General features: G+C 46.1%; 1 protein-coding gene across 1 annotated transcript; it reads right to left on the bottom strand.

Annotated features, from left to right (window-relative positions):
• Window positions 1-258384: 258384 nt before the first annotated feature.
• LOC138525836 (thyrotropin-releasing hormone receptor-like) lies at window positions 258385-574070 on the bottom strand. The gene is made up of 4 exons (XM_069636078.1): window positions 573906-574070; window positions 472079-472665; window positions 424924-425347; window positions 258385-266402 (listed from the first exon to the last, which is right to left on the bottom strand). The coding sequence occupies exons 2-4, from the start codon at window positions 472453-472455 to the stop codon at window positions 265986-265988; spliced, it is 1218 nt and encodes a 405-aa protein (XP_069492179.1). The 5' UTR covers window positions 472456-472665; window positions 573906-574070; the 3' UTR covers window positions 258385-265985.
• Window positions 574071-576716: the final 2646 nt, after the last annotated feature.

Genomic DNA, 576716 nt, shown 5'->3' with positions numbered 1-576716 from the left:
TCTAATGGGGAGTGGCTTACAGAATGGTATTTGTACCTCGGGTTATCTGAGGGATCTTAAAGCTGAATGCCTGGAATTGGGGGTATCATGCAAGCTCCTAATCTTTCATCCTGATAAAGTTAAAACAACTTTTGAAGTACGTGGATTGGAGCATTGTAATCGAAAAGGTAATTGAAACACGTCTTTATTAGCAGGGCATTATGGAGCCATATTTGACCAAATTTCCTGAAAAGCGATTGCGACACATCGTTGTGAGGGTTCTGTGGTGTCATTGGTCTCACGGAATCTTTGCAACATCTATTAATTTACTGTACCTCACCAAGATCGGAACGCATAGAATGCTTCCAAAAGGTTGTGCACAACACAGAATATGTAAACTTTGAGAGACTATGGTGGGAAATGCTTCATGGAAAGAGGGACCCGTTGCAGATTGCTGTTGTGTGGTTTCTGAATGACACTTGTAAATTGTCATCAAAATCTGAAATTAAGGTGTCTCCACCCGTGGCGATTGAATTATTAAGTTTACGTGAGAAATTAAATATACTGCACGTAACGTCACATAGATGTACTTAAGAGCTTTTGAAAAAAAAGAAAAAAATGAACTGTGACGCTATTTGTGTTTTTACTTGTGCAATACCAAGGACCTGTAACGTATGTCCTGTGAAATCTATACATTGTTCCTCATTACAAGTTTGCCGGTCCCATAACAACGGTGGCAGAAAGCTACTGGCACCGTTGGTACTGGACCGGCAAACTACGAGTACTGTGAGCGGGTGCCTTTCCGCCCGCCAAGTATGACTTGGCAGGCAGACCGGCACCCGCGAGCAGACCCAGACGGGTGCACCGGCACCATTCAGGAATGGTGCCGCGCATCCGGCCTCCCCATTCCCATTGAGTCCAATAGGACTCAAATGTGAATGGGGAGTAATAATTACCGGCACCGGGCAATGGGGATTTACTGTGTCTGCTGGGGCTGTAATGCCCCGTTAAGTCCCCATTGCAGGGTGCCGGTAAATTCATTAATCTGGCAGCAGCCGTGCCAGTGTTTACCAGCACGGCTACCGCTAGGGTCATAATGACCCCCATTTCATTTATTTTATATACTGTATTGTATTGGTAAGGTATGTAAAGTTTCAATTGGTGTGTTTTTTATCCTCCTCTGTTGTTTTGTACTGCATTGATAATGCATATGTTTTCTTGGAAAACTGCCAACATTGTCCCGATTTACAAAAAGGGTGACAAGGGAAAGCTGAACAATTATCGCCCCATGGCATTACTGGACTGTATCGGTAAACTCTTCTGAGCCTTTCTTCTAGAAAAATTCAAAACATGGTCATCATCCTGAAAAAACCACGATCATTTTCAAACAGGTTTCACAAAAAATCTAGGAACCTCAGCCAACATAATGACACTCAGTATCTTAAAATCCAAAGTGCTAGAAGGCTCTCCTCATCTCATGCTGGCCTTCATTGATCTCTCTCAGGTCTTCGACAAGCTGAACAGAGTCAAACTCTGGGACAAACTCACCAACTGGGGCTGCCCTACATCTATACTAGCCCCAATCAAAGTGCTCCACACAGATACCTCCATGAGAGTACGGCTCAACAAAGCGGGGCTCCATCCCAAAGCATTTTCAAATACAGAGGGGTCAAGCAAGGTTGTCCCCTGGCCCCTGCACTCTACAATGCCTATATTGGTGACCTTCAGCTCGCTGAGAGCAACATCAGAACCTTCCCGCCATCTGTGGGTGATGAAATGATCTCTAGACTTCTATACGCAGATGACATTATCCTAATCGATCAGACTGAGGTAGGCCTCCAAAGAAAACATGACTACTTTTTGGCCTACCTTACATCGAACGATCTAGAGATCAACACAACAAAAACCAAGGTGATGATCATCGAAAAGGCTCCTAAAACAAAACAAATACCAACATGGCACCTAGTCAAAGAACAACATGAAAGAGTATAAGCCTTCAGATACCTAGTTGTAACCATCAGTATTAATCCCCAAGAAAAACCCATGCAGGAAACAATTCGTCAAAAAACCAAAAATCTAACCATTCAGACTCAGATGATTGACAAAATGTTTGGACGTTTTTCCCTCAAAGCATCAATAACTTTCTACAAAACGAAAGTAGTACCCGCAAAAGTTTACGGGGCAGAAGCCATGCGGGCTTTACCATCGGAACTCTGGCCCAAATTAGAAGGATTATTTTGGAGGAAAATACTGCACTTGCCATCTTCATCTGCCATAGCATCAATCAGATGAGAGCTAAGCCTAACTTCATTAAAAGCCACCGTCGATCTCAATGGCCTAATGCTGTTCACAAAAATTCACTCATCAAGCCAGAAAATCTACCAAATTATTCAGAAAGAAATAAACCAAGGAGACAAGAAGATTTTAGCCTTGTGGGTTCGTAAAAATCTGCTACTCTTGGAGGAAATTGGAAGCTATGAGGAGGAGCTCAACAAGAATCCAACGAAAACAGCCAAAAAATGGGGGAAACGGATTGGTCTCAAACAGCTGAGTCAGCTGAAAGGAACAAGTTAACAATGCTACTCATATCGGCCCAGAAACTGAACGAGCCTTTATATTATCTAGTGAAATTTCCTAACAAAAGAATACGCTCAGTTTTCTTGAGAGCCAGGCTAAACGTTCTAAAAACCAAAGAAATACAAGCAATCCGAGACAAAACTAAATCCAACAAATGCCAATACTGTGAGGAGCCCCAAACAGTTGAAACAGTAAAACATCTTCTCCTCAACTGCCAAGGCCTATCGGCAAACAGAAGAACACATCTCAGTCACCTTTTCACGTACTTCTGTAGCTTGGACGAAGAATACTGGTGGGCGTACCTGATGAATGGAAAAGACATCAAACTGGTGATTGTCGTAGGAAACTTTATCGAAAGCCTCAACCTGAACAGCAAATAACTTGCCGAAAGAGGACAGGAACCAGAACAACTACATCAATCAAGACTAAAAGGAAATTTCATCTTCAGCAAAAAAGACCTTCTAAAAACGTTTGACCACTTAAGGGAACAAAGGGAGGGAAACAAAACTAAACGGCAAACAAAACTTGTAAAAACTAGTAAAATATTTGAATCAAATACAAAAAAATAAAATGTATATGTTTTGTTTAGTTTTTCTTTTTTCTTTTACGGAATGTATTCTTTTGTCTTGATTTGCTTATAATATTGTTCTTTTTATCCTCTTATTTATTGGAGTTTGTATTGATAATGTATTTTATATTTCTTTGGTTATTCACTCTGTTTTTAACATTGTTCATTTGTATTTTTCTACTCTTTGGAGTTTGTAAAGGTCATGTTTAACCAACACAAACAAATTAAAAGAAAAGAAAAAAGCTGGAGGTAAAACTCCAACTTTCCACCCAACTTGTGATTGGGCCAACCATTAAATGCGGCGGTAATAGCATTAGCACGCATTTAAGGGCTACTGCCTAACTCGTGATGAGGTCATTAACTCTCAGAAGGCTTCTCTGGAAAAAAACTGGCAGGCACTTCAAGTGCAAAGTTTGATGGTAAGGCTTGTTTAAAGTGAACTCTAACAGTTCTCATGAGGAGATGTTTGGGGCGGGAGCACCAGGAAGTGGGTGGGGATGGCAATAGGGATTGGCATGGATATGGGTGGGTAAATATCCAAACAACACCTCCAAGCGTTGTGTCCCTCCTTACATGCCATTTCTCCCTACCTGTACTCTAATGCAATAGTTTCGGCTTATAGGTGGCACAAGCGTCATGCAAAAGCCCAAACTAAAAATGTGGCACTGTTTTTAAATAAAGAATGTAATAAGTCTCAACTCAAGCAAAGACAAAAACTGACCTACAAAATGTCTTTTATCGCGTGCATTCCGTTAAAGTAAAACATGTTCATTATCTGACACAAAAGGTAAATTCATAACTGCTATTAAACAAGCTGCTCACATTTCTTCTGAAGTCTACCATAGCATCGCTGAATAGTCGTCATTGTGCATCTCTGCTGTAAAAGGTGCTCAGGAATGTTGCCTTGCATGAAAACACACATTCTAAGCATAGAACTAGGGTGACTGGATATTAAAAGTAAAAAACCGGGACAGGGCAACTAACATAAAGATAGGACTAACTCTTGAAAGTGGCTGTCAAGGCCCTACACTTCAGTATCCGTTGGAGGAGAAGGGGGTTTAAGTGTTACTGTTCAAATGAACACATTATAATTAATTTATCACAAACTAACACCATCTTAAATTGTAAAATGCAGCATTTCTTCTGTGTGAGATTGTGCCTTCATGCCTGTCAGCTATAAAGACCGACTACCAAAAACCGGCACCACTGCAGTTTCCAATGGAAACATAATCTTGAGAAAGCGGGACAGAGCACCAAAAACCGGGACAGTGCCAGCAAAACCGGGACATCTGGTCACCCTAAAATACCACCATTTATTTTATTTTATTTATTTTTTTACATTTGTAAAGCGCACTGCAGCCCTGAGGCATAGAGGCGCTGATAAGTGGTGCTTAAGAAGGCTTGATTAAGGGTTACAAAAAAGCCACCCCAGAGGAGATCTTAGAGTATACAAGCAGAGTTACAGATACCATATTATATTGAAGCTGTTCCATACCCTTTGGCATCCTAAAGTCTGCTCAAATGCCTACTGATGTGTCTAATGTACATCCCTGAATTCAGTTTTGCTGCAGTGAAATACCTCTACAAGGTGTTGGGCATCGAGCGCCTGAAAGATTAGAATATTCCACCTGGGCCTCTACAGAACTGGTTGTGAATCCTACATCTCTTATCTGATGTCTCCTGAATGGTGTTGTGTGAAATGCAACCTAATGATTTATGATCTGAATTACAGAAGGATTTTACAATGGCACAATCCCATTGAAAAAACACTACAGAAGGATTTTACAATGGTGCAATTCCATTGAAAAACGTGTTGTAAATCAGGCCCTTAGTATATTAAAAGACATCTCTCCCAGCCTCACCTAAAAGTCTCTCTCTCTCTGTCTCTCTCTCGCTCTCTCTCTCTCTCCCTCTCTCTCTCTCTCTTTCTCTCTTTCTCTCTCTCTCTCGCTCTCTCTCTGTCTCTCTCTCCCCCCTCCAGAGCCTGATTCCAGGATTCTTGCCTGCACGTCCACGCTCTCTTTTGGGCTGCTTGGTGGGTCGCTGGTGACCTAGACCTCCCCCAGGACACTCAAGTACAATACAACACATTCCTCTTACCTGTTCAGGGCCACCGATGAGACCCATGCCCCCTCAGGGCACTCCAAGTAATTATTCATTAATGAGGTCTGACCAGGACACCTCAGTCCCCTCTGGAATGCTCAAAAACAGACTAAGATGTCATCATTTTCATAGAGGGGGTTCTCAACACACTGCCCCAATTGGTCCCCAGCGGGATATCCACAAGTAATTGGAATTCTTACATAATAGTTTTCTCATCACACCACCCCTATCAGTTCCCAGTGAGACATCCACAAGTAATGCTACTTGTACATGGGGCTCTCAACACGCCACGCCATTCAGTCCCCAACGGGACATCTACAATTAGTAACCCAGCAGGGGGGTGCCGGCCTCCCGGCCAATGAGGAGGCTCAGCAGGCGGCCTTTACCACACCGTAAAGCCCCCGCTCCGAGCCTCCTCTGAGCTGAAGGCCGCCATCTTTCCTCACGGGGAATCAGGTAAGTGCACTGCCCCAGCCTCCCATTCCTCTCAGCCCCACCCCACTTACCAGGTGCTGCCTTGTCCCTCGAGGGGACCGGGAACACTAGTGTTCCTGGCACATCCCAGACACGGCAATGGACGCCATGGAAAGGGAGAAGGGAATAGGAGTAGTTCCCTTCTCTCTGATCCATGGCAGCCATCTTGTTTTGTAGGGTTTTAGTAAGTTGAGAAACATCGTGTTTGGTGTTACTCACCTTAGAAAAAAAAATACTATTAGTATCCCGGTACAACATGCTGCAATACTAATAGCAATATAACCTTTGCGGGTTGGGGGGGGGGAAATTACATGGCCCGGTAATGTCCCCGCCCCCTGCACGGGTTATGTTGCTTGAGTAATGCTACTTCTACATGTAGTTCTCAATGCGCCACCCCTATCGGTCCCTAGCGGAACATCCACAAGTAATGCTAGTTGTACATTGTGCTCTCAAAACGCCACCCCTATTGTTTCCCAGCAGGACATACATAAGTAATGATACTTGTTCATAGTTTTCTCAACACACCTCCCCTTTTGGTTCCCAGTGGGACATACACAAGTAATGGTACTTGTTCATAGTTTTCTCAACACACCTCCCCTTTTGGTTCCCAGCGGGAGATACACACGTAATGGTACTTGTTCATAGTTTTCTTAACACGCCACCCCTATCAGTCACCAGTGCGACAGTCAACACAACGCATTAAAGTTGCTTCGTCTAACAATCATTGAAGCCGCATCATCAGACTCTCATCCCCACCTGGATGTTCCAACACAACTTAACACCATCACCATGTAATACGATCCGCTCCAATCCGCTATCCTGTCAAAGAGATCCTTGCCTACTCCCCTGGACTCTCAAATACAACACACCATACTCAACTATTTATGTCCTCTCAAAGAGACCTGTGCTCTTGCAAAGAAAGGAAAAGGCAGATCAATGCTCACTCTCTCACTGCCTGCCTCCTCGTGGTCCCCTAACAATATCACACCCCTGTCTCTTGGTACATCCCACCACAACTGCCACCAGATGTGGCCCTTTGGCTCCTGGTGGCCAGATCCACAAGCAGCATGGGGGGCTTGCACACATCAGTGGAGGTAAAGGGGAGGCCAGCCAATTCTCTTCCCCATGGCTTGAAAGAGAGTGGAAACCCACGAGCGAGCTGCAGCAAAACAGGATTTATTAACAAATACACACATGGAGATTAGAACCCAAAGCAATAGCTAGTGGGCCATCTTAGTCGCCGCGGCCACATAAAAGTATAGCCGGTATGCCTCACGTTGGTGACTGGGAAGTGTTTTTTCTTGCCACCTCTGATGTGGCTCCTTCCAAACCAAATTTGGTTTGAATTACATTTGTAGCCAGTCATGCCATGGCTTTACATGACTGTCATCAAAGCGTGGTCCAAGGGGCGTGCTTTGGCGCCAGTCTTTGTTAGAAAGGCAAAAAGAATGAGGCAAACGCATAATAAGAGATCATATTCCCATCATTATATCATTTTCCAAAAATTATAAACGTCTCACTTTCAAACTCTGTTTTCTGCTGTCTACTCTGTGAAAACTGCCGCACTGTTTCCTGTTCTGAACTTCCGGGCATGGCCTTCCTCGGCACGCTTTTTCAGGTATAAGTGTTTCTCTCCCTTGTCGGGGAACCGGTCGAATCCTGGGACATTCTGGGAGCCCGGTGGAGTCCGCAGAAACGCATAACAGTTTCACGTGGCCGCTCTGGCCTACCATGACACATGATGCACAAGACCCAGCATTCCAGTCTCCCCTATCACATGACCTGACAGCCATGACAATCTAGCTCATTTCAACTGGCATGGATATTTCCACCGACCTAATTCGTCCCCTGTGCATACTAGAGCCTCATGAAAATTAAACGTTATCTTCTACATGTCATACCACATCTCATAAAATGCTCGTAATGTGGTTTGATTTACGTCATTAGAAAACCATCCTAACACTGATTAGCATTTTACGCTCATTTGAACATTAGCATCTTGATAGCTATATTGCAGGCAGCGTGTTAGCAGAGGCTTTTAATGGCTGCCTTATGACTTCTGTCCCAACAATCTAATGTTTTTCTTTTGTCTCTGCCTGTTTTGATCACAATATTAGAGCCTTGGTTCAAAATGGCTTAGCTAATATGGAATCAGAACCTCTGGGCACAAATCTCTGTTAGTTTGCCTGGAATTTCTCTTCCCGTCTGGCTTGGCCATCCTGAGCAACCCCATCTGCTGCCCCCACTATTGCTCATCGGCCACAACCTCTGAGACCCTCCCAAGCGCCTTCCACCGTGTTCTTCGAGGGGTGCTTCCTTTTCCACTGCCCTTACCTCCTCCTAGAGATACCACTTGGGGGAATCTCTGTCTTACCTGGTATGTGGACCACTGTCTCTAGCCTTTTCCCCTGTATACTCTACTGCTCTCCTTTTTTTGTGGGGCCCTGTGCTGAAAGCTTTAGCACCATCTACCACCATTAGGTTGTCTTAGTCCCTCCTCTACACCCTTCCCTTCTCTTGGGCAATTAAGTCAGACTTTCCAGTTGCCTAATGGCTGGCAATACCCCTTCATCCCCTTTGGATGTTTGATATGATATGATATGATAGGTTATTTATAACGAGCTTAATACCCGGAGGTTTCTAAGCGCGGACCCGGGGATCGAACCTGTGTTGCTCCGTGTCGTTGTGCTTCCAAGGAGAGCATGTTGCCCCTGAGCTATCCTCCCGAGCCATAAACTTATGCTTAATTCTGTCCTCAACAGGTTGTTCTTCTAGTGACATGATATTTGCTTATGGGGAAGGGTGCTCAGCCAATCAGGTGGCTGGAAAAGCGAGCGAGAACACACTGTACCGTCCACTTTGTCCAGCCACCCGAGGCCATTTCCCGGGTGGCAACATCTGAATTGTGAGGAGGTAACAGGGAGACTCTCCCTGTTGCCTCCTCACATCCCCACCAGAGACATAATTTCACCAAAATGCCAGGGGTAGCAGAAGTGACATCAAATGTATAGGCCCATATTACCAAATTACTGTAAATGTAAGCAGACGTCCAACACAACAACCTGGGCTATTGTGCATCACTCTGGATAAACTATAACCAGACAGAGCATCTCGAAGATGCATAAACCCCAAAGCACAGACATCCAGTGCCTGCCAAGTGTCTGGCCACAGACTGGAAACAGCAATTGACCAGCACAAGTCCAACCGGAAAAACAATGGTTGGCAGTTTGCCCAGAGCTATACCAGTGGTTATGAATGATTTGAAACCTTCCAGCCATCACCTTGCTGTTTTGCTTATTAGGAAAGTAACCCACAGTTTGTTTGTTAGATGGTAGATAGAGGGCGAAGGATGTGTTGCAGGTTGCAGTAATTGCAGGTTTAAAAAACATATATATAAACAGCAGCAGCTCCATGACATCCCCCCAGAAAAGGCCCATTTTATGATTTTGTTTGGTCCTTAATGCCAGCCTCCTCCAGCTTCTAAGCACTGGAACAGGAACTGACCCCATGTTGCACACTGCATCCTCTTATTCCCAAAGCACGTGAATTGCCCCTGAGCAATCCTTCCAAATATATATATTTCTTTGCCTGAGGAAGCAACAGATGGTTTACTTCAAAGGTGGAGGGCAACTTCATGTAAATTAATTATGTCACCTTGCGTCTATATACAGTGTGCCTGTTATGCCGGTCTGGCAGATCTGGTTCAGGTCCCACAGTGCCCAGGCAGGATTGGTGGCAAAAGCCACCGGGGCACACCCCTCTTGTCCCTGGCCCAGTGGCTCACTGAATGTGCAAAGCAGACAACGAGAAACACTGATGAGATGATGAGATGTACATTTGTGCTGTGCTATCACAGAGTACTGCAGGCTGCACCCTTTCCTAGCTAGCTAGACCTAGCCCCATACCCGTCCTGTTGCTAGAGTACCTGGTATGAGCTGCACAGACAGACCCGCCTCTGAACCCAACCATTCGGCATTCTTCACTAATAGACTGCCAACCTGTTAGTGATAGAGCCATCATGGTTTTTCCTGCATCCCTGTTATTTCTCCAGCTAATGACATCAAGATTCCAGGTGAAAAAAGCTGAGGCACATTCAGCTGCTTTATCAGGTGAAACTCAGATGTCTGATCCTGGCACTGCCTCTTTGCCCATTGGCCCTGGGGTAGCAAGGACAGGTCTAGGGGTAGTAGAGGGAGAGCCAGGGGTAGCAACTGCTACCCCTGTCAACCCCCAAATGACATCCCTGATCCCCACCCTCCCCTCCACCACCGAAGACATCCTGCACCCTTTCCCACTCCCCTCGCTCCCCACGTACCTGCTGGACCGGAGCTTTGTGCTCTGATCCCAGTGTTCCTCCCACCCGCATCCACCACCATGGAAATAGAAAAGAGACTAATCCCCTTTTCCTATGGTGGTGGCCATCTTGTTTTTTTTTTGTTGTTGCAGGAAATTGGACTCGCCCAATACACACTGAGCCAATCTCCCGTTAAAAAAACAAATTGCACAACGGCCAAACCATGGGATGCGAATAGCTATCATCCCTTTGTCAGGGGGCATACATGGCCGGAAACGGCCATCCCGTCGAGTCTTGGGATGGCGGGACGTTATTGCCATGAACACACCCCGATGTGGGGGTGATTGCTACAGTATACATCAGACTCTACTTTCCCTATAAAAGTCTGTAGATAATTCTCTCCTTACAAGCATGTTCTGTTGTCATATCTTACTTGCAATAAATGTGTTGAAGTACTCACTTCAGCGTGTTATAAGAATATTACTAATCAAAAAGGGGTTTGCGAACCAATATAATAGGGGTCTGCAACCTGCATCCCTCCAAATATTTTGAACTATGCCTGGCGTCAGCCCTACCCAGCATAGTCAATGATGAGGGATTACGGGAGCCATAGTCAAAAACATCTGTAGGGACACAGGTTGCAGATATATGAAACTTGGAATGAGCCTAAGTCCAAGTTCCTTTTTAAGTGGTGACTTATAATATTCTTTTAATGTATGATAGGGGGACTTTATCAGTTAAAATGCATGGTGACACCATGATTCCCTTTAATACTTGATCGCGTGCTTTCTCGGATGCAAGAAATATTCCAGTTATTGACATGTTGACTCCATGTAGAAAATGTTCAGTTGGAAAATACATAATGACAAATATTTGAAAGATTATGTTAAAATGCATTTAAAAGGGAGATTGTTCTGCTGCACTAAACTAAAACATGCTACCATGAACGTCTCTTTATTGATCATGTAACAGCTGTGAATTGGTAAAGAACATTAGTTCAAAAGATAAGAATCTGAATAGCTTGTCACGACTTTAATGATGTCTTCCAGTGGAAGTGGAATTCTGCTAAAGAGAGTATACATGGCGTGCTGATGGCTCAGGCTGTTCTGCAGGATTTCTAATGTCACAACTCAATAATGTACTCGTATCATTTTTGTATTATAGATTTAGGCTGTAAAAATACTTGTATCTCTATGTGCAGAACCTTATACAGATAGTTCAGGTTTCCATGTATTGCAAGAAGATCACAGACTAACAACTGTAACAAGTTATTACAGTGTTTAAGCTATTAGAGGGAAACGTTTAATCAGAACTAAGGGTGGGCAAAATTGTTCCATTTTGCTCTGTCAGCCACCAGAGCGAAATCTGTAAGATTTTGATATACTTCGCCCCACGTGAATGCTTCCTGCTTTTTTTCGCAACGGTACTTAGTGAGAATACGAAATGTACATTTCGCACGTGGGTGACACTGGTACACGTGCTTAATGGTGTATCCTGATTGGCTACCTTCTGGCTCTTCCCATATATATTCAGCCTTACTTACTTCCATGTCTCCACCGCACCACTTCTGTTTGGGAGAGGACTGCAGTATTAGCAGCAGCAACACCACCAACAGCATCACCACCACCTTCTCCTTCTATCTTGACCACCACCTTCCTTCTTCATGCAGCAGCAGAACCTTCTTGCAACCACCACCAGTAGCAGGAGGAGCAGCGTCAGTTGTTACCAGCTCTTGATGGTGACAGGAGGTGATTCGCCACCATATGCAGCCAGCAGTTGCGGCAGCACACCACGACCACCACAGGTGGAGTGGGACCTATTTCCACCAGATAACAGCCTTGGCCGTCTACTTTTTCGATGTGTGCTTCAGTGAGAGCATGTTTGGCAGCCTTGCACCGCTGCCCGCATTCCAGCCCACCGCTGCCATGGAATCATACTGAGACGAGTACACAATGTAAATACGTAAATGTGTATAAGGGCATAATGTTTTCTAGGATTTTAAATGTAATGTTCGTATGAGTTGTGTAACCTTATATTGAAAGGAAGCAATAATGCATGTGCAAGAGATGGCAGGCAAACTTGTGTACACATACCTCACACCCGCCTACACTCACCCATCACCTGGACTTGTTTCAGCATCAAGAAAGGTTAGGAGATAGCAGCAAGGGTTTGCAGGAACGCCACAGCACAGGGAAGATGGACAAGGGGAAAAATGCGGACAAAGAGACCGCTCATGCAGGCCTGCCAACAAAAAGCAATCCCAAAGACAAGTCCAGCATTAAGGGAAAAAGGAAAGCATCTTGGACATTGCAGGAAGGAAAACTCACCATCATATTGACCCGGAGCACAGAAATCGCTAGCTCATGACATGAAGCAATCACACAGCAGCAAGGTCAAGGCACCACGTGCAGGGGAAAAGAGAGAGTTCATCAAAAGGGAGTAGGGTTCTGTCCATTACTTTATTATGACTTTGTGTCCCCATTTGGTTTCCACAGGACAGTTTAATTCAACTGAAGGATGTGCCCAAGAGAAGAAGAACAGAAGTTGCAATGGTTGGAAAAGGACTATGTTATTGTCTTTTTGTATTTTTTTCTTTCTCTCTTTCATTTGGTCAAGAAGGAAAATGTGCGACAGTCAATACATGAGAGAAATTAGGATAGCACCAACTTTATAAATGACATTTGGAGTAGAAGTGGGGCGGGTAGCAGGTATATAAAGAGTGAAGGAGATGAAAGGATTACATAATGAATAGGAAGTAATTGTAAGCATTTAGGCAATGATAGGATGTAATAAAGAAAATGTATATACATTTCGAGAAACTCACCCGGTTTTCTCTGTGTTTCAGGTGCAAGGAGTGCACAGTGGGTGATCCAGGCAACTGAGCCCAGGAGCACATAAAGAAGGCCTATTGCCAGGAGGCCTGTGGGAACCAGCCTAATGCCCAGATGTCACAAGCTGGCACATAAGTAAAACCCTTTGATTGTGTGCTCCCCAACCACTGTGTTCCCTCTTATTATTAACGTTGTCCCCATGCAGTGAATGTCTCACTACCTGGTATTTGAACACAAGGTTTCTGTACATGGAGCAGGTTGTCATATACAACAAGAGAAAGAACTGTGGGGGGAGAAGGTGAATTTGGGGGTGCAACTGATAAAAGAAAAAAGGAAACTTCTTTTTATTACAAATGGAATGATGGGTCCCACTAGGAATACTGGATCGTCACTTAAGTGTTCTCCCCTGCTTGTGTTGGCAAGGGTCACCCGTTGTGCATGGAGTAGGTAGTATTATGGGTAGCTAGGAAATTACACAGTACAACCTGTGGAATTGATTGCACCGCTGGAAACTATTGTGGTTCTGATTGTGTTGTACTCGGCTGTCTCTACTTCTATCCCCTCTTAGGACTGTAAGAAGAAAACATTTACCTACTTATATTGTGTATTTGATTGAAAAGTAGTGATTTTATCCCTTACTGACATGAAAAATGAAGTACCTTTAATGGAACATTATTATTGATTTAAAAGAGAAAAGAAATTGTACGAATATATATATATGAGAGCTTGTATGACAATTTGGCCCACACCACTAACGATATATAGTACCAGCATGTGACCAATGTGGGAAGAACGGCTTCTGGGAAGGCTGCCATGTGAACTATCCCACTTCCCAGGCCATGAGCAACTACAAGATTTCTATGGTGGTTCCAGAGGTGGCAGGATACACCATGATGAAAGACACGGGAGAAATTACCCCATGAGGACAGTTACATGACAACATGGCCAATGATAGCGGATTTCTCGAATTAAGGTGACCTAATACAATACATACTGAGAGGCCCAGACAAAGGAATTATAACACAAGGGGAGCTGCAGTGCCTCAACAGCAGAAGAAGAGAGGTGGGAGGACTGCCTCAATGTTGCAAGAAACACCAGCCACCTGTATGCAGACAAGAGTTTGCAAGAGAATAATGGGTCGAAGGCTGCAGCGATGCAAATCACAAATAATCCTGTCAGTTCCAGTGGAGATGGTGCAGAGAGAAAAGCATGAGTACACAAAGGAGTGATGAGAAGTTCAGATGCGTACATGGGTATAAAACAAGGCAGGCCTCTGTCCAGGATGCCATCAAGAATAACACCATCATGTTGCCAGAATGAAGATTCAGCAAAGAATGGAGAGAAAAGAGGCCACAGGCACATTTCAAGGGTACATGGCATGAGAGGAGGCAAACATATCCGCAGAACAACACTGGGTCTGAAGCTTGCATGCAGCTGCCACCCAAATGGAGAAGAAAATCTACCATAATGCACACCAGCCTTGATGGTGCCCGAGAAAGACACATAAGTGAATGGATGTGCTGAATTGGACACACAGCAGAGGAAGACAAGGTCATTGAAGCTGAGCACGTTGAAGATGAGGAGATGACCTGTGTTAGGTGAGAACTCTTACACAGGTCAAGGCATGCTAGGAGTTTGCGGACCCAGAACTCATGCAAGGCCTAACTCCTTCCCTTTCCTAAAAGCAGCACAGGTCCAGACAGATAGCAAGTTCAACCGTGGTTTTATTACAGCCAATAACAACCAGGATCGGTACAATGATAAAGCTCCTGGAATGTCTCAATGATCTCTAGCGCGCAGGCCAGTTTTTAGGCAAATCCACGTCATGATGATGTCACACCCTGGGCCCCTCTCCAGCAAACCTATCACATCCTGTGATTGGAGGTTGAGTGGTAGTTCCCCTATAGCAGTCCCTCTATCAGTTAGTTAACTGGCCCTTCCATGTCAGGTGTAAGGCGTGGACCCTCCCCGAGAAGTGCTATGTCTACAATGTTTCAGTATGCAGACCTGATGATTGGTCTGTGCCCATGGCTACCCACCCCTTGGGTCCTGAACTGTGATTGGGTAGAGCTGCTGCCCCCAGGCCTGGGACCCAAGTCGGTTCTCAGCTTGGAGTGTATCTTTTCAAGGTAATGTGCGTAAATATGTGTCTGCATATAACTGTGTGTTTGACCACTATAGCCCATGGGAGTGCTCGGTCTCGCTGTGCAACACTGAGGTTCTTGTTGTATCAACTTTCTTGCAAGCCATTGTCTTGCTCGTGTGACTATTCTGTTTCCCATCTATTAGTTCCAGGTCATCATAAGTTCGGTCAGTCGCATGTCCAGAGGCCGTATTTCTGTGCTCTGCTGCCCTGAATTAGTCAGAGTTTGTGGGGGATTATTTGTATTTCCTCAGCTGGTGTTACTCGAGTTCAGGGAAAGGAATGTTGCTTGCCTTGGTGGTCTTGGTGGTGGCCCAATTCTGCACAGTTGCTTTCTCCTGTTCACTCTGAATTTCAGCTCTGTAAGCTTTTACTGAGACGGTTGTGGCCTGCTGTCATTTCCTAAGCCATGGCATAGCTCCTACTGCTTCATATTGTCATAGTGTCCATAAATTTGTTTTTATGATCCTTTCAGGTCCGTTAGGTGCTCCTGCAGTGCCATAGGAATAGTTGCATCTAAGTATCTGCAAGCCTATACAGGATCTCTTTCTTTCTTGTGGTTTCAGTGTTATTGTGGCAAGGTAATGACAAAATAATAAACGTGGAGACAGCATGTATATGTCCCTGTCCTCGAACTCATAGACCTGTACGCACGTGTTCTTCATGTAGCTGGGTGTGTGACTGTGTCCCGATGTGTGGATGGCATGTGTGCTTCATGTCTGACGCTGCTATGTCGTGGTGTCTCTAACCACTTGGAGCACATCTTCTCAGTGCTTTAGTCGAAGCTGTCAATTGAAGTGTCTCTGACGAAATCTGGTCACTCCTTATCCACTCTAGGCAGTGTTGGTGCTGGTCCTGGGCTGTATGGCTGATGGAGTGGGTACCTCTCAGTATATTTGTCAAGCAGGGGAACAGTGGTAGTTGGTGCACTCCCATGCGAACAGCCATATTGTCGTCGGTTCTTCTTCCTGTTCGAGTATTTTGCAGGTGAGGGGGTAGGGATAGATTTCGACCTTCCCTCTTCAGTTCCCCCTCTAGTCGACTTGTCGACCACATCACGATAAAACCGTTCTTCTTCTATCAATCGCCATAACTTTGTTTTCCCTCCAATATGTCCATAATAGTTCACATGATTGTCAAATGACCAGTACATGTAGGGGCACCCTCCTGCAGGCTTGCACCAAACCCATTTTCCTTCATACTTCCTTGGTTTATGTGTGGATTGTTTACCTCTATTCCTACTGGAAACAGGTCACTCGTTGTTACATTCTCTCTTAGTCTGTCTCTTTCCTTCATGATGTCATCCATTGCTTCTTCTATATCCACATCCGTTAGAATTAGCATCCCTATATCTTCTTATGCCATTTTCTTGCATCTTCCAATACAAATCTTGATCCCACACAGTGATGCTGCTCCTAGTGACAGTGATCCAACTATCACCTTTAGTCTGCCTGCCAGCCATGATGGCATCCATGACCAAAGATACACTAGCCAGCTCTGGTCCTTTCCTATTCCACGTGCATCATCTTCCATTTTTGCATGCATCTGGGCCAATTGTGCAACTGCATCTGAGAGAGTTCCGTTATCTTCATCATTGACAGGTGAATGTACAACAAGAACTCCCAATTATTGCGCAAACTCCTCCTTCCATGGCTGTAACGAGATCCAGAACGTTTCTATTCTGGAGCGCCACCAACCTTATCACCCTAAGCTCTTCTTTTATGGCGTTGAATCCATTCACTGTCAAATTCATGGTTACCATCAACTTCCATTGAGTGATCTGCAATGACTTGGCTTTAGTGTATGTGGGTAACCCTGGTATGAGTGAGGCAAAGAACATTTGTGTTCTACTGAACAGTCTGTGGTGCGCTGGCACTTCATCCAGTGCTGCTTCTGAGTTGTCTGAGAAATAATTCCCTCTTTTTACTCTTTTCAGTTTCCTTTGTTCATTTGTCATTTCTATTTGGTCTGGGGTTGTTCTCTCTGTTGATCTCTTCCATCTTTTGTTGGTTTCCATCTTAAGGAAGTGATTGATCTTCACATCTTTCTTGGGTAGCACTAGTGAGGGCATGTTGATGTGCACTAGGGAGCATACTCGTCCCCAATCTGGTGGCAACTTCTCGTATGCCTTAAATCCGTAATCCCAATAGTGATCCATCAGCACCGCTGTTCCTTCTCCCATTGCCGTGATAGTCTCAGTCCTTTGGCATCCTATATTTTCACTGACCTCTTTGTTGCCGTTGTGTTGATAACACAGAGCTGGTCTCTTGAGGGGATTGTTGGCGTTGGTCCAGCTTCGTTTTCCACCCACTTCAACAACTTTGCACTCCTGTCCCACTCCTTCAGACATTTATCATTCTCTTCTTGTACCTTGCTCACTGGTGCATTTGTTCATCATGTCTAGTATCTTCATGTAATTATCTTCATACGGGAAGGTCCCCTTAGAAATCTACCTCAAGGTTGCTGTTTTCCCTTGGAATCTGCCTCGCGTTTGGAACATTGTGAGGTACATCAGGCATTGTGCTTTGGCTACGGGTATTTCTGTTGCAATTAATGTTCTGGAGGCACTCATGGGCTAGGGGATTGAGGAGCAGACACAACAGCTCTCCCCAGTGGTAGCCCTACCAATCTTGGACATGTGCTTGTACCACATGTTGTTTGTTACTCGTGTGGTGTCAGTGACTGAGCTGGCATTGAACCATGCCTCGTTAAGAGCGAGGGTATCGATGTCAAGGTCTTTAATGAGGAGGCAGATGTCAGCAAATTGTTTGATGGCACAGCAGGCATTAAGTGTGGCTAGAAGCAGGAGATCACTGCTTTTGAAGGTTTTCTGGGGAGGGGTACAGCGGCGTGGTACACCAGTCGGAGGAGGGGGGACAGAGAGAGAGCAAGAAGGAGTAGCAGGTAAGGGGAGGAAGTGGATGAGGGACAGCAAGCGCCGGTTAAAGAGGAGGAGGTTGGGGTAAGGACCCTGAGCCATGACAGTGCCTATGTGATAGGCATTAATGATACACCTGGATGATGAGAAGCCCTCAAAGAGTACTTCCTATCTAGTGCAACCATTAATGAGTGAAGATGTGAGAGGAGAGAGAGGGGAGATAAGATGGGGAGTCCATAGACCTGGAGAGGGGACAGAAAGAGGATGTCAGTAAAAATCTATCTGGAAGTTGCGCTGACATAGGTGTCTGTGATAGGTAGGTCAGGGTTAGTGGCCAGTATGTCTCGTTTAAGCTTTGTTCTTACAGACTTCATTAAGGAGGGAGGATAGGTGATAGTATAGCAGTTAGAAAAGATAGGGGAGATGGCGAGATGTAACACACACACCAGGATTTGAGTTTCCAAAAAGCACAGAAATGCAGTGCAAAAAGGGGCACAGAGATGTTAAAAACACATCAGGATTTGAATTTCTAAAAAGCACAGCAAAACAATGCAAAAAGGGGTGCAGAGAGGTAACAAATACACCAGGATTTGAATTTCTAAAAAGCGCAGCAAAACAATGCGAAAAGGGGTGCAGAGTGGTAACACACACACCAGGATTTGAAATTCCAAAAAGCACAGAAATGCAATGTAAAATCGGGGTACGAAACATACACAGAAATGTGTGAAGGAGAGAAGAGTTGGTTCAGAATGAGGCAGAGTGTAAAAAAAGGCACACCCCAGTTCAGACAGCTGTGTAAGTTAGTCACAGGTATTCATGATGGGAGAACAAAGTACCAGAGCACAAGTTCATGGAGGAGTAGGCTGCATGATGTGTGGCTGTTTTATTGGGCTAATAGGTCCTGGGCCGAGATGTAGCGTGGGAACTGGGTAGGAGCCCTTCCGTGCCCTCCCACGGTCCTGACAGGAACAGATAGGGACCTTGGTTGGTGGGCTGGCTTTTCTCCTGCCGGCTCACCGATTGGCTAAAAAATGAGTGAGTAAGCCAATCAGGGGAATCGCACTGGAGGAAGGATATGGGGCACTCCAGTGCCTGTTGGTGCAGAATTGGCGGCAGCCATGTTGGGAGTGGAATGCCCCATTGGGCAAATATATACAGACTAATGCTCCTTGTCGATGCCCCCCAAAATGGAGGATAATAATGCATTCAAAGCCCACTGGGCTTACCACGTGGTTTTTTGCAGTCCTTTTAATTCTACCTACTCATGGTCAATCGTGGGGGAGAGGGCACCTGCAGTGGTGGCAGGAAAGAAATTAAGAAGGGAATATGCATGAAATGGCCACTATACACTATTCACACCATTCATAATAACTTTTAAATTTTTTGACTAATTGTTACCAAAATGTCCAGTTTAATTGAGCTCTTGATAAACTACTTGTTTGGAAAACTTCATCCAACTCCTGCTTCCTCCCACTGCTGTGTCTCCTAGACCCATACCTGAAAGGCCTTTAAATGTTTAAAGGTGCCACTGAGGTGTGGGTCATTACAAAAACTAGACCGCTCACTATGGTTTAGTAACTTTGGACCCATCTTCCTCGTCTCAGTACTAAGAGCATTATGGAACTTGATGTTCATAATGTTCTTATGTTTTCACATCAGAATCCTCAATTTTCCAATAAGTTATTAAGATTGTATGATCATTAGGGAAATTACTCTGAGGGTTCTCCCATTCCCCCTGACTTGAGTCCCGTCCCATGTGATCCTCAGGCACAATACCATCCCCAGGGGTCAGGATCAGGTAGGGGCTGCCTTTCCCTGGCCACATGAGAATCGGTCCAGGTCAGGACTTTTGGGATGATCACCTCTGATTTATGAGCAATAGAATTTTGGCAAACAATGGCTGCTTTTTCATTCCTGAAAATACTGTCAGCCGCTCTGGTGTAAAGCACCATAGGAGATATCGCTATAATTTTTGGAGAATGTATCCATCAAATATTTAAAAAGCGACTGGATGCAATAACCCCAGGCCCCCCTCCAATGAAAATGTAGTCAACACTTCATGCACAAGTTGTGGCATACTGGTCAAAATACATCCCGCGTTTTTCGCTGTGTGCTCTAGTAAAAATTTGACTTTTCCCTCTATGGGAAAATAAATGGGGACTAGGCCAAAACTGTGTTTTATTGTTTTCTTAATAACACCTTTATTTTTTAATGGATACTTCCCAAAATGTGCAGTCTTGGGTGTGCCGGTAAAAGCACAATTTTTTTGCAAAATTTCAGCCAAATCCATCGAATGAGTCAAACATTATTAGCAATTCACTATAACACGGCGGTTGCCACACTATTATATATATATATATATATATATTCAGTGAAAAAACATTGTTAAAGGGACATTATGGTTAAGTTGCGCTACTAAAAACCCATGAAATTCAGTGAAAAAACTTTGTAAAAGGGACGCTATGGTTAAGTTCCGCTACTAAAAACCTATGAAATTCTTAAGTTGCGCTACTAAAAACCTATGAAATTCAGTGAAAAAATGTTGTTAAAGGGACGTTATGGTTACAAGTAAAACCGAAAACCCCCTGAATTTCACCAGTTATGGTAAACTAAGCAACCATAACTCGCGCCACCACCATGCACTGCTAAGAATAACACCCCTGACATCAAAGATGACATCACAAATATCACTGATGATATCACTGATGACATCACATGTCTAGCCTGTTCTTTTTTGTTCACTGACATATCTAGGCCACTTGGGCTTATTCACTGACAGTCAGAAACTTAAAATTCAAACAGTATTACATTTGTAGACGTTGCCATTCTCACATGTTCTTGCACTACTTTCCTTAGAGTTCAATCGCATCTTACAAAGCACATACATAGGGGAAGAAGTAAGCCTGAAACACAGCAATCATTTATTTGTGTGAAAATAATCATGTAGATTATACACAGTTGCTAATGATACTGCCTCTTGTTTGCTTACTTTATGCTCCCTATAAAAGCCCATTGTATGCCTTGTGGTCTCTTTATGTTTTGTGCGTAGTAGTAAAAGTATGTAGTAAGTGATGCATTATTAGCTACTTAGTGCATGTTTCACAGTACGCAAAAGTCTGATATAGAAGCATTCACTGTTTTACTATCTAACATTGGAAAATTACAAATATTGCACCTCTATGGTGTATGCTATACCTACGTTTCTGTATGAGTAGGTTCCTGTACTAGAAAGAACACTGTAATTGAATGTTCTTTGGAGCAGTAAATTGCATAATGAAGTATGTAGTTCATTCCACATCTCCCAATCATCCCTGATACTTTTTTTGCCAACATTACATTCACAATCCCTTGTAGGGACTCCCTATGAAGAGTAAATGCACATGTGATGTCATCAGTGATGTCATCAATGATATTTGTAATGTCATCTTTGATGTCATGGGTATTATTCTTAGCAGTGCACAGTGGTGGCGTGAGTTATGGTTGCTTAGCTTACCATAACTGGCACATTTCAGGGGGTTTTCGGTTTTACTTGTAACCATAATGTCCCTTTAACAAAGTTTTTTCACTGAATTTCATAGGATTCTAGTAGCGCAACTTACCATACCGTCCCTTAAATACATTATTATCACTGAATATAGATATAGATATCATGAATTTGACAGGTTTTTACTATGATACCCTTAGTTTATATAGATATACCATTCAAAATACTGAACCGCCTGTCCCATACTAGTAGCTGCAATATCCGCGGACCATGCAAATGTCTGCGGACAGACTCCGGCAACATCAACACTGTCCAAAAGCTCAGGGGGTATCTTACATTGTTGTATCATACAACAAACACAATGAACATGTTCAAAGAGCAACATATAAATAAATTACATTAAAAAATAAATAAAAAGTACAAACTGTATATGTAAGACACCAACAGTCCAATTACATGGCATATGAAACATAATGGAACATACCAACATATGGCTCCAGTAGAATTACCTCACTGATACTTTATACAGAAACTGCACAACCAATATCAACAGCACACCTACAAAGCAGTAGCAAGAAAACTGAAAAACAAACTGCTAAGTACACTACATTAATTCCTATAGTTATAAACTTTCTTTAGTAGGATACACTAAAAAATAATTTATCTTTTTTTTTTTACACAGAAATGGCTAGCACTCTGGAGTGGCTTGAAGAACATTTTCCCCAGGATGAAATGAGTGAAAACAGTGATCCTAATGGTAGACACAGCCGTTTTCAAAGTAAGCCAATTAATACACATTATGTTATATGTACCCAACACATTTTCTTTCTTTAACAGAACATACAGAACATAAGAATAATACTGAAACAGTACATCATGTACTAATGCAGGGATCCCCAACGTGTAGCTCGAGAGCAAAATGTTGCTCGCGGCACCCTAAATTGTTGCTCGCCAGTTACACTGGGCCATGGTGTGGAAACCTAGAAGAAGGTGCTGAAGGCATGAGACTTCAGTAGCACTGTAGTCAGGAGAGAGTCCTGGACTGTGCAAGAATGTTGGCCAATGAGCCACTGTGGTTCCAGCTGGCTTATTTTATACATGCAAGATTTGTGTTTAGTGCCACCATGCAAATTATTTTTCAGTAAATGTCCTTACTTCTATTAGTGTCATTGTTAAAACCCTGTCATCTTCAGTTACTTTGCCCAGCTGACAAATTTATTAATGAGTACAATATTTGAAGCAGGTTTGTGTCATGGAGAAAATTGTCATATTCTGTCCCTTGGTACAGCTAGTAGGAGCATATGGACAAGGAGGTGGTATGCATAACCAACTTTCCTATATTAAATAATGTGCATGCACTGCTTTCTGTACAAGTGAGGTTTGTGTTTGATGCCACCATGCATATTTATCGACAATATTAATTTGGGTGTCACCTACATTTATTATTACATAGTGTCCTAGCGGAAACATTTTCATTGTTTATACTCTGCCCATCCCATCTGACACATGGTTAATGTGCAGGTAAGGTAAATGCATGCCACATGTTTCATAATTAATTTGCTCTGTATTCCAATCCAATTAAGTTAATGTTAATAGGTTTAAACTAACAAGCCAATTAATGAATTCAAATACCCCACACCCCTCTATTGACGGGTCATCAAATGCACAAAGGTTTCACCAATGTTTGCCACTAAGGGGCCGATTCATGGAACAAACGTGCGCCGAAAATCTTTGCGCAAGCAGGCGCAAGCAGGCGCAAGCGCAAAAAAACAGGCGCACGCCTGCGATTCATGGAAGTCCCTGCGCGTGTTTTCCTTGGGATGTGCGCCAAACCCATGCATGGCGCACATGTCACTGCAACATCCCGAAAGGCGTGCGCGACGCGCACAGTGAAAGCGCACAACCTCGGCGCATACACCAGAAAGTGGGCGGAACACGGGGCGTAACGCGCGGAATGGGGAACAACGCGCGAAAATAAGTGCGTAACTGGGGATGTACTTCAGGGAAGCAGACGAACGCCCACACGCACTCGAACCACACGTATTCATGGAATCGAATAGGGCAAAGCCACGCACAGCCAAAGACACGCACAAGCCGAAACACGTCCGCCACACGAAGGCAGGCGGTAGCATCCCTGCGCATTACAAAAGTGGCAACATACAGCAATTGGGCCTGTGCGAGCGAGGCACGTGTATTTCGGGGGTGCGCGGGAAGTTACACACGCGATTGAGCGGGGTACATGTATTTCGGGGGTGCGCGGGAAGTTACACACGCGATTGGGCGGGGTACGTGTATTTCGGGGTTGCGCGGGAAGTTACACACGCGATTGAGCGGGGTACGTGTATTTTGGGGGTGCGCAGGAAGTTACACACGCGATTGAGCGGGGTACGTGTATTTCGGGGGTGCACGGGAAGTTACACACGCGATTGAGTGGGGTACGTGTATTTCGGGGGTGCGCGATAAGTTACACACGCGATTGAGCAGGGTATGTGTATTTCGGGGTTGCGCGGGAAGTTACACACGCGATTGAGCGGGGTACATGCATATCAGGGGTGCGCGGAAAGTATCACACGCGATTCCATCAGGGTACGTGTATTACAGAGGTGCGCGGGAAGTTCCACACGGGAATGTCCAGGCTACGTGAATTTCGGGGTGCGCGGGAAGTTACACACGCGATTGAGCGGGGTACGTGTATTTCAGGGGTTGCGCGGGAAGTTACACACGCGATTGAGCGGGGTACATGTATTTCGGGGGTGCGCGGGAAGTTACAAACGCGATTGAGAGGGGTACGTGCATATCAGGGGTGCGTGGAACGTATCACACGCGATTCCATCAGGGTACGTGTATTACAGGGGTGCGCTGGAAGTTCCACATGCGAATGTCCAGGCTACGTGTATTTCGGGGTGCGCTGAAGTTACACACGCTATTGAGCGGGGTACGTGTATTTCGGGGGTGTGCGGGAAGTCACACACGCGATTGAGCGGGGTACGTGTATTTCGGGGTGCGCGGGAAGTTACACACGCGATTGAGTGGGGTACGTGTATTTCGGAGGTGCGCGGGAAGTCACACACGCGAATGTCCAGGCTACGTGTATTTCGGGGTGCGCGGGAAGTTTCACACGCAATTCCATCAGGGTACGTGTATTACAGGGGTGCGCAGGGAGCACCACATGTGAATTGCACGTGTGGGTCCTTCCAGGTGTTCCCTCCACACCCTCCACGGCCCCTGCAGGTGGCTCACACCACAGGGGCCTACCCTGCACATGTCCTGCAGGCACCCCATCCACCATGGCCATGCCCCCCAGCCAACGACATGTCAACTTGCACTACTGCCCACCAACGCATGTCCCCCTGCACTCCCAGCCACCAGGGGCACCCTCCACCAGGCCCCCACCCATGTCTCCCACCACCCCCACCCCCAGCACTGTGGGGCACCCTCCACCAGGCCCCCACCCATGTCTCCCACCACCCCCACCCCCCAGCACTGTGGGGCACCTGCCAGCAGGCCCCCACCCATGACCAACTCATGTTCCCCACCACCCCCACCTCCCAGCACTGTGGGGCACCTGCCAGCAGGCCCCCACCCATGTCTCCCACCACCCCCCAGCACTGTGAGGCACCTGCCAGCAGGCCCCCACCCATGTCCAACTCATGTCTCCCACCACCCCCAGCCCCCAGCACTGTAGAGCACCTGCCAGCAGGCCCCCACCCATGTCCAAATCATGTTCCCCACCACCCCCACCCCCCAGCACTGTGGGGCACCTGCCAGCAGGCCCCCACCCATGTCTCCCACCACCCCCACCCCCCAGCAGTGCAGGGGCACCCTCCACCAGGCCCCCACCCATGTCCAACTCATGTCTCCCACCACCCCCACCCCCCAGCACTGTGGGGCACCCTCCACCAGGCCCCCACCCATGTCCAACTCATGTTCCCCACCACCCCCACCCCCCAGCACTGTGGGGCACCTGCCAGCAGGCCCCCACCCATGTCCAACTCATGTTCCCCACCACCCCCACCCCCCAGCACTGTGGGGCACCTGCCAGCAGGCCCCCACCCATGTCCAACTCATGTTCCCCACCACCCCCACCCCCCAGCACTGTGGGGCACCTGCCAGCAGGCCCCCACCCATGTCCAACTCGTGTTCCCCACCACCCCCAACCCCCAGCACTGTGGGGCACCTGCCAGCAGGCCCCAACTCATGTTCCCCAGCCAACATGTCATCACAATCTAGATCCCTGGTCCCTATGGTCAGCTTCCAAATGCAAAACACCCACCTGAGTATTGCATCCACCCACTCTGAAATGGCAATTACATGAGAGAACACCAATTGCAAGTTTCGAAACAAACACATGTCCCTCACATACACCCAATTGGTGTCAGTGAATCTCAAAACCCATATCATGATATGCATGAAACCAATGAGATGATACTACACATTGAAGTTCGATAAAAAAATATGTATTAAAGGGAACATAAATAGATTCAAAAATAAAGAAACAGAAATGGGAATGTACAGAAATGAAAAGAAGCATGTCCGTGAAAAAAAGCAAAAACAAAAATCATAATCCAAAGTAATGGTGTCCAAAGTCACTGTCCACAAAAGAAAATCCAATGGGAAATAATAATTGAAAGCCATTGCTCCATGGGTAAATTGTGAAAGTGAAATAAAATCCAACAGTGAACTATGTACAGACGAACAAGCCAGGGTCCATTGTCCCAACCAAAGAAATGAAACCTATCTAACAACACTAACTAATAAAATAAACTATATATAAAAATGTGGCCAATGTCCAAAAGGTCGAAAAAAAATCAAAAAACAAAGGAAACCTAACACTAACTACATAAGTATTTACATGGGCAGCGGGCTAGTCCAACGGCTCACTGGATGTTGTCATGGGCCAGGGCATCATCGAACTCCTGTTCAATGGCTTGGAGGCGGGCATGTTCCCTGGCCCCGAGGTCTCGCAGGGATAAAGCAGTGTCCAGCTCCAACTCCCTGCGAAGACCCTCGAGGCACTCAGCCCGCCTCAGCGCCCTCCGCATGGAGTTCTCCGCCCTGACCATTGTGAGCCGTTCCTCCTCTGCCCGCTGCCACTCCGCACCTATCTGCTGGCCCAACCGCTCCCACACGGAAGCCACTCCCATTCCAGGGTTCTCCTGCCCTCCGGCCGATGCCTGCACCCCTGATGTTGATGGCCCTGAGCCATGATGCCTCCCACGTCGAGCCTGCCGCTGCCTCCGACGCAACTGCCTGTGCCAGCACGACGGCATCCAGGCTGATGGAATCCACCGACGCCGTCCTGCACTTGCCCTGCCCGATGATGCCGTCACATCCTCCATCTGCTGGGGTCCAGTTGCTGGTGTGTCCACTGCTGCTGGACCTCCGACTCCCGACTGTGGCAGGGATGGGATCCCCACCGAGCCGGCTGCATTGGTTGGGGCAGGTCCACAGGGGGCCCTGGTGGCATCTGGGCCGGAAGACGGCATGGAGAACGACTGGTGCATAGTCTCCACAGAGGAGGAGAGGGTCGCCAGATTGGCCGACACATGTAGGAAACCCCCGACCATGGCCGATCCCAACTGGGCCACGTCGGCACGGTGCTCTCCGTGATGACATGCATGCTCCTCCCGGGAAGCACGCACCTCATCACAAATTGCACCTGTGCGCAACGCGACACCAATCAGGACCTTCTCCATACGGCCAGGGGTCCCCTTGTCCGCAGATGGAGGGGAGTCAGATGACATGGACATCCCCCCTACCTGCGGACGGGCCTGGGATGGGGCATCCCTGCTGGTGCATGGTGGTGCAGTCACAGTGTCAGGGACATTGACATGCACAGGCCCCTCCACGGCGACCTGTGCTACCTCCTGCCCCAGCCCCTGGACTGCAACACTTGCACCAGCAGAGATGCCCCCACCAGGCCCCATGTGCGCCTCAGTAGCGGCCTCCTCCTCCTCTGTGGAAACCACCAACCTGGATGGCTCCACCCCGTCTTCCGCCGTTGCAAGCCCCTGTGGGGGCTCACCCACCCCTTCCGCTGCAGCCGTGGGGGCATCCCCGCCGCTTTGCTCCACAGAGCCGTCTCCGCCCTCTTCTTCACGTGGCGCTGTGTAGAGGGAGACATAGAACACAAGCATCAGGGCACTGTACAATGGTCCACTAGACAGGAAGCAATAGCAGATGAGTGGCACTGTCAAAGATCACTTCCATCATGTCCCTCCACAACACATGGCTCAGTGCAGGTACAACACATGCGGTAATAGGCATGGCGCATGCTATGGACATTAGCATACATGTCCAAGGGATTCTTGGAACATACAATGTTGTTTTGGAACTCACATGCATCATGGGCCATGCCTATCACATGCACACACTTCACCCTAGTTTCATCCATCTGGCCTCGTACACCACAGACACAGTGGATACAAGGATGACTAGGCTGCATCAGTGAACCTGAACATTGCGACAGACATGTGTCATGCATCCCTGGCATTCACAAGTCACAGACACACAGGTCAGACACACAGACATGGACAGCATACATGTACATGGCATCAGCACCCATCCCTCACCCCCACCCATGTCCAGGAACAGAGACTGGCATGCTTTCATGTGGCCATTCCGCATAGGGCAACCCATGTTGCATTTGAACACATGCACCAACTGTGTGGTTCACACATTACTGGTCTCACATGCATGACGTCCCTGCACACACACATGCATACATGGCCTATGTCAGGCATACAGGCAAGTATCAGACAACAAGCACACTGCGACATTCCCTGTCTCACACAGCAATGCTTGGCCACTTACCGCTCAAATCCAGATGTGTCTGCCTCTCAAGGATCTGGGCGTGGAGCGCTGGGCCTACGCGTTCCAGGACCCTCATCTGGATGGGACTCATGCAGCCCCGGCCCCCCTCCACGAGGCGCCGGGCCTTCAGGAGGGTCCTGGACCTGCAGTCATCCCAGCGCTTCTTGACGTGTTGGTAGTCGCGGACTGCCACCCCCTCCGTGTTGATGGCAGTCACGATGTCCGTCCAGATCCGAGTCCGTCCTTCCTTGTTGGCGCGCTTACTTCCGAAGAGGGCATCATTCTGCCCCAGGACTTGCTCCACCAGGACACCAACTTCGGTGGCAGTGAAGCTGGTGCCCCTCTGCCTCTCTGGCCGGGGGTTGCCAGTGGTGCCAGATGTTTCAGTGCCCGACATGGCAACCCCAGAGGCAGGAGTGGGTGGGCAACTGGGTCCTGGGGCTGGGCTGTGGAGCGATGGTATCCCAGTCGGGAGTCTTCTGTTCCAGCAGGGGTGGACACAGCAAATGGACCCCTGCAGATGGCTGATGTGCAGGCACCAAATGGCAGGGCACGGTGGCAGCAGGCAGGCAGGCAGGCAGCAGCAGATGGCTCGTGGGAGGCTGCTCGGAGCTCTGGGGGGCAGTAATTCGGCGTTTTGGGCAGGAGCGTGGTCTTCCGTGTGCTTACGCGTGGCCAGCTTGATACGGAGTGAATTGGCACGTGAAAATCCTGCACGTCTGCGTGTAATTCGAGGAAAGGCCCTTAGCGCGTATGCACGTCAGCACGCATATGCGATTACATTGGACCAAAGACCCTTAGCGCGTGAGTGCGTCTGTGACGTGACGCGCGGGGGTGTTTCCCTCATTGCACGTGATGACAGAACACACGTGGATTTCCACCAATCGCGTGTGAAAGTTCCCGCGCACCCCGGAACACACGTACCCAGGCTAATCACGTGTGGAACTTCCCATGCACCCCGAAACACACGTACCCAGGCCAATCGCGTGTACGCTCACTTCCCTCCGATCACACGCGATGACACTCGGACGTGCAGTTTTACCATGTGTGCTCTATCATCACATGTAATGAGGGAAACACCCGCGCGCATCACGTCACAGACGCGCTCACGCGCTAAAGACCTTTCCTCGAATTACACGCAGACGTGCAGGATTTTCACGTGCCAATTCATTCCGTATCAAGCTGGCCACGCGTAAGCACATGGAAGACCACGCTCCTGCCCAGAAGGCCGAATTACTGCCCCCCAGAACCCCGAGCACGCTCCCACCTGCCATCTGCTGCTGCCTGACTGCCGCCTGCCCACGTGCCCTGCCATTTGCTGCCTGCACATCAGCCAGGGGTGCTGTTGCTGTGACCACCCCTGCTGGAACCGAAGTCTCCCGACTGGGATTCCATCGCTCCACAGCCCAGCCCCAGGACCCAGTTGCCCACCCACTCCTGCCTCTGGGGTTGTCATGTCGGGGCAAACACCATCTGAGACCACTGACAACCCCTGGCCAGAGAGGCAGAGGGGCACCAGCTTCACTGCCACCGAAGTTGGTGTCCTGGTGGAGCAAGTCCTGGGGCAGTATGATGCCCTCTTCGGAAGTTCCCGCGCCGACAAGGAAGGACGGACTCGGATCTGGACTGACATTGTGACTGCCATCACGCGGAGGGGGTGGCAGTCCGCGACTTCCAACATGTCAAGAAGCGCTGGGCGGACTTCAGGTCCAGGACCCCGAACAAGGCCCGGCGCCTCTTGAAGGCAGTGGATGCCAAGGGGCGCCGGGGCCACTTGTCGGAAGAACAGATGAGGGTCCTGGAACGCATATCCCCAGGGCTCCACGTCCAGGTCCTTGAGAGGCAGACCCGTCTGGAGTCGAGCGGCAAGTGTACATGCATCCTGATTGTGAGCTGTGCGTGTGGTGATTTTTCAGTAGTGTGCAGGTTGCACATCTGTTTGTATGGGGTCGAGTATGGGTGGGGGTGTACAGGGCCATGGGGCTAACACATGCAAGGGCTGGAATGTGTGAGACATGGATGGTGCTTGTGTGTGTAGGCTTGCATGCCAAATGCAGTTGTGTGGGCACAGATGTTTGGATGAATGTGTATGTAAGTAGACATGTCCGTGATGTCACGCATGTATGTTGTTTTCAGCTGCATGTATCAGCACTGTGTACATGTGCATCTGTGTGTATTTGACAAGGGTGCAACAGTGATGCAACATGGATGCATGTGACAGCGGTATGTGGAAGCCTGATTGGCAGATGTGACATGGATGCCCATCTGAACACTGCGACACTTGGCAGAGGTTTACACATGCATGCAAGTGTGGTGGTGTGTGTACATGTGTGGTGCACTTCCTGTGTTGCATGTGATGTCTGGCTCACCTTTGCCTGCTCATGCTGTTGTATGTGTATGGATGGTGCTGGCAGTTGCGATATGGATATGGTATGGCTCATGTGTGCGAGTTGAAATGACATGTGTGTTGGGGATTGTGAGGTTTGCCAATGCCACTCATGTACAACTGTCATGTGTGTATGTGTCCATTGTACAGTGCCCTGATGCCTGTGTTTTAGTTCTCCCTGTCTGCAGCGTCAACTGATGAAGAGGGCGGAGAAGGTGCTGTGGAGCACAGCGGCGGGGATCCCACCGCCAGCCGGAGACGCAAGGCCTGGCTCCCCTCCCATGTTGTCATCTCGTCGGGGAGTGAAGAGTCTGGTGCCGCGTCCCAGGCCGCAGCTCCCGGGGGGAGGTCCAAGAGGCGGAGGTTGGAGTTGGACTCCTCGGCAGCAGAAGGGGCAGCTGGGACCCCACAGGGCCCAACGGGGGAAGATGGCACTGGGTCATCCAGGTTGGTGGGGGGTTTGGTGGAGGAGGAGGCCGTGCAAGCAACAGAGATGGGGTCTGGAGGTGGGGATCCCACTGGTGCTAGTGGTGCAGTGCAGGACCAGGGACAGGAGGCAGCACAGGCCGCCGCAGAGGTGCATGTGTGCAATCCTGTCCCTGATCCTGTCCCTGCATCATCTTGCACCAGCAGGGATGCCTACGTCCAGACCCGTTTTCAGGCAGGGGATGAGCAAACGACAACTGGCCTTCCTCTGCCTGCGGACGTGGCTATCCGGGTCCGGGTTGAGCCTGTTCTGACTGGTCTAGCGTTGCGTCAACGGGCCATGCGAGGTGACCTGCATTCTTTTCATGAGGAGACTGCACTTCATCTCGAATGGCTCGTTGACCACGTCAGCCTGCTGGGACAGGTCACCCAGGCCGGATTCCTCCGTATGATGGGGCTTGCTACGACCCCCTCCTCAACTGAACCCCCTACGCGCCAGTCGTCCTCCGTGCCATCTTCCCACCCATCAGTCACCTGGGTGCCCTGTGGAGCTGCCTCTGACGGTGCGGCCAGGCTGGTGGAGGAGGCATCCCTGCCACAGTCGGGAGTCGGACGTCCAGCAGGGGTGACCACATCAACGACTGCACCCCAGCCGGCAGAGGATATGCAGGCAGCAGGAGGCAGTGCACGGGCAGAGGCACAGCAGCAGCAGCAACGTGGTGGGAGCCATGAAGGCTCGGGGCCTTCAACATCGGAGGGGCAGGCATCGACCGGAGGGCAGGAGGACCCAGGACAGAGAATGTCTTCCGTGTGGCAGCGGTTGGGCCACGCCATAGATGCGGAGCGGCAGCGGGCGGAAGAGGCACGGCTCACAATGGTCAGGGCGGAGAACTCCATGCGTAGTGCCCTGAGGCGGACCGAGTGCCTCGAGGCAATCCGCAGGGGTTTGGAGGTGGACACGTCGACGGCCCTGCGGACCCTCAGGGCCATGGAGGAGGACCGCCTCCAGGACATCGAGCAGGAGTTCGATGATGCCCTGGCCCGGGACATCCAAAAGTGAGCCGTCAAACTAGCCCGCTGCCCTTGTACATAGTTATGTAGGTAGTGTTAGGTTTCCATTTTTTTTGGATTTATTTTGGACCTTTTGGACATTGGCCACATTTTTGTATATAGTTTATTTTATTAGTTAGTGTAGTTAGATAGGTTTCATTTCTTTTGTTGGGATAATGGACCCTGGCTTGTTCGTATGTACATAGTTCACTGTTGGATTGTATTTTTCTTTCACATTTTAACCATGGAGCAATGGCTTTCAATTTTATTTCCCATTGGATTTTCTTTTGTGGACAGTGACTTTGGACACCATTACTTTGGATTATGATTTTTGGTTTTGCTTTTTTTTATGGACATGCTTCTTTTCATTTTTGTACATTCCCATTTCTGTTTCTTTATTTTTGATTCTATTTATGTTTCCTTTAATACATATTTTTTTATCGAACTTCAATGTGTAGTATCTCATTGGTTTCATGCATATCATGATATGGGTTTTGAGATTCACTGACACCCATTGGGTGTATGTGAGGGAAATGTGTTTGTTTCGGAACTTGCAATTCGTGCTCTGTCATGTAATTGCCAATTATGAGTGGGTGGATGCAATACTCGGGTGGGTGTTTTGCATTTGGAGGCTGACCATAGGGACCAGGGATCTAGATTGTGATGACATGTTGGCTGGGGAACACGAGTTGGACATGGGTGGGGGCCTGCTGGCAGGTGCCCCACAGTGCTGGGGGGTGGGGGTGGTGGGGAACATGAGTTGGACATGGGTGGGGGCCTGCTGGCAGGTACCCCACAGTGCTGGGGGGTGGGGGTGGTGGGGAACATGAGTTGGACATGGGTGGGGGCCTGGTGGAGGGTGACCCTGCACTGCTGGGGGTGGGGGTGGTGGGAGACATGGGTGGGGGCCTGGTGGAGGGTGACCCTGCACTGCTGGGGGGTGGGGGTGGTGGGGAACATGAGTTGGACATGGGTGGGGGCCTGCTGGCAGGTGCCTCAAAGTGCTGGGGGGTGGGGGTGGTGGGGAACATGAGTTGGACATGGGTGGGGGCCTGGTGGAGGGTGACCCTGCACTGCTGGGGGGTGGGGGTGGTGGGAGACATGGGTGGGGGCCTGGTGGAGGGTGACCCTGCACTGCTGGGGGATGGGGGTGGTGGGGAACATGAGTTGGACATGGGTGGGGGCCTGCTGGCAGGTGCCCCACAGTGCTGGGGGGTGGGGGTGGTGGGAGACATGGGTGGGGGCCTGCTGGCAGGTGCCCCACAGTGCTGGGGGGTGGGGGTGGTGGGAGATATGGGTGGGGGCCTGCTGGCAGGTGCCCCACAGTGCTGGGGGGTGGTGGGGAACATGAGTTGGACATGGGTGGGGGCCTGGTGGAGGGTGACCCTGCACTGCTGGGGGGTGGGGTGGTGGGAGACATGGGTGGGGGCCTGGTGGAGGGTGACCCTGCACTGCTGGGGGGTGGGGGTGGTGGGGAACATGAGTTGGACATGGGTGGGGGCCTGCTGGCAGGTGCCCCACAGTGCTGGGGGGTGGGGGGGGGTGGGAGACATGGATGGGGGCCTGCTGGCAGGTGCCCCACAGTGCTGGGGGGTGGGGGTGGTGGGAGACATGGGTGGGGGCCTGCTGGCAGGTGCCCCACAGTGCTGGGGGGTGGGGGTGGTGGGGAACATGAGTTGGACATGGGTGGGGGCCTGGTGGAGGGTGACCCTGCTCTGCTGGGGGGTGGGGGTGGTGGGAGACATGGGTGGGGGCCTGGTGGAGGGTGACCCTGCACTCCTGGGGGGTGGGGGTGGTGGGGAACATGAGTTGGACATGGGTGGGGGCCTGCTGGCAGGTGCCTCAAAGTGCTGGGGGGTGGGGGTGGTGGGGAACATGAGTTGGACATGGGTGGGGGCCTGGTGGAGGGTGACCCTGCACTGCTGGGGGGTGGGGGTGGTGGGAGACATGGGTGGGGGCCTGGTGGAGGGTGACCCTGCACTGCTGGGGGATGGGGGTGGTGGGGAACATGAGTTGGACATGGGTGGGGGCCTGCTGGCAGGTGCCCCACAGTGCTGGGGGGTGGGGGTGGTGGGAGACATGGGTGGGGGCCTGCTGGCAGGTGCCCCACAGTGCTGGGGGGTGGGGGTGGTGGGAGATATGGGTGGGGGCCTGCTGGCAGGTGCCCCACAGTGCTGGGGGGTGGTGGGGAACATGAGTTGGACATGGGTGGGGGCGTGGTGGAGGGTGACCCTGCACTGCTGGGGGGTGGGGTGGTGGGAGACATGGGTGGGGGCCTGGTGGAGGGTGACCCTGCACTGCTGGGGGGTGGGGGTGGTGGGGAACATGAGTTGGACATGGGTGGGGGCCTGCTGGCAGGTGCCCCACAGTGCTGGGGGGTGGGGGGGGGGTGGGAGACATGGATGGGGGCCTGCTGGCAGGTGCCCCACAGTGCTGGGGGGTGGGGGTGGTGGGAGACATGGGTGGGGGCCTGCTGGCAGGTGCCCCACAGTGCTGGGGGGTGGGGGTGGTGGGGAACATGAGTTGGACATGGGTGGGGGCCTGGTGGAGGGTGACCCTGCTCTGCTGGGGGGTGGGGGTGGTGGGAGACATGGGTGGGGGCCTGGTGGAGGGTGACCCTGCACTCCTGGGGGGTGGGGGTGGTGGGGAGCATACGTTGGACATGGGTGGGGGCCTGCTGGCAGGTGCCCCACAGTGCTGGGGGGTGGGGGGGTGGGAGACATGGGTGGGGGCCTGCTGGCAGGTGCCCCACAGTGCTGGGGGGTGGGGGTGGTGGGAGACATGGGTGGGGGCCTGCTGGCAGGTGCCCCACAGTGCTGGGGGGTGGGGGTGATGGGGAACATGAGTTGGACATGGGTGGGGGCCTGGTGGAGGGTGACCCTGCACTGCTGGGGGGTGAGGGTGGTGGGAGACATGGGTGAGGCCTGGTGGAGGGTGACCCTGCACTGCTGGGGTGGGGGTGGTGGGGAACATGAGTTGGACATGGGTGGGGGCCTGCTGGCATGTGCCCCACAGTGCTGGGGGGTGGGGGGGTGGGAGACATGGGTGGGGGCCTGCTGGCAGGTGCCCCACAGTGCTGGGGGGTGGGGGGTGGGGGTGGTGGGAGACATGGGTCGGGGCCTGCTGGCAGGTGCCCCACCATACTGGGGGGTGGGGGTGGTGGGGAACATGAGTTGGAAATGGGTGGGGGCCTGCTGGCAGGTGCCCCACAGTGCTGGGGGCTGGGGGGTGGGAGACATGGGTGGGGGCCTGGTGCAGGGTGACCCTGCACTGCTGGGGGGTGGTGGTAGACATGGGTGGGGGCCTGGTGGAGGGTGACCCTGCACTGCTGGGGGTGGGGGTGGTGGGAGACATGGGTGGGGGCCTGGTGGAGGGTGACCCTGCACTGCTGGGGGGTGGGGGTGGTGGGAGACATGGGTGGGGGCCTGCTGGCAGGTGCCCCACAGTGCTGGGGGGTGGGGGTGGTGGGAGACATGGGTGGGGGCCTGCTGGCAGGTGCCCCACAGTGCTGGGGGGTGGGGGTGGTGGGGAACATGAGTTGGACATGGGTGGGGGCCTGCTGGCAGGTGCCCCACAGTGCTGGGGGGTGGGGGTGGTGGGGAACATGAGTTGGACATGGGTGGGGGCCTGCTGGCAGGTGCCCCACAGTGCTGGGGGTGGGGGTGGTGGAAGACATGGGTGGGGGCCTGCTGGCAGGTGCCCCACAGTGCTGGGGGGTGGGGGTGGTGGGAGACATGGGTGGGGCCTGGTGGAGGGTGACCCTGCACTTCTGGGGGGTGGGGGTGGTGGGAGACATGGGTGGGGGCCTGGTGGAGGGTGACCCTGCACTGCTGGGGGGTGGTGGGAGACATGGGTTGGGGCCTGCTGGCAGGTGCCCCACAGTGCTGGGAGGTGGGGGTGGTGGGAGACATGGGTGGGGCCTGGTGGAGGGTTCCCCACAGTGCTGGGGGTGGGGGTGCGGGGGAACATGAGTTGGACATGGGTGGGGGCCTGCTGGCAGGTGCCCCACAGTGCTGAGGGGTGGGGGTGGTGGGAGACATGGGTGGGGGCCTGCTGGCAGGTGCCCCACAGTGCTGGGGGGTGGGGGTGGTGGGAGACATGGGTGGGGGCCTGGTGGAGGGTGCCCCTGCACTGCTGGTGGGTGGGGGTGGTGGGAGACATGGGTGGGGCCTGGTGGAGGGTGACCCTGCACTGCTGGGGGGTGGGGGTGGTTGGAGACATGGGTGGGGGCCTGGTGAAGGGTGACCCTGCACTGCTGGGGGGTGGGGGGGGGGGTGGGAGACATGGGTGGGGGCCTGCTGGCAGGTGCCCCACAGTGCTGGGGGGTGGGGGTGGTGGGAGACATGGGTGGGGCCTGCTGGAGGGTGACCCTGCACTGCTGGGGGGTGGGGGTGGTGGGGAACACGAGTTGGACATGGGTGGGGGCCTGCTGGCAGGTGCCCCACAGTGCTGGGGGGTGGGGGTGGTGGGGAACATGAGTTGGACATGGGTGGGGGCCTGCTGGCAGGTACCCCACAGTGCTGGGGGGTGGGGGTGGTGGGGAACATGAGTTGGACATGGGTGGGGGCCTGGTGGAGGGTGACCCTGCACTGCTGGGGGTGGGGGTGGTGGGAGACATGGGTGGGGGCCTGGTGGAGGGTGACCCTGCACTGCTGGGGGGTGGGGGTGGTGGGGAACATGAGTTGGACATGGGTGGGGGCCTGCTGGCAGGTGCCTCAAAGTGCTGGGGGGTGGGGGTGGTGGGGAACATGAGTTGGACATGGGTGGGGGCCTGGTGGAGGGTGACCCTGCACTGCTGGGGGGTGGGGGTGGTGGGAGACATGGGTGGGGGCCTGGTGGAGGGTGACCCTGCACTGCTGGGGGATGGGGGTGGTGGGGAACATGAGTTGGACATGGGTGGGGGCCTGCTGGCAGGTGCCCCACAGTGCTGGGGGGTGGGGGTGGTGGGAGACATGGGTGGGGGCCTGCTGGCAGGTGCCCCACAGTGCTGGGGGGTGGGGGTGGTGGGAGATATGGGTGGGGGCCTGCTGGCAGGTGCCCCACAGTGCTGGGGGGTGGTGGGGAACATGAGTTGGACATGGGTGGGGGCCTGGTGGAGGGTGACCCTGCACTGCTGGGGGGTGGGGTGGTGGGAGACATGGGTGGGGGCCTGGTGGAGGGTGACCCTGCACTGCTGGGGGGTGGGGGTGGTGGGGAACATGAGTTGGACATGGGTGGGGGCCTGCTGGCAGGTGCCCCACAGTGCTGGGGGGTGGGGGGGGGTGGGAGACATGGATGGGGGCCTGCTGGCAGGTGCCCCACAGTGCTGGGGGGTGGGGGTGGTGGGAGACATGGGTGGGGGCCTGCTGGCAGGTGCCCCACAGTGCTGGGGGGTGGGGGTGGTGGGGAACATGAGTTGGACATGGGTGGGGGCCTGGTGGAGGGTGACCCTGCTCTGCTGGGGGGTGGGGGTGGTGGGAGACATGGGTGGGGGCCTGGTGGAGGGTGACCCTGCACTCCTGGGGGGTGGGGGTGGTGGGGAGCATACGTTGGACATGGGTGGGGGCCTGCTGGCAGGTGCCCCACAGTGCTGGGGGGTGGGGGGGTGGGAGACATGGGTGGGGGCCTGCTGGCAGGTGCCCCACAGTGCTGGGGGGTGGGGGTGGTGGGAGACATGGGTGGGGGCCTGCTGGCAGGTGCCCCACAGTGCTGGGGGGTGGGGGTGATGGGGAACATGAGTTGGACATGGGTGGGGGCCTGGTGGAGGGTGACCCTGCACTGCTGGGGGGTGAGGGTGGTGGGAGACATGGGTGAGGCCTGGTGGAGGGTGACCCTGCACTGCTGGGGTGGGGGTGGTGGGGAACATGAGTTGGACATGGGTGGGGGCCTGCTGGCATGTGCCCCACAGTGCTGGGGGGTGGGGGGGTGGGAGACATGGGTGGGGGCCTGCTGGCAGGTGCCCCACAGTGCTGGGGGGTGGGGGGTGGGGGTGGTGGGAGACATGGGTCGGGGCCTGCTGGCAGGTGCCCCACCATACTGGGGGGTGGGGGTGGTGGGGAACATGAGTTGGAAATGGGTGGGGGCCTGCTGGCAGGTGCCCCACAGTGCTGGGGGCTGGGGGGTGGGAGACATGGGTGGGGGCCTGGTGGAGGGTGACCCTGCACTGCTGGGGGGTGGTGGTAGACATGGGTGGGGGCCTGGTGGAGGGTGACCCTGCACTGCTGGGGGTGGGGGTGGTGGGAGACATGGGTGGGGGCCTGGTGGAGGGTGACCCTGCACTGCTGGGGGGTGGGGGTGGTGGGAGACATGGGTGGGGGCCTGCTGGCAGGTGCCCCACAGTGCTGGGGGGTGGGGGTGGTGGGAGACATGGGTGGGGGCCTGCTGGCAGGTGCCCCACAGTGCTGGGGGGTGGGGGTGGTGGGGAACATGAGTTGGACATGGGTGGGGGCCTGCTGGCAGGTGCCCCACAGTGCTGGGGGGTGGGGGTGGTGGGGAACATGAGTTGGACATGGGTGGGGGCCTGCTGGCAGGTGCCCCACAGTGCTGGGGGTGGGGGTGGTGGAAGACATGGGTGGGGGCCTGCTGGCAGGTGCCCCACAGTGCTGGGGGGTGGGGGTGGTGGGAGACATGGGTGGGGCCTGGTGGAGGGTGACCCTGCACTTCTGGGGGGTGGGGGTGGTGGGAGACATGGGTGGGGGCCTGGTGGAGGGTGACCCTGCACTGCTGGGGGGTGGTGGGAGACATGGGTTGGGGCCTGCTGGCAGGTGCCCCACAGTGCTGGGAGGTGGGGGTGGTGGGAGACATGGGTGGGGCCTGGTGGAGGGTTCCCCACAGTGCTGGGGGTGGGGGTGCGGGGGAACATGAGTTGGACATGGGTGGGGGCCTGCTGGCAGGTGCCCCACAGTGCTGAGGGGTGGGGGTGGTGGGAGACATGGGTGGGGGCCTGCTGGCAGGTGCCCCACAGTGCTGGGGGGTGGGGGTGGTGGGAGACATGGGTGGGGGCCTGGTGGAGGGTGCCCCTGCACTGCTGGTGGGTGGGGGTGGTGGGAGACATGGGTGGGGCCTGGTGGAGGGTGACCCTGCACTGCTGGGGGGTGGGGGTGGTTGGAGACATGGGTGGGGGCCTGGTGAAGGGTGACCCTGCACTGCTGGGGGGTGGGGGGGTGTGGGAGACATGGGTGGGGGCCTGCTGGCAGGTGCCCCACAGTGCTGGGGGGTGGGGGTGGTGGGAGACATGGGTGGGGCCTGCTGGAGGGTGACCCTGCACTGCTGGGGGGTGGGGGTGGTGGGGAACATGAGTTGGACATGGGTGGGGGCCTGCTGGCAGGTGCCCCACAGTGCTGGGGGGTGGGGGTGGTGTGTGACATGGGTGGGGGCCTGGTGGAGGGTGCCCCTGGTGGCTGGGGGTGCTGGGGGACATGCGTTGGTGGGCAGTAGTGCAAGTTGACATGTGGGTTGGCTGGGGGGCATGGCCATGGTGGATGGGGTGCCTGCAGGACATGTGCAGGGTAGGCCCCTGTGGTGTGAGACACCTGCAGGGGCCGTGGAGGGTGTAGAGGGAACACCTGGGTGGACCCACACGTGCAATTCACGTGTGGTGCTCCCCGTGTACCCCTGTAATACACGTACCCTGATGGAATCGCGTGTGGAACTTTCCGCGCACCCCTGGAATACACGTACCCTGCTGATGTTGCGTGTGAAACTTCCCCCGCACCCCGAAATACACGTACCCTGATGAAATTGCGTGTGGAACTTCCCGCGCACCCCTGGAATGCACGTACCCTGCTGATGTCGCGTTTGAAACTTCCCCTGCACCCCGAAATACACGTACCCTGCTGAAACCGCGTGTGGAACTTCCCGCGCACCCCTGAAATGCACGTACCCTGATGAAATCACGTGTGGAACTTCCCGCGCACCCCTGAAATACACGTACCCTGATGGAATCGCGTGTGGAACTTCCCGCGCACCCCTGGAATACACGTACCCTGCTGATGTCGCGTGTGAAACTTCCCCCGCACCCTGAAATACACGTACCCCGATGAAATCGCGTGTGGAACTTTCCGCGCACCCCTGTAATACACGTACCCTGATGGAATCGCGTGTGGAACTTCCCGCGCACCCCTGGAATACACGTACCCTGCTGATGTCACGTGTGAAACTTCCCCCGCACCCTGAAATACACGTACCCTGCTGAAATCGCGTGTGGAACTTCCCGCGCACCCCTGAAATACACGTACCCTGCTGAAATCGCATGTGGAACTTCCCGCGCACCCCTGAAATACACGTACCCTGCTGATGTCGCGTGTGAAACTTTCCCCGCACCTCAAGATACACGTACCCTGATGAAATCGCGTGTGGAAATTCCCGTGCACCCCTGAAATACACGTACCCTGCTGAAATTGCGTGTGGAACTTCCTGCGCACCCCTGAAATACACGTACCCTGCGGAAATCGCGTGTGGAACTTCCCGCGCACCCCTGGAATACACGTACCCTGCAGAAATCGTGTGTGGAACTTCCTGCGCACCCCTTGAATACACGTACCCTGCTGATGTCGCGTGTGAAACTTCCCCCGCGCCCTGAAATACACATACCCTGATGAAATCGCGTGTGGAACTTCCCGCGCACCCCTGAAATACACGTACCCTGCTGAAATCGCATGTGGAACTTCCCGCGCAACCCTGAAATACACGTTCCCTGCGAAAATCGCATGTGGAACTTCCCGCGCACCCCTGAAATACGCGTACCCTGCTTGCACGGGGCCAATCGCGTGTGGAACTTCCCACGCACCCCAGTGATACACGTAGCCCGCTTGCCGTGCTGGTACAGGGTTAGCGCAGCCCTTTGCGCTGGATTGGGGATTTCGATGGCTTTTCCCTGCGCGAGAGGCGTTCTTGGGGGCGTAACTGGCGCTGCTGCAGGGTCGCTGCGCCACTGTGCGCCACGGCTGGTTTTGGTGGCTGGAATCCATGAATACGCTGTGCGCGGAATGGATTTTAGCGCACGCGGCTGGCGCAGGGATTCGCACGCTCACTCTGTGCGCCAGCCGCGTGCACCACTTGTGCGGTGAATTCTATGAATTACCCCCTAAGTCTTATGTAAAATCCCTTTTGGGCAGAGAAAATAGGCTCCCAATAATTCAGAAAGGTATTATTTTTTATTTCTTACCACCTTTTCACCAATGTAACAGCCGTCTGGAGCTTTAAAACGCACCATTTGCCATAACATTCCCAAATAATTCTTAGGTGGTTCCCTCGAAAGGTCCAATGAAGTAAGTGATCGTATTTCTCCATTAAGTTAGCAACATTTAAAAACATGTTCACACAGAACAAGCCCAAAATAAAAAAGCAACTTTAACATATTCAAACTTGCTATATATAAAAGCTTGATCGGTACAATTAATTATATAAAACATAGCTCCCATACATTGCAGTCTTATGCAAAACAGAGAAACAACAGCAAATTAACAGAAAATGACCAAATATTTGACTCCCTTTGTGCTTCCTCCTGCACACCTTCTTAATTTATTGAGGAGTGGGTACATTTAAACGCACCATTACCACCAGTCTCCTGAATTCTGGGGATCGTATTTCACAGATTTCTCCTTGCCATCTGTAGTGATACACAAAATTGCAACCTTGCCAATCAGGGCTTTAGATGACAGCATTAGCCGCTGAAAGCCAATAGTGTATTCAAAGTATGTGCTAAAAATGCTGACAGTAGTCTGTTGTAGCACTTCCATTATGCAGTAGTGAGCTACAAGGAATATGCAGGCCTAGTATGAGTGATAGGTCACATTATGCATTGTTGATAGACAGGCAGGGAGAGGGCCCTAGCTCTGTAGCTAATAGGTATTTTTGGAGTGTTTGGAACATTATGGCACCTATATAGCGCTTAGATAGCCAGTCTTAAGCGCTATAAACACTAAGCTATGAGTGCATGCCTTTTAGAGCTTGCAGATGGGGTTAATACATCCCTGCTTCCCTTAGAATATTCTGCCTCACTAACGGTAGCCCTGCATGGCCCCAAGCTAATCTCCTTTTCTCTGGGAAGGCACTGATAAGTCATTCCTGAGCTTTGGCAGATGGGCTCCAGGGAGCCAGGGAGGGGCTCAGAAGAAGGAGCAGTGGAAATTAACAGAGTTGGGTTTTTTCCATAAGCCAGCCTATATTTTGCACAGGGAAAGTTCTGGAACTGTGCGTCACGGACGGGCAGCACGAGATTATAAAATACACATGCTCACATGACTCGGGTGGGAGATCGTCCTGTGGACTTGGTTCTAGCCAGATCAAGTGCCCGGAATTGGAGCTCTTGACGGCATCCTGCGGCGCTGTTCTCTGAGCGGGGCTTGTTACAGCTAGCTTATGAGGGCCAGGGTCTCCCAGTGCTGATTGAAGGGGCGTAAGACTGTGTTTCTCTATGTTTCTCTATGTTTATCTAAGGTCTATGTTTCTCTATATTTTGCATTTCTCTAAGTTTTGTGCTTTGTAATCTTCTCTAACTTGAATACCAAATGTATATGAAATTCACTGTTTAGAATAAATACTAAAACTTATTGAAGGTGTCATTGTCACTAGTATGAGATCACTGCTCAACACAATAGAACCTGTATTTTGGGCTGAATTGGGTAATTTTTGCTCTCAAAGGGCTGGCCCCGAGGAAGATTTTGCCCATATCAAGACATTTGGTGGCAGCTTTGTGGGATTTGTGAAGAGCAGTGCCTTGCTGTGAAATGACAAATTGTGTGAGAGAACACAGTGTAGAGTGAAGAGCAGGCTGTCGCATTTCCTTGGTGGTCTCACTGCAGCTCTGAGACTTCAAAAGACAGCAGCGTTGTGTCGGCTTGCCGTGGCCGATAGCTTGTGTGGTTAAGACTCCCTTCAGTAAATCAGTCGTGACTGACTTATTGCTTGGGAATGGAGCCAGGGAGTACAAGGCGATAAACAAGCGGGAAATGGCTTTGTTTAAAGCGCTCTGATGAATGGTCAAGAAAGATGTATGTTCAATTAGGAAAGAATTTTATCATGCGGTTTCCCCAGTTTAAAGTTGTAATTTGAAATGCAAAGTGAGACGGAGTTCTCAACTCTATTCTGTCATGAGGGCAGGGAAAAATAGTTGCAAGGATTTGACATGCAAATTGTGAATAGTAATTTAACCATTGACTCAGCCCCAGTGTGCTAGCGAGTGGGGGGTTGTAATGTTCGGAGGCGAAGGTTCACTTTTTTGATGTATGCTTTTGAAGTGTTGACATTCCTGAAAAATAACATGGGGAATGAGCCGTGCTTAGGAGAAAGAGTAACATCTGTGCTGAGAGCCTAAAGGGTTTGTTTTTCTTTTGGCAACTGTAAATTCCATGTGCTGGTGGCGAATTCTGTTTAAAGGAAACACACTAATATGGTTATATTGCATTTTAAGCTGTGCCATGCTTATAATGGGTGAGAGACTCACTTAAAAAAGAAAGTGAGTGATGTTATTTGGATTTTCGATTTTTGTGTATTGATTTGAAATTGCAAAATCAGTTTGCAATGGTTTGGGGGGAAAAACAATTTATATTTTTCTAAATTGCCTCTAAATTGCCCCTGGAGTATTTTTTGACTGTTCCCACGCTATGCCATGGATTTGTACTGTTGCCTTATAAGTGATGCATGTTTGGAAATAGTGACCTGTTGACTGTGATACATGGTGAAAAATGTTGTTGACACATATAACAGCCCACAAGCAATATAGAGTGTGGGTTGCTCTTGCAGGGAAACCGTGCAGGGAGCTGCACTAAATATGGCATTTTTTAAATGCACTGAAATAAGTGGTTATATTCTGGCAATGGTACAACAGAATGAAAAATCTGTGTGTGATAAGATAGCACAAAGATTTAGTGGGTTGCGGGTTCTTTTGAAAGATCGCACATTGCATTGGAGTGAGCTCGTGAAGCCAAACTACAAGGTTACGAGGAAAAAGGAGAGAAAAAAAAACGTATGCTTTTAAATGGGACATTAATCAGTTCAAAACAGGCTAAAAAGACGCTTTGACATTTTGCTAAATTACATGGAGTAGAATCTGATGACAAGAAAAAGTGCCTCTTTTGAAAATAAGAGTCTTGCTGTGTGTGCAGAGCTTGTGCCTTGAAGCTGTCTTGGGCGAGGTGCAGGAAGGCAAACAAAAGCAGAATACTGCACTCCTGTTTAATGCAAGAAAGAGTTAATCTGGATGAACTGTCTGAAACGAGTGCCTTTCCATTGAAGCCGCCACAGTTTAAGAGTTATAGAGCAAAGAGATAAGCTTGCTGCGCGAAAGATAAACAATGACATTCCTGCATTCCATCCCCTGTGAGAGACACCGCAGCGTGAGTAAAAAACTGAGGAGAGGGGGTGCAAAGACAGAAATGCTGATCAGAAGTAAAGAATTTGCCCAGTAACACTGGAAGGAAAACAAAGGCTGCATGCAGGATGGCAGATGGGCACATCACATCTGAACATTGGGGAACCTGTGCATCTGTGAATGGGCTAAGAAAAGACAGCTGCCCATTCCAACAGACATTGCCATGCAAACCGCATTCCCATGCACCATGTGATGTGATGTGAAGTGAAACGCTATTGCTGTGCAAGCTGCATCCCAGTGCTCCATGTGATGTGAACTGAAGTAAAGCGCTGTGCACTGGAGAAGAAACCTCTAGGCACTTTGAGAAGAGAAAATACACAGCTGGCAAAATGCAAGCTACATTGCCAGGGCTGGAGTAACTGACAAAGACATTATGGCATTCCAGATGGAAGCAAAAGCTGACAAAAGCGCTTAGCCGTTTTGCAAGAGACAACATGCAGAGCGGGGCTTTGGAGTACAACATGAACACTGCACATTAGCCATGATCCAGAAGCCTCACGGCTTAGTGCAAGAATGAATGATTTGTTGAAGCAACAAAAGAAACTGACTTAGACTATCGCGCTCAAAGGGGTGGTCCAAGAAATTAGCAAACACCCTTTGAGAAAAATGACAAGTGAAAAACCAGAGGCTTGAAAGACACTAGCTGTATGGAGAAAAATAAACAAAGCTGCTTGTACAACTGCAGGCGGTATTGGACTGAAGGACTTTACCTTTGAAAAATGGAGTGATGCCAGCAGGGCAAACTAAATCAAGATCATGAGACACTGGAAGCAAGTTGGCGCCTGGCATTCGTGATCGCTTTGGTGAAAAAGAAAAGCATTGTGCGACCTGGGTACTTATTATATGGCTTTTGTAAAAGCACAGATCAGTCTGAGATACCATTGACCAACTATGATCGCATTGCACAAATGAGTTTGTGATTAGGCAGTTACACCCCGTATGGTTGAGTGTAAATAAGCCCCCAGAAACATGCAGAAGGGTGATAAATAATTGCGGTAGCAATGATAAAGTGTGTAGTTACCTGGTGAGACTTCTGAAGATGGGGGTGGTGTTCAGGGAAGGGGTGGATAACGCCGATATTGATGAATAATGACATTGTACTTTTAATGGCATCCTAACATTTCTGTTTGTATTTTGCCTAGGCAAAAAAGCAAGACAATAGCGCGCCATTGACAGAAGTAGATGTATTCAATTTGTGAGTGACACTGATCAGTCAAGCAAACTGTGCTCAGAGAAAGCGAGTCAACTTTAAACGTGTCCTGCACCGCACTCAATGCTGCTAACATGCATGACGTATGAGGACACTTGTTCTGCAACCTGCAAAAGGTGTCCAACAGAGTAATAACTTTTGCTGAACTGGCATGGTGCAGACTTGGCTAGTTATCAAATATTTGATGCTACACATTCAAATGATTCAGTTGCTGAAAATAACTTAATTGACATGTCTTGCCTTTCTTGTTTAAAGGACTATGGACAATGAGTTGTGGACTGTAAGATCATGCACCACAAACAGCTGTGTGACACAGCACTTGAATGCTAACACATTGAAAAATGGTTTTTAAATGCACTTTTTGAGATGAATCTGAAAAAACGAAATGGTTTTGCTCTTCCAACTGAATTGCTTTAACCAGAGATGTTTTGCTTTTTGAAAAAAAAAAAAACTTCTACGTTGCACGTAGGCAGGAAAATGACTTATGAATTGTTGGGGCAGCAGAAATATGCAAGCAGGAGTGTAATTTATTTTGAGATAAAATGAGTGCGCACATCAAAGTCACCTGTGCGTAGGTTAAGATCCTTAATTGAAGTAATGCTGCCAAGTGTGTGAGCTCTAATTTGAGATGGTAACCTTTGAAACACTGGATACTTTACAGCCAGCTTAAGGCAGGTAAATGAAACCATGACTGACTTGATGTTTGATTTTATGACACAGTGTGTGACACGGTTTTTGTTAAACCAACCAGTTTCATGTTTTAGTGGGGACACCTGTCTCCAGCACACTAATGCAAAGAGTCACCTTTTTGATTGTAGACATTTGGAATAATTCTTTGGAAAAGCGCTGCAAATGAGTATCCACATGGAATTGCTAGCGTACTGGCCTGGCACATTGTCAGACATCTTTTGTCACTGACTCATATGACTGGTGTCTATGAAGTCATAGGCCCAAATGTTTCAGTGAATGGATACAACGATTTGTTTAATTTGTTTAATGCGATGATGTTTTTCTGACCAAGAACTGCAGCGAGTGTTCTCGCCAAGATTTTATGGACTATAACTTGACTAAATGCATTTTACACAATGGTGTGATGAAACAGCCACTGCCGGATGGTAGTATGGTGTTTGTGGCTAAAACTAATATTGTATATGGTAGATATCCCACTTGAAGAAGGGTATTCTCCAAGTCACAATAGGTAGACACTGTGAACATGTTAGATTTTCCAGTAGTAAGGCAACATGTAAATTGTAGGCTGGTAATGCACACCTCTATTATTACAGTGATACACTTGGACATAGATTTATCATGAGGCAATGTTTCCTTAGTACTACCAAGCTGCTACAAATGGAGTCCATTTCTATGGCCCATCACTAGAGTGCGCGTAGCTAGTGAGCTAGATTCATTAATTGCAGGAGCTTTATATGCTTGTGACATAGAAACTGTGCACAATAAGCTAGCCACTATGGGTTCTGATGCCAGCTCTGCTATAGAAATTCTGGCCTAGTGGGGCCTATTGATATGCCCAACACTGCTACAAGTATTGGCAACCACTGAAGATGGCAGAATTTTAGGTATGAAGACATTTTTTCTGCCATAGGGCAGATCAACAAGACTGCTAAATACACAAGATGCATTGTATGGCAAACATTGTTTAATCAGCAGGTGTTGGCTTTTTACTGAGTGGGGGCGACCACCCTCCACACACTGGCACGCAGAGCTACAGTTACCAGCATACATATGGATCAAATTGCTTGCTTTTGATTGCATGAATAACACATGCCATGCTTGATGTAAATTAGTAGAATTGTTTTTATTTAGATAACCTGGTGCCCATGGGTTCACCTTGTTCACGAAATTAGATAGTTTCTGGTTGGGTTCCACATACATGGGGGAAGTGTCTAATCACACAGCCCATAGTCACGTTTGAATGCCCTGGGATCAGGGGGGAGGGTAGGCCCTTAGAGTGAAAGGATGCCAGGTTTTAGAATTGATAACCATACATAAATGCAATAGTGCATTGTGGATTAGACTACACTGGATTGCCTTGACATTCTAACTGCATGCTGCTTTTTAACTGACAATCAGTTATACAATAATTATTTAGGTATTGTTGTGTAGGCCAGGTTTTGGCTAGAGTAAATGTCCATGTTCACTTTGTGTAGGTATTTTTGTGTAGGCCAGGTTTTGGCAAGGGTATATGTCACTGTTCACTTTGTGTACATTTTTGTTTAGGTAGTGTTTTTTACTAACCTTGCATGCCACGCTAACTAACCGCTAGAAGGTAGTTTGCTTAAACCTCTTGAAAATCCCCAAGGTCTTTATCACTGCACTAAATACTATATTGATGTGTATTAGTCAGCATTTGTCGCACACACGTTGAATAGGGGTGGAATGTAGTGATGCACAAAATTGCAACCTTGCCAATCAGGGCTTTAGATGACAGCATTAGCCGCTGAAAGCCAATAGTGTATTCAAAGTATGTGCTAAAAATGCTGACAGTAGTCTGTTGTAGCACTTCCATTATGCAGTAGTGAGCTACAAGGAATATGCAGGCCTAGTATGAGTGATAGGTCACATTATGCATTGTTGATAGACAGGCAGGGAGAGGGCCCTAGCTCTGTAGCTAATAGGTATTTTTGGAGTGTTTGGAACATTATGGCACCTATATAGCGCTTAGATAGCCAGTCTTAAGCGCTATAAACACTAAGCTATGAGTGCATGCCTTTTAGAGCTTGCAGATGGGGTTAATACATCCCTGCTTCCCTTAGAATATTCTGCCTCACTAACGGTAGCCCTGCATGGCCACAAGCTAATCTCCTTTTCTCTGGGAAGGCACTGATAAGACATTCCTGAGCTTTGGCAGATGGGCTCCAGGGAGCCAGGGAGGGGCTCAGAAGAAGGAGCAGTGGAAATTAACGGAGTTGGGTTTTTTCCATGAGCCAGCCTATATTTTGCACAGGGAAAGTTCTGGAACTGTGCGTCACGGACGGGCAGCACGAGATTATAAAATACACATGCTCACATGACTCGGGTGGGAGATCGTCCTGTGGACTTGGTTCTAGCCAGATCAAGTGCCCGGAATTGGAGCTCTTGACGGCATCCTGCGGCGCTGTTCTCTGAGCGGGGCTTGTTACAGCTAGCTTATGAGGGCCAGGGTCTCCCAGTGCTGATTGAAGGGGCGTAAGACTGTGTTTCTCTATGTTTCTCTATGTTTATCTAAGGTCTATGTTTCTCTATATTTTGCATTTCTCTAAGTTTTGTGCTTTGTAATCTTCTCTTACTTGAATACCAAATGTATATGAAATTCACTGTTTAGAATAAATACTAAAACTTATTGAAGGTGTCATTGTCACTAGCATGAGATCACTGCTCAGCACAATAGAACCTGTATTTTGGGCTGAACTGGGTAATTTTTGCTCTCAAAGGGCTGGCCCCGAGGAAGATTTTGCCCATATCAAGACACCATCTTATATGTGTACGTAAGTCTGTATATAAGGCTAAAGTGGGCAGCCTATGTATATTTTGGACATTTGACTCCTTTTCCATCAGACAAGCCCTTGCTTATGGAGCTATTTTGAGGTGACTTAATACGCCAAATGTAGTTATAGAGCATCCCTATCCAAATGGACAGTGCCTTACAACCACCCATAACCACAAGTATTTGTCTTCACCAGGGGAAGCTACAGTCACACTTGCACTGACATTCACTTTATGATTGGCAGAAAATCCAAGCTGTGCTTTTAAAAAATAAGTAACATTCTTAACTGGCCTGACACTTTCAAATTGAACACCCCCAATTCAGCTCACAAGGCGCTACCAGGTGTATCTGCAGTGAGACCTGCTATTTGGCACAGGAATTTCTTTAGCAACCCCTCCAGGAAATGACAGTTCTAACCTACCTAGATTTTGCGGCCTTAAAATCATGGAAAATACCTTTGCCTTATATGCCTCCAGGCACATCTCCAAACAGAATGCCCCAAACTTACAATAACAATGTAAAAAGCCCTTTAACCCTTCAGGATGCCTTTTCAACTATCGTCTTAAAATGATTGACGCAAGCACTGCTCTTTGAGAAGAGTAGGCTCAAATAGAAATGAGACTGTCCCCTCATCTCTACATTCATTTAAAAACTAGCTACAAGGTTGCACCCTTTGCCTGAACACCATAATTTTTGTTTTTATCATATCTAATTTCAAAATATAGTTCCCAAAATAGTAATTTGTGTTTAGCAGGCCCTGCTGGAGACCTGCCGGGGGAAAGTCCAAAATAGCTGTGCCTTCTGCATAAGGAAGCATGCTATAAAATGAACCCTTCAGGTGGAGGGTGGATTAACTTTCCTAAGAGAAGTACTAGAATCAACATCCAAAAGGAATACATTATGACCAACTGAAATCCCTGCTTGTCACCTTTATTGGTGGTGGAAAACAATGTATAATTTCACGATCTTGTATATTGGACATATGTTGAGATGTCTCCGTATCACCGTTGAATAAGACTTAATAAACCATTCGTGACCTCTAAGAGTGTAGAAGTAGGACTCAGACACAGTGGGCTCATGTTGATTGGCATATACTTTTATTGAAAGTAAAAAGGTGGGGTATTGGGGAAACTCCTACCTTTCCCTAAATCTAAGAGGGGTTTCCCTACCTCAACCAAAACTAAGGAAACTGTCAGGATGTCTTTATCCAAAGTAAATAGTCCACTGTCACAAGTCCGAAGCCTATTTCCATCCCTCACACTGTTGACTAAAATATAAAAAACAAAAGTTCTTCTTAATTCAGAAGAATAGATTGTAGATCCAATCAAAGAGTTCCAAGTAACAAAGGTTCCAAAACCAAAGTACTTAAATGTAAAACAAAGTTCCATAAAGTTCTTAGATATTTCTTTGTTGCACACACTTCGCAACAATCAGGGGCAACAACTCCCTTGTTCTGGTTGCTTCTCTTGGTAATTCTCTATTTCTTGGACCACAACCAGGGGCAATGACTCCTTTGCCTTGGTTTCTTCTCTTGTAGGTCCCGATCTCTGCTTCTCCCTCTTTCCGCTTGGGACAACTTGGTTCGCTTCCCTGCCAAGTATGGTCCTTAGTAAATTACTCTGTGGTTTCCCTTCTTCTCATGGGATTGGGTCCCAGACCCCTCTTTATGTTCGGGAACTGGGAGCCCTCTTCTCCCAAGTACCACCACAAGGAAGTAGACTTGTGTGTTTCTCGTGTAGTGGGTCCCAGACCCCCCTTTTTTGCATGTGGGTACTTGGAGCCCTCTTCTTCCATGTACCACCATGATGAAGATGAATTGTGTGGTTCTCATGTAGTGTGTCCTAGACACATCTTCTTTGTGTGCGGGTACTTGCAGCCCTTTCCTCCCAAGTACCGCCACGAGGAAGAGGACTCATGTTGTTTTCGTTTGGTTGGTCCCAGACCCTTAAATTTCTCTTGTTGCGGGACAGACCTGGTTCACGTGCCTGCCAGGTACTGTGACAATTAAGGTGCTGACTGCACCATCTTAGTTTCCCACCAGCCAGCCTGAATGCTCCCCCTACCTCTAGGAAGCTTTGTAGTGGGATCTGATCTGCTTGGGAACGCTGCAGTGTCAATCTTTTCCTGGGCAGCGTGGTCATCCTTTCACGCACTTCCCAGTCTTAGGAACACCGGTAGCTTTTCTCTGCCAGCCCGCATTCTGGTCCTTTCACTCTGGACTGGCCCTTGTCCTTCCAGCTCCCCTCTTGGCATTCTGGTGTGCTTCCTTGCACCTTCCTGCACCGTGCTGGCTCTTGCAGCTCCTCCATGGAGGACTAGACAACTTCTTCCATGATTCTCGATTCCTTTTATTACTCTGCATTGACCAATGAACAGCCAGCGACAACTAGACTGCTCATTGTGGTTCTTAGTACTCTTCATGCCTCCGCTCCTCCTCTTCATCCCAGTACTTATTCCAAGTGGTCTAGAATGCTCATGTTGGTTATGCGGGGTACTCTACCTTCCTCCATGCAGCTTCCTCATCTCAGTGGTTGTCAATAGCATATCTTTCAGCTCTTCCCCATTCTTCCTCGTCTCAGTATTTCTACCCTTGATCTCCCTTGGGTTTGTTGTGCTCTTCATAGTCCCAGTACTTATCTAGGGAAATGACAGGGCGATACTAACTCATGAGCCTATTAGGGAAGGGGTTGTTCTTTGGGTTATAAGAAGGGGGGTCTAGGGTCTGGTGATTACCTGGGATATTGCGTTCTCAGGGGTGGGTCGGTCCTAGTCTCATGAGAGGTTTCCTCTCCCATGTGATCCTCTCCCTGTGCACCACCCTCAGGGGTACTATTTCACTGAAGATGTACCGCCCTGCCCCATGGGAATTGTCTCCCCCCTAGGGGAGAAGGGGCAGCCTCCACAGATCAGTCACAGACTCCAATAAAATGTACATTACGCCATACTATGTTTCTATCAATCAAATACCACCGAAATCCACCCTGGAGTACTATGGACTCCATCATTGGGGACTAACACCGCCAAACCGCCAAACCACCTCTTGGAATCTGGCAGTGATACCGCTGGACCAAGTGACAGTAACTGTACCATTGAGATGCCACCAAACACGTGATGAGCCCCAATGTCCAGTAAGGTAATTGGCATATAACCGTGAGGGGCGGGTGGTCCAGGAACTACTTGTCTAAGGGGATGGCATAATGACTGTCTTGACAACAGCATTAAACATAAAACAATTTGGTGTCCTTCAAAAAAGCTCCCATTGTTTCTCAAATTCTTTTTTTTGTTTTAAAGCAATTTTTTATGCCATTTTGGATAGTTTCTCCTAAAGACTCAAACAAACTGACACTTTCCTTTGTGGCCTCTGAACTGTTTAACAGTTTTAAGAGAATATCTTAATTTCTTGTGAATTAGTAATTCTTTCCAATGCCTCCTTTTCGAGCATAGGCATCGCCAACCACCCTCTCTGGCTGTCAGACATCTTCTTCGTGGTGCCTACCCTTGTCTTTGGAAAATTAACTCAAGAGGATTGTGTTTACTCTTTATTGAATAAGAAATGCAACATTTCATAACATTCCTGAAGAAAAAAACAATCCACAATACAATCATCAATGACTGTGGAACAGTATTGCCTATCTTGTATGCCTCGGAATGCATTATTTGCCATTAAAGATCCCATATAATCCTTGGCAGAATCCCAAAGTAGAACTGAAAAATCAGTGCTCTATTTGTCGCCATTTTTATTGTCCAAACATTTGCACTAATATTTTGCTCAAAAACCTGAAACCCCTGGTAATGTCTATTTAGTCCTACTATATTTTTGAACAGCTGGACTTGTCCTGTGTGTCTAAAAATGTACTATTGACCACTCAATTTCCTCAACCCTTCTTGTAAACAACCACTTAACGTGAAATGATAACTATTACGTACTGCAAATGAAATGTTCTATACGCAGCTTCAACTTTGTTACATTTGTAATTTGTGTTGCAATCATTTGTCCGCCAACTGTGCGCCGATATGTTCTGTCGAAAAATTGATGTTGCTCACCATTTATTTTGATATGCCAATTTTGCTCGTTGCGCACAAAAGGTTGGGTACCCCTGTACTAATGAACAACAAACAGACACTGTGGAAAATCATCTACAGCATGTAGAACAAATACATGATCAATTAATGACCAATTTCATTATTTTAAAGATCTTTGTAGAAAACCATGTCATGGAAAAAATAAAATATCACTGTCCCATGTGCACCTGTACCCCTTCTCCATGTCCCAGTCAACCATCCCGAAAAAATTCCCATCACCAAAAACATTATGATGAGACCTCAATCCCTTCTTACCCTACCATCCAACACGTAGAAAACCCTAAATTCCCCTGTATATGTCTCCATTTCTGCTTCCAACTTTCTTTAATAATTTCTATATTTTTGTACAATATTAAAGTATTATGTATACTGTTCCTATATTTCTCTGGGTTTTCTTATTAGTTCGGGGACCTGAACCCTGTCCAGCGGACACTTGTGCACATGCGCATCCCACCCCCGGGGTCCTACGAACATTGCGCCTGTCCGTAACTCTCCGCCGCACGTGTGTCACACTTTTACTTAGTTTGGGGACCCAAACCCTGTCCGTAGAACACCCGTGCGCATGCGTGCAACCGACCCCGCGCATTCGGTGTCCTATGAACAGTCGTCCCATTCGCAAACCTGTCCGCGACGTTATCATGTGACCGCACCCACCCTAAGCGTGGGTCCTTGTCAGCGGACACAGTCCGGGCCCCCAGACACAATAAAAAAGTGTTTTTATGAGCAGTACAAGGCATTTTACTGTGAAACCTCACCCTTGCACATGTCCCAGACCATATCCCTAGTGATCTGGATATTTTTTCTGAACTTTCTGAGCCCTTTTTGGTTTTTGAAGTGTTCACAGACATGAGCGCTGTCCCCGGAGTGTGCACCAGCACCCCTATAAACCCCCCCACCCAGAGTTGCTTCTCATTCTGTTTTTAGTGTTCCAGGACAGACAATGCTCCACATTGCTGGATTGCTATTACCTGTCTGCAGATTGCTGACTTTGCTGTGCCTCCTGACACATTTGAGATGGCATCCATGGCTGCTGCTGCTCCTGCTGGTGCTAGTTCTGCCTCAGCACCACCCCCACCCCCTCCATCACCACCACCTCCCCAAGGGCCTGGAGAGGGGAACAGGCATGAAGATACAGAGAGTGATGAAGAGGGTAACGAGGTTGAGTTAGTGGAAGTCCCTACTACTCACAGCCACCGTGGATCTTGGGTGTGGAGGCTGTTTACCACCTTTGGAGGGGTACCCAAAGCTCATGCACACAAGGTGCGCTGCACTGAGTACCAGATGGAGCGCAGTCATGGCAAACCAGGTTTGTACAGTTACGGGACTACTTCCATGCAGCGACACCTAAGATCGTTCCACACAAGGGCAATTCGGAAGGTCGTCCCCTGCGATAAAAGTAGTAGGTTGAGTTCCTCTACAGCAAGCTCCGTTTATGCTCCTGCCACCACAAGAAACACTACAGTGGGGCAGCGCATCCCTGAACCAGCCTCACAGGCCATACGCGCTGCATAAGACCCTTACCTTTCAAGGGTCACTGTATTGTGTATGTACTGTGGCGCAGTACTCTGCAGGGGGGAGACACTTCAAAGTGCTTTAGAGGCTACGTTCCAGGAGCATGAGAACGTCTGCCACCTACCTGATTAAGGCCCACCCAACATCTTCCTCTCTCCACCTGCCCTTTCTTATCCCTGTGGTTGGTGCCCCTTTCTTACCCTCCCTTCCCTTCCTTTCCTTGTGTGTCTTGTTAAAGAAACCAAAAAAAATAACAACAAAAAACAAAAAAGTCTCTTTTCAGAGCCGCCTTTCACAGTTTAAAAATAGAAGTGACAATGAAATGCTGCAGGGCCCTGTGCATTTTTAGAAGTCCGCGGACAGTCCACGGACATGTACATTTTTGGGTTACTGCGCTATCAAAACCGTTGCACTCTTCTCCGGGAGGAAGTGGTGGCTCTGAAAAGAGCCTTTTTGTGGTGTTTTTTGTGTTTCGAAAACTTCAAGTGGTCAACACATACGGGAAAAAGCATTGCTATAATTCCAAAAAGGGTTGCAATGCATTTTGTATATTTCACAAAAAAATCTGATTCCCAGCCTGAGTAAGATGGACTCCATCTCTGCGAAAAATGTGTGTGCTACGAAACGTAATATTTTCATTGTGAAAAGAGGACATACCAACAGCTCTCAAAAAAGCACAAACAGCCTTGTTGACATTGTGCCTCGCTTTCTCCATTTGTGGACCAAGTGAAGAAAAATGCAGCTACATTTGTCTCTGCGCAATACGAGAAAAGGATTACTCGAGAGTTTGGAAACATGTCCATGACTTTCCCAAGTCCATCTTTCATTGCAAATTGCAAGGAGATTCCAGAGACATGTCCTAAACTGTTCCCTCCACAATTAATATTAATAATGTCTGGATGACAGTGTGTCATCGAAGTGGCACAAAGAGAAAGCAAATCTAACCACTTCATTCCGTGCACTCCGTGCCAGTGCACAATCACATGAGGGAATCCAAGATCTGCAGCCACTGTACAGCGATCTGCATGCACCTCCAACCAATTTATCCACAAGTCACTCAAAATCCAGAAAATCTGCCTTCTGAAAGACACAGCCTTAGCTATCTGCTCTCCTCTCAGGAAACAGAGTTTCTGCCAAAGTCTCTCCTTACACATCACACCCAGTCAACCTTATTGACCAATTCCTTGGCCTGCACAGTCTCATTTGCATGCCTCTCAGCCTCAAAATCCCCATATGTAGCACACATGATCCGCGGACAGCTGCGGTGTCCACGGACAAATCGTGAAATCTGAGAGTGGGGAATGAACATTTAAATAGTTTACCCCAATTCCCCTTTGATGTTGGCTCTGAAAAGATCTTTTTTGAGCTTTTTTTGAGGCTTTTTTCAGATTGTGTCTGCTACATGACTTCACAACAACTTTCTGATTGAGTTCTGAATATTACTAAGAAATATTGCATTACCACAAACTGTGAAAGTCATTCCATCACAAAAATAAATATATTGCACCATCTTCCAAAAGGTTCTCATTTTGGAATGATGACATGCCTACAGAATACATAACAGAAGATATTCCTTCATTAACAAATGATCTTGCTATGCCTTGTTGAGGATTAAAGACACCAGAAGACATCCATGCAGTCCTAGGTTGTGTTTGGGAAAAAAATATCTTTGCAGATGAAAATAGGTACATCAGTTCCTTTAGCAACTGCTTCAGTGCCTCCTGTAAACGTATTGCATTCAGATTCCCCAAATACATTCCTACACAATTTACCAGCAGCATATCTGGAGTGTTAAAAACAGCCATATTTTTACAAAGTGTAAATACACATTCAAATTTCTCTCTGACACATCACACCACATAGCATCCACTCCCTGAAATCCAAGATTGCCAGGAATGCCACACATGTTTGCATACCACTGCAGATTAGTGACAAAACCATCTCCCACTATCCACACTCTGACTATGTCCATCTCTGCAACCACAGCCATCTTCACTACAAAGAGCAATGAAAAAAATGATTACCCTCTTTCCCCATGAATGACACCCTCAGCACCTGATTGGCTAATCCCCCCAGTCCCATTTCCATGCCAGATATGCTAAGAAGCCCTGGATGTGGCACGGCCTGTCTGCGAACAGCCGTGGTGGCTGCGGACCCCGTAACACGGGGTCAGCCCTTCTTCCCTTTCCACTCCACTCTCTGCACCATTCCCTCATTGGCTACGGTCTCCTATAATCAAGTTCACTTACAAATCTGTCTGCTTTCCAAATTTCAATTTACCCATATTACTCATTGCAATGTCCAACCCATAATTCTATTACTTCTTTCTGTCATTTTCAGAACCACTTACTGCTTAACACACTGTTATATATTCCTAGAATGCACACAAAACAGGAGACCAGCTTTTATCTTACAAAAGCATTGCAAGTACATAAAATGCATTTATTTAAACAGAATGCCTGACACTTGCCATTCTTGCAAAACCAAACAAATACAAATGTACATTCAGAACAGTGCTAATAGGAATGTGGATAACAAAATCAAAGAACTGAAAGGTTTCCAGCACTCATGTAGGAAACATCTATGCACAAAAATAATGAATGGAATTACACACACAGAAACATTCTCCCTTTCAATCTGTACATTTTTCCAAGCTTTTTTTCTCACCCTACTACAACTTCCACTAATCTATTACCACACTAAGCAGTGCAACAGCAACACTTTCAAAAAGTGCACCTCATAGGACACACCTATAAAATCTCCACTAACCCCCTTAGCAATGAAGCTGATGCTCCAAAATCCCCTTTCATATACAAAGCTATGCAATTTAACACATACAGTACCTCTTCCTACAAACAATTTCTCTTGCAAATGTAACTAATCTATTCTTGAAGTGCAATTACTCTGGCATTAACACACATATGTACTAACTTCCTTCTTGCAGTGAAGACCCCACTCCTGAAAACCAGTAGCGTCTGAAGTACAAGACAAAACCCAGAAGAAACCTACTCGTTGCATCCAACTAAGTAAGTGCAATACTGTCGTAGTGTTCTAACTGTTACTCAACACTGTAGTATTCTAGTATTGTAGAACAAACAATTGTATTAACCATACAGCATTAGATTCACTATTACTGATTTCACCTCAGCATGTGCACACTTTGTATTGTCATCTGAACATCAGTATAGTAACACACAAATACGAGAATAGCTTTCCCAACCTGAAGTAACAGCCCATTCCACAACCACACACATATACATAAATGCCTGCCATCAAACCCAGACACTCATGCACAAGACACACTTACATTGCACAATGTCCCAACCCACACTTTCTTTTTTTCTCCAACAGACACCAAAGAATGCCTACCAAAAAGCAACTCCATAGAAAGAAACATAGAAATAGAGCAAATCAAAATAAAAGTGTACAAAATAAGCATCCGTCACTAGCAGAATTTATACAAAAAGTTCAAACATAACAGCTAATACAGTCACTAAGCGAAACTAAAGCAACTTGCAGAAAATAAACTTTGACTCCTCTTTCAAAATGTAAAACTAAACAGACAGTTGTTAAAAAGACTGCAGCTACCACTAGTGGTGCTAACACTGCACCTATAAATCTTGATTTAGCCACAAGTAAGCAAACCAAAAAAAGACTTTTACAAAAAATGTTTTCCGCCACAGAGTCCTTCAGAACCTTACAACAGGAGAAAAATCATGCCCAACCCTTAAAACCTACCGCAGAAAACTAATCCTGGAAGCTCTCATAGACAGTGCAATCCTTCTCAAAAGGAAATTATTTATATTAGTTTAAAACAGAATGAAACCACTAACAAAACTAACTACTAAACTACAACAAGGACTTCTCAACAAGCGGAATATCAAAAAAGATAGCTTCGCAAACATCTGTGCAGGTGAGTGGAGTTACACCACCAGCACAGAACCATATTTCAATGAAGAAGCATACAAACAAAAGCAAACAAATCCAATTGCCATGCATAGCAGTGGACGATGGTATGAAAAGGTTAATAATACCATCATGGAACAAAAAATGCTGCTCACACAAATATCTCTAGCAAACGTAGCATCAACTCTCCATTCCACTGAACCAATAAGTCCAGTCTACAAATGGCCGTGTACATCAATGTGTAACATAGGCAAAACATCTTTCACATCTTTACGCCAGTTCCTCAATCAGTAGGTGAAAAGCAAAAACAAATTGAAAATAAAATTATTACAAACTATGGACTCCTGTCAATTTTGCGCAAATTCACAGGACTACAAGGACATTCATTGGACTGCATTTCTGGACCTATTTGCAAAAGCATCCTCCACCATATTAAAATGATAGGAACACACCATACAACTGTGAGAAATCTTGTTCATAAACTCTACTATGCCAAAAGTCTTGCTTCAGCACTGGCCAATTTAAATACCATTCTTCTACATGGTACAGCCAAAGAACTACTCGAAGAAATAGAGCACATCCAGAGAAAATATTTCGGAAGTGAAAACCACTTACGAAATTCAATATCTTTAGAACAGACTAGCAACAACTTTACAGATAGCAACCTTATCCTACACACATAGAAAAAAAGAAATACTAAAGTTTAAAAGCACATCTGCTAAAGTACCAAACCATGTGCGCATGTGTTGCAGCAGGACCTTTTTATAAAAATAGCACAAAAACTGTAAACATAATGTACAAAATAGAAGACAATGAAAATTCCAAGTGGTTTGAATTGGCTCTCTATCTTATAGCAGAAAACAAATACGAAATTACTAACCCCTTAATACTTTGCAGATACTGCACTGCAAAACTTAACAACAACCATATACCTTCATGCGCTATCACTAATAAATTGGAATTATTCCCACTACCAAAACCACTGCAACAACTTAACTTGTATCAGAGCATTATAATTCATACAGTGCTCCCATTTCAAGCAATAATATGCTTTCAACCAAAAACAGCAAAACTACCTCCCTCTGAATTACTAAAAGACATTTGTGGCAAAGTAGTTTATTTGCCATTAGATCTCAAAGAAATTGTACACACTCTGGGAGTGCAACGGCCTAATAGAAAAATCTTTGATTATCCGAGAAATTGGCGTACCTACAAAAGACAGCAACTAGTGGACTTACATAAAAGACAGCGATGAATACTACAAAGAAATATACATTGAAGAAAACCTGAGGGAAACCACCAAAATAATTCAAGACTCATCAGAAACTGGCCAATTTCAACTTCTAGATCCTATGACAGAATCCAATATTTTAGACCGTTATACAATTCACCCATTGCACTCTAAAGACACCATACATGATGCACTGGAAATTTACCAAATGCGGCAAGCCAAAGGATCTCCAATCATCATATGGGAACAAAGTGTAGGAGCATGAGCCTTCCCTCTACTCTTTCTGACTAGAAAAGAAGGAAGGTACGATGAAAGACCCACACAAATAACAGCATCAGAATACCGCTGTTTACAAATGTATTCTGAAGACCCCAGATTCAGACAAAACATGGAATACATATTCCACCTTCTCTTTGAAAGTGAACTAGCAACTCTATGCTACGGAGTTGCACACACATTGAAATCAGGTACCAATTTTCAAAATATGTCTGCTATGCAATTACTACAAAAAGTGCAAGAAAAAGATGTCAGTCGAGCATTACAAACCTTTTAGCAAACATGCACTGAACAAAAGAATACTTGTTCCGACGACACGCAGAAGTACAGTGTATGATAAGAAACCTTGGCCCAACCACATGGCTTGTGACATTAAGTTGTGCAGAATATGCATGGGAAGATTTGCACGATTTCCTACGCATAGCAAACAAAAACAAAACAAATATAGATATAAAAACACCAGGATGACTCTACTCTCTAGATCCTGTAAATGTATCAAGATATTGCCATCATCGCTTTATTGCCATGCTACACTTCATTTGTACTAAAACAGTGCCTCCCCTCAGAGAAGTGCAACACTTCTTTTGGAGAAAAGAATACCAAGCCAGAGGAGCACCACACAACCACATGCTTTTGTGGATTAAAGATGCTCCTAAATTTGGTCAGGACAGTGATGCCACTGTTTTGCAGTTCATTCAGAAATATGTCAAATGTGAAATCCCTTCACAAATTACACATAGTGACCTACTTGCACAAATTTTACAATTTCAAAGACACAATTGTGGGAAGTATTGTCGGCGCAAATATAAAAACAAAGGGAAATACTACACCAAATGCTGCTTTGCTTTCCCTAGACCAGTTTCAACAACAGGTCAAGTGAACAACTTCATGTCTTCAGTTAGACATAGTGTCAAAGGTAAATCACCTAAGAACACATACTGTATAAAAAGAACAGAAGGATCAAAGTACATCAATGATTACAATGCAATCATTGCCCTCCTTTGGAATGCAAATATAGATGTGCAATACATTGCAGACAATTCCACTGCATTTGCACGATATCTCACAGCCTACTTAACCAAAGCAGAAAGAAACAGAGCTCAATGACTTCTGGTGCTACATATCATCTGACAAAACACTGTCACAGAAATTGTACAGCTTAGGCATAAAAATGCTCTCCCATAGAGAATGTGGCTGCTACGAAGCCGCAGACTGTTTAACCGGTACTGCCTTGTATGGAAAATCTGAAAACATAGTATAGCTAAGCCCTGGTTCTGCTAAACCCAGAAAAAGAGTTCTGAAAGGATATGAAGACATAGAAACAATAGCCAAAAATTATCCCAACAGCCAAGACATTTTGAAAAACAATTTACTAGACACATACTACCCAAACTGGAGTGCCACTTTGGAAACCATGTGTTTATACCACATAGCCCAAAACTTCACATACACAATAATATTAAACCATATGAGAAGAAAGGTAGATACAAAGTCGAAAATTGTGAAGGCAGCCTAGTGAAACTTACCAAACGAAGCTTAATTAATCATATGAAATTGTCATTAAAAACTCCTCAACATAAAGAACTGTATAACATGTCTCTACTACAACTTTTTAAACCATGGAGAAAAGAAGAAGATGTATTAGATACCCATATCTCCTATGAAGATGCTTTCAAAACAAATGCAAGCACTATAACAGACATAGGGCCTCATTCCGAGTATGGCGTTAAGGGATAGCGGCCACCGCTAACGAGAGCGGTGGCGGTAATCCCTTACCGCCATACTCCGAGTTCCCTTAGCGCCATGGTGCTTTTAACACCTGCTTTTAGCAGGCGTTAAATACCATGGCGCTAAGGGACCTTGATGTTAATTACGCCACCGTAATTTACGGTGGCGTAATTGACGCCTTCCCCACTCCCATTATGCCCTATGGGGCGAGAATGGGAATGGGGAAGGGTAAATGGGGATTGGGGAATTACTGCCCCGCCAACCTTGGAATGGGGCGGTAATTCCGCCAACCACCAAGGCGCTGCCGGTCCGGGTACGGCGTCAACCAAGGCGTTAATAGCGCCATTGGTTAGCGCCGTACTCGGAATGAGGCCCATAAACTTTACGCAGTACAAAACAATGTTAGACAATAAACAGCAACAAGAAGAAGAACTCCAAGCACAACTAAATATAGACACTCCTGACAGCAGTCAAAACTTGTACTTGCCAAGACTACAAACCTATAGTACCATATGTGAGTGGTCAAGCTGGTTCAGGGAAAACATTCTTAATAAAAATCATCGGTAGGTTCCTCCAACAATTGACAAACAACAAACTGTCAGCTGTTGTAACTGCCCCCACAGGTTTAGCTGCCTACAACATAGGCGGTGTCACTGTACACCGATTTCAACTCCTTCCAGTAGAACACCAAAACAACTAGACTACTACAAACTTTCTCCAGAAGCTGCAATGGAACTACGTAGAGTTTTGAAACAAATGAGGTGAGCATGGTCTCCAATCTACTGTTGGATTTGATTCACCTCAGATTACAAGAGGTCCTCAAAACAGACTACGAAGAGCTCTTTGGAGGAAAACACATTATTGTTTTTGGAGATCTTCTTCAATTAATACCAGTTAAATGTGGACCTATTTTTAAAACCTTAGGGCACAAACTATCTCTATCTCTAACATAGCTGGTTTAGAGAATATATTAAAATTATCTTTAAACTGTAGAGTAATGCTCAAACGTAACCTTGACATGGAGCAAGGATTAGTTAATGGAGCACTTGTTACAGTTGTTGGCTTTCAAACATACCCACGTGACAACAACATTCAATTTGTCAACATTCACTTTGCCAAACTATCAGGCGTTAAAAGGATAGGACGTTCAACAGCCCGATTCCTTCTTTTCAAAGACATGTATGTACGGAGAGAACAATTTTCTGCACCTCTAGTATACGCAGTCACCACTCATAAATCACAAGGTCTTACCCTAGATCAAGCATTGATAGATATTGGCTGCACAGTGTTTAAAGAAGGCATGAGCTCTGTAGCACTATCATGCCTACGTACACTTGAAGGACTATTTCTAGTCAACTTTGATGCAAGTAAAGTAAACGCTGGTATTCCTTGCATTCTAGAATACAATAGACTACGTGCACTCTACGAATCACATCTCAAAACCTATCCTGTTTCTCAAAAAGCAAACGTTAATAAAGGAAAACTAGTTCAGACTCAAATTATACAGGATCTAACAACCATACCTCCAAAGAAATTACAAGAAGCTAATACTTCATCAATGACCACAACCAAAGAAGGATCTACTGCACAAACAAGACCAACTACCTCTTCAAAGAAACAATGCACACTTCCAACAAATGACTTAGACACAGAACTGTCTGGTCCATTCAAATTTTCAAATACAACTGGTGTAAATTAGTATGCAAATATAGCAATCAATATTCTATTCCAATTGCCACCAATAATTGAAAAGATTTACTTAAATGTGACAGACCAATTATGTTTGCAAATGTTAATCCTTCACAGAAATGCAACCAACAATCCTGTCAACACTTACAGTGTTTCTGGAATAAGGCAGGAATTGGACTACTGTGCTGGAATGGTCAGATTCACTATAAACACAAGAAGATCCACAAGAATGTCTAATGTACTTACTAAAAGTACTGGAAAACAAAATCACACCTCTAAATGAAATCTTCCAAATTTCATAAATATGGAAACATACATGCACTCTCTGCAACCATGTGACACAGGAACAAATCCCTAATGAGCACTTCGTGTATGTATCCATACCTAACTATGAATCCATTCCATTTCAGCAAACCATGGCAGATTATGTACTACTTGCATTTCTGATAATCGTTCCACTTTACAAATACAGTCACATAGTGAATACGTTATAGTAATGTGTATGCATTACAATGCAGATGGTACCAAAAACAACTGCAAGCTGACTGGATTCACACAAGGACAAGTATCACTTGGTAAGAAAACCTTCACAACAGTAGGCATAATCTACAACGCAGGAGCCACACCCAATGCAGATCACCACACTACATACATAAAAAGAAATGTGGATGGTTTGAATGTAATGATACTTCCATTGCTATAAAACAAAGATTACCAGCAAATCTTGTAAATGCTTACTTAATATTCGTAAAACCAAAATGTATTCACTAATCTGAGTATAAAAATCTACAAAATGACCTCAATAACCTTTAAATCCATAAACTAATAGAATAAAACAACAGCTATCTAAGAGTGAAAAACTATAAACAGTTAGAATACGCCAACCGGTATCTAACTAGAACCAGACCACTGCTATATACATTTTTCTAAGGAAATCCTACAACACTTAATACGTATAAAAATATTCTTAACAACTTCAAAACTATCAACAATTAGAATATACCAACAGGTATCTAACTGCCCCAAAATTCTGCAACAACCAAACAGATTATGAATACTTTTAAAATGCAACAAGAAATAAATAATTAGAATATGCCAACTGGTATCTAATTACAATAGTACCACCACTTCCAAATCAAAAACCATAAACCTTTTCAATTCCTCCTACTGAAATCAACCACCGACAAATATTGTCCCATAATGTAGAAAGTTTTTTTTTAATCCTGCTGGATTTCTTTTCCCACTGACCCAATGATTTTACGAACAAACACAGGAACTGGGCAAATTGCACAGTATACTGTCTTGAAGCATACTGCTTGTAAAGTACTAACTTTGAGGGTCGACAAAGTACAGAAATGTCTGCTATGCAATGCAATAATTCATTACAAACTACCTTAACTAACAGGTGATCTTTTCTTTTATCACAGAGAATGAAAAAAACAATGCCTGCTCCAATTTCCCATACCATGAATAAACTGCATACAACCTTAACAAAGCAAACAGTAAGTATACAATGATTGGAGTCACAAACACTGCAACATAACACACCCATGAAAGCAAACACCTGACCACTCACCACAACCCAAGATGTTTGCTTGCATGGGTGTCTTATGCTGCGATGGTTGTGATCAGTGCCTACAGTCTTGGGTGCATGACATGGACAAAACACTGCATACAGCCTCAACAAAACAAACAGTAGGTATACAATGATTGGAGTCACAACCACCGCAACATAACAAACCCATGCAAACAAACATCTGACCACTAACTACAACCCAAAATGCCTAGCATCTTAGCTACCAACATATTACACGGCCCACGGTAGCGGCCGTGTAGTTATGGCTAAGTTGCTAAACCCATAGGAAGAGCACTTTTTTTCGGCGGCTTATAACGTTGCTCCCCCTGGAGGAATCATCACCAAACTTTGCAAAGAAAGTATATGGCTGGCTCTAAATTTTTTTGCCAAGTTGGGTGAGGTTTCGTGCAGGGGGGGCAAAGTTATAGGGGGTCCCAATATTTTTTTTCTCCTTAGCTTGTATGGGGAAAAACTTTGCGCATGGCTACAGGCCGAGCGGCTGGATGGATTTTCACCAAATTGGCAGCAGGCGCGGGGGTTTGGGCCAGAAAGCATGTTTTTGTGTGTTTGGTGGAAATCCGACCAGTAGTTTTGTTGCAAAGGACTGAAATGTACGTCCCAAAAAATGTGTGATATCTGAGTCCACTGCGTGGACCCATTTCCCTGTTCGCTCCATGGATCGAAGTCTCATTGGCCTGTGGTACGCCGTGATGTCGGCGAACATTCAACGTGGCCGGTGGTTAGCTGGAGGGAAGCGTGCTGTGTGTCAAAGTTTTTGGGAAACGCTGCATGGAGGGCAGTGTTGTGGTGTGTGGCAAGGCTGTAAGCCATTGTGTGCATGACTGGGACTCTTGTACGTAGCAGTGTGCGCACTAAAATGAGTCATATCTGGTTCAACTCTGGCGTCCTATTTCTCTATTTGCTGCGCATTGAAAAGTTTGATTGCACCGCAGTATGCAGCGACAGGATGTGTGTCAAAAGTGTCCCATGACGACGGCATCCTGTATCGGAGGACAATACGGCGGAGAAAGGGCCTGAAAAACATAGTGTACGGCATCTGGTGGTGGGAAGAAAGGATGGAAAGGGTGCAGAAGCGAGAAGTGCTTCATGTGATATATATCATTAGAAGAAGACAGTGGTTTGCCAGCGCTATTCGTGCATACTCAGCCAATGCGCGGTTACGTCAATAAGGAACATGGTTGTGTGGTCATTGCAGGAGGCTTTCGTAATGGCATGTCAGCTGCAGCCTCTATGTCTGTCAGTGATGAGTGGTGGCAGGCACATTTGCAGAAGGGGAGTGAATTGTACAAGACATGAGGATTTAAACATAGCGTGTACTATGGTGTGCTGTGTGAGGAGAGTCCGTAGCCCCTTCGATGCATGGCTGCAGCCCTAGCACAGAAAAGTATGTCCACTGGTTGAAAGTAGGTGCCACATTATTGCTTTGTGTGTGTGGTTTGGCTTCAGTGCACACAATGTTGGTTGTATGGGTGTGGTGATTGGTAGAGCAGCCTACAGTTGTCGGTGTATGGGTGGAGATGCAGCAGTGACCAGCGTGCAGTGTGTCCACTGGGTGCACTAACGGAATAGTGTACATATGGAAGCGGTCACGGTGCACCTGGTTCTTCTATGTGCTTGCGTAGTGTGTATTGGGGAGATTAGTAAATGTTGCAGTGCACTACGCACCATTGGGTCTATGCACGTAGTAGAGTGTTGGGAGCAGGCCGAATGTTGTGAAGATTGTTTTATTTGTTTGGTTGGTATGCTTATAATGCTTTGTGATTGGAAGTGGGTAGTGGGGGGGCAAAACAGCCATATGTTTGTGCATTACTGTAAGTGGAACACGTGTGCCTGCCTCCCTGCTTTATGGTGTGCCGGTTGGGTGGAGGTGCTGGTGTGTATGTTGCCTTTGTGATGTCTGGTACATGCCTACATGTTCGCCTGCATGGCTCTGTTATGTTGTGGTGAGTGTGGCCTAGGCCTAGACTGTTGGGTGCATGGCCGAAGGCCGTAGACTGTAGGCCATGCACCCAACAGGCTAGGCCTTCATGACAGCCACCACAACATATTGCAGCAATGCAGTTATCACTCTACATGCATTTTAAGTTGGTGAGCAGCACATAATGGTTGTGGTGGACATTGTACACTTGATAGAACAGCAGAAGTGAGCTGCTATGTGTACATTAGCATATGGTGTTCATCATTGGCTCCATTGCACAATAGGGAGCCACATGTCACCATTTGTGTTTGCTTTGGTTAGGCCCTTGTAAGACACTTGCTTGAGGAAGTGTTGTAACACATTGCACCATGCAAGGAAGTGTTCAGCATCACAAAGTTGCAATATGGACAATGTACACAGCCACTCACATACTGTTCAGCACAGGCAACACAACGTCATGGAGCCATGCATGTAAAGATGTGGCCAAGGTGAAAGTTGGGAGGCGCAATTGGAGATGGGGAGTGTATTACACATGACATGAGAAGTAAAACATGGGTTGTACTAGGGTGTGCTGTGTGTGGTGAGGTCCAAGCGGTCAGTGATGGTAGAGCAATGGCAGAAGGGGAGTTCAATGAAGACCACATGAAACTTGAAACTTACACTGCAGTACAGTGTGTTGCATGTGCTACGCCCGTAACCCCTTCGATAAATGGGTGGCCACCGTGCACCGCCAAATATGTGCACTGGGGAGAAGTAGGTTTCACATTGCTGCCTTCGATGGGCAGTTTGTGATCATTGCATAACATGTTGGGTTCATGGGTGTGGGGATTGGTTGCAATTCTTACACTGTGTATTCGATACCTGTACCTGATGGAGTGAGGACTCCTCTAGTGTGTCCTGTCGGAGCAGTGGTGAAGTCGTGGATGATTAGAGGTGCCACCATAATACAGACATCCAGTCTGAAGTATGCATGTCTGTGATGGTGGTGACATTCAATAAATGGTTCTGCAGGACCTTGCAGACGTGGTAGAACAGCACAGGTTATCTCATATGCGTGCAGCACCATATGGTGTACATTATTGCAGCACTTAGGACATTAGGGAGCTACATGGCACTATTTGTGTTTGTCATGAGTTGCCCTTTACAGCACCCATCCTATGTTACGTTGTGGATTGTGGTATGTGTCAAATGGTCCCCTTCATGAGGCCATTATGTTGTGCTGGGTATGGGTAAGGGCTAGACTATTTGGTATATGGCCAAAGGTCATAGGCCTTTGTCCATGCACTCAAGCACCTATCCCTTGACGACACCCAGCACACCATAATGCAGCCATGCAGAGTTGCCTCTGTATCTCTCCGAGGATGGTCACCTTTGAATAATCAGTGTGGAGAGCATTTGACACTTGGTGGAACAACCAAAGAGAGGTGCTATGCGTTCACGAGCACATGGTCTAGGTCATTGCACGTGTTGCACATTAGGGGGACATATGTAAGCATTTCCTTTTGCTATGGGATGTCCTTTACATGACCCTTGCTTGATTAAGTGTTTTAACATATTGCGCCATGAAAGGAAGTCATCAGCATCACAAGGTTGCAATATGGACAATGTACAAAGCTACTCTCATACCGTTAAGCACAGCCAACGCAACGGCATGGTGCCATGCATGCAAAGATGTGGCCAGGGTGAAAGGTGGGAGGCACATTTGCAGATGGGGAATGCATTACACATGACATGAGGAGTACAACGTGGGGTGCAGTAGGTTGTGCTTTGTGTGGTGAGGCCCTAGCATCTTGGATGCATGGCTGGAAGCCTTACACAAAGAGCTATGTAGGTTTCTTGTAAGTACTCCTCAAATTGTTGCCTTCATGTGTGGTTTGTGAGTTGTACATGCGTTGTTGATTCCATGGGTGTGTTCTTTGTGCACACATGGTACATTTTCCAGTGCATGCCAGGAAGTTATGGGGTGAACCGTTCTGCAGTGTGTCCGTGAGTGCTGTGTTGAGAAAGTGTGTGTGTAGCAGTGCATAAGGTTGAACTGCATAGTGCATGTGATTGAGTAGTGTGCATTGCGCAGATTACTGACTACTGTACTGCATTTTGAAGTGTTGTATTTTTGAAGTTGGTGGAGCGCTAGGAGGAAAATAAAATACTGCTACCTGCCGTTCGTGGTGCTGGGTACCGCTCTGGGTGAATGTGGACGCTGAACGCGTGGATCAGTTTGGAGAGCTGTTACCTGGAGGTTCTTTCACATGACAGCAGATCTGTAATGTGAGTGTGTAAAAGTATGTCTGCAGTGTAGTGCAGAAATGATAGTGTTTGAGGCCGAGGTCTTGGATGTGAATGCTACATGGGTGTGTGACTATTGAATACTACGCAATGCGGGAGTGTTGCATATACAATAGTGGAAACGGAAGAAGGAGTGCCTCTGCTTTACTGGGGTGTGGCCCTCGTAGGTGGGAAGGCGCACATGCTACAATATGCCCTCTTGAGCATGGTGCCTTGGCAAATGTAACTGTGGGGATTATCCAATGAGGTGTCGAGGGTGTGGGTGACAAAAAGGGGCAGTGATATATTTCCTGAAATGTCGATGCAGTGAGGTTGACTGAGATGGACAAATGCAGAGTTCTCATCATCGGTGATACCTTTGTGCAAGATCTGCACAGGTATGCTGTGGAAAGAAGCTTTGCTACTAACTTTCAGTTGGAAGGAGTGGAGGCATGTTGGGGCAATGTTTATGAGTGGGATTTCGGTGCCATGACTCTCCTTTGTACATGTGTTGCCTCTGTTGGTAATGTGGATGTTGTGGTCGTGCATTATGGAGGACTACATTTAGGGTACATGTCGTGCTCATGTTTGCTCTGTCACCTAAAGAGGATTCTGACAGCAGTGATGCAGATTTTTCCCACTGCCAAGGTGATTTTCTCCTCCATACCACCAAGGGGTGCTTGGGACCATGCTGTTGTAATTTGCCCAGAGCCAGAGGTCGGGTGGTGTTTCATAAAAAGAAGCATGTGTGACTTTATATGCAGTGCTGGGATGTTCTGCACCGACTATGACAGCATGAACGAGCAAGATTTGCAGTGGTTCCAAGGAAATGGCATTTTCTTTACCTCCATTGGTAATGCTGATTGTTCTAATCCTGTAGAGCTGTAAGAGAGGCGTTGATGTTCAGTATGTACAAATGTCAGGAGGAGAAGGAAACAGAAAGTCATTGAAAGAGATTAAAAACAAATTGTATGGAAGCACGTACATAAAAAAACAGGAAAAAAAACGTCTGTTTTCTGAGACAGTTCTACACACCCAAACCCCTACCCTGTTTTACACTCTCACCAGCCCCCGGTCTGGTGTGTAAGCAAACACTGTGCCAGATGGTCTATGTGCACAAAGACGTGTAGAAGGCTATGGTAAAAGTGTGCAAGGTAAAGGGCAGGCATCCTGGGTGTATGCATAAACAGTATGTATTTGTTTGAAGTTAGTAAAATGCAAGCTGTGCCACGTTTGCACAATATTGTTTTAAAAGTGTGCAGTAAGTGGGGTTTTGTGGAAAACAAAAAACAACTTTGCAGTGTATAGGGTAAGTGGAAGGCATCCCACTTTTGTGCATGCACTGTGTGTCATATGATGTGCAATTGTATGCTATGGCATTCATAATGCCCCTACACACACGTCTACCAAAGCGGAATGAGGCAAGGGAGGGGAAACAGAGGGGAGATAGAGACAACGACCTTACTACGTCAGGTGTGACTTATATCGTCCAAGTGCATGGGTGGAGGGAGGGGAAGGTACAGTACATGGGAAGAAGAACAAACGACAATAAGTAAAAATACAGGCCAATTGTGCAAAGTGCACAGATAAGTATATCCAAGAAAAGTGTACTCCTATCCGTTTTTCAAAGTTGAAGAAAAAATAACTAAGTTGTGCTGCTCCACTTGTTTATTCCTTCCTTGTCCTAACCTTTAATTTGTGACAAATGGGAGACAAAGAAACTTGGGGGAGCCACTCACAATTCTTTTGAATGTAGAGTCTTGATCATATCTTAATAAAGTGGTCAAAACCAACATACAGATATATTTTTAATATTGAGTGTACATAAAAGAAGTTAATAATGTTCTAGGTAAAAGAAAAAAAAGAAAAAATAAATCAAAACGACCATAGAATACAACAATTATTGTAGTCAATAACATGTGCAATTTTTGAAAAACAACTTAGTTTAAAGTGTAAACAAAAAACAAGTCCGGCTTCTAATACCTAAATCACAATTGTCATATCAGTTATAGATAACTTTTAAGACTTGCTATTTCAAAAGAGAAAAGAAAAACACATTAAATGATTCAAAATTAACCTAGACTCAATACATAAACAAAGTCAATAGTTCTTTGTAATAACTCCAGGGGTTTCTCAGCTGTCCCCCTGGTTTTATAATATATGGAGTCTGGTATCTGGGTCGCGAAAGTACAAGATATCTTTGTCTTGCCTATGTGAGATGGTCAGTATCAACCACTAGTGGGGAACTAGCTTAAAGTTCAGAATTTAACATTGAAGGTTCCCTTTATGTGTTCACGTTTCGGCAGGTAGTCTGGAGATTTTCAACCGCCTTCCTCAAGGCGTCCTATTTCTAGACCCTGTATGAAGTGTAAGGAAAGGAAAAAGGTGTGAGTGGACCTCGGAAGAAATGCTAGTAATGGCTCAGCATGAAAGTACTAAGTGTTAAACTCAAGTTACCGGCTGTGTTTCCCGTCAGTTGGAAACTAAATCCCAACTTCCGCGATCAGTCCTGGGTGGGAAAACAAAAAGTGCACACAACAGGTGGTGGATGAACTGTGAGGCATACAGAAAATAGTCCTTAAGTGCGGTGTGTGCTAGAAAGCCAGTGCAGAGGTTTGCCTGCTGGGGGGAGGTGACATGGGCCCGACATCACAGAGTCGCCAGGTAACCAGTGCAGAATCAGTGTATGTTAGGCAGTTAGATGGGGAGAAGGGCTTAAACAGCAGACACTAAGAGAAAGGCTTTGAGGTGCTTCTGGAATTGGCGATGGTTCCCCTCAAGTGTCAGGGAGGCTGGGAGGCTGTTGCAGAGGGAGGCTCCAGGCGAAGAAGCACAGCTACGACCAACTGGTTTTGTTCAGAAGCGCCTGGCTCTAAAGGAGTTGGAGGCAGATGAGGGAAGAGCTTGCCCACGCATATATATAGGAAGTCAGAGTTGCAGGTATTGAGGTGCCAGGGCCCAGAAGGCCTTCTTCATAATGCAGTCTTCTCACTTTATTCCTCACAGCCACTGGGAACTATTGGCGATATTTCAGTGCAGGGGAGATACCATTCCAAATCGCACACTCCTCTTCTGGATGCGTTCCAGAGGGCCGACAGTAGAAGGGGCACATTTTAAAAAAGCCTGTTGCAATAGTGTAGCCTAGAAATAAGTGCAGTTGTGCAGACAGTGATGTTTTGGGAAGCTGCTTTTGCTCGTGCGAAACATCTAATGCTGCTATTGGTGGGTTTTTTTACGATTTATGTAGAAGGTGTGTTAGTGGGGAACACATTTCGTAGCATTGTCAGAAGGAAAGCAGAGAGTTCCTGTTTCGATATTGTACTGTATAATGTGTGTAAATGAGAATGTTGCAAGCACATATCACTAAAGTGCCACTTCATGGTAGGGGATGGGAAAGAAACCATTATGATTTTGAAGAACGTAATGGCTGCTTAGTGGCACATACCATGTGCAAAGGCGCTTCTAACAGAGTTGTAAACATACTTCGGGACAAGTTTGCAAACTTCCATTTTGTGGTGATGGGTGCTGATGTGGCTCAACGTAGATGCAAAAGCCTTGCAATCTTTTACCGAACTTTCCACTAGACATGTTTTCCAATAACTGGAAACCTGCAGGCTGATTTAGTAATGGTACTTTTGAAGTGTTATGTTGAACTAACAGAGTTAGATGCTAAGGTCTTGGATGGCATTGGTGGATGCCTCTGTGACTGTTAACCAATAGCCAATGGGGATGTGGTTGAGAAAGAATAGTGGAAATGGACAAAGGACTGTTACTTTACTGGGGCGCAGCCCTGCTGGTACTTTGGGAAGTGCACATGCCACATTGTGTGCTTCTCACCATGCGGCCGAATGAAAATGGGACTGTGGGGATTATCCAATCAGGTACAGAGGGTGTGGTTCAGTGAAAGGGGCAGTCATACAGTGTTACATTACTGTGCATAGTAAGGGTGGCTTTGATGGAAAAACACATTGGCCCTCATTACGACCCTGGCGGAAAGTGACAGACCTGACCGCCATAGCGTAAATAGCGTTTCCGCCATTGCACGACGGAGTAAAGTGCGGCTAATTCCGACCCATCGGGCACGAGCACCACGCCATGGCGGAAGTGCAAAGTCCGCGATGGCGGAAATGTCCCCAAAACGCCCCTCACCGCCGTCGTACGGCGCCCTAGGTGCAATTCCGCCACCCATCTTAGCGGTCACCGTAATGAGCGGCAATCGGAAAGTACGGTGACCGTAAATATACGGAAACGGAAGTAAAAACATGGTCCCGGAACTGGAAATAGCACGCCGTACACCTATAAAATCAGAATTCCCAAACAACCATAAAAAATACTACCCTGAGACACATCCCAACCCGTCATCCACCCAAGTGAAAGCAATAAAAATGGGAAAAGTAGCGAAAAAATCGTGCGACCGCAAGCGGCAGGTCCACTTCTCCCGTGAGGAACTCACCGTGCTCACAGAGACCCTCCAGGAGAATGCTGCCGTCGTCTTCTCGACGCAAATGACCAGGACGGCACTTGCGAACAAGAAGGCCATATGGGCCCTGGTGGCACAGCGGGTAAGTGCGGTGGGGAGCGCACCCACAGCAATGCAGAAAGCGATGGGACGACTTGCGGATACGCGTACGGAGCATACTATCCGCCAACCGTAACATTGCCACAGCTACCGGGGGAGGATCGGAATCACCCATCAAGTTGACCCCCTGGGAAGAAATCTGTGCCTCCACCATTGGAATGGAGAGTATAGAGGGAGTAGGAGGGATGGAGAAAGGAGTGCAGACATCCGAAGAATCAGGTAGGTGGCCCAAATAAAACAATGCTAAATCCACAATGTCCAATCATGTGAAGTACCATGTGTCCACATAGTGCAACAGTAACACATGTCCAGGAGAACGTCCACATACATTGGCCTGATAGCGCACTTTAAAAGTCACATTAAATACATAAATAATTAAAAATCCTAAAAACACCCTCTACACGTGCAGCAGGCACACCCTAACTGCAGGCTGCAAAACAACTGCATCCTCAATCCACACAAAAATGAAACCACCTCCAAGGCCCTGACCCAAATCACCCTCAGGTACCACCCCAATGCATGTGATACATTGCCATTCCAATTTCCACAGACCCATTAATAACGCTCGCCCTCCTTTACTCCACCACAGGGTCCGATTCAAACGACGAGCTCCAGGACACCCCTACCAGCACACCTGCAAAGAGGGCCAAGACCAACGGCCAAAGACCCTCCACCTCAGCTGCACGGATCAAGGCACGGCAGCAGCACAAATCAAGTGGCAGCACACAGGAGGGAACTTCAACAGGCACCCCAGCAGCCAGCATGCCCACAACAGCACCACCACAGGTCCCCCCAATGGATGCCACAGAAGGCACTGCTTCTGGTGGCAGCAGCACCATAGGTGACACTGCATTAATGGCAGCATGCTCCGACACAGAAAACGGGGATGTCGAAGTAGGATCCATCCATGACCTGTCTCAATCCCCCTGTTTGTTTCATCCCGTACACCATGAGGATACCACGCAGGGGCACCCACAAGACGACGACTGGCCATCCCCCACAAGCCCTGTGGCAAGGCAACATGAGGTGATCAGCCCCTCTGTGACACCACCGCAAATGACCATGGCACAGCAGAGGCAACAGTCCCTCGACCAGGTGATCGTGCAACAGCAGCAACTGGCCACGCTCCTCAAGGACCATGCTGATGAATGTGGGGGTACTAAGGCAGCCATAGAAACATCAACTGAGACACTTAGGGCAGAAATGGAGAGAAGTACAGAGACACTAAGGGCACAAATGGAGAGAAGCACCGAGAGCCTGAGGGGGGAACTGCATGCGACGTCCAAAGACGTATGTGCTGAACTTGCCGCTGTGCGCCGTGTGCTCACTGAGCTCTCACAAACCCTTAGGGACATGCATGGACGTGAGCAGGCAGAGACATCATCCGTTGCAAGTTCCGTCCAGGGCAGCCCCCAACGTAGATCTGGGAGGAACCTGCGCTCCACAGGCAGGGGTGCCCCTGATACCCGGAGAGGGGGCTTGCAATAGCGTCTGCCCACTGACAATGAGCATCTTTGGACACTGGTGTTGGGGGGGAGGTAGGAGGGTGGAGGGGGTGTGTTGGGCTCACTTGGGTGGCGGGTCGATGGGGTGTGTAACATAACTTCACATATGCTATAAACATTGCACAATCATCCAATGAGATGTGTGGACATTGATCTTTGTGTACGAGGCCATTATAGGCGTACAGTCCATATTGTGCATGTTCCAGACACACACAGTGCCACAAGTCCCGTGTCCATGTATCAGCCACCAGGCGTGAGTGCTAGAAGCATGAATCAATGAGAATCTGACGAATGTCACGGCCCTCCTGTGCCTCGCGGACTCCTTGAGGTGCTGCCACATCCCCACCCTCATCATGACCATCTTCAGGTGCTTGCAGTTCTGCGTCAGGGGGCATGGGCACATTTCTACGTACGCACATGTTGTGTAGCATGACACATGCCATGACCATCTTTGCAACCTTCTCATGGCGGTACAGGAGTGCCCCGCCAGACCTGCTGAGGCAGCGGAAACGAGTCTTCAGTAGGCCGAATGCATGTTCTATGACTACACGGGTAAGTGAGTGGGCATGGTTGTAGTCCTCCTCATGCTGGTTCTGTGGGTTCCGGAGTGGTGTAAGGAGCCATCTCTTCAGTGGATACCCGGCATCACCTGTATGTGGACAATAAAGGATGTTAGTGGAATGACATTGCTACGTACGCACCCCCCCCCTTCCTGCCAGGTCATTGCCGCATCACATACCCCACATTATCATGCATGAAATGAGACTCACCGAGAAGCCAGGATCTGTTCCCTGCGTGTCGCTCCATGTAGCGTGGTATTGTAGAGTTCCTCAAGACCATAGAATCATGGGTTGATCCAGGAAATCGGGCACAACAATGTGTAATGATCCTGTTGGAGTCACACACCATTTGTACATTAAGAGAATGAAATTGTTTTCGGTTGCGGTACTGGGCCTCCATGGCATGTGGGACGACCAATTCCACATGGGTGCAGTCGATGGCACCAATGCAACCCGGTATGCCGCCAAGTGCATGGAATCCCACTTTTGTGTTCGTAATTTCCTGCTCCGAGCGTGGTAGAGAGATGTAGTCGTCTGCGTGCTTCAGGAGGGCATCGAGCACTTGCAATAGTGTCCGTGAGAACACTGGCTGTGAAATGCCATGCAACTGTCCGACTGTGTGCTGGTAGGTGCCTGTGGTCAGGAAGTGGAGTACAGACACCACCTTCAGTAGGGGTGGGATGGCGGTTGGGCTATCTATCATGCTGACAAGGTCAGCCTGTGTCATGTCCACAATGGCGGTTATGGTGTCCCGGTCCAAACGGTAGAGGGTGTGGATCTGCTCATCCGTGAGGTTGAACGGATGTGCTCGGAGGCGTGGGATTGCGGGCTGCCTGCGTGGTGGTAGTGGCTGTGCTGGCGGGCCTTGCTGGCCCTGCCTTGCCCTCCTCCTCCTCCTGCGTCTCCTCTGTGCGGCCGGTTGTTGTAGTAGTTGGTGTTCGTCTTCTTCTTGAAGTTGGAGTACTTGCAGTGCTATCAGGTCCCCCAGGGCCAACATCGCTAGTCCTGCCGGTAGCATTTTGGAGTGGGTGTGGTTGTGGGAGGGGGTTGGGTGTGCAATTTATGTGTTTTCAGGCTGTATAGCCTCCACCTGTGGTGATTCATTCCACCTGTGCAAGCTGCAATCCCCTTTGGGCGAGCACGTCCCGCACACAACGCTGCAATTCGACGCATGGCATCTTGCTATTACGAACATGTATTTGATCCCGATGGCAGTGAAATATTGGTTCATACGTTCATTCTGCTATGGTCCCATTGTTTCACATACTATCTTTGCAGTCGCGAACAAACTTGTGAAGGGTCAGTGGAATGTAGTACTCGATTTACGGTGGACCCTCATGCAGCACTGTACCGAGGTTCACCGACGGGCGGGGCGTCCCGTTTGTGAGTGAAGCCAGTTGCCATTTTCACACACTGCCGCACTACATGGATGAATTTGTGATTTCAAGCGGTCACAGATGCCTTTTCGACGTGATGTTGCAAATGAGGAATTCGAAGGACGGCGCTTTCGGTTTTCAGCTAGCGGCGAGGAGACGCCCACAGGTCTGACTGCAAATATAACGTTCTATTGTTTAATGTCCTTGGGACAGGGGCCATGGCGTGAATGCAATGATTGATATGAATAGTATGGGATGCGCAATAGCGTAGTGGACGATAAGGCAGGACGTTCCCAAATACATGTTACTTCACAACACTGGAATTCCGGCCTGGAGCACAGTGGATTTTGCAGACTGCATTACGCACAGACTCAATGGAAATTTCACATGTAATGTGAGTAAATAATCAGGCGTTTTCATTCCGGGATGAGGGAATGATGTATGGATGCATGGACAGATGATTTAATGGAGAGTTTGCCATGTACAGGGCTTTTTGGAATCTATCCACCTCCCCTGCGCTATGTGATGCAGAGCTGCCATAGTGGGACCATCGTCTATCTGCCCTTGTTGAACCCTCCCTGTCTCGACGCGCCTTCAAACACTTGTGTCTATGCACGTTACTAATCCCATCTAATGGATTCTGTTTTGACAGACGCATGCACACAAACACTCGTTTGTAATAGTGTTTTCACCTCGATTTTTATAGTTATGATTCGCAAGTGATTTTTGGGTGGGAATAATCCTTTTGAGTGGGCTAGCATGCATATGGCTGTGGATTTAGTGTGATCATTGAAGTGAGTAATTCAAATGAAGTTCTGATGCCCATACTATTCTTTTTCATTTCATTTGGGTGACAGGTATCTCCTCCCCTTTTGCCGCTGCCATCTGTATGCCACTCCTGCAGATGGCTTTTACTCCCGACACCTGCTGCTTCGTGTTAATCAGTGGAGCACCATTACGATCTTATGGGACGATCGCCAATGGGCCACATGCCCTTACGCAGTACTAGTGGCTAGGAGCAACATATCAACCTTTCAGCTGGACTAGTGCCTACCTAATGGGACGGCCCTGCGGTTCTAGGCGCTTCCATGTTGCCTTTTTGAACGTGAATGTAGCCCCTGTGTACCATGAAGGAACAGGGCGTCACACAAGAAGATGCTGGTCATTCATTGCGGTTGCAGCCCACAATAATGAAATATATTTTGGAGTACATGACCTAATGGCTGTATGGGCTTGGTGATTTTGTTGTGCATTAAATTTCTATTCTGATATTAACCGTGTAGCGTTCTTCTTTTCAAGTAATGTAGCATATTCCTATTTGTGGAGCGATGTATTGTGAGAAGATCTGCATTGGGTTCCGGCTTCTGAGTATAGTTGCGTGGTACTGTACTGGGCGCGTTTGCCTACGTAGCCCAGTGTGGTCAGGGATAGGGGCTACCATTATGACTGTTTTAATGATGTCATGCTCAGGGGCGGGGGATTAGCTTTTGTGTAACAGATGCCGGTCAGCCAGGTGGATTGGTGGAATGATGTGATTATCAGAATATGGCTGGTCACAGGTGCCTGTGTTTGCGTGCGTTTCTTGGAGGGGGACTGAGGTCATGTCCGTTGGAATAGCTTCTGTATTCGTGCCATCTGTGCCCTGCAGCTCCCATTGGCCCCTCTTGAGATGAGCCTGGCTGCTCAGTCACTCTGCCAACTTGTGTGGTACATGCTTATGCTGATGGTTGGTTTGTTTACTGGCAGGAGTACAGGGCTGGTGCAGTCTCACTCAGGATACTGCTTTGAATGTTGCCTTACACTGGTGTCAGTCGATGGGGGGGCCTGTTTTTGTTTGTCTCATATTTCAGTTCATGTTGCTGGACTTGAACCTTCACATGCCTGTGCTGCATCAGTGCGGCAATGGTGCCATGGCAAATATGGATGGCCACTCACAAGGCACTTGGAGCCCCTAGATTCATTTGTTCGTTGGCATGCATGGGTGACTTGTACATTTCACTGGTTGCATTGTGTGACTTCATTGCACCTACGAGGAGTTGTGCAATGTGGCCAGGGAGTGGTGTACAGGCACTCAGTAGGGCCTTTTACGGTTGGTTCGCGATGCCGTACTTCTCACCATGGCGGAATGGTACTTTCCGCCATGCTTGATGGCGTTAGGTACATGTCCGCTAGGGTCAGAATTCGCGTACCGTTGCGCCATGGTGGTAATTACGGTTTGGCATGGCGCGCGTGCGCGTACTTGGTGCAGTTAGCGTTGGCGTTCACTACGGTGTCGCTAATGGCATCGTACTTTACGGTGACGGGTCATAATCGCACCGAGCGCTATTCGATGGCGGTATTGCATTTCCGCCATCGTTTTTCGATTTCCGCCAGGGTCGTAATGAGGGCCATTGTGTTGATTTTGGGTGATGCCTTTGTGATCAATCTACACAAGTATGCCTTGGAAAGACACTTTGATGGCAATTTCGGTTTGGAAGCAGTGGACGCCTTGTGGAACGGTGTCTATGAGTGCAGTTTCGCAGATATTCATGCACTTTGCAGAGACTTGTCCACTTTTGCAACTGTGAATGTCGTCATCCTGCACTACAGCGGTATGCTTTTGTGTTATGTGGCTTGTTTAGGTTTGTTTAGGTTTGTTCCCTCAACTCAGGAAGTTGCCCAATGCAGTGCAGCGACATTTTTCCAACTGCCCAGGTGCTCGTCTCATCCATACTACCAAGAAGAGTATGGGGCAAAGCTGATGAATGTTGTTTCGAGCCAGACGCTGGGAGGTGACTCATCAAGAGAACCCTGTCAGATTGTGTGTCTGCTCGTGGGATGTTCTTCTGCAACAATGACCTCATTAGTTGTTGAAATGTGTAGTTTTTTCATGCAAATGGCATTTCCTTGTCGCCCATTGGCAATGCGGTTTTGTTTGCCAATCTACAGTATGCAGTGAAGAGTTTACTGTAACAATGTGACCACATGCGCCCACATGCGCCCACATGCCCCAGGGCCAGGAGCGCTCTACAAATAAAATAAATACAAATACAAGAACAGAGAAAAGCAATTGAAAACGGAAAAAAAGGTACAGGCACCTAAAACAAAAAATAAAAATAAACATCTTTGGAGAGCCAACCTTAAAAATGAACTCCCCTATGCTAGTTGGAATCTATTCCCCCATGGCGGCACGCAGTACGAAAACCTCATCCAGGGATTTTGAGGATAGCCATGGAAATGCAGGCTGAGGTATTGAGCAATGCCGTTTCTGGGTGTGGTGTGTACGCAGACGACTGGTGTTCAAAACTGCTACTGTTACATGGAGAGCTCTTTAATGTAATTGGTTGATGCGTGTGGAACATTCTAACAGAACATAATGACAGAGTGCAGGAATGAAGGAAGTGGCCAATGGAAATGGGACTGTGGGCATTGTCCAATCAGGTGCTCAGGGTGTGCATCACAGGCAAGGGCGGCCATAGGGAGAAGGACTCCTCCTGCTGCACTGGGGCATGGCCCTTGCCGTACTTTCGGATGTGCACGTGCCATATTCTGCGCGTCTCACCATGCTGGCCAATGGAAATGGAACTGTGGGGATTATCAAATCAGGTACTGTGGGTGTGGTTCACAGAAAGGGCCATTCATACTGTTGTATATTACGCTGCATAGTGAGGCTGTCTGACATGGCGAAATGCATTGAGTTGACTTTTGGTGATGCCTATGCACAAGTATGCCCTGGAAAGACACTTTGATGGCCATTGATGTTTGGAAGGAGTGCACGCATTGTGCTGCGCTGTGTATGACAGCAGTTATGCCGATATGCATGCACTTTGCAGAGACCTAGCCACTTTTCATACTGTCGATTTTATCGGCATGCAGTACGGCGGTATGTGTATGGGTTACCTGGCTTGTTTACATATCCTCCGTCCACTGAAGAGGTTGCTCAATGCCGTGAACATGCTTTTTCACACTGCCAATGTGCTCTTCTGGTCCATAAAACTAATAAGAGTATGGCACAATGGTCATGGAAGTTGTTCCGAGCCAGAGGTTAGAAGGTGTCTCTTCAACAGAAGCATGTACACTTTTTTGTCCGCTGGTGGGATGTTCTTCTGCAACAATGAACTAATTAGTTCTGGAAATGCAGAGTCTTTCCAAGCAAAAGGCATTTTGTTGTCGACCATTGGTAATGCTGTTTTGTTTGCCCGTCTAGAGGATGCAGTGAAGTCTTTACAGTAACAATGTGAGCACAAGAAAACACAAAAGCAAATGAAAACTGAAATAAACTGAAAAAAGGGTGGTTCAGTAGAAGCATCTACAATACAAAATAAAATTAAAAACGCTCTTTTCAGAGCTGCCATTACAAACGAACTCCCCTACCCTGGTTGCAATTTATTCACCCACGCGTGCACGCAGCACAAAATCCAAATCCGGGGATTTTGAGGATGGCCATGGAAATGGGACTGTGCATGCTGGGGAATTTTCCAATACTTTTTCTGGGTGTGGTGTGTACTCAGAGGACTGGTGTACAGAACGCATACAGTTACATGGAGAACTCTTTGATGTAATTGGTGGATGCGTGTGGAACATTCTAACAGCAACCAATGCTGGAATGCTGCAAGGAAGGAAGAGGAAAGGGAGGAAGGAATGTTTCAGCTTCATTGGGGTACGGCCTTTGCCGTAGTTGGGGGAACGCACGTGCCATACAAACCTTTGCAGCATGCTACCTATGGGAATGGGACGGTGGGGTTGCACATTAAAGGACTTTAAGCAGGTACCGGCAGAAGTCCTGTGGAAGGGCCCGCGATCATGAGTGGCAGCTCCCACTCGAGACATTCTGAGTCTGGCAAGCCACAGAGCAGTAGGCTGCCATACAGTCTCCCCTGCAACCTCCCACCAGAGACTGTGACTCACCTAAATACAGGGACCATCAGCAGGACAATAGCATTCGTATAAGTAGATGCTGAAATGTACTACGAAAGGTGACTAAAATATAAAGACAGTGCTATGTGTGAAGAGTTAATAAAAGCACACCAACTCAACCTTCACGTCTGGTGTGAACATTGATAGGCCTCTATAGGGGCCTAGCACAACTCAGGGTGTGGGTTACAGGAAGGGCCGTTAGTACTTTTCTCAGTTACTGTGCGTACTGAGCCGGGTAGCCATTACTTGCAAAGAAAATGCAGCACAGCAAACCCGGTCCTACCTCACTTACAGGTCAAATTACTGGGGCCTGATGGTCTGTTTTGGAAAGCTACAAGCAGATTGTGCATGAGCTCTGCGGTGTGGCCTTTTGTAGGACTGCTTTGCAGAACTTGCAGCCGTAAAACATGCCTTCATTCTTGAAAAACATACATACATTGGCAACTGCACATTGTGGTGTGTTTGCAAGCATGTACTTTCCAAAAAACACTCTGTACATTGCACAACACTGCACTTTTCCGCTCTTGGAGGGTCCAGATCGTGTCTGCGAAATAAGGGCCCACGTGTAGCATGGTTGCGGTTGAATGGGGCCGTCGACACTGTTCTCGTTTGGGATGGCTGTCCGCAGGACATGTTTTGGCTGAAATACGTTGTGCAAATGAGCATAAGTGTCCTATGCATTACGTTGCCACTTGTCTACTGAATAATAGTGAGACACACCTGCACTGACCATTTTGGGAGATGCTGGATGTTTATAGGATACAGCAGGTGGGATGTTTATCGGTGTAGCTACCTCTAGGACGTTGGTGGGCGCCTCAAGCTAATTAAAGTTTCTTTGCATATGCTGCACAGTGGCAGTGTTACGAGGACACACAGGAACAGATACACATGCGTCTACTTGCACAACGAGCAAATGTCCGCTCCAACACGTAATTATAGGTGGTGCACAACATGCGCCCATGCTGATCGTGTTGGCGTGGTACGGATGCTTCCATTGTCATTGCGGATAGGCCGGGCAGGTGCGGTGTCCATAGGACACCTACCTTTTACTTATTTGCGGTCATTCCTACGAGGACTGTGTGCTGCTGAGTCATAATGGCATTTTAAAAAACAGACAAAACCACATATACACTCAGCAAGAATGTAAATACCAACGTTTAATTGTACACATTTATACAACCGTTAAGAAAGGGAAGGAGTAGCAGAAATGGATGGTTATTGTGGGTATTTGGGGATTTCCACAAGTGAGGGGAGCAAGAGATTCAGGTATCACCGTAACGTCTCCCATCACACAGATTTTGAGGGGGTGGCGGGTTATGATATGGGGAAGGGAAACACGTGAAGGTCTGCCCGTGCTGCTTTATTTTGTCCATTATATACCCTTGTACGCAATCTTTTAAGGCTGCAGAATTGTCCACCAATTTTTAAATTTTGGCTTCCAGGCTGTCCATTTCCATATGCATAGAGTTTCTTTCCTTTCCTATGCCCGTATGCTGTTATGCAGGGGTTGCCGCTTGTACTGCCTTGTTTTCCTTTCCAATATGTTCTCTTATCAAAAGGAGAATGTGTTTGGTGTACATGCAGCAACATATATTACATAATTTATGGTTCACACTACTGTGCGTACCAGTGGGGTTACTATAGAAAGTCTTTGCGTCATGAGGGACATTTTCATCCTGCCACTCTAAGGTGCTTGCCATTGCTGCGTTACAAAAAGTCACGTTATGCTTCTGTACTATTGTATACTGCAGCACCTGTGCAATTATTAGACAATTTGTACTGCCCGTACTACATTGTAGTGATGTTCAGGTCTTAGCACTTTCCAGTCATTACTCTGGACGCTGGTTCTTTGTTCCCATGTATAGTAGCAGTGCGGTAAGATTGTTGAAGGCAGACATCACTTCTGTTCTTGATGCATTCCGTTATGGTGTACTCCCGATACCTCTGTCCTGTTTGCTTCATAAGTACACAATTTGCAAACCTACTCTTTTTTCCCTTCTAATTCTTCCACATCCTGCTGTTTGTATATGTTCTTTGCGTTTGGTAATTGGTACCACTGTGTAAAACAGCACCTGCCTTCTTCAGCAGGTTGGATGCCACCCCATCTCCGCAAACAGATGCACAGTCCACGACTGCTGTCCGCATTAACATGTTGCCAGCAGTTTCACTATGTTGCACAGTTCTTATTTACAAAGTAAGGGTATCCAGCTAAAAAACAATGAAATTCACTGACAAATAACATTGTTAAAGGGACGTCATTGTTCAGTTGCGCTACTACAACCCTATCACCTTCACTGGAAAAAGTATGATAAAGCAACGTTATGGTTAAAGTGGCCTACTAAAAAAGTATGAAATTCACTAACAAAAACCATTGTTATAGGGACGTTATGGTAAAGTTGTGCTACAAAAAACATTTCCCCTTTACTGAAAAAAGTAGCCTAAAGCAACGTTATGGTTAAAGTGCCCTACTAAAAACCTATTAAATTCACTAACAATAAGTTTTGTTAAAGGGACAATATGGTTAAGTTGCACTACTAAAAAACCTATCAAATTCAATGGAAAAACGTTGTTAAACGGACGTTATGGTTACCGGTAAAACCGAAAACCCCCAGAAATTTGACAGTTATGGTAAAGTACGCAACCATAACTCGCGCTACCACTGTGCACTGCAAGGACTAACACCCATGACCTCAAAGATGACTTCACAAATGTCATTGATGACATCACTGATGACATCACTTGTGCCTTTACTTTTCATAGAAAGCCTCCACAGGGGATTGTCAATATAATGTTGCCACAAAAATACCAAAGGTCATTGGGAGACCTATCATCCGATACATAATTCATTACACAATCCATTGCTATAAACACCATTGCACTACAGAGTTATTTCCAGTATAGCAACCGAATCAAGCGGAAACATAGGCATTCTCTGCAGCATGCACCATAGAGGTCCAATATTCACATTTTTCCCATTTTAGATAGTACAATGATGAATGCTTTATTTTCACAGTTTCGCCTACTCTGAAACATGTAATCAGTAGCTAATACCCCCTCACTTACTACATATTTGTACTACTACACACAAAACATAAAGACACCACAACACCCACAAATATGCCCATATACCGGGAAAGTAAAGTAAGCAAAAAAACAGCAGTATTACCAGAAAGTGTTCATAACCTAAGGGCTTATCTTCATGTGCAGAAATGATTGCTGTGTTTCAGGCCTGCTTCTTCCCCTATGTATATGTATCATATGATGTCACTGAACACTTAGGAAAGTAGTGTAAGGACATATGAGAAGGACATAATACCTTTTCAATGTTTCCTTCCTGCCTGTCAGTGAAGTAAACCACCTTCCCTATATATGTCAGTGAACAAAAAAAGAGGGAGCCAGACATGTGAGGGCATCAGTGATCTCATCAATTACATTTGTGATGTCATACTTGAGGTCATGGTTGTTAGTCCTTGCAGTGCACAGTTGTAACACAAGTTATGGTTGCATACCTTACCATAACTGGCACATTTCCGGGGTTTTTCGGTTTTACCAGTAACCATAACGTCCCTGTAACTAACAATGTTTTTCCATTGAATTTGATAGGTTTTTTAGTAGTGCAACTTAACCATGATGTCCCTTTAATAACGTTTTTCGTTAGGGAATATATATATATATATATATATATATATATATATATATATATATATATATATATATATATATATATATATATATATATATATAACAAAGTCGTGTTTGTGCCTTTGTGTGTGGCGTTGATCTTGGGTACAGAACTCCTCATGAATGGTGAGATCTGGCATCATGAGTTTTGAATGGAATATTCTGTTTTTAATTGCCGAATGAATGCAACTATTTCTAGCTCATTAAGTCACCCTGTTCCCAAGATAATAATGTATTTTTGTTTTTCAGCATCACTTTTTGTGGTTTTTCGTGCGCTATCTACAGGTCATTTGTAGAAAGTGGCCATCATAGCACTGTCTGTGCTAAAATGGTCTTGGTTTTTGTTTTTTTTCAAATTGTTTTAGGAGAAAGTTAGTCCATCTTTCTTCTCATTGATTTGTTCTGCAATAAACTCGATACATATTAAATTCAATAATTAATTGAACACCACATTCCTTTTACCTCCGATTTAAATTCTCACATGAATATCATATTTGTATGCTTACTCTGATTATTTGCAGTGTGTGTTTAGCAGTGAAAATGGAGACCACTGTTAACAACACTGCAAATAATCAGAGTGGGATTGAAGATCTCCCTGGGGGCAAAAGTGCTGAAAATGGCAGTGGACCCGAATGGCAGATTTATGTTCCTGCATGTCCTGCTGGAGAGGAAAGTGCTCACGATAGGCACCATTTACACCCCAAACTCAGGCTAGGACGGGTTTTTACTCCATGCCCTATGGAAACTATAGAGATTCGCAGAAGGGGAGGTCATACTTACAGGTGATTTCAACATAGCTTGGGAGGCGGAAGGGGAGAGGAGCAGACAGGGCGTTTATAAAGGGCACCACCCATCTCAAGTTGTAAGAGACTGATTGGCAGGTATGGCACTGAGAGACATCTGGCAGGAGAAAAAGGGTCTGGAATCAGGGCACACTTGCTACTCCCACATACATCGAACATTTTCCCAAATCGTTTACGCATGGGGCTCCCCAGGAATCCTAGGAAATCTAGTCGATATCAACGTTGACCGGATTGCCCTATTAGATCATGCACCCATGCAAATCTCTCTTGGGGGAGTCAAACCAATTAACCCATTATGGCCTCGGAGATGCCCAAGCAAATTACTCAGAGATAGGGTGCTACAGGAAGTAGTGAGGGAAATAATTACAGACTACTTCAGGTTAAATGACACACTGGGGGTCCCCCTGGGTACAGTTTGGGACACCTTTAAGGTCAAATTACAGGTAGGAGCGGTTCGACAGAAAGAGAGGGGCAGATTGGAAAAGGACCTGGAGACAAAATTGGGGGAGGCTCAGAAAGATTTAGCAGAGGGCAGAGATAGGGAGAAGGCCAGCAGAGTGAAAGAAGCCCAGAGGCAGCTTAACATGCTCAGATCCATCAAAGCAGAGAGAGCCCTGTTGAGCTTTAAGCAGCGCTACTATATCGGGGCCAATAAAGCATATAGGATGCTCGCAAGGCTGCTAAAAAAGCAGAGGGGGCACGCCATGTAGGGGGGATCAAGCAGCCAGATGGGTCCATAACCACTGCATCTGAGGAGATAGTACAAGCTTTCGCCACATACTACCAGCAACTTTACTCCTTAGAACACCCAAATGAAGCTAGGACAAAGACGTTCTTAGGTAGAGTAGAGGAGGTCCCAAATAAAGCCTGCACTCCAATCGTCCATGTTGAAGTTCCAGGAATGTTCACACCAAACTATGTGACGTATGATGTGTAAATAAACCAGCAGAGAGCTGCAGTAGGGCTCTGCCCAGTGCCTATTGTAAGAGCAACACCTATTGAAGTACTGATACCCAGAAAACCATGGACAGTAAGGTATCCATTAAGAAAACCCTACCAGCAAATGAGACCAAATGAAGAGTGCCTAAGTACTGTTCCGGAAGATACCAAAAGGGCATTTATGGAAGATGAATGGTGACATCACGAGGGCCCGGACTGTAGTGCAGATAGAAGAAATGACAACCAAAGAATGACACACAGAGACGAAACGCCATGAATAAAGATATTCTGAACCTAAAAGGGAAGAACGATGTTGAAATACAAAGAAGTTCAAGCTGTAAGCAAGATGAAGATATTCAACTAGTTCACACCTGTAAATATGCTTGGAACCACAAGAAAGCTAAGAAAACAGTGTGGCTTGCTATGCTTAGTAGAAGAGTAGTGCGGCAAGCGTCATTATACATAATCTACCTCAAACGAAGCACAATACTATCAGCTTATTTCTATTTTGCACAAAAGCAAACCAGATTACTAAAGGCCAAATGCAAGAAGATTCATATTCTAGCAACACGAAGAGAGATGGGTGAATCGAAACTCAGCAGAGGCAGCTCGTGCCAGAGAAGTCAAGGTCATACCAATAGACGCTATGAACAGAAGCTACTTTTAATTGAAACTAAGAACAGAATATCCTGCCTCTGAAGGATCGAGATAAGAAGGCAAAGGCAGGTGGCGTGTGAAATGAAAATCAAATACACAAATTGAGAGAAACGAGACATATTCACGGTGTGGGAATGACGTCACCAGCTGAGCAAGAAGAAGCACGGATTCACACCTACGCTTGGCATCGGACCAAGCAGAGATATCAGAACGTTTCCAGACAGAAGATGCAGATTTGTGGCCAACCACACTGAACTAATTGACACATTGCCATGAAAGTTATGATTGATTGTAACAAGGGCTGAGGGAGGCCGGGTAATTAAGGGGCACCTCTCACCTGGCTGACCATTCTGCGTGCTGCTAAGCAAAGTAGAAAATTATGCATGGGGTTGGTGCCAACCCAATCACAATGCACCAAATAATCTAGGGTCCTATAGTTAGTGGAAGCAATGGGACGTCGTACTTTTAGTGATGTCTACAGTAGTAATTTTGAAGGAAGGGGTTAGACGCCCACCTAACAGTGCTTACCCAATCCCCTCACTCCGTTATCATATACAGATATAGTACCTATAGTAAAGTTACCTTTTCCTAACCAATAGAATTGTATGTTAACTTTTGAGTGTTACACATCAATTATGACAAGTTTTGAGTATAAATGTTACAACTTGTATGAAGTTCATTGGAGTTGAAGCGAGAAGGACGATCGCATCACTGCTGATTTCCATGACTCCCCGTTTTTTTACTTGTCATTAAACGGACTCCCTTTGCCAAACCATTGAGTTGTCTTTATTAATTGGTGTTGGAGTAATACATCTGCACCCCCATCCATCTCAAGGGTGCAGCTATCTCGTCTTAAAGTACTTCTGAGCAAACCTCGGCTCTATGGGCCGGCCGGGTGTCTCCAGAGTACACTTGGTAGCAGATCGGATGGTTATCGATTATCGATTATTGATTAGGATAAGAATAAGACACCCATTTACCGTCGACATAAAGTAAATCTAGGTCTTCGGCAATATCACAAGTCCTTTGCCTTTCGGCCGAGTAGACTGTGAAGCTCCCCGTAGACAGTGGTAGTGTAAGAAAAAACTGCAGACCAGGGTCTGAAGGGACCTGTGTTTCCCACATTATCCCTTCCCATTCCTACGGGCAGCTGAGTGGGTGAAAATCCAAAGAAGGCGGTAACGAAGGCGGTGATCCCGAGGGTCCAAAGAGAAAATATGAGAACGGTGAGTAAAAAAGATTTAATGTTTTGGCAATAGTGCATGCTTTAGAACAAGTAAAGGGAAAAGGTAATGGAGGGAAGTGGGAAAACAAAATATAGTTAGAAGTAGAGAAGAATGTATATATATATATATATATAAGAATAATTAAGTAAATAAAGGTTACCAAGGAGGACACCTGAGAAGAGAGGTTACCGGGGAGGACACCCGAGATGTTAGAGGATTCTCCTTATTCTCCTTATTCCTACGCTTTTAATATAAGCGGCTAGAAGAAACGTGCACCCATAGTCCCAAAGAAAGGGGAACAAATAGACTATCACAGCGATTAAAGACACTGTGAAAGCGATACGTTTAGACTCCATGTCGGGGTAATATTTAGAGGCAGAGATATGTGCATCCAGCTGGTGTTCGTCTAGTCTGTCAAGCGTCTGTCTTACATGTTTTTTGTTGTGACGTCACACATTGAAAAACTTTCCTTGAGAAAACTGATTTCAATTTTACGCAATTGAATAGCTGAGATAATATCGCATATGAATTGATGTTTTTTGAGTAAAATAGAAGCTATAACAAAATGTTGGAAAAAAAATCTGGATTGGAGCTTTCAGTGTTTGGTGCTCACTCATATTGTTGGAAGTTGTTTAAGTCACGCGAAAGTGTTCACAAGTGTTATATAAGAGGAAAGGGAACAGATTTAAGCATGGAAGACATAACTCCATTGAACCACCTTTGCAAATAGTTGCCAAAACACGCACCCAAAGTGAAGAAATACAGTACAGAGTGGGTTAAAGGAACCGCCCAAAAAATGTTTATGCCATGGCCACATGGTGAGTCCTTAACTAAAGCTGTCTTGCAACATATGATGACATTTTTGCACGCCACCTCCACCGGCAAAACGTTAGCCTAGCTATTTTAGAACTTTGGAAAATGTATGAATGGGAAAAGTAAGAGGAGCCGCCAACAGATTGGATACTTAATGTATCCATGGAGGGGGGTGAGACACCTACTGCGCCACCCGACCCATCCAAAATGAAAGTTGAAGAAAGTAAAGACGAGGGATTATACCCGCTGAGAGAACTTAAAGCAGCCACGGGTATAGCAACCCCGCATATGAGTCACCTACGCAAAGTAGTGACGAAAATCAAGGGAAAGATAAGGATAAGGATATTACCTCCACAGTCCCACGGGACAAGGGGAGACGCAATGACAAGAGAAGGGACCAGACACAGACAAGTCCATCTCTCAACAAAGAGAGAGAAGGGAAAAGATGGAAGGGAAATGAAGATAGAACGGATGAGATAGCATTCGCAAAAAACGAATCGGTGAGAGGGCAAATTTTATTGAAACTTGATGGCAAAGGCATTGATGATACGAAGCAAAAGGAGGGATTAGACAATGTACAGAGGAAAGAGAACAAGAAGGAATTGAGAGACGAGAGAATAAGAAAAAAGGATAGACAAAGGCGAGAACAGTTATATCACGAAGAGCAAGAAAAAAAGCTCGATCTCAAACAGAGACCAGCCAATGATCTAGACAGACAGAAGCAGCAAAGATCAGAGGAAGAGCAAAGAATACGAGAGAAAAGAATAAAGAGACGAAGAGATGAGGAAATTCGAAGGGCAGATGAACGTAGAAATGAAAAGAAAAAATAAGAAGATAGAGTCCGAGAAAAGGCGAGGAAACGCAAAGAATTTGATGACGATGTAGAACATAAGCGAAGACAGAGAGCACGCGATCTTGAATATCTTGGGAGAGAGGTTAAAAAACCTGATTCAGTAGTAAATTGGGAAGACATCGAAGAATTCTTTCTTGCATACGATTCAATACCAGGCACGTCTAGGGCAAATATGGAAGATGACTTCGACACCAGAAGCATCGCAGAAACAATTGATAGAATATATGATGAAATGGGGCTAGAAAAAATACCCCAAAGAGAGGGGGAAGATGAGCACCTGGAGAGCACTCAGCTGTATGACACTGAGGATGTCTCCCAAAGTAGTGGGAATAGAGAACTATCCCTGGGTAGACTAGAAATAAGTAGGAACAAAGAAGACACAAGAAGTGGCACGAGTTGGGCACAGACAATGTCCGACTCAGAAAGGGAGGAGCACGAGGAAAAGGAGGAAGAGAGACGGAGCAAAAGACAACTCCCAAGGGAGAAAGAGATACGATGGTTGGACACTAGCAAGTCTGCACCGAGGGCATCAGGGTCAGCCACACAGTCAGACCGACACGAAGAAGTATCTCACGGTCAGAGGGGGGTGTCATCACCGCCCTATGTGGACAGGCTCAGGACATTGCCAGGCAGACGGCGATGCAGGAATATTACCCCTGCGATAGACAGGAGAACAATGAGAGAAGAGAGAGAGAGCTATACATCACAATGTCCGCTACTCGAGCAAGGGGGGGCAAGACCACAATATATTCCATGGCCACACATGGATCGAGAAAACTTGAAAAACAAGCTTCCAATGCTGACATCGGGAGCCAGAAAGTGGACACACAAGTTAGAGAAAATGACAGGAGGGAACATGTTAGCTATAGGGGATATTAAGGTCCTAATCACCATACTTGGTGAGAGAGCAGATGATGTGTGGACACGGGCAGGCTACCCTGGTGTAACCACAATTAATATTGCACATGACGGAGCTCCATTTAACAATTGTAGAACCACAATATGGAAGCGCTATGAGTGCTGTATCCAGACACTTCTGATATGGGAGCTGTAATGACACAAAAAATGAAGGAGTCTGAGGATCTGTTAATATACATACAGAATTTTCAAGACGCATTGGTACTCGAGACTCATGAATCTTGGATGAAATCTATACCTGTATTCTACCATATATTGGCCCTCATTACGACCCTGGCGTTGGACCATGGTGCTAATAGCACCATGGTCCATGCCGGTAACTTACCGACTCCGCCATGGCGGAATGGGGAATTACCGCCCCATTCCAAGGTTGGCGGGGCGGTAATTCCCCATGCCGCCATGGCTCTTCCCCATTCCCATTTTTGCCCCATAGGGCTCAATGGGAATGGGGAAGGCACTAAGTACGGTGCCGAAAATTGCAGCACCGTACTTAGCACCAAGGTCCCTTTGCGGGTTGGTTTTTAACGCCTGCAAAAAGCAGGCGTTAAAGTCTCCAACCCGCAAAGGGACCTCGTAATCAGGTGTTAAGGGTTTAACGGCGCCGCCACCTTTTACGGCGCCATTAACCCCTTAACGCCTGGGTTGTAATGAGGGCCATTGTGCCAAGGACTGCCAGAGCCGGTGCAAAAACAGCTCAAGAAACTGGTAGGAATTGAGGCTAAACATTGGGTGGAAATACAGCTGACTATCGGACACTATTGCAGGTTGCTGCAAGAAAAGAATCGCATAAAGGAAGCTACACGAAAGGGTGAGGAAGCGAAATTGGTGCAGAAGAAACTATCAAAGTATGCGCTTGAAGGAGCCATGATAACTAGCGCAGCTGAATCAAGCATGCAGCAGGTCAATAATTCACAGCAAAATAATCAGGGCAGTACTGGGTTTTACCCAAGGGGAAGAGGATTTAGAGGAAGGGGATGGCAGAGTAATCAGGGAGGTTTTCAGAATAATCAAGGAGGTTTCCAAAATGTGCAGAATGGCAATCAAGATATGTCAAATGGGCAAATGATCCGACCACCGCCAGTATGTTGGTTGTGTGGGATGACGGGGCATTTAGCACGCACATACAGAAACCAAGGCATGATGCAGAACGCCCAAGGTATGGGAGCAGGTATGGTGAATCCACCTGCAGTTTTACAGCAGGGAGGTGCACAGAATCACACCATTCAATAGCTAACGCCGGGAGCACAAAACTCACAACCTCAGAATTTGATGAGTTTCCCACAAGGACAGTCTCAACAGTCGCTTATGCAACTGTCACAGGCAGCGAGTACGGGACAGGCTGCAAACCCTGGAATGAGAAGTAACAATGGGAATGGGGGAAATACACCAGCACACAGTGGGCCAAAATTATATATGGACTAGGACAGCTCACTGGGAACCCTGATGTGTTCTATCCTGTCAGTGACACTAGACCCTCATTGGGAACCTAGGGTGGATGTTGTTATAGGGGATAAAGAATATTCCTTCCTCGTTGACACAGGTGCAACACGTTCATGTATACGTGAAGGCAAATTCTCCTTGTCTGGTGATGCTATAAATACTCAGAGTTTCATAGAAGCTACAAGTCATGTCCCCTTCACAAATGCTCTTCCAGTCTATTTAGGAGAATGTGAAATTAATGTGCCTTTACTATAGTCACGACAGACCCCAGTAAACATTCTGGGTCAAGCTTTAATGACAAAATTAAACATGACAATCTCGTTCACGGAGGAGGGTATAGTATGTTCGACTCCAGGAATGCATTATTCAAACGTATGCGAAATGATTAGAGCATACTCAGGACACACAGCTATGAGGGCTATACCATTAGAGCCAGAAATATTTGTGTAGGGTATGCGTGGGCTAATGGCAGGATTGCCAGGCCTTGCAGACAGAATCATGAGAACCCAAGATGAGTTCCTATTTAGACCAAGAATACCGATGCACAAGGAAAAGGGACAAGTATTTCCCTTGATGATACACACAGCTGCAGTACGAGGGAGAATGGCTTTGATTAATGGTTATGATGATGAGGGCCGACAATGGTGTGCAGTAATCGCAATTGAAGAAGTATATCAATTGACTGACGTCACCGTTGATGATCTGTTTGAAGAGCAAGCAGATATGGGAGAGACAATGGTGGAAGTGAGTCTCACTTTTTGGGTGAGAATGATCAAAAGGGAAGTGCCCCAGAGAATGATGTTGGCACAAAACCGTCCTGAATATTTTGATGACGACATGGCCCAGGTGCCTGTCTCAGTGTGGACTACAGGACCCTATGATGTAGGCCTCGTGAAAGGGGTTGGAGAAGTGAAAATTAAGCTAAAACCAGGAGCAATTTTACTCAAGGCACGACAATATCCCATGTCCAGAGAGGCAGATGAAGGGATTTTTAACACAATTTCGCCTATGATAGAGCAAGGCATCTTAGTGACGTCAGAGTCGTCATGTATTACGTCAGTTTACCCTGTGAAAAAAAGTAAAGGGGGGTCTTGGAGGCTAGTGAAAGATCTGAGGTCGATAAATGATATTGTTGAGGCTGAGTTCCCTTTATTCCCTAACCCGGCTACAATTCTATGTAATATACCTGTTGAGGCAAAATATTTCACGGTGATAGACTTGAAAAATGCATTTTTCTAAATCCAATTGCACCATGACTCATAAGATCTGACGTCATTCACATTCAGACAAATGCGTCTGAAAAGCACAAGGCTACCCCAGGGGTACTGTGAGTCTCTGTCTATTTGCAACAGAATCCTGCAGATGGACTTAAGCAATATTGCATTAAAAAGTGTTGTCCTGAATTTGTGGATGACATCTTGATCTGCAGCACGACAGAGGAGCAATGCGGCACGATTCTGTTCAGCTATTGACTATATTGGCTGAGAAAGGATATAAGGTTGACAAGGAAAAGTTACAATATTGTCGACAAGAAGTGCTGTACATATGCCAGCTGATTTTGCATTAAGGAAAGAGAGTGACCCCAGAAACGACTTAAGCCATATTGAGCACGGCTAAGCCACACACGATAAAACAGATGTAGAGTTTTTTAGGCCTATGCAACTATGTCAGAGCATGGGTCTTCTACTATAGCTCTTACACTAAGCCTTTACTTCAGGCCCTAAAAAAGGCCCAAGTAATGAAAGAAAAGATCGAATGGTCTGAGACCATGGAGAAAGGATTTGCTGAAATCAAAAAAGCCATTTGCACAGCACCAGTTCTAGGGATTCCCAATTAGGCAGAGGAATTTTATCGGTTTTCACACATGAATGGCAGTGTTATGATGGCGGTACTCACGCAGAGAACCAGGGGAACAAGCCCCTGGCATACTAAAGTGGAAATTTGGAACCAGTAATGAGAGGTCATTTCCCGTGCGAACAAAAGTTAAGCCGCCGCAGCGATCGCCATAGAGAAGGCTACAACCATTGTGATGGGATGCTCCATGACGTTGCACATTGAGCACTCAATATTTGCCATTCTAGAGAAACCAAAGGGCACATTGACATCTCAGAGAGCTTCTGCTTATGAAGTGATCATATCAAATCACTCGAATAAGGTAGTCCGATGTAAAATAGTGAACCCAGCTACAGTTACAGAGCCAGTCACTGAAGGAGAGCCAATCCATGACTGTGCTAACTATGAAGAATTCTATGACGAAATTCCCAGGGTAAAAGAAAATGCCTTGGCAGAAGGAGAGATCATCTTTATTGGCGGTTCTTCGAGGATCGATCAAAGTGACGGACAAAGATATACAGGCGTTGCTGTGATGAAGCACACAGCAAATGGAGAATTTCGAGTACTCTTTAGTGCATGAATACCATCTCATTATTCAGCGCAGGCTGCAGAATTATTGGCATTGATACTCACCATTGAGAATCACGCAGACTAGGAAGTAACGGTGTACAGTGACTGTGCCTATGTGATGTCGATAGTGCACGCAGGCTTAGTGTGCTGGAAAAGGAGGGGCTACCTCCGAGCAGACGGCACACCAGTGCAGCACGCAGCCTTACTGGACAGGCTGATGAAGGCACTACAGCTCCCAGTGGGCATAGCGGTCTGAAATGTGCCGCCCACACGAAGGGGACAGATTTTATCTCATGAGGAAACCAAGCAGCAGACACGGAAGCCAAACGTATGGCATCCAAAAGTGAGACGATTATGGAAGTGGAAGTCTTCCATACCAATGAAAGAATGATGACTGCACGAATGATACCTGAAGCCTATAACAATCTTGGGCAGACACAGTTGATGGAACTCCAAGGGGAGGCACCACAGGACGAAAAGAATCTTTGGAAACGTCGGGGTGTTCTTTAAACCCCTATGACAGCTTGTGGCAACAAGACAGCACTGGTAAACCAGTGTTGCCTGTAGCCCTATTGAAAATAGCGCTGGAACAGTTGTATTATCTGGCACATGTGACAAAAGAGAATCTAGCCACAACACTCGCTGAAGACTGGTTCATTCCGAATTTAACCGAGCACGTTGCATTTTTCATAGTAAACTGTATAATTTGCCAACAATTCACAGCTGGGCACACATTAAAAGGAATGAGAGGAGTCATCCCCAGGCCAAATGGGCCTTTTCAGCACTTGCATGTCGATTACGTCGACATGATTCAACTATGCAACGGGTACAGATACTTAATTGTTGTGGTATGTCCATTCTCTAGATGGATAGAGGCAGGTCCATGTACACACCCAGACTCTACCAATGCAGCCAAATTTCTAGTGAGAGAGGTGTTCCCCAGGCGGGGGGGTGCGAGGTCATGATATCAGATAATGGCCCTCACTTTGTTAATACAATATTCGAACAGATTAGCTTGCTGCTTGGTATAAAGCACAAGTTCTCGTTGGCATATCATCCGAATGGTAACAGAATATGTGAGAAGCTCAACGGCTTATTAAAGGAAACAATAGCCAAGTTGAAGCTTGCTCTAAGAAAGGGATGGTTGCACTGCCTTCCTTTGGCACTGTATGCACTTAGGAACCAACCCGGTTCCAACCATCATCTTACGCCACACCAGTTAGCCACAGGAAGAAGAATGCATACTCCTCTGACACCCCGAGATAGAACTAGATGTGATGCCCAGTCCACAGGAGAACTTCTAGGGTCTGAAATGCAAAATTACCTGAACTGCATGACATTTTGCCTTACTGTAATTTCAGACCAGCTGCAGTGACGACGAAAGGGGTGCAGGGCGGCACGGAACACAAAAGGAGATACTACTACAGACACAGCTCAAGGACTTTGTGTATCATACATTTTCCCTGGAGACACCGTACTTGTAAGGAATCATACAAGGAAAAAATTAACAGTCCCTTCACAGTAGAGGACTGCACTTCTTCCGCAGTAAAACTACAAGGCAGGAGAGCTTGGATTTAAGTGGGTGATATCAAACCCTACATCGGAGAACGCCCCCTGCCTGCACCCCAACAAGAGGAGTCCACGAGCAACGGGGAAGAACCGCAACATGTGCAGACGAAATCCATGACAAAGAAAAAGGACGCATGACCAGCCAGACAAGGATAAAGAACTATTTGTAAATTGTGGCTTAAAATGGACACTTCCTGTAAGCAAAAAAGGGGATAAGGACACAAAAACAGACACTCTGTGCATCCTAGTTGCAGGGTGAAGAAGAAAATTGCACGTATAAGCCACAAGATAGTCTGTTGAACCTGGACTGAGGCACACTTAAGCCTTGATGAGAAAGGAATATGGCACATTTTGACTGAGGACACTTACATTGGAAACAAATACAGCATCCTGACTCATTCCACACTTTCGAAATCACTTATGGTGTCCCACAGTATGACCTCACAAAAGATGTGATAACATTTTTTAATCTAGTGCTAAGATCATACCCTACATTGGTGGGAAGGCTCACCAATGTCACTGATTTTACTACAAGATCCTGAAAACAGAAAGACAATAATGAGATTTCTTACTGTTATTATCGAACAATTCCTCTTACTTCCCGAGTACAGTGAGAAAGAACCAAATGTCTCAAACACAGACGGAAATAAATGAGCATATCAACACACTGTTCTTTTGTATAATCGTAGACTGTCCGAATCTTGTCGGAAGAACAACAGACACACTTGCGTTTCTTTGAGATACAGCAAATACAGATCATCTAAGCCAACTCAAATTGTAATTTTAGTTGCACTCCACGCGAACGGACAATGCAGAAATTGTTTACATTAAGTAGAAAACATATCATCCTGAAACTCACCAAGACAGGACGGATGTCCCTGTCACTAGAAGACATCAGGTTGGCTCACAATGTCCCTTTTTGTCTAGTCACTGACTTTCTAGAGCTAGTGGGAAGACCGATCGATGCTGCCATTCTCACATTCATCAGAGATCCAGCTAATGTTGTACAGATGGGCATGCTCTTGCATGGAATCGTACTACAAATAGAACTCTCGAACCATCAACAGAACTATCTGAGGAGATTCTAAAAAATAAAATAAAAAAATAAAAAAGCTTTCCGCCGAGGGGCAGATTGAGGAAGCAGTATTATGGGTTTCCCAATCTTGCATTTGTTGTTATTTTATCTCCATTCTTGAAACTGCCCAGGTGCAAAATGTCATCAGGACTGAAGCAAATCCGAGGCGTGGACTGGGAGATGACATACTTTGAACATGCACAGTAAAAGAACTTGCTGAAGTGTTATTTGATTTGATTTTTCCCATAGTTTAACAAAGGAACTGTATCCCGAAATAAGAGACAATTCACGCCTGCAAGTAGGGGGACACATGTAAGACACCTGAACCTCTTAAACAAAGAATCCAACAGACAATAGTGGTTAAAGAAGTATGGTAAAAGGTAGACATTTTTGCGAATCATCAAGATGGGGATCTGTAAAGTAGTGAGCCAAAGACAAGGAGGTAAGTTACTCAATAATATTTATTTCTTACAGCTCACCAGAGGTTAAATGATTGTACACCCGGACTTCTCTTTATCCAATTAATTTCAATTAGCGTTCATCGCAACAAAACCAAAAATAAAGGGTCTTCCCGGTTGCTCAAAAGACAAAACTCATGGATTGCAATATTGCTTGTTCACAAAGGAATACAGTTCAAAATAGGGAGAACACAGGATGGCCCGCCTTTCTTGTTCAAAGCAGCAATATTCAGCCCCGAGCATTTACTCAAAACTTCCGAATGGTTCAGAGCCTTTTCTGTTCAAGCTCTACGGCCGGTGCTCGGAGCCAGCCGTTCCACACTGTCCTTTGCTGGACTGCAGTAAATAACCAAACATCCCCTTTTCCGCCGTTGGGACTCAGGCGTCTTCATCTGCTGTGCAGTAGGATTTGACCACAGGTCTGGTACGGTACACTCCGGTGAGTTTTCCTTTTTCCTCTAATACGCCCACCGATATGGGGTACTGTCCTTGTACCATTCCTAGTCCACTCTGTCAGCCTCCTTCCATTCCTGCAAAACGAGAGACAAGTTGAGCTGTTTTCTGATGCTTTTAACCCCGGTGAGTCTCCTCCCCAGTAATTAGAATTAGGCGTTCCCAGCCCTGGGCTCCTTACACCTGAGGCTAATTCATCTCTTCCCAGATTCAACTTCACTGAGTTAGCTTTGCATTTAACCCCCGCCTGCCCAGAGCCCCCATTATATGGAAACGTGGTTATTCGTCTTCCTTGTCTGATTTCTATTCCCATTTTCTGGCTTTTGTTTTGATTATGTATCCGTTGGGGCATTCTGGGGTATGTCATTTGTGTCTTTTCTCTTGTGTCTCTTATATTTGTACTGTCCGGTGTGATAGTTGATTGGTGGTGCATTCTGGGACATGTAGTCTGGGCTTTTACTTGTTCCCACGTATCTCTTAAACTTGTCATTATATGGTCTGGTATGAACATAGGCTCATCCCCCTCTCTCTTGTTTTGTTCCGGATTGGCCGCTATTGGTTCCTCATTACATGATCCAGAGCAGCAATCTCGTCCTCCCACAGGAGGAGAGATGCCCACGTTTCACTGAAATGCTGCCGCCTGACCTACAGAGGCATAATGTATTTGTGTATCATATTCATTATTGTTTTACTGTCATTAATGATCAGAACTGCATTTTTTATTGGTGCACAAAGCATTCCAATTCCAGTGCACCCACCTAATGATGCACGCATGAAACCCACAAAAGCACCCAGACCTTACATAGTCCTTCCAGTCCCTAGAAGATCTGATGTTGGAATGAATGAGCTTGAAATGGATGTGATTAGCAATAACACACATACACTTGTGGTGACAAACAAAGAGAAAAGCCGGAGACATGGTCGGCAAAGAGTGACTGAAGGAAAATTATTAACAACCACACGCATGCAAACACTGAATGCACACGCACCAGGCCTAGTGTCAATAACTGCACAACTACAATCCGCAGCATTAGAGACAAAAAGACTGCATGCTATAAGAAGCCCCACAAAAGAGGAAGTAAAAAGACAGTTGGAAGAAGCTGAATTCCTGAAGAAACAAAGAGAGCTACAGAAGCAACAAACAGAGACAACATTGCCTATTATACATATTCCAACGAAAGGAACAAGTACTAGTTCCACAGTACAACCATATACTAGACCAATGCCAGAATGGATGCGGACATTTCAAGCCTGACAGAGAAAGATGTATGAAGAAAGGGAAAGAGCTGCCAGACTCTTGTCCACTCAAATGACGCAGATGAGGAAGCCTGCACCATGGACCGGGATACCTGAGAATCCTTCAGCAAGAAAGAGCCATACAGATGCATTCAGAGATGTAGTGATAGCAAACTACATGAAAGCCTTAAGAATCAAGAGAAGCATGTATGGAGATCACAACGAACTAAACAACTACCTGGATAGCACAGCACATCTGGGAAACAACATTTTGTATCAGCACACGAAAAAATTGGAAGATGAAATTCAGAACCTTGGCTCTATGGGCTGGCCGGGAGTCTCCGGAGTACAGTAGGGTGAAGCTTACCAAGATAACAGAGGAGAGCAGGGGGTATCTAGACAGGGAAATCACAGAGGAGGAGGAGGTGGAAAGGATGATAAAGAACCTCCCACTAAATAAAGCACTGGGCCCCGACGGCTACTCTGGGAATTTTTATAAAACATTCTGCAATGAGTTAAAAAACTTCCTTTCCAGGTTGTACAATTCATTCCGGGAGAGAGAGGGGAATGACCCACACGATGACTGAAGCAAAGGTAGTGCTATTCGAAAAACCCAACAAAGATCCCACTTACTGCGGCTCATACAGGCCCATTACATTACACACATCAACGTGAACATTTCTACAGGGATTCTAGCAGAAAGAGCTAAAGGAGCACTGCCCAGAGTCATTAGACTAGATCAATCAGGCTTTATCCCTCGGAGACAAATGTGGGACAATACAAGAAGGATGGACCACCTCTTAGAGAAACTAGAAAGGAACTGACTCCCAGCCACCCTGATCTCTCTCGATGCTGAAAAAGCATTTGATAGGGTGGAGTGTCCCTATCTATTCCAAATTATGCAGCGGATGGGATTCGGCCCGGAATATATACGAATTGTTGAAGCAAATTACAGGAACCCCTCGATCAGGTTTGCAGCAAAATGCACAGTTGTCCGATACTATAAAAGTAGAGCGATTAACCCGACACGGATGCCCGCTTTCCCCCTATTTATACACTATCTACCTGGAACCATTGCTGGCCACAATCAGACAAACCCAAGAAATTAAAGGGATCCCATTTGGAGGGGAGATCCAAAAATGGCCGCCTATGTGGATGATATGCTTGTGATGCTGACAGAGCGATCTCCTGCATCCCGATCCTAGTCGAGATGCTGAAGGAGCAAGAAGGGATATCTGGGTTGAAAATAAACATGAACAAATCTGAGCAGCTACAGATAGGCCTCTCCGGGGAGATGGCCTCCACCCTTCGTAGGTGCTCACCCTTCTGCCCTGCAGAAGGTAGTATAACAGATCTAGGGATAAAACTAACTAGTAGATACACTGCATTGTACAAGGCAGGATCTACCCACACAACCCACACATAACAGACTACAACTGACGGGACTAGGAAATGAAGAAACAACATTGAGGTCCACGCTGCTATGGACTAAGTTCAAAATGATTTATTTATAATTATTCAAATATTTTGTGTATCATTACCGATATTACTTCAAACATGATTTAAGCCATCCCATCGTCTTAATGCAATCAATGTAGTCATACCGTGTGAACTCATGGTTCTTATTTATTTGGATGTGACAATTATTATTTAGAAAAAGATTTTCAAAAGTAAGAAGCAAAGAAATACTTTTCTTAAAAAAACATGTGTAAGAAGAACAGAAAAAAACATGTTCAGACAAACTTCAAAGTTTCGAACAAATTTAGAACTAGAGGATAAAACAATTAATAAAGAACAATCATTACAACTAAACAAACATAAAGTGGTGTTGAAGCACCTTGCTAAAGCGCTCTCTAGTGTGCCAATTGCTCTAATTTGTTTTATTGGCTTGTTAATCATGAGCAGGTCTGCCTACTTGTGTGTGTCAATTACAAACTAATTTTTAAACATTTCACAAGTCGAATAGACATCTGAAACCGGTTTCGGCAACAGAGCCACCTGCTGGGCGGTGAGATCGAAAAATGCCTTCCTCAGGGCGAAGAACAACTGAACCCTGTGGGGAGGCAGACATAAAAAAAAGTGTCTAATGATTGCTTTCAGAATATGCTAGGCTGCTTTTGCAATTGATGGTTTTTTAGACTGTAGCATAACTTAGAATCCCAAATGTTGGTCTTATCTGGATTTAGAGGGCAGAACATTTGGGGAACAAGCCGGAGGTAACCTCGACAGCATAGCACGTGAGTGGAGGGATGAGGCAGGGAACACAACTCTTCTGGCCTTGACAAATCTGAGAACAAAAGGTGATTGGACCTAATGTTATAATAAAGTGATTTGGTAAAATGTAATCGACACAAAATGTTTAAAATGCCACTTTCGCCACACAATTTATTTATTTGTAAGTTCTGATTGAATTAACAAGGTGATTCATATACATTTCCTCCTTTCTACTGGCTCCTCCGGTGCACAATTGAAAAGCTATACCTTGTTTCAACGAGACATCCGTTTAGACTGCATCTTGCATCCACAGAGGGCTCAGCTTGATTTTCACCAATCAGCACGAAGCCTTCATTACGTGATGACAAGACGTTTGATGCACCTTGCATCTACAGAGGGCTCGGCTTGGTGTTATTAATCAGCACAAAGCCCTCAGTATGTGATGAGAACACGATAGATGCGGACGTCATAGGGGCACGCTCTACTTTACCCAATCTGTGCTCGTGAAACACGCCCTGTGCTACACATATCGGGTTGTTTTGGTTACCCTTAGCAACCTCTGAGAGCTACAGCCACAGGCCCATGTCAGACGTCCTCATTAAAAAGGTACAAAACGTTTTGTTTTAAATAGGTGATTCAGCTCGCCAGATCAAATTTAGCAAGAACGTTTCACTCACGGCGCTCTCTGCCGGTTCTTTTTCCGACAGCGTCTGTTCGCAAATTCAACCCAGAAACAAGGTTTGTTTGTGTGACTGCCGCCTCTTTGTAACCACTCGAGAGCAGTGGAAGTAGGATTACCACAGCTCTATACCATACAGCAAACACTCAATACAGCTTGGCTTGTGGACGCAAACTCTCCTAGAACCACCCTGAATTTTCCAGGTAGGCGGTCCTTATGCAATTCTTCTTCAAAAATGTCCTGAATAATTTTCCTGTATATTGTGGGAAACATTGGATTTCCAAAATTGCATGCGGCTTGTTGCGAGTACTTTTTGGTATTTTTAGCCGTATGAGCACTCTAAGGCATGTCTCTCTCTAATGATCTAAATTGTTCAAATCTTGGAAAGGACTAGTTTTAAAACTCATTTACAGTTACATATTTGTCTTTCACAAACAGGGTTCAACTACCCATGAAACTTCATTTCCAGTCCTGGCTGGCATTGCCTAATACGCTTTCATCTCACATTTAAACCCCACAACAACAAAACCTTTGGAACGCTTGCTTTGCTTTACCGTTAAAAATTATTGTGCAATATTTGTAACCATTTTTTTACACGTACTTCCACATTGTTGCTCCTTTCCACAAGTGGTGCTTCTTAGACATGCTGTATACAAATTTATAAAAATGTATTTCAATGATTCTTCACGTCAGCACTCTGGGCTGTATTATTGCCCAACACTATTCCTTAATAAATAAATTATTTTGTGTCGATTACATTTTACCAAATCACTTTATAATGACATTAGGTCCAATCAGATTTTGTTCTCAGATTTGTCAATGCCAGAAGAGTTGTTTCCCCTGCCTCATCCATCCACGCACGTGCTGTGCCGTTGAGGTTACCTCTGGCTTGTTCCCCAAATGTTCTGCCCTCTAAATCCAGGTAAGACCAACATTTGGGGATCTAAGTAATGCTACAGTCTAAATAACCAACAATTGCAAAAGCAGCCTAGCATATTCTGAAAGCAATCATTAGACACTTTTTTTTATGTCTGCTTCCCCACAGGGTTCAGTTGTTCTTCGCCCTGAGGAAGGCAATTTTTCGATCTCACCACCAAGCAGGTGCCTCTGTTGCTGAAACGTGTTGCAGATGTCTATTCAACTTGTGAATTGTTTAAAAATTAGTTTGTAATTGACACATACACGTAGGCAGACCTGCTCATGATTAACAAGCTAATTCAAAAATTAGATCAATTGACACACTAGGAAGCCCCTTAGTAAGGTGCTTCAGCACCACTTTATGTTTGTTGATTTGTAATGATTGTTCTTCATTCATTGTTTTATCCTCTAGTTCTAAATTTGTTCAAAACTTTGAAGTTTGTCTGAACATGTGTTTGTCTGTTTTTCTTACACAGATTTTTAACAAAAGTATTTCTTTGTTTCTTAATTTTGAAATTCTTTTTCGAAATAATAATTGTCACATCCAAATAAATAAGAACCTTGAGTTAACACGGTATGACTACATTGATTGCATTCAGATGATGGGATGGCTTAAATCATGTTTGAAGTGATATCGGTAATGATACCCACAATATTTGAATAATTATAAATAATTTTAAACTTAGTCCATAGCAGCGTGGACCTCAATGTTATTTCTTCAGTTTAACGTCCCATTCTACTGCTACTTCTGGGACTCTCCCCATTTTCTTGTGCATGAGGACCAGGACATGAGTCATAATGCTGCAGTGAATGGCCAATGCATATTTGCCCAACAGGATAGCTACATGCACATTGGACTACAGGGACTACAACGCAACATTACACATCCCAATACATCTGTGGTCTACAAACCGGGGGGCTGACTCCCCTGGCGGTGTCCAAGATATGTCCAAGGGGGGCCCCAGAGGCAACTAAAAAGAATGAAGATGACTGTCGGTTATGTAACAAATAAACAAGGTGACTGTTCTTTAAATGCAGAAGGATTAGGTTGACTGATCATCATACAATATAGAAGTGGTACAACATTTTAGCATATTAAGGGCCTGCCCCCCACCCCCTGGACATCCTTTGACCCTCCTAAGGGGGTCAGGGGTGTGCTAAACCCTAGATGGAGGGCACACTATTAGATCTCCAGGTGGTGCTCGGTTTGGAAAAGTTCAAATACCAGTGCTATACATGGAATGACATGCTCCTAAACTGCAACTAAGAAATTTGACACAGGCAGATGAAATGCCATGTACTCAGGTCACCATGGTTGTAAATCCATCATGAAATAGACACAGACAACCTACACAAGTCAGACCAAACACCCACCAGGCCACAGGTATGGGTGCAATGCAAAGGCCCAACACACAAATCATGGCATGCTGCCCTGTCAATCGCAGACTCTGAAAGCGATGAGTGCTGGCTGTGTGCATGATGTACCATGATAGAGCAAATGCACCCCCTGAGTAGATGACTTCACATGCAAGGACTGGAATGGGAAATCATGTTGTGTGACAGTAGATGTGAAATGCATCAAAATGCTGATGTAACAGGCATCACATCCAGAGTGCACTATGACTGAGACCTGTGACCTCTGCCCTTGCAGGTTAATCTGGATACCCTCAGCTTACCTTGCTCATGACACCACTGAAGAATCCACAGGCGCCACAGGAGGTCACCTACATCCTGACACAAGTCCGGACTAGTGTCTGTATTGAGCAGACTTTTGGGCTGTTGAAGGCTCGCTTCCAGTGCTTACACTGCTCTCGACGTGCCCTCATGTACAGGCCCGATGAGTTTGGACCAATTGTCCTTGCCTGTGCAATGTTGCACAACATTTCCATCAGGCGGAATGTTCCCCTGCCCCCAGATGAGGACATTCCACCGCCTCATGAGGATGACTCAGTACCTTTGGGTGCTGCTGGCACGCACTGAGCAGGAGGAGGGTAGGGACCAACGCCTGGTTAGCCAAGCATTGACAATTTCTTTTAATCACCATTTTTATGTACTTGCCTCGCACTGTTGTGCCTATTCACATCATTAAATAAACAACTGTGCACAATAAGGAATGTCCTAGCATTGCTTCAAGAGAAAAACTATTTAATGATGAAATGTGAAATGACCCCAAAACGCCATCCCTCCTCCCCAAAATATCTCTCAGAACCGTATCTAAAAGCACCCTCCCCAAAAACACCCTCCACAAAAACACCCTTCCCAATAGCACCCTCCCCAGAAACACCCTCCCCAGAAACACCCTCCCCAATAACACCCTGCCCAAAAATACCCTCCCCAATAACACTCTCCTTGTGTCCAACAGTTACTTTCTGCCCCTCTTGGGCATGGGGACCTTCTCTGGCTCCTTGCCAGTGAGGTGGCGCTGTGAGGGGTGCCTTAGGGTGCTCGGTTGGGAGCCCTCTGTGGGGGTCACAGAGGTGGGGAGCTCTGACCCCTGTGCCCAGATGAACTGCAGGGTCAGTTGCATACATTGATTCAGGGTCTCGGCAGAGGCTGAGGATGCCTCTGTGTGCTCCCGCACTCTGTGTCCTACTGAGGTCATGGCAGCAGTCACATGGCCGAGTAACCGGGAGATCCTGCAGCAACACCCCTGCAGGTATTAATGGGTGGCCTGCATTTCTTTAATGCTGCTGACCCTCCAGAGGCTCAATGGATGCCTGCCGCTGCTCAATTTCATCCAGCCTCACCCATGCTGCCGACATAGTCAGCACAGGCAAAGGTGGTGGGCTGTGTGGGGGGCCAGGGCTGAAGCAAGGTGGTGTATATGCCATGTCATGCTCCTCCTCATCCCACTCGCCTGGTGACCAATTACGTTGGTGACGGTGCGCGGTACAAATACCTTTAACATTAACATTAACTCCTCCTAGTCAGCGGTATCGACATGGGCTCTGCCACAATGTACCAGTGGCTGCACTGCCCATGATGGTCTGTAGGGCGTGCTTGAACCCAGATGCGTTCCGGCCAGAGCAGGGATATCAGCAGTGTACCATGACAGGTGCTGCTTGCGACATGGCAGTGACGGCTCCGGTGACAGCCGTGTCACCTGCCTGGCCGGTTGAGGGGCCATTGAGCGCCGATGTGTGGTGGTGACATCCTCCAGACTTGCTTGAGTATCCACTGTGCTTGTGTTGGAAGTTGTGGAGTGTGATTGGCTTGCTGCCATGCTCTGCTGCTTGCTCCCGCTTGCAAGGGTTCTGGCTCGTGCAAGGGTTGAGGTGGATGATGTGCCTGCAGTAGAGAGTCCTACCTCATCACTGTCTGTTGACTGTGTATCTGTTGGGAATAGAATTACATGCTGTCAATCACCTTGCAGACATGTCTGCGGGCTTGCAAGACACTCATGCAACATTGTGTGTTCCAGAGATGGGCATTTCGTATGATTGACATGGGTGGTTTTCGTCCAACTACTAGGTGATGCTAGTACCTGCTGAGGGTGTATACAGTGTATACATGGGACATGGGTGCTACTCATGTGTCCATATTTTGGCATGCACATTTCCCACCTCCCCTGACACATGTGGGTACTCACTGAGCATTTGCTGTGATTGCCATGTGTTGATCCATTCCCTTGCCCATTTTGTACATCTCTGCTGGTGGATGCATTCACATGCACATGGGGTCAGATAGACTTAACGCTATCGTAATTCCCTCTATGCCCTCCATGTGGAGAATGGAGTTTACCATCGCCTCCCAAGTTGGACGGGTTCCAGTGTGCCACCTCCTATTGCAGCACTCTCCCTCCTGTGCCTGGCAATGAGGCTGTGCTTGTGGCAGTCCTTTGCTTCACAGGGAACAGTGCCCACTTCTGTCACCCTTGCCATGATGCCGGCCCATATGTCCATCTGCCTCTGTGCACAGGTCTTCCTTTGCCTGCTCCCAAAGAGCTCCTCCACATGCTCAACTACTGCATCTGCCAGTGCAGTGAGCTCTGCCTCTGTAGATTTGGGCTTCTGCATCCAGAGTTCTGTGAGGCATGCCTTTTTGTCCTGTGACATGATGCTACTATGTATGAGGACTGGATGGTAACAGGAAATGGATGATTCGGAATGGATTGTGTTTTTTTTTTATTTTTTATTTATGGATTGTGTTTTTCAAGATGGTCGCCGCCATGCTTCCCGTTCTGTCAGGGGTTTATTTCCACTGCCGCTAATACCGGTGGCAGTGCTATAGGCCGGTGTGCCTGTGGTAACAGTAAAACCGGGCAGTGTGTCGGCGGTCACAGTAATACCGGCGCAATTTTGCTGGTAATACTTGCTGGTGTACTTGCACTTACGGTAATACCGGCCGGTGTGTCGCGGTCACAGTAATACAGTTTGCTGGTGATTATGGTTATCACAGATTACCATCCCTGTGAGGGCGCTCATCAGCTGTGAAAGAACTTCAGTTATATTCAATGATATATGCCTAGTGATGCCGTCACTCAGCTTTACGATGCACGGTCAACACTAGTTTCTGCTCTACCTTCTTAATGGCCTTCTTATGAAGACAAAAAAGGACTACTGCGACCTGAGTGCTGGAAAACAGCGGATGACAAAAAGAGAGTTTTCTTTTTTTTCTTTTCTTTTACTCAACACTTTGCCCTTTTAGAACAAGACGGGGTAATGTTCACAAACTATGCGGATGACACGCAGTGTGTCATCCCTATTTCTGGGACACATGTAATTGATGAAGCAGAGCTTAACAGGATGTACGCCCTTATTGAGAACTGGGTGGTTCATAATAATCTAGCGCTGAACAGAGAGAAGACTGAGCATTTGATTGTTGGATCCGATAGCACGTTACGAAAACTTGGCCCGACCTATGACAGCTTTCTTATCGGGGATGTAAAGATAATTCCTCAAAAGAAGGTCAAGACATTAGGCGTTATATTTGACCAACACCTCAACATGAAGGCACATGTTGGGAGCCTTGTGTCGGCTTCAGCCTACTATATTAAGCTTTTGGCCCACCTCAGACCTTTTATCACTCAGGCTACTACGGAAACTATCGCAAGAGCAATTGTAGGGGCCGAGATCGATTATTGTTGTAGTCTGCTCGTTGGCCTGAATAAGACAGACTGTAATAGGCTGCAGGTGGTTCAGAATGGGGCAGTGTGTTTGATTATGGAATTGGTCCAGAGAGACCACGTCTCAGTGGCGAGACGGGCACTGCACTGGCTCCCAGTGGAGGCAAGGATCCTGTTCTGCCTACTGGTTATCACACACGAATGTAGAGAGGTCAAAATGCCTCTTTACCTTCAGGATCGTCTCACTGAGAAAACTCACAGGCGAACTCTCAGAACCAGGAGCAGTTGATGCTTCCTAGGTGCAGTACCTTGAAGGCCGAAAAGGGGGCCTTTCATAACGCAGCCCCTAAGGCTTGGAACGACTTGCCTCCGGAACTCAGATGCCAGAAGTCATTAGATCTCTAAGAAGAAATAAAAAAACGCTTCTGTTTGCTTAAACATACAACTATTAATCTTTAAGACCAGTGGGTTATTGAAAAGCTCTGGGTTGATGTTCTGTCTCTTGGTTTGTCGCGCCCTGATGCTTATGGGTCCATGGTCTGCGCATTATAAATCTATTACAGTAAAGTAAAACACATTCCCCTCAGGAATCAATGGGTTCTAATAGTGGTATGCAAGAGGTCGGCCTGTACATGTTGGTAACAGCTTCCCAGGAGCCTTTGCTGTGCTCGAGCCCTTTACTCTGCAAGTCCCTCTCACCTAAGTAGTACACACAGACAGATGGTGTACCATAGATGCCAACATGACCCATTTCAATCTGTAGATGCTTATCCAGACCTGTTTTTTTCTTTGCATTCTGGCAGTTGTAGTCTGAGTTTTATAATGTGAAAAGTGGAACTACAAGTCCCAGGAAGCAAAGAAAAAACCAGGACTAGAAAAGCACCTACAGATTGGAATGGGTCATGTTGGCAAGTATGGTGCACAGACGTATAATTTCTCTCTGTGTCGACTGTAAAGGTAATACAGGCTGTCAGTAGTGAAAGCATGCCACCCTCCTTTCTTTGGTGTATTTGTATTCAACTCACATCCTATGATTCCTGAAGATGAACATGTAAGACCAGTCGGGACATAGCATTACAAATCTCGTGAAATGTAGTGAATAGATGTGAACTTTTGCTGCTAAGCAACAACGACCGTGTTTTATCAATTACAAAAGTACAGAAATACATGAAAATGCCTCAGTTGAAAGTATTTGACCTCACAACGCAAACTTAAAAACACCCAAAATGAAAGAGTTACTGAGATCCCAAGCTCGGTGCTCTTGATCCCACATGGCATCACAAATGCCAAAATAGATGACATAACAGGGGCATCACTCAAGTGTCAGGGAAAACTGCAAATACGTGCACTAAGAATCTTGGTAGGAAATGTAATTGTAAGCAGATGATTTGAAAACGTTTCGGCATCAATAGTAACACTAGGCCCAATGCAGCTGAAGAAAGAATCCATTTTGAATGAGTGCCTGCAGGGAAAATAGCGAAAAAGGTATCCGCAGCATATTTGCTCTCATTTTTGTGATCTGCTTCACCAGCTAATTGGGATGCTCTCACTGCCAAGAATATATTAGAGTACACTGACAATGCTGCTTCAGACACTACTGTGCGAGGAATATTAAGTTTTAGTTGTATTCAATGCGTGCAGCTGTGCTAGCTAGCTCATGCAAACCTGAAACCTGCCTGGCTTCTCAGAGCCAGCCCTTGTGTTAATTAGGGAGGACTGAAGCCCTCATTGGTGAGGTAACCGAATCTTCCACTCATTTCATTAGGAACAATGAAAAATAAATAATGAAAAAGGTATAAAGAGATGTGGATTTATGGCATCAGGAACTCAATCTGGGATTGCATGGGGGCATGTATGAGGTTCTTCTCTATGTTAATCCTGCAGTACTGCTATTAAAGATTTAGCAAACCAACTTCACCCGAGATCAAGTCCCAAGTCTATTTTCCGCGACATATGGCATCACCAATTACATCAGTGATGACATTGTATAGGACATGAAAGGAAGACCAGGGAGTTTACAGAGCAGGAGCAAATGAAATAAAGGAGTAGGGAGGGATCATCAGTGGGGAGAACATACAATGGGGGGCAGAGAGCACTCAAGGCGGCCAGTCTGTAGAGCAGAGCAAGAAAATAGGGAGTGACGAAATGGAACATGCACCTGAAGAAAATCAACAGAATATGGAGGAAAAGAAGCACTCAGACTGTTTTGAGTTAAAACATACCCCTTTTATAAATTTGCATTAGTGTCTACAATAATAAACATTTTTTAACTATTTAGTTATCTTAAATGTATTTTGCTGCAGATTTCAGAATAGGGGGTAAAATATTCCTACATCAAGATGTTAGTTGGCAAACCAGGTGGGGGTCCAGGCTAATATGTAATTAGATATTATGCTTGAAAAGAAGGCTCCTACCCAACAGTGGCCAAAGTCCTGAGTGAGTGACTGAGCTCTTCACTCAAACTATCTCTGAGCAGCTACTTGCAGGAGAAATCCATCCAAGCCAGCAAAGAGAAATCATGGGAGGGACAGCAGGACAAAATTGTGGGATGATCACTTCAATGGGAATAATCAGGAAGTCTCACAGCCAGGTGATGTCTTCGTGTGAGATGGGGAATCAGGGATGTGACCAGATCCCAGAAAACGGTCCACTCGTGACCTTTCTCATATTAATCCAGGGTATTAACAGAACACTAGAGCCATAACAACAAAGGGACGAATATGATGATGCTTAAAGATAAGGCAAGGGCCAGACCCTTGAAACTATGTGGTTGGGTGAGTCTTCTGTGCTTCCTCAATTGGCACCCCCTTTATTAAATGGGTTACAATTTTGAGTATCCAATGCATTCATCAACTTGTGCACCATTGGGTCTCCATGGCTGCTTATCTGTAAACCCTGCTCTGGATACGGCTGTTTTGATATATGGTTACTATGGGAAGAGACAATTGTATTATTTAAGGTTCCCGGTCACTGCGTCAGGATTCTCAGAGTTCTAAATATTCTAGGTAATCAACTCTCTATGTGAAAATGACTGCTTAGGAATGTCCCTTACCAGTGTACCTTACGCCCATAAAGCTTACTTACACCCTCCCACGCCTCACAGCCTTTTAATCTGGCAATAAGACCCTCGGCGGCGGGCCAATACCGCCCCAGGTAATGCCCAGGGCCGTAGTTATAGGCCCGAGCGTAGCGAGGCCCTTAACGAAGCCCCCGGGCATTACCTGCGGCTGTATTGGCCTGCCGCCGAGGGTCTTATTGCCATTAGTACCCTGGCCCGTTGGATCGGGGTGCTAATGGCATTTTTTTCTGTTCCGAAACACGTTTCGGAACAGAAAAAAAAAGGTAAGTGGGGTCGGGAGGGCGGAAGGGAGGGGATGGGGAGGAAGAGTACAGATGGGGAACAGAGTCGCCGGCACGCACGGCGTGGACAGGAATACTGTGTGGTATGGCTCGCAAATGAGCCAATCACCACACAGTATTCCTGTTCAGCCGCTCATGCCGGGTACTAATGTGTCTTATTGTTCAGGGACAAAGTTCTAAGTGCAATCATGTTTTGACAAGAGCAAAGCTGAGCAGCAAACAGCTGAGGAGGTCTTTCTCTACACCACTGCTTTTCATCCACAGACAAGGCCTCTACTGGCCAGAAACAAATCGGAGAAATTTAGGCAGAGAGCAGTTTTTCTAAAAATCCCCCAACTTCGTCTAATGCCAGAAGAAATATACTCCCTCTCCCAAACAAACCGGGGCTCATGATTTAATTAAATTATTTTTTTTATAACACGCTTGATACCAAAGAGGTTTCTAAGCGCAGACCTGAGATTCAAACCTGTGTTGCTCTGCCTTGTCTTACTTCGAAGACGAGCGTGTTGCCACTGAGCTATACTATCATCTCAGGTCTGGCGTAAAAAAAACAAGTATCCCATGACATGCATAGCAACCCAGTCCCAATCACTCTTCCTTCTGGCATGAACAACTCTAGTTTCAATGCACTTTATTTGCTATGGTTCAGTACTCCTATAGCATAGGCTATGCCACCACACGGATGGCAAGTGCGCCTGTAGACCTAAAGCAGAGGGTCTGGTAACTTTAGGCTCTCCTGATGTTGTGGACTGCAATTCCCATCAGCACCCATAAGTAAAGTCAACGGCGAGGGACCATGGGCGAAATAGTCCAAAACAACTTCCGAGGTATGGCGTAGAGTGAGTAAGAGCACAGTCCATACATGCGTTTAAAATTATCATATTTAGACCGTGTCTGAGACTGGAATTTTCCAGAAACCAGGGGATAATGCAGTTGGAGCTGAACTGTCAATAGGTAAATGTCACTGGAACCCTTTCCTAAAGGGCTGCCGAAGCAATACGCAGCTTGTACAGTCAGTTACTTGCATGCAATGTTGCCAACAGACATGGCAATCACGCATGCGCACACCATGTATCCTAGCTGCTGTGAGGCTTTTTGATGCTTATGCTACCCCATGCCCCTCCCCCCGCGCCACCAGAGCCCCTCGCAGATGTCACCTCAGCGCTGCCCTTCACAGTGCAGTGCCATGAATCTCATTCCAAGTCAATCTCCTGTCAATAATAGCCGCGCTTGGCAAGCTTCCGGTGCCCTGCGTGCTTCCGCGCATTCCCCGCTTGGGAAACCGTCTGTACCAATATAGACACGCACCCGTCAAGCAGACACCTGCCAGTCTTCGGATGGTTTGTGTATCACATTAACTTCCTTGATGCGCGCTTTGTTTTTTTGTTGGCAGGCCAGTTGTTTCCCAGATCTGCCAGTCCTCATCGCCACCAGGTCTCGGAGAGAATAATGAGCTCAAAGAGACGCTGGCATTGCTTATCTGCCCGTGCTTAATAGGTGCTGCTGAGCGTGATGAAACAGTATATCACCCCCCAACCCACTTTCCATTGCAGATATGCCAGAGTGCCAAGAGACCACCGAAGTGGCAACAGTGCGAGGTACAAGACCCATTAACATTATCTTACATTGTCTATTCTATGAAGCACACTAGCACAGTCTTGCTATTAAGTAGAAAACGAGAACGGACGCGGGACGGAATTTTCAGGTGGTATTTAACCCATGACAAGCTTTTCATCAACAAAGACAGGAAGATATTCTTGATAAATAAGGTGGATTTTTCAAAGCTATGGTCCCGATTTGAAAAAGGTAGAGTTAATGCCGAAACAGGTGTTATCACAAAGGGCCAAATGAAACAGAAAATAAACCTCGAGCAAGGCTCAACCAAAATTTCAGTTGTAGAGAGCTTTTTTGTGGTGCATGTCCTTGTGTGAAGAAAAACCTACTTTGAACCTGTTACCCGGAGTAGAGGAACTGTTTGTCTCCCAATTTCTCTTCACACTCATGCAACACTTCTTATGGAATTACTGTAAAAATAGGGTGCAGAGGTCAAAAAGTTGATATCCCTAAACGAGTTCCTCACAACCTTCATATTGCAATTAAGTAGCATCGTAAATGGGAGCCAATGCCTTGCCCCAACTCACTGGATAAAGGGCCCGGAATACATTAAAGAAGAGGTCTGCAACCTGCGACTCACCAGATGTTTTGCACGACAACTCCCATAAACCCGCACCATTGACTAACACCGACGGGATACTGGCAAACTGCACTTAGCATCTCTGCCACTCGATATTCCGGTATTACCAGTATATTACGGACAGCGGAAAGCCGGTAAGTTCCCATTGCTATGGAATCCTACTCCATTGATGGGATTTCCTGAATCACCAGCACTGTTAGTAACGGTGCCAGTGATTCAGGCATTTGTTTGCGGCTAGGGGCCTGAACTCAAGGCAGGTCAGGTCTGCCGGGAGGTCCGTGGCCATCACCAGCAAACCTGAAGTGTGTCGGCCTGGAAAGAATGCCAGAGACAGAATCATTGTCATTTTTACCATCATTTTTTCCAGACCAGCACACTCATAATGAGGCCCATTGTCATTTATAGGCACTGTTGCCAGAATAATGTTGCGCTTTTGTTATTTAGCACTTCTATAGAGTCTCTTGACATAAAGTGGAGGTACTCCCTCTGCTTCCCCTGGATACTGAGGTGGTACCCTGTATTTTGGTACGCACAGAAGAGCTCCTGACTGCTCTCTATTCAGCCAGGGCTGAGCCACCCATTATCCCAGGCATCATGGCTGCCCGCTTAGTATCATGGAATGTCCTACCAACACCAAAGCTAGCACCCAGGCAGCGAGGGCTATCATCGTGCCCCAGCCTTACCTGAAGAAGGCAGCAGAGGTGAGGACCCAACTGTAAAGTCGAAGCGATGCTCACCCTTTTCAAACAGGCAGGTCACTAGTCCAGCTGAGACCCGTAGGTTGCTAATAGAACTCTTTGCTGGTGGCCCATTGATGCAAATCAACTTTATATGGACCGATGAATAGAAAAATAAATCTGCAGCCACCCCAGATCGCTGAGCACTCATCAACAGTCTACGATTCGCCCATTCATTCTGCAGTCGGTGGCTCGATCAGCTCAGATTACTTCTAGGTCCCTCATTCACCCAAATATCCATTGCTTCTTCTTGGATCCTAACAGATCAGACCTTTGAAGATCCCCGGCCCCCATGACTGATCGAAGTAAGGTTCCATTAAAAAGGAGCTTGCCTGGGAACTCAACACGTTGTCAACCTAGGAGTGCGATCCAGGTTAAGCGTGCATTTTAGTGCAAGACATTTTGACTCCAAAGGTCAATGATGTCCATATCACAGCAATTGGTGGTCCTTAGGATCACAATGACTGGATTCGTAATAGAGCATGTATTGCTTTTATCAATGAGATCAGCTGTGTGACTATTTCACCAGATAACAGAGAGCAAGATCAGAGTGGCAAAAACATCAATGTTGCTTAACAGAATGAAGTATATGCAAATACCAGGAACTGATGCCTCCTCACCACAACTCCTGCTTGCCTCCCAGGACCCAACAGCCCTACAAACCCTCATCCTCCAGCAATGAAGGTTTTTAGTTGGCATCCCATGACTCCTCCAGGTGTACAAACACCCTCTGATCTGCCTTCCTGAGATCCTAGATCCGCGGTCAGTGTTCTTCCCTTATAGCAGCAACATTGTTTCCCAAAGCATCATGATCCTGCGTCATGTACACACTAATCACCTCATAGCAGAAAGTCCCCTCTCTGGATGAAACTCCAGGAGTTCAGAGTCACCCAGCCTTAATTATCACTCTTCCCTACCCATGGTGTCTTGGTGCTGAGAACAGGTTGACACTTCAGAGCTGCATTCAGATATAAACACCCAGTTCCAGCAGAAGGTGCATTCAGAAATACACTTGATACATGCACCTAAAACACGGCACTCCTATCGGGACACTAGGAAGCGATACAAGCCTTATGGGAAGAGCGGATTGTTAAAGGGGAGAAAAAATCTCATGACAGGATCATTCCCTTCCTTAACACACTTGTCTAGAAATGGGGTAAATTCAGAAAAAAGGGCAACCTTGTGTTCAATACCATGAATACTGCGAAGGAATCCTGCTCAAATCATATTACAAAAAATGGTTTCGGTGTAGTATCTAACAGATGAAAAATAGGTACAGCGGTAAGTCTGACTGTGTGGCTGTTAAGACGGATTTCTGAACTCTGTCCTGGTGGCGCAGAAGTTCAGAAGGCCAACCTAATTACTTGGAACAGGGTAACCTCTGGACGAGCCAGACCAATCAAGGTAGCGATCGCGGCGGTCAAGACTAGGTCTCAAGAGGGGTGAGGGTGACTGAAAGCCCGCAATGAGCACACAAAGCAAGAGCGCTTACAAACTACTCCAAACAGTTGTTATATCAAAAATAGATACACATTTATTTTAAGGCCTTTAAAATAATGACCGTAGCGAGAAAATCACAATATCACAATATTAAACCAACACATACCATATCAACACAATATATATACAAATACGACAGTCGCAAGCGTTATAAGCACGAAATGTGTAATCCACCTGAAAGGGAAGGAAAACAGGCAGTGCGATAATGCTTTAGACTCAGTTCGCCTTCAGAGGCACCTAACTAGATGGAAGTCTGAGCCCTGCGAAGAGTGGAGCCTTGTGCTCAAAGTACCTGCACACGCCGGTGCCAACGGGCAAAAGGAGAAGCTCTTCGGAGGAAGTCAGGCAGTTCAGTATAGTGCACAAAGAAGAACAGGTTCCGCGACTCAAGCGCAGCCTCCACAGCGAGCAGAAGCAGAGCGCGAGTACGGACAAAAGGGGTGCTGTTTTTACACAGCGGGGAAAAGCAATGGGCTACTGCAGGAGGGCGACCAGATCCTAGCTATACTACTCACCGGTCCCCGAAGCAAGCAGACCCAGGCTTCTCCACGTTAGTTTCAGCAGCTGGCAGGTTCAGAAGAGTCGGAAATGCCTCGTCGTCGTGTAGAGCAAAAAGACGTCCCAATCGAAGAAACCTGCACAGTTTGTGCCGCAGCAGGACAACGGAGCGGCCGTGTGTATCTGAGCCAAATGTACACTCCTCCCTTCAGACCTGGGAACGCCAAGTGCACGAAGCGTGGGAGAGTGACAAGGACTCGAGATACAACACAACCTGGCGGCGGTTACAGAGCAGGACTCCCTTGTAAGCTGGTCAGTCAACTGGATGGCCCAGAGACGCTTCCGAAGGCTTACTTGGCAGGAGATGATGAAGTCGCCGGGAATAGCTGTTCCTGCTATTCCAAAGGTCGAAGCACCAGTACAGGCCTTCTGGTTCGATCAAAGGAGGAAAGGGTTTCACAGGACGACAGCAGTGCAAAGGAGGAGTCCTTCAGGGGGTCACCAGCGATTCCTCGGTCCAGCCTCGTGGTTGCAGGATACTTGGCTCCTGTATTCCTTCGTTCGTGAGAACTCAGGAGATCGACATGGTAGTGGTGTTTCCAGCCCCCTCTTATCCACGGTTCCCTTCGCGCCAAAACGGAGGGGAGCCAATGGGAGATCCGCTCATCAACACACACACCAAACGTGGACCAATCACGGACCACGGTGGTCCCAGGCATTCACACCACCCTAGACTCTCTGGCACCCAGGATGTGTATTGGGACCAGACATCCCAGCCCACACCCTGGAGGCACACAAACGACATGTAGAAGCCCGCGAAAGCAACCAGGTTTCGCGGGAAAGTACATGCCCAAATAAGGAAGGCCCCGGGCCGCCCGACCTGGGGAAGGTGAAGGGAGCAAGACGGTCAGTGGACAGGACAAAGGAGCCTCGTGGTCTGGCCATTTTGGGAGCCAGGCCACCATTTTGGGTTCAGTGCGAAAAACGTGCTCAGAACGCCAAAAGGAGCTCAAAATAAACAAAACGATCGCTGCCACCATTCCAGTCCCTGAATGACTTGCACCGATCAAATACCATCTTAAAAGAGTATCTAGGGCCTGTAGAAGGCTAGAGACCCAAGAGAGCTGTAACTTAGCTTACAGTGCCCTCTTGTGTCATGTTGCGCGAAAGCCGCAACCTGATAGAAGAAACTACGGGAAACAGCGTTCCCCGGTACTGACTGTCTTAAGGGCATGTCAGTTTCCCCGTAAGAAAGGAGCGAAAGCCCAGAGGAGTGCGGCAGAAGGCTGCACTTCTCTGGAAAAGTCAAGAACAAGGTGAGAAACAACAGCAAAAAGTTTAGGGGTTGCCACATGGAAGGAAAATTACCTACAATTATGAAATCTTTCCTAACACTCGCCCCTCCCAGACTATGGACAGGGGGAACTAATCCACCCCTGGATGAGTCTCTTGTTCAGGTCGGTTAAACATTCTGGACAACCCATCAGCATTGCTATGTTGGACACCTGGCCTATGCTCAATAGTGAAGTCGAAGCCTTGTAGACTTATGGACCACCTAAGCAACTTTGGATTCTCCCCCTTCATGTTCATTAGCCACTTTAACGGCTTATGGTCAGTCTGCACAGTGAAGTGGGTCCCATAGAGGTAGGGCCTCAGCTTCCTTAGGGCCCACACAACAGAGAAACATTCTTTCTCTACCGTGGACCATCTGAGCTCTCTGTCCTTAAGCTGGCGACTAATAAAACCGATAGGGTGTTCCTTACCCTTCTCATCTACTTGTGATAGTACAGCTCCTATCCCAGTGTCAGAGGCATCCGTCTGCACGATAAAAGGTCTTTGATAATCAGGGGCCCTTAGGACAGGGGCCTGGCACAAGGAGTCTTTTAAGCCATTGAAGGCTTTCTCACACTCGTCGGTTACCTTCTTGGGTTTCTTCGGAGTTGTGAGGGCAGTCAGAGGAGCAGCTATGGTGCCATGGTCTGCCACAAAATTGCGGTAATACCCCGTGAGTCCTAAGAAGGCTCTCACTTGGGTTTGCGTAGTGGGGGTAGGCCAGTCTTGTACTGCTTGTACTTTACTGGGTAGAGGCTGTATCCTCCCTCCACCTACTTCATGTCCAAGGTAAACCACTGAGCCTTGTCCAATCTGGCATTTACTAGCCTTTATGGTCAAGTGGGCTTTCTGAAGAGCCTGGAGCACAATCCCGAGGTGTTTCACATGGTCTTCCCAGGTGGCACTGAAAACTGCTATATCGTCCAGATATGCAAGACAGAATTCGTCCAACCCATTCAACACATGATTCACAAGCCTCTGGAAAGTGGCAGGTGCATTCTTCAACCCGAACGGCATTACCCGGAATTGGTAAAGGCCGTCTGGCGTAGAAAATGCTGTCTTCTCCCTGGCATGTTCTGCTAAAGCTATTTGCCAATAGCCAGCAGTGAGGTCAAACGTGCTGAGGTACTTGGAGGCACCCAAAGTATCCACCAGCTCATCTGTTCGAGGCAAGGGGTGGGCATCTGTCTTGGTGACAGCATTCAGAGCCCTGTAATCCACGCAGAACCTCAATTCAGAAGTGCCTGCTTTTGGAACCAACACCACAGGACTGGACCAAGGACTACTAGAGGGTTCAATCACCCCAAGGTCTAACATCTTAATATAAGACCGTACTTTATCTGACATCCTGTATCCCCTACTTTTGGTAGGTACACTGTCTCCTGTGTCAATGTTATGTTTGCACCAAGGTGTCAAACCAGGGGACTGTGAAAACAGGGGGGAAAACTGCCTAAGCAAACTTTTCACCTCAGCCTGCTGATCAGAAGTCAGGTGAGGGGCCACTCGGACACCCTCAATGGAGCTATCTGAAGGACCGATTTGGAACAGGTCGGGGAGAGGTTCTGACTCCTCTTCCTCAACGTCTGACGCCAGTAGCAGTGCTGCGATTTCGACTCTTGGGACGAAAGCCTTCAGCCTATTCACGTGAAACACTTTTGGAGCCTGTCCAGGCCTTCCAAGGTCCACTAAATAGTTAACCTCACCCAGGGGCTCCACCACTGTGTAAGGGCCTGACCATTTGTCCTGTAAAGCTCGAGGCCTTATAGGATTCATGATCAGGACTTGCTGACCAGGTGTAAAGTTGATGAGGGAAGCTTTCTGGTCGTACCAATGTTTCACCAGCGCTTGCCCTGCCTTCAATTTATCACTAGCCAAGCCCATCAGAAGTACCATCCGTTTTCTGAGCCCTAGCACATAATCAACTACGTTGGTAGTAACAGGGGGAGTGGGCATCTCCCATCCCTCTTTGACGATGGCTAAGGGTCCCCGTACGGGATGACCGAACAGAAGCTCGAAGGGGCTGAAGCCAACACCCTCCTGTGGTACCTCTCGGTAGGCAAACAGTAAGCATGGTAAAAGAAGATCCCATTTTCTTCTCTGGGGCTCCTCCAGAGCCCCAATCATGCTCTTTAACGTTCTGTTGAAACGTTCCACCAGACCATTGGTCTGGGGGTGGTATGCAGAAGAGAAGTTGTAGGTGACCCCACATTCTTTCCACATAGCTTGCACATACTTCGACATAAAGTTGCTGCCACGATCTGACACAATTTCTTTAGGGAAGCCAACCCTAGTAAATATGCCGAGTAAAGCTTTTGCAACTGACTTGGCAGTTACAGTTTTCAATGGGATGGCCTCAGGATACCTGGTTGCATGGTCGACCAGCACGAGGATAAACCTATTGCCCGAGGATGTTTGCGGGTCAAGGGGACCAACGATGTCGATCCCTACCCTTTCAAATGGTACCCCCACAACTGGGAGCGGTACCAACGGAGCTTGGATTGTCGCGCCCACCTTACCAGACAACTGGCAGGAGGCACAACTCCTGCAGTGACTTTCTACTTGCACCCCCATCTTGGGCCAGTAGAAGTGCATGGATAACCTTTGCTTGGTCCTCTTCATACCAAGGTGACCAGCAAGGGGAACTTCATGCGCCAACTGTAGGAGGAAGGGCCTAACAGCAAGGGGAACCACCAACCTCCTATGGTCTCCTTCTGTAGACTCTTTGGGCTCACTATACAGGAGTCCACCTTCCCAATAAATCCTATGCTTCCCAGGAGGTTCACCCTCAAGCTGGGAGCAGGCCTGTCTCCTTAGGCCTTCCAGAGATGGGCACTCACTTTGGCCTTTACTGAATTCGTCCCTATCAGGACCTCCTTCAACTAACAAGTCTTTTAGTTCAGGATGATCGTTGGGGTCGAAAACTTCAGGCATCGCCACCTCCTCGTCAGGTCCGGGCGATCGACCAACTTCCTCCACCGCAGTGGTAGGCGAGCTCGGGGGAATATTCACTTTCCCTCGTCGTGACTTGTCGACTCCTTTCGCCTTGGGTTTCCCCTTCGGCTGGGGCGGCGTATTGGACTTGGCCAATGCTGCCCGTGCTTGAGACCGTGTGTAGGGTCTTTCGGCAGTGTCTCCTACGAGCCCTAAAGCTCTGAGATCATTACCCAACAAGACCTTTACCGGGACGTTTCTCTGAATGCTCACTGGAATCCTGACGGCTGTACCATTTAAAGTAAGATTTACAGGTATTACGGGAAACATACGGAGGGGGCCGTCAGCCAACTTAGTGGGCATCAGAGTAGCTCTGGCAACTTCCTCTGAGTCTACCAAGGTAGAATCCACTACAGTGCGACTGCACCCACTATCCCTAAGAGCTGGAGTATCCACTCCATTAATCAGCACACTGTCTTTAAAGTAGTGCTTGGTATTATCCGGAATCCTAGCATACGCCTCTGCGACTTTAGGCTCCCAGGAACCCAGGGACACTAAAACTACCTCAGCCTCTATTCCGCTGGGAAATGAGTCTGAGGAGAAGGATGCTCCTGTAATCTCTTCTTCCTCGTAGGAGGAGAAGGCCAGATTAGCGGAGTGGACCCCCAAAGGTCTAACCTTACAACGGGGATCCCCCTTCACGTGGTCAGTTGCTCCACAAGCAAAACAAGCCCCAGTGTGTCTGTTTACATAGGGAGGCTTATTGTAACCCGAGTTCTGTTTCGGAGGCTGACCTCCACTACCCTGTGAGTTCTCTTGTGTCCTACCCTTGTTTTTCTTTTTGTGGCCCTTATGGGAAGAAGATTTAGCAGATTCCCCACCCTCCATATCTTTGGACTTTTTCCCTTCCTCCTGCTTACCAGGATGAGTTTTGCCCTTATGGGACACTCGATGTGACACCCATAAGTCTGCTGCAATGGCCAGCTTCTTAGGATCTATCTCCTTCGAATCGGCCAAATGCTGCTTAAGCTCCGGGGAAGAAGAAGCAAAAATGTGTTCCAGCATGACAAGATTTATCATGCCTTCGAAGGTAGAAACCTTATAACCTTCGACCCAGCCAGTTAAGTTTTTCAAGGATTCAGCGACATAAGTTACCCAAGTACCACCTTCCTTTTTCTTATACTCTCGAAAACGCTTTAAATATTGGGCCGGAGTCTTCCCAAACTTTAAAATGAGAATCTGCTTTAACATTGCGAAATCAGCTCGCTCAGCCTTCGACATTTCCATGATGGCACTACAGCCAGAATGGGGCAGTCTACTGAGCAACCACGCAATCTTATCAGCATTGTCAACTTGTTGAACCTCGCATGCATACTCAAACGCATTCAGCCAGTCCATAATGTCATTCCTTTCTTCATACACACTGAGCAGATCTTTCGGAAACCGTGAATGAGAGGAGGCCCCAGACCCATGTCCAGGACCCTTGGACCCATTTGCAACCTGAAGCTTGGCCAGTTCCAACTGGTGATCCCTGTCTTTCTGTTTTTCTGCCTGTTCGATTTTTAGTTTGGCTATGCTGAATTCAAGCTCCTGCTGCCTAAACCGCAGCTCTTGCTTCTTGAATTCAAGCATAGCCTCCCCATCAGCACTGGCAGAGGAAACATTAGACATCTCGTCCTCCCTGTCCTCGTGGTCGCGGTGGCCCAGTGCGGCGGCAGAACCGTCGGTTCTACCAGTGAGAGCAGCCCCACCACCTTCCGCACTGTCCTCAGAAGTTATAGCGTCAAGCTGCGCTTCTTGCCACGCCACGATTCTTTGGATCATTTCCAATTTCGTGCCTTGAGAGGAAACACCTCTCTCCGCACACATCTTTTTTAGTGTTTCTGATTTAGAAGCATTCAAAGTTAACAATGTACTTGTTTCCATACTGTTTGATAGGACTATGGCCTTTTTAAAGTTATACTACAACAATTCACTACGTGTACTGGTTGGAATAACCTGAAATGCCTTAGTTCGAGCGCAACACTGGATACCTTCAGTCGTATCCCACCGCTGTAGACCAATTTGTTAAGACGGATTTCTGAACTCTGTCCTGGTGGCGCAGAAGTTCAGAAGGCCAACCTAATTACTTGGAACAGGGTAACCTCTGGACGAGCCAGACCAATCAAGGTAGCGATCGCGGCGGTCAAGACTAGGTCTCAAGAGGGGTGAGGGTGACTGAAAGCCCGCAATGAGCACACAAAGCAAGAGCGCTTACAAACTACTCCAAACAGTTGTTATATCAAAAATAGATACACATTTATTTTAAGGCCTTTAAAATAATGACCGTAGCGAGAAAATCACAATATCACAATATTAAACCAACACATACCATATCAACACAATATATATACAAATACGACAGTCGCAAGCGTTATAAGCACAAAATGTGTAATCCACCTGAAAGGGAAGGAAAACAGGCAGTGCGATAATGCTTTAGACTCAGTTCGCCTTCAGAGGCACCTAACTAGATGGAAGTCCGAGCCCTGCGAAGAGTGGAGCCTTGTGCTCAAAGTACCTGCACACGCCGGTGCCAACGGGCAAAAGGAGAAGCTCTTCGGAGGAAGTCAGGCAGTTCAGTATAGTGCACAAAGAAGAAGAGCAGGTTCCGCGACTCAAGCGCAGCCTCCACAGCGAGCAGAAGCAGAGCGCGAGTACGGACAAAAGGGGTGCTGTTTTTACACAGCGGGGAAAAGCAATGGGCTACTGCAGGAGGGTGACCAGATCCTAGCTATACTACTCACCGGTCCCCGAAGCAAGCAGACCCAGGCTTCTCCACGTTAGTTTCAGCAGCTGGCAGGTTCAGAAGAGTCGGGAATGCCTCGTCGTCGTGTAGAGCAAAAAGACGTCCCAATCGAAGAAACCTGCACAGTTTGTGCCGCAGCAGGACACCGGAGCGGCCGTGTGTATCTGAGCCAAATGTACACTCCTCCCTTCAGACCTGGGAACGCCAAGTGCACGAAGCGTGGGAGAGTGACAAGGACTCGAGATACAACACAACCTGGCGGCGGTTACAGAGCAGGACTCCCTTGTAAGCTGGTCAGTCAACTGGATGGCCCAGAGACGCTTCCGAAGGCTTACTTGGCAGGAGATGATGAAGTCGCCGGGAATAGCTGTTCCTGCTATTCCAAAGGTCGAAGCACCAGTACAGGCCTTCTGGTTCGATCAAAGGAGGAAAGGGTTTCACAGGACGACAGCAGTGCAAAGGAGGAGTCCTTCAGCGGGTCACCAGCGATTCCTCGGTCCAGCCTCGTGGTTGCAGGATACTTGGCTCCTGTATTCCTTCGTTCGTGAGAACTCAGGAGATCGACATGGTAGTGGTGTTTCCAGCCCCCTCTTATCCACGGTTCCCTTCGCGCCAAAACGGAGGGGAGCCAATGGGAGATCCGCTCATCAACACACACACCATACGTGGACCAATCACGGACCACGGTGGTCCCAGGCATTCACACCACCCTAGACTCTCTGGCACCCAGGATGTGTATTGGGACCAGACATCCCAGCCCACACCCTGGAGGCACACAAACGACATGTAGAAGCCCGCGAAAGCAACCAGGTTTCGCGGGAAAGTACATGCCCAAATAAGGAAGGCCCCGGGTCGCCCGACCTGGGGAAGGTGAAGGGAGCAAGAAGGTCAGTGGACAGGACAAAGGAGCCTCGTGGTCTGGCCATTTTGGGAGCCAGGCCACCATTTTGGGTTCAGTGCGAAAAACGTGCTCAGAATGCCAAAAGGAGCTCAAAATAAACAAAACGATCGCTGCCACCATTCCAGTCCCTGAATGACTTGCACCGATCAAATACCATCTTAAAAGAGTATCTAGGGCCTGTAGAAGGCTAGAGACCCAAGAGAGCTGTAACTTAGCTTACAGTGCCCTCTTGTGTCATGTTGCGCGAAAGCCGCAACATGATAGAAGAAACTACGGGAAACAGCGTTCCCCGGTACTGACTGTCTTAAGGGCATGTCAGTTTCCCCGTAAGAAAGGAGCGAAAGCCCAGAGGAGTGCGGCAGAAGGCTGCACTTCTCTGGCAAAGTCAAGAACAAGGTGAGAAACAACAGCAAAAAGTTTAGGGGTTGCCACATGGAAGGAAAATTACCTACAATTATGAAATCTTTCCTAACACTCGCCCCTCCCAGACTATGGACAGGGGGAACTAATCCACCCCTGGATGAGTCTCTTGTTCAGGTCGGTTAAACATTCTGGACAACCCATCAGCATTGCTATGTTGGACACCTGGCCTATGCTCAATAGTGAAGTCGAAGCCTTGTAGACTTATGGACCACCTAAGCAACTTTGGATTCTCCCCCTTCATGTTCATTAGCCACGTTAACGGCTTATGGTCAGTCTGCACAGTGAATTGGGTCCCATAGAGGTAGGGCCTCAGCTTCCTTAGGGCCCACACAACAGAGAAACATTCTTTCTCTACCCAGGACCATCTGAGCTCTCTGTCCTTAAGCTGGCGACTAATAAAACCGATAGGGTGTTCCTTACCCTTCTCATCTACTTGTGATAGTACAGCTCCTATCCCAGTGTCAGAGGCATCCATCTGCACGATAAAAGGTCTTTGATAATCAGGGGCCCTTAGGACAGGGGCCTGGCACAAGGAGTCTTTTAAGCCATTGAAGGCCTTCTCACACTCGTCGGTTACCTTCTTGGGTTTCTTCGGAGTTGTGAGGGCAGTCAGAGGAGCAGCTATGGTGCCATGGTCTGCCACAAAATTGCGGTAATACCCCGTGAGTCCTAAGAAGGCTCTCACTTGGGTTTGCGTAGTGGGGGTAGGCCAGTCTTGTACTGCTTGTACTTTACTGGGTAGAGGCTGTATCCTCCCTCCACCTACTTCATGTCCAAGGTAAACCACTGAGCCTTGTCCAATCTGGCATTTACTAGCCTTTATGGTCAAATGGGCTTTCTGAAGAGCCTGGAGCACAATCCCGAGGTATTTCACATGGTCTTCCCAGGTGGCACTGAAAACTGCTATATCGTCCAGATATGCAAGACAGAATTCGTCCAACCCATTCAACACATGATTCACAAGCCTCTGGAAAGTGGCAGGTGCATTCTTCAACCCGAACGGCATTACCCGGAATTGGTAAAGGCCGTCTGGCGTAGAAAATGCTGTCTTCTCCCTGGCATGTTCTGCTAAAGCTATTTGCCAATAGCCAGCAGTGAGGTCAAACGTGCTGAGGTACTTGGAGGCACCCAAAGTATCCACCAGCTCATCTGTTCGAGGCAAGGGGTGGGCATCTGTCTTGGTGACAGCATTCAGAGCCCTGTAATCCACGCAGAACCTCAATTCAGAAGTGCCTGCTTTTGGAACCAACACCACAGGACTGGACCAAGGACTACTAGAGGGTTCAATCACCCCAAGGTCTAACATCTTAATATAAGACCGTACTTTATCTGACATCCTGTATCCCCTACTTTTGGTAGGTACACTGTCTCCTGTGTCAATGTTATGTTTGCACCAAGGTGTCAAATCAGGGGACTGTGAAAACAGGGGGGAAAACTGCCTAAGCAAACTTTTCACCTCAGCCTGCTGATCAGAAGTCAGGTGAGGGGCCACTCGGACACCCTCAATGGAGCTATCTGAAGGACCGATTTGGAACAGGTCGGGGAGAGGTTCTGACTCCTCTTCCTCAACGTCTGACGCCAGTAGCAGTGCTGCGATTTCGACTCTTGGGACGAAAGCCTTCAGCCTATTCACGTGAAACACTTTTGGAGCCTGTCCAGGCCTTCCAAGGTCCACTAAATAGTTAACCTCACCCAGGGGCTCCACCACTGTGTAAGGGCCTGACCATTTGTCCTGTAAAGCTCGAGGCCTTATAGGATTCATGATCAGGACTTGCTGACCAGGTGTAAAGTTGATGAGGGAAGCTTTCTGGTCGTACCAATGTTTCACCAGCGCTTGCCCCGCCTTCAATTTATCACTAGCCAAGCCCATCAGAAGTACCATCCGTTTTCTGAGCCCTAGCACATAATCAACTACGTTGGTAGTAACAGGGGGAGTGGGCATCTCCCATCCCTCTTTGACGATGGCTAAGGGTCCCCGTACGGGATGACCGAACAGAAGCTCGAAGGGGCTGAAGCCAACACCCTCCTGTGGTACCTCTCGGTAGGCAAACAGTAAGCATGGTAAAAGAAGATCCCATTTTCTTCTCTGGGGCTCCTCCAGAGCCCCAATCATGCTCTTTAACGTTCTGTTGAAACGTTCCACCAGACCATTGGTCTGGGGGTGGTATGCAGAAGAGAAGTTGTAGGTGACCCCACATTCTTTCCACATAGCTTGCACATACTTCGACATAAAGTTGCTGCCACGATCTGACACAATTTCTTTAGGGAAGCCAACCCTAGTAAATATGCCGAGTAAAGCTTTTGCAACTGACTTGGCAGTTACAGTTTTCAATGGGATGGCCTCAGGATACCTGGTTGCATGGTCGACCAGCACGAGGATAAACCTATTGCCCGAGGATGTTTGCGGGTCAAGGGGACCAATGATGTCGATCCCTACCCTTTCAAATGGTACCCCCACAACTGGGAGCGGTACCAACGGAGCTTGGATTGTCGCGCCCACCTTACCAGACAACTGGCAGGAGGCACAACTCCTGCAGTGACTTTCTACTTGCACCCCCATCTTGGGCCAGTAGAAGTGCATGGATAACATTTGCTTGGTCCTCTTCATACCAAGGTGACCAGCAAGGGGAACTTCATGCGCCAACTGCAGGAGGAAGGGCCTAACAGCAAGGGGAACCACCAACCTCCTATGGTCTCCTTCTGTAGACTCTGTGGGCTCACTATACAGGAGTCCACCTTCCCAATAAATCCTATGCTTCCCAGGAGGTTCACCCTCAAGCTGGGAGCAGGCCTGTCTCCTTAGGCCTTCCAGAGATGGGCACTCACTTTGGCCCTATACTGAATTCGTCCCTATCAGGACCTCCTTCAACTAACAAGTCTTTTAGTTCAGGATGATCGTTGGGGTCGAAAACTTCAGGCATCGCCACCTCCTCGTCAGGTCCGGGCGATCGACCAACTTCCTCCACCGCAGTGGTAGGCGAGCTCGGGGGAATATTCACTTTCCCTCGTCGTGACTTGTCGACTCCTTTCGCCTTGGGTTTCCCCTTCGGCTGGGGCGGCGTATTGGACTTGGCCAATGCTGCCCGTGCTTGAGACCGTGTGTAGGGTCTTTCGGCAGTGTCTCCTACGAGCCCTAAAGCTCTGAGATCATTACCCAACAAGACCTTTCCCGGGACGTTTCTCTGAATGCTCACTGGAATCCTGACTGCTGTACCATTTAAAGTAAGATTTACAGGTATTACGGGAAACATACGGAGGGGGCCGTCAGCCAACTTAGTGGGCATCAGAGTAGCTCTGGCAACTTCCTCTGAGTCTACCAAGGTAGAATCCACTACAGTGCGACTGCACCCACTATCCCTAAGAGCTGGAGTATCCACTCCATTGATCAGCACACTGTCTTTAAAGTAGTGCTTGGTATTATCCGGAATCCTAGCATACGCCTCTGCGACTTTAGGCTCCCAGGAACCCAGGGACACTAAAACTACCTCAGCCTCTATTCCGCTGGGAAATGAGTCTGAGGAGAAGGATGCTCCTGTAATCTCTTCTTCCTCGTAGGAGGAGAAGGCCAGATTAGCGGAGTGGACCCCCAAAGGTCTAACCTTACAACGGGGATCCCCCTTCACGTGGTCAGTTGCTCCACAAGCAAAACAAGCCCCAGTGGGTCTGTTTACATAGGGAGGCTTATTGTAACCCACGTTCTGTTTCGGAGGCTGACCTCCACTACCCTGTGAGTTCTCTTGTGTCTTACCCTTGTTTTTCTTTTTGTGGCCCTTATGGGAAGAAGATTTAGCAGATTCCCCACCCTCCATATCTTTGGACTTTTTCCCTTCCTCCTGCTTACCAGGATGAGTTTTGTCCTTATGGGACACTCGATGTGACACCCATAAGTCTGCTGCAATGGCCAGCTTCTTAGGATCTATCTCCTTCGAATCGGCCAAATGCTGCTTAAGCTCCGGGGAAGAAGAAGCAAAAATGTGTTCCAGCATGACAAGATTTATCATGGCTTCGAAGGTAGAAACCTTATAACCTTCGACCCAGCCAGTTAAGTTTTTCAAGGATTCAGCGACATAAGATACCCAAGTACCACCTTCCTTTTTCTTATACTCTCGAAAACGCTTTAAATATTGGGCCGGAGTCTTCCCAAACTTTAAAATGAGAGTCTGCTTTAACATTGCGAAATCAGCTCGCTCAGCCTTCGACATTTCCATGATGGCACTACAGCCAGAATGGGGCAGTCTACTGAGCAACCACGCAATCTTATCAGCATTGTCAACTTGTTGAACCTCGCATGCATACTCAAACGCATTCAGCCAGTCCATAATGTCATTCCTTTCTTCATACACACTGAGCAGATCTTTCGGAAACCGTGGATGAGAGGAGGCCCCAGACCCATGTCCAGGACCCTTGGACCCATTTGCAACCTGAAGCTTGGCCAGTTCCAACTGGTGATCCCTGTCTTTCTGTTTTTCTGCCTGTTCGATTTTTAGTTTGGCTATGCTGAATTCAAGCTCCTGCTGCCTAAACCGCAGCTCTTGCTTCTTGAATTCAAGCATAGCCTCCCCATCAGCACTGGCAGAGGAAACATTAGACATCTCGTCCTCCCTGTCCTCGTGGTCGCGGTGGCCCAGTGCGGCGGCAGAACCGTCGGTTCTACCAGTGAGAGCAGCCCCACCACCTTCCGCACTGTCCTCAGAAGTTATTGCGTCAAGCTGCGCTTCTTGCCACGCCACGATTCTTTGGATCATTTCCAATTTCGTGCCTTGAGAGGAAACACCTCTCTCCGCACACATCTTTTTTAGTGTTTCTGATTTAGAAGCATTCAAAGTTAACAATGTACTTGTTTCCATACTGTTTGATAGGACTATGGCCTTTTTAAAGTTATACTACAACAATTCACTACGTGTACTGGTTGGAATAACCTGAAATGCCTTAGTTCGAGCGCAACACTGGATACCTTCAGTCGTATCCCACCGCTGTAGACCAATTTGTTAAGACGGATTTCTGAACTCTGTCCTGGTGGCGCAGAAGTTCAGAAGGCCAACCTAATTACTTGGAACAGGGTAACCTCTGGACGAGCCAGACCAATCAAGGTAGCGATCGCGGCGGTCAAGACTAGGTCTCAAGAGGGGTGAGGGTAACTGAAAGCCCGCAATGAGCACACAAAGCAAGAGCGCTTACAAACTACTCCAAACAGTTGTTATATCAAAAATAGATACACATTTATTTTAAGGCCTTTAAAATAATGACCGTAGCGAGAAAATCACAATATCACAATATTAAACCAACACATACCATATCAACACAATATATATACAAATACGACAGTCGCAAGCGTTATAAGCACGAAATGTGTAATCCACCTGAAAGGGAAGGAAAACAGGCAGTGCGATAATGCTTTAGACTCAGTTCGCCTTCAGAGGCACCTAACTAGATGGAAGTCCGAGCCCTGCGAAGAGTGGAGCCTTGTGCTCAAAGTACCTGCACACACCGGTGCCAACGGTCAAAAGGAGAAGCTCTTCGGAGGAAGTCAGGCAGTTCAGTATAGTGCACAAAGAAGAAGAGCAGGTTCCGCGACTCAAGCGCAGCCTCCACAGCGAGCAGAAGCAGAGCGCGAGTACGGACAAAAGGGGTGCTGTTTTTACACAGCGGGGAAAAGCAATGGGCTACTGCAGGAGGGCGACCAGATCCTAGCTATACTACTCACCGGTCCCCGAAGCAAGCAGACCCAGGCTTCTCCACGTTAGTTTCAGCAGCTGGCAGGTTCAGAAGAGTCGGGAATGCCTCGTCGTCGTGTAGAGCAAAAAGACGTCCCAATCGAAGAAACCTGCACAGTTTGTGCCGCAGCAGGACAACGGAGCGGCCGTGTGTATCTGAGCCAAATGTACACTCCTCCCTTCAGACCTGGGAACGCCAAGTGCACGAAGCGTGGGAGAGTGACAAGGACTCGAGATACAACACAACCTGGCGGCGGTTACAGAGCAGGACTCCCTTGTAAGCTGGTCAGTCAACTGGATGGCCCAGAGACGCTTCCGAAGGCTTACTTGGCAGGAGATGATGAAGTCGCCGGGAATAGCTGTTCCTGCTATTCCAAAGGTCGAAGCACCAGTACAGGCCTTCTGGTTCGATCAAAGGAGGAAAGGGTTTCACAGGACGACAGCAGTGCAAAGGAGGAGTCCTTCAGCGGGTCACCAGCGATTCCTCGGTCCAGCCTCGTGGTTGCAGGATACTTGGCTCCTGTATTCCTTCGTTCGTGAGAACTCAGGAGATCGACATGGTAGTGGTGTTTCCAGCCCCCTCTTATCCACGGTTCCCTTCGCGCCAAAACGGAGGGGAGCCAATGGGAGATCCGCTCATCAACACACACACCATACGTGGACCAATCACGGACCACGGTGGTCCCAGGCATTCACACCACCCTAGACTCTCTGGCACCCAGGATGTGTATTGGGACCAGACATCGCAGCCCACACCCTGGAGGCACACAAACGACATGTAGAAGCCAGCGAAAGCAACCAGGTTTCGCGGGAAAGTACATGCCCAAATAAGGAAGGCCCCGGGTCGCCCGACCTGGGGAAGGTGAAGGGAGCAAGACGGTCAGTGGACAGGACAAAGGAGCCTCGTGGTCTGGCCATTTTGGGAGCCAGGCCACCATTTTGGGTTCAGTGCGAAAAACGTGCTCAGAACGCCAAAAGGAGCTCAAAATAAACAAAACGATCGCTGCCACCATTCCAGTCCCTGAATGACTTGCACCGATCAAATACCATCTTAAAAGAGTATCTAGGGCCTGTAGAAGGCTAGAGACCCAAGAGAGCTGTAACTTAGCTTACAGTGCCCTCTTGTGTCATGTTGCGCGAAAGCCGCAACATGATAGAAGAAACTACGGGAAACAGCGTTCCCCGGTACTGACTGTCTTAAGGGCATGTCAGTTTCCCCGTAAGAAAGGAGCGAAAGCCCAGAGGAGTGCGGCAGAAGGCTGCACTTCTCTGGCAAAGTCAAGAACAAGGTGAGAAACAACAGCAAAAAGTTTAGGGGTTGCCACATGGAAGGAAAATTACCTACAATTATGAAATCTTTCCTAACAGTGGCACAGAAGGCAACTCCCAGCAGCAGTCCCTGTGTTAGGACCTTGATCTTAATCCTGTGTCAGAGGCATGAATTGGGGAGATGTGGCTGGAGCGGCAGCACATCCACCGTCCAGTTTGTTTATGAGGTCTGTTGGTTAGCAAACAAGGATGATCATTGCCTTCAGGCCTACCTGCACCTACTGCACCATTCAATTTGTTCGATCACTAAACCCTTCTTTCCACGCAGCAGAGCATCAGCAGCACGGTACTCAGCTGGCTCACTTCTCTCCTCACTGGTAGGCAACAGACCGGTCGGGGGCTGCCCTATAAGGAACTCTGGAGCTTTCCTGGTACGCCTCTGCACCCTGTGCCTCTTTTGTGTGGTATTTCCAAATGATCCCATTGGAAAAGGGTTGGGCTTCCTGAAAATGTGTAATATGGGGCCACCATGAAAATGATTTCCAGGGCCTCTTTTAGTTCCCAGTCCTCCCCTGCAACAGACGATCCACAAGATTTTTCTATATTCCACCTTCTGAGAAATCAGCCCCTCCTTATTGCTTTTTGGGTGGGACCAGTGCTTTAAATGGAAAAAAAGAAGTGCAGGTACTGATCTCCTCAGACCTTCCCTCTCTGTTCCTCTCTCCACTACTCTCTCCTGGGGTGATCAGTGTCTCCTCTCCTCCCACCTCACACTCCCTACTCCTCAGGCCAAGCCACTTCCATCATTGCCACCTACCTTCTCCGTCATCCGACCTATGAAGCGCGTGTCAGCTGAGGCTTTCGCCGTCACCTTCACACCCCCCCACCTTTGGCTGACTCTCACCCTGACACAGCCCTCTCCACACTCCACTCTGCTATCTCTGATACTCTTGATATCCTTGCCCCTGTCATGAGAATCCACCTGAAGCCCAAAGTCAAGTGCAACTCCTGGTACGACTCAGACCTCATCACCCTAAAACGTAAGTGCAGGGTGGCCGAGAGGAAATGGCATGCTTCATGTACATCCTCTGACAAACTGCCTGCCGCCTGCTGCAAAGGCAATACCGGCTCTCTGTCCTAACCAAGAAGAGAGCTCATATCCAAGCCTGCTTCTCTGTGGCATCTAACATCTCGGCTGAAATACTTAAAATCTGCAAGGAACTGACCAATCCTGCCACAGTCTCAACCTCCCCTGTCCCTTCCCAGGCCCTCTGTGCTGCACTGGCTTCTCATTTCGTCTCTAAAACCAAGGACATCCTGTCCTCACTCTCCGCCTATCCCCTCCCTTCCCCTACTCCCTGCTCTTCCTCTGGCCCTCCTACAGCCACCCCACTCCCTCCTTCTCTTCCTTTCCCCTTTTCTCTGCAGAAGAGGTTTCTAGACAAGTCCGATCTATGAAAGTCTCGTTAAAACAGGTTCCCCCGGGGGGCATGGCCAACTGCGCAATGTGGTAGACGTGTGCCTTCGGAGCTCCCGCTGCCGCGGCCTGACATCCTGTTCCGAACGACTACTTAACTATATCTGCTGACCTCCAAGCTACGCTCTTCGGTGCGTGGGGCCCCAGGGCACATCTGGGGCAAAATCCAGCTTGAAACGCACCGGGTCCGCAAGGGTAGGAGCGAGGGAAAGAGACGCGGCCCGGAGACCAACCAAGATGGCCACCGGAGCTGTTGGCGCGCTCTGAGTGGGGATCGGAGCACCCACACACCCGTCGGTGGTTGCCGGCCAGCATTGGAGACGGAGCTCCGGAGAACTGGTGGGGGCCGAAAGCAGAGGCGAGGATCCGTGGGACCCCGACCAGAGGAATCAGTGAACCGGGCTCGGAGCCGCCCCGCCCAGATGTGGAGAGACGGGCGCAGCCACCTGGTCACCGCCGCAGAGACCCGTACACAGCGGAGGCTGTCCCGCCAGTGAGTGCATGCGGCGGAGAACCCCAGCGCGCGGTACATCTCGTCTGCCTCTTCCCGTTCGGGAAGCATCTTACCCATAGCTGGGAAACCCTGAGACCCTGCCTCATCTCGGTCCTGGTGGAGGGGCCCGCGCAAGCAGCAACATAACTCCCCCGCAGGAGTGGCACAAGTGAAACCATCCCAGGAACTGTTTGATATGTTCAACTGGTAGAAGCTCCCGCCCGAGCGTAACGAGCCGTTCATAACTACTGTACCCTCTCACTGAGTCGTCCCGGGCTCTCAGCTACTGGAGAAGCGAGGGGCGCAGCAACGTACTGGAACTCACGGCAGAATTCAAGTCCCTGAGGTCCCCCCTGCACTTAAGATACTTTGACAGCACTGGGAGATAATTGTTAAAAGAGGGGGGCCACCCTGGTGCACACCGCTGTACATAACCTAAGGAAGTACTGACACCCTCCTTCCACTCCAACTACCGTACACAACGACGGACAAGGGGGCAAAAGGCTGGTTTGAGTTTGCCGTAACAACTAGGCGCGGCTGGGGGAAATCTGCCGCTGTCTGGAGCCGTCTGAAGGGGGCGGGATCCTCCATTTCTTCCCTGCCCTCAGTGGTACAGACACTGGGTCTTTGAGAGGAAAACGTGGTGGCACATCAGCGCACTGAACCGGACCGAGCCCAAAGCACCCCTGGTGGAGATCAGCAAAACCTCCTGCACCTTGCGGCCAGGCCAGCACAGCCGCTAACACGGGTTCACCACCCGGCTCCACCACTGCCTAACGGTCTGCAACAGGGGATGCACCGTTCTATTAACACTCAGTTGGGGGTGGCCACTTAAACCCAGACAGGGTGCTGGCTGTGTTCATCGACATGTGCAATACCCTGTGTGGCCAGGCCCTTGTGCGGCAGGACTGTACTCAGGACACAGGAAGACGCCCGAGGGCTCCGGCAGTGGACATGTGGAAGTACAAAACTAGACCCACCATGCAAAACAGAATCGACCAGTACACGATTTCCCCATCACAATCCCTTGACTCTCAGCCATTGCCGTCTGAAGATGTGGACTCTGCATCTGGACTCTCCATAAGAGACGGCATGGCAGCTATAGCGGATTCCCGCTCATCGATGGAGCAGAAAATGGACCGAATAAGCCTGGATGTGTCCCTCCTCTGACATAACTTGCAGAAGCTATCGGTACGAACGGGTGAGGCAGAACAGCGACGGGCTGCATGCAGTGCAACAACAACTTCAAGGAGTCTCCACCAAACTTAAGACTTTGGAGGCTAGAGTCGAAGAGGGAGAGGGCAGATCCAGGCGCAACAACATTCAAATTCTCGGTATTCCTGAGAAAGCTGAAGGCCCCTGCATGGAGCTCTTCTTGGAGCAGTGGCTGATGGACCTTTTCGACCAGAAATCCTTTTCCAAATTCTTCTCTATAGAGAGGGCACACCGAATGCCCACTGGCAGACCAGTGCCTGGTGCTCCCCTGCGAACGGTGATAGCAAAGCTATTGAACTATCGGGACCGAGATGCGCTGCTGCACCTTGCACAAACCAAAGGCACGATCACCTTTAACGGGTCCAAGATAGCCTTCTTCCCAGACTACACGCGGGAGGTCCAGAAGGCAAGGCAATCCTTTGAAAAGCTTAAAAGACAGCTCCAAGTGATGGGAGTCAAATACGGCCTGCTCTTCCCGGCTCAACTGAAAATCTATCATAAGGGTACAGCGGTCCACTTCAACGACCCAAAGGAAGCCTGGCGATGGGCGGAGCAGCACATTGAAGGGGACTGGTCGACACCTCGAACCAGCAGGGGCAGAAAACCCAGACCACCAGCAGACCATCCTCTGGAGCCGGACCAGCCACCCTCACCAAACCAACCGGGGGAAGCCGAGGACTGACTTCGCCTGATCCCACAGGCGGGTGCGGAACCAAACTGATACTATAGATTGTGCAGGGTTGGGACATAAAGCTAATGTAAGTCGTTTACATCATTAATAACGTGGCTAGCGGTGGCGTACCTCCATCACACCTGGGGAAAAGCTACGGGGGACCTCCCCCCCAATTTCTTTAGTTTTAACTTGATCAAGAGTTTGCAAAGCTAACACCCTATGTCTTTTGAGTGTCAGCGATGTTGGGGCTACAGGTACTTCGTGTTGGGGTGGAGTATGGGGAGGGGGAGAGAAGGGAAAGTTACAACGAGTTCTTTGTTCCCCGGGAGCAACGGGCCGTTGCAAGCTCCAGGGACTGTTATGGTTCATGGCAAGACAAGGCTACAGATGGTCTAGACAGAAAAACATTCACCACTTCAGGCACGCACTGCAATAAATCATCATTAACGGGGATACCTTCCTTGTAAAACACCCGCCCAACCCTTTATCCCGATTTTTGGATGGCATCCATACAACCCAGTCGACCCCGACTGAATGTCCCAAATCTTTCAAGGTGCTCACCTGGAATGTAAATGGGATGGGCTCCGCGATTAAAAGGCGCCTGATCAAGCAAGTACTCAGTAGATATTCCCCTGACGTGGCCCTGCTATCCGAAACACACCTAGCGGGATCGAACTGCTCTCTTTTCCAACGCACTAACTATAGGGCCGCCTTCCATGCGGGATACACAATGGGATCTAGGGGTACTCTCATTCTTATACATAAACGCATCCCTTTTGCCCTCCAATGCTTGGAACAGGACCCTCGGGGTTGCTATGTGCTAATCCTGGGAACACTTTGGAACGAGAGGGCGGCTTTTGTCTCAATATACTACCCGCCCAGATTGGGGCAAGAGCTACTGGAGGAATTGACTGCCCTCATAGGTAAACACCAACCTGATAAGTTGTTTCTGGTGGGAGACTTTAATGATGTCATGTGCAACATCACTGACCGCACACATCTCAGACAACACCATCCGGACACCCCCACAAAGCTCTTTAACTTTGCGTCCGCCTTGGGTGATGTTTGGTGAGAGTTACTCCCAGAAACTAGGGGGTACTCCTTTCCCTCCGGAGCCCATGGTTCCCTCTCCAGGATTGACTATCTCTTTCTCCCACACACAGATCTCTACAGGTCACTGGCGGATGACTTCCTTCCCCGGGGCATCTCAGACCACTCACCCCTACTTGTGGAGATTCGCATACAGGGCGCTTCCCCCCCTAGAACGTGGAGACTAAACAATTATTACCTGCGTTTCCCCGAGCTCGTTGACCACCTTACTGAAGTCTCCACCGAGTACTTCAAACTTAATGACAACGGAGAACAGGACCCGGTGGTGATCTGGGAGGCTTATAAGGCCATCTTGCGGGGCGCTTTAATCTCCTGGGTCGCGAATAAACGGAAGGAGAGACTCCAAGACATAGCGAAAGCAGAGGGAGAACTGACCCAATGGGAGAATGCACACATCCTTGACCCATCCCCACAGACCCAGCTCTCCCTTAAACGGGCCACCGAGCCCCTCCGAAATCTCTTACTAGACAATGCTAAACAAGCCCACCTGGACTCCAGAGCCAGAATCTATGAACATGGGGACAAAGCCGGCAGACTGCTAGCTTGGTTGGAGAGAAGCAATGAGGGACAAGGCTGTGTTCGTGAGATTATCACCCCACGGGGTGTAAGGTGCAAATCGGACACAGATAGCCGAGGCTTTTGCCCAATTCTATGAAGCACTCTACGGGGCCCCAACCTCGAGGCTAGACCCAACCCTCCTAACTAACATACTACTCCCAACTCTCTCAGCACAGCAGAAGGCGAGCCTAGACTCTGATCTCTCGGAGACCGAGGTGGCCGAAGCACTAGCCCAATTGCAGACCGGGAAAACGCCGGGCCCGAACGGGTTCCCAGTCGAAACCTGGCAGAAGCTGGGTGGGAACAATATAACACCTTCCCTCCATAAAATGTTATTGACTGCCCGTGAACAAGGCACTCTCCTGCAAGACCTGTGCAAGGCTACCATCGTGGTCATCCCTTAACCTGACAAGCCCCAGGAGCAGTGTGCCTACTATAGGCCAATCTCGTTAATCAATGGCGAGGCCAAGGTCCTCGCCAAGCTCCTAGCCAACAGGCTACAACCGGTAGCTGATACCCTAATACACCCGGACCAATGTGACTTTATGCCACACAAATCGACCCGAATGAATCTGCATCGACTTCACTTGGCATTAGAAAGGGCTCCCACCATTGACAGCCCGCTTGCCCTTCTGGCAATCGACTTTGAGAAGCCTTTCGATTCGGTCCGATGGGATAGCCTCTGGGAGATCGTGGAATGTATGGGCTTTGGGGAAGGGTTCCTGGGATGTGTAGCTGCTGTATACAAACATCCGGGCGGAGGTCAAGGTGAATGGGTGGACCTCTCGCTCCTTCCACCTGGGCTGGGGCACACGACAGGGGTGCCCCCTCTCCCCCCTTCTCTTCGCTCTTGTGATAGAACCATTGGCCATATGGCTCCGCCAGAGCACATCCTGGACGGGATTCAGGTGGCCAGAGGGACACGAAGATCGGATATCCCTATACGCGGATGACCTCCTAATATATCTGGGAGAGCCCGCCCGGACATGCCCCATAGTGACCCAGATGCTTGTCCAATACGGGGAATTTAGCGGTCTAAGGATCAATTGGAAGAAATCTGATTTCTTCCCGATGAAGGGAGGAGGACAGACTGACCCACGGGAATGCCCATACCGCACGGAACAGTTTGGTTTCCGATACCTTGGGATCTGGATAACAACAGATCTTACCAGTTACACCACGCACAATCTCCAACCAATCATGGACCGATTCTAAAATAACGTACAACACTGGAAGCTTCTCCCCCTGACCCTCATGGGTAGAGCCGCTCTTTTTAAAATGTTGGCCCTCCCGCAATTCCTCTACGTCCTTCAGAACGCCCCGTTGCAGATCCCGGGGGCTAAATTTGGTCGGGTGGAAACCCTCCTTAGGGAGCTCCTATGGGGTGGAGGACAGGCGCGCATCGCCCTGGCCACACTTCAGACGTGCGGTCTGGGAGGGTGGGATTGGAGTGCCTTCAGACCTACTATTGGGCTTCACAACTGGTGGTGGTCAATGACCTACTGCACGGGGACCGGGAACTACCCCATATCAAAGCTGACGTGGGAGCCATGGCTGACACGGATCCATTACACCTATTGTATCTAGCCCCCCCTAGATCCTCCCCACTAACAACGAAGGCACATATCATCACCATTTGGAGGAACGTACACAAGTTTGTGGGGTGGGAGAATAAAAGAACAGCGGCACAACCCCTATGGCGAAATGCCAACCTGAGGGAGATTGCGAAATTCAAACCATGGCCATGCTGGGTGAGAGCTGGAATTCAGAAAGTGGGGGATGTCTTGAAAGATGGGAATCTTGCCCCGTTTGCAGACTTACAGCGCAAATGTCAGCTCCCAGACACCGAGAGATACCATCACATCCAAATGTCTCACGCCCTGAGAGTCCACATATCGACAGACGACAACATCCCGGACTACACACCTATAGAACGCAATATTTTGCCTGAATATATCCCCTCCAAATGCACATCCATTCTCTATAATGCCATCACATCCTTCGCGACTCCTGAATTGACCAGTTTAAAGGCCAAGTGGGAAACAGATGTAGGGGATATCGACCCTGAGGACTGGATCCGGATACTAATGCACCCACGGGAAGCTGCCATCTCCTCTAGACTCAAACTGGTGCAACTCAAAATACTGCATAGAGTGTATTATCCTAGAACAGTCCCAAAGTGCCTGAGTTGCCAGGTGGGCAGTGCAGGCGTGTGACGCTGGCGGGAGAGGGACCTGGCCCGGGATCAGCACGGTGTCCAGGTAGCCAGTGCAGTACCGGTTTCAGCCAGGGGTCAGCAGGGGAGAGGAGGAGAGAAGGCAGAAGCAAAGAGAAAGGTTTTGAGGTGTTTTCTGGAACCGGAGATGGTTCGCCTCAAGTTTAAGGGAGGGAGGCTGTTCCAGAGGGAGGCACCAGCTGAGGAGAGAGATCTACCCCCAACGTGTTGCTTGGAGAAGTGACTGACACTGAGGGAGTTGGAGGCAGATGAGCGAAGAGCTCGAGAAGGAAGATACTTAGGAAGAGAGAGTTGGAGGTATTGAGGCCCCAGACCCCAGAAGGCCTTCTGGATGATGTAGAGGGCTTTGAACTTAATACTTGCAGCCATTTTGAGCCAATGCAGAGATTTCAGTACTGGAGAGATACGATCCCTGGGCTTGAGGCCAAGGACAAGTCTCGCAGTCCTGTTCTGGATGAGTTGCAGAGGGCGTAGAGTAGAAGCAGGCAGATTTAGAAAGAGGCTGTTTCAATAGTCCAGCCTAGAGAGAACCAGGGCTGTGGAGACAGTGAGCTTCTGGGGGATGTAGAGGAAAGGCAGAATACCTCTGAGGAGGTGCAGCTGGTAATGTGACTTCTTGGAGACATCAGAGATGTGAGGAGAGACGGAGAGTGTGGAGTCGAAGATGACCCAGAGGTTTTTTTTTTTAATACAAATAGACTGAGAAGTATTGTCTGTTCTCTCGTCATCTATTCAACAAAAAACAAATACTTTGTATAAGCATTGCAATGTCATCTGCTAGTCTTTATTTCACATAGCATGTGATGTTATGCTTCCCACCCATTTATTATCACCCCCGATTCACAACTCTTAAAGGAGCATATTCCTTCCCCAGGCACCCATGTGCCCAGGCTATTGACCAGTAATCTCTCTTATTGGTATCGTTTGTTAACACATGGCTAAGCCTCAGGGGGAGCCGCTGTGCAAACCTGCTCTTTGAAGTTTAAGAACAAAACGTGTGCACCCCAAGCTGGCAAGGCTGAAAATATGGGGAAGTGGCAATGTATTGAGTTGCGGAACTCTCCTCAAGCCCGGAGAAATCCTGGCCCTCAATACTGCCAAAAGTTAGAAGTGCAGGTACTGAGGGCCAGCTAGAGTCAGGCTATTTAAAGCATTGGGTGGGACCATGCCTGATGTGCACACATTCTTTCCCCTTCTGCAATGGCATGACAGCCTGAAAAACAGTGGTCTGGAGGGTTGCCGAGTGCAGTGCCAGAGGCTATGATGATTGCAAAAACCTTCCAGCCGTCAACCATAGGTTTTGCAAAAAAACATAAGCCTTCTCCAAAATGCTGATACCACTCAACCTTAGGTCACAGAGTCTTCAGTCAAAGACATCCATCACCTGAGATGCTGACTGGACACCATCTAAACTTGGATGTTCACAGAAGCGGGATCCAACGAAGACTGTGCTCTCCCTCATGAGTGGAGGTCGACTTGAAAGCTGACCATCCAAGATGCATCTGTCAGACTTCTTCCCTCTCTCTTCCGTACTGACATGGATCTGGGCTTCTAAATAAAGTGTGCAGCACATAAGAAAAACAATTGTGCGTTTGAGGATAGAAGCATGAACTTTGGCAAGCTTTTAGACCATACCACACTGAAGATTTCTGGGTATAGGGACTTCTCAGATTTTCCCTGTAAAAAATCTGGCAGCCATTTTTAAATATGTCCACCAATTGTGCTAATGGTTCTTCCATTTTCATAGAGTAGTGTATAATTTTTAAAAGGGGTCAAGTCCTAAAAATAAAAGTGGAGGGACTCACCAACAAACGCAATGGGATGTGACATCGCCAGAAATTAGCATATCAAGGTGAAATAAGCACATTTCATTAAATTGGCCACACACACAAAACCAAGAGAGAATATTTTCTTCTAATAGGTTTTTTGAAAACGTTAAAAGGTGTGCATTGTTTTAAACTCCAAGAACCAATACAAAAGTTTTCGCTAGAACATGCAGTTCCGAAATAGGGACATTTCACCTTTAGTTGTTTGTTATTTTTCATCAGGTTATAAAGTGAAGCCGTGAAGTGTCCGGCCTGCAAACCTGACGACTGCTGTTCGATCGAGGTCAGCTCTAATTAATAAATTCAAAGAAGACATTCAATGTTTCCCATTTTAGCTGGGAGGGGTACTGAGTCCACCCTCTGAAAAAAGTGGGTGGACTCTGTATCCCAGCGTGTACCCTCGACTTGAGCCCTGATAATTTAGTATTTGTGATGCCTGTTTTAGGCATTAGCTGTGTAAAAAAGGCCTTGTAGTAGATAATAGAGAATGAAATGTGTCCACTTTATAACATCCATTGTTTTCAATGGTTAGGCATCATAGTGAGAAACAAAAACGAGCAAAGATTGCTGTTTATTCCATGTAAAAAAAAGTTGTCCTTACCATGTCTACAATAAATGGTTCATCAAATTGAAATGTACTTAGATATTCCCTCCCTACTTACATATTTGTAAAGTCAGTGCAAAGTGTACCACAAAGAGTAGTATTCTATGGGGGAGCCTTACAACAACTGCAATGTCCTGTACAGCTTTCTTTGTATCCACATTATTTGACTTTCCTACAAGCTTGAGTAGCATCTGGTAGGGTTCCCCAGGATATTTCCCACCCACAACTGTCCCTCTTCTTCCACCCGCAATCACTAGGCGAGGGAAGCTGCGGTTGTGCGATCATCATTTGAGCCCAACATTGACCATCCTGGTACGCAGCTCTTTAGAAATGCTGTATTAGCGTATCCTGTGCAGGAGGTAGGTTGTCAATTTTCCACCTTTCTGTATTATGAATGTAAAATCAGATAAAAGGACTCAGGAGTCGTACTGGAAATGAACAAAGCAGGATATCCTTTAATACAGTCTTTCAAACCGCATACACCAACAACACCATATCAGCCAACCGCCCAAACTAACCCACCCCGCCTCCAAGCCGCCTTCCCCTTATATTCCCTCCTGGTCTGGCCTCTCATAACACCCGTCATATCCGTCTGGCCTCCCACCACCCTCATGGTAAAACAATAATGTTCATTGTCTACATCCTCAGTCCATCTTCTGTCTCTACGTTGTCGTCATAGTCAAGTGATCCTTGACCAGACCAGTAGCTGTGGTCTGACGATATCCGGTGTAGTTCTCCTCAGGTGAGAGGTCTTGGGCCAATGCCCCCTGGCGCCCTTCCAGTCAAGAATAAGGGTCTATTGTTATCACCAGTTTAGGCCGGCCAATCCAAGATGGGAGCTCAGGTGGCCTTGACCCAGTGCACCCAAGAGCCTCCAAAAGTGCTGGTTCAGCAGTCTTATAGAGCATGCCAGTTTGGAGGGACTCTCTGAAGAAGCGTTACTCACAGCAAGTGAGAAGGAATTTCCCTATCCAATTCCGCTATAATAAAAAGAAAAATAGCAAACTCTCTGGCAAACATATAAGCAAATAACACTACAGTTATCCAACACTACTCCAAGACTCCTCCCATACTAGGTTATTATCCCCCCGATCACAATTGTCTTATTGCCTTTATGGCGGAATACAATAGGAATCGAATTCCTCCCTCCCTGGGGGGTTATCCACGTTCCCAGTATGAACATCTACTATATTCCTCCATTGGCATGATCTTTGCTGCTGGTACCATTATATAAAAAACTACAAATCTCTCTAATGGCTTCAGCAACTCTTCTACTGATTGTTGATTTGGCCTGTCAGCCAATGCACAGAATGCTGAGGTGACATCAACCTCCATATATATTCTAGGTTTCCCAAGCCTCCAAAAAGGACACAGTGTTTCACCCAGTAATTGCATGAAACATCAGCAAGGCAATACAACGATCAGAACCCAGAGCTCTTGCTAACTCATGAGCAGCAAAGAACCAAAAGTTCTTCCCAACTCCAAATTCAACTCATAGTTCATCAACATTCAGATGATATCCCAACATTATGGCTAGAACTGCAACGTTGGTATCTACAGTGTGTATTAGAGCTTTATCAGACCCTTGTGGAACAGAATCACTTAATCAGATTTTGTATCCATTCTCTGACTCCCCATCCTTGACATGCTGGAAGATAGCCATGATTTTCCTGCCGAAAGCAGTCCTCCAGATCACCATTACATGTCTAGGATGTCTAAAAAAGAGTAGAGAGCAGTTATTTTTTTGTGATGTCAGTTGTGACTTTTGTTTGACCTTTCTCTGATTGGAGGATGGCTGAAGATATGGCGGCTATTCACTTTTATAGAATCTGCACAATAAGTCTGGTTTGGTTAACAAGCCTCTCCCTGCATATTGGTCAACTGTAAGCTTCTCAAACCTGAGCACTGTGTCTGCTGCTGCTGGTCCTACTAAACGTCTACTGTCAAGTTCAAGGAGATCCAAGCATGTTTCACTAGAGGGGGTTTGCCACATCTCCAACTGATTGGGTGAGGGACTTGATATCTTTTGCACATGCCATCTGTCAATGCTTTTTGGTCTCATGTTGATGCTCATCCGTGTTCCATCTCTTCTTGGTTGATTTCTCAAATTCTAAAATGAAGCATGCCATCTCAGGACCAGAACCCATCCAATGATGCAGAAGTATTGGGGTATCTGTCTGACCGATAGCCCCACCATCACCTCTCACAGATGCATTATTCTGCTCAAGAGACTGTTTAACGGCAATAGCAGAGAAAGCATGTTTTGACTTTTCTATGACAAAGTCCCTTGCATGAATACTTTATGGGTGTTACAATCGTGGTCTTTAAGTGAAACCATATCACAAACTGAGTTTTATGGTGGGTATGGTCCAAAGAAAAGAATTAGGAAATAATCTTGAATAGGTCCTCTATATAGAGCCTAAAGTATCCCTTTTGTATCGCTCTCACATAAATCATATAGGGAAATTCCTATAGTAGAGTGATGTACCAGAATTGAAACTGAAGGCATGCAACAATTCTTTCCTAATACCAGTCTTCAAGTGATGTTACCTGACTGCTATCTTCTTAGTCTTGGCTACCCTCATGATAGACCTGCCGGAGGAGTGGATAGAGACTACTGGCTGTTATTTGAAGAGCCCTGTGAGTTGCTTATCATATGGGACTCTTTGATCAATTGATCTTCTTTTCCAGCTGTGGTGCCACCAGTCTTAACAAGTGCTTAAGGCAACCCACTTCCACCCCAAAGATTTCCAAGTACCTTGAGAACTTCCATCTCAATGTGGATCCCACCAAACATTACAATAAATGTTTGCCGGCCAGTTGCACTGGATTTGTTTTGCTAATGAGTAGAGTTGCTGATCGAATGTGATGATTAGCAACTGCTTGGATTCAAGGCTCACATTGCTGTCTTCACAATATGCATCGAATGGCAAATCATTGCCACTGACATGGGATGGTCTGTAAATAATGGAGGCAGGGAAGCTCTGCTTGTTGGCTTGCGCTGTATATCGGCCAGGAGCTTATTTCATTCCCTTGGAGGATGTCACTAGCCAGAAACTGGGTCACGCTCCAGTCAGCTATATCCCTTTTCCAAGACTCGCTGTATTAGTTAATAGTCAACTTTCTTTGGGCCTTCTTGCTTTGGCACAGGACAATTTATTCTGATGTGGGAAGCATTCATTAACTTACACATTTTGTCCATTGTCATTTACACTGCTTCACTTACAATGACACATAAGATAATATTACATAATAATATATAATATCGCATGCATATATGGTACAGATTGAATTCAACTCAATTTTATTTTGACACAAAGAGCATGCCATACATATAACAGATTGAAACATTTCTTACGCAGCCATTTCAAAGAAAGTGCACCTTTAGTTCTTGGGAGAATTTGCGATGGCCATGTAGCCTAAATGATCCTTAGACCATGTACTAGTTGTGCCTCAAGTATCGTTCTTTTGTCATCGAAAGCACATGCCTTACTAATTCAGACTATCTGAAAGTAAAATTACACCATGCCAGACAAGCCCATACCATCCGCAGCACCAATACCATTGTACTGGAAGCCCTCAAAGCAAAAAAGGAGACCGGGACACAGGCCTACTCAGTCTACACCCACAACGTACAGAACACGCTTCCCAGCCACGTGAAACCTCTGGCACTCCCACACGCGTTCTGTAAAGAAGCAATACAACGAATTTTCTCCATTTACTGTCTTTATCTAGAAATGAACTCTCAAGCACTTTGGCAAATCCTCTACTTAAAGGAATACTGAGCTCATTTGGAACGTCCGAAACTCCTCATTTCCACTCTCTGAGCTATATGAAAGTTCCAGCATTCATCAGGAACTAGGGACACCAGGAGAAATCCTTTTCCAATATTTGCTGTGAACAGTGCTCCTCTGCTCCCTCCATCCACCACAGAACACTTGATAAAGAAGACAAAATTAATTTAAAAAACACGGCTGTCATTTTCTTGTCACCGTTTCAAAGACTCTGGGCCTCATTACAAGTTTGGCAGTAGTCTGGTGGTAAATTATAATTATAATTGTTATTTTTTTCCACTGGAATTTATCCAAATGGAATTACTGTTACCACTACTTGGTCCAGCGGAATTACCGCCAGATTATAAGTAGTGGTTGTGATGCTGGAAATGCATTGGAGGGACAGGCCCTCCATATCCTTGTCCTTTATGTGTTTTCATTTGTGTTCTGTACTGTTTTCTGCCGAGGAGTCCATGTGGGACTCCTGGCAGTGCAGCTCTTCTTCTTATTGGTTGTGGTGAACAGACCCTTGGGATACCCTTGAGGCACCCATGGGTCGGGGTAAAACCCTGTACTACTAGTGTATGTTTTTGGGCACCTGTGGGTGGCCCACAGAGCAGGGTATGGGCTGGTGGCAGCTCCATGCTGAACTTGACAGGTGCACTGAGTATCCTCCATTTTGGGATACCCAGGCCTTGCCATTGGAATCAGTTGATTCCTGACAGGAAACAAGATGGCCCCTCTGGCCTCTTGCTTTCTATTGCCTGTTACCCTGTTTTCCTGAACTCCCAGGAAGGCCTGACTCTGTCCCTTCCACCTGACTGTCTGTTGGGTGGAAGTTCCATATATGGTGTTTTGGGGAAGTCCAGGCCAGACTGGCTGGAGACTTCCCAATGACTGTATGTTGTGGGTACGCCCATGGGGTGGGACCTGGGTGAATGGAGTGTTTGACGAATACGCATTTCATGTTATGGGTGTCTAGTATCTGGTGTGTGAGACAAAGACTGAGACAGTCCTGCCCGAAACTGGGATGAATGCAGTGTGGAGTGCTGAATGGCAGAGTGCTTGTCCAAATCCATATTCCGGGTTGTGAGTGTCTGGAAGGAGGAGAATGGCCTGAATGCACTGTGAGCCTCATTGGCTGCCTGACTGCATGAATGCCCTTCTGAATGATTGGTTGCTTGAGTGTGACTCAGCAGAGTGAACGAGAGACCAAACAGTATATCTGGGTTTCTGTCACTGATGGAAATCATTCAGAAGCTGAAGTCGATACTTGATGCTTACTCTCAAAGCCTAGCTCGAAGAAGAAGGTGAACCGCTTGTCCCTTCAACGTAATCTGAAAGCGTTGTGCCTTCAAGAAACTGATCCAAGAAAGGACCTAGCAAGGAGACCTCTTCCCGAGCTACGAGGGACCATCGTGCACCAGATGATCTTTGCCAAAGCTCCCTGGAAGTCAGACCCTCTAAAGGCTGCCGACCGGAGAAGGGGGCCACCACGGAATCCGAAGTGAAGCACCCGGACATCCGTCGAGGTGCACGGCATGCCTCATCTTGCAGGACGTTTTTGACCATAACACTGAAAGTTAGAGAATAAGGCAGGGATCAGGTGGGCCAAAGGGGCCAAGTAGAGATTGAAGAACCAGAGTGAGAGGATAGAACCCTGTGGAAAGCCACAGGTGGAGATAGAGGTGGCAGAGAGAAAGGACCCGAGTTTGACCTGGGAGGGGCAGTCCAGGAGGAAGGAGGTCAACCACTCCAAAGCCCAATCTGTGATTCCCAGGCTCTCACAAAGTCAATTGATCGGGATGGCATGGTTGACCATGTGAAAAGCAGAGGAAAGGTCAAGGAGGATGAGGACAGAAGGAATGGTGGAATCAAGGTTAGAGACCAGATCATCACAGCTGTTCAGGAGAGCAGTTTTCGTGCATCTGGCAGCTCTGAAGCCAGACTGAAGGTCATGGAGACAACCAACAGATTCAGTGTGGACAGTGGGCGGGAAAATGGCCAGCTTTTCCAGGAGTGATAGAGATCAGGCAATAGTTTGCTGAGCAGGTAGGATCAGCGGACGGCTTTTTAGGGAGGGGCTGCATAAGAGAGTGCTTCAGGAGAGAGGGGAAAGATCCAGAGGCGAAAGAGTGATTACAGAAATCGGTCAAGGCTGGAGCAAGGGTGTCAATATGGTCCTTCATTGTTCTGGAGGAGCAGGGGAGCACCTGTTTGGATGAATCTTTCATAGATCGGACTAGTCTAGAAACTTTGTCAGGTGTAGTCAGAGAGAAAGCAGGGAAAGGAAGAGGAGAGGGAGAGTCGACCAGAGTAGGGCCAAGAGAGGGAGAGGGAGAGGAAGAGGAAGAGGAGATTGAGGACAGGATGTCCTGAGTTTTAGTGGTTAAGTGAGAAGCCAGAGCCGTACAGAGGGCCTGGAAGTGAACAGGAGAGGTGGAGATTGCAGCAGAAATGTCCAGTTCCTTGCAGATTTTCAAGAGTTTGGCCATGTTGTTAGAAGCTGCAGCAATACAGGCCTGATATGGGCTCTCTTCTTGGAATGGAAAGAGAGTCTGGGTTGCCTTTGGAGCAGGTGGGAGGCCAGTTTGTCAGAGGATGCGCCCGAAACCCCCCTCTTCCTCTTAGTCATCCTGCACTTGCATTTCAGCAAGGCGAGGTTGGAGTCATACCAGGAATTGTACTTGGAGGTAGACTTCAGACGGATTCTCATGACAGTGGCAAGGATGTACAGAGTGTTGGAGATAGAGAGATGTAGATTAGAGAGGGCTTTGTCAGAGTGCGAGTCACCTGCAGGGGTAGGAGCAGCAGAGAAAGTAGAGGCAAAGGCATGCACGGACACACGCTTCATCGGTCGGATGACCGTCAAGGTAGGAAGCAGTACTAAAGTGGGCTTTGCCTGAGAGACAGAGAGTTTTAGGTGAGAGGACAGTAGAAAGTGGTCGGTCCAAGAGAGAGCAGTGATTAGAGGGCTAGAGAGGGGGATGTCTGAGGAGATAAAAACATCCAAGGTGAGCCCGGTAAAGTGTGTCGGACCAGAGGATCAGCTTGAACGGTGGAAGTCCGTCCTGAGGCATCCATCTAGAATCAATTCCCAGCAGTGTTGGTATCAGGTACATGACACTGTCCTGCCATCTTTCGTCCCTGCCTCTCTTCTACCACACCATTCCAAAATCCTCGAGCGAGTAGTATTAAATTGACTCACTGAGTTCCTTGATACTCAACCTTTGGGACCCTCTTCAATCTGGCTGCTGACTTCTGCATTCTACCGAGGCAGCTCACCTCAATGTCAGCAACCTCATCTCATCTACTTGGCATGCAAACCTTCCTTCTATTCCTATTCTTCTCGACCTCTCTGCTGCCTTCGATACCAGCAACCATTCTGACCTTCTCTCTAAATGATCTCTTCTTGGCATTAGAGATAAGGCCCTCGCTTGGTTTGCTTCATACCTCGGCCCCAGATACTTTCTGGTGTCCTGGAACAGCCTTACCTTCCTACTCAACCCCCTTACTTTTAGAGTTCCCCAAGGGTCTGCGCTTAGCACACTTCTCTTCACTCTCTATATTTGAGCTTTTGGTGTCCATATCTCCTCTTACAGCTTTTCTGATCATCTCTCCGCTGATGACACTCAGATCTTCTTCTCCTTTCACTCCTTACCCAACAAGCTTTTGTCAAAAATGTAAAACTGTCTCTCAAATATCAAATATTGGATGACGTCTCACTCACTCATGCTCAACTTCCCAATGATTGAAGTTCTCTACTTCCAATCCAAACAAGCTATCTCTTCCTCTCCTACTCTTCACCTACTCTCTCCTGACTACCTTCCTTACTCTGCTTCCGCTCATAACCTTGGTGTCTTGTTCTTCATCTCCAAATCTGCAACCAGACTCCTCAATATCAGAAAATGTTCTCATCTTCTTCCTTTCAATACCGCTAAACAGCTAATCTCCTCCAAAGTCCTTTCTAAACCTGACTACTGTGCCAGTCTCCTCTATGGCCTTCCCAACTATACTTTTTCACCTCAAATTTGCAGTCTGCACACTTTTCAACCTTTCTCGCTTTATGCCTACCTCCTCTCCCCGTCACCAGATTGGCTGGATATCTATGAAACAAAGTGCTAAGTATAAATTCCTTCTCATCATCTTCAAAACTACCATGGGCTTGCCCCACCGTACCTATCTGCTCATCCCATTCCCTACTCTCCTCCTCACTCATTAAGATCACCCTCAGCTCACTTCGTTGCTAGCACTCGAGCCCCCTGTGCTCCCTCATTTATGCTCTCTCTCTCTCTTTCTCTCCTCTCTCCTCTACTCTGAAATGTTCTTCCTCTCCCTCTCTGTCCTACTCCAACTCTACCACTATTTGAATCACAGCTCTCCTTCTTTCTGAAGAAAATGTTTCCTAGCACTCGATGCTACCGCATCACCCTGTTTTCCTCTCTCGCTACCCTTCATGGACAATCCTACAGCACTTTTCCGTCACCCCTCCATCCTTAATTCAGCACTTTCTCCACTGTCCCATTCCTATGTCATTCTGTCCTGTCTGCGTCCCTGGTTTCTGTTTCCACCTCCCTGTGTAACATCTGGTGTTCAAGTCACAATCTCTCACCCCATAGTAAAGGACCAATGTCCTCCGCGCTGTTATCAATGGTAAATTAGTATGCGTTTTTGTGCGTAAAATGTATAGCTTTCACTGTGATTTTTTATAAACTAAATAAATAAATAAAGTTTGCCACATCACTTGTATGTGGTCATTCCAACATCAAATTCGGTTGTGCTCATACTGCAAATATCGGAACACAGGATAAAATGTCTTTTCAGCAGGCTCAGCCTTTCATTCTTCTGGGCTCATACAAAGAGTATCATTGAATTTAGCAAGACTAGCATGTTATTTAAAGCACACGTGACACAATTGAGTATGATATGACGTATGAGCTGCGTAAATTATAGGTGCTATAGTAATTAAGGGTGATTTTGGGTCTGAGACTTAATGATACTGAATACGTCCCAAAGCTTATTCCTAACTCCCAAGTTTTCCTAGACTCGAACACATGACCAGAGGGAAACTGGCCTACTGGCTACTTAGAGCAACTGGCCTGTAGGGAGCTCTTCTACTTTTTCAATTGGCCTGTATTCCTCGACTGGTGGTGGAATGTCTGTGTACAAAAGATCAGTAACAGACCAGAGACACTGGAGGGGTGTCCCAAGGACACTCAAAGTGAGTCTGTGGCTAGTTCCTATTTTAGGTACCTTACTGCTTATATTATGCACATTATTACATTGTCGTTAGGGATAATTTCACTGCTTATTGGGATAGAAATTACATCACGTGACCCTTTACCCCCACAATGGCTGCTCCGAATGTATGATCGAATAATCGAGGCCTCGGATTAGCATCTTTGGGCCTCATTACGAGGTGGGCGGAATCCCTGTGGTAAATCTGCCAGAATACCGCCCAACTGACAGGCCGATTCATGGAATTAATGTGCGCTGAAAAAATCGGTGCACGCGTGCGAAAACGTGCGATTCGCAGTGTTACTTGAAAAATCGCAGTGCAAGCGCGAATATCGCAGGAAAACCAGCGCACATCTATTCATGGAAGTCCGTGCGCGAGTAAAATGTGGGATGTGCGCACAGGTCATCTAACGGCGTGCGCTAAGGCCACAGCGAAATCGCACATAGCGCGGTGCACATAACAAAAGTAGGCGGAACACGGGGCGTTACACGCAGAATGGGGAACAACTCGTGAAAATATGGGCGTCACGGGGGAAGTACAGGAGGCAAGTGCGCGGAACGCCCACACACTCGCCTACAACACGTATTCATGGAATCGAATAGGGCAAACCAGCGCACGGGCAAAGACGTGCACAGGGCTACACACGTCCGCCACACGAAAGCAGGCGGTAGCGTCCCTGCGCAGGAAAAAAATGTGCGCCAAAATGTGCGCTAACAAAAATCACGTATATACAGCTATGATGAATGTCCCATACTGTGGCCCTCTAGGACAAATGACATGCAAAGGGGTACGCGACAAACACGGACACCCGCTGTGTCAAAAATAGCGTGTACGTGTATTCCTGGCGTGCGCGGGAAGTATTACACGCGATCGGGCCTGGGGGAGCGGGTACGTGTATTTCAGGGGTGCGCGAGAAGTTTTACACGCGATTGGCCTGGGTACGTGTATTTCAGGGGTGCACGGGTCACGCGATCGGGCCTGGGGGAGCGGGTACGTGTATTTCAGGGGTGCGCGAGAAGTTTTACACGCGATTGGCCTGGGTATGTGTATTTCAGGGGTGCGCGGGTGTTTTCACACGCGATCGGGCCTGGGGGAGCGGGTATGTGTATTTCAGGGGTGCGCGAGAAGTTTTACACGCGATTGGCCTGGGTACGTGTATTTCAGGGGTGCGCGGGTGTTTTCACACGCGATCGGGCCTGGGGGAGCGGGTACGTGTATTTCAGAGGTGCGCAAGAAGTTTTACACGCGATTGGCCTGGGTACGTGTATTTCAGGGGTGCGCGGGTGTTTTCACATGCAATCGGGCCTGGGGGAGCGGGTACGTGTATTTCAGGGGTGTGCGAGAAGTTTTACACGCGATTGGCCTGGGTACGTGTATTTCAGGGGTGCGTGGGTGTTTTCACACGCGATCGGGCCTGGGGAGCGGGTACGTGTATTTCAGGGGTGCGCGAGAAGTTTTACACACGATTGGCCTGGGTACGTGTATTTCAGGGGTGCGCGGGTGTTTTCACACGCGATCGTGCCTGGGGGAGCTGATACGTGTGTTTCAGGGGTGCGCGAGAAGTTTTACACGCGATTGGCCTGGGTACGTGTATTTCAGGGGTGCGCAGGTGTTTTCACACGCGATTGGGCCTGGGGGAGTGGGTACGTGTATTTCAGGGGCTCGCGGGTGGTTTCACACGCGATTGGCCTGGGTACGTGTATTTCAGGGGTGTGCAGGTGTTTTCACACGCAATCGGGCCTGGGGGAGCAGGGTACCACTCACCGTCTGCCTTGCGTGTAGAAGAACGCGTAGCCAACACCCACCCGCTGTGAAGTAATAGCGTGTGAACCCCAACGCCTGCAAAACACACGCACCGCACCCCACGAAAAGCACATACAGAGCAATGGAAATCCACGTGGGATCTTCAAGGCCTGCCAGGGCAACACCCGTGCGAGATACGTCACAGAGGCGCTTACGCGCTAAGGGCCTTTCCTCGAATTACCCGCTGACGTGCAGAATTTTCACGTGCCAAATCACTCCGTATCAAGCTGGCCACTCGTAAGCACACGGAAGACCACGCTCCTGCCCAAAAGGCCGAATTACTGCCCCCCAGAGCCCCGAGCAGCCTCCCACGAGCCATCTGATGCTGCCTGCCTGCCTGCCTGCTGCCACCGTGCCCTGCCATTTGGTGCCTGCACATCAGCCATCTGCAGGGGTCCAGTTGCTGTGTCCACCCCTGCTGGAACAGAAGACTCCCGACTGGGATACCATCGCTCCACAGCCCAGCCCCAGGACCCAGTTGCCCACCCACACCTGCCTCGGGGGTCGCCATGTCGGGGCAAACACCATCCGAGACCACTGGCGACACCCATCCAGAGGGGCAGAGGGCCACCAGCTTCACGGCCACAGAAGTTGGTGTCCTGGTGGAGCAAGTCCTGGGGCATTATGATGCCCTATTCAGATCATCACGCGCCAACAAGGATGGACGGGACAGGATCTGGGACGACTTTGTGGTTGCCATCAACACGGAGGGGGTGGCAACCCGCATCATCAAGCAAGTGAAGAAGCGCTGGGAGGACTTGAGGTCCAGGACCCTCATGAAGGCCCGGCGCCTCGTGGAGGGGTGCCGGGGCACCATGAGTACCATCCAGCTGAGGGTCCTGGAGCGCGTACGCCCAGCGCTCCATGCCCAGATCCTTGAGGGGCAGACCCGTCTGGAGTTGAGCGGTAAGTGGCCAAGAATTGCTGTGTGAGACAGGGCATGTTGCAGTGTGCTGGTTGTCTGATACTTGCCTGTATGTGTGACATAGGCCATGTACGTATGTGTGTGTGCAGGGACATCATGGTTATGCATGTGAGGCCAGTAATGTGTGAACCACATGGTTGGTGCATGTGTTCAAATGCAACATGGGGAGATCTATGCGGAATGGACACATGAAAGCATGCCAGTCTCTTTTCCTGGACATGGGTGGGTGTGAGGGATGGGTGCTGATGCCATGTACATGTATGGTGTCCATGTCTGTGTGTCTGACCTGCGTGTCTGTGACTTGTAAATGGCATGGATGCATGACACATGTCTATGACAATGTTCAGATTCACTGATGCAGCCTAGTCATCCTTGTATCCACTGTGTCTGGGGTGTACGAGTCCAGATGGATGAAACTACGGTGAAGTGTGTGCATGTGATAGGCATGACCCATGATGCATGTGAGTTTCAAACCAACATTGTATGTTTCAAGAGTCCCTTGGACATGTATGATAATGTCCATAGCAGGTGCCATGCCTGTTACTGCATGTGTTTTGCCTGCACTGACCCATGTGTTGTGGAGGGACATGATGGAAGTGATGTTTGACAGTGCCACTCATCTGCTATTGCTTCCTGTCTAGGGGACCATTGTACAGTACCCTGATGCTTGTGTTCTATGTCTCCCTCTACACAGCGGCAAGTGACGAAGAGGGCGGAGACGGGGCTGTGGAGCCAAGCGGCGGGGATGCCCCCACAGCTGCAGCGGAAGGGGTGGGTGAGCCCCCACAGGGGCTTGCAACGGCGGAAGATGGTGTGGAGCCATCCAGATTGGTGGTTCCCACAGAGGAGGAGGAGGCCGCTACTGAGCCGCGCATGGGGCCTGGTGGGGGCATCCCTGCTGGTGCAAGTGGTGCAGTCCAGGGCCAGGGGCAGGAGGCAGCACAGGTCGCCGCGGAGGGGCCTGTGCATGTCACTGTCCCTGACACTGTGACTGCACCACCATGCACCAGCAGGGATGCCCCATCCCAGGCCCGTCCGCAGGTAGGGGGGATGTACATGTCATCTGACACTCCTCTACCTGCGGACGAGGGGACCCCCAGCCGTATGGAGAAGGTCCTGATTGGTGTCTCGTTGCGCACGGGTGTCATTCGTGATGAGGTGCGTGCTTTCCGGGGGGAGCACGCACGTCATCACAAAGAGCACCGTGCCGACGTGGCCCAGTTGGGAACGACCATGGTCGGGGGTTTCCTACATGTGTCGGCCACTCTGGCGACCCTCTCCTCCTCTGAGGAGGCTATGCGCCAGTCGTACTCCATGCCGTCTTCCGGCCAGATGCCACCAGGGCCCCCTGTGGACCTGCCCCAACCAACGCAGCCAGCTCGGTGGGGATCCCATCCCTGCCACAGTCGGGAGTCGGAGGTCCAGCAGGGGTGGACACACCAGCAACTGGACCCCAGCAGATGGAGGATGTGACGGCATCATCGGGCAGGGCACGTGCACGACGGCATCGGTGGATTCCATCAGCCTGGATGCCGTCGTGCTGGCAGAGGCAGAGGCGTCAGAGGCAGCGGCAGGCTCGACGTGGGAGGCATCATGGCTCGGGGCCATCAACATCGGAGGGGCAGGCATCGGCCGGAGGGCAGGAGAACCCTGGACATGAAGTGTCTTCCGTGTGGGAGCGATTGGGCCAGCGGATAGGTGCGGAGCAGCAGCGGGCAGAAGAGGCACGGCTCACGATGGTCAGGACGGAGAACTCCATGCGGAGGGCCCTGAGGCGTGCCGAGTGCCTCGAGGAGATTCGCAGGGACCTGGGAGTCCAGATGTCATCGTCCCTGCGAACACTCAGGTACATGGAAGAGGAACGCCTCCGCGACATCGAGCAGGAGTTCGATGATGCCCTGGCCGGGAACATCCAGAAGTGAGCCGTCAGACTAACCCGCTGCCCTTGTAGTTAGTTAGTTAGTATTAGGTTTCCTTTTGTTTTTTCTTATTTTGGACCGCTTGTTGTATGGACCAAATTTTTGTGTATAGTTTTTAAATTAGGTAGTATTTTTTGTAGGTTTCATTTATTGAGTTGGGCTCATGGACCCTGGATTATTCTGATGTACATAGTTCGCCATTGGATTCTTCTATTTTTTAATTTTTTTATGTGTTCACCATGGAGCAAATGTTTTTACTTTGGTTTTTCCCTTGATTTTTCATTTTTTGGTCTGTGACTTTGGACAACATTTCATTTGGTTTTTCTTTGGATTATGATTTCTTGTTTTGCATTTATTATCGGACATGGACCTTTTATTTTCATATTCCCTTTGTTGTGTGTTTCTGTGGTTTTACATTCATGTTTTATTTAATATATTCATTTTGATACTTCTATTAGTGGTATTGTGTCATTGGTTTCATGCATGTCATGATATGAGTTTTGACATTCACTTGCACCCATTGTGTGTGTGGGTGGGACATGTGTTCATTTGGATACTTGTCATTGGGGTTGTATCATGTGATTGGCATTTCTATGTGGGTGTATGCAATACTTAGGTGGGTCTTTGGCCTGTGGAGGCTGGGCATGAGGGCCAGGGATCTAGATTGTGATGACGTGTTGGCTGGGGGACATGGGTGGGGGCCTGCTGGCAGGTGCCCCACACTGATGGGGGCGGGGGTGCTGGGGGACATGAGTGGAACATGAGTGGGGGCCTGCTGGCAGGTGCCCCACACTGTTGGGGGGCGGGGGTGCTGGGGGACATGAGTGGGGGCCTGCTGGCAGGTGCCCCACACTGCTGGGGGTGCTGGGGGACATGGGTTGGTGATCATATTGCAACGTGACATGTGGCTTGGCTGGGGGGCATGGCCATGGTGGATGGGCTGCCTGTGGAACATGACCAGGGGTGCAGGGTAGTCCCCTGTGGTGTGGGCTGCCTGCAGGGGCCGTGGAGGGGGTGGGGGGACACCTGGGAGGACACACACTGTCAATTTGCGTGTAAACCTTCCCGCGCACCCCTGAAATACACGTACCCAGCCCAATCGCGTGTGAAAACACCCGCACACCCCTGAAATACACGTACCCAGCCTATTCGCGTGTGAAAACACCCGCGCACCCCTGAAATACACGTACCCAGCCCAATCGCGTGTGAAAACACCCGCGCACCCCTGAAATACACATACCCAGCCCATTCGCCTGTGTGAGACTTCCCGCGCACCCCTGAAATACACGTACCCAGCCCAATCGCGTGTAAAACTTCCCACGCACACCTGATATACACGTACCCAGCCCAATCGCGTGTGAAAACACCCGCGCACCCCTGAAATACACGTACCCAGCCCATTTGCGTGTGAGACTTCCCGCGCACCCCTGAAATACACGTACCCAGCCCAATCGCGTGTGAAAACACCCACGCACCCCTGAAATACACGTACCCAGCCCATCCGCGTGTGAGACTTCCCGCCCACCCCTGAAATACACGTACCCAGCCCAATCACGTGTGAAAACACCTGCGCACCCCTGAAATACACATACCCAGCCCATTCGCGTGTGAGACTTCCCGCACACCCCTGAAATACACGTACCCAGGCCAATCGCGTGTGAAACTTTGCGTGAACCCCAGTTATACACGTACCCCGCTCGCACAGGCCCTTTCGCATGTGGAAGTTACCGCGAAACCCGTAATACACGTTCTCCGCTTGGCGTTTGCTGTTTGGCAGTCCGGTAAACTGGTTTTGGGTTGGCGCAGACCTTTGCGCTGGATTGGGGATTTTGATGCCTTTTCCTTGCGCGAGGGCGTTCTTGGGGCGTAACTGGCTCTGCTGCAGGGTCGCTGCGCCACTCTGCGCCACGGCTGGTTTTCGAGGCTAAAATCCATGAATACGCTGTGCGCTGAAATGATTTTATCGCACGCGGCTGGCGCAGTCTATCGCACAGGAACATTGTGCGCCAGCCGCCTGCGCCACTTTTGTGCAAATTTGTGCAAATTTCCATGAATTACCCTGTGAATTACCATTGCCGGCACTTGATCTGGCAGAATTATTTTGAGTTCTTTGGGCTCAATGTGATTTTTCTTTTTTTTTAGGAATTACCGCAGTGGAATTTCTACCTCAGTAGTTCAGTTAATTCTGCCAATTTTCCAGCGATGAGTGAGAGAATTTACCTCCAGGATTTAACAACAAGAGAAACACACAATAAGCTAGTAAAGCCCACAGCAAAAGTTAAAGGAATATTTCTAATAGTAGATTACACAGATTGGTTAATTTACAGCGGTTACAAACTATTCACAGGCGTTCGCAAGCAGCAACTCAGACTTGGAGACCGGCGTAGGGCACTCAATGCTACCTCCAATAGGTCCGTATGCCCTTCTCTGATATCACTGCATAATAAACTCAGCCATTTCGGCCAGAGTTCCCGTGCAGTGGGGGCTTGCAATCCATTTTATTTTTTTGATTTTTTTCTGAATGAAAGCACATTTGACTATCCTCTCTAGCACAGTTAACATGACCTTAGTTGGCAGAGTGGCCTTTAGCCAAGGTTAGGTGTGAAAACATGTTATCATCCTTGCCGTGTAAAAAGGTCCTTTGATAAGATTAACGGAGAAGGCCCATCAACAGCTTTCCTCTTCTCTGTCTGGCATCCACCTCAGTGCACGGAATTTAAACTCTGTGAAAAAAAGCAAAACCATCTCTAGAAAACCCTTTATTTTCTGCATTGGTATTTATAGGATAGCAGCAGTTTTAACGAGGTGGGGACTGCCCCCTCATTTTCTTCAGATTGATGTCGGTTATGTAGGTCACCCCAGCCTTCAGTTTGAAGCATGAAGAGGTGACGGGCTTGTCCCTGGAGTAGCCCTCATGTCCCCTATGCGAATGTCAACCTGCTGAATGAAGAATGAAAGATGCATCCTGCTTTCTCGGTTCAGCACCGACTGTCACAATGTATCCTACATTTGCATTGCCCGTCCCCAAGAGAATCCATCCATTTGCAGAGGAATCATTTTGTGTCTTACAGGCTCTCAATCTGAGAGCATGTAACGGTCGCTTTGCCATGGACCGGCCGGCCAAATTGACCTTTACTGGGGGACCGGGGTCATCTCTAAATGACTACATTATGATCGCAGGCTATAGATGGGAAATTGTTCAGGATTTCGAGTCAGACCCAAAAGGGACCACTAACCTTTGGTTGTCAGCATGTTATTGTTAGATGTGGTCAAGAAGATAGCATGTAATTCTACGAGGCAGTACACCACCTCTCTGATGGACCAGGGGCGCAAATCAATACAATAGGACAGAATAAGAGAACACGGAGGCCTAGCTGCACTCAATAGTGCGATTCAGGGTCACCTGGAGACTATTTGTAATGGTAAGGCCACTGATACTGAAGTAATAAAGGATTTTGAGTTCCTGAAAGAACATCTGGTCCTGCACATCTCTCTGCCCATAACAGCAGTGAAGAAGAAAGTCCATCTAGTTACTGGCTGGTTTGATGATGGCTGTGCTATAGCAAAAAAGAATGTAATGGGGTGTGTACAATCAGACATGGGGGGGACACAAATTTGCTACGCCCCCTTAGATGGGAATACAAAAACCTGATTACACAGAAAAAAAAGTGAATTTGTGGTCAATCACTGGGCTGCTCTCACAAAAGGAATGATTGATAGAGATTATATTATATTTTGGAAATTGGTCACGGGGAAAGAATCGAAGGGGATAAAAAAACAATATCTGGTCTTTCATGGCACTCCCACCTCAGTGCTCTATACAAGAGCGAGGAGGGTCCAATACATCAAGCTAGTCAGCCCTGCTCCCCAGGGAATTAGATATCTTCTGGGCTACAAATATCAATTGATGAAGTCGTGAGGGCGCTGAAGGAACAGAGAAGTGGTCGGGCGGCAGGTCCTGCTCTGATCCCGTTGGATCTCTGTAAGGGCGAACCAGTGATTTGGGCCCCAGTGCTGATGATACTTTTTAACGCTGTGCTTAGCTCCAGGTCCAGCTGAATGCAGTAATATATAAAAAAGTAGGCAGAGAGTGGCCTGGGAATTACCATCCGATTTCCCCACTAGATTGTGCGGGTAAGATATTTGGGAGGGTGATTCTCAATCAATTGCAAGAAGGGATTCATAACAATAATGTGTTGAGTGACTTGCAAGGTGGTTTCTGTGCTAAAAAGCAGCACAATTGAACACTGCTTCTTATTGTTCACAGTGATCCAGAACTATAGAGTGTTACGTAAAAATGAAACTATATGCTGTATTTCTGGACTTAAAAGCCATTTTTGATACGTTGTCAAAGTACTTATTGTGTCAAATTCTAAGAAATTGCATTCTGCCCACTCAACTGCTGACCTCCATAATGCAACTATATGGGGAAAATCAATCCACTGCACGCTATGGCCTGGGCGGGGCAGACTGACACCTTTACTGTAAACAAAGGGGTGAGACAAGGATGTGTCCTTGCCCCCCTTTTGTTCTGGATCTACATTCAGGAGATAATAAATGCCCCAGTGAGGGGCTGCTTTGAACACCCAAAGATGGCATCCGTGGAGATTCCTGCACTTTTCTATGCGGATGACGCAGTTATTCTGGCCACTAGACTGATGGGCTTGAAAAACTCATTGAATATTTTTCAGTCAAAATGCAAATACTTGCATCTCGCACTGAATGCAGGAAAAACAAAAGCCATGGTGTTCAAACCACAATCTGCCAAGTACTGCTGCATGCCGATCCAATGTAACAATGTCAAGCTGGAGCAGGTTAAATATTTTGAATACCTGGATGTAAGATTTCAGGACTCAGGGGCATGGTCACAACAAATTCAAAAATCAGGGATTACTCTGGAAAAATACAGTGGGACAATTCAATTATCACACAGAAGGCATGGCAGTGGTGCAATATCCCTGGCTTTGGAAATATATAACAAACAGGCTGTATCTGCAGCCACATATCGATCTGAACTCTGGGAATATGCCAATACCAGGAAACTGGCCAGTATAGAGCACATTTTTTTTTTATAATTGGTCCTTCTGCCAAGTAGTACACCTTCATCATTACGACAGCTTGAACTTAATGTTGCCCTGTTATGTGATTTAATCGAGTTCAAACCAGCATTAACTTGGGAGTGCTTGTGGAAAACAGACGAATTGACCATTTATCGCAAAGCAGCAAACAATTTGTTATCTCTGAATAGAGTGTACAAGGTTTGTTTTGTTTGTTTTGTTTATTTGTTTATTTATTTGTATAGTGCTCTTGACCCAGGGGTATATGTGCGCTTTGAACATCAGGTTACAGGTAACAGAAGGGGACAATGGTACAGTAGTAATAAGGCATAAGAAGGTTGACAGGAAGGCAGTTAGTGCATAGATAATAATAGGCAAACAACATAGGAAACATTTGAACATTAGGTATGCATACATACATAGTTGGTAGGTTATTTGTTGAGTAACCAAGTGATGACCTTAGTTCTGAAGGGTTGGAAAGTGGGTGTAGATTTGATATCCAGTGGAATAGTGTTCCAAAGTTGTGATGCCAGAGCTGGGAAGTTGGATCCACCGGCTCTTTTGAGGGAGTATTTGGACACTGTTAGTTGTAGTGTGTTAGACGATCTGGTAGTTCTAGTGTTCTGTCTTAATGTAAATTTGTTAGAGAGATAGGGCGGGGCAAGATGGTTAAGAGCTTTGTATGTAAGGCATATGGTTTTCAGGTCTATTTTTTGTTGGATGGAAAGCCATTTGCATGCAGTTCTAGTGGCAGAGATGTGTTCTCTTCTGGGGAGATTTAGGGCGGCACGGAGTGCGTTGTTTTGTAGGACTTGTAATTTATTGATTACTGTTTTGTTGGCACCTACATAGAGGCTATTACAGTAGTCAAGTTTGGATTGAATGAGTGCTCTGGCTAAGATGAGGCAGTTGTTAGGGGAGATCAATGGTCTGCAGGCCCTAATTAATTTACCAGTGTAGGCAGTGGCTGAGGCAGTCATATTAATTTGTTTAGCTATGTTGGTATTCGTGTCTAGGTAGAAACCGAGGGTTTTTACGCTCTTGGCGATGGGTATGGTGTTACCGTCAATAGTAAAGCTAGTGTAGACGGGACAGAGTTTTCGGATGGTGTTAGGTGAGCCGACAAGAAGCAGTTCGGTCTTATCATCATTCAGGCAAAGGCCATGTGTGGCCATCCATGCCTGAATGATGGAGAAGACTTCATTGATCCATTTGGCGTCCACGTTGTAGTTACCTGATAAAGTGAGGAGTATCTTGGTGTCATCTGCGTAGTTCGTGTAGGTGACACCCAGATTGTCCAGCTTATCGAATAGGGGCTTTTTGAATATATTGTACAGAGTGGGTGAGACACAGGATCCTTGTGGGACACCGCAGGTGATGGGGATGGGGTCAGCCGCTGCTAGGGGAGAGAAGACCCGCATGGTCCTATTGTCCAGGAAAGATTGGATCCATGTGACCGCAGAGTGGGAGAAGTGTGCTCCTGATGACAAACGGTTGCACAGGATTTTATGGTCGACCAGGTCAAAGGCAGCGGAAAGGTCGAGGAGAAGAAGGATGGCAGCCTTGCCTTTATCCTTGAGTTCGTCTATCTGGCACTTGAGATCAACAAGGGCCGTTTCTGTCCCGTGTTGTGGTCGAAAGCCAGATTGGCGAGTTCCTAGTAAATGATTTGCCTCAAGGTAGTCCTGGATTTGTAAATAGGCCACTCTATCCAGAATTTTTAGTAAGAATGGGATGGTGGTAATGGGTCTATAATTCGTGGGGATGTCAGGGTCGAGAGTAGTTTTTTTTAGTAGAGGTAGGACCCAGGATTGTTTCAGATTACTGGGGACCAAGTTATTGGAGAAAGACAGGCTTATTAGTTTAGTGATGAATGGGGAGAGATCCCTAGCTGCATCTTTTATGATCTGTGTGGGGCAGCTGTCCCCCTTGCAGTTCGAGGGTTTCAAGGATGCTATGATTTTCTGAACCTCTGGTATGGATACCTTTTTGAAGGTGAAGCCTGAGCTAGTGTCAGTAAGTGGAGGCGGAATGGGACTGGAGGTAGGATCAAGAGTGAGTTGTTGTCGTTTGTTGTCAATTTTAGTTTGGAGCCTTGTGATTTTGTTAGCTAGGGCATTCTGTATCCCTGTGCACCAAGGTTTATCCTTAGTGCAAGAGTCAGTGGGAGCAATGGGGTTTTCTAATTCCTTTAGTATGTTAAAGAGCTCCTTTGTACTGGAGCTTGCCTGGGAGATCCTAGTGTTGAGAGATTCTTTCTTGGCGCGTGTAATCTCATTTTTGTAGAGAGTGGAGATATTGGTGAGATTAGTTCTGTTATTTACAGAAGGCACTGATTTCCATAGTGCTTCGAGTTTGTTTTTTTGTTGACGGAGAGTTTTGAGCTCCGGGGTGTACCATGTGTTCAGGTGCGCTTTAGGTTTCCCTTTACGCAGTTTCAGTTGGGCAATGATGTCGATGGCTTTGGCCATGGAATCGTTGTAGACGTTGACCAATTGGTTCAAGTCCGTTGTAGCAGGTAGTGCGTTCAAAGTAGGGATCACCAAAGGTAATAAGGCTTCCGCTGTGATGTTGCTCTTTTTCCTGGTTGAGCAGGCAGGTGCAATAATGGGCCTTTTATGCACTAAATTGCTGGTATTAATGTCAAATGGGAGGAGGTAATGGTCGGTCCAGATGAGTTGTGTGGGATCTTTCACAGTAATGTTGCAGTTAAGGGCAGTTATCCAGTCAAGGATTCTGCCCTTCGAGTGGGTGGGTTTGGAGCAGAGTTGTTGGAGGCCATGCTCCTCTAATGCCATGGCCAGGGCAATGGCTGGGGTGTCGAGAGGGTCGTTAATCCCAAGATTAAAGTCTCCAAGTATAATCATTTGTGCTGATGGTTTGGAACTTTCAGCAACTAGTGAGGTGATGTCTTCCTCAAATGAGCCAGGTGGGCCCGGGGGTCGGTAAATTAAATGCAACGTGATAGTGTTTTTAGGGGACGTTTGTAATTTGATTGTGAGGCCCGGGGGTCGGTAAATTAAATGCAACGTGATAGTGTTTTTAGGGGACGTTTGTAATTTGATTGTGAGATGCTCACAGGATTTAAGTAGAGGAGAGGAAGCTAGTCTGATGTCAAGCGTGGACTTAAAAATAATGGCTACACCGCCTCCTCGAGCGTTCGGTCTATCTGCTCTAAGGATGGTGTAGTTATCAGGTGTGGCTAAGGTTTGAGATGGTCCTGCAGCATCGTGCAGCCAGGTTTCGGTTACAGCAAGGAAGTCCAGGTTGTTTGTTAGAATAATGTCTGCGACTTCTATGGAGTGGGCGACTAATGATCTAACATTTAGGAGAGCTCCTTTAGGAATAGGAGGGATAGCATTGATAGGTGTTACAGTGTGAGGGTTGGTCTTATTAGGTGATTTGGCTGGGCCTTTGCTAGATCTGTGGTGGGTTCTGTCGCCTAGTCTAATGTTCCGATCGGAAGGGATGAAGGTAGTGGTTCGAGAGATAGTTGGGTTAGCCATTGTGGAGGTGCTGAAGTCGAGAGTGGGGCATGATGCTCTCGTGTCAGAGGGGGTCCACTTGTGGACAGCTGAGTGCGTAATAGCTGGGACCTCCGGAGAGTGTGCATGGCTATGGGTAGGATAGGCGGATTTTGGTTCAGGGAGGAAGGCCGGTGTGGTGGGCAGGAATGGTGTGGGGCAGGTGATCGGGTGATGTCTTGGGCAGGCAGGTCTGACTAGACCATTGTTGTAGGCTAAGTAACTATTGCCAGTGCAATGTATGTTGCTTTGCATGACACAGAAAGGGAACATGATCGCGGTCAGGCAAAGTAGCATGCTGGGGCTAGGGTGATGTACAGAGGAGTGGCGAGTAGGGGGCCTTGGTGATATAGGTGGGGCACAACACAATGCAAATGTGGTCTGGAGGCGACCATAGGGCACAACACAATGCAAATGAGGTCAGAAGGCACACAACACAATGCAAATGTGGTCTGGAGGCGACCATAGGGCACAACACAATGCAAATGAGGTCTGGAGGCGACCATAGGGCACAACACAATGCACAATGCAAATGAGATCTGGAAGCGACCATAGGGCACAACACAATGCACAATGCAAATGAGGTCTGGAGGCGACCATAGGGCACAACACAATGCAAATGTGGTCTGGAGGCGACCATAGGGCACAACACAATGCAAATGTGGTCTGGAGGCGACCATAGGGCACAACGCAATGCAAATGAGTTCAGGGGGCAATCATGGGGCACAACACAGTGCAAATGAGGTCAGAAGGCACACAGCACAGTGCAAATGAGGTCAGAAGGCACACAACACAATGCAAATGAGGTCTGGAGGCAACCATAGGGCACAGCACAATGCAAATGTGGTCTGGAGGCGACCATAGGGCACAACACAATGCAAATGTGGTCTGGAGGCGACCATAGGGCACAACACAATGCAAATGCAAGTGTGAGGGCAGGTAGGTTGTGGGCTCGGCGGAGCGTTGATGTAGCAAGCACAGTGTTACCTTGGCCGGTGAATACGGTGGAGCAGGGGGTCTGGCAGACGGCAGAGTCGGCAGTTAACAGGCAGAGAACAGGCTCCAGCCTTGTTCCCGTGGGCCTTGGAAAGAGGGGGCCGGCTTCGCCTGCCGGCGCCTAGTGGCAGGGGTTGTGGACGCTGTAGCCAATCAGACAGGGCAAGGCTACTGATGTGTGCCTGGTAAGGCACAGAGTGAAGCAGGCCTGAATGCGGCAGCCATCTTGGAAGGGGGTACCTCGTGTGCCTCGGTGCAGGATACGGGGCAAAACGTGCTATGGCAGGTGCGGGGCAGGTGCAGGTTGCCTGGGTCCTTAATGGGGCAACTCAGAGCACTTGTGAGCATTTATGTAGCAATTTTGCTAAATCGAACTTGGATGGATTAAAAATGAGCGCAATGTGGCAGCGCTTACCGGGTAGCAGCAGCTGATCCTGGATGGCTTCCTGGCCCGGCCCGCTGCTCCGGCAGTGTCGGGGCCTTGAGGGATGAGCTCCTGCTCATCAGATGGAGTCCACAGCAACTCCCAGGCAGAGAACAGGCTCCAGCCTTGTTCCTGTGGGCCTTGGAAGGAGGGGGCCGGCAGGTTAAATGGATTACACACTTGAAATACACACTGAGCGTGGTGGGAATAATTGACATGAGATACCACTTTAGATACCACCCAGGTACAAGGCCACGGAATCTGAAGGAGGCGATAAAAATAAAAATCAAAGAGAGATTACTGGGAAAAACTGGGCACGGATTACCTATCTCAGTGGTCGACAGGCAACCAACACACCAATCTTGATCACATTTTGCCCGCTTTTGAAGAATCACTACATTTCCGCTTGAAATTTGGGACCCCACAGATTTGCAGGCAAATGCTTCTGCACTTTGCCCCATGTGTAAATGAACTCATCACTTATTGGTATGCCCTTGCACAATTAACCTGAGACGCTGCTACCTGAAGCCAGTATTAAATTAATTGGGGATTCGTCGTACAGGGGAGGCTGTCAAGTTCCAGTCTCTGCAACCACACAACATTTTTGCAACTGCCAGAGATACCCACAGAGCGTGGTTGCACAGATTACAAGTTTTAAAGGCTCCAGGTGCAGGAGTTAAGTCCACACAGCCTTGTGGAACAGTCATTGGGGCTGTGAGTTTACTCTCCTCGCCAGTTTCTACTTATTTGGCCAGTGGTGAGGATTTAGGATCCATGGCCTACACCAAGTGAGACTCTACTCTGTGTGTTTACTTATTTTATTGATATTTTGGTACCTAATCATTGCTGCTGTTTTATGAATGAAGGTTTTTATTAGACGACGTTCCATCTTTTTATCATACTTTTAGCCAATTGTATACTTACGATGTCTACCATTAAAACTGTATTTTATTCTGTTGTTTCATAACTTTAAGGTTTTTTAATACTGAATAAAAGTTTGTTTGATTGATTGATACATGCAAAGAGATATTCTCTCAGACGACCTTTCAAACCATATCCTATTGATGGCTTCGAGAAAACAGCTGTCCCATCAATGTACCAAGTTGACTAGCACCGAAGTCCAACCGTGATGATGCCACTAGTGACAACACGACCTAGCAGCGTTAGTCATGAAGCAAATTTGCATTCCTGAAAGGAGATACACAGACACACACAAGTATACATGACGAACACGCTTATGCCCCCTGTAGATAGAGGACAGATACATTTACATTCTGCCAAAAGCTTTTCTTTTTCTTTAGCCAAATGCAGAAATGTAAGAAAGCCAAACGTACGTGGCCAAAGCTTGCAGCTGCTTTATTGCAACTAATCATCAGGAGCTACGGGAACATATAAGGAACCTATAGGGCTCTATCACGACTAACCTTTAAGAAGATATCAGAACACATAGGGAAATCATAGAATGACTGTAGTGAATACACGTGAGACAACAGGCGCCAAATACATGGAAGGAGAGATACAGACTCTGCAGCACGAAGCACAGAGATGTATTCGTGGCCAAGGACAAGGGCAGGTGGAAAATTCCTGATTCCCGAGACAGTGAGCCTCCAGCAAGAATTCAGAATGAAATCCTCATAATTGCACACAGAAGAGCTTCGTGACCCAGCAGAGCGAACAATGCCTGCTTACTCGTGGTGAGAAGAGAAGCAGTTCCCAGCAAAGCAGAGAAGACTGATAAATGTGTTGCCCACCAACACCTGCCACCTGAAGGCACTCTCTCAGGCTAGGTGATCAGACCAGTGGCAACTAGGGCCACATAAGCCTTCACATTACCTTGAAAAGGTACACTGAGCTCTGTGAACAGAATAGGGTCCCAGGCCTGGGAGGACCCGCTTTAGCCAATCCACATGCTCCGGTCATGGGGTGGTGTGCAGGCCAAGGGTTGCACAGGCCAAGGGTCTTCGTTCGACCCTGCAACCATGTAATAGATAGTTTTGGGGGACATCTCCGGCAAAGCCACCTGACATGCTAGATCAATGAGGATTCAAATGTTTACTGGCTCTATAAGTAATAGACTTGAGCTAACCAATTGGGATAGCCCTTAGGTTTTTTGGGATGGAGTTGATGTTTGTGACATCACTGGGGTACAAAACCAGGTGACAACGACTTAGGAGCTGTGATTGCTGTAGATTTGTGATTTCCTGTATGATCCCTGTCTATTGGAGAATAAAGACCGTGGGACTCATTACGGGTCCGGCGGTAACCCTGCCGGTGCTACCGGCGAGTTGCTGCCAGACCCGTAAAAAATGACCGGCACCTGACTTCCCGGTGCTACCCAGGTATTCCAAGTCCGGTGGCTGAGAATTCAGGTGCCAATAATTTTGTTAGTCACCATTCCCATAGACTCCAAAAGGACTCTATGGGAATGGGGACACAGGATCACCGGCACCGTTGCTAACGGTGCCGATGCTCCCGTGAAAACTCTGTGGGTGGGTGCCGTCCGGTCTGACCTGCTGGGCGGGAGGGCACCCACCCTGCAGAGTTGTAGTGTGCCGGTGCGGAAACAATGTTGCATTAAGCTTACCGGCACCGTTGTTTCCAGACTGGCACACTTAGAATGGCTGAGTCTTTTGTTATTGCAAGGGGAGGTTTTGATGGGCCTGAGATACTCTGCTGAATTGTGATATCATTGATGCGAGCCCCCCAAGTCCTCCGGCCTATTACAGCCTTTCAGGTTAATAAAAGATGGAAATATTGTTTCCATGCCGAATAATCGAATGTTTGGATGGGACAATGCTGCTATAAAGAGCAGAAAGGCCAGGAAAAATGGTTAGCCAACCTTTGTAGTCTGTTGACTTGCTCCCTGTCTCCCAGACAACCGACATTTATTTATCGAGCATCTTTGCGGATATGGCATGATTGGGTCCAAACGATACTGGATAACAAGGATTTGAATGCAATATGACATTCCATTAAAATTATACAGTTACAAAAGTGAAACGGAAAAGCGTTCAACCTTCTCCACATTCATACAGTAATAATCATCTCAAAATAAAATTACAGAATAAAACATAGCACTCTGGCAGATTGGGCAAAACACTTGATTGTTATCTTCAAAAGTAATCCAATATAAATAAACTCACTGTTTACATGGCAGAATTCATCACTGTTCATCATATTCATGTTCACGCAAGGTGTTCCCATCCACTCATCATCAGTTTGATGCTTTAGAAGCATCCGCCTCTGGGTCCGCAGCTTGGTGCCAGGTGGTCCTGCCACCTTAATCTTGAGTGGAACAATGGGCACCTACCACTTTTGCATCTTTAGTTGTATGCATGCTGGTCCTGCCAACTTCCATGCCTCGGTTCGAGGCATTGTGGGTACAAAACCAAGTATCTTGACCTTGTTGCACAGCGTGTGTCCACCACTTCAGGTCTTTCTCTTTTGTTGTGGGTTCTCTCTGCCACTAGTGCTTCGTCCTTTTGCTGAAGGGTAGGTTTGCCCTCCGATCCCTGAATTTGGGAATGCCACCCTGTCTTTAGGTTCATGCGCGGAGCTGTGCTCTTCCTGCCCCCTACTCATGGCTTGACAGAGCATGGGTCTGTAACTTCTCCACTCTCAATTTGAAATACCCTACAGTTTGATGAGACATGCCACATTGACTGCATTTAAAGCAGTGAGGGTCTTACAATGAAGCGTCCACTCAACCTGGGTTGGGTCTGGCACACTTTCTTCCGTTTGGTGCAGGATGAGTGAAACTGTGAAAGCCGCATTTCTGGCTCTTTTTTTAGTGGACGCAAGAGATTGGGAGGACAACCATTGCTTGGTCTTTAGTTTGATGCCGAGGCGTGTTCCATCTCTTGGTATTTAGTTTAATGGGTGGCAGGAGGAAGGAAAGCTCAGGGGCAGCGGGTTTGTCTTGGAAGCAAGACAACGCAATGCAACACAGTTTTGATCTTATAAAAGAACAATTATAATTATAATTTTATAATTTGCGGGGATCCCATCTCTTGGCCTTTGCTTTGATGCAGGCTGGATTTGCCATGTCCTGTTTTTTAGTTTGATGAGGCAGGGGCATGGCCTGCGCACGTTTGTTTGGTATCCAAGCACAAGACCGTGTTGCTCCTCCCCCCACCACAACCAACCACATGTGTCCTGACTGTAGCATCCACCCAAACGCGTCTTCGCCTCTTCACATGCAGGTCCTGCCCACCACGTTTATAAGCTGTTTTGGCATTATTTATTTATTTATTTATTTGTTTATTTATTTATTTATTTATGTATTACATGTATATAGCGCACCTAACCCTGAGGTATCTGGGAGCTGGTGCTTAAGAATATGGTTACAGTCAAGGTACAAACGGTCTTGAAAATGCAGAAATTGCTTGCCATCAGTTATTTTCAGCTTAGTCATAAATTATACATAGGAATTGATTAAAACCAGTTACTTTCAGGCTTACTCATACTTTTGTGCTTAAGGAATTGGTTACATCCAGTTACTTTCGGGCTTAGTCAAGTGCAGAATGCGATTGTATGCAAATTACATGCAATGCTGTGAATTAGATGCATTTATGTTTTAGACCTTTTCATAACAAGGTCAAATGAAATCACTCTCTTACACTCCAGAATCCAGAACACTCAGGCAGGATTAGAAATATGAATATCAAGCGACATTAGGGAAAATGTATGATAATCCAGTAGAATTAGAAATAATGATGATAATACATACCCACCCCACACCACTAACCTGTGCGTATACTCTGAAACTGGGTTTGTGTACCCAGAATTGTCATGGGGCCTACGGTGCAACTTGTCCAGCTTATGGTGCTATGGAGGAATCCATCATCCATTTCTAGTTTTTGTTGCAAAGGTTATGAAGACCTTAGAATTAAATATCTCGTCCCGCTATTTTCTTGAAACAATATCTCACTAATCACAGGTAAGAGGGAGAGAGGCCCTCCTCAATTCCATGTACATTTTGGAAAGGTTCCCCTGAGCCACGCTATGCACTAATTTAATTGGGTGGGTCAAACAATCATGGGGTCCAATTCGATAAAACGGTTGGTGAAATAGTATGTATTTATTTGTCAATGTGATGATTCAGAACTTAATATCATATGCAATCAATTTTGATGTACAAGACATTAGGCTGGGGGTCGTGTAACTAGTTAGCATGGAGGAGTCTCGTTCGTTATCGGAATTAACCAGACAAATTGCTCTACCAACTAAGAACGGCCATGCACCACCACCCCTAGAATCGAGAAAGAGCTATCAATCTTCAATCCTTTCTGTGTCCGGGCCGGGTGAGGTTTCCCGTGTTGGGTCAAATTAAGCTGCAGGCTCAAATCCTGGTGGTGCCCTGAGATTCAACAGCTTATTGAATTATTTTACCCAATAACAATGGTAGGGATCAGTTCACTGACAAGAGGTAAATAATAAATTAGACAGATAGATCTCAGTATTTTACATGTATAATAACATCCAATTAAGAGGTACTTATGCTCATAAGTAGTGTTACTATCTTCTTTCTAAATGCCTAGAGTGGGGAGTCTATTTTGGTTAAGACCAGGTAGTGATCCATCGGGGTCTATGTAACCAACATTAATTAAAAGGTTAAACAATAAAAAAAAAATCAAACGTTAGCATATGTTAACATATTGAAACAAATATGGTTACAATCTATGATGGACTTACATGAATGTCTCTTAATGAGTTTACTGGGGCATTCTCCCATATGTCCATGCATGAGAAATGTGTACAGTTTATTACTTTTTTTTATATGATCCTCTTTGTAACACTTGGTTTTCTCCCATTTCTACCTTTGTTCTGTTTCCTACAGCTGATACACACATTATAGAAATCAATGACTCCAATGTTTCTGTATTTACATTATTTTCTGTTGAAATAATCACGAACTGTAGAGCCTACAGTTTTTTGTTGAATTATGTAACAATTATTTGATTCTAGATTGATCCTTTAAGCGTAGAGGAAGATGGTATTCTGGAGAAACAATACGTAAGTGCGCCAAATAGTTATTGTTGGCTTTTTGGCAGGGGCGTTGCTAGGGGGGGGCTAAGGGGGCTATAACCCATGATCTTTTGGTTGTAGCCCCGGATAGAATCTCAGGAGCTACAGCCAAAAGACTAGCTAGCCCCCCAGTCCCAACAGTTCCGACATCAGCGTAGCCCCGGGTCTTTTCCAGACCTAGAAACTTCCCTGCTTTTTGGGCAGTACTTTAACTAATTGATTCAGAATAAATAAGTATACTCCTACTCGTTGATTTCTGAGCTTGAATACTATAGCCACTGAGCGCCTTACAGCAGGCGTGGGGGGATTCTCTTTTTCCTTGTACTAATTGGCCTGTTGAGTCTCACAGTCCTTGGCCTTGCATCTGCTGATAGCAGGCACTCGAGAATGTTCTTTCTCAGAAAGAAGCAATTGTCAAATTAAGTTGAAGTTGGCTCAGCGACCTAGAGCACTGCTGCTACACTTTGTTGCGCTATTTAAGCAGGCTAGTAAATGGCCTTGGCCCTTTGGACAAATTGTGGCAACCTAACTGTGGTCTCTAACCTTACCAAGTGTGTACACCGAGCATGGTTGAGGAGGGCCAAAATGAGAAATGTTCTGGCCCCTGCTGTTTGCTGATTTGTCCCTGGTGTAGTAATGATCTTTAAGGCTCTATTGAATTTTAGATCTTGTTTTATTCTTTTATCTTTTTAAAAGCTTTGTGTATGTTTTTTATGTGCAATTGATTGAAAATAAGTGTAATCATAGGTTTGTCTTTTGTTTATAACTTTCATGGCTTACGCCGAATAAAGTTTGAGGATGATGATGGTATACAAACTCACACATGCAGAGGCATCTTTGAAGGTTGGCGGAAGGAGGCTTCGGCTTCCTCCCACCTACACCCCTGGCTCTCCTCCAGCAGCACCAAATTCTGATGTGAAGCTCCTGCCGCCTTTGCTTGCAGTATCTTTTCCCTGCCTCCCCCCACTATGATGCCGCCCCCACTAAACCGAGCAGCAAGTCAGTGACAGGCAGAGGGTTTTGGTGGCTGGCAGGAGCTTTACTGCCACTACCTCTAGCTCAGGGATTGTTGCATGATATGATATGATATGGTATGTTATTTATAACACGCTTAATACCCAGAGGTTTCTAAGCACGGACCCAGGGATCAAACCTGTGTTGTTCCAGTGTCGTCTTTCTTCCAAGGCAAGCGTGCTGCCGCTGAGCTATCCTCCCAAGACGTATCCCCACTGTCCCCCTCCTTACAGGCTTTAGAGATGGCAAAGAAATACCCTTTGCTCAGCCGTGCATTCCTGGCCGATTGGAGGGAATTCCTTTGGCATTTTGGATTCCTGGGAGAAGGATAGAGTGGGACTGCCCTCGCCAGCCCTGAAGAGGAGGTACCATATTGCAGTGCTGTTAATGTTTTCCGCCAGGCTAATTACCACCAATGGGAAGTGGTTAGCACAGATTGTGAAAATGGGGCAGTGACCTGGAAGGCAGGAGGTGGACCAGAAAAGCGGCAGAGGCTCTTCTTCCACTAGGTTTCCTAAAGAGGGGCTTTAGGGCACTGTGCGGCTGTCCATTTGAACCAATTTTAATGGCGCAAAAGTCTATAAAATGGATAATTTTCCCAGAAACCAGGCCCAAAAAAAGTCCCCCGATCACCCTGGTACTTCTCAGATTGTTCTATAAAGCTAGGAATTATATTTCATGAATGAAACCTCCTAACAACTTCCTAAGCGCCCAGTTACCTGAGGGTTCGGTGCACTGTACAAATAAAGAAACTAAACAAGTAACATCGCTTGCAGAAACAATGCAAACTTCATTCACTAGCAGAAAACACAGCACACGCAGAAGGGGTTTGGACTTCCCTAACATACATGAAAGGGAGGTATGGGTATCATCGGAACACGTGACACCCACCCAAGCAACAGGTACAGCACAGGAAGCATCGTTGAAAGCTTACACCACACACTGGACAGGTACATCATGGACAGAAGCACTGTCAGCTATTGCAGCATGGATCACTGCAGTGCCAAGAGCCCATAACAGACGTTGCATGGTCAGCAGCAGTGCAAAGTTCCGAAAAGTAAGAGCTTTCCTCACAAACATAGCAGATGTGGTTACTAGTGGGTAGGTCAAGCACTGCATTCGCTCACATATAGCACACGTACAGGCACAGCATAGGCAGGGCCAGTGCACGCGTTCCTCATCAGGAACAGTGTGGACAGGGCTAGTGCAAGCTTCTCTCAAAATCCACCAGGTGTGCTTACCTCACAAATAAGCACAGCATGTGCACCCCCGCTGCCGGATTCTGTGACAACTAAGAACATATACAGCATGGACAGGCCTAGTGTAAGATTCACCCCCAAATAGCTACTGCGTGGGAAAGGCGAAACAAACGTTTGAGCCCGGGCAAGTGGAAGACGTCTTACACAAAGCACACCATAGTCCTGGGCAATGCAAGCTTCTCTCACAAACAGGCACGGGCATAGAATGGACAAGGCCAGTGCATGGTTCCCTCACAAGTTGGTACAGGTACAGAACGGGCAGGGCCAGTGCCAATGCAGCTCAAAAAGAGATTCATCATTTGCAGGGTCACTGGGGGTCATTACGACCCTGGCGCTAAGGGGTTAACGGCGCCGTAAAAGGCTGCGGCGCCGTTAACCCCTTAGTGCCTAATTATGAGGTCCCTTTGCCGGACCCGACCTGAACGGCTGGTCTGGACCAGCCGTTAAAGTAGGGACCCGCAAAGGGACCTTCGAGGTAATTACGGTACCGCAATTTGCGGTACCGTAATTACCGCCTTCCCCAGTCCCATAGAGCCCTATGGGGCAAAAATGGGAATGGGGAAGGGCCAATGTTCAATGGGGAATTACCGTCCCGCCAACCTTGGAATGGGGTGGTAATTCCCCATTGCACCATGGCGGACTCGTTACAACACCGGCAGCAACCATGGTGCTAATAGCGCCATGGGTTACCGCCAGTGTTGTAATGAGCGCCACTGAACGCTTCCCTCACAAATAGGTGCAGCATGGGCAGAGCCAGTACAAGTCCCTTGCAAATAGGTACTAGTACAGTATTCCAGAGCCAGTGCAAGTTTCCCTTACAAACATTACAAACATGCACAAGTACAGCATTGCAAGGTAACTGCAAGAGCCTATGCAAACATCTCTCATAAATGGGGGCAATTATATCACAACTAGGAACATTGTGAGTTTCCCTCACACCCTGGTACATGTACCGCATGTGTAAGTCCGGTGCAAGCTTCCCATTTAAACGCCTGCAGGTGCATGGTCAGGCCATTGCAAACAAGCTTAAAATGGGAACATTACAGCACGGGCAGAGTCAGGGCAAGCTCCTCTACCAAACACAACTGACGCAGAATAGATAGTGCCAGTGGAAGTTTCATTTTGCGAAGAATCAACACTGGCTCCATGCAGACTGCCTGCTACCATGCACAGAGAACACTCCTCTTTCATATGCCCCTCTCCTCCAATCAGCAGCTCTTACCAGAAGCTAGCTGGGAAGTGGGGCAGATATAAGGAGTCTGCTTTCTGCAGTCTCTCTAGACAATGGGCCTCATTACACGGTAGGCGGTAAGGGTTTACCGGTACCGGTATTTTACCGGTACCGGTAAACTCTTACCGCCTTACTACGAGGTCCCTTTGCGGGTTGGGGAATTTAACGCCTGCTTTTGCAGGCGTTAAAAACCAACCCGCAAAGGGAACAGGGAACTAATTACGGTATCGCAATTTGCGGTACCGTAATTAGCGCCTTCCCCATTCCCATAGAGCCCTATGGGGCAAAAATGGGAATGGGGAAGGGCAATGGGTGAAGGGGGAATTACCGCCCCACCAACCTTGGAATAGGGCGGTAATTCCCCTTTCCACCAAGGCGGTGCCGGTATTTTACCGGCGTGGACCAAGGTGCTAATAGCATCCATGTAATGAGGCCCAATATCTCCCTGCCAGTCCTACTTCTTGTGTGGGAGTAAACGGTGAGAACAATGGGGTGGGAGTCGGGCACGCGCGCGCGCACACACGCACTCGCGCGCACCTGCAAGTGCACAAGTGCACTTCAGGCAAAGCACAACCAGCGTCCCATATATTAATTGTCACCCCAATGGCATATTAGTTGCTGCAACCCTGCTTTTATGTGATCCCAGTTTGAAGGTTCAGAACTTTTTTATCACCAAATTACCAGTATACTGCAAAGAACTTTCAAAATGTTCAATTCGTTCAACGCCTTTAATTGTACATTTCATACAACGTCAGATGACCCACATAAGACTTCCACAGGTTAAACACATTGGGACAGAGTCTGAAATTATTTTGGGCAAAAATGAGAGGATGCGGCAGTGCATCTCCTCACATGCGCCAAAAAAGATGCAGCCCAATACTTAAAGGGCATCTTAGATGCGCTCATTTTCCAACCCTTTGCACATTTGCGCATATCAGGGGGCATTTCAGTGCATTTAAAAGTGCATCCCAAATTCACATACGGATGAGCTTTTCAATGTGCAGAACATGTGCATGTTTCAAACAGGCACAGGGGGAGGCGCAAATCATAGCAGGGTCATTACTGGCCCTCTCATGATTTTTTTTTTTTAAGTGTGCCAGCCACGGTTTAAACTGCGGCTGTCAGACTGGCCTTTCCATACCCCAAATTGGGATGGAAATGCTGTTTTGTTTTCTCCAGCATTTCACAGAGATGGGCCCTTTGACATCACGTCTCAGTGAGAAGCGCTCCAAGCACCCGGTGGTTGCTCCGAGCTTGTCATACATTAGTGCCAGGATCGCCCTCCCAACACTAATGTACGCGAGGGGCAGGGGAGTTGCTAGGTCTGGAAAAGACCCGGGGCTAAGCTGATGTCGGAACTGTCGGGACTGGGGGCTATCTAGTCTTTTGGCTGTAGCTCCTGAGATTCTATCCGGGGCTACACCCAAAAGATCAGGGGCTATAGCCCCCTTAGCCCCCCCCTAGCAACGCCCCTGGCGAGGGGGCTTGACAGCACCTCTTTGTACGATTGTCCATCCCCGCTGAAATGCCCAGGTCACCTTTGCGAATAAGGTAACCTGGGCATTTCATCAATAAGCACAAATGAAACAGGTGCGTTCTCTGCGCTCCTTCCATTTGCACTCATTTATGAGAATCTGGCCCATTGGTCCAGATTCTCAAAACCTTTTGGGGCACAGACGCTAACGCATCTCCTCACTTGCCCCCCAAATAAAAAGGAGAAGCCCAATTCACAAAGGGCATCTTAATGAGCGCATCAGATGCCCTTTCCTCATGCTCATTTTTGTATATAAGGGGGCATTTCAGGGCAATTAAAAGTGCATCCCAAATTCACTAATGAGATGTGCTTTTAAAGGCCCTGAAATTAGGGCCATCCCTTTGCACCTTTTGAAACAGACGCAAATTATGACGAGGGGCATCATTATAAGTTGACGGTCCGGGAACTACAGTACCGGTAAGCATGCCAGTACCGTAGTTCCCGGACCGGCAAACTACGAGTTCTGCTCACGTGTGCCATTGCGGCCGCCTGGTCTGACCTGGCGGCCGTACCAGCACCCGCGAGCAGAGCATGCCGGATGCACCCGCACTGTTAATAACGGTGCCGGTGCATCCGGCTACCCTATGGGGCTCAATGGGAATGGGGAAGAATATTTTCTGGCGCACAGGAATGGACAATTAACGAGTCTGGCAAGGCCGTAATGACCTGGTAATTGCCCATTCCTGGGCGGCGGAAAAAAAAAAATACCAGGGGCAGCCGTGCCTGTATTACATGGACGGCTACCGCCAGCCTCGTAATGAGGCCCAAGGTCTTTTCTGACCATGTAATGGTTTTTTTATTTAATGTGGCAGTCGCAGGTTTTTTTCTCAGGCATTACACAGGGACGGGCTATTTAAAGGGGCCGTCAATGTGAAATGCACTCCCAACAGCCACGTGGCTGCTGGGAACCTCTAATCCATTAATCTCGGAGGCTCGCTCCTGACACTATTGTATGCAAGGGGGCTGGACAGCGCATCTTTGCACTATTATGCAGCTCCATCTGAAATGCTCAGATCACCTTTGCAAATAATGTGACCTCCTTTCACTTGCACTCATTTTGAGAATGTGGCCTTGTGCATTTACCTTCACTGTGCACATATTCTCAGCTAGCATGCCTATCATGGTTTTATAACGTGCACTACATAAACATACACTAATACACAGGCAAGTGCTGAACATTGCTAATCAGTTGGGAAGTTTGAGTGCTGACTTTTCAAGCAATGCTACGTAATGCTGCTTAGGATTCACCTAAAAGCATGGCAACTTACAAGAAGCGCATGCGCCCAAAATACAGTCCATTAATTCATGCAGCAGTCTTAAGGTTGCATGACTAAGCACACTTCAGATTGAGATTGAATGCTTCAACCAATCAATCATGTGCTCAGTGTCCAGACGCAGCTCTTCCAACATTGATGAAAAGGGTATATCTATGAAGTTGGTCAAACTAATGAAAATGCTTCAGAGAAAATGGGCTGCACGCACAACCCCCTTCGCCCTATTCCAAGAGGTAGTGTGGGAAACTCCATGTGCTCCTTGCTGCTGAACTTGCATGAAGTCCCTCCTCCCGCTGCTTCTCCCTACTGCTTCCACCCGTGAGGTGTCTGCTTCGGCGGGCCGGGCCCATGCTCTTCTTTCAGAAGTTCCAGAAGTGATTCACCATGACCCTCACCTGAGTGGGCCAGGGCTCTGAACCTGGTAGGCCTCTGAACCAGACCATGGGATGTGCACTCCGACAACAGATTTCAGTAGAAAACATCCCTGCTTCCACTTCCAAGGTAGTGTCTCCTGAACCTGCAAGCAATGGCTGTTGCAAGAGGACACCATGCAGCCACTGTAACTCAGATTGGATTACTTCTCTATTGTCTTTTGTAAGCATTGGGGGGAGATCTGCTTTTGGAGCCCTCTGCTTACCGGCTCCATAGCCGCCTAGTTTGTCTAGTGCTCGCACAGGCCAGGGCGGGGGTGGTCTCCCACATTTCTTATTCTTACTTAGTGTGGGTTAAATCTTCCACATGTGTCTTTGGTTTTATGGCGTGCGCCTGTCACATTTGTCTGCTAAAATATGGTTGATTCATGAATCATTGTCCTTTTCCGTACAATCCTTCTAGGTGCTTTTGTTTTAAAACGTCATGTTAGGTCATTATGTTATTGTGTAATTATTGTATTTTTCAAGTCAGTTCTTAAAACATGGGGTATTTTTTTTAGTTCAGAAAAGTGAAACGTTCACAAATAATTGCACCTAGCTGTATTAGAAGAACTGTAAAAGAATGTGGTCAAGTTCAGAGATTGCAGATTGGACTCACATCTCAACTTCACCTGTTCACCAACATGTGTGATCCTGGGCAACTCATTTAATATCCATTTGGCCTAAACTATCAACATTGCTAGTCTGTAAAAGTTTGGAAATTGCCAGACTCTATTAGTAATTTAGTTCTGAGGTTATGCTCTTCAAAAAGAGCCCCGCTCATGGTTTAACTGTCTAATGTGTTGCATTGTATATAATAATAGTGACCATTGATATATTGCAAACTACAAAGTTATTTGTTTCTTTGCTTACTAATAGCAATACCACATGAAAACCATAGTTTCTCATTTAGATACACAATCTATGTAATCTCTGTACATGCTAGAGCACTTTTACATTTAGCGAGACTGGTAATCTGAGTCTTCCTTCTATGCTGGGTTATGTGTGCCCTTTTCACACGGCTGTTCATTTGTGTCCTACAACTGAACTACACCTTTCTTGTAGCTGCTATAGTTAAAAAGTGTCCTGTACCTATGCTTGAACACAAGTACTCTCACCATGGACTGAAAATTTTGCCCATCAAATGCTGCTTGTTTATTCTGATTCCAGCACATCTGAAGAAGGTAAGGGGACCGGGAGGGAGTATCCAGGCCTTGCCACCATTCTTAACACTATGTTCCAGGAGTCCCGGGCTCAAGAGGCTGCAGCACCAGGGCCATTGTTATGTAGCAGTAATGAATATATGACTATTAAAAATACCGGAGAACACAGTGATCACGTCAATATCCTTTAATCTCTAATCTTAACTGACTCCCCTTTACATTCCACATTCTAATCCCACGTCATCCCTCAACCTATGACAAGTAACATTCTAAACATGACATTTACTAATATGCATCACAACAATCCCCCTTACTTATCTTTTAACAACTATCTCAGTTTATCATTGTCTTCTTACAACTTTAACATTATAACACATTTATATAAATAAAATAACTTACATTTTGTCAACTTGACAATTGCATAAATAAAATAATTTACAGTTTGTTGACTTCAACCAAACTTGAAAATTATATTTGCTCAATAAGCCGCTCCGGCCTGTGCATTACTCGACGAGGCCGACTGCTTACCACTTTTTCTCTGATAATATCATCAACTTTCTCACTATCATCTTCTCCATTGCCACTAGCCACACCACCAATATCCACAAAATCAAAACCACTTTGAATGTCACTACTTCCCAATTGTTTAGCTGTCTCTGCAATGTTCTGGTTCTCCAATGACACATTGTCCCAGGGTAGGCCATCATCCAGTTCACCCTGGCCACTTTTCTCTGCACCTAGTTCATCATCCATGAAGTTTACCTGGAACATCCTCTTAAAAAACAACGCATTCCGTGTGACTTCATGACTGTCCTCATCTACAGCAGTGATCATTGGACCTTTTATTTCTTTTACTCTCCAAACCACTGGCTTGTATTTAGTGTCCAATCTAGATTGCTCTTTCTGACGAACCAGTACCTTGTCACCCACTCAAATGACACTCTCATTAGCTCTCCTCCTGCAATCAGTCCATTCTTTGATTTTCTTTCTCTTTTCTTCATCCCGTTTTCTTATCTCTCTGTCCTCTTCCAAAGTATAGTCTTCCATTTGACACATTCTCGTTTTCGGTCTATAACGAATCATCAATTCTGCCGAATTGAAAAGGGATACTCACAAGCGGAAAAGGAGAGTTTGGCTGCTGTATGGGCTTGTGAAAAGTTTCATCATTTATAGTTGGAAGACCGTTTGTGCTTATTACAGATCATCAGGCATTAATATCCCTATTTGGAAACCCAAGGGTGAGGATGCCACCACGAATAGAGAGGTGGGGTATACGATTACAAGAGTATGATTATACCATTGTACACAAGCCAGGGAAAGAGGCCAACCCCGCGGATTACCTATCTAGACAAACCCGGAAATAAAAGAAGAGAATGAGATGAAAGTTGAAGCAGAAGACTACGCATCCTATGTGTCCACTAATGCCTTACCACCAATGATTTCAAGGGCATTGTTTAGTGAAAAGAGTAAACTTGATCCAACTATTCAAGAGGCGATACGTTTGACGACCACTGGAAAGGTGGATATGAAAGAATTACAAAGGTTGGCGAAGATCAGTGGAGAGTTGGTGTCAACAGATGATGGCATGCTCTTGAGAGGTAATAGGCTGGTAGCGCCTATGAGTTTAAGGAAATCGCTAGTGATGTTAGCACATGAGGGACACAGAGGCATAACCAATATGAAGAAGATATTAAGAAATCATGTCTGATTCGCATGGAAGGATACAATGGTTGAAGAGATTGTAAGGAGATGTTTTACATGTCAGGTATCAAAGTTGGATGACAGGACATGTCCTCTTTAAATCGTGCCATTACCAGATGCTCCCTGGAGTAGAGTGTCTATGGATTTCTACGGTCCCTTGGAGGAAGGGGGATATTTGCTTGTAATAATAGATGAATACTCACGATTTCCCTTGGTGAGGCATGTTGTGTCAAATGTGTTTCCGCATGTGGTTGGTGTGTTCCTATTCTGCGTTACTTGAGGGTTTGATCTCTGTGCAGGTGTCCACGACAGCCTTTCTCGACACATGCTTTTGAAATTATTGTCCTGGCCACAGCGTGAACAAGTGTGACCTAGTGCCGGGCATTGTCCCCTATGCGGGAACTCATACCCACATCTGTAGCAGTGCCTCTCTCCATAGCTTCTACTATTATTGTGCCATTGTATCTCACTTGGATTCCCTTTTTGCCACTGCACATTTTGCCTTTGACTCATGGCTGCTATTGTATCGATCCCTTTGGGGTTCTCTATGTTTGCTACCTGGGTGTCTATTCTTTCGTAGACCCGTGCTAGCTCTAGCATCTCTTCTGGAGGGAGTGATTTCTTCAATAAATGCTCCCTGAATTGTGACGATACGCAGCCTTCAATTATCCTTAACCTGATCGCCTCATCCTCGTTAAAATAGGAGAAATCACAGTATATAGCTATACGTTGCAGCCGCAATGCGAACTGTGCGATTGTTTCACTCGGGCTCTGAGTGCACTGGTTAAAAATGTATCTTTCATAGTCCCGATTCGGTGGAACAATGATCTCACATTTGTTGCAGCTATCAATAATGCGTATGTGGTCCTTTCTTCTTCAGGAATTGTCATGATGACATTTTTCATCTCCCTCCATACTAAGTTTGTGAAAATGTCCAGCTTATTCACAGCGTTTTGGCTGCCCACAGCTCTCCGAAATTCTTCAAAGTCATCCAACCATTCTTGCCATCTCTGGCCCTGGTTATCCTGAGGTTCTAGATTGAATGGAGGGGGCTTTCTTCAAAAAATTGTCGGATCAGTCGATATAACCGATGCTCCTGGCATTGCTTGTGACGCCACACTTGTGTCTCCCCTCTCATTTTCATTGCTAGAAGACATCTTTTAATCTGTTTCTCCCCAATGACAGATGTGTATTGCCTATATCCCAGCTTGAGTTTTCGCTTGTTCTGATAAAGAGAGTGTTTATTTATTTTTGTAATTTTTTTTATGTACAGCTGTGTGTACGTTTATCTGTTTTCCACACTACTATTGTCTCAATCATGTGTTTGTTTGTCTGATTGCAGTTTGCAGGATGTAATAGTTACATTTTCAACGTCTTCGTTTTACTGCCGTATGTTGCTTTGATTCAGCATCGCTACAGTAACTTTTTTTTTTTTTCTCGGCTCATCCAAAATGGCCGCACGCACCGGCATGCTCGGTGACTTCCTCTAAACCGGCACGTGAGCGTGCGAGCTTACGTCACGAATGGGCTGACTTCAACCCGCTTGCGCCCTGCTCGAGCCGCGTCTCGTACGGGGTACGTTCGTATTGTTATCTTTTAAATCAAATCGCTGTAGGTTCCTTGGCATGTATCGTAAATCTTAATAGATCAAAGCGCACATCCTACCAGCATTTGCTTGTCCATTTGTAGTCCATTTCCGATCTCCTCAGCTCCCGATCTCCATACGTTCGTGTCATCAGCGTTTCCTTCCACTTTTCCTCGTATTTCTCGTTTCGTTACTGGGCCATTCATCTATTCCGTCTTGTTGTTGCTCTTTATCCTCGTCGCCATTGTTATGTAGCAGTAATGAATATATGACTATTAAAAATACCGCAGAACACAGTCATCACGTCAATATCCTTTAATCTCTAATCTTAACTGACTCCCCTTTACATTCCACATTCTAATCCCACGTCATCCCTCAACCTATGACAAGTAACATTCTAAACATGACGTTTACTAATAAGCATCACAACAGCCATCATGCCTTATTATGGAGAGCCATGAACATGGTTTTCCCCCTCCCCCTATCAAGGGTAAAATGTGTGCTTTGGAGGGAGTTGTTTCCCAGTCACTTGCAATTGAAAAAAGTGCTAGAATACAAGTACCAGAATCCTTAGAGACATCAATGTGAATTAACCTGAAATACCTGAAAAGGAAATGTAACTAGACACGCCTGAAAAGGAACACAAACACAGCCTCTCTGATGATTGATGGAGTCAAGAAAACGTTTGAATGAGAAGACAAATTGTTGCTACAGCAGGAAAACTTCACTGGGAACCAGAGTGTGCGCCTTGCCATCATTCTTAACACTATGTTTTCATTGCTGCAGGACAGAAAATCAATCTGTGGGTTGTTGTCATGAAGTGGGCAAGCTCACAAGCAGGGATTCAGGATCCTGTCATTTTTCTTTGGTTCAGAGGGGAGCTCGAAAGTGTCTGAGCCCTGGAGCCCAAAATTCCTTAAAATGGGCCTGTCAGCCAAGTATCTGAAGATTGGTGGCCACTATGTGATTCATTGCAGAAAGGTGAGCAGAGATAGCTCAGGGGCAACGCGTTTGTCTTGGACGCAAGACAACGCAATACAGGTTTGAATCCTGATCCCGTTCTTAGAAACGAATCTCAGTTACTAAGCGTGTTATAAAAGAGCAATTATAATTATAAAGCCACCTTTCCAAATACCTCATTAAACAAAGGTTCCCTGTAAACTCTGTCAACTTCTTGAAGGGTGCTGCCTCAGGCACTTGTGCTGATGCATCATATGAGCCTGTCTCCCAGTCCGTGTGTCCACACTCCCTCAATCTAAGCTCTGCTGTGCCTGTAGTTCCTGCACGCTGTGTTCCATAATCTTGTTTTCCATTCAAGCAAGGCAGAGTGTGTCTTCACTCTCTGTCCACCACCATTCCCATAGGCCACAGCCAAAGGTGATCTTGCAGGGCCCTCTTTGCTGCAAGACATTTCAAAGCGCAGGCCACTTTTAACCTCTTGTTGCCTTCCTTTTCTTGGACGCCTGCATAAGGCAGTACAAAATGCCACCACAGCCTGCATTGGGCCCCAATGAGCCTGATCCTCCCGGGCTCAGTGCAGGTCCAAGAAAAAGTTGCACAGAATTTAAAAACGGTATCAGAGTATGCAAGTCATGGACCAGATTATCAAAGCTTTCCACTGGTGCTAAAAAGTGAGCAAATGCTTTGATAATACAAAATGGAGCCAACAGATTTTGTCAAAGTCCATTTTTATCTAAAAACGTTTACACATAGGCAAACAATGAACCAGGCTGTTTGCTTGTACTATGTTCGCTGCACAACGCACAACAAAAGGTATCTACTACCTTTATTTTCATGTTGCACAGCACACATCTTAAATAAAACAGCCTGCTCCAATATTCCCTGGGTTAAAACATTTTAGATAATACTGATTGGGGCTAAACCTTTTTGCTCCATTCTCTATTAACAAAGAAACACAATTGGTGCTAAATACATTTGTTCTGTTTTTCGCACAAGTGCAAATCTTAGATAATCTGGCCCCGTATAGTCGGATGCAGTTACCCTGCCTTTGCACAGAGCAGCAGTATTTTCTGCAAATTTCAAAGCACATATTGAATTCACAGGTGGGATGTACTTTGAAATACATGGACAACGGGCATCCCTGTGAGCCTGTTGGGAACAGGCACAGGGGAATGCACAGTGCATTTAATGGCCAATTCTGACAACCTTCATGCATTTTATTTTCAGTGAGAGAGCAGCAGTATAAAAAAGGGATAGACATTTGTGTTTCTTCCCCTTTTTTAATCATTTCACAATGACACATCCTTTAAGGGTCACTGTGAAATGTGCTCCCAACAACCAGGTGGATTCTGGGAGCGCACTCCCGAGACTAAGGTATAAAAGGAAGATAGATGCACAGAGCCCCTTTTTGCTAGAGTCAATGCACAGCCCCTTGGAAATGCACAATTAACTTTTGTGAATATTGTGGAATGCTCTTTTCCAAAAATGAGCATTAAAAAAAGCACCTCTATTTCTACATGTCTCGTTTTTAGGGTACGACGTCCTTTCAATCTGGGATATTTTTTCGCTGGTTTCTTTACCACTCATTTTGTTTCGAAAAAACCCATCGAATTTTTTAAGGGGGGTTTAGTAAATTATATTTATGGGGTGTGGGTGTTTGGGAATAAATACAAATGAAAGAAAATGGGTGTTGGAGGGGAATCCCCCCTAAAAATAATGTAAAAATAATTTGATGGCTTTTTTCGTAAAACAAATCGCGGTAAAAAACCCAAAGAAAAAACATCCTGTGGTGAAATGACATGGAACCATTTTTAGACACCTAGGACCTGACTTAAAAAATGTTAACATTGAGCACCTGGGGACCAATTTCGTTGGTGACGGTACGCGGTACAAATACCTTGAACATAACACAACATTGGAAAGCCCCATTGAAAACATTTTTGTAAATCGGCCCCCTAGGGTCCAATTTGGCAAAGTGTCGGTTCAGGGAGGCCCCGACTGAACTTGTTTGGCTCGGAACCCAAGTGAAGCGCCAGGGCACGCAAGCCATGCTAATCGAATCCCGGCCTAAAACGCTCTTCCCCTCATGCGGACCAGCCTGACACACTGATGAGTTCTATAATTGCATTTTGACATTGTGTTATCCTGCGAGCTATGCGATAAGGACCAGGGAGGCGAGGATTCCACTCCAAGGCTGTGAACATTTCATATCTTGACAAGTTTCACTATCTGGGATCTTTTTATGAAAAATAATAAGATCTGATTTTACAACAGCATGCAGCGATATTGTCCCCGAATGTGTTGCGGAACGAGAGAAACATAATGGAAAGAAAAATGCCTGATAGTTTTAAATTATCATGAAGACGTGACTCACAGCCTGCTTTTCTCTTAAATTCCGAGGTTTTTAAAGAAATGAGTTAAAATGTCTGCGACATGCATTTGCTGTGACCTTTAGGAGCTATAGCATAAGTGAAGGGAGTAATTGTATCATGTGTGTTTAAAAATTACTTGTAAAACATGGGGATTACAACTGGGTGTGTTTATGTGTGTGCCTGTTTCTTAGTTTGTACAGTTGAATCTGTGTTGTCAAATATCTAGGTAATTGCATAGCAGAACATGTATTGTTGATTGGTGCAAGGCGCTATGGGCATGTTGTAGTCTTGGGGAAAGTGGCATGCTTTTACTTCATGTCTAGGGACTTCACGGGCATGAGGAAAGGTTAGTATTTAATAAAGTACAAGTGCATAGTTTCATTTGGTTTTGCACTTTGTTTCTCTGAGCCTGATCCATGGAATTCTTTGCGCTCTGAAAAGTGACTTTGCGCACTTTTCAGCACGCAAAACTCATTTTCACGATGCATGAATCGGACTTCACGTGTATAGTCCATCACGTCTTTTCGTGCAGTCGTGCGCTTTGTGCGACACTCCTTGCAAAGTGTGCAACGGGCCTATGCAAAGAAATAAATAGGGGGCATTACATGCATATTCCCCATTTTCCTGACAAACTGTGGAATAACGTGGATGTGTTGAGAGACGCACCATGCAAAGAAATCACGACCCAGTCAAGCGCAAACCGAACCGAATTCTTGGATTTCAATGTGCAACTTCATGTCGGGAAAAGTCACACGCAAACCTTGTGAACTCACTGCCACATAATAGGAGGCACAAAGCACTATGTGCATAGGATCCAACGCACAAAGGTAATGTTAACATCGCAATCCAGGAATGACGGCACGTAGTTGAGATGCCGCTTGGAGTTAGGTGTGATTGTATGCAGATTAGCGCGGTGCTGCCTTAAATTACAGAGGTTTGTACTCGGGTTTAACTGGGTGCTGCCATGAGTTATCCGAAATGGTACACAGATTATCGAGCTGCAGTGTTGGCTTACAGGGGTTCTTATGCAGTGTCGCCGGGGTGCTGCCTTGGTTCCGGGGGGGGACGTGGCGCAGTATTGCCGGGGTGCTTGATGGTGGAGATAATGTAGGCACAAAGGTTGGTATATGTTGCTGGTTTTAGTTTGCACATGGGTGTGTCGTGGGCTTTCCATGCGCGACTATTTTTTTCTTTGTGGCTAGCATTACTTTGTGGTTAGAATTCCATGAAGACGTAGAAAGTGAATAACATACTTTTGCCTGCAGGTAGGCGCAACATTGTTTTACACCCAGAGTACTTTGCAGGACTTTTTCTATGAATCGTGCCCTCTATGTTTAAAAAGCCTGTGTGGGTGGGGGGAGGCAGAGAGAGAGAAAGAGATGAGAGAGAGAGAAAAAGACAGAGAGAGAGAGAGAGAGAGAGAGAGAGAGAGAGAGAGAGTGTGTGTGTGTGCGCGCGTGTGTGCATGCCTGTGTGTATGTTGTGTGTGTTGTTGTGTATGTATTTTACCACCTATTGTCCACCCTACACCACCTCCATATGTGTAAAATGAATCTGCAGCTTCATTTTGCACATGTTAATGCTCAGTGAGTGACTGTGGCATGTTTCCGATGTGGGTTGTGGGGCCTGTGTGAAAGCTTGCTGTCGCAGGGCACATATTGTATGATCAAGCATGAAGACCTGCCTAAAAAGGGCAACTTGCCTGACCATTAACGTAAAGCTGGCTAAAGCATAGCCCATGTTATCTTATGGTGTGTTATTTTTATTTATTTATAACGTGCAATTTACGACCCTTGAGGGAAATCGTGGCACTGACATTGCACTAGTCTTCGCTGCTATTGAATGCTCACCTGGGGCAGAGTCAAGCCCATGATGTTAATGCTGCAGTCTGACACAGTGACAAAGACATCTTAAATTACACGTCCATGGAAAGCATGGGGGCCCTCCCACGAGGGTGGGCAGTCATCACCTGCACCCACTCTAAAAGGGTATGGTATCTCGCTGCACATTTGGGCATTTGAGTTTGTGTTTCCCATTTTTATTTTTTTTATTTTGCACATTGCTTGTGAGGCAGCCGCACAATATGTATTTATTTATTTTATTTTAGTATTTGTAGAGTGCACTACAGCCCAGAGGCAATGAGGCGCTATAAGGAGATTTAAAGAAGGTTTGCTTGAGGGTTACAATAAGCGGCCCCAGAAGGTATACTTAAGTAGATTCAGTTACATGGTTACAGAGGATATACAGTCCAGTTACATGGTTACAGAGGATATACAGTGAAAGTTACATTTAGTTACTCATATTCTTTTCTAGGTAGCACGAGGCATGACAGAGAGTGTCCTATGCAAGGTGATACAGTGGAGGTGCAAACCTGGAATGACGGGCTCTTTATACAAAGAGCTGGGTTTTTAAGGCCTTGCGAAAGGCAGTGTGAGAATCAATTGATCTAATCTGAGCTGGGAGGTTGTTCCATAAAGTCGCCGCCATAGAGGGGAAGCTGGTGCCTCCTGCACGCACTCTGCGCGTGTGCGGGACAGTGATGCGGTTAGCATAGGCTACTGTAGACGGTGTGGTGACTGTCTGATTATCCTCTGTGTCAGATGGGGGGGCCTGATCGTGCAGACACTTATGTGCAAGGGCCAAGGTTTTGAAGACCACCCTTTCCTTGATGGGGAGACAGTGTACCTGCCTGCTGATCCCTGAGATGTGTTCCTTACCTGAAGTGCCAGTAGCAGCTCTTAAGGCATTATTTTGTGCAATCTGGAGTTTGGCAATGTTTTTTTGGGAGGTTCCAATGAACAGCGCATTACAGTAGTCCAGTCTGGAGCCGATGATGGCTCTGGCAATTGAGATGCAGTTTTGCCGTGATAGGAAGGGCCTGATGGCATTGATGAGTTTGGAGTGATATGCTGCGGAGGAGGCGACAGCATTGACCTGTCTGTCCATGGTGAGGCTGAGTTCTAGATAAACACCCAATGTTTTAATGGTTTGGGAGACTCTGATGGGAATATTATCCACGGTGAAAGATTGGTAGTAAGTGTCAAGTTTGCCCAGTGTAGATGGGGAGCCGACAAGCAGGAGTTTGGTCTTATCACTAGTTAGACAGAGCCAGTTCTCCACGATCCATGATTGGATGGTGGCGTAAATCCTGTTAAGTGTGTCCAGGTCTGTGGTGTAGTCACCTGACAGGGGGATGAGGACCTGTGTGTCATCTGCATAGTTTGTATATGTGATGCCCAGGGAATCCAGTATCCTGAAGAGAGGCCTCGTGAAGAGATTGTAGAGTGTGGGTGCTATGCAGGACCCCTTTGGGACTCCGCATTTGATGGAGCTGGGCGTCGCGTTAGCGGAGTCAGAAAAGACCTTCATAACCCTCTCCTGAAGGAACGAGGAGATCCAATCACATGCTTTGGTTGAGAAGTGGGCTGAGTTTGTGAGATGGTGGCATAGCGTTTTATGCTCGACCAGATTGAATGCCGCAGAGAGGTCAAGGAGTAGGAGGAGAGCTGGTTTGCCTGCGTCTCTTAGGTCATCTATTTGATTTTGTAGGTCAAGTAGTGCCGTCTCGGTACCATGTCGAGGGTGGAAGCCAGACTGGCGTAGCCCAAGGAGGTGGTTGTCTTCAATAAACTTTTGAACCTACAGTTAGGCTGTTTTGTCCAGGATCTTTAACAGAAAAGGGACGGTTGTCATGGGACGGTAGTTCCCTGGGATAGAGGGGTCGAGAGATGGTTTTTTTAGGAGAGGGAAATATGCGTAATACTCATGCTGACAACCATATCCACTTTAATGAGCACCTAAACTGCACTAAGGCTCTATTTTACATACCCTCATGTTCTAAGTCGCCACGGGAGAGCTTGTTTCAAAGGCTGCAATTTATACATTTTCATGTTTTTCAATTTTCTATAAACCCCTAGGCTGACACTAGTAGAAATATATATTTAAATAGGAAGAAACTTTCAATATTAGAGAAGAAGAAGAAGAAGAGCTATTCCTTAGACATCATCAAACTGGACAATCAGCAGCTGCACAACAACAAAAATCATCACTCCTTGAGATATCTATTTGAACAATTGAAAAATTTCAGTAAACAAGAACTTAAGAAATGGTGGGAGATTAAAACATTGAAAATGTATATGGAAGTGAACTGGGTCGCAAGAGGCCTTCGGATATGCATCTTCCCATCTTTTGATGAAGATGACACAACAGCTTTAAATGAATGGGTTGATCTATTGAATAATACATCAAAAGAGATGATGGTGCGGATGATCAATCAAGCAGCACTTACACATGAAAAAATAATGAAGGAAATTTACAAAAGTACAATGTCCCGAAATCACCTTCAAGAATTATCAAATTCTGGACGACTTTCTTGGCAATTATGAAAAGGAACTCAAAATCAAAAAAGAAAGAAGATTCATTAGGAACGAAAATGTTTACATTAATAACAGGATCTTTACATTCCAAAGGAAATATGATACTAATATTAAACAACAATATAAGAAAGGTCAAAATCCGACTGCAAACAGCAGTCTCTCTACACCATCTTCTTCAGACATAGACACTTCGAGTGATAAGGATCTATGGGAGATAGAACCTACCTCAGGACCATCAACTCAAACCAATATTCCAACCCCTCCGACTGCTCAAATACCCAAACCTAAAACATGTCCTTTTTTGGAGGAAGTATTGAGGCACAGAAAAAGTTCTCTTACAAACAAAACTACCTTTCGTGGTGCACCACAAAATCAACAACAAACTCAAAATATCTCTCACCAAAACACTTTAGAGGAAAGAGAGGAGGAAGCAAAACGTGCAAAAGAAAATCTAGGAGTAGAAACAAGAGCCCAGAAACAAGGGAGAAGGAGATATATTTGATCATAAATTTGTCAAATTTTCAAGTCACCCCAGCTTTGACAACAGCTCTTAGTAAAGGGCTTTCCTAAGCCCAACGTATAGAGGAGAATATTTCCAAACACAGCTGGATTTATTTAAATTCTGCAGGAAACTTAAACTTAGGAAATGTTTCGAAGAAACACCAATGAGAAAAGAATATTTCCCAACACCCATTCCATCCATACCTACAGATAAAATGGTTGAAGACACAGTGGACTTACTCAATATTGAAGAAGACCAATACTATACTAAAGAAACTTTTTTGGAAGAACAAGGAATATCAACACATTTATCAGAAAAAACCAATCTCAGACCAAAATCACTCTTCACACCAGTTCTCTCTTCTGAAAATGTCATTGATATTTACCATAAAGCAGTCAGCAACAACATCAGAAAAAACTACCTGAGTAATAATTACACAAAATCAACTAACAATTTAACTAAAGAAGAAAGATTAGCCATTAGCAAATTGTCAGAGGACAAAACGGTAGTAACAAAGGCAGCTGACAAAGGAGCCAAGTTTGTCCTATTCAACAGAATGGATTACATCAGGGAAGGTCTGAAACACCTTACCCTGGTAGATTGCTATGAGAAATTACCAGCCAATCCAGTACCCAATCTTGAAAAAGAATGGAACGGCATGATCAAGTCTTGGTATGAGGAAGACCTTCTCAACGACAATGAATATCACGGTTTACTAACCAAAAACTCCATTATGGCAGCAATGTACTTTTTGCCAAAGGTTCACAAAACATATCAAGATTTTCCACCACTTCATCCCATCATCAATGGTATAAGATCTATCATAGAAAACATTTCTCAATATATTGATTCACATCTTCAGCCTTTAGCAGCAGGACTAGCCTCTTTTGGTAAGGATTCGAAACACATTATTCAACAAATCAATCATATCCCTTGGGAAGAAATCTACCTTTTTGTGACCTTAGATGTAGTCCAACTCTACACCAGTATTCAACACGATAAGAGTCTAGAAAGTTCAATGTTTTTTCTTAAAACCAGATCAGTTTCCTTTTTACAGCAAAATGAAATGATTATTGAGATGTTACATTTTTGTCTTTACAACAACATATTCACTTTTGACAATAACTTGTATAAACAACTTCAAGGCACTGCAATGGGGTCAACATTTGCCCCGATATACGCCAATCTATTCATGGGCTTTTTTGAACTACAACATGCTTGGAAATATCCATCATTTCTTAACAATATCAAATTTTGGGGTCGTTTTATAGACAACATTTTGATCATTTGGAAAGGTGACACTAGCAACTGGAAACAGATGTTACCCATCTTAACAATAATGAAGATAACCTTTCTTTCACAAAAACAGCCAGTGCAATGAATATAGAATTTCTGGATCTAGAACCTTTTGTGGAAAATGATCAAATTCAAACCAAGCTTTACACTAAACCATTGGCCGGAAACAGTCTCCTTTTTGCCACATCACATCACTCCAAACATACAATTAATAACATCCCTTATGTGGAAATTCTCAGGATCAAAAGAAACTGCAGTACAGTTCTCACCTACCAAGATAACCTACGTAAAAAAACCTATTTCAAATTCAAACAGAGAGGTTACAATTCATGGAATATAAAGAAAGCCATCAATAAAGCAGATCTAATAACAAGAGAATCTCTTCTCATCAATAAACCAAGAGTTTGCACAACTAATTCCAAAACAAACTTCATAACCACTTATAGTACTGAAGCAAAGAAGATCAAGAAAATTCTGACCCAACATTGGAACATCCTTCTGACAGACTCCAGTTTACAAAAACATTTGGATAACTCGCCAAAAGTTTGTTATTGGAGAGCACCCACCACCAAAAATTTAATTAGTCCAAGCTTTCTTAGCCCGATTTCGAATGTAAGAAAAACATTTTTCCAAACAACTATCAAAGGAACACGGAAATGTGGAAATTGCAAACTATGTCCATGTTTGCAACAAGGTAAAAATGAAATTCAACTCCCAAATGGGAAGACTAAGCAGATCAACCACCTCATCAATTGCAACTCAACTTATGTTGTGTATGGAATAGAGTGCATATGTGGAAGACTTTATATTGACAGCACTATTAGAAAACTCAAGGTGAGAATTTTTGAACATTTAGGAGCCATCAGGAACAAAGATTGTAGATTCACCATATCGGTTCATGTAATCACAGAACACCCTGACCTCAACATTTCAGACCTCAAAATCTTTGGCTTGGAAAAAATGTTATTACCTGCAAGAGGGGGTATAAAGGAGGAACTTCTTCGCAAAAAGGAATGCAAATGGGTTTGTATTATGGATACCTGTGCATCAGGTTTAAACAGCGATTCAGAAATGTACAATTGGCTATAGGCACCGAAACTGTAACGAGTCACTCTAACAAATGATGGAATCTTAATATTTGTACCATATGCCTGATTGTATAATTAACCGTTTGTTCTTATAACAGTCTAAATTCTAATAGGTTGTAGGCACCTAAGCTGAAATGTGTCCTTCAGACAACTGATTTATCTTCGAGAATTCCACTATTTGCCTGACCCTATGACCTGTCTATTTTCTATCTCTATCTTTCTTTACAAATCCTATACAAATGTTGTCTCTCAACAACAATCCTTCATGTACTATAAAGATAGGTAGCAAACCAATCCAGTTTTTCTTCTGGAGACCCAACTTTCAAGTCAAATTAGCAAAAAGTCTACCGAATCATTGGCCCAAATATGAAAAACAACACAGAATATTGAAATATATTCTTAACAAGAGTGGAAAATAATAACATGATGCCAGGACCCTAGCATCAAAAACAACCTAAGCTACAAAATAAAGTAATCAAATATTCCTCCTAAACCGTTTTCTTTTCTTTTTTCAAGCTTTTTTTCAAGCCTTTTTCAAGTTTTTTTTTTACAAAAAGTACAACACAGTGTTTTTTGCGCCTTCAAAATGGCTGCAATCACGCACGCACGTGATGAAGTCATGAGGCAGCGGCAAAAAGACGCACATGATGTCATGATGTCATCACGCTGCGTCTATTAGCCGCTATAAAAAGTGTGCATTTCCTTTGCTACAGCGCACACAAGCCAGACCGGTATCCTTGGCTCACCATAGCAGGGATGCAATCCACTACCAGGAGGTAAGCTTGCAAGCAGCTATTTATTTAATTTTAAGATAATTCTTAACTTAACCACTATCCAGTAAAAGTTTATCATTTAAATAGAATCGCCCTCTCTCTTCCCTCTTCCAATCAATATCCAAATAGGATTTAACTCCATAACCAAACAAAGGAAATTTGTGGAGAATAATTTCCTCAAAATTTGAAGAAACATTTAATTTGGAAATTAATAAAAATTGGATTGGAACAAAACAAGATAAGGTGAGTCAAACCCTTACAAATCTTTAATTTTCATGTATACTTGGTCTTTTGGTATTTTTTCTACATTCTTAAATCAAGACTGAAACCTTTAATGATGTAATCATTCTGACATCCTTTTTCCTATTTCGTTTCTGTTTTATTCCTCTCTCAGTAAACCATTCTCTCCTGATGAACCATTGTGACTAACAATGGGGAAACACTTGTTGAGAGGACATTTTTGATTTGAAGAAATGTTGTTATTTGAAACTATAGTTCTGAGAAAATGCTTATGCTATTAACAGGTGTGATGATAACACCTGGCGAAATATTATGAATAAGATATTATTATTTTGAAATTATTCTATGACTCTGGATTAGAACTCTGTGAAAACTGGCAACTAAAGAAGTGTGATGACGACACATGGCATAGCATTTATGAACACAAGATATTACGTGGTTGAATAAAAGATTGTTAACTATGAAGGAATTCTCATCGTATTTTGACTCACTCACGAACATTATACTACTAAGTTTGGCGCATTTGAGTTTGTGTTTCCCATTTTTTTCGAATTTTGTATCTCGCAGCACGCCAGGACGGAGCCAAGGGTTAGACCGCAGGTCTTTCATGCTGCACCCCAGGCGTGACAGAGGCAGGTATGAAGGGGCACTGCGGCACTGGCTGCGATTCCCAGCGGCATGCAGCCTTCGTGATATGGACCTCAGCTAGGGTGCACATACTACGTTTAAGTTTGGCCTACACAGTTGTGCCAATTTCTCAATTTTACAACTTTGCCTGGCTGTGGAGTTACGTTAAAACTTTTAAAACTTTTGAAGTTAAGGTTTTACCATAACCACTTTGTGGATTAACCATATATCTGGTTATATATTACCATCTGCGAAAAAGTAAAGTCTGTAAACGTTGGAAAAGTTAACATTAAGGTTAACACAACAGGTGTATTTGTGGAGCGCACCTTCGCCCCCCGAAGGGCATCTTGTCGCTAATGACAGATAACAGATGTTTGTTATTAAGGTTACCACAAATACTCCAAATTAACTAAAAAGTAAAATCTTCAATATACAATACTTCAAACACTTAGGTTACAAACACTCAGTCTAAGCAAAGTACATCATGCTACTAAACCTTAAATTACACAGGACCACTAATTCAGAAGACCCATCTTTAATCATACACCTGATGTAAACTACCTAATACTAACAGCAGTAGGAAATTGACTATACACCGCGTACAGAAGTTTCCATGTACCCAGGGCTTTAAGTGGCCTGGGGCCAGGCTGGGCAGAGAGCTGGCAGTCTCCAAAAAGTGTTGCTGAGTTGGGGCTCTGCCAGGCTCCCCAAACTAGCCCTAGTGACATCAACCTCTGCATACACACCTTTCACTACGAAGCTCTGTTGAGAGAAAGGGCTGCCTGAGGGGGTCACTGCCTCTAATTAAGCATCAAAAGTAGAGGTGGCGCACCATCATACCTTTTGGCGCATTCACCACTCCTTTGTTTCTTAATTGCACAGTTCAACCCCCGCAGGCAGCCCCTAGAGATGGCTGCCTGTGGGGGTCTGAGCCTGTGATTAAGAAACAGAAGGAGATGCGGGTGCAGCAAAAGCTATGACAGAAATGAGCTCACCCCCCGGATGGGCAGGAACTGGGAGCCAAAGTTTGGAGCAAAGCTAGACCCCCTTAGAGGCCCATATTTTCCCATTTCATCCCAACTCCTGATCAGGTGGTATTTAAAAAATAGGAGGTATTCAAAATGGTGAGGGGGTCATTTTGGAGTTCTGCATAAATCGGAGGCGGGGACCGGTTATGTGTAGGCAGGCCCTCACCACCGTATTCTGGTGATTTGCCAGGCAGAGTGCAAAAGAGAGGGCAAAAGGTGCATTATACGCTTGTGCAGCGCCCTTTTCCTTCCCCTTTTGCGCTCCGCTGTGCCAATTGGAGTAAACGCTGCCTGCCATGTACACCGTGTAGGCAGCGTTTACAATGGATCCCAGCTGCTTTTTGCTAGCACAAAAGGCCAGCAGATTCCATAGGGATCCTCAGCACTTGCGCCAGCATGAAAATGCATGCCCGAGCAGATGCTGGAGGATTTGTGTGTCGGCGAGAGAAAGGTGAGCCGCGTTCGTTCGCCCCTGAAAATGAGGCATGATGTAGTACGCAAGGCTTTTACGCATTTTTCTTAAGTTCCGCTGCATCGAAACTGAGCCCTCATATATTTTTACTGTTACCACCGTACATTTATAAAGAGGCTCAGTGTGTGTATGGAAGCCTCGGCCATGCTTAAACCAATATACTCCCACAATACTGTGCCCACTCCTGCCTCACCCACGAAGCTACTATACACTAACGTCGTCTGATTTTACTTTAAAGATACATTACAATCAGAACCTCAGAAGCCTTGTTTTCCTTCAAAATAAATATCTTAGCGAGTAGTGCGTCACTTGCAAAAGTTTGTATTGTTCGAGAGGGTGTGAATCGGCTAAAAAGCGTTCTATTTAGCCGATTCGCACTGTTTGACATTCGCCTTCAGCTCTCCTGATGTTTTGGACTCCAGCTTTCCTGATCACTCACCATTGACCATTACCAGTAAGACTGATAGGCGTTGTTGTGAACATTTGCTGGAGACCCAAAGGTTGCAGGCCACTGTTCTAGAAGGTTCTATGAAGAACCATCACGTTCTTTTTGACCACCACATGCGTTTCGTGTTCCGTCTCTTTATTCCAGATTCTGTCTTTTTTCTCTTCACTGCCCCACATTTGCCCTTCCCTGACGGTGTTACCTCACACCAAACGTTGCCCCCACCATTCCCCCCTTTAAGTCTTGCTCTCAGACCCATGCCGGGTGTGTGAGGGGGATTATCAAAACTCTGCAATCCTGACCTTTTTTCTGGAGAAGGATTCTCTGCTCTTTTTCGAAACTGTATTTCCGAAGCTAAAGGGCTATGCTGTCTATAGACCTGGGAGATAATTAGAAAGGGCGCGCTCTCCAGCTGCCCTTCACGGCGCCGCGGGCTCTCAGAGACGTTAAATGTTACAATAAGCAAATCATGCACTGTGACCACAGATGTTTTGGACTCCTACTTTCCTGATCACTCGCCATTGACCATTACCAGTAAGATTGATAGGCGTTGTTGTGAACATTTGCTGGAGACCCAAAGGTTGCAGGCCACTGTTCTAGAAGGTTCTATGAAGAACCATCACGTTCTTTTTGACCACCACATGCGTTTCGTGTTCCGTCTCTTTATTCCAGATTCTGTCTTTTTTCTCTTCACTGCCCCACATTTGCCCTTCCCTGACGGTGTTACCTCACACCAAACGTTGCCCCCACCATTCCCCCCTTTAAGTCTTGCTCTCAGACCCGTGCCGGGTGTGTAAGGGGGATTATCAAAACTCTGCAATCCTGACCTTTTTTCTGGAGAAGGATTCTCTGCTCTTTTTCGAAACTGTATTTCCGAAGCTAAAGGGCTATGCTGTCTATAGACCTGGGAGATAATTAGAAAGGGCGCGCTCTCCAGCTGCCCTTCACGGCGCCGCGGGCTCTCAGAGACGTTAAATGTTACAATAAGCAAATCATGCACTGTGACCACAGACTTGCTTCCTGTCCATAACTCATTAATGAGTAATGTGAAGGAGCCAACGGGCAATTCATGTTCTCAGCGCGAGAAGAACAGCACGTCCCACTGTTCGCAGCAGCGAGGAGAAAACTAGCCAGCAAGGCCGTCTCTTTAGGCCTTAATAGGGAGTAGGAGGCCTGGAAATGGCTTTGGATCAGTGATTGACGAGTAATGAAAGGAAAAAGAGGTGCAAACAATTTACAAAACTTCGTCTATTGTTAACTTAGCATTATGGAGAGAGAAGCAAAACGTTATGAGAAGCTTGAAGAAGATAGCAGTAAAGTGTGATAGTGACTCCCACAAACAAGGCCTTTCCCCCTTTTCCCACATCCACATATTTACACCCCAGTGCAGTAGCGTAACACAACATTTGCGCCCCCCCCCCGACGTGTTCTTATGAGGGCCCCCACCCAATGCCATGGTGATCATACTGTTGCAGAGGCACACGGGCACTGCACTAGATGAAAGATGTAAGTATGTTTTTAAATTAAAGTTTACATTGTTCACCTAGCATTATAACAAGGCAGGTGCCTGGTCCCTGGCATCCAAATGTACCAGCTGACCAGTATTTAATTGGAGGGGGTGTAAATATTTGCCACAAGCATGCAGGAGTGACCAATCATAGCGAAGGAGCCTGAACCAATGAAAGGGAGGGCAGGGGGTGTTCCCCACCTAGGAAACGTTTTGGAATAATGGGTTAAAATGGTGCATTATACAGCACATTTTCTGTGAAAAATTGGGTAAAAAGCCAGACAGTTTGTAACAGTTTTGTAAGGTAACTTATGAAAAAATCCAATAAAGTCACCAAACGTGCGCAGCAGCATTTCCCAACCCATTGTCATGCCTTTCCCCCCTCAATATATGGCAGTATAAAAAATAATGTTCATGCTTGCTGTGCCTATGCATTATCATGTTGGCTGCACCAATATAGGCCAGTATTCCCATAGAAGAATATACTCACGTTTACTTTGTGCATAATGCAAGTAATGCCAGTCTAGACACATAAGAACACTTACCATGCTTGCTTTTTCATAGATCCTCAGTAAAAAAAAGTCATGCCACAGCAAGAAATAGCTAAGCTGACCTCACAAAAAGATCAGTCTACCCACCTAATAACACATATCACACTTCCTTTATCATATATGCCAATTAGAAATGTCATGCCACTCTAAGAAATGGCTAGACTGGCTGCACCAAAATGCCAGTCTAGCCATGTAATAACACTTGTTATGCTTTATTATATATGCCCAGTAAAAAATAACATGCCACAGTAAAGAATGGCACACAAATGTCAGTCTAGACATGTAATAGCACATGTCAAACTTGCTTTACCATGCATGTCCATTAAAAAGGCAGTAGTAGTGCACGACCACACCTGCCTCTCCCCACCCTCTACTCCCTCCGTCCCCACCCATCAAAATCAGCTTCTCAGCATAGCACAAACACAAACATGCACCCAGCCACCTGTACACACACTCTTGCTCACTCACACGTGCCCCCAGACACCCATACCTCATACTCACTCATTCACAACCATTAAATACATAAAAACAACCTTGTATGCACGCGACCATACTTCCATACACACGTACATCATAAACATACCCCACCCTCCAAGGCACTGCTCTTCAGCAGGCATCCAGCTACCGCACTCCAATGCAGAGACAGAAACTAGGACAGAGCGCCTCCATCTCACGCTGCATCAGAAAGAAATTGTTTCTTTTGCGCCTCGAGGTAGAGGCACTCTGGAGCTGGGAGATGGAGGAGCCAGAGTGCCTCCACCTCACGCGCAGCAGTGGAATCTATGCAGATGGATTCATCTTGTCTATACATTATATCTATATCTGTGCAATAAACACTGTCTGGCATGGGAGTAGACAGTATAAGGCACTATTGAGGATAGTATGCCCAAAATCTGTAAATGGCCACATTTTCAAGGAGCCCCGGTGTGACTTCCCAGAAGGCCATGTAATGCTGGATCGTCTGGCTTCACAAGGCTTGCAACGCCCATTGGGGTTGCAGGCTGGTGAATGGCGGAGCCAAATGAGGGGATGCTATTGTTCCTCTCCACACATTTAGGCCTCCTTGGCTGGTGAGAGGGTGTCATTCCAGCTCCACCACCATATCAGAAGCCAGGAAGGTCTCCCTGCTTCCAAGTTCCTGTCTGCGCGGAGTGTGAGAGCGGAAGCCCAGAGAGGAGGTGGAATTGCGGTCAGAAACAGATCAGAAAAAGAATTAAGCTTTTTAGTTTGTGTGCACGCATGTGTGCAAGGAAGTGTATGCGTGTGTGTGTGTATGAGGTGAAGTGACTGTGTATATAGGCACTTACAGTGTAAGTGCGGTATGAATGAGAGTGCAGTGTAAATATCATGGGTGCACATTTGAATGATTGAGTCTGAAGCTGTTTGGTGCATGACTAGTGGGTGAATGGGTATGAATGTGTGTGTGCGTGTGTGTGTGTGTGTGGGTGGGTGTGTGTGGCATGGAAGACATTGGTGCAGGGAGCATGGACGTTTTCCCACAGTGCCATGGCATGTTTTACTGGCATTTTTGTGCAAAGCCTACCAGACGAGTATTATATGTGGAGAAGAGGCTGGTTTAGGATGGAGGGTACTACGTTGGGGCAGGCCATCTGGAGATTATTTTACTGTGACACAGCATGTTCTGTTGCCATTAATGGCAAAGACAAGATGAGGAGTGTTCCTACATGGGGAGGGTGTGTTTTCTTATTGGGACATTTCATTTGTTCAACGTTATTAAGCGCAAAGACAACGGGTGGGAATTTGGGCCCTGGAAAACTGGTTTGTCGGCTCACATAAGACTGAGGGTATGCTCTGGTGTAGAGCAAACAGTCATGTGACATGGGTTGGATACCCTGGGGAAGGCCAACTCATACACTCCTAAGGTCAATAAATTACATACCGCAAGTGGGTCAGAATGGTGACGCTGATAACCTGCAAGATTCTGGTGTAAAGCACTACATAAATCAGTTTATTCTCTGTTCATGGCAACAGTTTGGGCAAGTCCAATTTTGCGCTTTACAAATGTAAAAATAAATAAATAAATAAATATGTTCCAGAACATTTCTTCACGGTATCTTAAGAAAGATTTGGTTGCATGTGCCTCACTGACCACTTTTATGGAATGCCAAAGAGAGGGCACACTCTGTGGCGTTGCACATAAGCTGGCAGTTGGACAAAAGCAGCTAAATCCTATATTAAAAATCCATCATAAAATTCGAAATCATGCCTTACGTGCCAGCATTGTAATGATGATGTATACCATTTTTTATTCTGGTGTGCAATGCGGGTTGATGCTAGAAGAAAATGGTTGTTACCTTTATTCAAGCACTTTAAAGTACGCACTTTAATCGACGCCTTGGATTTGTGTAGACTGTCGCATTACAGGATTCTTGAAATAGAAGAGGCAAATTCCTGAACTAAGTTTTAATGAATATTATTTATTTTATTCCTTTATTGCATACTCGTTATATTTAATGTATTCTTCAATAATATTTCTATTTTTGGGATAATGTGCTTCCGAAGTAAACTGAACTGAATTGATATGGAATATATCATTTGCACACACATTTGGACTTGCCCTAAAAAGCACCAGGAACAGAGAATTAATAACAATAACCTCATATTATACATTCCTCCTGTGGAAGCTGCAAGTAGGCAGTGAAATATGTGTAATGGACATTAGTATATGACATAAGACTGAATTTCAAGACTATGTGGTTGTCAAATGAATCTGTAACATAATCTGTGTTTGTAAAAAGAAAATTCCAAGAGTAATTATTTGAGCTATGATGAATACAAATACAGAAGAGTTCATGATGTAATTGTCTCAAACATGATTTGTAGAAATAACGCCAGATACCTGTAAAAACTACATAAAGTTTCATTTATTAGCCTGAAAAGATAGAGTGAATCTAAAGCAGCAATTCTTCACTTATTCTGATTTTACAAAAAGGTCAGTGCAGGAAAGGCTCTATTGACTGCACGGTTGTAATCAATTGCTCACTATATTCATCACCAAATTATTATTATTATAATTATTATTATTATTATTGTTGTGTGTCTTTAAGACTAGATATTGCAAATGTGAAACACAGTGCAGATTTCCCAGACTTGCTTTACTTGGCATTTTGTTAATGGTAGTCTGTCACTCGGGGAATAGACAATGAAGTTACAATCACACTCCTTTTGCATAGCATGTCCCTATAAGGATTTCTTTTGTTTTATTAAGGGCATACGGTTGCATTCTAATCAACCTTTTACACTGTAAAAGGAATATACATAAATATCAAAACAGTAAATTATATCATAAGATTAGTAATCTAAAACAATCAAAATGTGCATATTCACATTCAGTTAAAACATAACTACATTTTTATAAATATTATGTGAGAAAAGTCAATAGTAGCAAATTAATAGGATAATATTAAAAAGTGGGGTCTACCTCTTACCCAGCCAGATCCCATAGCTGGTTTACCTAGTGATTGCTTCCAGTTATACTTTGGCCCTTTTCCATAGTTCGCACCGAGGACTATGCATTGCGTCAATATGTGGCGCACTATTTCCACTTGGAGCTTACATAGGCGGCAAATCCGCTCGTTCTTGGGGATGCCCTTCCAAGCTCCGTTAAATGTGAAAGCGCAAGTACAAGATGAAACGGGTCCGAGCTGGGGTGCGCAATTTTATTCAATACTTGCGTGGGCTTTCACAGAACATCCCCTGCTGTGCGTAATCAGGGTATTTGCGTAGTTCAGCCAGATGCGCTAGGGACTGGATACAGCCATACAGAGTCGAAGAACCAGCCTACTTAGGAACAGGGGCATCACTTGGGCCGATAAGCAAACCAAGTCGATAGTCCGACAATGAGAATCACCAAATTCTCCATAACCTTAAACCAGAAACTGCCAGAATAGCGCTTAGCGTGGTCCATCGAATGATGCGGTAATGAGTCATTGATACTCCTCCTAAAGTTAATATTGACCCATAGCTTGCATACCAACATTTTCCTCAAGGAGAGCAGCGATTGTAAACCCAATTCTAATCTGAAGGCCTCTGCAGGGACTGACTCCGGTAGACCCAGCAAGGAGCAGAGAATTTTAGCTTCTATCTTAGGCAACCAAGAGATGGCTTTCTCGGGCAAAGCATCTAATGCGTACAGGATTCCCTGAATAATGGAGACTTTATAGGCGATGATATTTGCCTCTATCGAGCGGCCTCCACAGTTTTGATAACCTTTCTAATTGCCAGCCACTTTTTCCATACTTTCCGAGGTATAATGTCCGCTAAGTACGTGAAGGAAAGAGAAGCCATGATACGGGTGCACAGGTACTAACATATTGGTTTATTCCAATGGAGTATCACTTAGGTGCCAATTGTAGGAGGTGCCACCGTAGGCCTTCTTGCCAATGGACATGATTTTAGTTTTAGTGGTGTTGATATGCAGACCGTTAGTTTTCGCGTAGAAATGAAGGGCATCAAGTAAATGCTGTAGACCTACTGTGGTCCTTTCCAAAACGACAGTATCATCCACGTATGCTAGGCAATGTCCTCACTACCAAAATGGGGCTGATGGTTTCACACTGACTTCAATGCCAAGTCGAAATCAGACACAAGGACACATCACTGTATAAGACCGATATTTGTAGAGAAGGACTGGGAAAGTGTACTTTCCTGCAACATCCTGACTCTGACCTTAGTGTCACTATATAATGATTTTATAAAGTAGAGCAAGTAGGGGTCTATTCCCCACATTTCCAATTCTTTCCATAATTTGGAAGGTAGAACACTAGTCAATGCTGAAGTTTCCGGGTTGTGATACGTATCTGATATTAATGTGAGGAGAACCCATGTGGAGTGGGTGGTGCCGAAACCTTTCCTAAAAACTATCTGGTTATTATGTAGTAAGTGACTGGCAGAAGTCCAGGCTGGGATCATATCTAATAGAAGATTGGCAAAGATTTAGGCACTGCAATCAAGCATGGCCAGTAACCTGTAACAGGCCGGCTGAAGGCGTGAGCCATATGTATTTGTACATTGTTGGGTTCCTTTACTGTGTGATTTCTGTACTCTGCGCGTAACCACTAAGACTGTATTATTTGAGTCCTTGAAAACCAAAACTTAAATATGTTTACTCGGTAGATTTCTGAAGTCTTGTGGTTAAGTGCCTAAATAGCAGAGTGGATTCAAGTCCCAGCTTCACTGCTTAAGCAAACTGTTTTATCCTATGCACATCACTTCATCTCACTGGGCTTTATCTACAAAATTTGAAATCACTAGTGACTTGTTCACCATTCTGAAAAAGTATCACAGATGCTTTAATGAAAATAGTGTTGTTTTGTTTATAATAACAATAGTAACCAGTTATAATTTGCACTCCATACCAGTTATTTTCTCTTGGCTTACTCACAGCAACACTACTTGAAAACTATGACCCACTTGTGACTGTTTTCTGGTTATGGTGGGTTGAAGGGTCGATTTAGAAGTGGTTATTGTCATACCTTGCCTGTCAGGTCACCCAATATCAGACAAACATTTTGACTCTGAAAACATAAAAAGAGGTTGCAATAAGTTGCTCATATTAATGAACACCTCTTTTTCTTTAGCCGTGTTATGCTATATGATGTGATATTCGGCTAAGTCACACTATCCTACTCTGTCAGGTTATGCAATCCAGGGCACCCATTCTGAGCCCACAATGTGTAGTCAATTGCCCGGGTCATCCATTCTGATGGCCCCCTGGCGCCCCAAATACAACCATAGTGCCACTCAGCTTTACATGGGATTATGGTAGCATGTAGCTGGACTTCCACCATGAACTTGCAACTCATAAAGTCATCCACACATCACATTGCAAGCAAAGTGTTAACTTGCTGGCAGCTACATACACACATGTTATGTTATGTTATGTTATGTTATGTTATGTTATGTTATGTTACTTGGCATTTATATAGCGCCTTATGTATCATTGGTATGATTTCAAAGCGCTAGTAGGTTGAACGCCCTCGGGAACCGTAGTTCAAGTCAGTAGAGAGAAAGAGTGTTGTATGGTGCGTGTGTGCACCGGATACGTGTGCAGCTGGTATGGTTGTTGGATGATAGCTGCTTTATAGCGATAGGTGTGGTGCTGATGAAATCAGTTGGATGTGTTCAGTCTGGTGGGTGGACATCTAGACTGGGTTCTGGCTGAGTTAGGCCAGAGGAACGCCTAAGCTAGCCGGAATGTGCTCAGCTAGCTGTGTTTTATTAGGGTGATGAGGTGTTTGTGGGGTTGTGTTCGTATGATGACAGCTAGGCCGAATTATTATGATATAGCTGTGTTCTAGTTGAATGATGGTGTATAGAAGAGAGTAAGCATAGTGGTGTGATGTGGTGGCTAGCAGTACAAGTGCCTGAGACCGGGCATGTGAGCCGGACAGTGGAGCGACATGCATATATACCTATATATGGTTCCATCCGCACCAGCCGTTCTGACCGCACCAGCCGTTCCGACTGCACCAACCATTCCATCCGTACCAAAGGTTCCATCTACTCCTTCGGTTCCATCGACTCCTTCGATTCCATCAACTCCCTCAATTCCTTCCATTCCATCCGTTTCATCCACTCCATCCGTTGCATCCACTCCATCTGTTCCATCCACTCCATCCGTTCCATCCGCTCCATCCGTTCCATCCGCTTCATCCATTCCATCCGTTCCATCCACTCCATCTGTTCCGGCCACTCTGTCCGTTTCGTCCACTCCGTCCGTTCTATCCATTTCGTCCACTCCATCCGTTCCATCACTCCATGCGATCGATCCATACCATACGTTCCGTCTACTCCATCCATTCTTCCATCCACACTAGCCATTTCATCCGCATTAGCCGTTCCATTCGCACCAACCATTCCATCCGCACCAAACGTTCAATCCGCACCAACAGTTCCATCCGCACCAAACATTCCATCTGCACCAACCGATCCATCCGCACCAACCGTTTCATCCGCTCCAATCATTCCATCCGCTCCATCAGTTCCATCCGCTCCAGTCTATCAGTCAGATTAACTTGGCTACTGTAACAAATCCGTAATAAACCCTAGTTTCCTGCAAATTACAAAAGCACTTCTCTACCCAGTGTATAACCAGTCTAATTTACTGTGTTGTTGCATAACCTGCACAATCCACTGTGATCCTACCAGGCACACAATTAATCTATAAAATGTTCTAGTATCTCGTGCATTTTTTTTGCTGAGATAACTAACCCAGCTGATGTGTGCCTCTAAGCCTTATTGGCCCCAACCGAAGGAGATGGGTATAGATGCATAACAGCAGCACTGAGTGTAGTCTCTGACCCTTGGGGCTGGACATCAAATTGTACAACCCGTGACACGTCCATTACGCCAAACGCTTACCATTTAGAGACCAATCAACATGTCAAAAAATATCCAAATGGAGGCCAGCCTTATGACCCACGTGAGGTAAGAGCCAAAAAGAATCAGATGGCAACAAATTGACATCATGCTCATAATACAATATTTCTTACTCGCCATGAGGCCCTTATCACTAACAAATGACGATTGAAAAGTTCAAATTTTGAGGCCTTTTCAAAGATTACGTTGCCGTATATAATGGACAAAAGGTTTATAATGTTGAAATAAGTTTTGGAATTGCATATGGACTCGCTTCTGGTTCCCCAGAGACAGCTCTGGCTTGCTGGGTGAGGCCTGATGCACAGAAGGTGCCATCAAATCCATATTTCAACCACCGAATCGGGATCCTTGGAATGGCAAACAAAACCGCATATTAGCGCCTGGGTTTCACATCATAGTGCTCACTCTACCTTTCACAGATGGGAAATAACATTTGCATATCAGTCTTTGTCCCACCAACATTGCCATAGCATTTCTGTGTTGGACTGCCATTGTTGGTGGGACAAAGACTGATATGCAATTGGATATTTCCCATCTGTGAAAGGTACAGTGAGCTAAAATGTGGCTGCAGACTGTAGAGTGGGTACCATCCCATAGAACAGGCCATTTTTGCTGTGTTCGTTCTCATAGAGGGGCACCCATGACAAATGTTTTGCTTTTTTTCAAGGGCCTTAGGTTTAGTCACACTAAGTGTCATAGGGTCATCCAGACCTGGACCCCTTGCTCACTGTGCTCAGAGAGGCACAGCTTCACCTCACTGATGAGGCCCAACAAGGCTGAAACACTTGTATGGGGTTGCTGTTGGTTCTCTTGTTCAGAAGAAAATTTCCATAGCATTTCGGTGCTCGACTGCCCATGTGGGTGGGACAAAGACTGATATGCAAATGGATATTTCCCATCTGTGAAAGGTACAGTGAACTAAAATGTGGCTGCGGACTCTAGAGTGGGAACCATCACATAGGACAGGTCATTTTTGCCGTGTTCGTTCACATAGAGGGTCGCCCATTACACATGTTTTGATGTTCTAAAAGGGAATTAAGGGATAACACATACAGAATGGGGGAGAAGGGGCACCCTTGCCTAGTACCTCTTTGTAATGAGGAGAAAAGTAGAGGAATGACCATTAATGTATATGGAGGATTTCCATTCAGAATATAGAAGTTTAACTAAAGATATAAAGCCCTTCCCACACCCATGCCAACGCAGGGCCTGGAACAAATATTCCCAATTGACCCGATCAAAGGCTTTCTCAGCATCTAAAGCAACAGCAGCATAGACCAATTTCTCATTTTTGTCCTTTTTGAGATAATATGTATGGCATCAAAAAGTAGCCTCGCATTGGCCGAGATGTTCCTGCCTTTGACATACCCCACTTGGCTGGGTTTGATCCTTTGATTGCCTTCTATAATCAAAAAATTGTGGCAATACTCACTTATGAGGCCGAACGTTTGTTTAGTGTACCAGATAAGACATAGCCAAACCCAGACGGTGGCTTCTGGAATTTTAGCCCTCCCAAACGGAATGCTGATTCAGGTGATCAGGCTGGAGTTGGGTCTTTTAGCATTTTCTGCAATGGTTAGTTGGAAAGCCTTAACCCTTTATCGGAAATGTCTGCTGAATTGACCTGAATCTATGTTCCAAATTTTAAAAGTATTATTAAAGAATGAGAAAGAAAGTATATTGGTAGACAAGCATGTTCTGAAATTGTAATCAAATCGGATATGACAAAAGCGACATTATAAATAATCCTGATGCAGGTAAAAAATATTATGGAGGAATGACTGGATCAGAACTTACAAGACAGCTAATTCATATCAACTCTACTACCAATTGGCACATGAAGCTGGAGCACTGAATGTGATACCTGGTATCTAATGAAATTCCTGAGCCCTGTTTATAGGAAGAAATGTCTAAGATTGCGTCTGAACCTATGTCTACCTATAGAAATGCTGATGGCACGCAAGATAAAAGACCACACAAATATGAATTGTAGGCGGTGTAAGAGACAGGGAGAAAAGGAGACACTCAAACGCATAGTGCTACTTTGCTCAAGTTTAACAGAAAAGCACACTTTGCAATTAGAAAGAATTGTAAACAGTACTAGGAATATTGTCCCAGAGGATTGGTGGATCATTTTATTAACCAGACAAAACATTTTTACAGGCATTAAATCCACTATTTTATGATGTATTATGGATAAAGATGGTTTGATGTAATGACATAGTATATTTGATTTTAGATTGGCATATAGCAAAAAGGTTTGTATTCAAACAAAAGTGCATATAAAAAAAAAGAATTAAAAAAAATAAGTTTTTAGTTGTGCGGCGTGTGGTGGCAAGACATCAGGTAGGGGTTTTGCGCCGTGCTGGGTGGGTTGGCTAGACATCAGGTAGGGGTTTTGGTTGTAGGGGGCAGCGGGGTGGCAAACCATCTGGTATGGTTTTTGTGATGTGCGGGTCTGGGAGGCAAGACATAAGGTGTGGTTATTGTGTTGTGTGGTGTGGGGTGGCAAGACATCCGGTATGGTTTTTGGTTGTGCGGGGTAGGGGTGGCAAGGCATCAGGTATGGTTTTTGTTTGTGAGGGGTGGGGTGGCAAGAGATCAGGTATGGTTTTTGGTGGTGCATGGTGAGGTGAGGAGGCAAGACAGCAGGATAGGGATGTGGGATGCTATGTCTGGGTTTAGTGCTGTGTAAGGAATCATAGTGGAAACAGTAAAGACAGACACAAGTGATCACAGTTCAAGGGTGTTTATTAAACTGAATAACTAGGTTGGAAAAACGCCTAATCTAAACCAAAATCTAAGATGGGAGCAAGCCATGACCATCAAATTATAATAAGGGCAGTCCTAGTGGTGGCTTGTCAAATAAAAGGGCTGATACTATAAAAACCTATTGCCAATCCTTGCAGCTAATTTCACAAAGAGTGTGGAATAATGTTCACAAGAAAAGAAAGAAGTGTTCACAAATGATAAGTCAGGATGTTATAGCCAGCGGTCTCCCTTGTCCACGTTTTTAGCATGAGACAAGGCAGGGCCGTTGAGCACAGCACACTCCTGGGCCTCGCTAGCACGAGGTTACAGTTCCTTTCAAAACTGCCAGAACCTTCTGGGGCCAAGTCTCTTTCCAGCAAAGTCTCTTGCCTTAGAAGGAATACTGAACCATGAACAATAAACAAAACAAAAGCTCCTTTGGTAATCTTTCACGCTGGGCGATTGCTCTTCGCCCCTTGTATCCCCCTCAGCCGGGCTCTGATCCTTCTAGCAACGTGGGCGTCCCTCGATCAGGTTCACTACAGCCTTTCACTCAAAACGTAACACACAACAGTCTCACTGTCTTTTCCAACAACTATTCATTGTGGACATCCCTCAGCCGGGTTCACACTTGTCGCCACAATGTTCAATGAGTATATCACTGTGTACTCCCAATTTGCAGGCATCCCTCTGTCGGGTTCACATTTGCCAATTTCACAATTCACTCAGTTTTATCATAATGCAGGATTTACTTCTCTTAGCTTTTCCCTTGGCATCCCTGCGTCGGGTTCACATAGCCATTCTAACACAGTTCCGTTTTTCTCTGTGTCAAAGACTTTCGAGTGTACAAGGGGTTTTGCTCGACTCTCGTGGGACCACGTTGACACTTCACACCAGCCACTCCTAAGGCCTCCTGGTGTTTGTAGTTTCCACCAAACAACACAACCCAAAAGGGCTTCAGTCAGAGTTCTTCGAATGAGCGCCCCACTGTCCACTCTGCTCCTGAATCTTTTACTAGGGTTTTTATAAAGTTCAGATACACAAGTCCATTGTTCAGCAAGGTTGTTGCCTGCAACCTTGGGCCCAGCACAGTTCGGTTTCATTATCTGTCTTCTTCGACTCACCAGCTGTGCTGAACTGTTGGAGTTTTCTTGTCTCTGAGTCAAGGATGGCACCACGGTGGCAAGCGCTTCTTGCCACTTTGACTATCAGCGCAGCAGGGCCTCGTTTGCCACGGACACTTGTCACACAACACGCCAGCTGGACTTCCCGGTCTTATGCTTTCCCTTTCGGAGGCTTTGCAGATCAGAGTTGCAAAGGGGAAGGGCAATTCCCTCTTCGTCATCCCTCCAGGTCTCCCCGCCTTTCTCCTCTGCTTGAACTGACAATCCGGAATGGCTGCTTGCTCATGCATTTGGCCTTGCTCGAAGGGTGCTTCCGTGCTCCGCTTTTTATCCCTATGGGGAAGGGAAAGGGCCATCAGGTGTGCATAGTTATTGTTAATTGTCTGACTCTGCCTGCTCCTTGTGTTGGGACATGTCAGGAAAATGGCCCTGGTGTTGGTCTGTTGTCTGTCTCGGTGTAGGAAAGTGTTTGTTTTGAAAAGGGGGGGGGCAGAGCGTCTGAATATCCTACGGGGTAGGATGGGGAAAAGGTGTTATAAGAAATTAAATCACTCATCCTAGGTGTTTTGGTAAGCTTGGAAGGGTGAGTTTAGTAGGGCTTGTGAAATGAATTGGGGGGAATGTGGGGATGGTAGTGTTTTGTCAGAGTAGACTGGGAGTTTGAGAAACAACAATCAGAAGGACGCGGAGAAGAACGACTAAGACCACCCTAGTGGGCAACAGGAAGACAGGGATTTGGGAAGATGTAGTTTACGGGGTTTGAATTCCCAATAGATTCACCGGATGCAGAGGGGTTGCTGGACACGGGCAAGGGAGATTCGTTGGGTGGAAGGGAGGTAGACTTGGAGCAGCCTACAAAAGCCTCAGTGACCTCTTACTCCTCGCCTTCTTCTCTAATATGATACCATGTCTTGCCTGGGGATTCCCTCGCGCATAATCCCGGGCTCCCCTCCCCAGGTGATCCTCCCTTGCTTGTCCACCCCCAGGTTTGGGATATGAGACCTCCATCACTTCCCTGGCCACCTGAATAAGGTATTCTCGAGGTCTACTTGGGAGAATACCTTCAGGTTTTTCACAGTTGTGAAGTAGGGGGAAACGATGCCATGTGTCATGGGTCTTTTGCTGGCTCAGCTCATGGTTGGCCCTCTGGCTCTGCTCCGGCTCATCTCTGCCCATGAATTCTCTGACTCTCCCACCTCTTAAATTCCCCATATTATCCAGCAATCTGAACCCTATGAATGGCGTATCGACACTGGACTGTGATTTGTATCCTTGGAAGTCGCCTGTATGGGTGGATGCAGTTGCAGACAGGCTATTATCCTACACTATGGCCCTGATTCATGCAATTATTTGCATGTAAAACAGGGATTTGCGTGCCATTCAACCGGCAAATCCCTGTTTGACGAATGGGGATTTGAGGACAGAATGGCAGCAAATCCCCAATTTACACGCAAATAATTCCATGGATCAGGGCCTATCAGTTCAAAGAGTGTGAAAGTGTGGTATCCTGCGAGAAAACTAAAACCCGACTCCCACACTGCGATTTTGATGTTTCTCAGCCATGGCCAATAGTATACATCTTTAGGTAATAATATTACTCTGTGTGTAATCATTTCTTGACATCTTTTACAGACGCAAAACATTTTACTGGACTAATTGGAAGTATTATGCAGTGGTGGAAAAATGCACAAGCTTTCAAAGTCCCTTAGACTTATCAGATGGTGCACTGGGAAATAAGTGGAATATTTTAAAAATCCTTCCCTGGATCAAGAACAATGTGCTCTGTGCACTGCTGGGTGTGGGTTTTATTTGTTTTACTGCCCATTGCTTGATGGCAGTGGGAGGGTGACAGAGGGCTTAGGAAGCTACTGGAGTGATGTCTTGAGAAGGAGTTTGTCCTGAGAAGAAAAAGAGAAGGCACTCTTAGATTTGCAGACCCTGAATAACTTGGATGTAGTCAGGTGTGTACTGCCTAACTAGTCTTGTCACGTGCACAGGCTACTGCTTGGATCACTTGACTGTTAAACCTCTCTATAGTCTTGCCATATATTATTTTCAAGAATACATTAGGGATCCCAGCAGATTAACCCGTCTGTCAAGGCAAACCATATCTTGTTGTAGACAGAGGGCTCAACACTGTATAAACACCTCACCACTTCTACATGGCTGGTGATGCCAGCCTGAAATATCATGGTCATCACTGCCACTCCCACGTGCCAGCACCACCTGCAGAGTAAGCTAGGTCCTGGTCTCGTGCATCCCTTTTGCAGTGGCCGGTCATGCCCTTGTACATGGTTGAGGGGATTGGGAGTGAAATTGATTGGGTATGCCGCATCTCCCCCCACAAGTCTTTGCAGGAATGCTTCCATCATGAGGCAATACACCTCTACAGTAGTCGCAAGTACTCGACGTTGTTGTTGCCAAGTGAAGTTCTGGTCTTGCAAATCCACCACTGGTCTTGGTACACGGCCTGTTCACAGCCCACGCATCTTCCATTTTCACGGTCTTGAGGGTCAAGCTCATGTGTGCTACTCTTGCAGCCTCCAGCATCCCTTCCTAATTGCAAGACTTTCTGTAAATGCGATTCCCTGCTCTCGCAGGATTTGTTCCCCCAGCTTTTCAAAGAAGTACCTTTGAATTACTTGAACTCTTATTCTATCCTCCTCGTTGAAGAGAGTGCATGTTAACGCCAAATGCTGAAGCCAAGTGTAAAATACATCAATGGTCTCATTTTCCTTCCGCTTAGCATCTTTCAACAGGAACCGTTCATAGTCCGCATTGAGACTAAAATGGATTTCCAGTTCTACCATGGCAGCTTCATTACGTCTATCGAGGGGGGTTAGTGTTTTGAAAATCCTTTGTACTGTTCAGCCAGCCATATATTGTTGGGTTGAAGGCTTTCTGGTATCACAAAAATCATATCTTGTGGCATCAAAGTACATTTCAAGTCTTTCTACCTACAGTTTCCATCTCTGGACTTGACTAGGCAGCCCTTCCAGAATAGCAAATTCTGCCTCAATTCTTCCCTGTTGCCTGGCAGGGGCAGCCTGCCTTGGTGCCATCCCCACACCATCTGCCATCATAACCGTCTCCCACTGGCAGGACAGCACTGCAGGAAATGTAAAGAGTTGAAATCACCAAGGCATGGGTTTCAGCTCGCTAAAGCATAAGAACCCTGCAGGTAGTTTCCAGGTGAACGCATAGCATTTGTGAAACTTACCTGAGGGCTGAGGCTCAGTTTAATGAACATCGCACTGACTAGCCATTGGGCGCACACAAGAACTCCAATGTAGAGCACCAACCCCATGCCACCCAGCGTTGAACTGGTGATTGTGTCTGCAGCTTCCTAATGCCCACACTCCCCTGCCGTAGTGACGTGTGCAGACTGCAGCTTGGCGTGAAGGCCCACCTGTCACATGGAGCATTCCCACTCTGCAAAATGAATTTGCGGCAGCAATTGATAGAGGTCAGGACAACCTCCGGCTATTAGATAGGACGAGCACACTTGCTGCACCTTTGCAAGAAATACATGGGCACATGCGCGGTCCAGTGTATCTATATTACCAGCGTGGTGACGTCGTCACCCCGTCACCATGCTTGACAGACATGTTGATTGATTGCTAACATTAACACCAGCTACTAAATTGAACTCCAGCATTGCAGCCTTATCTAGTGATGGAGGTTCCTTGTGCAGCATAAATAAGAAATTAGGTGCACCAACCAGTTTATACAGAAATTACACAATTGGCCCAAGAACGTTCGTTTAAAAAAACAAGTGTGTATTTCAGGGGCAACTGGGTATTGAGAACACTACCAAGACACTAATGAGAAGAAGCCTGTTGTTGCCCCATGCGCCCCAGGTGCCCACCTAGAGGACACTGTCCTACCCTCATGATTCAAAATACTCTTAACAAGATTTCATAACGAAAGTAAATTTAATATCACATTCAATGTGGTTATAACACAAAATCTGGTACCATTTAGTTTTAAAAAGACTTCTACTAGGTGCAAAAACCGAAATAGAAATTTAGAGTTCAACCAACTCTTAAACTCTCCTGAGTTATTCAGCTCCTAGACAAATCAAATCAAAACTATTCTAGACATTTGGTATAGGATAATAATTTGAGTCGACAAAACCAGCTCTCCTGTATGCCAACATGTTTCGGATACATTATGTTATCCGTCTTCAGGGATTTTAAGCTGTCCTTCTCTGTTCATATAACAACTGGAATTCTCCTTAGTATACCTACAAAAGGTAGTGTTGTGTTACTTTAATATATTCTTCTCTCTTTAACAATTCTAAAATATGTAATTTATTATCACTAACCTCTCCTGTTCACCAGAAATCACCCTTAAAGTGCTCCTAAAACCAAAAAGGATTCTACTGTAAATCTGATCGCTTTCTGAGATCTAGTGATACATTTCTTTGATGTACAAGTCATTATGCAGCATTAGAAGAAATGCTCACCCGGCTCCTCATAGTCAAGGTCCACTGGGCACTGTAGGCATATCATGCTGCCATCAAGCCATGTCAAAGTGCTTTGGGTTGATAGGGGGATGGGAAAGGAGCGTGAGGGGACACAGGAGAGGGAGAAGAAGGGGGACCTGAAGAGGTGGGGGTTGGTCACTAGAGTTGCCACCTGTTCTTGTTTCCCTTGAGAGTCCAGGCTGAGGGACAATGCTCAAGGCAGGTGGACAGAGCCAAAACTATCCAAAGCTGCCTAAAAAACGACAGCCCAGCACTTTTGGCTCCAGGGCTGTCAATCCCATTGTTCACCATCACAGAATATGACCAGAGGCTGCACCAGTGCACAAGTGAAGAGGCCAGGTCCAGGCCTGACAACTAAAACTCTCAGGACACTCTGGCTGGCGACATGGGATGCTGGGACAGCAACGCAGGACATTCACTTTGTGCAACAACTCAGAGAGGAAGAATGCGCACAAGTCTTATGAATCAAAAACGCACCCGGGCAACATCCTCATTCTACGAGAAAACAGCATCAGGATATACATAATGCCAAGGTATCAGCATTATTTGCCAAACCTAACAGTGCATCAAAAGTACTAATAGAGACCATATCAAGCACCTGTTTACAAATGGTAAGAAGGCACTCATCGACCATGAACCATGAAGACATCAAAACAGAGAAGACTGATGAAGATAAACTAAAAATCCCCCACCAGATGTGTCAGGGAAGCCACCCAAAAACGAAAAGTCGGCCTGCACGCTAAATTGAAACATGCTGAACACTAGGAAAGAGTTTCTTTTCACTGCCTTCCCACCATAGACATTTATGGAACTCCACAACCTTTTGTTTTTATGTTGAAAATGACCTGACTTGTTGGTAAATTGTGCCTTTTTTCTTTACTGACCTTGCTTAGCTCATCTGTTTTGGGGCCACTGATCAGTCCTAATGGCAATCAGTGCAGGAGGGCCTATCCTCCCTTACGGAAATCCTTTTTGTTTTGCACTGCACACACCACCTTACACTGAAGTGAGATGGGGATTCTCTGTATCCCTTTCTCGTTGTGTTTAGTAACTTTATATTTTCTTGCATGATGCGTCCAGGGTGGGCTGCTTGCAGCAGATAGTTGCGTACCCTATTTTTTAACATGTCCACTTGCGTTGTTGCATTTAATATCATAATGCCTCTAAGAGTTCCAAATACTCTAAAATGGGCGTGCCAGGAGATCTGGCCTTTTCTGTCCTTTGGCCATCTTGTAGCTTGGCCTTCTTCCTGGCCTTCCAGGGCCAGCTTTACCATATGTGGTAAGCACATTCCCAGGTAAAGCCTTTGTGGCCGAATGTGGGGGCTAGGACTGTCTGATCCCAATCCACATGCTGGCCAGGTGTGCGTATTGCTGGCCAGTTATGGTGGCCAGAGGCCATCCGTGATGGAGCCAAGACCCCATCGAACAGGAGCACCCTGTTGTCATTGCATCCAACCATCATTGCATTCTTCGACCATTCGGGCAAATCCCTGCTCTTTTAATCATCTCCAGAAAGCCTCCATTGTGCTTCAAATTTTTGATTTTGGACTCTGCAGACCCTCGATTCGTGGACGAAGGAGCCTCCTCTTCAGTTGCAGCTCTCCAGCATGAAGATAGTCCTTGCCGGAGCAGTATCTTTTCTTCCAATACGAGGCTTGTCTTACTCAGTTTGAAGGGTTTTGCATTGGCTGTCTCCTGCCTGCATCGGTTCCTGGCAGCCCTGCAAGGTTGTCGACAAAGTGGTGCTCCTTACTTCATCGTACCAAGAGTCATCAGCTCTCCAGTGCTAGGACCTGTCTCGCCACAGCGTGAAATAGCCAACAAGCCAGAACTAAATCTCAAAGCCAAAAGTGACCTCTGCACCAGTGACCCCTGGTCATCCCCCAACAGAACCAAAGCACAAGGTAAGTTGGCCCAGCGACATCAGGAGCCCCAGCAGTGGTTCCTGAGAAAATCCAAGCACCGGGCGTGATTTATCCTATCTGTTTCCACCTCTTCTCCCCAAGCACTACAGGGTTCAGCAGGAGCAAAGTCCTACACCTACCTCTCTCTTGCTTCACTGTGATTGGTGGAGTTCTGGTCAAGGCTCCTCCCATGGCTTACCCTTAAGGTGGCGGAATTGGGAGAGGAACTCCTAAGAACTTTGCCTCTTTGGTTCTTAACTTCTAAGACACTTACAAACTGACAGCCTGTTGGCTTTGCCAAAACTTGTTCAGCCTACCTAAAAGACCCCTAACTCCCTGGCTGAAAATGGTTCATTTGGGACTTGTGACTTGAATGAGAACCAAGCCCCATCTCATGTAGCAAGGGGAGGACTTTTAAAGTGTAGGGCCTCATTTTATAAGACGGTGTATTTTTTTTTAACGCCTTTATTTTTCACCTATTCGTGCTATAAACTGGTATAGCCTGCCAATTCTTCAGAGGCTATGTGATTGGAACAATTTACTTATTTTATATATTGATTATTTCAAGGCACTGTGAGGTTTTTCGACCATCTGCGTGGTGGTTGTGCGCTCAACTGGGCTTTTAAAACGTTTAATGAAATGGAATGATGGTAGATCAACCTCAGGAAAATGTGTGAGGCTAAACCGCACACAATTTCCTATGCTCACCACATGACATATGCATAGACCCTTGTACTCTGGGTGGACACAGCCTACAGGTGCATTCCCCATGTCATATTTAGTTGAGATTTGACAGGTGGAGTACACAAGGCATCTCCAGAAGGGGGAGGGACAAACCTTCCCCCTGCCATGGCCAGCATAATTAACTAACAAAGGCTCCATGGATCCACCCTTTCTTTGGTGAGGCCTGCAGCCGGTAGAAGCGATTGACATAATTAACATATGATTAGAATGTACTTCAAACAGGCCCAAATGGGCCCTGGCTACAGAAACTAACAGAGGAAATCCCAACACCCTTTCATATGCACTTTGCCAACCTGAAGCCAGCTACCGCCGTCAGTATCGATTGAGAGTGAAATGTCATGTCTGGGACTGCGTGTCTACAGTAGTCATCCCCGGAGGGGGCCCCATTCAGAAGGTTCAGATATGTGATTTGGTGGAGCCAGAAAGTCTGGTCTCGCCACAGCTTCAAGGGAGACCTGTCGCTTTAATCAGGAACCACACAGAGCTTCACTAACCAGAGGGACCTTTTGATCCACAACAGACAGGAAGATGGGTAGACTCAGTATTAAATATTTTCACCCCTTTACCTTTTCTGTTGCAAAGCACTCTGGTTATGACCTCACATATACAGGAGATTGTTGGTGGGGACCCAGGATTGGTTAATTAAGGTAGGCTTAGCCAACACCAATCACTGTGGCCCATTTGGCATTAAAAGAGGGCTGAGTCCCTCTTTTAGCAGATCATTTGAAGGCTTCAACAGAAGCAAAAGGAAGAACTCATCATTGGACACTGGCTGAAGGTACAGTCTGCCTTACATCTTTTGCCAGTGAAGGAAGGCCAGGACCTCCAAGAGGAAGCAAGATGCCTCCCCTAACCATCTCATAGGGAGCAGAGGAAGATACCAAATCCAGAGGGCACTCCAGCAGCTCCAGAACCGGTACCCAGCCAGGACACAATGTGCCCTGCTAGGCTCTGCAACAAGCTTCCTAAGTGAGAAGTGCCAGACAGTCTTTGAACCAAACCAAGGACAAGGAAGCTGCCTGCAACACTCTCCTCAGCTTTGGGCCGTCCGCCTTAAAGGGCAACACAAGCCCAGAGGAGAAGCTAGGAGAAGTGCATCGACAAACATCTACCGATGTCTGCCTTAAAGGTCATTTTCGAGCCAGTAGATCCCCTCGAGCTGCAACTGACTGCACCACTGACTGTTGTTATGCAGCAGTCGCTAAAGCTGTCGGAGATGCCTCGACCAGTGCTGCAGAACCGCTGACCAGCACTGAAACAACTATTTTTTACCCCAAGCCGCCATGTGGGCCAGCCTGCAGCCACCCGTCCGGCTTTGCTCGCCGAACTGCCTGCCGCCTGATAACCGCAGCTGTCTCCTCTCTTAAACTCTATCACAGAAGCTGCAAAGAGCCCTGAAACGGACTCGACCGCACAATGTACATTGTGGTTCTGTCCCGCTGGTCCTTCCACAAAGGCCCCTAGTGACGTTTTATGATCCATTGCTCCCTTTGTATCCTTGAACTATTGTGATTAATTACTATACTGACAACCCTCCTGTCAGTATACAGAGTGCACCTCTTTTCCTTCATTGAAACTGTCTGTCCTCTGCATACCTTTACAGGGAGAGTAATATGTTGTAGTGGGCTAGAACTGTTGGTTTTGATAATAGTAAAATAGTAGGAATTCCTGGTTACCTTGCTGCGACTAGTTTTCATAGAAGCTTGTGACTACAAGAATTTACACACGGCACTGATCAATAGTGCTAACACCCGTTAAGGACGCTTGGGTTAGGGAGAAGAGTAACGGCCGGGGTGGGTGAGAGAGGGATGGCCATAGTGACAATTCCCCAAGAACACATGCACACCTGAGAACTACCTGAGAACCCTTGGCCTAAAGTGTTTGTAAAGTCCCAAATAAACACCTTTGGACTTACTACCAGAGTTATCATGTTTATTGGTGACGGACCACCCCGTCACACACCACAGAAATGCTTCCTCACTTAGAGGCTCCTAAACAAAACATCCGGCAAATGAAGCCTTGTCCAGATCCAGGGCAGGGCCAGAATCCCTAGCATGGGCAGAGCAGCTGTGCGCCCGCGTGGTAATAATATCCTGTGCTCGTATAGCGACTCAGCCACATTCATCCACTTCTGAGCACTGCAGTGGCAGGTATGTGTGTACATTCCTCGACACAAATGTCCTAGCCTCCAATTGGAAGGGAAATGTAGTTGATCAACAAAGTCAAATCCAACAAAATGAATCTGCCTACCAACGGCATGAGCAACCCCTTCCCTCCATCCCAAGATGTAAGTTAATGATGGTGTCGTTATTAACATACCACAGCCACCTCCAAATAAGTGATGCCTGGCATTAGTTAGGCACTTAATGAACCCTTTCATATTCACAATACAAAGATCTAGCAGATACTTCCTGTGGTCTTCTCCGGGCACTGAGGCCTCATTATGAGTTTTCATTATCACTTCCATTAATACCGCCAAACTCCTTCACTGTGCCTGCATTTAAACATGTGGTAGCAGGAAGGGTCCACAAGATGCTGAGTCCTGCAAATCCTCTATTGGGGGCAATCATATTATTACTTCTTGTAACGCCTTTGTGTGGGGGGAATTTTCTCCACAATAGAAGGCAGTTTTTCTAAGTTCATATGTGAAAATCAGAATTTCTCACAATAGAAAAACATCCGGTATTCAAAAATATTAAAAGGTTTTCCCATGACTGCCAAGCTTGCAATTGTTCTAACAAGATCACAGGTATTATGTTATGGCAAGTCACACGCTGTGTGTGTTAGCAAGTCACACATGTCCAAATGCTGGCCTTTTTAACTGTTTTAACAGTTTTTAAAGCTTATCTGAGAATGAGACAGGTCCACTCTTTTTGAACTCTGCAAGCATGGTACATGAGGATTCTCCTGTGTCTGTGGCTGTGTAGGCTAGATGCAATATGCTATGTGATGATTGTCACTGGGTTAAAATGTCCTGTCCTAAGTAGTCGGGTACCTGGCATTAGCTACCCATTAAACCCATCTTCTCAAATGGACTCACTGATTCTGCCGACTGGCAAAAAGCTCCCGGGTGGACTCTGTTAGAGAGTTTTTTTCCACAGCCCTGTGGTGAGGGATGTGAACTGACATATCCTGAGTGAGAACAGCATGTCCGCCATGTTAGACCCATTACTCACATGCACAATAAAATGCACCGCATATAATGTACTACAAATATACATTTACATTCCTTACTGTGAAATAAATAATTTAAATAAGCACTTTCAAATATACCACCAAAATAAATATATAGCAAAACAGGAAAGGTATAGGTCAGTCATTCTAGGACTTACAATAAAGAAAACGTAGCCAAAGGTTGAGTGCTAGGACTATACAAGGGGTTAGTACATTATTGGAAACACCCAAAAGGGGCAACAGACAGTCGGTGCACTTAAAGTTACAGTAGCGGTCTTGAATAGGTACTAAATAAGCATTTCGAATTAATGTTACCACTAGTACTTACTCTAATATCGTGTTTTCCTCATAGGAAGTTGCAATAAATCGCTACTGCGTTCTAAGTGCCTTGGATTAAGGCGCTATGAAGCGCCTTGGATTAAGGCGCTATATAAAACAATGCATATAAATAAATATATAAATATCAAATGATACTCTTTGCTCTAGAAACTGCAGGGTTCTATGGGGGACCAGGAAACAATGTCACAGTTCAGGTAAGTACCTTAGCAGGTCACTTTAAAGAGCACCCAAGAGTTCTGCAATACGAAGCAATGGAGCAGAATCCAATAGGTCTTTGGCTGTCATAGGAAAACACTAATTTCCCATTGTATCCTATAGAGGCAGCAGAACCCCAAGAGGGGACACCCAAGAAGTGTTCTAGCTCAGGGTTTTCAGAACCAGCAGGTCAGGAAAAGGTGGTTGGAGAGGCAGCAGAAAGCCCACCCCTGACAATCAGATTCAGAGTTATGGGGGAGTTTAAAACCCCACTACTCCCAGATCTAGGGGACCCCTACAGATGGAACTAATTACAGGAACAGGACCCCATGCCCAGGCACAAGTACTCACAGCCCTGAATGTGAAGAATTTGGCCCAAACGAGGAAGATGCACAGGTGAGATTGGGTGTCAGGTTTAGGTCTGACTAGCCGTGGTTAGGGACTCTGTACAGAACCCATGGCTCAGCAAGAATCTGGAGCACCTTAGGAGCAACAACCAGGACACCTGAGGCAGCCACAAGGACGGCCAGAGGAGGTGGAAGTACATGGCCAACGTTCCAGGTCAGTTCAAGGGAGCAGGAAGGGGCAGCCAGAAAGAAAAGAAGGTTCCAAAATAATTATCACTGGTTATTTATAGCGTGCTTAATACCAAGAGGTCTCTAAGCGCGGACCCGGGGATCAAACCTGTGTTGCTCCGTGTTGTCTTACCTCCAAGATGAGCGTGTTGTCCCTCAGCTACCCTCACAAGACCAGGGGCATTTTCAGACGAGAACCCAGGATGTCTAAAAAAAAAAAAAAGAGCTGAGGTGGAGCAGCAGCATTTCACTTGATCTGCAGGCCAGAAAGACGGCTCACGAGCAAGACAGATTTACCAGTGAGGCAGCACAACAGACTAGAAAGATGTCCCATGAAGGAACAGGACATCCAGTCAGCTAGAAGGTGTCAATACTCACCAAACCCCCGCAGTGATCCGACCGTAGCCTTCAGGATATGCAGACTGGTAACCAGAGTCTAAGACCGGTTCTCCTCAAATGAGGGTGACCATTCCCTTGATGTACCTCTCTATTCGTTTTAATTGTTCTACAAACAGAGATTAATTCAATTGAAAGAGCAGAATAAAAGACCACCAGGTAAACGCCAGGCTGTGGAAACAAAGAAAGGATTTACTATTAATACTTATACTCGTATACCCTAACAAAGGCAGGGGGAAACAATAACCTGATTAGGCTGGGGCGTTGTTGATAAACCTCAGAGTCGTCCAGTGGCAAACAAAACTCTGTTTCACTCTTTGGCAAAAGAGTGAAGTCTATGGCAGAAGAGTGAGTAGGGTAAATTCCAAGAAAACACATAAGGATCCAAGGAGGAGAGGAACGGAAAAAGGGGGATGGTGGAATTTAGTAAGGTTAGTAGCCACCTACTCCTGGGCAGCAGGGGGACACTCTAATGGCAAGAGGGTGCACAGAAATAATCTGCACTGCACAGTGCCCAAGGACTATGCATCAACTCTTCAGGGTCTGATAAAGTATGTCCACAATTCGAGGGTAAAAACCAAGAAGCAATGCAGCAGTCAAGGAACATCCAAGAGCCAATCCGTTAGACAGAAAATAGTTAGTTGTCAGGTGTGCAATCAATATGAAGACCAAATCGAAATCAAAAAGGCAGTGGGGAACACAGAGTACAGGTCAAGAAAAGAATAAGGGGGCACTTATGTTTGATCAGAAGCACCGGCGCCATTGCAGGATCGTACATTTATGTTTGTGTGGGAAGATGTACAACATGCTGACGTCGATCCTCACGTCGTGTAACCATGGTGACAGGAGGTTTTAACCAACGTTAGTGCACAATGTGTGAAGCACGTTGTGTGCATGCGCTGCTTCGGCCCAGACTCCAAGTCTGCAAGAAGGGGACTGCAAAGCTACAATGTTTACGTAGCGATAGTGCTAAAGATTGTTGGACTGTGACAGAAGGACAGTGCGAACCAAAAGAAGACCTTAGAATGGGATTCCACCAGCATAGAAGGACCCGGGTCCAAGAACAAAGGTGCTCGGGACCAGTCAGTATGGCTATTCCACGACCATCAGCAGCAGTCCATATTTAACAGCAGTCTTCCAGGAGCGCTTAAGTATAAGGAATGCACAAGGTCCCTCACTGATAATGCATTCACCTACATGCGGGCCTAAGCCAACCCACCAATCACAACAATCCAAGCAAGCACACTAAGGTCTTGGTGGGCAACCAATCATACTGGCTCTAAAAACCTCCAAAAGCGCAGGTACTCACACAGTTGGTGTAGATTGGGAAGTGCAGATGATTTTAAACCAGTATACACCAGTTTAGATTAGAACCCAGGGGGTCTTTGAGGCTTCAGCATGAGCCTATGTTATCAAAATGGCCATCTTGGTCCACATAAACAAAGGAATGGCCCAAAATAAAATGTCCAGGAGCAGGGCTTAAAAATGCGCCAGTGTCCCAATGAATAGTATATAAGTGCATTGGGATACTAATGTGCTACAGGTATCTACAACCCTGCTGTAGCCAAATTGAAATCATAGCTGCCACACATAATGGAATCATCTGGGGGCCAAAATGGGGAGCTTAAAAAGCATCCCTATCCTGGCGCATTTGGCCTGCTAAGGCCTGCATTCCAGAAAAAGGGTTTCAGTGGCAGGGGGACTTCAGCAGAAGTTCTTCTGCCCACAAAAGAAAAGCTGAAAAACCATGGAAGCCAGAGAAATATAAGGTACTCCTTAAAGTTAAGGATCCAGAACCCCAAAATAAAATTCTACCTTAAGTGACTTCTTCAATTGAAGTGGTCCTTCTTTTTAACCACCACTGCATGGCACAGACAAGTTGGTGGCAACAGAGGCTGATATCGTGGTGCAACAGACTCGCTGCTGGAGGTCTGACCTTCAACTCTTTTTACACAGCTGTATACACATTCTGGCCTCTTTTGTCTAATTTGATCTCAGGTAATACACCAGCAGTGGTACCAAAACATTTCATCCAAACGAAGAGAGGCTATGTATCTTTATTATATAAGTTCCAATTGTGCATCTCATTTAAAGAATCCGGAAGTGCTCACTCCCTGATAATGTTGGCATATATTGTTGAGGCTGGCCTCATGACTTTCTTTGGGCATAACCAGCATGAAAGGGGTGGAGTGCTGGCATATACTGCAGACAGGCCTCATACTCTTCTTTGAACACAGGCTGCCATGTGTGGCTGAGACAAGCCTCTTGGCTTTCCTTAAGTGAAACAAACCTTAAATAGGGCAGCACTGGCATCTATTGTTGAAAAGCTTCATGATCTGCTTCAGACACAATCAGCATGAAATGAGCCAGAGCGATTATGTTGACAGTCGTTATGATCTGATATGGGCACAGCCAGCTTCAAGGTGGAGCAACATTGGCATATACTGTTTATTAGCACCTATGCTTTTCTTTGGCAATACTGGCATATGTTGATGTGATGAGGCTTCACCTTTTTTTTGGTCACTGCTGGTATGATATATGATATGGCATTTATAACGTGCCTATACACAAGTGTTTCAAGTCGCGATGAGGCAAGGGAGGGGGAACAAAGGGGGAACAGACAACAATCCTACTAGGACAGGTGTCATTCAGATCGCACAAGTGCATTGGATGGATGGGGGGGGCAGTGCAGTACATGGGAATAGATAATAGCAATAAGTAACGTAACGGCCAGCAAGTTGCAAGTGCAAGGGTAAGTGCAGACATCAGGTGTCAAGTGCTGGTAGGGGGACTGCAGGGATACAGAAACAGTCCCCAAGTGCGGGGGTTACCAGGCAGGCAGTGCAGGTGTGTGAAACGGGCGGGGGAGGACCTGGGCCCGAGATCATAGGGTGTCCAGGTAACCAGTGCTGTCCAGATTACAGCCAGGAGGTCAGCAGGGGAGGGGAGGAGAAAAAGCAGAAGCAAAGAGACAGGTTTTGAGGTGCTTCTTGAACCGGAGATAGTTCTCCTCAAGTTTCAGGGAGGCAGGGAGTCTGTTCCAGAGGGAGGCCCCAGCTGAAGAAAGAGATCTACCGCCACTTGTTGCTTGGAGAAGCGACTGACCCTGAGGGAGTTGGAGGTGGATGAGTGAAGAGCTCGAGAGGGAAGATATTTAGGAAGAGAAAGTTGAAGGCATTGAGGCCCTGTGCCCCAGAAGGCCTTGTGGACAATGCAGAGGGTTTTGAACTTAATCCTCGCAGCCACTGGGAGCCAGTGTAGTGATTTCATTCCTGGAGAGATACGATCCTTGGGCTTGAGGCCAAGGACAAGTCTTGCAGTCCTGTTCTGGATGAGTTGCAGAGGGCGGAGAGTAGAGGCAGGCAGATTTAGAAAGAGGCTGTTGCAGTAGTCCAGCCTAGAGAGAACCAGCGCCCTGGAGACAGCGAGCTTCTGGGGGAAGGAGAGGAAAGGAAGAATACCTCTGAGGAGGTGCAGCTGGTAGTGTGACTTCTTAGAGATGTCAGAGATGTGAGGAGAGAAGGAGAGTGTGCAGTCGAAGATGACCCCAAGGTTTTTAGCCTTGCAGGTGGGAGCAGGAAGAGGGCCCAGAGTGGGCGGCCAGAGAGTGACAGGAAAGGAGGGAGCGGGTATGAAAAAGTGTTGCCTGATGCCCCTGGTACTGTTGGTGAACTTGCATTTATTGCTGCATTTCAGGTGTTTCCCTACGTAATTGATGTTTGTACCCATTTTCTCTGAAGTTTGTGATATAAAAGGAACCATTTACATTTAAAAAGAAAAAAATAATTCTGAGGGAGAACCCCCCTGGAGCCTGCTGAGTTGGATTGAGTTTGCTTGTTATGCTCTCTTAGCCAAATCAGATAACAACATTTAAGACCAAACCCTTACAATTTTACCGGCACCAATGAGCAATGCCACCCGCATTTTTGCATTTAATGGCAGTCATTTGCAATAGGACACATGCCTAGGTCATTGTCATAAATCCTTGCAATTGGACAGGTTCCTAAGCATTAAATGGCAATAATTATCAATGGTGCCGGTTCCTCAGCATTTAGTGTCAATCCCTAGCAATGAGATGGGTGCCTGGACTTTTGATGACAATCACAAGCAGTGGGTGGCCACCCAGGAAATCAATGGCAATTACAGTTGATGCTAATCATTGTAATGGAACATGTACCTTAGGCAGATGCCAGCAATTCTTAGACCATGGTCAAGTACCCTAGCTTTTTCATGCCAATCTTTGGCAATGGGAAGGGTGCTGTAACTGTTGAAGGCAATCCCTGGCAATGGGGTAACTATCTGGATGGTTGATAATCATCCGTGCCAATTGTGCAAGTACCTAGACAGTTGATGGCATTCTTTGGCAATCAGAGAAGTGCATGGGGAGTTGATTTCAAGGGACGAGTACCTGCGTGTTTATTTCATGGCAATCCCTTGCAATGGGCATGTTTTATAAACAGGTAGTTGAACCCCTTGGATTTTACATCAGCATTCTTAGTAATTTCACAGTGACAATTTACAAAATCATTTTAGACATACACTTAATATGAGCAACAAACAAACATGTATTACAAAAACGATAACAATTATTTTACGTGATTGTTGATATAGATAGCATATATTTGCTTGGCACATTCTGGTATCAGAGCAAAGTATGATGCCATAATTTAAAGAATGGACACATTTTATCTAACAGACAATGCATAGTGCACACCGACATATTGTGATACACACAGCTTTAATTCATAAATGCAAACAAGTATATCTATAGGAAACACAAAAACAATTTTGACAAAATGTAGCTTAGTTCTGTATAGGATTAATTTTAAATATCCATAGGGTACCCATTGCCAACCCTTGTCCAAATCGGGTGTTTATATTTAAGGGAGCCATCCATAAAACAATAGCCCTCATTCCGAGTTTGGAGGTAAGGCAAACACGATGCTGGTAAAAGATTACCGGCATCGCTTACCGCTACGTGCTATTCTGACCAATCAGTCCGCTATTAACGGCATCGTAAAGTACGATGCCGTAAATTGCGGTCTGGGCGCACACACGCGACACACCATGCCGGCATTAGCGGCATGCCGTAAACCGGAGTAGATCAGAAGTGGGGCGAACAGGCAAATAACGGCCTCATGAAGGTGGAAAAAGTGCATACCGGCATAGTGTAAATACTGGCATCGCCGACTAGGCGTAAAGAACCCTGAGCAGTGTTTCCAAGTGCCACAGGTGCACACAATCAGCACAGGTGGAGACAATGGAATCATGGCGAGTACAAAAGGAGCACACCCACAAACCACACCCAATCCCACACCAAGATGATACCAATAGTAGTAGCATTACTGGAGCTGGAGACCCTGCTTGCAATGCCTCAACATCAACAACAACAACAGCTGCCGCCACAGAGGAGACGCAGGAGGAGAAGGAGGGTGAGACAGGCCCAGCATGCCCCACCAGTGCAGCCACCGTTACCACGCAGGCAGCCCCCAATTTCTCGCATCAGAGCCAGTCCTTGCAACCTAACCCCTGAGCAGATCCACACCCTGTACCGTCTGTGACCGGACACCATCACCACCATAGTGGACCTGATACACAACGACATAGTGAGCCTCACAGAAATACGCACCACCATCCCCCCTCTACTGAAGGTAGTGTCTGTGCTCCAATTCCTTGCCACAGGCACCAACCAGCACACAGTGGGGCACATGCATGGCATATCACAACCCTATTTTCCCAGATACTGAACCAAGTGCTGGATGCCCTCCTCAAGCACAAAAGGTACTACATATCCCTACCCCGGACTCCCCAGGAGATATTCAATACAAAAGTTGCCTTCCATGCACTGGCAGGCATGCCAAATTGTGTTGGTGCCCTCGACTGCACCCACATGGAGTTGGTGGTCCCACATGCCATGAAGGTGGTGTATCGCAACCGCAAGCCATACCACTACATCAATGTGCAGATGGTATGCAACGCCAGCAAGATCATCACACATTGCTGTGCCCGATATCCCGGATCAACTCATGACTCTTTGTTCCTGCGGAACTCCACGCTACAATGCTTCATGGAGTGACATATGGACGACGTGCATAGCTGCTTGGTGAGTTGCCTGACTGGGCCATGGCAGTGCATCGGGGTTGTGAGGTGGGTGGCTGCATACTCCACCTGGTTGGGAATGGGGGGGGTGCATACTACACCTGGGTGGGAATGGGGGGGGAATGCATACTCCACCTGTGTGGGAATGGGGGTGGGGAAAATGCATACTCCACCTGGGTGGGAATGGGGGGGATGTATACTCCACTTGGGTGGGAATGGGGGGGTGCATACTCCACCTGGGTGGGAATGGAGGGGGAATGCATACTCCACCTGGGTGGGAATGGGGGGGGGAATGCATACTCCACCTGGGTGGGAATGGGGGGGAATGCATACTCCACCTGGGTGGGAATGTTGATGTCAGTGCACACTGCACCCCAAAGCATCTGAAACGGTACATGACACCCAAATCCCATAGTGATGAAGTAAGGCCGACACCTATCACTACGTTACTAACAGGTAACCAGGCCACATCCCACAACACATGCACCACTCATCAGCGGCCCTCACACACCGTAAAGCCATCCTGCACTATGCAGTGCATATGCACTATATTGCTGTCTCCCGCAAATCACCACACATGACAATCATCCCTGGGAGTGCATTGAACTGAGCCAACCAGGGATACCACAGTGTGTCACTGGTTCGGCACATCCATAAGAGAGCTGCATGTCACCATGGAAATGATCAGTGCAGAATGCCCAATATTGTACTGACTACAGCCAACGCTCCCTACTACAAAATCTCACAGAACACAACACATCACTGATTTTACTCCAACACTGCTGTATGCATATACGATGCAGGTGCAACAAGATGTCAGTGCACACCATGAATGATCTTGAATATGCAACCAACACCATTAGTACATTGCACAGGACACATAGCGGGACCTGAAATGGGGTCAATGCATCCAGGGACGTGTGCATGTGGGCACAAATTACCTGCAGCCATGTGAGACTAGTACAGTTGTCCAACATGAATGTGCGAACATTTACCTTCATTCCCCTCTCATTCAGGTGATGGTGGCTATCCCTTGAAGCCGTGGCTCCTGACCCTTGTCTGAAACCCACAGAACAGGCACGAGGAGGACTACAATCGTTCCCATACCTGTACATGTGTGGCAATTGAGCAGGCCTTTGGCCTGTTGAAGGCACAATTTCGCTGCCTCAGCCAGTCGGTTGGGGCACTCCTCTACAGCCATGAGAAGGTGGGCAAGATCGCCATGGCATGTGTAATACTGCACAATATGTGCATCTGCCGGTGTTACGTTCACCTGGTTCCCACAGGGGTGTCGGGCGGAACTGGACAGCCGCGGTCTCCACCAACGTGATGCGTAGTGCAGAGATGACTGACTGGACTGGCCCACCTAGCTTCGTCTGCTTGACCCGTAGAAGTAGTCTCCTAAAGGCGGAGAAAGGGAATTAGCCACCCGTGGAGTTGAGTAATAGCCCCTCACTGCATCCCCATTTATCACCTCTGATATTCCCTTTCACCAAGCTCACCTTATAGTTTTGAATGATGAGCTCTCCATCCTGCGAGGAACGCAGGGGCGCGTTGATGGCCAGTTATTTCACTGGCTTGAGGATATTGGAAGAGTTCTAGACAATCTTGGCTCCAAAACTCCTGGCGAAGGGCTGTAAGTATATAGTTCTAAAGAGTTCAAAAATGAATGAATAATCACTCTTGTCCAATTCCTTTGTTTATCTTGCAGCTTAGACTCAAATGAAGATAGTTCTGTGGCAGCTGAAAGCGTTCTGGTAAGAGCCTGTGCTATCCCACACTGTCCGTTAAATGATGCCAAAGTTTAACTCGCTGCTGTCTCTTTTCTTACAGGTGCGGCGTAAGAAGATTTGGCGTGCTGGTGAATAATACCTCTGGCGGTAAAATCAGGTAAGTATGTGGTGGCAAGAGATTGTCCTTATTTGTTCCCCTCGGCTCACCTTGTTTTCTTGTCCCCCTTAGGTGCTGGAATGCGGCAACTTAATGATGGAGACAGCGACGGATCATAGAGATGCTGCGAGGAACGGTGAGTATGGCGCGGCGCTGCTGCTAGCGATGCGCCGTGTTTAAAATAAAGTATTTTTCTCGTGCAAAGATGCGATGAATCCGGAATCAGGTAAGAAACCCAATAATGTTCTTGTTCTATACTTTCTTCTTCTTTCTCTTCTTTCTAGGAGCTCTGGACTCGAGGCGGGCGTGGCACGAGGCTGGATGCTGACTGCAGGCACAGTGAGCGTTACGCTGCTGGATGCAGAATAACGCGAAGCGTGTGCTGCCCTTCGGGCGTGGTTTAAATAGCACCAAAGTAGTCCCAGGTAAGTATTCCTCCACAACCACATCCGAGTAACAAAATAGTCCCTAGGTAAAGTAGTCCCTTCCAAGCCTCACATGAGCTTGGATCTCTTGCAGCATGGTCTGCATCAGGTAAGTTTTAACATATGAGCCTTGCGCCTATGGCGCCAGGACTTTTCCCCCATATGAGCCTGGCGCCATAGACGTCAGGACTGTACCCATATAGCCCCTAACAAGGGTTGCTGGGTTTTCTCTGGGTAACATGATGCCTGCTTCCGGGGTTGCTGGACTTGGTCTGGATGCCCAGGGGTAGGCATCATGAAAGCTGGAACGTGCCCCTGCCCCTTGACACGGAACTGCTACCACCTGATGATGATGAAGGGGAGGAGGAAGATGTGGCAGGACATCATCACGGTGCCGATGCACAGGAGGGACGTGCTGTGCGGCAGTCAGTGATCGCACAATATTTCTGACACACAAGTAAGCAGAGGGTGACATAATGTTAGGACATAGGGCACTGGGTGTGGGGATACATGTACAATATGCACTGTGCAATATTAAATGACACATGAGCATTGACGAATGTCCACTCTGGTTATTTTCTGGTATCACAACCAGTGTATTGAAAATAAAAATATGAACGTGCATAACAAACCCTCCACCACCCTCACCCCCCTCCTCTTCCCCCCACAACTCCCCCACACACCCTCACCCCCTCCCCCTCCCACCACAACTCCCCCACACACCCGCCACCTCCCTCCCCCTTCCACCACAACAACCCCACACTAGTCCCATAGGGTCCACGGAGCCCACATGAGGCTGCCACTACGGTCATTCAGCGTAGTCCTCAGTGTGTCCTCATGCCAGAGCCAGGGGGAGGGATATCCCGTTGGCGCTATGCACGGAGCGACCGACGGAGCGGGCTGGTCTGAGTGGAGTTGCTTGTGGACGGTGTGTCCTCATGCTGAGGCTGTTGCCCAGGAAGAGCAGCCTCCAAAGCTTTGGCTATGCAGCCGAGCATCTCACAGAGGCGGTTTGTGTTTTCGGTGATGGACTGACCCAGTGCCCTCAAATCCGCACGCCACTCCTCCCTGGCCTGCTGATTGTCCTGCAGAATATCAGATATTAGGGCACAGAGCTGTTCAACCCGCTGTGCCCCTGCGGCTGCACCAGTGGCCCTGCTGGGGATCGGGCTGCCATGTCCTGCCGGCTCATGCTCCACGGGACTGTTTCTGGGACTGAAATGTCCCTGTTTCTGTTCTTGCCCAGACTGCTCCGGTGTATTGGCATCACCAGTGTCACTCATGGATACCTGGAGGCTGGACAATTGTGCTGGGGTGTGGACTACTTCGACATGGTCACCCTCAATGGTTCCCCAGATGTCATTGGGGCTGTCCTCAACTGCGAGGGGGCCCGTGGCTGCCACCTCCCCAGCCACACTGGACTCCACCGACTGTGGCATTGTACAGGTGTCTGCAGGTAGTGCAGTGAGGGGTTGGGGTGGGGGTGGTGTGCCCTCCACAGGCCTTGCTGTTGCTGGTGGAATATGTCCCAGTGGTGGCCTCCTTGCTGGGACACGGCACCCCCTGGCTTGGCCCCTGGATGTGGAGGGACGGTTGCTGTGCTGCTCCACACTGTCATGCTCACTGCCTGTGGGGGTGAAAGAGAGGGATGGCATGAGTGATGTTTGGATAGCCAGGAAACATACATTGGTACAATAGCACATCCACACAATTGTGGGTAATAGGCATTTGTGTAGGGAACGGCAAGTCATTCCATACATGGGTGGTACATGCAGGCATATGTCGGTGTCACTCATGTTGGCCAGGTACTGTGCTGTCTGACATGCACACTATTCAGATAATGAACGCTGTGTGCCTCATGGAATTTGCTACTTTGTGTGGTATGTGTCATGTACGTTACGGCCTTGCACCAGGCAACGGCTTGTATCTCACTTTCTTCGGCATACTTTACAGGGAGTGTGTGTGTGGCCGACCATGGCGTCACTCTTTGGACAGACATTTGCCTTTGACTTTCATCACTTTAGGATTAGCAACTTTTGCTTTGGACACTCACCTCCATCAGCTGATGACGTGCCGCCACACTCCATCTCTCTGACTCCTTCTATGGATTCTGCCCCAATCATGGCCGCACATGTTTCCTCCCACGTTGTGAGCTTTATTGGAGAACCTGTTCCTCTTCCGGTCTCCAAGGCCTGGGCACGGTTTGCAGAAAGAATATTCCGCACCCTCAACCGCAGGTCATCCCACCTTTTGCGGCAATCCTTGACCGTGTGGGGAGTGTTGCCCACTGCGCTGACCTTCTGGCATACTTGTTCCCAGATTTACTTTTTTCGCAACCCAGCCTCCCTCCTCATGTCGCTGCTGAACACAATCCCAGCATGCTCATGTAGGGTGTCTACAAGCAACTGGAGTTCATCTGGGCTGAAGCGCTCCTTTCGGAGGTGGGCAGATCCCTTCTTGGGTGCTTTTGGCATTCCTGGATGGTTTGGTTAACTTTCCAGACGATCACCACTGTCCCAGGGGTCCTTTGTGGTGAGGGTGGCAATGGATTGTGTTTTTAAAGATGGCCGCCCTGCTCCTTCCCATTCCTGTGCAGTGACGCTATTTCCAGTTCCGCTATTTAACGGTGACTGTAAATAGCCGGTACGTAATTAGTGGTCACCGCTATTTCCGGTCACCGCTATTTCCGCTTTGGATTATGGCGATAATGTTATCTATGGTGCGCTTCATGCCTGTAAGGGCTTTTTTGGGCCCTTTTGCGGCATGGCGCTAGGTACCTTACCGGCATGGTGCAAAGCTCGTGCCCGCGAAGTCGTAATAGCATGCTTTTAGCGGGCTTCTGCCAGCTCGGACATGCTATTTGTGCCATGCCGTAACGGACGGAACTTACCTCCAAACTCGGAATGAGGGCCAATGTCTTTTGATTCTGTGTTTCTCCTGCATTATTTTATGAGGGCGGTTATCCAACTCCAGGCCTCGAGTACTCGATCCATGTCAAATTTTCATGATACTCTCATTAATATTCATGAGATTATTTTGCATACAATGATTCTAAATGTATGCACATTTTTCCTCTTGCATATTAACAAAATATATCCTTAAAACCTGCCAGGTTTGCGGCCCTCGTGCCTGGAGTTGGCCAACCCTAAGAGACTGTATTCCCTAGCAATGTCGGTGAACTATAGATCACAGGAAGCTACATTTTCAGTCAGATGTGGTTACTCAGAATTGGAGATATTTTAATTGGTTCATATAATGTTAGAGTGCATAATGACTCTCACATATGCAAGGAGCACAAAAGCTGCATTCCGACATGCAGGTGCATAATGTAGTTCTGCCCAAGTGTTGATGCATGGTTTCTCATGGTTCATGTGCAGGGGGTGCCAATCCCTCCCTCCTCAACTGATATATAGATAAAATGGTAGGTCGGTCAAATAGTTCACTCTCCTGTCCATCATAGTAGAAATCAGGATTAGATTGCCTTTATTAAAAGTAAGAAGTACATTTCAAATAGGGATCACTGCACACGCTTGGTTTGGGGTGGCACGGGAAATGACCGGTGAGTTTATATCACACACACTCCATAGCGTCTACAGGGATATATTATAAATAATGTGTCTACAAAATGAAAATGCTTAAATAAATGCAGAATATAGCTTTCTGATAGAAGAAAAGCACAGTGTAAGATAAATATATTTTTAAAATTGATACTCAAATGCAAATGGTTTTCAGGCCTATAAAGCCAGGTGTGGGGAACTATAAACCTTGCCAAGGGTTTTGAGCCAAGCAAGAAGGACTGACACACGGATTTTGGCAGCAAAATCAGCAATTTGGAACATTTAGAACTATTGATGATGGGCGTAACCAGTTTTGGCAGCATCTTGTAACAAGATATGATGTTTGCAGGTTAAAAACTGAATTGGCATGGAAATCAGACAAGCAATTAATAGAAGCTTCTGACACATTTATCTATGTCCTTGGGTACTTGTGGAGAAAGTGTACAAGCCGTGTCATCTAAATTAGTTTCAAAGCTCAGCTGTATTATTTGGCACCATAAAATGAGGATATATATAAATATATATATATATATAACAGTGTTGCGTGCCAGAAAACTTGGCATAACCTCAGGAAGTAGAAAAGGTGCAGACATTGACGCATGAAGAATGTTGTTTGTAGGAGCTAAGCACTTTCATAACTGTGTTCAGCCAAGTCTAAAATAGGCATATTAATTTTGTGCATCAAGAAAAGCTGGCGTTGCCAGTTATACTAATGTAAAATTGTTGTGTACACGTGATAAAGATATCCAATGGTGACAAAGGGATGTTTGCCCATTAATTAACTTAGCCTATCAAAGCCTACCATTTACAAGGTGCTAATTTGCATACAAATGTTACGTAATCTTGGACAATCTATAAAGATAGGTTGGATGCAGACAAGAAGCCTTCAGGGTCTGCGGACTGGTAACTCAAGTGTAAGAGAGGGTCACCTCAAATGAGGGTGACCTTTCCCTTGATCCATCTCTCTATTCATTTTAATTCTACAAACAGAGATGTAATTACATTGAAAGAGCAGAGAAAGTACCACCAGGTAAACGCCAGGCTGTGAAAATAAAGAAAGGATTTGCTACTAGTACTTATACTCGTATACCATAACAAAGGCAGGGGGTAACTCTAACCTGATTAGGCTGGGGCATTGTCGATAAACCTATGAGTCATCCGGTGGCAAAACAAACTCTGTTTCACTCTTAGAAAAAAGAGTGAAGTCTATGGCAGAAGAGTGAGTAAGGTAAATTCCAAGAAAACACAGAAGGATCCAAGGAGGAGAGGAATGGAAAAAGAGGGGTTTAGTAAGGTTAGTAGTTACCTAACCCTGGGCGGCAGGAGGACACACTAATGGCAAGACGATACACAGAAATAATCCGCACAGCAGAGCGTCCAAGGACTATACTTCAACTCTTCAGGTTCTGGAAAAGTATGTCCACAATCCGAGGGTGAAAACCAAGAAGCAATGCAGCAGTCAAGGAAAATCCAAGAGCCAATCCGTTAAACAGAAAATAGTTAGTTGTCAGGTATGCAATCAATACGAAGAAAAAATCGAAATCCAAAAGGCATTCCGGGACACAGAGTACAGGTCAAGATAAGTAGTTCCGGAAACACAAAAAAGAATAAGCAGGCACTTAGGTTTGATCAGAAGCATCGGCGCCATTGCAGGATCGTACATTTATGTTTTATGTGGGCAGATGTACAATGTGCTGATGTCGAACCTCGCGTCAGGTAACATAGTGACAGGAGGTTGTACCTGATGCCAGTGCGCAATGGTTGAGGCACGTTGTGTGTATGCGCTGCTTCGGCCCAGACGCCATGGCAACTGTCAAGGCTGCAAGAAGGGGGCTGCAAAGCTATGATAGTTACACAGCGATCATGCTAAAGATCGTTGGACTGTGACAGAAGGACAGTGGGAATCAAAAGAAGACCACAGGATGGGATTCCACCAGCATAGAAGGACCGCGGTGCAAGAATAAAGGTGCTCGGGCCCAGCCAGTATGGTTATTCCACGGCCATCAGCAGCAGTCCATAATTAACAGCAGTCTTCCAGGAGTACTTAAGTATAAGGAATGCACAGGGTCTGTCACTGGTAATACATTCACCTACAGGTGGGCCTAAACCAACCCACCAATCACAATCCAGGCATACACACTAAGGTCTTGGTGGCCAACCAATCATACTGGCTTTAAAAACCTCCCAAAGCGCTGGTACTCACACACTTGATTGGGAAGTGTGGATGATTTTAAACCAGTATACACAAGTTTAAATTAGAAACCAGAAGGTCTTTGTGGCTTCAGCATGAGCCTATGTTAGCAAAATGGCCATCTGGGTCCACATAAATAAAATGTCCAGAAGCAGGGTTACCCAATGACTAGTATATAAGTGCATTGTGATACTAATGTGGTACCGGTATCTACTACCCTGCTGTAGCCAAAACGAAATCCTAGCTGCCACACATAATGGAATCATCCGGGTGCCAAAATGAGGAGCTTAAAAAGCATCCCCATCCTGGTGATTTGGGCTGCTAAGGCCTGCATTCCAGAAGAAGGGTTCAGTGGCAGGGGGACTTCAGCAAAAGTTCATCTGGCCACAAAATAAAAGTTGAAAAACCATGGAAGCGAGCAAAATATGAGGTACTCCTTAAAGTTATGGATCCAGAACCCCAAAATAAAATTCTGCATTAAGTGACTTCTTCAATTGAAGTGGTCCTTCTTTTTAACCACTACTGCATGGCACAGACAAGTTTAGGCCGCCGCCTTAGAGGCTTCGGTGACGGCACAGAAATCCTTAAAAATATCCAGTATCCTGCTGACCCATCCACCCCCACGCACCAGCTCAAAATACCCCTGAAATAGTAGGGAATACCCTGAAGCAGTGGCAGACCAGGATGACCCCTGTGCCGAGTACAGCAGAGACCGCACTGAGATGTGCTCTCGAGTGGGCCACGTAAGAGGGGGCAAGGGTGACCCCATCCTGAGAAGATAGATGCCTGCGAACAGTGAGAACCGAGCAGCGGAGGCACTGGCAGAAAAGAGCCCCGCCCACAGAACACCAGGTAACTGAAGGCAGAGAGGGACACCGGAACGCGGCCACAGCATGGTGATACGTGGCGAGGCATCCACTCCACCAGATATCGGCCAAAGGCTGCCGGAACCCCAAAACGTACCCCACGAGCTGAGGGGAGCGGCCCAGGCGGCGAAGGCCCACCCCTCCCCAACACAGAGGATGATCGCAGACCCCTGTACCGAGGACACTGGTGAGTGAGGCAGAATAACCCCAGCCCGTAGTCATGCAGAGCATCAGTGGGAGGCAGTGGCTCAGCAGAGGGGAAAGCCTGGTCATAAAAACGTGTCCCCCGAGCCCAGCGTGGGTGGATGTCCATGAGTGCCTTCAAGAGTGACGCGTAGTACAGATGCACGGCTCACAGGCCTGGGACAACCAGCGAGGAGAATAACCCCACTGCAACACCCCCGGGGGCAACTAAGCAGCTGCGGACCCAGAGCTAGTATACAGGGTGTGCAGGGAGCCTCCAATCACCAAAGGAGGAGTGCAGCCTGCATCAACAACACAAAGGGGTAATCAGGCAGAGGTGGACCCCAGGCTAGCTTACAGTGCGCATGGTACACTGGTGAAACCAATTGAGAGAGGTCTGCGTACTACGAATGTTGACTGGAAGGAATCAGGGTGAAATACAAGTCCCAAGAAACAGCGGGGGATAGCGTGCTGCAGCTGGCAATAATGGGCCTGACATACCCTGTTGCACTATGGAGACACCTCCCCATACAGAGGTGTTGATAAAAACAAACCACCCTAGGCTCGCTAAAACTCAGCATTAGGACCGGCAAGGGCCCTACATTGGCTACCCGCCCCTGGGCAGTGCAGAGACCCCGGGGGCTGACCTAGAAGAACTGAAACAACGTAGAAGGCCCTTTGAAGGGAATAGAATATGGTGAGTTGAATGACTCTGGAATAGGCGGTTTGAGGTAAGAGCCATCTTTGAGAACCCTGGATGGTGGAAAGCCCACTGGACACCATACACAGCTCAACAGGCTGATTTAGCTGATCAATAAACTCTGCATAGAGATTGCACTCAATCTGGGTTCCTGTGCCAACCGGAATTATCCTCATAGTTGCAAGTCAATAAAGTAGGCAGTAACTACCCTTTAGTAACAGCTACAAACAGTCGAGACAGCAGCACACCCATTCTATGCCCGGCAGACCCTGAAGTGGGAGGACAGGGGGTAGCCTGGATCCTGCACGAGGCCGGCCCGCCTCGCCTAAGCCAAGGACTTGTCGAGATGACTGCCTATACCGCCCTCGGACCATACCGGACTGTGTTGCGCACTTGACAACAGCGTATCACAAAAACAGCATACTGGTCCACATAGGGGCAAGGCGCAGGCACAGAAATAGAATGGTCAACCCCAAAAAGCAAGCCAAAATGGAGCAATTCGCACTAGCATATCAACCACAGCCTGCCTTGTCCAGCCAACAAAACCAGACAGTGGCTCAAGTGGACGTGTCTGCCTTAAACCAAACATTACTTGCCCTGAAGAGCAGTACGGACAACCTGGGGCGAAGATCGATGCACTCACATGTAAGGTCGATATATCCGCTGTACAAATCGACAAGCTATGTGGACAAATGACAGAGGTGAAACAGAAAATAGGTGATAGTGAGGACAAGGTGGCAATACTACAGAGAGAGGTGGCAGAGCTGCAGCAGTCCATCAAAAATGTAGTGGCAAAGAATGAAGACCTGGAGGGGCGTTCCAAGCGCAACAACATCTGCATCCTTGGTGTCCCAGAAACAACGCAGATTGTCAATATGGAGAAATTTGTGGAAAAGCTGTCAGTAGAGATCCTGCAGAGCCCCCAGCTAACAAATATGTATATTGTAGAACGGGCATACCACTCGCTGGCAGTGAAGCCCCCCCAGGAGCCTCTGAGCACCCCATCATCACTCAACTCTTCAGCTACAGGGACCGGGACATCCTAGTCCGCACTGCAAGAGAGAAGGGAGAACTGTGTTGGGGATCCGGCTCGATCCGGCTCTTCCCAGACTTCAGCCCAGCAATGCAGGAACAACGCAAGACCTTTCAAGCAGCCAAAAATGTACTGTGCAAAAAAGAAATACAATACGCCATGATGTACCCAGCTAAACTGAGGGTGCAACATAATGGCTCAATGTCTTTCTTTACCTCGCCCAAAGCGGCTGATCGGTTTGCAGCAAATCTTCCAGACCCAGGGAGATAGTCAAATTACTTCCTCCAATGTCACTGCCATAGCCTTTCATGTATCTGCACCAATGAATAAGGTCATATGAGCCCGACAGCCGGGCGCACGGAGCACTGGATGAGGGTGCAAAAAGTATGACAATGGGCATCGCCGCTGGGAGTGTACTGGCCGCCCATGGTGCCCCAAATCCCACACAAACTGCGAAATAGTTGAAATATGTTGATGAGGAACGGTTTTGGGAGGTGAAGGGTGTGGGGTAGGAAACTGGTAGGTTATTGTTTCTGGCGTGGGAGGTTTGGGGAGGGAAAAGGGGTTGAGGAACAGAGGTGGTCACGCACCACTGAAAATATGCCTATTAAAAGGGGAGACTCATTGACACATGCACAGGAGAGATATGCAAGTAAGGCATCGGTAGTTGATAAGGGGGCACAAGGGCACATTGCACACGGAGACAATACATCCTAATGCAGCTATGCATCACACAACCTAATGTGCGAGCTGGGGAAGTCAACCATGGGAGAGAGGCTGAATAGCAGGTTGTCAATAATGTCCTGGAAAGTACAGACCTAACAAATCAGAAAAAACCCTTACTTATAGCAAATTATAGCAAGAACCACGGTGTAAATGTACTGTGCTTACAGGAAACGCACCTAGCCCGAGGGTCACCTCCACCACGACTAACAGTCTGGGGCATACACAGATAAGGCTCCTCATACACCACACACTCTAGAGGAGTGGCGGTCTATATCCATAGCTCCCTAGATTTCAAGCTACACGAACAGATAGGAGACGAAGAAGGGCAATATATAATACTTGCTGGGGAAACCCTTGGGTCAAAACTCCTTTTGATAAATATATACGCACTTAATATCGACTCCCCTGAATTTTACCACAGATGGGACAACCATATACACAAATTCCTGGGTTATGATACTATCTGGGCAGGGTACTTTAATATGGCCCTCGCGTTGGACCTCGACAAATACAACACAACACAACAAACCGTATTACACACTGCAGAAACCTGGTCAGTCATAGCGGAATATCATGACTTACATGACATATGGCGGGAAAAGCACTCAACAGACAGGGAGAACACCTTCCTCTCCAGGATCCACAGTAGTTCATCCAGAATTGACTATATTATGTCCTCCTCTGATGTTGGCAGGAGCGTCAATGAGGTGAAAATACTCCCCTGTGCACTCCTAGACCACTCGCCAGTCCTCACTCACATAACAGGTTCAACAGGACCCCCTAGACAGCTATGCTGGAGGTTCAGAACCTCAGCCTTGGAGGATGGGGCGTTCCACAAAGAGATTATTCAAGATATACAGATTTACTTTACTACCAACATAGACTCGGGCCCGGACCCTGGCATAATCTGGGAAACTTTTAAGGTATATATAAGGGGATGTTGTATGTCTAACGAAGGGAGGGTTCTGAGGGCCATCCGAGGGTCTATTCGATTGCTGGTGAGATCCAATAAAGACCTAGAGAATACATAGGGGGTGCAGGACACAAAAGTCACATGTGAACACCTGAGGGAGCAAAGAGAGGATCTACGCCAACTGGCAGTGAGGGAAGAAAGATTTATGGGCGATCCAAAAGCAGCTGTTAGGTACAGAGAGGGGGACCGTCCCAGTAAAACTCTGGCTTGGGCAATAAAACAGGAAAGGCAGTTAACACCTATTATGGAGGTGGAGGATCAATCCAGCAGCCTCACTAAAGACCTGATGGGTATTAATGGCGTCTTCCGGGAGTACTATAATCAGCTGTACACGTCCCACTCAAAAGTGGAACATGATACGATGACACAGTACCTAGACGAAGTGGCCCTGGGATGGTTGGACCTGGAACAGGGTGGAGCACTAAACACCCCAGTGATGGTAGAGGAGATCAGCAAGCCAATACTCTCCCTCCTGAACGGTAAAGCCCCATGCAATGACGAAAATGCACGTCTTACAGGCCATTATCATTACTCAATATCGATAATAAAATACTTGCCAAGATACTAGCAGACAGGCTCCTTCCACACATGCCAGCTCTGGTCCTCCAGGACCAGGCTGGATTTATCCCCGGCCGGTCCACCCAACATAATTTGAGACGACTATTCATGCTCATGCATAATGTAGATCCCAGAATCCCTATAGTAGTGGTCGCATTGAACACTGAAAAGGCCTTCGACTCGATCTAATGGCCTTTTCTCTTTGAGGTACTCTGGTGCTCCGGGCTCGGCCTTACCTTCATACGGTGGATCCGACTTGTATACAAAGCCCCCAGAGCGGCGGTCTATACGAATGGGATAATGGTAGATTATATCTACCCGATGAGAGGCACAAGAAAGGATGCCCGTTCTCACCGATATTGTTTGCCTTAGTAATGGAGCCACTAGCCTGTCACATCAGAGAAATGCATGCACACCGCGGATTAAGGATAAAATCACATATTAATATTATCTCACTATATGCGGATGATATTTTACCATACGTCAAACACCCTAGAACAAACCTTCAGCCATTAACCCAAGAAATAGTAAAATTCAGGGAATTCTCTGGGCTGAGAATTAACTGGAATAAATCTGAGGTACTGCCCTTAACCCCAGGAGTAGAACTGACCAATGTCGGAGTCGACTTTCTCTGGTGCCCGCAGCGAATACGATATCTGGGAATCCATGTGACTACTGGGATGGGAGATATGTACGCGGGCAACTAGATGAAGACAGATGAACAACTGTAACATAAAGTAAAATCATGGATTCTCCTACCCATATCCCAGGCGGCATGTATGTCACTAGCTAAAATGGTTATTCTACCCAAATTACTTTATATTTTTAACAATGTAAGCATCTGGCTCCCCCAGCGTTTCTGGACACGCACTAAAAGTTTAATGATACGATTAATCTGGGTGGGCAGGCACGCCAGGATGGCCTATGACACCCTCATACGGCCATATGAGCAGGGTATACTAGAATACCCGGATCTATATCTGTACTGCCTGGTAGAACAGGTTCAATAGATAGCTGGATGGGGATCCCCAGCCCTGGATGAGCCTCATTATCTGCTGGTGAAAGAAGTGGTGTTCCCAGATGATTTGATGGGAATGTTGTGGGGTGCCCCATTGAATGCGCCACGGTCTGAAATACAACCCGCCATGGTGACATGTAGGGCTTGAGAACAGATCATCTGCATAACCAGCACCGAGACCCCCTACTCCCCAGACCTCTCAATATATAACGTATACGGGATATCGCTCACACATGAGAGATCTTTTCAGACATACCTCCGGATGCTAGAGATCCAAGTACTAAGAGATTTAAATCATGAAGGATGGTTTATCACATGGAAAACGCTGCAAACAAGGGGGGAATGGACAGCAGTAACCATCTCATGTATTATAGGGTTAGGGAGAAATTGAGATCCAAATGGCCTGATTTCCCCCCAGCACCCACCCGCAATCCCATACTTCCATATGTGCTTAAACCGTTGTCAACAAGGAAACTGGTGTCAACCATATATAAGATGGTGAGTAGGAAGAAATCTGAATGCAAACACGCACTATATCCATAAACACCAGGTTTAGATTGATTCATTACAAGTTCCTGCACCAGGTGTACTATTCACCAGCCAAGCTAAATAGGATTTACCCTGAGAGGTCCTCTGTATGTAGGAGGTGTAAGATTGAAGCAGTGGACTTTTATCATGTGGCATGGGAATGTGTACAGGTTTGCCCTTTTTTGGGGGAAGATTAAAGAAGCTATGACCGTAATGTCACTGTCAAAGTGGAACTACACACCAGAGCTATGGCACCTAGCGCTAATTGGGAAGGTTTCGCCGATGTGAAACAAAGCTACTGCGGATGGCCACTTTGATAGCTAGATACCTGATAGCCAGAGCATGGGGGAAGCGCAATTCCCCAAGGCTAGAGACTATGAATATGTGTGAACAAAGAGAAACAAGATATGCACAGACACTCCCGGCCAGTAGCAGACCAATTGACTACTGGCCCCCGTTCCGCCAATACTATTCTGAGTGGAAACAAGGGAAATCAACAGAAGGGGGAAGGCCCTTCAGGTACAAGCCCCAGGGCAAGAGAAGGAACGGCCCTCATAGATAATGGGAATGGGTGAAGGTGACGATGAGCATATACTAAAGGGAGGCCTCACCATGAACAGGTTCTATACCTACACCATGAACACTGGCAACCTGAGGATGACGATATGATGCCACCGTGATGTTGCTAATGTAAACAGCATTGTTGCAGTACAATATGTGGACTAGGACACATACACCATGTGTATAATGCCAATGAGTCGGAAGTAAGGGGTAGGGTGGGGAGGGGGGTCATGTGTTTGGGGGAAGTATTGTTGTTGGTTGTTTACCTGTTGTGAAAACCAATAAAGAAAGATATTTACATGAATATAAAGAAGTATATCTATAGGAAACATATAAACAAGTTTGACAAAATGTAGCTTAGTTCTGTATTCGATGAATTATTAATGTCCATAGGGGTACCCATTGCCAACCCTCGTCCTAATCAGGGAGTTCATATTTAAGGGAGCCAGCCATAAAACAATGTCTTTTGATTCTGTGTTGCTTCTGCATTATTGTCCAACGCCAGGCCTCAAGGGCCGGATCCATGTTGGATTTTCATGATACCCTCATTAATATTCATGAGATAAATTAGCATAAAATGATTCTAAATGTATGCACATTTTGTCCTTTTGAATATTAAGAAGGTATATCATGAAAACCTGTCAGGTTTCCGGCCCTCTGGGCCTGGAGTTGGAGAACCCTAGGAGACTGCCTGTACGCCCTGAGAAAGTGAGGCCCCCTGTGTGCGCCAATAGAGGTAACATATGCCAAATATCATAACCCTCGCCCTATATCGAGCTAGTGTCTATGTCTCACCCCCACATGCGGCACCAGTGCAACCACACTCATGTCAATGGCTGGCCGATTCCAAAGAAAACACACAAGTGGTTGCCGACACCTTGTGTGTGTGACACTGTCCACATCCAGTGTCTCTTCTTTTGGAAAGAACACAGGGATCACTCGCCATTGGTTTCACACATTCGACCCAACCGGCCTGCAATATATTTGGCGGGGTGAAATACCACCTTTCTGCGGATCAAGAAGCGACTCTCTGAAGAAAAAATATACTTGGATTACCATTTGTAATACTTTGTGAAGCAAAAGAAACTAGCTCTTGGAAATTGAATGAAATCTGTCAAATCACATCAATCGGAACTTTGTTTTTAGAAATTGTCTTTGTTTGTAATGTATATGTCCTGATGAGGTGCACCAGGCGGAAGCTGTACAGACCGTTGTGGCGGCCCGAAACTCGAGTCGACAACACCATAGAGCCTACTCCTCCCAGAGCTGGCTTTAACTTGGGTTCATTTAGACAAAATATGGGGATCAATATGTGTCCATTAATAATCACCTTGGAATATCCACCCTGTGTTTTATATATTTTTATAAACAAAATAGTGTCAAATAGGCATGTTTTGAATGATCAAAGTGTCAAAACCAATGGTTGGGATGTTCTGAGTCACAGAACAAAACTACCAGGATTGCGTTTTTTGCACAAGTATGAGTGGTTGTTTGTATGTATGGGGATGAAAGAATACGTAAGGAATTATATGTGAGATGTGAGATTCTTTTTGGTTGATGTGACAAAATGTGTATTTTTTGACAATTGGCTTTTTTATAGATGGTTTATTAATATTTTTGATATGCTCTTTTGTAAAAGTTTTCTACAATTAAAATATGATGAAATAAACCTGAAAGAAATGAGTTCTGACATGCTGTCTTGTGTCCTAAACATTCTCTCTTTAAATAGGGTTGTTGTTTTGGAGGGGAGTAGGTAACGTTCTTTACGTATGAATTTATTGGAATCAATAATAGGAGGATGTGCAGTTTATCTACGGGTAACTGCAACTTTTTTTGTTTGGTCACCCCCATATGCGGCGCCAGTGCAACCACACTCATGTCAATGTGCCCCTCTGCAAAGTCTTCACTAACACACCTGAAACACTATGCTCCCAACCATCCATCTCTGCATAAATCCACTTATAGTCTCTCGCAGACACAACAACCGTGGGTGCACATGTTACGCGTGCTCTGCAGCCTATGCTCCCTCACCTTTACTGCAGCATAACCGTAACAACTCTCACTATTGTCTAACTTTCTAACTTTGAACAAACAATTTAATCAGGCATGCCACCTTGAACATGCAGAACCTTCAACACAGAGCTTCCCCACTCTACCATGCTTGCCATGTCTAACAAGGTATTGTGACCCACTGTGATTTATGCTGTTTGTGTGAAATTCGAATCTAGATGAGACACAGCCCCCACACTTAATTAACATTGTGACCAACTGTGATTTATGCTGTTTGTGTGAGATTCGAATCTAAATGAGACACAGCCCCCAGACTTAATTAACATTGTGACCAACTGTGATTTATGCTGTTTGTGTGAAATTCGAATCTAGATGAGACACATCCCCCCGACTTAATTAACATTGTGACCAACTGTGATTTATGCTGTTTATGTGAAATTCGAATCTAGATAAACCAGAGCCCATGCTAGCCACTGTGTTGCATCCACTCAGCCATTGTGTTACTCACAACCGCCTTACACGAGTTGCTGCGTCCCACCTGATGCTAGTCGATGTGCTATATCTCTACTGTCTCTACCAAATGTAACCAGAGACAACCACTGTTTATACATTGTGCGCTAGCAAGAGTCAAACAGCCACCCTACTGTACCTCCTCATGCCCTTATTACACCTCACCACCTCTACTGCTCAAGCAAACATGCACCCAGCAGGAAATGTACCTTGTCCAACCACAGAAAGAAACATCAGGCTTTGCGCGAGATTACCCCGTCTTTATGAGCCCACCTGCCACAACAAAATCCCTAAGCCTCTTCTGAGATCTACCTCACGACACCCTAAAGTATGTCCTAACCTAACCATGCCCTGTAATAACTCCACCCCATCTAAACCCATCCCTATAACTATCCAGGACTCACCCAACACAACCACTCTATCCGGAGCCTTGATCAATGCTAGATCCCTAGTGGCCCACGCCATGGCAATAGTAGATACCTTATCCACCAACAACCTCGACCTACTAGTTATCACCAAATCTTGGTTACACAAAGCAGCCGGCCCAGCACTCTCAATAGCCATCCCTGAAAACTACCAAATAATCAGAATGGACAGACCCAATAAAAGAGGAGGCGGTCTGGCCATCATAGCAAAGACCAATCTCGAGCTAAAACCATTCACTCAATCACCCCTCAAATCATGCGAGCTCCTCACAGCCAAAATACCCATTTCCAACTGCCGCACCTTGACCATCTACCTAATATATATATAGGCCACCTGGTCCCATTGGCTCATTCGAGGCAGACCTATCCAGCCTCATAGCCAACAATACAAAAGACACCTCTCAAATACTATTATTAGGCGACCTGAATCTTGGTCTGAATGACCCTGATGACAAACCAGCACAAGCCATAGCCAACATGCTAGCTGAACACGGCCTATCCCAAAAAGTGCTTACCCCTACCCATAATAAAGGTAGGACCTTGGACTGGATCGCCGCCTTGAACTGCGACACCACCATCACCAAAACCACTCCTCAACACTGGACAGACCACTACCTCATTGACTTCACATTATCACTCAATAAAGAAGTCAGCAAAGAAAAGATCATGGCACCTCCACTGCCCACTAGAGCAAAAAAATATATAACTCCTGAAAACCTCCTACCACTTCTACTGCCAACCCTCAATGCTCTCCCCGACAACCTAAATCCAGAATGCCTAGTAGAAAGCTACAACAAGGCTATGAAAAAAGGACTAGACATCATTGCCCCTTTAAAAATGCAAAAAAGCAAACAACAAGCTCACCTGAACACATGGTTCACCCCCCATCTGAAAGAACTAAGAATGCACAAAAGCAAACTAGAAACCCAATGGCGCAACACCCCCACAGAAGAAAAAAAACTACAACTTAAACTCTTCGCTATCAATTACAAAAAAGAAATCTTGCTCCCAAAAAGAACCTATTCAATGACAGAATCAAAAAATCCAGCTCCAATACCAGGGAACTATTTACTATACTAAGGGAACTAGATCCCTGATACCCCCACCAGATAACATAACTAAAGACAAACAATGGTGTACCAGCGTCCAAAACGCTCTAACCAACAAAATCAAAACTCTCCAATCTAAAATCGCACTGAAAAAAGACTCCCTAACCACTAACGAATCATCTCCTAGCAACCATGCCAAAACAACCAATCCTTCTGACCCGAACCCTTTCAGATTCGCTAAAATCTCCATCCCAGAAGCAGAAAAAGTAATCGCCTCACTTAAACCATCCAATTGCATCCACTGTCCACCCCAGATAATCAAGAATGCTGCCAGGGACTTAACTCCCTTTATAACGAAACTGATCAACGCATCCTTCCCCTCCAACACCATACTAAGTAATCTCAAAGAATCATGGGTTCTGCCTCTTCTCAAGAAGCAAACCCTAGACCCCGTGATCCCCATCAATTACAGGCCCATCACCATGGTACCTTTCCTATTAAAGATAATAGACAGAGTAGCATACCTGAAAATCCAGCAATATCTAGAAACTCACAAACTACTAGGCGCCAGACAATCTGGATTCAGACTGCAGCACGGCACTGAGACGGCCTTAATCGATCTTAAAACCCAAATTAATGAGATCAATGACAAGTGAAACACTGCCATGCTACTAGTCCTCGACCTATCGGTGGCCTTCGACCTTGTAGATCACACATTCCTGTGCAAACACCTGGTCTCGGCTGCCCACTTTTCGAATGATGCCATAATCTGGATCCAATCATTCTTGGACAATCGAACCATGAGAGTCTTTTCTTCACTAGACTCAGCAGAGCCTATCAAAATAACCTGCGGTGTACCCCGGGTTCCTGCGTCTCCCCCACCCTCTACAACATTTTTACCAAGTCCCTATTTGACAAGTTGGACAGATTGGGTGTCACATACACTAACTATGCAGATGGCACCCAGATCCTCATACCCCTTTTGGGCAACTTTGATTCAGATACGGCCTTGGTAAACAAAATATACCTCATCATTCAGGCATTGATTGCCGCACATGGCCTATGCCTGAATGATGATAAAACCGAAATCCTGCTCCTCGGATCAAACACCAATCTAAAAAAACTCACTAGCATCCTCTACCGCCTAAACATGCAAGTTAATCAGGGCAAGTAGAGCATTCCTCTCCTGAGCTAGCTGCATCATCATTGCTAATGCCCTAATAGTACCCAGACTTGACTACTGTAATGCCATGTACCTAGGAGCCAACAAATACATAACCGACAAACTTCAAACACTGCAAAACAACGCATTCAGAATAGCCCTTAACCTACCCTCCAAGGAACACATCTCCAATAAAAGAAGAGAACACAAATGGCTCAAAATCTGTGACCGCATCTCACTCAAAACAGCATCACTCACTTTCAAATTCTTTAACAATGCAGCACCCCCCTACCTTGCAGCCAGAATAGTAAACAGAAATTCCACCCGCCCCACCAGAATGATTAACTCTCACTGCCTTCAGGTACCCAAATTCAGACAGAAAAAACGGGCGGCAGTAGCTTCCCGGTCATGGCTGCTCAACATTGGAACGCCCTCCAACTCAACATCAGAACAGACCAATCCTACTATAGCTTTAGGCGAAACACTCTCTCCTGGCTACGATCCAATGATTCCCTTGACTGAACCATGCCAACCTGACTGTATTTATGTACATTCCTTAACTGACCCACTGTAATGTAATTAACTGTATATATATAAATATATATATATACACCAGCTTTTACGAAATGTAATGCTATGCTTTATGCTCACCTGTGCCTTATCCTGCAACTAAGCTTTTATGTAATCTTACTTTCCTGTTCTCTGTTGCGCCCTGTTACCTCTGGGTTTTGCGCGCCATATTAAATAAACAAACAAACAAACAAACTGAGTTTCCTAGCAATGTCAGTGAACTATAGATCACAGGAACCTACATTTTCAGTCAGATGTGGTTACTCAGAATTGCAGATATTTTGATTGGTTTGTATGATGTTAGAGTGCATAATGACTCTCACATATGCAATGAGCTCAGGGGTTGCATTCAGACGTGCAGGTGCATAAAGTAGTTCTGCCCAAGTGTTGATGCATGTTTTTTTCATGGTTCATGTACAGGGGTGCCAACACCTCCCTCCTCAACTGATATATAGATAAAATGGTAAGTATGTCAAATAGTTCACTCTCCTGTCCACCATTGTAGAAATCAGGATTAGATTGCATTTATTAAAAGTACAAAGTACATTAGAAATAGGGATCATGGCACATACTAGGTTTGGGGGGGCACGGGAAGTGAACGGTGAGTTTATATTAGACGCACTCCATAGCTGCTACAGGGATATATTATGAATACTGTGTCTACAAAATGAAAATGCTTATATAAATGCAGAATATAGCTTTCTGATAGAAGAAAAGCACAGTGTCATATACAAATACTTTTTAAATGGATACTCAGATGCAAATGGTTTCCATGCCAATAAAGCCAGGTGTGGGGAACTATAAACCATCCCAAGTGTTTTGAGATAAGCAAGAAGGACTGATGCGCGGATAGTGGCAGCAAAATTAGCAATTTGGAACATTTACAACTATTGATGATGGGAGTAACCAGTTTTGGCAGCATCTTGTAGCAAGATATGATGTTTGTAGGTTAAAAATGGATTTGGCATAGAAATCAGACAAGAATGAGATAAGGTTAGGCAATGAATAGAAGCTTCTGGTACATTTATCAATGTTCTTGTGGAAAAAGTGTACAAGCTTTATTATTTGGCAACATAAGTTGAGGATATATATATGTATTTTCTAACGGTGTTGTGTACCAAACTTGGCATAACCTCAGGAAGTAGATATGGTGCAGATATTGACGCATGAAGAATGTTCTTGGCAGGAGTTGAGCATTTTCATAACTGTGTCCAACTACGTCTAAAATAGGCTACTGAATTTTGTGTGTCAGAGAAAAGCTGGGGAGGCCAGTTATGCTAATGTACATTTGTTGTGCGCATGTGATAAAGTTAACCAATGGTGACGAAGGGATAGTTGCCCTTTAATTAACTTAGCCTATCAAAGCCTACCATTTGCAAAGTGTTAATTTGCACACAAGTGTTGCGTAATCTTGGAAAAACTATGAAGATAGGTTGGATGCAGACATGCATTGAGTGTGTTGTTTTTTCTTGATGATTAAAGGCACGTTTTGACTCCCAGGCGTCTGTTTTTTCCTGTCTCTGCCCGATGGATGGGAGCATGAGAATCCATGGATGTCCAATGGAGGAGTGGGCTGTGTGGGGAAGGTCCCTCTGTACATTCACGCTTTGCTGATTAATGACACGTTTTGACTTCCAGGTGTCTGTTTTTTCCTGTCTCTGCCTGATGGATGGGAGCATGAGAACCCATGGATGTCCAATGGAGGTGCAGGCTGTGTGGGGGAAGATCCCTCTGTACATTCACACTTTGCTTATATAAGTACTTGCCAAAGGCCTTGAGTGTTGGCTGTGCAAAAAACAAATATTTCCTAGTTTAGACATGTTTTCCCTGGATCCCGCTTGGGTGTTGTGAGTGCCTTTTGAATGTTCAGGATCAGGCCCGGCTGAAGATGTCAGGAGGCCCATTTCAGCATGATGGTTGAGAGGCCCCTGCTTAGGGCATACATTGCAACGCTGACAACGATAAGGTTAATAGCTGCCGATTATCATGAGACGGCCAGCCAGTAAGGAGCTTAAACACTAAATGCCCACTGAAGAGCTCCAAACCCTTCTTTGTCAGCAGGTGGTTCATGTGGAAGAACCAGTGTTAGAAGGCAATGAGGTGATAACTCTTCTGTATATCCTGTGGCAAGAGAAAATGCAACTTGCAATGCGAGCGCCGCAAAGCACACATTTTAAACCCCAAACAAACATACAGAAATGAATATATTGCTGTGTCACAAAACTACTGACTTGAAATACACTGCTATGTGAGAGGTTGTGATCTGTGATGACTTTGGAAGATGAGTTTGCAGCCACTCGTCATAGTTACCACCCAGGGAGGGGGCTGAGTGGTACAGCCTGGCATAGGCACACATGCAACTGGAAAGGTACTGCTAGAACGCATGACTGGTTGCACATACCAGATAATCATGTGAGCCCTTTGCCGTAAGGACAGCCTCTCACCACACATTTTGACCCAACTCAGATCAATAACCAATGAGGACAGATGTAAGCACTCTGCACTTCACATTAGCCCATTGTGAGCCATGTATGAACATCATTCAGGTAAAAGGCAATGCTATGAAGAAGGAATAGTACCTCCTGGACATGTCCACAATCCACCATTTGGGTACCCTGACATCAGCTGGTGCGGAAATCATTTCACCCTTCAATAGCATTGAACAACTGGGGCTGTGGTCTACTCACTCCAGCCATGTGGTCTCACATACCCTGGTATAATTGTCTGCATTGTTATCCAACTGAGGCTTTTGTCTGCTGGCTTCTTGCTCATTGCCTCGAATGCCATGGTAAGGTTGCCGGCATTGGTGCCCAACTAGGACTGTTGTCTCCTGGCTCCATATATGATGCCTCTAGTGCCTTCAAGCATATGTCCCTTCCCTGGTAAACATTGTGAGGGTTCTCCCTGGTTCCCTGACAACTTACTTGTGTACCCTCTTCCTTGAAGATGGTGCCTGAATGGTGCTGGGGGAGTGGAGTGGCTCCTCTTGCATGATGGTAATGGCTCTTTTATGTCTGTGGTAAGGTGGTGCCCAGGATCACACAATAGTCACTCACTGATGGAGGACTGAGGTGGATGTCAACACCCAGCTTTATTCAAACCACAAATCCAAGCCTAGGACAGCATAAAAGCATTTAATCTCATAGCCCTCGTGTGTCCAAAAATTGCAAACACGTTTTGTTACAAGACTGTCAAAAATGACATCACATAACACTATCGATTTACAAAACCTACAAGAAAGTGGGGTTGAGTGGTTTGAACTACATATAGGAGTTTTTGGGGTTAGTCACTCTATTGGTAGATACCTATCTGATGGCTCCTCCTGGACCCATTCACTATTGATGATACTTCTGCTCCATCATTATAGGGATGGTTGATTGGTTGGTGCCATCCAACATAGGCAGTCTGACAAGGGGACTTCTCATTGGTTGGCATCTAGCTTTCCAACCTTGGCACCCTGACATGGCATCAAGATATGAATGAAACAAAAGTGGGGGAAGAGACTTCCATGGTCTGCCATATTTCCAATTAAAATAATACTCCTAATCATCCTGAGGTGATGAGACCTTCCTTATACTTTAAACTTGGCCTTGTGTGCTCTCTGGTTTCTGTGTGCATGCTGCAGGTGTCCTATCTTTGTTTGGCTCATATTTAATAGCCAGTGTTTCTTGTATGTAGATCACATGTTAGGGTACCGTGTCTGAGAGTGTATTTCCTCGTATGTATTAAGGTTTTAGCTAATTCTAACGTGCAAGTTATGTTCTCTGTGGCCACTTATGGTGCTAGTCAGTTACTTTCTATAAAGTCCTTTGGCTTGATGGATCCTGGGCATCTGACCATCAGTGGATGTTTATGCTCTTATTAAAATTAACTGCCTTGGGAGTAAACCACTTCTTGTCCTGGGAACCGTTATCTAATGCGTGTGTTCCATTAATTTAATACTCCCTTTTCCCTTCCAACTATGGCACTTTCTGCAAGCTAATGTCTGAGCAGCTCCGAGCTTCCAAATAAACACGTTTTATAAATTCAGCATCTGGTCTGAGTCCTTGCTGGCTTTTAGGTCTGCTGCGTTAGGAAAATGGCTGCAGTTCAGTTTTCCTGTCTCCATATTAGCGAACTTTATCTGCATCTATCCATCCTGTATTTATGTTATATGATGATTTCCTTGCCTGTGTTTTCAGCATCTTATCTACCTTTAATTCACCTGCCCTATTGGTGTAGTGAGTACCTTTCTTGGTACACAGGAACCTCCTGTCCTTTTATATTGTGTTGCACGATTTATAACGTACACTAGTTGTGCACCCTACAACCTACCTTTAGTCCTTACTTGTGTCATGCACCCTAAATAATCTGTTATGGCAGTTTGCAGATTGCATACATATTCACTTTGGTTAAACATATTGGTTTGTGGATCTTAGTTTAACTCATATTGTTAATCCCCCTAGATCCACAGGGTGATAAGGCTGTCTCAACTTGTAACGTTTCTCACCCATGCAGTAATGGAGCAGGGCTTGGGCAGAAGGTAGTAATGACGTATTAATCTACGTCATCACATCAGGCTTTACACACGTAACATCGAAGACTTGGACTGCTGCGATTGTACAAGTGTCTGTTGGACAAGGTCCTGCTGAGGTCATTCATTCCTGGTTGTATCAAGAGAGGCGGAACAAGTCCAGATTCTGGTCACAAGGCAGGATGCTGATGGCAGGCACTGCTTGTGTGCCACCCCTTTTGGATGATGCATGGACTGCCTCTGTTGCATCAACCTCTTTCTGCCTCAGCAGACAGCTTTAGATCGTCATGTGTGGCCAGTTAATAACTTATTTAGATAGAAGACAGAGCTAGAAGTACAGGTGCTAATCTCAAAACATATAAAAAGAGAGGGGGACCAAATGCATCTAAAAAAGTGTAACATTCATTTTAATAGTGGGTCACATTGTTAAAAACATGATTAAATTCAGTGGTCCACAGTACAACACTATACAATAATATACAAAAAACCATAGGAGTAACGTAATTGGCAGTCAATTCTGAATTGTACCAAGATCAGAACAAAACTCGGTACATCTAGGACAACCTATTGTGTACCATATTCCATTCGGATTATTATATCATATTCTCACTTCTCTGTTTCGTGTTAATTATTGTTTTCTCCTGATGAATGTTCGTTAATTACGTCGGTGAACAGAAACAAGTTGAGATAACCCTCTGGATATAAAACAGAGAAGTGATAATATGATATAATAATCAGAATGGAATATGGTACACAATAGGTTGTCCTAGATGTACCGAGTTTTGTTCTGATCTTGGTACAATTCAGCATTGACTGCCAATTACGTTACCCCTATGGTTTTTTGTATATTATTGTATAGTGTTGTACTGTGGACTACTGAATTTAATCATGTTTTGAACAATCTGACCCACTATTAAAATTAATGTTATAGTTTTTTAGATGCGTTTGGTACTCCTCTCTTTTTATATGTTTTGAGATTAGCACCTGTACTTCTAGCTCTGTCTTTTATCTGAATAAATTATTAATTGGCCGCACATGTTGGCTGAGTCCTGCTCCTTCCTGTTCCTGCTGCTGCTGAGTGGGCATTAACAGATTGTCGGTAGGCCCTGCCCGCTCAGGCCCTACCCTGTGTAGCCTCTACATCTGTGCCTACTTCTTGCAATGCTTGCCAGTGGGATCTGGTCTAGGGGATTGCTGTGAGGTTCTGACTGTTCAGAGAGAAGCAGACATGAATGTCGTCAGATGTTTGGCCTGTGTGTGATCCTGGTATAAATGTGTTTTCCTGCACCCTGGGTCTACTTTCCCATCATTGTGTGCTTATCAGGGAGCTTTGCATTGGAAACTGCAGGGCTGTTTGATGTTCCACCACATGTCTACACAGTTCTCCTTTGTGTACTTGCTTTTAACTGACTCCATGGCAGGTGCCAAGGAATTATTTTCTAGCTGTCGGAGGCTTTGTGGTGTAGGCACATATAGGTGTGCTTTGTTTTGGGGTCTGGTCCTGCTGGGCATGTCATGTGTGTATGCATGTTTCAATCCCCTCTGTGGTGACCCTCCTTCAAGCTGGTCACAAGACAGATCTATGAGGAGCAGTACACTCGACTCCCATGCAGTCCATGTCATGTGTTTGGGTCCCCCTTCGCCAGTGGAGTCATTGGCCTCCTGTGTGATATCTTCTTGCGCATTGCGTGATTCATGTTGTTCCACCTCCACCTCATGTTCTCCATGTCATGAGGACCAATGGACACTGCGTTGTCTGCGCTGCTCACATATCCCCTTCTCAATGCCTGTGGTGGTATGGGTCCAGCACCCTTGAGGCGAGCCTCCACGGCCATCCTTTTCTCCGCCATCATCTTCTGTTCAGTGGCTGTGAATCAGGGGCCCTTGAACCTGACATTTTGACTGACCCAAGCCCTGTGGCTTCTGTCTGCCCAACTGTCCCCTTTCTTGATGTCTCCTCAGAACCCTGTTTCTGTGGATTTTGGGCAGTTTAAGGTACTAACATTGCCGTTATTGATGTATGCGAATGCTGCCATCACTCGGTCCAAGGGCGGAGTGGAGAGTGGCCCAACACACATGCCTCCAACCTTGGCCAGTTTGCTAGTTGCTCGTGCGATGGCGCAATGCTTATGATACGCCAGTATGCAGACATCCTAGGGTGATGAACGGCAAGCGTCTCCCTGGGCAGTCGACCCGTAGTATGACCACCACACTCGAAATCAGGACCTTCACTACTTATACATGAATTATAAAGCCACAGCTTCCCAATTATACTGTCAAAGCTCTGCCCCTGGGAGCAACACGGGACCAATGATACTTTGGGGAATGATGTGGGCATGTCATGTGGAGTACAAATGTGATAAAGAATAAGTTATGCTGCATTATAAAGTGAAATCACACTGCACAGTAAAATAATACTGTGCAAAAGTGGGAAAATCACACTGGAAAATCATACTGTGCAGATGGTAAGTGGGAAAATCACAACGTGCAGAACTGTAAGGGCAAATCCTATTCATGAGAGCAGCAAGGGAAATGGGTGCTTTGCCAAAATGTGCTGAAAATTATTACTGAGCAGAAATGAGCGGGAAATGGCCACCAAACCATGATGTGATGAAAAGAAATTCAAATTGCGCAGATAGGTGATAGCAAGACGGGCAAAGGAAGTACCACGTATCTGAGCAGAGGTCCTGAATGGGAACCATGTTTTGGGCTGAACTGGATAAAAGAAATGAAGTTAAACTTATGATATTGGGCTGTAAAATCTTCTGCAAGCCCTGTAGCTTCACAAGTACACGTGTCAGGACTGTATTGTTCTTAGCACCACCCCCTAGGTCTTCTCAGGAACTGAAGCATATTGCTTTGCCACAAGCAGCATATTTTCCGATGTAGCTCAGTCATTGTGCAGGATCTCCCAAGCCGCAAGTCCTCCCTATGCACTCAGAAGTGGGTCAGCTAGGACAGTGAGGAACACTGTGCAGGCCATCCCCAGGAGTGGGATAAAGATGGCGGAACCAGAAAGAAGACAACAAAACGCTGCAAGGAGACTTCGGGGGGGGCGGGGGGGAATAAATATCATTTATACGAGAATAGAATTGCACACACGCAAATAGGTACAAGGCAAAAGCATGTAAGATGTCATGACAGCAAAATAGAAAGCACGCTTGTGTTGTCCCTTCTCCCTATACAGGAAAACGACAAATGGGTGCCTTCAGTTCCCCGTGCCAGGTCCAAAAACAAATTCGTCAGGATGAAATACAGCTTTAATTCACTCAATGAAGGTAAAACAACAACTAAAGTTTTTTTGCACCTAAACTCAAGACGGAACAATACCTTCTGGGCTCTCCATCACCTGGTTTGGGTGAACCCCAGGCGTGACGTCCAAACTGCCAGTAGGAGTGCTGGCAACCTACATCTCCCAGACCCTACAATTTTACGGACTTCACATTTGGTAATCAATTTAGATGTGAACAGTTGCCTCGACATGAGCATATGTTGGGGATAGATAGGGCTTGAAAGGGGAAAAGCAAACAAAAACATAGCAAATCATATTTAACTTCTTCTACTTGAAGAGGGATCGTGGGCAGATACGGCAACCATCTTGGGACCCATCGGTCAATGCCTTCCAACAAGATGTAGAGTGGGATAATGGGGAGAGTTTCACATAACCAAGGGCTGGAGAAGAGTCAGTCACATGTAACTGTCTTTGCCCAGCCCTACGGTCCTCACAGAGACCCCCTGTTTCTTAGTGAGTCTTCCAGTTTACAAAATGCCAGCTTGCCTTTTCATCTCTTGGATGTCCAAAAGCAAATGGGTGCCGAGCCTCCCAGTTTAGGCCACACCCTTTCATTGGTCCTTCTTCCTCTGCACCTGGCAATTCTGTCATTATTTAGACCTCAGGGGGCCTGTCCGGGAAGCCGAGAATCTTCACTCCGTATGAGAGCAGTCCTAGAACCTTCGAGAAGAGAACACTGTACATTGAGAGAACCTTCAGAGAGAGAGGAAATGCATGGAGCACAGAGCAATATGACATGTATGTTATCTACAGAGATACAAATGTATTTTATACAACACGCCTGGGCTACAGGGCACTTGAACGCCAATTAAACAATTATCAAAGTCACTTTTGAAGTGTAATTATTCATTGCAACGCCCAATGACCAGCTGCTGCTTCCTTGGTCCTTCTGAAGGAATGTAAGTTCAGTTCAAAGTTAGTCTGACAACTTCTGGCGTTTTTATAGGGCTTGACCCTGGTCTCCAAGATAGGATGCCCTCCTTGGTTCCGGTTGGAAAGAAGAACATGGCCGCCCGAATCCTGCATGCGGTCTTGAATCGCAACTGCCCTTGATCCTAGGATCGGTATGCGAGTAGCTCTTCTGATGCAGGGAAGAGCTCTCCCAATCCATTGACCAGAATGGGGCACAATAACAGAAAGAGTAAATGAGAAGTAGGCAGAATGCACATGGGCTTGTGCTTCTTCTGGTAGTATTCCTCAACGATCCATCAAAAAATAACAGAAATTGACTGTCTTGCACACGCGTGTGTGTGTATACACGCTGATAGCAGAAGTTCCTCTTACCAGTTATTGAAGGGTCCCTGCCTGATGCAGTTGGCATGAAAGGTTTTGGCCATCTACCTAAGACCAGGGCAAGAGATTACTAGTGAAATAAACACTGGGGGTTACACTGGTTAACTAAAAACAGAAACTCAAATCAAAAGACAGCATGAGACAAAAGAAATACAAATTAATGCCATGAGAAACCTGTTGCACAATCCAAATGGAGTCAATTGGAATTTCCACCAGGGATATTTCATTTTTTCTTAGTTTGGTTGGTGTTGTACAGTAGGCCACCTTCAAGAATTGCCTCTTTAACATTGACACCTTCGGCAGCGTCTTGCCCTCCATATTCAATATTTCTTTGCCAAGATAAACCAAGCATAAAACTATGTCTGTGTCAGGAGCAATGATGGGTGTAGCCATTTTCTCAGGCAATGTATTGAATCCGCTCCTCTCCACCATTAGTAGAGGCATAACTTTCAGGGACACCCACAGCTGAATCTGGGGCCTCAGGATGGCTCATTTCATAATAGTGTGGCTTGAGTTGTTAAGCTGCTAAAACTGGGGGCATGTATAAACAGGCTTCAGTCCAGCATTAAGGGCCATATAGAAAATTGGACACACAAACGGACACCCACAGCATGGGCTGCAGTAAGAGAATCTCTGATTGACACGTTGCTAGCCTTCTATGGCTGCAGAAAGGCATACCCTGCTTGACCATGCATGCTTGCTGCACCCACGCGTCTTCCTCCTAGGGCTGCAGAAAGACATACACTGCTTGACCATGCATGCTTGCTGCTCCCACGAGTCTTCCTCCTATGGCTGCAGAAAGACATACCCTGCTTGACCATGCATGCTTGCTGCACCCACGCGTCTTCCTCCTAGGGCTGCAGAAAGGCATACCCTGCTTGACCATGCATGCTAGCTGCCCCAACGAGTCTTCCTCCTAAGGCCCAATCTGGAACACATCTGTCTGTGCAGAGCCGAGAGCATACTCTGCTTAGACCATCTGGATGAAGCTATGACCCCGAGAAGCCACTTTCTGCCTCCCTGTATAGCTGGCCTGAGTGATGGCCCAGCGTTGCCATTGATGGAGGTGGCGACACTTCCTGCCTTGTAAAAACAGATGGCTTCCACCTGTGAGCTACTTTGAGTCATGCCGGGAACTGAACCTAGCGGCTGAAGCCCTTATTCACCAGATCGGTGAAGAGCTTGGTTAGTTTGCTTGCCTTGTGAGTAATCGGCTATTGAGATCAGGAACAGCCGAATCTGTTGAGCTCCCCAATTGGTCTCCTTTTCTCCTCTATTGCCTGGATGAAAGCCTATTTGCCTTGCACACCTTGTATTAGGGGTGTAAATGAGCCAAAGCCAGTATGGTCTTTAAAAACATTCCATAAAGTTTCCAATGTCCGTAGCACGGGCTTGGGTGGAAAAGCCCAGCACCCTTGATGTTCTTTCCTTCAACTCAATGATATTTTGCAAAGCACACTGGTATACCTTGGTTGTGCCATCGCTCAGCCTGTTCACCTCCAACACCACTCCATCAATCTGCTTCATCTTCCCAGACAGGTCTCTGCCACTCAATCAGGTCGCCCAGCGTGCCCACGTCTTAATTTCTAGGATGCCCACCGTTCGGTGAATGGCCTCCAATGGTTTGAAGAGCGCACTGTCTCGAGGGACCAGGATGCACCCTCCCAGAGATTGAGCTTGTTGGAGACCACCCACTGCCTTGCTCGGTCTCTGCTGGAGAAGGTCTGTGTTTGCCCTCCTACTTGCTGCTTTTCTTTAGGCATTTGCAGTGAAAGATCAGGGTCTGGCTGGCCAACCCTGCAACACTCATAGGTACCAGTCTCCCCCTGCCAGTTGCCCTCAGGCAGCATTCACTGCTCACAGTATTGGCTACAGTGGTGAAATGGCGCAGTACAAAGCATAGAAACATAACATAACTGGAGAAGGGCAGGGATGGGGCATACACCTAATACAACCAATATACGTTGCGTCTCAACTCCACTACTCTACCTCATCTCTGTTAAATTGTGCCCATGCCTGCTCCCCAGATCTCTGCAGTCGACAGCGGGGTTCCTCTCTGACATTGCCCTTCTCACTGTCGTTTTAGGGAAGGCTCCAAGGGTTTCACAATCAGGCTAGGTTTGAATCTCTTGCTGCAGAAGGGAGAGCTGCTCCGGTCTGGCCAAGTTTAACATGTTTGCCACCTTAATCATTCTTCGAGATAAATCTTTCTCAATCACAGGCTGAGGCCTCCAACACCGGGAGTGATCTGCTGACGTGGCTTGACAGTGTCAACCTGTCAACATGGTTGGCAGTTACAACCTACATAAGCAATTTATGTAGCGGTCTAAACAAAGGCATTGTGCCCAAGCAAGTCTTATCGGGCCTAAGAGGCTGGTAATCTTTCATATTAATATTCTGTACATGGTTTGGGGGAATATCACTATCCCCAGGTGGCACATACCCAGTGAGAGGATGGGTCCTTGAAACCAAGGGCGCGTGGCATATCAGTTTAAGGTGGACTACTCCCATTGATAGAAGCACCAAGAATGACTTGCCTAATGCGGGTCTCCTCCTTTAATAGAACATACAAACTACAAAATAACGGAATGGAGGCTGCCAAGGGCAAGTTTAGTGGTTATGATTAACTCAAAGCTTTACACCCAGAACATTTTTGATGTCGTCCCTAAGTGGCAGAAGGTATGCCCAGACATAGGCTGCATTCTCGCTTTGCCACAGGAAATCAAGCGTCACCCAACTGATGGGGCTGAAGCCTGACCTGGATTGCTTATATTCCTGTGCGGGGGGCATGGCCTAGCTGCACAAGCTAGGCCACGCCCTCCTACTACTACTGGTCACCGGGCTCGGACTCGTCTATAGGGAATTGCATGTCCGACACACTAGCGTGGGACCGTTTTTAGGTTTTTAGGTCTAAATGGGCCTGTTTAAAGTGAGCCACTTTGATTAGTTACTTCACTATGCGGCTAGTCGTTTTGAACAGGGTTTCTGAGCACATATCATTTAAAGTGCAGTATTTACAACACATTTTTTTGTAATTGTATTTGGTTATTTATATTGCGCTTAATACCCAGAGGTTTCCAAGCCGCGGACCCGGGATCCAATCTTTGTTGCTCTGCATCGTCTTGCTTCCAAGGCGAGCGTGTTGCCCGTGAGCTATCCTCCCGAGACAAATTTAACCAACAATCTCTCCCTTAAGTTTACTCAAACACTCTGTCACAAAAGTAATTAATTTCTGTTCGCAACTGTTGCCCACTTTTTTAATCTTGCCCCTAGGCCAATTGTATGCCCCGGTCCAACCCTGCTGGTCACTACTCCCACTGGCGGCCGTACCATTGAACACTGCTCCCTTCGATGGGCAGAATGAAGACTGATTTGCATATGGCTGGTCCCTTTCAGTAGTGGTAGAGACGGGCTGAATACTGCAATGATGGTAGCCACCGAGAGTATTGTGAGTGGTTAGGACTAATCCAGATCTTTCCATTCACCACTCGTTGGTGTCTGGGGTTTAAACGCCTTTGAACGTCCAATTGGAAGAAATATGTCATCCTTAAACCACCTCCGGTGTCCTTTATTTCTACACGTTTTGTAAAGAATGACTCCTTCAGGGGACAACACGATTTAATGAGCCCCTTGTCCACCATGCTGTGTTTTAATAGCATTGGGTGGGTTTTTTGGTTGGGGTTTTGAATATCCATGAATGCAGGATGAAAAATCTTTGGTAATGTAAATGCCCTGGAGTTTAGCTCGAGTCTCATCAACTTCCACGAGTAATACAAAAATCCTGAATCCACGGTGTAAAAACTACATGAAAAATGAACCCAAGGCAAAGAACGAGCACTGCATAGGGCAACACACATGCAAACCATACCAGTGCACGCACATGCGTACACTGCACATGAGCAAAGAAGTGCTGAGTCTGTGTTTGTTTGCGGTTGTCCATGAAATAATTGAAAATAAAAAAACAAAAGGAGAAATGACCGAATTTCTTTGATCAAAAACCAAAAATCCCTACCAAATTCGATCAAAACAACTCATCATTTCTACCTCGTTTTTTTTTGCATTCAGTCATTTCTACAGATACCTTTGTTTGCAACTACATACTTTGCAAGTCAGCCCGTGCCGCAGCCGCCACTGAATTAGTCATGGCTTGAGAGGGGGCTATGTTATCCTGTCCATACTGACTAATTCCATGCTTAGGAAGGATGACTGCGGGTCAATAGGAAGAAAGCCGTTTGGTAGGAGGCCTTTACAAAGGTGCCAAACCTTCAAAATGGATGACATCCCCACCGGCGTGCGTCTACTGCCGTACATCCTTTTGAAAGTTCTAAGACAGGAACTAGAACAGCAAGTCTAAAGTCAAAGAGTGGCAGGGAACTGTGCACTAGGCAGAGGGAAGTTAAAAAGTTCAGTCAAGAACGTGTGCCTAAAGCCTCCTAGATCTACAATGCGGAGTGCGCATATTATTCTCTGGAAACAGCAGAGCAACTCACCTTGGAGATAGTAACCCAGACACATGCTTAGCTCAGAGTCCTGCCTTGCCTTTTAAAGACCTCAGACAACACGCCGAGAAGTCATGAGTACACCAGGAGTCTCTTGCCAACACAGGTTCTCGCTGCATGCCATATAGGACCGTTTCGGAGAAGAACAAACATTGTGTGTAAGTTGCTGTCCAGTCATTTGGTCGAAAGACATTTGGTCGAAAGACAAATGGTCGACGGAATTTGGTCGAAAGACAAATGGTCGAATTTTTTTATTTATTTATATATATATTTTTTAGGTTTTCGTTTAGGGAAAAAAAGGTTTTTTTTTAAAAAAAGGGGGTTGGGGTGGGGAAAAAAAAAGTGAAAATACAAAAAAAAAAAAATTCGACCATTTGTCTTTCGACCAAATGGTGTCGACCATTTGTCCTGTCGACCTTTTTTTTCGACCAAATGACTGGTAACCGTGTAAGTTATGTACACTCCTATGCATGTTGGGTGTCACATGGAGACCTGGGAGTACATAGCTTTTCAGGACCTAGATCCGTCTTCCTAATGGCCGGGATTCCTCAGGGAAGGTTTTACGTTTCGTGCACTGTGCCATCTTGCCCTCCACTTTGCACTTTGAAACTCTGCGGACAAATCACACTTAGGGTCCAGCTCTACTTTTGCCCTTGACAGGTTATCGTGTGAGAGTATATGATTGCAATTGATAGGCACATGTCTAGGCCTGTATTAAATGGATCTGATGCATGGGTGTGTAACCCGAGCCTCTCCAGATGTTTTGGACTACAACTCCCATCATCCCTGAGTAAGATGGCCAGGACGGTTGGGCGATGTAGTCTAAAACACCTATAGAGCCAAAGATCGCCGACGCCTGGGCTAGATGAGCAGGTCTGCCATGCAGTGCGCAGGCCGCCTATAGAGCATCACAGCACGAGGTGCAGAGGGCCTCTCAAAAGCAGTCCCTCCCTTTGGCATTACCCTCCGCCACCACTGCCCGTCCTTTCTAAAATAGTGGCTAAGTAAACTCTCTAGTCAAGTCCATCCAACACAAGTGTTTTTCCAAAACTTCACAAGGTGCAATCTGAGGTGAGCCTCCTCGGGGTGTTGGTTAGTCAGGGTGCTGCCTCAAGATGGGAGCATGGAGGATCTCCTTCACGAATGGGCATGCAGCAGGGGGAAACCTGTATTAGGTGTGCAAGTGATTTTGTACCCCAACATAGGTGGCCCGACTCAGGTGCTCGGGAATCAGAGCTGACTCCCTCCATAATGCAAGAGATGCAGATTTGATGCATAATTCCAGGTGATGTGTTAAGTGATATTCACAAGATCACCCAATTGTGTCTGGGGAACGACCTGATGCCATTCAGTTTCTCACACACTGGAGTCTTATCATCAGTTTTTACATTGGCAAATCTGTGTGAATCTCTTGGGCTAAGCTGCATGCAGTGCTGAACATACTTAGCTTTGCGCATCCTTGTCACTTCCTTCAGCATTTTAGAAAAGATTTGAATTAATGTTGGCTCCAATAGCTGGCCTATTTGAACAGCCTCTTCCTGCTGTGTGTGTGTGTGTATATACAAGGGATACAATATAGAGGTGGGCAGTGTGCGAGTCCTATGCATCGTGAGTGGTTTTCCCCATCAAAGGCCGCAGTTCCTGGGAAGGGTTACACCACACTAGAGTAAAGTTCCTCCTCATTGGCGGCAGTGCCTGCGAAGGGTTTCACCGCATTAGAGTAAAGTTCCTCCTCATTGGCAGCAGTGCCTGGGAAGGGTTAAACTACACTAGAGTAAAGTTCCTCCTCATTGGCAGAAGTGCCTGGCTTCTGTGGAACATCAACTGGGTTTTCAGTGCAGGGCTTGTCCTCCTTTTTTTCTATTTCCGGCCCGCTGCTGTGGCCTGCGTCTCTCATCATGCTGCAGTTGGCCATGGTTAGGTAGGCGCTCCGCCTTTGTGATTCCCCTTGGCCACATTTGCAGAGCTTCCGAAAAGCGCCACGGAACTTCTGGGACATCAGGTTGTAGATGACTGGGTTGATGGCGCTGTTGGCGTAGACGCAGATCCGGCAGAACAAGATGAACCATGGGTTCAAGTATGGGTTGTCCATGAAAGAGTTGACCAGCACCAGGGTCCGGTAGGGCATCCAGAGCAGAGCAAAGAGGATCACGACCACAGCCAGCATTTTAGTCACCTGCAGCGAGAATGGAAAACATTTACAATTAGTCAAATCAAAACAAAGAAGACATCCCCTAATTGGCTAAGCAGTAGAGATGGCAGCTGAGATACTGGTTAACATCACCAGGGCTATGAGATCATCAAGCTCACAGAAGCTTTAAAGTGCTCACACAAACAAATTCAAAGAATCTGCAAAGTCCACCCAGTTGTTGGTATCCACCATTACTCTGGAACTATGACTTTCAAACTTCAGGAGGAAGACACATGACATTTTCTAATACCATCTGGTAAGAATGTTGGTTTCATTATCAATTAGAGACTGCCCCTGCTGCCAGTACCATCTGTGTGGCTCGTATTACTATTTTCAATTTGCCTGGGCAAGTCTATATTTCCTATTTCACCTATGCTTTCAGTAGTAAACAATTATTTCATCCACCTGGATTGGGACAATAACCTCCATTTTGGGCTCGCCACTTATTTGATTGCTAGAATTTAGCACATTCTGGGCATGATTGCACCGGCATTGACTCACGCCAAGAGGCAAAATCAAAGCACAGCAACTTGCTATCTCTTCATTGGGTCTCATGTCACAGAGGTTTAAGAAGGCCATGTGAACATACATGACCATATTAGATTTGTACATAGCACTTCATGCCGGATGCACCACTTCTAATAGCTTTTATTATTACTCCCAAATTAATGGCGCAAAATGTATCAACCTTAGAAGGATGAAGGGCTTAGTCAGCAGGGATTCAAACTTCCAAGTTGCAACCAGCCGCCATGTCAGACAAGAGCTTAACCAGCAAGCTATCCAGTCATATATTTATTTATTTATTTATTTGGACATTTATAAAACGCACGTTACCCAGAGGACTCTAGGCGCTGGAATTTAGGACATTGGTTACATAAGAGAGCTTCATCATATACAAGTGCAGTACTACATGTATTCACATCATACAGGTATACATATATACATATCAGGCATAAAATGCATAGAATGACAAGGCTCTAGTGAGTCACAATGAACAGTTGTGGCACATCATGAAATTGTATCAGTCATAACATATGATACTTAGGGTTGCAGGCACTAATACTTTATTAGATTTACCTAGTTATCTTCTTTGTGGGAATGAACACTAGGTTTGGGATAGGCTATCTAGGCTAGGGCCTGTGTCTATTGCTGTGAATCTAAGCTGAAGAACCGGGTTTTTAGGCTTTTTTTCGGAATGACCACAGCGAGGTGTCATTTCTCCATGATAGGAGCAGAGAGTTCCACAGTTTGGCCGCTACCACAGGGAAACTAGAACCACCTGCTTTCTGTCTCCTGAATCTTGGATGTAACAATGAGGTTAGAATATGAGGCTTGTGTGGGTCTATTAGATTGGGTTTTGGCAATTTGGTTGCTAAGGTATGCTGGTGCGTTAATGGAGAGACATTTGTGGGTGAGAGAAAGGATTTTAAATTTGATCCTGTCTTGGACCGGCAGCCAGTGAATGTGTCGTCTCGTTGATGATATATGTTCATTTTTAGGTATATTCAAGGCAGCACTAATAGCATTATTTTGTACTGTTTGGAGTTTTCTGATGTTTCTAGTAATAGATCCAGCAAAGGGAGAATTACAGTAATCGATCCTAGAGAGGATCAATGCTCTTGCCAAGGTAATGCTATTATCTCCCGATAAGAAAGGTCTACTGGCTCTAATTGGTACTGTGGTGATAGGTCGGAAGTTGGTTGGAATTTTAGGGTCAAATGAGCTTTTTTAGCAATGGTAGTACCCAGGCTTCTTTTAGGTCATCAGGTACTGAACTAGAGGCAAATGAACTGTTGATGAGTGTGGTGATGAAGGGTGCCAGCTCGTTGGCACATTCTTTGATAAAGGTGGCGGGACAGGTGTCACCTTTACATCTCAATGGTTTTAATCCTTTGATAATATTGATGGTTTCAAGCGTGGACACGGGCGTGAATGCAAATTTAAAGGTAACTTGTGCTTCTAAATTTGGGGTGGTGGTTAGGGGGGAGTAAAGGTTGAGTTTTGTTTTCTTAATTTCAATTTTATTTTGCAGAAGAGTGATTGGAATGCTGGTTTCCACTGCACCAATATCCTTTACCATCCTTTAGAATGTGCCTCACAGAATCTGCTGTATATTCACTCTTTTAGGTGGGCAAGGACCAGAGGCAGAATCGTCCCCCTCCTATCTGCTCTACTATGGAAACAAATTCCAAATCACGCCGAGACATTGCGGATCATTATCAGATACAACAAGCCCTCAAAACGCAGCCCTTCATTCAATATTCTCCCATTTAATATCTTCCCTAGCCTATGGCACAGTATTAATGACGTTTGTAACAAGACACCACTCTTGTGGCTTGTGCTGAACTTTAAAAGGATGCCAAAATAACACAACACACATATTATGATTGAGGATCCCCGGCCAAAATCTACGAAATAGCCTACATGTCATGAACGGCAGCCACCTCGCTCTAGAATTACAATTGTTACCAAGGTATCCGATTGTCCTTCCTGACATTCCCACCAAAAAACATCTGCCATTCCATATTCACCTTAGACTGCATCACACATCATCTCCCTCAACCCAAGCAAATTTCGCAATCTGGTTGGCTGAAAAACTCTTGGATGACTTGAAACGGACTAAAATTGAATGCTTCTCAGATTGAAATCCTATTGGTGGGGGGACCCTGAGTCAAGTGTCCATCACACATTTGCCCGTCCACTCTGCATCCTTGACCTCCCTGTGTAACACAAATCTAAAACCGGGGAATTTTTATGAATGCCAAACTGTCACTTCAGCCCCAGATTATCGCTGTGCCAAAAACAGGTTTTCATAAACTCATAAAAAGCATAGTGCCCTTTCTTACCCCAGAGCATACAACTTAAGCCACTTTAACATGCTCGGACTGGTTTATAGGGCAATAGGCCCATTGCCAAACCATAAACACAAAATGCTGATGTAGGCGAATTTTCTTGGCCAAAATGGGCCACTTTTTTGGCCAAGTTGAGCCAGTTTGATGAGTTAATTCACTCTGCGGTTAGTAGTTTTGACCAGTGTTGCTGGATAAATAACCTTTAAAATGCACAATTTCCATCACACTTTATAGAAAAACTCCCCCTTGGTTACTATTCATGCAGTGTCACAAAATAAATGAATTGCCATTTGCAACTGTGGGCCACTTTTTCGTTGGTGACCGAGACAATTGTATGATCCAGTCCGACCCTGCACGTTAACACTATTAATCTCTCATGATGATTACACCAGCAGCATTTATTTATTTAATTTATTTCTAAGGCGCTGAAACAAGGTCCGGGGGCATAGGAGCGCAGACAGGACAAACACACACAAAATAAACAATATCATCAGGGCACCGAATTAGAGTAGAGAAGAGAACAACAGATTATTCAAACAGAAAGGTCTTGAGTCCATGCTTGAAGGATGCCAGTTTAGGGCAAGACCTGAGATCAGGGGGAAAAGCATTCCAGAAGCAGGGAGCAGTCATAGCAAAGCAGCCATCCCACAATAGTCACAGTTTAGCTTTGGGGAATACCAGCAGGCTGGTATTGTTGGATCTCAGAGTATGCCTGACTGGGAGCCGTTCCAGCAGAGATGACAGATAAGCCGGACTCTTTCCAAAAAGACAATTGTGGACAATGCAAAGTGTGCAGACCACAATGGGCCTCATTACGACCCAGGCGGTAAGTTACCGTCTGGGTCGTACCTTTACCACCATGGCGTAAACTACGTTTACGCCATGGTGGTTGGTGGATTTACCGCCCCATTCCAAGGTTGGTGGGGCGGTAAGTCCCCAATCCCCATTTACCCTTCCCCATTCCCATTTTTGCCCCATAGGGCATAATGGGAGTGGGGAAGGCGTTAATTACGCCACCGTAAATTACGGTGGCGTAATTAACAACATGGTCCCTTAGCGCCATGGATTTTAACACCTGCTAAAAGCAGGTGTTAAATCCTCCATGGCGCTAAGGGACCTCGGAATCAGGCGGTAAGGGTCGGCGCTGTTTACGCCGCCGTAAACCCCTTACCGCCTGGATCCTAATGAGGCCCAATGTGTTTCATGATTGGGAGCCAGTGTGAAGATTTCCTAGGAGATGATATATCATCATGTCTCTGCAGCCCGCCCACAAACAACGCGGACAGCGTTGTTCTGAACCACCTGGAGACAATTACATTTTCCTTGTCCCAAGCCCTGCAAGAGACTCGAGCAATAGTCCAGGCGAGCCCCAATAATAGCTCGAGCTACCATAGCACAGCTATTTGGCTGAAGGAAAGGACGAATGAGGGTTAAAAGCTTTAGCTGGTAGGATCAAAATGAGACTAGGGGATTCACATGAGCTTTCATATTTAGCTCTTGATCCAATATGACACCTAAGGTTTTAACTTTAGGTAAGGTTTCAAGCAAACAATCTGCCACTTTAATGGATTTTTAAAGAGTGTCAAGTTTGCGAAGCCTGTGAGAAGTGCCTACGATCATTATTTCAGTTTTAGCTTTGTTCAGGGCAAGTCCGTTCGACAACATCCAGCTATGTATGTAGTTGTAGATGGTATTGATTGTCTCAGTATCTTTGGCATAGTCGCCTGTGAGGGGGATAAGACACTGGGTGTCATCGGCGTATATGGTGTAAGTCACGCCCTTAGCGTCCAGCATTTCAAATAGAGACAGGGTGAAGATGTTGAAAAGCATAGGCGATACGCATGATCCCTGTGGAATGCCACTGGGCAGTATGAATCCTTCTGCCACCGCCTCCTCACTGTACAGTCTGGCTGTACGATCCAAAAGAAACAACATGCCCCAGCTTGCCGCTTCCACAGAAAAGGCAGCTGAATCTTGCAGCCTAGCTACTAATGTGCTGTGATCAACCAAAGCAAACGCTGCAGTCGAGTCCAAAAGCATCAACAGGGTGGTCTGACCATTATCAAGATGTTTAAAGATGTTTGCCTTCAGGTCCAACAAGGTGGACTCCGTGCTGTGATGACTTCTGAAACCTGACTGTTTAAAGCCTAAGAAATTCCTACTATTCAGAAAGGCCTGGATTTGTTGGGCAGTTTTGTCCAGGATCTTTAGCTGGAAGGGTGTGTTAGTTATCGAGCCGTAGTTGCAAGCCACCGAAGGATCGAGAGAGGTTTTTTTTTAACATGGGGGCAATCCACGCCTGTTTGATAGATTTTGGATCAACACATTCCCTGAATGAAAGGTTGACAAATTTGGTGATCATGGGAGCCATAAGACTGGCACATGATTTTACAATTGATGCAGGACAGATGTCACCCTTGCAGTTTGTTGGCTTCAATTTTTCTAATGTATCCAAGACTCCAGCCTCTGTTACTTCTGAAGATGAAACGAGGAGTATATGCAGTGAATTTCTCCATGCTACTCTCTGGAGTTTTGTTCAATAGTGAAGTCAAATTACTGGCAATGACAGCTTTGATATTTTCCACTTAGAGGCGCATAGAGTTTTGTATATTTTGACACCATTGTGCATCTTTCATAAGGGTGTTAGGGAGAGGGCAAGGGTCTTTTAATTCATTCAGAATTTTGAACAGCTGCCTTCAATTAGAGGATGCAGCATTACTCCTACTCTCTTAGAATATTTTTTATTGGTTTCGCAGATGGCTGATTTATGCAATTTGACAGCTGCAAAGTATCTAGCCTTATCCTCTGGGGACAGGGATTTTCTGGCAGTTTTGTAAATGCTTTATCTTTTGCAGATTTTAATTTGTGGATATCCTCTGAATACCAGGGTTTGGAAGGCTGAGTGTTAACTAGTCTTTGTTTTAATGGAGCCAGGGTGTTGACTGCCTGAGTCATCATATTTCCATACGCCACTGCCAACTTCGTTGGTGAGTTAAAACTGGAGAGATTATTCACCGTTGGGAACAAGAAAGTGTGCAATGCGGCAAGTGTCAGTTTGCGTAGATTGCGGCACATCCATTTTTGTGGTGTACTTCTCTTCTTTACAAGGGGAAGTATGCTCGGAAGTTGGAAAAGAATGAAACAGTGGTCTGATCAAGGACAGGGGATTACAGTAGCATTGTTTACTGCCAGACTATGAGTGAGAGGCCACCCAGTCAAGGATACTGCCACCTTTATGAGTTGGCTTCTGAATTTGTTGCTGAAATATCCATCCCTCTCATATTGCTTGCATTGATTTAGCTGGGGCATCATAAGGGTCGTGAAATCCCATATTCAGATCTCCTAGTACAAGCACCTTAGAGTGGGGTTTTATAGATGCCGAAATCCAATCACTAAATTAGATTAAGAATTCTGACATACTATATGGGGACGACAGATCCAAAAGATGTTTATTGTGGTATTAGAATCCAACAGCAGATTGTCGTGCATAGTCTCACAGTCATTGATGGAGCACAAGGTACTCACAGGGCAAATATTAAGAGACTTTTGAACAAGAGCCACCCCACTACCCTTTCCAACAATTCTGTCGGCTCTCAGGATTGTACAGTTCTGAGGAATGGCCAGTGCTAGAGCGGGCCTGCTGCGTCATGAAGCCATGATTCCATTATTGAACAAATATCGATATTATGCTCTGTCAAGAAATCAGCGACCTCAGTTGAGTGTTTCAGCAAGAATCTGGTGTTGAGTAGTGGATATTTAAGCGCTTTCTTCTGTAGATCTAATTCCTGAAACCCTAAGGGGGAAACCAACTGACCAGGACCAGGATAAATAACTGACGAGCTACAAGTAATCCCAACAGCCTGTAGGGAACAATTATCCCCATTGATGGTACTGGCATTGAACTGATCCGAGGATGCCTCAAGGGGAGAGAATATGGGCATCTTCTGCACGGGAGACTGCAGGAATAGCATTTATCTTGGCCTTCCGGCATATCTGATGCATAGATTTCAGAGGTTTGGGAATGCAGTGGCTCATTTGATTACTTCTACGATACACAGAGATTTGTTATAAAATGTTCTCTAGATGCTACATCGGCTGCTGATACATAAAAGGATCATTTTTAAGTGTGTATGCATTGTGCAAAGAGCCTTCTATAACTCAGGGCCCATGTTTCTAAAGGAACGATTAATAAAATACTACCCAGGAAGAAGGTTACACTCTCTGTGGCCTATCTTCTGAGGCATATCAGATTTTAAAAAGCTTGACAAGAGACAGAAGCTCCACCACTCTTGCCAGGACAATTTGGAATAATCTCCCCTTAATTCTGACAGCCATGTGAAATCATCTCCATTTAAGAAAGTGGCTAAAACTCCTCTATTGAAATCCTAAAGTGCCAACCAATCAACACTGTTTTATTTGTGTCTTTTTTTATTGAGCATTTGGATGGTGCCTATACAGCCAAAGCCGTTTCCAGGTGCCACAAGGCGGGGGTGGGGGAACAGAGGAGAAAAACAATAACGGTCCTACTAGGCCTTGTGACATTCGGATCGTGCAAGTGCAGAATAGGAAGTGGAAGGGGGAGGCAGGTCAGGGATTAATAAAGGAGAGGGGAGGGGAAATGCAGGAGGGAGGGAGCGCCAGAGACTGGGCAAGTGCTAAAGGGAGCCCAAGAGGGCAAGTGCCCGGAGAACAGGGGTGAGGGTCAACTAATGCGAGAACATGGTGGGCCAGACTCAGTAGGCTAGACAGGGAAGGGTGCCTGAGGGCAAGCGTTGGTTATAGGGTACTAGGGGAGAATGGTTGAGGAGGACCTGGTAGCTGTAAGACACATGAGGGACCTGGGACCAGTCGCAGTCGCAGGGGGCATTTATCAAGGGAGGGGGTGAGGGAAGGAGGAGGAGAAAGGGAAGGTCTTGAGGAACTTCCAGAACTTAAGGAGATACAGCTCAAGTCTAAGAGGGGCTGGGAGGCTATTCCAGAGGGAGGCCCCCACTCACAGCTTGGAGAAACATCTGGTCTGCAGAGAGTTGGAGCTAGAGGACTGAAGGACTCTATCAGGGAGGTATTTAGGAAGAGAAGGTTAGATGTAGCGAGGTCCCAGGCCCCAGTAGGCCTTGTGGATGATGCAGAGGGTCCTGAATTTGATCCTTGCAGCCACCAGGAGCCAGTGGAGAGATTTTAGGGCTGGAGAGATGCTGTCCCTGGGCTTGAGGTCACGGATAAATCTTGCAGTCCTATTCTGGATTAGTTGAAGATGGCGGAGGGAGGAAAGTGGCAGATTGAGGAAGAGGCTGTTGCAGTAGTCCAGCATGGAGAGAACCAGATCTCTGGAGACATTGAGTTTCTGGGGGAATTTAAGGAAAGGGAGAATGCATCTGAGGAGGTGAAGCTGAAAGTGGGTCTTCTTGGCAAGGTCAGCGATATGAGGTGAGAAAGAGAGAATGGAGTCGAAGATGACACCCAGGTCTTTTGCCTCACACAAGGGTGAGGGAGAGGGCCCAAGGAGGGCGGCCAGAGAGTAGGGGGGAAGGAGGGATCAGGAGTCCCATTGCGAATGATCTCAGTCTTACCGGCATTAAGGCAGAGATCCTTAGCAGCACACCATGCCTGAATATCAATCAGACAGTTGGGAATGAGAGAGGAAGGAATGTGCTGTTATGCCAGACACCTAGTGCTGAAAAGACACCCAGAGGTCCTGGCACTATATATAAAAAGAACCCGATTATTGCATGATCAGGCATGAAAAAAATCACCCTTATAACACTTCAGGCCGTTCATAAAGTGCGCTAGCTGCAAGACTGTTAATGACTTTTATTTTATTTTTGTATTTATTCATCGGATATGTGTAAGGCTCCTGTACAACAAATGGTGTTACAAGGCACCACAAGACAAAAGTGGGGGGAACAAGGGAGAAAGATAACAATAATGTTCCTACTATGCCTTGTGACATTCGTATCGTGCAAGTGAAGTAACAAGAAGTGCGAGGGTGAGAGTGGGTGGGTGTTGGTTTTCAAGAAATGCGAAGTGCTAAGGTGGGAAGGGAAGTGCAGGGTAAAGAGGAGAGAGTGCAAGTGAAAAAAGAGGGGGAAGAGGAGGGTAGAAGAAGTCCACAGGGGCTATGCAAGTGCTAAGGTGAAGCCAGGAGGGCAAGTACAAGGGATAGCATGGGGTACAGGGGTGAGTGTCGCCACTATCCTGGACATAATGGTAATCAGGGTCTTTCACCGCAGATTGTCTTTGAACCGGCCGAGCATGAGTCTGGTGGTTTGAGCTGGTCAATGGTCCGAATATGCCATTGATTTGCTTGGGAGGTTCTGACTGTTTTTCAGTAGGAATCAGGTGAATCTTTGGAGGCTTTGAGTCACTTCCATGCAGTCTGTTCCATGGTCTAGGGTCAACTGGACTTTCCAATTTGGCCAAAAGCCATCATCTTTCATGTGAGTTCCTGAGGACCAGTTCCTGAACTGCTATATTTGACATTGAAAATAATACATTTGTGCTCGTTTCCCTGGAATGCAATAATGTCAATGACAGTTTTCTGTAACAGTGCCACGATACCCAAGGGCTGCTGTGCGCTTTATAAATTCAAATAAACAAAAGTAAAAATAACTAGCCCTAACTAGTCTTCGATACAGTGGCGGGTTCTTCTAAGCCTTCTTAGCCAGTGCAACATTTCTGAACATCTGGGCTAGGTTATCTCCCTTGCACTTTGCAGACAGTGTAAAGTCCAGTTCAGGAAGCCCCTATTTTCAATCTGCGGCACAGGCTTCAGCATTGCAGTCATGAGGCTGTGCCAGTGCATAGGGATTTCTGGAACCATTTTGGGTTTAGAGCTGCAGCAAGGGAAGTTGGTGGTCCAGAATATTCCAGAATATCTGATATTTCTTTCTCCTATCACAGGATTGTGATACAGGTCTATAATCCAAGCATAACATGTCTTAACACGGTGGCTATGTAACCCAACCCACTCGCTTAAGCAACCAGATACCTGATGATAGCATGTTGATTCTCTTCCACTCTACTCAATGATCCGTCTCATTGTCAGAGACATGGCTGGTGCAAGGATGTTTGCAACACTGGTTGAACAGTTAGTTTGCCACAACCCACAACTTGCATGCACACCTTCTGAAGCCTTCGGCCAATGAGAATTTGCAACCTATTGGTTGATATGTAAAACTGCCTGCCATGTCCCTGCCCCCAACCACCACCACCATCCGCACCCCACCTCTATGTCTAGGTTAGGGTAGGGACATCCTTCCTTTCATAAATTCAGGTGAAGGGCGAAAACTGGGCGTCAAGATGCTCATATGCCTCAAGCTTATGATAGTGGTCCTATTATCATTTAATCTGGTCAATACCCAAAGTTTCCGAACTTTACATTTTTTTTAAAGCCAAAGACCTTCTCTTCTCTATGTGCTTTGTTGGTGTGTTTTAACCCTATACTTGCTTTGTAGAATGGTTAGGTCTTTCTAAAAATAATATTTGCTGTATGCATCACTATTAAGATGGATTTCTGAACTCCGTCCTGGAGGGGCAGAGGTTCAGAAGGCCAGCCTAGTTTCTTGGAACAGGGTAACCTCTGGACAAGCCAGACCAATCAAGGCAGCAATCGCGGCGGTCAAGACTAGGTCTCAAGAGGAGTGAGGGTGACTGAAACCCCGCAATGAGCACACAGAGCAAGGACGCTTACAAATTACTCCAAGCAGGTGTTATATTAAAAATATAGACACATTTATTATAAGGCCTTTGTAATATTGACCATAGCAAAGAACCACGATAAAACTCAAGTAAACCAACACATCACAATCAAATACAATATATATACAATTACCAACGGGTCTAAAGAGTTAGAAGCACGAAATATGCAGACCACCTACATGGGGAGGAAAACAGGCAGTGCAAGTAATCGTTTAGACCCAGTTCGCCTTCAGACGCCACCTAACTAGAAGGAAGTCCGAGCCTTACGAAGAGTGGAGCCTTGTGCTCAAAAGCACCTGCACACGCTGGTGCCGATGGGCCAAAGTGAGTCTCTTCAAGGAAGTCAGGCAGTTCAGAGTGGTGAACAAAGGAGGGCGAACAGATCTCTGCTACTCAAGCGCGGCCTCCACTTGTGGGCAGAAGCAGAGCGCGAGTGCGAAAAAGGTGTGCTGTTTAACACAGCGAGGAAAAGCTACGGGCTACTGCAGGAGGGCGACCAGTTCCTAGCGTTGCTACTCACCGGTCCCGATGCAGGCAGACCCAGGCTTCTTTGCGTCAGTTTCAGTGTTGGCAGGTTCAGATCCGAGCAAGGGACGCCTCGGCGTCGTGTAGATTCCGCGGTAGCAGAAGTTAGAGTTGAGGATGTCCCAAACGCAGTGAACCCGCACAGTTTGTTACCACAGCAGGGCAACGGAGCGGCCGTGTGTATTTCAGCCCAATGTACACTTCTCACTTCAGACCTGGGAATGCCAAGTGTACGAATCGTGTGAGAGTGTCAAGGACTCGGAATATAGCAGCAACCTGACGGCGGTTACAGAGCAAGACTCCTGGGTAAGCTGGTCAGTCCACTGGATGGCCCAGAGACGCTTCCGAAGGCTTACGTGTAGGAGATGATGAGGATGCCGAGAATAGTTGTTCCCACTATTCCAAAGGGTCGGAGTACCAGTGCAGACCTTCTCGTTCAATCAGAGGCAGTATGTTTTCACAGAGCGACAGCAGTGCAGAGGAGCAGTCCTTCAGCGGGTCACCAGCGATTCCTCGGTTCAGCCTCTTGGTTGCAGGATACTTGGCTCCTGTATCCGCTGTTCGTGAGAACTCAGGAGATCAACATGGTAGTGGTGTTTCCAGCCTCCTCTTATCCAGAGTTCCCTTCACGCCAAAACGGAGGGGACCCAATGGGAGATCTGCTCACAAAACACTCACACCATACGTGGACCTATCACGGACCACGGTGGTCCCAGGCATTCAAGACACACTAGACTCTCTGGCACCCAGGATGTGTATTGGGACCAGACATCCCAGCCCACATCCTGGAGGCACCATAAGGCCTGTAGAAGCCCGCGAAAGCATCTCTGTTTTGCGGGAAAGTACATGCCCAAATAAGGAAGGCCCCGGGTCGGCTCGACCTGGGGAAGGTGAAGGGGGCAAGATGGTCAGCGGGCAGGACAAAGAGCCTCGTGGTCTGGCCATTTTGGGAGCCAGGCCACCATTTTGGACTAAGCGCGAGAAACACGCTTAAACAGCCAAAAGGATCTCAAAACACAAAGAAACGATCGCTGCCACCAGTCCAGTCTGTGATTCACTTGCACCGTTCATTAACAATCCAAAGAGAGTGTCTAGGGCCTGTAGAGTGACTAGAGACCCAAGAGAGCAGTAACTTAGCTTACGGTGCCCTCTTGTGTCATGTTGCGCGAAAGCTGCAACATGATAAAAGAACTACGGAAAACAACGTTTCCCGGTACTGACTGTCTTAAGGGCATATCAGTTTCCCCGTAAAAATGGAGCAAAAGCCCAGAGGAGTGCGGCAGAAGGCTGCGCTTCTCTGGCAAAGTCTAGATCAGGGTGAAAACAACAGCAAAAAGTTTAGGGGTTGCCACACGGAAGGAAAATTACCTACAATTATGAAATATTCCTAACAATCACCAACTGTGTCTTTTTAGAAGATCCTTTTGGGGATTTTCCATAATCAGATTAGAAGTGCAAAGACCACATGCCCCTTGAGAGTGTACATGGAGGCCACCCAGTTACACTACCAGGGGTAGAAGTGTAGCGAAAAAGGTAATAGAACTGTGACCTCCGCCGAGGATGCGGTCGGCGGGAGTATAGTGACATGTGACAATACGGAGTGCGAGGAGAGATTCCTTCGTAGTCTTATCAGTACCTCGCCCATCTTCTCATGGATAAGATGAAGCCAGCTAGAATCCAGCCACGCTGTTTCACTTAGGCTTCATAAATATATGGTCACATTCCAGTTAAGCTGCAACTGCTATAATGTGGTAAAGTGAAGAGGTAGGCATTGACTTCAAAAAGTATAGATCCGGAATGGTGCATTTAGTAGTAAAAGCAGTGGAACTGTTAACAGTGAAAACCTTCACTCCCGACCGTTCCCATTCACTTCGATCACTGCACACTACCCTAATAATCAGTCTGCTCTCACCCTGACTTCTTTCTCGCTTTCTCAAGGTGTCACCCCTCAAACAGGTATAATACATAGAGTCCAAGCAAATGGTGGGCACGCACTCTCCTAGCAAAGGAATCCTAATTCTCGGGCTTTTGTCTCAACATTGGACTCCTCCCACAGTTGTCTGGATGTTGCTTGATGTTGAATGTGGTCTGTCAGGCTTCCAATGTGAGTGGCAACAATATAACATGTTTATAGTACTAAATCCTCTGTACCAGAACCATGTTCAACACAATCTCAAATAACTTGACCTCACATTATCTCATAAACTATCTTCCCAATACCTAAGTGGACTCAAACATTTATGGTGCCATTGCCTAGACTCAACAAAGAACCTTCTGAAATAGCCTTCTTTTGGATCTTAAATCATTTCATAATGTGAAACTAATATATTTTAAAACCTTGTCTTTGTGTGAATATTTATGCAGAATATTGGCAATGTTACATGTTAGCAACCGAGCTTGATCTCCTTTTCACTCCCGAAAATGTCTCGTGTTTTTATTATAGTTTCTTGAATGCATATTGTTCAGTGCAGGGGTCTGTGCCTTGCGGCTCTCAGATGTTTGCTGAAACAACGCCCATGATTCCTCACCATTGACTATGCTGTCTAGGGCTTATGGGAGATGAAGTTCGAAACATCTGCAGTGCCAAAGGTTGCTGACTCCGGGCATAGTGTCTCCAGTGTGAAGAATACAAAATGTGAGGCTATTGCTCTCGGTGTGGTTATTCGTGATAGACCTGGTGGGGTGGCCTGCATCATGGATACGGTGCGAGCAACCCAGCCATATGGCACACCTGTCGCAGAGGAACGCTTGGAAGTCAATATGGACGCCATTGGCAGCGTCTCCAGATCCAGCCTCTGCTTCCCCGACTCTGAATCTCTCAGTTTAGTACTTGAAGAGCAGGCCAAGGGGACAGGCATAGATAGATGTTCCAGCGCACCCCCCCCCCCTGACCCTCCTGAAGCCTGATCGGAGGAAGGGATCAAGGGGATGATGGAGATCGATATGACAGCAGAGTAACCCCCCCAGCCCCCACAAGACACCACCCCGCAGACCTCATCACAGGAACAGATTAGGAAAATATCTCTCTAAAAGAGCAGCCTTCCTTTTATTGGGCAAACTTACAAAAGCCACTGACAAAATAAATGGTGGTGTCATTATGTAATGGGGAGAAGTGTTTGGGTGCTGGTTACAGGGGATGTGTTTGAACTGTCTTGTTTAAGAGTTTATTGTGTAACAGAGAATGCATAGGAGAATGTGCTGTGTTAAAAGTTGAGCCAAGAAAGTGGTCATAATTATAATGACCATAATGGTTTTGAAATATAGTCACAGCGTAAGAACAGCGACAGAGCTGGAGACCAAGAGCCTCATGCTGACTACTGAAGAAATGTAGAAAGCTCCACACGAAGCACGATTGCGCTGATTTTCTCTGCATCCACCGGACCAGAAATCTCGTGCAGGTTCCCACATCCATGCAGAAACCCTTGATGCATGTGCATGCCAATACCCACATGTTTGCCCAGATTGAACCGGGTACTCCTGTGCTTGCCAAGTTAAGGCACAGTGTCTGTAAATCAATAAGAGCATGGCATCTGCCCTTGGTGCATAGCCACAACTACCAGGGGGGTTAGGAGTGTCCTGACACCCTCAAAATATGTGACACTGACTTTGGTCCCCCATCAAATATCACACTCCGCCCTTCGCCACTGCTGTGCTGAATGGGGCAATCCCTGTGCAATTCCCATAAATGTGTCTAGTCATAATTAAGGGTGGTGTTAATATGGGGGTTGATCCCTGTATCAATTTCCTAAACACATGCAGTCATAGCTGTAATATTGACAGACCCCATGTTCCTAGGCACAGCTCTGAACACATCAACTCCCAGAGGAGAGGGGAAGTTCTGTCTTTTGGTTAAATCCTTTGTCCCTTTCCAGTCTTATTGGACCTATCCGCTAATAGAGGTGAACGACTTTGTATATGTGCCGAGTATATGGAACCTATCCGGCACTATATTTGAAAGGCTCTGCATCCCTGGACTAACCACTTCAGGCAATCCTGTGTTGGAGGGAGAGCTTTTGCATCCTGTGACAGTGCTCTGGACCCTCCATCCTGTGAGATGGGAGGCAATGTACCTATGTTCTAATTCCAGTGGACTATAATGTTTTGAGAGGTTCTCTGCTACCAAATTAAAAACACTGTTTTTGTGTAAGGAGCCATACGGATTGCTCCTGCCTCTAAGACCTGTGGTAATAGGTGTTATTAGCCATTTTAATAGTATTCAATGTATGAACCTCAAACTGGGGACGGGAAAAGTTTCAGTTGCCAGGCTCCAAATCTGTGTTCTCTAGGCTAAATACAGATGTCTGAAGCAAGCACATAATTCAACAACCATCCTTTCTGCATGTGACTTGTTCCATTTTCCCTGAGTTCTTTCTTAGATGGCCATGCTTCCTACAGGCAAAGTCCCCAGTGTTTAGAGAAAGGCTAGAGACTCATTATTTTTGTAGATGGAAGATTCTCCATCGCCTCACATGTTTCCATCCTTTCCAGGGTCAACAGATTCCACCAGCTGTGTGAACTCATAGAACCAGCATTTGCTAGCGTTAACCTGTTTTACATTCCAGGGTGACGCCCCAGTACGTGTCCTTACTAAAGATGACGTGCTGTCCATCATAGAACAAAGATACAAAACAAGGTGTTCCTCTGAGTGGTATGTTTGATATCCCTGGGTGATTGAATCCCAAAATTCATCCTTCATACAGGTGACAGAATGTATTCCCTGTGTTAATAGCGTTAATATTTTGATATTGTGGGCCATTAATCCACCCCCACATCTGTCAGAGATCTTGAGCATGGTCTATGTTAGCTATATGTAAGCTAGGTGTACTTTGTTTGGGTATTTGACCAGTCTCTGACTGGTTGGTTGACTAGGGTGTTTTGGAAGCTCAGTTTATATTATAATTATCCGTTATTTATAATGCGCTTAATACCCAGAGGTTTCTAAGTGCAGACCCGGGGATCGAACCTCCATTGCTCCACGTTGTCTTGCTTCCAAGGTGAGCACGTTGCCCCTGAGCTATCCTCCCAAACTTGAGTATTTAAGCTTAGAGCCTGTCTCCCAGTGCGTTCCGCACAGGTTCGCGCTCTTTGTCTAAGCCCCAAAGGCGATCCTTCTTGCAGTCGGCCAATTTGTCCGTCTCTGGTGAATCCCTAAAGCCCTTCCCTCCCGCACATAACTAGCTAATTATTCTGGGCCCACTACCAACAACCAACCCTGCCTGTTGGGGACTGGCTCGCGACCTCTTTGTTAATCACCAGAACCAACTCTTCCAACATCACAGTTACGTATGTTGGTCTAGCTCTTACTGACGCAGTTTCATATTTTAAAGACAGTTTCTCTGTCATTGTGCTGATCTCCAAAACCCATTCTTTCTACAGGTAGATGGCTCTTGGGCCATCAGCATATCTCATAAATCCACCCATCGTAGAGTTGACAGGCTCTATGCCCATGGATGAAACCTCAAAACGCACACTAACCACAAGAGAAAAGTTATTTTTGTCCCTGAAAATATTCCCGCAATCAACCCGTTCTATAAGGGACAAATTATCCATCTATAGATCTATCGCACTATCCATTCTTCTGGTAATAGGTCATGCTTTGTTCTGGGACCTGGAAATTGTCCCAAACCAATTATTTCAACAGGCAATCACTTTACACATACTTCCTTTGGGTGAGACAATGTTCAAGATCTATCAGGTGAAATGCAAAGGTTTGTACTTGGGACCATGGGTAGAATCTATACTTGTCAGAGGTGAAAATGTAGTGTTTTTGCCCAGTACCAAAGGCGATAATCCAACCGCCCCAACAGGATAAAAAAGGTTGTTTGTCCATGAGCAAATCACCAGACCCCATTCCCTAAAAGTGGCAATTCTCGAGTCCATCAATCTTCCAGGTCAGAGTCCATGGGGCTTGATAAAATCCCCTTCACTCCTGCTTTCCAGGAAAGGCGTAACTCAAAGACTCATCCTTCCTAAGTGAAGGGCAGTCCTCACTGGATCCATCCCTCCTAGAGGTGGCATGTTCTTTGCTCCTTCCTGCAGGATGCAATCATGGTATCACTATACGTAGCTCTCTACCCTGCAACAAAAAAAAAAAACTTTGCTAAAAAAAATAAAAAAAGTCAATTGGCAAAACACCCCTTTGCTGCCCAAGATTTCGATTTTTTTTTAAATGGCCAGGAAAAGGCCCCAACCTGCCAATTCTGCTCCAGATTGTGAGAAATTTGCGAGGGATCTGCCAATTTTCCTGTGGAATGGAATTAGCCATTTTCCTCCACCCCGAGTGAAGAGCCCAGAAGGTGGATCTCAAATTTCCAGACCCTTCACCATGCTCAGGATATTAATCACTACCCCTCCTCCCCCTGTTGGAGATGCACCGGAATGCAGGGAAAGAGCCAGAGCAGCAGGTCGCAATATCATTTGGGTTCATTTTCCGCAGATTCATCACTAGATCAGCAGAGGTTCATATGTAGTGTACATGTTTTTGCAGCAGACATGTTGGCTAAGGGGCACATCATAACCCATACTTTTTTTTCAGGTGTATGGGCAGGTGGATGCCCAGAAAGATCTTTGGATGTTTTTTCCAATTCATGCATTTGTACGAGATGGAGTGAGAACCACACACAGTGTTTTTTCCCTCTTCATGAAACCGCCAAGGACACAGATCTAATTTTGCTGCGGCCGGAGTGGCATGAATCCCTATTGATTTCTGCCGGGTTTTTATAATTGCAAAACGTAGGCAGAATAGAGTGGGATTTGTTCTGATAACGGCTCCATATATGTATGGTGGCCATCATTACCGCTCATTCCCCGACCGGGGTGGCCTTTTTACCACCCCTGCCGGGAAGTGGCCAAAATGCCCTGAAGAAGTTTGGAAACCTGGTTACTGAGCAGACTATGATTCTGGATTTCATGGCTCTTCCAAAAGGAGCCTATATGCAGGCCAGGAGCGTTTTACCATCCGTCACCGTCAAGATTCAATATATACCACTCGTTCCTTCAAATTTGAACAAGACTTTGCTTTTCTGCTACTTTTCCACAAACGAATTAAAAGCAAATCGGGAAGACTCACACTGCCTGACACTGCAGCTTCTGACTGCGCACATTTTTTTTACACTTTATTTTTCAAAGTCAGTTGCTGTCTGCGCAATCCGCCACTCTCGTTTTCAAAGCCTACTGCTTTCTGGAGGAGGTACCCGGCATATAGCATAGGGTGTCAGACCTCATGGATATAAAAAGGGGACAGAGAGCAGTAGACATTAGAGACCATTACCAATAGTATTTTTCTTTGAAGAAAATGTATTTAGTGCCCAAGAGATTAATGGTAGACCAGTATGCCTAAAGTTGAAGTTAATGTGGGTTTTGTTTCCTGCAAGCATACCCCTCTCCATCCATCAGTCCCACGGGCAAGGTTGCCCCTCTACCCCGGGGCGCCTCCTGTAGATGCCATACCTTCTGCTGGTAAATCAGTCATGATGTCTACAAATCCCTTTTAGTCTATCGGGAGATTATGTTGATTCAAAAGTGTTATTTGACTGAGGAGATGTGGCGTTTTCCGCCCAACATTCCTTAATGATTGCAGGGTCCAAAGATGAAAGTAATCCCAGATGTGGACCTCTGTTTGATCCCTCGTCTTCCTGGTGTGCCCCCTGTTTTTGGTGTGGAACAAATGGCCCACATCGCATGAGCTGGCTCAAAGATTTGTTAATTATGGTTAGAGGTGCAGAGGGGCAGCGAAAAGTAATCTAGCATGTCCAAGGTTGAGCGGTCACTCTCCGGTGGGCTGTGACCACTCTAGTGCTAGGCTGAATATAGAAAGCATCGTCCCGCGTGTTAACCCCTTGGACTTGAGTGGCATTGGGGGACGGTTTGGGCGGGTTTGGGGGGTATGATCGCATACTGTACCCTCCTCCAACCTCTGACAATGTCACCTCAGCCATTGAGCATTGTGGCAAGTACTCGATAATTATGATGCTTTCAGCCCTTGGCAAACATTACCATGCAAGAAGAGCTGCTTCCAGAGATCAAGTCCTAAAAAACCAAGTGTGGGGACTTTGACATATGCAGTGAGACGTGGCGTCACAGCAATAAGGGTAAATTGAAAGACATTTGAATATTTAATTTTAGGATGTCTTTCCCAACTCAAGAAAGTGCACAGAACAAGCAAGCATTAGCCAAGATAACATACTTTCTTAAAACATTGCTTGCTAAATAGAATAAGTTCTCAACTTTTGTCTTAAAGCATGTACGAAAACATGTCCTGTAAAGCAAAAGTGTGCTACAAAGAGTGTTATGCTACCATCTGTTTAGAAACTCTTCTGTTCCCACATCTACATTCCTTGTCTCTCAGCTGCTCCACCCGGGTTCTAATCCCAGGCACGACTCTCTTTATCAAGTGGTGGCAGAACTTTTTTAAATGGTTTCAATTAATTGAAAACTTATGTGGGAGTCGGCGTCCACTCTCTGAAAAAAGGGGACGGACGCCCCACCTCCACCTCCTCTCTCACCCCCCCCCCCCCCGTGTTCCCTCGACTTGCGCCCTGGCTGCTACCATGTTGGCAGGGAGGCCTTCTTTCTGCAGGGCCCAGCATCACACTGAGGGCGCTGTTCAACAAGAGCCTACTACTGTTAGCACTGTTCAGGAGCCTCCTTCCCCTGCCAGACACTGAGCGTCCCCACCTACCGCCGATTGAAAGCTTATTCAAACCCACAGCTCCAGTGCTAGCTTTGCCTATCCCTGCTCACGGGCATCCTGGACTGCTCATTTAGAGCCCCCCTCAATAACGCTCATTTATAGTTCCCCTGGATCACTGTGCCTCCTCCGAAACTGCAGATGGAGCGAATCTGCAGTGCAACTGATTGAGAGTCTTGCCCTAAATATGCTGATCAATATTCTTTGCCCAATATTGCTGCTTGAGGGCCATTTTTGAAAGTCCTTGTACACTACCGCTGATTGGTTCAACTCCTAGTAAAGCATGGCCGTAGCCTCGTCCTAATACTTTATCAGAGACTTGTCCCGGCCTACCTACCTTTAGCTACCTACCTTTAGCTACCTACTTCTACAACCATCTTCCATACCACAGATCAACAATATCCTGCCATGTTGCCGATCAAGAGCCCTACCCAGTAGAGCTGATTGAGAGCCTTGTACAATCCACTCATTGCAAGCCTCTTCAGTAGTGCTGTTAGCCTACCCCAAACATGGCATGTCCAGGGAGTGGGCCGGGGTGGCACGTGCTACCCCTGGAATATGATTGCCCACCGCATGTGCCACCCGATTATCCTAAACTATGATAACTATGTGTGTGTGGTCGCTCGTACTTCATGCCACCTCTGCATATGTCAGTGCCCCACTTGGGCCGCCCCAGTAAAAAGAGTCTAGACACGCCACTGCCCCCCATAGCCAACAAATGAGAGTCTCACCCTGAAAATGATGATCAACAGCCTGTACCCAATATGGCTGATATGAAGCCTTTGCTGAATAGCTGTCATTGAGAGCGTTCAAAATCACCCAACACCAATGAAGGAGAGTCCCCCTGCTCCTATTTCTCCTCAAAGAAGTAAACGGCTGACACATGGATTCCCTACCCACGGACCCCCAAAAGCAAGTGGGAGAAATACCTAGAAACATTTCATGCAGCCTGTCTGCTGTCAGCTACCATCCCAGTAGAATTATAAGGGTATTGTCTTTCACAGTGGTGCATAATACGTAGGTGGCTACATCCCAAATTGTAGGCTAAGAATCTCTGAGCCAGTTCCTCCTACTACATGCCCCTGTATGTAAATGTAGAGCTTATATCATTTCCTAGGATCTATGGTTTGAAGGCAGCATTTACTCATGGATTTCTATGGAATCTGTCTTCTATTTAGCAGGTGCAAAAACCGAGGCAGATTCCATAGGTATCCATTCGTTTTACACCTACATGAGAATTTCATGCAGGTATAAAACGAAATTCACAGACAAGATGGAGGAGGTCAGCAAGGCAGAAATCTTATCTCTGCTTCTTGCCCCTCCACCACCTTGTTAGTGCTGAAAAATAGGGCAAAGTGGTAAATCAAGACCTAAACGAATTTCGCTTTGCTTTTACATCCTGATTTACCACTTTGCCCCATTTAAAATGACCCTGAGGGACTTACAATTATTTTTCATTCATGTATGAATGGTGTCTTTAATTGGCAGGGTTTATGGTTCTTGCTTTCTCTTTGCAAGGAATCTTCTTCGTGTGCTCAGCATTTTCCATAGGAAGGCTAACTAGCATCCGTACACTTCTGAGTTCACACTCTGCGACCAGCATCAACCAATTGCACTCCATCCCTCTATTTCTACTCCTTTCGATCCCTCTTCGCTCCCCCTCCATGGTGCTCTCCATCTCTCCCATCTGCTCTAACTGCTACTCTATCACCTATCCTATCTCTCAAAGTCTGGAAGGCAAAAAGTTCAAGAAAGATCTCCTGGTCTCCAATCCAGGCCTGTCCATTACCAACACATATGGCAATGCTTCTTCCAGGCAGGCTGTCACTGACATCCTCTTTGTTGTACTCTCTCCTGCCATTTGGATTCCCCTTATGGTCTCAGTTCTCTCCCCTTTCTCATCTTCGCCCATTAATGGTGGAACCCGATAGGAAGTACACTTGGCACACTTCCCATCTTCTAGGGGCGTCATTAATGTCTACCAGAATTGCACTGTCATGACTCAGGGCTCTCAGCCCAAACGCTTCCTTCTTGATAGGCACCTTCCATCTGTCATCAACTCCCCCCTTTCTCCTGACACTCCTCCTTCTGCTGCCCCTCATGTCCTTTTGCCACCACCAACAGGCATACCACACTCCTGTACCCCTTCCTCGGAAGAGCTTCAAAGGTGGCAACCAGCTCCACTTAGCTACCCTCAACTCTCACTCTGCTGTTAAACACTCCTCTGACATCTGCCACCTCCTTGAAAACCTCAACCTTGACATCCTCGCTCTCACCGAGACAGGGTTTACTGCCAGCTCTGACATTATATTTGACACTCCTCCCTGAGGGCTACAAGAACCTCTCTAAGCACAGGTCTAACCGGCTTGGAGGTGGAGTGGGCCTGATCTTCCCTGAATGTTTCCCTGCTACCATCAAACCCACTCAGACCTACTCTTCCTTTGAAAGCCTTGTCTGCAGGCTTGGTGTCTCTCCACTGCACCTTCCCTCTACCCCTCAGGCACTCCCTTGTACAGCCTCTCCTCAAAAGCCTTCTGCCGACCCCTCCTGCACGCCAAACTACTACCCTATCTCCATTACCCCATTCCTGGGCAAACTCTTGGGGAAGCTGGTCATCTCCCAGCTAATCCACCACACTGAATCGGTTGGTTGTCTCCACGATCACCAGTCTGGCATCAGAGCAGCCAAAGGCACGGAAACTGCACTCCTGAACCACTGTGAAGACCTGCTCTCTAATCTCAATTCCAACTCTCCTTCCTTTCTCATCCTTCTTGTCCTTTCCCCTCTGCCTTTGACACAGTCAATCATGCCACACTTATAAATTGGCTCCATGATAACCTTGGCATCCTGGATCTGGCACTGGACTGGTTGACCCGTTTCTTCTCTGACTGACCTTCGCAAGTTCAACTGGGCCCTTTTTTCTCCCCCATCACACTCTCCACCTGCGGCGTCCCTCAGGGCACTATCCTCTCGCCGTGGCTCTTCAACCACTAGCTTGCTCCTCCAGCCCATTGGATCTCTGTCTTCTCTCCTCACTTCCAGTGTTATGCAGATTGCACACAGCTCTACTTCAAGCTTCCCACCACATTCTCCTCCTCGTCCTCTCTCATTCCTGACTGTCAGGCATGGTGTCCTACTAACAATCTCTGCCTTAACGCGAGTAAGACTGAGATCCTTCTCACTGGGACCCTTGCTCTCTCCTTCCGTCCTACTCTTTGGCCACCCTCCATGCCCCACCTCCCCTCACCCTCTTTTGAGGCTTAAAACCTTGGTGTCATCTTTGACTCCTCTCTCTCCTTCTCTCCTCATATTGCAGACCTTACCAAGAAGGGCCACTTTCAGCTGCACCTCCTCAGAGGCATCCTCCCTTTCCTCACCTTCCCTCAGAAACTCATTGTCTCCAGAGCTCTGGTCCTCTCTAGGCTGGACTATTGTAACAGCCTCTTTCTCAATCTGCCTAACTCCTCCCTTTGCCCCATTCAACTAATCCAGAATAGAAATGCAAGACTTATCCTTGTCCTCAGGCCCAGGGACCGCATCTCTCCAGCACTAAAATCTCTCCATTGGCTCCCGGTTGCTGGAAGGATAAAGTTCAAGACCCTCTTCATCATCCAAAAGGCTTTCTGGGGCCTGGGACCCCACTACCTCCAACTCTCTCTCTCCCTAAATACTTCCCTGCTAGAGTCCTTCAGTCTTCTAGCTCCAACTCTCTGCAGAACAGACTCTTTTCCAAAAAGAGAGTGGGGGGTAGATCTATCTCTTCTGCAGGAGACTTCCTCTGGAATGGCCTCCCTGCCCCTGCCAGACCTCAAGTTCTGGAAGCTTCTCAAGACCCTCCTTTTCTCTTCGTCCTTCCCTCTCTCCCTCCCCTGCTAATGTCCCCCTCTGCTGCATTCTTACTTGCTACCTGGTTCCTTCTGACTCATACAGGACTTCAGGCCCTCCTCGCCCAGTCTATCCCAGCACTTCGTTCGCCCCTGCCCTACCTTGGCTCCCTAGCACTGTACTAGCCTGGCAAGGCCTACACCCCTACTGAGCCCAATCCAGCCCTGTCTTTGCACTAAGCACGTGGAGCCCCCTTCCCTGCACTCCCTGTTTTCCCCTGGCACTCGCCCACCTGGCTTCCCCTTAGCACCCGCCTAGCCCAGGGGCCCTCCTCCCGTCCTCCCTCCCTCCAGCACTTGCATCCTCTCCACTCTTGCATTCCCATCTTAGCTTAATGCATTCAACTCTGACCGGCTCTCCCCACCACCCCCACTCTCCTGCACTTTGTCACTGCCCTTGCACGATCGGAATGACACAAGTCCTAGATGGACCGTTTTTTTGTTTGTTATTCTTCATCACTGTTCTGCCACCCACCCGGTTATTGGTCTTGTGGCGCCTTCAAACACCTTTTTGCTGTATAGGCGCATTACAAATACCCAACAAATAAATACAAAATAAATAAAACAATTTCACTCCACAGAAACACTGGCTCTTCCAATACCTAATTTCCTCCCATTAACTTTTGTTGGCTGCATAGAAAACTCAGTGCCCATCAATGCAGCAGCATAGCCACCACCTCCAAGCACTGTCTCTGTGCCCATCCATGGAGCAGCATAGCCACCCACCTCCTGGCACTGTCTCTGTGCCCATCCATGGTGCAGCATAGTCACCCACCTGCTAGCACTGTCTCTGTGCCCATCCATGGAGCAGCATAGTCACCCACCTCCTAGCATTGTCTCTGTGCCCATCCATGGGGCAGCATAGTCACCCACCTCAAGCCACCCACCTCCTAGCATTGTCTATGCTGCCCATCCACGGAGCAGCATAGTCATCAACCTCCTAGCATTGTCCCTGTGCCCATCCATGGAGCAGCGCAGTCACCCACCTCCTGGCGTTGTGTTTGTGCTCCTCTATAGAACAGCAGTGCCCATCCATGGAGCAGCATAGTCACCCACCTCCTGGCACTGTCTCTTTGCCCATCAATGGAGCAGCTTAGCCACCCACCTCCTAGCATTGTCTCTGTGCCCATCCATGGAGCAGCATAGCCACCCACCTCCTGGCAGTTTCTATGTGCCCATCCATGGAGCAGCGCAGTCACCCACCTCCTGGCCTTGTGTCTGTGCTCATCTATGGAGCAGCTGTGCCCATCCATGGAGCAGCATAGCCACCCACCTCCTAGCATTGTCTATGTGCCCATCCATGGAGCAGCATAGTCACCCACCTCCTAGCATAGTCTCTGTGCCCATCCATGGTGCAGCATAGCCACCCGCCTCCTAGCATTGTCTCTGTGCCCATCCATGGTGCAGCATAGTCACCCACCTGCTAGCATTGTCTCTGTGCCCATCCACGGAGCAGCATAGTCACCCACCTCCTAACATTGTCTCTGTGCCCATCCACGGTGCAGCATAGCCACCCACCTCCTAACATTGTCTCTGTGCCCATCCATGGTGCAGCATAGCCCCCATCCACGGTGCAGCATAGCCACCCACCTCCTAGCATTGTCTCTGTGCCCATCCATGGTGCAGCATAGCCACCCACTTGCTAGCATTGTCTCTGTGCCCATCCATGGTGCAGCATAGCCACCCACCTCCTAGCATTGTCTCTGTGCCCATCCATGGTGCAGCATAGCCACCCACCTCCTAGCATTGTCTATGTGCCCATCCACGGGGCAGCATAGTCACCCACCTCCTAGCATTGTCTCTGTGCCCATCCATGGTGCAGCATAGCCACCCACCTGCTAGCATTGTCTCTGTGCCCATCCATGGTTCAGCATAGCCACCCACCTCCTAGCATTGTCTCTGTGCCCATCCATGGGGCAGCATAGTCACCCACCTCTTAGCCTTGTCTCTGTGCCCATCCATGGTGCAGCATAGTCACCCATCTCTTAGCCTTGTCTCTGTGCCCATCCATGGGGCAGAATAGTCACCCATCTCTTAGCCTTGTCTCTGTGCCCATCCATGGTGCAGCATAGCCACCCACCTGCTAGCATTGTCTCTGTGCCCATCCATGGTGCAGCATAGCCACCCACCTCCTAGCATTGTCTCTGTGCCCATCCATGGGGCAGCATAGTCACCCATCTCTTAGCCTTGCCTCTGTGCCCATCCATGGTGCAGCATAGTCACCCATCTCTTAGCCTTGTCTCTGTGCCCATCCATGGTGCAGCATAGCCACCCACCTCCTAGCATAGTCTCTGTGCCCATCCATGGTGCAGCATAGCCACCCACCTCCTAGCATTGTCTCTGTGCCCATCCATGGTGCAGCATAGTCACCCACCTGCTAGCATTGTCTCTGTGCCCATCCACGGTGCAGCATAGCCACCCACCTCCTAGCATTGTCTCTGTGCCCATCCACGGTGCAGCATAGCCACCCACCTCCTAGCATTGTCTCTGTGCCCATCCATGGGGCAGCATAGCCACCCACCTCCTAGCATTGTCTCTGTGCCCATCCATGGGGCAGCATAGCCACCCATCTCTTAGCCTTGTCTCTGTGCCCATCCATGGTGCAGCATAGCCACCCACCTCCTGACATTGTCTTGCTCAAATTAAACCTGATGGATCATCATCAGCGCAGGTGCGGGCACCAGCTCTGCAATCAAGGCACAATTGTGTTTTCCAATAAAGCGCACTGCTTCGCTTTCCATCCGTGTTAAACAAGGTGAGTTGTTAAATTGCCTTCGCAATGCAGCTGCCTCTGGACTCTGCGATGCGACTGGATGGCTGCAGATTGTCAACCCCACTATAGCAGAAATCTGTTTTAATTTGGGAGCTCGGAGGAACGGCTGCAGGCGCATGAAGGATTACGGCAGTCAATGTAATTACAACTAAGGAGATAGATTTTTAAGTTGTTCTGGGTGGCTTCAGATTTCTTTTTTGACCGCAGTTCATTTCGTGAAAGGAAATTCACGCCAGAAGCCTTCGGTTGTGGGGCATGTGGGAGACCGCTGTGGAGCCTGCAGATCCTATCTGGAACCTACAGTCATGCCAGCCTGCTGAAATTAAATCTGTGGGATTGGCTTCTGAGGTGGAATCTGTGGGATAGGCTGCTGAGGTGGAATCTGTGAGGTAGGAGGCTGAGGTGGAATCTGTGGGATAGAGGTTGAGGTGAAATCTGTGGGGTAGGCGGCTGAGGCGGAATCTGTGGTGTACGCGGCTGTGGTGGAATCTGTGGGGTAGGCTGCCAAGGTGGAATCTGTGGGATAGGTGGCTGAGGTGGAATCTATGGGGTAGGCGGCTGAGGTGGAATCCGTGGAATAGAGGTTGAGGTGGAATCTGTGGGGTGGACTGCTGAGGTGGAATCTGTGGGGTGGACGGCTGAGGTGGAATCTGTGGAGTAGGTGGCTGAGGTAGAATCCGTGGGATAGGCGGCTGAGGTGGAATCTGTGGGATAGGCGGCTGAGGTGGAATCTGTGGGGTAGGCAGCCAAGGTGGAATCTGTGGGGTAGGCGGCTGAGGTGGAATCTGTGGAATAGACAGCTTAGGTGGAATCTTTGGGGTAGAAGTTGAGGTGGAATCTGTGGGGTAGGCGGCTGAGGTAGAATCTGTGGGGTAGGCGGCTGAGGTAGAATCTGTGGAATAGACGAGTGAGGTGGAATCTGTGGGATAGACGGTTTAGGTGGAATCTGTGGGATGGTGGATTTGCCTGTGTGGTCACTGTGGCTTCCTTGATCCTTTATGCATAGTGTCTCATCAGGTGAAACTTCTTTTGGTGCAGCCTCCCTATAAGCCAGGCTACCACAGGTCAAGGAAGGCGGCTAGGAAGGCATATCCTCTCTGTTGGTTCGATCCATCAGGAAGGCCGCCTCTCTGACCCTGATGGGACCCTCGCGTTAAAGTTAGAACACCAACAAACAATCCTTTGAGCACGGAGCTACTACACTTTTATGACAGGCTAGAATGAATAGGTACTGTAAGGGTGTGCAGTCTTTCAAAGCAAATTAACTCCAAAGGTGTCTCCCCAGTAGTGTAACGACCACAGGGGCAGAGGGGCAGCTCACCCCTAGGCACAATCACTAGGGAGTTAAGGGTGACTTGACTGCTTCAACTGATGAAAGGTGCCCTTTGGTACAGACTCCTCCTTTCTTCCTTAACTAATGCTGTGCCAGGCAGTCTTAGCATGAGAAGCAAGACTTCACAAATGACCTTTTGAACACCCGCTGCACAGCATGAATGGTGTGCAGGGCTCTCGCTCCACGTGGCGTCATCAGAAGAGGGTCCTGTGGGGTAAGGCGGGGTCACAGAATGACTGGGCCTCCTATTTCAAAGTGTACATGCTATAATATTGTATCGATGTTGTGTTGGTTAAGTGCTGCCAGTCAGGCAGCAGTTAATGAAGACAGGTCCTGTGGCTACATCATCTTCAGTGATCTTTGGTGTGGCGTGGCCCAAACCTTTCCGAAAAGTACCAATGTTAGTGTTCTTAACTCTGTGAGGGGCCATCTCAATCTTATAGTCACACCCGGACACAGCCTGGAGTTGTTTAATTCCAGAAAAAAAAGGTAAAATAAACTACTTTTTTTTTAATAAAATCCCAAATCATTTTGGTTTCATGTATTATTATTATTATTTAATTTCTTATATGGCATCACGCCCAAAGGCCTCAGTGGGCACAAAGGGACAAAAGCAATGACATACAAACACAATAGTAAGCAGAGTCAGGCAAGGGGAAAAAAGTGTTTGTATGCCTCCGTATTTTATTCACTTAACGCACAGCTACAAGCTCCACACTGGCTTCAAACAATGAGAAACGCAGGTAACTATTTAACACAACTCCGAAGAGAGTTTACAGAGGTCTCAGACTGTTCCAATGAATTGTGAATAGCACATCCATTCCAGCCTCCAATCCTTGCATTCTGCCACTTGCCGACTCACATTATAATGGAAAGGTAAAACTACGAGTACCAGAATGCAAAGAAACAAACCCTACTGGCCGCTCCAATCGCTCCTCTCATTGGCATTCTTAGATCATTTGGGGTATCAAATTGCTGCACACACCATCACTTTAATTGTGCTTTGCCACAGGGCAATCAAGTACCACCGACAGCTCAGGTGGTTCAATGCCATGTAATTGTTTATTTGTAAAGAGCTTATACAGAGGTTAAGTGCTTCAAAGCTCCTCAAGGCAGGAAGGGAACGGCGAAAACAGTAGTCATTTTTAGGCCTTGAAGTTTCCGAATGATTTAACAAAAATTAACTAGTGTACTAGGCCAGAGGCATTTCTACTAGTGCAAGTCCATGACAGGAGGGAGGGGAGACAGGAAGAGAAAACAAGCAATAAGCTGCCTGCTAGGCCTAATGACTTGCCAGATAGTAAGGGCATGACAAGGAGTGTAGGGGAAAACAGGGGGAAAAGGACATACAGACAGTGATCGAAGTGAGCGGGAGCGGTCGGCAGCGGTGCTCCTCTACTTTTTTTAATTAAGTTTTACTGTTCCTAAACTTTTATCTTATAAAGAAACGTTTCTGGAATGGTATAGTTTTAAAATAAAAGTGTAGGAAGAAGTTGAAACTTGCACTTTCGGTGCACTGCACAGGTCGTTCCCTTAAACAGCAGGTGCATGTGTTTGGGGGTTCGCATTGTGTGTGGGAGGGGGAGTGGCGATGGGTTTGTAGGGAGTGGGTGCAGGCCAGCAGGGAACATAGTTCCACTACTTCTTTTCGTACACTTCGACCACTGCATACAGAACAATAAACTAGGTGCTAGGCCTGGCGACCTTCATGTTGAATGATGATAGGTCATCATGAATAATGCCTCAAAGCAAGTGTTTCAGGCGCAGCCAAGCTAGGGAAGGAAGAACAAAGGGAGGACAGACAAAAACGATCTAGGGAATTCAAGGTCGTGCAAGTGTGCAGACAGGAAGTGCAAGTGAGGGGGAGGGGGAACAAGTGCGCCAAGTCCATCAGGGACCTGGGTTAAGTTCAGAAGAGGATGCCTCTCACATGGAGCGTCTTCCGAGTGCAGAAGTGCGATGCAGAGTGCATTCTGGTACCTATAATTGGGCATTTATAATGGTAAAAGTACCTATTATGAGTACAATAACGTAAATAACAGGAAACAACCATTCTGCAAAGGGACTGGACCCCACAAATAGAATAACACTCTGTTGGCTGCAATCAATCCCAGCCAAATTAAAAAATCATCTGATAAGGAAACCATGGTGACTTGTCAAGATGAGGCCCACACTTTTTAACCTGAAACTATCCACAAGGCAGGCAAGTCATTTAGAGCCCTAATAAATAAATAATGGTGTGAACTAAATGTTGTCAGATGTTTTTCGAAAAAGCTTAAAAGCGAAACATATTTTTTTTGGATCAACGCCTGGTGTCTTAAGGATATGTAACTGTTTCAGAATGATTTTACTCAAGTGGTCGCTCACTGGACTACAGGTGGTGACATTCATGAACTGCCCAGTGGATGTTCGATTCGTTTTAATTTAATAAGACTTGGGTCTCTATTCATGTGTTCTGCTCTTTTTCTGGCTTTTGAAGAAAACCCTGGGCTATGAAGTCTAGTTTGTAGGAAATCAACATGTCTTTCAAATTCTTTCAGCGTGGTGCAGTTTCATTTAATAAATAAAAACTGCCCATACGGGAGACTTTCTCTCAGCCATTTAGGAAGAAAGCTGGAAAAATGTAGTAGCGTGTTTTTATCCATTGGTTTCCGTAACAACACAATGAAAAATAAAAAGCTCTCGTAAAATTCCACAAAAACAAGACACTCTGTAACATATACACAATCACTGGAGTCAGTGCGAGAAAGATAATAACTCTACCAATACCTGCAAAGGAAAAGGTGAGGAACTTGTGTAGCACCAACAGCCTTCAGATATGACAATCCTAGCTTCAAGAGTCCAGCCCTAAAATGAGTGGAGCCTGGTGCTCAATGTTCAATGCATACGTAATGCGTGCGGTCATGCGTAAAGTTCACAAGTACTTTTTAGGGAGCAGGAAAAAGTTAGAAGAATTCTGAATGGTGAAACGGGTCCCAAGAGTCAGGAGGGGATCTGCTACAGCGAACAAAGCTGTTCCCAACTTTTGGAGAGCTCTAGGCAGCAAGAAGCACCTAAGCCAACAGGAAGGCCAAAAATGTGCCTTAAATGAGTGAATGCGTTTGGATGAACAAAGGACCACTGGTAAGTGACTTCACTACTCACAACGCTTAGTTTGGTTTTGGTCCACACTTGGCCGGTCCAGAGGTGATCACCAGAGGTATGATTTGCCGGCCTCCATTCAGCTTCCAGATGCACAGGCACTGCGGGTCCAGGTACAGGTCGGCTATACACGGAAGCTGCTACTCTCGATACCGAGAAGAAAAGAAGAAAACACTGATGCAGCACGGTCTAGAGCACTGGAAGGAACGCGGGAAAACTGCCTTCAGCAACCGTCACTGAGGTACAATGGCACAAAGGGACCCAGCTTTCGCGGTATGATGCAGCCTTCTATCTCTTGCCCAAAATTTCGGCAGAAGGATGCCTTGTTCGACAAGCCAGGATTGCTCAAAGTCTCAGGTCAAAATCTGAAACAGCAACGCTCCTGCACGGCATCCTATGTTCAAGCTGGACAGCCCACTGGATGGCCCGGGGACACTTCAAAACAGGCTCACTCGCAGGGTTACTAGGAGGCATCGAGAGTTATTAGCCACACCACTCCAAGGGGTTGAAGCACCACTGCAGGTCTTCTGAGATCAGGCGCAAAGCAGGACTTCACTGGGACAGCTGTGTGATCCAGGTGCCAGGCCTCCTCAAGCGCGTCTCACGGTCTTCCTTTGTTCTGCTAGGCCCCTCAGAATACTTAGCTCCTTCTTCAGATCTGGTGAATGAATGCAGGACCCTTCTCTTATCCACAGTTAGTGAATGCTTGCACCCAGCCCACCGATGGTAGGATCTGCTCCATGCTTGCACACCCCATGTGGTCCAACTAGGGAGGGGGTCCTTGTGCTCTCATGCACCCCAGACACCCTGGCATCAGTAATGTGGATTGGGACCTGACAGTCCGAGTCCACTTCCTGGGTGCCACCACACATGACTTTCAGAGGCCTGTGAAAGAAGCGGCTTTCGCAGGCAAATGCATGCCCAAAAAAGAAAAGGAAGGGCAGAGCGAAAGCAAGGAGATGAAATGGCCAAAAGAACAAACACAGGACCTCGTAGCAGGGCCATGTTGACCACTAACCACAGTCAAAAGTCAGGTCAGTGGTCAGGTGTGGTGAATGCAGTAAGGCTCAGTAAAAAGTTCTACGAATAAGAGAACAAGCTACTACTACCACCGGTTTGTCCTGAAGCACATTATACAATCACCAAAAGTTCCTTGGAGAGTGTCTAGGGCCATAAAACGCAGATGACCCATTGCGCGGTACTGGTAAATGATTTTGGTAAATGATACCAAAAAGTGGCAACAAAGTTGAAAGAGTAAGAGAAACAAAGTTTCTCAGTCTTGACAGCCTGAAGGACGTGTCAGATTCCCCTTAACAATGAGCAAAAGCCAGTGTAGTGGAGTTGAAGGCTTCACTGCACTGTAAAAAGTTCAAGTCGGATTCAAAAATAAAAAGCAAAATGTTTGAGGGCCCCTAGAAATGGAGGGAAAGCTGCTATAAGGAGAAATTGTTCGTAACATACATGTGCACATATTTAATACTAAGCACCTTAGTACACTTCATGTGACACCCAAATCCATGTAGAAGCCTCATGCAGTAGGAGTGCAAAGGAAACCCCCGACCAAGACTGTGCACGTTTGCACCGTCACATTTTTATCAGGTTAACAGACGGAATGCGCCTCTCCACTTACGGGCGTCAGCATACGTTGCATGGCGATCTGAGCAGTCGACCCAGAATATAAACACAGCAGTCAACATGCAAGGTTTTCCGTCCCCGCGCATGTGGACGTTGCACCGGTTTCATCATACAGGGTGCAGATTTGTATTACTCAGGTACGATATGGAGATGATTCCAGCAACGGCAGTTTACTTATTTGAATGTGCTTGCTTGACAAGACTGAGGATTTATTACCTATTTCAGATCCGTCAATCTGTTGTCCTGATTTGATGAGAGAAGCAGTTTGTAGGATAGCATTATCAGGCATGATACTGGGACTGGAGTTGTCAAGCCCTCTTTAAAATGCGGCAATATGATTTAGATTGAAGTAATTTGAATGATTTCACCTAAGCTATATCCCTCCACGTTGGGAGCTAATGTATTAAATCGCTTGAAGCTCCATCATTTTAATATGGAACTTTGGTATGGTATGGTATTGTTTATTTATAAAGCACCTATACACAGGCAAGTGTTTCAAAGCGCTCAGGGGGGGTGGTAACACAGGGAAAAAAAACACAGTCGCTCAGAGCCCTTGGATTTCTGAGATGATAATAGTCTGCACAGGCAGAGTAAGTGTGTAAAATACATTTAACAGTTGAGACACAGCAAATAGGCTTGACAGCGTTTCTGCAGTTTTACCAGTGCAATTAGCGGCTGAAGACAAGGCAGAACAGACTGGCGATCTTCAGGCACGGAGGATTCGGATCGTGCAGTGCAACAAACATTGTATTTGTTACAGTGTCTTCCCTCTATAATGACGGCAGTATCCGTCGGGGGACACGCTAAAATGACCAACGAGTGAAGTGAGCGTATTCCCACAGCGAATATGAAGATCCTAGTAAGGTTTGTCCGAATATTGTTGGGGTACAGCTCACATATGAAGTCGTTAACACTGCAGACGGACCAAGTAATACAAATATACGTTTGGTTGTAGGAAGCGAAAGTGGAGAGTTGAGCCACCACAAGGGGGCCAAAGTTTTGTGATCACTCGCAAGTATGTACTGCGTCCTGATGAAGGCACTATGCTTCGGGGACACTAAGGATGGGTGGGCCCCATGCAATATAGGCCGAACCACAAAGTGTCAACGTTTTTAGTTTAGTTTGTATGTAATTTCCATCCAGGGGGGTCGTTGTTACACCTCAGTGGGAACAACTGAGCCGTAGGACTGTACAACAGACCTTTTTCTGAATTAGCCACATGGCCAGGCCAGAGTCAGTATGATTCGTCTTTGAAATTGTAACAAAGATGTTGTTAATTATACAACTGTGGTTTCTGCTGTTGGTTTCCCTCCATTTTACAAACATTGCATGCATGAGTACCAATAATGCGTTTTCAAGCACTTGCACTTTTTTGGCTACTTACCTTGATGCACACTGATTCACTGTTGAAAAGAATTGTACTAAGTTTCTGTTTGCTCTCCAGATGATATGGTTTTAAGTTCGTGAAATAATGTTATCTTTTGTAAACTAATAAAATACTGTTTGCATTGTTTGACAACCTACAAACCATTCTGTTGTGTGATCCCAGCTTTAATCTTATGAAACAAAGCTCTATGGAACACAGTGCTCATATACGAAGATGTGGCAGGTTTACCTACTTTTCCTACGTTTTGAGACTATGATGTATTCCGCGGTTCAAAGTAGGTCTCCATCCTTTCTTAAGGTGAAACACAGGGGTGACCCAAAGTGTGATTTACTACCTTCAACTAGGGCAAGATTACAGCACTCTGGATAGGGAAGGGTAGAATATATGCAAATAACTCACGAGTCAAACCTCAGCCCCAGAGGGCTTGACATTCCCACACCACTATAGCTCCTGGAAGGTCTCAAGATGGCAGCCAGCTCCACCATTGCACCCAGAGGAGCAAGCCTTTCCTCACACAGATTTGGCCATTCAGATCCTAGGAATTTGTAGATGGGAGTTTTGTCTCCTGTGCCTTCTTTTAAAAAATCCACACCCATACCCACGCAGACACCCAGGTCTGACCACTGCTGAACCCAAGACATAATCACATCCTCTCTCGGGTGTCTGGGATGTTGCAAAGCTACTCCCCCCTTAGGGAAATCTTTCCTGAGGGGAAACCTCCCTGTTGCAAATTAAACCCTTGCCCCCGTGGCAGTCTTCAGCACCACTATAATATGTAAACCTTTTCCCTTTGGTATGGCCACAGAGCGCTGCAGGTGAATGCCCTCCGGAGAGCGACATCAAAGGTATGGAGATGTATCAGAGGAGTTTAGAATGTGTATGTCCATTTTAGCCAATAAGAAGGTATGTAGGGGTGGCCACGTCCCTGTTAGCTCCATGGTGGGCTGGCATGGGGATGGGTGCTGTGAAGTTGTCTGGAGAGTATGCAAGTGCAGGAGACTCATTATGTGTCCAGCTTGACCACACTTTTGTCGTGGGACATAGCTACATTCTAATGGCAGAAGAGTTGTGCAAAGTGTCTTCAAATAGTGTATGATAGCAGATGTGTGTGGGTGGGTGGCAGTGTCTGCGGCTATCTTTCATCGACATGGAGTGCGATACGTACCCATGTGTCCTGGCTGGTTTCTTGGTTTATTAGACGTGGCGCAGATTCCGTTCTGTGGTCTGCTGGAGTGTATTCTCTCTGTCGCTCAGTACCTTCTATGAGCAGTTGACTGATGGCTTGGCCTATCTGACAAGGGGGTTAAATAACCTGAAGTGTGGCATGGGTTCGTAAGGATGCAGGGGTGGGGTTGGACAGGTTTTAAGGGCCTTCCGGAATGCAAGGTGATCCTCTAAGCGGTGGATGCTGATGGGAATTAAGTTCCAGATTGTGGGAGCTTGGACAGAGAAGCAGGATCCCCCTATTCATGTCGATTTGAAGGGAGGGGTGACCGGGAGGAGTGCAGTGCTTGATCGTAGGTTTCTATTGGGTTGGTAACAGGTGAGCTTCTGTTGGAGGTATTCTGGGCCTGTCTTATGTAGGGCATGGTGGGTGATGCACATGGCTATGAAAGTGGACCTGTCGCCCGACAGGGAGCCAGTGGAGGACACGGAGGGCGGTTGGGATGTGCTCTCTGGGGCCAATGGCTATGAGGAGACTAGTTGCTGTGTTTTGGACCCAATGGAGCTTTCAAGTTGAAATGCAGGGGCACCCAGGTAAATGGCGAACATTGTGATTTACAAGAATACTTAAACTTAACATAACAAAAAGCCTAAAGAAATGAACTTGCAGACAGCACAGTGCAGTCAATCACCAAAAGGCACAAACAGCTGGGTGCATGAATAGTCCTTCAAAGTACACTGCCATACACAGTGGTATTCTGTCATGCATGCTGGACGCTACGCTCGTAGAACAGCTAGACCGTTCTATTCAAAATGGAGGTTATTCGATACGTTACCGGGAAAACGACGTTTGCACTTCGCACGTCGCTAACTTCACGTGACTCTTGCTTCGTCACGTGAACTACGGTATTACGTATTTAAGCAGCGTAGAATATTCACTCGCTGCTTCTGATCGAATCTATTGGCGTTGTGTAGCTGAACCTCTGATCTGCATCCTGGCATATTTCTACAGCTACTTATGGACCTTCTATAGCGTGTGTTCCGCCGCACGCTGATTCCTGGAGCTATTCCTACTGGTCGTGATAATTCACACGCGTTCTCTGTCTTCAAGCGTGGCTGGTCCTGATTGCGGGAATCCCGCCTGCGTGTACATCCACACGTACACTCTGTCTTCATACGCGGCTGGCCCGGACTGCGTAAATCCTGCCCGCGTGTAAATCCACACGCACTCTCAATCTTCAAGTGTGGCTGGCCCAGACTGCGTGAATCCTGCCCGCGTGTAATCCCACACGTGCACGTTGTCATTAAACGCGGCTGTTCCGGACTGCGGGAACACCGCCCGCGTGTAATTCCACACGCGCACTCTGTCTTCAAGTGCGGCTGGCCAAGACTGCGTAAATCCTGCCCGCGTGTAATTCCACACGCGCACGTTGTCTTCACACGCGACTGCCAAGACTGCGTGAATCCTGCCCGCGTGTAAATCCACACGCGCACGTTGTCTTCACACGCGACTGCCAAGACTGCGTGAATCCTGCCCGCGTGTAGATCCACACGCGCACTCTGTCTTCAAGCGCAGCTGCCAAGACTGCGTGAATCCTGCCCGCGTGTATCCACACGCACACGTTATTTTCTTCGCGGCTGTTTATAACCGCGTGTACTTTGTTTTTTCCTCAAAAAGAGCGCTATTTCTAACTCCTGCATCTGTGAGATTAACAGAAGGATTGATCCCTACATTTAGACATTACTTTACGTGGGAAGGAAGCTTTTCAAGGATTATTGGAAGGTGACATTGAACTGAACTTTTGGACGCTATCCTGTGGTGAATTCAACCCGTATCTAGCGTGAGCCTCGTTCCGTTCGGGATAAGTCTCCCTTACTAATTTTCCCTTCCTTGCCGTTTGTTCTACTTTCATTTTTCATCAAGAGACTTCTGGATTCTTCTACCCTAAACTAAAGGTCAGTGTGAACATTCCTGTCATTATCTAATTCATCATACTCAGGTTGGAGCAGTTATTCATGATACTTTAATTTGTTCTAGGCTGGCTTTCTATACCTTACCCACGCCCTTTCCAGTGATCCATCGCTCTGCCTGTTTTATCAGCCAGAGGGTTGTATCATTTGGAAGGTCTTCAATTGACTTCACAACTATCAAATCGTGTGAACAGGGATCCGGAAGACCCTACCTCCTGTATCCTTTTGAGTATTGTATCCTTTTCAGTTAATACTTGGGTACATTCTGACAGAATCAGAAGCCATGGAGGGTACGGATCCTTTAGCTGTTTTGACACAGTTGATCAGCGATTTGAGAAACGAAATGGTTACAGCACAGGACATGTTACGGCACCGTATGGACGTTATGCAAGACGCCTTGCATGGTAGTCCTCAGGGAGCACAGGTGCCAATGGCTACGGCATCTGGATCTGGGACTACGGCACCCCCACAGGAAACTATTAACGTGGTTATGCCCACTCAGTTTCCCTTGGCCCCTCCGGAACGGTTCACGGGTGATCCCAAAACCTATAGAACCTTTGTAAATCAGTGCCGACTCCATTTCCTTTGCCGTCCTACATCTTTTCCTGATCTAACCACAAAAGCAGCCTTCGTGCTTTCCCATTTAGGGGGCACAGCTGCTGCTTGGGCTAACCCTTTGTTAGAAACGAATAGCCCTTTGTTGTACGATTGTGACGATCTTTTGACTGCTATGAGTAAAGTCTTTGACATGCGTTATTCTACCCAAGCCACAGATTTAGAGTTGCTTAACCTACAACAAGGCAACCAACCCCTTATGTCTTACGTTGCCCGGTTCAATCAACTGACGGCGGAAACCCAATGGCCTGACAGCAAGAAAACGGCTGTTTTCTACAAGGGTCTTTATGAAGAACTGAAAGATGCATTATCTACAGTTCCTGTGGTTCCTACGGGTTTTCCAGAGTTGCTCGATTTGGTTCTACAAATCGACGCCCGAAGGAATGCTCGAAAGGGAGAGAAAAAGCCCTTCATGCCAGTCTCGGGGCGTTCAGAGACACCAGCAGTCATCTCTAACGACCCTGAACCCATGCAGATTGGCGCCGTGAGAGGCCGATTGTCCAATGCAGAACGGGAGAACCGAAGAAAAAACCACTTATGTATGTACTGTGGTTCTTCCGAGCATTTATTGGCGACATGTCCTAAAAAACCCATCAAGCGTTCGGGAAACGCCAAAACTCGACAATAGCAAGAGTCCCTATGTCGAGTGTTTCATCGGACTCCAGTACCATTCCTAAACATGCACCTGTAATAGTTCAGGTGACGTTACGTTGTGATGAGCGAGAAGTGGTTTCCAAGGCCATGGTTGATTCTGGAGCCACCAACAATTATATAGACATCACTTATGCCAAGAACTGTTCCTTACCCCTTGTAAACAAAAAAAAACCTGAAACGGTGAACACCGTGGACGGATCTGTTTTGACTTCTGGTATGGTAACCCAGGAGACGGTACCTGTGCAGATGACATTATCGAATAACCATTCAGAAGAAATCATCTTCGATGTTATTGCTGCTCCACAGTATGAAATCATACTTGGTCTTGCATGGTTAACCCTTCACAATCCTGCTGTTGACTGGGTTTCGGGATCGCTCCAATATCCTTCGATTCATTGCAATGAACATTGCTTTACCAGTCAGGAGGTGTCAAATAAACAACACATATTGGCCTCTATGGTGGAGGATTCAACTATCAGCGTAGTACATCAATGCGACAATACCATACCATGCGAATACGCTGATTATGCTGATGTCTTTGATAAAGGCCAGGCAGAACAATTACCTCCCCATCGACAGTACGACTGTCCTATCGAATTGATTCCTGGTGCCAACATTCCTACAGGCCGTGTTTATTCACTAACACCTAAAGAAGATGTTGTGTTAAAAGACTACATTGATAAAGCGCTAGCAATGGGCTTTATACGGCCTTCACAATCACCTGCTGCATCTCCTCTGTTCTTTGTTCCTAAGAAAGAGGGAGATCTCAGGCCTTGCATTGATTACAGGGCACTGAATGATATCACCATCAAAAACCAATACCCCTTACCACTGATAAACGTTCTATAGGATCAATTAGGCAATTCCAGTTATTTCACCAAATTGGACTTGCAGGGTGCATACAATTTGGTTCGCATCCGTGAAGGCGACGAATGGAAGACCGCTTTTAAGACACGGTATGGTCTTTACGAGTATTTGGTGATGCCTTTTGGTCTGTGCAATGCTCCCGCCACATTTCAATTCTTCATGAATGATATATTCAGAGACATAATGGACCAATTTGTGGTTATCTATCTGGATGACATTCTGATCTACTCATCATCTTTATCGGAACACGTCAAACATGTTTCTGCAGTCCTACAAAGACTCAGGGAGAACCATCTTTATGTGAAAGCCGAAAAATGCGTCTTTCATTCACAGGAAGTGGAATTCCTTGGTTACGACATTACCAATCTAGGTGCTCGAATGAGTCGTTCCAAGGTGAAGGCCATCTTGAATTGGCCGATTCCGCATAATGTCAAGTCGCTACAGTCTTTCTTAGGCTTTGCGAATTTCTATCGCAGATTTATTCATTCCTTTTCCAAAACAGTAGCTCCTTTGACGGCTCTAACTAGTTCTAAAGTTCCTTTCTGTTGGAACCAACATGCCCAAGCAGCATTCGAAAAGCTGAAGGAAGCATTTACCACTGCACCCGTGCTTCAACATCCGGATCCAGATCGCCGGTTTCTAGTTGAAGCGGAAGCCTCCAGTGTCGCTATAGGTGCAGTACTCTCACAAGTTTGCACAGAAACCAAGGAGGAACACCCAGTGGCTTTCTTCTCTCGCAAACTTACCTCATATGGGCGAAACTACACCGTCACTGAGCGGGAACTACTGGCTATCAAGGATGCTTTCCGAGAATGGCGTCATCATCTTCTTGGGGCCAAACATCAGGTGTTGGTGTACTCTGACCATAGAAATCTCCAAGCATTCAAATCCATGAAATGCCTTACGGCCCGTCAGGCCAGATGGCATGTCTTTTTTGCCCAATACGATTTCCAGGTCACCTATCGTCCTGCCCGAGAACATGTTAAGTCGGAAGCCTTGTCCCGTATGAGCGAAGAGGCGCTTGAAGACAAACAAGTACAGATTAAGCTGTTGGCAGACCATGTGATATGTAGTTGTTCGGTTCAACCATCCTTAAAAACCGAAATACAAGAGTGGGTAAAAAATCATCCACAAGTTGTCCAGGATATGAATATGGACGTACATAACGGTTTACCATTTACACAAGGAGTACTTTATCTACCAACACCTTCAATGCAGAATAAAGCCCTCAAATGGAATCATGATTCCTTGCTTGCAGCCCATCCTGGACGGAAGAAAACACTGGAACTGCTCAAAAGGTGGTGCTGGTGGCCATCCATGGCAAAAGATGTTATAGAATATGTATCTTCTTGTTCTATATGCACCCAACGTAAAAACACTCCTGGTAAACCAGTGGGCTTACTCCAGTCCCTACCTGTCCCTAACAAACCATGGGACATGATATCTATGGACTTTGTGGTAGAACTCCCCCCAAATCAGGGATATGATACCATATGGGTCGTAGTGGATTATTTCACTAAATTGGCTCTTTTTATTCCCTGTATTGGTTTACCAACTGCTGCTGTTCTGGCTGATCTATTCATCCAACATATATTTCGTTTCTTTGGTCTACCATCAGTAATCATTACAGACAGGGGCTCACAGTTTGCATCCCGCTTTTGGAGAGCTTTAACATCTGCATTACTGATTGATGATAGAATGTCCAGTGCATATCATCCTCAAACTGACGGACAGACTGAAAGGGTCAATTGCACTATGGAACAATATCTGCGGTGTCTGTGTTTGCAATACCAATCGGATTGGCTCACGGTACTGCCGGCGGCTGAATTCGCCTATAACAACTCTTATCATAGTGCCATAAGCACTTCACCGTTCTATGCTCTCTATGGACAACACCCCCGATCAATACCTCTGGATTCCGGTCTATCCTTGGACACGCCTGCCGCAGGCCGTACTTTTCGTGATCTGAAGAGAATACAGAGAAATGTGAAGCAGCAATTGGAGCGGGCTAAACGACGTGACAAGTTCTATGCCGATGCTCATAGAGCACCCGCACCTATCTATAAGGCTGGTATGAAAGCCTGGCTGTCCACTAAGAACTTAAGAATTCCAGGCAAAAGGAAATTGTTGCCTAAATACATTGGTCCGTATGTAGTGCTCCAAGTACTTAATCCTGCTGCTGTACGTCCGGCTTTGCCACAACGATGGCGAGTGCATCCTGTATTCCACGTGTCACTCATTAAGCCGTTTTCTGAAGCTACTAGACTGCCTGTACGGCCTGTTGCTATTTCTGTGCGGGGTTCAGATGAATACGAGGTACAAGACATACTAGATATGAAACTACGTTCTGGTAGACCTTATTATCTGGTGGATTGGAAGGGCTATGGTCCCGAAGATAGGTCCTGGGAACCTCTTTCTAATATTCATGCTCCTGCTTTATTGAAGCGCTTTCACACAAGAAGGGGAGAGGTTGCCCCTTTGGGGGATCATGCATGCTGGACGCTACGCTCGTAGAACAGCTAGACCGTTCTATTCAAAATGGAGGTTATTCGATACGTTACCGGGAAAACGACGTTTGCACTTCGCACGTCGCTAACTTCACGTGACTCTTGCTTCGTCACGTGAACTACGGTATTACGTATTTAAGCAGCGTAGAATATTCACTCGCTGCTTCTGATCGAATCTATTGGCGTTGTGTAGCTGAACCTCTGATCTGCATCCTGGCATATTTCTACAGCTACTTATGGACCTTCTATAGCGTGTGTTCCGCCGCACGCTGATTCCTGGAGCTATTCCTACTGGTCGTGATAATTCACACGCGTTCTCTGTCTTCAAGCGTGGCTGGTCCTGATTGCGGGAATCCCGCCCGCGTGTACATCCACACGTACACTCTGTCTTCATACGCGGCTGGCCCGGACTGCGTAAATCCTGCCCGCGTGTAAATCCACACGCACTCTCAATCTTCAAGTGTGGCTGGCCCAGACTGCGTGAATCCTGCCCGCGTGTAATCCCACACGCGCACGTTGTCATTAAACGCGGCTGTTCCGGACTGCGGGAACACCGCCCGCGTGTAATTCCACACGCGCACTCTGTCTTCAAGTGCGGCTGGCCAAGACTGCGTAAATCCTGCCCGCGTGTAATTCCACACGCGCACGTTGTCTTCACACGCGACTGCCAAGACTGTGTGAATCCTGCCCGCGTGTAAATCCACACGCGCACGTTGTCTTCACACGCGACTGCCAAGACTGCGTGAATCCTGCCCGCGTGTAAATCCACACGCGCACTCTGTCTTCAAGCGCAGCTGCCAAGACTGCGTGAATCCTGCCCGCGTGTATCCACACGCACACGTTATTTTCTTCGCGGCTGTTTATAACCGCGTGTACTTTGTTTTTTCCTCAAAAAGAGCGCTATTTCTAACTCCTGCATCTGTGAGATTAACAGAAGGATTGATCCCTACATTTAGACATTACTTTACGTGGGAAGGAAGCTTTTCAAGGATTATTGGAAGGTGACATTGAACTGAACTTTTGGACGCTATCCTGTGGTGAATTCAACCCGTATCTAGCGTGAGCCTCGTTCCGTTCGGGATAAGTCTCCCTTACTAATTTTCCCTTCCTTGCCGTTTGTTCTACTTTCATTTTTCATCAAGAGACTTCTGGATTCTTCTACCCTAAACTAAAGGTCAGTGTGAACATTCCTGTCATTATCTAATTCATCATACTCAGGTTGGAGCAGTTATTCATGATACTTTAATTTGTTCTAGGCTGGCTTTCTATACCTTACCCACGCCCTTTCCAGTGATCCATCGCTCTGCCTGTTTTATCAGCCAGAGGGTTGTATCATTTGGAAGGTCTTCAATTGACTTCACAACTATCAAATCGTGTGAACAGGGATCCGGAAGACCCTACCTCCTGTATCCTTTTGAGTATTGTATCCTTTTCAGTTAATACTTGGGTACATTCTGACATATTCTCACATTACATACAAAACACACAGACACATACACACAACTATGCTGTAACATCCCTTTGTCTCACAAGAATTGTGCAGTTACACTCCCACACATTAGGTCTGTGTAGTTTGACTTCATGTATACCTGTGCATATAGCAGTTCCATAATACACACTTCCCTGTGCAGTTATACTCATACAGCACACACAGTCCTATTCACTTGCCCTCGGAACACACCTAGCCTCTGCACAGTTACACCTCTATATTGCATGTGCCTATCTTGGCTTGGTTTCAACAATGTATTGCAGGTATGCTGTGCGTTAACATAAAGCAATCGCTAATTAACTATTACTCTCTCTGCAAGGGCCACACTGGTCAACATGCATGTCTCTAATGCATAGCGTTGGCACACAACACCATGCATAGATGTAATGTAATGACAGTGTCATTTGTATAGCGCCTTTTCCCAGTGGTATAGCCTCAATGTGTTGTAGTTGAAGACCCCAAGGGGACCGAAGTCCAAGGTATGGGAAATGTGTCAGAGGAGGTTAGAACGTATGTCTGCACTTTAGCAAATACGGAGGCAGGTGTGGGGGTGGCCAAGTCCCTGTTGGCTACCCAGGTCAAGCTGCCATGTGGATGGGAGCGGTGAGGTAGTCTGGAGAGTATGCGAGTGCAGGAGACTGATTATGTGTCCAGCAAGAACACATTTTTGTCATGGGGGATAGCTACATTCTTATGGCAGAGGTATTCTGCGATGCGTCTTAAAGTAGTCTATGATAGCAGATGCATGCAGGTGGGTGGCCATACCTTCAGCTATCTTCCGTAAGCATGGAGTGTGATATTTACCCGTGTGTCCTGGATGGTTTCAAAATGCAGCTAAATAAAACACAGTGGCAAAATTCAAAGCGCAGCTAAATTCAACACATTGGCTATAATCAAAACACAGCAAAATTTTAACAGAGTGGGTATGCTCAAAACGCAGATCAGATCTCCAGAATTACCAGTCCCACATGTAACCTGCTGGATTCTAGCAGTATGAACTTTCCCTTACAGTACATTTCAGTCAAAGACTATTGAGGTGTGAGCTTTGTTTGCCATCACGCTTCCTCCAGTGGTGTGGTGCCTTGTCAGTCCTAAAGGACACCAGCTGTGACAGCCTTCTTCATAATACAGTCAGCTAAAGGACTCTTGGGAGGAATTCGACCATCCACACAGGGAGAGTGTGCTCGCCGGGGCTTTTTTGATTTTTTTGATATATGAAAATGAATGATCGGAGACCAACCTCAGAGAAATGAGTGCAGCCATTCCGCACCTATTTCAGCTGCTTCCCGCACCAAACACATGGTCTCCTGTACTCTGGGCAGACACAGCCTACAGGCGCCATCTTCCCCTGTCATATAGCCCTGGGTACATCAAAGCATTTCAAGAAGGGGGCAGGCACTCCTTCCTCCAGCCACGAGCAGCCTAATTAAAAAAGCAAATGCTCCATGGATCTGCATTCCTTTGCTCTCCGGCTGGTGGCAGTGCATACTAATGAGAGATAATTGAAGCAAGGTTGCCGAGTGGGCTTGGTTGCAGGAGAAACAACAGGAAGGCGGGACTAGCACCCCTTTGGTGTGCAATGTGTCAACTTGAAGCTAGATCCCACCCCTCTGTATGAAAGGCAGTGAAATGCATGTCTGGGTCCACTATTTACAATAGGCAAACCCCTGCAGAGCTGACCTCTTTCAGAGGGGAGAAGTATGTGGTTTGGCGGAGACAGGAAGTCTGCTCCCAGAACATACTTCAGGGGAAAACCTGCACTTTAATTAAGATTCCTAGAGGGCTCAGAAACCAGAGAGACACTTTGATCTACAACAGACAGGAAGATGGCTGGGTTTTAGGTATTTGTTGTCACCCCCTTGTCTGTCCTGTTGCAGAGCACTCTGGTCCTGACCTCATGCATAAAAGAAGATTGTTGGTGGGGACCCAGGATTGGTTCATTAAGGTAGGCTTAGCCTACACCAATCATTGGGGCCCATTTGGCTTTAAAAGAGGGCTGAACCGCTCACTTAGCAGATCATCTGAAGACTTTGTAAAGAGTAAGAAGAAGGACACATTTGGACCTGAGCAGAAGGTAGGGTCTACCTTACATCTTCTACCAGTGAAGGACAGCCAAGTGTTCCAAGAGTTCCATGAGGGAAGCAAGATCCCTCCCCTAAACATCTCCCAGGGAACAGAGGGAGATACCAGACTCAGAGGACCGGTACCGAGCCAGCACACAGCATGCCCTGCTAGATTCTGAAAGCAAGCTTCCAAGGTGGGAAGTGCCGGAGAGTCTCTGGACAAAGGACAAGTCTGTTGCCTGCTAACATCCTCCTGAGCTTTGGGCCATCCGCCTTGAAAGGATGTGAGCCCTGTGAAGAAGCTAGGAGGAGTGCCACACAAGCATCATCTAGCGTCAATCTTTGTAAGGAAAATTCTGAGGCAGTCGAGTCCTTGAACCGCATCCGGCTGCACTGCTGACTGTTGTCATGTCGTAGTGACCAGAGCCATCCGAGACGCCTCGACCAGTATTCCAGATCCGCCACTCAGCACAGAGATAAGGATTCTTGGCCCTGAGCCGCCACACCGGACAGCCTACAGACGTCCGTCCAGCCTTGCTTGCCGAACTGCCTGCTGCCTGGTAGCCGCAGCTGTCTCCTGCCACTAACTCTGTCTCAAGGGCAACTAACTAACAATCCACGACCTTGCAGCGATAAGCCTGCCGTTCCGTCCACATTACCAAAATTGGACAAGGAGGTCTTATAATTGACTTGTATTCCAAACTGTTCGGATCCCTTCTGGTGTACTAGAGGTGTGGGGTTGATTGATGGTTTAGAAACCGATATTCATCCCTGGGCCACTGGTGCCCCGGAAATTGATTTGTCACAACTCTACTGGGAGGATGGCCATGCTGATGAGGCCCTATATGGCTGACAAGCCCCTGCAGTGGGAAAGGAGGAGGATGCGGGAGAGGAAAAGTGATAACATAGGGTTAATTTGGTTGAGGGTAGAGGAGAGGGAAGGTGCTACTTCAATTGCTTTTTGTTACTGAAATGAGGATGAGACCTCCATATGAAGGTGGCTTGAGTTCAATGGGGGTCCAACTCAGACCAATGCAACCATCGAAGAAAGGGAATTTGAGTTGACCAGGGGTTGCAGCCTGTGAATTGGAATAGAGGTATGGGTTATGCTGATGCCTGTCTACTGTGCTGCACTTGTGCTGCTGAGGCCTGTATTTATTGATGAAAGACAGAGAAAAATCCAATTACAATAACAATAGATATTTATCGGTCACTGCCTTGCTAATAGAGAGTTTGTGAGCTATAAAACAAAAAAGGAAAAGCTGTGTTTGCTATAAAACAGATTTATTTTGGTCATTGCAGTCCTTTTCCCTTATGCACCCAGCTCCTCCAATGGCACCATAGGGTTTGGCTTTCGCTTCTGCTGCCTGTCTCTACTCTCACCTGCCTGGCTGGGCTCTTCCTCTCCAGCCATTCAAATAAGTCTGGGCTTTGTCAATTTACAGACCCATGGCCCAAGAGTACATTTGCTTTACTAAGCAGCAAAGAGCAGAATGCCCACTGAGCTATGATGATACTGCAGCTCATTGGAAGGATCTCGCGATACCTTTATAATAGGCAGCAAGACTTTGCGTAGTGATATAAAAAGGGTCTGCTGCTGGAAACGCGCCACTGCTGCTTCCTTGTGTTTACCATTTCACCAGCTACATAGTACATTATACAGCTTACAAAGGTCAACGTCCGAAGAGCAAGCGCACTCGTGCATTTACAGTGGTCAATTAAAGAGTGGAAAGGTGTACGTAATGTCGACTATTTGAAAGGTACTCCTTTCTGGTCTGCGCACTTTTGTGGAATCCAATGCTGGCATTGTTGTATCATTAAAGCTATATTTAAGGGCACTGCTGGGTCTATGACTCCGTTATTTGTCTAGCGCCTAAATCAGGAATCTACAAGAGTGCGGAGACTAGGAGGGCGTACCTTTCATGTAGTCGTTGTGTAATGCGTGACAAGGTCGGTCACGTTCCCCTGCACCGGCGTTGCTGCATGCAGAGCTCGTCTCAGACACAATGAGCGGGATACAGGGACTGCAAAAGGCGAACAGGCTCGGACTGGCCTGTAGGGCAATAGGGCAGTGCTGAACCAAAAATGCAAAATGTTGGTGTGTGCCAGTTTTTTGGGTCAAAATGTCCCACTATTTTGGTCCATGTGGGGCACTTTGATAAGTTACTTCACAATGCAGCCAGTAGTTTTGACCAGTGTTACTGAATGATGTTTTGTTTAAATGCACAATTTGCGTCACATTGTATCAAAAACCTCACAAAAACCTCCCTCTTGGGTACTACTCAAACAGTCTGTCACAAAAGGAATGGATTGCCATTTGCACCTGTGACCCACTTTTTAATTGATGCCCGAGACAATGTTATGCCTCAGTCTGACCCTGAGGCCGAACATAAATGTACATATTTTATAGAGCACATTAACTATATTGGAAAAAATCATGTTCTTACTGGTTGATTGACTGCGTCTCCCGCTCCATGCCGTTCACATTTAAGCCCACCTCTCTGATGCTGCTCCACTAATGCTGCCCTATCTATCCAAGAACAGATACCTATCCTGATACCACTAACTGCATGCACGCTGCAAACCTGCCATCCAGCTGACCTTTAGTATCCAGTGACCAGAATTGCCATTCCAGAAGTGCCATCCGGTGACCAGAACTGCCCAGCTGTTTGCCAGCTGCCCTGCCGTGTAGTGACCTGGACCGCTGAGTGTCCAATATTCCAAACTAAAAGGGGACTCTGAGTATAATCGCCACCCCATCTAAAGCCCAGAGGCTATCTTGTATTTGTCCTTATCTCACTCTCTAAATCATCCTATCCTTATCCTGATAACTTGTTGAAACTGTCAGAATCATTCTTGCCACCCTGCCCTTGATTTCTAGTGCTAGAGCCATCTCGTTAGTAATTTTGTCATGTGTAATCCTAAGCCATTAGTCCTATTTCGAGTGATCAGACTGGTTCCGCCAGGGTGGGGCGCTGGGGTGAGAGGGTTGAACTTGCAAATCAACCCTGGAGCTTACTGTGTCCCTCTTTGGTGGCCTAGCCTGAATACTCTAGTGTAAAGTAAAACTGTTCTTGTCACAACTGATTTCCTTTCCTTTTTCATTGCTCCATTTACTCAAAGCACACCTTTTTAGATCTTGCATAACTCATCCAATTTACCAGCTAGAGACTTACTTTCACTTCCATATTGTACCTGTGATCTATAGCTATCCCACAACTGTACTCCAAATCAGTGTATTCCACCCGTTTTTATTAAAAACCTTTTGGGTAATTTCAGATGGGAATTGCAAAATTGCAACGTTTCCAACGTGTCATTTTGCTGCAATCTGTTTTAAACTTTCCACTCCTTTTCGGACTGTATGCTTTTGGTGATCCATTCATTGTGATTGTTAGTGTCTTTGCACTGTTGCTTTAGTGAGGAACTATATTTGCTTCAAGGTTTTTAACACACATTCATTATTTATTTGTGCAATTTCGAGTTTCATTTCATAACATTGCAAGGGGTTTAAAATCTGTTTTTCTCTCTTATTTGGGGAGGGAAGGTCTGATTTGGATTCCAATTCTTCTCTTTTATTCCCGATTACCTGCTGCTTCTGTTTATCCACTCCAAATTGATTATTTGTGGGTTGAGGGAACATTGCAGGGGATATTCTAACTTGGGTGCTATCTTTTCTAAACCCAAAAGTGCTCTTATTCCACTGTGTTGTGTACATGTTTCACTAGAAAGTTAAACCCAGTGCATTGCTCACATTCTCATAGTCATTATCACCCCATGGGTGATTGCTGCCCCATATTAAAAAGTGTATGATTTCTTTTGAATTTTAAAGTAAATAAATAAATATTGCCTTTTACCAACCAGCCTGGTTCATGGTCCACTGTGACCCGGGGTATTTGAAAAGGGGGTGTGATATGAGTGGTGTACCATCTCAATATTGAATCAATATAAAAAGATAAGCATTTCAGTCGTGCGCTGCATACTAGGCTGAGACCAAGGTGTGTTGCCTGATTGAAATCCTTAACACTCGCTCCTCTTGAAGATCTATGCCATCTGTCCAGTCAAGCCTGTCCCTTCACACTTTATCAGCAATGCCCGTCTGATGGGCAGCAGTTTAGATAATGTTTGCAGCAGTTAGCAGGAACAGCGTAGGAGTGACCCTTTCAAAAGTCTAAACTCAGGTCAGTGTTGATTGTTTGATGTGCAAATATTGTGCAAAAAGAGGCATGCCTTTGCTTAACAGGAAGCAGGTGGGTTTATCGCAAAGGTTCTTCTGTAGTATGTTGAGGTATTGAACGTATTAGGCCCTTTGGGGCAGTTTGCAGAGATCTCAATGTGTTCATTTGCAAGAGTGAACTAATCAGACCTTCCAGGTTTTTAGGCCCATATCATGTTTTTATTTTATATATTGGTTATTTTTTATGCGCATTATACAGCAGAAATGTGTTTCAAGGCACATCAGGACAAGGTAGGGGGATAAAAGGGAAGGGGAACAGGGGATAAAATAAAAACATTCTTAAAAGGTCTTGAAACATTCGGAAAGTGCAAGTGCTATAGCATGAGAGCAGGAGAGTGGGGGAGGTGCAGGAAGGGAAAGGGGAGTCAAAACAAAGAAAACGCTCTGACTAGGTCGTGAGATGATTTAGAACATGCAAGTGCTGAGACATAAAAGGGGCGTCAGGGGGAGGAAGGGGAAAAGGTAAGAAGTACAAAATGCAAACAGTTAATACATGCAGGAACAGGTGGGTAAACTGGATAAGCAGAAACCAGTCATCCAATTAGGACAAGTAGGTAAAAATTAATACAACCTAGGAAAGCCTTGCTTCAGGGATTGAGGTGCTGCATCAGGAATGCAGGTATTTAAGACTAGGCAGCTATGTGACTGCAGACTGGGTATGTAGTCCTCCTGATTAGATATAGGTAACAAATGAACTTTTGCTAACCAATTGTAGACATGAACTCTCTAACACAGATTCACGAGTTCTATGGTCTTTGACGTTTAAATGAATATTAGGTTATATACAGGCCAGAACATAGGACTGAGATACGCCTGTTATCCCTTGTTACTCCTGTTGGTTGTTGTTTTATGCACTGTTACCGCCCGTGGGATATAATATCGTCTTTCTTTGATACTCAGATACCACGTTTGTGCCGTTATCGCTTTACTTATCCATACTCATTCTAGAACTATTTGAAACACACGTAGGTGAATACTAAAATTTCCGGGTTGTGAGACTGACTTTGGTTCAAATATGGCTGCCGATAAAACACGTAGTTATGATGACAAATATGTGGCAGATTTGTTGGCCCAATCTTCTCTTTTCTCCCAAGATGGGGATAGTTCTCCCCTCACTAATATCAGTAATTGGGATGAATTATTCCAACTTAGAAAGAGGTCAATACGTACAGAACTCCATGGGACAATAATGTTAGAATATTTACGCAATGGTGTTCTACCAAAGGGTCTAGTCGTTCGAAACGAACCCAGACTATTCCTAGATAATAAAGATTTTATTATAAGGTGGAGTTATATTGCTAATAAATGCAGACGCGATTGGCTCCTCCCTATAATAGATACTGCGAAAGAAATGTCAGTTAAACAATTGGAGGAACTTAAAAAATTGGAAGAAGCTATTAAAAAATTAGTCCCCCTTGAAGTATATACTAAAAGATTGGACGAAATTATAAAAGAGATGAACGATTTCAAGGAATCTACAGTTCGCGACCGTATTAGGCGCTTGAAGACAGACATTACTAATTTCTCCCATGAAAAAGCTTTTTGTTATACTCAGGAAGGATATATACCAGACCAACAATATGACGGGGCACAGAAACAACAACAACAGAAAAAGAACGTAAGGTTTAGAAATACATCGTATAGTTCACATAGCTCAGATGATGACACCCAGATTAACCACCAGGGAGGTAGATACCAAAGAAAAGGCAATACCCGTGGCCGTGGTAATTCTAACAGACGCAGACCACAGAATTCTCGTCCCTCCCAACGAGGGAGAGGACAAACAGTAGGTTTTTTAGACCAGGACCTACAGAATTGGAACTACGAACCACCAGTGTCAAGAAGCAGCAGAGCTTACTAATCAACCTGTCGAATTTTACACCTTCAGACGTGGAAATGACAGTCATTGAGAAGGGGTTCGGATTTGTCCCTACAGTCTCATATGATCGGTTTACCTCGAGAGTGGAGATTGAGGGTTTGTTTAGAAAGATTCATCTAAGACAATTTTTTCATGAGAAACCGTTTGATGTAGAAGAAACCAATAGTAGTTTACACAACCCTTCATCTTTCTCACCCCCTGTTACGAGCCACAGCCCAGAATCTGTGGTTTTTGAAAGAAGAGTGCTGGCAGATTTAGCAGATCTAGAAAGGTCTCAATCTCGGCATGCATTTCAAAATTGTTCTGTAGCCCAGAAGAAAGCCTTCGAATCACTTAAAAACAATAAATCTATAGTCATTCGAAGAGCTGACAAAGGTGGTGCAATTGTTCTTATGAACCGCACAGACTATGTGAAAGAATGTCAACGACAATTGGCAGACACTACATTTTACAAATCTATTACACTGGACCCTACCACCCGACTGAAGACATTAATATCCCTTAAAGTAGAGAAAGCTAGAGACAGAGGATGGATCACTAGCAAAGAAGCAGATTTTCTTGTTAAACAGGATCCCAATATTCCCCTGTTTTATAATCTCCCGAAAGTCCACAAAACTCTTACAAATCCCCCGGGGAGACCCATCGTTTCTGGAACTAATTCTATTCTGGAACCTCTGGCTAAATTCGCAGACTCCTTTTTGAAAGGATTTGTAAAAGAGATGCCTTCTTATATTCAAGACTCGATGTCAGTAATTAATCTAATGGAGAATTTTCCTTTCAACACAAACGAAGATATCATGGTGACTTTAGATATCGTCTCTTTGTACACAAAGATTCCCCAAAAAGCAACACTTGAAGTAATAGAAGAATTACTTTACACAAAAAGATCTACAGGTATGACGCCCAATTTGTTTATTCTATGGTGTACTGAGCTTTCACTGACAGAGAACTATTTCCAGTTCGATGGACATTTTTCCAACAGGTCCACGGGACTGCCATGGGATCAGCCGTAGCCCCTTCCCTGGCTAACTTATATGTAGATTTTGTTGAGCAAATGAGTATCTACAGTGACAATAACATCTATAAACACCACATTAAGATATGGAAGAGATACATCGATGATGTGTTATTAATTTGGCACAGAGATGAAATGATTCTTTTAGCTTTTTTTCAATGGTTAAATGGGGTAAATCCCTTTCTTAAATTTACTATCAGTTACCACAGGGATTCGATAGACTTTTTAGATCTGACAATCTGCGCTGATCAGTCTATTCGGCGATTGATTCTTAAACCATATCACAAGGCTACAGACCGGAACTCGTTGTTGAGATATGATAGCTTCCACCCTAAAGCTCTAAGAGACAACTTACCGTTTGGCCAATTTCTCAGACTGAAACGGAATAGTAGTAGCAAAGAAATATTTCAGTCGGAAGCACTTAGTCTTAGCCAGAATTTGATCCATAGAGGCTACCCAGCCAAAATTGTAAGGAGATCTTTGAAAAGGGCATCGAACAACCATCGTAATGCTCTTCTGGAATATCGGCCCAAAACAGTTTCCAACAATACCGATCCTTTGGTTTTTGTTAGCACATTTAACCATTTATCTAACCATGTGGTGAAAATAATAAAAAAACATTGGCATTTACTAGCACAAGCCAAAATATCTATTCCAGTCCCCCGTTGCGCTTTTAAACGTGGCCACAATATCAAAGAACTGATCAGCAGAAATGATATTAGCATCAGAAATAACGACCAAATGACCATTACTCAACAATGGGGGATGTCAAACCTAGAGGACATGCACCTTGGGTGCCTGTGTATGTTGTCAGTTCACTAGTCGAACTACAGAAATTGACATTGGGTTATCTAGACCATGGGAACAGAAAATGTTTTCTAATTGCAACTCCCAAAATGTAATTTATGCTATATGGTGCCCATGTCTGAAATTATATATCGGCAAAACAGAGCGAAAAATTAAGATCCGTATAAATGAGCATAGAAGCTGTATTAGGACTAAAAACCTCACGGCTCCGATGGTTGGCCATTTTATAATGCGTGACCACAACTGTAATGACCTAAAGTGGACAGTGTTGAAAAAACTCCCTATTACTAATAATAGAGCTGCTGATAAACAAATCTTGTCCAGAGAGGAACTGAAACTCATTTATATGAGTAATAGTCATGTGACCGGCCTAAACGAATTAATAAACTGGAATATATAATTTATACTATTGGAATACATCATTTTATCTCCTACCGTACTAGAATGACCATAGTACGAATGACAATATGAATAATAGTCCGACATGTACAGAGGTATGATACTCACATGTTACGATATAAAGAGTTGTACGCTTGAGAAACGTAGTGATCCCGTTATATTGTCCGCCCGCGCTTTGTTGCACGTAAATAACAGGGAGTAGGGCCCGGGCCCTCTGACAATAACAACATAGAGGGGCTCGCTAATGCCAAGTGAAAATTTTAGATAGGCGGATGGGTCTGACACCGATGTCAGAAACGCACGAACTATCGTGCATTTGTTGCTGATCCCTTGGATCTAATGACGCTCGATACGCGACGGTCATGTGATTATACGCTAGACCTTAGAACGTATTTAAAGCCCAAGTACTGCTTCGCAGACGGAGTCGGCTATACGGAAAAGAACTGACGATGGACACAACGTATGTCTTTCGGTAAGTGTAATTATAGATTATGGAATTACTGATACTCTTTTGTGTATTGAGAACGTATGCGTATCTAGATTGTTTTACTAAAACGCAAAGCCTTACAGTTATCGGACAACTAACATAACTTAGAAGGGATTTAAAATGTAAAAAAGAGTTCGAGTTTGAACCTTTCGAACTATAATATGGTTCCCGCTTTGTCATACACACAGATTGGACGCATAAATGAGGAACGTAATAAGAGGAAAACTCGCTCCACTGGTTGCCCATGACATCTTATTGTTGAGTTGATATTCTACACAATGAATACTGCCAGTATTGATCACAGTCAGTGACAAGGTGGGTATTGCCACGGCCACCCTGTTAAGATCGTAAGATAGATTGTATTAATAATAGATCCTGGCTGTATACCCTTTTTAAAAAGAAACTTGACATCATAAAAGGGTTCAAATGGCCTTCATGCCATTGTTTTGTTATTCTTTCTTTTCTGTAGAGATTGTCCAAAGTATACTGGACACGTAAGTTCTCCAATTACGAGGGGCCGAATAGCAGCTACATTGATTTATAAAACAGTAGACTGGAACCAACTGATGCCGAGATACGAAATTGCTCAGAGATATAAACCTTAAAGAGTTGGAATTGCTCTCTAACAGTGAGTTCAATATGCTTTTGAAGTATAGGACACATTGTGTTTTAATATCCACCTGTTGGTTTTATGTAACACAGAACCATATCTGGTGATGGGGTTATAAGGTAATTGTTCGCCCTCATTTGTGACGTATGTCGTATGACAACTATGATTAAAATATTAAAGACACCACCACAATGTGTCTAAAATTACCATATAGTTCTGGTGATATGGGTGAGTCTAACGATGATCACAATAGTGGTAGTATGTTAGGATTAGACCAATTGAGTTGGTCTCGTAGTTACTTTACCATTTGGTAAAAGTGACCTCTTCTGTTCAGAAGACGATGTTGGAGGGGTTAGAAATTACCTCTTTTGTGCACTTCGTTCATTAATAGTACGAAGTTAGCTTATATCAATCAGTAAATTATTGCATTTGTAGCCTGATTGAGTATGTTTCTGTGTTTGTTTGTTTTTTATAGGTGAGTTCATGCTACTGTACGGTGGTCTACATTGAAAAATATCTCAGTTCTGAATACACAAGATATACTTAACCCCTGAAGAATTTCTGCATAATAATCCGAGTACAGAAAGAAACATGTTGGGTTGGGGAAATCAATCCTATGTTGTATAGTATTGTTAAAATTAGATCAAATCACAACAGCAGTAGCGATTTATACCTCAGAAGGTTGTTGATTTGTCATTTTTTCCGAACAATAGTGACCTGTAATTGTATTTTAGATATTTGTTTTATATTTGTGATATAACTGTTTAGATTTGAATGTAATAAAAATGATAAGGTTAGAATGTGCGAGTGTGTATGAATGAAGTATGTCTGAGGTATTCTTACTTTGAGATATGATATTGTTGTGGTACCTTATCAGATGAGTTATTTGATCACTAACTGATTCTAGATTTGCACTGTCATAGGTACTTCTGATGAATTTTTGAATTTTTAGGACTTTAAAATGGATTTTTATGTGTTTTTTTTATATATAAAGTTGATATATGAATAAAATATTTATGATTGTATTATGTCCTAGTGAGTAGAATTGAATTCTTTCTCCTCACACATTGTCGTGAAATATGGATATGTAGTCCTCCCGTTTAGATATAGGTTACAAATGAACTTTTGCTAACCAATTGTAGACATGAACTCTCTAACACAGATTCACGAGTTCTATGGTCTTTGACGTTTAAATGAATATTAGGTTATATACAGGCCAGACCATAGGACTGAGATACGCCTGTTATCCCTTGTTACTCCTGTTGGTTGTTGCAGACTGGGTAAACCTTGCCTCAGGGATTGAGGCGCTGCGTCAGGAATGCAGGAATTTAAGACCAGGCAGGTATGTGACTACAACATGGAAAAGCCTTGCCTAAGGGATTGAGGCGCTGCGTCAGGCACACAGGTATTTAAGACCAGGCAGGTAGGTGAATGCAGACTGGGAAAGCCTCGCCTCAGGGATTGAGGCACTGCGTCAGGCATGCAGGTATTTAAGACCAGGCAGGTATGTAACTACAGACTGGGTCAGGCATGAAGGCACACAAAACATCACAGGGTTTCAGAGTGATCCATGGTTGCAGGTAAGACAATGCGAAGCGCGTTCAGAAACCAGAGTCACACGGAGGTGCCAGGAAAAGTCAATGCAAAAAGGCCAGGATCCAGAGACAGACAGAGGTTGCAGGGAGGCAATGCAACAAGCAAGGGTCCAGAGCCAAACCAAGGGTAAAGGTAGGTAAGGAAGTGCAGACCCAGCACAGGGCCATGAGCCAGGGTCAGTGGTGCAGAAAGGAGTAGAGAGCACGAGGAGGCCCAGGCTGCAAATTCAGAGAGAAAATGCAACTAGAACAGAAGTAGCAGCTAAGAACGAGAAAAGGGGGCACATAGGGAGACAGACAGATCAGGTTGGAGGAAAAGATGGGGGGAGAGCCACGGTGGCAAGGGGATGAAGGAGAACAGCAAGAAGGACAAAAACAAGGCTGTAGGTAAGAGTTTGAAATACGGAGCATCAACCAAAAGGGTGAGAGAAGTTCTAGGTGCTGGAGGTTTGAGGGGGGGGGGGCACCAGCGAAGGTGGTGAAGCAGGTCAAGAGGAGAGAAAGGATCGAGGTGGCAGTGGACGAGGGACCACCGCAGAAGGTTGCTAGGGATGAGGGTAAACCACCAGAGAAAGTGGCAAAGCAAGAGAGAAAGGATCGAGGCAATAGTGGCACCAGTATAGGGTGACCAGACATCCCGGTTTTGCCGGCACTGTCCCGGTTTTTGGTGCTCTGTCCCACTTTCTCAAGATTATGTTCCCATTGGAAACTGCAGTGGTCCTGGTTTTCTGGTAGTCAGTCTTTATAGCTGCCAGGCAGGAATGCACAATCTCGCAAAGAAGAAATGCTGCATTTTACAACTTAAGATAGTGTTAGTTTGTGATAAATTAATTATAATATGTGTTTATTTGCAGTAACACTTAAAGCCCCTTCTCCTCCAACCTCTACTGAAGTGTAGTGCCTTGAAAGCCACTTTCAAGAGTTAGTCCTACTTTTATGTTAGTTGCCCTATCCAGGTTTTTTACTTTTTAAAACGGGTCACCCTACTTCTGTGGGACCTTCTGAGGCAGGACCTCCAGTTCTAGCGTAGATCAGCGCAATGCCAAGGGACTAGACATTAAAAAAGGTAACATTTAAAAACAAATGTTTGTGAGAATATGTCTCCGTGGGGGTTGCAGTTGCACCATTTTGTGGACACCATGAGTCACAGGGCAGAACTGGGGCCAGTATAGATACATTGTTGAGACAAACCACATGATTTGCCCTGGGCACTAGCAGCATAAAGGGAGGAGCAGCGCAAGGACATGTTGTTGAGCTAGAATGGACAGTGTCATATGGCCACACCAGCATGATAGGAGGGGAGCATCATGGCCGTGTATTGTGAAACAGATATCATGATTTGATGTGGGCACAAGTGGCATGAAAGGGGAGAGCAACACTGGGCCTATACTGTTCAGACAGACCACATGAGTTCTCTTGGGCACAGCCAACAAGAATGGGGAATACATGCACGGTTAAATATTCATGAAACAGGCCTAATATACACTTTGGGTCCTGGTAGCATGAAAATGTATTTTACAGCTGTAATGATGGCATGCATTGCTATTATATTGGCGATTTGTACAGTGCTACATGTCAGATTCTTCAAGTTTCAAAGCGCACGCATGAGGGATCAAACCCATGTTTCAAGGCATCACCCTGTTCTCAAAGTGAGAATGTTGCTCCTCAACTATCACTCCAGATTGATGGTGGTCAGTAGCATAATAGAAATGTGCTTTGCATGGGCAATACTGGCATGTGTTGTTGAGACAGGCTTCACGATTAGCTTTTGGCACAGCATGAAACGGAGGCAGTGCTGGCCAATATTGTAATCAAGCCTCCTGATCGTCTTTGTGAACAATGAACATTAAAGGGGGCAACGCTGGCATATTGCGCTTGGTTCAGGTTCAAGCAGCTCAACTGAAAATAGCATTAAGAAAATTGTGCACCTCAAAACGGCTAACAATAATTCATAGTAGAGAATCCCGACACCCCCTCTTAATGCAGACCAATGGCTGTTTGATCCAGCAATAAGATGTCATCCGCATAGAGCAGTCGTGTCACTTTGGACTCTCCTATTTTAGGAGGAAAGGAACGGGTGTCGTTTTCTGCATCTACTATGTCCGCCATGTATGCCTTGTTAAGGGCTGGAGCCAGGGGGCAACCTTGTTCGACACCTCTGGCTGTTTTTATGGATTTTGACAATAGGCCTCCTTCGTTCAGGCGTACTCTGATTGAGGTGTCGCTGTACAGTGCTTTAACTGGTTCAAGGAGTGACGGTGGACACTTTTGTTTTTCCAGTTTTCTCCATAGTTTTCCCCTGTTTACACGGTCGAACGCTTGTACCAGATCGATTGAGGCTATGAAGATTTTTGGATGGCCCTCAAAGACTCTGGCCTTCAGGATGCTGATCATCATGATGTTAACCGAAGTGCCCAAATTCTTTTCAAACCCTGATCGTAATGGGTCTGCTGTCTTTGCCTCTTTCTGCCATTCTTGATATTTGTCCAACACCAAGGATCCGAAGAGTTTTCCCAGGGCGTCCAATAGTGCGATAGGTCTGTAGTTTCTTGGGTCGTCCCTTAAACCTTTCTCATAAATTGGGACAATGTTTGCTGTTTTCCATGTTGCAGGAATAGATCTTGATTTCCTGCATCTTCTGAAGATTTCCGTAATTAACGGTACCCAAGTTTTCGCTTCCTGTTTGAGATGGAAATTTGAAATCCCGCCAGGACCTGGTGCGCGGGAGTTGTTCAACTTGTTAATCTTCTCTAGAATTTCCTGCTCAGTACATACTATCCATTTATTTGTATCTCTTTTGTCTGATGTGTTTTCCATTGACCTTGGTTCTTTAAATAGGTTGGTAAAGTGTTTTACCCATTTGTCTTCGGAAACATTGTTGGTAATGGTCTTTACTGTATCTGATAGGTTGTTCTTTATTGTCGTCCAGAAATCATTCGAATTCCTTTTGCAGACTGCTCTAAGCATGGTCTCTGCGTCTTCTTGGTATAGTTCCCATTGTTTTGTTTGAAGCCATGATTTATAACTTTTTTTATGCTTAGTTGCCAGGTCTGTATTTTCTTGTGTAGGGTTTTTCTGTGCCTGCCTTGTCACTTTACGTAAATCAGATTTCTTTAGTCGGAGCTCATCGTTGTATTTATGACGGTGTGTTTTTTCTACTTTTCTTATATGCCTGGGGCATAGATAAGGAATGAGAAGCGGGAGGTAGTCCACATTTTCTGAAGTATTATTCATGTTTTTGCATCTGTTTTCCTGGTTGTAAGTCAATGTAATTGAGGCAATGGCCTCCTTTGTCATTTTCAGCCGGTTTCCTTGTGCGTTTGATTCTAACTTATTCCGTATTGTCACCGGCGGGCGTTTATTTGCGTGCCATGTTTCTTTGAGTAAATTATGGTCACTCCGAGTAGATTTCACTATCTCGAAACTTTTGATTAGTAGATATAAACCCTTAGAAGCAAAGATGTAGTCTATTGTACTTGTGTTTCCTTCGCTCTCCAGGTTGGGATCCTGGGTCTTGCTGTTTCTAGGGAATTTAGGTTGTACAAGTCTTGGGATTCCATCAACTCAGACCAGGTGAGGCCTCTTGCTATCGATCTTGAGCAGGAATTAGTTTTGTTTCCAAGTATGTTATTTGCGTCATCTGACACCGGACAGGTAGCATTCAGGTCCCCACATATTAAGATGTGGTCCACATTACACGTTGTTGTAGCTACTATTAATATTCTTTCTATCTCAGCTAGGAATTTGGTCGTTTTGATTATGGCAGGATTCCAGTAGATATTCAGTAGGAGAATGAGATCTTTGCTTGTTTTTCTCTGTAAGTTTCCTTCTTTCTCCCATTCCAACAAGATCGCCTGAATTAACGTGGCTGATACTAGGTTGTGGATTATTCACATTGTGCTATAATACAATGTGTAGAGAGGCCTCATGGTTTGCTTTGATGACAATTAGGATGAAAATATTGTTTGCAGTGGCAGTGCTGGCATACAGTGTTGAGGACAGCATTGTGAATTTCGCTGAGCCAAAGAAGACGACTGGTTAGGTCTTGTTCCTCCATTGGCCACACTTTGGCAGAATAATTTCTTCCCAAACCATCCACCAAAAACCTAGAACATTTTCCATAGTTCATCCCCTCGCTCCTGCCATGCTGAATTCTTCCCTAGAGTTACCCTCCTTATGACAAAGGCAGTCACTATTCTAAAATGAATAGTTCACAGGACTGTGGTCCTTTAGTGACGACCATGAATTATATTCATCATGAGAGGGCTTTCTGGGAAGCATGCAATACCGCCTTTCAAACAACACATTGTGTATGTTATTATTTTTCAGAGAGACTGCCTCTTCCTTGGCCACATCTATCCCCAAGGTAAATGTCAGCTAATCTACTGTCAAAGGAATCCTTTGGGGTTGTAGGTGCCGAGGTGCAATGATCAGATGTAGCCAGGGGACCCCAGGATTTCTTCGACAGATATCAAATGGTTGGGCATGCACCTGTGACCCAGGGGATATCAACTTCTACTAATTACGACAGTTTCCCTTGGTGTCTAGAACTTCTTCCATAAGATCACAACTCTGCCAGTGCTGGCTTGATGTAGCGTCGACTCACCCATTTTGGACTAACCACTGCTAAGTACTCCCTCAGCTGCTTCTTGCAGCTGAGAGCTGTTCCTGGGCTGGAAACGGGTTTTCCCTTTGACAGTTCATATCCCAGCGCACATGCCCAATGGGCCATGCAAGACCTGGTGCATTTTCCTTCCCAGCCCTGCATGGCCCATTGGGGATGCTGGCTGTGGTGCTGCAGCTCTAAATGGGCAAGGAGGCGCACCTGCGCATCCCTGCACATTCAGATCTGTCTTGGGTGTCCTCCAGGGGGCACAGAGGCTCCTTCATGCTTGTGCCGAAACCAGTAAGTGTTCCTCGCTTCCTGGTTCCTGTTCATGCTATGTGGGAGCAGAGAGCAACATGTGTAATTGTGTGAAAAATATATCCCTTAGCTCCACATCCCAAAATGAGAGGACCGCACACAGGCTTCTGATTTGGAAGTGCAGAGGTAGGGGGTGCACCAAATCAGGGGCCCATTCACCAACACAGTGAGCACCACTCACCGTGCTGGTCAGTGGGACTTTGATCTGGGGAATGAATGGAGCAGAGACCTGCTCACCAGAACGGTTAGCGCCGCTTACCATGCTGGTGAGCAGGACTTCGATTTTGTGATGAATCAGAGAAGCCCAGCTCACATGCTGGTGAGCAGGATTTTGATTTGGAGCTGAATCAGAGGCCTGCTCACCATAAGTGTTATCATGTGGCTAGACTGGCATTTTCGTGCAGCCAGTCTATCTATTTATTACAGTAGCATGACATTTTTTTCTGGTCATTCATGATAAACCAAGCATTATAAGTGTTATTATGGTAGACAGGTATGAGATGCAGCCAGTCTAGCCATTTCCTACTGTGGCATTGATTATAAGCAAACATGATAAGTGTTATTACGTGTCCGACATGGTTTTTTATTGTGGCATGGCATTTTTAATAGCAAGCCAACAGGAGTATGTTCTTATGTGCAGGTACTGAAATGTATTGGCAGAGCCAGCTTGCACATGTTTTGTTAAATAAGCATTCATTACAGGCATTATGCCCAAAGCAAACATGAGTATGTTCTTTAATGGGATAACTGGCATGTTTTGGATGATTTTTATACTGGCGCATATTGTGGGGAAAGGCATCATGGAAATGCGTTGGGAAATGCTCCTGTGCACTGATGGTGACTTACACCTATTGGCTTTTTGTATGCTTTATCCTATAAAAAGCTGTCTGGCTTTTACGCAATTTTTCACAGAAAGTGTGCTGTATATCCATTAATAAAAAATGGTCTCGGGGGGAGAACCACCGCAAAACACCCCTTGGTTGGTTTGGACTCCCTCGCTGTACTCGGTCGCTCGCGCTTATTTGTGGCAAGTATTTATGCCAATGGACTCTGCTGTGGTCCTCTGGAATGGCCTTAGCCAAAGAATGATGATTGAAAAGGGGGGCATCTTCCTTTCCAGCTGCACCTTCCTTGTGTTTCAATTCGGCTTTGTCCGGTCGTCTGGGAAGTGTCCACTGGCAAGGGTTCCATGTGTTGATATCCCCGCAAAAATATTGCGATACAAAAATATCACCATATTTTTGCGGTGATATTGACCAATGGACCCTGCTGGAGTCACCCCCGCAACCCCTGCATTATTTTAAAATGTGCGGGGGACACCCCCGCAACCCGCACTCCCACAAATTATCCCCCCCAAAAATATCACCTATGGCGAGACAAACAACCATATGTACGGCAATATTTTTGGTGGGGATATTTTGTAGGGATACGATTCCCAGGCAAGTAATACAAGGCATAGTGCCTAATGGTGCATAACGGATCATGCAAATTGACAAGGGGGGTCCTGGGAGTCCCTCTGCCAGACATTAGTCCTGGTTACGAGGGACTTATGAGCGTCCAACCAGACCGAAACACGTGTCAGGGGATGCTGTTGGTACTCTTGTTCAGAGGAGAATTGCCTTGCATTTAGGTGCTGGACTGCCCCAGGGCAGGACAAAGACTGATATGTTTGGGATATTTCTTCTCTGTGAAAGATAGTGAGCTAAAGACTCTCAGTAAGTCTCTCGAAACCAGGACTAATGTCTGGCAGAGGGACTCCCAGGGCCCCCCTTGTCAATTTGCATATTTAAGTAACTTTGGGTCTCACCCTACGTTACTAGGGGAATCCAGATGTGGACCCCTTGCTCACTATTCTTAGAGAGGCACAGCTCCTCCCTACTGATGAGGTCCAACCAGACCGAAACACTTGTCTGGGGATGCTGTTGGTACTCTTGTTCAGAAGAGAATTGCCTTGCATTTCGGTGCTGGACTGCCCCAGGGCAAGACAAAGACTGATATGTTTGTGATATTTCTTCTCTGTGAAAGATAGTGAGCTAAAGACTCTGGGTAAGTCTCTCGAAACCAGGACTAATGTCTGGCAGAGGGACTCCCAGGACCCCCCTTGTCAATTTGCATAATGGATCATGACATCCAAGATCCATCATCGTATCCAGGTTACCCTAGGAGAGTATTCAATGGGGAAAGCATACCTGGTGTCGAATGGTCCTTTCAGGGGATCACGGACAAGCTGTAACCCCCAGGAAGAGGTCATATTAAAAAAAGAGAACATTTATTTTTTCGGGGAGAGTCTATTAGGGAGTTTTTTTTAACTCACCTGATTCTAAATCTACCTACACAAAAAGGTACACAAAACATGCCCACATGACATACTGGGCCCAGCCAGATCTGAGATTCCATGATCCTACAGGAATGCTGTGGAGATGTTTTGGTGGGTGATGATCCTTGGGGTGGGCCTGTGATTGACTTTTTCTTCTGGGTCTGAGAAAGGTAGGATACTTGCTTCTTAGGTGGTTGGGATACCCCTGCCAAAAGAATGACTTGGCAGGATCATTATTTTGAGATGTCACATGTGCCGGGGAATTGCATAATGCCGCTACATCAGTGTCTACAGCCCAGAGAGACCATGCTGCTTCCGGTACCTGCTCTGGTCTTGCAAGCTTGTGCTTCCTAAGGGGGCAGGTGCCCAGTGCATTCATGCTCAGGATTATTAGGTTTGTTCTGTAGACACCCACCTTGAATTCCATGAACTGGCCACCTTCAGGCTCCCCAATAATTGTATACCCTATGCGATATGTTAGAAAGATGAGCAGGTCCAAGGGCGGTATGTTCCGCATGGTTTGGGGGGGTCGGTGCAGCTGATCATAACCTCGGCCCATCAAACTCCTTCAGCATTAACTCAGGATCGCACATTTCTGTCTGTTTGCTTGGGGTTTGCCACCATTGCACAGGCCCCCCTACAATTATAAATGTGTTGCTTAGCACTTGCCTCAAATGTTCCTGATCAGCGCTTCTCCCATTCTCCTGACCCATTCTCTTTTATAGTGAGATGCCAAAGAACTGCGAGTAACCTGCATATATTCCTCCCCTTTCCTCTTTGTCCTGGCCTGCCCTCTTCCCCCGAGGGCAGCATGAAACATTCTACACAATGCAGTGGGTGGTGCCAAATAAATCAACAATAAATATTTACCTTCAGTCATCTGTCGTGAAAAGTCTTTAAGCGCTTGCAGTACCCTGCACTTGCACTAACCTACTGAGCTATCTTGTGTGTATTAGAGTTTATTCAAAGCATGGAGGAAAATGCTGAAATCAGCCAGGCCTCTCAAACTGGGTGAGCCTGTTTGTTTGTAAGGGGTTAACTGCAAAGGCCCTTCTTGAAGACATAAACATCTAGCTTTTGCAAGAGGCTCTACGCAACCCTTGGGAGACAGGCACAGCTTTGCATAGCCTTGTTCTTCTTCCCGCTGCGAGTCAGGTGCACTGATATCACAGGAATGCCAAAACAACGTACACGGGCCTGGGAGACAGGACTGGCTGTTTCTGAGTTGTAACTTTCCAGGGGAAAACATGTTTGCTGCCTGGAAGGGTGAGTCTAGAAGCTTCTCAAAGAGCTAGTACATCATAATGATTGACGTGCAGCCCCTTATAAGAGAACTCTACCTGGGCCAGTGAGGGAGGGACTCATCCTGGGCTGTTGGTGAAACACGCGCACAAAGAGGAACAGCGCCTGGACGACCAGCCGTGCACTATCTGGGCTGAGACTCCTAGCATCACATCCCCGGTCTGGTGTAGGACTGTGGGGGGCTTGGCCAGTCCTCCCCTCCTCTCTCGAGGAGTGCCGGGCACCTGTAGCAGCGAGGGTCCCGGGTGTGATCCGATCGTACCTTCATCTACATTATCTAGGAGCGTAAGACAAAATAATTGCATATTCATCTGTGACTGACAATTGGCATTATACAGCTTGCACTTTCATTCCCATATTATTGTAAAATGCTGCTTAGTTCTCATTAGACACTGTAGAAATAAATGCAAGCATCATATATTCTGTGTGATTGGCTTTCTTCCAGACTGAGTTCATCGTGCTTTTGCATAAACTTACTTGTGTGGGAAGGTGATTAGGAGTGATTTTATTGCACTAAGGGCTGGTCCCAGGGAGGTGCGGGTTCCCCTTTTTCACTGCATTTGGCGCTGGGAGCAGGGTTTTGCGAGCACAATGCCTTTCTGGAAGAAACAAGCAAAGGAGGAATGCAATGTGGGAGATAGTGCACTCTGTCACATTCCAGGATTGCCAGCAACAAATGCCGGGTCGGGTGTGGCAGACATTTTGCATTGGTACTCGGCACCGAGGGCATGGGACATGCTTGAAAATTATGTTTCCCCGGCGGTAATTAGTGAGTGTTTGGAGAGTTTACCGCTTGGGAAATTCAGACGGGAGCTAAAAGCAGCAGGAAACATAGGCTGGTTATTCCTGCAGGCGCTCAGGATGTTGCATGAGAATGAATTGCTTGAAGATGCACAGATTCGCAAATTAACTGATGAGATTTCCCTGCTCCAGGAGCAACAAATCATTATGAGAGAGACCCTTGAATCGTCCGTTAAGCGGGCCGATCAGATGGAGGACAGGTGTGCCTCTTTAGCTGTGTGTGTAGCCACGCACAAGCGCAGACAGCGGCGGGGCAATCCGTCAAACATAAGGATTTGTGCACTAATTAGGAAAGAGAGTGACAGCGAAACTGAACAAACATTTGACTGGAATGAATCTGTTGAAGTCAGGCTTGCAGAGTTAGAATGCTCTGACGAAGAGGAGCTGGAATGTGCTCCAAAGAAATGTGTTTATCCAGCATGGCCGTTAATCACTAACAAGTTAAAAGGCCAAGCTGGCGGTGCAAACATTCAGAATACTAGGATTGTCCGCGATTATACACAGACAGATCTTTTAGAGATTGTTAAGTTATTTAGACAGAGGGCAGGTGAAGCACTTCTGAAGTGGTATCTACGTTTGTGGGATGCGGGTGCTGATAGCATCTTCTTAACCCCAGAAGAATTGTTAAAGATGGGTTCACTCACTACTAATGTAATGCTAGGGCAGATAGTGCGTGGTGCGCTAGGGCAGCAAGGCTCGCATTCCTTGTTTAATTGGCTTCAAACTGCCCTATTGAATCTGTATGCGAGTCCGGTGGATATAGAAGAGAATTGGGGCGTTTGGGGGTCACTAACGGAAGCGACAGATCAGCTTAGAGAGATGGGTTTACAGTGCGCACTGTACAGTGCAAATTTTGCAGGGCCTGACATGGAGTTGTTTACAGCTGGAATGCGCGCGCGCTCTTGTTGAGAAATTACTCTGAGTAATATGAAGGGGGATTCAAATTCATTGCTTGGTACCAGCGCAAGGCAAAGCCATTGGTGAAGTGGCACTTCTGTTAGGTCAATTAGAAGGGCTGGATGTGCGCAAAGCGGGGCGCCTAGTGGCGGCGAATAATGATTGAGAGAAAAAGCGTGGCAAAAATGTAAAGTTTAAAGAGAAAACTGACACCATTGAGGTCACACACAGACAAATGTGGGTGGACCTGCTAAAAGCGGGAATTCCAAGGGAAGAGATAGACAGTAAACCCGCCCCTGTGCTGCTTGAGAAATGGAAGAAATTCAGAAAACAGGGATCAGGAAAAACTAAGCCTTCTGCACCCTCTGAAGAAGAGGTGTTGAAGCCCAAAGTGCGAGCAAAAGGTTACCCTGATTTGGCAAAGGACAAGTGGGAGGTCCCAGACCCCATTGTTGATTGAAGGGCTGACTCTGTCTTTGAGGTACGGTTAATAAAGAGAACCAGTCCCAGAGACAGACGCCCTTTTTTTCCACTAACGTATTTGGATGAGAAAGTAAAACACGTCTTGGCTCTATTAGACACGGGAGCTGAGGTAACCATTTTGAATGGCAATCCCAGTAAATTATCTAGCCCCAGAGTTTTAGTCAATGGTTATGGGGGAGCAGAAACTGTTGCAAAAGCCTTTGAGGTAAAAATGTCAATTGGCGAGGGATTGCCTTTCACCGCAAATGTCTTGATTGCAGACATACCAGAGTATATTCTTGGCATGGATGTGTTGTTGGGCAAAAGTGTGACTACAGATTTAGGTGAATTTGTTTTTGGCAATCGAAAAACCCATGTGAGAGTTGTTAACCCCGTGGTGGTTGGGCACGCAAAATGGTCCCCTTTGCATTTACCTCCTCCTGCTGAACCAGTATGCGTGAAACAGAACAGGTTGCCAGGAGGGCACAAAGAGATCGGTGAAACTATTGAGTCATTGGTGAAAGCTGGTATAATGAGGCTGGCAGTCAGCACATTCAACTCGCCTATCTGGCCTGTCCGCCGCCCAGATGGGGCGTGGCATCTGACAATTGATTACCGCATTTTGAATAAGAAGGTGCCACCCTTAGCTGCGGCGGTGCCAGACATCATCACCCTGATTGAAAACCTTACGAAATAAGTGGGTGAATGGCATGTGGTCCTTGACCTGGGCAATGCATTTTTCTCCATTGATATTGACACTGAATCACAAGACCAATTTGCTATAACTTGGGGAGACAGACAATTTACCTTTACTAAATTGCCCCAGGGGTATTTGCATAGTCCCACTCTGTGTCATGGATAGATTGCCAGAGACTTAAAGATGGTGCAGTTGGATGATGTGTATGTTACTCATTACATTGATGATCGCATGCTGACCAGTGCCTAGAAAGAACATTTCGAAAAAGCTGCTGAAAAATTGATTACACACATGCAAATCTGGGGTGGGCCATAAATCCCAAAAAGGTACAGGGGCCTGCCCAAGAGGTGAAATTCTTAGGTGCAATCTGGTCTGGGTCAGTTAACAAAATTCCCGACCCGGTAATTGACATGGTTCAGCAGATGTCTCCACCAGCAGATAAAAAAGAGGCATAAAGGTTCATTGGGTTAATGGGTTTTTGGAGAAATCACATACCTCATTTAAGCCTGATACTGAAACCCATCTACAAAGTCACCAGAAAGAAACATGATTTTACATGGAGCCTAGAGCAACAGTCTGACTTTCAGCAGGCTAAGGACGCTTTGCAGAATTACATCACGCTGGGCCCCATGACAAAAACTGATCCTTTTGAACTGGAAATTCTTGTCTACAATGATGTTGATGTGTGGAGCCTGTGGCAAAAGCAAGGACAGAAAAGAGTGCTGCAAGGGTTCTGGTCAAGAAAGATTACAGATCCAATGACAAGATACACTCCGATTGAAAAACAAGTTGCTGCAGTGTACTGGGCACTAGTCGAGACTGAAAGAATCACAGGCGAGCAACCAGTGACAATTTGCACAGAAATTCCGATTATTGGGCTGGGTGCGCGACACTGCTGCAAGCAGCAGAGATCAAGACGCCACTCATGTCAAATGGAAATGGTATTTACAGCAACGTGCGAAAGCTGGCCGCACAGGGGTTTCCAGACTGCAAGAACAATGCTGGAGGCAGTGAACTTGGAAGCGATGCCTGAACCGAGCACCCCTGTGGCACTGCCAGAATCTCCCTTCAAAGTCGCACCCGCCTATGATACATTGACAGAGGAAGGACAAAAGTCTGCATGGTTCACGGACGGTACCGCAAAGTATGATAAAGGACAGAGACACTGGCAAGCTGTTGCATTCCAGCCCCACCGAGAAACACTGCTAAGGAGAGAAGGTCAATATGCTGAACTGCAGGCGGTGGCCTCCGTGATTGAACAGGTGAAAGAGACAGAGACTGCATACATATACACGGACAGTTGGGCCACGTATCAAGGCCTGACGCATTGGGCACCCGCATGGAGAAGAGACGGCTGGCAGATCAAGAACACTCCGATCTGGGGAGGGCCGGACATCTGGGAAGAGATGTGGTGCAAAGGTGAGAGGTGCAAAGTCTGCATTGGGCATGTCGATGCACACATGCCCCCTGACACCTCACTGGCTGCCCTGTTCAACAACGAAGTGGATCAATTGGCAAAGATTTGCCCAGTGACAACACCTGAAGAAGCTGAGGTACTGCGAGGAATGGCGGACTGGGCACACCAAACCTCAGGTCATCTAGGGCAAACAGGAACTTATCAATGGGCTAAAAGGAGACCATTGCCCATTACCATGGATCAAGTCAGACAAGCTGCCTCCCAATGTTCCATGTGCTGTGAAGTGAAGCACTACCCTCTGGAGAGGAAGCCTCAAGGCCCTTTGAGAAGAGGTGAAAGAGCTGCTAGCCTATGGCAAGTTGACTACATTGGCCCTTTACCGCCCGTGAATGGAAAGCATTATGTGTTAACCATGGTAGACACATACTCTGGACTGCTGTTAGCTCATCCAGTCGCCCATGCAGATCAACGGGCTACCTTGCAAGGAATGGAATACCTCATCAGACACTATGGCATCCCGGATGAAATCCAATCAGACCAAGGCAGCCATTTTGCTGGACACAATGTGCAAGACTGGGCGTTAGAACAAGGCATCAAATGGACACTGCACATTAGTCGATACCCAGAATCCTCTGCTTTGGTGGAGCGCAGCAATGGGCTGCTCAAGCAACAAATAAAGAAACTGACTAAGACTCACACTCTCAAGGGCTAGTCCAAACACCTGGCACAAGCGCTGTTTGAACTGAGCAATCGTCTATTGGGAAACCGGCAGACCCCCTTTGTGAGACTGACAAGTGAGAAAGTGAAATCCACAAAGACTCTTGTTGTGTGGAAAACCGACAAAGAAGCAAAGCTGCCTGTGCAAGCTACTGCAGGCAGCATTGGGCTTGATCTATCTATCTGTGAAGATGATGTTATACCAGCGGGGAAAACCAAATCCATATCGCTGGGTATTGGCATCAAATTGCCGGCTGGCACTTATGGACGCATTGCTGCACGATCCAGCCTTGCGAAAAAAGGCATTGACATTTTGTGAGGTGTGATTGATCCTTATTATAGAGAGACTTTTTCGGTACTCTTACATAACGCTGGTGCATCTGCAGTACCATTCACCAAATATGACCGAATTACACAATTGATTTGTGAGCAAGCAGTTGTTCCCATAGTGGTAGAAAGTAAGCAATCCCCAGACACTACACTAAGGGGGGAAGGAGGCTTCGGTAACACAGGGAAAAAGGTGTGGGTTCACCATCCAAACAAAAAGCCTGAGGCTGGGGAAGTGTTAAGTCAAGGTGTTGGAAGTACTTATGTTGTACTTTCACAAAATGCTGACATGCCTGTTTATATTCCCGCTACTAGGCTCACACCCCGAACGTAGAGCAGTATGAAGGGGATGGGACTTACCTTGCTGTGGGTGCTCCTGGCCTGCCAAGCAAACGCTTTCTCTGTAAAGAATGGGTTGATGCAAGACGCTACATGGACTCTGAGAATCGCATGCACTACATCTGATGCTCCAGTCCTGCGTGATAACTACAACCGCACCGTAACCTGTGAGAAAAGCGCTACCAATGAGTATCCACATGGAACTGCAAAAGTACTAGCTTGGCATATTGTCAGACAACTTTTGTCACTGACTCATATGACTTGTGCTTATGAAATCCTAGGCCCAAACGTTTCAGTGAATGGATCCAATAATTTGTTTGATGTTTCATGTTTCTTCTGCCCCAAGAACTGCAGCAAGTGTACTCTCCAAGATTTTTTGGACTATAACTTGACTAAATGCATTTCATACAATTGTACGTTTAAACAGCCACTACCGGATGGTAGTATGGTGTTTGTATCTTAAACTAATACTGTATAGGGCAGGCATCCCACTTGGAGAATGGTATTCTTCAAGTCACACAAAGTAGAAACTGTAAACATGCTAGATTTTCCAGTAGTAAGGCAACATTTAAATTGCAAACACGTAATGCATGCCTCTATCATTACAGAGGTACACTTAGGCATAGATTTATCACTAGACAATGTTTCCTTAGTACTACCAAGCTGCTACAAATGGAGTCAATTTCTATGGCCCATTGCCAAATTGCGCGTAGCTAGGGGGTAAGATTCATTAATTGCGGGAGCAGCGGGGGTGGGAACAGGAGCTTCAAATGCTTTTGACATAGAAACTGTGCACACTAAGTTAGCCACTATGGGTTCTGATGCCAGCGCCGCTATAAAACTCCTGGCCCAGTGGGGCCCATTGATAAGCCCTACACCTGCGCAACACTGCTACAAGTATTGGCAACCACTGCAGATGGCAGAATTTTAGCTATGAAGACATTTTTTCTGCCATAGGGCAGATCAACAAGACTGCTAAAGACACACGATGCATTTTATGGCAAACTTTGTTAAATCAGCAGGTGTTGGCTTTTCGCTCCGAATGGGGGCGACTATCCTCAACCCACTGGCACACAGAGCTACAGTTACCAGCAAACATATGGATTAAGCCGCTTGCTTTTGATTGCATGAATAACACATGCCATGCTTTAATGCAAGTTAGTAGAACCGCTTATGCTTTAGAAATATGGTGTCCTTTTAAAGTATTGCCTATGAAAATTAATGGTTCCTGGTGGGTTCCGCAGATACGAGGGGAATGGTTAGACAGCCAAAACTACACCATCCACAGTCACACCTGAATGCCCTGGGATCAGGGGTGGGTGTGTCCCCAAACTGGAAGGATTCCGGACCCATGCATGCATACCGTAGCAGGGGAGTGCACCTGGATGCAATACCACATTAATGAGACTGACATTTTCCAGATAGATCAGCATAAAGCCTGCATAGTTACTAATCATTCCTTGCTTATTAACAATTATAGGTTACTAGGGAATCCTCAAGTATTTTGCGTAGATCAGGTTGTGACTATCTTAGACATTGTTACTCACACCTTATATTCATTAACCCAGTGGTCTCACACTACTCTGCATGCCGAGCTCACGCATCTGCTTAACTGGACTCTACCCTATGGGTTGATTACTGCCCGGCTTCAAGCTATTAGACAATTTGCCCAAACTGCTTGGAAAGATTTCCAGATGCTAGCTACCTCAGTTATCTCCGCAGAGTGCAAGCTGATGATAGGAATCAATTAATCAAAACTGCTGACCATCTGCAATCGGTTACTACTCACCACTGGTGGGATGTATTAACTGGATGGTCTCCCTCCTCCACTAAGCTGCTTAATATAATGCTGCATCCATTGCTGTGGCTGCTGATTTCCCTAATATTTATTCTTATCGTTTTCATTGGGCTCTTGCGCAGAATGTCTTTCCTTTATACTAGAATGACTGCGCTATAAAAACGCTTAATCGGCCTACAGCACACCGTACGTACATGCTTCTAAATCATGGAACTGAGTCAGCTTTTTCAGGCCTCACTTCGAAAGGGGTGGAATGTCGTGAAAAGTCTTTAAGCGCTTGCAGTAACCTGCACTTGCACTAACCTACTGAGCTATTTTGTGCGTATTAGAGTTTATTCAAAGCATGGAGGAAAATGCTGCAATCAGCCAGGCCTCTCGATCTGGGTGAGCCCGTATGCTTGTAAGGGGTTAACTGCGAAGGCCCTTCTTGAAGACATAAACATCTAGCTTTTGCAAGAGGCTCTACGCAGCCCTTGGGAGCCAGGCACAGCTTTTCACAGCCTTGCTCGTCTTCGCCCTGTGAGTCAGGTGCACTGATAACACAGGAATGCCAAAACAACGTACACGGGCCTGGGAGCCAAGACTGGCTGTTTCTGAGTTGTAACTTTCCAGGGGAAAACATGTTTGCTGCCTGGAAGGGTGAGTCTAGAAGCTTCTCGAAGAGCTGGTACGTCATAATGATTGACACGCAGCCCCTTATAAGAGAACTATACCTGGGCCAGTGAGGGAGGGACTCATCCTGGGCTGCTGGTGAAACGCGCGCACAAAGAGGAACAGCGCCTGGACGACCAGCCGTGCACTATCTGGGCCGAGACTCCTAGCATCACATCCCCAGTCTGGTGTAGGACTGTGGGGGGCTTGGCCAGTCCTCCCCTCCTCTCTTGAGGAGTGCCGGGCACCTGTAGCGGCGAGGGTCCCGGGTGTGATCCGATCGTACCTTCATCTACATTATCTAGGAGCGTAAGACAAAATAATTGCATATTCATCTGTGACTGACAATTGCCATTATACAGCTTGCACTTTCATTCCCATATTATTGTAAAATGCTGCTTAGTTCTCATTAGACACTGTAGAAATAAATGCAAGCATCATATATTCTGTGTGATTGGCTTTCTTCCAGACTGAGTTCATCGTGCTTTTGCATAAACTTACTTGTGTGGGAAGGTGATTAGGAGTGATTTTATTGCACTAAGGGCTGGTCCCAGGGAAGTGCGGGTTCTCCTTTTTCACTACACCATCCTACTTAGTTATAAAATGTATCAGGATTTAGGCCTTGATAGGGAAATTGGTAAAAGGCTGATTGAGGTTTGGGATATCGTCTATATCAGATCCAGGCTTAATTGTTTTGCTTGCTCAGTTGTACGTATAGATTGTCTTAAATACTGTGTCATTATATTTTTTAAATAGCCATTATCGGCGGTCGCCAATGACAGGCCCTTGGCCATGTAGGGGTTTTCCTTGTTATCAACTGGCAGGTCCTATTCAATTGAGCTTGACAAGTTAAGCTGTTCCTCTGCAAGAATCAAGTTCCGGGTCCCACAAAGTTGCCCAGTTTCATCAGTTCTGCTCAAAGAGTCCATAGTGCTGTCAATGCTTCTCCTCTCCCCTTTGTTCTGGGCACCTGCTGATATACAGGTGATGCTCAGCTGGGTCTAGCAGTGGATTTCAGATCAGATTGATTCGACTGATTGATTAGATGCCTGAATGCCACTAACCACTAGATGTGGAAGAACTGGCATTAGCTTGAGGCTCGCCAAAAAGAGGTGATCTTCTTAGGATCCCTGTCAGACTGCACCGCATGCCTTCTAACACTCCTATCCCAATATGTTTTAGCTCCGGAAATCCGTCTAAGAACAAGGTGATAGGGATATTTTTTTGGAAGACCAGTTTATTGTCTTCGACTGATGTGTCCTTTTTGGTCTAGATCCATTGAAAAGGTTGTTCCTGTAGTCCCTTCTTTTGAGCAAGGACTTGTGGTGGGAGACAGAGGCAAGTGCCACTTGGACTTTTCGTATGAGTTTAATGCAGGTATTCCAGTGAACCACACTTCACAGTTATAAATGACCCAAATCACCACTGTGACCCTTGTAGGTCCCATGGCTGTATCTTTATTAGTGTCTTGCTCCGGAGTATCCAGATATGAAACTACCCCGCCGCATGCGTGCACCCACACTCTCTAAATTCTGAGAACCTGGGTCTTTTGAGGATGCTTCATCTTTAAAAAATCTCACTTCCCAAAAAGATCATTCTCGGTCCAAGGCATTCATGGAATTGGTGGTGAGATTACAGCTAGTTGGGCTCACTTGGTCCCAATAGAACTTACCAGCACAGACATTTGTTCATTGGTACCCAGATAGAATCTACCCAACTAGAAAGTCCCAAGACTACTGGAACAACCCAGGAATTCTTTTTTCACAAAAATACTTCTAAAGAACACAAGCTGTCGACTAATATAGATATGTGCTATATTCCTTGCACACTCTAAACACCTCTTTGTTTTTTCTTTGCTTGTTTCTTATTACATGTTTTATTTCAGGATCTTTCTCTACAACACTTTGTTTAAGCTGCATTGTTTATTTGTAAATATTTTGATTTGTTGTTGTTTACAATCAAAAAAGCTAAAAATGTTTTGTATATATATTTATAAGTATGTGTTTTCAATACAAGACATTTGTTGTCACAGCCCTTGTAGTAGATGTTGATTTTTTCCTCTGCACATTTTCTTTGGGTCAATTTATTCAAGATATCATGCTTTATTCAATGACAAATAATCAGGACAAACCTCTCTCAGTAGCAGCACTACTTTCTTTGTACTAGTGTATTTTGTGCCCGAGTCTGCTACTTCTCACCACGGGTACACCGAATATTTGGGTGGAGATTAGTATGAGGTCATGAGCGGGTTGAAGTGCTTCTGAAAATTGTCTTTCTAAATAGCTGTTAGTGCTGGGCCTGGGCCTGGGATGGAATGGGCGTCTTTAGGTTATGTAAGAGAGACAGGTCACATGACATGGAGAGCAGAGGGAATAGAGGTGCAAAATAAATTCCAATTCAGATAAGGGGGAAGCAATCCACAATATGTTCTACCATCCCACCCCACCAGCCCCAATTTACCCCACCTGCTGCCACAGTGCTCCTTACAGGTGGTTTCGTAGGCACACTATTATCAATTCTGAATGCCTAAGCCCTTGAAGGATGTTCTCTTGCTGGTGCTACAAACTCATGATAAGATACATATCTTATGTCGAGTTTGTAGCGCCAGCAAGAGAGAATCCTGCCATTGTTAAAATCCACTCAGCACAAAACCTGGAGAGTTACATGGTTTTGGAAACTGTGCACGAATATTGAACAGTTAATCTCTTTCCTAGGCCCAAACCTCTGGAAATTGCTCTGATGTGCCAATGAAAAGGGAAGCTTTATTTCATAAAAGTAAACCATATGAAGCCACACAAAATATGTAGAAAATGTAATACACCAGAATAAAAATATAGCATCATAAGATCACTGAGTGCCCACTTGTTGCCCTGTGAATCGCATTATATCAGGGGCCTGCGAAAGGTATTATGGACAAGGGATAAAAGGATCCCTCACTAATGCCTGTACTATTTGGGGATGGCCTGCATTATAGAGAGAGTGTCCATCTTGCAATCAGGGTGCTGTGGGACCAGATCTTTCTGTGGCCAGGGGTATTTCCTTTCAGGCTGCCCCCAGACCCCAATACCATTTCAGTTGCTTGTTAACTCTTTGTGTGCTCTAGTTGTAACACGTCAAGTATCTTTTATTATCAGTATAGGTCTCAAAACAAAGTTTAAAACGCCAAAGTTTAAAAATTAAATCTACAAAAAAAGGTTGAAGAGCCACCCTTTTGTATACTTTTTAGTTTTCAAAAATAGGTGTTGCCCAACTTGTTTTCAACATTTCATCGTCCAAACGTTTATTTTCTAATTCAACATGCACTATCACTTTTTAGACATATATTTCAGGGAATGTCAAACTGCGGTACTTGAGCTTGTCACAAAAGTATTTTAATATGCATAACTATTTGAAATAGAAACAGTTGAAGGCAGCTCACAGTGTCTCCTGACAAAATGTGAATGTAGAGAAGTGGCTGCAGGTTTTAATGTTGGTTTTTAACTTAGCCTTCTATCCTTGGGAGAAACACTGAATAGTGATTACAGCCCTTAGAATCCCCACGTTGCACTATACAAACATAGTCGGAGCTGTGAACTGACCCACGATTCGTGGGTTTGGCCTGCAAAAAAAAAAACCTTGAAGCCGCAAACGTGTCAGGAATTCCCAAAAGCGGGGCAGGCTGAGTAAAAAGGTCATCACTTACTAATGTGATGAACCTTTTACATGCAAAGCGAACCTCTCATCTACGAATAATGGCTTTACTGAGGTCAGCTTCTGCCAGTGACAAAGCCTTGACCTCCTTTGACCACCTAAAGTTTGCACATTTCGCAGCCCAGATTTAAGTGCTTTCCTGCCAGGGATACACTTTTTGGTGGGCTGGGTTGAAAAACAAAGGATATCATTTGAGACTTCTGAAAATAAACATGCACTGATATACAAAGGTTTACAACTGGGTTAAATTTAACATCAGATAATTGTGTTTGCTCCATCACTACATATATTAATGACTGATGTTTGTTTCAATTTGTCAGGAAGGTCCCTGCTAGTGAAGACCCGTTCTCAGAACAGTTTTTCCAACATCACAGGGTACTTCAGTGCATCCGGCCCGGGGGCAGAGTGGCCGTTGTCTTCCCTTAATGGGTCCACTTTACTTTCATACCCACTCAATCCTACTCTTCCTTTGAATGTCTTGTCTGCAAGCAGTGCATTTCTCCTATCCTCTCGATCACTCTCACTACCATCTATAGGACCCCTGGGCCCGTTCCGCTCTTCCTATTAGACTGGGCCAACCTCACCACTTCTCTCCTTACTTCTACCGCTAAGCTTTTCCTCCTCTGAGACTTTCATATTCATATTGACTCTCCTAATTCTGCCTCCTCACTCTTCTGTAACCTCTGTGACTCTTCCCCCTCACCATTCTTCCCGCTTGTCCGATCCACTCAGCCGGGCACACCTTGGATGCACTCATCTCAGCTGACATCACTCTCACCCTCTTACTGCACCTCTCTCTTGGTCTGATCATTCTCTCCTCTCCTCTCCTCTCACCTGGACCTCCAGTGCTCGCCAGCTAAGCCTCTGCCTGCACTCCCAGGCTCCTTCTCTGTCATTCAAGTAGCTGCCTTTGCTGCCTCTTTCATTCCCCCCCCCAACCCCTTCTATTGATTCTCACTCTGACTCAGCCCCTGCTAACCTTCACCTTTCCATTTGCAACACCTTGAACATACTTGCTCCTGCCATGTGGATCTGCATAAAGCCTGCCTCCAAGTGAAACGTTTGGTATGATTCCGACCTAGCCTCGCCGAAAAGCAAGTGCAGAGTTGCAGAACGGAATTGGTTGGCTTCTCGCACACTCTCTGACAAACTGGCCTGCCGCCTGCTCCAAAGGCATTACAGACTCTCCATCCGGACCGAGAAGCGGGCCCATATCTAAGGCCACAACTCGGGGACCACTAACAACATGGCTGAACTCTTCAAAATCTGTAAGGAACTTGCCAACCCTACTGCAGTCTCTACTTTTCCTCTTCCTTCCCAGGCCCCGTGCACCGCCTTGGTCTCCCACTTCACTTCCAAAACTCAGGATATCTTGTCCTCACTCTCTTCTCCCCTCCCACCTCCACTAGCACTCAGGCCTCCCTTGGCCCCTCTCTCCCCCTCTCTCCTACTCTCCTCCTCCTCACCCATAGCACCAGATGAGGTCACCAAGAATGTTCGCTCTATGAAATTCTCCTCCGAACAGCTGCTTCCCTGCTCCTCTGGAACTATCAAGGAGAATATTGCCACCCTCGCTCCCTCTTTGGCTGAAGTCTGCAACCACTCTTTTGCCCCTGGCTCCTTCCCACAACCTCTAAAGCATTCCCTTGTGCACCCCCTCTTAAATAAAGCCATCTGCTGACCCTTCCTGCCTGCCTGGCTAACTACCTCCCTATTTCCAGTACCCCCTTCTTGGGCAAACTACTGGTGATGTTGTCTGTCACCCAACTAACTCACCACACTGAAGCTGTTTACTGTCTCCACAACCACCAATCTGGATTCAGAGCAGCCAGAGGCGCAGAAAATGCTCTCCTGAATGCCTGTGATGACTTGTTCTCTAATCTCGGGTCTTGCTCTCCCTCTGTTCTCATCATCCTTGAGCTATCCTCTGCCTTTGAAACTATAATTCATGCCAACCTCTTAAATCGTATCTGCGATTCTCTGGGCATCATGGACTGGCCACCAGCTTGGTTGACTTCTTTCCTTTCGAATCAGCCCTCCCATGTTCAAATGGGCCCTTTTCTCTCCTTGACCTCATTCTCTACCTGTGGCGTTCCTTTGGGCTCTATCCTTTCGCTGCGGCTTTTCAACATTTACCTTTCCCCTCTTGCCCACTTGGTCTCCACCTTCTCTCATCATCTCCAGGGTTATGTGGTTGACACACAGCTTTCCTTTAAGCTGCCCTCATCTACCTCATCTCCTTCTTCTCTCATTCCCGATTGTCTGACTGCTATTCAGGCATGGTACACTGCTAGCGATCTCTGTCTTAATGCCAGCAAGAGCGAGATAATTCTCATTGGAACTCCTGCCCCTTCCTTCCCCCCTAATCTCTGGGTATCCTCCTTTGACCCCCTCCCCTCACCCTCCTGTGGGGAAAAAAACTGGGATTCATCTTCCACTCTTCCCCCTACTTTTCACCTCATATTGCAGACCTTGCCAATAAGGCCCACTTTCAGCTTTACCTCCTCAGAGGCATTCTATTTCCTCACCTTTCCCCAGAAACTCAATTTCTCCAGAACTCTTCTTCTCTCCAGGCTGGACTACTGCAACAGCCTCTTCCTCAACGTGCCTCTTTCCTCCCTCTGCCCTCTTCAACTACTTTGGACTAGGACTGCAAGATGTATCCTTAGCCTCAAGCCCAAGGACCACATCTTACCAGCCCTAAAATCTCTCCACTGTCTCCTGATGGCTGCAGGGATCAAATTCAAGACCCTCTGCATAATCCACAAGGCTTTCTGTGGCCTGAGACCAAGCTATACCCAATGTTCCCTCCCTAAATTCCTCCCTATTAGAACCCTTTGGTCCTCTAGCTCTGACTCTCTGCAGGTCAAACGTTTCTCCAAGCAGAGAGTGGGGGGTAGATCTCTTTCCTCGGCATGAGCCTCCCTCTGGGATAGCCTCTCTATCCCTCTCATATTGAGCCGATCTCCTTAAGTTCTGGAAGCTCCCCAAGACTTTTCTCTTCTCCTCCTCCTTTCCCCTACCCATCCCCTGCTAATGCCCCCCTGCTGCTACTACTGGCTGCCTGGTCCCTTCTGAGCCTTGCAGGGGCCAGGCCCTCCTCCTACCAGTTTTCCTTAGTACCCTATTCCCAGCACTTGCCTTCAAGCACGTTTCCCTGACTAGCCTACTGAGCCTGGTCCACCCCTTCCCTCACACTTTTACCTGTACCCGTCTCCCTAAGCAGTTGCCCTCATTGGGCTATCCTGTCATGTTATGTTATGTTATGTTATGTTATGTTATGTTATGTTATGTTATGTTATGTTAACAACATTTATAACACTCTGGGTCGCCAAAGGGCATCATGGTGTGCGGATAGCAGAGGGAAATGCTAATAAGTAACAGCAGTCTAAAAGAGACAAGTTTTCAGAAGACAATGAAACTGAAGGCGATTCTTGACGTGTCTAAAGGTGACAGGTAATTCAATCTACAGTTTGACAGCTGCAAGAGAAAAAGCCTTCGGAACCGTCACCAGGAGTGTGTTAATGGAGCGAAGAGTGCTACCCGGGACAATGGGTAGACATTTTTCACAGAGATAGCACCCTGCCCATGTATCAGACAGAGGGCTCTAAAATCAATCCTCTTAGTAACAGGGAGCCAGTGCAGCGTGCAGAGTGATGGAGTGGTATGGACACGTAGGGGGTAAATGTGGCCACCCTAGCTGCGAGATTCTGAAGGAGCTGCAACCTACGAACCAGCCCCATGGATTGTGCTAAGAACAATGCATTACAATAGTCGATATGACCAAGTACAGCAGAAGCTACCACCAGCGGACTCAGATGGTCAGGGAGAAAAGGCAAGATCCCTCGAAGTAACCGTAGGAGAAAATGGGCAGTTTTGGAGACAGCACTGCCTTGAGCCGACATAGACAGTGAAGCAGACAGATATACTCCAAGATTTTTGTTACCAAGGACACAGGAGTAGGAACAGCACCCAAGGCAGTGGGCCATAGAGAAGCTGACCAAAAAACAGTGTCAGTGGGGGACCCTACCACCCGAACCTCTGCCTTGTCCCTGTTGAGCTTCAGCTAGTTACTGCCCATCCACTCTTGCACCGCCGCCAGACAGTCACACAGCCGTCCTGACAACTCAGAGTGTTCCAGATCTAAACAGACTAAAGTCTGGGTGTCGTTGGCATAGGAATGGCACCGGAAACCGTGGGTGTAGATGAGGCCCAACAATGGCTGAAGATTGATGTTAAACAGCATCAGGGACAAGGCGTATCCTTAAAGAACACCACAGAAAAGAGCACAGGAAGTGGAATTTAACGGGGGGAGTGAAAGAGATTGGGACCTATCTGTAAGAAAAGAGGAAAACCAGGTCATGGCTGGGCCATAAAAGCCAGCAGACTTCATGCGGGACAGCAGGGTGGCGTGGTCTACAGTATCAAAAGCTGCACAGAGGTCTAACAATATCAGAGCTCCCGCTCTACCCGGTCAACCAGCATGGTAAGGTCATCAACTATGGACACCAGGACACTCTCGGTCCCCCGACCTGGCCGGAAAACAGACTGAAAAGAATGTAAGAAATTAGAAGACTCAGAAATGAAGATAAAAGAGGGGAGACAAGAGATTCTAGTAGTTTCATTAGAAACGGAAGAAGTGAAATAGGGCGATAGGCAGCCAAAGTGGCGATATGAAGTGAGGGTTTTTTCAAAAGCGGGATGACAATAGCCTGTTTAAGTTCTTTAGGAATAAAGCCATGCTGACACGAGAGATTGACTCCTGTCATAAGACAGGCTTATCCTGGCACCCTCCCCACGGATGCAAGCAAACATATAACAATGTTATGTGTGCTTTCACATCCAAGGCGAGGGGGCACTTGCTTTTTGTTACGCAGGGAGGCGAGGGAAGCCTTTTCTGGAACTAGTAGTGTTAAAGGGTGTTGCATGTTAGCTCATTATGTATGTATGTATGCATGTGTGCAAGGAGTTGTCGGGGGGAAACTCTGCCGGGGTCGGCCGGGCCGTCCGCAGACCTCCGGGCAGGGAGGCCCCAACTCCTCCCGTATATCCCAAAAGAGATAGAGTATGAGACACACACAAGAAGCAAGGTGACTCTGCTGTTTATTAAACACAAACGGCAGGGATGGGTCAAGGATCATACGCGTCTGACCTGACACACACACAATTGTGGGGCTCGCAGGCCCTTTTTACGGTGGTATGACGCGCTACTTGCGTCACTTTAGAAAGTTAACAAAAAACCTATCGCCACTCTTAATTGGTTGCTCGAGTGGTAGGGTTAGTATAGCATACGTATAGAGAATAATATGAGTGGACAAGGGTTAGTCAGGTGATATATCTGGGTTGTCCCTACAATTAGATACATGAGAATTGTTACATGAAGACTCCTAATGATTGGTTAATGTTAATAGCGTCAGTGATAAGAGCCCCATGTTCTGATTGGTGCGCCCGTGAGCTTCCCAGCCTGGGACCATCGCTGTTCCCAGCTCTCGGTGTACCTGCAATTTGCAACAATGTTTCACTCTGGGTATATGCAGACAATGTGAAGACTTATTCATGAGCTGGACGGCCGACTACTCCCACTGTCGCAGATTGTTAGGACACTCACCTGGCCTTCTCATCGCATCCGTTCCCGGATGTGGCAGCTATACCCATATTACCGGCTTGGGAAGCGTGTCCGTGGGCAGCGGGCCGGCGATCACTTGCGTGCGCGGACCTCGTGGGTAACCAGGAACGGGCAGACAAGCTTGTGTTCAAAGCCTCGTTCTGGTGCCCGCTCGGCCAGCACGCAGGCGCGGTCCCGCTAGCGTTCCACGCCTCGCTTTCGTGCCGGACGCTGTAAATAGCGTCCGGCCCTCTGCTGATCGCGTCTTAACGCGGTTTGTTCCCCACTTACCGTCGCTTGGTGCCTAGCATCAGGTTCCTGCTCCTTGGTTCCTGCTTCCTTGTCCTTTTCTCTGGCCTTCGGGTTTCCTTAGTTCCTGTTGGGTCCCCTCCTTCTGGTTCCTGCCCTCCAGCTTCTCTTCCCCTCCCTGGTTCATTTCTAGTGTGATTAGTTTCCCTTGGCTCTGTGGCTCTTAGGAGGTTGTGGGGTTCCCTTTCATTTCTTCTCCCTCTCCTTGGGCCTCCCTGCTCCCTGGCTCCACTCTTTCCCTGATTCCCTTGTTTACCTGGATCTCTCTTGTCATATTGGCTCTGGGTACCAGCCTTCCTGATTATCGACTGCCTTGGTGGATCGTGCCTGGACATCTTCTGTGGACCTCTCATCCTCCAGTTGTGAACCTCTACCGGATCAGATCAACTCACCACCTCATCACCTCCCTGTCAGTGCTTGCACTGTCCCAACGTCACTTTAATCCACAGGGAGGTGACCCAGTGGCGTTGGGAGGTAATTCCAATCCATCCCTGTTCCATTAGGGTTGGGTCGGGGTCGCTTCCTAGAGCTACAATTTCTGCATTCAGTTTGGAGGTTTACCAGTCTGGCATCACCGACGAGACCAGCGACTGAAACTTCAGGTACGCAGCGCTCCAGAGACGCACAGCTTAACACAGATGTCCATTGATCCTTTCAAGTGTATCTGCCTGTGTCTTGTAACGAGGGATCCAGACGCCTCCTTCCTCCTGAGCTTGGCATCTTGTCAGGTTCGGCTTGGTCACGTGAGGTGGGACCATGTTTGAGGCAGAACTCTGCACAATTAATATTGTTTTTCCACTGTGTGCCTGGTTTAATTTGCAGGTGCGACTTTGATGTTGGTGCACGGCGTGCGAGGTTGCAACATTGTGCCCTTGATGGTCTGCTTTTGGAATGTGGGTTTGCAACATTACGACCTTGGCTGTCTGCTTTCGCCAGGCTCATTCTGCAGGATCAGCAACCTGACTCTTGTTCTGTTAACGTCCACGGGAGCTCTTGCTTGCGGCCTACTTAGGCCTGGTGTATAGGTGGAACCGTTTGGTGCACAGGTGCTTTAGGTTATAGTCTCATATTGTCTTATGACCAGTATCGTGTCTTCGTTATAATTCTCATTATGGCACCTAGGTTTAAAAGAAGCATAAGCAAGCTCTTTAGATGAGTTCATGGTGCGTCTTGCGTTTCTGCATTTTGAGAGCCTATGTGGAAAAAAATAAAGAAGTACGTCCGTGAGTATGTCTGTCGCCTACGTCATAGCACTGAGTATATTCTTCGTGTAGATTGGTGCGGGAGTGTCCAGTGTGTATATTGGCACAGGTGTGCTATCTGTTGGCTAGGTCGTCATGGCATCTCTAACGACGTATAGGTTTTAGTCTAGTTGATCCATGCCGCAGGCATCGGCATGGGCAGGGCGGGCTGCTGGGCAGGCAGATGGACACATCCTTATGTTCCTGTACCAGGGTATCTGGTCGTCTGGTAGATGGGCAAACTCTTCTTGTGGCGGGTGCTTGGGCCGTGAACCTTTAGGCCAAGCGCGAGAGGGGGAAGATGGGAGCCTGTTTTTCCATTTTCCCACTTCAGTCCCCCCTCTGGTCGACTTGTCGACCACAAACATATCCTTTTCGTTATCTCCTCTTACTCTCCATATTTTAGTTATTCCTCCTAAATGTCCATAATGGTTAACATGATCTTCAAATGACCAATACATATATTCACAGGTTCCTCCAGGAGTACAGTATACCCATTTCCCTATGCAACTCCTGGGGTTTCTTGGGATCTCGACCTTCACCGATGGTGGGTCCAGGTGGTTGGTGATGATCTGGTTGCGTAATTTCTCTCTCTCTTGTATAATTATGCCTGTGTGTTGGCCGTCATCTGCTGGCATCAGTGGGTGCATACCGACCATTTCAAGCAACTCGTCAGTGGTATGTGCCTTCCGTGCTTTCCAAAATCTTATTATGATCAATGTAGCTCCAGCCAAAATAATACAACCAACTATAATTTTCAGTCCATCTGACAGCCAAGATGGCATCCATGACCATAATAGCGAAAACCAGTTCTCATCCTTTTTCACACCTTTACTTTCATCCACCATTTTGGAGTGCAACTGGGCCAATTGTAAAACTGCTTCTGTCAGTGTACCGTTGTCAGCATCGTTGGCAGGAATGAATGTGCAGCATGATTGTCCTATCTTTGCGCAAACTCCTCCTTCCATGGCAGTGAGGAGGTCCAATACATATATGTTCTGCAGTGCTACCATCCTTATTGCTCGCAGCTCCTCTTTTATCGCGTTGAATCCGTTCACTGTAGAATTGATGGTCATCATAAGTTCCCATCTAGTTATCTGGAGCCATTTTGCGTTTGCGTAAGCCTGTAGTCCTGGATGGATTATTGAGGAGAAGAACATTGCTGCTCTGCTGAATAGTCTGTGTTCTGGCGGGATTGAAGTGAGTGCCGTTTCCGACCTTCCCCATAGGTAATTTCCTGTCAGAGGTTCTCCTTGTCTTTTCCGTCTATTTAGGACAGTATCATTGCCGCTGGTCCTGTTCCCTGGCCCCTCCTGAGGTGGTGCAGATCTCTTATTTCTCTTGTCCCCTTCATCCATTTTGGGAAAGTTCGCCACATTCACATGCTTCTGGGGTACCAATAGCGGTGGTACATTGACATGCACCATCGTGCATACACCATTCCACAGAGCATGCAGTGTGTGATATGCCTTTTCTCCACAGGCCCAGTAATGGTCCATTATCACTGCTGTTCCTGCTCCCCCCTCAGGTAACTCCATCACGCTTCCACAATTGGTGTTGTATCCTACGTCCACCTCTCCTTATTGTTGGTAGCAAAGTTTAGGCACAGTCAGCGGCAGTATTGTTATCGGGTCTTCATCCGTTTCTATCCATGTGAGCATAGGCACGTATTTGATCCAAGTCGTCCAACATCTGTGGTTGTGTGCATCGATAGTTGAAATAGTTTCTTTTGTTACCATGTTGCTGCCAACCACTCCTATCTCCCATTTGTTGTCCAAGTACACTTTCCCCGTTATCGTCACCAGTGGCCTCTCCCAGCATCCTAGTTTACCAGGAACTTCAGTGGCGTACCAATCACATGATAAATACTGCAGTGTTACTTTCTTTGTTTCTCCTTTTGCAGGACCACTTGTTATGTATCTGAATGCTTCAGCATGTAAACTGCTCTTGTGGTAACTCAAATAAGTCTTGAGGAAGTTATTTTCGTATGGGTATGAGTCTCATGTTTTCCACGTCATATGCACCACTGTTCCTTGAAATCTTCCTTTCGTTTGGAACAGTGCCAAGTATATTATGCATCGTGCTGTTTTTTCGTCTATTTCTGTGGCAACAAATGTTCGAGAAGCGCTCATGGCGTATGGTATTAATGAGCAAACGTAGCAGCTGTCTTCTGTTGTCTGTTTACCAATGCGGGTCATGTGTTGATACCATATGTTGTTTGAGACGTGTGCTGAATCTTGTATATAATTGTCAATACCTTTATTATCTGAGTATGTGCTGCGTTGAACTCTATTTTGCTTGGGCGCAATTTTACTAATATCACCTGATGTAACACCTGTTGCAGCTGGGGATGGGGGTGTGTTAGGTTTGGGTACAGCAATAATATTGATAGCACAGCTGTACTGCCATACAGAGGCAGCTACGAACCCGGTGATTATCAAAATCCCTATTACTTTTATTACATATGCTAATTTCACCGGCATTTTGCTCTTACCTTGCTGCAGTCCGGCAGCGTATACTTGCGACGTTAGAGTTGCCCGCGTGAAAATTCTCAATATGCTGGTTATTAAATGTTAGTTGTTGTTTTTTAAGCTCTCCCTATCAAATAATCATTCAGTGCCCAGGCGAAGAGCTGTTCCCACGCTAATCTAAGCGATCTATCTCTTAGGGCAGGCAAGTATGGGTGGAGGTGGGGCATCGAGTATTCTATGGCCAAAAGGAACGCTGTGTAGTAGATACGTACCCTTTTCCTTTTCAGGTACGTTGGCCTTTTTATTTCATATACAAATTGGTGTGACAATTCTTCTGGGTAATTATCGTCTGAGGGTACCATCTACTCCTGGGCAGTGAATTTGTTAGTTATCTACTTTCTTAGCAATACAATAATACGCGGTTCCTGCATGTGCGAGAGAAAAGAAAAAAAGAGAGCATTCACGTGTTTACATGTGTATTTGTGTAAGGCAATGTCCTTCAGTTCAGTTACTACTGTAATGGGGACAGGGGTCAGTGGATGGTGGGCAGGGGGTTTTTGGGCTCAACTGGTGGGCGTGGCTTTTACTCTTTGAGCGTGTGATCATGGGGTGGGCTGTATGGTGATCACCCCTTTCTTCTTCAGTTATTGTCTCTGGGGAGTCTGGGGAGTGACAAGGTATGGCTGTGGTACAACTTTCTTCCTCCGTTGTCGATGTTGTTGCTGTTCTCTCAATGGACCTGTCGATGGCGCTGGGGCGGGTCTGTAGTTTGTAGATCTTTACGTCGTGTAGGTGGTTCCATGCACGCTTGTCCTGTAGCTTTACTGCTCTTGTTGATACCTCCTCTACCAGATGGGGACCGGTAAAGCGTGGGCTGTTCCACTTCCTATTGAAGTTGCGAAGTTGTACGTGGTCACCTTTAGCAATCTTACACAGTCCCTCCTTTTCCAGTTCTTTATCCGCGTCTTCTTGTTGGCTTCTATTAGACCCGCCCCGTGTGCGCTCGAGCTGTTGAGACACAAACACTACACTAGTAATCAAAGAAGACACATATTGGTACATTTCATCACCAAGGACACTTGCTGTGCTTTCGTGGTCGGTAAATGCTCTTGACGTTGGCGTTAGGGGAAGGCGCATTTGACGTCCGGTAACCACCTCATGGGGAGTGAGGTGGTGGTCGGACCCTGGCCTATTCCTTAGCTCAAATAGGGCTAATGGAAGGCAATATAACCAACTCCTTTTTGTTGTTTGCTGTATCTTTGCAATTGCCTCCTTTAATAGGCCATTCAGGCGTTCACATACACCGTTGGCCTGTGGGTGGTATGCACATGCAAATTTATGTTTAATGTTCAGCAGTGATGTAATGTGCTGAAACATCTCGTTTGCGAAATGTGGGCCATTGTCTGACCTTAATACCTCGCACACTCCCCACCTGGGGAAGACCTCCCTCACTAGGAATTTAGCTGCTCTAAATGCATCTGGGTGTGAACAGGGCCCTGCCTCAATCCACCTAGAAAATGGGCATACTACTACAATCATATACCTATTTCCTTGACATATATTGATCATATCAACATAGTCAATATGGAGATGCCGGAAAGGTCCCTCTGGCCGGGGTATAGTACCTCTTATCACCTTTAGAGTGTGGCCGGCCGTAAACTGTTGACATGTGAGACAATTACTGATAAAATTTGACACATGCGAATTTAACTCAGGGCAGAACCAGTCTTCCCTAATTCGTGCTGCAATTACTTCCTTGCCTGTGTGGGCTGGATGATGTAGTTGGTTCAGGGCGGTGTTCAAAAGTGCCATTGGTATTACAACCTTTCCAGTGCCACCCTGGTGCCATAGTGCGTCGGTTGGTGACATTGTACATCCTCTTTTTACCCATATTTCTTTTTCGGCCATTGGTGCAGCCGCTTGTAACTCCATAATCTGCGTGGCTGGGAGATGGGTGTACCCTTCTCTTATCAACATCTCCTTAGCCATTCCCCTCCCTCTCCCTCTCTGTGACTCTGGGGGGTTCCATATCTCACCAAAGTATGCAGCATACTTCGCATGTGCGTCCGCTGCTGTATTTCCCTTCGAGACGTGGTCCTCACCATTGGTGTGTGCGGTGCATTTTACTAAAGCTAATTCTTGGGGGTCATTAATTACTTCAATTAATTCAGCCAATAAGAGGGCATGTTGCACTGGAGTGCCATCAGCTCTCCTAAACCCTCTTCTTCTCCATTTCGACAGCCCTGAGTGTACAATGGATGTAACATATGCGCTGTCGAAATATATGGTCACCCGTTTGTCAAAGCTTTCCTTCAACGCCAAGATCAGTGCGACCAGTTCAGCTGCTTGAGCGGAGTAATGCTGTGGTAATTGTACACATTTCATTGCCACACACACCGGTACCTCCATCATTTTTACCACAGCAGCCCCAGTTCTCCTCACACCATCCTTCTGATCGATAGTTGATGACCCATCAATAAATAAGAGCTCACCCCCATCTAGTGTTTTTTCCTCGACTTTTCTAGTACATGAGTATATTTCAGTTATTTGTGTACAGTCATGGGCATAATCTCCCTCCTCAATTACTTCTGCTAGGAACCTTGCAGGGTTGACCGTGCTGCATCTAACAATTGATAGTTCGGGTCTGGATAGAATGATCTCATAACCTGATGCTCTTTGCGTGGTTAGGGTGGATTTAGGTTTATTTAATATCGCAAAAAGTGCATGTTCCACAAATAGTGTAGTTGGGCACCCCATGGTGATTGCTGATGCTTTTTCCACCGCAAAAGCAGCTGCGGCAAGACCTTGTTCGCAGGGGAAGTGGCCTAACATTACAGGATCTAAGTGGCCACTGTAAAATGCTACTGGTTTGTAGCCCATGCTTGTTTTTTGAGCCAACACTGCTTTCATTACTGCTGAGTCGCAATGTGAAAATATAAAAAATTGCCGCTCATAGTCTGGGGATGCCAGTACCGGAGCAGTTGATATCGCATCTTTTAATTCATCAAAAGCTTCTTTCATTTCCATCGTCCACCCCAGTTTTTTCTCCCCTTTATTAGCTTCCCGTAACGCTTCAAGCAGGGGTCCTATGTACGAACTGTAATCAAATACCCAAGCTCTACAGTAGTTGCAGAGCCCCAGGAACTGCTGCAGTTCCCTTACAGTTTGTGGCATTGGAGTGGTCGAAATAGCTTGTGCTCTTTGTGGTGCGATCTTTCTTCCATGTTGGGATATAAGTTGACCAATGTAAAGTACCTGTTCTTGACAGTACTGTATCTTTTCCATGTCTACCTTGTAACCTTTGTCAGCCAATATTGTCAACATCTTTAAGGAGTCCTCTCTGCATGTTTTTTCGTTTTTACTGCAAATTATTATGTCATCCACATACTGCAACACCGTGCTTTCTACTTCAATGTTACCCAAATCCATCTGTATCACTCTATTGAAAATTGAAGGTGATTCACAATACCCTTGAGGCAATCTGGTGTGCTTCCATTTAGTGTTTCTGTAAGTGAAGCTCGTCAGATCTTGTGAGTCTGGGTGTAATGGTATTGAGAAAAAAGCATTTTTAAGGTCGATCACTGTAAATCGTGATGCTTCTGCTGGAATGCCACACAAGATTGTGGCCGGGTTTGCAGCTACGGGATATTCCGCTTCTACTATGTTGTTCAAGGGCCTGAGATCCTGTATAAAGCGCCAAGACCCCCCTTTAGCCTTGCGCACTGGGTACACAGCCGTATTACATGGTGATTCTGAGGGGACCAATATACCATTATTTATAAGGGCCGTTATGGTTTCATATATGCCCTCATCTGCCTCTTTTGATAGTGGGTACTGTTTTACTCTAGGGAGTATTGCACCTTTTTTCAATTTTATTTTTACTCCCCCTATACTTTTTATGCAGCCCACGTCATAGGGGCCAGTAGTCCACAATGATTTGGGTACTTTTGACATATCGTCCTTAAAGAAAGGGACCGGGGTGCATGCGGGTGCCTCAAGTGCCATTGCAATTTTCTGTGCTACTTGTTTGTAGGCCACTCTTAGCCATATTTCCACACTCATCATAAACACCATTTCACCTTCCTCCTTTTCATCTGAAAACAGCTCCTCATCTGACACCTGGGTGAGCCTACATCCTTCTGCTAATGCTATCACTGCCCTCCATGCTCTTCCTTCTCTGTCTTGGGCATGTACAGCAATATAATCAGCTGTTGCAATAATGCTCTCAATATCCATTGAAACCACCTTCCCTTCTTGTTCATTAACAGGTGTTTCTGGTCTGAACAGATAGGCTGCTGGCCGTCTCCATATTTTCCCTTCTATCCCTGGCATCCATGCAATTGCCATGTCCGTTCCATACTGGAAGAGTTCACCATCTACTGGCTCCGCCCTAATCGCTGTCTGTCCACAGTATGCTTGCATAATCTGTCGTGCTGTGAGCATGTTAATCCCTGGAGTAGAGCAAATGATGGCGTTCTCAGTAAAGGAGATCGTCATATTCAACCTGTTCATTATATCTCTCCCCAGTATATTTACTGGTGAGGCACTATAATATAAAAGTGGAACTGACAGATCGTAATCTCCAATAGATAAGGTAATGTTATCAGTAAAGGGAACCAACCCTCTAGCCCCAGAGAATCCTTGGGTGTTCATGGTCTCGCCTGACATCTTAAATTTACCTTCCTTTATGCAAGACCGGGTCGCCCCGGTGTCAACAAGGAATGATAATTTTTTGTCACCTATCGTTACCTCTATGCGTGGTTCCTCCGCACTATTAGGTGTTACTGACAGGATGGGACACACCAAGGCCGTCTGTGGGCTGTCCTATTGGGGGTACAACAACTGGCCATTTCCGGTATAAGGGTTGTGTCCCAAAACCGTCACCCTACCCAGTTGTGTTTGTGGTATTTGGGGTTGTTGTGTCATCGCTACCTGTTGTTGTGGCAGTGTTTGGGGCTGTTGTTGTGTTAATTGTTGTTGTTGTTCATTTCCTTGTTGCAACATTTGCTGTTGTGGTATGCCCTGCTGTACCTGTGAGGGCCTTGGTTGTCCCTGATCACTCCATGATGGTGTTCCTGGTCTAACTCTACATGTGCGTGACATGTGCCCCAATAGTCCACAGCTCCAACACACCGGTGGTTCCCTATTCTGCCATGGAAAGCTCCCTGTGTTTTCCTGGTATACTGGTTGCCCTGTGGGGTAGGAATTTCTAAGTCCTCCCACCTGCGGTTGGGTGCCATATCCGTACCCTCTCCCTCTCATAATTCCTCCTCTCCCCCTGTAGTAATTATAATACCCAGCTCCTGGCATTGGGTATCCTCCTCCCATGTTGGGCGTGTATGGTTGGAGTGGCGGCACCTGTTGTGTTGTAGTCTGTGAAGGTGGTATTTGGGAGGAATCTTGTGCAGCCACTACTTGTGTGGGGCTTTGGGTCATTGTTGTAGGTGTAGTTATTAGTGCCCCTTCCATTGTGTATTTAGTAAGCTTTTTCTGTACTAATTTACCCTCTTCCGTTTTCCTGTCCTCTTCCTTTTGTTTCATTTTTCCTTGCCATGTCCTACAATGATGCACTATAGTCAGTTGTATTTCGGGCCATGGTTTTGCTTCCATTCCTACTACTTTCTTTAGTTGTTTCTGAACTCCTTCTGGGAGCCCTTGTACCAGTATATGGTAAAATATTGCTGGTGTTTTATCCCATTGTTCTCTAGTTTCCATGCGCCACTTCTCTTGGATTTCCTGGATATAATCAACAGGATCTTCGTTCTCATGCATCTTGCGGGATGTAATTGCTCCTATATCTGATGTGTCTGGGTACTGTACCCTCAGTGCTTGCCATGGTGCATGTCTGCAGTTTGCGAACGGTGCCCCATCGTGCGATGTATTTGTTATTGTTAGCCCATGAAATCCCGCTCTCTTCCAGATGTCATCCGCTCTATCCCCTGATATTGATATTAAAAGGCCCTTTACATCTCCTACTGCCAGCTTCTGTCCTGCGGTGTGTTTTTCCATTTCATATATCCATTTACCCGCACCTCCACTTAATGATGGGAGCCTACATTTTATATTTTCTTTATCGGTATGCTTCCAAGGAACATACTGTGGTCTAACCCCACCTCTCTCCAAAAGTGGCATTAAATTATGTTTCGTTTCACCCTTTGTGTTCCATAATATTGAGTCCTCACACCCTTCCTCCTCTTCCCTTTCTTCCACATTTTCACTTTCGTTTGTATTTCCCCTGCTCATACCTCTTTCTTCTCCATCTTTTCCCCTTCTTCCATCTTTCTCTGTATTTAATGTGGGCATGTGTATACCTCTTTCTTGCCTGCGACTAGGGAGGTCTCTAAGCCGCCATGTATAGGGTGTCAGTTCGTCGGTGAAGGGCGCTAGTTTTATTTTGCGTAACGAACGAGAGGTGGTTGAGCATGTAGGGTGCGATAGGGGAGGGCGTGATGGGGATGGGGATGTTTTGGCCTCATGTGCCTGTCTTTCCTCTATTCCTTGCTTTCCCTCCTCACTTCTCTCCATCTCATCCTTTCTCCTACTGATCCATGGAGAGTCTAGGTTGGTCCGGGTGATGTATAGTTTATCTAAGCTTTCACTTTCACTGTTTCTTCCTTCATTTTCCGCTCCCTCTTCCTCACTACAAAAGCTAGTCATAAACGGCACCCCCCACTCGGTCTTTTTCCCCTTGATCGTTACTGTTTGTAAATCTATTAGGTCCAGTTCTCCTCTTTCTCCTTTATCAACCGTTCCCCTTTGTGCTGATGTTGTTGCTACTTCTGTGTCATCATATACATCCCCCCATGCTCCACTCTCCCTTCCCCTATCTCCTCTTTCTCCTTCATACCTTTCCTCCATCTCCTTACTATTTTCCTCCCTTTTCCTTTTCAATTCCTCCATCACTTCACTTCTCATCTGTTCTAATATTCTTTCATCCTTTTTCTTCCTTTCCCATTTTGCCCTTTCTTTTTCTACTATACTCTCCATCACCCTCCCTTCTTCGTATTTCTTAGTTGATTCTGATAGTAACCTCCTCCTCCATATTTCCATTTCTTTTTCTTTTTCTTCTTCTTCCCTTTTCTTTTCCCGCAGTACTACTCTTGATACCCTTTCTGTTGCTGCTTTTACCCTGTCAGCTTCTCTCCTTTGCTCCTCAGTTCGCTCCCTTATTTTTTCCAATTCATTCTTACCTTCTTTCCTTTTCCTCGCTCTCTCTCTCTCCTCCCTCTCAAGCTGCTTGATCAATTCATTCTGTTCATCTCTTAATTTTGCTAATCGTTCCTCCAAAATCTCTTCTTTTTGTCTTAACAGCTCTTCCCCCCTCAATTCACTCTCCCTGGCATTATCCTTGTCTGTTTTCTTTACTACCTCCTTCTCTTCTCCTGTTAATGAACCTCGTAATTTTAATAATATCTGTGCAGCTACCCATTCATCATTTCCTATTTCCACAGTCTGGTCTTCTCCAGTCCTCCCCTCCCCTGCTGGCATTTTCCTATGAGCCACATATGGTGGAGGGCTGTATGCCGGGTTCGAGTATCCCTCAGCCGCCCTTAACTGTCCTCTTTCTATTTCTCCCAATTCTCTTAAAGGGTACAACCCCCCTCCCTCTGTTTTTACTCCCGTTGCTAGGGGTATATCATTGCTCGGTTCCTTTTTTATTTCATCTGCTTTATTATTCTTTTCTCCTCCCTCACCTCTGTTTCCCGTGTTCTTTGGGTCCTCATTCCCCTGTTTCCCATCCTCTCCTTCCTCCTTAATCTCTGTTTCTTCTTGTATTTCCCCCATAGTGAATATTCCATTTGGTCCTGGTCGGGACCCCTGGAACATCCTCCATAAGTTAAACACCTCCACGTGGTTTGCCAACTTCTTCCCTTTATATGTATTGTGCAGATGATTTAATAGTGAATGTTGGGCATATGGATCAAAGCTACCATTAGGCGGCCACGGTGTTAGCATTTTGTTATCCGTCCCCTGGGTCCATTCTATGCTATACTTAATCAGTTTCTCCCTATGGGGAGGCAGTGTTGTGCATATGTATTGTAGTGGCGTGGTGAGGGTGTTCCCCCACCCTCCCGATCCTGTTCCGTATGACATAGTAGCGCTCCACTTGCTACCCTTCCCTAATCTGGTATCAGTTTATCCCACTAATAGTTTACAATATGCAGCCTTATATCGTTACCTGGCCCCGTAAGTTTGGGGATTTACGATAGTCCGCTTAAGGAAAATTATAAAAATATAGTATGTTACATTTGTAGATTTTCCTCTGCCTTTCTTCCTTTATACAACACCCTTACGGCCCCCTGCGGCCGAGGCATACGCACCCCCCTGCGGCTGCGTACCCCTTATTACGTTCTTATACAGTCGTCCTGTTTTCACGTGCTCCTCCCCCTCCGACACTTGCCGTGGCCGGCGTTCTCCGTGCGCAGCCACGTTCCCCGTTTCGCCTTTCCTCGATCAACTCGTTTACCGTTTATCTCCGTTTCCACTCCCTTACCACAGTTCTCTTCCCCACCACTCTCAAAACGAGGATGCCTCGTGCTTGCGATATCCTATTAAAACCCTACTGGTGACGTCACCGATCTCTTAGAGCTACTGGTAAATTCTTCATATATTCTTTAAATCCAAAATACACCTCCAATCTACCCCCGTTAACCCCACAGCTGTCTTCCTGTCAATCCTGGAACAAGGTAATCAAATCAACAATATAATTGGACTGCGCACGCGGCGTCGCCTCGCGTGTGATACGCCCCTCGACAGGAGGGCTTAACCAGCCAATTATCTTCCGTATTGGGCAACTAGCTAGCTACCGCCTACAGGGAAACGTCATCTACCTATCGAGTGTCTTGCTCGAACAATAGGAATCCTCAACTACTCATTGATCAATAAATGCCAAATCGTAGGAAACCACACACACACACACCCTTACACGTAGTCGCGACCTAGGCCAATCAGTTTCTACGAGCTGCCGCACGTGATGTTTTCGTGCTCCGCCCCTTCCCTCGCGTTACGTAGCCAACTGCTCTCGCGCTTGTTCAACTACCATTCATTCTATTTCTAACACTAAATTGTCAAACCTTCGCCGTTCACCTGTGCAACACCTCCCGCCTCCCGTATTTAATTCCTCCCCCCTCCCTCACAATTTCACATTGTTTGTTGTGCGTGGCATGCTCACCAAGTTCTCTTGATGCGGGGCCGCTCGACTGCGTGCACCCCTCCGAGCGGCTCGGCACCTCCCCTCGTCTGGACCACGTCTGGACACTCACCAACCACGGGCGGGATACTTCTCAACCGGCTCCCGAGGGCCAATATCCGGATTGCGCTGTCCGGTCTTCTCGCAGTTCCGCGATGGTCCTGTAGTCCTCAGAAGGGGGCGACGGCAGAGGGGGCCGCGCCGCCGGGCCTCCTCGCAACTGGAGTGCCTGGAAAAAGTAAAAAAAAAAAAAAAATGTCGATCTTAAACAGATCTCAGCAGTGCCTCCAACTTGTCGGGGGGAAATTCTGCCGGGGTCGGCCGGGCCGTCCGCAGACCTCCGGGCAGGGAGGCCCCAACTCCTCCCGTATATCCCAAAAGAGATAGAGTATGAGAGACACACAAGAAGCAAGGTGCTCTGCTGTGTATTAAACACAAACGGCAGGGATGGGTCAGGGATCATACGCGTCTGACCTGACACACACACAATCGTGGGGCTTGCAGGCCCTTTTTACGGTAGTATGACGCGCTACTTGCGTCACTTTAGAAAGTTAACAAAAAACCTATCGCCACTCTTAATTGGTTGCTCGAGTGGTAGGGTTAGTATAGCATACGTATAGAGAATAATATGAGTGGACAAGGGTTAGTCAGGTGATATATCTGGGTTGTCCCTACAATTAGATACATGAGAATTGTTACATGAAGACTCCTAATGATTGGTTAATGTTAATGGCGTCAGTGATAAGAGCCCCATGTTCTGATTGGTGCGCCCGTGAGCTTCCCAGCCTGGGACCATCGCTGTTCCCAGCTCTCGGTGTACCTGCAATTTGCAACAATGTTTCACTGTGGGTATATGCAGACAATGTGAAGACTTATTCATGAGCTGGACGGCCGACTACTCCCACTGTCGCAGATGTCCATTTATCCTTTCAAGTGTATCTGCCTGTGTCTTGTAACGAGGGATCCAGACGCCTCCTTCCTCCTGAGCTTGGCATCTTGTCAGGTTCGGCTTGGTCACGTGAGGTGGGACCGTGTTTGAGGCAGAATTCTGCACAATTAATATTGTTTTTCCACTGTGTGCCTGGTTTAATTTGCAGGTGCGACTTTGATGTTGGTGCACGGCGCACAAGGTTGCAACATCGTGCCCTTGATGGGCTGCTTTTGGAATGTGGGTTTGCAACATTACGACCTTGGCTGTCTGCTTTCGCCAGGCTCATTCTGCAGGATCAGCAACCTGACTCTTGTTCTGTTAACGTCCACGGGAGCTCTTGCTTGCGGCCTACTTAGGCCTGGTGTATAGGTGGAACCGTTTGGTGCACAGGCGCTTTAGGTTATAGTCTCATATTGTCTTATGACCAGTATCGTGTCTTCGTTATAATTCTCATTATGGCACCTAGGTTTAGAAGAAGCATAAGCAAGCTCTTTAGATGAGTTCATGGTGCGTCTTGCGTTTCTGCATTTTGAGAGCCTATGTGGAAAATAATAAAGATGCACGTCCGTGAGTATGTCTGTCGCCTACGTCATAGCACTGAGTATATTCTTCGTGTAGATTGGTGCGGGAGTGTCCAGTGTGTATATTGGCACAGGTGTGCTATCTGTTGGCTAGGTCGTCATGGCATCTCTAACGACGTATAGGTTTTAGTCTAGTTGATCCATGCCGCAGGCATCGGCATGGGCAGGGCGGGCTGCTGGGCAGGCAGATGGACACATCCTTATGTTCCTGTACCAGGGTATCTGGTCGTATGGTAGATGGGCAAACTCTTCTCGTGGCGGGTGCTTGGGCCGTGAACCTTTAGGCCAAGCGCGAGAGGGGGAAGATGGGAGCCTGTTTTTCCATTTTCCCACTTCAGAGTGTGCATGTAATGTATGTGGAAATTACTGCGTGTGAATGAGTGTATGATGTATTGGGGCTGGGCGCACATATAAATGACCAGGTGTACGGTCAATGGGATGTTTAAATGTGTGTGTGTTTGTGTAATGCTGGGCTGAGGAGCTGATTCTGGCAAGTTGAGGTTGGGAGGTGGGGATGTGTGGGGGTTGGTGGTAGAGGGACATGTGGGGAAAGAAGGATATATTGGCTCTAAGCCAGACAACCCCTGGGGTAGAACAGAGGGGAGCGGAGCCTCTAAGTTTGCCCCGCCCAGGTTCTGATGGGGCCCTGCCCATCACCAGTTAGCCCACCGGTATTCAAACTGTGGGTCGCGACCCCCTAGGGGTCTGAGGGTGCATCCCTGGGGGACCCTGAGAGCTCAGCATGATTTTTTTTTTTTAAATTACAGAACATTTTTTTTTTTTTTTTTTTTTAGGTTCGAAGAAATGGGCAGGGGTGGCTCACATGGTCGGGCTGAAGCATGAAACTGTCTCAGGCAACAATGAAAAAGTGGCCCACAGTTGTAAATGGATATTAATTCCTTTAGTCACAGACTGGGCCTAATTACAACTATGGCTGTATGGTAACAACGGTGCCGGTAAGCTACTGGCACCGTTGCTACCGTACCGCCATAGTAAGAGTTGTGCTTGCGGGTGCCTGACAGCCCACCAGGTCTGACCTGGCAGGCCGTGCGGCACCCGCGAGCACAGATCGTCGGATGCACCGGCACCATTATTAACGGTGCCGGTGCATCCGAGCTCCCCATTCCCATTGAGCCCTATAGGGCTCAAAGGGAATGGGGATCTACCGGTACCAGCACCCACGAAAGGGCAATTATCATGTCCGCTTAACTCGGCATGACCTGGTAATTGCCCATTTGCAGGTGCCGGACGCGGATGCAACTCCAGCGGCAGCCGTGCCGGTTTTACCAGCACAGCAACCGCCAGAGTTGTAATGAAGCCCACTGTTTCAATAGTACCCAAGGGGGTGCTTTGTGTTAAAATGTAAGTAAATTGTGATATATTCAGCAACAACGGTCAACATTACTAACTGCATAGTTAAGTAACTCATCAAACTGGTCCACATTGGCCAAAATGGTGGCCCATTTTGACTGGCCCACACTAGCATTTTACATTTTTGGTACAGGCATTGCCCTATAGGCCTGTCCGAGCCTGGCGGCTCATCCATAATGGCGAGGGGACGCGCACCCAGTGGCCCCTCACCCATTATGGAGGAGCTAAGGAGCCAGCCCAGTGAAACAGTGAGCACTCCCTCAGCTGTTTTATCCAGCTAATGGAGTGCTCCTGGGCTGGCTGAACTGTCAAATGGAAACACTGTTTCCCTTTGACAATTCAGTTTAGTTCCCCAGCCGCACATGCTCACTGAGCCATGCAAGTGCTGGAGCGTTTTGCTTTGCCAGCATTGCATAGCTCATTGGAAATGCTGGCTGGGGCACTGCATGTCTGTATGTCTGAGGGGGAGCTCCTGCGCCTCCTTGCACATACGGACAGAGCAGCTGGAGCAGGCCGTTTCAGCACCCACACGCAGGCCAATGCAGAAGGTACGTTTATGTTCATTGTTTTTATTTAAACATGTGTATGGATGCGTGTATGCTTATGTTATGAGTGAGTGTATGGTGATGGATGCTCATGTGAATGATAGAGTGATTGCTGTATGAATGTGCAGCGCCTTGCATACACACATAATCATGTTGATTGTGTTAGGACCAGTGGGGCCGTGGGGACAGGGATGGTATCTTTTTACTGGACATCTATCATTCAAAACCCTCTGCATTGTCCACAAGGCTTTCTGGGGCCTGGGTCCAAAATACCTTCAGCTATCCCTCCTCAAATACCTCCCCTCTCGAGCTCTTCACTCCTCTACCTCCAACTCCCTCAGGGTCAGTCATTTATCAAAGAAACGAGCTGGGGGTAGATCTCTGTCTTCGGCTGGGGCCTCCCTCTGGAACAGCGCCCTGCCACTGTAAAACTTGAGAACCATCTTTCTTCCTGCACTTATCAGACCTACCCTGTCTGCTGCCTTAAACGTAGCACTTGCAAATTGATGGCTGCACTACCACTGTTTGTTGCCTTTATTATTTATTTATTGTCATTTATCTGTTTCTCCTCTGCTTCGCACTTTCCACTTCTCCCCCCTTCAATGCACTTTTCCCCTCCCCCTCACACTTGCACGTTCTCAATGTCACTGGGCCTTGTAAGATCGCTGTTTTCTTCTCCTCTGTTCCCCTCCCTTGCCTTGTCGCGCTCTGAAACACTTGTGTACGTGCGCGATAGAAATAAAATATAAATATCAATATCAATGCCTGCCCCCTGGACTTCCAGCACCAATTGCAAACGGTTTGGCTATTTACCCATGTTTTGTTAAAAGTATGCTCTACAATGCAACATTTTAACACATTTTTTAAAAAAAAATTCACAGGGGGAAACCCCCCCGAACCCCTTCTTATTGGTTCGAGCTCCCTCACTATGCTCGGTCGCTATTGCATTTTTGGTGGAAATAGTTATGCCACTCCACTTAAAAAAAAAAAATCACCAGCCGCCACTGGCCTTCAGACTGTGTTGGGAACGGGATGGGGGAACCCAGGGACTATGGTGGGAGCACAATGGGTGGGAACCATGGGATAGTGGTGGGAGCAGAGTGGGGAGAGCCCAGGGTGTGTGATGGGGTGGGGAGAGACCAGCGACTGTGTAGGAGTGGGATGAGGGAGCCCAGCGACTGTGATGGGAGCAGGTGACGGCGCGCAATATATACTTTCCATTTGGCATTTCTGGGGGGTCCCGACCTGCCCAAATTTTGCTCAGGGGGGCCCCGGCCAAAAAGTTTGAAGACCACTGAGTTAGCCTCCTTCCTACCCCCAATGCAGGTTCTGCTGAACTCCCGGCACCACCTAATAGCTGAAACGAAAAAGAGATTACGTATACCACAAATTCTCCTTATTCCATGATATGTTCACCACCCGGGCACATGGCCCTCCTCATGCACTGTAGTGACCCATGCACCCAATGGATAGATCTCTCACACTTTGAGTGTCTAGAGAGAGGTCATCCATTGGTCCTCAACATCTCCCCTGTCCAAACATTTTCGGTCACAGTAGGCAGGTCTCTTTAAGTGGTCAACAGAAATGCGCGTGCCATGGCCCCCTGGACATTGGAGAGAATCCCATTCTACCGTTTCTAGGCCGCCTTCGTCAGCACAGAAGGAGGATAACCACATGCAAGTGAGAGCATTTCCGGACATCTGGATTCCCAGGAGAGCCTGGGCTTTCAGTGTTTTTTGACACCTCGCCCCCTGGGAGACGGCCCGTTCTGCTTCCTTGCGTTGTGCCTCGCTGACGCGGGTTGATGGCGACACTGCAGACAGGGCACGGTGGTGGAACTGTGCCCGTTCTGGGACCACGTGTCCGTCAAGTCTTTTCTGGGTCAGGCCGTACTCTGCGTTGAGACGCTCCAGCAAGGTTTCTGCGGCGCAGTTCGTCATTACTTCATGTTCTTCCTTTTACCGCCCGGTGATTGGCAGCCGCGTAGATGCTCCCAATGGCCGCCAGTCCGGGGCCGACCTCAAGCTGCGGATACTGGGAGGTGCTTTTGTTGCTATTTTGATGGGTTTGGATCAGTGCTTTTTTTAATAGAAAGGGGATAATGGCGCTTAGGGATCGTGACTACACCGAATAACATGTTTTTCTGATGCACTCAAATCCTAAAGAATAAGGCCGTGGATAGTATTTCGGGGCGTGGTCAAAATGTGTAGTGTTAATTCATAGATAAGGGGGACCCCCGCCTCCTTGAACCCATTACCCCCGTCCCCTCCTCCACCACCCCACAATATCGGCATTCAAATTGTGCGGTTTTGACTGTGGATAAAAGCACGTGTATAATTAGCATGATATATTTTAAGTGATACTGATTTGATGATGTATTGGAATGTTATGTGTAGACAATGAACTTGATTGTTATTGGTATTTAGTATGAAAAGCTGAGCAATCATAACACTTAAAAAAGCATGCGTAAATAACAAAGGCGCTGCTGCTCTGTTTGACATCACCTGCCAGGCTTCGCCGCCTGTCTCTCGTGCAAGTAGGCAATCCGTGTGGCTTGCACGTGAAAGATCGGGGGTTCACACACATCCTCAGATGTCAACATTCAGAAAATCCAGCAATGCTTGTTTAGTTTATAAATGTTGTCCATTAAAAAAAAAATCCAAGACTGTCATCCTCCCCCCACACCCACCCCAAACCGGAGCAGGTTTTTAAATTAAAAGGGCTCAATTCCGGGACGTCTGGTCTCCCTGACCAACTTTTTAGGTGGCCAGATTTTGAAAATTAAAAAACGGGACATGCCACAAACATAAAAGTAGGACTGGTGCCTCCAGCGCATTCAAAGACTCCCCCCTTGGATCCCACATTAAAACAAATATCTGAACTGCAGATTCGGCTGTGACAGTGAGGGTGTTAAATGCAGAGGCTTTTGCTTTGATTGTTACTACAGGCTTTGTTGTGAGCGTTTCTTAACGTGGTGCTATCCCTAAATGCCAGCATCTCTAAAGAGAAAGGTTGACTGTTCTAGACCTCCTTGGGGTGGGAGTAATCTGACTAAGGTGTGTCTAGGAGTCTGTTTATTAGGTATCAATGCCACCTTGAATTGTTGCATCTCAGCAATGATTACCCCCTTTACTAAAACCTGGATAGGGTTTTTAAATGAAAAAAAAAACCTCCCTCGACGGTGGACAGGGGCCTTATTGCGGGATTGTCGAGGACATCTGGTCACTCTACAGCTTTTCAAAGTGGGAACGAGGGTCACTTATACGTTGCACACACTCCCACAATTTGGCTACTCTGCCCACCTCACTAAAAGGACAAAATGCACCGTGAACCCACCACATTCAGGACAATTCAATTAGGACTGAAACAAGCACAGTTCCCTTTAAAAAAAAATTTTTTTGTAATAGTGTTTAATGGCATACATAAGTGTTTTTGCCCCAATAAAGGTGATGGTTGTGATTTGTAATTAGGTTGAAAGACAAGCACTCCAGCTTATTTGCACCCCTCAGTTAAAGTGTCCACTGTGTTGTACTTTTGAGTTACCGATTCAGAAGTAATAGGATTTATTTATTTTATTTATTGGACATTTGAATGGTGCCTATTCAGCAAAAAGTGCTTCCAGGCGCCACGAGACAAAAGAGGAGGGGGAACAGGGGAGGATAAACAACAAGCAACGGTCCCACTAGACCTTGCGATATTCAGATAAAGCAAGTGCAGTAAACAAAGTCCAGGAGGGGAGGGGAGGCCCCAGGGCTGCAGCAGGGTATGTTCATCTGCCACTTGGTTTTCCTAGGAACTGATACTCTGCGGCTTGAAGGTCAGGCAGGCTTAGCGTAAATGGCGTGTGGCCTATACCCTGGGGAGAGGAAAGTGTTCCAACACCTTACACGTCAATATCACACAGCCATCCGGACTGCAAAACAGGCTTTTTTTACTTACAAGGTTGTATCTGCACTCAATCAGTCTAAAGCTCTATTTTCGGTCGTCAAATCCCTTTCCGCTGCAAGTTGTTTCGTACCTGGTGTTAAATCTACTCAAAGCCCCTGTGACTCTCAGAGTTCTTTGAGACTGAGATTGTTGATATTCACAATCTTATTACTACAACCGTCTTCAATATGGGACGTATGGCAATTACTGAGTAGCTTGCTAGTCCTCAGGTATGGTCCCACTTCCCTGTTTTTTCCCCCTGAAAATGTCTCTGGAGCAGTTAGTAAACTGAAGTCAGCCTCTCATTTTGCTCCTATCCCCTTTAACGTTATTAAGGATATTCTGCCACACATTTTCACGCAAATAATTCCATGAATCAGGCTATTAAATGTACAGGTGGCTGCCTGTGTGAGTGTATGGTGAAAGGGTGCACACTTAAATGTATGGATGGCTGGGTGTGCGTGTGTGTATATGGTGAATGGTGTGTGTGCTTGCGTTCAGGGGTGCAACTAACCCTTCAAATGTTGGGAGAGGCGCTAACTTCATGGGAGATGGGGGAAGGGCAAACTTATTTGTTTGGGGGCATCTCATTACTTTACGCATTTTAATGAGACAATGATTAAGCTGGATAGAGAGCAACTGTTACAAGTGGCACTCACTTGAGATTTCTGGACCTTCTCTCTCTTGTAAATTGTTTTAACTTTTTTCAAAAATGTTTTTCTTTCTTTTTCAATGTTAATGAAAAAATAGCATTACAAAGTTGAAATTATAAACTAAAAGAAATGCTTAATAAAAAAAAAGAAAATTAGACTATTCGAGTGCAGCTTCAATGTTCCAAGCAATTAACTCTCTCCTTTAAGGTTGAAAGCACCCACTTATGGACTGCTGTGAGAATTAGTGGTCTCCTGTTCCCTCTCTACCCTTCCCCTGGCATGCAAGTATTAACCCCACATCACAATTTCAATTGCCTAAAAAAAGTGGCATTTGCATGCAGGTACTAACAGTGAAATGCTTTATGTTAGTAATTTCTGGGCTCTTGTTAACAGCGCAACCAAGGTGCCATTTAACATCTGTGTCCCGTTCTGTCTGGCAACTGCTCTGAAGGTCAGCCAGGTCGAGTCAACATAGCCCAACATTTAGGAGGGGGGCGGAGTGCTGAATCCCAGTCAACTCAATGGTGTTGCACCAATACTTGTGTTTAATGCCTTGATTACTCCTAGCCCTATTCTTCCTCGTCCCAGTGTGTATGAGACCGTACTAGTGTATAAGGCACTCTGCCACATACACAAGTACTGGGATGAGGTAGAGTTGCATGGAGGTAATGCCTGACTTAGCTACCTGTAATCTTCATTACTACTAGTCCCACTCTTCCTTATCCCAGTACTTACCTAGGAGGCAAAGAGCCTCAAACATAAGCTCTGGGACAAGGAAGAGGGATGTGGAGGTAATCCTGGGCCCAGGAGCTGATTTTGGAGGTTGGGGGGAGAGGGGATGTATGGGGGCAGGATTGTGCAACAAATCATAATGGCTGTGCATATCCAGGCTAACCAGGCATGATATGTGGTATTAGTGGCTAGAGAGGCATTTTGTTGCAGCCACTCTTGTCATTCCTCAGTTTGGTATGACTTTTTTTTAACTGGGCATTTCTGATAAAGCAGTCCTGCTAAGTGAATTACTTGGCTAGACTGCCATGTGGGTGCTGCCAGTCTAGCCATTTCTTACTGCGGCATTGTATATTTTTTCTGGGCAGCTGTGATCAAATGATATTTATAACGTGCCTGTACACAAGTGCTTCTAGGCGTGACAAGACAAGGGAGGGAAGATAGAGGGAGGACAAAACAAACGATCTTACTAGGCCTTGTATCATTCAGATCGTGCAAGTGCGAGAACGAGAAGTGCAAGGGGAAAGGGGGGGGAGTGCATGGGAGAGGGGAGAGAAAAACAGGGCAGCAATGCTCTAAGTAAGTGCAGCCAGGGCAGCGCAGCTCTGGGTAGTGCAAGGAGAACAAGGGACTGTAGGGCAACTGTTACAGCCCCTAAGTGCATGGTAGGCCCAGAGGCAGTGCAAGGGTGACTGATGAAGAAAGAGTCTGGACTCGGTGAGACTCTGAGGGTAGCCAAGCAACCAGTCAGTACAGAAAGCATGTAGGTCAGGTAGGCCAGCAGGGGAGGGAGAGAGAGAGAAAGCAGAGGAGAAGAGGGAAGTTTTGAGCTGCTCCCGGAACTTCAAGTGGTCCGGCTCAAGTTTGAGAGGGTCAGGGAGGCTATTCCAGAGGGAGGCACCTGCAAAGGAAAGAGATCTACCCCCCACTCTCTGCCTGGATAAGCGTCTAACTCTTAGCGAGCTGTAGGTAGCTGAGCGAAGGGTTCGAGAAGGAAGATATTATGGAAGAGAGCGTTGGATGTAGTGCAGGCCCCAGGCCCCAAAGCCTTGTGGACAATGCAAAGAGTCTTGAACTTGATCTTTGCAGCAACTGGGAGCCAGTGGAGAGATCTCAGGGCTGGAGAGATACAATCCCTGGGTTTGGGGCCAAGGAAAAGTCTTGCAGTCCTGTTCTGGATTAGTTGCAGAGGGTGGAGAGTAGAGGAAAGCAGATTGAGAAAGAGGCTGTTGCAGTAGTCCAGCCTAGAGAGAACCAGGGCTCTGGAGACAGTGAGCTTCTGGGGGAAAGTGAGAAAGGGAAGATTCCCTTTGAGGAGGTGCAGCTGGTAGTGGGACTTCTTGGCGATGTCCGAGATGTGAGGAGAGAAAGAGAGAGTGGAATCAAAGATGACACCAAGGTTGTTTGCCTCACAGGAAGGCGAAGGAAGAGGGCCCAAGGTGGGCGGCCAGAGTGAGAGAGGGAAAGCAGGGGCAGGAGGCCAAATGAGAAGGATCTCCATCTTACTGACATTAAGCCAGCGATCGTTGGAGGCACACCAATCCTGAATCTCGGATAGACAGTCAGGAATGAGCGAGAGAGAAGAGGAGTCTGAGGGGAGCCTGAAGGATAGCGGAGTGTCATTCGCATTGCACTGAAAGTTAGAAGAGAAGGTAGAGATCAGGTGGGCCAAAGTGGCCAAGTAGAGATTGAAAAACCAGGGTGAGAGGATGGAGCGGAGAGAAAGGGACCAAGTTGGACCTGGGAGGGACTATCCAAGACGAAGGAGGTCAGCCACTCAAGGGCGTGCTCCGTGATGCCCAGGTTCTCATGGAGTCGATTGATCAGGATTGATCAAGATGGCGTGGTTGACCGTGTCGAAAGCAGAGGAAAGATCAAGGAGGATAAGGACAGAAGGAATGCTGGAATCAAGGTTAGAGAGCAGATCTTCACAGGTGTTCAGGAGAGCAGTTTCCGTGACTCTGGCAGCTCTGAAGCCAGACTGAAGGTCATGGAGGCAACATGCAGATTCCATGTGGAGAGTAAGCTGGGAGAGGGCCAGCTTTTCCAACCATTTGCCCAGGAAAGGGGTGATGGAGATTGGGCGATAGTTTGCCTGGCAGGCAGGATCGGCAGATGGCTTCTTGAGGAGTGTGTGCATAAGGGAGTGCTAAAGGGTACAGGGGAACGTTTCAGTGGCGAAAGGGTGATTACAGAAATCGGCCGTGGCTGTCAATATGGGCCTTGATGGTTCTGGAGGAGCAGGCAGCACCTGTTTGGATGACACTTTCATAGATCACACTTGTCTAGAAACCTTGTCAGGTGTTGTCAGAGAGAAAGAGGAGAAAGGAGGAAGAGAGGTAGAGATGGCCTAAGGGGGTCCGAGAGAGGAAGAGGAGATGGAGGACAGGCTGTCCTGAGTTTTAGCATAGAAGTGCGATGACAGAGCCATACAGAGGGCCTGGGAGGGAACAGGAGAGGTAAAGACTGCAACAGGATTGACCAGTTCCTTGCAGATTTTAAAGAGTGTGGCCGTGTTGTAAGAGGCCACGGGCTTGAATGTGTGTTCTCTTCTTGATGGGTGTTATTGCTTTGATTGTCATTTTGGTGCAACCAGTCTATGCATGTCTAAATGTGGCCTGGCATGCTTTACTGTAACGTTATTACATGTCTACACTGGTCTACATTGTGCAGCCAGTTGGACATGTTTTCATTGTGGCATGGCATTTTTAACAACAAAGCATTAATGTTCCTGTGCACTGTTGGTGACTTGCATCTATTGGATTGGTGTTACCCTACAAAACAATTGCAAACACGTGCTTTTTAGCCAATTTTTCTCAGAAAGTGTGCTGTATATCGCATTAAAACACATATATATATCTTTCTCCTAGTGCAGTGTGGGGCATATCCCTTCAGCAGCACATTTGTGCGTATTGCGCAAGTGTGATAATCTAAGCCGGGCCGAGTGTGGCGCGACTGGTGATTTGGTGCCCCCTCACCATAGCTCGCAGGATGGCCCCCACATTTTGTGTTACACTACTGGGGGAGAGGGATGATGTGTGCATTTCATTTGTGTAATGCAGTGCAGCAATGGAAGCCTTTCCAGAAACCAGCAGCTTTAACGTTTTGCTGCGTTTGTGCAAATAAATGTTTCTGCACGAACACAGTGACACTTTAAAGATGTCAGTTTTAGCAAAGGCTTCCTCCCCTCTCTGACTAATGCAAAGCTATGTCCAGAAGCCCCACCCCTCAGCGCACATTTCAGGGGCAGGTGGCTGAAGCCCAGCAGTTCAATGGCGTTGCGTGCCTGGGTGGTGCTTGAGTGCCACTTTAAAAACTCAAACTAATGGCATCGGAGTACAGCTAGACCGGGGATGGGATGTGAGGTTGGACACATAGACTGCGGGTGTTCTTTGAGTTTTTCCCCACCCACTGACTGCCAATAGCCATTCTAATCCCTATGGCTGTTCTCATCCACTACCCGCACCTACCCAACCAGAACAGGCCCTCCGAGGATCTCTTTGAGCTAGCTCTATCTTTCAGTAACATCAAACAATGGGCTTTTAAGGGGCTGCCATTGTTTTTCCAAAGTAATCTGTACAAAGGTAATGGCTCAATTGCAGTTTCAAATCAGCTCCTATTGTAATAAAGATGTCTTAATGAATTGTCTTCAGCCACTTGTTTGTTAAGCAATATATGTTTCCTTGCATCTGTTCCTTGCATTGAATTTCCTGTTAAAAACCAGCAGCAGCAAATCCAACAGTGTTGGCTCTTTTGTATGCCAATAGTTATTTGTCAGGCACTACCATAGTATGCCCATGCACTCACATCATTTGAAAGCCGTTATCCTATGATCAGGTAGTACCATTGTGTCAGTACCTGGCAAATACCTATCCAATGCCTACTCAAAAGCCAAAACTGTTGGCTTTGCCAATGCTTATTTGCAATGTGACTATACTGCTTGGTGAGGTGCCGTACTGACAGCAGCTCTGCTGAGGGACCCCTCACAGCAGGACCAGGTAGGTTGCCACAACTACTAAGTGCACTCCTGCCTGGTTTTGGGGGAATGTTTGTGACTTTTATTTTGGTCATGGATATTATTGCTTTTTTTCGATTCTAAAATCCACAATGGCACATGGAGGACAGACTCGAGGGTGTTATTAAATGCTGTTTTTAATGTTTTGACACAAATTGGTCTTAAATTGTATGTTCCATAGAGCTCCTGGTGGTTCCCTGATCTACCAAGGTAGGTCAAATAATGAAAAACGCAATTGATCAGGGTGTCCAAAAAAAAAATCACATACCCCTGTGTCTCGAGGAATCTTATGATAAATAAATACCACTCTCCTAGGGTTTCATAAATTAAATTTTAGTGATCAAACAACAAGAATGATTTGATACATGAAATGGTGACAAATCAGAATTACCCACGACACAAAGGTTTGGAAACTGTAGATGTGGTATATAAAATCGAAGACATTGTTGTCAGTATATTTTGTACAAGTCAAAAGAGCGAATAGGTACCCACCCAACCTCTGGGACAATACAATCTAGTTCCAAACAGGTTGACCTAAACAACTACAAAACGACAATGTTGACATTAAACATTGAGAAAAGGGATGTTGACACAGGTGTGTTTCGGCCACTGGTAGCTGATCTAGTGTGGTTGTGGTTAAGTGGCCTTCATCAGGACAGACAAAATAATTTTGGTAGTGAAGCAATTAGAAACCTGCATTGCTCTGCAGAAAAATAGAGCAAAGGAGAGTGTGTAAGGGGCTGTGTGATCTCTTGAATAAATTTGTATTGTTATCGTCAGCTCCTAATGCTTATCATTGTTGTGGAGATTCCCCCATGGGGGGTGCTTACTGTGTGTTCCTTGTTCAACACAGTGTCTGTGGGAATCCACTTGACTTAGTGCTGGAGGGTTCCAATCAAGGTTTGAAGGCTAAAGACTCTTCAAGGATTAATCTGGTTGGTAAAGAAATACTGAAAAAACAAACAAATACAGGCTTTTCAGTAATGCTCCCGACATCTGTGTTAGATGCCATAGCCAAACAAGGTTGGAGCTATGGGCATGTGCCAAATTGGTGAATGGACATGTACTTGATCCGATAATGGAGTGCTCCGTTCTCTAGCCGGTCTGAACTCTGAGCATGCATTTCGGTCAGTAGATCATGGTGATTTGTGATTTAGTAAAACAGCGGTTTTAGGGCCTCATTACACGGTAGGTGGTAAACCATGGCGCTATTAGCGCCATGGTTCATGCTGGTAATTTACCGGTACCGCCTTGGAGTAAAGGGGAATTACTGCCCTATTCCAAGGTTGGGAAGGCGGTAATTCCTCCTTCCTCCATTGCCCTTCCTCATTCCCATTTTTGCCCCATAGGGCATAATGGGAAATTGCGGTACCGTAATTAGCACCCCGGTCCCTTTGCGGGTTCGTTTTTTAACACCTGCTAAAAGCAGCCCGCAAAGGGACCGCGTAGTAAGGTGGTAAGGGTTTACCGGTACCGGTAAAATACCGGTGCCGGTAAACCCTTACCGCCCACCGTGTAATGAGGCCCTACAGTCTGTTAAGGTTGGTGAGTATTACTGTGCACTAATTATGTGCCCAGGTGAAGGCAAACCTTAGAGCCAAAAAAAAGGCCATAGGTGTCCCACAGACCACGTGGGTACTGCCATGTGTGCTGGATCCTGCCGTTATCCCGAGGAACTGTACCCCTGTTTGCGTAAATACATCATGGATTCAGGGCTCATAGGTGAAATATTCAATGCAGTCATCCCGCGTTAGAAATTCAATCAGAATGGATGGTTGCGAAAGTGGGGCCGTTTCATGCTACCAAATATGGTGCCGTGAGCGCCCTTGTCAACAGTGAGAACTAATGTAGTCAAAGTAATAAATACGTAGCGTAATGTAAGGGGCAGTGGCATGCTACTAAATATGGTGCAGTGGGTTCCCTTGACAAAAGTGAAAGTGATTGCCGACAAGGTAATACATCCATAGCACGATGTACATGTGAACATTTGTATATTACACACTAGGGTATCAAAATGGAATCAGAACATTGGTGCTACTGAAAATCCAGCCTTAACTCAGAGTCCTTGAGTCCCTTTTTGTTGGTTGACTGCATGTAAGGTACGGTCTTCCCCATACATTGGTGGCATTATGCAACATGATTCTATGTTAAATGATTACATGCCAGTTGTGCTCATGGTCTATTCTGACTCTGTTTGCGTTATCCATTTAGAAACATGGTCTAGCATTGAACTACTACTAGTGTGGTATCAGAAAGTGATTGTTTATTAGCCTTATTTTTGATTAATTAATTACCTTTGTTAATCGTTTTGTAGATCAATCATTACTTTAAGACTCCTGATGAAGAGAGTTTGTCTTGAAACGGGGTGGGTCACCAATTTTTTTTGTTGAGGTTGAAATTAAATATTTTATGAAAAACTAATTGTGGAGCACTTATCAGGTATATGTATACTAAACAGTTGCGTCTTGAAATGACTACTTATCAACATGAAAAGCATATGATATGTATTCTTAACTGCTTCCGATAAGTTCCCTTATTTTTTAATTCTGATTTGTCACCATTTCATGTATCAAATCATTCTTGTTGTTTAGTCTTAAGTTGGATATAAAAGTATTATGGTGATTTTTTTTTTAATTTACAACATTTATTCATACCTAATATTTGTAATGAATTATTTTATTTGTATGAATTCAATATATCTTATTTATTAATTTTAACCTGATAATGTATTGTAAGTCTCTAATTAAAATGTATAAAAGTATAATTAAATCAAATAAAGAGGCACATCATTGGTAGCACCGTGACTGCAACTTTCTCTCTTCCTCTGAGTCTCAACTTCTCTACTCTTCCTTCCCTCATCAACTGAACATTGCACTCTGGAATGCTCTGTCTGTATGCAACAACACTTCCTTTATGACTGACTACTTTCGCCCCAGCGCTCCTCTCCTAGACCTTCTTGCTATCACTGAAACCTGGATTTCTCCATCTGACGCTGGCAATCTATTGGCCCTACACAACTCCAAATTATCCTTCACTCACTCTCCTTGACTGTCTGGCATTGGTGGAGGCGTTGGACACCTACTCTCTTCCCACCTCAATTCCTCACAAATCTCCAATGCCACGTCCGCTCCTATCTTTATTGAATTCACCATCTCTTATATTGCCCTGCCTCACTCGGTACACATCATCTTCATCTATCGTCCCCCAACACCCCTGGACAAATCTTTGATTATCTTGGGCAACTGCTTGATTCTCTTTCCACTAAACATCACCTCATTTTCTTAGGTGAGTTTAACCTTCCCTTTCTAACCACCTCTCAGAAATCTGATCTTCAGTCTTAGTTACTACGCTCCCCACTCTATCCATAACCTAAATACCCACACTGGGGTAACTCTTTGGATCTCTTATTCGTGTCCACCTGCCTCTCAGCCACTAATGCTACTGTGAAACCATCCATATCAGATCTCTCAATTGTTTCCACCACCATCTCCTTTCCACCCTCTAACCTTTCCTCAACACTTGCTTCACCTATTACTAAACGGAAATGTAAACCTTCTGCCATTCCCCCCTTTCTCTCTGACCTACAGCTCTCACTCTCATCATTCACACTTGATGACTCTTCCACCAACACTGCATTCTCCAGCTTGCAATCCCTACCATATGACTCATTCTCCTTTCACCTCCCACTGCTTACTTTCACTCCGAAGTCTTAGCATCCTCTACCATGGATCACCCCAATTATACACCCTCTCCATACAGACAATAGTTGACTGATGTGCAAATGGAGGTGTACCTACTCACAAGGACCTTCAACTCTACCTCTCTGCCCTAAACTCTCTCAAGTCCACTCTGGATAGACCAAAAAGGGAATTCTACCTCACCCTCATTAACTCTCACTCAAACCATCCTCGCCGGATACTGGGAACCCTAAACCCACTCCTCAGTACTCCTAAGTCTATCACTATCAACTCCCTCACAGCTAATGGCCTGGCTAAATACTTTGCTGCAAACATTCCCAAATTTAGAGACTCTCTCCTTATCTTTCTCACACTCCCTCCTCCTACCTTTTACACTACCTATTCTACCATCTTCCTCTGCCTCTATCTCTCACTTTAGTCACTCTAATACTGGCGAAGTACTATCTCTACTGACAAAGGCTAACCCCTCTTGTGCCTCATCAGACCCTCTTGCTCCTCAGCTAGTCAAGCCTATTGCCCCTTTAGTGGCCTCTCACCTCGCTGAACTCTTCAACCTGTCCTTCGACTCTGCTTACTTTCCCTTGATTTTCAAAACAGCCACGATCATCCCTCGCCTAAAAATGAAAGGGGCTGGCCCGATCCTACCAGCTAACCTTCGCACTGTGTCTCTTCTTCCGCATTACTCTAAAGTGCTCGAAAGGGTTTATTCAACCCTGTTACACATTTCTTTTTTTTAATAAAACAAGATTTTCATCATAAATAACATAGACGTTAACTCCAGCCAATATAACCACAGGTCGATCCGGTCATGTTCAAAAGCATACTGCACCCCCCATTCCCATCCATTCCCACTATCCCACACCCGCCTCATTTCCACCCCCAAAGTTGTTATTGCCCCCAGTGAAGTCCGTTCTACCCTCCCACTCCCGCTTATTCCCAAATCCAATCCCCCACACATAATTCTATATCCCATGTCCAGCTCTCTCCCAGCTGGGAGGCCCAATTATATTGTTGTACATCCAAGACCACCAACCTCCTTGTCCAAAACCAATCTCGACAGCGTTTTCAGTGCTACCAGTGGGGTCTGATCTCCCCATGTTACCCCCTCTTCAGGCGCTCTATGGTCCTGGAAATCCCTGGGGGGACCCGAGCTAGAACATTTTGCAACACATATAGAAGCCTTGGTAGCAACATCATCTTGAACAAGTTTGCTCTTCCAGCTAAGGATAGCGGCAGTGTTGCCCAATTTTTCACATCGCTTCTCTGACGATCTAGCACTGGGTCCAGCTTATTTCTAAAAAACTGTGCACTGTCCAGTGCTACCTTGATACACAAGTACTTAAAGGAAGACTTATCTATCACAAAGGGGCACCCTTCTGGGATCGCTGTGTCACCTTCCTTGACTGGTATAAGGACTGACTTTTCCCTGATGATCCATAGCCCACTGACCGCTCCAAAATCCTGAGATCCCCTTGTCACGGGAGGATAGAACAGGGGACATGTGCTCACCTTGGAAGCAAGACGACATGGAGCAACACAGGTTCGATTCCTGGTCCACGCTTAGAAACCTCGGGGTATTAAGCACGTTATAAATAACCAATCATATCATCCATATATCATATCAAAGACCTCCATCACTCACGACCTGGTGAGCTTGGGATCCTTCAAATAGATTAGTACATTGTCCACATATAAAGAAATGTGGTCTTCTCCCCCCACCTCGGCCTCTCAAAACCCTGCAACAGGGGGTCCGATCACACTTGTGCTGCCAGGGGCTCCATTGCCAGCAAAACCAACAATGGCAATAGCGGGCAATAGCGGGCAGCCTCACCTAGTCCCCTGATGGAGAGGAAAAATAACAGAGGTTCTGCCGTTCACTTTTACCATCTTCTCGTCACGTCCAGCATGTTGTGTAGGCATCTCATTTTCATTCTATTTGCCCTACCCGGTACGAACCCACACGGATCCGGATAGATTCATTTGCTTATTATTGGCAATAGTTTGTTGGCAAGCACTTTTACCAGGATCTTTGCCGCCCCGTTGATCAACGATATGGGGCAGTATGCCCCGCATCGGTCTGCAGGTCTCCCCTGTTTGTATATCAGCACAACCATAACCTGTCGGAGATCCGCCAGCAATATACCGTCTTCCAGGGTCTCCAAAAACATGGCCCTCATTTCCTCCACTGGCCCCTGCCCAACTAGCCTCCAAAACTCTGCAGGAAACCTGTTTGGCCCCAGTGCTTTACCTGCCTGGAGTTACGACGTAGCTGCTTGAATCTCCATTAGGGTTGGGTCAAGGTCCAACCGTGTCCGTTGCTCTTGACTCAACTGTGGCAACTCACTTCCTACAACATATTGTGATATCCTCACCCTATCCGCTGCTTGCGTTTCCCCATCCAGCCCTGATAATAGTTGTTGTATGCCTCGGCTATCTCATTGTTCTCCCTGACCATACCCACTCCTAGCAATCATATTTCCCTCACCCACCTCGCTTCCTCATCCCTTCACTCCAGCCAGGCCAGTAATCAACCACATTTGTCGCCAGAGTCTAACACTCTTGCCTGCTTATCCCAATATTCGGTCCTAGCCTCTTCATGCACCACCTTGCCATATAGACCCATCACTTTGGATAGCACGCTACCACTCTCATCTGTGTTCAATCGAATGTGCGTGGCCTCCGCCTCTTCCAATTCTTGCTCCAGCTGGTCCATTCTCTCCCTAGGCCTCTTGAGATGCTGCCGAACCACCTGCATCGCCTTCCCCCTTAACACTGCATTACATGCCTCCCATATGATGGATTTCCTATCTACCATCCCTGCATTATTCATGAAATATGCCTCTGATTCCTCCCTGATGGCCTCCGCTATTGTGATCTCCTTCAAGTAAAACGCATTGAGCCGACAATCCCCTCACTGCACCCTTCCTCCCCCGTATATTAACCAGCAGACGGGAGTGACCTGATACCCCCCTTGTAAGGAACCTAGCTGATATTGCCCTGCTTGCCATTGTTCCCGTTAGTCATCTATGGGCCGCAGGGGTGAGGGTCCACATTCCGAACCTTGACAGGTTCCAGAGTTGGTTTGAGACAGGCCTAGCGCGCATCGCACAGCTGTGGAGGCAGGGCCACTTCATTACAATAGTGGAGTTGGAAGAAATACTGGGGGTGATGGGTCTATCAGTATTCTCTTACCTTCAACTGAACGGAGTGCTTACACGGAAGGTTTGGAAGGATGAAATACAGAGGGCCCTCACAACAGTGGAGAAAAGTCTGGATTCACAAGTAGAAATGAAGGAGCTGATCTCCTTCCCAAAAGGCGGGCTGGTGGAAGTGGGAAGGGGGCGTCCAGAGTGACTACGGAAGAAATGGCAAAGGGATTTGGGGACAGAGGTGGATGAGTCACTGTGGGGAAAAATGTGTCATAAAGCATATAAGGTCTCCATTTTGGACCAATATAAATTGCACGCCATGAAACTGCTCCACAGGTGACAGTATGACCTGGTCCAACTTTGCAAAATGTTCCCAGAGGTGAGCCCTCTCTGTTGGCACGAGTGCGGGGGCCAGGCCGGTTTATTGGCATATGTGGTGGGGATGCGTGAAGGTCCGGATGTTCTTGGATGAAGTGCTTGGGTGGATTAAAGATCTTGATGGAATGTCCCGAAAGCCGACAACACTCCTAGTGCTGTTCAGATTGGAATGCGTTGCTGTGGCATGTGTGGGTCTCTCGCATTTGGCGCACTTCCTGTGATGCCTACAGGGGTCCAAGGTTTTGTGATGTCACTTCCGCTGCCCCTGGCATTTTGGTGAAATGACATCCCTGTAGTTGTCATTAGATGAGCGCTGCTAGGAAGGCCTCTACTTCTGCGATTCACCATCTGAATAACAGCAGGCCATTTCTTTTAAAGACTGACACTTCATATTGTAGTTTTCCTGCGGTCCGGTTGCAGGTTCAGAATGATGATCAGTCAGAGCATGAATCTTTATATCAGTCCTGCGTGCTCGCTTCATTAAAGCGTAATTATTCTGTGATGGAAATTGCATTCTTGTCCATGAAGCAGCCCTGTTCTGAATTGAGATTTGTACTGCTAGGGACATGGGCCACTTTTGAAATGTGAACCAAACAGAAAAACGTAAAAGTACTCTGGGACGTGAAGTTTTGAAGTACACACCCAGCACACTGGCTGTACTTGTTTGCTCAATATGACTTTTTCACGGGTTAAATTCCAGGTAGCGGAGAGGGGGAATTACGGGGGGGGCGGTACACCACTACACTGTCAAGCCTAGGTACTCTGAGACTACCACAATGGTGATTTGGTGCAGTACAAAAGCACATTAATATAACATAATAAGAACTGTGATTCTTCCCCATTGGTACATGAATTGAATATGATCACCCTAGCCAACAGGGCACTTCTCATACCAGAACCAACAGGAATTGCTGAAATACAAAGTGCAGCCTGGGAGATAATTAACATAGGTAATGATATATGTGAAATGAGGTTTGTAAAGCGGATTGGGTGACACAAGGGGCTTCTTGGCGCTCTAAGAGAGAAGCAAATGTGGACAACCAATAGGCAATCTTTGAAGAGACTTGTTTTTAACACTGCTTCCTAAATATTAGGCTATTCACATTAGCTCTTAGGTGTGAGAGCAGGTTATTTCATAGCTGCAGGGCCAGATAGGAAAAAGAACGGCCTCGCGTCCTGCTCCCATTGATCTGTGAGATATTCATGATGCTGGCCAAGATGAACGCAGTGGCCTAACAGGCATCTACAGGGACAAGAAGAAAGAAAAGAGAGCCCGCCACCACAGTAGACGCAATGCAACAAACTCATCGCTTTCAACTGCACCCACTTTTCTACAGGGAGCCAATGTAAAGTCTTATCACAGGAGTGATACTGTCAGATCTAAGACAATGAAGCCCACTTATTGCATTGTTTGATGAAGGAGAAGGTGTGTTTTGTGGCAAAGGCCAAGGTTGGAACAAAGTGAAACCGGACCTCCACAATGGTTATTAAACACACTTCATTGGGATGTTTAAGGATGAGCACTAACCCAGAACCTCTATTGGTCTCTTGATTGCATGGATGTGATACTATGGCAGTGTTAAAGACCAGGCAAAAATGTTTCTACAAGTTGCCCAGCTAGACCACATTTTATTTTATCGGATGTCGCTGTATACTGATGGCAGAGGTGTTGAGGTACGTCAGGGGTTTCAGTGTGGATCCCCAGAGGCCCATTGGGTAAGCGCAGTTTCTATGACCTCTGGAGGCCCACTGCATAAGCACAGTTTATGTGACCTCTGGAGGCCCACTGCATAAGCTCAGTTTCTATGACCTCTGGATGCCCACTGCATAAGCTCAGTTTCTATGACCTCTGGATGCCCGCTGCGTATGCACAGTTCCTTCGACCACATCGTAAGCATAATTTCTATAGCCACCGCAGTCCCACTGCATAAGCACACCTTCTATGACCCCAAGAGATGCACTGCGTAAGCACAGATTCTATGACCACCACAGACCCACTGCGTAAGCAGAGAGTCAGAGGAATACATAACCATACTCACAATTCCTGAAACTGGAACATATGAGATGTTGGAGGGAGCTTACAGGCACCGCAGGCTTGCCTTTGGTGCACTTTCAATGAGCCGCTGGTGCACCACTGTGCATGAATGCTGCATAACGGGCACACCCCAACTGAGTTAGAAGAAAGACTGCTGATTGGAGACAGAAATATTGTTTTTAATAAAGCCATCGCTATTATCACAAGTTTGTCTAATCTGTTCCTTGTCTTCAAAATATAACGTGTACCACTCAAAGATCTCGCCACAGCGATGCAGGGGCAGCAGAGTGATTACTTGACAGTGTGATCTTCAGCCATTAAAAGCTGAACAGCACACAGGATGTCCACAAGGTGTTAGAGGTGAACCAGGGCACCAACAGTTGCCAAAGCTATTCAACCTAAGAGTTCAGGCCAAATTCATGGTGTTGCAGATCCTTTGTCACTGATGACGGCTGTGACGTATATAATAGGGCATTTTATATCTGCTGCGATGGCACCTGACACTATGTCGCATCGAATCTACAGGAAAGACTCCATAAAAGAGGACTTTCTTCACTGCAAGGCCAGAACTCAATGCAGAGAAGTCTCAAAAGCTACACTTTAGACAACAGTCGCAGTGTCAGATTGACTACTCATGGTACCACAGAGAGACGCACACTTTCAGACAACATTTAAGGGGGTGTGCCTTGCAAGGTAGGCCGTTGTCAAGTGTGAGGGAGATCCCGCAGACGGGCACTCAAAGAAGGTACCTCTAGGCAATGCCTTTAGGGAAAATATGTAAGCAGACCTATCAGCATAAGATGGGCTCTTCTAGGAAAGGCAGCATCGTTTGACAACTGAAACGGAATGGACTCAGTCTCCTCAAGGTCAAATAGCCACTGGTAGACAGCTACAGATGCATGTACGATCAGGGTGTTGACAGACCAATACCGGAACAAAGACTGTTACCAACTTCTAGCAAAGCGGACATGGGCCGGTCCTGCCATTCTAATGGTTGACAATTGCTGGGAGGATCGCTCAGGGATAACATGCTCGCCTTGGAAGAAAGGCTACACGCAGCAACACAGGTTCGATTGCCGGGTCCGCGCTTAGAAACCTCTGAGTATTAAGCGCGTTAGAAATAACCAATTACATTACCCATCAAGAGTGAGTTCCACTTATAGCACAAAGACGGGAAATCACAGAGGCACACAGTCAACATGCTCACGGTTGCTCAGATAGAAAGTGTTGCACCCTATAGGGCGTTAATAACCACTCTAGTCAAGATGGCAGCATTCACGCAGGCTCTTCTGGAGCTTCCACTGGCCGGTGGGAATTCTCCTGTCACAGCTCAGCGAGAGCCTCAGCTAAACAGGCCTAGGCCTATCTTCATTGAGCCTTACTGCTCACAGGTCCGCAGAACAAAAACCTATTATTCAAGAGATGGGAATTCCCCCGCAGCTATTGCTGGGAGTCTGAGAGTTCTTCTGATACTTAGTAACCTGGGATCTAGAATCAACTGTATTTCTCTCTCCAGTCTCTTTCGTCTAGACATTCGGGTTACAGCGGGGACTTCTCCACAATGTTCAAGGAGAGGGAAAGGCAAGTGAAAAACTGGCCTGCATCTGGGCATTGTTTCACATGAAGGTATGGAAAGCAGATACGTTTACCGCTTTGATGGATAACTTATGTCAAATAATACAAGTTTATCTTTAACATCTATGCCACCAGAATACGGCAATGGTCTAACAAAAGTAGGATAACAATCTCAGGACTAGAGGAACTAAAATGCACAGTGAATCACTGCTGAAACTTCACACAGACTCGCAATCCGTGCAAGAGTGCGGGTATCTCGAGCCACTGCAGCATGTTAGGCGTGGATCTTCCCCATCCTCATGCAATGAAAGTCCGGAACAGGATACCCCTGGATCTCAGGGCAATGACATCCACTGAAGTGCTCAAAACGAAGCTTCAAGCTTTGCTCTTTAGATGGCCGTCCACCGCGAAGCAGCTGACGAGGCCTGCCTGAAGTTTCCAGTTGTGACATTTCTTGGATCACCTGTTTATTGTCTTTGTTCGTTCTGCGCCGTATGCCTCCGGGCCACTTGGTGCGCAATATAAATGTAATAAAATAAATAGTTAAGTATGTCATTTGCATGTAGCTGCCTTTCATTAAACGTGCATGTGTTCTCCATGTAAATTATAGCAGATCCTTTAACTGTAGACAGTTGCCCTTGGGGTTTACAGACTGATTTATATGAGCTCCCTTTCCTCCTCTGGCGCTTGGCCACATAAGACATGTCTGAGTCCCATGGAAACACAAAACATGTGGTCCAGCTGTTATAGAGTCTGATATAGCGATCCGCACTGCACCTCCACACTCCCGGGTTTCCACAGCCTCGCTTCACTAGCCACCTCAGCTCATTATTGAACAGGTGCTTTAATTCCAATTCACTACTTGGTGCAAAGGCCTGCTCCTTTTCTTATGTCTGTTCAGACCATGGTCTGCCAAAGGGCCATTCGGCCTACAGTGATTGGACGCCATCACAAATGGAACGAGGCGCTAGACACATTTAAACCAACAGAACTTGCAGAACTCTGTTAGCATGATGCTTTAATCCAGGCCATGGTCATAGAGTCCGATACTCTTTGTAAATTATCTCAGACCAATAGCAAGGCCCTGGAGTCTCAGATTTTGAAACAGGAACTTTTTAATGCCACCAGAGCATTAGGGAAAGGGAAGGCACCCGGTGGAGACAGATTACCGGGAGAATTCTCTGCCAACTATGAGGATTTATTAGCCCTGAGATTAGTAAATCTCTTCCCTTAAGTGCCAAGGACGAGCATGCTTGTCCTTTTTGCATAGACTTGCATAATAGCTTGGCACTTAAGGGGTCAACGAAGCTTTGTCACTGGGAGAACTAACCCCTTCTGAGTGCCCCATCCTGCGGGATCCCGTTGATGTTGGAGACTGTAGAAAAAGATGGCATCTGTTCAGGCTTATTAATCAACTGGGGCATCAACTAGAGCATCTATTCCCATTAGTGCTTTAACGCGAGTGCTGCGTGACGCTCTCCTTTAAAATCCCCTTCGACGTGAACAGGGATCACTTACTTGGGAATTCGCACATAGCACAAACCGGTAACCCAATCTAAACAATGTGGATAGAGCGAGCCGATGATTGAATCGGGCAATGGGGCTCTGGATGAAGCTCCCCCAATCCATGTTTGGGTGTATAGGGCTATCTCAGATGTTGAGCCACCGTTGGCGCTTCCATGTCTTTGCTGGTGCCTACCATCTAAATCCCATAGAGCATGTTCAGGATTATAGATGGCGTGCTTATAGATTTGATTTGGGGAGAGGGGAGGCATAGGGTCGCACGGAGGGGTTGAAGTTCCTGACTTCCACTTGTCTTGCTTTGCAACTCCAACTCATTGGCCAGTTGATGGATCAGGGTGAGAATACAGAGAAATCGCTGTTGGGTTTAACAGAGCACTCCAGGACCTGGGGATGTGTCCTTAGTGGTGAGGTTATAAAATTGGGGGCAGTAGCGCAGCTTCATTTACTCTAAATTGGGTCGCAACATCTGGAATAGCGCATTGACTCGTGTGGTGCACGACTTGCCTTATGCAGAGAAATGCTGGATTTGGGCCCGACTCAATTCTATGGTGCAACGACGGGATTGAATTTCCAAACATGGCAACGGGTGGATGTAAGGTCATCTCTAATTTATGTGGTTCTGGCATTTTTTACACATTTACTGAGTCATGCAAACTTTACAGTTTTCATAGAGGTAGCTTTATACAATTTGCCGGGTTAATCACATGAGGTAATTGGGCTGGGTTCCCCTCAAAACCCAGAGAACCTGCTACCCTCTGTAGCCTTTTAGATGCATATGGTGTCTATCTGATATACCGAGCCCTATAGTTAGCTTAACTGCATCCTAACTTGACTTGGTTTAGTCACAAAATATATACAATTATATAAAAAGGATAAAGAAAAAGTAGAAGAGAGAAAAAGAAAAATTCATCAATCTTAATCTAAATAAGAATAACAACAAAAAATACTCATCATTTGTAGATGCAAAAATGTGGCCATTTGTCTAAAAGAATTTAAAGCATCTTGAAGAACATGCCAATATTATTAAATTGTGCAAAATTCACAAGTCAATCTATTAATATTTATGCTGCATACACAATACAAAATGTGTCCCCCAATCAAAGTATAAAATGTAACATTTTAGAGCCAAGTTCCTCTAACCCATGAAACCTCTGAAAAATCTAGAGCACAGCTCACAAGCTCCATAGTATGATTCTGAGCTTCACCAAATTATTGATAACATCTGTCTAAGTATCATTTAAAAATAGGATTAAAGGGGGAGCTGCTGATCAGCGATGAAAATGGCTGCCTGATATTGCAGCTCGTGTCCATCAACATCCTTTCAATAAATATTGTGTTGTTACAGAATATTTGATTGAAGTGAAGACAATGCTTTGGTCACCAGGGCGGCTTAAGCAGTTTGGGTGAACTTCATTGTGATACGACACATGGTGGCACCGTTTTGCTTTGTGGCGTGTTCGACCAGCCAGAGATCCTGTGTTGGGTGGGCGGGTGTGTGCAGGCCTGGGCCCGGGATCAGTGCCAGGTGAAGGAGCAGATCAGCGGTATCTGGCTGAGCCAGAGGACGTGGACGACGGTGCCTAACACTGTGCTTGGGGCGTGCTTGCCCAATACCCTGCAGCAAGGGGGGCCAGGAAGTGCGGCACCGCCAGCAGGTTTGCAGAGTGCAGATACAGCCTATTCCCCAGGGGCCCTGTGGCGTGCCTGGCAGAACCCACCTAGAGGTGTGAGTGGCAGGGAGCGGTTTGGTTTCTGATGCGGTTCATGCTCTGCTCTGGGTGAGTGTTGTGCTTGCGCTGTCTGTGTGAGCCGTGATCAGGCTCCCTGCATCTGATGCTGCCAAGCGAGGTCTCCTGACATTGGAGTGTCTTGCCTGAGGCGTGTGATTCATAGGAGTGTCACTGCCATATTCTTTGCTGCCCTGATCCTCTTCTACGACCCATATACTCCCATAGTGGGCTGTCGTGAGGGTGTATACCCCTTCCCACCCTGGGTACCCTCCACTTGCGGCAGGGGGGCACACGTGCACTTTGGCAGCTCACTAACACTTCTCAAGGCTAACATATTGCACCATTGGCATATTGGCATCCTCTGGCGCTGTGGGAAGCGTCCACCTGACTACTGATTGACCACTGGTGCAACACTGTCAACACTGTTGCGGTCTTCATCCTCCTCTATGACCCTGGTATGGGCCTTTTCAAAGTGGGGTGACATGAATCCTGCTACCCTTTCTGGCTTTGTGGTCACACCACTGATAACAGCTGACAGCATGCATGCACCGGAGAGCAATGGGGTGTTTTGCCCCCAATGATCCACTAGCTCATCCTGGGTCCAGCACATAGTTCCTTTGGCATATCAGGGAGCTGTGTCCTCCAGTGCAGCGGTGGTTCCCCCTTTTTTCAATCTGATTCTGCCAGACATGACACAAAGGAATGGGAAGCACAGGAGGGGCCCAACGGACTCCTACATGAACACCCCACAGAGGGAGGCTGTGGTGATAGATAAAGCACCGGGTGTGATTGTGGGGGCCCTCCCTCCGGCTGCCAACATGGACCCTTAAATGACAGTTATGCAAGCTGGGTTTGCATCAGTAAACTCTATACTTAATGACATAGTATCCAACATCAACTCCTTGCATACAAAACTTGATAAGGCGAGGGGCCGGATCACGGCACTTGAAATTGGTGTTGGCGACTTGGAGGACACGGGAGGGGCACATGGCCAAGATCTTCAGACCTTCAGGAAGGAGCTCCTAGAAGTACGCACAAAATGTGATGATCTAGAATCCCGACCCCCCTGGAATAATATTAGAATAGTGGGATTCCTGAGAAGGCAGTCCAAGGCCCCATGAAGCCGTTTGTGGAGGGTGCTCTGTGGTCTGTTTTTAGCTAGACCCAATTTTCTGCACAGTCCCTGGTTGAAAGGGCACACCATTAACTGGCCCCTCTCTCAAAGCCCGGGGCTCCTCCTTGCACGATTATTTCTAGACTCTTAAACTATCATGACCAGGACCTGGTCTTCTAGTTGGCGAGAGAGAAAGGAACACTCCAACATGAGTTGGCTAAACTGCACATTTACCTGGACTTCTCCACTGTGGTTCAGGAAGCAAGGAGAACATTTGACCATGTGAAGCGTTTCCTGTGAGACCGACAAGTGAAGTACGCCATGATGTTCCCATCCAAGCTGCACATACTGCATGCAGGAAGGGCACACTGCTTTGAGTCCTCTGAGGAGGCCAGAGTATACATTGAATGATCCATAGCCATACCAGCAGACCGGGGCTCTGAGGCTCGACGGAAGGACCATGCTTTTGTCAATGGAACAGCCAGCATCTAGTGACTGATAATGGGTTTGATATGCCTGGCTATATTTCTTACTGCTCTATGTGGTCATATTCTGCAGTGCTTCACTGAACGCCATGCTGAACGTTGCAAAGAAATCAGGTTTTAGTTGTTGGTCGCAATGTGCCTCCTGATGGTGCACACAAGGTTTTCTTTGGGGTACACTATCAAGTTGGGGTGGATGGTAGTCATGGGGGGGAGATAGGGTTTGGAAGGGGCTAAAATGTTAAAATGTTGACAGTCATGCGGAGGGCAGCCGCACACTGGTTACTGTTGGATGTGCAGAGTGCTTTGGTGCTGTTAACTGCATATGGCAGCTGATGGGATGGCTGGGGGAGGTCTCCCGGTTATGTTACTAACATGGAATGTATGTGGGCTGAATAACCCAGTTAAGGCCAGAAAGATCCTCTCATATGTTCAAAGACGTGGGCCTAAAATACTGAAGCTTCAGGAGACGCATGGTTTGAGGAGGATGAACAAGACCTTTGCACTTAGCTGGGGCCCCTTGAGGTGTCACACTGATTACTCCTTGAAGTCGCGGGGCATACTTACACTTATCCATCATTTGTTGGGGTTCCGGGTCTCCAGGAGCAGTGTGGATATGCTGGGCCGGTATGTTATAGTTGGGGGCGCTGTGGCTGGTAGCATGATCACACTGGCTAAATGAAGACAGCCTTGAATTTTACTGACAGATCTGTGATATGTTAGCTACAACTGATGGAGGGTGAATAATCTGGGGAGGTGATTTCAATACAATCCTCGAAAATCAGCTTGACAGATCTAGTACCCCTAGAGTGTTGACCAGGGTGCCCCAGACGCTACACCATTTGATGCAGTACTTCCCCCTGGCAGAAGCCTGGCGGACACTACACCCACACAAGAGGGAGTTCACCTTTTACACGTCAGCCCATTTCTCTGAGTCACGTATCGATTTTTGGTTACTTACTCCTGTGGTTCTGTCAATGGCCCGGGGTTGCAGCATTTAACCCCGGATCTTATCTGATCATTCCCCTCTGGAATGATCATTGATATTTGAAGATCTCCCGATGCAGCAATTGCTCTGGAGAATGCCCATGGCGGGGTTGAAAGATTCCATCATTGTAGAGTCGTTGCATCGCAACATTGCTCAATTCTTTGCTTCTAATGTGGGATTGGTGGTGCTGCACTCCACGCTCAGGGAGACTTTAAAAGTGTGGATGGTAGGGGTGCTTGAATCTAAGGCATGCTCAGTGGCATCAGGTGGGAACTAAACAGGGTTGAGAATAGGCAACGAGAACTAGAGAATGAGCATGGGAGGACGCAGAGTGAATCTGTATTGGGTCCGATCCGGGAGAAGCTGGTGGAGTTCCAGGTCCTGGCTGATCGGGAGGTCCTACATACTGTTACTCCTATCCGAGGTAGTTGGTATGGGTAGGGGGATAAGGTGGGCAGGCTTTTATATAGGTTATCTAGGGCAGAGACCTCTCTACAGCCTATCACTAGCATACAGGGGCAGGAGGGGTACAATGCGGGTGCAATAAAGCGACATCAATGAGACATTTTCTAACTTCGACTCTACTCTTTATACTAACTGTGACAAACTCGCCTGCTATGCGGCGGGTATTAAGCTACCTACATTATCTCCAGAGGCACTCCAGTTGCTGGATTTGTCTTTAGCTGTTGAGGAAATAGTAGCAACAGTGAAGTCTTTGGCCTCTGGGAAGGCGCCAGGCTCTGATGGGTTGGGGATAGAGCTTTACAAAGAATTCCATCTGGAACTAACGACCAGACTGCTAGAGGTGTGGGAAAAGTCCCTTGTGAAGGGTGAGCACCCCCTGTCCAGGAGGCAGGTCATTATTACTGTATTATTGAAACCTCACAGACCCTCTCATGATGTGGCTTCTTATAGACCCCTATCTTTAATTAATACAGGTGCAAAGGTTTTTGCTGAGATATTGGCCACGCGTCTGCTCCCATTTATGCCCCAGCTGGTACACCCAGACCAGACAGGCTTCATTCCGACTAGATCTGCAGCCTTAAATCTGAGGCGTTTGTTGAGCGATTACACAGATCAAGCACCAGGCCAAAGCATTTGCGGCATCATTAGATACAGAAAAAGTCATTTATTCGGTCTCTTGGTGCTACTTATGTCAGGTTCTCCGCCGGTTTTGCATTGGTCCTTACTACATAAAGTGTGTTTGGATGCTATGTTCCTACCCGGTGGCCACAGTTCGCACTAACCAATCTTTACAGACTACATTTCCATTGGGAAAATTATCTTCTAAGCTGGGGGGTGGCCCCTTTCATGCACTCCAATATTATCAGATGCAGGTGGTGTTTTGTGGGAAGTGCCCTCCTTTCCTGTTGAACCGACAGCTCATGAGTGCACTAGCTCATTGGTGTCTGGCAACACAAGCCCAGTGAAGAAGCTAGGAGGAGTGCATCGACAAGCATCCACCGAAGTCCGCCTTATAGAACATTTCCTAGCCAGTTGAGCCTCTCGAGCTGCAACCGACTGAACAGCTGAATGTTGTAACGCTGTTGTCAATAACGCCGTCCGAGATGCCTCGACCAGTGCTTCAGACCAGCGGACCAGCAGAGAGACAACGTTTCCTGACCCCGAGCTCCCATGTAGGTCAGCCAGCATCCGTCCGTCCAGCCTCGCTTGCCGAACTGCTTCTGCCTGATCTTCCATCTTGTACTCTGTGGCAGAAGCTAAAAGCACCCTGAAACCGACTCAACGCTGTCCAGCACCAAGAACTCTAGTGACATTTTACAACCCATTGCTCCCTTTGTGTTGAAACTAAGAATCCTTGAGCTATTGCAATTAATTACTTTACCGACTACCCTCCTGTCAGGATCCAGAGTGCATCCCTTTTCCTTCTTTGAAGCTGTCTGACCGCAGCATTCCTATACAGGGTGGGTTGTATTTTGTAGCATTGCTAGAACTGTCTGTTGTGATAATAATAAAGTAGATATTTTTATACAACTTTGACTGGACAGTCCCTTTTATCATTGGGTAATAACTGTATTTTCGCTGTGTTGCAACGAACCAACGATCCACAACCTTGCGGAGATAAGCCCGGAGATAAGCCTGCTGTTCCATCCACGTTACAAAAACACGACAAGGAGGTTTATAATTTACTTGCGTTTCCAATCTGTTTGGATCCCTTTTGGTGTACTGGAGGTGTGGGGCTGATTGATGGTTTTGTAGAGGAGCAGCTGCATGTCTCTTCTGGAAGTCCCGCCCCCATACTTCCTGTATGTTGGAAGTCTGAGACTGTGCCATGTTTGACACCAACAGTTGTGCCAATACCGCAGCGAATATTCGAGAAAAGATATCCACTGAGAAAACCCTATCAAATGTATCCCAGAAGAGACGACAATCTGAGGGAGGAACACCCTGAAGGAATATGAAAATAGTCAAGAGAGAAGCTAGTGACGTCACAAGAGATGAGTATGACGCCTTGAGAATATAGGCTGAAGAGAATGTATGGATCTTACAGAAAATGATGATGGAGTTAAGAATCGGGTAAACTTTCAGATGGGAAAAGAAGATTACACATGTGCGAAGTGCTACAGAAAATGCAACCGTTCAGTAATTTGCTGGGTCCATTCTTTCTCCGTTTTTATAAATCGGAATGATATTAGAGCAATGCCTTGCAGGTGGAATTTTCTGATTTCCAACAATTTCCATGAAGATTGTATATAATATGTAAGTTAATAATTGACTTTCTTGCAAGTTCCCAGAATCTAGATCATTTTCTTCCCTTTAGTTTAGTAAGAGGAGCCTTTTTTGGCTACCAGCCGCATACAATACAAGTCTATAGTCTCTTAATAAGATTTTGATTTGTTTGGAGAGCATTCTTCTTCCCCATAGTATCGGCCTGAGAATTAGGGCCATATAGGTTCTTCAGGTATTTGCTAGTAGCCCTCTTTTGCCTTTTTGCTACTGCATTTCTTTGGACACATGAAGAATATATTTTGAAACAGATGTTATGCCTTTCCCAATTACCTTAGATAACAATGTGTGTACAGTCTCTCTGTAACTACCATCCCCTAGAATAAAGTCACAATTAGATTTACCATTGTATCTCATCTCAAGGTTTAATGCATTATTACATTTTTCTATAAGGATAACATTCCATTTCATTTTTTGTCCTCCAGCATGCAGTGACAATAAGGCCAGATTTGGTGAGTATTTATGAAGAAAAACAGTAGGTGAGGAACATTTGAGTTGAAAGGAGATGATGGTGTTATCTCCGTAGCCAGTAAAATCAGTATAGAGTCCAGAACTATCAGGGACAAGACATCTGGATATAGAAATATGACCAATCCAAGATGAGGAAGATCCCCCTGTCCAAGTTACTACATTGAGTAGGTCATATTTTGACCAATGATATGTCCCAAGAAACCATAAAATGTGGCCAGGATATTGCGCTAGCCTTGGCAATCGAGTTTAGGTTGAAGAAATTCAAAGACCCCAAATCATTGCATTCCATTAGACGGCGCATAATCAAATAAAAATGGCAGCTATTACAGGTCTAACAGATTACGAGGGGAAATGCACTTCCGTTGTGTTTAAAGAAACACCTTAGAATTCCAGGGGAAAAACAGGTACAACATAACGCTTCGGGACCTAAGTCCCTTATTATTATTAACTCCACAGACTGATTACTGTTTGCCCCCGAAGAAGGGGCCGAGGTCCCGATACACGTTGAGCTTGTTTTTCTGCAATTAAAATATTGAGTTTAGAAGATTTTAGAAGAAGAATCGAAGGATCTATATTTTTTTACAAAACTGAACATTTTGAAATGATTCATTTCCATAAAAAACAGTGAATACATTTACTGACTGAACGAATGTGGCCATTCCTGCCGGATATAGAGCCTCTAATATGTTTTCTACGCCTGAGAGGGTGCGTATACGGGCGGTGCTAGAAGGTGGACCCCTGTGTACACGTGAGGTGTCAGGACAACAATGGCTGTTGTGAGTGAAGTTGATGGTCGGTTGTTGCTTTGTGGGGGTGGGTTGTATCTTTACAGGATACAGAGAATATTTCAGGGATCTTTCTGCCTGAGTTCTAAGTTAATATGGTGTCTTGATTGGAGGGCGCTAGGGTACCCCAAGCATGGTCCTCACTTTAGGAGGCAATGATGCCTCAGGGAAATTCTGTGCCTAGGAGAACCTACACTAACTTTGCATTTACCTAGATTGTGTGTAAGTGTGATGTGTCACACCAGGCTTTCCAGGAGCACTACTGGCAGTGACCGAAGTGAGCGGGAACGGTCGGGAGTGGTGTTCCACTAATTTTATTTTGTATCTGTTTAGCATTCCTCTACTTTTTACGACCATATTCACCATTCTATATAGAGGACTTGTCCATTTATGTCCCTGTGCCAGTGTAAAGTTGTAATAGGAGCCTTAGTTACTAGTCACTTAGACTATTGCAATGCCCCGGTCGCAGCACTTGTCACATGTTGCACTAGGCTTCCGCCTACCCTCTCCCTTGCCGAGACCACAGTTCCACTACTTTTTTTGGTACCCTTCTACCACTGCCTACTGGTAACTTGGAGACATTAAGGGTTATAGGTCAAAGGATCGACAACTAAAGGATAGAATGGTCAAAGAACCGAAAACAAAAGGATAAAAAAAAAGGGGTTTTTTTTTACATTTTTTTATGGGGGGGTCCCTCAACCCCTTTTTTGTGGTAAAAAACACTTTTTTTCCCTAAAAAAAAATATAATTTAAAAAAAAATGTGATCCTTTTGTTTTCGGTCCTTTGGTGTCGATCCTTTGAACATTCGACCCTTTGTAGTCGACCCTTTGACCGGACACCGACATTAAGTATGAGGTATGCTTTTGCTTGTGAGGCATCCTCAGTAGTTCCCTTGTTGTTGTATCTGGTGCTCCTGGATATAGAGATTAAGGATCATGCCCTTTGGTTTATTAAGAGACTGAAGTTAGAAAAGGTTCCTAAATCCCAGTTATGGATGATAGTATTAGAATTAAAGAGGAAATATGCCCTATTCCAGTTAAAAGGTTATGTGTGTTCTTTGCTAAACTTTGTTAGAGCATTGCTTCAGCCTGAGGATGTTGCCAGAGCAGCATAAGTGCTTCATTCAGGAAGAAATTCCACGAGTCATAAATTACCTCAGGCCTTATCGCTTAACACAGCGGTAACAAGGGCAGGATTGTGATAACATGCTGCCACCCGTGTTGGGCATTACCACTGATAACAACTACTGTCAGTGGTAAAAATTACTCTGGTGGAACATATATATTTTTCTGTATTTTCTGCATCTCCCTAAATGCCCCCAGTGATAAAACTAAAAATGTTGGCTGATAACAGTCAACACCGAATTTTCAGGCAAGCAATGTTTTCCCTTGTGTCATTTATTTATTTATTTATCTGATTTTGCAAAGCACACAACATCCCAGGCACATCGTGGCGCTTGTTACAGACAGATTACTTAGTTACAGGTAAGGTGAACAGTAGCAATTTTGAATACAGGCATTAATCAGGAGAAACCTACAATGGGTTAGAATGATGAAGAGGGAAGTTTGGAGTTTTTTTCGGAAGGCAAGGAGAGAGTTTTTAGTTTTATCATTGGTGGTATTTTAGCTGCAGTGGTATTTACCGCTAGTGCTAGCAATAACACTCCATCTGCAATCGGGCCATGTATGTTTTGAGTTGTCTGTAGAAAGGTTATTGATTTCCTGATGTACTTTTCTGCAGAAAAACCTGCCCCGGGAGTCGATGGGCCAGGTGCTCAGCTCAAGGGCAATGCGCTCGTCTTGGGAAAAAAGGCAAAGCCGCGCGACATGGGTTCCAGTTCAGCGCTTAGAAACTGGCAACCCCAGAGATTAAGCGGGCTATAAATCACTAATAAATGCATTGAAAACGACATATCTCCCAGCGCACTAACATAATACCATGGACCCGCTCTAAAGTACTGTTCTGTTTCAATGGGTATCTTGTCATCGCTCATTTCTACCTGGCTCCTGATCCCAGTCTTTTTCCTGCGTACTACTTAAAATCGGATGAGTGGTAGCGTAGAATGATGCGCGTGGTGGGTTTAAGCTTGCTAGACATCAGGAGACTGCAGTAACCGAACGAGGCGCTAGCCTTAGAGAACAGCGCCTATGAATTATACCAAAAGTACCTGAAAAGTTCCACCTAATATTGGAAGCTCTGGAAACAACTTCCTGCACACAGTTTACTGTATAGTAAATCTATCATGAATGCATGTGGCAGCGAATAGGTTAACGAGGCAAGCCTGGGTCAGCCTGCCTTCCGAAATCCTAGCCTGACCTGACCCTCATCCTCCAGATGGCGACAGCTGGAATACCATTAAACTGGGTAATAATAACTGATGTCATTACAGTGCCGAGAAGCAGGAGGAATCCACCTTTGAGCGCTATAGGAACACCTGATGTTATTAGTCAGCCAGGTTTCCGTCTGCATGCCTGCAGCCCACTAAACAAAAACAAACCACCAGTGATAACACCCGCTGCACGTGCCTTTAATAACCTGGGCATTTGTCCATTAGCTATGCCATTTGTATCAACCATTTCTCATTTTGCAAGCCCCTTTCCTTTCCCCTCCAGTAAGGTGCTTCATGAGACATTTCTCTTGTTTTGGCATAACAAGGCCGCAGATTTATTTTTACATATACATAACCACTGCAAACAGGTATTAAAAATTAGTTCCAAAAGGTGTGGCGACTGCTCCTCGTCCTGCTTCCCCCTTTACCTCCATATTGCTTGCAGGCACAACTCCCCCAAGGCCTTCGAGTCTGAGAAACCGCCTGCCCCTGCAGGTCTTTGCGGACTGGGGGAGCGCCGTTTGTTGGGGGGAAGTTGAGCCCCAATTGCTACCGCCAGACACCCCCGCCGTTTAGGCTCCCAGGAAGCGCTGTCTAGAATGGGCGAAGCCCCTTCCGGTTTAGCAATGGCTCATTCGGAGTCTTTGTCTTATCATAGGTTGCCACAACCCGCCTGGTCATCCTGCGACAACGACGTCCAGGTTTCCTCATAACTGTAGGGTGGGAGGGTGGGAAAACGAAATCCTCCGATTTTGGCGGGCGCCCGGCGGCTGGACGAGCTGCAAGTGTTCCTGTGCCGGGCGCCCGCCGCTTATGTAGCCCCAGCTCCTCCTTCTTCCTTTGTTACCCTTCGCGGGCTTTTGTGGGCTTTTGGCGCCCTCTCCTCTGCTCACCTTGCCGCCCTCTCTCCTGCCCCTGTGGGGGGAGGGGCGAGAGAGCGGAAGGAGGAAGGCCCCTGCCCCGGTTATCGGGGTGCCTCCTCCATTCTCTTTGCTCACCCGTTCGTCACCTTCATAACCTGGGCATTTGTCCATTAGCTATGCCATTTGTATCAACCATTTCTCATTTTGCAAGCCCCTTTCCTTTCCCCTCCAGTAAGGTGCTTCATGAGACATTTCTCTTGTTTTGGCATAACAAGGCCGCAGATTTATTTTTACATATACATAACCACTGCAAACAGGTATTAAAAATTAGTTCCAAAAGGTGTGGCGACTGCTCCTCGTCCTGCTTCCCCCTTTACCTCCATATTGCTTGCAGGCACAACTCCCCCAAGGCCTTCGAGTCTGAGAAACCGCCTGGCCCTGCAGGTCTTTGCGGACTGGGGGAGCGCCGTTTGTTGGGGGTGAAGTTGAGCCCCAATTGCTACCGCCAGACACCCCCGCCGTTTAGGCTCCCAGGAGGCGCTGTCTAGAATGGGCGAAGCCCCTTCCGGTTTAGCAATGGCTCATTCGGAGTCTTTGTCTTATCATAGGTTGCCACAACCCGCCACGCCAAAGGTGGGTTACCGCCCACCGTGGCTCCCCCTTTTCCTAGTTTGTAGCTCTAGAAGTTCTGTGTACACCTTGCTGCCCAGTGCCCGTCCTTCTATCCTTCTTTGACCAGGGATGTCACCTTAGGCAGTTGTGCCTGCTCCTGGGGTACCTCAGTCCCACCCCACATTTCCATCCTCCTTGACCTGCTCTCGCACCACCGGCTCCTGGTTCTACCACTGCTTTGAAGCCAACTGCCTCCTTCTCTTCCAACCATCTCCTTACTAGGCACAACTCTCCCAACACTCCGTGCCTGGTAACACCCTGCCCCTGCAGGTGTTTTAGGGGTGTGAGAGCGCCATTTGTTCGACGAGGCTGAGCCCTCGTTGCCAACACCAGACGCCCCTGCCGTTTTTAGGCTCCCAAGCGGCGCTGGTCCGATTCCGTTCCTTGCATTATCCAACCATCCCCTTCGTGGACACAACTCTCTCCACCCTCCGTGCCTGATACCTCCCTGCCCTTACAGGTGTTTTCGGGCTGAGAGAAAGCCATCTGTTCGAGGAAGCGGAGCCCTCGTTGCCACCACCAGACGCCCCTGCCGTGTTAGGCTCCCAAGAGGCGCTGGTCCAACTCCCGAGTAGTGGATTCTATACCCGAAGCTACTGTACATACTGACTTGTCTTTTGGCTCAAAACGTATCCCCCTTTTGCTACATACTACTGATGTTATATTGATTCCACCGAACTGACCCATGTGCGTCAGCCCAATAAATTGCGATGTGTATTAGTAACTTTCGTGGCCACTTTCTGCAGCCCAATGGATAGCCTGAGCCCTCTCCCCCGCATCACTGCCCTTGCAACTACCAGGCCCTGCAGTGATGAGGTACACCACCAAGCCCCAACCTGGACAACCTGTTTTGTAGGGTATGCCCTCATGTGCATCAGCCACTGACCTGCGTGCCCCAGCAACCTTCACTCCCTGGCCAATTCATACTGGTGTTATCTTGTTCCAACCTAACTGACCCGTGCACACAATCCCCAATAAATTGCGATGTGTCTCCTTCGTGGCCACCTCAGCAGCCCAATGGATAGCCTGAGCCATCTCCCACGCTTTGGTGCCCTTGCAACTACCAGGTCATGCCGTGATAAGGTACCCCACCATGCCCCCAACCTGGACCTCCTGCCTTGCAGGGTATGCCCTCTTGTGCATCCACCTCGGTGGCCCCGCAACTGACCTGAGCGCCCCAGCAGCCTTTACCCCCTGGTCAACTAAAATATACCCTATACCGAGAACACCAGTTTCTGCTCAAGTATGACCGCCTACAAAGGTATCCATCTACCTCCGTGCCCTTATCGTGCTATCCCGCGGGAGGGACCAGTGACTCACTACGCGCAGCAGTGCCCCCCCCACGCAACAGTACCCGGGGCTGTCCCCCCAATCGCCTGGCCATATGCCCCCCTGCCGTAAAGCCACGGCGATCAACCCAGGAGATATACCCGCACCCATCTCTCAAAACCAACAGTTGTGGGCTGTGTATACGCCTAAGGGGTACGCCAGGTACAAACCCCTGGCCATGCACCCTTCTTGCACCTGCTACCATCGATGGCTAGTAAATACCCCAATATTCCATGGCCTTGTGCATACACCTGTTACCATCAATGTACAGTAATACCACGGGAAACCATATCCCGTGGCCATGCACTTACACCATGTTTGCACCTACTAACCTCAATGGTCAGAAAATCCCTATTCGTAGCAAGTATTCCCCATTATTCGTGTGGACATTACTGGAAACCAACTGATTACTTTTGTTTTTTGGAGGAAAAACCAATCCCATGCCTGTGCAATGAAAGAAAATGTCTTCACTGTAAAGCCGCCATTTTTCCATTTCCAAAACAATAGAGAGCACCTTGACCAATGCGTAGCAGCTGCATGGAATCCGCCTTACTTAGCAATGCGCATGGCAAATGCCTAAATGCATTCTGGGACTTAGTCTTGCAGGTATACAGGGCACTAAAACCCCGGCCAAGGGCATGACTGCATCTGGCATACATTAATTTACCGAATAAAAGCCAATCTGATACCAATCCTGTGCCCAACTACCATTCCCATAATGCACCCAACTGGGCTCAAAACATTAGACGCAAACTCCTAAACACGGCCACTGGCCCCATTTCATTTCAGCCCGCAAGTATTGCAGCAGTTCTTTAAAGCTGTGCCCGTACCTGGACCTCACTTGTAAAGGCACCGCATTGCCACACCAACCTTAGGGGTTATCCGTTCCTTATGCAATCACGGCCTCCAACCATACCAGCGAACACTGCGCCTATACCATACTGTGCATTGCCCCTTGACCCTAAGCGAACCCTCGTAAGTGAAAAGCTGGCCCTGTTTCGTCCCAAATGCACCTCACACCTGCTTATACCGCTGTAAGTAGTGAACTGACCAGTTATATTACAACCACAATATCTTTGTTACTCCCCTGAGCTACAGAAACATGGGGGGAGAGGCCACCCCTACACGCAAAATCGCGCCTTAAAAACACTAGCGTACCGGTGCGTTACAACTGCCCTATCATAAAATTCCCCCGCACTTTGCTATTACGTCCCTGCTAAACTTCTTAGCCCACATTTGTGCCCATGTCGCACTATCCTGCAACTCAGTCCTACCATCTTGCCTCGCGGTGCTCCGACACCCGACACCAGAGTCCAGCCATAGTGTTTACTAACCACCTCTTGTCCCCGCTGCCTCGTGATGCACCCCCTAACGTTGGAAAGAGGCATGCCATAATCCTTGTAGCGCCACTGGGTGCTACCTGCCTCGTGGCGCTCCCACACATAATGTAAGGCGTCATTCAATACTGTTTATAGTGCCCATTTGTAGTCCCTGCCCAGAGGCCTCCCCCATCCCTTGGAAAGAGTCGTATCTGCTTGTCCCGCCGTTGCAAACGTCAGATCTTTCCTTTTCGTACCGACAGTTTAAATAGTTCCCAAGGAGGCGTTTGACAGTAACATGTGTCGTACGTTGTGCAATTTAACGACTACCGTACAGTAACTGGTCAAAACTCCGAGGCGCACAGTGAAGTAACACACCATAGTAGCTTCTACGCCTTGTCACTTTCTTGACGCCCTCCCGTGCCTGCAATACTAAACCCGTTGACCACAACTACTACTGCCCGCACAACCGCAATGGAAGAATTCATGCCCTCCTTTCTAGAACCTCTTAATAATTGTGTATGAACTATGTTAGGTTACTCCTACCCTGCTTAATACCCAGGGGCTTCTATGCGCGGACGAACCTGGAGTGCTTTGTACCGTCATGCTCCCGAGGTGAGCACGTTACCCCTTGAGCTATCCTCCTCCTTATAAAGTAAGAATGCCGCCTTAAAACCAAATTGCCCCGAACCACCGCCGGTTTAGGCGAACAGTTTCTTATCCATTAGGCCACCGGGACCACTCGTGTGTGACAACCCACCCAGTGCTGTGCTAACAGAAACCACCTGCCTGCTCTGCATGTTGCGGACAACCTCAGCTCCCAACTTCAACTTACCCCAAAATGTGCCACCTGGGTGGGCATTAGATCGGTACCCACGTCCGACCCCTAAGATGCCATATGTAATTTACTCCGCAAGTTCTGCTGCAGCGCTTATTAATGTGCGAATCGTACCACTACTCCCACAATTCTTCCTTAGTTGTATACTCCTACTTAGTTCCACAACGATTGCCCTAACGCCGCTTCGCCCGACTGAGCTGTTGGACTGGACACCCTGCATCAAAAGCACCTAAAACCTTAAACCCCTGCAGCAATTCCCATACGATCGACCGCCGACCAGCTCCCTTATTGTCGTTTAATCCGAGCGCGTACCCCGAGGGGACATACACCCCGGCGTGACGTAGACCCAGCGCGGAGATGTCGTGACCCCAAAACTAAGCCAGAGTAACATTTAGGTTTGCTTGTGTTGCAGCACAAAAATCAATCGGGCTCGCCGCCACACGACCCCACTAGGACCCACCTAATGAAGAGGCCATCCAAACCGCTGACGCTGCACCTGGAAACATAACAACGGGTAACTCGAGTAATGAGGGCAGCCTGCTTCTGCTCTATGTGCCCGCGAAGAAAACAATAATTTGGCACTTATATAGTGCTACGAACCCTCAGGTATCTGAGCGCTTCTTATTATTACCCACGGTGTGTGGTGCACATTTATCGACCTCGGGAGGGTGAAAGGCCGAGTTTGGCCCCGCCGGGATTCGAACCTGCGTTAGCAGTCTCTGCACCGATGTCAAAGCGAGCGTTCTACTCGCTGTGCCACTTGAAACAGATACTTTACGCCGCGTTTCTTCCCGAGTGGAAGTTCCCATTGCCAAACTCAGTAGCACAGGGGTTATGAACTGAGGAGACCGCTCGTCACGGAATTAACCCCCTATGTGCCCGCCGCCGCATTAAAAGCGCTAAAACTTAAACCCCTGCAGCAACCCACCTAACCTCGATCGCCGACCCGCTCCCTTATTCTCCTATTAATCCGGAAGCGCACCCAGCTACTTCTGAAGCGACAACGGCGCGTATATGGCGCTATATACACCCCGATCCTTACCCGCAGCATACTCCTTGCCGAAACACCATCCACACCTTCGCTGGAAATCTCCTTGCTGGAACACTTCACTGGACATCGCCACTCTCCGTCTTTCTGGGTCGAAAAAAGCACTCCTGCAGCCACAGCATCGCGGGATCACAGACTCACAAACAGCAACAACGAAGTCCTCCACTGGAAACGAAATCCTCCGATTTTGGCGGGCGCCCGGCTGCTGGATGAGCTGCAAGTGTTCCTGTGCCGGGCGCCCGCCGCTTATGTAGCCCCAGCTCCTCCTTCTTCCTTTGTTACCCTTCGCGGGCTTTTGTGGGCTTTTGGCGCCCTCTCCTCTGCTCACCTTGCCGCCCTCTCCCCTGCCCCTGTGGGGGGAGGGGCGAGAGAGCGGAAGGAGGAAGGCCCCTGCCCCGGTTATCGGGGTGCCTCCTCCATTCTCTTTGCTCACCCGTTCGTCACCTTCATGATCTGGGCTTGCATGCCATCCTACCTGGAAGGAAAGCAATAGACTAAGCATCACAGAACCACAGAATAAGGACCGATTTCCAAAAGCGTGTTACATTGGCCCAATCCCATTGAAAAACGTTGGGTAAATTAGGCATTGAGTGTCTTTAATAATAAAAAATAATAAATAAAAACACGTGGGCTAGCTGGCTGCACGGAGTAAGCCGGTTTTTGCTAAGTCGGGGCTGCTCCTCTAAGACACTCCATGGGCTCCTCCCCAGACACCGGCACAGACTGGCATGGGCCCAGTCTCTGCCCCCGCCATCTTCCACATGTGGAATCCGCGTGCAGATGGCAGGCTCATCACCTACCTCTCACCCTGGGATCTCGTCAATCTCCGTGTGCACGCCGTCTCCTCTCATTAAACCCCTGGGTGATTAAGGCAGTCAGGTGTGTCAAATGCTTCGGCCAGTCACACGGACATAACCTGCTTCTATTTCCAGCCCCAGCCCACAAATGAGCCTCTTCCACCTGCCTCCCACCGTGGTTTCCAGAACATCTTTTTCAGTTCGCTTGCCACTGTGCTTGGGCGTTGCTACCGACCCGTTGCAACATTGCTATGGAGTCCCTAGATATATATATATGGAAAGATGAATAACAAAGAAAGTGAAATCAGAAAGGAATCCCTCAACGACGTCCTTTCATCTCTACAGTGCCGTGTTGGGACAGCGCCAGGGCCCTTAAACGTCTTCAGTTTAAATCGGCATGAAGCCTCAGGGGCGCTTTGAGCTGCTGCCTCCATGTTGGCAGCCTTATCATAAAGTAAAGCACCTCTTCAGTGCAGTGCATTGTGGGCCTAATTCACAGGAGCTGTTTTTTACTGGCAAAGCCCCATTGGAAAACGCTCTGTGAATATGAGCATAAATGTGTTCTTTGCAGCGCACACATTACAGGCTGCCCTTTACTGGAACGCTCAAACAGCCCCCACTTCGCCCCCTACTACCTCTCCCCCTGCCCCTGGTCTGGAAGCATACAGCAGTGTGGTGGTGTTTATCACCTTGGCCTGGCGACTACCTGAACACTTTGCTGACTGGTCATTCAAGGTTTCAGCAATACACTTGCTGGCTTTTTGTTCTGCTGCACAGAGACCAATAAACCTGTCCTGTGATCCCTCTTCCCTCTATTGCGTTATGAGGATTTTGCTACAGGAAGAAGCTGCAAGGAGCGGCTTCTGGTATGCACATGTCTTCATTATAATCTAAGCACTCATGCCTCAGACGGCTTCCTCTAGCTGTGGCCAAACGGGCGCCATTTTGAAACAGGCCTCCACACAGCTTCAGCGGGCCCTGTCAACTTTGCTCAGAGCAGGACTTCAGGGGCGCAGTGTGATGGGGATAGGTATGGTGAGGGGGAAATTGTTCTTGCAGTCGGGGCGCTTATTGCTGCTTCCTGTCAGCTCGGAGCAGCTGGTTATTCCCTTCTTCCATCTCACGCTTCAGAGTACAGAATGGTCTATGCCATGCCACCCCGTGTTGGAGGGTGCAATGGGCCACCGCCTATCCCGCTTTATTGCTGGCACTAGCCCTGACACAGGCTTACATTTAGTGGTGAGAGTTGAATATCCTCAGAATGGCCAGAGCTATGACAACGTTTAGAGCTTATGGGCCCGATTCAGGGAATTATTTGTGCTGAAAATAGGGCATTGCACGCGCAACTGTGTGCAAAATCACGTTAGTCAATTCATGGAATTGAATGCACAGTACTTTTCCTGGACTTGCGTGGCGTTCCCGTCTGCTCGGCACGTCTTGCGCAGAGGGCTGGGAAGGGGGCAGAAGACCAGAAATTGGGAATAACTTTAAAAAATGTGGGCGTTCCGAGGGACGGCCTGCAGGCAGCCCCTCGCATGCCCACAATTGCGCAGCATGAGACATATTCATGGATTTGATCGTGCAACCTCTCGGCGGGGAAATGGCCATGCAAGTCCTTCATAGTATCCACCCCGCCCACCGAAGGCAGATGTAAGTACACTTGTGTGTAGGAATCGCAGCACATAGGTGGGCTTGCATTTCGGATTTTGGGGTGCGTGTACTCTACCAGGGTTCCGATGTAATTTAGGGGTGCGCATGAGCAGTGTAGCATGGTGTAGGAACTGTTTACGTGGTTCGCAAACAGAATTCCTGAGTTTAGACCGAGTTATGATTCTTCATACGCAGGTTGTCAGTGTGCCGGGAACAGTTACGGGGGACCCTGTGCAGGGTCCCCGGGATGCAGGTCTGCTTGCGGGGGACCCCACATACTGTTTGAAGGGTATGTGTATTTACCGGGGCAGTGCGCCAAGGTAGCTGATCACGCTGGTTATGCTTTGCGTGTGGTCATGTCAGGGGCGTACCGGCCACGACTTGCGAATACGGTTACTTTGCCTGAAAAATTCCATGAATATGCGGGGTGTGCATTTTTTATTCTGCACGCAGGCTCGCGCATTGTCTTTCTCAGCGCACAGCCCTTGCAGGATTTCTGCGCGCAATTCCATGAATCAGGCCCTATATGTTTTCATTGTCCTAGGATTGTTGCTTTTCCTTTGTATATGCCGCACCATGCTATTGATACAACGCTAGGATAACGTACATGGGGGCGACAGCCAAAGCTCAATGTTTCTGACAGAGTTAGGACCTTGCCTGGTTCCTAAACTCTCAATGCAATATATTGCGAATTTGCATTTCAGGACCAGCCCATGATATGCAATTTTGGGAATAGTCTCCCACTCCCTTTTCAAGTATACTGCCAAAACCCATGCATAGAGACATGATCCCTTGGTGGATGCCATATCCAGCTTCCTGTAGGGAAGACCTTGTCTTGCATAGTGACGTGAACCCTTGAAGGAGCCTTATCTGGGATTCCTATGGGTAAGATGTTCCCTTGGATAGTGATATTAACCCTTGAGGGGTGCATTATCCTGGTTTCCTGTGGGGAAGAACATGCCTTGCATAATGACATAAACTCTTGGTGGATGCATTATCCCGATTTCCTGTGGGGAAGATTTGGCCTCACATTGTGACATGGACCCTCAGTGGGTGCGTTATGCCAGTTTCCTGTGACATGAACCCTTGGTGGATGCATTATCCCGATTTCCTGTGGGGAAGATTTGGCCTCACATTGTGACATGGACCCTCAGTGGGTGCGTTATGCCAGTTTCCTGTGACATGAACCCTTGGTGGATGCATTATCCCGATTTCCTGTGGGGAAGATTTGGCCTCACATTGTGACATGGACCCTCAGTGGGTGCGTTATGCCAGTTTCCTGTGACATGAACTCTTAGTGGATGCATTATCCCGATTTCCTGTGGGGAAGATTTGGCCTCACATTGTGACATGGACCCTCAGTGGGTGCGTTATGCCAGTTTCCTGTGACATGAACCCTTGGTGGATGCGTTATCCTGGTTACCTTTGGGGAAGATCTTGCCTCCCACTGGGATTTTTGTGGTCTGATCCCTTTTGTTAACTTTTGGTAGGCGTTCTGCAAGAGAAGCTTCTTAGGCACTAAAGGTAGTGGGGCCTGGGACACTTTTGGTGGCATATGTAGCGTTCAGACCGCATATGGGTGGCATGGTAGGCATCCACCATCTTCCCTACTTCAATGCATTTGTGCTGTGTCCATGTCAGAAGACGGAAAGAGCATGGAAGCATCCCCTCCTGGACACAGTGTTGGAAGGGTCAGAAATGGTGGCCTGTGTGCTGGTTTGAAATTCTATAGCTTCAATGACCATGTTTGCATAGAGAAAGAACTTTAATTGTGAATTGTGACAAAATTCCTTTGTGAGCCCAGACAAGGCAGTTGGGGAGCAAAGGTGCTGGAGCTCTCTTGAACCATGCAAGGGTGGCTGTGATGAGACATTGTGGCTGAGGGACGGAGAGTGAAGAAAAAGTGGTTCTTGCATGGAACACATTTGAAGATCAGGTGATTGACACACGCACCGAAGAATTATGACTTCCACCCACACGCACCGAAGAATTAAGACTAACACAAGAAATATTGTCTCACAGCACACAGAATGAAATGGAAACTTTAGCAGTTGCGGTTGGACTTTATTCTAAAGAACACTTTTTTTTTAAATAACTGGCCGTTCCAAAGATGGCCACTGAACATTCATGATGTTTGGACACGTGCAGATGAGCATCATTATAATGCTGGCCAGTTTCCCTTTGTATGCCTAGAGGAAAGCACGTGCAGAGCTCACACACTGGGGCTTTTGATGTTCTCTGAGGTTGCATACCATGGAAGCAGAATTCCTGGCTTCCTACCTTTGCTTTGCAATATTTATGTTGACTATAGCTGATGCTAGTTTATTCCAAGCGTGCCTTGTTGGTGCTCTACAGGGAAATTCCTATGCTGCTTTGGGGATCTACAAAGTACATTACATCTCCTTTTGAGAACGACTTTAAAAGAGCTATTGGTTTTACTGGTAAAACAGGGACTTGGTTGGCTGGCGGCTGCCTTTCAACCACATCTCGACAACCACTTGGCATATAGGTTCAAAGCAACGTCTTGAAATCACTGCAGACACCCTCTTGGACATGCATGCTTTATTTGTGCAGCTGGGGAGCAGGTGTAAGTGGATCTAGGTCACCTGGCCTAAGCACCACCCACCTTCTTAGCCCTGCCTCTTCCTTCCTGCTCTTAACTCTTAGATCAAGGGTGTCTCTCGTCCGGGCATCCAAAGCGAAGGGCAGTCAAAGAAAAGGGCAATTCCTGTTTGGACCAGGAGTATCCAGGACCAGAACCCCTGCTAAAACAGCAGGTAAGCATGCACCAACATGTGTTTACACCCTCTGTCCCCACAGGCCATCCCCACCCTCTCTGGTCCCCCCGTGTTGTTCCCTTGTGCCCCCCCTTCCCGCACACAGGAGTCTGGCCTGATACATTCTGGTTTCACCATCACCGTCTTGTGGCCAATGCTGGAATTTACTTTTATGGACTTCATTGGTTCACGGTGCATTACCCTTTCTCAACTTTCATGCTGGACTTCCTTTGCATCTTGTACTCATGGTGACCCTGAATCATGCTGTGCCCATCTTCATCTTGTATCCTGGCTTGCAACACTGTGTGTTACTACTGACTTCTGCAGTTGTATTTGCTCTCCCCTCTAGCTTCTCCACTCTTTTTGACTGCTTACACTCTGTTCTCTCCTCCCCTCTCCCTTTTCCTATCTCCTCCCCTTCCTCCCCTTACTTTCTCCTACGCACTTACTCTATCAGAATTGTCCCTGGACCTAGTATGATAGCAACCTCATCTGCCGGTCCTCCTTCCCCTTACCGACCCCCCCCCTCCCTCCAGCACTATCTGAAACGTTGTCAGGCCTAGTACGATAGTCACTTGTTGTGTTCCTCCCCTCCCTTTCTGCAGCCCTCTCCTTCACCTTGTGTTTTTCTCCGGCTCTACCAGAAATGTCGTCAGGCCTAGTACTGTAGTCGCCTGTCTGTTTCCGTTTCCTTCCCACTCTACCCTCCCTTCTTTATCTATGTCTTAGCTCTTGCACTATCTGAAATGTCGTCAGGCCGAGTACGATAGTTAATTTCACATCCGTACTGTTCATGGCCTGTAAGAATGTCATTGTTTTTTGCCTTGATCCCTCCCTTGCCTTGAAGCGCTTTGAAACACATTGTGTATAGGTGCTATATAAATAAACTATCATATCATATCATATCATAGTATTACACTGTGTCTGGTTTGAAATTATGTTTTTCAGGAGTGTCCATGGTGAGGATCCAAGTCCTAGCAAATCTTGGCGAGTCCTTTCAACTAATGCATGTATTTGAGTGGAGCCAGGGCTTCACCCACATTGTAGGATGGCCCTTCAGCCACCATGTGCACACCCCCTGACAGTCCTTTATGGCAGGGGTGGCTAGTGATGTATTTGCAATCTTGCTTTTGGTGGATAAGGTAGCCATTTTGGGTGGTCAACTCATACTCAGAGGATTCTTGTGACAGTTCTATTTGGAGGGATTCCTGCATCCCTGCTGTCCTGCTAGAGCACAACAATGCACACTTGGTGCATTTAGGGCATCACATGGTACTGCTTCATAAATCACTGTTTCAGTCCAGGTTATTTATCTCCCTTCCAGCTTGTAAAAGTTCTGGATGAACTTCCCTGCCTGGATTTTCGCTTGATTTCTTGCTACAGTGATTTTCCTGTTTTTCAGTGCTTTTGGCTGGTATCAAGTCATTCTTGTGAGAAAAAAAAACGTTTCTACATACCAGAGTTTCGAATACAAAGTTTAGAATTGTTTTTCTTGAATGCATTGTTTTTAATTGTAAAGAGTTCGTTTTGTTAAGTTTGTTAAAAAAAAAAGTGTTTTTTAAAAAAACAGGTGGTTGGGGGGAAACCCCCATTAAAAAAAGAAACAAAAATTGCATTCAAAACATTTTTTTCGATGCTTTGTTGTCGAAACTTTGGTATTTAGAAACTATGACTGTCGATAAAACTCACTATAAACCCTTTTGGCTATGTTTACTGTTGCAGTTTTGGCTGAATTGCTTGGCTGCCTTACCTTGCTCCCGGATCTCATCATTAGTGCCCAAAACGTTTTGAGAATCTGCACAATTGTCTAAAAACATTCTCATTAAATATCAGAATAAGATGCATATGTTTTTGTGGTGGAGAGAAGACATAGTGAGGATGGCAAGATAAACATTTTTTGTTTGTTGGGATGTACGTTCGATGTCCCAACGCAGGAAAGATGTTTACATTGTGCGCGTTGTATTAGATCAATGGTGCAGCTGGGTTAGATGCAATGTTGCAATTTAGTATGTGTTTGGTGTGGTTAAAGGAATTGGGTTGTGTTACTTTGTGTTTATTTCTGGATACATTTTAGATTACCATCATGTAGTAGCATAATCAGACGTTGTGAGCGGACAATATTATTGGGTGATGCGCATCGTGCAGTGCCTAGAGGTTGGAAGCGAGGAGCTTTGCAGATGCAGGAATAGAAGTCTGCTGAAGGGAAACACCACAGTGAGGGTATGTGATAGTCTTGAACAATGTATATGTGGGACTTGACAATGGCTCAGATTGAAGAAATGTTTTCGGATATGATGAAAGTAGCAGCTTGTTGCGAGTAATATGGAAATATCGCAGATCACAGTTCTCTAATAGCTGGAGTTTGTGTAGGCTGCAGAGTCCTTGGTTTATGGTGATGAACTATGCTTGGCCTGGAGAGCTGGGTGATTGGGTCAAGGAAGTAGGAAAGAAGCGGGCTGCATTTGGGCAGATTGCATTTGGGAAGATGTTGATAAGATCAAATTGTCACTTGAGGCGAGGATGAAATGAAGTGCCATTAGGTTGTGGATTTATGACTAGATGGGTTTTTGGATACAGGGAATCATCTTCCTGGTAGCACAGCGCCTTGTTGTTAATTCCGGCCAAAGGGTGGGTCGAGTTGGGGTTAGTTAACAAAACCCATGAAAGGGTGCTGAATAGCAGAGTTAACAAGTGCTTTATGGGTTTCGATTGGGGTCAGGAGGATAATCAGGATGTGTGCTGGAGGCTGTATGATATGAGAAGGTAGTCGCAAATAATGAGACGTCAAGGAATGTAGAGGAATAATATGGGACACCAGCATGTCAGGGATGTCAATACATTTATTGCTTGATCAAAGGAATAATTATTTGTTTCTCTCCCTACTCTTGTTTTGAAGCATTCTGACAAAAGCCTTGCACGTGACTTACAGGGTTACATTTTCTCTGATTAATGGGACAAGTTAACTGTTCTGAGTTAATAAACTAATTATATTTCAGGCAGTCAGGCTGTCAGGGGCCACATGGAAAGGGAATTGTGCTTAGTAACATGTATCCAATGGGATTAGAGAATGCAAGGCTTAATTAGATTTTATGTAAAGGGTTTTCCAATGGGGATTGTGGGATGATATAACTAGAATGTGTAATTATATTTATGAAAGCTGTAAGTGTTTTGATCCCAGCAAAGATTTGTTACTTTTCAGCTTCTCAAAGCTGACTAACCCCTTCCGGCCGTCTTACATGTCATCAAACTCGATTTTCTGATAAAGTGTATTCACTCCTTTGGAACTGTTTTTTCATTTTGGATTTTGGAGTTACCCTTCTACATGTTCCTATGGGAAATACCTATGGAGAAACTTTAAGATTCACAATAGGGAGTGGAGACCAGTAGGGCTACGGTACTCAGTTACATGCCGGGCACAGTGACCTGCCACTGCTCAAGAGTCTGCTTAGAGGAACTTCATGGGCCTCATTAGGAGTGCAGTGGTATGGTAAAAAATGTAGCATTATAGAGATTACTGACACTTTTACCACACCACCAAATTAAGAAATTGTACAGCAACTCTACAATCCACCTGGTTTGGTGTGGGAGAAATGTCTTCATGAAACAACATAATCGAATGTAATATTACTGCATGTGGAAATCACTGTATGTGTTAATATGCAAATTCCCAATGGACTCCCACAGGACTGTAAAATGTGGAAAAACTGAGGGTCGGCATAACTGTGACTCATGAAGACACTTCAAGTCAATGCATGCTTACCACATGGGGCAAGGGGGCTTTGGTGGTATTACAGGAGGTAATGCCGCCACACTCTTAAAGAAGCCCATAATGGGAAATCCTTTGAGTTCCCCTATGGACCAGTCTAGCAGAGGAGTGTGAGGACTCTGTTTGTATGGGGCATAGTCAGAAAGCTAGTCTCTGTTGGTGAAATTGGTAGGAGCAGGGGGCTTTGGAAATCAGAAGACTTCTCAACAGGTTGGCCACCTTTCGGCTCATATGTATGTGGAGGGTCAGTTACAGGTCAGGCAGTGCAAGATGAGGATGACATCATTTCCCATCCGTTATTGAGTTTGCTTATTAGGAAATCCTTTGAAACACATTGCAGGCAGTATGCCACAACAGTATATCTGTGAGAGATGAGAGCAGTGTTTGGTGTGGACGGAGGAATAGGAGCACTGTATCTGCCAGAGTTGTGGGGTTGGTGAATTGAAGAAGAAAGAGAGGTATAGAAAAAGCACTTTAGCCTTGCATCCTCGAATGTGAGTGGAAGGAGGTGCAGAAAGTGGGTGTGGAATAAAATGTTGTGGAAAGTAGGTTTCTTTGGCAGATTGTCACATGTCAGGCTTTCCTATGTGTGTTTCACCCTGTTCCACCATATCAGCCTCTCAGGGAAAGTACTCCCGCACATTTGGCATAGGAGTGGGGGAAGAGTCAGAAGATGGAGTCCACACAGCTCAAATGTACCCTGGACAGAAACTATGTATACATTTCTATTTGAGCAGCAAGCAAGGTTTGAAACTTACTTTCCAACTAAACTAGATGGCAAGAGACTGCATGTTAGGATTGATAATAGCAGCTTCAACTTTTCGGTTCTTTTTTTTTAATGTGTTTTCCAAGTTTGCAACATGCCATTTATCACACTCCTTCCTGGAGGTAACACAATGATCTCTGCAGCCCGACTCACACCACTGAACTATCGTATACGCTTCAGTTTCTCCCCGATTTTCAACACAAGGATAATTTCCTTTCAGCAATAAAGGAGGAAGATAGTGCAAGATTCTAGAGGCCGATGAGTAAAGGGAAGGCAGAGGAGCTATCAACTATCAGGGTAGCATCTATATGAAATGACCATTTCAAGGGACCTTCTAAAGGAGCACGACTGATGTGCCAACAGTCTGGCGAGGGAGAGATCTCAGAGGACTCATGCTCGACACATTTAGTCTTCTCTATGAATGATGATAAAAAGGCTACAGAAGCTCAAAAAAGCACCAAGGCACCAGGCCCGACAGAATACCAGAGGGCACGTGTAAGATGGAACGTATTATTTGGGCACTGCAGGTCACAAGACTGTTCAGTACAGTAAATGCTCGTGGAGTGGTACTAGAAGCAGAAATCGCCCCTATTTACAAGATGGGCAAGTGGGAGGTACCATCTAATTATCACCTTGTCTCCTTACTAGATGCTGGATGGAAGATATTAACGAGAGCAATTCTAGCCCATTTAGGAGATTGGGTACGGGAGAGCGGGCAGATAAACCACTTACAGGCAGGATTCCAATCTGGAATAAGTACAGTAGCTCAGTGCTTTCACTTACACCTACTGGTCGATAAGTATGTCCCTCTAAGATAAACGTACCTTTGCACATTGTTTGTAGATCTGCAGGCGGCTTTTGACAGCGTACCACGTGCTGCCCTGTGGAACACCTTTAAGGTATTGGGTATCCCCCCAAACCTTTATCGCCTTTGCTGATATATTCAAATAATGAAGCAACTGTAAGGTGGTACACTAAGGGTTAAGTTACTAGGCCTTTTAAGATTAAAAAAGGTGTCCGTCAAGAATGCGTATAAGCTCCTCAACTGTTTTGCATATTTATTAATTGTGTAATTAGGCAAATTATGGCAACTCCTACAGATGCTCCATCTATTGGGGGGAGTGGGATACCCAGTATTACTTTTTGATGATGATGCAGTGTTAATGTCCCTAACTCCAGCCGGTCTGAGGAAACAACTTAACCTGTTGGATTTGTAGCAAAAATGGTCTAAATATAAAAAGTGGGAAAACAAAAGTTATGCTATTCAGGGGGAATGGGAAGAAGCGACCTAAACTGAATCCCAATGTGTCGGGCGAGTCAATTGAACAAGTAAAAAGCTACGACTACTTAGGAATGAGAACAACCGAGAATGACAACTACAGCTGCCATATAGAAAAGGCGAGGGTTGTCCTGGCAAGATACAGCGGCACTATAACTGGGTTTGCAAGGAAAAAAAGCGATAGAGCAGCCAGGGTTTCCCTGGAAGCATATACATTACAGGAAGCTCTGTATGGTTCAGAATTATAGGGCAGCATAAATTGCAGGTCCATTCTCACCGTTGGAAATAGTCTTCTAATAAAGATATTAGGCCTACCAACAGATACAACCACAGCACCCTTACACACGGAAGTTGGTCAACTGGATATAGAGAGCCTATCACAGATGAACCCATTGCGTTATTGGGGGGTACTTTGGAGTTCGCCAGCCCTCCTAGTTTACAGGGACGCACTAAAGGACCTCTTATCCCAGGAGGAAGGCCAGGCAGACAAATGGTGCAAGTATATAAAAGAAACACTGCAAAATATAAGGTGCGAAGAATGTTGGCTGAATCGACAATCTATGAACAAGACCGCCAAGGGTGGTCATCAAAAGAAAATATAGTCAGGCTGAAGAGGCTAAAATGAGGAGTAGAATGATCAACTCTGAGACTTTTGACGTATATTGGAGTAGGAAGCATTCCTCTGGGTTCAAATGGCGGAGCAGGACATTTGGGAGACGCCTGTTCGGAATGGGGCGATTTGGCACGGGCGAGTCCGGTACGCGCGGCCAGTTTGTCACGGCCAGATCTGTGCACGTTTAATGAACATTACATTGCAATGTTAATTGAAACACAAAAAAATATATATATATAGTTTTAGGGCAGTGACGAACCCTGGCATATAGAATTGCGAGACTGAACAGTTAACCACAAGGCAATGGTGTATCTTAGTAACTTCATATGCGACAGTTGCTTATATTAAGCATAACATATTCAGAATGACCCACGTTAAAAGAAGTAACTGGTGCGTGTGAGATTGATAGTGTCTTTATAGCCTAGTGGTTACCTCGTCAGTCTCACAACCCTGCATGCCAGGATTCAAGACAGTATTAATACTTAATTTTTTTAAATGAAATTTCAATCCTTGAATTACAGCACCGAAACGAGCTGGGGCCAAAAGATCCCTGCCCCAGATTGGTCGCGCCAGACTGGCCACGCCCAAATGGGGTGTACTGTTCAAATGATACTTGGATGTGCTGACACCAAAATGTGCACTCCACTTTAGATCAAATCCAAGATGGGCATTGTACCATAAGCAGCCCGAAGACAAATGTTACAGACAAATGCTATTGCTGCAGCAGAATAATTGATAATGAACTCCAAATACTATTAATTTGTGCAACCTATTTGAAATTAAGGAAAACCTATCGGAGGCGGATATTTATGAAATATGGAACTAGAAACATCAGGCAGGCACTGGAGTACTGCTATTGGACAGAGGAGGATTTCATAGTCTATGATATGATATTTATAAGGCACATAATACGGAGGTTTCTAAACACGGAACTGGGGATCGAACCTGCGCTGCTCTGTGATTATCTATTTTTCCAAGGCGAGCACGTTGCCCCTGAGCTATTCTCCAGAGACTATGCCGTTGTGAGTCAATGGTCAGAGCTTGGTCAATGGGACAAAAGACGTTGACAATGGCTATATTCATTTCTTATAAATTAGGGCACATGAGAATCGCAGAGCGAGTAACATGAAATAAAGCTGTGCTAATAACGGGTGGCATATTCAGAAATGTAGTTCTTTAAAGTAAGATAACAACTACTGGCAGATACTGCAGTTGATATGACCCAGGCATTCTCCTGGGACACCATGAGGACAAGTAACCCTAATCAGGGGAATCGGATGGCAGTTCTGAAGTCCTTTTACGCCATTTAAATCAATGCCATATGGGGTATGGGGTTTGAAAGTGGCAAGGAAACGTTAACACAACATGTCTTCAAACTCTGTCTCTAGATTTGGACAGGAAAGAATCGCATAAAACAGTATTGCCAATTCATCTCCCACGGGTGTATTATTTTATTTTTTTAATTGGCTACAACCTCATTCCATTATTTTTTTAACCAATTTATTAAACCATAAACACTTATAAAATTATATCACAATATAACATTTTAAATATATACAAATAAACACAGCACTATGCACTTTATAATCCTAAACCTGAAAAAGATCAAAGGATCGGAATGCTATGTCTCCTCACACATATACATTTGGCAAATAGGAAATTAATTGGTGACAGTGTGAAACCATTTTTATCATTTTATGATGCCAGTATCGAATTGTAAATCTAGGCCTCAATTGGAAAAAAATGTGCAAGTGCAGAGTGAGCAGGTTTTGACTCTAATCAATAAATATTAGAGCGACAATAAATGTAAATTATCGTATAAATGCAAATAAAAATAAAAACCTGTCACTGTGCACTGAGCGGCTTCAAAAGATTAATGTGATATCTCCAAATACGTAAAGCACTAGCTTAAACGCATTAAGAGTGAGATTTAACACATTCCAAAATGGCCGCATGCATTCAACATAGAACGTTTATGGGACATTGCAAGAGTTGAAAGAGAAAAGGGACAAAATGTGTTGGGCAGAACCATAGAGATTGAACCCTTCTGTATATAAAATCATTGTGCAGTTTTCTGTTGTTTTTTATATGTGAACAAGCAACAGGAGCATTGCGAAATGCGTCGTAGGTTGCAATGCCTTCAATAAAGCTGGATATGGCACAAGAACTTCGGCGAATGATGGATTGATTTATTTTCTGGAGATTTATGCTGGCGTCCTGACCGCTTGGAGTGCTGTCCCTCTGTGGAAAAGTAAATTTACTTTTCCTCTTTCTTCAAAATATACAAATATATATACACATTTATACAACCTCATTCAATTGTTAACTATTTATTAATGTGTGTGCGATAGTTCAATTCCGCCTTTATTTATTGCGGGTGCTCTCTTTTATGGCTTACATCCGAAATAAAGTATTTTGACTGAGTGATTCATGTGGGTCAATAGGCTTTCTCCAACGGGATGACCCCTGGGCCCAGGCACTCACTCCCCAGGGGATCGCAGCTAATAAAACCATCACAGGTTTTTACACTGATTACAAGCCCACTCGGCTTTCAATGGAGGTCGCGAGGACATCATTCGCTACCACAATGAGCACAGTTAGACTCTGGGGCGCCGCTTCAAAAGCCTTTTTAATAAGACTCGGCGAGATGGGATTTCTCCTATTTTATTCTTGCCCTCCTTTCTTTGTAATCCTATGAATGCAATTGCAGACTCTGCCAGCGAGGTTCAGGCTTTCAAAATGTGTCACGAAAGGCTGACTTTAGCGAGTCACACCTCGACGTCCAAGTGCAGCCACAGCTCAGCGTGGCATAGGGTAGTTCAGCGGCAACGTGCCCACCTGGGAAACAAGACGACAGAAGCAATGCAGGTTCGATCCCCGGTCCGCACTTAGAAAACTCCGTGTATTAATCGTGTTATAAATACGCTACTAAGGAACATATTCCTATAATAGTGAGCGCCTCGGCTGTGTAAGGTTATCAACCTGGCCCTGGTTTCTTGAGACAATGTGGACCAGCCCAATGACTTGGTGAATTGAGCAGTGTGTTCTTAGTTTTGACCAATTGCACTGCAGTACTGTGATTTAAAATGCACCATTTGTCACTATGTTTCCCAAAAACCAAACCCAAATACTGCACAGTCAGAACAGTGATTAATTGTTATTTTGGAAATGTTGGACACTTTTGTTTTGGGGCCCAGGTCTATTTTTTTTTGTTAGTCCGATTCTGTGTGGAATGGCCACAAGGTGGTGAACCATATCACAAATGACACTCAGATGCCTCGGCCAGAGATGTCTAAAGATCACGACCTTATTTGCCCAAATATCTTAAAGTTCTGCAAACAGGAGCCTGATCAGAAGATCTACACATTGGATGCAACCAAGTGATTATAAAATTTGAAATGGCCTTCCAGGGCGCTAAAGGGGATTTGGGATGGGTCATATAATCACATTTAAAGGAGTGATGGAGGGAGATCAGAGGATTCCGAGTACCAGAGAAAGCACGCACTACGCGATTCAGCCACTGGTGGCGGTATATGGGGGATTTTCGAGAGTCCCTCTGGTCTTCCATTAGCTCGTATACAACCGATGCACCAACCTGCTAATTAGAAATGATCACCAGTGGTAACCCCCTCCTGAATACAGTGAGAGGTAGGACGATTCCCCCTCCATTAGACCATTGGGAGAGAAAGTAGTCTGGATAACCGAGGTACACAGCACCAATCTAGAGGGGGAGTGGAGAGGAAGGTAGAGAGGGTGGGAAGCTCGCCACATCTTGCTGGAAAGCTTTGCTAACTCCATGCCATGTGTTCCAAGGTTTTCAGGGGTAGGGAGTGGACTGCAGGCGAGAGCCTGCTGTAAAAAAAGGAAGAGAAAAACAGATGACATGCAGACACCTTGAAAGGCAGTACAGAACAGCAAATACAGACAGGCATGGTGCAGGGAGGCAGAGCACATGTCCACAAGCAGCCTAATTGATCCTTCCAAGTTCAAAGACAGCAGACCACACTCGTGTGCTCTTGGCATGTTGTGAAATCCTGCTAGATAGGAAATACATGATATCCTAGAGTCAGATAGGAGAAACATCTGCGAGGGGCATGAACCTTCCCGGGTCCATATATACCTTAAGAATAGAGCCCTTCCAAGCTTATGGCCACCTACCGACCTTGGAACTGTTACTTCCCACCAGCTAAACTAAGTTAAGACACTGAAGAACTCTACTCTCTCTTTTGTGAGCTCTTTCCCTAAAGCAACACATGTGTGCAGCATCTCCCCAAAAGGGATAGAATTCCTCCAACCATTCCTAGCCCACTAAACATGTAACATAAAATATTAGTTTATTTTTTATAAACAAACCATTTTAAATTCCATGTTTGCAAGCTTTAAACATTCCGAGGGAGGCAACTAATGAAAATAGAGGGGAAAGTCTCACATTTCTCTTTGAGACATTCCCCAAGAATGCCTGACCGGTTTCTGCAAGCGTTCAATTTGTGGCGTTCATCAGGACACTAACTACTTGACTGTTTTTTGGTCTGTAGCACTGACCACGCTGTCCACAGGCTATGCAATACACAAACAAGAGAAGCAAAATATTAGACCATAACCACCTGGTTCTCAATGTCACCCAAAATTCTGATCTCCTACTACAATTCTGGATGCAGTTAAACAGATAACTTGGAAGCCTGGCATTCTTCTTACGATTTCAAGGGGACTCTGCCCTCATTTTAACAAAAAAGCGGGTGGGGTTGAATAGGGAGCATTGAGCATGGCAACAACTAAGACTGACTGGCTATTCAAAAAGTATGCTGTTTAAAAGGAGCAAACAAGGACAATAAGGGATCACAATTGGGTTCAACCCAGCCTGACACCATTTCATTTAGATGTAGTTCTTTGGTTGTAGAGTTTCCCTTAGTACTTGTTATACATTTATATAATCCTAACCCTGACTATTCTGTTTGTTGGATCATAAGTTAGAGTGACGTGTCTAATTAGTTAAAGTACCATACAGTAGCTATTGCTAGCATCATTTGAATTGTATGGTTCAATGATATTGTCGGATTTGACCGCCTATATTTATTGTTTCTGCAGTACTGGCAAACCTTCACCATGTACTCCATACCAAAACCTGATTTAGATGAAAACAGGGTTGTTATTAGATTGTGACAGTTTAGGGGGTTTAAGATCTAGCTACTTGAAAGTGTATAACAACAATCTCAATTTGGAGGATCTAACATTTATTTGGGCTACGTTTTCAAATGGCTGCGATGCTAATCTGATATTTGATTTAGTTCTATTTTACTGCAAGAGTGCGGAAATATTAACATTGTATCTTGATAATGTATTTTACTTTTGTAACAAAGCATTTTACTAAGAGGTTTTACTATTTTTAAGTGTGTTGTACTATTTATTGAGTCTAAGGTTTTACTGTGATCAATTGAACGTTTTAATTGTAACAGACCGAATCTTTCAGGATAATCAATGCATTCATGTTACACCAACTGTGCATAAGGTTGGGGAAACTTGTGTAATTTTAATTCAATGTGTATGTTTTGTATGTTGTATGGTATATTAAATAAATAAATAAAACCCGATTTAGATGAAAGCAGGTCTCATGTGCTGACGGTTCGAGTGGTTTCCCAATTAATGTATTAAACCACCACAGAAAATGTAAACTAAACACCAATTGTTTTCGGTCATGACAGCTAGAACTGATGGCTTTGCTGATGCTTATATTGTCATTATGTGTAATGGCTGATATCTGCAATCCATGACACCTGCTAACAGCACCTTGCATTGTCGCATTTATGTGTTCAAATAGTTGCAATTTTGTCTGTAGTCCTGACGAGAGCCCGTTTGAATTATTCCTCGACTGAAACTGTTAAATCAAATCAAGTAGTCGTTTATTTCGAGTATAAAATATTCCTTAAACTGCAGCCAGGTATCCAACACGTTATAACGTACAAGACTCGAAAATAAGAATATGCAAAGGATATTTCAAGAGGTGCAGCAATACATCACAAGACAGTATCAATGCATCATATGATCCTCATCCTCCAATTGATCTATCGTGCTCCGCAGAGCCGGCCTTAGGGGGGGCGAGCCGGGCCACCGCCTTGGGCGCCACGTCCCCTAGGGCGCCTTTTGCCCCTGCCACGCATGCTCGGGGGAGTCTTTCAAGGGCTCCCCCGAGCTGGCGTTGTGGGCCAAGGCGCAGCAGGCGGCCTTTTACTGTAAAAGCTGCCCGCGGCGGTGTGTGCATTTAAATGCGCCCCTCCGCCGTGGACACTTTTCACAAGAAAAGGAGCCATTAGCCCCCCACCATGCCAGCTCCGGGGAGTCTTTCAAGCGCTCCCCCGAGCTGGCGAGGTGGCAGAAGGTGTGGCAGGTGCCTCATTGTCATTGAATGAACCCGCGATGGCGGGCTCATTCAATGACAATGGGGTGCTAACGGCACCTATTTAACCTCCTCGCCGCAGCGAGGAGGTAAAAAAAATAAAAAATAAAAATAAAAAATAAAAAAGTTGCCCATCCTGGCCCCGCCCCCTTTCACCCCGCCCCCTGTTAACCAGTCGGCGCAGGGGTGTGGGGGGGTGCGCCAGTTCGCACAGGGCGCTGCTGCCCTTAAGGCCGGCCCTGGTGCTCCGCAGTGCCTTTTCGCTCAGATGCTTTTTCCTAACAGCTGTTCTTAGTCTTAAATATAGTTCTAACGCATACATTCCAGAACTGGTGTAATTGATTCTTTGCTCCACTATACAAAAGAAAAAGAGGTGCATCAACATTTCTAAAGACCAGTAGCCACAAAGGCAAATTTTACTGCAGAGGCCAAACACTTTCATTTGACAAGGCCTTTCATTTCATTTTTTCTGTAGTTCTTGTGCTTCTCTTTCCTCTTCAGATGGATCCAAGACAGTATTTCTGCAGATCTTAATTCTTCCTGGGATATTGAATCTAGGTTGTGCGGCAGTTTTGTACCCCTATTTTTTATTAGCATCTCTCTGGTGACCATTAACCATGAGAATCTGTGGGCAACATCACTGACTATCAGGGGCCAGTTTGCAGAAACCTTGCACAGGATCGGGATGATAGCTCAGGGGCAAAGTGCTCGCCTTGGAAGCAAGATGACATGGAGTACCACAGATTCGATCCCTGGGTCTGTGCTTAGAAACCTCTGGGTATTAAGCGTATCTTCAGAGCAATTTTGCGGCGTATTCGCACTAGGGAAAGCATATTACTTTCCTATAGGAAAGACTATCATTTTGCGATTTCCTAGCATTTCCATCAGGAATCATATAGGATTTACTATGATACAATCAACAGGTTGCCCCAAAACCCTCCACAAGATTCCCCCTTGTTCCTCACTATGAGAGCCTCATATTCCACACAGAGCGCTCGTACCATATCCTTATAGGGCATCTGCCCATCTCTCGCTTTAGACAGGATCAAATTGGCTTCCTTAGCAACATTTGTCCAATCAACAATATTTACCTTGATGTCTTTGAGGGCCCTTGTTGCATTACCCTGGGTTATGAGGAAACTTCACATTATTGCATACAATGGCAAAACTGTCCTTCGCAGCAGTGAGGGTAGCTTGGTGTTCAATAGAATTAGCCATGGCAAGCTCGAGATGCAGCAAAATATCAGTCCAAGGAGGGTCATTACATTATGGGTCATAACTCCCATCCAATTACAGGTCACAGTTAGATACAGCTGGTGGTATTCCATTGGAATAGTGCTGGTGCTGAATATCTCTACATAACACGGTAGAATTGCACCCTCAAAATCTGTCAATCTTTACCTCCAGCCCAGAGGTCGAGGTAAACATTGAAAAATACCACAGTTATTTAAAGGTCTTTTCACTGTACAGAAGTGCCTCCCTTCAATACAGGGAAAAAACTTGTCATGTGGACAATACAATGGGGGAGAAAGGGACGTTTCGTTCCCACCATCTCACCACCTTTCCCATGTTAGGTTAGAATGAACCCTTTTGTGCAATAAATCAAATGTACTGCAGTGGTATGAATACGCTATATTTTTTTTTTTAACAAAACAACCATAAGTGGCCCTTCTGGAATACTCCTGTGGGGCAGTGATACATGTGTAATTGGATGGAATTTTGCAAATACTTCCAGGGGTGATGGTAGTTAGTACTGGCGGTATTTGTGCCAAAAACTCCACCCGACAAAGAGGACCTAGTGTGAAGGTTCCCCCAGATTAAGTTTGTCCCACCTTCATTGTCAACCATTCCCAGAAGCAGTGGTCTCACCTATCGCTTTTCCATTTCATCACCCATCATTACTGTAATGCCCATTCTTCTGCATCACATCACCCGCTACTTTCAAATGATAGCCCCCACTGTAGTACCAATCTCTTCTCCACAACTGCACTCATATGTTCGTTCAAAGCATCACCTATCGTACCAATCACCTTCCCCATTGTATCACCAATTACATCGCACATGACTTCTGCTGGAACTCAAGCCCACGTGATGGTGTCATCTGTTGCATATGGCCTTGAGCAGGTATCAGGAATAAAACCCCAGTGCAATAAGCCTTTCATCCAGTGATGGCCTTGTTCGTGTTGGTGCTCATTCCTCTAGACCTTCCAGGTTCACCCGCATCCATTTCTGGGTTTTCCTCTTTCGCCTCTCTTCTTCCAACCTCCCCTTGCTCACTTCTCACCAACACGAACGAGGCCACTTTACATAATGTTCCATCAGGCATAAGGCCCACTGCCTACACAATGTGTGACCCTTGAATATTCTTTGTACTGGTTCCGGCCAATTAGGACATGCAGCCCAGGTCACCCCCACAGCACCTGAGAGAACAAGCATTGGCCACACCAGAACAGTGACCCCTGCAGGTCATTTCAGTGTAAGCGCTGCCAGAGCCCCAGACATTGGGTCACCAGTCACTTTCCCTTTAAATAGAAGGAGCTGCTATAGGGTTACTATTTTTATGTTATGTTATGAGTACTTATAGAGCGCAGCATTCACCCAAGGGCACCTTGGCGCTTAAGCAACGCTAGGGCAGTGGACTAACGGAAACTTAACAGATTTAAAACAGATGCGTTTTCAGGAAACGCCAAAAAGACGGATGATCTTCAGTAGCGCGAACAGAGGCGTTGATGGGGGGGGGCTGAGGGGGCTACAGCCCCGGGTCTTTTGGTTGTAGCCCCGGATAAAAGCTCAAGGGTTACAACCAAAAAGGCTAGCTAGCCCCCAGTCCCGACAGTCCCAAAATTAGCATAGCCACGGATCTTTTGCAGATCTAGCGACACCCCTGTGCGGGAAGCAGCAGCGGGAGGGACAATAGAAGCTTCACGGTACCCATAGTCAAACTTTGTGCATGGGACAGCTGCCACGCCCAAGCCAATGGGGGCGGAGTTGTGTTTAGGTAACAGTTAGAAGATTGAGACATCAAACCCGCTTGCAGCCAACATAGTCAAATGGCGAGGTTGTCTCCAGTAGAGATGATGTGCAACTGAAAAGAAGAAGGGTCATTACTGGATCCCTAATTCAGAAAATTGGTGATTGCTGGTCGCTGATGTGGACAATAAAGCAATTTAAACAGATACTGTGCTGGTAGGAAAACCAAAATCTCCATTACCTGTTTCCTGGATGAGAGGGCACCCTTGCTTTTGGAGCGACTGTTGGCTTTGCTGGCCTCTAACTCTGAGCCGTTCTTCTGTTTGGCACTCTTCTCCCTCCAGCGCTCAGTGTTGTTGTCGACACGGGGGGACATGGGGCTCAGGAAGAGGATCCGCCCAATCAGTCCGTACAAGATGGTGGCCACAAAGAGAGGGGTGACGTAGAAGACAGCAAAGTCCACCAGGTAGATTGGGAGGTAGAGGTTGCGCGAGACCTTGTAGCCGCACTCGAGATGCTGGTTTTTATTGATGTTGATGTCAACCAAGAAGAACCACAGCGTGCAGTAGACGGAGGTGAAAAGCCAGACGATGGCGATGATCCGCTTGGCTCGGGACACAGTACACATGGTCTGGGCACGCATCGGGTGGCAAATAGCAATGTACCTGGCAATACAAAGAGCATGGTAGGAATGGGAGTCAGTGGCAAGGCGTGGAAAATAGCAATACACTTTGCAATGAAAAAGGGTGGCAAAAAACAATGTACCCAGCAATACAAAAACAATGTATCCAGCAATACAAAGCGCATGTGAGAAATGGGAATCAGTGGCAAGGAGTGGCAGAGAGCAATGTACCCAGCAATACAAAGTGCATGTGAGAAATGGGACTCAGTGGCATGGGGTGGCAGATAGCAATGTGCCCAGTAATAAAAAGCACATGTGAAAAATGGGAGTCAGTGGCAAGAGGGGGGGGGGGGGCAAATAGCAATGTTTCCAGCAAAACAAATTGCATGTGAGAAATGAGAGTCAGTGGCAAGGGGGGGGGGGGGGGGCAAATAGCAATGTACCCAGTAATACAAAGTGTATGTGAGAAATGGGAGTCAGTGGCAAAGGGTGGCAGATAGCAGTGTACCCAGTAATACAAAGTGCATGTGAGAAATGGGAGTCAGTGGCATGGGGTGGCAGATAGCAATGTACCCAGTAACACAAAACGCATGTGAGAAAAGTTGAGTCAGTGGCAAGGGGTGGCAGATAGCAATGTACCCAGTAATACAAAGCGCATGTGAGAAATGGGAGTCAGTGGCAAGGGGTGGTAGATAGCAATGTATCCAGTAATACAAAGCGCATGTGAGAAATGGGAGTCAATGGCAAGGGGTGGCAGATAGCAATGTATCCAGTAACACAAAGCGCATGTGAGAAATGGGAGTCAGTGGCCAGCGCTGGGGACGGGGGGGGGCAGATAGCAATGTACCCAGCAATACAAAGTGCATGTGAGAAATGGGAGTCAGTGGCAAGGGGTGGCAGATAGCAAAGTACCCAGCAACACAAAGTGCATGTGAGAAATGGGAGTCAGTGGCAAGGGATGGCAAATAGCAATGTACCCAGTACTAAAAATCACATGTGAAAAATGGGAGTCAGTGGCAGGAGGGTTGGGGGGGCCAATAGCAATGTACCCAGTAACACAAAGCGCATGTGAAAAATGGGAGCCAATGGCAAGGGGTGGCAGATAGCAATGTACCCAGTAACATAAAGCGCATGTGTGAAATGAGAGTCAGTGTCAAGTGGTGGCAGATAGCAATGTACCCAGTAACACAAAGCGCATGTGAGAAATGGGAGTCAGTGGCAAGGGGTGGCAGATTGCCAATATACCCAGTAACACAAAGCGCATGTGAGAAAAGTTGAGTCAATTGCAAGGGATGGCAGATAGCAATGTACCCAGTAACACAAAGCGCATGTAAGAAATGGGGGTCAGTGGCAAGTGGTGGCAGATTCCCAATGTACCTAGTACAACAAAGCGCATGAAAGAAAAGTTAAGTCAGTTGCAAGAGATTTCAGATAGCACTGTACCCAGTAACACAAAGCGCATGTAAGAAATAGGGGGCTAGTGGCAATTGGTGGCAGATAGCAATTTACTGAGTAACACAAAGCACATGTGAGAAATTGGAGTCAGTGGCAAGCGGTGGGGGGCGGGGGGGCAGATAGCAATGTACCCAGCAATACAAAGTGCATGTGACAAATGGGAGTCAGTGGCAAGGGGTGGCAGATAGCAAAGTACCCAGAAATACAAAGTGCATTTGAGAAATGGGAGTCAGTGGCAAGTAGCAATGTACCCAGTAATAAAAAGCATATGTGAAAAATGGGAGTCAGTGGCAAGGGGGTGGGGAGGGAATAGCAATGTACCCAGCAAAATAAATTGCTAAATTGCATGTGAGAAATGGGAGTCAGGGGCAAGGGGGCGGGGGCAAATAGCAATGTACCCAGTAATACAAAGCGGATGTGAGAAATGAGAGTCAGTGGCATGGGGTGGCAGATAGCAATGTGCCCAGTAATACAAAGCGCATGTGAGAAATGGGAGTCAGTAGCAAGGGGTGGCAGATAGCCATGTACAGAGTAATATAAAGTGCATGTGAGAAATGGGAGTCAGTGGCAAGGGATGGCAGATAGCAATGTACCCAGTAACACAAAGCGCATGTGAGAAATGGAAGTCAGTGGCAAGGGGTGGCAGATAGCAATGGACCGAGTAACACAAAGGCATGTGAAAAATGGGAGTCAGTGGCAAGGGGTGGCAGATAACAATTTACACTGTAACACAAAGTGCATGTGAGGAATGGGAGTCAGTGGCAAGGGGCTGCAGATAGCAATGTACTGAGTAACACAAAGCGCATGTGAGAAATGGGAGTCAGTAGCAAGGGGTGGCAGATAGCCATGTACAGAGTAATATAAAGTGCATGTGAGAAATGGGAGTCAGTGGCAAGGGATGGCAGATAGCAATGTACCCAGTAACACAAAGCGCATGTGAGAAATGGAAGTCAGTGGCAAGGGGTGGCAGATAGCAATGGACCGAGTAACACAAAGGCATGTGAAAAATGGGAGTCAGTGGCAAGGGGTGGCAGATAACAATTTACACTGTAACACAAAGTGCATGTGAGGAATGGGAGTCAGTGGCAAGGGGCTGCAGATAGCAATGTACTGAGTAACACAAAGCGCATGTGAGAAATGGGAGTCAGTGGCAAGGGGGGCAGATAGCAATGTACCCAGTAATACAAAGTGCATGTGATAAATGGGAGTCAGTGGCAAGGGGTGACAGATAGCAATGTACCCAGTAACACAAAGCACATGTGAGAAATGGGAGTCAGTGGCAATGGGTGGCAGATAGCAATGTAACCAGTAATACAAAGCACTTGCGAAAAATGGGAGTCAGTGGCAAGGGGTGGCAGATAGCAATGAACCCAGTAATACAAAGCGTATGTTAGAAATGGGAGTCAGTGGCATGGGGTGGCAGATAGCAATGTACCCAGTAACACAAAGCGCATGTGAGAAATGGGAGTCAGTGGCAAGGGGGGGCAGATAACAATGTACCCAACAATACAAAGCACATTTGAGAAATGGGGGTCAGTGGCAAGGGGTGGGGGCAGATAGCAATGTACCCAGTAATACAAAGTGCATTTGAGAAATGGGAGTCAGTGGCAAGGGGGGCAGATAACAATGTACCCAACATACAAAGCACATTTGAGAAATGGGGGTGAGTGGCAAGGGGTGGGGGGCAGATAGCAATGTACCTAGCAATACAAAGTGCATTTGAGAAATGGGAGTCAGTGGCAAGGGGGGGCAGATAACACTGTACCCAACAATACAAAGCACATTTGAGGAATGGGGGTCAGTGGCAAGGGGTGGGGGGCAGATAGCAATATACCCAGTAATACAAAGTGCATTTGAGAAATGGGAGTCAGTGGCAAGGGGTGGCAAATAGCAATGTATCCAGCAAAACAAATCACATGTGAGAAATGGGAGTCAGTGGCAAGGGGGGGGGGGGCAAATAGCAATGTTCCTAGAACTACAAAGAGCATTTGAGTAACAGGAGACCGTGGAGAGGTCAAACCCCATTCAGAGTTCCGAAGTTGTTTAATAAAGGGGACAAGTCAATAAAAACACCCCAACTTTGAAGTGCAGTTACTTGATTGGTGCACAGTGTCAGTGATCACTCCACTCATTAACATACAAGGTGAGCACCATGCAGTAAAATGTGAGACCTAAAGCCATAGGCAGAAACATAAGAAATGACTATGCTGATGCACAAGGCCCCATACTCTCCAAAGATGGCAATGCTACCCCATCCATTCACTTGATATTCTCTGTGGCTGGGGACCTGCAACTTAGAATACACAGCATAAGAAATTACATTTCAAACAAGGTCTGGGTGCCCCTTGAAGGAAGTGTATCTCTTCATTTAACTCAACCTTTCACCTTAATGATCTACTCTATCAAACACTTTGCGGTTAATATTCCCTTGTCAAGACTTGCACTCTTGAGTGCTGGATCACCGAATGTAGAATGATTAAGCCTGACTTGAACTTTCATTGCATGAGGGCAGAGGGTGGTGCTAGGTCTGGAAAAGATCCGGGGCTATGCTAATGTCGGGACTTTCGGGACTCAGGGCTAGCCAGCCTTTGGTTGTAGCTCCTGAGCTTCTATCTGGGGCTACAACCAAAAGATTCGGGGCTGTAGCCCACTAAGCCCCCACTAGTCACGCCTCTGCACACAGGAATTCTCTGATCAAAGACCAGCCTCCTTCATCACACCGAGCACGCCTGTCCTGGTCCCGGTTTTGTCAATATGAGGGTCGATGATGCAGAGGAAACAGGCCGCAACGCTAGCCCTCTAAAGAGAACAAAACTATGTAGCAGCCGCCCCCTTTCCAGGAGCACTCACCTCCTGAACAATCACCAGTAGGCCTGTGCAAGATCACAGTTTTAGGCTAGACTAAAAACATATAATGGCTCACGATAAAAGGATGGCTTCTCCTTTGTGGCAACAGTCAAGCACGTTAGTTTGCTAATCCTAATCCACGGTTATCCCTATGATGTTTGGTCAAATCCGGTTTACTCACAGTGCTGGTGTTTTAAGTATCCCTTGTCTCCTCGGGTTGGTGCACTTAGCCCGTCTGCTTCCCATCCAAGTCGTCTGGGAGCCCTGGTGACTGGTTCTCAGGCCTCAGTTCCGCTTCCTTGCCTCCTCCTTGTTCAGGGTCCTGGACTCCCTCTCACCAACCCGAGTCCTTACCCTCCTCCTCGGTGGGTCACAGCAGTTCCGTACTGAAGGGAACCTTGCCTACCTCTACTCGCCTTACGTCTCCAGTCTGCTCTTTTCTTGCACCTTCTTGATGCCTGTCCATGTGCTCATTCCTCTACACCGTCCAGGCTCGTCCGTTTCAATTATTGGGTTTTCCTGTTCCTCCTCTCTACTTCCAACTTCCTCCTGTTCTCTTCTCCGCACCTCCTTGAAATTCCCTTTCTATATCCCTTGAACATCTCCCCCACCCTACCCTCTCTCTGTTTGTTCCTCTTGACACTACTTCAGGCCTTTTGGATACCTCATTCCTTTCTCCAGATGTCCATTCTTCCCTACTCCTGACTGTTTTCCTCAACCCTCTCCTGCAATCTTCTACTTGTATCTCCTTCCCACTCCACCCCCAGTGCTTTTTTCTCTTTCTTCTGATTATATCCTTTAAACCCTTCTCTGTCTCTCCTTTCAAGCCCCTCTTTGGCGTTCTTCCCTTTCTCCTTAATGTTTCTTTCAATGCTCTTCTTGTTCGCGTTTAGCTTTCTCTCCTCTGCCCACACCTCTAAGTTCTCCCCTTCTCTTCTCCCTCTGACCGCCTTTCTCCACTTCCTGAAAATTACTTATTTTTTTCCTGGCATTTCCAGGTTACCCCTTCTCCTTCATATCACAACAAATTTTGCCTCTCCCCCTCCCGGCCTATCTCCCTCTCTCTATATAAATACTTGCTCGCCCTTCCTTTCTCCCTCTTCTGCCAGCCTCCTCTCTCTTACATCCCCAAACCACTGCTCTCCTGTTGCCACCACCAGCCTCTCTCCAGCTCCCTTCCTTAGCCTTCCTCCACTTTTCTTCCTCCACTCCAGCCTGCTCCCAACAACCCCACCATACCCACACTGCTGTCAACTTCCCAATTTACTTAATATGGGCACTGGCCCTCCCACTAAGTTGCCCCTTGCCAGAGCAATCAAACCTGTCTATATTGGTGTGGGTCAATATGGGCTTGGGTTAGTGGTTTCCCTGCACTAACCTCACATGTAACCAATGCATCCCTGCCAGCGTGCACAGAAATGCAAACTGAGCCGAAATCACGCTTAGCTGCAACCTTGAAACCGAGACGGGCATTTTGAATACCACCAAGTAGACAGCCCTTGCTATACCAAGCAGTGTCAAGTCTTTCACCAACAGTCCTCCACTTCAGACTATGAGCCAAGTAACAACACTACTCATTAGGAAACGCTGCTTTCTACACACAAAACATATAGATTTATGATTGATAGAACAACCAATTGATTATTACATAAGAAGTGTTACTGTAAACTCACAAGGTGGAAAGACTACACTGCCACCTGCAATGAAGCATCAAAGCCTATTGGAGGTATAAATCCGACTACTTCACACTCATCAACTGCAGGAAGGAACATGAAGTATATGGTCAAGTGAAAAGTGAACACCTAGAAGTATAGCAAAGCAAAGCAACTAAGAGTAGCCTGCCCATCTGCCAGGGCACTTCCAAAGGAATTAAGAAATCCTCCTCTGACAAACACATGACATGTATGCTGCTGCCAAGCCCCCGACATACGAAGAGGACCGCCAAAGGGGGAAAAAAGATACTGGGAAACCAGCATACCCTATGCTAGAAAAGGCCAACAATCCACAAACACCAAGCGGCTGGATGCAAACAAAGTGGCACACAAAAATGGCATTCCAACCATAGATCCTAGTGCACTGAGCAGAGCAGTAGAAAAAAACCACCTGAACAGGGCCACGCCACCGCCCTGCCTTATAGGTCCACTGAAATGCAAAGCACATAGGCTTCATAGACCAGAGCATGGCCCAAAATGGCCCACAGTACCAAGCAAAACTGAGCTACAATACACCACCGATTGGAAATGGAAAGATCAAAGTATATAGACCTCTGCACACACACATGCTCTTGCAATTCACATCCAAAAAGAAGCCCAAGAACCAGAGCCCATGCTGCAGCAAGAGAGGGAACAGTCCCAAGCCTGACTCCAGAAGGATGCTGCAGGCATGAGCATCTACACAATGAAAGACAATACAAGTGGTGAAGACCAAGCAACTAAACAAAAAGGTCAACACTAGATGCTGAAATGTAGATGTACCAATGTATCAGGGAGTTGAAATGTAAGGAAGAGTTACTACAGTAAAACAGCATCACCAGAGGGACAGAGACACTCCAAAGAGAGGATTGAGGCCCTCACCCTCACTGCACAGGGATCATTTAGCACATATGTCTTATAAAGCATTCAAAGCCGTGCCTTTAATGGAGACCATACCCTATACATAGTAGGGTAGAACATGTTGATTAGTCCTCATCTTCTGTACCACAAAACTGTTTTTGCAAAGCATTTGGGTGGGGGAGAGGTGGAAGAGCGCTCCTAAAGAAGGAATTGGCCTGGCTCGAAAGGACAATAAGAGTGGAAGGCGCACCACTGAACCCGATAAGGCAAGTATTAAATGTTTAAAGCCCACTTGGATTTTGACTGAAATATAAGGGCAAAGTTATGATATCAGGCTGCCGAAGGGGGAGTTTATCTGAAACACAGGGGTTTTGGGGGAGGGCGGGGAGTTAATGGGGGAGCAAGTCATGATGATTGAAGTGCTTGTAGAGGGTTGATCCCTCACGTTGCTCTGTTTACCTAAAGCTTGGCTCTGTTTAAAATCAATAAACTTCAATTTACAAAAAAACCTGAAACCCACAATCAATATGCATCTGTGTTCAGCGACAACCTGCAAATATTTTGTTGCCTGACTTTAAGATGGCCACTGGGCGTCTTAACAACTACAGAGCTGACAGACCTGGAAAGATGGGGCAAAGAAAATAATTATATCAACTCACCAAAGGGATGGTTCAACACAAAAAGAGGGGAAAAAGAACATTTGTGTAACAGAATGGAAGGGAAACAAGGAGGTAGAGCCTAAAATGGGCAAAGGGGAAAACCGGTGAGGTCTGTAAAGTGTCAGAAGCAAGAGAGGTGTAGAAGGAGGTAGAATCGGGAGATTCGATAAAGGCAGCACAAGCAGGTGAACTGGAAAGAGGAGGTGCAGTCATTCAGGAGCCAGCAGTTTGAAGTGGAAGAGAGAGAGAGAAAGAAAGAAAGAAAGAAAGAAAGAAAGAAAGAAAGAAAGAAAGAAAGAAAGAAAGAAAGAAAGAAAGAAAGAAAGAAAGAAAGAAAGAAAGAAAGAAAGAAAGAAAGAAAGAAAGAGAAAAGCCAGGGGCACGGCAGGGAAGTAGTAAATGGGATCTAAGACTGAAGAGAACAGAGATCTTGGCGGTTCTCTGACAACTGGCCAGCCTGGTACAATTTCTGTGGGTGAGGCTGAGGCAAGGTTTTAGGAGCTGGACCCCTTCAACAATCCTCAAGGGAACATAGTCATGTTATTTGGCCCTTTCAACCATTCCAGAAGAGGAGTAAATAGTGTTGTTGATAAACTCCCAGACCCTGTACGCATTTATCCCAAACACTGTCTACATGAATTAAGTCTGAACCCTTACTTCTTGTGGCACATGTTTTGTTGGCCCACCACAGAACCAAACTGTGCTTTATTGTATAAGACCTGTAACAAGGACCTCCAGCATCAGTGGGGTTGTAAGCCTTCTGCCCAAAAGATTTTGTTACCTCAAAACCCGAAGAAAATTTGACTTTCAGTGAATCAAGAATATGTTGCCCTATTCACTGTGTGCATGGAAAGGAAGTAATCATAAAACAAAGAACGCTGAGAACAGACTCCTTTTCATGAAACATCAAGTGCCAAAAAGGTACTTATCCTGCAAAACCAGGTGCGCAAAAAGGCGCGCAGCAGCTGGCACCACTCCCATGATAATAAGGCCCAAACCATTCATCAGGATGATCTGAGTGAGGCCTGTAAAACAAAGACAAATAAAAATCTGTCCTACATTCAGCACATGCAAATAAATATCTGCCCTGTAAAAGAGACTCTACTCTGAACAGGAACAAGCCCCGCCTAGTCACTTACTAACAGTGGACTCGAGGCTACCATGCATGAGGACCCCACAGAGGGTCGTGTTCACCTCCCCAGAAGTGGACCAGCTCCAGCTCCACCAATGGCACTGGAGAAAAAGGCAACACAGTACCAGATTCAAAGACAATGAAAGTAGGGTGACCAGATTTAAAAAGTAAAAAAACCGTGACAGGGTAACTAAAATAAAAGTAGGACTAACTCTTGAAAGTGGCTATCAAGGTACTACACTTCAGTAGCGTTTGGATGAGAAGGGGGTTTAAGTGTTACTGTTCAAAGAAACACATATTATAATTCATTTATCACAAACTAACACTATCTTAAGTTTTAAAATGCAACATTTCTTCTGTGCATTCCTGCCTGCCAGCTATGAAGACCTACTACAAAAAACCAGGACCACTGCAGTTTCTTATGGGAACATAATCTTAAGAAAGGGGGACAGAGCACCAAATACCGGGAAAGTCCCGCCAAAACCGGGACGTCTGGTCACCCTAAATCAAAGAAACCAAAGAATATGTAACAGCAGGTCTCGGGAGGATAGCTCAGGGGAAATGCGCTCGCCTTGGAAGCAAGGCGACGTGGAGCACGCATGTTCGATCCCCAGGTCCGCGCTTAGAAGCCTCTGGGAAATAAGCACATAACCAATTACAGTTACTCGATCCACGCTGTATAAAAGGGACCTTACCTCAGAGCAACTCTTACCATATATTCCCTGGAAGCTAAAACATGGTTTTTAAATCCTGAAATGGAAGAACACTCCTAATATGGAGGAAAGAGGCATTAAAACGACTTATATATAGCAATAAGAAAAACTTACTTATGAGAGCCCCAAGCACCAGTAGCCAGGCATGGACCAGTGGGATCAAAACTCAAAAACCCATAGAATGTTCTCTCATATCCTATATGGACAATGCATATCTTCAGGACATTCGAACTATCCTTAATAAACCCTTAACTCATTCAGACTAAATCTTAGTTCACAGGAAAACGACAAAGCCAATTCTTTAAAAAATGGATTAATAAAAAAATAATTGATTTATCCAAGAGAGGAGGGAAGGAAGATTTTTTAGTGGTGAGAGAGCTGCAGGAAAATGGTAGCCAAAATGAGGTTGAGGGCCCTCAACTCCATATACTGCAGACATCATTACCTTAGCCATCAAGGGTCTTCATTGCGTGGATGAACGACATCCAACTGCTTTACTGAGATGTCATATGTTGTATATAGGTTGTATGCTTAAATGTTCTCTTTGTTGATGTTGTAACTATTGCAGCTCCTGTCAGGGCTGCACAAGCTAAGAATGTTACTGTGTTATTCCATAATAGATTCCTTATGTGTCATATGTTCTGGAATGCTATTGATCAGAGTGTTGTTACTTGATTTATGTCAGTTGGACCCTGGATGTTGCCTGGGTTGGGGGTCTCTTAATACGCTATCTGAAATAAAGACAATAAAGCTGTCTTATCATACCTGGTCACATCGCTTTCTTTACAATGGCGACGAGGATGGGATAAACACACCATCTCTCTTGAAGGCGACCTTTGAGCTGAGACCCCCGACCATCACTGTGTGTGGAAAGGCCGTGTTTCGCTGTGCCACTGAAACGAGGGAGGAAACGAACATCCAGGAGGCTGCCCTGCTGATAGTTACCCGGCTTTAGCTCCGCAGCGCCGCTGTCGTGTTTTGTTTTGGCGGCCTTGGAGTGGACCGAGTTCCGAGCGGGCATAGACGCTATCGATACTGTGCATCGCAAGCCCGGAGGCGGAATCGTTTTGTGAGCGACGTTGGAGGTCGTGGGGGAATCTGCAGAGCAGCAGACCGCGGCACAGGCGGTACGGCGGAGTGCCGTTCAGCGAAAGCTCTTGGGAGGCGACGCCCTGTTGGAACGGCGCAGGCAGCTGGGAAGGTGAGCCCACAGCCGTCCGAGCTAACAGGCGGGCTGGGTGAGTGGCCGCCACACCCCCCCATTACGTGGAAGCGGTGCTGCCTGCCGCGAAGTTAAGTTTCCTGGCATCGAGGCTGCCAATTGGGCCATGCACGTGACGCATCACGCCCCTTTCCCATCACCTGGCAAATCACGTGAAATCTGGTCATCGAGCAGCGTGAGAGTTGTAGTCTGCTCCATCCTGAATGTGGCTGTGGCGTCACATCTTATCCGGCGTGATTCCAGCACTTCTGTAGCCTAGGAGAAAAACTAAGGGGTCTACGATCTGCCCCGGGCCCCTTGTGGGAAGGCAGGTTCGGTTAGGACCTCCATGGGGCATCACAGGTGAGGAAGAGTACGTTGACTGCCCCATCCGTGTTTTCCACGGTTTGTGATGTTGGAATAAATATTTTTTTTTGGTGAAAGGATAATAAACTGCATAATAAAACAGCAGGAGCATGTTACAGTGACCCACGCTTATCCTCCATACCGCAACTTTTGATTGCACTTTGGGGGTAACTTACCTGGTCATTTGTAGAACCTGACAGTACTGCATACTCATTTCGAGAGAAGGTTACTATTGTGTCACTACATCAGGAACAGAAGACATGGCATTGTCTGGAGTTCACGGTCCACAAGTGTTCATGCCCTCACCGGGTTCACCGAGGATTAAATGGGCACCCTGGAAAAAGGGTTTTCTACAATATGTTAAAGCTACATGTGGAAATGGAATGTCTGTTGAGCGTAAAGTGACTATGTTAATGCATTTTTTGGGCTATGAAGGTCAGAGGATATATGACACACTACCTGATGTTGCTGAATTAGATATTGAAGAGGGCGCAAATGATTTTGACCTTGCTCTAGTCAAACTCGATAAGCATTTTGAAGCTAAGACCAGTACGGTGTTGGAAAGATATCATTTTGGCATGAGATGGCAACATGAAGGAGAATCTGTTGAAGATTATATAACTGCTTTGAGACATTTGTCCTTACATTGTAAATTTGGTGGTGGTTTGGAAGAACATTTAAGGGATCAATTTATGATACATTGTTCGAATGATAAAATAAGTGAGGAGATTTGGTTAAAAGATGACCCCAATTTAGAGGAGGTTATTAGCATTGCAAAAAGAATTGAACATACATTGCAGTGTGTAGCAAAACTATCTGTGAAGGAAAGTAAGTCCGTGGCAGGAACTGAGGTGTTAAGGGTGGGGGATAAAAAGGGACCTTACTCCAAAGAAAAGAAGAAGCAGAAAATCAGGTCCAATAGGTGTTATGAAAATACCCAAACAAAAGGTGGGGGATCTGAACAAGCTAATAAACACACCCAGAAGGATAATTCCCAGTACAATGCAAAAAGGGAAGATAGGTTATGTTTTCGTTGTGGGAGTGCACGCCATATATCTACATCTCCCATATGTCCAGGGAGGCGTGCCGAATGCAATATATGTAAGAAATGGGGTCATTTTGAAAATTGCTGTAAAGATTATCGGATAGGAGCAGGAGGTAAAGCAACACTCCTGATTGAGGAATATGATGGCCCCTGCTCTGAAGAGGCTAATACTTCAGAAAATGAAATTGTTACGGTGCATATGGTAACATGTCTTGGATCAGATGAGTGTGAGCATCCTTCAGCATGGATAGAAGTGAATGGTCATCTTGTTAAAATGCTTGCTGATTCATGTTCCAAAATCACGTTAATGTCCAAAATGGTTTTTGAAAATGTGGTTGGAGGTGTTATTGAACATTTATTTCCGTCTGATAAAACTCCAGGAGGGTACAATGAAGATAGAATAGAAATTTTGTGATGTTGTGATGCAGAGTTCAAATTTAAAGGGAGGGTAACGCATGGAAAAATGTATGTTACTAAGAGAGGAGAGACATTGTTGGGTTGGAGGGAACAGAGAGGCTTAAAAATTAAGTTGGATCCCAATGGTGAAGAACAAGTTTTCAATGTTGTCCAATCTCCAGATTCCAGTGGTAAGAGAGCCAAATGCAAAATGGTAACGAGATACCCTGAAGTATTTTGTGAAAAAGTAGGATGTCTTAAGGGAATGGTTCACAAGATTGTGAAAAAAAGAAGGAAGTAAGCCAATTGCGTCAAAGCTTAGACCGCTACCGCTGTCAATGCGGAAAGCTGTACGCGATGAATTGGTAAAATTGGAAAAGGAAGGGATTATTGAGCCAGCCAAGGCTGTAGAATGGATATCTCCTGTGGTTGTGGTGAAGAAGGGAAATTGAAGGTGTGCATTGATTTGAGAGAACTCAATCGCTGTGTTGTGGCAGATCGCCATCCCCTACCAAATATGGGTGAGCTATTAAGTAGGATTGGGAGTGCCAAATATTTTGCAAAGCTTGATATGGCAAGTGCCTACCATCAGATAGTTTTGGATGCAGAGTCTCGCAAATTGACTGCTTTTATTACCTATAAAGGCATATATCAATTTAAACGCATGCCATTTGGATTGGTATCTGCTTCCTCAGTGTTCCAGAAGGTGATGGACAAATTACTAAGGGAAGTCAGTGGAGTCTGGTGTTTTCAGGACGATGTTCTGATTTGTGGCAAAGATGAGGAAGAATTGAGAAGTAGGCTTGATGTGATCTTGAAGATATTTAAGTCAAGAGGAATAACTTTAAGGGGTGAGAAGTGTGTTTTTATGAATCAGGTAGTAGAATATTTGGGTCACGAGATTTCTGAACAAGGTCTCAGACCAAAAAGGAATTTAGTGGAGTCTATTATGAAAACGCAGTCACCAAAGAATAAAGCTGAATTAAGATCATTTTTAGGTACTATTGAGTTTTATCATTGATTTGTTGAGAATTATACAGATTGCATAACGAGTTTGAGGGCACTATTAAGAAAAGGTGATGAATTTGTGTGGAGCAATGAATGCGAGAAAGAATTTGAAGAAATGAAGAGAAAAATTGATATGGCAAGACCCTTGTCGATGTTCGATACAAGGAAGAAGACAATTTTATCTGTGGGTGCCAGTGACACTGGCATAGGAGTGGTGATGCTACAGCCAGATGTTGATGGAAATGAAATGGTGGTGATGCCTGCGTCCCGCATGTTGAGGGGTGCAGAATTAAATGATTCTGTTTTGGAAAAAAAGAAGCTTTGGCGTGCCATTGGGGTATAGAAAAGATGAAGAATTTTGTCTGGGGTCAGGAATTTATTCTAAGGACCGATCATAGGCCACTTAAGTCAATTTTTGAAAACAAAGGACTTGACAAAATATCGAGGAGAGTAGCTGGATGGGTAACGAGACTGCAGCGTCACAAATTTGTGATTGAGGTAGTTGCTGGCAAAGAGAATATCAAGGTTGATCATGCCTCAAGAGTAAAGATTGAGGATAGTGTGAGTGATAGAGAAAAAGTGTGTGTGGTGAGAATGATATGGTATTTGCAACTGTGGAAGGCATTATACAGAAACAGGAGTGGATTCAGGCTTTAAAATCAAGTGAAATGTGGAGACGGATCATAGTTTTTTTAGAAGGTGAATGGCCAGAGAAAAGATTATTATCTGGTGAGGAAAGGTCAATGTGGGAGGTGAGGAATGAGTTGTCATTAAAAGGAGAGTTGTTGTAACGGTGGAACAAGCTGGTCATTCCGGGGTGTTTGAGAGGAAAACTAATAAGTCGTGCCCACCAAGGACATATAGGTGTGTGTAAGACAAAAGAAGTGATTAAGGTTGATTACTGGTGGCCAGGAATGGATCGTGAAATTGAGAAGGTTGTGGGTGCATGCACTTACTGTATCAAGTCAGGGAAAAATCTAGTTGCTATGTCTCAACCAATGGGAAAAACCAGCACCCCAGTGGGAGTGTGGCAAGATCTATCTATGGATGTTTTGGGCCCACTTGATATGGGTACAGATAAAGGAAGGTTTATTCTCGTACTGGTTGATATGTTTTCAAGATGGACTGAATTTAGGATCTTGAGGGAAGTTACTTGTCTGTGCATAATAGAATTTCTGGAAGATGTTTTTGAGAGGGAAGGTTTACCCAGAAGTATCCTCACCGATAATGGCCCACAATTCGTGGGGAAAATGTTTGTGGAGTATCTTGATAGGTGTGGAATCAAACACCAAAGGACACCTTTATATTACCCGCAAGCAAAGGGTATGGTTGAAAGGGTGAACAGATGCATTATGGAGGCTGTTCGTGGAGCGAATGCGAGTGGACTTGACAGAAGAGTGGCTGTGAGAGATAGACTGTGTGCATTAAGGATGGCTCCACGGATTGAGACAGGGATTAGTGCATTTGAATTAATGAGAGGACGCAAAGCGAACACTTGTGTGGCACCAGCATGGTTGGGCAGGGCGAGAGAAACAGATGTGGTTGTGGATGCCGTGAGGAAAAAGATGGATGCCCGCAAGGGTAAGAGGGTGGAAAGTGTCAATGAGAAACATCCTGAAAGAAAAACCGTGGTTGAGGTTGGAGATTTGGTGCGGATAAGGAGAGCAGTTGTTCCCAGGAAAGGAGAGCCACTCTTTACGAATCCTGTTAAGGTTGTACGAATTTTCAAGAATGCAGTGTGTGTGGAGAGTGGCCAAATCTGGAGTTTATCTAGAGTTGCAAAGGTAAAAAGATAAATTCATCCATGTTAATGTGTTATTTTGATAATAAAGAAGTTTTATTTATTTAGAGGGGGAGGTGTGTTGTATATAGGTTTATGCTTAAATGTTCTCTTTGTTGATGTTGTAACTATTGCAGCTCCTGTCAGGGCTGCACAAGCTAAGAATGTTACTGTGTTATTCCATAATAGATTCCTTATGTGTCATATGTTCTGGAATGCTATTGATCAGAGTGTTGTTACTTGATTTATGTCATTTGGACACTGGATGTTGCCTGGGTTGGGGTCTCTTAATACGCTATCTGAAATAAAGACAATAAAGCTGTCTTATCATACCTTGTCACATCCCTTTCTTTACACCATATGATACAAAGTACACGCCTACAAGAGAAATCAGGAAAAAGACAAAGAAATAAGCAGATCACAGAAACACAGTACCATTCCAAATACTCCACTGGTTACTCCTGAGTTGGCTCTCCTGAGTATGGATGCGTCCCCAGACACATAAGAAGGTTTGGTGACCAGGTGGAGAAGCTATGCTCCCTGGAAGCGGTCAAGCGCAGGGGACATGTTTAAAGAATGGTCCGCTCTATCATCCTTGACTCTTGCATATGCTGAGAAGTCAGCTAAAAAAATGCGGGAGCAAGCATAAGTTCTCCGGTTTCTGGTTACAGGTCTTCAGTGTGGAAGTCACAATAGATCTTTTTGACCAGGTATTTTGAACTGAAGAACTTGTTGGAGCAATTCATTGCATTAATGCCTCAAACTCTATAGGCAATGGAGATTGGGACGGCTCCTGCAGTTTTCTTTCGAATCCTTGAGTATTCATTCTTGGGATAAATCTTAGATGTTGTTACAAATGAAAACTAAATTAAAAGTTCTAAAAAACGAAATGATTTAACATGGCCATATGGCATCCATCCTGATGGGCGCTCTAAAGATTCCAGGCAATACACCCCTTTCCATTTACAAAAGGGGGGTTGAGACAGGAACATCCTCGGTGATTAATGAATGGATCAAGGAGAAACACAATGCACACTGCAGCGTCACAGAGCAAACGATTTCCCATAGACACACTGGATCAACATACTCTCAAATCTCTGCAATGTTGTGCCTGTGCCCCACAGCACATTTCCAGAAGAGGATGCAGGCTCTGGTTAAGCACCATTTGCAACGTTTCCAAAACCAATGCAGGCGTAGAGCCCAAGATCGTGCTGCGCAGGGTGCAAGGTGCAGGGGAATAGGCAAGCTAGGTGAGCCCAGCTGTTTGCAAATACAGTCTCGTTTCTATGGTGACTGCTCAGCATCTGCATTAATGAGGATACCCGTGAGGAATTTGTGAAATGCCCCTCTTCAAAAAAGCACATCATCTACGAAAAAACTAAATTGGCCACATAATTAAAGCACCACCCGACCCGGCAAGACATCGCTCACTGGTTCTACTCTAAGCCTGAAATGGTATTCAAATGTTCGGACAGGCTACAGAAAACATTACTACTTTCTTAACATGATGGTTACATGAAGTGGCTTATCTCAGGAGGTCAGGCTCAGGGATGCCCATCAGCCACACAGCAAAGCACCACAGAGTCTGCTCCGAAGGCATGGTGTGTGCACGCTGATCAATGCCAGCCAGGCAGTTCATTCTGTCTGTGCCTGGCATAGCAAGTCCTGAATTAGAGATTGCGGCCTAGAATCTCTTGGACGGGGGAAGCGGATGGGTGATCCTGCGTCTGGGCACAGGCAGGTCCTGTGGAGATAAGAATGGGTGCACCCAGGCAGGAAGGAGGGGAATGGGAGGGAGAGTTCATCATGTGTAGCAATGGCACAGCTCCCAGCAAAACATAAACTTAAAGCACTGAGCATTCCAAAGGAGCTTAGCCCACAGGTTCTGGCAGGATGTGCACCCCTCAGACACGAAAAACACCAGTGGGGTTTGCGCCTACATAGCAAGCGCTCGACTCCCACACAAAAACAGATAGCTGTCACCCCCAGACCACCAGAATAGGGCTAGTCCCAATAGGTGATGGTGAGAGATGGGATTTGAACCTGCACATTAAGGTTGTGATTCCCAACTGAAATACAAACCCAGAATAATGTTTTATTTAGACGCAAACAAAAGGTGGGTTGGACTCTATCTCAAAACCAAAGGTTGATGGCTGGATGGTTTTGATTAAATCATAACCACAGGCACAGCTCTGGGTAACCCTCCAGATCATCGTTCTTTGCCTGCCAAGCCATTCCAGAAGGGGAAAGACCATATGCAGATCAGGATTGGTCCCACCCCAAAATGGGCAGTCCAGCCCGAACTGCTAGGTCAAATTCCTTCTGCACTAGATCACAAGCATCCCCAGACATGTTTCAGCCTTGTTTGGTCTCATCAGTGAGGAGTAGCTTCAGTGGAGAAACTTTGCTGAAAATGTTGGGGGGGGACATGACCTCTGAAGAAAAGGTGCCCCATTAAAATGAATGGGGACAAAATAGTGTGCCATGAAAGTTGGGGGGGACAAACACCCCCGCCCCCCCCTAAAATTACGCCCATGAGTAGCTTGGGTCTCTACCCCCAGCAGGCTCGGGACCCACGTCTGAGCATATCCATCTGACCCAGGGTGACTATAGCAAAACCATAAACGGTAGATCTCCCTTGTCCATTTTTGTATAATATCCTGGGTGTGGGCAGGAGGAGGGGAGAGTGGGGAGGGGGAGTGAGGTGTAGATTGAATCTCCAGAGATTGTGGGAGTGGTGGGTAAATGGATCACCACCCCGAATTGCACGCCATAACACCTCAGACACAGGAGGATGGATTAAGACAGTCAACAGCTGGTATATCTCAGTAACACTAAAGTGAGTGCAAGGTCTGCAGACTGCCATCTTATACAGTGAGGCCTCTTCTGAAAAATACCAGCTACAGAAACCAACTGGTTTCGATACACTCTTATATGAAGACTGCAGAGCAGATATAACCACAGCGGGTCAACAATTTAGCTAGATACAAAGCAGCATACATGCATCCACATGCAATCAGTGCAAACACATGAACAGGATGACATGATTTGGCTCAATGCAGAGGGATTAGATAAATATTGGTAAATTTGAAGTGCTGACGCGATTGCCTGTTTCTTCAACATGAAATGTAGCGAGAGAAAAAGAGCAAAATGGGAATGGGAGAGTAACGCACATACGCGTAACATTTTTATTGAAATATTGGTTTTGGGTGTTAAGAGTTAAGCTGATGCTAATAATAATCACAAAATTAAATCTTAGTGTGAATCAGATCTGGAAGTTGAAAAGGGCCTTGATCCTCAACATGGCTGCCAAAGTATGGATTTGTATTGCCGCGCAAGTCATCAAGAGCAAGTCACAGGGTCTCCCGCCTTCCTGCGACAACTTTACGGAATTCCACACTTCACTGTCACATAGAGCATGTACCACTTTATTATCCAGTCATACAGCCGTCAAAGGTTCACAACCAACAAATAGCATCTTTCAACTGAGTGGCTCCCGCCCACGAACCTCTTCAGAGCAATGGAATATATAATGAACGTCATCCAAGTCAATCAGCAATAAAAACAAGCATTTAAGTGAAAATGGCATTTGCACAAATGCCAAGGAAACAAAATCGTTAACATTATGAAATACAATACATAATATTCTCGGACTACAAAAATATGTTAATTATTTGCGCATGCCCCAGGGTCTTGCAGATAAAGCTATAAATATCACTCCACAGAATTAGCAGAGCAGATGTTATCAAAGTAAGTGCGGCTGGATGGGGATACAAAGTTCATTAAGTGAGACCTTTTTTATAATTCATAGAAACTGATCTGTGTGATTCATTTAGTGATATTTATTTAAATTATTAAGTCATTATGCATCATAATGCCCAAAAGATGCTATCAAAACCGCATGCAATCACATAGGAAAAATATTCTACTGTAACAAAATATAACCTAGAAATAAACTAATCAAATAAATTATGTACATCTCAAATGACATTCCAATCTAATGATCAGTGTGCAGTTTAATAGCCAATACATTCTAAAGACCTGTGACAAAATAAAAATTAATCTAAGCTAGTGGTCAATATACGTTATAATAACTTGATTTTGAATTGCATTTTTGGGCTTGTTATTATATCTTTTATATTTAAAAGTAATTTAAATCCTTTGACAAAAATGTATTGTATGATGAAGTTGTTGATGTTTTTTTATTGTAACATTAGTTATGAAAAAGAAAACAAACTTATTGTCACATCATTTTTTCATTGCAAATTCCAACCACCTTCGGAATTAGATGATCAAATACCAGCATTATAAGTCAATCACTATTTCGTCCATGAAATTTACAACTCCACAAGTCAGTTGTAGATTTGTGCCAGAAATTAAATAACTCGACCACTCGTCCATGTTGTAATTTTTTGGAGCAAATTGTAACAAATGTAATGAGCGCTGAGATGAAATTTTTGTACAGTGACTAGATGTTTTACTGATTCAACTGCATTTAAACAATAGCAGCAATGATTGTCTTGTGTTTTACTGTCATGCTTTATGATCACAATCTCTTTGGTTTTATAGAGATTCAAGCGTAGTCTTATGAACTGACCTCGATGGTATCTCGATGGAAATTTTGACAGATGTTTTGGAAGTTCTCCAACTTCATGCATGGTGGTTCCGAAATCTAAGGCTGTGGATAATTTCTTGCGTTTTTCATTATTTAATATCAAATTCCAACGACGGATTTGTTTCTTAGCTATCTGCGGCATTTGCAATACTTGTTCTATTGGTACATCTGCTTCACGTAGAATCCTTAATAGTTTGGTCTCCCAGATTGCAAATAGGTCGGCAGAAGTGTGATTACTCTTTACGTTTAGTATCTTATATGGTTTCACTGTAGAAACAAAGCGCATTTTGCGCAAAGCTGAAATTGCTTTCCATAAAACTGTACCAAATACAGATTCTATGCATAACTCGTAGCGATTTGCATTTATCGACACATTTTGAGGTAGTTTGAGCACCTTTCGGCAAACTTCCCATCAAGTTGGCACCAAAATCTTGCGTCAATGTTCCATCCTGCTTCGCTACCAAAAGTTATTGCAGGCACCACTTTTTGGAGGTAGAATGCGAGAACCGGTATCAGTGTACATTTGCCGTACATGGCATGTCATTTTGCTCCTTGTAGGGAAAACATCTGCATTCGTGAGTATAAATAGCGAAGCAGGATGGAACATTGACGCAAGATTTTGGTGCCAACTTGATGGGAAGTTTGTATAAATCTGCCATCCAACTCCATTCACGTATTGAGATGTTAAATATGACACCTAAGTAACGTATGTTGTCAGTCAGTTCAAGCCATTCATTATTCACCTGCCATGTGAAATTTTATCACGTTTGTGAGTTGTTAGGCCGAAGGATATTATCTTTGACTTTTTTGTATTTATTTCTAGGTCATTGTGCTTGAGATACCTTTGTAGGGCTCTGAGTAGTCTTTGTAGTCCTATTTGTGTTGAGTCCAGGAGCACAATGTCATCGGCATAAATGACCCAACAAAGCTGCTGACCATTTACTCTTGGGGGAAAGGTCCTTGGTTGTTTTAGTGCTATTGGTAAGTCTGAGATGAAAAGCTTAAACAGCAGTGCTGCCAGTGGGCAACCCTGTTTAACCCCCTTTTTCGTTTGTATTTCTTCAGTTAACTCGCCTCGTGCATTTAAGCGTACTTGAATGGAGGTGTTTCAATATAGCGCCAATTATCTGGGGATTCCCAAGTTTTTAGTTTGTTCCATAGGGCTTGTCTGTTGATGCTGTCGAATGCCTGTTTCAGGTCAATAAACGCGAGGAACAATTTTTTCCCACGTTTCAAGGCATCTAGTTTTACCATGTTGAGCAGCATCAAATTCTCCAACACCCCTCGTAAACCCAGTTTGCTGCTCATCCCACGGCTGCACCTTCGGCCCAATTTGCAAGTTTTTCTCGCAGAAAGGTTGCAAATACCTTTCCCATGGTGTCAAGAAGGGCAATCGGACGATAGTTTGTGGGATCATCTCGATTGCCCTTCTTGAACACCGGTACCACCACTGCCCCTCTCCAAGAATCTGGAAGAGCCTGTGTCACCACAATTCGATCAAACAGTACCTTAATTAAGGTTGCCCGCTTGGATTTATTTTGCTTAAGCATCACATTCGATATTCCATCAGGACCGGCTGCACGTGAGATTTTTAATTTTTGAATTGCCATTTCGATATTTTCTTGTGATTCAATGACCTTCCAACTTGAAGTTAATTTCATGTTAGATGATTTTGTATTACTGTTGGCGTCAAAGACTGATGAGAAATGTTTAACCCAGATGGATGCATTCACTCCATTTGCCAATGCAGATGCTTGATTTAACTGTCCAGTGTTTATTATTTCCCAGATGTGCCTGCTGTATTTTTGCGTAATCAATCGTAGCATTTTTTCGGCCTGTTCCTGATCACAAATTGAGTTAAAGGATTTCAGCCAGTTTCGATAACGCTGACGCTTTTTTTTTCTCAACTCCGCACATTTTTCGCTTTTGGTTTTCTTTATGCACCTTAGGTCCTTTAGTAACAGCTTCTTCTCTTTTTCAGCTGACATGCTGTAGGGATGTTTTCTGCCTATTATTTCAGTTTTGTCACTGTGTTGTCTGGTCTTGAATTGCACCAGCAGCAGCGCATAGTTGACCTAGTCATCAAAATCCTCAGCATTAATGAAATTGGATGTTACTTTGCTTATTTAATTAGCATTTATCCGTAGTCTATTTTTTCCACTGTTAATAGACATGCGTGTGTTGTAACTTACATGCACAGATTCTTCAACCCAGAACCAGGACAGGATCAAAGCATCATGGTCACTCTTTGTCGTCATCAACGTTGTTAATTCAGAGATTTTACTTAGCATGTTTCTTGAGGCCCAGATGTAGTCCAGTGTCTTCTTACGTGAGCCTCGGTGCCAGGTGAATGCTGCTGGGATGTCACCTTTAGTGCAACCATTTAACATTTCGCTTTGTCTTAGAGCCATCTCATTTGCCCATCGAGAGCCACGATCTGACCGATGGACAGAATTATTTTGCTCCTTTGGATTAATACGATCTTTTGAGTCATTGAACCAAGAATAATTCAGATCCCCACATATTAAGATGAATGGTTCATCAAAGGCTAACAGGCAGTCGTAAATGTGTGCAGTTACTGAAGAAATACATTTTATTTGGGAGATCATTGCAGGGTTCCAATAAGTATTTATGATCATTAACTGTTTCTGTTTCGACCCAATGATGAAACTGTGTTGTAAAATGGTAATTTGTACAAACAGATTTGGATTTGACGAGCTAATTACCTTCCAACTACAGTTGTGTTTGATCATTGGGATTAGTCCTGAAAACGGCCGTCCAAATAAATTCTTTCCAGCAGCATTTAAATAAATTGAATAGCCATCCCGTATTGGAATTTCTCGAAGCCAGGTTTCCTGAAGACAGATTATAAAATTCTTGTCATTGAAGTGGCAGTCATCTTGGAATAGATGGACAAAGCCTCAAGTGTTCCATGAGGTCAACAGGTTGGTGGCTTCAATATCTTCATTTCATTGCTCATTTTGATTTTTTCGCTGGTTTAGTGCTGGCCGAGCAGTGTGCGAATTTGGTCCTTTTTAGCAATTAGCCGTGACTGATTTTGAATTTACTTTAAATTGCTCCCATAGTTCCTCTCTTCTTTGTTCATTTGCAGTTTGTTCTATTTGCGAGTCTTGTGAGTCTTCTGATGACTCTTGAGATGTAGACACCTCATCATGTGGAGCCAAATCAAAACCAACAAATATCAGATCTTCTTTTGCCTCAAGTAAAAGACTTGGCAATAAACTTGGTTTTCATGTACAAAATCACCCAGTCTGAGCGACTTTCCAACTTGTATTCCACAATTGCTATGTCGTCTGATCTAATTGTACCTAGAGCCGTAATGCTATGCAGCAGCTTCATTATGTTGTTCCTGTTTAGATTTACTTCATTTTTTTCCTCTAGAATGTTTTCTAGTTCCAGCTTCCACAGCCGATTTTTTTGACCGTTCTGACGACTTTCTTCCAAATTCATATGATGAATGTTCTTGTTCTAAAGATTGGGCTTTAGTCTGTTTAGGGATTAGCTTTGATATTATGTGTGTTGTCTTATGGTCTTATGGTTTTCATCTTTCTTGGGTATGTTAACTTGATTTTCTCTTTTCCCCTTGAACAGACTTTCTGGTACTTTTGAATTGGTTTCCTATTTTGGCCTCACTCCAATTTGTTCATTATTAGCAGTTGGCTTCTGCTTGACTGAGTGACTCGAAATTAACAGAGTGTCTCGATCGCCGCCAGAAATGTCTACACCAGCGTCTACTGATTCCGAGTCCTCATCTATTGAATAGGTTGAGAATTCACAGAGATCAATAGATGAATTAGAATTTGAATCATCTGATACTTCAGCCTCCACTCTTGATCTTTTATGAGGTTTAGAGGCTGCTTGAATTTCAGTGACTTCATTCTGTATGGTTGGCTGCTGAGTTGATGTTTTTGACTCCTTGCTGCTGCGCTCGAATATCCCAATCCGAGGTGGCTTAGTAAGGTTTCTGATTAATTTCTTTGCTTCGTTTGTACGAGCTCTTTTAGCAACTGGTCTTAGATTGGACTTTTTCAAAAGACCATTGCATTTGTCTTTTACTTTAGCATTTGAATCAGTTGTCTTTTGTAGTGTTTTTGCTGCTCCTGTAAAAATTCAAATTTTGGATTTCAGGGCGTGTTGGACGTCACCCTTTATCATAATCCACTGGGTGTTTCTGGGCGTTCAGGTCACCCTGCATTGATTGATTAAAAGTTCCAGTTGTACCAGGGACAACTTTATCTGCAAGTGCTTCGACTAAATTATTTCGGCACAATTTCTTCTCCCTCGATTGTTGGACCTTGAGAATCAAGTGTATTTCCTGTATTTGTGGGTGGCCTGGGAATTTCTAAACTATATGCGGCAGTACAGACACAAACCCCCACTGTCAACAACATAAAAGATAAATGGGAAAGGGACTTACAGGGGCCCATTGAAGATGAAAAATGGAAAAGAGACTGCTTACTGACTAAGAAGGTCTCCCTGATGCAAGCCTGTTTCTAATACAATTCAAGATTCTGAATAAATTACTATATACCCCACTCAGAATAGCAAAATTTACCCCCGGTGCCTCGGATGCATGTCCCAAATGTAATATGCCACAGGCAGGAGACTATCATATGTATTGGGAGTGTCGGGTGGTGAAGGGTTTTTGGAGAGAGGTGGCTGAACTGTTGGAAGAAATTACACGGGTCCCCCCCTGACCTTAAGCCTCAGAAGTACCTCTTTGGAGACATAGGCAAATGTTCAGAGAAAATGAGAAGATTGTTCAATGTTGCCTGTGCAATTGCTAAGAAATAAATTCTATTGAATTGGAAAAACGTGAACCCACCCAGCCTGAACCAATTTCTTCGTGAACTAATGTATGTGAATGAGACAGAGGAACAATATGTTATGTCAAGACCCACAGTCTGCAGGCCTAAGGATATATGGGGCCCACTCAGAACTTATTTATGTAACTTGGTCTCTGATGACGATGACTCTGTATAATGGTATAATAATGTCATGATCATGATGACAACAATCTGTTTTAGATGTGTATGTTGAAGATGGAGGAGTGTCATGTATCTCTGTGTTGCCACTAATAAAAGTTTTTTTTTTTTAAAAAAGTGTATTTCCTGTATTGGGTCAAACAGTTTGTGCCTCAATACTAATGCTGAGCTTCAGATTGTTTCGGTTGTCGTTCGCCTTTTGCGTAGCCACTTGTAGATTGTGTGCCGGTGCCTTGGGACTTTTTTCTTCGTATGTACAGTTGCATGCGCATGAGCTGCCCGACGGTCTTGTTGACACATTGTGTCGCATCCACTTTGTGCATTCCACCACTGCCTCCATTAGATCAGATTTTACACTCTCCTCATGTCTTGTAACCTCAAAAAGACAATATTGGCATTTTCGAGATATATCAGCTTCATGGTCGAGCCTTTGAGTGAGGTGTTCAGTGAATTTTTCCAGAGCCAGAAGCTTATTATTTGCTTTTGGCAATAGGGAACCTTGGTTGCGCACTGAGTCATTTAAAGACTCGTACACCTTCATAAATGGTAAGAGGGCGATGGAAGTGGCTGCCAATACGTTGTTTGTTAATTGATTTGTTTCCAGCTTCTCCTTGATTTGTTGAAGTCTGTGGGCTGGGTGTAGAAGGTTCTTTTGCACGCACAGCATGTACTTTTTTTGGGCGGGTATCGATTTATATCAACTCCCTTTTCCACAATTTGCCTATAATCTGGCGAATCCAAGTGAGCATGTGCTGTAGTTGAAGACCAAGCATTTGTAAGTGGGGTACTTCTGTTTGTAAGATGCTTATCCAATTTCGCTAAGCAATCTTTATGTGCTTTTTCAGGCGTTGTTGCATATTTTTGTAAGTAGCCGGCATCTAGGCGCTCTCGCATCAATAGAAAATCAGCTTTTAGTTTTTCTAATAGGCAGGCTTCCCAGGCCGCTACATCAATTGCTATAGTATGACTAGGTATCATGTCTACTATGGGCAAATCGACAATCTTTTTACCCATTGTGTTTTTTTCATTTGCATCTTTTGTTTCTTTTCCTTTATCGCTGCCGACTACCATAGAAAGTGGTTTTCTAGAGACTGATCATGGCTGGCTACACGTACTGATTTTTCTTCAGAGCCTGGGCGCAAAGAGTTGTTTCTGTGGTCAGCCTCCATGGATGTACACGAGGGAATCTTTTTGCATGGTGAAATTGCAATCTGCTCAGAAAAGGGAGGAGGAGCAGGTTTGTATGTTATCTCATTATTCCATTTTGCGCCTATTTGCACTCGTGAGCAATTTGACTTAGCTGAGGCGCCATCAGCGAGAGACATAAATTCCGTCGGTGCTACATCAGGGGATAGCTGGATCTCTAATAGGTCTGAGTCTGTAATGTCTGTTATATCAAAATCAAAAGGAGCATTGCATGTGTCTACATAGACGGAGGACGGTGGCCTCAATTCATTTAACACAGCTGATGAATTAGCTAGTTTACTGACATGTTCTGAGTTTGTTAACTGTGTGTCAGCGTGATTTTTCTCGCATTTTACGGAACACAAATTCAGGGTTGTATGCACTAATGAGGCAAGCGAGGGTAAAATGCAGTCGCTGGCAACAAAACCAACCGCATCACCACCAGTGTTCATCGGGTGTATGCTTACCTCAAGGGGCGTTCCATTTTCCAATTTTCAGCGGTGTTGAAGTGATTTGTGACATGTTTGGGGACCGTGCAAGCCCTCGCTTCCTGCCATCATCAACTGGATGTCTTGGGCGGACTGGGGTAGACTAAACTCTGCGTCAAAATCCACGCCACGCTCCACGCAGGAAGTTCACTTTTAAGGGTTGTCTTTGAAATTAAAGTCACAGTCACTACTCCAAATAATACCGTAGCTGCAGCTCCCGTGTAGCCCTCTGTGGAACACAGGTCAAGCAGGCACTGGGTTAGACTGAAATCTGCACCGAACTCCGTTTTGTATTTCCAAGTGCCTCCAGGTACTCACGATGGTAATGTTCGAGGTGCAGTGCGCAGAGAGGTAGCGTGTTGGTCGCCGGATGCCAACCCATCAAACACCAAAACACTCTGCCTCACTCTGCCAAGGCTCCACCTGCAAGGTAGCTTTTGTAAGCTCAGCAGTCATGGAACACAGACTCCTGTCTGTCTGCAGGGCACAACACAGCAACACAGCAAAACGTGGTAAAAACGCGGCAGAAATCTTGGCTCTGCTTGCTCCTCCGAGGCTCCGCCTGCTAGGTAGCTTTAGTAAGCTCAGCAGTCATGGAAAACAGACTCCTGTTTGTCTGCAAGGCACACCACAGCAAAACGCTGTAAAAATGTGGCAGAAATCCCGGCTCTGCTCGCTCCGCCAAGGCACCGCCAGCTGGGTAGCTTTTGTAAGCTCAACAGTCATGGAAAACAGACTCCTGTCTGTCTGCATGGCACAACACAGCAACACAGCAAAACGCGATAAAAACGCGGCAGAAATCTCGGCTCTGCTGTTGTTGATGTTGTTATGCATTCATTTGTATGTATTTTCTATCTGAATACAGCACAGTGTGTGTGATGATTGATTGATTTTAGAGATAAAAACTAATTTTAAGAACCAATATGAGTCAATGTTCAAAAAGCAATCTATTAACCAATCTAATTTATGAAACACATGCAGTTTAAGAACTCATGTAATTCAATTACATTTAATTTCCAATTAAAGCACATTGAAGACAATGCACAACAATGACCAATCTAATCCAATCACTAAAATATAATCTAACAATCAAATGAATCACACAAACTCCAATAACAAACATAATTGAATGGGAAAAATGCAATCTAACAATGAGTACAATTAAAAACAGGGTATCTAATAAAACATCAGGTTGATCACCTGCATCTAATAAACAATTACATCCAATGGCCAGTGAACAAAGAAATAAACAATATAATAGAATAAACCTCATGCACCAATATCAAATATATTCAAATTGAAAAGGCATTCTAGCATGAAATATCAACTAAATATCAACCTAAGGTAATTAATAAAATGCATTTAAAGAAGCAACCTAGTGAAATGGTCAACAAACAAATGAGCATCCTACTCTAATGGAAAACTTGCCATTTCCAAACCAATCCCATCAAATGAAAAGAATGCTCTTACATTCAGCTTTATAGACCTGGACGGAGGGTCAGACCCGGAGTTATGGGCCATGAAGCCCAAGTTAAGCGCCTGAGAGCAGGAAGGGCCCATAGAATCTAGAACAGCATGATGTGTCTATAAAGCTATTATAACCAGCATTGGTATTAAAATGAACATGGCTATGCATTGGCCTGCGACTAGCCCATGGACCATGCGCGGTCGGGAGGCATTGACTGGGAGCTCTGCATTGCCACCGGTGGACTCGGAACATTCTGTGCTGGGCAATCTACAAGCTAGGAGTCTGCAGTCTATACTAGCTTGTATAGCCCTTAGACTGTCCAATGACAGAACTGCATGAACAGTCCAAGGGCTATAATAGAATGTCCAGCCCAGTGCTCTACTGCATTTTAATGAGGATACCAGTGTAAGCATGAACTGCTACATTTACACCTTAAAGATAAATCTAAACAGCCAGCCATGATATTTTCATAATGAAACATAATTTCTAGCTTAGCTTGGAGTCAAGTTACCACAAGTGTATACAATCCCATTATGGGATAGATGTGCCCCATTCATGTACATAGATATGAAACAATCAACCCTGAAGCAATGGGCAATGTGATTATATTCAGCATATAGTTCACAAGCAAAGTTCCATAGCACCAGGATCGCCGGGTGAGGGACTTCTTGGGTTCTATAATTTCGAGTGTGGGGCTCCGCAAGGGTGCTCAATCTGGCAAAGCAAAATGATCCCCAGCAGAAACCAGATTTCCAACTAAAACCAAATGATTTCCAGCAATGCCCCCACACAGCTTTCCTCTGTGTGAGCTTGCCACTAGAAAATTCAGATTGAAATCAGATATGACACCTTCCGGGGTTTTCACTGTAATGTTAACTCCCATGGCAGCAGTTCTCTGCATCTGCAAGTTCAAATAGAAAGGGCCGGCAGTGGGAGAACTTGCAAGCGTGGCCCTCATCCCCGATAGCTCATACTGAGGTGCAATGGGTGCAAGACCAGATTCAACTCAATATAGGTCAGCCTCCTTATGCTACTGAGAACAGAGTAGCCTCTTGAGGGCACAGCACTTCCTGGGGTCCACAGTCACCTCAGTTCTTCTGATGCTTCTCATCTGGGTACTGCAGAGTGTTGAGGCAGTAGACAGGTGCCTGGGCATACCTTCCTTCAGGTATATGAGGCCCTGGTGAATTATGAACATCGGTGTTTGAATAATTCATAGAATGTGTGAATTCAGTAATTGGTGGTTCTTTTCCAGGCAGAAACAGAGTTTAAGGCCGTGGTGGTTTCAGGCTGTCGAAGTTCCTTTGGCTGCCTTAATGTCCTCTAGTGGAAGGCACTGTTGTGACCTCAACCAGCTTCCGTACTGTGACGAGTGGAAAGTGCCTGCAAGGGCCATGTGCTTGTATGCAGGCCCAGCTCATTGTCGCCTCCATTAATGTAATTAACCCACGGACCACCCGTGAACGTTCCAACCTGGCCATTGCCCCAACTAAATCAATACAATGCATATTCTCTGCAGAAGAACACCCCTAGTCACATGCATTTGCAGGTAACATGTACATTCAAGAGCAGTCAAAAGAAAGAAGCACAAGCAAGTCCTCACACACAAGCGAGTTCACGAATTTGCAAACAATCACAAGCAAAGGTGCAAGCGTCACAAGCAGGTTCAAGGCAACTGCAGATACCTAGTGAGGACAATGAAGTGGGTAGCCAAAGTGAGACACACACAGTGTCCCTGAGGGTGACATTTCTGTGGAGGCTAGCGGCATTCAAATTGCTGTCTTTGCAGAACAGGAGATCCAGATGAAGTGAATGAGTATAAGAGTTTGAGGACTTCATGAAAGCATTAGTTGAAAATGACATCACTCTGAGACTACAGATATTTATCAACATGGTAGTAGAAACAGTCGTTCAAACTCTATCAACCGATGACACCACCTCCTATCAGTCAATCATTGTGTCAGTGAACAAAAAATGCAATCCACAACACAGTGTGGGCTCTGAACGCAACACCTTCAATCAGATACGACAACAGAAGAGCGGGACGAAAGACGAGTTTATCATGCGACTTAAAAGACGTGATGCACTACATACATTCAGTAATTCAGCACCTTGCTCTACATCAACCTCACTTTTCAAAACAAGTGAGACAATCCAGCCCCGAAACAGACCTGCTCAAAGACCAATAATCAATAACATGTCTGATCAACACGGGTGCTACAGTTGATATCATTAACACAGAAGAGTATGGGAAAATGGACCAACAACCCATGTTCGTGCCCTCCACACTGCAAGTATACCAGTGAAGGGCATCCACATAAATATGCAGGCATATTCAACTGGGAAATTAGATTCAGAAACAAACAGGGCCACACTACTATCAACGTAATAGGAGTGTACGCAAGCAAATGCCTCCTCAGCTCCACAGCACTCTTGAGATTAACTTTATCAAGGTCAACTACAACAATAATCCTGGTTTAATAATTTTCCCATCCGGCACCGAGTTCCCAGTCTGCCCCAGTCCCATTGTGCTTTTTGATTGAGGAGCTGCACGACGTGTTTTGGAGTCTGTGTCCCTTCTTTGTGTTCACTATAAAAACTGCTTGTGGGCGCAGAGCACGGCGCAGAGTTCTGGTACCGAGTTCCCAGTTTGCCCCAGTCCGCCACAGGACGCGTCCATGGCTGACTGTCCGCTAAAAAAATCTGGTGCACAGACCCGACATAAAACGCTGCAACAGCGCCAGATGCTGAATCCCTGGGCCGCCACGAGCAAGGCAGAGTCCAGAAACAGCAAGGTAAGCAAACAGATTGTTGCTTTACCGGTTGCTCTACCGTTAGATAGCCCAATTGGGGGGGGGGGGCAAGTGTAGCAGTCACTGACTCTCTAGACTCTGCTACAGCTGCCATAGTGGAACCTGACTCACATGTTGCTTTTCCGGCAATGACACTCTCCGATACACTGCCTACACTTAACAACAGTTGTAACAGCGGTTCTCCGATGGCAAGTGGAAACCCAAGTATTTCAACTAAGCAACAAATGCCACCCACGTCTATGTCTCCACAAATTTCGATGCTAACTCTTAACAACTTAGAACCTGTCTCCAAATTGATTTGTGAATTCCGGGAGACTATTTCTAGTCCTGCAACTCCAGAACTCTTTTACTCACCATTTGATATCACTGACGCTGAACTGATGACAGTTCCAAACACTGAACCCATTTTGAATGAAGCCGAAAAACCAATTGTGAAAAACTCTAATGACTCTACTACATACAGAAATGAGCCGAAAGTTAACATTACCGTCAGTATATAGTTCAACGGACAGTCCTTCAGTAGTGAAAATGGTATCTTCACGACCGGACAGATGTAGCGTCTTAACAAACAAACTTGATGTTATGTCCGACGGTATCGTGTGCGGAAATGGTGATTCAAGTGTCTCTGTGGAAAGTTTGCATGCAATTCATTTACATGGTGTCTCAAGTGCCCCTGCGAAAAGTTCTCATGTGATCCAATTCGACGCTACTGAAGAGGGCTAGGCACCAAATGGGACAAGGACCTTACGATACCATGCAATGCCTAGTAATTACATTCATCACAAGTCCTCAAGAAATTCGCCAAACTTCTCAGAATTGCTGCGGGATGAAAACTGTGAGATTTTTGATTGTGACGATGCCAGGCATAGAAAGCACAGCACCTGCTGTATGCAGCCTACCTTGGCTTTTTTACCCACAGTGCCTTCAATTTCTGCTGCGCAAATGGACACCACTCTGTCAAATCGAGGCTGTTACAACCGATTACAGAAATTGCCACCCAACGACATTACACGGAACCCTTTGAACTTGCTAACTGCACCGGCTTCGGCAGCTCTAGCTGCAACATCGTGCCTAGAAAAAACGAGTTCAAGCAGCATGCCTATGTCATTAATGAAATCGTTGAGCGCTGCCTCGCCCTTTCAAGTGCCAGAACATGCCAAGTCCAAGACAATCACACCAATGGCGCCGACAAGGAAAAGCAACAGTGCCAAAAGGCCAGTGTTAGCGCACAATAATGTACATGGAGTGGATGACATATCGAGACACTCGAACAATGGGGTCGATAACCAAGGCTTTACACTTGCAAAGGCCAGTCTTTCATCAGCTGCGGCAATGCAGATCCATAACAACGTCTTGGCCGCACCATCACTTGCCCTAATTCCATTCATGAAACTTTATGAAGACGTAAATGAAAGAATTCAAGACCAAAGTGCAATGCTGCAAAACCTGAACCACAAAATGGAACTAATAGAAAAATTCAACGACTACCTAAAAGAAAAGGTAACTGCAGAGGCTGCCCTTAATGCCGAGTGGCAGCAAAGGCAGAATGAGATCACCAATCAACAGCGCTGCCAAAGCGAGAATATGGTTGAAAGCATGCTGGAAACTTTCAAGTGGATGCGTGAGCATTTATGCTCTAACCTTGGATCTCGTATTGGTGACTGCCAGAGGAGAGTTAAATGAATGTCCCGAATGTGCCGCAAGAAATTGTCGATTTAGACGAGTCTATAACCTTGAGTGACAAGGCTGTTTTGAGCAAAGCAGGTACGGAAAAACCACCGCCGTCCTTGTCAAATCCTATAACAACATTGGTCGGCGACATGCCACAACACCTATCGGTGCAAGAACTTCAAGCAGGAAATGAAACAGTTTGCAGTGGTCTGAAAAGCTCATGCAGTGACGAGGGAAATAAAGATGTATTAGACAAAACTCACCATGCAGAAATTCAAGCGAAAATGATTACGACAAAAAATCCTTTCTCATCATTTGGAATATTTACGGGTGCGGCAAAAACAACTGCTACCACATCTGTGGTGGCAGCAAACACTATAGTGGACAAAGCCGCTTCTCGGAAAGCAATAAAAAAGGTCAATTATCTACTCACTCAAAAACAAAGAGATTCATAAGGAATCTATCTACCCCGTTAAAGCTGAGCCTATTCAAACGTGATGTTGGCATAACTAACAAACTGCCAGAAACCACAACAAAAGAAAAAAAAGGGGCGCAAGCACTCACTGGTCAATACAAACAAACAATGGCTTTAAAGCGACAAAGAATAATCTCTGGTTCCCAGACAAGCGACTCTTCAACCGTATCCTCGTCAATCGATCTATGTGATCTGTCAACTTACTCGAATCATGAGGAGCTTGACAAGTCTCTTGCTTCCAGCGGCCACCGATTTGCGATAATCCAGGTCAATCAGTCGAAGCCACATAAAGCAGTTTCTTCTACATTAAGATCTAAAGACATGCAACCTATAACAAAAACTGAAGCTGTAGTAAACGCTAATACAGCGTTGGGTGCTGACCCTATGATGAATCCAAAATTCACGTCAAATCAATGTAATCAGCGTGTGCACTTTGACACAAGGGTTCATGAAATCAAACACAATAAAGGTGCACTTTCGTGTCGCAAATTACGTCTTCAAAATATCCACAGTGATGCAACAGAAGTAAACCTAAATAGAACAAACATTATGAAACTGTTCTAGTGTATTCCACTTTTGCGCACAATTTAATCTGATGACATAAAGATTGTTGAATATGCAACAGAAAAATCATTGGACCAGGTGCTTCTACACATAAACTCTGCAGAAGTTAGAAACATGCTTTTAAGAGCCAGTGATGACCTCTTGTTCTTTGGATTTGAAATTTTGTCTGAACCCAATCAGGAAAACTTCTCACAACACAACAAGGAAATGAAGCCAAATCAACATCATTCGAAACATGTGGACTCTGAAGCGCTACGGCTGTCCATGAGTATTAGCTAAAATTCAAGATCTGAAGGAAACCTGCTAAAAAACTTTCCATCGAAAAAAGCAAATCTGAGCAAGTACAGGGGCTCTCAATAGACATGACTGATAGAAGACGAAACCTTGCATGAGTTTTTATCATGGAACACACGTTGGTTAAAACATTTATTTAATGAATTTGAATTCCCCTTGGAACATGATTTTGTGATATGTCTACAGGAAATTTGGCTCCGTAAAACCCCAATTTGCGACGGTTTCACTATTCTCTTAAGCCCTGCGAAAAAAATGCTAAAGGCAGGCCAAGCTCTGGACTAATAACAATGGTGCGAATAACGCAAACATGGTCAGCCCCAGTCATGACAAATCCAAACCCATATGTGCAAGGCACCATTATCCATACGTTGGCTAAAAGTCCTCAACTAAGGAAGTACTTATTGGTCATAAATGGATGCTGGAATCCTTCAAAAATTAGCACTAAGGACTTTCTAAACGCTATCTTAGAGCTAACACACGTGGCTATGTTAGCCTACAATAACCTGACAATAATCTGTTGCGGAGACCTAAACTGCACCTGGTTGCAGTTTGATGAATCTCTACAGATATATAAGTGACTAACTGATGTCGCCGTTGTGGCTAGGGGGCAGAGATGGCAAAAAGAAATGACGATGCGTGACTTGTATATGGTCAACGGTCATGTAAAAGGCGACGTTCCTCCAAATCCAACGTGGCACCGTCAAAAAATGCACAGTATACTCGATTATATCTGGGTATCTAGAAGCTTTGAATCAAAGATCTTAGACCTTCAAGTTCTAAAAATGAACCACAGTGACCACAGTCTTTTGCACTTCAGCTGCATGATGGCCACGACTCCTGAGGCTGCCGTATATCAGAATGCCCTAGAAACAAATTGCAAGGGCAATCGTCTCCGACTGAATGGAAAGCAGATCCAAGGACTTGGGATGAGGCTAAAGAATAACTTAGCGATTCAAGGTATCAACTACATCCCACGGCTAACAGATTTTACTTCTGCCGCAAAATTATCCATGTACTATGGGCAGTCGCATCGACATTGTTACAGTAAAGTGTTACACGAAGCAAAAAAAGCATTACGCAAAGATCTAAGAATAATAAGAAAATGTCTGCCAAGATCAAAAATACAAGATGCGGTGAAAGAAAGACGTGCTCTCTATAGAAACTGGGAAAAATCACACGTCACTGTCATCGTTCAAAACCGAGCTGAGTTAATGTTGAATCTACTTCTGACTAGAAACACACGCGAAATCTGGCAGATCTTGAATACAGACCTTTCAAAATGCACTCCAATGCTAACGAATACAATTTCAGGAGAGGCATGGGATACGCACTTCTCTTTGGTACTCCAAAAGTCCAATATTGCGACGGTTCCACTGACCATCACTGATGACACTCAGTGGGATGTGGAGATGCCACACGAGGAGATTGTTAGAGCCATAAAAGTACTAAAAAAATCGCGTGCAGCTGGACCTGACCTGATTTCCAATGTTGCCCTCAAAAAACATTCAAGTGAGTGGGCACAATTTATTGCGTATCTGTTCACCAAAATTGCAGAGCTAAAAAAACTGCCTGATTCGTGGACTACTGCAATAGTGGTACCAATCCACAAGACGGGCAATTTGGACGATCCTAACAACTATCGCCCGATTGCCCTGCTAGACATGATTGGCAAATTATTTGGCTCAAATCTAAGGCTAAAACTCGCAAATTGGGCCAAGATCTCACTGATTGTGGACACACGCCAAACCGGGTTTACGAAAGGTGTCGGTGTTGACGTAAATCTGTTGATTTTGACCATTCTGAAACTAGAATCTCTAAAGGCAAACGGAAAAATTCATTTTGCCTTTATAGATATGAAACAGGCCTTCGATACTGTGAATCGTGGCCTACTCTGGGCAAAACTGGCAAAATGGCATTGTCCGAATTCCATTCTCGAACCAATAATTGCCCTTCATGACCAAACATCAATCAGAGTGCCACTAAACAACTGCAGCCTGTTATCTAATACCCTCTGGTCCCACAAAGGTGTCAAACAAGGCTGTCCACTTGCGGCGGAGCTCTTCAAACTATTCTTGGCAGATCTGCCAATCCATCTCGAGCAGGTTCCCTGTTTCTCGCCAACGATTAATCAAATACCGATTAAATGCATCATATACGCAGATGATTTGGTGCTGATAGACAGAACACAAATAGGTCTTCAGCGCCTTCTTACAAGTCTGCAGGAGTATATGATTGCAAATGAACTGGCAATAAACACAGCAAAAACAAAAATCATATCAGTTGGAAACTTAAAATCCAAGAAAGACAAAGCTTTCAGATGGAAAGTCGCGGATGCCCAAATCGCTTCTGTGGACTTCATAAGATACCTAGGCATCGAATGTAACAACTCTATCTGCGAACGTCATTGGGTTGAAGAATTAAAATCAAAAATGCTGATGCTTGCTCGGCAAGCTGCGAAAATCAACAGGAACTATGGAAAGTTCTCATTGGAATCTCTTTTAAGATTCTATTTCCAAAAAGCTGTGCCAGTCATAACTTTTGGCGCTGAGGCAGGGTGGAAAATGCAAAGAAACCTGGCAAATGCTAGAAGGGCTTTTCTGGCGACACGTGCTAAGGCTGCCACAATCAACATCAATGATGATACTGCGGCACAAATTATCTTTAAACTCGCTACATAGCAGAGTCGTTTGGAACTCTATCATGTCAATGCGCAAGATGGCACTAAAGACTCCGGCACCAGCTTACCAACTATGTGGAGCCACCCACTGTGCCCTATCTGTACTCTTTTCTGGCAAAGCAAAAGCAGCTGTTTGCCAATCCCCTTGTGCTGACTTCGTGAAGGTTTCTGGTCCAGTCGCATTACTAAAGAGACATCTCATATGATCTGAAGACAGCTGTCCTTGGGCTTCACCCTAACTCACAGAGTATCTTGTTTGCCTAGGCCCCACTCACACTCCCAATAGGAGGCCTCTTTCTTGCTACCTAGTGGTATGATCCTTGACATCAACATGGATGCAAACAGGATAATTTCTGAAGAAAGAGATGGTCATAGCTGAAAAATGGACACACCTATGACCATCAAGCAAACCAGACGAAATTCCAAGTCCCCCTCATCTGTGAGTCAGAATATAGTCCACTCGGTGCTTATGCCCAGCTCTGGCCTCATGTGTTGCATTAGAAAAACGTCACTCAACATAGGTATGTTCTCAACTTTGCCTTACATTTCATTTGCACTTACCCTGCAGCAATGAACATTCTGGATGCCATTATTAAAAGTTTTAACATATTATCCTTGTGTTACCAATTTCCTACTTCCCATTTTCCTGGGACCAAAGACTGTTTGTTGAAGCTAATCAAAATATTAAAAATCCAGAAATCTTGAAATTGGAAGGGCAGTTTCAGTACATAACATTTACCAGGGTTGCGGCATGTGCATCAAATCAGTTATCGTAAACAGATTTTGGGATGCTTAGTTAGATCTTTGACTTTTCCGCATTTTGTAGCCTTCCTCTGCGGCCAACAGGCCAGGGGCAGGAGGGGTATCTCATAGCTGGCAGTGCTCGAGTAGAAGTAAGAACCTCTGTTCCAAGGTTCAGTTAGGGTGATAGGCAGCGGGGTGCACCTGACCTTTTCTTCTTCCCTTAAAAATATAGACATCGTGCATGGCAGAGTGGCCAAACATTTATGGGCAGCATCCACCAACTGGTCCAAGGTCTCTTTTCCATAAAGAAGAGTCTGTGTCTAGGGGTTGGGTGAGGACATCTGTCCTTTGCTCGTTGCAAACATGTGGAAATGTTTGCTGGCATGACGAGTTGGCATCACCATTGACCCTTTTCCTGCTTTTAGGATATGTGCATGTATATACAACCTAACATCTATAGCAAAGCATTATGTTACCGGTAGCGGAATTGTTGCAGAAATGTGGTTTCCATCAATTTCAGTGGGCTTGGAAGGCAGCATTGGTTCACTGAATAATTATCTAAATTTCCCATACCAAATTATTCAAATTGCCACAAGACTATTGACTGGCACAAGATGTTTGAGATCACCCCCAGGTGCCATAATTATGTGCATTCTATATAGTAATATAGTAAAAAAGCATTGTATGGAAAATCCAGGAGCAGCGCGCCGAACCAGCTGTAAAAAAACCTGGGCTCCCAAATGATGGAGATAAACTGGCCCGGTGCCACTTGGATGCTTAGTTGGTATGGGTGGTCCGTAGAACCCCCAGAGACCGTGCAAAGTGGGCCTCATTACAGCTTTCCTGGTGCGGAATGAAGATGCCAGTATTTACATATACCGCCTTGTTTCCACACCGGCAAAGTACAGGTTTTCTGGAATGGTGGACGGGATTACCTGCAGCCATGAGCTGGAGGTAATTCTGCCAACCCACTGGCAAAAATAAATAGTTCAATACTGACAAATCCGGGGATTTGCCAGTATTAATATTTTTTACACTTAATGTGAAAGTTCAATTTCCCCATCCATAAGGGTTTGCATAGGGGACTACATTAACCGAGAAAATCCTGACATGTTTGCATTGCATTAATTAGGAAAGATCAAACGAGATTTAATTTGATATTATACAGAAAGATATGTCTGGCTTACACACAATGGCAGCTGCACCAATAGGTTTTCATTAAAATTCTCTCCTTTGCGATCCAATTGTGCTAAGTGATAAGCTTTTTATAAGAGGCAAGTTCGAGGGAAGAGATGTCACAACTGGCTCAATGTGCACCCCTTCTTCCCAACAAGAGTTGTGTTCCAAACATCTGAAACAACTGGTTCGAACCTATTATCCTACAGCTCAGACAATAGCTCTTTTAATCAGTGCACCTCTTTGAAGAGCGACTGTCCAACATCGCTAAGAACTGTCATACAGTAGAACATATGGACACAGTAACCTCACCCCTTCTTTTCCACGATCTCCTACTATTTACCCAATCCTACACTCTACCCAGTGCATTGCAGTGTGTGCAGTCCCCAGTTCGAAACTTCCATTGAGAATCCAGCATTTCACCTCAAAAGAGTGTTGGCAAAGGGTATACAAGTATACTTATAATGATGGGGCCTAAACAAATTCCAAGAAGGAAGAGAAGGCAGGTGCCTTGAAGGGGCGGGGAGGGAACATGTGTCTATGTAAAAAATAGGAACACAATATGTTTTCCAAAATAAAAACCGAAATTAAGAGGAAATATTTTTAGCATTCCTTGAGATAATATTGTCGTCTGTTATTTCAGCACTCTGAGACCAAAGGGTGTCTAGTGCTATATAAGAAATATATATTATTATTATTATTATTATTATTATTATTATTATTATTATTATTAGTCTTAATAATAATATTATTATTAGAAAGCCCATTCACATTAAAGAGCCATTCACTGTTATGACATGTAACCCATTGAAACATATTCCTATCGTACACATCTGTAAGAGCATGAGTTTAAAAATCCCAGGAAGAGTTGGGGCGGTCCAGAGGTTGGCTCCTTTAAGCTCCCTGACCCCCAGCATGTGTAACATTTCATCTAAAGTCAAACAAGAGGAGAAGGGCGTGGATCCACAGGAGTCAGAGGCTCTACCTCCAGTACTGAGTCCACCACTGGGAAGAAGGTACACGGCTACGATGGGGGACTGGCTGGAGGGCAGCAAAGCCAATACCAAGCAGGGCTGACTGAGCCCACACCACACACAGGGCTGAGAGACGGAAAACCCTGCGAAGGGGTAAAAGAAGACTCTGTGAAGGGGTAAAAGAATTGCACGGTGCAGGGCGGAAATAAGCCATAGCCCACCTTGGGCTGAGAGATTAGAAACCTCACGAGTGGCCTAGAGACGAGATAAAGAGGGCCCACGCCCCACCTGATGCTCCATCTTTGAACAGTTTCAGAACAACAGAGAGGAACTTTGATTCTTTAGATGTGAACAACCCTCTACCCAAGTCAGGAGAATATATCCCAGAAGGAAGCATAAGTGGGACCACTTTTTATAATACCTGGCAAAGACAGGGCCTCATTACGACTGAGCCAATCCGGAATTAAGGTGCCGGTAACAACGTTACCGGCACCTTTTCTGGACCGGCTCACTGCTAGTCTGCCGGTTTGGGATGTGAACAACTGGCAGGTCTGACCTGCCGGTAGTTCAGGCCCCTACCTGCAGAAATATCAGGTGCTGGTGCTTCTGTGTTCCCATTCCAATGGAGTCATATGGGACTCATATGGGACTCATATGGGACTCCATGGAAATGGGAACTTACTGTTTTGCCGCCGCCCGTAATATCCTGGTGTTACTTGTAATGAGGGCCATTGCATCAGCCAAAACCGAGAAATATATTTATTTTTTAGCAGGATTTCTTTGTGAACAGTATATAAATCTAGGAGCTGGAAGACACTGTGAAAGCATTGTGGGCGGAGGTCAGAAAAACCAGCCATTAATAATTTTCCAAGGGTGAGCAAAGGCTAAGTTGAGACTTAGCCGGTCCGGTAAAAATGCAGGAAACAATGCTGGTAATAACGGATCCCACATTGTTACCAAATCAGCACACTCTGAGTTTGCCGGTAGGGTCAGTGAACTACCGGCAGGCCTGACCTGCCGGGAGTTCAGACCCCTACCAGCAAAGAAATGCCCCTATGACCAGCACCATTCGATCGGACTCCATGGAATGGGAATTTACTGCTGTGGCCGGCATATCGGGTGCCAGTAACGGTAAGGCGAGTACAGGCGGGTTACCGGCAAACTCGTAATGAGGCCCTTAGTCTCTCTTTCTTTCTTTCATAGTGGTAGGGCAGAGATAGGTTAGTATAGCTTTGACAGAGAACAGAGTTTACTTTTGTAGGACGTCCTGATGAGCATCTGTTTATTGTTTTCTTGCATAGGGAATTCTTTGGAGGAATAGGGCCTAGAGTAGGTTTTCGTTAAGTTGTTTAATAAAGTAACTTGTTCAACAATACTCATCTTATCTGTCTCCTATGTCTGACTTACCACAAGGGCCTGAGAGGTTCACAATGACGGTCTACGGAGAAGCTACATGCTCGCATGCACAAGCACAAAGCCCTTGCAGGACTTTGCAGTGATTGCACAATTCCTCAGTCAATGGGACATAAGCAATGTTCACAAAAGGAAGGGTTGCGCACAAGGTGGAACTCTCTTCTAAGAACACAAACAGTTCTCACTGCAAATGACACATGTGGCTGCTCTGCCATCACCCATGTGGCATCTGGATGCTAAGCAGAACCATATATTCACCTGAGACATCAGGGCTTTCCACACCACCATGACAGGATCCAGTGTGGTTACATATTGCAAGATCAAAGACACCAGCACCTAAACACCACGCAAGGTGAGGATAGCTCAGGGCCAACGTGCTTGCCTTGGAAGCAACGCGACACAGAGCAACACAGGTGTTATCCCCGGGTCTGTGCTTAGAAACCGGTATTAAGCGCGTTACAAATAGCCAATCATATCAATCATATCAAGGGGATGGTCTAGGGATAGGTGGATGACACTTTATGGTGGTAGGTACCACTTATTGTCTATACCGGGTACACGTTAGGATCAGAAGGGCGCCCAAGGCTGTCACATGTGTCCACAGGAGGGGCTGGATCCCGTCTCCAATGAGTAGTCACCAGGAGGTCCTCCTCGATGCCAGAGAGCCACAAGGAGACGACTTTCCATGCCTGGACTTTAGGAAGCCGATGTTCCATCTCTCTGATGAATGCGCACCGCAGCTACCTTCCTGAACAGGACTGGCGGATTGGAACTATTCCAGTTCTAGGAATGTCCTTTAACAGTGCGACAGGTGAACATCTCTAAAATGAAGAGTAGAACTGCTGAAGCATTTACGGATGATATAGTTCTGCCTATCAGACTGGTATCTTTCTATGCTTCTTGGAGATTTAAGGCAGCCAGCATACATTGTTACAGAATTGAATCTCTAGTTAGTGAAAATGGGACACTCCTTCAAATGGTGAACGTCCCATCAACGATTTCATGCACAAAGCATTGCTTATATCTGCTTTTGCCACTGCCATTATTTAGATGTTTTAGTAAATGACTGGATGATTGGCACAGCAAGGACCTCGGCTGACATTGGGCCTCATTACGAGGTTGCTGGTAACCCGTCTGTGCTTCCAGCGGGCAGTGGGTTGCCGGCAAACCTGTATTACTGTTACCGCCACCTGACATCCTGGTGCTTCCAGGATATCACAGGCAGCGGTGGTACAGTAAATTCCCATTCCCATGGAGACCATGGGAGTGGGAACCCTGAAGCACCGGCAGTGTTGTTAACGATGCCGGCGCTTCAGTTAAAAACCTGATGGTAGGCGCCTGGACTCCCGGCAGGTCAGGCCTGCCGGTAGTGTCTGGCCCCTACGGGCAGTCTCACAGTGACCCGGTCCGGAAAAAGGTGCCGGTAACTTGTTACTGGCACCTTTCTTTGCGGACCGGGTCACTATTGCGTGCATAACGTCAGCCCCATCATCAGACAGGCAAATCTATTGCTACATGCAGCGGGGCATATAGCGACACAGTTCCCAGGCACGGGCACTGCATTCTCACTAGTGAACTTGTTTGGTTCCTTCTGTTCAGAGAACAGTGTATCTGTGTTTCATATTTCTACAGACTTCGGTCTAACATTAGCAAATACATCTGTCAACTTCCTTCGTTGATCCACCTTGATAGGAACAAGGGGGGTCTTGAGGGAAGAGCATTTTTCCTTATACTGTGTCTTCTGAATCTCGCACACCCAGCATTAGGACTATCAACAGTTTGGTTCAGCACCGGGGACGGATTCACTGCAGCGATAATTAACCCTATCAGATCCTTCATTATTAGTGGGGATTTCCACCCCTATGGCAGGGAAACAGGAATAGCTGCTTTACGTGTAGCCACTATCCTGAGGCTGAAAACTACCAACAGAGCTAGAGCATACAGTAAAACATAGGAACTATATGGTTAATATTTGTTAGTGAATTAAAACTAACTGTAGTAGTATTATGTATTAGAAGACACGTTTTATTGAATGTTGCTATATTAAGATATTAATACTTGGCATAGTTATACACCTATAGTATAATATATTTTTTAGAATGTTCTATTTGGTATTTTAATAGACTTAAAAATGATTAGTTCCGTGTTGGACTTACGTATCTTTCATAATGTTTTTAAAGTACTTATAGCATGACTCGTATGTTTAAATTATTCCTGTATCACTGTTTCATAGTGTGCTGTAATATATTAATATTAATTATGAACAAAATAAAAGAATTACCCTAAAAAAATACAAAACCGAAATAAAACTAATGAATTAATACTTAAAAAGATATTTGTAACACACTTTTTAAAAAAATGCGACTAAGAGAATCAGGAAATGAATGGCAGCTACACGCCAGAATGTCTCCTGGCCTCAGAAAATGGATGGGCGGGTGGGAGCAGCCGTTCTGCCTGCGGGCTGCAGTGATCCAAGTGCACTTCATGCACTGGCTTAAAAGGCTGGAGAGCTGCCAGCACCCAAGGCAACGATGGCACGTGTTCAATAGTTCAACTCCAGCATCAAGGCCACCTGCTCAAGCTTAGCATCCACGGTTGTCACTCGGCTCCAGCCACTCCGGATCACCCTGCGGCCCCGCCCCTCCCACGGCACCCATAATGGTCCGCCTCCTGTTCTCGAAACCTGGAAACCCCAGGGGCCGTAAGCCGTCTGGTCGCTGCTCACAGTTCATTACACCAGCGCGAGTGCAGAAAGTGATGGAGGGGAAGGGGTCTCATCTTCTCTGGACTGAAAACCTATCTGGGCTCACTTTCCCTCACTGCTTCCAGGATTTTCAAGGCAGGAATTTTCCCAGCATAATTATGGTGTAACCTTTATTCATAACTTTCCGAATTGTCCCCAAGATGTCAACATTCTGTCTGCATAGGAGACATTTCTATGACACTGTCATACCAGCGGAAGCCATTTTGAGGTGTTTTACCATTTGTAACTCTTCGGTCCTAGCTCCTGTTGACTTCATCGTGGGGAGCATCTGTGGGGTGTTATTGAGGTGTTCTCATTGGTCATCAGTTAGGGTGTCCATTCAGCATTGGCCTCCAGTGGCAATCTAGGTATCGGCTTGAGTTTGAAAGCATTACAGTTGATGACCTTTACGGTATCCAGTGATATTAACGAAAACCATAACACCGAATCACATCGAAAGTGATTCAATCTTTTTTTTTAAGGCACTATCCAACATTTTCCCCAAATATTCTAGAACTGGAGTTTGATTACATAATTGCACCAGTCCTAAAATATGATGGGGAGGGGGATTAGTGCCTTTAAAAAAAATATATCGACTCACTTTCGATGTGATTCGGTGTTATGATTTTCGTTGATATCACATAGATCCAGCATTTACACTTCAAAAACACTGGCTTTGCTGCTCTTTGTAAAGCAATATGGGCCTTAAGGATGTGCTGCATTGTTTCAAGAGGATTTAATAGTTAGTGCCGCTGTCATTGCAACTAAAAATCAGGGGTCCCATTATAACATGATATACCTTGCTGCAAATTCGCCATTCAGATATCTGGCAGCGATATATTTTGGGATGCATACTAATTGATTTTTTCACAATTGACCTCGGGAGAATTGACCTCAGGAGAATTGACCTAATTTAAAAGGTCAATTACAACATATATGCGGGGGGAAACCCCCGCAACCCACACCCAATCCAAAACCCCCCGCAACCCCACACCCAAATCCCTTATATTATTTATAATCCAAAACCAAACCAATACATATATAAAATAACTAAAATAATATAAAGGTCAATTGTGCAGAAGGTCAATTAGGACCACTATAATTAGGTCGATTAGGACAAAAGCTCAATTATAAATGGTCAATTTGGGTAACACCATTTTTTGAACTGCTGCCTTCTATTATAAATATGCCACTCTCGAACAACTTAGAAAAAATAATGCAAACACTTAAAGTTAGTGCTAAGCGTGACATCCACTATAACACAGGGGAACGTAAAACGAGCGGGAACCCAGCTCAGGATTTCATGTGTCCTGGGCACGACCTTGAATCCTATGTCTTTATTGGATTGTGTGCTCTGTCGCTTCCTAGCCAGGTGCTGGTTTTATTGGAAGCAATTCTTGTTACATTGAGAGACATATTTAACATCTACCAATCGAATCCTATTAAGCACATAGGATCACTTTGAAATAGGTCGGTCCCTTTCTTCAGTCTGTTTTGAAATCCCCTGTCCCTTACAATAATCACTCATGGGTAGAATATCACTCTTTACCGTGATCAGTTGCTCCCCTGGAGAGTTACTCAACTCCGAAGAGCCCTATTTCATGCACACAAAATATACTACTCTTTTTTAAAGTAACTTATGAGTACAAAGTTACTGACCTGATGCATTTAATTAACTTAACAAAGCACCTGCAAAGTGGACATCAAAAGGAGGACAGATGTGATTTCGGTATTTGAGTCCAGCTTTGACCTCACTATGAAAAAAAAGGTGCGGTCTCTGCTTTACTTTAGTAGAGTACTACCGTTGAGTTTGGGTGTCACAGTGCCCACTTACAGAAAAAGTAGAATGTGCAAAGTTGCTCCCAACTTTCATTAAAGGGATGTCCATGTCTTTCCAATGCTTTCTTCTGAACTTTCTTTCTCTGACAGTCCTCAGTCATCAGCTGATCAAAATGTCTCAAATTCATTAGGGCACTTCAGGAGTCTAAAATGGGAAAACTGGACTCCAAACGCATGATACCAAAGCCTGTGCTATAACAGGCAGTCCAATTTCATTTGAAAGAGGCCTACATTAAATGCTTTAAGACAGTTGTCGGGCACTTATTATGATCTGCAGATTGGTTTGCTTGCATCCTAGAACGCTTGGCGACATGGCGCCAAGGATTGTAAGGTGTCACCATTTACTATAAAGGACAAATCAGCCCGGATTGTAGCAGAAAAGGTATGAAAATTATCTTCTGAACTCTGTCACCTTATGAAGGAACTCTGCCTTCGGCCATGGACAGCTACATGGTCACAGGACTCCTGGGAGACGTACAATTCCCATTTCGTGGAGGCCTTCCATAGGAAGCCATAACCAGCAATATCCCTTTCCGACCCCTGTATCTTCGGTCATGGCAGAGGATTATAAAATTCATAGCGAACTGCAGTGACATCATGGTGGGGGGTACAGCATATTCTCTGCCAGGTATTTTATTCTAATTTTTGGGTTGCTCTGGGGTTAGGAGTGAGGGAATCTGGTAGTTTTAAAGTTGGATGCAGTTCCCTCATGCCTCCACTCTTCACCCCCTGAAATGCTGGTTCATGGGGGCAGCACAGGCAGTGGAAAGGGGACGCAAGTGGGCCACACACAACAAACAATTTTGGATGGGCAGCTTTCAACGAAGGGTTGTATTCCACTTCGGGCTTCCAATGACATCATACAGTACTCAGGCTTTGCTTGAAACCCCCTAAACAGGGAACAGTCGCATATTTCGTACCTACCCATATTCCATTGGATAAATAGCACGCAGTTGAGCAGCGTAATCTCAAACAGTAAAGAGGACTGACCTTCATTACTGGTATGCAACACACTGTAAACAGATCCACCCAACTGAAAGCTTTCAACTCAAGTTCCAGTGTTTGGGGCTCCAAGCCCGATCAGCAGGATTGAGGGATCGAGAGGTACACGTTTCAAGAACCACTTGCCTACAGATGCATATCTGTGCATTCACAAATTCTCCAAATTTGCACATCTGAATTTAAATTCCCCTCACATTTTGTATTTTGGGTTTTGTTGTTGTATTGCTCCCATATTAAGTGCTGCACTTCGAGCCAAAGCCTGCAAAGTGGTGTTACCCTAAAAGTTAGAACTCTTTGAAGGAGTTGCCCATCACTCTTCATGAATTGCCCAACGTGAGTTACTGTATGGTCAAACATTTCCACTATATGTTAACTCACATCTATTCCAATAAAGGTAGCTAAAGAGCCATGCTTTTAACTATGTCAGATAGATAGCAACATTTCTCAAGTCTATAGCGTAACCTTGGTCATACCTCTCGACTGTGAACGCTGTGATTGAGCAGGAGGATACGTTGATTCCCAAATACTGAAAGTATGTGATAAGTAGGCACCCAGCGTGCCCATAAATCCACGCTCCAGCCAGGCTGTCCGACACGTTGGGTAAGCCGGCAGCCACCAGCACCATGAGGTCTGCTACAGCTAAACTGACCAGGTAGCAGTTAGTTGGCGTCCGCATGTCCCGCGTAGTGAACACCACTAGAACAACCATCATGTTGCCAATGATGCCAACCCCACATATCACCAAAACCAGGAACACTGAGATGGTCTTGTATTCAATCATGCCCAGTGTTATGTCATTGCTGGCCAGGGAGATGTTGGTGGGACTGTCGAATTTACTGATGTTCTCCATGGTGAGTCTTCGGATGCTACGGTTGAGTAATCAAAAAGAGTTTTTCCCAATGAGGGCAGCCATTTTACTAATGACGTCTTTAGTGGTTAGTGGGAGCAATGCATCAGAAGGAGCAGTCGTAAACATTTCATGAACTGGAGGAATTTTCATGAGTTTTTGAAAGGTTTGAAATTCTGGTGAGGTGCCTATCCCAGAGGCCAGTGTCGCCATCTGCAACAAAAAAGCGAAAATGGACCAATAAATAACAACAACCAAAACTTTGCATTCATTTCAGAACAGATCATTTAAAGATCTGAGCAAGTCAACGGATTTGATTAGGGCACAAGAAAATAATACATGGACCTTCCCAACATCACAGTGTATCAGTGAAGGCTGTACCCCAACATCGCTTCACTCCATGACTATAAGTCAGTGGATCAGGTCTCAACCCTTCTTCAGAGTAGTAGTAAGACTTTATACAGCTTTCACCATTACAATATTATACAAAATGCTGTTTACAATAAAATACAACCATACATTAGACTTTCAATTTAATTATTACCCTCAAAGACACACATCCAATTAAAATGTACAAATTGCTGAAAAAACAAAAAATGTCCTTGCCAGGCACTCAAAAGCGGTATTAACATATTCACATAAGTGGGAAAGAAAGCCACCATCAGTACAAGACAAGATGAGCTGCATTGCCCCTGAAATAGTTCTAACATTATTACAAATAAAATGGTGACGCAACCACTGCCTCCTTAAAACCAGCAACAGCTTCCATGTTAACAGAAAATGGGGCAAGTCACTTGCGACGCCTCTGCTGTAGCGCTAGTTCACACAAAAACATTTTGAATATTTAGATTTTCTGAGGAACCTGAAAATAGTTTCCAACAGAAATCCAAAAAGGATAATTCAATCAGCCTGCCAATATGTGGGGTACCAGTTTCCAGCCTTAATGCCACCCCGGAGACACTTGGGCACAAACCCAGTACCTTCTTGAGAAACACTTGTATGCGATCCAGGGCAAAATCATTTCTGCTACCCCAGGTCTCGCTACTATAGAGGGCGGCCGAGTGAACCTTGGCCCCCAGGATCTGAATACCTTTGTCGAGCTGGTGGCCGCCAAACTTGTAAAAGAATCTCGACAGGCCTCACAAACCTGTGCAAAGACGACTTACCACCTGCTCCAGGTGTGGAGACCGAGAACAGTTACCTCAATAAACCATCCCCATGTGTCGATAGGCACTCACTACTTCTAGCTTGACTCTGTTAATCAACCAGGTGAATTTGGGTATTTTGCCTCCAAAAGCCACTATTCTGGTCTTCGCAAGATTAAGTTTCTAACCATTTCTCTCGAAGTAGCTAGCTGCATAACTCAGACAGCAACCAAGTCCCTTTGGAGTCAGGTGAAGTAAAATAGCATTGTCTGCTTATAACAGAGAGGAGTAGCTAACACTATTTAAAAAGGGTGAAAAAGTTGTTCCCGATTGAAAGCTGGGGTTAAAAATCAGATAAAAACATGATAAAAAAGAAGGGGAGCCATTGGGCAGCCCTGTCTTACCCCTTTGTTAACCATGAACTCTGTGGGTACCCCTTGACCTGGTTGCCGGACAACGGAGGGCTTTGAGCCAGAGTAAAGACAGATAATCAGCTGTAAAAGAGGGAGCGGCACACCCAAATTCTTCAGTTTACCCCACAATAAGGAGCGGTCCACAGATTAAAATGCCTTAGAGCGTAAACACAGCCGCCTCTTAGTAAAACATACTTTTCAAATATGATTTTAGGGACAAAAGCATGATCTACTGTGATATAAACTTTCCTAAATCCTGTTTGGAAAGGAGGGAGAATGTCATTTTCTGCTGCGCATAGAGCTGGCCCTGCTGCCAAGCAGCTCGCAAAAATCATAGAAGCACAATCAAGCAAAGAAATCAGGCGATAGCAGTGGGGGGTCAGTGTGTGAGCCCTTCTTAGAAACAGGGGTAACAGTGCTCGTTTTCCAAGAAGCAGGGACAGCCAGTGTGTGTGCTATCACATTGAAGAGTTTCTGCAAGATCGGGGTCCACCATCCAAGAAACTATTTATAGATATCTGACCTGATACTCTCCGGCACGAGGGCTTTTCCTAACTTGTAGTTTTCGATAGCACGTGAGACCTCTTCCAATGAGATAGTAATCCTGCTATTGGAGCAAGTCAATTTCTAAGCAGCAAGGGAGGGCCCTGCTTCAACAGGAAGAGTTGGTGATGTTAATTGCCTAATAGTCAAAACATATTGGTGTATGCAAAAATACTCTCAGTTAATATGAAAATTGAACATCAAAATTTATTACAAGAAAAGGAAAAAGGCAGATCACAATTGTTCTAAGATTCGAGTATTCAATTAGTACTCTTCTCGAAAAATACATTAAATGTTTTTCAATGTAATCATTTATGGTTTTGTACGAATGCAAGAGAAAGCGTGAGATATGTCCAGACATTGAATAAGTGAAAGCTAATTTGTTTATGTTTTAGATATAACTGCAGGAGGGTTTTCTGTTCATCGCTATAGAATTTTTTTTATTTTTTTTTTTTTAATGCAAAGTACCTTTGGTCACTCACCTTCTTTTGGAGAAAAAAAGAGAAATGTATTCTTATATATACTTTCAAGTAATGACCTTATTATAACAAAAGGTAGTATATTGACATGCCACATCACATAGGTGGGCATACAATCTATGGCCCACAGTCCACGTTTCCTGGTGCAGGAAATATGCTGGTAAAAGTGCTGGTAATTCCAGCACCAGTAATTTTACTGCACTGGGAAACTACAAATTTGCCAGCGGGGGCTCCCGGATATACCTCCAGCAAAGAGCTAGAGGTAAATCAGGCCCCAACCGGCAAGTGAATGCTGGTATTTCCTGCACCGGAATTACCGGTGCAGGAAATACTGGAAATCCCCTCCATGGAGTCCTATGGGAATCCATGGAATGGGAATTTACCAGTGTTTCCACTGCTTGTAATATCCCGGTAGTACCAGTATATCAGGCGGTGGAAACGGTAGGTGAGTTTGCTAGTATCTCGCCAAAATTGCCAGTGGGATGCTGACAAACTCAAAATGAGGGCCTATGTATTTATTTATTTGGGGTGTTTTACATAGCACCACAATTATTGCATTTTGGCTGCTTTTTAGCCCTTATTTTCAAAAAGCATGTAACAAAACACATGGGTAGAAATGGCAAGGCCTTAAGATCAGAGTGAAGTGATGGGTTACATGTACCTGTTCTTAGTAGAAGAATACGGGTGATAGGATACAGGAATGGGACCAGAAAGACAGGAAGAAGGTAGAAAGTAAGTAGCAGTGGGAGGAGTTAGGCAGGTGCACAGAGAGAGGAAGTTATTAGATCCTATAAGACTGAGTGCTAAGCCTAGGTTGGTTCCAGTCATGAGGCTGAACACTCAAATAATACTTAGAAAAAGTTCCCAACTGTATAGGACACTGGAACAAGTGCAGCCTGTGACCATATATTATGGAGGTCATTTTGAAAAAATAAGTAATTTGGCGACAGGGACCCGTTATCTTTTCACTTAAACGTAAGCCACATTTTAGTCATTTGCACTACGGGGTGCAAATGTAAAGAGCAAAAGGCAGCATGCAAGTGTGTACACCGCCTTTTGCCCATTCACATTTGCACTCGGCAGTGTAGAGTGAATAAACGCTGCTTGAATAAACGCTGCTTGGCATTCTGAGTGCCGCTTGCCAAGCTCGCATGGCAACCAGTGTGCATAACTACCAATAAACGTTCTCCGACGTGCTCGCATATCGGGCAGCGTTTAATTTTCATTTGTGAACACTGCTTACCATGCATGTAAGATAAGCAGTGTCCACAAAGAAAAATAAATGTTGGGTAGCGTTTACAATGGATTCCTATGTGGTCTGCCTGCTTTATGCAAAGCTGGCAGCCCCCATGGGATCTCCAGCATTTGCAGCGACATGAAAATCCATGCCGGCACAAATAGCACTGTGTAGTATGCACCAAATGTGAATACTTCGCCGTGCTGCTAACAAGCCAGTCAAGAGATGAGGCTGCACGAGAGTCAGCCCTGGAATGAAGCGACGTGCTCGTGACTGGGGAATGCGAACCTTTTGAATATCAACAGCTGCCAGTTGGTGGGGCTCGACATAACCTTTCATAACATTTCCCACTTAACTATATTTATAAGTTATATGTATAACAATAAATACTTTATCTAAAGTTCACCTTATCTACTGTAATCACTGCCCACACTTCAACTGGCGACGAGGATAGTTTCGAGCCCCACCGCCTCCTTTGATCAACGGCTGCTACCTTCTTTCGTGACTCCGGCGACCCAGTGCCCTGTTGCCGCCCTGCTCCGGTTTGTTCCCTGATAGATTGGGAACAGCTGGCCGCTCCGTTCGCATGAACGTTGTAGCGGCCGTAAATCTTCACAAGTAAGTCAGCGCTATGTTACTTCACTGACTCTGGCTTTCGGTTTTGCAGCGTCCCAGCAACCTCTCATGGGCTTTTCCTGCTTGCCGTATTTGTCATGATGCATACCTCCGGGCATCCAGACCACGTCCATCAGCCCCGGGAGCAGGCATCATGTCGCCTTGAGAAAACCCAGCAATCCCTGCTAGGGGCTGTCTGGGTTCAGTCCTGGCGCCTATGGCGCCAGGCTCATATGGGACATCAGTCCTGGCTGGCGCCATAGGCGCCAGGCTCATAGGTGCATACTTACCTGATGCATACCTTGCTGCAAGAAGATCCAAGCCCATGTGAGGCCTGGAAAAGACTACTTTACCTTAGGGACTATTTTGTTACTCGGGTGTGGTTGGGGAGGAATAGCTACCTGGGACTACTTTGGAAGCTATTTAAACCACGCCCGAAGAGCAGCACACACTTTGCGTTATTCTGCATCCAGCAGCGTAACGTTCACCGTGCCAGCAGCAGCATCCAGCCTTCTGCCACGCCCGCCTCGAACCTTGAGCACCTAGAAATAAGGAAAGAAGCAAAGGTTAGAACAACAGTATTACCTGATTTCTTACCTGATTCTGCATTCATCGCATCTTCAAACCAGAGGAAAGACTTTGTTTTAAACGCGTCACATTGCCAGCAGCAGCGCCACGCCCTACTCACCGTTCCACGCAGCATCTCTTCGATCTGGCGCTGTCTCCATCTTTACATCGCTGAATCCCGGCACCTAAAGGGGACAAGAAACAACAAGGTGAGCAGAGAGAACAGACAGAGACAATTTCTTTAGCCGCCATATGCTTACCTGATTTTACCGCCGGAGGTATAATTCATCAGCATGACACATCTTCTTTTGCCTTACCTGTAAGATAAGGAGAAAGCGGCAAGTTTAACCCTTGGCATTATTTACCGGACAGTGTTGGGTAACACAGACTTTTACCGACCGCTTTCAGCTGTCAGTCTTCTTATTGGGTCAAAGCTGCAAGATAAAAGAGGAATTGGATAGGAGTGAATTCCAGACATTTTGAACTCTTACAAACTATATACTTACGGCTCTTCGCAAGGACCTTTTGGAGGGCTCATCCTTCAAGAATATAAGGTGAGAATGCTGAGAGGGCGCTTCAGAGGTGATTAGTGGGGAGGACAGTGGGGGTGCTATCACTTGAATCCACAAGTGGCTAAATCCATCTCTCCACTTGTAGGAGAATATTTCTGCGGGTCAAGCTGACAAGATTAGGAGGGCAGATCCAGTCAGTCATCGCTGCACTACGCATCACGTAGCATCAGGAAGCATATGCGAACCTGGAGCCGGTGCCTATAATTTCTGAACAAAGAATTCTTGGCATAACTACTTTACAAACACTAGAAGAAATCCATTTAAAAATCCAACAACTCTTCAATCCAGCAGCCCTGCAGGACTGGGTAAAGAAAGGCCCGGATTACTCAGTCATCAATGACCTACCCTACTATCAAGGACGACTATTTCTACCACACAAGGAATTACAGGAACTTGTCATCTCCAATTATCATGATACCCTAATGGAAGGTCACCCTTGTATCGCAAAAACCGAACCTAAAATTAAGAGACAATTCTGGTGGCCCACCTGGCGAAAAGATATAAAGTCATTTGTGATGTCTTGCGGCATTTGCGCCCAAAACAAGAGTCAGAAGAAAAAACCAGCTGGCCTTTAACAACCTTTGGATATTCCACCTACACCATGGCACACCTTATCTTTAGACTTTATTACTGATCTACCTCCATGTAATGGATTTAACACCATTCTAGTTATCGTGGATCTTTTTTCCAAGATGGCCCACTTTATTCCTTTGAAGGGATTACCTTCTGCTTCAGTTCTGGCCAAGGAGTTACTCAAAAACATCGTTCGAATACACAGGTTTCCTTCCGTATTGGTCTCTGACCGAGGTAGTCAATTCATTTCACATTTTTGGAAGAAATGTTGCCAATTGGCGCAAATCGACGTAAGGTTATCAACCAGTCACCATCCCCAGACCGATGGTCAGACGGAGAGGACCAACCAGACGCTTGAACAGTACCTTTGTTGCATGCTTCACCAGACCGAAAGTAATTGGAAAGATATTTTATGGATTTCCAAATATGCATACAATAACTCTGTACATTCAGGAACCGGACAAAGCCCCTTTAAACCATATATGGACACCACCCTCGAACCTCAGAACTCGATTCGCCTCAGCGCTTAGAAATGCCTGCAGTTAGTCATTTACATTCTACTATTACACAAGCCTTCAAGGAAGCGACAGAACATTTGAAGCAAGCAAAAGAGAAATACAAGAAAAATGCTGATCTACATAGAAGTGAAACTCCACAGTACCAAATTGGAGATCAGGTTTGGCTAGCTACAAAACACATACCTCTGAAAGGAACTCAGACCTTTAATCCTAGATATTTGGGACCTTACACCATTAAGGCCATTATCAACCCGGTGGCCGTCAAACTAGAGTTACCCTCCAATATGCAAATCCATCCTGTCTTTCATGTTTCACTTTAAAAACCAGTTCAACCAGGAACAAGATTAACCAAACCACCAGAACCTATCTTGATAGATGGAGAACCTGAATTCGAGGTGAAAAACATCCTGGACTCCAAGGTGGTTAAATCAAAACTTTTTTACTTAATCGATTGGAAAGGTTACGGGCCACAGGAAAGGTCATGGGAGCCTAGTGACCTCGTTCATGCACCACGATTAGTGAAGAGATTCCATCAGGACCTCCCAGACAAACCAGGACCAAGGGGATGAACGACTTTAGGAGGGGCCTTGAGGGGGAGTGCTATCATGATGCATACCCCCGGGCATCCAGACCATGTCCTCAGCCCCGGGAGCAGGCATCATGTCGCCTTGAGAAAACCCAGCAATCCCTGCTAGGGGCTGTCTGGGTTCAGTCCTAGCGCCTATGGTGCCAGGGTCATATGGGACATCAGTCCTGGCTGGCGCCATAGGCGCCAGGCTCATAGGTGCACACTTACCTGATGCAGACCATGCTGCAAGAAGATCCAAGCCCATGTGAGGCCTGGAAGGGACTACTTTACCTTAGAGACTATTTTTTTACTCGGGTGTGGTCGGGAGGAATACCTACCTGGGACTACTTTGGAGGCTATTTAAACCACGCCCGAAGAGCAGCAAACGCTTCGCGTTATTCTGCATCCAGCAGCGTAACGTTCACTGTGCCAGCAGCAGCATCCAGCCTTCTGCCACGCCCGCCTCGAACCTGGAGCACCTAGAAAGAATGAAAGAAGCAAAGGTTAGAACAAGAGTATTACCTGATTTCTTACCTGATTCCGGATTCATCGCATCTTCAAACCAGAGGAAAGACTTTGTTTTAAACGCGTCGCATTGCCAGCAGCAGCGCCGCGCCATACTCATGGTTCCACGCAGCATCTCTTCGATCCGGCGCTGTCTCCATCTTTACATCGCCGAATCCCGGCACCTAAGGGGGACAAGAAACAACAAGGTGAGCAGAGAGAACAGACAGAGACAATTTCTTTAGCCGCCATATGCTTACCTGATTTTACCGCCGGAGGTATAATTCATCAGCACGCCACATCTTCTTGTGCCGCACCTGTAAGATAAGGAGAAAGCAGCAAGTTTAACCCTTGGCATTATTTACCGGACAGTGTTGGGTAACACAGACTTTTACCGGAGCGCTTTCAGCTGTCAATCTTCTTATTGGGTCAAAGCTGCAAGATAAAAGAGGAATTGGACAGGAGTGAATTCCAGACATTTTGAACTCTAATGAACTATATACTTACGGCTCTTCACGAGGACCTTTTGGAGTCAGGATTCGTCTAAAACTCTTCCAATATCTTCAGGCCAGTGAAGTAACTGGTCATCAACGCGCCCCTGTGTGCTTCGCAGGATGGAGGGCTCATCCTTCAAGAATATAAGGTGAGAATGCTGAGAGGGCGCTTCAGAGGTGATTAGTGGGGAGGACAGTGGGGGTGCTATCACTTGAATCCACAAGTGGCTAAATCCATCTCTCCACTTGTAGGAGAATATTTCTACGGGTCAAGCTGACAAGATTAGGAGGGCAGATCCAGTCAGTCATCGCTGCACTACGCATCACGTGGGTGGATGCTGCAGCAGTCCGGGTCCGACTGACGCCCTTGTGGGAGCCAGGTGAGCGTAACAGTATTAAGCCTTATAGAAGCGCACTGTCTATTGAAAGAAAGCTTCGCAACCGTGTATAGGAGGGCACTGTATGCCGGAGGAAGGCCTTACAGCAGCAGATGAAAATTAAATATGTGGTGAATATATATGCATATCGCAGCAGAGCAACAGGAACATTACAAGTTGTACATTTATGGCATATTCACTTCCAAATATAGACAAGGCTTCAGACACTGTACTCTGCTCCAAAGTCCATTGCATGACAATTTAAGGAAACTGTACAAACACTTTCACATCATATTCTGCTCCTATATAATTCAATCGGAGCAATTGAATCAGGATCACTAATTCACCATGTCTTTTAGTGGTGTTCCACCTCCAATGTTTTTCCTGTCAGATGTGGGTGAGCCAGCTATTCCGTGGAAGAGGTGGATCAAGGCCTTTGAACATTATTCAGGTGCGGTATGTGGCCAAAATTGTAGTGTGGAAAAAAAAAGTCACTATTGCTACACTGCCTTGGCCCAGCTGGACAAGAAAAATGTGAAGACTTACCTGATTTACCTCCCGACGAAAGTGCAGAATTAAATGAATATGAATGTTCAGTAAGGAAGATGAGCAAACATTATGAGAAGAAAGTCAGCACTATTCTGGAAAGATATAAATTTGGAAAAAGGATACAAGAAGAAGGTGAGAGCGTTGAACAATACAAAACTGAATTGAGGAAATTAGCCAGAACTTGTAAATTTAATGCACAGTTAGATGAGAGATTATGTGATCAATTCATGTTAGAGTGCAGAAGCAGTAAGGTGAGAGAGAGGCTTTGGACATGTTTTAGATGTGATGGTACAGATCATTGGGCAGATAGCCCTGAATGCCCAGCTTTGAAAATGATATGTGGTAAATGCAAGGGAAAGGGCCATTATGCCAGATGTTGCAGAATACAGAATGCTTCTGCAAATTGGGTTGGTGACGACAATTCAGATGAAGAAAATGAGGAAGAGATGGAGAGTCCAAAAGCCACAGTGTTTGTGGATGGAGTGGACATGCACATGATGATCGACTCTGGTGCCAAATATACTCTTGTGCTGCAGACTATGTGGGATAAGAACAAACATGAGTACCTGCATGAACCCGACATTAGGCCTAGAGCCTATGGTGGGGTTAAAATAGATGTCATTGGCTGGTTTTGGAGCACATTAAAATTCAAAGATAGAAAAGCGAATGGAAAAGTGTACATCACGAGAGCTGGGAGGACACCTTTACTGAGTTGGACTCATCAAAGCAAACTCAGAGTGAAATTGGATGCCGGTGCTGATGAGTCAGTATTGAATATTGAAAGTGGTGCTATAAAACCTCAGATGGGCAGGGTAACCAAGAGCATTGATGAAGTTATGAAAGGTGTTTTCAAGAATGAAATTGGGTGTCTGCAAGGTTTTACTCATGTAATCAGAACGAAATGCTGATTGCTTTTGCATCTAGGCTGTTGAAAGGTGCGGAAAAGTCCTATGCTGCCATAGAAAAGGAAACACTAGCCATTAAGTGGGCAGCTGAAAAATTTCGGAATTTCATCTGGGGTGCAGAAGTAGAATTTTGCACGGATCACAAACCGTTGGTCCATGTCATTATGAGAAAAGGTCTAGATAAAGTGTCCAATCGCACAAGAAGATGGGTGATACTCCTGCAAGAATATAATTGTATAGTGAGATATGTACCAGGCACAAGGAATCGTGCTGCTGACTGCCTATCACGACTTACATCTCTGAGATAGATAATGATGATGGAATGGAACCAAAAGTTGTTTTGAATGTTGAAGCTCTTTCCATATCGGTGAAGGAATGGGAGGAAGCAGAAGAGTTGGACAGTATGTTATTACAATTGAGACAGATCATTCAAAATGGAAACTCTATAGTGAAGAGCAAATATGAGGAGAGTAATCTCACAGAATATTGGAGAGTTGCCAATGAACTCAAAGTAGAGAAGAACAGAGTTATGAGGAGCGACAGAATTATTCCACCTGCAAGCTTACGCCAAAGGATCATCGAATTGGGTCATGAGGGCCACCAGGGAATAGTGAAGACGAAGCAAAGAATACGTGATGAATTCTGGTGGCCAGGATGCGACCTGCAGATCAAGAGAGTTATAAGAGAATGTATCCTTTGCAAAGAGAGTGATAGAGGTTGTGTGAATGTGAAATATCCCATGGTGGTCACAGACATTCCGGGAAATATCTGGGATGATCTGGGTATGGATATATTGGGTCCAATTTACAGTGACGGGAAGCAGCATTATTCTTTAGTGGTTATTGACCTTTTGACTAGGTGGGTGGAGATCATGATTAAACCATGTATGACTGCAAAAATGGTTGTCAAATTTCTATCTGAAATCTGTGCAAGGGAAGGTTTCCCGAAGAGTATATTGACGGATAATGGAGTTCAATTCTGTTCAAAGGAAATGCAGAATTTCCTGTGCGGAGAATTCTATTATACACAAGAAAAGTGCCATATATCACCCACAGACCAATGGGGTGGTCGAGCGTTTCAACAGAGTATTGAAAGAAGCCATAAAATGGGCATGGGCAAATGGGTTGAAATGGGAAGAAGCAGTCAAGCAGAAAATAAATGCTCCCTATTTCACAACACATTGCACAACAGGGTTATCCCCTTTTGAAATGAGCAGAGGTCGCAAGGTCAACACCAAGTTAACTCCTTCTTGGATGAAGAGAATTACTGTTGTAAAGAAAGATTTTGGGGATGCTTGTGAGAACATTAGGGCAATGCTGTTAAAGAACAAGAGAGTTTACGGCAAATCTACAAATGGTAACGTTAAGGGAGTACAACCAACAGTTGGAGGATTTGTGAGGATCAAACTTCCACCTGTTTTGAGGGATGGTCCGTGCAAATGGTCCAAACCTGTTGGTGTGGTTGAAGTCTTTAGACATGCAGTGAGGGTTGAGGATGGAAGGATCTGGAACATGGAGAGGGTATGTGTGGTGAAATCGCTTGGAGTGGGTGTGTCAAAACATCATGGTCATGAAGATCCCAAAGATATGGGTAGTGGAGAGGGTGTTGGTGATGGTGAAGAGCGTGGCAGAGATGTGATGCATGGGAAAAGCTTGTCAAAGATTTCCTTGCAAAAACCCAAATCAGATTCTTTGCGCAAATCGAAGAGAGGAAGAATCATTTACAATCCTCGCCTAATGAAGGACTTTGTGTGGGAATGTGGAACATGCAGAAAGACTGCAAAGTAGACTTCTCATTGTTCGAAGGAGTTTAAGGAGGGGAGATGTGTAGTATGCACCAAATGTGAATACTTGGCTGTGCTGCTAACAAGCCAGTCACGAGATGAGGCTGCACGAGAGTCAGCCCTGGAATGAAGCGACGTGCTCGTGACTGGGGAATGCGAACATTTCGAATATCAACAGCTGCCAGTTGGTGGGGCTCGACATAACGTCTCCATTTCCCAATTAACTATATTTATAAGTTATATGTATAACAATAAATACTTTATCTAAAGTTCACCTTATCTACTGTAATCACTGCCCACACTTCAACCTTGTACGGCGGAGAGGAAAGGCGAGTTGCGTTCCAACCCCTCTTTGTTGCCATATAAATGATAGAAAATGGGGGGTGGGTAAGGTTAATGGAAGGCATGAAAACACTACGCACAGCTTTTACGCTTTCCATTAACTTTCTGCCCCCCTTATGTGTTGTGTTGTATTGTATAGGGCTGTGCTATGCTGTGTTGCGTTATTTTATATGTTATGTGCATTGATTCATCCCCATGGCGCTACCTAATGAGGTGGCAGTGTGTGCATGTGTGTGTGTGCGCGCGTTTGTGTGTGTGTGTGTGTGCGTGCGCTTCCACATTACATACTATCGAAAGCATGGGCTTTCACCAGCCCCAGCTCCTTTACCATCAAGGGCGCCTGTCCTGAAAATACATTCACAGATTAGTGGAGGTTGGGAAACTCCTACCCGCTTCATCCTATACACGCACGCACAAATACATGATACAATGTTTGTCTTTCTCGAAAAAAAGTGGCTGGAGGGGCAGCAGAGGAAAGGGTGCTCTTCAGTGGCTCGCCATGCAGCTGGTCCTGTCTATTAGTGTGATCCGACAGCAGACGGCACATGCAGCCTTGATGATCTGTGAAGCTGATGAAAGAGCATCTTCTAGTTACCTCTATGGATGCCTTACTTGAACTGAATTGCTTGCCAAGCCACAGCAGCCATGGACAGACCCCAGCGGGGCCCAATCTATAGCACTGATCCAGTTATCTATGAACAAGGTCTGGCTTCTGTGGGTGGTGTGCAGCACACAGCATCGCGCCCATCCAGGCGCAAATCTTGAGTTCACCGTACCCCTTCCTGCCACGCTGCACGGATCTAGGGCGTGCTTTAGAACATGGCTCCTATTGAGTAAACACAGCTGCCCACTGCACCAGCTGCACTCCTGTGAAGTTTCGAGGAAGGGCTGGGGGAGGGATGCATGCATGTGTGTGCGCGTGTGTGTGGATGTGTGTGTGTGTGTATATCTGTCTATCGGTGCACGTGCACAGATACCTTTGCAAAGATCTACTAAGAATTTCAGAGGGCGGGATATTTTTGGGTTCTAATGTTGTTTCACCTACCTAATTTTGAAACTGGTAGGGTTGGTAATGACTTTTCCATCCTTGCCTTGTCAATCAAATGTTCATTTTTTAAATGGCTGGATAGCCCTGTGGCACCGACCCTCCAGACTGCCCCGAGCCTCCGGACTGCCCCATTGCTCTGACCTTGCTATGCAGATGGATATTTTGTGTTTATGTCTGTACGGAAAATGTGCATTCAAATCCTGAGAATCCACACAGCAAATACTAGAAAGTAGTGCATTAGATATAACACAGTATTTTATTTTTTATTTATTTGCATTTATAAAGTGTGCAGGCAGCCCTTAGGCAACGTGGCGCTGCTACAGACAAAGTTTGTTACATTTCCAGATAGGTGAACATATAGGGTACTTGGCGATGTGTACATAGAGGTGGTAAGGCTAAACAAAGGTTACATAGTGTATGGCTTTACAATGGAGCATGTTACATAAGTTTCTTAACACCCATGATGGGTGCATTCATATTATAGTGAGGACATAAAAGCAGATGCTTATAAGTATACCAAAATAACAAGCAAGTTGCTTTTTTACTGTCTTGTTGTGTGAGGGGGTGAGCTGCTAGGTACTAGGTTGGTCGGGCCACTACCGGAAATGCCTCCCAGGAAGAGGAAGAACTGGGCCCAGAAGGCTTGCCACCCCCAACAGGGCCTGCTACTGCATTCTCAAATGTGCTGAAGAGTCCTCAATCAGAGACACATAGACACCTACCATTGGGCACAGGTAAAACCTCTATTGTTCATTTATCAGGCACAACTAGACCCCTCCCCCTTTAAAAGACTCTCATGCCGCTGTATATGAAATCAATAACTGTCCAATAACCATGATTGGATATAGAGAATGGTCCCAGATCTAAGCATTGAAAGCAGAAGGTGGCCTGAAGGCAAGAGCCTCCTATCAGACTTAAAAGAAGATAGATCTAAGCGGTGGTGAAGTGTACGCTGAGAAACCCAAGATCGGGGAGAAGCCTAAAGTGAATGCTGAGAACCCCAAGTTTTGGGAGAGACCTAAACTGAATGCTGAGTATGGCAATGAATGTCTTGGGAGGATAGCTCAAGGGCAACATGCTCGCCTTAGAAACAAGGCGATGCAGAGCAACACAGGTTCGATCCACAGGTTCGATCCCCGGGTCCGTGGTTAGAAACCTCTGGGTATCATATCATATCATGCTGCAGGCAAACCAAGCACAAACTGTAAGCACTAGAGGTTTAGAAGAAGTCTACAGAGAGAAGATTGAGAACTTTGAAACCTGAGAGTGGTCTTATGAGATATTGTGAAAGCAAGAAGACCAAAGAAGTGCCCAGACTATGAGTACTGAGTGGAAGAGCCTATCCAGGGGGACCCTTTGTTATCTTGTGTTAGAATAGGGTTGGAGATTTAAGAGTAGCATTTGTGAACTCTTTTGTTGGTCACCGGATGGGTCATTTTCTGTTATAGCTTAGTGCAGGCAAAAGTCTGAGGATGTATTAAGTACAAGATTTTAACTCACCGTTGGCCGTCTTCATATCATCCTGTGTTGTAGATTAGTGGGTACCAGCAGGGACAAGGACTTATTAGAACAGGTTATACTTTAATAATTGGACGTACACCACATGGTGTGGTAGATACTGGAACAATGATTCACCTTAACTTTATGTTGCCCTTTTCCTAGCACTGTTTATATTTAGATGTCCCTTCTTAGAAACACCCAGTACCTTTAGGCATTAGGCACAACTTCTATCCTGAAATTCATATCAATAAAACCATATAGTTTGAACCATAACCAAGGTCTCGTCATAGGTATCATTGCTCGGCCATCACCAGAGTAGCGTGTTTTATTTTGCATTTGGGATAGCAATTCATAATGTGGACTTTCCAAAAATTCAGTCCTTTTGGTTGTAGTGACTTATAAGTGAGTAAAGGTGATATATAGGCGAGTAAAGTACTCTTCTGTTCTCTCGCTCGACCTGTTCATGTGCAAACATCACTGCTTATTGACCAGTTGTCGTTTTTCAGTACTATGTAAGTGAGAACACTAAAGCATTGAGGATAATGATCTGTTTCTTTAGAATTCAACTCTAAAGGCACATCAAACAACATGTCCTGGCAGCTGAATTTCTAGTCACATCCAGCTAAACAGGGCATGTTTACTGGGTCTTTAGAATTAAACTCTAAAGAACACAGTGCTGCAATTGCTTTCATTAGACTGGCATGTGTCTTTCACACCAGTCTTAATAAAGCAATTACACAGCTTTTGCCAAGGGCCTTGTGTGTTCTCTTGATTCAGAGTTTCACCTTTCAACCACACGACCTGAGTTTGAGTCCCAGCCATGGGATTGTTTCCACCTATTTGGTGCAGCAAATTACTAATTTTTTTTTAATTTTAAAAGTATGTCCAAATATATCAATATACAAAATTACATTGTTACATGGCACTGGAGAGAGTGGTGGGGTCAGGCTGGGAGTATGAGGGAGAGGGCTGGGGTGGGATCTCCCTTTTGCAAGTATGTGAAGTTTATTTCTTTATTTATTTAATTTATTTTTTACATTTGTATAGCGCTCATGCAGCCCTTAGGTATTGCGACGCTGTTACTTGTGTGTGGCTTAGTTACAGAGAAAATACCATTTGCATATTAGTAGTATACATGACATACATTTGAAACATTCTTATCTTACAGGCATTTTTCTCAAGTTAGCTGGAGAGTGCTACGAGTTTATGAGAAGAGCAGTGTTATTCCAAGAGTTGAAGAGATCCACAGTTCTGCTAGCTTTGATAGTGATGGAAAGCCAGTTCTAGTGGACCAGAAGTTCATAGTAATACACTAAAGGCAAAATGCCAAGGGGTGGGGGAGGATGGAGGTTTTCTCTCACCTTAAAACTGTGCACAGAGTTTAGGTATTGCCTTTTTAGAAGGGAGACAGGCTCTTTCCCAAAGGACAAGACTTACAAATTGCTGTACGATATCATGCTCTGTTACATTATAAGAATTGTGAAGCAGAATGTGAGAAGCTAGTCCTGCACATGTACACAATTAAATTAGATTAAGAATCAATGAGATTGCATTTCTGTGTGAAGGATCAGCACAAAAATGACTGAATTGGCACTGGATAGTTGTGTGGATTTTTATTAGGGGTGTACGGGTGCAGAAATACGAGAGTGACGCGTATGTGGCATGATTGTTGGCATAACATGTATTTAAAAATAAAGAGGAAGCCTACCTCTCCCTAACTCTAAGAGGGGTGTCCCTACCTCAACTAAGGAACTAAGGATTAGGTCAGAATGTCTCAGTAAATGAAAAATACTCCACTGTCATGTGTCAAAATGATGACTTCTGTCCTTCACATTTGCAGAAGCGTTGCTTGGGGTGGGGGGGCTGAGGGGGTGATAGCCCCGGGTCTTTTGGTTGTAGCCCCGGATAGAAGCTCAGGGGTTACAACCAAAAAGGCTAGCTGGCCCGAGTCCTCACAGTCCCAAAATTAGCGTAGCCCCAGATCTTTTCCAGACCTAGCAACACCCCTGCACACTTGTAACTAATACTAAATAGGTAGTGGATTATCTTGGTCCAGAAAAATGGCTCCCTTCATCTGGACAAGGGACTATAGTTCCAATTGCAGGTGGGCACGTTGCCTGAGAGAATGACTCCCTCCCCCAGGGGTCAGATTGTTTCCAAGATACAAAACAAAGTTCCAGCTTGTGATGCTGTAGATTTCTCAGTTCCAAATCAAAAAGGAAAGGTACCAACTTAAACATCATTCCTTATTGCCCATAGTTTCCTTCACTTTAGGGTCCCTGGAGAATGTCTCCCTTCTCCAGGTATCTTGTCCTCAATACTTTCATAGTGCAAGGGGAATGACTCCCTTCCTGTGCTTTCTTCTGCATGGCTTCATGGTACACAACACCAGGGTGTATGACATCCTTCCCCTGATCTCTCTTGAGTTCACATACACAACACTAGGGCATATAGCTTCTATCCTGTGGTCTCTCTTTGCTTCACGGTACACAACGCTAGGGAGGATGACTTCTTCCCCTGATCTCTCCTGGCTTCACAGTATGCGAAGGCTTGAGGAATGACTCCCTTTCCCAAGCCCCTTTTTAGGCTTTTTATTTTGGATGCGGGTCCCAGACCCTTGGTGGCAGACCTGGTTTACTTCCTTGCCAGGTACTACAACGAGGAAGAGTGATTGTGATGCTCTATCTATGTTGGTGGGTCCCAGATCTCTGTTGGCAGATCTAGTTCACTTCCTTGCCAGCTACTGTGATGATGATGAGTGGTTGTGATGACCTCCTTCTTCCGTTGTGGGTCCTAGTTCCTTTTCTCCTCTTTATAGCTTGTTGGTGATGGGACTGGTTCACTATCCTGCCTACTACTATTGAGTCTCAGATTACTTAAGGCAGTCTCTAAAGTTATGTATGGTCCCTGACTATGGTTTACAGGCTTTTCTTGCCCTCCATTCATCTGTTTGGGTGTCTGTTGGGTCTTGTTCGTAGGTTGCAAGCACTTCTTTAGCTCTGCTCAGCTTTTCTCTCTCTCTGGTTGCGCGACTGCTTCGGCTCCACAGCATTTGGTGCTGGGCGGGTGGCAAATCTCGCCACAACCGTGTTGTCCGGTGGCTCTCCTCCATCGGACTTCCTCTCTTCCAGCTCTGCAGTCCACCAGGGTACTGCAGACCAAATAGGGACGCCTCTTCTTCCATTCTTGCATCCCAGTCAGAGGCTTCCTCGCTGCTACACACTGGACATCCTCCAGGCTCACAGATCCTCCTGGGAGGATCTAAGTCTCTGCTTTGTTTTTCCTCTTCTGTTTTGAATTGTGGGAATTCATGAAACACTAAACTGCTCAATAGTATTTTGAGGAGTGCTCTTCATGCCTCCACAATGCCTCTTCCTCGTCTCATTATTTCCTTGAGAGCTCTCGCTAAGGTGGACCTGCCTATTATTTGTCTCAGAACACGAACAACTATATACATGACACATGTACATTGGATGAGCAAGGTAAAGGAGCATTATTAGGTGAGGGGGGATTGATGGAAAGTACACCACGTTACCCATGGATAGTCATCCCTAATCCCATATGGGGGCTCCCTCCCTGGGCTTAGAGGACAAGTGACGACATCCAAGGATTCTTGACAGGGGGTCAAGATTGTGGATGAAAAGCAATAACAGGGGAAGGTGTACTATTAACTGTTTGTAAAAGGAAGTGTGTTGAGTATCTTAGCATTCAACATAATCGAACGATGTAAAGTAGAGAAGTCTACACGAAATCTAAAATGACGTTCAATTTCATTAGAATTAGGAACTTAGTTTTAGGGTTATTTCTAGACATTATCAGCATGGAAAAGCAAAATCAATACATAGCTCACATGCAAAGCTAATGATCCTTGAAGGAATGACATGAATAAATGTGATTTTCTATGGGTAAATGTTGCGAAATGAGTTAAATGGCCCATTAATAACCTGAAAAGAATAACTGATGTATTCAGTAATAAGTGAAGATTTTACTGAAATGCTGAAGATGCTAACATCGACACTAATTAATTTGCGATGTTGTACAGATAGTAATAGAAGAAGTGTTAGAGAAAGTTATTAGTAAAATGAGGTACGGGTTGAACTGTCAAGCTATTTTTAAATTTCCAAGCAAATCCTTTGTGCCACCTTAGAGGATACCCTAAATGCAGCTGTTTCACAAGGAAATATATTTATTTTAAAAGCAATTGTTTTCAATGACACTAAATGTTTAACTGTAGTAGTTCTTCTGAAGCTTTTTTTCTGTGAGCTGGGCGGCAAAGCAATCTTTTCGAAAGACTGGCACAAATATTCTGGTTTTGATGTAGTGGTGTTGGCATTGGGTAAACTGTATTGTAGCACATGTGACAGGGTGAGAGACCTGAACCTGTCAAGAGGGGATGAGGAATCCTCTCAACCTAAGCCAGGGGGCCTACCGGGGTGTGAGCCAGAACCAGTCCTGCCCCAGAGGTGCAGTGTCAGAGTTGGGAGGGCCACAGTCTATGCCCTTCTACTTGTTCCTGGTGTTATATAGTTATTCATGTTTATTTCTTTAGTTATGTTGAATTCCATGTTAGAACCCCACAGAGGAATTCCAGTTCGAATTGTTATGTTTTCATCAGCGTTTGTCATTGGAGATAGAGAAGGTGCTGCAGCTGTTTTCCAATGATCCTTAATAAAGAAGATACAAACTAGAGGAGTGTTGGTGATTCTACACTGTAATATTGGCGATGAGCGCCCGTTTTCCCCGACGGCTGCAGTGGAGCGGGACCAGGCTGTGGAGGACCCACCCACGAGGGCCCATCTGCCGGGTCATGTTTGGTACTTGATGGACTGCTGGAGTGAGAGACACAAGAGCGAGGCAGAGGCTCAAGAGAGGGGCGCTTTGCTGTGCTGCAGTGAGAGTGGAGGGTACTGGGAGTGTTCAATGTGTATAGGTTAGAGAGTGTATCGAAGCACAGGCCCGGGTGCTCTGAGCCTGCTTCGCTTGGCCTGTTGCCTGAAGTTTATATGCAGGCCAGTGTTTGTTCGGACCAGCGACATTGGAAGAGAACTGGTTGGTGCATTGTCCTAGCAACAAGAATGCATTGTGAAGGGTGTCTTGCACGTGTTGCTGGATTGCCAATTCAGCAAGTACGCGCTGCTGAGGGTGACGCGATCGAGGTCTGCGTGTTGGCTACCAATGCAGCAAGGGTGTGCTGCAGAGAGTGACTCGATTGAGCTCTGTGTGTTGCTGGAGCATCACGCTAGCATTTGCGGCATGTCGTTGCTGGGTTGCCAAGGCAGCAACAGCGTCTTGCAAGCCATTGCTTGGTTGTCAGGGCAGCAGGGATGCACTGTGGAAAGTAGCTGGAGCGTTGCTTCAGTTTCGTTCTAGAGTGCAGCACCCCTTTGACTACATTGGTCACGACTTGAACGGAATACGTCTGGGCTCGGATGTACGGAGGAACAAGTGGAGACATGGGAGTGCTGTGAGTACTGGTAGGGTCAACAGTACTTCACTGTGCACATAGTTGATAATTGTTTGTGTGTTGTATGTTTTAGGTTTCCTTGCCTGTTTTAGCGATTGGTGAGCATCCCAGATTCAGCATTGTTTCTCTCTCAACCAGGTCAACATGCGGTAAGGTGGAAAAATAGGAAGGAGGACCTTTTAACTTTGTACTAGCAGTTTATGGGTCCAATTGTACTGTTGATAGAATGGATGCTCTTTTGTATCACTACCTGGGGCATGCTGGGCAGGAAATACATAAAAGGTTGCCTGACCTGGTGCAATGGCCTGATACAGTGGTTTGGAACAGCTTTGAAAGCAGCATTGCCAAGCTAGATAAAAAATGTTGAGGTGATGGAAAACAAGGTTATAGCTAGGTACCATTTTGCAACAAGTGAACAGAAGAATTGGGATACAATAGAGGAGGTTGTGACAGTGTTAAGGGGTCTTGCCATAAAGTGTCAATTTGGGTACTATCAGGAGGAACACCTAAGGAACTAGCTCATGTTCAAGTGCACTAATGACCATGTGCATGAGGAGTTGTGGAAGGAGAAAGATCCCAACTAAAACAGAGCTATAGAAATTGCTAGGCACTATGTATAATATAAGGGAGCTCAATAAGGAGTAAGCAAAGAGTTCAGGAGAGAACAATGTTGGGACTAAGGGAAAGAATTTGAAGAATGCCATTCAAGGGGTCAAGTGAGACTCTGATTGGAGAAGCAAGAAAGGGGAAAGAGAGAGGGTCTGGTGTAAGGAGAGGGGGTTGGCATCTACGTGGACAAAAGTATGAACGCCAATCCAGGAAATGTTTTAGGTGTGAGAGTTAACAGCATTTTTGCAATGATAAATAATGCATGCAGTGTATGTTGAATGCAGGCTGTGTGGGAAAAGAAGCCTTCTGGCTAAATGTTACAGACATTTATCCGGTAGCATGTGTAGAATATGAATGAGAATGATTCTTATGAAAAGGATGTACAAGTCAACATTCATGAAGGGTTAAGGATCATACAAGTAGTCAATGTGGTCATGTGTGCCAGAATAAAGAAACCAAGATTGTTAATCAAGGTTGATGGAATTGAGATTGTGATGTTGATCCACAGTGAAGTGGACTATACGCTTATTGGGAGAGACACGTGGAAAACCAGATTGGGATGTTGTGTACTTGAAGAGGACACTGTCAAGGCCAATGCATATGAATTGAATCACATTGAGATAATAGGTGAGATTTATGTTAAGTGGAGATTCCCAGGTAGGAGTACATAAGCAGAGTATTTGTGATGAATGTTGGTGGGAATTTTTTATCTTGGGGATGTCAAGCAGCTTTAGGTATAAAACTTGATCCTAATGCCAAGGAACAAGTGTGTACTTGCAGTGAAAAGAATGTAGCAGCTGTGGGGAGTGTGGAGGAGAAAGAGCCTGCAGGAGGATCTGAGAAAGGGTCTCTAGGAATATCAATACAACTGGATATGTATGGGAAAATGACACATTGATAAGTGGGTGCCAGGTGTTTTTGAAAACGAAGTTGGATATCATAAAGTCTTCATCAGATTAAGTTGAGGCAAGGCGCAATGCCGGTGGTAGCGAAGGTTAGGGCTGTTCCTTTAGAGCTTCGGAAGCAAGTGAAATTCAAAATAGGCAGGATGGTGAAGGAAGGTGTGATAGAACAGATGGATGCGTCTGAATGGGTCAGTCCATTGTTGTGGTGAGGAAGGCCACAGGCTCTATTAGGATTTGTGTAGATCTCTGGGAGGTCAAGAAAAATGTTGCAGCAGAGAAGTTTCCGCTGCTGAAGATTCATGAGATGGTTACAGATCTAGCAGGTGCAAAATTGTTCTTCGCTTCTAGTTCGCTTCGGTCAGCATACAATCAAATTAGATTGCATCCTGAATCATCAGAGGTGACAACTTTTACTAAGCATGTAGGTATGTTTAAATGTGTTTGAATGCTGTTTGGATTGATTTCATCCACAAGTGTGTTTCAGAATGTTATGCACAGTATACTTGGAGGCGTTGAAAGTGTTAAATATGATCAGGATGACATTTTAATCTGGGGGAGCAACAAGGTACGATATGATGCTCGGGTGTGTACAGTTCTGGAGAGGCTAAGTGAAGCTGGGCTCACGTTGACAGTTAAGAATTGTACGGTTTGCAGGTCAGAAGTGGACTACTTAGGTTTCAGTCTATCTGCAGGAGGTGTTAAACCAAAGGTGAGTGCTGTGCTGGCCATTACTGAGATGAGTATTCCCAAGACTAAAATGGAAGTGTCATTGTTTCTTGGGCTCAAAGTATTATGCAAAATGTGTCAAGGATTTATCAAGCTTGACTTTCAATATGAGTAAACTCACCAAGAAGGGAGTGCATTTTTTGTGGTCTGATGAGTGTGACCGTGAATTCAATGGCATGAAGGAAGATATTGTGAAGGCAACTTTATTGAAAGCCTTTAGGGATGAGCTGAAGACTATTGTATATACAGATGCCTGTGACATGGGATTAGGAGCAGTGCTAATGCAGGAGGAAGGTGGGAGTGAGTTTAACATAGCATTTGTGTCCCGGATGCTCAAAGATGCAGGAAAACGTTTTTCTGTAATAGGGCAGGAGGCTCTGGCTGAGGTGTGGGTGGTCATGAGGTTTAGAGTTTCTCTATGGTAGGTCATTTGTGGTGAGGACAGATCACAAACCGCTGGTTGTAATTTTCAATAAGAGGGGTTTGGATAGAGTTTCCAGGAGGATTGCCAAGTTGGTGACAACGTTGCAGGGGTAAGATTTTGTGGTTGAGCATGTGCCAGGGAAAAAGAATGCAGTCGCAAATAGTTATTCCAGGAATACGGTCGTGGAGGATGAGGGTAGTGAGTTGAAGTTGGGTGATGACATAAAGGACATTATAAGGGTTTCAAGCTGTCTCAGTCAGGAGGATTTTGAGACAAAACATGTGATGATGACTAAGTGTATCAAGAGGTCAGGAGGCAGGTTAGAGCCAAGTGGCATGGATGAGGAGCTGGGTGTGCCCCAGACATAAAGAAGTTCAGGAGAGTAAAGGAGGAGTTGAGTATTCAAGGTGAGTATGTGTGTAAGGGAGGACAATTATTGGTTCCTGATGGAATGAGAGAAGTGGTAGTAAAGTTGGGTTATGAGGGCAACATGGGGATTTCCAGGACCAAATAAGTGATAAGAACGGATTTATGGTGGGCAGAAATAGAGGCGTACATTGAGCAGCAGGTGAAGGAGTGCAATGAGTGCAGGGACAGTGACAAGGTGTGAGATTCCAGGGTGCCTCCTATGGATATGGCACAGGCACTGGGTGTTCCTTGGGAGATGGTTGCTATTGATTTGCTGGGTCGACTGAATTTTGCTGGTGCCCGCGACATGGATCTGCTATCAAAGTGACCAGAGGTGTGGGTGGTTCTAAAGGCCATGTCTAGTAACATAATGCAGTTAATGGAGGGAGTTTTTTGTAGAGAGGGCTTTCCCACGCAAGTAGTGAGTGACAATGGTCCTCACATCGAGAAAGTTTCAGGAGTGATATGATATATGATATTTTATTTGTATTGCGCTCATACACAAGTGTTTCAGAGCACAACAAGCCAAGGGAGGGGAACAAGGAAACAAAAATCTTCCTAGGCACAGTGACATTGAGAACGCGCAAGTGCATGGGAGAAGTAAAAAGGGGAAAAGTGCATGGAAGGGGGAGTGGAAAGTGCAGAGGAAAGGAAAAACAGATAAATAATAAAAAATAAGTAAATAATAAGGCAGCAAACAGTGGTAGTGCAAGTGCTGGGTTGAGGCAGCAGACAGGGTATGTATGATAAGTGCAGGAAAAAAAAGGATGGGGACTGTATGGTTATAGATACAGACCTCAGTGCAGGGATTGCCCCGGAGGCAGTGCGGGTGGGTGGCAGGGTGAGCAGGTGCCAGGGCCGAGAAGACAGATGGTAGGCCAGGTGCACAGTTCTGAGAGAGAAAAATCAGCAGGGGAGAGGAGGTCCAAAGGCAGAAGCAAAGCGGAAGGTCTTGAGGTGCTACCGGAGATGGTTCTCCTCTAGTTTCAGAGTGGCAGGAAAGGTGTTCCAGAGGGCAGCCCCAGCCGAAGACAGAGATCTATCCCCAGTTCTTTTCTTATAAAAGACCCTGAGGGAGGTATTTACAGAGGGATAGCTGAAGGTATTTTGGACCCAGGCCCCAGAAAGCCTTGTGGACAACGCAGAGGGTTTTTAATTTAATCCTTGCATCCACTGGGAGCCAGTGGAGAGATTCCAGGGCTGGAGAGATACGATCCCAGGACTTGAGACCAAGGACAAGTCCTGCAGTCCTGTTCTGGATGAGTTGTAAAGGGCAGAGAGTAGAGGAAGGTAGATTTAGAAAGAGGCTCTTACAATAGTCCAACCTAGAGAGAGCCAGGGCTCGGGAGACAGTACACTTCTGGGGGAAGGAGAGGAAAGCCAGAGTACCTCTCAGGAGGTGCAGTAAGAAGTTTGACTTTTTTGAGACATCAGAGACATGGGCAGAGAAGGAAAGCATGGAATCAAAGATGACCCCAAGGTTCTTAGCCTCGCAGGAGGGGGAAGGAGGAGGGCCAAGGGAGGCCAGCCAGAGAGTGAGGGGAAAGGAGGGTGAAGGTGTGCTGATGAGAGGGATCTCTGCCTTGCTGGCATTCAGGCAGAGATTGTTGCAGGCACACCAACTCTGAATGGAAGTTAGGCAATCAGAGATGAGAGAAGGAGATGAGGTGGCTGAGGGAAGCCTTAAAATAAGTTGAGTGTCATCAGCATAGCACTGGAAATTGGAGCAGAAAATGGCAATGCAGTGGGCGAGAGTTGCCAGGTATTGGTTGAACAGCCAGGGGGGGAGGTCAGAACCCTGGAAAACGCCACAGGTAGAAAGGGAGATAGATAAAAGGAAGGACCAAGTTGGACCTGGGAGGGTCGATCAGAGAGGAAAGAGGTCAGCCAGGCCAGAGCCTGATCGGTGATACCCAGGTTGTCACAGAGACATTTGAACAGGATGGTTTGGTTGACTGTGTCGAAGGCAGAAGAGAGATTGAGTAGGATTAGGACAGAGGGAATGTTAGAGTCAAGGTTGGAGAGCAGATCTTCACTGATGTTCAGGAGAGCAGTTTCCATACTTCTGGCAGCTCTGAAGCCAGACTGATGGCCACGGAGACAGTCAACAGAATCAGAATGAAGGTTAAGCTGAGAGATGTCCAGCTTTTCCAGGAGTTTGCCCGGAAAAGGAGTAATGGAAATTGAGTGATAATTAGCCAGACAAGAAGGATCCGCTGTGGGTTTCTTGAGAAGAGGGTGCCCAAGAGAGTGCTTCAGAGGAGAGGGGAAGGCTGCTGAGGCAAAGGAGTGGTTGCAGATATTGGCAAGGGCCGGAGCAAGGGTATTAATGTGGTCCTTGATGGTTTTAGAGGAACAGGGAAGAACCTGTTTAGACAAGGCTTTCATAGATCAGACTTGTCTAGTGACTTTGGAAAGAACGTGAAAGAGGGAGGGGGGTGACTGAAAGAGTGTCAGTGTTCACAGAAGGAGAAGGGAGAGTAGGGGGGAAGCGGGGGGCAGTATGTCCTGAGTTTTTGAGATGAAGTAAGAGGCAAGGGCATTGCAAAAAGCCTGTGAGGAGACAGGAGCGTTAGAGACTGCAGCAGGGTTGACCAGCTCCTTGCAGATTTGAAAGAGTTCGGCCGAGTTATTAGATGCCGCAGAGACATTGGCTTGCATATGGGCTCCCTTCTTGGTGTGGACAGAGAGTTGGTATTGCCTTTGGAGCAGGCGCTAGGCCAGTTTGTCAGAGGATGAACAAGAAGTCCTCCATTTCCTCTCAGCCACCCTACACTTACGCTTAAGTGTAGCTAGGTCAGAGTCATACCAAGAATTGCATTTGACTTTGGACTTCAAATAGACCCTCATGGCAGGTGCAAGAGCATCAATAGTATCAGAAATAGAAGAGTAGAGCAGAGCAGAGACAGGGCTGTGTCAGGATGTGAGTCAACCAGAGGTGGAGTGGGGGGGGAGAGAAGGTGGCAGCAAAAGCCTCCAATGACACAAGCTTCATGGACCGGATGTCTGAGAAGGTAGGTGGTAGTATTGGGGTAGGCTTTGCCTGGGGGGGAGAGAGGGATAGATGAGAGGAGAGGAGTGAGTGATCGCTTCAGGAGAGAGTAGTGGTCAGCGGGATGGAGAGGGGGAGGTCAGAGGAAATCAAGACAGAAAGTTTGTGACCTGCAGAGTGAGTCTAGCCAGTGCTGGATAGTGTGGGAATTAAACACAAGAGGACAGCTTTATATCATCCGCAGAGCAACGGATGTGATGAAAGGTTCAACAGAATGATTATGGATGGAATCAGGATGTCTGTGAACATGAATGAGAATTGGCAGGGATATTTTATGCACCCGGTATTTCAATACAGGATCAACCCTCAAGACACAACAGGGGTATCTTGCCATATGAAGTGTTCAGGGGTCGCAAACCCAATACGTTGTTGATGCCGGGTTGGTTATGTATATCGAGGGTGGTGGAGTAGAATGGTTGGCACATCAGGGATCACATTGAGAAGAGAAGAGAGAGGTCCAAACAGTGGTTTGACTGGAAGCATTGATGTAAAGCAGGTAGTTTTGGTGAAGGAAAGTGTGAATTGAAGTATTTAGGAGAGAAGATGGTGGTTAAAGATTATAGCAATGCTCTAAGAGTGGGTGGAGGAGAAGTGTAGAGCAAGGAGATAGTGGCACATTTGAGATTGGAAGTGCATATTTAGGTACTATTGTCGTGGTGTGTGTCTGTACAGCCAGTAGTTGGTTTCGGTTTTCACTTTAGTAGCAAACCATTTCATTTGTGTACATAGATATCTACAATGTTAACAAGCAGAAAGGGAAGGAGATGTGTTATATAGTTAATCATGTTGATTTCATTCATCTATTTTGAATTCAATGTTAGAATCCTACATAGGAGTTTCACTTAGAATTGTTATGTTTTGATTTTAGGAATGTCAAGTAGGAACTGATGTGGAGACAGTTGGAGTTTGTCATTGGCGAGAGAGAAGGTGCTGCTGCATTTTTGCAATGATCCTTAATAAAGAAGATACAAACTACAGGAGTGTTGGTTATTCTACTTTATAATACCTAGGCTATAAAGGGCAGGTATCACCTGTTATAATCCCATCACTACCATATGAATTGCTATATCAGTTTCTTTTCTCTTCTCTTCTAGGACAGAAAAATCCATAAATCTTTGTGGCAGAGGACTGGGCACACGATCCACCATTGAGCAAGCCGATAGATAGCAACATGGCAGCTGAGCAGTACGCACTGCGAACTCGCAACCCATAGGCTCCAAACCAGGCACCTGATAACTTCTGGGACTGTGCTTATCATGAGCTGCCATGGCAGAATTCAGAGTGGCCTGCATTTAATGATCATGCGCATAAAAACCTTAAGACTAATTATGTGTTTCACTGGCCACCATTGCAGAACTCTGACGGACCTGTGTGAACGCAGGGCTTTAAATGCATTTTAAAGCCGCGTACCTGTATGACATGACCCCAGGGGTAAAACAGGATACTGATTGGTCCAGGAACCAAGTGGGCCCCAAGACCAATGAGAAGGGGAGGAGTAGAAGAAAGGGGAACACAGGAAACCATGCAGTGTGGGATGTTCGGGTAATGTCAAAGGAGGAGGAGGCAGAACGAGAGACCAAGGAGAGGAAGGAAGGTGCACAATAGCATGAGAGAGGGTGGTAAGGATTGTGTGCAAGGTGAGGTATTGGTTGGTGAGAGACAGTGTTACTTTAGTGTGAGAATGCATGTATCGTGTGTGAAGAGATTGACTGAGTTTAAGTGTAGGAGTAGGGGTTGTTTATGAGAGGAAGACTACCGGGTGATTGGGAGAGTGAAAGAAGGATGCCTGTGTGTGAAGGAGGCTGGAGTGCAGTGTACAGGCAGAGTGTTCGCATCGAGAGGGGGGAGTAGTAGAGCCCAAGGAAAGAGCTAGAGAGAGGGACAAAAGGAGGAGAGTAGAAAGAAGGGCGATAACATCCAGGCGAGGAGTACATAGGTGTAAAAGGGCAAGGCTATGTGAGACCAGGGTAATTCAAAGGCACCACTTCTTAAGATCTGTTAGTCTTTGTGGATCCCTGGTTAGGATCCACCTAGAAATTCCCAAAGGGAGCTGGATAGAGAAGGTGATTGCTTTGTGGCCCTCACGAGTAGCCAGCCAGATCATAGAGAGTAGGGGTTACCGATGTCTCGTGACCACCTTGGATTTAGGGACACCTGGGCTAGGGAGGGAAAACCCTGCGGGAGAAGAGAGAGAGATGGCCCTTGGTGAGGCCCTATTCAAACATTCAAATAAAAACCCTTGAGCTGTCTTTGAGATTTGGTGTGTCCTGGAGGCCATCTGTGACACACAACATTGTTTTCTATTTTACGCACAATTCAGCTGTGTGGTGAGTTGTACCCACTCACATCATGTTTAGTGAGGGAAATGCAAGCATAGAATCACCCAACCTGCGAGTCTCTGATGTCTGTGGACTGAAACACGTTGGTACTCCCAAACCCTGAACTCAATGCCAAAGAGAAGCGCAGACACTCTGCAAAGAAATATGAAAACAATGCAGCAGAGGAGCAGGGCATGCTCCCTGCTACAAGGAGAAGCCGATCAAGAGCATGAAAAAGGAATGAAATGTGAGCACTTCTTCCTCCATGAATCTTCACCAAGGGAAACATCTCTACGCTGGAGAGCAGCAGAAATATCCAACATATTTCCAAGGCAGCACTGCACGTTGAGACCAATTATAAAACCTTGCCATTACGATTAAAACATAACAGAAACAATTATCCCATGAACCAATCACTAACCTAAACTGATAATTACAAAATAATGTGAGGTAAGGGGAGTAGCCAATCCCAGGAGACAAGAGTATAGGGAGAAGAACCAGCATTAGAACATCCCTCTCAGCCTCATGGGTATAAAAGAGACTGGAAAGGTTATTCGGTGTGTTGGGCATGGAGGAAGCTGACGTGCATGCTGAGGTTACCTGGATAGAAGTGGAGATTGCTGAAGAGAGGAATGCTGGAAGGACAGCTTACTGGAGGAAGGTAGTGAAAGCATGGAGAGACTGGCAGGAGAGGTAGAAACCTGCTAAACCCCAGAGACCCTCTAAAAGGCAACGTGCAGAGAATAGTACTACTATGCCCCCTAAGCACTTGTGGAATTGGAAAGCCAGAGCCAGGGGTTTTGGAACAGTGACCCTAATAGATCTGACCCATGGCAGGAGGGCAACAGAAGATTGGCTGTCTGAAGAGGACCCTTAATGAATGGAGGAGATATATTCATTCCCGAGAAGTGGAGGGTTCTCAGAAGTACAAGCAGCACTGGGTCTGAAGAGAGACCTTCAGAGAACCAAGAAGGAGCCCAGAGAAAACAAATACGAATAGGCCTCCAGAGAAACAAGGTCTGAGGGAAAAAAGTAAAGAATTGCGACGATTGGATCTGAACTGTCAGTACCTTAGGCAGGCAACACCTAAAAGAGGTACTTTATACAACATTTGAACTTTTGAGTTGGCTTGAACTTCTTTTTCTAGATTGAGGGTTGGACATGGGGATAGCAGGACTTTGAAGAATCAGGTTTCAATTGTGGTTGCTCACTGTTTTGGACATTTTGTGTGTATACTAGGATATCCTGAAGAAGACAGATTCTTATTAAGAATAGGAAAAGACTACCCTTTGCAAGAGAACTGGGTTACCCCATCCCACTTTTGTGTTTGCTCGTCCTGGACTCAGTTTTCATAGAAACTCCTTTCTCTTTATGGAGTATTTCCCCAGTGCCTATAGGTGTTGGATACTACCCTCCCTGGAAAGGCTTCTGATGGGTTAATCATCCGAAAAAGAGAATTGCGTCTCTATCCTCATTTCTCAACACCCACACAGCTCTCTCTCTCTCTCTCTCTCTCTCTCTCTCTCTCCCTCCTCCCCATCCCTCTCTCTCTCTCCCTCCCTCGACCCCTCTGTCTCTCTCTCTCGCTCTCGCTCTCTGCCTCATGCACGCAAACACCTGCAGGATGTGCATTACCCTGCCATGCTATCTCACTAGTCTTGGATGCTACAAACTACAGACTAGTCACTGTTTTTTGCCAAGCACATTGACCCCTTGAGCTGTCATTCTGGTTCTGGAACTTTTGATCATCAGGTAAACACACATCTCAACAGCAGGAATATTACCCAGGCAACTGAGAATCATTGGGATAATGGGTCTGGTTTATTGATGTATTACAATTATTTGAGAAGTCTGACCTATACACAGCTTCATGGGAAGCTTAGTGAGAAAAAACAAGTAGGAAGACCCGCCTGTTGTTGCTGATTGGAGGCAGGCAAATCTCAAAGAGGGTCATCAATCACAGACACGATTCTTCCAGTGTAGAGTTTGACAGAAGTGAAATGTAAAAAAACTCTTGCCCTGGCGTAAGATTACAAACATTAGTTGCAACCAACGACAATGGTTTTTTGTTACTACTTTTTAAGTTTTCTCTGCAAGTTTCTAGAGAAACTGTACTTAGCTCGGACTAAACAAATAATGTCAAATCAGTAAACCAGAGATTCCATGCCTCTCATTTGATTGAACATTATTCCTATGAATCTCAGTGAGACAGCATGCCAGGTTGATGTGCCTGCTGTTATATCTGCGTTTGGCGTGAAGGTTCCGAATTCCATAACCAGAATGGCAGCTGTGAGGAATTCGACCATCCGCACAGGAAGTGTAGGCCCACCTGGGCTTTTTGGTTTTTAAAGAAAATTATAATGAATGATGGGAGGTCAACCTCCAAAAATGAGGAGGCCATTCTGCACACATTTTCCCTTCTCACTGCACGCTTAGTCGTGTGTACTCCGGGAGGACACAACCTAAAGGCGCCATCACCCCCTGTCATATTCAGCTGGAATGTGACAGCCACTGTTACATCAAAGCATCTCAAGAAGCGGTAAGGCGACACCTTCCTCTGGCCATGGGCAGCCTAATTAAATATCAAAGGCTCCATGGATCTGCCTTTCTATTGTCTAAACTGCTGGTGGTAGCGCATACTATTACTAGTTAATTGGAACAGGCCTGTGTCAGGCTTGATCGCAGAATGGACACGAGGAAGGCAGGACTAACACCTCTTGAATAAGCAATGTGTCAGCTTGAAGCTAGTTCCCACCCCTCTGTATGAAGGACAGTGAATGACATGTCTGGGCATGTCTGGGTCCACTATTTTGCAGAGCAGACCCCTTTCAGAGGGGCGAAGTATGTCATTTGAGGGACACAGAAGTCTGTTCTCACCACAAACCTCAAGGGAGACCTGCCCTTCGATCAAGAGCCACAGAGGGCTCAGTTAACCAGAGAGACACTTTGATCTACAACAGACAGGAAGATGGGTGGGGCTTATCACCTCTTACCTTTCCTGTTGCAAAGCACTCTGGTCCTGAACTCATGCATAATAGAAGATTGTTGGTAGGGAGCCGGGATTGGTCATTAAGGTAGGCTTAGCCTGCACCAATCACTGGGGCCCATTTGGCTTTAAAAGAGAGCTGAGCTCCACACTTAGCAGATCATCCGACAGCTTCGAAAGTAGTAAGAAGAAGAGCTCATTTGGATCCTGGCTGAAGGTACAGCCTGCCTTACAACATCTGTCAGTGAAGGAAGGCCAGAATTTCAAACAGGGAAGAAGGATTCCTCCCCTAAACATCTCCTAGGGAACAGAGGAAGATACCAGACTCAGAGGACCCCTCCAGAACGGTTCTAGGTCATTTGGTCGAAAATAAATGGTCGACAGGACAATTGGTCGACACCAAAAGGTCGACAGGTCAACTGGTCGAATTTTGTTTTTTTGTGTTTTCACCATTTTGTTTTTTTGGGGGGTCCACCTCTTACCCCCTTTTTTTTGCTAAAAACCCTTTTTTTTCCCTAAACGAAAACCTAAAAAACATATATATACATTTTTTAAAAAATCGACCATTTGACCTGTCGACCAAATTGTGGCGACCAATTGTCCTGTCGACCATTTGTCTGTTGACCATTTGACCGGACACCCTCCAGAGAACCAGTAGGGAGCCAGCACAAAGCATTCCCTGCTAGGTTCTGACAGCAAGCTTCCTAGGTGGGAAGTGCCAGAGAGTCTCTGAATAAACGACAAGGCCGTTGCAGGTCTGCAGGTGTCAGCAGGGGAAGCCAGTGACCAGCCGTCAACTAGCAGCAACCACCAAAGTAAGTGTGGCATGGGTGGGGAGTAGAGCAATTCCTCTACTCCAGAAAGCCTTGCCATGCTACATTACCTTACTTCAGAACATAGCTTGCCAGGCAAATGTCACCTGCATCAATCTCTTAGGGAATACTCAAAACTAGCAATCGCCCATTATAAATGTACTCTCAGGTATAGGTATATCAAACCATCTGTGTCAGAAGTAAAACTAAACATACTGGGGGTGAGGCCTGGAGCACCGCGGAAGAGGCAGCTCCTTTAATGGCCTCCATTCGAAGCCTGCTATTCTGCCTATAATGACCCTGTTTCCACACAGTAAATTCGTAATAAAAGGTGATCCTAGGAGCCCCAACATATGATGCTTAGATGGTGGCGATGTAAGGCTCTGGCTCGCTTCTTGTTCCCGGATTGCAGTGGATTTCTAGCTCCCCTGACTCCGCTCTGGCACATCGAAAATGGCAGACAGGCATCGAGAGACGAAGAGCAGAGAAGACTTGGCTCACAGCCCGGCCGTCCCGGTCTGGTGGAGGCCCGGGGGGGGGGGCCCTACTTCTCAGCGGTGAATTGCCCTTCCGGCTGCTACCGCGACTACATTGAGCTGAAACCAAATTGGCATCTGCCTCTGAGGAGAGTGCGTCGTGGCCCCGACCCCCGGGTGCAGGACGTGATGGAGACGGAGACCTGCTGCTTTCCCGAGAGGCCCGAGCTGACCTACGCACCCTGCATCCTCGGAGGACCGCCTCCGGTCCTCCGACTTTGGTGAGCGCTCCCTGGAGGTACCCTGGCTCTCCTGCTGGGGCCGTGGACTGTGGAGCTGGGGCCCACCGCAGCCTGAGGGCGGGCTGGAGCCTCTATTGGTGCCACATGATGAGCGGACCACTCGTGGAGTGCTGACCCTGTGGCCCGTGTGGACCGGGGTCCAGGGACTGAATTCTCTGCACCCGAGATCTCACGGGAGTCAGTATGCGCCCCTGCAACGAGGAGCATGTCACAGCCCTGGCCCCTGGGTGAAAACTACACCGGAGCCAATGCTTGTTACAGCGATGGGAACTGAACCCATCATTGCGCTGTTTCTGCTGGCAGCGCTCCCGAGCCTTACGTGCTTTCTGTTAGCTGTGGCAGCCCTCCTGTGGGGGCCGCAGTGGACCTGGAATCTGCTGAGGCACGGAGGCGAGGAGATAAGCTCCACATGTCTGTGCAGATGCACGTGAGGTAAAGGATATCCTCTGCGAACCCCTCCTGGTGCCCTGCAACTCAGAGCCACCACTTTGGGGACCATGTCCATTGCTCTTCTTCTCTGACCCTAACACCTTGATTAGCAACTACATCCTGAGGCCCCTCTACCCACCGTTACTTTGCCCATACGCTGAGTTGTCTGCTGGGGTAGCCTTGTGGTGAGGCCCGCAAAGAACCAACATAACGCCGGAAGGGTTCCCTCACTGATCTCAGCTGGACTACCTACACTTTCTAACCTCCAGGCTTTCTAACTTCTCTGCACTTGGCAAAAGCCCAGAGTTTCTGAGACCCTCTGCCTCACTTGGCCTGTAACACCTGAACGATTAGCCCACGCTTTTTCATTATAACTGCTACATTTAATTAACAGCTGCTTCAACGTTCCTGATCCAGGCACAGTAGCCCATGTCGAGCGCTACTTCAGGTCCTGAGCGAGGGGGACCCACCAGGTACTGGGGCCCGAATTAACAGCAAGACATTATTCACCCCCATCACCCAGACACAGCAACTTCCTCTACCACAGACAAAGGGCTGGCGGGGCTGGGGTGCTACCACCCATCTTCACACAGTTTGGGACCTGTCTTGAGGGGCCTGCCTCGTGAGACTCTGGAGAGTTACCAGGCCCCTTCCTCAAAATCGCTTTCACTCCCCCTCATCTACCAATCTCTGCCACCAAGCTGCTCCTGTCCGACAAGGGGGAAAAGACAGAAATGCTGAGGTCCCAGCCACAAGCTTCCTTGGATAGCGCGAGTCAACTGGCTACTAAGGGAGACATCCAGGCTTTTATGCTGAACATAAATCTGAATTTCGGTCTTGCATGACAGAGCTCACCACTAAAGTGGAACAAACAGAGCAGAGGGTCATAGAGGTGGAACAAAGATAGGAGAAGTGGAAGACCTGACCCAAGAACATGTGGCCATGCTCCTGGAAATACAGCGCACGGTGCAAGTCCTACTCGACAAAAATGAAATCCTACAACACAAGCAGGAAGATTTAGAGAACAGAGCTCGGCAGAATAACCTGCGAATTCAGGGAGTCCCCTCTTCAGTCCCAGACCAGAAGCTGGCAGAATATGTGGGTGACCTCTTTCAAGTCCCTTTTGCCCCATTTGGATAAGTCCCAACTCATATTGGACCGGACCCACAGACTCCGACCCTGGCGAGGGGTGGACTCTGACTCCCCCCTGATGTCATCACCCGGGTCAATTTTTACACGACCAAGGAAGCTATCATGGCGATAGGGCATTCTCAGGACGACCTGACCTTTCAGGGCTCCCTTCTTCAAATCTACCAAGATCTAGCTATGGCAACTATCCAGAAGTGGAGGGCCCTGAGGCCCTTGTTACTATTTCTTGGGGACCAAGATTTTAGATACCGTTGGCTGTTCCCCACCGCTCTCCAGTTCACTTACAAGGGAGTACCCCGAACAATTAGCCACCTGGAAGATGCTGACTCGATCTTGCGTCCCATCTCAATTGAGAAGAAGAATGGAACCTCCCTTGACTTGCCAATGAGTGGCTCTGAAGAACTCCCCCCGAAACCAAAGCGTTCGAACTGGATGAAGGTCCAGAAGGGGAAGAATGGACTATGACCTCCCGGAGAGCCACTGAGCCATAACTTGAGTAACGACTAATGCCGGGCTCACCACCCTCTATACAACAATGGAATAACGACATGTTTGGGGACACGGAAGAATCGCTCATCTGCAGCGGCTTCGCACGGCCCATGCCTGACTCTGAGGTGAATGTCACCTAGAAGCCCTTGGAGTACATCACAAACTGTGTTAGCCCTGTTGGCTAAGGGTAAAGCTGTCCGAAAAAATTCAGCTTCCCACAAGGTTGATGTTACTGCTTCACGTTTGAAGCTCAAGTTAAATCCCCGGTTGCACTGCAACAACAGGATGATGGAAGTCCTTGAAGGTGACTGAAGCCCCCATAGCCACGTCCCCACAGCCGGCCCCAGGAACGCCCCCGCCACACCAGAAGGTAAACTTCATCTCTCTGAACACTAAAGGCCTGAACTCCCCCTCTAAACGGAAGTCCACACTGAAGTGGTTTCAAGACACGTAAGGCTCGGTGGTATTTTTGCAAGAAACTCACCTGCTGCCCTTGGATTTTACACGCCTTTGTGACAGAAATTTCCCGTTCCACTACCTGGCGTCTAATGGAACGAAAAAAGGGGGTACGGCCATCCTCTTCGCCAGGGCTACCCGACCTGAAATATTAGGAACCCTGCGGTGCCCGGAGGGATGTTACGTGGCAGTCAAGGGCCTTATATATGGACAGCTGTATTCTCTGGTAGCGGTATATGCTTCTAATGAGAGACAAGAGGCATTTTATGAGGCATCGGGCAAGACCCTCCTCCCTTTTGTGGAAGGCCACATCATCATAGGAGGGGACTTCAATGGGGTCCCAGACCCTGTCTGGGATAGATCAGACCCACCGGCCCCCAAAGACTTTAAACTTGCTATAAGCTTACTCCAATTGCTTCGAACACTGGTTTATGAAATTGTAACAGAATAAAATTATATATTTTTAATAAGAACACACTCTCTTGTTCCTCAGCATGCGTTTTCTGAAACACATTTATTGAATTTTTCAGCACATAGGGCATCGTCTCTGTTTAGTTCATAAGGCACAACACCAGAAACAGGTTAGCCTTATGGAAATTGCAAAACACGTACAACAGGGGGGGTATTAAACTGCCTAACTTTGAGATTTACCATTTGGCTAGCCAACTACAGTATGTGGGTAAATGGTTAACGGAAGACCCCACAGCCGAGTCCAGATTGCTAAGGTCTAAATGTGCTCTGTTTTTCCTGAAAGAAATGATATGGGTGTCCAAATCAGAACTGAAAGGGTGATCGAGGCTGTTGGAATTGGGTTGGAGGGTATGGCGGAAGGCCTGTTAGACCATGGAAAACCCGACTCTGTGCTCCCCGCAAGTGCCGCTAGTGGCATTGGTGGGAGTGGACGAACAACTGCGTAAGATGATTCGCAAGTATTGGGAATCGATGGCCATCGCAACAGTGGGAGACCTATGGCGGGAGGGGAAGGTTATACAATTCGCTGAGCTCAAACCGGACTACACCCGGGGCAATATATTACCTACACCAGAGTGGTTCGACGGGTGAGAGAATCATGGCCTGATTCAGTACTAGAGGGCCAACCAGATGGAACTATAGAAACAATTTATGATATCTCGGAGGGAGGGCATGATGTCTCCCAAATCTATGAACTCTTGATGTCTAGGGTGGGGAAGGAGGTAACGCAGCTAAGACGGGATTGGGAGGAAGAATTAGGGGTACCCATGCATGATGGGCTGTGGGAGAGTGCCCAAAGATACCACAAAAAAGTGTCCAGGAATGCGAAGTTGCAGCAGCTCCAACTATACGTAAACCACAGGGCGTACATGACTCCTCAGAGGGTCGCCAGACTTAAGAATACAGAAACACAAGCCTGCCCTAAATGTGGGGAAGTGAATGCTGGGATGGTACATATGTTCTGGGCGTGCCCGGAGATTGGGAAATTTTGGGGTGAAGTCACCCACCGGTTAACCGAGAAAGGAATCCAGTTAGACGTGGAATCGGTGTGGCCATGTATGGTGGGGGGCTTCACAAGACCTCGCAATCTGGGGCACGTAAGCAAACTCAAGGACCTGGCTTATATACTGGCCAAGCGTAGAATTGCCATGGGTTGGAAGACGAGCTACAGGCCCAGAATAGAAGTGTGGTGGCATGATCTCCTGAAATGGCCAGAGGTGGAAACAGCGGTATGGTATGAGGCGACCGATAGGGGTGGAGGGGGGGGATGGAAACTCTGATGGCATGGAGACACCTAATAGCCACACTGTATGGGTCTACCCAGGATTGGCCAAGTGACCAGGATTCCTCTGGAGATATAGAGGAAGGTGAACCTCTGGAAGACATTGCAGAGGGAGGCGTGGGAGTGTGAGCACGAGTTAAGGGGGGTGGGTTAGGGGTAGACAGTGGTCAGTTTGAAGAAATGCATCAGATGTTTGATAAATATGACATGCACTGTTGGATTGGTTTTGTTTGTTGAGTGTTGGTGATATAAAAATAATAAAAATATATTTGAAAAAAAAACATTAGCCTGCGTCATACCCAGACGGAATTGTGAATGATAGCAAATGCCACACTTGAACATTAGCCTGCGTCGCATCTGGTACCCATTCTCATCCTCTTCGCTCCTGCCCCCGCAGGGTTCTGCCTTTCTGTCACCATTTGGCAGCCCTGTTTCTTCTGCATTGACGGTTATCCTCGTGACGAGCCGCAGCCGGCTCGCACGTTGGACCAAACCACACTGCGCGGGGCGCTCACGTAACCATGTCAGCTGGTGCACGTAACAGGTGGCGCCTTGCGCGAAAATACAAATAACATCCTGACCCGTTCTTGGGTGCTTCTGATTGAATTCATTTCTACAGTAGCACTATTTTACCCCGGATTCATTGCTCTCTCTCCTGCCAAATTCCAGTCTGCATAACCAGCCTGTCTTTTCCTCCTGATTCTGTTTTGGACTGCTAGCACAGTGACACACTTTATGCTTCCCATTGGATTACTGCCTGTCTTCTGATTTTGTCCTCGGTTTGCAAGCAGGTCGAGGAACATTTTTCTTCCCATTGGGTTACCGCCTGTCTGCTGGTTTTGTCCTCAGTTTGCTGGGATATTGATGACCGGGCTTCGCAGCAGATTGCTTTTGCTTCATCTTGGAGCCTCGTGAGTTTCAGTCCCAGCGTTCGTCCAGGTATTTCCCTCCAGTACCAAGTGTTTATGTTTCTCCTCTATTTTGTGGCAGCAAAAAACCACTTACCTTCCGGGGTGTCCTCTTCTACTTGTGATTTACAGATATAACATAGGACTTCCTTGTTTACACATGCACTTGGGACGCTCTGCAGTTACGCAGTGCACCAACCCGACTCTAGAGCGACCCTGGTTCCGATCGGGTTAGTTTCCTATATTAACCTTCCCTTTTGTTATTTTTTACTTGTCGTTGTTCTCCTTCCCTCCTCCGTCATCCGGGATACCCAGAACTTCTTATCCCCGTACTATCACTACATCTGGTAAGAAGAGTTTGTTTGGTCTTCATTTAGTACATGATAGGGACTCCACACTCAGGAGATTGATTGTTCATCTCTTAACCCCCTAGGTACTAGGAAACTGCATACCTGGTCACTTAATCCGAGTCCTGTTTTCTTTCGATCAAGCCCATTAAACAGGTTAATAGCCATACCAAAGAGCTACATTCTGTTGGTTATTACTAACCCTGTCCTTTTTCTACAGCTTGGGTTCTTAAGCGGTGTTGCTACCCGTGTTTCGCTTGATCAATCCCTCTGTCTGGTCTTACTGGGCTACAGCAGAGGGGTTTATCCAGAGGAAGGAAGAGTTCCCTCTAGTGAGGAGGCCTGGGTTAAGGAATAACCCAGGCTTGTCAATCAAATTGAAAAGGTTGGGAAGAAAGTTGATCAGTGTTGGGCTCCATCTCCCGGATAGTTGGTGAGTGACACTTAGTTAGAACTGTGAATGTTAGCAAGTGCCATACTTAGATAGAATTGTGAACATTAGCCTGCGTCGCATCGAGACAGTATTGTAAATGTTGCCTTGCGTCGCATCTAGATAGATTTGTGACTGCTAGCAGGCGCCACCCTTAGTTAGAACTGTAAATGTTAGCAAGTGCCATACTTAGAATTGTGAGCATTAGTTTGCGTCGCATCGAGACAGAATTGTGAATGTTAGCAAGTGCCACACTTAGAATTGTGAACATTACCCTGCATCGCATCTAGACAGGATTGTAAATGTTGCCTTGCGTTGCATCTAGATAGATTTGTGAATGCTAGCAAGCGCCACACTTAGTTAGAACTGTGAATGTTAGCAAGTGCCATACTTAGAATTCTGCACATTAGCCTGCGTTGCATCGAGACAGAATTGGGAATGATAACAAGTGCTACACTTGGATAGAATTTTGAATGTTAGCAAGTGCCACACTTAGAATTGTGAACATTAGCCTGCGTCGCACCGAGACAGAATTGTGAATGATAGCAAGTGCCACATTTGTTAGAATTGTGAACATTAGACTGCGTCGTATCCACTCTGTAAGACTCTCAAATCTAGGGGTAGCCACCACCTTTGTCTATTGTAGGTGAAACGTAATGCATTGTGAAGCCTAAGACCCTCTCCCACATATGGGACTCTGAAACCTAGGCATAGCCTCCATCTTTGTCTACTGTATGGTGAAACGTAATGTATTGTGAAACCTTTGCCCCCCTCCCACTTTACAGAATTTTCAAACCTGAGTGTAGCCTCCATCTCTGTCTATTATATGTTGAAACCCACTTACTGTGGAACCCAGGCCTTCTACAATCATACGGGACTCTCAAATCTAGGTATAACCTCCACCGTGGTCTACTGTATGGTGAAATGTAATGCACTATGAAACCTAAGTCTCTCCACCACTTGCAGGACACTCAAATCTAGGTGGGGCCTACATCCTTGTCTGTTGTATGGGTAAACCTAGTGTATTGTGAGACATGGGCCTCTCGCCCACCATACAGGATTCTCAAATCTAGGCATTTAGCCAAACTACGAAGGTCAGCTATGAGACATACAACCCACAAACCAAAAAAAGCTCAACATTTCTGCATACTTAATTCATTCAAAAACCCACACAACCACCTCTCGGACAACAAGGGGCATGCACTCCACCACACCGCAACAACAAACAAACAACACATAAGCCGCACCAACAGCACACGAGGACTGACATTGATCCAATACTCGCACCAAAGCACAGCGCACGGTGTAAACCGAACTGAAGCTGCCAACAGGACATCACCTCTCTCACTATCCTACTCCCTCTTCACCTTACTTACCCAACCCGTCTTCTCGTTTACAGAGCCACCTGAGCACCTGGGCACCAATTCCGTTGGTGACGGTGCGCGGTACAAATACCTTTGACATTAACATTTAACATTCAACTTGGTGTGCAGGGCACCTCAGCCAGTCATTACATGTACAATGGCAGAGGTGCGAGGGGAGCAGATGGTGGGGGCGGAGGGGAGGGTCAAGAATGTGGAAGTTGCTGCTGAAACATGAGAGCCACAAATGGAGCAGCCTGGGGGATTTACCCGTGAAATGAAAAGGCACCGGAAACAGTGATTTCTAGCTAAAGTTACATGTAAGTGGTAATTAAACCACATGCTGCTATACCGTCTAACCTGGTTGGGGTCACTCCCTCCTCGTCTATTATCCGGGAGAGCCACCTGCCAGTATTTCTTATTCAGCTGTGCTCTGTGATGCATTGTGGGAGAGGAACAAAGATACCCGTTCTGAGCACTTTCAGATGTTCAGGTCCACTGCAGTGAAAGGTTAGAAAGCGTGGCACTCCCATCTCTCATTCTTCAAGGTCGCTTCTCCCAGGCCCTGATTGTCCAGGAGAGTTCTGTGCACTCCTGTATTAATCTCTTTCAATTCTCTCAGATCTGTTGCAGACTGCTGCCGTTAAATGCCAATTGAGTTTATTGGATTTGCAGTCGGCACGCGGCCTCGTCTCCTCTGACACATCCCTCGATAATGACATTAACTTCCCATTGCTAACTCTCATATAAGCTTCCTCCATTAACCGGAAATCGATGAGGCGGAGTCAAGAGGACACAAGCAGACGAATAAAGAGGGCTTTTGATCATCAGCAGCGCCTCGTTTAAGTCCTGACTTTTTGGTCAAATGCCTCTTCTTCCTACACATATATAAGTGCACTATAGAGTCACCGTCGCACCCACTATAGTTAAGATCATATGGCATTTTTGCATTGGAAAATGAAACGTTTTCTGCTATAACTGTTGATCTCGTCCATGGAACTTTCCCCAAATTGGGGAGGGCACAGATCCAGAGCGACCCGAGCAGTCGGGCCCAATTTCGTCACGTTTTATAAACGTTATCTTGTATGAACATATTTTTGAAAAGAAAGTGTTTAACATTGAGTTTTCCATAACCCACAAAAAACATGCTTCCCAGAGACATAATTCAAAATGGTCTCTATTTTCGAGATTTTTGGCACAGGGATGCTCTTTAATTTGAAATGATGGTGGGTGCTGCAAACAATTTTTTATTTTTTTTTTTTTTATTTATGCATTTTAGTTTATATTCAATCAAGCACACATTTTTGCACATTTAAAAACAATAAAAATAACATATTTTTAAACAAGTCAATACACAAATGAACCAACACACATGCAGCAATGTTCCTGAATTCAGGTCCTGATTAAACTTACAATGTATCCTATCCCATAATTAATTAAAACCAAGACCAGCTAGTTATGTAAAGAGTCACCAATTGCCATATATATAAAGCTTCAGCATTATAAAGTCTGCCCCTGTCAAGGGTGCCCAAAATTGGCCCCTACTTATGTTCTCAATTGATTTCGTAATTCCCCGATAACCTTTAATGTACAGTGATTTCAAAGCGGCACATGCTGTCAGTAGATGTCTGCTTGTTTCCACTTCTGTTAGGCAGTGCCTACACATTACATCTTGTCCTGCTCTATTCCACTTGTTCGTACATTCTTTTGACCCCCGGATGTTAAACCTAAGTTGCATCTCGATACATTTCGAAAATTGGATCAGCCAAGGCGGAGATATTCACCTTTTAAGAAAATAAAATGATTGATATATATGTACTTGCACAGTAAAATCACTGTAGAAATTATACAATCTGTTGCGGTGTACGCATGCGCATTCCAGCGCACACTATGACCAAAAACAATACACTTGGAATATTACATATTATGTGTGTACATCCATTCAGCACAATAGCCATGCGCAGTGTGCATTGCATAGACTCGCACCCCCTGAGCACACCTTACTAAAATACTCAGAATACTAAGCCCGGAACAACAAGCTCGTAACATCACACATTTAAGTAATAGCCATAGACAGTAGGCAGCTCATGCAAGCCCAAAGTGTGACTAATAATACACTTGGAATAACACGCGCATAATATTACATGTGCGCCCACAATGACAAACGGCAATACGCTCAGAATAAGCTTGGAATAAACAATTCAGCACAAAAGCAGTGCACAACCGCCGCTGCACACAAGCCCACACTATGATCGGCAACAATACACTTGGAATAATACGGTCAGAGTAGCACACGTGTGATATCATTCAGTACACTAGCGATACACAATAGCAACTGCTTACAAACGCGCCCAACGAGCACAACACCACGACCAACAGTGATAAGTTTGCAATAATACGCTCAAAATGACACACACAATCCAATTCAGAACATTTGTCCAGAACCAAAAAAAGATTAAATAAAAGGAAAAACATGTTGATAAAATGAGTTGAGGTTACTACCTACAAACAATCAGCACAATTATTTCCCAAATACAAATTAAGTCCATATTGCACTATGAATGAAACTTGGGCTCGCAACCAAGGGGCCCGATTCTGAGGTACGTGCAAACGAATGAAAGTGTTCTTCCATGAAGGAGGAACACTTTCCTTACATACACCATATTCTGATAAAGAAAGACTGTGGTGCAGGTAAGTGAAAGCATCAGGTTTTATATGTGCCTGATTTACGGCTTGACAACAGCCGTAGCAACCATCGGAAAGGCAGAGCAGCCACATGGAGGGGATTCTCCGTCCAGGAGCGCTGGATCAGCGCATCAAAAAAAGGAGTTCGAAAAAAAATACAACATCTTTGAGGTGCCGTTAAACTCTACTGCACACTTTTCCCCTTTATATAAATAGCATTTCTTAGACTGCAGAACCACTTTTCTAGTTTAATGAAAGTTTAAGAAAAAGTTCTCAAGTTAGATTTTAAGAAATACTCGCAATGCCACTGGAGAACATGGTTCTCCCACAACAAGAGATTTTAGCAGCTTTTGCTCCTGGAAAGCACAACATCTCCCCTCAAATGCTTTCACCCACTTCAGAATGGTGGTGCTGGAAACTGTATTTCCATCCTCTTTTTATTATGAGCGCAGAATCGGGGCCAATAGTGTGCAACATTTGTAGACTTGCTCATTTTACAGCTAGTAACGTTAGCTATTTTTTCACCCAAGTGCACTTGCACTGGTGCAAGGTTTAGCCAATATGGCCTGTGGTTCTAAGCCCATCCCACCTACTGAAAGGAATCTTCCCAGGATGCTCACCTTCCACCTTCTTCTGTAACATGGGCCCTATATCAACTAAGGTACACAACCTAGGACTCATCTAGGATGCTGACCCCGGGATGCATTCAGAGGTCATAGCTGTGGCCAAATCATCATTTTCTCTCATTTTAAGTCCTCACGTAATTCTATCCTACATACCAACAGAACCACCAAATGGTGTTAGGGTAATTTACAAACTCATGGCTGAACTACTACAAAACAGTCAAATCAAACGGCTACAAAAGTCCAGATCACCTCTGGTTGGCTCCTCTTTAGTTTCAAGGGGTAGTTCGCTCAAAATGTTATTAATTAAAAAGATTGCCCATGATAAAAAAATATATTACAATTATGTTTACAAAAAGTTCCTATGTAAAATATTCAGCAAATGAGCCTCAAAGTCTTGACCAGGAGGCATCCATTTCATTAAATGAACCAGCCTCCTCTGTTCATGTTAACTCTGCTCTTGCAGCAGTAATCAAGCAAAAGCCCCTTAATGGAAGCTTTTGCCTATTACTGCCAGAGAGCAGAGAATGCTGGCAGGCTACAGCCTGCTGGCGTAATCACAGCAATTATAATTGCCGGTACTTTCGTTTTGCTGATTGTGGCAGGCAGCATACAACGTAGTACTTACAATTGCTGGTACTTTTGTTTAATGTTCCTGGGGGGAGCACAGGAAACTTAAAGCAATTAAGTCACAGAAATTAAAATTGACGCTACTTTAGTTTCACCGCCTGCCGGTTGCGGCAGGCAGCGTTATACTTATAATTGCCGGTGCTTTCGTTTAAATTTTCATGTGTTCCCCCGGTGGAGCTTAGGAAACTAAAAGCGAAAGTCGCTGCAATTATGAACGCTATGCCACCCGCTGACTGCGACAGAATATTCATAATTGCCGGTACTTTCATTTTAAGTTTCCAGGAGACCCCAGGTGTTTAAAACAAAAGTACCGGCAACAGGGGTGTTGCTAGGTCTGGAAAAGATCCGGGGCTAAGCTAATGCCGGGACTGTCGGGACTTGGGGCTAGCTAGCCTTTTGGTTGTAGCTCCTGAGATTCTATCCAGGGCTACAACCAAAAGACCAGGGGCTATAGCCCCCTTAGTCCCCCCCAGCAACGCCTCTGACCGGCAATTACGAATACTCCACCTCATGCCGCAATTCTATATTCATGAACTCGGAGTAACTGAGTTCATTAATATAGGATTGCGGTGCCTGGAGGATTTATAAATAGAAATTAAGGGGTGCGGTCAGGCTCCAGCTGGAGACTGACAGCATTCGGTGCTCTCTGACAGCAATATACAAAAGCTCCCAGTAGGGGGCTTTTGCTTGATTACTGTCGCAAGAGCAGTGTTAACATGAACACAGTAGGCTTGTTCATTTCACGAAATTGATGCCTCCTAGTTATTAAAAAATCCTGACTTTGAGGCTCACTTGCTGAATATTTTACTTAGGAACTTTTGGGAAAAAATAACTTTAATATATATTTTTTATCACGGGCAAACTTTTTAAACAATAACATTTTAGTGCCAACGACCCCTTTAATGAAAGGCCAAACAGTCACCAAGCAACTTATAAACCTACATTGGCTGATGGACGCTTTGGAGTACATTGGCTGCCTGCGGCATTCCTGAGGGTTTCCTGAATTGAAAATGCTATAGTGGGACTATGCATTTTTCAACTAAGCATACAAATCTCAGATCATGGTTTTTAGAGGTCACAAACTCAAACATGTGAAATCAGTCCCATACCTAAGTTTAGAGTTTAATCAGTGGTGGCACATCAAGTGGACATTTCATGTGAGAAGTACTTAGGGAAGAAAAGAGTCTGCTATGGTATATCATGCATTTAGCTTTAAATCAGGGGCAGGCAGCATCTTTCTGGTTACAAAGATTATCCTGATGGCCATATTCCAGGCAGAAATTTGGAACATACAATCGAGGGTTAATTCGTAGCCACTTGAAGGTAAAACTTGGAGCACATTATTGAGCCTTCTAAAGTGCACCCTCATACAAGAGATTTGTTTGGATCAGGCACTGACTTCAGCTACAGCATTACTTTAGACTGCCAGTCTCAGATTCGCCTATTGCCTAGGTACTACACAGTCCACCTCTTTACTTTCATTTTTAGTTAGTAACCTGAGTCTTTCCACTGGGGAATTCTAGAAGATTGATGTTAAGAGGATTAATTGCAATGCTATTGATTTCAGGGTACCTATCCGGTTTGGGAATAAGCTTCTTCTGAATATCGGATTTATGCTTCAATGGTATACATGCTAAAACGACAATGAGTCTGGGCACTGAGTACTCATTTGTGTCGTCCATGCTTCATTCCAGGAATGGACATTTCCCAAACTATTCCCTTGGCCTCAGTCCAATTTCCGAGAGCGAATACCTAGGGAGGTACCCTGAGGTTTGTAAGGTTTCGTTGGGGCTTGATTCCAGCATCAATTATGAAAACAGTACAATTCTATTCTTCAGGCACAAATAGCGTGTGCCAGCTTGATGAAGTCCAGATGGAATCGGAAGTACAGATACCTTCCGCTTGACCCCAACTAAAGGAAGTCAGACATCATCTGGCCTGCCCCCTTTTTAAGAACTTCGGAATTGTAACTCAAATAAAAACGGTTGTGGTTTTGGTTAAATGTTCTCCCCACCAGCCAAGTATTTGGAAGTGCGCTCAAAGTCCAAAGAGCTTTCTGGTATTTGTAGTCTTTGTAACTCCAAAAACGCGATACAAAATCTGAGACATTTGGTAATGTCTTGCCCCGCACTAGACAACATGAGAATTCTGATATTGATAAATTTTATATTCTGATATTCGAAGGCTGTCCACCATTCGATTTTGGGACCATTTATCAAGCGGACATGATCTCACTAACTTTGGCCATATTGAGATTTAAAAAACATAAACATGTGTTTAATAAGATAAGGATTAGGTTTAAAGATCTAATTTGTCTTTAAAAGGAGAGTAGGCATATATTAATTTGGACATTAAATAGATCTTCCTAGATTTTCTGCTAGCTTTATAAATCAACTGTTATTTTTATGAATGACGTGTCTTAATTGTACAAATATTTTAATGTTCACATTTTTTTTAGGATATGTCTGCCTTTTTGAAGCTTTGTTAATCTATTCAATTTTGCTGTTAACCATTTTGCTGTGTTGATGTGACAGATTAACTTGTGTAACGGTAACACATTAATAATAAAATATAATTTTTCTTTGAATGGTTTTAATGTGAAATTTGAGAAAGAATTTGTGATTCTCTTGAACAGATATTACAAAATGTTTAACTATATATACTACAGCAATTTGGTTTCTTGTATTGGCTTGAGCATGATTTCAAATAAAAGAGTTGTGCAATATTTTACTGTGAGTATGTATTTTAAACTTGAATATATGCTCTGGATATTTTTGGATTTTGGATTGGATAACCTGTGTCAATAAATAAATAATTGATAAAGGAAAAGAAAAGCAGTCATTAGCTACCATTGCAAGCCAGTATTCCCTTTGAGATCCTGTGCCTGGTCGGCTCCACACCATGCAGGCATTAAAGAAAGATCTAATGGCGCCGACCCAACAGAGTCCTACGTTCCACACAGGTTAACCAACTTCTAACACAACAAAAGCATGTAAGAGTTGAGAGGATAGATGACTCTCTGTGTTCACTCCACACCTCTGGAATAAAATCCCAGAATACCTAAGTCACCTTCAACCTTATGTTTTCCAGGGCAAAACTCAAAACCCAGCTGTTTCAGGAAGGTGAGTGGAATCTCCTTAAAGTTAAAGAATCAATGAAACTATCAAGTGAGTACTCAACAAATAAGTAAACATAAATCAATGAGAGGAGTTCCAATGTTACCAATGATTGCATCAACTACAAAGGGAATACAAATGTAACCTATGATTCACCAGCTGCAGAGAGGATTGCAAATATTACCCACAATGCAATAGCAGCCAAGGGAATCGAAATGTTACCCATAATTCGACATTTACCAAGAGCACCAAAATGTTACAAAAAAATGTAATGGGTCAAGTCCTAAAAAGAAGTGAGGGGACACATTAACATATGCAATTGGATGTGACGTCACCAGAAATTAGCATATCAATGTGAAATGTGCAACTTCCATTCAATTGGTTTTGCATAACCATACAAGTGGCACAGGACAAAATCAACACACACAAAAAACCAACAGAGAATATGTTCTTCTAATAGGGTTTTGAAAACGTTAAAAGGTGTGCATGGTTTAAACTTCAAGGATCAATAACAATGTTTTCCTTGGAACACGCAGTCCCGAAATATGACATTTCAGCTTTAGTTGTTTGGTATTTTCAACACCTTTTCTGGTGCAGTGATAAAGTGTCCTGCCTGTGAAACTCGGTACCACGGTTCAAGTCCCGAGGAAGGCATACATTCACAAGTTTAAAAAAGACAAGACTTGTTTGCTCATTTTACACACAGGCTCTAAATTGGGGTATGGCGTCCACCATCTGAAAAAGGTGGGTGGACTAGGTCCACCCTCGTGTGCCCTCAACTTGAATCCTGCAATTCACCAACTAATGGGGGGAATTCACATATTACCTGCAATGTATCAACCCCCGAGCAAAATCCAAATCTTTCCCATTATTCATCAGCTACTATTTGTAAACAAAGATGATACGCAGAGATGCAAAACCAGCAACTGAAATCGAAATTTCATTTAGAGCTAACGGCCAATTCATCGAAATCCAAACACTGCCCATGAAGCTGGGATTACACTTACTTTCTATATGAGGAACAAGTTGCTATTCAGAATTCAGAGCCTCTCTTCCAAACTGTGAGACCCAAACATTACTCGTAGGTCTTGTGTTCCTTTGTTTCCTGAATGAACTGTTTTTTCCACAATGACGCACCACTGATCGGTCCATGTAAGGTCCATCTTCCACAACAGATTTATTTTCTTGCCAATTTCCTATAAAAAACGATCCAGCTGTGGTCCAGAATTCCCCATCATCCTTCTTTCTATAAATTCATCCCTGTGTCCCAAACTGACGTGGAACGATCCAGGCGGGACCCATAACTAGACAATAGGTTTGAGCAGTCAGGGAGATCCAGCTGTTGCCCGTTTGTCATGGCAACCATTCCTTCTATGAAGGAGATACAGAGGTTCAGGGGTCTAGTTTCAGAAACATTGCTCTAGCGCTAGGGTAAAAAGTGTGCATGTTTGTATCAGGTCAATGTTTCCCATAGTGCTAAAACGCAAAAGTGCATGGACATTTTTTTGCACTAGATCAATTTTTGCCCTAGTTCTAACACCTTGTCAACTCTGAATTTCTCTAATTAAACGTTTCTTTCATGAAGGATCAGTACCCTTTATTTTTATGGATCACCAATTCTAGGAGGGCTGGGCCTAGATGTTGCACATACACCACCTGGACCTTTTTTCTGATGGAAGGTCCTTCTGCTACCTATAGTGGGTGTGAACTGCACCACGCTTTTCCACCCGAGAAACCACCTGCTATATCACCACAAACAGCCCATTAAAAGGTTCCTTAAGAAATGTGCTGCTTCCCACATCTTTTGGCAGCCCTTCTGCATCAAATTCATATGATTACAATACACATGATCCTTCACCACAGACTGGTTTAGGCTGATGGGAGTTGTAGTCCAAAACATTGGAAGGGCCATTAGTTGTGCTCTTAAGGGCTTATGTAAAACACAAGTATATGTGGGCTCCAAGGAGTTTGAAGGTACCATCGGAGGGGCCAGGCCTTTCCTGCATTTAGCCAGCAGGATGTGCGTCTGTGCCTTTAAGCGGGTGACCTTTCCTTGGGGAGGGCGCAGGGCCGTGTGACTGCCAGTAGGCAACGCTGCCAGTGCCCCTGCTTCTTCTGACAGCACTTGTACATCAGAGCGAGCAGAATGCAGATAACATCGAGTTCTGCAATTCGCTGTGGATGTTACTGGCACTGCGGGCCCACGGGGAGCCTCTGCGGGCCCCCGGGGAGTCTCTGTTAATCAGAGACGCGCGCAGACGGCAGGAGAGTGTTCCAACCCAGGGCAACTCACGGGAGGATGGCATGGAGCGAATAAAGAAACACGCAGCCAGGGTGCACCCCGCGCAAGTGCCCCATACATTGGCATACACTCTTCATGGGGGCATTAAGTCTTGCTGTATGGCTCCTGTCGTGTAAGAGAAGTACCATCTGTCAGGGGCGTACCGTATGTTGCTGGGCCTTTCGTTCCGGGTTGAATCCTGCACTTGCATTGGTGGCTTGTCAGTATCTTGAGAGGCCTGCAGACATATTCGGCAAATGCAGCGTCACAGGAGGCTGTCTCGTCATAGGGCTATTTCTTGTCGTTTGCAAACGGTCTTGCTACATGCATACCATCATGTGAAAGGCAGATCTGGGCCGGAGGTGGCATATTGGTATCAGGTAATATGATCCCCATACATATGGTCGCCAGACATAATGTCTCCAGGAAAAGGTTGTGGCGACATTATATATTATGGTGACCATATATATGGAGTCAAGGGGAGCGGAGGTTGCAGGGTTGTCCCCCTTACCCCTTGAAAAAAAGGTTCTTGCGGTTGCAGGGGTGTGCCCCACATGTTCAATATAATAATGTCCCTGCATAAAAACTGCCATTTTTTTGTGACTTTTTTGCCAGGCGACATTTTTGCAGGGACATTATTACACGGAACCGGCATATTAGTCTGGCCAGATGCAAACAGCCCTGTTAAACGCATGCCATTGTGATAGAGGCCGCTTGGACATGTTAGAGGCATATCTGTCTTGTTTGAGGGATATCAGTCGTGGGATTTGAATTCAGTCCTGCCACCTTCAGACTGTCACGTTAAGAGCGTATCTGCCTTGCGATCTGAATGGTGTTGCTAGACCAGTAACAGAGGCAGCTTTTGGTGCCGGGGCGGATATTAGGGTGCCAGCAGGAGGCTGGGGGCGCGCTAGGCACCAGGGGGCGACGAGGGGTGGTGTCCGACCCCCATGCCTCCCTCCTGGCTCTGTCACGGCGCTAGACGTACCTTGCATGCTAGAGGAGTAATGCCATGCGAGCGGCCTGTTATACTTCTCAACAATTATGTGCATGAATTCTGAGCGCGAACACTTTTCAAACTTTAAAGTAGATTAATTCCGAAGCACTATACTTGCCAAGCATGTATGCCCTAGAGGTTTTGCCCTCACCGAACGTTGACGTGCATGCATTTTAATTACTCGGAAACTCGCCACAGAATCCAAGAAATATAAAGCTTGGGTGAAAAACCATTGCGCAACTCTCTATCAGAAAGACTCAGAGGAAATTCTGAGAAAAGGGGTGGGAGAGAACACCAAAGAATTCTGGGCGCTAATGAAATCCCTAGAAACTAGGAGTGATACTATGCCTTCAAACAGCGTGAGTGAAGAAAGATGGCAATCTTACTGCGAAGCGCTATTCCAAGACCCAACGAACCCAGGCACTATCCTCCAGGCAGACTCAGAAACACCCTGGGTAGATGTCTACAACGAAGGCAACATTGCTACAATCATTTGTAAGCTAAAATCTTTGCGAGCCTCTGGACAAACAGGATCACAAACGTCGACCTCAAAAACTTTCTGTCCAAGTGGGTTCCTTTTATTAGCTTGGTCTTTGGCAGATGCTCTAATCTAAAAATGATTCCAAGATCATGCACCTCATCGAGAGTGGTGCCAATATACAAAAAAGGCGACCGAGCTGACCCACAAAATGACCGGCCAATTGCCCTCCTAGATATAATCGGGAAAATATACGGCATGCTGTTACTAAAGCGATTCCAGGAATGGGCAATATCAGCTCCAAGTGCCGATCCTTTTCAAGCCGGATTTAAAAAACACTCATCAACAACAATGAACATCATGCTGCTTAGCATCGACAAAAGCAAAATTCTAGAAGGGCCAACTAGACTGTTCTTGGCGTTCATAGATCTAACGCAAGCTTTCGACCTAGTGGACAGAGCAATGTTATTGGCATAGCTCCGGTCCTGGAACTGCCCAGAAAAAATCTTGGCCCTGATCAAAGCGCTTCATGCTGCCACAACAATGACGGTGAAACTCATCCAAAAAGGCCTTCTATCAGCAAAGATACCAACGCGCAGAGGAGTTAAGCAGGGGTGCCCTCTGGTGCATGCCCTATTTGTGACCTTCCTTGGTGATTAGAAGGAATCGACCTCGTCCACAAGAGCCTTTCCTCCAAATATCGGGGGAGTATCAGTGCCGCGACTACTGTACGCCGATGACATCACAATGCTGGACCAGACTCAGATAGGCCTTCAAAGGCAATTGAACCATCTGTCAGAGTACATCAGTCGATCGAATTTGGAGATAAATAAGACCAAAACAAAGATTCTGATTCTGGAAAAGAAAGCAAAGAGATCGAAGTCCTTTCAATGGTCCTTAGAAAATGTCAAAATCGAAACAGTGAGTAACATCAAATATTTAGGTGCAATAGTCGACATGCACTAGAACAGACTGGGAATGCAAAGACACCTTTGGATAAAAACTCGCTCTCTGACAACCCGGGCCCGCGTGCTAGAAAATAAATTTGGTCGCTTGTCCCTAATCCCCATACTCAAATTCTAAAAAGCAAAAGTGGTCCCCACGTGAACCAATGGCGTAGATGCAATGCCAACAATTCCTGAAGCCTTCTGGGAAAAAATAGAGGGACACTTCTGGAGATCGGTGTTAAATCTGTCTCAGTCAACCTCGATCGCAGCCATCAGAAGAGAACTGGGACTCTCCTCTCTGAAAGCTACAGTGGATTTAAGCACCATCTCCTTATACAGGAAAACAATGCTACTTGAAGCCCTGCCTCTATATAAATTGATTGACGCCGAACTAAAAACTGGCAGCTGTAAAATGCTATCAAACTGGGCAACAAAGATAAGAAAACAGCTGGATCAAATTGCATGCACGGAAGAGGATCTAATCCTAAATCCTCTAAAAAGAAAAAAAAAAACGAGCAGAGCTGGACTGGATTTCCACGCTAGAAAAAGCTAATAAAAATAAGCTCCTGTCTCACCTCCCAGTTCAAACAAGGAAACTGAATGCAACACTGCAATTCTTTCGAAGGTTTCCGAACAGACCATTAAGGCAAATCTTTCTGAGAGCGAGATTAAATCTCTTGCACACCAACGAAATTCTTCACGTCAGAGGCCAATCGTCCACAAGAACATGCAGACTGTGCCAAAATACTGATCATACCGAATCGGTGGGCCACCTCTTAATGTCTTGCCCGGCGATCACTGAGACCAGACTAGCATATCTGCGCCCGGTATTAGCAGCGTACACCATTCGAGATGAGGACGAATGGTGGCCCCGTTTGATGAGTGGAGACAAAACTTCTTGGACAATAGCCACGGCAAAGATTCTACAAGCGACACTGGGGGAATGCAGCAAACAAACTCAATGAGAATAGGCAACAAACAACGTGTGAAAATGCCCACAGAACCAGCAGAATGTAATTTGATTTGATACCCTGATTCTGTCAATCACCCAACTTATGAAGCGACAATAATCAGAAATCAAAGCTCAAAGCCAATCTAAGAAGAAACTGACAGCCCGAGACTAACCTTGTAAAATCAAGTAACCTTGATACACACAAGTAATAAAAAAAAGTAAAAAAATAAAAATTACCTGGATTCCATTATGCCCCACCGGGAGGTTTATTAGTCATCATTATCTTCTCTAAGAAGAACCAGTGGGAAGACCACATGAGGAGTTGGGGGCTCCTCTGTGCAAGGCCCAGCATTGTGGAATGCACCCCAAGAGTACCCGGGGGCTCAGCGCAGTCTCAACCCTGGCTCTTTGATTGAGCGAGGTTGATTTCCCAACATAAGTGACGGGCTATAAAATTGGCACGCATAAACACTGCAAACATTGAACATGTATGAGAAGGATGTTTGGGGTCTTGCTTTAAGAGCAATGTGCTGTCAAAAGGATGTCTAAGCTCATGAATCCTGCGTCCCTGCAATCACGGAATCTGTAGTCAATTATTCATTTATTTATTTATTTAAAGATATTTGTTTAGTGCCTTAGTGCTGTCTTGTCGCCACACCAGACTGTTTTCACCTATGGAAAAAAGACAGGCTAATCGAAGGGGTATCATGTCATCCTGTTGCTGTCAGTGGGGAGTGTAATCAGATGGTAGAGAGGTGATTGAGGGTGGACTGGCAATGGTCAAGGGCTTACCAGGACAGAATCATATATTATCACAGTAGAGCTGTTGCATGGAGAAAAATAGCGTGGGCTCAGGTGCCTCTGGAAATAGATTCACAAGAGAAGCTGGCACGGGTACGTAGGAGGGGCCAAACAATATCGGCTTGCCCCTTTCACCCCATTAGATACAGAGTTGCCACTGGGAACGGTTCTGTCATTTCTATTTCAGGTAAAGACGAGGCAGTTTGGTTGGTTGATCAATATTTGAGTAAGGGCCTACAGCAGTTTGGGGCCTTGAACCTCCAGAGTTTTGTCCCCAGGTGTATGCGGTGTGATCTTCTGTTGGCAGCTGTTTTGTGCCTTGGCCAGTCGCAGGTCCCTAGATGAGATGTGATGCGGAAGGGTTTGAGGGGGGAACGTTTCTGGAGGTAAGCCTGGCCCTTGGCCTAGAAGCCTTTGTGCAGTGCGCAGTGTTTTGAAGGTTATCCTTTCCTTTACAGGGGCCTGGTGGAGTGGTAAGGGTTGGCTTGACGTGGCAATGCTTCTTCAAGTTCAAGGCCAGTCTCACTGCCTGTATGTCAAAGACTCTGACAGCCCACATTCACTGAGCATGCACGTGCATCCATTAAGAGGGGCTACATTCACTGAGCATGCATGTGCATCCATTAAGAGGGGCTACATTCACTGAGCGTGCACGTGCGTCCGTTCATAGGGACTACTTACACTCACTGAGCATGCGCATGCATCAATTCAAAGGGACTACATACACTCACTGAGAATGCACATGCATCGATTCATAGGGACTACGTACAATCACTGAGAATGCACATGCATCGATTCATAGGGACTACGTACAATCACTGAGAATGCACATGCATCAATTCATAGGGAGCATGCACGTGCATCAGTTCAAACACTCGGAATACACTCACTGAGCTTGTTCGTGCGTGCGTTAATTCAGAGGGAATGCACTCACTGAGCTTGCATGCATGTCAATTCAGAGGGAATACGCTGACTGAGCATGCACATGCATCAATTCATCGGGAGCATGCAAGCATCAGTTCAGAAGGAATACACTCGAAATACACTCACTGAGCTTTCACATGCGTTGATTCAGGGGGAATACACTCACTGAGCTTGCACGTGCGTTGATTCGGAGGGATACACTCACTGAGCTTGCACATGTGCATCGATTCAGAGGGAATGCACTCTCTGAACTTGTACAGGCGCATGATTCAGAGGGAATACACTCACTGCGCCTGCACGTGCATGGATTCAGAAAGAATAAGCTCACTGAGCCTGCACATGCGCATCAATTCAGAGCAGGGGAGCCAATTTATGAATTTCCCAGGGGGTACCCAAATATAGGAAGTGACATCATCGGCAGTGATATGACCGCATTTGCACGTAGTTGCCAACTTGGTGCAAGGGGGGGGGCACAGAACAGTGGGAACATTGGCTAGCATGTACTTCATATACTAAAGTCAAGTAAGAAGGAGATGCAAACCTTCGAGTTGAATTCCAGTCAGCCGTCACTGCCCCTACTCCACCCCTCTATAATCATCCAGGTTGTAGCAGCCCTCAAAAGACAGAGCAACAAAACTAGGATGGGAGAATGAAATGATCGCTAAACAGAAGGTACAGCTCCAAGGTGGAGTACCAACACTAAAAAAAGTTCCCAATTCAAGGGAAAACAAGAAGTAAATTCTCTATAGACAGTATTATTGTAGGTCTTGACACCCAAAACTTAAATATTTGTTCCAAGTAAAGCGTGGAAGAAGGTGGTCATGCCCAAATTTCAGACTGGGTTATAATCCCTGCTTTGCTGTTTAGCGTGTGATCCTGGGCAAATAATGTAATCTCACCCTGACTTCAACTGCAAAAATTGAAGTGCTTATAAGTGATTACGTTTACACCCTTACAATAGGACAGTTTTAATAAGTGTAGGGACACATTTGTGTACCCTAGTGCTCCTCTGCTAGTGGCTCCAATACTGTCACATAGAATTGCATGCTGCACTGGCCCTCCCCCAGTCTTGTATCTCTTGATTTGACAGACAGGCATAGTCTCACCAGCCAGTCAGTGCACCAGTGATTCTAGTATAGTGAACTAACTGTGGCAGAACCAACATTTCATTTTCTCCCCTGTTGCTCCCAGCCACTGAAGTTGCTTGGGCCGTCCAGAGTACTGATCCCACCCACCCCCCCACTCTGCAATGTCCTGTTATGCTATGATAGTGAGTTTTTCATTGCACACCATCTGCCATTTTCACACACTCCAGGACCTTCAGGCTGCACACTGTGATTTTCTATTGTGATATGCTACAAAATAGTGATTGCTGACCAAAGATGTGAACATAAAGAAAGATGGAGTTGAAGTGTTGGCAGCCTGTGGCTCCACCATGCATATCTTCTAAGCCGAGACAGTGGCCCCTTGCATACTTTCAACAGCAGGCTTGTATAGTTTAAAACCTCATTATCTTGCAATGTGGATGCAACTCGGAAGGATCGCTCAGGGGCAACGCACTCACATTGGAAGCAAGACGACGCGGAGCAACCCAGGTTCGATCCCTGGGTCTGTGCTTAAAAACCTATGGGTATTAAGCGAATTATAAATAAGCAACTACAATTAGAACTATGCCGAGAAGACGCTGCCAACCATCTAGGTAGACCCTTTCATGGAGCTGGTCTTGGTTTTGGGGATGTTTACTGTTTGTTGAATGCTGGCACTAGAGCAGGAACCTTTGTTAGTCAAGGCTATCCTAGGAGCAATTATAATTGGTGGCTGTCAGCCAGCTAGATGTTGTTCCACTGGGAACTTTAAGGCTAAGGGCATTCTGAAGGTGCTAGAGTGGAGTGCATGGGTTGGAAGAGTTCATACAGAGGCAAAAGATCAACTTTAGGAAACCCTGTGTCAAGATGGCTGCTTGCCAATGGCTATCCTCCACAGAACCTTTGCAGCCAGATCAGGATTAAATATGACATTTAGTACCAAGGAAATGCTGGTCTGTAAACTGAAGGCTTACTGTTCTGCTTGGGATAACTCCCCCTAAATCAGACACATGTTGAGTAAGTAACCTTCATACGGGGCCACTCACACAGACACATAAACTGATGCCGAAGTTGCCCCTAGCAGGGGCAATGTACCGCATCTTGGGCACTGGTACAGGATCGAAAATGCAGAGAGCTATTCAGGTCACTCCTGTAGCCTAGTAGAGCCTGGTGGGCATGGCACCAACTGCTACCAGGAGTTACATTTCACCCCCTCGGCCACCTAGGGCCATACAAACAAACCTAGGGGCTGTTAACTGTGTGTGTTTGGGAATCACTGTCACGATCCATTCGGAAGATATTTAATCCATAAAAGGTGTATTGCCGGACCCCTTCCCAAGGAAAGGGGGGCACTCTGTCACACAGAAAAGCCATTCTTGTAGGGTCTAAATGCCAGAGCCATGTCCTACGTGGAGGAGCGCATCCTGGGATGTCCGATTGCCTTTTGCAGTCCATGCCCCCTCTCTGTGTCCAGTGATCTAGACCCTTGACCCATTTTCAAAGCCCTATTCCTCGCATGCCTGGCAAAGTGTATAACGCGCTATTAAGGCTTAATGGGTGTAGATTGTTTTGCATTCAGGTGACCACTTACTATGTGATACAGAAAATCTGGCTCCCAAGGGCCCCCATGCCCGGGCCATCCACTACCTGGAGGTGGCAGAGTGTGAGAGTTGCAAAGTGCTCCACCTAGTCCATGCCTCTCTCTCCATCCATTTTGGGTTGGGTGTACTTCTACATCTGTGCACCCGTCTTTCCAAGAGATGCACAGATGTAAAAGTACACCCAACCCAAAACGATTTTTTTTTTTAATGGAGGTAAAGCACCTTTGTACAAATCCAACCAACCCAACATTTATTTACCTCTACATCTCTTCCCAAAAGGGGTGCACAGATGTAGAATATACCCAACCCAAATCGATTTTTAGGAACAGAGGCACAGATGTAGAAGAAGGGAAAGGGGGTGTTGGGAAAAAAAATAACGGCGGTCGGGGATAAGGAAAAAGAGGACACAACTGTAAAAGGAAAAGGAAAAAAAACGTACCTGATGCTGTTTTTTCAGAACATGCTGCTCTCTGCTTCGGCTGGTGGCGCTGTGTCGTGTGTGCCTGCTGCTCCTTCCATGGGCAAACCGGAAGCAAAACAACAGAAGCTTCCGGTAGCCCCTAAGCCCTCCCATCCAGTACCATCCACCAATATGAGGCCTAGAGGGCAGGGCTTAGTTAGAAATGTTCACCGCTTTTACCCGGGCCAGAGAGAGACACAGTATGTATGGAACAAAGGGCCATCCATACTGCGTCTCTTCTCTCCGGGCTGGGTGAGGGCTCAGCCCCGACTTCATTCTGTCGGCAGGTGCCCGGGCCCCGGAGCACCCGCGTACTCGTCAGACCTGATTCAGAGGGAATGCACTCGCTGAACTTGTACGTGCGCATTGATTCAGAGTGAATATGCTCACTGAACATGCACATGTGTTGATTAAGAGGGAATGCAATCACTGAGCTTACACGTGCATTGATTCACTGAGCATATATACCATCTAATGTGGAGGGTTTACATTCTTGTGCTAAATATGCACGTTAATAATAAGGCATTACATGCCTTGAAAGGCACTTCACTCATGGTGCAGGTATGTATATTGTAAGGGTACAGAAGGAGGTGACTGGCATAGTGTGTGCAACAGACTTTTATTAGCAATGAAAATTGAAAAAAAACCTACCTTTCCTTGTCTCAACTAAAATAATAAGGGTTCGGTCAGAATGTCCACGCAAATCAATAGTGCACCATCCTGTGTCAAAAAGTCTACTTCTGTCGCTAACAATTATAACTAAACTAAAGAGATAGTGGATCTTCTTGGTCCAGAAGAATTGCTCCCTTCTTCTGGACAGCGGGTCACAGTTCCAGTTGTTAGGTGGGATCTTTACCCAAAGGAATGACTCCCTTCCCCAGGTCTCAATCCCTTTCCAAGGCACAAAACAAAGTTCAAGGAGTAATGCCAAAAGTAGTAAAGTTCTCAATTCAAATTCGAAAGGTAAAGTTCCAGTCCAAACATCAACATTCCTTATTCCCCATAGTTGTGTCCTGCCGAGTCCCTATTGTCCTGGGAGCTTCTGTGCAGCCGCAGTTTGTTTTTCGTGGAGCTGGTTGGAGGTGGAGCCACTTACATAAAAACATCCTGTACGAGCAGAGAGAGCGGAGTCCTGCCGAGTCCTTGTTGAATTGGGAGCTTTGGTGCAGCCACAGTCTGTTTTCTGTGGCGCTGGTTGGAGATGGAGCCACTTACATAAAAACCTCCTGTACGAGTGGAGCGGGCAGAGTCCTGCCGAGTCCTTGTTGTCATTGCGGTCCGTGTGGTGGTGCCCGTTGAAGTCACCCGCTGTTCGTCAAACTTGACAAACTTGTGCATTGAAGGTTATCGTTTCTGCTGGACACGTGGACAGGTATTGGCAGCTGTAGCGTAGTAGTGGTGCAGCAGCTCCAATGAAAATGTTGTTTGAATTCCTTTGAATTCAATTGTAATTGGAGCTTTCTCCCTTTCATCTTGTCTTGGGCTAATTGTTTCTGAGCACTACCGGCTTTCTCTGCTGTGCTCATGCCTGTGCCGGTGGACTGACATTGCAATAAACAGCCATCTACTCACCCAAAGCTGAAGGGGCCTAAAGGGGCAGTGGGGAGAGAGACGGACTCTGGCGGCTCCTTTCTTCCCCATTTGGCTTTGGGGAAAAGGGTGGATGCCCAAATTGGAAATAGGAAGTAGGCTCCCAGGCATCCTTTAGCTTCTATGCTTTGCTTTGCACGTTCAGTATTGACTTGGAATTTGGACCTGGTTTAGACATCTGTCATCTGTCCTCTAACCATAATATAGTGGCTGCGAGTTTCTCTCCCCGTTATAGTAGTGGTTACGGGCGGTGAATTTGCCAGCTATTTTAGCGATCGTTTGGTCTAATGGTTGCCGTTGTTGCCGATGCTACTCTTTTTATTATGCAGTAGGCGTATAACTCCTAGCTCTGAGGACTCTGAATGTGAAGGACGTATTGTTCGTTTTGTTAATTCATTGTGGAATTTTAATGGAACATTAATGATACCAGATTGGTTTTATTAAGGTTTTTATTTAACAGTATTTATTCAACATCTTTTATTCTCTTAATTATCTCTTAATTATCAATCCCACATGGCATGTTTCAATTTTATTGGTCGGTTAGTCTGGGTCCAGAGGACCTTTTTTACACAATCTATGAGGGGAGACAATATACGCAGAATGTAATTCCCTAGTAAACAAGGTGTGCCCTCTGGAGTCACAACTATGACCGGGTGCTTCACCTTGTGTCGCCCAATTTTAATGTCTAAATCCACAGTTCCCTCGATGGGAATTTCCTTCCCATTGAAGTTCTGAAGTTGTCCAGGAAGAGGGGTGAGAAAAATTTTGTATTTCTCCCCCCTTCCCGAATTCAGTTGATCGAAGGCCCTTTTTGACAGAAGGGTAGCTTGGGATCCAGTGTCCACCAGTGCCAAAATTGTACATTGCCCCTGTATTTGGACCGAGGCATAAAATCTTCCCCCCTTTTCCTCAAGGGGGCAAAGATAATGCACATTTTTGGCCAACTGGTGGGTTAGTTTCTTTGCTTTGGATACTGACAGAGAGGTGATTTGGGCAGGATTCTGTTTGGGATCTTGGGAACCTGTAAGAAAAAGGTGACAGCTAGATATGGGGGAAGTTTTGGACTCCCCTGGTTCTGATTCTGGGCTGCCCCCCCTTTTTAGAGGCAGTCACCAGCATGGGTTTGAACCAGGGGATTTTCGTGCTGGTCATTCTGGGTACTGATGATAGGCGGTTTTAACTCGGTCCCCACATCTACCCAGTCTGGATTTGGATCTTTTGGGACCCATTTTTCTTTGGGAGGAGTTCCCCCATCCCAGAAGGAGAAGATCCTTTTTGCCGAATCCTCTGAGGACCCCTCTCCTTCAAACTGGAAGATTTGCACTTCCTCCCAAAATAGGTCTTCTTAGGCTCTTTATTTCACCTACCCACCCTCTGCTCCTTGGGTTGCAGACTTTCGGAGGCAGGAGATTTGGGTTCCGGTTCCTGGGTTTCCAGGGGCTTTTCACAAGTGGGGAAGGAAGCTTCCTCTAAGGCTTTACACCTCCCTTCCCCTTGTGCCTCCTCCCTGGGAACCAGTGGGTTGTCGGGGTTCTTCCCCCGTCATTGTTCTGGAGCAACAGACCCTGGATTTGAGGAATTCTGAGCCGCCATGCTCATCTGAGGGTTCTGTTGAGCCCTCAGCATGCGAACCAGGTCCCATGCCATGTACTGGACCTGGCGCTCTTGTTGGGACACCCGCTCTGGCTGTTACGGGGTCCTCAAGTCTACACTGGGTTATCCCGGGAAGGGTAACTATCCCTTCTCGCAAAATACCCCTGGTTAGGAAAGTTTGGGTACCCCTCCATCCTTGGCCTCCCCTCTCCCGGATTGGGTTGTCTGGACTCAAGAAAGTGGGGAAAGAAGGATGGGTTGTTTTGGGGGTTGAAGTTTGGCGGGTACCGGGGAAATAAATTTTGTCTGGTATTTGGGGAATTACTGCCCTCCTGGGGAAAGTGAGGAGGGAAGTTTCCCGGGTTTCCTGCTGTCTGGTTGGACCCCCCCCCCTTTGGGCTGGAGGAATCCACACATAGCCCAGAATGGTTCTATTTCCCTTGTAGCGTGGGCTGATGTAGTCAGGGGATTTAGGGGTCCCATTTGTGAGGTTACCTCCCTGGCTCCCTGTTTGGGATTGGCCCGCGGGCTTTCTGGGTTTGGGGTTGGTCGGATTCTGCGGGGGAAGGTTTTTAGGCCCCATTTCCAGATCTAAAATGGGGGCAACCTTCACCTCAGCCACCTTAGCAGCAGCAGGGGTGTTGGTCGGTTTGGGGTTTTTGCTGAGATTTTTACTTTCCAACGGCCTCTGTACTGCATAGATGCGCGTTGCTTGTTCAACGACCCAGTCTAGTGATCTTTTCTCATGAAAGTCCCTCACTAGCAGGGTCATAATATACTTAGGGAGAGCATGAAAGAAGGTGTTCACAAATTCCTTACTGTCAGTGTGAACCCTTCTAGTGGTCTGCGCAAAGGCGCGTTTCAATTCCTGAACAAATTCTTGTGGGGCCTGGTCTTCCCCACATTGTAAGTTGTAGGCTGCCTTGCAAGCCTCTTGAGGGTTCCTATGAATGGAAAAATGTTTCAGGATGGCTGCCCTATAGGTGGACCATCTGGAATGGTTCTGATCCTCCAGCCCCGCAAAGAAGCTGGAGTACTCAGTAGAATATGTCCACTTTACATACTGAATACAGCTTTGGCTGTCCTTCAGATGGAAAGTTTCCATCATCTGCTCAAATAATTCAAGATACTCCCAAACCGAATATTTAGCATTTTTTTGGTAGGGCGTGATGACGCTCCTAATAGCTTTTATTTGTTTCAGGGGATCCTTGAGTAAAGCCCTCTTAACTTTGTTGGCCTTTTTAGTTCTGGTCACCCTGGTACACTCATCCTCTGACTCAGAGGCACTGCTACCAGAGGTGGCTGTCTGGTCTTCCAGACTCTCCCAGATTCTGCGAGCTTGGGAATGGCTGGCAGAATGTGGGGGCCTAGTTCCTTGGGTCATGTGGTGCTCAGAAAAGTCTTCTGACTCTTCCTTGTTCCCCAGATTGGTTGAGTATCCCCCCACACTGTCCTAGCTGGGATGAGGTTTTTAGTATGCTCTTGGTGGGCCTAATCTCATGGAATTCCCCACCAAATTTCACTGCCTGATTTCTTGATGAGTTATATTTCTGAGGATCCATTTCTCCGATTCTCCCCTCACTGGAGTCTCCCTGTTCATAGAAGATGGCTCTAGCACTTGGGAGCCTGTACATAGATGCCTGCCCATCCATTTCTGGGAGGCGCTGACCTATTAGCCCCATATTCCCCACTGGGTTGAAGTCTACCATCCCCGTGGCCTTTGGTTCATGTGAGCCAGTGGACATGGGGGTGGCAGAGACCATGGAATTTAAGAGATTAAAGTCTCTGGTGCCAGGGTTCCTGGGGTTATGCTCAGGGGTTTCCCCTCTCCCATCTGATCTCATCTCTCTCAGCCTCTCCTCCCAGATGGCATGCAAGAATCGGACCCTTTTGTTCTTCTATTAAGGCCTTACCGGTCTCTATTAGTTGTTCCTGCATGGCTATTTGTCTATGCGCCTGTCATTTTTCTCACAGAGAGCCTCATTGTCTCTCTGTGCTTCCTGTCTGATTTGGGAGTATTTGGCTAATATTTGCTGCAGGAGGCTCACCTCCTGAGTTCTGTCCTTACTGGCCTGGTCATTCTTTGCCAGAGCATCTTCCACCCTCCTGGTGTGCTCTAACAGCTTTTCATAGTCCATTTTGAGTTCACCCAGTCCCTGAAGGGCCTGTTATTTTCTTTCATCTTGGTTTTTAAATGGCTGACTTCCTGGCCTAAGGCATCCCATTCCTGAATTAGAGTACCCCTCTGTGCAGCCAGGTCGTCCCTTTGTTTTCTAATGGCACAACATTTCTGGCGCTCCTCATCAAAATCTGTTTGAGTGTGGAGCTCTTTCACAATTAATTTATTATTTTCCTCCTTTATCTCATGAATCTGATTTTCCAGGGTGATTATCTGCCCTGCGCAGGCCCTATTATAATTTAATTGCTGTTCCAGCTTTTGTTGGCTCTGTAGTAGAGAATCCAACCTTTCTGGGCACTCTTTTTGCAGTATCAGTAATTTGGTGTCTTGCTCTACCCTCTCTTGCTGCAGGAGATCCAGATCTTATTTTACTTTTGTCAGGTACTGTCTAGTTTCACTCTCTGATTCTTGGCTCTTTTGTAGCCTTTGCGCTGCAGAGTCCAGATCAGTATGGGTCTTCTCTAGGGATTGTGCTTGTCTTTTTGCCAGGTCTAGGTTTTCGGCATATTTTTCCTGTATTACTCCAATGTGGAGATACAGGTACGCCTCTATTTTGGCAATTTTACATTGCTCTTCTTTTACCCTTGGGGCCATATACAGTTCACTAAGTGCCTGGTGTAATGGACCCTGGTCCTGCCATGTATCTAATGCTATGGCAGTGATTTGTTGTTTGATTTCCTGCAGCCAAACATTCCCAGCCTGCTCAATCCATTCACCCCTGACAAACAATTTGTGCAGTAGGTGTTCTTTCGCCATATTAATTTCCACTAGGCTCGCCATTCCGGAAATATTAATTTCCTTCTGACTTATCTCAGGGTTATTTTACTTTTGCAAAACAGGCACAACTCCTTTGAGTATTTCTCTTGAATGGTGTTTTTACAGTGTAGCACAGTATGGTAGCCCAACAAGGTGTATGTACCCCGTCAGTTAGAACGCTGTGTTAGACTGTCACAAGTGGTATGTCTAATTCAGGATCTCGTGACGAGCCCCCAAGCTGTAAGTGATTTCAATCCGGCACACACCCAAGTCAACGCTAGCGTGTAATGCACAACTGAAATCCTTATTTATTTTTGTCTAAAAGTTCTTTATTCTGAACGATGTACCACTCTTATCACGCCCCTCTCCTGGAACTGTCCCGGTCACACTGAACCAGGAATCAGGATGGTTTGCAAAGTTAAAATATTTATTTATGTATTTACAATTTAATCACACTATGTTTTAATGGTTATACAATAATCTCCAATGGGGTGATGTAACACAGAATAATATCTTTAATACCCCAGAAGTAATAGTGAGCAAAACAATTCAGCACAGAAATAACACTTTTGTGTGTGTGTGTGCAGATCAAATAGCACTGTGGTTAAAAGTTCCCCCTGCACTCCCCTCAACCCTCCAATAGGCAATGTAAAGAGATTGGAGGAGAGAGCAGGTATTCAGGAATGGCAGAATTCAAACAAAATAATAATCCCACTTTCCCCCAGCAAACACAAGAGAAAACAGAATTGACTGTCAAGTTGTTTGAATGGCGTTGAAAGTTATCTTGAAAATGGATTGGGCATAAACACTAAATATGGTTTAAATTGCTGAAATTGTTATAATTCTTATGGGAGCCACTTTGGATGGTTGCACACAAACACAAGCAATGATTTAATACCAAGAATCAATTTGAAATCTTAAAATTAAGGTCGGGAGCAATCATAAGCTGTTTTACACGTGTAAGAATTCCCCCAAAACTGAATTTGCGTCAAACTTTTTACTGCACGATAATCACGATAACGGGATAACCGTATGGATTAGGGATGCGGTTTTAGATGTGATTTAAAGCTGTGGATGTTAGCTACGTTTCTAGAACAGAAAACGGAGGAAGTTATGGACGTTTTAGTGGAGGTCATTTTTTCAAGATAGACGCAAGAATGGAGAAACGGGAATGCGCTGTTAAAATAACAAATGGGATTTCTTACCCTAGAGGATAACTAGGAAGACAATGAATACCACACAGGAACACAGCTACTTGATCAAGGCGACTGCCTGCAGTGGTCCCGCCTTCTTCAGATGAGAAAAGATCAGCGCAGAGATAGTTTTAACAAAACTAGCACAGGAGGAAGATAGGAGGGATTGGATAGAGAGTTCAGACAGTTCAAAAATATTCCTAACAATATCAGGGCGAAGACAAGGTAGGATGGGTTTAATATAGGGATTAACTAAGCAAGGTACATAGGCTAGTGACACAGTTCTATCTATAGATACTCACTAGATATGTTTCAAACGAAACCGTCAGGATTCTGGTCAGGGATTCTGGTCAGGGATTCTGGTCAGGACAGACTGCTGGGTGCATCGGATTCGGGCAGCGTCAAGGCGCTCTGGACACCGCACGGCACAGGACTCGATCTGATCTGCAATGCACTCTGGTCACAGCACAGGACTGGATTGGATCTGCCCTTTTTTGGTTCTGATGATAATTATTTCAGCAGGCAAGCAGTACAGCGCAGCCCGGCTGTATCTTAGTTCCCCTTAGGTTTGTGGGTTTGGTTCTGGAAATTGAGGCCTAGCTGAAAGTGGTTCAGCTATGCAATGGATTCTGCTTTGCCAAGTTTCTGGAGTCTGGAGCAAGGAAGATGGAAAGTTCTGCAGCAGGGTGCTCCGCCAGCATTCGGATAGTGGGTGAATCTGTGTGTCTTATTTTGCCCTCTGTTGTCTCTATTCATGCTGTGCTGAAGAGGGTGTATGTGCTGGTCTAGCCTAAGCTCGCCTCTTTGACAGGGATTGGTCAGAATCTCCTCTCTACCTTGATAGGAGGAGAAAAATATTGTGTCATCTTTATGATGTGGGTTTATAAAGCTTAGAGTCCACCCCTAGCCTCTTGAACACAAAATCTACTTTTGACACAATACATATTTACACATATGCAACCTCTATAACAATCACATATATAGATTACATATTTTGTACAGCAGCTACTCCTCCAAACCCCATAGCTGTGGGATCTTGTGTCTGCTTTTCCCAGAATTTCGCCCTTTTCATCAGGAACACAATTTCCCATTTATCAGCAAATTTCTACAAGTGTGCGCGTATAACATGGGCATAAGTGTATACAGTTTCATACTTTTAGCAGAAATGCATTTGGTTTAAAATCACATTTTCTGCCATTTCCCTCCAAATTATGTCACACGATTTTGCCGCCTCTTGAAATGTGCAGCCAAAAATTAGATTTACAATTCTGTTATTTTTGTGTTTTTGACAATTTTAAGTGGCAAGTTATAGGTATTTAAACAAAATGTTCTTTGTGAATGTTTAGCCACAGATGGTTGTTTGTCTCTGCTCCTTTTTTCTCCCTTCAGTTCAGGAGAAGTTTCCTCCCTGTTCTCTTGGCAGAGGGCATTTTATGACTTGTCCTCACACCTAGCCTTTCCTGCTTTGCAGCTGTTCATTGTTTCCTTCCACACTGCAGACCCGGTTATTCCCCCACCCTATAATTATCATCTAGGTGTGATTTCCTGGTGGAGGGAGCTGGAGGGGGGGGGCTTGCCTCTGTGAGGAAAGTTGTTATTCCAGTTTGGTTGCTTTAGCCAGATTTAAATTTAAATGTTAATTCTGTTGCATTATCCCTTAGCATACAACAAACTTGTGGGATCAAATCACAGTTAAATACTTCTTCAAGATTTTAAAACATGGAATCAAAACAATTACAAGATGGGTTACTCTCAATAACAGGCCTCTTAGCTTGCAAACATTTGATTTTAGTTTATACATGTTTAAAGTTTGAATCCTGCAGGCCCCTGACAGCTGTCATTCAGGCAGCCGAGGGTACTGCGCCTAGATTTTGACAGATCCACAGAGCCACTTTTGCTGTGGAAATCCCTTGATGCTTTCAGCTTTTCAGGACATTGTTTGTTCACAATGGTTTCTTGCACTAAGTGAATTGTAGCAGCCAGCAAGCATTTTGGATGTTTGAGGGTGTTTTGTACCGACATTCTGCAGTTTCAGCAGCAAAGAAAAAGGTTTAAAGCAAGATTTTGGGGTTTCAGTTAGCAAAGCACTGCCTTTTCCTTCTGTACTCCATTTTCAATTGTTGTGGAGCCCAGTGACATATTTCAGAAGTGAGATCTCTGTTCCACCACTGACCACATGCGTGGCAGACTGGGCAGCCATCTTTTTGTGCTTTGCAAAGCGCGATTTCCAGAGGTTTTGGCGCGGACCAGGGTTTTGCGGCCATTTGGATGTTTCTGGCACTTTCAGAACACAGTGATGCCACATGGAGAGCAAAAAGTGGGTTGAATCATCCCACAGCGGTAAAACACGAGGTACGGGTGGCACAGTCTGACAGTTGTCACAGGCTTATAAGTGGGTTTCCGAATATACAGTCATATTTGTCCGGGCCATGAAAAAACATCATAGTTGGCTTATTTCTAGGGCAAGATTTGACTGTTTAATGCTGAGGGGGGAGACTGCGAAAGGCGTCAGTATAGACCTGCCATGATGTTTCTTCTGATGGCCGGAACTGAATTGACGGCATGGGCCGTTTTGTCCTACTTGAAGTCTGCTATATTGAAGAAAGGGATTTTTACGAGGATAGGATGCTGCCTCTTATTAACCTGATAACGTGTGTTTTTAATGATTTGTTCTCTGAAATAATTATGAACGTGTTCTGGGGAATGATTATTCTCTTTGTATATTTTTTTTAAAATGTGTTTTGTTTATGTTTGATGGATTTTTCTTTTATCCGAATAAACTTAACTAACTGACACTATTACATTTGTGGAGAATGCCTCCATTCGCCAGGTATCAAAGCCAGGGGGAATGACTTCATTCCCCTGGACTCTCTTTTTACTTGGTTCCATGATTTCACAATGCCAGGGGAATGACTCCCTTCCCCTGGCCTTCCTTGGCTCTGTTCTCACACTCTTGGCTTTTACTTTCACAGTTCACAACACCAGGGTGAGGACTCCCTTCCCCAGGCCTTTCTGAGGCTTTGTTCCACAGTTCACAACACCAGGTGTGAAGAATCCTATGGATCACTCACCGAAACCTTGCCTAAAGTCTCCTCCCAGGTGGCCAAGGACAGGCAGAGGCTTCCTGATCTGGACCTTGGGGGTGATGTACTGAGGGAGGATCACTGGGGAGGAGACAGGGCCCATGGTGGTTAGGAGATCCCGTGAAATGAGAAACGGTATTCGTCCTGTGACAAGGAAAACCTTTCTAGGTTTCCAAAACACATAATGGTTTATTGTCATTGTGGTGTCCCTAACCCACATATAGAATCTGGGATTCCGGATATGAGTATTATAAAATCTAAGAAAGCCTTACCAATAGAAAGCTTCAAAGCTATTCAGGATACATACGTTCCTCACTCCCAAAGGTATAGTGTAAACAATTATGGAAATGTTTCCTTAAATGAATTGTCTTCCCCTGTACCAACACATTCTAAATGTTTATGTTTAAATAACTTTAAGGGAAGTAAACCTACCCTTAAAGTTAAGCAAACACCTAAAAGAACGAACTTTGTTGTTGGGACTACATGTCTCATAATCGCATATGTACTGGGACGAGGAGGAGGGCTGAAGAGGCATGTTGTCAGTACAGTCAGGCAATTAACAGCCCACACCTGAAGGAACCTGGGAGGCATAAAAGGCCCCCTCAGGTGCAGGCAATAGGAAGGAGAGGAGGGAGCTGGAACTGTTACTGGAGTTCGTGCAGCAGTAGTAGTAGAAGGAGAAAGAAGAAGGCACAGAGCTGGCAAACCAAGCAGAAGTAGGAGAACCAGAGGGTTGCCGAAACATGGATGCAACAGATTCACCTGCTTGTTCTGAGAGGGTCCTGTTTCCCCAAACTCTGAAGAGCAAAGGCTGTGCGGTGGAAGGTGTGCAGTGAATCCGTCTTTCCCCATGTGAGCCTGATTGCCGCAGTTGCTGGAAAGATGTGTCGGAGACCGATGCGAGAAGCTGTGGGTGAGTCACAGGTCTCAGGAGTGAGAGAGGCTCCTTAATCGAGTGGCTGAACCAGAGGCACCTGAACAGAGGACGGGCGTGGGTCCTTAAGCAGCCAGAAGTAGAAGTTGTGCCTGAAGTCGAGGAACTCCCTCTCCCTCACTATTCTTCCTTCTGTCCCGACTCACTCTGCTGGCCGCACTCTTGATGCCCTCATCCCTGGTGACATACCTATCTCTAATCCAGTCACCAACCCCCTCTCTTGGTCTGACCACGCTCTTCTTTCCTCCTATCTGGGACCCCTTGGCCATCTATCCAAGCCTTCCCTTGCACTGTCAGCCTCCCTCCCCATCATTAGACTGATTAAGCGAGTGTCAGCTGCTGATTTTGCCTCCACCTTCATCCTCCCTCCCCCACTCCGGACACTTCCTCTGACTCTGCCCGTGCTAATCTGCATCTTGCCATCTCCAAAGCCCTGGACATCCTTGCCTCTGCCGTGAGGAGCCACCTAAAACCTGCCACCAAGAACAACAGCATGTATGACTCTGATCTTGCATCTCTGAAACACAAGTTCAGAGTTGCTGAACGGAAGTGGCAGACCTTGGGCTCATCCTCTGACAAACTGGCCTGCCGTCTGCTTCAAAGGCAATATCGCCTCTCTGTTCACTGCAAAAAGTGGGCCCACATCCAGGTCTGCATCAGTGGAGCCTCTAATAACACCACCAAACGTTTCAAAATCTGCAAGGAATTTGCCAATCCACTTGCAGTCTCTACCTCTCTCCTTCCTTCCCAGGCTCTCTGCAATGCCTTAATCTCCCACTTCACATCCAAAACACAGGACATCCTGACATCACTCTCCTTCACACCGAGCTCCTCTCCCTCTCCCACAACCCTGCTTCCGTTGGTCCCCCCTTCCCACACCCCACTCTCTCTCCTCCCTCCTGCCCATAACACTGGACGATGTCTCTAATGTGGCCCATTCTATGAAGACCTCCTCCAAACAGGTGCTCCTCTGATCCTCCAGAACCATTAAGGACAACATTTCCTCTCTCGTCCTGGCCCTTGCAGACCTCTGTGAGCACTCTTTCGCCATTGGATCTTTCCCTCTGTCCCTCAAGCACTCTCGTGTGCACCCTCTCTTAAAAAAGCCATTTGCTGACTCCTCCTGCCCGGCTAACTATCACCCTATCTCTATTACCCCCTTGAGGGCTAAACTCTTGGAAAAGTGGGTCCTCCCCAACTGACCCTGAACACTGATCTTGTTGATGCCTTCACGACCACCAATCTGAATTCCGGGCATCGTGAGGCATGGAAACTGCTCTCCTGAATACCGGTGAAACCTTGCTCGCAAATCTCGACTCCAACTCTTCTGCTGTTCTCATTCTACTCGATCTCGCCACCGCCTTTGACATGTTCAACCATTCCATCCTCATGAAACGACTCTATGACATCCTCAGCATCACTGACCGGGCACTGGACTGGCTTCCCTCTTTCCTCACTAACCGCCCTTCCAAGTTGCAACCGGGCCCTTTCTCCTCCCCCACCACTCTCTCTACCTGTGGTGTCCCCAAGGCTCTATCCTATCACCTTGGCTCTTCAATATCTATCTCACCCCTCTTTCTCATCTGATCTCCTCCTCCTATCCTCATTTCTAGTGTTATGCCGACGACACATAGCTTTCCTTCAAACTTCCCTCTATTGCTTCCTTTTTCTCCTCTCTTATCCCCAACTCTCTGTCCACCATTCAGGCATGGTGTTCAGCGAACGATCTCGGTCTCAATGCCAGTAAGACAGAGATCCTGATCATCAGGACACCTGTGCCCACTTTTCCTCCTACCCTTTGGCCACCCTCTCGGGGCCCTCTAACCTCACCATCTTGTGAGGCCAAAAACCTCAGGGTCATCTTCGACTCCGCCCTCTCCTTTACCCTCCATATCATGGACCTTACCAAAAAGTCCCACTTCCAGCTCCACCTCTTCAGAGGCATTCTTCCTTTTCTCACCTTCCCCTAGAAGCTCAATGTTGCCAGAAATCTGGTCCTTTCCAGGCTGGACTACTGCAACAGTCTCTTTCTCAAACTTCCTCTCTCTGCCCCCTCCAGCTAATCCAGAATAAAGCTTCAAGACTTATCCTTGGCCTCAATGCCAGGGACCGTATCTCTCCAGCCTTAAAATCTCTCCACTGGCTCCCGGTGACCTGATCTGACTTGACTTCTAGCCTTTCTTCCTCCCCACTCTCCTCACCTGTGTCGCAATTTCCCAAATCTTCAGGGCTGAGGTGGCGATGTGTGAGGTAATCTCTTTCCTTTTTAGATGAAGAGTGCCTGCCACGAGAGGAAGCCACAGTGAATGCTCTGAAACCAGCAGTCCTGAGGCTCTGTTCCCGTAGTCAGGCCGGTAAGGGAAAAAGCCAATGCGGCAGAAAAAACACTTATGCTGCGATGGAGAGTTCCAGAGAGGTCGAATGTCTGGTAACAGCTGATGGAGCCAGCAGGAGGAGTCCGAAGAGTAGTTGGAGGGAGGTCCCGTAACTGAATCTCAGGAGTGCTAGACAGAGGCACTGAGATAAACAAGGTATCCCAAGAAGAGAGGGGATAGAAGGCGGAAGGTGTAAGCAGGAAGAAAGGCTCGCCGCGGAGTAGCCGAGCGGGCAGGGTAGCAGCCGGAGAGAAGGTAAGGAGAGGCAGCCAAAGAAATGAAAGGAAGGCAGAACGCAAGGGGCGCGAACCAGAGGGAAAGGAGAGCGGCCAAATAGAAGCCGAGAAAGTGGAAAACTAGCATTTTTCCCAAAGAGAAGCGTAAGCCTAAATTCGGGGGTTGCAACGCAACAGTCGCCGGAAGAGGAGTGAATTAGTACCTCCCGGCGGCCGCCATCTTAGGCAACAACTAGACCTGCACAGCACGTACGATGAAAACGTGCTGGAACTAGTGGTATTGGTGTCTGCGCCGGAGCCACCAACGCTGAAGTAACCATCAATCCGCTCGGTGGATGACACACGGTGGCTGCAAGAATAAAATTCAAGACCCTCAGGATCATCCACAAGGCCTTCTGGGGTCTGGGGTCACTCTATCTTCAACTTTACCTCACTAAATACTCCCCTGCTCAATCCCTACGCTCCTCTAATTCCAACTCTCTGACTGTCAAATGCTTCTCTAAGCAGATAATGGGGGGCAGATCTCTCTCTGCGGTTGGTGCCTCCCTTTGGAACAGCCTCCCTGCCCCTCTCAGATTTGAGCTGGACCTCCTTAAATTCAGGAAACTGATCAAAACTCTGCTCTTCTCTACCTCTTTCCCTTCCTTGCTAATCACCCCACTGCCGCTGTGACCGGTGGCCTGATCCTAAAGAACCTCAAAGGCTCTCAGGTCCTTTTCTCTATCATTACAAGCACCCCCACACTGTGTTGCCCTGCGGTCCCCAGCGATCCCCTGCCTGGTTGCTCCACATACCACCCTTGAGAGTTGCCTGTACTAGCACTTAGTGAGGTGCTCCTCCTGGCTCCCCTTAGCACTTCTCTCTTGGGCTCTGGCCAGCACGTGTCCACTATCCTGATCCCTTCCCCTTTCCCTCCCCTTTCGAACCTCTCCCCTGCACTTCTCATCAATGCAGTTGAACGGCCGAATGCCATAAGGCCTAGTAGTACCAGGACTGTAAATATATCACTGTTGCTTTTTGTTTCTTGCCACTGTTCTTATTTCCCCTGTTGCCTTCCCATGTTGCCTTGTGTTGCTTTGAAACACAATTCTGTTGCATAACGCACCGTACAAATGATCAATAAAATTTAAATAATACTGGTGCAACCCGCAGAACAAGGATACCAGAAGCTGGTGAGTCAAACCTGGCATTCTGATTCCTTGCGTGAGTACTACCGGCAACAGTATCCAGTTTTTGTTTCATTTGTGTAACAAGTAGAGGCAAGCAGACATTGATTAATGCATTTTGCTAACAAGGCAACAATGCAATTAACACTTGCGTGTGAAGGGAAAGGATTTCTTTTACCCGCGTAGAAACTGAATGTTACCAAAACACCATTGTCAAACCAAACATTTCCTAAAACTACATGAAGGAGTGATCGAATGTACCTCATTTTGTTTCCTAAAGAAAGAATGAACGTTATTGGTTGCATGTCTATCATTAAGCAGAACGAACATTTTGAAATACCACTGTTAAATACTTAAAGTCGGATGTGATTGTGAGTGCCTAATTTCGTTTTCGATGTGAAGAGTGTAAGTGTAGCTCTTCATTGAAACAAAAAATCATTGGTTTTAGAAGAAGTTAAGTGTTTAATTAAATATCGGAAGTTGGAGAGAGCACACGCATTGCCCAAGCCAAGAGTATTCCCCTATTGTGAGTGAATCAGCCTTTCTCAAAGTCAGAAACTAATCTAATAACCATTGTAAGACCAATAGAAGGACTAACTTGCCTAAGATACAAGTATGCAAGCATTTCCAGAAGCCAAGAGGGTGACATCAAGGCTTTTGGGTAATTGTGTGACTGACATTGGCAGATAGGTGATGGCAAAGCTGGGGAAGGGAAACCGTGCTGCTCATATACAAAACTGAAGTTGTCGTTGTGGAAAGACAAGAGAGGCAACAAGTCTTCCCTTTTTGAAGAGATATTCAGAGGAAGACTGTCTTTCCTACTCTATGGACTTGCAGTGCTTTAAAAGTGAAGCTTGTCCAAACCTGTCTTTAAAACGCAAAGTCTTATCCAAACCTGTCCTTACGTTTAAAGTACTCAAGCTTTGGTGGCATATTTGGGTTGCCAGTGGATGGAAGACTTCAGTAGTTCAAATAAAGTGGAATGCTATGGGGGCAAGGAAAACGTCCTCATGATAAACTATGGTAGAACTGAAGTTGCTGAAGCAGAAGCAGCAGAACTGAGGAGTCATCCTGACAAATATACCTACTGTGATTACTAACCTGAATAGACGAATACTTATTGTTAACCAAGACTTTTGTTCAATTAGCATTCTGGAAGTTGTACTGCCTTTTGAACTGTGTCAAATCCTCTTGGATAAATGGAAGTGATTAAAAGGCATTGTGGCTAAGAAAAACATTGATGCTATTTTGAGGAAGTGGAAGGCCTTTTCCATCAGAAGAACATTTGTTGTTGGAACTATGGTTTACATATCTATACTTTGAAATGACTTTTCATCTGCGACTTTACTACCTATGTGCCAAACCTTGAAAAAGAATGCATCTTTAAGCCTGGGAAAGGGAGGTCGCCCAGGTTGCTAAAAGGTTATCAATATATTGTGAATGTTATTGTTGATGATAATTGAATTGCCATATATTTTCTTTTGTATTTGATGTTTAGCGGGAGGGCCAGCATTCTTGTGCTACAATGTTTCCTCTCAGTTTGGTTAGGTTGAGAAACCCACAGTAGAGTAGGGTAAGTGAGATATTTTGGTATTTTTGTTCGAATTAAAATGCAATATTTTGAACAAATATCAAACAATTGTCCACTTCGCATTGCTGACCCCTCACACAGGTGGAATGTATCCCTTCCCCAGGCCTCTCTTACTCTCAGTTACACCGTCCTGGCAAACCTGGTTCACTACCTTTCCAGGTACTGCCACGAAGAAGACAGTTTAAGGATTTCTTCATTCATGTGTGGTGGGCCTAAACCCAGCTTTCCTCTTCTCCCCGCTTTAGTCAGATACCACCACAAAGAAGATGTCCCAGGAGGTTATTCACTATTAGGTGCGGGTCCCAGACCCGTCTTTCATCACTCGTCAGCCCTTCTGTTATATCACCAACCGTCCCAGCAACACAGATACATGGAGGGTGCTTGCCAGTGCTTTCTGGTCGGTTGTGGTCTTCCTGGCATTCCCTCTTAGGCTTCGGGCTGCTTCTCCAGTGGCTGCAGTAGTGCCAAAACGTCTTCTCCTTTTCGGGCTGCATTTCTCCAGGTGATTACATGTTGCAGCTCCCTATGTCGGCTGGGTGCCTGTTCTTCCTCATGCTTCATTGGTCCCTCCACAGCAGACCTGTCAGGGTCAATTCTGCTGTCTGACAAGCATCTTGGCTCTGGTTCTCCCTGCTTGTCCTCATTCGTCGACCTTGAATGTTATGTCTCCTCCAGGGTGCATTTGTCTCTCTCTTCTGTAGTCCTTCTTCTAGTTCTATGAGTGCTTCTCCAATGGGAGTTAGAGAACCACTAGAAGGCTCACTAGAGCTTTTAGGAATAATCGGTAGAGCTATGTACCTCCTCCCTGTCCCAGTACTTGCCCATTGTATTAGTTCTGGGCAGTATTTGCTCTTCTTCGTTCCAGTATGAGCCAAGGATGTTTTCTCTTAGGTAGTCCCTACTCTTCCTCATACTGGTGGAAGTTAAGTACTGTGTTTTGCAGAGACAAACAGATACCTCTGGTATGGAAGTGAGGGATGAGAAGGTGGGCCTCATGGAATGAGGGGACATAAAGGATATGGGTGGAGGGTGAGTGATGTTGTTTTGCGTTCTCCATAGATGGCGTCCTTGTACTTGTAGATGGAGTCTCTCCCCGTAAGATCTGCCAGCTGAGTACCTCCTCCCCCCAGGAGGACTATCGGGTAGCAGCCTCACCACCCTGGCCTCATGGGAAGGAGTTATCCCCCCCGGAGAGAAGTGACAACATCTAAGGATTCGTCACATACCCTACCCTAATGCTGTTGGCTTCCCCATATGGAATTAAAGCAGAGTTTTGTTGTTGATTTCTTGATTTCCGGTTCTCTCTTTCCCCTGAATCCAATTCTGTAATGCTTTAAAAAAAAAAAGTAATATATTAAAACATGCAGTCTATTGGAACAGCATTCTGGGTGCTCTCAGCAATTGACATTTTCCTCGGGCCTCAGTGAAACGCTGCATTTTAATGTGAGCTCTCAATACTTTTTTCACTAGAAACCGTCTATGTTAGTCTACAGTGCTTCAAGGACAGTTTTGCCTGATAACATTGCAGGAGCCAAAGCAAAATTTGCGCTCCCATGCGAAGAAGGAAAGTGTTTACCTATTGATTTTTCTATCTGACATTTCGGCTGAATGCCAGTGAAGATTTGCAACAGGTGCACTTTCATGAAATGCACTGTCCTGCTCTTATAGAGGAGCAGCTGTGTGCGTGCCTCTGCAGGAAATCCCGCCCCCCCACCTCCCGTGTATTGGAGACATGAAATCATGCCGCGCCTAACCCCAGCCATAATACTAATACTGCAGCAACTGTTTGAAAGAAGATAACCATTGAGAAAACTCTACCGAATGTACCCTAAACGTGATGATAACCTACAGGAGGACAAACCTGAAGTAGTGTGAAAAGAAGCTAACCAGTGGTCGAAGTGTATGAAAAGAAGTAATGGAACTATGTTCCCTGCTGGCCTGCACCCACTCCCCACAAACCCTATCATCACATCCCCTCCCACACACAATACACACCAACAAACCCTTGCAGCTGCTGTTAAAGGGAACATTCAGTGCAGTGCACTGAAAGGGCAGGTTTCAACTTCTTCCTACACGTTTATTTTAAAACGAAACCGCTCTGGAACGGTTTCCTTTTAAAATAAAAGTATAGGAGCTGTAAAAGGTAATTTAAAAAAGTAGAGGAGCACCGCTCCCAACCGCTCCCGCTCACTTCGACCAATGAAGCTAACCAATGAATTAATTAAATCATAAGAAGTCTGCATGACGTCTCGAGATACTGTTAAAGATGATGGCCCTCATTACAAGTCAGGCGGTGGACCATGGTGCGGATTCCGCCATGGTGGATGGCGGAATTACCGCCCCATTCCAAGGTGAGTGGGGCGGTAATTCCCCATTCACCATTTGCCCTTCCCCATTCCAATTTTTGCCCCATAGGGCATAATGGGGATGGGGAAGGCGCTAATTACGGCACAGTAAATTACGGTGCCGTAATTAGCACCAAGGTCGCTTAGCGCCTTGGACTTTAACGCCTGCAAAAAGCAGGCGTTAAAATATGAATCAGGCGTTAAGGGTTTAACGGCGCCGACGCTCTTTACGGCGCCGTTAACCCCTTAACGCCTGACTTGTAATGAGGGCCGATGTATAGATGCTGAAGACACTAATGGCGAAGTAAAGAATCAAGTGAGTTTCCCAATATAGAAAAGGAAGATTACAGGGGCACAAAGTCCTGCAGAAAAACAACCGTTCAATAAATGTACAGTTGCTAGAAAGCAAGATAGATTAAGTCATCATAGAAGCTTGCTATGAGTAGTAAATAGAATGCAGGCAAAGCCGCCATTGCATGAATTTAGCAGGCCAGAACCCATGAAGCTGGAATAGAAAACTGTGTCGCAGCAGGAATAATAGACGTGTGAAGATGAAGGGCAAGGCTGCCTGACCTGGATTAAAGATTCAAGAAGCAAGGTCACCTATCTGTCCTGAAGAAGAACGAGTATTCAGAGGATGAGCCTTCCCGCATTAAGGTGCAAGATAGAACACAAAGGATGCCAAACTTTAATTTTAGAGCATTTAAAAGCTGCAAAATGGACCAAATCATGGTATCCTGTGAGCCAAGGATGGAAATAGAGCTTGAACTTGAAGTCCCAGACACGATAGTGCCCTCACTCCCGTGCATTCCCAAAGGCAAGGATATTCTGCAAGGCCAAGTACAAAGACAATTTCATGGCAGAAGGCATGGGTGATGAGAGATCTTGAGTTAATTGGGTGGCGAGGTAGCTTCATGTCCTGTCTCCCTGCACCTGGGGCTGGGCTTACGTGCTGCTAAATGAACCGAATGTTACAGACATGACACAAGCGGGCCAACCAATCATATTAGTCCATATAACCAAGGACCAATGAGAAACTGTGTATCTAATGTTTCTGAAATTACATGTTTTTTAAAGGTAGGCATAAGTTCTCCACCTGATAATAGACAACCAATAACAATCCTAGCTCCTATAGAAAAGTATACTTAGATGTCTCCCTCAACCAACCCCACGCCCGATAGGTTTTTTCACTATTGCCACGTAGTATGATGTCACTCTGATGTATTTTTCATATAAAAACCATATTTTGTGTAGAGATTATTGAAAGACTGAGCATACGTCCGTTGATGGTATTTGAAACCTCCCTGTTTTAGATAATTGTTAATAAAACAGTTCTTTGCCACCTTCCATAGTTGGTTCCGTTATTTGCACTCAGATTAATTTTGGTGCGATCCCATCCATTACATATGCCCGTTCTTAAGGGGCCATATGCTCACCTTCATGGAAAGCTTAAATTGGAGAGCACTGGATTAGGCTGTCAGAGAAAAGGCTCCTGCTGGGCTGAGAGAAAGGTTGGACGCATCCTTTCCAGTCCAGTCCTGTTGTGAAGATCTCTCTTTGCCAACCTGGTTTGGAAGCAGTCCAGTGAAATTCCTGGCAAGGATGAAGTGGCTTACAGTTTGGCCAACGGTGATGTATTTTATCTAATTTACTTTTTATTGCATTTTATTCACTTGTCTATGTTTTTGTTTTGAGTTAATAAATGGACATAAGGAGACAGTGTTAAAATCTAGCTGAGAGTTCTGAGTGAATTCTTGCGTTTCAAGTGTACAATGCTTTCCTATTCAGTGTATTGGGGAGAAAACTAAGTAATGTATCTGTGCACTTATTTTGGGAGAGCAAAACACATGCCCAAGTAGGGTTTTCCGTAGGAATGTCACCTTCTTCCCAAGTACTCAATGGGGTATACTTATTAGGCTCTTTATTTATTTCTTCAAGGATATTGCCAAACTGGGGAATGTCAGTGCTGATAAAGGTTTCTTCTGGGAGCCATGTTGTTATTGCTGAATTCATTCCAGTTTCTCTCCCTTGGATTTTAAGGACAACCGGAGTCCTGTGATATATCTCCTGGTCACCATGCACACAGGCAATTTTAACAGGATTCCCTTTCTGTAGTTTATCAGCATAGACCAGGTCTTTCCTTACTGCCATCGGTTGGCTCCCTGAGTCCACTAGGCCTCACCTCCTTGGCCTCATGGGAAGGGGCTCCTCCCTGGGGAGAAGTGATGACATCTAAGGATTTGTTATAATTTGCACATGATTTATGAGTCACTACATTGAGCATGAATCACAAGAATTCTCAGGGACTGCACTAATAGAACGTATACCCACATGGATTATTGGGGTACTACATTACTTGGGCACGTGGGTGCATAGCTTTTAAAGCACGGCAGCCATTGAACTTGCATGTGCCGATATTCCTAAGCTCCACACTTATGGAACGTGTATTCCCATTGGCCTGCAGTACCATACTCATGAATTTGTGGGCCTAAAGTTATAAAATGTGCATTTACTTTAACATGTGAGAACAAGAATTCCAAAGCATTTTATTTTCTCAAAAACATTTTATTTAGATGAAATAAAAGAGCAGTGAAATTTAATTATGAAATAAGAACCCATTCTGGTCGTAACAGCCCAGGGCCCAAGTTATATGCAAGGACTTTAATGCAAGGCCCAGTACCGTTGCTATCCGGTTTAGCCCACAGTACCCCAATGCTAATCCACTGGGTAATAAAAAGCATGGTTCATGCACTGCGACCCATTGTTTCTCACAAATACTTCTTCACCTAACCTAGCCATCATGGAAATGAAGGGCAAGGTTCTATGCAGAGACCTTCTTCTATTTCAATGACAGCTGTAGACAGGCATTGGGTGAGGAGAGCCGCAGAGGCACCAGGAATGCAGTAGCCTCAGGTAAGTGCGACCTGAGAGGGTTGGGAGGAGTGGAGGAAATGGCAGAAGGGAAGTTGGCCGGCGTGTGCTTCTAGCACTCTGGTTCCTCCGAACCCGGGATTGAATTGCATGATTCAACACGGGTTTGGAACAACCTGACTAGCTGACAAACCTTCTGAGAGTGCTAGCTTGAGATATTAACAGTAACAACTAGAAAAATAGATATTAACAGTAAAACAATCAGAAAAATTGCCCCACGCTGACCTATGCCCTCATTTAGTTTTAAGAGAAGCTATAACACCCCAATCCATGAGCATGTCCCTATCTATTAATAGCTTTTAAGCTGTGAGTTATGTTCTCAAGCAGATGTGAGTTGTCAGTCCTGGTAGTTACATTTCCTTTATGCTCAATGACGTAGGTCAAACTCGAAGATGAGTTAAACAATTAATTCCACATTCCAAAATCCACATGTGAATTGCAAAATAGCACATGCCCAAGTGCCAATACGCGTTTCAACCTATTAACAGTCTTTATCAAGGCTTGGCTAAACATGCATACATATAAATAATAATCATATAGCACACATTCATCATAATAGACATCTGGGGTAAGATTAACATAATACATTGGCTGGGGAGAGAGGGAAAAAGAAAAAATCTGAAACAAATCTGAAAAACTCATATTAGATATGGCAAAAGGCAGTACATTACCTCATTAATAGTATATCTCATCTATTTGTGTCTTCCCATTGTGCACCGTCTGCATCATTATGCCCTTATCACCTCTTAGTGTGTACAGTTATCATCACATATTAGCTCATACACCGTTGCCTATATAATCCTAATCCAACATATATGGTTCACCCGTGTTCCACTAGTACTGTGCCATATTAAAAGCATTTTGTTTTATGTAATATTACCTCGAAAGTCCAAAATACAATCTCTGTGCTCAAACCCAACAAAGAGGGCACTAATGGGGAGGAGGTGATGGTGAGAAGCTGAGGTCAAGAAAAGACCAAAGAAACACCAATCAACACTTTAACATAACAATGGTTCAGCCTCCTCGACACAACAACTGGGACAGGATGTGAAATCAAGCACGCTAAACAAATAACTCTGAGTATCAGATGCCAGTGGAGGTCCCATTTTTTTAACTCTCAAAAACACCTTACGTCTTTGCTATTTAAAACAAAAAGGTCCCATTCCATCTGATGCCCAGGGGCATAGCTTCCTCTGTAATATTAGACGGTATGATTGTGATATTTCCCAACAAGCAATTCGAAGTACACGTCTAATAAGGATAGTTCGATGAGTCCGGAGCCAGCACATTTTTATGTACTTGTAATTGAATAATAACTATATCTTACTACAACTGCTGTGCCTTTACATCTTCCATTATATTGCTGTATAGTTGCAGGATGGATCTCGGTCATGATTATTCATGCATGAACCAGTTTGAGGGAAAGTCAAAGCACTAACATTTCAGGTGGTTCGATGTTCCTGTAAACTTTTTCAGCAATTTATGTCTGAAAATGTTCGAGGGCTCAGAGCAGACAGACAAAAACCCTGCATAGGTGGGTAGTATGCCGCCCCCCAGAAGCTTGTTTCTAATGGATCCTATCGTCCTACGTATTCCTCATCTTTGATGTATCCAATATCCTGCTTGCAGTTTTGGAAACTTTTTCGACAGCACAGGGCGCTGTGCATTGTTGACTCATGGGGCCTCATTACGACCCTGGCGCTAATGGGTTAACGGCGCCGTAAAAGGCTGCGGCGCCGTTAACCCATTAGCGCCTGATTACGAGGTCCCTTTGCGGGACCCGACCTTAACGGCTGGTCTACACCAGCCGTTAAAGTAGGGACCAGCAAAGGGACCTTGGTGCTAAGTACGGTACCGCAATTTGCGGTACCGTACTTAGCGCCTTCCCCATTCCCATTGAGCCCTATGGGGCAAAAATGGGAATGGGGAAGGGCCATGGAGGAAGGGGGAATTACTGCCCCGCCAACCTTGTAATGGTGTGGTAATTCCCCCTTTCTCCATGGCAGAGTCGGTAAGTTACCGGCATAGACCATGGTGCTATTAGCACCATGGTTTTCCGCCTGGGTCGTAATGAGGCCCATGGTCCCTCTGCGGCTTCCATCCCGCTCTCGGCCGTGACACCGAGGCTGGTATAAGTTGCAAGCACCGCGCTCATTGGCCCTCATTACACGGTAGGCGGTAAGGGTTTACCGGTACCGGTAAGGGCACCGGTACCGGTAAACCCTTACCGCCTTACTACGAGGTCCCTTTGCGGGACCCGACCTTAACGGCTGATGTAGACCAGCCATTCAAGTTGGGACACGCAAAGGGACCTTGGTGCTAATTACGGTACAGCAATTTGCGGTACCGTAATTAGCCACTTCCCCGTTCCCATTGAGCCCTATGGGGCAAAAATGGGAATGGGGAAGGGCCATGGAGAAAGGGGGAAATACCGCCCCTCCAACCTTGGAATGGGGTGGTAATTCCCCTTTTCTCCATGGTAGTACCGGTATGGTACCGGCGGCAACCATGGTGCTAATAGCACCATGGTTTACCGCATTCTGTGTAACGAGGCCCATTGCCTCAGTTTTGTTTTTCTGCACAGCACGCCTCGAAACAGTTTGTTCACCTGAACGATTTACCTACTGCGTTTATCGAAATCTTCAATATGCCTACCCTAAAGACCGGGTTCAACAGGTGCTCGGATTTTGAGTCAAAGATGTCCATCACAGATTCCACACCAATTTTGCCTTTGGTGTTTGAGAGTAGGTCATAAGGAAGATGATTGGGACCGATGGTGTGGCTTCCTAGATTTCTTATGCGAGGACGATGAGAGTCGGGATCTCGACCTTACCATGTTTGCTGCATTTTTTAGTTCTGTGAGACGAAAGCTCCCTCAAGCTTGTCATCTGACGATGACCATTAAGGCCTTGAAGGAGAGGAGGGAGAAACTAACCGTAGGTAGACCCATGTCCAAATCCCCTTCCACTACTCTGTAAAAATGAGGTCGTCGGACGACAAGCTCGAGAGAGGTTTCGTCTCACAGAACTAAAAAATGGAGCAAACATGCTAAGGTCGAGATCCCGAATCTCATCATCATCGTCCTCGCACAAGAAATCTAGGAAGCCATGCCATCAGCCCCAATCATCTTCCTCTGACTCCTCACCTGATAGGAAACGGGTACATTTTCCAGGTAAGTCGGCTTCAAAGGCCGAACTGGAGAAATTTTGTCTCCAAATAGTAGAGGTGATCAAAAGCAGCAACATCCACCCCTTCCAGTGAACCAAAAAAGGCTTGTGAGCCCATCGTGCCACATGAGGCTGATCAGGCATCATCAAAATCTTCTGCTCCCACGCCTAATGTTCAGGGCAATAAGTTCTGGAGCCTTCCTCGAGGGAGGGTGAGTGATTCGGCACCTCGAGTCATGTCAAAACCATCATCATACTCTTCTGCTCTGTCAAAGGAATCAACGTTGAGTTCTTTGACACCGAAGCCATCGAACCCAGCTACATTCTCAATGGATTTGTCCAAGGTATATAAGCCCTTGTCAAAAAAATGACTTTTTCAAGTCAATGGGCCTCATTACACGGATGGCGGTAAGGGTTTACCAGTACCAGTATTTTACCGGTACCGGTAAATCCTTAACGCCTTACTACGAGGTCCCTTTGCGGGTTGGGGAATTTAACGCCTGCTTTTTGCAGGCGGTAAAAACCAACCCGCAAAGAGACCAGGAAGCTAATTACGGTACCGCAATTTGCAGTACCGTAATTAGCGCCTTCCCCATTCCCATAGAGCCCTATGGGGCAAATATGGGAATGGGGAAGGGCAATGGTGGAAGGGGGAATTACCGCCCCACCAACCTTGGAATAGGGCGGTAATTCTCCTTTCCACCAAGGCGGTGGCGGTATTTTACCGGCATGAACCATGGCGCTAATAGCGCCATGGTTCACCGCCATCCGTGTAATGAGGCCCAATGAGTTCTATTTATGAAGAGGAGGAGGTGTAGGAAGAGAGAAGCCCTCTGTTTGGTTTGGAATATGGCACTCCAAATGCTCCAGCGGAATTAATCTCTCAGGAGTCATGGTTAAGAGATCTGATAGACACCTTGAAGGATGCCTGTGGAAGTTATACTTCTCTGGAAACTGAGTTTGCCATTCCAGATGTGACGCGGCATGCTGATGCCTCTTATAGGTCAGTTACGGCCAAGGTGACAGAGTAGTTAGGCTGGAGCAGACCTGTTGTAGAGTATGAGAAGTATGATTTTACAGACATCCTTAATAAAGGCCCTCCAAAGGATCCTATTCTACCTTTCCATATGGCACTGAGCAACAGAGTTTTAGAAAACTGGAAAAAGCCTGATACCACTCCAGCAGTAAATAAGGACTGGACTAAGTAGTACATGCTCACAGCTGTGGATCTAGAATATCTATTGAGACATCCATCTCCAGAAAGTCTGCTTATTCAGACAGCCAGATCAACTTCAAAGGCGGCTGCCTATCCCACAATCTGCCCAGATAGGGATGACAAAAGATTTGATGCCCTGCAATAAAGGGTATTCATACACTTTGTGTGAGGTTGTGGCAATGGTCGCAGAACACATCCCAGAGGGTGAGGAAGGGAAGGCTTCCTCAACATTGTGCAGGATGTTAAAGATGCTATGTGCCAATGTCCGCAGAATGGTTTAGACACCTCAGATTGCATTAGTCATGCTATGGCGGTGGGCGCTGCCACCAGAAGGTTTGCTTGGCTGTGCAAGTCAGGTTTTGCCCCGGATGTTCAGTCGAGGCTGTTGGGTGTGCCTTTTGATGGCTCTCAGTTGTTCGGTTCAAAGGCCGACAAGAGTTTGGAAAAGCTGCTTACTTCCAAAGCAGCTAAAAAACCGTGGGAGCAGCGATTCAGCAACCACACCAATCCCACTCGTCTTCACAGAGTTGGAGGTGTCAGTCAATTTTATTCTTCAGTTGGAAGAGCAGGAGGACAATGTTCTCAAAGGGGACAGAGGAGACTACCTAGTAGTTCATGAGGTGTGGGGGTAGAGCTGCCCACACAACCTGTGCCTCTATCATCTTTTGTTTCAACTTTAACTTTTAGGAATTCATATTGCGCAGGCCATGGACCCGTGGGCTTAAGGGCACAACAGAACAAATAAACAGATAGCAAACATAAACTGGAAAGTATCAGCCAGAATATAGCATGTATGGCCACATTAGGCAAACAGAAGTGTTTTTAATTTCTTTTAAAAAAACATCTGTAGACTCAATACACCTTAGTTCCAGAGACAAGTCAATCCATGCCTTAGAGGCTGCATTGTGAAATGCACCCTTTGAGGCCTTCAGATTCCTGCACCTAGGAATCGTCAAAAGCTCCTGGTTACTAGATCTAAGTGGTCTCCTGTGAATTGTTTTTCGTTAGGAGACCCTGAAGGTATGCAGGCATTTTGCCCTGTCTACATTTATGTGTAATGACCAGTAGCTGAAACTGGATCCTTGACTCAACCGGGAGCCAATGCAGAGCTCGTCTAGCCACTGAGACATGATCTCTCCGGGCGAGTCCCATGACTACTCGCACTGCCCCATTCTGCATGACCTGCAGCTTATTACAGGCTTTCTATTAAAACCCACAAGCAGACTAGAGAAATAGTCAATATTGGCCCCTACAATTGCTCTTGCTATAGTCTCAGAATTGGCTTGGGTGATAAGAGGGTGAAGGTGCGCCAATAGTTTAAGATAAGGCCGACACCAAGATCCCAACAAGAGCCTTCATGCTCAGGTGTTGATCAAACATAATGCCTAATGTCTTGACCATCTTTAGCAGAACTACTGTTGAGGCCCCAATGTAGAAACTCTCATATGCCGGCCCAAGTTTCTATATCAAATAGGGGGATCCAAGGATCAGCAGTTCCGTTTTATCCCCATTCAAAGCTAGGCTATTTTGAACCATCCAGTTCTCTATAAGAGCATATATCTTATCCAGCTGGGCTTCATCAGTATCATGAATCCTAGTAATAGGGATGACACACATCGTGTCATTGGCATAGCTTGTAAACACCACCCCCTCTTGTGCCAGAAGGGCAAAGAATGGTACTGTAAAGATATTGTACAGACATGGCGATATAAATGAGCCCTGCGGCACACCAAATTTTAAGGTTATGGGCATCGCTGCTGCCGACTTAAAAAATAATCTGCTATCCCGGTTACAGAGGAACAATGCTATTCACTGAGCTGCTGCCAATGTAAAGTTTGCGACATCCCTCAACCTGATGACCATGATGGAGTGGTCCACCAGGTCGAAGCCCGCAGACAGATCCAACAACATCAGCATGGATGCTTTATTCTTGTCCATACGGTCCAGGAGCCTAGCCTTCAGTTCAAGCAGCGCCGTCTCTGTTCCAATCCCCTGCCTGAATCCTGATTGGTGATCATTGAGAATGGGAAATGTATTCAGATGCTCTGCAATTTGCATATATGCCACCCGATCTAGCATTTTTAACAGTAAAGGGTATTGGTGATCGGCATGTAATTATTCAGAGTATCTACTGGTAGTCCTGTTTTTTTGAGGATTGGGGTTATCCATGCATTTTTAAAATCCTGAGGCACCGAGCCCTCAGCGAAGGATAGGCTAACAAACTTGCAGATGGCTTCTAACAGAATTGGTGGGCACATTTTTAAAATGATAGCCAAGCAAGGGTCACTTTTGAATTTTGTGGCCTTCAACTGTTCCACTATGATAGCCAATTCAGCTACTGTTACAGCAGAAAAGCTAAATTGCAGGATGGAAGGGCACCTAACATGGGCCAAATTAGGATCTTCTCCTGCTACTCTCGATAGGCTCTCTTTTTTTAAAGCAATATCTGCCCTAATACCATTTAACATGCCCTGCAAGGCTTCCTGAATCTCCGAGCACCAGGCAGTGTCCTTAACCAGCCAACCCCAGTCAGGAGAGTGCGTATTTTCTTGCTCTTTAAGAATCTTAAAAAGCTCCCTAATGTTTGATTGTGCATTCTGTATTCTGGAGTTTAAACATTATTTTTTAGCTTCTACTATCGCTAGCCTGTAAGCTTTGGATGCTCCTTTGTAGGCTGCCAATGCTAGAGGGGTGAAATTAAGTTTCCATTTATGAAAAAGTTTGAGTGTGGATGATTTAAGTTTTTTTAATTCCAGAGAGAACCATAAATTGTTTTTTTTCACTTCCTTCTGCGTTATCTTTTTTAATGGAGTGAGGATGTTAGTGATATAGTTGAGGTTAGAAGAGAGAGACCTTGACAACTCATCAGAGGAATTAAAATCCGAGAGGTCGGCAATTGGGCTCAGAAGGGGTTCTATCTGTTCCAACGTAATGTTCTTAAGATTGCAAGGCAACACCGCTTGCATCTTTCCGTCTTTCACTTTCCCAGGAAATCCAGCCTGCACAGTGAATTCCACAAAGAAATGATCAGGCCAAGGGCAAGGCAACACTTGAAAATCCGTGGAGACGGCCTTGTGAGTGGATACCCAATCTAAAGTATGCACCAAACAGTGGGTTGGTACGTGGATCTTTTGGTCAGAGCCCAGATCAGACAGGGCCACCTGGAGATCGGTAGCTAAATTGTCCTCCTCATGCCCCAACCAAAAACGAAGTTCTCCCATTAAAAGGAAGCTGATGTTTGGTTTCAAGAAGGGGAATAGGAAGTTATATAACGCCAAAACAAAGTCCCCTGACATGGATGGTGGCCTATAGATCAAAAGCATGTTAATAGTTGATTCCCCATTTAATCCTATTTTGATATATAAGGCTTCAATCCCATCCATGACATGGCTACTAATTTCCCAAATGGTAAGCGATAATGTGAAGATTAGCACAACCCCACACCCCCTCCCATTATGTCTTAACATGCCATACCCTCTGGGGACTGCTAAATTCAAAGAGGGGGCCGCTGCACTATGTCCCCAAGTTCCTGTGATGGCACATAAATCGATACTATTTTCCTCTATGTGGGTTGCTACCTCTACTGCATGTTTCAGTAGTGATCTGGTATTTAGCATCAAAAACCTTAGGTTAGATGTAGACGTAATCCTGCTTCTATTACCAGGAGGTCCTACCCGTCCCTCCATAGAAGGAGTGATGTTCCCTGGAGAAGATATTTGTTCCGCAAAGGGAGGCATATCACGCTCTGCGCCTGCAGCGGCTTCCTGGATATAACCCAATTTTTGATTGTTGGCCGGCATATCTGTGTCAACTACAACACCAAAACCTCTTTGAGGGCTTCGTACATGGGACTGTGGTGGGAGGCAGACTGACACAGCATTTGGAAGATTAGAGAAGCATTACTTCAGATGCTTGGGCCCTGTAAACGGTAGCCCATGGTTACTGTTTCCTGTTCTTGAAACGGCCCCTGAATTATCCGTCAAGCAGCTGCTCCTTAAAAGGTCCAGATACGCTGCTCTTACAGGAGGCTATCAGCCTGTTAGAGAAAGGTGCAATAGAATTGGTAACTGCAGCGGAGCGGAACCAAGGATGGTATTCCCCTTACTTCCTAATTCCCAAGAAAGAGGACCATCTTGGACTTGAGACACTTGAACAAGTTCCTCAGGAAGGAAAAGTTCAAGATGCTAACTCTTTCTCAGATCCTCCGGACCCTTCGGCTCCAGGAATGGATGGTGTCACTCGATCTTCAGTAAGCTTACTTCCATGCACCCATACATTCCAAGCACAGGAAGTATCTGAGGTTCCCCATTGACAGTTCTCATTTTCAATTTTGGTTTCTGTCATTCCAACTCACCTCAGCCCGAGGGTCTTCACCAAGTTGATGGCAGTAGTGGTGGCAAGTCTAAGGAGGGGAGGGATTCACAGCTACCCTTTCTGAATGATTGGCTGATCAGACCTCATTCTCCCGGGCAGGTTCTGGATCATCTCAGCATCATCTGCCACTCCCTCCACAAACTGGGCTTCTCCCTCAATTCTAAAAAGTCCCACGTTATGCCTTCTCAAATGTTTCAATTTATTAGAGCGGTCCTGGATGCTTCCTTAGAGAAAGCTTAGCCCCCAAAGTGAGGGCTCCGAATATTCTGCAGATGGTCATGAAATTCTAAAATGCCAAAATCTACCGGCCTTTGATTTTTTGAGGTTGCTCGATCTCATGGCATCCTGCATTTTTGCTGGTGCCAGAGGTCTGCCTGAGGATGAGATCCCTTCAGTGGGCCCTCAGATCCCCATGGTCACAATTCTCTGGTAGGATGATTGACCTACTTCAGGTCGTGAACAAGGTTGCACATGATCTCCTGTGGTGGGCCTGCAAGGAGAATGTGTTATAGGGAGAACCTTTTTGGCAACCATGGCCAGAGATAACAGTAGTTATGGATGCCTCCCTCAAAGGTTGGAGAGCTCATGTAAACGATTTGACAATCAGCGGTCAATGGTCTCCATCGGAGTCCAGACTACACATAAACCTTTTAGAGCTGAAGGAAATCAGACTAGCCCTGATGGCCTTTCTTCCCTCTGTACGGGGGAAGAACGTCCTGATAATGACACAGTGGCCATGTAATACCTCAATAAGAGAGGAGGTGTAGGGTCACTACCACTGTGCAGAGAGGCAATCGCTCTAACAGCCGTTCACCTAGTCAGAGAGGACAGAGGCTCTCACGAATGGGAGTGGGCTCAGGAAGTCCTTTCAGAGATCTTCGCCTTTTGGAGAACCCCTCAAATGGATCTGTTCATGTCCAGTGTCAACACAAAATGTGGTCTGTTCTTCTCCAACGAATTAACTCAGACAGCAGCTCTGGTGGAGGTGTTCATAGTGGACTGGGAATGTCCACTCCTGCATGCATTCCCACCAGTCCCTGTCATATCTCATGTCATCAGGAGGGTGAAAAAAGTCAGGAAAAATCCTTGACCCTGATCGCTCTGGATTGGGCCAGGAGGAAGTGGTACCCAGGCCTTTTAGAAATGTCCATCTGCCCTCTGATTCGTCTTCCTCAAGAGCACACCTGGTACTCAGATAGGGATGACAAAAGATTTGATGCCCTGCAGAAAAGGGTATTTATACACTTTGTGGGATGTTGTGGCAATGGTCGCAGAACACATCCCCGAGGGTGAGGAAAGGGAAGGCTTCCTCAACATTGTGCAGGATGGCAAAGATGCTATGTGCCAATGTCTGCAGAATGGTTTAGACACCTCAGATTACATTAGTCATGCTATGGCGGTGGGCGCTGCCAGCAGAAGGTTTGCTTGGCTGTGAAAGTCAGTCTTTGTCCCGGATGTTCAGGCGAGGCTGTTGGATGTGCCTTTTGATGGCTCTCAGTTCTTCGGTTCGAAGGCCAACGAGAGTTTTAATAAGCTGTTTACTTCCAAAGCAGCTACAAAATTGTTGGGAGCAGCGATTCAGCAACCACACCAATCCCACTCGTCTTCTCAGAGTTGGAGGTGTCAGTCAATTCTATTCTTCAGTTGGAAGAGCAGGAGGACAATGTTCTCAACGGGGTCAGAGGAGACTACCTAGTAGTTCATGCGGATGTGGGGGTAGTGCAAAGGGTTCTCTGGCAGCACTCTCTATTTTCAAGCGCTCACCTGAAAAAATGCTCTTATTTTAAACTTCCTATTGTCATCCAGTTCTTGAAGGCACAGATAACCGTCTTTCCGTATGTTCCTTTTATTGTTCTGGTTTGGGACCTTAATTTGATGTTAAACTTCTTGATGGGCGGTCCCCATTGTGTTGAACCTACCGCCCCAAAAATCTATCCTCTCTGCTGAGCCCTGCTATACCCCAACAAGCAAGAGTATTGAATCTTGCTACATTCACAAGCTGCCCCTTAGTAACCCATTGTGCTAAATTCCACTACTATCGCTGCCTGGCCAACGCATCGAGCTCACACTGCCTAAAAACACCACCAACAACCAAGAGAACCCACAAGGAAAGACAAGCAAACAAGACTCCACGGGAGAAAAACTCAAGATCCGACAACAAACCAATCCACACAGCACCACAGGAAGGCTAACGCCACTGTGAACCGGACACAACAAGAGCCCAAGAGACCCCAGAAGGAAAGACAATCAGAGCTGATCAAAGAAGGCACCAACAACATCTAAATCCTACGCAGGATCCTCCAATAGACATCTTCCAACCACTAATCACCACAGAGGGACTCCTCGCCACTATAAACCACCTACAACAATTTAAAAATTGCAGGTCTCCACAAGGGAAGACCAAAATCAGGGAACCACAGGAAGGCTTTTACAACTGTGAACCCTAGAAACCACAATTAAATAACCACAAATCCCCCAAAGAAAGTCACACCCAGGTAATCACAGGAAGACTTTCACAACTGTGAACCAATATCTACACAGGTCACCACAGGAAGAACTTCTTCACTGACAACTCTTTACGGCTACCTCTACGCAAAACTCAAGAACCCACACGTCTGGACAACCAAATGGAAACTCCCAGGAAAACACCTAAAGAAAACACCTACACGAAAGAGGAGCTACAATCACAGAGAAGCCTACACAAACAACTGCCTAATGGAGTCCCAAACAACGAGGTTAGCCACCCACTGCCAAGCCAAACCCAGAGAGACTAAGTCAATCTAAGAAATAGGAAGAACCTCCCTCCCTCTCCCGCCCCATCCCCAGAGCCAAAGTAACCAACAAACGCTGCAACCACAATCAATTTCCAAACATATGAGTTAATCATTGGGCTAACCCAGTTACACTGAATCAATTTGGGAAAGCAGCAATACCCACCACAACCAGGAAACCAACTAACTAGCACCAGGGCCAGCTTAGACAAATGCACCAAAAAGGCTACACAGTCCCCATAAAGCACAATTCATGACAAATCAACCCTAGAACAAAGCCATACTTGGAACAATAGCATAAGGAATATCCAAAATAGAACTAATGAAGGGGAACAACCTGAGAATACCACGTCAGGCAATGGATGCACGGAACGGGACTGAACACCAGCACACTCAACGGAAATAAGCCAATTCACAAAAACAAGACCAAAATCACTCTACTTCACAGCCTACATGTCAAGCCACCACCCACACGAACAACCACAGACGCACAAGAACTACAAGCACATCAGGAGAATAACAAACAAGGGAAAAGAGGTGAAACCATCCCAACAAGACAAATGAAAGTGACATTAACACACTGTTCATCACCAAAAACGGAAACATCAACAAGAACAAGACCACGAAGAAGACATCAACCCAATCTGGAACCTAACTAAATTATTCAATGAAGAAACAGATTTTGCAGACCAAAACAAACAAACCTACAGCATCAACGAACACCATCATGAACAGCAAAGTTCACAACCTATGACCAAACAAACCACAGCAGATAAAAACATACACTGCAGCCTAATCAACGCTAGATCAGTGTCAAAGCATAAAACTGAAGTCTATGATCTGCTATGCAATAGAAGGTTAGACATCCTATTCCTCACCGAAACCTGGCTAACTCAAAACTACAAGGTAATAGTACACAACTGCCTGCCCCACAACTACAAAATCCAACAAGCCAACAGAGAAGGAAAAAGAGGAGGAGGAATCACTATGGCTTACAAGGACTACCTGAAAATTGCAGCAGCTCAACCACTAAACCTCCCAAACTGCGAATCACTCGTAGTAAACCTAGCCTCAGACCCTCAAACCAATATTACGTTTGTACTCATCTACAGACTACTGACACACAATGCCACATTCGCAGAGAAATTAATGGAAGCAGTCATCAACATGGCCATCAGAAATTACCACCTAATCATCCTTGGAGACTTCAACGTCTGGTTTGAAGAAGAAAACATAAACTCATCCAAAATGCTAACCAACCAACCAGAGACAATGCATCTACGGCACATGGTAAAAGGGGTAACGCACACAGCAGGCCACACGCTAGACGCAATCTTCAGTAACATAAACCTGGTAGAAATCTCACTGCCAATGCAAATCCTTTGAAGTGACCACCTCATTATACTCTTTGTGGTATACTGTCCATCTAGAACACTAGACGCACCCTACAACAATCCTCCAGCCTTGAAAAGGAACTGGAGAAGCATTAACAGTGTGGACCAAAATGACAAACTAATGGCAAAATTGTACCCCACCACCCCAGACGTAACCGGCATAGAACAAAGAACAGCTGCAATTCTAAAACAAAACAATTGATGACATCGGACCAGAAAAACGTTTCATCCCATCACAGAAGAAAACAGTAGCAAGATGCTTCACGTCCCTCCTCACAGCAATGAAAAATCAAACAGGAGACTAGAACAAGAATGGAGAAAAACCTACGACCAACAAAAAAAAGCACATATCAAAGACAGATTAGCGTGTGCAAAGCAGAAATACTCAAAGCAAAGAAAAATATTACAACGAACGGATCGCAAGAGCAGGCAACACACAAAAGGAAAGGTTCAGCATCATAAACAAGATGAGAAACCCATACATGTGCATCAATTCACCAATCCCCACACAAAAACTATGATATGATATGATATTTTATTTATATCGCGCTCATACACAAGTGTTTCAGAGCGGGACCAAGCAAAGGGAAGGGAACAAGGGAGAACAAAATAAACAAAATAAACTATGTGATGGCCTTGCCAATTATTTCAAGAACAATATCGCAAACATTCAACAAATCATCCTAAGCAGACCAAACAACCCCAATTACCAACCCAGCCAACCAACATAGGAGTCAACGACCAGACTAAACCGCATTCCCCCAATCTCAATGGGTAGATTTAACAGCGTAGTGAGCAAAAGCAAGAAAGCGGGCTCCTCTTTTGATCCCTGCCCACCGGATGTCTACAAAACCATCCTCTCCCAGAAAACACAAGCAGAACACTATCTCAATCTCTTCAACCTCTCACTGAAAACCGGAAGAGTGCCACGAGCCTTCAAACCGGCTTACAGCAAACCAGTCCTTAAAGACGCTACAGGAAATGTCCAAAGCCTCACCAACTACCAACCAATTTCAAATATCCCATATCCGGTAAAGCTTTTAGAAAGCTATGTCCACAAACAAATCCTGGAATACGTGGAAAATAACCATCTGTTAGATCAAGTGCAAGTAGGCTTCAGACCCATGAGAGGAACGGAGACTGCCATACTGTTCATCTGGGAGGATGTGAAGACCAGCGCCAACTTCAACACCACACTCATCAAAAGACTAGAAGACATTGGGATCGGCAACACAGATCTCCTCTGGCTAAAATTATTCCTGACAGAAAGAACCGAAACAACTTGGCTAGCACCTTTCAAATCAACACATTGAAAAACAACCTGTGCGGTGCCAAAGGGCTCTTCGCTTACTCTTTAATTTCTACATGATACCCCTACTCAATCTCATCAAAAGACATGACATCACCTGCTACAACTATGCAGATGATACACAAATCATCTAGAAAATTGATGCCAGCAAAGAGAAAAATATAACACTAAACGACGGTCTCAAGGAACTAAACCAATGGATGAGGACCAACAGCCTCAAAATCAACCCAGACAAAACAGAAATTTTGATTACCCCCAATGACATGGCAAACAATCAGCACCTTCCATTGCCCTCAGAACTGGGAAAACCACCAGAAACATCCAAGGTAATCAAAACCTAGGAATCCTAATCGACAAAGAACTAACGCTATAACCACAAGTCAATGCAATGGTTAATAGTATGCTTCTTCTACCTGCACACAGTCAAGAAGATACCGGCATTCCTATCCTTCACACACGGGAGCCTTTCCATCATCTCCCTTGTCATGTCAAGAATACACTACACCAATAGCATCTACCTGGGAATGCCGGATTTCCTGTTGAGAAAGCTACAACGGATACAGAACGCATTGGCAAGACTACTTCATAAACCCACCTGAAGAAATCACATCACATGATCACTCTGCATGGGCTGCCAGTCAAAAAGCAAATCGCTTTCAAAACACTGTGCATAATACAGAGAGCGATAAATGGCCAAGGAGCAGAATTCATCCAGGAAAAATTCACCATCTATAAATCAGCATGACTACTAGGATCCAACAACGACATCTGCCTTGAACCAAAAAAATACCCCAAACAAAAATGTAGAGGATCAGCATTCTCCTGCATAGCAGCAGAACTCTGGAACTCGCTCCCAAAGGAAATACGAATGACAGAGGACCACCTCAACTTCAGGAAGCTGTTAAAAACATGGCTCTTTAACGATCCTAACTAAGAACACTCCTGAATGACAAACTCCACCCAATACAAAACAAAAGAAACCCATAAGAATAAAGCGGGCACAAAGATATGCCTTGCTACATGCAAAGGGCCTCATTAAGGGTTTTCTGGTATTCCACTGGATACCAGGAAACTGCCCTTACAATCCCTGCCGCCCGATATCCTGGTATTACCAGGTTATTATGGGCGGCGGAGTGCCATTAAGTTCCCATTCCCATGGAGTCCCATAATACGTCAAGGCGTGGTGGTGGCCACATAAGATTCCCTAGAATGGAATTGCTGTAATTACTGTCACCTTTATTACCTGTGCTGGTAATTGTGGCATTGTTTTGCCATTAGGGCCCTGATCTACCTGCAGGTCAGACCTGCAAGGAGATCTGTGGTGCCCACCGGCAAACTTGAAGTGTGCCAGTCCGGAAATGTCAGAGCCAGAAATACCAGCATTTTTTACCAGCATTTTTTTCCAGACTGGCACACCTGTAATGAGCCCAAAACTCATTGAATGGGCAAGGCAGTGATCTGTCAGAGGGTGGCTAGTGTTTTAAAATGGGGGGGGGGTGTTAGAAGGGTGCACAAGGTAGAACTTGGATATAGAGGAAGATAATATATGCAGTGCGTTTGGCTATAAGTCAAAGGTAACCTTGGATAGACTCTGAATATAAAAAGAACTGAATCTACCAGCAGCACATCAGAGCTTGTGCGCTTGTTATGTTATGTTAAAATGTATTTATGGAGTGCATGGTCGCCCCCAAAGGCATCATGGCACTAATTACAGCAGGAAGGGGAGAAACTAGAAGAGATAGGTTTTCAGTAACCGATGAAACATCAGGTGATCCTCAGTCGTACGCAATGAAAAAGGGATGGAGTTCCAGAGCAGACCTGCTGCAATTGAAAAGACCAGTCACCAATGCAAGAGGCCCTAAAATTAGGTACAGAAATCAGGCAGGAATCCGTGGAGCGGAGCACACATGTCGGGATGTAGGGACAGAAATGTGCCAGTAGGTATTCCGCTCCACAACTATAGAAAGCACAGTGGACCAAGCAAAGTGATTTAAATTCAACGCATTTGGCCACTGGAAGCCATTGAAGATGACGTAGCACTGGAGATATGTGAGCACAACTAGGCATGGAGGTGGCTACACATGCTGCAGAGTTTTGCAACACCTGCAGGCGCTGCAAACGGTAAGCAGGCTATGCCAAAAGTAAGGCATTGCAGTAGTCCATCATAGATAAAATGAGGGATGATATAGCTGGAGTGCAAAATTGAAGGCGAATGTAGGGCAGAGTCTTGTGCAAGATATTCAACTGAAAGTTTCCTTTCTGACAGATGGCTCCGATCTGTAGATGGCTGACAGGGATGATGATATTCCTATGCCAAGGTCATTTACAGATGAAACAGGAATAGGACAGGGGCCAAGGCTGGACAGCCAGAAGGCCACCGACCAGAAAGCAGTCATGGACAGAGAACCCACCACCAATACCTCAGTTTTCTCCCCATTGAGTTTAAGCCAGTCACCAGACATCCATTTCCTCATGGCTTCTAGACACCCCCAAAATTTAGTTACAGTGTCCTGAGCAGATAGATCTAAACAAACCAACATTTGGGTGTTGTCAGCGTAAGAATAAAACCTGAAGTTGTGGGCGACTATGATCTTGATAAGGGTGACTGCACTAGGACAGGGAACAGAAAAAGGAGAAAGCAGGAGGACAGAGAGAAGAGACAGACCATCAGGAAGGAGGCTGCTGAAACTTACCAACTGACAGCTGTATGGGGACACCAGAGGAGATTGCTGAGAGTGCATCTGGGTGGAGCTGTCTATTTCTAGGAAGGCCTCAAAGCTGGCTGGATCCTATGGTGGAGAGCTGGAGGCCACCTTTGAGAGTGGAGTGACCAGACCCCTTCCCTATCTATTCAGAGTGTCCTAGCATGCAGCTGGTGTTTCTGAACCTTAAACAGAGGCTTGCTATGTACTTAGAACTGAGCCCTGGGAACCCAAAGGGTGGGGGAATCTGCTTGCCTTGAATCCCTTCCTTCTTTTATAGTGGGCGGGGGGGGGGGGAATGTGTAGATCCTTAGCCTATTTAACCAAAAATATTGATTTAATTAATTCCACATTTGGCAGAACACTAAGGGGTGAATGGTGTTAAAATTTGAAATTAACAAAGCTCACTTCCCAGTGTGTGCTGAAAACTATAGCCTGTAAGTGAATTGGGTAATCCTTGTTGTCCAGCTCACCCCGACTTCTTTAAGGGAGAGAGGTGTCTTTGTTCTTAAATCAGTCCAACCTTTTTATCCAGCTTCCCCAACACAGGCCTTTCAGTAAGGGGGGTCCAAAGCATTCCAATTTTTCTGTCTGACTTTCCAACATAGACCAAAGCAAGCGGGGTCTGAAAAACAAAGCGATAAACCAAAAGTGTGGCCGAAATTATAATTGCCATATGTATTTGTACCAATCTTGAAATCCTACTGCTACCCTTTTAGGCCTGCAAGGAAATCTAAATCCACAACATTACATAAGAGCCTTTGTTATTGATCAGTGTAAATATTTTGTGAAGTGAAATTTGAAGAAATTTAAGAATTGTGATTGTGTTCTTTTTAACTCAATTTTGTGGTTTATTTATGGTGAAAGAAGTTGATTGTGTTATGCCATGGATAAAGTGGTTTTTGATATTTTTGTGCTAATTTCTATTACTTTTAATTTAAATAAATACCAATATATTTCCTGTACACAGGCCTAGTTCTTGGCTCATTGTTATCTCTGGGGAGAGGGATCCAAGAGACATGATATGTGTCTGAGATAGGGCTAAAGAAAATAATAGTGGCTCTTGCGGGTCAACAATGTGGAGTTATTGTGCCATTCCATCTTAGTTTTACAAAAAGCGACATATTGCACATTATCTCAACACTAAGTGAATCCAAAGTCCCAGGGCTGTATGGGCTTTCGAACAAAACATTCAAGCGCAATCCGAACCGATCGGCAGAGGTTTTATTTCAGAATTTCAAAAATATTATTGCCACTCAAACCATTCCTGCCGCCTGGAGACATTCTGTGATTGTGCCATTGTTTAAAAAGGTGACAGCCAGCGGCCTCAAAGCTATCGTCCGATTGCCATATTAGATGCTCCTGGCAAATTGTTCTGTCGTATTATTTTGCGAGAGTTAAACTAATGGACGCAGCGTGAATTTAAAAGAGACCCGTTTCAGTCTGGCTTTGTCAGAGGAATTGGCACTGCACCTAATATGCTTGTGCTCAACTTGGTCAAACATAAATATGTCAATGAAAATCGCAATCTCTATGTTGCTTTTGTTGACTTCAGCATTGCATTCGATTCGATTGATCGCCAACTTCTGTTTAAAATACTTCACCAGCATGGGTGTCCCTCTTCGCCACCCCTGCATAAGTTACTGCCCCACTTGGGCCACCCCAGTCAAAAGAGTCTGGACACGCCACTGGATGCACATTCCTCTCTTCTTGCCAGCACTGTCCGTGCGCAGCAGCGTGCCTCTACCTGTACCCAAAAGCACTGTCTGCGTGCACAGCAGCGTGCCTCTACCTGTACCCAAAAGCACTGTCTGCGTGCACAGCAGCGTGCCTCTACCTGTACCCAAAAGCACTGTCTGCGTGCACAGCAGCGTGCCTCTACCTGTACCCAAAAGCACTGTCTGCGTGCACAGATCGCTAGCTTTCGCTTGGATCTTCTTACGCAGAGCCCTGACTGAGTGCACATACCCTCTCATGGAGCAGCACAACCGGCGTGCACAACGGCCCGCATCTACTGCAAAGCACTGTCTGCGAGCACGGTTCACTTATCTTACGCACGCCACTGCTTGGCTCTTCTGTCGTCAAAGCGCTACCTGGGCGCGCATACCGTCTCATTGAGTAGCACTCCATGCGTGCACAACAACTGTCCTGCCCCTGCTTGACAGCACTGCATGTGTGTGCACGGATCACTCTCACAGATCACTCTCCACATGACTATTCACGCCGACCAATGGCTCCGTCGCAGTACACAACGGCCCGTCCCCGCTGCACAGCACTGTCTGGGTGCAGTACTGCCCTCGTGCAATGTAGACTCTTCCTGCACAGCACTGACTCTGCACGCTCCCAATAGCTCCCCGCTGAATACCATGACTCGCGGGCACAGTGGCCTTTCCATGCGCCGCACTGTCTGAGAGCACGCGCGCCCGCTCCGCACTGAATATTCACCCATCCACGCGCGCCGCCCTCACAGCACAGCACCGCGCCGGGATCAGAATACAGGTGTGATGAGCAGGACCCGCGAGCACGCGCTGGTGCACAGTGAACCCGCGCGTGACCCCCACCCGAGATGCAAGCTATACATATGCACCCTTTATAGATGAGCCCTTATGCTTTGGGTGTTTCCCGGGTGCGCTCGCCCAATGCTCCTGTATACGCATGCCATGACACACAGGGCGAAGGCTACATGGATGCGTGGGTATGGCCTCAGCTGCCCTGGGGAGTCACAAGCAGTGCCTGGTAGCTGTTGCTGTCAGGCTATCCGGGATCTTCTGATCTTCAGATGGGGACTAAATGCCGACCCCTCCCCCAGCAGTGGCGATCCCTGCTGCCCTGCAGCGCCCTTTCCCTGCAATGCACCGCACGTGCACCATGTGCCCATAGTCTTGGCTGGGCATGCAGTCATTTCTCCCTGGACCATACCACACACACCCACCACCTGTGTGCCCAGATCACCCTGCATCGCACTGCATGGGTGCACTATCCACACACAGCAACACCCGGGTCCTTGGAACTCTCTTGGTTTTTTAGCACTGCATGGGTGCACTGCTCACGCACAGCACTGACTGGGTCCTCTGCATGTTCTTGGTGTACCGCACTGCATGCGCTCATGCAGCACTAGTTGTGTCCCAAGGATGTGCTTGCTGTACAGCACTGCATGCGTAAACTGCACGCACACGGGACTGCCTGGGTCCTCTACTTTCTTGGTTTACAGCACGGTATCGGTACACTACATGCAAACAGCACTGCATGGGTAGCCCTCCCTGGTGCACCGAAGGATCCCAATGGCAGCACAGAAGAAAAGATGCACAGGCTGGCCATCCACCAAACCACTCTCCCGCCGCAGGAAACCAGGTCACCCGAGAAACACGCTCCTAACTGCAACCCCAGAGCAATGAGCCAGAAAGCATGGGAGAGACTGGGAGGTGGGGGGGGGGGGGGATTAGGGGGGTGACTCTCCCCGTCATTCGCCACCTCCATATTTTCACACTGTCCCCTCCCCTCTCCCCCCCCCCCATTAAGCAGCAGGAGGGGGCACCAGGGAACCGTCCATGCAACTGGAAAGACTGCAACACTTGCAACAATGCAGCTTGCGGCTCACGGCTTTGGGTCTATGCAATGGATGGATGGATGCATGGATTTATTTATTTATTTCATGGGCGCGCGGACAGGTAGAGGATGGGCTTAGATGGCGGGGCAGCTGGACGGACGGTGTATGGTTGGAGCAGATGGGTAGACGTGCAGCACAGAATGGAAAGGACATCGCCTCTGGGCGCTTCTGAGAGGAGGAGTTAGCGCCCAACAACAAACGCGACTTTACCATGATGTACTGTAAAATCTACAGGTGCACTTCTGGGGGACCTTAACTAGCGACAGGCAGACTGCCCAAGGGTCAACGTTACACCCTGAAAGGTCGCACGTGACAATTATTCCTCCTCACCAGATTTCAGAAGGAAAATCAAGACTCGGCTACTATCCTACAGTCTACCCCAGCTTCTACTTGATTCTTAAGCGCCTTGCTCAAGAAGGCGTAAGCGCTCTCACTTAACGCTATATATAATTGTCCATTACACAGAGCTTCGCCCAGTAGCTCCTATCTAAACAGCGCAGACCTTACCCGAGAAGCCTGGGCTACCGGCTAATACACCACCTGTGGCTGCTTCCGAATCCCGCCGCCACCCATGACAGCTTTGCTGATCCTGGTCAAATTACTTCACACCACCTCCGTTTTTGTTGTTGGCAAATATAGGAAGCGCTTCAAAGCGCTTCATTCCGACGCAATATATAACTAACGTGTGTACCTGACGGGCAACTGGCAATCACATTGTCGCGGGTTGTTCAAACTATTTCTCTTTGCAAATGAACACTGAAAAGCGAGGTGCGTTCGCCGCCTTAAAGCGCAGAAGCTAACGCCCGCTCACCCGCAAGAGCTTACCTCCGGGCAGATGGATTGCTCCGCTGGCGACGCAGAGGCTCCCTGGAGCAGCGAGGACGCTCCGCGCTGCGCTGGCGGCGGGGTCTCCCGCCCTCACTTGCGCTGCGCTCCTGTCATGCGCCAGCGCTGCGCTCCTGTCAGGCGCCCGCGCTGGTTCCGGCGGTTATAAGGCGCATCTCTTCAGCTCACGGTACTTCATCCCCGTCTAGCCTATGGGAGGGACTGCTGCAGCCCCCACTCCAACGTGCCACGAGGAGCCCGTGAGTCACCCTGCTGGGGTGCAGAGGGGTATTCTCACCTCGCGGGCACCTGTTCCCAGGGAGACGTACATAGGAGCTCCACCTATGGCAGGTACAGAGCCTGGGTGCTTGCGGCGAGCACGCGCATCCGCAGTTTACACCTACAGCATGCTGCGCATTTATCCCAAGGATACACTGGTGGTAAATTAAACTGGAGGGCACCAGGGGCCAGATTACAGAAGCTTTGCACAGTGCAAGTGCAACGTTTGCACGGTATTAGCACTGGGGCAAAGTTTGCCCTAATTTTAAAAACACTTGGAAACATTAGAAAACCATTGCAACGTGAAAAGTATATGTTGGCATGGTATAAGCGCCAATTGCCCCAGTGCAAAAAAGAGACGTTTGCACTGTATGTCTGCACCAGGGCAAACTATGCATCGAAAATGTATCTGTTTCGCACTATGGCAATGTTTGCCTTTGTGCTTATACCATGCCAAGCCGCACTTGGCATGGTGCAATGGTTTTTTAATATTTCCAATTGTTTTCAGAAATAGGGCAAACTTTGCCCTGGTGCTAATACGGTGCAAACTTTGCCCTTGCACCAGTGCAAAGTTTCTGTAATCTGGCCCCAGGTGTACACAGGACCAGCTGAAGACCTGTGGTGGCCCATTTCAACATGATGGTTGGACCCCCCACCCCACTTGCTTAGAGCGGAAAACCGTTGGAGGCACCCGCGGGGTGCATACATTATAATGTAGACAAAGAAATGCAGCCAGGGTTAATAGCCACCGATTATCATGAGAGATGGTCCGCCAGCAGAAAGCTGAAACCCTTATGTCCACTGAAAAGCTATAAATCCTTCTTGGACAGCAAGTGGCTTTCTTGGTCTTTGGTGAAAGGAGCCACCCACGGGTGTTTCTTTCTACTCACAACTTGATTTGGTCGAGACGTGATTGATCCTGTGGGCATTTCATCACCTCATTTGACCTATGGTTAACCTTTTCAAATGTTTTCTAATAACCTTTAAGGTTCTGATGTACGTAATCAAGACCATTGAGTCCAGAATGTTTGGTTGATTTCTGCATTTATTTGATTTTTACATTTCATTGATTTACATTCCGGAAGTGTCGATACTATCATGAATTTGAATTGAGCTATTACTTTACAGATTGGTTTAAACTGCACCTGATGAAGGAGCTATTGTATCCGAAACGTGTGGTGCTCTACACTGCTCAAGTATAAAGAAGAAGTGAACCAATGAAAATCCTCCTGTGTGTGTATTATCTGTTGATCAAATGATGTACTTATTTCAAGTCTTAATAACCATTTAAAATCATATTGGCTGTATTGCAGCTCAAAGGTGTGCAGGGCACCATCTTGGATAACATGCTCATGTAGAGGAACCCGTGTTAAAAGGCAACGAGGTGATAACACTTCTGTATACCCTGAGGGAAATGATGGCCAGGAGGGCTCCAGCAACTGCAGCTTAGAAGGCGAGCGCTGCAAGGTGCACATTTAAAGGCCCAGAACGAAAGGACTATAGAGAGAAATATGTTTCTGTGTTATAAGACTGCTGACTGGGAACATGGGAGCAATTGATGGGAGACCCCCCTGTGGCTGGAGGCCCCTTTCAACCAAAAAAGTTGAAAGGCCCTAGTGCCATCCATGGGTGTACACCCAACTCAATGATAAAAAGGGGGCATTTTTTGTGGGGCAGTGTGTTCAGTGAAGGTGTAAAAGCGAGGTGTAATGTTTTTATGCCTCCGTCTTATGCTCTACACCGTTTTCGTTCCCTTCTGCGGTGCAGGAGAAGCACAGAGCAGAGTCGGCATCTCTGCTTTGCTTTCCTCCTCTGTCTTGGAAGAAGTCCCTGTTTTTTTGAGCCTGCTTGAAATTTTCATGCAGGCGTAAAACCAATGGATTCTCTCAGAATCTGCCTCATATTTGCGCCCTGCTAAAAACAAGGCAGATTCCATAGGAAGCCATTAATAAATAGTGCCTGCAAACCATATGTTTCAGACATCATTCATTTTTCTGCAAAAATAAAGAGTAAAGGTGATTTTGCCTTGTTTAACTCTTCACAATCACACTCCGCCTTGCAAATGATGAAAATACAGTGCAGGGGACTCAATATCATGTAAGTGCCAACGCTGGCCGTCCCCTGCATGCAGTTTGCATTTCATTTAAAATCATCGTCTTCATTAGAGAGCGTTTTCCATGTCCCACAGGGCTAAAAGTAATGCATAAAGCCAAGCCTTTTACACCTCAGCTTTTTCGGGGGGCAGAGAGCGAGATATGCATTGCAGCCATGCATGCCTGCTCTGATTTCGAATAACACATGGTTTTATGCCAACATGAGGTTTTCTTGCTGGCATAAAACGAATGGGGGGATTTTAAATATAATGCCATTGCATCCAGGGGGCCACCAATGCTAGTACATACGTGCTGTTGGGTCCCCTTGCACGCGATTTTCATCATTTACAAGGCAGAGTGTTAAAAATTACTCCTCAATTGAACACTATTTTTTGCAAAAACATCTTCTGAAAAATAGTCTTTGCAGGTGGTGTTTTTC

Source organism: Ambystoma mexicanum, chromosome 1q, assembly GCF_040938575.1.
Source record: "Ambystoma mexicanum isolate Mex_15411 chromosome 1q, UKY_AmexF1_1, whole genome shotgun sequence".
Lineage (NCBI taxonomy): Eukaryota > Metazoa > Chordata > Amphibia > Caudata > Ambystomatidae > Ambystoma > Ambystoma mexicanum.
The sequence above is the reverse complement of the archived record's forward strand: the minus strand, read 5'-3'. Positions and strand labels throughout refer to the sequence as shown.

Excerpts from the sequence above, each read along its gene's own strand:
- LOC138525836 (XM_069636078.1), bottom strand. The coding sequence starts at position 472,455 with ATGGAGAACATCAGTAAATTCGACAGTCCCACCAACATCTCCCTGGCC. Across the intron at positions 425,348-472,078 it reads ACAGCGTTCACAGTCGAGAG|GTACATTGCTATTTGCCACC; the intron begins GTATGACCAAGG and ends TTGTATTGCCAG. Across the intron at positions 266,403-424,923 it reads CCCTCTCATCCAGGAAACAG|GTGACTAAAATGCTGGCTGT; the intron begins GTAATGGAGATT and ends TTCTCGCTGCAG.